Consider the following 576,716-nt stretch of genomic DNA (forward strand, 5'->3'; position numbering starts at 1 on the left):
TCTGACACCAACAACACTGATAGCAAAAGGTCCATTCTCTCGTAGACAGACGACCAACGCATTGTAAGAAAGCAATACACAATATAAAGGATAAAATAATGTAATATATCAGCTGAGGTACCCTTGTGCTTGCTAGGCACATCATACACAGTGTTAGCATATGCCTCTAAACTTCAGGTAGTAATCTCACATCATATTATATTCACATTCATCTTCGCAGTTTCCTCGTCATGATTCATTAATGGTGGAACAGGCAAAACATCCATCACATCGTATTCTTTCGTCATACAGGAGACAACCAGTTTCAAATTCAAAATTCACTATTCAACATAAAAGAACAGAATAATGACTTCATCGAAACAAATGAATAATCATACACAGAAAATACAAAACTGAAAAAAATTCGAACATTCAACACATCATATCCTGCGCACATGCTGCATAATGTACTAAAATTAACTGCATATAAACTATCCACTCATGGTCACCTGCCACAGTTCAAGACTCACTATACAGAACATCAAAAGATCTTCATCCTGCATCAACTCACTGTATCTTGCAATCTAGAAATTCATCCAATACCATTACATCAAATATACATCAAACATACTTGAGAAAGCAACGCAAAGATGGAAATGCCAAAGGCACGTAGGTAAATTACTTGATCACTGAACAAAAATAATAATCTGTCATGTGCCAGATCACTCCGTACCAGTTCATTAAAAGTAAAGATTCGGAAGTCACCACCCTAATCCTCAAGAATCCTAAATTCTGTAACACATTCTGCCACTTGTAAGGAGGAAACTACCTAACATATTAGTTTTGCTTTGTCAATACAAAAAAATCATATCACCTGCAAGGTAAAGTTAGAAAGACTATAGAAGCTGCCTTCGACATGTAATACAGATAAGATGCCTGTCTGTACAAAGATATTTAACTATCACATAAACAGAAGTAAATACAAATTTTATAATGAATAAAGCAACATCAGAAATATGGTACCACCATAATTTCTGACAAGCAACTCTGTACTCGGCTCTGTAGATCTTAAACCTACACACCTCACCTTTCGCTACTTGGTTTCCATATCTGTTACTGATGCCTTGCAACATGATGCAGTCACTGTCGAAAAATAGAAAACCTCTCACTGCAAGCTCACTGACTCTCAAAGGTGTAAAAATTCCAATTTTCCTGGTGTTAGCACAAAAATTCAACTCAGTGACTGCTTCATATTCATCTGAGAATAGAACAGGCGCTGTTCATATTTCAGAATTACATTATTTGTTTGTAAACTTTACCCCGTTTCTGGTACAGTACTCATCAACCTTTATTCACCGTCAACAGAACGAACCACAAAAGGTGTAACTCACTTTCCCTTTCTGAAACTTAATTCATTTCCTCTTTATTTATTTAGAATTCATCTCCAATATTTTCTTAATGCTGGCCACGTTTTTTCCTTTGACTTCACTTTCTTTTTCACTAACTGTTATAGAGCAGCATTATCAGTATTTTAATTTAATTTATTACTCTGTCACCAAATTTACACCATGAGAATTCTCAAAGGCTGGAACAACACCTTGCGCAAGCACTTTGAGACACACCACTCTTGGAGTGATTCTTGCAATAACTAGGACAATGATCAGGCATAGTAAACAAAACCATTCTGGTGCCATAATCACACGTTAAAAATCTAAAGATAAAAAAAAATTCTTCTACTTTGCCTCCAAAACTTTTGCATAGCACCACCCAATTAACACCATAACACAATATCACTCATTGTTTTTCCTCAAAAATCATCATCATATTCAAAAACTAAGATGGAATCCGGATCAACTTTCAACGAAGGATTCTTCGAAGTTCTCCTCTGACACGAATAGAAACTAAGTATGTCCATCCACAGTGGACTACTTTGCAGAAATCAAAGCAGGTGGTTTAAGTTGCTGAACACGAATATCACGATTAAGTTAGCCTTATAGCTCAGGGTTCCTAGGATGATGTTACTTTACGTTTCATTTACACCGCTAACGTAACCAGATGGAATAAAAATCATTAGCTGAATGTACTTAGTTTATATGCGTCGTTCTTTTTATTGCGTTCTTCGTATGGGAGGTGTCTGAAGCCTATCTCTGTAGCATTCAACCTATGTGCCGCTGCTAGTTGAGTGAAATTTACTGTAGGGATTACTCGCCGTCCACATGATCGAATTCACCATTGTTTCCTGGGAACACATGTATACGGGAGTAAAGGAATTTCATCTTCAGGGTCATGTTGCAGGCAGTGACCTTATAAGCACGAATGAATCATCCCTAAGTTCCTGTAATTTTCGGCTTTCCTGTTTCGCGATATTAGAAATGGAATTCACCATATGGGCAAGGGGGGGGGGCGAGGTGTAAGACATTTTAAATTCCCACTCCCAGGTACCATATAGCTCTACAAGAGAGTATAATCACCAAATTGTAAAGGAAAGTCATTTTAAATTTTTACTTTACTTAAATTATTTTTTTGCATTATGCCAAGTATTCCTCAGTCATAAATCCCATTAAAAATCCTATGGTTATTTAATGGAAAAATATAAATAGCACATCCGCAAGAGTAATTCATTGCACAAACATAATTCTAATAGAACAATATTAAAACCCTAAAACCCTACACCCCAGACCATCAGATACATGTATTTCACAGAAATATTTCACATGTGAGGTATTATGAAGAAAACTAGCACGTAGGTATCAACACAGAAAACGGCAGTAATCTTTTCAACAGAAAATTCACTACTCATTGACACACATGACAAAAAGGGCCCAAATTCTTTGAACAATAAGGTATCATTAATATCACATGTTTAGGAAACATGACTCAGATATATGCAGTGGCTAACAGAATGAAGATTACCTCAACAAAAAAAGGCAGTGTCCCATATACCTATCATCAAACAAATCTAAGAAGATTCTCAAGTGCATGTCTATTCCAGAAAGTTAGTCTGTTAATAATCATTCATCAAGAGTGCTCGTCAAGCAAGGAAAAATCTCAATAGCGGCTACATAGCCTGTAATACACAAAATAAATCAAGCAAATGTAAATTCCCGTTACAGCATGACATAGGAAGAAGTCTAACTCAAACTTAAGCACAAGAAGAAAGCAAATATATGTGTTAGTACACTCTTATCACTGCAATAAGTCTAGCCACAGACTTGACTTCCACGTATTTACATAAAAATAGAAGAACTGTGGCAAGAAACTGTACATGTATCAAGTGATATTTTCTGTAATGAGTGGATAATGCAGCGCAAGAAACAACTTCTAGTGTCAACAACTGTAAGTATACAGTACTAATTAGCATAAACGTGATGGCTGTTTGCCGAGGTATGTTCTTAAAGTCAAAAGTTATCTTTAACTAGTCCAAAACTTCTCAAGCAACATAATTTTCAGCAGCAAGAATAGTATCATAGTCAACACATCCAGAATAGCACACAAAGTTTGTTAATTGTTCCACGTGTGATTAACGTTCCTCTCTGTCCACTGGTGTACACGGAAAGAGCTTCCCCGTGGATCGTTCAGTTAATGTCATGAAAAACCAAACGATCCGGCGTACCCTGAGCAACGTTGGAAGTTATTCCAACGGAAAATCTTTCCACCACCAAAACACTACATCTGATAGTTTTTTTTTCAAAACCAGACCTTACAGTAATTTCCATCAATATTGAAGGAATATCCACAGAGAAAGTAATATTGTTAGCTAATATGATTAAAACAAAGAACTGTGACCTCCTCGTCATACAGGAAACTCAGAGAAGTCCAAATAACAGAAGACTAAAAATTAATGGAATGACATTAGCCACTGAGAGACCCAGCACACAATATGGCAGTGCAGTATTTGCTAAAACATCTATATCTACGTGATTACTCTGCTATTCACAATGAAGTGCCAGACAGAGTGTTCAGTGCACAACCTTCAAGTTGTCTCTCTATCGTCCCACTCTCGAACGGAACGTGTGAAAAACGAGAACTTAAATTTTTCTGTGCGAGCTCTCATTTATCTTATTTTATTGTGATGATCATTTCTCCCTATGCACGTGGGAGCCAGCAGAATGTTTTCGCAATTGGAGGACAAAACTGGTGATTAAAATGTCATGAGAATATCCCGTCGCAACGAATATCGCCTTTCTTTTAATGGTTGCTACTCCAATTCACGTATCATGTCTGTGACACTATCTTCCCTATTTCGCGATGATACAAAACGAGCTGGCCTTCGATGTACTTTTCTATGTCATCCGCCTGTCCCACCTGATACGGATCCCACACCACACAGCAATATTCCAGAATAGGGGGGACAAGCGTGGTCTAAGCAGTCTCTTTGGTATACCTGTTGCACCTTCTTAGTCTTCTGCCAATAGATCGCAGTATTTGCTTTGCTGTACCCACAATATTATCTATGTGATCGTTCCAATTTAGGTTATTTGCTATTGTAATCACGAAATATTTAGTTGAATTTTAAGCCTTCATATTTGTGTGACTTATCGCGTAATCTAAATTTAGCTGATTTATTTGAATAGTCATGTCAATAACTTATTCATGTTCATTTGCCACTTTTCACACCATACAAATATCTTATATAAATCATTTTACAAGTCTTTTTGATCACCTGATGACTTTACAAGATGGTTAATGAAAGCATCATCTGCAAACAATCTGAGACGGCTACTCAGATTGTCTCCTACGTCATTAATATAGATCATGAACAATAGAGGGCTTTGGTGGACTCGATTACTTTCCGTTTATTACTACGAACTGTGACCTTTCTGACAGGAACTAACGAATTCAGTGGCACAACAGAGGCGATACTCCGTAGGCAAGCAGTTTGGTTAGAAGACGCTTGTGAGGAACGGTGTCGAAAGCCTTCTGTAAATCAGAAAATATGGAATCAATTTGACATCCCCTGTCGACATAACTTATTACTTCATGAGTATAAAGAGCAACTTGTGTTTCACAAGAACAATATATTCTGAAACCGTGCTGACTGTGTATTAATAGATCGGTATCTTCGAGATACTTTATAATGTTCGAATTCAGTATATGTTCCAAAACCCTAGTGCACATCGACGTTAGTGGTGTAGGTCTGTAATTCGGTGAATTACTCCTACTTCCCTTCTTGGGTATTGGTGGGACTTGAGCAATTTTCCATTCTTTAGGTACAGATCTCTCTGTGAGCGAGTGGTTGCCTTTAATTGCTAAATATAGAGCTATTTTATCAGCATAGTCTGAGAAGAACCTGACTGGTATACAATCTGGACAGTAGGCCTTGCCTTTATTAAGTGATTTAAGTTGCTTCATTACTCCGAGGATATCTACTTCTGTGTTTCCCATCTTGGTAGTTGTTTTTGATTGGAATTTGGGATTATTTACTTCGTCTTCATTGGTGAAGGAGTTTCGGAAAACCGTGTTTTATAACTCTTATTTCGTGGCACTGACATCTGTGACTTCGCCGTTGTTAACGCGCAGTGAAGGTATTGATTGCATCTTGAGACTGATGTGCTTTATGTGTGACCAGAACCTCTTTGGGTTTTCTGCCAGATTTTGAGACAGAATTTCGTTGTGGAAACTAATAAAAGCATATCGCATTGAAGTACGCTCCATATTTCAAACTTCTATAAAACTTTGCCAATCGTGGGGATTTTGCGTTCTTTTAAATTTGGCATGCTCTTTTCGTTGCATCCAACAATCTGACCCGTTTTGTGAACCGTGGAGGATCAGTAGCATCACTTATTAATTTATGTGGTATATATCTCTCAATTGCTGTCGATACTAACTCTTCGAAAACATTTCACAACTTTTCTACACTTACATGATCAGATCGGAAGGACTGAAGACTGTCTCTTAAAAAGGCGTTAAGAGAATTTTTATCAGCTTTTTTAAATAGAAATACTTTGCGTTTCGTTTTTATGGATGTAGGTGTTATGGTATTCAGCCTAGCAGCAACTGCCTTGTGGTCGCTAATACCTGTATTCGTCACAATACTCACTATTTGTCCAGTATTATTTGTTGCTAAAAGGTCAAGTATGCTTTCGCAACCATTTACGCTTCGAATGGGCTCATGAACTAACTGTTCAAAATAATTTTCTGAGAAAACATTCAGTACAATTTCGGAAGCCATTTTCTGCCTGCCCCCGGATGTAAACATATAATTTTTCCAGCATATTGAGGATAGATTAAAGTCACCACCGACTTTAATTATATGAGCCGGTTACTTATTTGAAATTTGAATGAAGTTTTCTTTGAACTGTTGAGAAACAATATCTTCTGAGTCGGGGGGGGGGGTCTGTAAAACAATACAGCAGTCCAGTTAATAGTTTAGTCTGATTGTCAGGTATAACCTCTACCCACATTATTTCACACGAACTATCTACTTCCATTTAGCTATAAGGCAAACTACCTCTGACAGCAATAAGTACTCCACCACCAACTGTATTTAATCTATCCTTTCTGAAGACTGTTAGATCGTTTGAAAAAATGTCGGCTGAACTTATTTACAGCTTTAGGCAACTCTCTGTACCTACAACTATTTGAATTTTAGTGCGTTGTATGAGGTTTTAATTTTAATAACCAACATCCTCAGTTGTACCGTTTACCTAGAATTTACCTAGGTTTCAGTCGGGATAACCCAACCTTCTACTGAATAGCGGTAACTACCGTTTGTCCATAGAGGACATCGTCAAGCTAAAACTGCAAATCCATAAATTATCGTCAGACTGTAAAAACGTATCTGAAACTGCCTCGGCCGCACTTCGCGACCGCTATGCGGCAGCCACGAGTGCGTTACTGCAACTGACCGTAGCGGCATGAGGCCTACTTAGACGGTCACAATACCTTGTGCCTCCGCATAAACTGTATGATAGTTACTTGTTGGGACAACACACGAACTAAACTCCTGATCTTCAATTTACTAGTAAATCTAGACCCAAAAATGAAAGTATCTGCTAGGGACAACATCATTCACAAACTGACAGGTAACAATTGGGGCTCACAACCAGATGTTCTTAGCTCATCTACATTGTCATAATATACAGCACAAGTGTGGCAGAATTCCAACCATGTCAAAGAAGGCGACTTTGCCTTTAATGAAGCATGAAGAATTGTCACTGCCTGCTTGTGGGCAACTCGTACTACCAAAATATATAGCAATTAATGGGCATAGCGTCCCACATATCGGAATAAGAACAGCAGCAGAAAAAGGGAAGCGGAAACAGGAGACAGATCCTCTTGTTCGGATATGAATACCAGCATCCAAGATAAAGATTAAGAAAGTGTTTCCTCTGTTCAATAGAACCACTTTTTAAGTCACCAGCAAACCGTTGAATACAGCTTTAGCGTAACTCTCCATCAGAGGGGTACTGGAATAACCCGAAAGAACAGCTTGCTAATGGACGTCACATCCCATATAAAACATGGAAGGCCCTCTACCGACTTCTCAACTGTGGAAACCTGCCAGCCCCATGCTCCATGGATGATTTGCCTATCACCAGTGATACATAAGTTCAAACGGAGGAATTTTGGATGTCAGCATGTACTTATACAGTCTGTAAATTGATGTCATATGGAATTTAATGATGTACTTATATTGTTTGTAAATTGCTCTCCATCGACTATGAATGTATGTTATGTTTTGGAGATGAGTAAATAAAAAAATGACACATTATGTGATTCTAGAAAAATCCTAAAATAATACTATCACTGCTGTTTGCTAGTAGTTGAGATTACGCCTAGAAATTTTGGAATAAATCAAAAGACCAAAATGGTGTCAGCTCATCTGAGTAACAGAGTAGTGACAAAAAAATTAATTACTTTGCCCACTATTTGAAAGCAAAAGCCACATGATTATCACCAGAATGCAGTTAAGGAGAGACAGACACTGGTAGAAATAAAGAAAAATTAACAATTTAATTTTTTTGCCTATTAGATAGTAAATATAATTGACAGAAATATCCCCAATTTTTTCCTTCAAATTCTAACTACAAATGGCATAAAATTAAAAAAAAAGCCTATGCAGTGTAATGTACCAAGCCCGATTTTCAGTGTACCAAATGGAGGAATAATTTTATTGCAGAATTTGGCATGTGAACTTAGAAAATATAGGTTTAGAAGGTTGTGATTTTTTGTGTACATAACAGCAATATTGTAAATTATGCTGTGGAGCCATTTTTTGGTTCAGTCAGTGTGGTACAGAAGGCTGTGCAGTTTTGTAAACATGTTTTGTGTTGTTCAGCAGAATTCGAGTGATACTTGATTTATTGTGCCATTCTTTGTGCAAGATTGAATCTGTTGATCCCTTTTTACAATACCTAGCCATGGTAAAGTATTTAAAAATATACTAAGTCCTATATTTCCAATATAAAGTCAAAAAATGACATTGACGTTAGGGTCGGGCGTGCAGATATAAACGTTAGCTTGCCTCCAAGTGCATGTAAAATAAAACTTGGACAGGGATTGTGTCAGGAGAAAACAATCGTCACAGAAATACAAGTTTCAGAATTGTGGATCACGAAATGGTGGCATAAGCACTTAGAAAAGCCTGCAAGTGCTCTGTTTGTGGAGAAAATGTGGATTTGGTTGATGATGGAAAGAGATAAAGTTTGATTTGCATATTGCATATTTTGTGTCAAAACTGTGATGATGACAGACCATTCCAGACATCAAAGGTCAGTAATAGAATCTATGAAGCTAATATAAGATTTATGGACTAAATGTATAGGGATTGGAAGAGATGGTGGAAACCCTGTATGTGGTATTATGAACATGCCTAGTCCTCCCCTAAAATTTTCTGCAATGAGTCAGCTCTCCTCAGTGCAGTTGCAGAAGTAAGTGAAAAGAGCATGAAAATGGCAGTCCTCGGGGCAATTCAATAAAATTTTGAAGCAACTAATAGCAACGATATAGCAGTTACCTGTGACACTTCCTGGATGAAGAGGGGGCATCTTCATTGTATGGAGTTTCAACAATAATTAGGGGCGACACACGAAAAGTATTAATCTTAGAGGTGATGTCTGAATATTGTTCTGCGTGTTCCTTGCACAAGAAATATATTGATGCAGGTAAAGAAACAGAATGGCAAGAAGCCCATTAAGCGGTTTGTAGCCGAAATTATGCAGGCTCCAGTGGTGGGATGGAAGCTGCAGGTATGACATTCATTATCCATAGATCTTTGTATGCGTATGGAGTAAGATAGGTACATTATTTAAGAGATGGAGACTCTAGTGCTTTCAAGAATGTAGTTGAAAATCAGCCCTATGATAAATGATTATACTATTGAGAAACTAAAGTGCTTAGGCATATTCAGAAGAGGATGGGTGGACGACTCCGAAGACTTGTTGCAGACAATAAAGGCAAGCTACCAGAGGATGGGAAGCCACCTGGAGGTAAAAAGAGACTAACAAAGAAGAGAATTGACAGCCTACAAGTCTATTATGGTGCTGCAATTAGAAGTAACGTCACAAGCCTGAACAGTATGAGGAAACAGTATGGGCCATTTGGTTTCATTACTTGTCAACAGACACAACACCTCAACGTGGCCTCTGTTCTAATGAATGGTGCAAATTTTTGAAAAGTATGGAAACTGGGAAGCTTATACCCATAAAAATAACCTTCCTCATGAGGTTTCAATAGCCATTAAACCAACTTTTAGACCACTGGCTGCACTACAATTGCTAGAAAAATGTCTGCATCGGAAAACACAGAAGCCAAATGAAAGTTCCAATTCCCTTATTTGGGAAAGATGTCCATAGACTGTGCTTTTTTTAGTTTGGTAGTGAAGATCTCTGCTTTGGAAGCTGCAGCAGTGTTTAATGACGGGAATGTGGCAAGACTTCAGATCCTCAGCAAGTTCGGCCTTACACAAGGAGTCTTCACTGAGCAGATACTGCCCATCATCGATAACCACAGAATCGCGAAGGCGGAGACATTAGTCCAGAACATACAAAAAGTTGCTAGGCATAGGAGTAGAGTAGCTAAGGAAAAGGAAGAGGATGATGAGGAAGAAACAGAATATGTATATGGGCAGTTTTAGCTAAGGTATGATATATTTAATTTTTTTAATTTCATCCGAACTTTAAAATGATTTTTCTGAAATTAAAGGTTTTCTGATTTCAGGAACACATATACCAGAAACTACTGGAAGAATTGCAATGAAATTTGGCACACCTATTCTTTTACTTTGAAGCAATATTTAAGTGGAATAAAATTTAAATCGAGATATTATACACAGCTTGCTTGTAAAAAATGTTCGAATCCAAAATATCACATAAAATAATAGCATTAATTTACCAAAAAGTTACTACACTTAATTGTACACCTGCTAGCGTAGATTATTTTACCCTTAAAAAATTTGCCAAATTTGCCTCAAAATTGTGAAGAAGTGTACCTTACAATAATAATGTATTACAACATTCAAAATTATCTCACTGCATTAGATTGTTATTAAAAATTCTGACTTTTTTTAAAAGATCATATTATATTTCTATACATAAGTGTGAAGAATTTCAATGAGATTAGACAAAAATGGCAAAGATATGGATTTACAGAAATATCAGTGGAAGACTGTCATCGTCTCCCATTAAGCCACAGCAGGGCAGCACAGCATTAGCACTCAGAAACACATGGAAAAGAATTTTTCAATATGTGAGAGAAAGAGACAAGGAAATATCTACACTCAGCTAAAAACATTGAATTAAGATCGTTTGTAGGGATAGTGACGAATTTAAATGTTTTACCATGCGAATGAATTAATAGTAAGAACCTACTGCACCATACATCGAAACCTATGCTCTTCACAAAGGCATGAACACCTTACCTCTATAAGGAAGACATTCTGAAAAAGCATGAAACATTCAATGAAGTTTCTACCTTAAAGTTATACACTCATGAAAATGGAAAAAAGAACACAGTGACACCGGTGTGTCAGACCCACCATACTTGCTCAGGACACTGCGAGAGGGCTGTGCAAGTAATGATCACACTCAAGGCATAGCGGACACACCAGGAACCGCGGTGTTGGCCGTCGAATGGCGCTAGTGCGCAGCATTTTCGCACCGCCGCCGTCAGTGTCAGCCAGTTTGCCGTGGCATTCGGAGCTCCATCGCAGTCTTTAACACTGGTAGCATGCCGCGACAGCGTGGACGTGAACCGTATGTGCAGTTGACGGACTTTGAGCGAGGGCGTATAGTGGGCATTCCGGAGGCCGGGTGGACGTACCGCCGAATTGCTCAACACGTGGGGCGTGAGGTGTCCAAAGTACATCGATGTTGGCGCCAGTGGTCGGCGGAAGGTGCACGTGCACGTCGACCTGGGACCAACCGCAGCGACGCACGGATGCACGCCAAGACCGTAGGATCCTACGCAGTGCCGTAGGGGACCACACCGCCACTTCCCAGCAAATTAGGGACACTGTTGCTCCTGGGGTATCGGCGAGGACCATTCGCAACCGTCTCCATGAAGCTGGGCTACGGTCCCGCACACCGTTAGGCCGTCTTCCGCACACGCCCCAACATCGTGCAGCCCGCCTCCAGTGGTGTCGCGACAGGCGTGAATGGAGGGACGAATGGAGACGTGTCGTCTTCAGCGATGAGAGTCGCTTCTGCCTTGGTGCCAATGATGGTCGTATGCGTGTTTGGCGCCGTGCAGGTGAGCGCCACAATCAGGACTGCATACGACCGAGGCACACAGGGCCAACACCCGGCCTCGTTGTGTAGGGAGCGATCTCCTACAATGGCCAAACACCTCTGGTGATCGTCGAGGAGACACTGAATAGTGCACGGTATATCCAAACCGTCATCGAACCCATCGTTCTACTATTCCTAGACCAGAAAGGGAACTTGCTGTTCCAACAGGACAATGCACGTCCGCATGTATCCTGTGCCACCCAACGTGCTCTAGAAGGTGTAAGTCAACTACCCTGGCCAGCAAGATCTCCGGATCTGTCCCCCATTGGGCATGTTTGGGACTGGATGAAGCTTCTTCTCACGCGGTCTGCACGTCCAGCACGAGCGTTGGTCCAACTGAGGCCCCAGGTGGAAATGGCATGGCAAGCCGTTCCACAGGACTACATCCAGCATCTCTACGATCGTCTCCATGGGAGAACAGCAGCCTGCATTGCTGCGAAAGGTGGATATACACTGTACTAGTGCCGACGTTGTGCATGCTCTATTGCCTGTGTCTATGTGGATGTGGTTCTGTCACTGTGATCATGTGATGTATCTGACCCCAGGAATATGTCAATAAAGTTTTCCCTTCCAGGGACAATGAATTCACGGTGTTCTTATTTCAATTTCCAGGAGTGTAGATATGAACGAAAAAATAATAACCTACTAATTATAAGATTTTTCTAAATGAATAACAAACTTATATGGAAAATTACCTACACTTGAACACAGCCAAACTCCCCTAACTATGCCGAAGTGCCCCAAACACCGGACTGCGCAATCAGACTGCAAAATAAAGACTACCTGCAAGGCAAAAACTATTGTGACTTTTTTCAGAGATGCTCACTAGGTTACACTGGGAGTCGTACTGGAACCTGACTCAGCAACCGGGTCGGTACCTGGCGAGTCGCAGACTGTGCAAAGGGTGAACTATATTGTGTGAGTTATAGAGGATTTCGTCCTCATTTAAATACATGGCCGAAAGTGTCAGTCTACAGGAATTTTTAAACGAACCCTATCGTCGAGGACCGAGTGCCACAAATGGAGCAGATTCACCACGTGATGGGGACATTGACAGGCGTCTATTGTCAATTGAAGTCTAAGCGCTGTAGTGTGCGAGAGAGACAGACGAGGACCTAAGTTATAGGCAAAGCCAGTAGAAGCCGTTTGTGGCTTAGGAGACGTAGCAGTGTTAAATATGGCTGACCTAAGATTGGATTTAAAGGGAAACATTTATGGAAACTATTTAATTCTGCAATAATGCAGGGAATGAAGCCACAGTAATTTTAATCTGCCATCCTCCATAAATTTTGATGGTGATCAGAATAAAACTTGAATATTGATCATATCTATCGTAGTTTAGGATTTACTGCTTACGGGAAGTTATCAAGGTTTATAACAAAGACCTGAATGCTAAAATCTGTACGCTTTGGTCGATCTTAATGACCGTCATTTCATATAGAAGCGCATAATAACAAATGTTGTAAATATCAACTCTGTAAATTTATTTGTTCGAGAGATATAGTAAATTTAATTTATCAGTATTTTCAGCTAGCCATCAGATCATCATTTCATCCACATAAAACACACTGAACTATGACAGCATGACACCTTATTGAGTCATTAGGTAGCAGAATATTTATCCTAAAGTTTTGTGCATAATAGTTACTTTTGTTCTTTATTTATTTATCACTAAACACGTTGGTACAAGGCTACTGGACGTGACAATCAAAGCTAAGAAGGAAATTGTATTGGTTTTATGTAAAAAATTTAACGTTTATTATGTAATGGATATTACTATTATTTTTTGAGAACGTGAAAGTGGTCAAGCTATGATTTTTTAAATATGTTAAAATGTACAGAAATGTTGAATAAGCTGCAGCCAATGAGATGGACTGCTTCAGGAAAGGGAACTGCCCTAGTCAGTTGAGCGAGGGATTTCGGTGGCCGAGCGGTTCTAGGCGCTTCATTCTGGAACCGAGCAACCGCTACGGTCTCAGGTTCGAATCCTGCCTCGAGCATTGATGTGTGTGATGTCCTTATGTTAGTAAGGTTTAAGTACCTGTAAGTGCTAGGGGACTGGTAACCTCAGACGTTATGTCCCACAGACCTCAGAGCCATGTGAACCATTTTTGAGGATATTGAGCGGGCGGAAAAAGCGACCGGGCCGGGCAGAGGGAGTGCTGGTGCAGACGCGAAAGAGGACAGTTCTGTGGCAGACGCGAAAGCCGACGGTCGGTCTTTAGGCAGCGAGAAGGTGAAACGAAATAGAACATTTCACGCTGTGTGGTATCGCGGGACTTGCTACCTGTGCAGTGAGCACGGTGAGCAGCCCCGCGCTTGGGGAGAACTTTTCGTGTAGATAACTTGTACTTCGCGATGAGACTGTAAATGTTCAACCTGTGTCTAATTAATATTGGCTCGAATGTAACAGTAACTCTGAATACCACCACTTTCGCTAATAGTTTGCTTTTTGAATAAACATTATTCTTAAAAAATCACAAGTGTGTGGCATACATTATTTATGAGTCGTTAATTTAGTTCCCCATATTACTATTACTGTTACTATATGTTACGTTAACTTCTTATTTCGCCAAGTTGCCATTAGACAGATGATTTAACCAAAGATTCAGAGGATTATAATTTAGGGCGTGTACTGCGACACGTGCGGTTCAACTCCCAGACGAGTTTAAGCCCAGACATTTCGACAAATAGCAACAGCCTGTGAGCCCGAAAATTTTAGTGATGTTAGCTCGCAATCGCTAACCAGCCGAAAAAAATTACAATGTATAAAACTTATGGAAACTAATGTACTAACCAACAGAACAGTGCCATTGTACCGGACAACTTCTGTTATCTTTATAACGTGATCGTTTTACATAACAGATGGTTTGTTTCACGTTCGCTTGATTTATTACAAGAGTTTTAGAACAGTGACGACAGCCCCATGTCGACGATGTGTCCACGATTCTGTTAAAAAGTTTCAGAGATCATGGAGAGATGTAAAAGTATGATTTTGAGGTAAGGGGTGTTGCAGAGAAGGGAACGTGTCGAAAGATGGAGGCGAAAATCGTTCTGATACATCTGACGGTGATATACATGTACCATCACAGTTTTTACTATGACTGTATATATATGTAACAGGGTGGTTATAGAAGCATGATGATTCTAATTGAAGAATTTATTAATAATTCTGTACACAGAACTGGTGCTTTTTGAGGACAGAAGCAGGGGCGCTGGCGATCTAGTTGCGATCGTTCAGTTTCACGGTCACCTGCTGTTGGAACGGAGGCTATATACAGGGTGTTCCGAAACAGCTCAAATGCGCGACCAGTTACCTGTATGCACGCTATACTTTGCCAGACTATTGACTGTCGCTTTCGTTTGAAGATTCCTGGCACATCCGCAGTTCTACCAGCAACGACGGCAGCTCTAGCTACGACGTCTTCTTCTGTTTCCACACATTCAGGTAGGTGAGGTCAGGTTACCTGGCTGGCCAGACCACAGAGCCACTTCGGATCATCCATTAATTCCCTACGGTTGCTCCTAGAAGATTCTTCACAGCAGTACAGAAATGAGGCCGGACCCCCACATACTGGTAGTATTCTTTTTCTAATTTATCGTCTTTCGGGTCGTGTCCATTCAGCTATCCCAGCAGCAATGTCAATTATGATGATACGAATGTAATGGCATCACAACATCCAGCCTTAGATCAGGCAGCACCGGTTCTCCATCTGTTGATGCGGAATACAAGATTTAAAGGGTAAACAACCCATCAGGAAATACCGGCCCACATCACTGCATATGCTCAGTGTTTATATTATTATGAGTGTAGATAGATTTTATTTACGATTTTGTACTCGTTGTGTACACAGAAGGTATCCTCAGCAACCATTGTATTACCGATGTCTCTCAAAGATGATAATTGTTCTAAAACACAGAAAAATCCGAAGTGGTTATCACATTTCTACCAAGGAATTCATTGCGATGATTCTGGGATACCCTATAAATATATGGTGAGATCGCATTGGGTATTCCACCACACGGATACTATCATCTTCGTGAAGGAGAGGATCTCATGGCTGCGTCAAATTTTCAAGTTTGCTGCTATTCAAGACCGGGTATTCTACAGGTGTCCTGTTCTCCATCGAGTCAGATGAAGTGTAAAAATAGTGTTGCTGTGTCTGACAATCCATTTTCTTACGCTATAGCGTCCATTCCATTCATTTCCAATCAAAATTTTACGTCGTTTCCTCACATTCAACATTGTTTTGCGGAAAATAAATTTACTAATTATCTTATAAAAATCTTCCTCATCGTGAAACCTCACGGAAGTTTTTAGTGTCGCATTCAAATCAATACAGTCCTTCAACCAGGAGGACAGTTTGAAGGAGATAACCCAAGTGATTCTAACCAGCTCCATCCCCCAAGATGAGGCACTGCTGGAGATTAGGACAGTGAACAATTCATCTCCGCTTATTCCCCAGCGCTGTCATCAGTGTTCTTGTGTAGCCTCTTCATGAAATTAGTTGCTCTGGACACAGTGGCAAATCGGCAAGCGCATCATGCAGACTCGTAGGGTACGTGACGTCTGCCTCCGTCACACACCACACATCCAATAAGTCGTCATACCACCCATTATTTTTTCCGCCTAATCCCTGATATTCCACTACCGACATCCATCTAAACTTCCAAATCTGAACTGATAGTTGCATGGCGTGCCGGTATAAGTTATTTACATCCAACTACGTGATGTATCTCGAAAAAGGGATGCGATGAACCTATCACCAATCCTTGGTTTATTTCCCTTGGCGTCCATGCTGACAGATTCGCAAAATTTCCCGTGGTCCCTTATCTCGAATAAAAGAAGCATGTTAGCATCAGTCAATAATTCAATTCTGAACTTCGCTTTCTTGAACATTGCGTTCCAAGACAATCAAGGTGCCGTGTAATAAAAGGCGGGATCCAGATAATGTGTGGTATGCTTAGACTCTGGAATTTGTGGAAAACGTCTGCAAGCAACCGCAAGTCTGTGTTCATGTAAAGCCGTTCGTACGCTCATCAAATGAAGACACTTACGGCAAACTCGTACTCTGTATGTCTTATGGCATCGCCTGTAAGTTTCCTGGAGAACCATTTTTTTTTAAAAAAAACCTTCCTATTCGCAATTTGAAACTTTTCCTCATCGGGAAATACAGAATGTCTTCCCGAGCTACAATTTCAACGGGGATCTGGAGTGGTGCTTGCATAAAACATAGCGAGTCAAGGAAGGGGAGCGTAATTCTTGGCGTAATTCGTTTGGAGAACGAAACATGTTTCTCAACGCTCTCATGTAGGACATTGATCTGATATTTCTCCATACCGAAATCTACCAAGTGGTCAACAAGAAATCGAGCGTCATACCTGCTTAAATTATGGGAGAAAATGGGGAATGTGTCTGGATAACTGCTTTTTTAAAAATTACACGTATTGTGAGCTGCGCTACGGAAGTTCCCACTAAAATAACAGTGCTCCCTATGAGGATTTCCCGGTTTTCAGTCTAACGTCAGCCCATGTATATGACAGTCAACCGCGTTATTATTTAAATCTTCACTCTTCTTCGGTTGAATCTTGGGAATGTTGCAGCTGTGAAGCTGATTAACCACCCATGAGAGTTTTTCTATCTGAGTTAGAAGCCAGACTGCAGTGTTAACCCCGACATATGATTTGTATTGGTTATGAGCTGAATAATAGAACGATAAAATTTGGTACCTTGCCTCATGTCCTAAGTGTTATTCTGAGAAGATAGTGTGTGAGACTGTAGGGTCACGGTCACTGTGGGAAGAAGGGCATCGCTACTGATGGTGAGCATTTTGAAAATTCGTAATATGTTTTTCTTAGCAGTCATAATAATATAAAAGTATTGGCTCTGAGCACTACGTGACTTTATATCTGAGGTGATCAGTCCCCTAGAACTTAGAAATACTTAAACCTAACCAACCGAAGGACATCACGCACATCCATGTCCGAGGAAGGATTCGAACCTGCCACCGTAGTGGCCTCGCCGTTACAAACTGCAGCACCAAGAACCGCTCGGCCACACTGGCCGGCAATAATACGTATCGTGTGCCGGGAAGCACGGTCTACTTCATGCTTTGCTGATTATCTGTTTGAGGAAAAATAATTCAGACACTTTAAGATAACTCGCTTTTAACACTTGTAGTTACTAAGTTGAGAAGAAGGGTGTTGGGACATGTTTTTAGTCCAAACACAATGAGAAATGCCTTTCTCCTCATTTTTCTCATCAGAAAATAAGAGCATATTTACATGCATCTTAGGCTCACTGACAAATTTAGAGAAACGGAGGGGACTGACTACTATATGCTTGTTCAGCTCATCGGACTTGAGTTTATCCAGGCCATATACTTGCCTGAAATGTAGGTAAGCTCTGGAGCTTAACGGGGAACTCGATGCCGTCAAAGTTATACACCCTGGAGTTGTAGTATTTTTAGGCGTCTGGAATGCACCACGATGCTCATGAAGATCTCAGTAAGTGTAATTTGTTTTGCAAGCCAGAACTGACCATGAAAATAAGTCTGATCGGTTTTATTTTCGACATTAATACAGTATTTCTTGTCTTTTGTTTCCTTAGGAAGCTGGACATACCATTTATTGGATCGTAGACATTTGCATGGATGTCTAGGTGTAGTATTTGCTGAGTGCTTTAGCTTATCGCCTTACACCATTCCGTGATATTGGACCAGTATAGATCTCAAGGTAGACTCACAATAGCACGAGGTGATTGATATGCTACAGGTTATCACATCATTGTCGCCAATAAGATAATGAAGACTTACGTTTTCAGTGCCAGGGGCAACTATGGGGAGGTACAACAGTTCGATGCACAGCACAGCAATGCGTTTAATGGCGTAATACGGTGTGTCTTTACTAACCTTCAGATGCTCTGTTTCTTCAATGGGAAGGCACGCTTTTAGAACCCCATCAGGATTGAGGTACCCTCCTGCCCGCTGCTCGATTCTAGTGAATGAGACTTGCTCCTCAAAGGCATCCACAATCAAAGAGTATTGTAACTGCGTTATGGTGTCACTGACCTGGTGTCCTTCACTAAGAGGATGGGAGAGGGAACTGTCAGTAGCCACAGGATCATCCCTATTCCTACAGCTGTGGAGTGGCATTATGTCAGTAAGAGGGCTAATGAATACGTTCAAGGAAAAAGTTGAAGTTGCATTTGCAGCAGGAAAATGGAGGACACTCATTTCCATTGCACTTCTTAATGAAGTTGCTGTAGCTATGGCCCAGCGTACGGCACACTCCTCAAACTGTGAGACCAGTGCTCGAGCTGCGTCACTGGAAATGTATTTTCACTGATCAACAGTTCTAAGGATTTTGTTGTACTTTTTGCACTGCTACTCCTACAAGTTCCACAACATACACTAAATGAGGTCCCAAGATAGGCTGCACATCCGTCACTTTGTCCTTCGCCTTTTCTTCACATTTGGAAAAGGATGGTATGTGGTCGCGGAGTACTCTTGGACATACGAGACACGTTTTATTCCCTACAGTGTCGCGAACGCACAGAACTGTCACAGACGGGGCTGTACTCCGTCACATGTTGTGCAGAAACATTCATTGCTCTCAGTTTATGTGCTTGTGGGGTGGTTTCACATGCTCTTTGATTATCGGTCCTTTTTTCCTTTACGGGGATGTTACTTTGTGGGCTTGTTACGTGTACAGTGATAGCTGCAGGTTATAGGGACCTCTTCGTGCAACACGTGGTTCCATGATTGCGAGACTGCACTCTGTCCACACACCTGTTTTCATGAAAGATGGTACAACACCACAGGTCGCTGGCCAAGTGAGAAAGTTTTTGTCCGGGAAACCTTGGACGACGCCCTTATCATCTCTTGGCATTTTCAAGATTCCGCATTCCCTTGGCCAAATCCATGTGATTTCTGGTGGTGGGGATACCTTAAATATCGTTTCTATTGTGGACTTATGTAGGCTCTTCCTGATCTTAAAAGTAGCATACAGTGACATATAGTGCGGATTACACCGGATATGCTGCGAGTAGCTGTCGAACGTACTGTCACTGATGTAGTATGTTATTGAGTCGGGAGACCACGCTGAACACATTTGATAACTTGTGACCGTATTCTAATAAACATAACAGAACCATCGTTCTCATGTGTTTCTGTATTGCTCCCCTTTCCTTGCTCCATTACCATATCATGACTGCTTGCAACGCTGTATTTTACCTGGTGTCAGAAATGAGAACTATATTCTTTAACATTCTTTGTGCACTCTCTGATAAATGAAGATACCCACGAGGTTTCAACGCCATGCGATGTATACAGCTTGCACTTCAACATTCGGAGTACAGTGAGTTTAAGTCTAACCAGCAGATAGACCAAATGTTCAGGTCATTGTCACAGACAGTGCATACATCAAGTAAAAATTGTACTGGACAAAATGTACCGGAAAAACGTGCACGTTAAGTTTTCTGAAGAGCAAAGAATTTTAACTTACGCTACTTAAAAAATTACTTTCGTCCGACTATAGAATTTCATCAGTAGCGTGTGATTATTAGAATAGCATATGTTTGCAAATGAATTAAATTTTAAGCGGGGAACTTTGAGTCAATTTTGACACGAAAAATACTGCTAAAACATTTCAAATCTATATCAGGAATATGGTGATGTCGGATATAAGTAAAAGAGTTAATTCATCAAAGAACAATATTGTTTCTTGTTCATATTAAGAACAAAACTGAATACCTTGGTCGTCAATATGAAAAATGAAATAGTTGCAAAGAACCATTTCCAAAACATAGAATGGGTTACTGCCTGGTCATTCACGGCTCGAAGTGTACCAGATCCAAAAGTAAAGTATGGTTGCAGCTATGATCATTAGCACTTGAGAACTACAGCTGATGCTGGGTGTAGAAAACGCTGGAAAATAAATAAAATTTTGATACTTGATGCCGTTTCTGGACAATACCCATTGACAACACTCATTGTCAATTCAGGAAAAGAAAATGAAGATGTAGAATAAGCCCTGAATATAAAAGCATCGTTCAAACTAATGAACTTTTCCATTCAGTTAGTATTACAGAACAGTAGTAATCAACACGGTTTTTTCATTAAGACTACTCTACTAAATGCACTTAGACACTCCGAAAAAACTGTTCATGAAGATGTAAAAGAGTTGCAGATCAAATAGCGTCAATAAAAGAGAAGGAGTGTGAGAAAATAACGCAGGCACAAGTCGTACATGTGGGGCAGTCACACGGGGACACAGAAAACTTCTCGATTGTTTGTGAAGAATTTTCTCGTAGCTAGACACTTCTGTCAGCTTATAAGTCGTGTGAACGACTATGTCAAACGTGAATCTCAGTATTAGTCTGCTATGTGTCAAATACAGGTCCCTCAAGAAAGATAAATATACATGGACTATTTAACCACTCTGGATAAGAATTAGTTTTTAATAGTAATCGAAATGACGTAAGCCAAGGTACATCCTAATCAATCAGATTCCTCTGTCGCAGTTAGTTTGTTTTCGTTTACTTTCAAACCTGAGTAAATAAAATGTGACTCACAATAACCGAGGTGCATGTTAAGTGGCTGGAGGGTGCCAGATAAGCTGCAGGCGCGCCCGAAAGCATATGCCACTAGCGGGCTGCCTGAGAGGCAAGTCACGTAGAAGGACGCTCCCGAAAAATCTTCATCTCTGATTAACTGTATTACTTTAGGACAGCTATCGTTGTTCGGATACTACTCCGAGAGTACGCTCGTCTGATACTACTCCGACTGTACGAAACGTCATGTGGGTAGCGACAAGCTATTCCGCAAGTATTACATGCCATATTTTGTACGAGTAGAAAGAGATTTTGATGATCTAGGTATCAGTTCATTAGTGACTGATGCTGCTTATAGCCCAAGGAACTGCACAAGACGAGGAGACTTTCTCCCCCAGTTGCATTATTAGAATTATAAGCTTGTTTCAGAATCATTGTGAGTTCGAGCTGCCATAAGTAACATACTGTCTAATAACTCTAAAATTCCTTCAAGTATGTTAAAATTTTCCAGTTTGAAGCGAATGCACATCCAACTCTAAACACTAACAAATAGAGTGTGGTATGTACTGCGACAGGAGAAAAAACAAACCTACGAGGTAATGCTGTTCCAAATAGAGTAAATATTCGTGTCTGTGACGGTCCCCCTTTGTGACACCTTACAACAGCGTCATCAGGCACGTGCTTGACTTACATTATTGTCAACGAAAAATGAGAGTTAACTTTGGTTTTGTTGTCTTTGTGAGGTTGGTACACAATCAGCAGCATTTTTGTACGTTCAAACCTCAAACGCTGCTGCCCTGCCAATTTCTATTTCTGTCAAGTACTTCGTTTTCAATGCGCTCGCAGTTAGAAGAGTATCGACAATACTCGTTGTTTACAAGTACTGGCAATAACGAACGTTGTCCAACGGTCAGATGGCAGCCTTTATGGTGTAGGGCGTGGTTTCTACGCCCGCTGTGTACCAGCTCTGTAGTTCATCACTTACCTAAAGACAGGCTTGCTTCTAGTTTTTCCGGTGTGTAGGGGAGCTTATTCGTCTTATAGTTGAGTATTTTTGTTAATAAATCGATGAAATTTTCGGTTAGGTCAGAGAGGGAAACAGAAATGGTTCCACAAAATATATCTAGCGCATCACTTACAAGTTCATACAGGTTAATAAATCTAAAGCCACCGTATGTAGCAAGTTTGTGTTTGTTTCTGGGACTTTCTAGTAAATGCGTCATGATTGTTATGTCACTGACACACATATCAGATGCAGATATTAGAGACGCATCTCAATATCGTAGTTGACCTGAAGTGAGGGGGGAAAACTGGAACCATTAGACGACCCCTACTGCAACTTGTACTTCTGTGTGGAGCTCTTTTGTCAGGCGCGTAGTGGGGCCCCTTAGGGATATGGCAGCAAGACAGGAGAAGAAAACCAATGTGCACTCCGTGTGCATACCGGGGGAGTCCTTCCTGATGTGGAAAGAGTCGTTCCGGATGCCACGAAGGGTACATGGTGCCCCCATCTGCACGTGGTCGCTCATGTCGGAACCAATGATGTGTCGCTATGGATCGGAGGAAATCCTCTCTGGCTTCCGGCGGCTATCTGATTTGGTGAAGACTGCCAGTCTCGCTAGCGGAATGAAAGCAGAGCTCACCATCTACAGCATCGTTGACAGGACTGACTGCGGACCTTTGGTACAGAGCCGAGTGGAGGGTCTGAATCAGAGGCTGAGACGGTTCTGCGACTGTATGGACTGCAGATTCCTCGACTTGCGCCGTAGCGTGGTAGGGTTTCGGGTTCCGCTGGATAGGTCAGGAGTCCACTACACGCAGCAGGCGGCTACACGAGTAGCAGGGGTTATGTGGCGTTGACTGGGTGGTTTTTTAGGTTAGATGACCTCGGGCAAGTACAGAAAGGGCAACAGTATAAAAGGGTGCGGGGCAAAGTCACGACATGCGGGGACCAAGCACCAATCGGTTTTGTAATTGTAAACTGTCGAAGCTGCATTGGTAAAGTACCGGAACTTCAATCGCTGATAGAAAGCACCGAAGCTGAAATCGTTATAGTTACGGAAGGCTGGCTGAAGCCAGAGATAAATTCTGCCCAAAATTTTTACAAAGGCACAGACGGTGTTTAGAAACGATAGATTGCATGCGACTGGCGGTGGCGTGTTTTTCGCTTTTAGTAGTAGTTTATCCTGTAGTGAGGTAGAAGTGAATACTTCCGAGCTAGGTTAATAATTGGCTCCTTTTACCGACCTCCCGATTCAGCAGCATTAGTGGCAGAACAACTAAGAGTAAATATGGAATACATTTCACATAAATTTTATCAGCATGTTATAGTCTTAGGTGGAGGTTTCAATCTACCAGATATAGACTGGGAAACTCAGATGTTTAGGATGGGTAGTAAGGACAGAGCATCGAGAGAGATATTGCACTGAGTGCACTATCCGAAGATTACCTCGAGGAATTAAACAGAGAAACGACTCGTGGAGATAACATCTTGGACCTACTGATAACAAACAGACCCGAACTTCTCGATTCTGTAAGCTCAGAACAGGGAATCAGTAATCATAAGGTCGTTGCAGCATTCCTGAATATGGAAGTAAATAGGAATATAAAAAAAAACCGAGGAGGGTTCGTCTGGTTAACAAGAGCCATAGAAGGGAGATTTAAGACTACCTAACGGATAAAAATGAAAATTTCTGTTCCGACACTGACAATGTTGAGTGTTTCTGGAAAGGTTCAAGGCAATCGTAAAATGAGTTTTAGACAGGTAAGTGACGAGTAAAACTGTGAGGGACGGGAAAAACACACCGTGGTTCAGCAAAACAGTTAGGAAACTACTGCGAAAACAAAGAGTGCTTCACTGCAACTTTAAACGCAGCCGAAACCTCAATGACAAACAGTAGCTGAACGATGTCAAAGTTAGCATAAGCACGGCTATGCGTGAAGCATTCAGTGAATTCGGAGGTAAAATTGGTTCAAACGCCCCTGAGCAGTATGGGACTTAACATCTATGGCCATCAGTCCCCTAGAACTTAGAAATACTTAAACCTAACTAACCTATGGACATTACACAACATCCAGTCATCACGAGGCAGAGTAAATCCCTGACCCCCTCCCCCCCCCCCCCCGGGAAAGTAAAATTCTATGTACCGACTTGACAGAAAATCCTAGGAAGTCTGGTCTCAGGTTAAATCAGTAAGTAGCTCGAAACAGCATATCCAGACACTCCGGGATGTTGATGGCATTGAAACAGAGGACGACACGCATAGAGCTGAAATAGTAAACACCTTTTTCCAAAGCTGTTTCACAGAGGAAGACCGCACTGCAGTTCCTTCTCTAAATCCTCTCACAAACAAAAAAATGACTGACATCAAAATAAATGTCCAAGGAATAGAAAAGCAACTGGAATCACTCAACAGAGGAGAGTCCACTGGACCTGACGGGATACCAATTCGATTCTACACAGAATACGCGAAAGAATTTGCCCCCCCTTCTAACAGCCGTGTACCGCAAGTCTCGCGAGGAACGGAAGGATCCAAATGATTGGAAAAGGGCACAGCTAGGCTCACTCTTCAAGAAGGGTCGTCGAGCAGATGCGCAAAACAATCGACCTATATCTCTGACGTCGATCTGATGTAGAATTTTAGTAAATGTTTTCTGCTGGTGTATCATGTCGTTTCTGTAATATAGAATATACTCTGTAGGAATCAACATGGATTCCTCAAACAGCGATCGTGTGAGACCCTACGCGCTTTATTTGTTCATGAGACCCAGAAAATATTAGATACAGGCTCTCAGGTAGGTGCTATTTTTCTTGACTTCCGGAAGGCGTTTGATACGTTTCCGCACTGTCGCCTGAAAAACAAAGTAAGAGCCTACGGAATATCAGACCAGGTGTGTGGCTGGATTGAAGAGATTTTAGCAAACAGAACACAGTATGTTGTTCTCAATGGAGAGTAGCCTCTGCGTGCCACAGGGGAGTGTTGTGGAACCATTGCTTTTCACAAAATATTTGAATGACCTAGTATATAGTGTCGGAAGTTCCATGCTGCTTTTCGCGGATGATGCTGTACTATGTAGAGAAGTTGCAGCATTAGAAAATTGTAGCGAAATGCAAGAAGATCTGCAGCGGATAGGCACTTGGTGCGGGGAGTGGCAACTGACCCTTAACATAGAGAAACGTACCGTATTGCGAATACATAGGAAGAAGGATCCTTTATTGTGTGATTATATGATAGAGGAACGAACACTGGCACCTCTTACTTCGATAAAATATCTGGGACTATGCTTGCGGAATGATTTTAAGTGGAATGATAACATAAAATTAATTTTTGGTAAGGTAGGTACCTGATGAGATTCATTGGGAGAGTCCTTAGAAAATGTAGTCCATCAACAAAGGAGGTGGCTTACAAAACAGTCGTTCGACCTATACTTGAGTATTGCTCATTAGTGTGGGATCTGTACCAGATCGGATTGACGGAAGAAATAGAGAAGGTCATAAGAAGGGCGTTTCGTCGCGGAGTTGTTTGGTAGGTGTGATAGCATTACGGAGATATTTAGCAAACTCAAGTGGCGGACTCTACAAGAGAGAGGCTTTGCATCGCAGTGTAGCTGGCTCCCCAGGTTTCAAAAGGGTGCGTTTCTGGATGAGATATTGAATATATTGCTTCCCCGTACTTATATCTCCCGATGAGATCACGAATGTAAAATTAGAGGGATTGGAGCGCGCACGGAGGCTTTCCGGCATTCGATCTCCCCGCGAACCATACGATACTGGAACAGAAAAGGGAGGTAATGGCTGAGGCACGTAAAGTGCCCTCCACCATACACCGTTGGGTGGCTTGCAGAGTATAAATGTAGATGCAGATGTAGATGTAGACGCTAGTCTACTGATAACAAGCTGCGGACTGCTTTTTTAAGTGTTATCGTGGACAAATGCAAAGCATCACATCTTGGTATAAAACTGCATGACACTCGTGAGATCGACTTTTACTTATGGTGCACAAACATCATACCTGTGAACTGTACACTAGCCTGAAATTTCGCCAAGGAAATTATCTGGAATATAGTGTTGCGACACCTAGCTCTTATCTCGCCTGACGGTGTTGTTCCATTTTTGACGGAAAAACACTACGTGTGAATGGAGAACAGGAAGAAACTTAGTCATAGTCTCTTTTTATTCATTTAGTAGGACTAGAACAATAGTTTTTTCAATTTCCACAGATACCACCAAGAATAATCAAGTGCATGTGAATTTCTATGGGACCAAACTGCTGACGTCATCGGTAACTAGAATTACGCTTTACTTAAACTAATTTATGCTAAGAACAACACACACACGCATGCCCGAGGGAGGATTCGAACCTCTGGCGGGAGGGCCAAGGCAATCCTTGACATTTCAGTAACACGATAGTGTAGTCCATAGCAGAATGTATTTTTTGAAGCAACATTAGTGAACAAGATATATGCATTATAATAATGCGTTCGATGGAGAAACTCTTAATTACTGTACAGGGAAAGGAAGGATGTTTACCTCAAGGGAGACTCTCAACGAAATTGACATTCTAAAGTCAATACTTTGTACTTCACTTCTTTTATCCAAATGGAGTTTTAAGCTACGTTCCTGTGCTTGCAGATAATAATAATGAATTAAGGATAGTCCACTTCTTGGTAGAACACAATATCATTAAATTTGTTTAGGTTCCAAAGGTTTTTAGCCACTGCTGTTTCACTTCGAACACATATTTTCTGTATTCTTTCAATTTTTGCGTAATGTGTATCCTGTGGCTGGCATCAACAATCAGCAGCAAGTGTGTATTAATAGAGCATATAATCATTGCTACACCTCACCCGTCCTGAGTAGACCTTGTTTGTTACTTGCCTGATAGATGTGCTGTTGTTATTATTTTTGCGTTTAAACAGAATTAATCTAATAATCATTGCCGAGTAATGAATGTTTCTTGATTGCTGTGGCTGGAATGTAAATCCGCAGAGCGAAATGCAATAAGTCACAGAAATGAAGTAACATCCAGAATTTTCAAATCCTTATAAGAAAGCGTTACTTTAAACATAAAAGTTATAACAATAAGTTTATCACGTAAATAACAAACACAGTTTAGAACACGTCGCCCGAAGTCATGATGACATTCCATGCTAATTTTGAATTATTGCGGCCTTCTAATGGCTGACACAAGATAACCTTAAAGTAAAACGAAAAAATTAGAGGGTGGAACATGTTTGCGAATTAAACAAAACGAACAACATTGTGTGCTTGCGTGAAGGGGTACCTTCTTCACTTCATTAGGTCTATAGTTCACGTTTTTCATTAACTCACTACAGTAGATCTAACCTTAGCAATTAATATGTTATCGTAGAGATGAATGTCATTTCTCAATCTGGAGCAATATTTACAACTTCAGTATGATACCTATCAAATTAATCTCATTTTCTTCTCTCAGTTACCGATATCCTTTGTGAAAAGAGACACCTCACAAACTAATGTCATTTCCTTTTATCAGTTGCAAATGTTCCTTGTAAAAACCAAGAGTGTAGTTCCAGATTTGTAGAGATCCTAGAAAATATGTCTACCTACATGAGAGTCACAGCAAGCAGCATTTGGCATTAGATTGCTCAGTATAAAATTTCTAAGACAGCTTTGTGCTATTAGTAATACAATTTTATCAGTGTTACCTCACAGTTCTTTACATCATAATATTTTAATAAAATATTAGTCTGATAATCTTGTGTTCGGGATCTGTATGCACTGAGCTTCGTCCCATGAAATTAACAATTTATTTATTCAAACATCATTTGCTAAAGCTAGTACTACAATACAGGTTAAATCACATAAACTGCAGTAGACAAACTGTAATATATGCATTATCTACAACTGGAATGATTTTTCAGCAGTCATTCCATTTTCATTTTTGGTTATTGATGTCCATTCATCAAAAAATGTTATCTAATCTGGTCACCTGAAACAATGTGTGATCTCATTGCTTAGCTATTATTATCATAAAATTAAGTTTAAGTGAAGTTAGAGTAGTGAAACATTTCTCATTCAGGTAAAGGATCAGACATCCTATGAGAAATAGAGAATTAAACATTAGATAAACAGTTCATGGAGTATCATCATCACTAAGATCAAACTGTAATATATATAAGGACAGAAGTAAAAGAAGTGTTATAATTCAATGTGAGAATTATTTTATAATTAAATTAATATATCTGCAAATCAATAAAGTGGATGTTACTTGCATCATTTCCATTGCATTAAATGAAACTTCTGCAGCATGTACCTACATTACAGGATAGATGACTAATTTATTATTTAGCTGACAGTGCTTAGACAGTTGTTTATATGGTTTCACTTCTTCATTAAAGTTGTTCAGGAAGTGTGCATTTAGTTGATGCTGTTAGTTATGATGACTTCATTAGCATCTACATGAAGACATATGTTTAATACAGTATAATACTTACCTAGATATGTTCATTACACTATGACAACAGTCTCTCCCTTATTCCTTTCATCAATGACCTAATATTCCATTCCCTCACTGATTGCTGGTAAGTAACACAATATTTGAGGCTAATTTGGAGCTTTGTGTAATGTCCATTCCACACCCAATTAGAGAAAAATGATAAATTTCATTATTTGAGGACGTTCATAGGCAATCTTCACTATATCCAAAATGTGTCCTCTGTTAAAACGTGTAAGGGATGGTAATACATATAATAAGAATTGCAGTCAGATCACAACAGCATGTGGAGGGCAGATAATGAAATTAAATTCAACAGAAATTGTTCTAAATCTATTTATTTTCTTATAGAACCACTACAAATTCCTAACGGTAACTACACAAATGTTATATACATTAAATATCAAAGGAATACCGGTAACCTGGCTTAGTGGTGTTGTAAAAGAATCTTTCATTTTAAAACACATACTGTAAACATTTTCATGTTCTACTAAATCTACTAGTAAAATATTTTGCATTATAATACTTATATATAGAATAAACAATATTGTACAACTGTAACTACACAAAAGTTGCTTACATTCAACATAAAAGTGAAAGTGATAATATTGACAAAACTGTATATTCAGCCACATTAGTCTAACAGTCATTTACTTTGTGTAACACGTTTGGTGACAATCTCATATTCTCTTGAAATTGTTAGTTTACCTATAGTCTCCGTTTTCATGAAATGGACAAGGCTAATTTACAAATGTGTAGATGGCAACATTGACTAGACAGAATACTAGGAGCTTATGTGATACCCCCAGAAAATTACACTTTTCACATCATAATTCACTTCACACACACTTAATTTAGCCAGTAGAATGCAGATTTCAGAAATACAATTGTTCTCTGTGATACAAGGGTCAAAGAAATTGAACATAACTGTATCCACTGTGAAACTGTTGTTGAGTGAAGAGGATTTTCAAGTTTCGCATATTTTCCTGTGTGTTGAGGGGGCCATGTGTGTGTGTTTACATATGCAGTATTGAATCAATCAGAAAGTATGGATCCGGCCAGAAGGTTAAAGGATGAGAAGAGATCATAAAACTAAGTGTGGTGGAGCAGAGGATTGAAGGTGTTTGTTTCTGAGCGTGTGGGGGAATTTTAAGCACTCTAAACAGGAACTGTATCATGACATTCGACAGTAAGGAATTCTCCATCACTGTACTGCATTGTGTATTTAATATTATACTCAACAGAGAGGAATCTAAAATAGTAGCTCCACATTTTCCAGATGGATCTTATGATTAGAGCAGTACCGAGTAATATTATCATGATTGTGGTTAATTGGAGAACATTGGTAGATACACACAAGGGCATGTTTGCCATCTGTAATACTGATGTGTCATTTCCTACTGTTGTATTGCGCTCTGATTGAGGGGTGAGTGTGCCCATTTCAGCTTGTTCTGTTGTCACACTGTACTCTTCATAATCTTGTTTGTGGTTTCCCATCCCAGTAACAAATGTGTCTGTGGTATACATTTGGGTATGCTCCACAGTTTTCACTTCAGAGCTCAGTGTGTTTGTGGTCTGAATAACACTTGTCTCCTTGGTCAAATTAAGATCATGATACTGTTCAGTAAAGTCCCCCATGTCAGCAGATACTGCGGAATTATCTACTGTCAGTGATGCTTTTGAGATTTGGCTGAAGACTGCAACATTGCTGAAACACAGAAAAGTAATATTATTAGTATTGTTTGGGCAAAATTAGCTAACTACCATGCCAGAGAAGCTAAACATCAATATAGCTTCTAAAATATATTAAATAAATAACAGTGTTGTCATAATGATAATTTTAAAAGCAGTCAAGAGAATTTATTAATTAAGAAATGATTTTCCTTATATAATGGTATTAGAACATTCTATATAAACTGTAATGTAGCTGCTAAATGATCCTAGAGTAGTAGAAAACTTGGATAGTTCTATGTAATGTTGAACTTCTTAGACATAAGAGTAGTGTCATAGAGGCAGCTACAACTATATATCACCCTCATGACTGTCAAACCTAGTAGCCTTAGCTCTGTTTGAGAGTATAAAGAGGTATATGTTGCAATCAGTGCATCAAAGCATGAGAAACTCTTGTAATGTGTATCCCATGTACTGAGCCACCCACACTAGCTTGTCAATTAAGATGGCAGGAAGTGAAGTGTACGACTATATTTAGCTTTACAGCGTTTTTGTTACATGTAGTATGTACACAGCTGTCAGTTTTGTTTCTTTTAAGAAACAGTTCCTCTGTAACCATTAACTATAATTTGATGTGAAATTCATTTTGACATTAGGCAGATAAAATCATTAATAAACAGATGGGATAATCGTGAGCTATAATTGTCTAGCACACAACATTAACAAATAATCATGATGACTTCATGTACAGTAGTAAACATAATTCATTTTCCAGCGGCATTAAACTACAACAAATTGTAACATTAATCACTTTACATCTAAATGGAGGTTGTAACTTCCTAGCTTGTATTGCTTATTAGCCAAATAAGCATTTATAAATAAAATAAAATGACCACAACCTACATGGTCATTATACGTCATAAATATACAGCTATTTCTCTGCCCTTAGAGAGGCTTGTGCTTAGAATCTATCGTGTACACTTAAGGTTTTAATTCACTTAATCTCAAAGTCAGTTCATTCCTGTCCAAAACTGAGTAACATTCATATGAAGCTACTAGAACAACCATAAAGTGTAAGAACATGCTATGTAGTACTTACTCAAATTGTCGATCAGGCAGCTCACATCCAGGAACGACGGTTGTGAAACTTCCAGAATTTGTGGTAGGTTCCTTAAGCACAGCTGTGAAAACTGAAATAGAAAGAAGTCTGTAAGTACCCACACAAAATTAAAATTGGGTAACTTTTTGACTTTCCTAACAATTTGTCACAATATTACTGTAGCAATCATATCAACTGTAAATTAGATCATTGTTCATAGTAGGGGACCATAAAGAGTCTTATTCTGTATGTGAGTAGACTGCATTTAGTTATGACCATTCTGCTATACTAAAACGAGGTAAATATTTGTTTAAGGTATCAGCTAGTTTATCATATGTATAGGTTTTAAAAAAGTTGTCTCGGTTTATATTTTTAGAAGATGTATTCTGAGCCTGCTATCACTGATCCTCTCACTAAGGTTTCAAAATTATTTCGATAGTAAATCACCTTCACTGCAACCCAATACATTCATTACATACCAAAATTGGTTTGAGAAGCTGATACAAGCAAAAGTAGGGTGAGGAAACGATTCAAAAAATTTCATTGACTGTGTACATCAACCAATAATTCGTAAGCTCAAATCAAAATTGGACTCGTAGAAAGATATTATTCATTGAGTAAAGGTACTTACCAAAAATACTTAGCAAAGAAGAAAATAAATCCATGTCTGTAGACAGATCGAAGTCAAAAAGAAAATTGCCTGCACTAAACAATAACTCACGTCTTCTGCACACAATGGACAGCTCGAGAATGACGCGAGTCACTGCTTGCTTTGTGACACGCGGTAGGCTGCTGGCGAGCGAGCCTAAGGCTGTTAGTAGAGGTCGCCCTTGTAGCGACGACGCCAGCTCCATCTCTTAGATAATCTTGGTATCAGCCAAGTGAGTTCTTCATGCGCTCTCTTTTCCTATTGGCCTAAAAATTTCCTGCAGCAGGTGGCTTGAATGTTAAAATAAAACGACGACTGCTAAACGGAAATAACCTGCAGTTTGAAATGAGGAATAAAATTAAGAGACATCGGTGGAAATCTTTAACCACAGTGTGTTACATCATCTCTGCTTCGGATAAAACCTACTTAATTCGTTATTGTCGATTTCATTACGAATCATTTCGTGCAAAAGAGTGATGTGGCTTTAGTAGTCACTGAAATACTCAGGCTTTCACATTCGTGCACCGCAAGTAGACGTACACAAGCGGGATTTCGTAGCCTAAAGCAGTTGTACTTTTTATTCTAATAAAAAAAAAATTTTCGCGTTGATGGTGCATGTTGCTCACTGTTATATAACAGTATTAACCTGATATAATATTTTAACACGTAGAACTGTTTTCAAGACTGATATACTGTTTTAGTTCCTTCATATCCGTTGTTTTCGATGGTCTGTCGCCAGCAGAAATTCATCCAAAGATTCAACAGGTGAGAGACGTTGAGCTGACTCCAACCATGAGCGAGAATTATTTTGCAGCTATCCAACTATAGGATGACCAACGAATGTGACACACATGGAAATGGTAAAAAAGTGCATAATGTATTAGTCAACGAACAGTAAATACAAGTTTATGTACATCTCATGCTCGTTACTTATAGTGAGGAGGAAAATGGACCATTCACTACATGGAAAAATCAGAACAGTAATAAACGTTGTGCGTGGAGACTTGTAGGCACGAAACGAAAAGCGAGATACAGATTTTATCCACTATGTGCCTAGTACCAATAACATACTGATGGTGTGTCTCATATTGTTTATCACTCAGTAAAACGGTTGTTCAGTAAACGTGAAAAATTGGGAGTTTTGTACACGCCAACTGGGTGAAACGTTTTTGTGCTTACGGGTATGGACGACAACAGCATGTAAAGAAAAAAAATCGCCTCAATTTGCACAATAGCTGCACGTTCATTTGCAACCGACAGATCGCTAGTAATTGAATTTTGATGTTAAATGACCATCTGGCGATAACACCGGACTGCCCATTTTTCTACACGAGCGTGAATGTGAACAGATGCGTATGGTGGAATTTTCGAAACTTGCAATTTTGGGAACTTACTATCTTATGAAATAATGATTTATAGCATACTACAATTAGATTTGCTTCTTTGATAATATCTCATAGTGAGAGACCTGCCGTTAAAACACTTAGTAAACATAACTTTCCACGCAAAATATTTAAAGCCACTGGAATTTTATCATCTTCATTACGATTCACCACACGTTTTGTTAATTTGGATGAACATCTATAGGCAGTTACAGTGGATTTTCGATTGTATGTTTCAGCTGAAGGTGGATAGTGGAATGTTCTCTTTCATTAAGGATTCCATTACTCAGCACAAAGTAAACAAATATCATTTGCACGCTTGTATAAAACTTTGAGAAATCAGCAATAGAACATCGGGCTCGTAATACCTTTATAATAATACCACAAAGGTACTCCTTTTGCAGAGAGTAGTGCACGAACCCAACATGGCATGGATTCAAACATCGTGGGGACTCCCTGCAGAAACATTATGAAATTCTGCCTCTATAGCCGTCCATAATTACATGATTTTATGCAGAAATTGACCTCTAAGTTACGTTCTGCGTCGGGTGATATGATTGGCCAAATTATTCGCTCGAACTGTCCAGAATGTTCTTCATACCAGTGATTAAGAATTGTGGGCCAGTAACATATCGCACTGTCATCCACCAAAACTGTATCCTTTTTTGGGGACATGTACTCCATGAATAGGAGCACATGTTCTCCAAGTAGCCGAACATAACAATTTCCAGACAATGATCGGTTCAGTAGGACCAGAGGATCTAGTCCATTCCATATAAACACAGCTCACACTGTTGTGGAACCAACGTCAATATGCGCTCTCCCTTGCTAATAACTTGGCTCTATGGCCACATTCGAATTTTATCGTGCGCTTTTCTTAACTGAAATCGAGACCCATCTGAGAAGGCCACAGTTTTCCAGTAATCTAGGGTCCAACCAATATTGTCAAAAGCCCAGGAGAGGCACTGCAGCCGACGTCCTGCTGTTAGACAAGGGTATCTACTGCCATAGCCGATGGACGCAAAATTTCACCGCACTTTCCTACGTCCCTCCACAATTTCTCAGATTGCTTCGTGCAGTTTTGCCTTGCTATTACCACTGAAGATTCTACTCTCGGATATTAAGTGAAGATTGTCAGCCAGTGCGTTGGTCGTGGTGAGAGGAAATGCCTGAAATCTGATATTCTCGGAACCCTCTTGGCATTGATGATCTCGAAATACTGAATTTCCAGACTGACTATTCCTAGAAGCCTGCATTTGTCTTTTCAGTCGATGCTTCCTTTTGGAGCAGCTGTACCAGAAATTCCTTTTTTTTCCACCACAATTCAGTACTTTCATATTAGTTACGTCGTCTACCCATTTGTTATTCAGCATTACTTTGTAGCTCCCCATTTCAGTGGCTGTCCTTCTACTCTTGTCTGAGCTAATTATCGTCCAAGTTACTCTTCCAGACAAGGTTAAACTTATTAGAAATACCGTAAGCTAAAATTGTCAATACTTCAATTTATATTTCATGTCAACAATTTTCTTACTATAAGTAAATTAGGGTCTATACAGCAAAAATCGTCGATTCATTTTAGTGTATAATTTACTAACTTCATTCTGTCAGCGGCACCTTTCGTAATTCGACTGTATTCCATTACCGTTGACTGACTTTTCATTGTGGTCGTCTAACAACATCATTTAAAAAAATTGTCCATTAAGTTCAACTGCTCCTGCAACCCTTTCATGTCTCTGACTGAATTACAATACCATCCTCGAGCCGCTAAATTTTTGTTTCTACTCTATGAGCAATATTTCCATCGCCCAATTTCTCCCTAGTACCCTCTATTGGGGTTTGAATGTACACAATTAATAAACTAGAAGAGAAAGGACGATCCTTTATCTCTCCCTTAAGAGTCCTTATCATAGTTTGAGCCTTTTCACTTTTGTAACGACGGTCTAGTGTGTGCAAAAATTGTAGACAGCTTTGGCTCCTTCTATTATACTCGCTACCTTGAGAATATGAATGACTATATTATAGCGAACGTTCTCCTAAACTTACTCCAAATCTAAAGATGGTACAAACGTAGATATTCATTTATTCAGTCAATCTTCTAAAAAGGAAGTATCACAAACTTGCAAGATATTACGCCTAGGAATCGATCCGCGAGAAATTTGGGCCATTATTCTGACAGCAGGTAGTCACTGCTTTCCGTATCTACAGCTTTGAAACTTAAGTGCGCGCCGGTTGTTTCTTACTCGCTTCATCCCACTGCATCCGCCTAATGTCCGAGCGTGACGTGCAATACAGCCGAGCTACAGCCACAACTCTCCTATCGGTGACATGTTGAAGTCGAGGGAGGATGTGAACAAATCTGCCCTACGTGTTTTGAAATTTGGTTCGACATCCAGAATTATTGCACGTTAAATGTAGTCACTAATGTGGGTATGTGCTATGTCAACCTGAAGCAGATGTAAGATCAATATTATTTTAACACTATTCTCGTTCTTATGCTCTGGCGATATGTGCCTCGAAATCAGAATGAATAATCCTAAAGAAGTGAAGAAGTATTATGAAATGAAATTGTTGATTTTCGATTTATAGTTTCATAATGCCATTCATGTTCAATAATAGCGCATATCCTACAGATTTCGTTCACTTCACCAGTGCCAGCTTTAGAATACAAAAAGAGAAAAACAGAACGTGTGACAGTAATGTTAATAATCAGATAGCGCTAAGAAACTTATTTAGTAAGAGACTCAATCGTTTCATTCTATGAGCTGCATTTGTGAATCACAACGCAAGTATGTTCTGGACAAAAAGCTGTGTGGTATCAGCAATACGTTAGGAACTGCTTACTTTGACGCATTGAACAGAGCATCTTACAAATGTGGAAGAATTAGCTCACAAATGTGTTACTTCACTGTAATTCAATCACTAAGCACAAAAGTTTAAATACTGCACATTAAGGAAGCCATAATTGCGTACTGTGTTTGTTAATGCCAAAGGATTCACGAGGGTTTAATATGTGGGGCTGATATCCCTCAAGTTAGTTTTTTTTTCCTTAAAATATGAGGTCACGTTGGTGAAGTTCTCTTGTAAGATACGTCGTAACGTCAGTAGGGCTTAGTGTGTTCCTGCATTTGTCCGGCCTAATAAGTTATGTTCCCCGAGTGCCTTTGCATCACTTTGCACAAGAGTTGCTGAGCCTTGAAGTCCCTGACTGCTGGATTGGTATCACGGTCAACACGCTAGACTTCTTTTCCGCTTTCCTCTACGTCCAACAGACGTAGTGGTAGGCGATTCTTTTTTTTGGGGGGCATGATAATAGATCGTGTCTACTTTCCACCACTACCTATTATCTGCCAGAGTCGATATACAGAACTGAATAGGCTGCTGCTTTAATTAATCCAAAATTGTGAGATGAATTAAATTTTAGGTATGATTTGTGCCGTATAACTTAAGGTGCATATAGTGAAGACTCGTGACAAAAATTAAGTTAGTTTCCCTTGGGTTTCATGTTTGATGTGTTGTAAGAAAATCTGAATTGCACTGTCGTAATATACTGCTGGAACTGTGTCGTCCTTTAGTAACAACCCTATATAGTAATTTCAATGTATAGCATTTTACATACGGAATAATTTGATTCTTTTCTCTATGCAGTTCGATTTACTTTTTATCGGAGGGGGGGGGATATGTGTATGACATTATGAAAATTACACAATATTTTTCGCATTTCCAAGTGAAATACGAGAGTATTTAGCGTGACAGCTATTAGCATCATGTGTACGGCAAAATGACCGAGAAGCAGAGAGCATCTAGTCGATATCTCCTGAAGTAGCCATGTAATATTATTGTTAGTGGTTTAGTGTAACGTTTTGGTACAAGTCAGTGGCCAGGATATAGTGCAGACAGTGATAGTGTATGTATTAATGCCGGTCACAGTGGCCGTGCGGTTCTAGCAGCTGCAGTCTGGAGCCGAGCGACCGCTACGGTCGTTGGTTCGAATCCTGCCTCGGTCATGGATGTGTGTGATGTCCTTAGGTTAGTTAGGTTTAATTAGTTCTAAGTTCTAGGGGACTGATGGCCTCAGAAATTTAATCTCCTAGTGCTCAAATCTATATTTATGTATTAACGGTCTGAGAGGAGAACAATCTTGTGACATAACATTCAACCAGTTCAACGGACATTTCTTGAGCAGAAGCAAGGATGCGAAGGTAAATGAAATTTAGTGGACTAACTTAAATCTAAAGATGTACTTTGTGAATGGATGTAAATCTCACACAGAATCAACAAAGCAAGACTTTTCCCATGTCCTGATAATCCCGTGTACCTTCGGTAATGTAGAGCTCGTATCGCTGGTAATGTAACATGCCCTGGCACCAACGACAGCACCAATCGTAACACACTTTTAGGAATGAAATTGTTTTCTTCTTACTGTAACAATATTACGTTTAGATAACTCTCATTTCCTGTGATAGCACCTTTATATGTCTGAAAAACCGATATGCTTGTGCGTCAGATCTACAAATAAGAGTAAATCTGTGTAGTTACATGGTAACCGAATGCCAGATTTTGAGTATTTGGAATTCCAATTAACTATGTAGGGTCCGCTCCCTTTCGCCACCACATTTTGTTTTTTACTTTGTATTGTTTGGTGGTGTGTTTCAAGCCGAAATATGCTGAAATGGATAACGCATTGCGCCACAGACAAGTTTATTATAGTCATTTACTGCCAGGGTATGTCACAATACTCAGGACATGGGAGCTTGAATCCTAAGACTTGTACTGTTTAAGAGGTTCAGTGGGCGTAAAGCGTCAACTTCTCTTTGCCCAGAAGTGAAGAAATTACTACCACGAGAGACGGTTGAAGGCCAGCTTGAGGGCTGGGTTAGGAAAGGGGTCGATGCTTCAGGAAGAAACCGCTTTAGTTGACACCAGTATGGAACGTGTGTCTTTAAACACCTTCCAACCGAAGAAGGAGATCAGTGTACCTAGAAGGTCACAAACTGTTCACAATCACTCACTCGATGTAATTCTTCCGGCTTTCCCTGCGATCTAATGTCAGTTTGGGTTGTCGGGTGTTCTGCCGGATATCAGTGTCGTACTTGCACGACATTTCGATGACGTAGCTCGTAACCTTCATTGGATGCAACCTAAGACTGCTCATCGAGTGTATGTCTGTGGCCATACCCCTCTTCCTGCGGTTCCAGGCGTTTTCTGTGCGGTCCGCGGCCTCCCGCTGCGTTCTTCTGTAACGTTGCCGTTCCGTTTACCGTCCGCTGCGGTTCTGGATGTTCCCTCTGTGGTCCGCACTCGTAGTACGGATCGTAACATTTGCATTTTGACCACGACAGAGTCTCGTGCTGTTGATGGATGTCATTAGATTGAGCTGGGACAGTACATCGAATTTATTGATCACTTGGACGAGGATCAGTACGTGCACATCATGAAACATGGTATGGTGGCCAATGTGAGGACAGGCAATCCCAAAGCATTGACAGAGTTCTAGCAGAACAACCCACAAGTCACACAAGTCAAATCGTTCAGCTATGGTTTACGCAACAGCGTGGGGTCGACGTAATTCAGTTTTCAATTTGATCGCTGGACTTGAATCCTTTCGAAATATTTTGGGCCGGAATGAAATATCACATGAACTTTCACTGACAGCCACCGGCACTATGCATACCTGACCAAGTGAGGGACCTTATGTGGGACACATGGGAGAGTCTCGCGGAGGATGATACATATTGCCAGATTCTGTCCGTCTCCATACAGCCATTAGCTCTTCTAAAAATTGGAGGGAGTGGGAGATTTGCTGGATATTTCCAGTCCACTCCCAAATGGACTAGTAAGGGCTGGTGGAAAGTTGACTCGAAGTAGGAAGGGGGGACTCGTTTAGAGACGAGCCATGCGCATGGGCAAGGAAGTGTGTTCCTTCTGCTGTTCTTGTGCAATAGCGGAGCTCTTCGTTTTGTATGAAGAGCAGTTGGTCTGAGCCTTCTCCGTGAATGAAGAGAATGCTTCCCTGTGAGCACCATCTAAAGCACAATAGAGAGGCACGCAGACTCTGATTGATTATCAAGTAGATGTACCAGCTAGTTTCAGGGAACTGTATATTCGTCACTCCGTCAGGAGAGTGGGGAAATTAAGAAGCTCTAAGAGCAGTTGGACATTTGAAATGATCATTATTGTGGTGTGTTTGTACTGAGACTGTGTCTTTATATGACCAGTGGGCAAGCAGCTCTTCTCACTCTCACATGGTACGATACCAGAGCAGGTAACAGAGAGGAGTTTTACGAGCAATATTAATCTGAGGAGGCTGCTTTCAGAGCTACAGGGAGCGCCATCGAAGTTGCGGAAGCCGATATCAGGCGGTCAGCAGCAATCGCTTTCACTGTCGTTTTGGATGTGGTGATACCATATGGGGCACTCATTCCACAAATGAGTTGAGTTCCATGCAATTTGTGGTGTATTAAATGCAGTCAGTTTCATTTGGGCATCGTTATTTTTCCTGTTATAATTCATTGACATCCTATTTCCTCAGTATTTGGTCAGATAGCATTGCATAATGTATTTATAGGGCGAAAGTTTCAATACGAATTAATAGAAAGCCCAACTCAGAGACAGTTAAGGATAAGGAACAGTCTAGTCAACCGGAACTTCTCATTGAATGAAAACGGATGATTTTGATCATACATTTTGTGCAAATTATAGAAAATTCTTTTTCTCTTTCCTTAAACCCCCTCTCCCCCATCCGCTACACCTTAAATCAACACTTAATGTTCACAAATTTCCACAGAGATTCTTTTATTACCATTAGTGAATTACATATCATATTGTCTCTATTTCGGCCATCATCAGTTTTTTGCTAACGAGATAGTGTAATTCATCTACTACTCTAAGTGTCTCATTTTCTAATCCAATTCCTTTAGCGTCACCTTATTTAATTCAATTACATTCGATTAACATTGAATAACGTCACACTCACTTCTCAACCACTGCTTCCCTTTCATTTCTCTAGACGTAAATAGCTGCCGTCTGATTACTGTTTAAGTTGTAAATAGCATGTCTCTCCCTGTATTTTACCCCTCAGCCTTCAGTATTTCACAAGGAGTATTCCCTTCAACACTCTCAAAAGGTCTCTGCATGTCAACAAATGATATAAACAGACGTTTCTCTTTGCTTAACTGTCTTCTAAGGTAAGTCGTAGGTTCAGTAATATCTCGGGATGTCCTTCATTACTCTGGAATCATAATTAATCTTCCCTGAGGTCAACTTCTAGAAGCTTTTGCATTCTTCTGTACAGTATTTGTGTTAGTTTCTCGTACCCACGACTTATTAAACTGATAGTTCGGTAACTGTCGTCAACTGGTTTCTTTGAAATATAAATTATTATGTTCTATTTGAAATTTGATGGTATGGCGCTTGTCTCATACGTCTTTCACACAAAGAGGAAGAGTTTTGTCACGGCTGGCTTTCCAAAGGCTACCAATAGTTCCGATGGATTATCGTCTACTCACATAGTATTGTTTCGACTCAGATCTTTCAGAGCTCTGTCAAATTCTTCTCGCCCTCTCATATGTCGCTTGTCATCTTCATCTACATCCATCTACCTGTCTATAAGATTGCCTTGAGGTTCATCTCCCTTGTTTGGACCAATAATATATACCTTCCGCCTTACAGGTTTTCCTTCTTTGCCCAGGACTCGTTTGCAACCTGAGCTCTTGATGTTCATGTAGTTGCTTCTCTTTTCCCAAAACACCTCAATGATTTTCCTCTAGGCAATACCTATCTTTCTCCTAGTGAAATATGCTTCTATATCCTTACATTTGTCCTCCAGTCATTCCTACTAAGACATTTTGCATTTTCCACCAATTTTAATTTTTGGGTGATTCTATTGTCTCCCGCCTGCTTCTCTTGCTGCATTTTAATATTTGCTCCTTTCTTCGTTCTAATTCACTACCTCTTAGGTTATCCAAGGATTTCCACTAGGCCTCGACTTTTTGCCTATTTGATCCTCTGCTGTATCTACTATTTCATCTCTTAAAGCTACCCATTCGTCTTCCACTGTATACCCTTTCCCGATTCTAATCCGTCGTTCTCCAATGCTCCCTCCGAAAGTCTCAGCAACCTCTGGTTCTTTCAACTTATCCTCGACGCATTTCCTTAAATTCCTACCTTTTTCTTCATTATTCAGTTTAATCTACAGTTCATAATCAATAAATGGTCGTTCCCTGGAAATGTCTTACAATTTAAGATTCTAAGCGTCTGTCTTAGCATTACATAATCAGTTTGAAATCTGCCGAGGTCTCCACATCTCTTCCACGTATACAATTTTATTTTATTATCATTAAACCAAATGTTACCGATGACTAAATTACGTTCTGTGCAAAGTTCTATCAAGCGGCTTCCTCTTTCAATCAATTCTCCCAGTCCATAGTCACCTATTATTATTCCTGCTCCTCCTTTTCCTGCTCTGGAATTCCAGTCCTTGATCACAATTAAATTTTCGTCTACTTTGACTATCTGAATAATTTCTTTTATCTCATCTTACATTTGTCCAATCTCTTCATCATCTGTGGATCCAGTTGACATGCAAACTTTTTATACTGTAGTGGGTGTGGGCTTCATGTATATCTGGGCGTGATAGATGGGTTCACTATGCTGTTCATAATATCTCGTCCGCGCACCTACTTTCTTATTCATTATAAAACCTACCCCTGCATTACCCAAATTTCATTTTGTATTTATAACACTGTATTCACTTGACCAGAAGTCCTTTTCCTCCTGCCGTCGAAGTTCACTAATTCCCACTAATCTATCTTCAACTTATCAATTTCCCTTTTGTAAATTTGGTGACCTTCGAGCCCGATTACAGAATCTAACATTCCACGCTCCGTTTCGTACAACGATAGATTTGTCTCTCCTTATGACGAGATTGAGCTGGGTAGACCCCGCTCGGACATCTGAATGGGGGTCTATTTTACCTCGGGAATATATTACGCAAGTGGACCCTATCATCATTTAATCATTCCGTAGAGCTTCATACCCTTTGAAAAAATTGCGACTGAAGTTTCCTCTTGCATTCAGCCGTTTACAGCACCAGCACAGAAAACCCGTTTTAGTTGATGTTACAAGGCCACATTAGTCAAGCACCTAGATTGGTACCCCTGCAACTACTATATAGGCTGCTACTTCGCTTCAAGTTCCATACGCGTGTGTCTAACCTGTCAACTGATACCCCTCAGTTGTGGTTGCACCTATGGTATGGCAGTCTGTATTGGATGAGGTACGCAAGATACCCCACCGCCATTAAGGCCCATTGTTCGTGGGGAGGTGGTGGGGTGGGTGGGGGGTGGTCCAAAAGTATCCGAACGATCTGAATTTTGTTTCGCCTGATTTGAATGAAGCTTAGATAACGCAGCTAGTTTTGCAGATCCTGTAAGCTCTGAGAAGTACAGTCGTATTACTATGCAAAATGCATACCGCAAGAGGTCACTTGAAAACATTGTTCTTTTAGGTAATCAGTCAATATGTAACTCAACATCTCGATATTGCAAAAACTAGGAAACCCGTTGTTGAAGGCGAGACAGACCTTAATGCTTGTAAACTCATTATCATTACAGTAAGTGACATTTCAAAATAACTACCACAACTAATAGAATTTGAGTTAAGTCATTCCAGCATTCTTCAGGCAAAATAACTATTTTTGTGGGCAAGATATTTTGAGAAAGTATCTAGACTCCTAATGTTCACTGACAATTCGAAGTATTTTTGCTCATTAAAAGGTTTAGTCACATCTGAGAAACATCCACTCTGATGCGAGATGTCTGTCATAAAATGTATGTTGAACTAACGAGTTAAAATAAGTGCTCATAACAACGCCTATCGCTCTATAGAAACCTCAACATTCACTTCATAGAACCAGTAATTTCTCTTTACTTATAATGGGGCAATTGTTTGTCAAAATGTGTGAACTTTAAATGACATGACGATCATTAATTTTATTTATCTAGATTTAAATTAACCACATACATCCATTGTAACTAATCAAAGCTGTCGTGTCTGGCCGATACTCCATCTCACGAACGCTCATGACTAGTGACGAGGCATAAAGAGTCACGAAATATCGAAATGATGAAAAGTTTTGTCCCGAACCCAGCATGTGATCAGAGTATTAACATAATAAAATCAGATGTTAAAAAGCGAAATATTTCACCAGCAGCGAGATATTCGAATTTGACATGAGGATACCAATTTATTGCCTGACCGGGAATCGTACTCGGCACCTACCGTCGTGGTCTTCTATACTCGAATTGTTTGCAGACCAGTAGTGTGATGTGTCCATGTTCGACTAGGAATAGCGTTCCCTATCGTTCCTGTTGACAATACATGAAGAGAGATTAAAAACGAAGACTTTTCTCACTAGTATTTCGATACGCATATGCTAGAGCTTGAAACGTATCGATGAATATATTTGTGCTGGATCATGATTCGATACCACATATGCGCCTTTCGTGGAGACCTATAGGAAACTACAATTTCGGGGAAAGCAACAAAGTGATCGAATGGTATAGTACCACAAAGAGGAGATCCGAGTTCGTATCCCAGCCAGTGCAAAATTTTTCAACACTTCAATTCCATATAAGGAGCCCTGTGACCTCAAGTGACAATTGGCTCATTATATAAAATAATAACTCTAATATAATGAAGTTCACTGGTGACAGAATTTTTATTGGCAAAGACTTCCGCCTCCGCCACATCAGAACCGAAAACTGATCTGCCTCAGTTATTCTACCTGTCGTTCTTCACTTGGCATTACTAGGCGTAAAGGAGATCAGATTGTGTGTGTTTAAAATAAATGACAGAAGATGGATTAGAGCCCGTACCTCGAAATTAAGAAAAATGGGTTACTCAATGAGATCACTGAAGCCTGCATTTGCTATATTCATGATTGAATTTTAACATATCGTGCACTTAGCTGACAAATTAGACATAGCGAAAAATATCAGTACTCTGGTTTGTTGGTTAGGAGGAGGGGACCAAAAAGCGAGGTCATTGGTCCTATCGGATTACGGAGGGATGGGAATGAAAGTTAGCCGTGCGATTTCAAAGGAACCACCACGGCATTTACCTGCAGCGATTTCGAGTAATTACGGAAAACCTAAAACACTTCTCTACTAACTACTTAATTATCAGCAGGTTTCTGACAGCAATTATACCACTCTCAAGTCAGCGCGTGCTAAAGACGCTTTTAGCCACCACAGCCTTTATTCGAAGCAACTTGGAACTATCTCTGTTTCAAGAAATAACTTAGATCAAGAAACACCATTGCAGAGTATGACGTTACCAAATGCTCCGATTAATACTGCCAGTATCGCTATTACGTTCCACATTATGATACTGCTACACGCATACTTTGCAGGAAATATCTAATGCTTCTTGGCATTTTTAGAAGCAGTTGTCCAAAAAGGGGTAAATATTTAGTCCACAGACAATGGTGGCGGTGCTCTGTGGCAAGTGAACTGTAACAAGTAGCTATTTAGTTCCTTTCGTGTCTAGGGAATGATTTTCAGGTTCATTTCGGACATATTAAATTATTCGTAGAATTAATTAAAATTAAATTAACTTATGAAGACGTTACTTCATAAACAGAAATAGCGTTGCACTACTTCATTTGCTTACGCTTAGCAACGACTGTTGTAAAATGCTGCAACTAGCGGTAAACACCACTTTCAAAGACAGATGATGTTAATGTCATGTGTTAAATGTCACGATCATTCTCGCTAGGCAACCTTGTCGACGTCAACTATTTCAAGTAATGCAAGGAAGAAACAATTGCAGAAGATCAACAGTTCTCGCTTCAGTAAACTCAATTTACGTGAGTCAGCTTCATATTTCCGAGTAATTAGTTTAACTCTGGGCCGGCCACAGCGTGCCAAGCTTAAAGCGTGTAGCTGCTGCGGGCCCGGACTGCCACTCGGCTTTGCTCGGTACCTCTTGAAAGTACACGGTACAGCGCGACATTACATTTACTACCCCGATGTGGCGGTTTTAGATCGGCGCAACCCTCTGAGAGTGGAAGAGTCGTGCTGTAAGCGCCGTTCAGCCTTCGCTATTTGTTCGTCATATGAACGATTTTCACAGGTCTTTTGCACAAAAAGAGGAAGGCCTAGAGATCTGTAGTCGTCATTCTTTAACTTGAACGGGAATGACAAAAAAAGAGAGATGAGAATTCTCAGTTCTCATAAGCGCAGATATGGCGTATTTGCTATGAAAGGAAATTAAAATACCATTTAGAAAGAATTTAAAGATTTAGTTGACAATGAAAGAGAAAAAAATAACAACGAACAACTGACGCGATTCTGTACATCACAAAGCACTTTTTGCTTCATTTGCAAACTTGGAGCACAAGAAGATATTGTGCATAAGAACAGTAGAGTTTCTGAAGTAACACGCACTATTTCATTGTCAGTTACAACAGTTTTCAAAGGAACTCAAGGGAAGCAAGAGAGTAAATTACACATTCTGACAAAGACAATCCCAAAGCTAACGTCCACTAAAGAAAATGTGATGTTTGGAGAATTCATTGTGATCTTGAAAGAATTACATGGACTCTTTTACAAATATTTTAAGAACACTGTCTGTCTTCATAAGACGCTGTTTAATGCTGTAAACACGATTTGTGTTAATGAAGCCGTAGGTGAAAAAATTTCGTTTAGTCTTAAAACAAATTAATCTGCAACATTCACAGATTTAACGTACAAAAACCTTATCTTCCAGGTATTCAGGGGTTTAAAAACGAAGCCTGCACTGTCAGGGCCAGGTAGATCTTTTCATGTGATAGCTTTACATTATAGACGGAAGCACAAAAGAAACTGGCATAGGAATACGTGTTCAAATACAGAGATATGTAAACAGGAAGAATACGGCGCTGCTGTAGACTGCGCATATATAAAACAGCAAGAGTCTCGCCCAGTTATTGGAGTGGTTGCTGCTGCTGCAATGGCAGGTTATCAAAATTTAAGTGACATTGACCGTGGTGTCACAGTCGCTGCACAAGCCGTGGAGCATGGTACCTATCATCCAACGAAGAACTGGTGATCTTCCCGCACGACAGTTTCATGAGTTTACCGTGCGTATAAGGAATCCTGTAAAACATCAAATTTCCGACATCGGTGCGACCAGAAAAGGGTCCCACAAGAATGGGACCACCGAAGGAGGAAGAGAATCGTTCATCGTGACAGAGTTGTATCCATTCAGAAAATTTCGGCAGATTTAAATGCTGCAACATCAACAAGTGTCAGTGTGGGAACCATTCAATGACACATCATGGATATGGGCTTTCAGAACCGAAGGCCCACTCGTCTACCCTTGATTACTGCACGGTGAAAAACTTTACGCCTCTCCTTGGCCCGTCAATACCGACACAGTACATTTGATGACTGGAAACTTGATACGCTTTCGGACGAGTCTCGTTTCAAAATGTGTCGAGTGGATGGACGTGTATGGGTATGGAGATAAGCTCATGAATCTACCGACTCTGCGTGTCAGCAGGGGACGTTTCTAGCTGGTGGAGGCTCTGTAGCGGTGAGGAGCGGGTGTAGTTGGAGTGATATACTTCTAGATACGATTCTGTCAGGTGACACGTACAAAACCTTCCTGTCTAATCACCTGCATCCATTCATGTTCATTGTGCATTTCGACGGACTAGGGCAGTTCCAGCGACAATTTGACACCCTTCACTTCCAGAGTTGCAACAGAGTGGCTGCAGGAACGCTCTTCTGGGTTTGAACACTTCCAATGTTCAGCAAACTCGCCAGACATGAATCTTATTGAACATATCTGGGATACACTGTGGCGTGCTGTTCAAAAGAGTTCTCCAATCCCTCGTACTCTTACTGATTTATGGGCAGCCCTGTAAAATTCATGGTTTCAGCTCCTTCCAGTTCTACTCCAGACATTAGTTGAGTCCATGCCAGTCCTGTTGCTGCACTTCTCCAAGCTCGCGGGGGACGTACGCGATATTAGAGAGGTGTACCAGTTTCTTTGATCCTTCAGTGTAGTTGCTTGAAAGTTATTACACATTGTGTTCCAGTAGCTGTGGAAATCAATAACTGAAACCGAGTTCAACACCTATGGTTATAGCACTGCTAAAACTACAAAACAATTAACAAACGAAGGCTGAGCTCTCCCTCATTCTGAGGTGTATTTATAATGAGAAAACCAGGGAAGACCGTCTGTTCTCGCCTTCCTCCAATGTGCATTGAAAGCCATATACAGTAACGCTTACAATATAACGAATACTCTGAACGTTAAAATTGACATTGTGTACCTAAACTATCAATTCCTTCCCTACAACTAGTTTAAATTTGTAGAACAGGCAGAACTTGAACCCGATAACGAGAGATAACAAACTAACTACTTTACAACCTATTCCACTATCATTCAACGTACATACCTTTTACAGACGTCTGTGGTTGATGTCAGGTACCACAGCTGACTCAAACCAGATAGCCGGAGCAACATGACACAACATGCATTACAACGTAAATCTGAATTTTAACTGTATTCTGTGAAATCTATATCATTATTGTTATTTCTTTCATGTTTGGAGGCAAAACACACACATAAATAAGGTTTGCAACATCATGGCTCCTAGGGTTCTGGAACCCGTACCGAAAATTGTAATATGAGCAATATAAACCTCATTTCCACGCTTTTTATTGCTCATTAAAACCACACATTGCATGTTGTACCACCATACAACGAGACCTTCAGGAGTGAAGGTCCAGATTGCTGTATACACCGGTACCTCTAATACCCAGCCGCACGTCCTCTTGCATTGAGCATGCCTGTATTCGTCATGGCATACTATCCACAAATTCTTCGAGGCGCTGTTGGTCCCACTCCTCAACGCTGATTCGGTGTAGATCCCTCAGAGTGGTTGGTGGGTCACGTCGTCCATAAAAAGCCATTTTCAATCTATTTCACGCATTTTCGATTGGTTTCATGTCTGGAGAATATGGTGGCCACTCTAGCAGAGCGATGTCGTTATCCCCGGCAATAAGCTGGCAATTTGGTTGCACTATCAGTCGGAGGATGGCATTCACGTATCGTACAGCCGTTACGGTGCCTTCCATGACCACCAGAGGCGTACGACGACCCCTCATAAGGCCACCGCAAAACAACAGGAACTTCCACCTTGCTGCACTCGCTGGACAGTGTGTCTAAGGCGTTCAGCCCCACCAGGTTGCATCCGAACACTTATACGACGATTGTCTGGTTGAAGGCATATGCGACAATAATCGCTGAAGAGAACGTGATGCCAGTCGTGAGCGTTTCAATCGGGATGTTGTATGGCCCATCTGTACCGAGCTGCATTGAGTCGCCAGTGGTGTGGCCGAGAGGTTCTAGACGCTTCAGTCTGGAACCGCGTGACCGTTACGGTTGCAGGTTCCAATCCTGTCTCGGGCACGGATGGGTGAGACGTCCTTAGGTTCGTTAGGTTTAATTACTTCTATGTTCTAGGGGACTGATGACCTCAGGTGTTAAGTCCCATAGTGCTCAGAACCATCTGACCCATTTTTGTTGCATGGAGTCATGGTTACATAGATGGTCCTCTCCATGGACGTCGGGAGTGAAGTTGCGTATCATGCAGCCTATTGCGCACAGTTTGAGTCGTAACACGACTTCCTGTGGCTGCACGAAAAGCATTACACAACATGGTGGCGTTGCTATCATGGTTCCTCCAAGCCATATTCAATAGCTAGCGGTCATCCACTGCATTACTAGCCTTTGGGCGGCCTGATCGAGGTATGTCATCGACAGTTCCCGTCTCTCACTGTCTTCTCCATACCTTAACAACATCGTTTTGGTTCATTCCGAGACGCGTGGACGTCCTTTGTTGAGATCCCTCCTAGTCATAAAGCAACAATGTGGACGCCATCGCACCGCGGCACTGACCGTCTAGGCATAGTAGAACTACAGACAAAACGAACCATGTACCTCCTTGCTGGTGGAATGACTAGAATTGATCTTCTATCGGACCCCTTCCATCTAATTGGGACTGATCGTGCATGGTTGTTTACATCTTTGGGCGAGTTTTGTGACATCTCTGAACAGTCAAAGGGCTGTGTCTGTGATAGGATATCCACACTCGACGTCTGTCTTCAGGAGTTCTGGGAACCGCGGTGATGCTAACCTTTTTTTTTGACTTGTGTACATTTACATGACACCCTAAGCAATACACACAAGGAATTAATTTAATAAATCTTTTTTTCGAAGCACGTAATCGGGAGCGAATTTGACTTTTGTGGCGTTGGAAGCGCTCTTTACCTTGTATCGCACTTTGTTTCCTCCCGCCCTTCCAGTAGCTCCTTATCTGAGAAATATCACAGCTCAAGGAATTTTATAGAGGTTCCATTTATGCGCTTTACGAAGCCATCACTGTCAAAACAAGTTCATGATGCATGGGAATAGTTGTCAGAGAATAACAGATTCAACCGGAAACTTGTTGCCTTCATTCCCATAAAGCGACATGCAGTTGTAGAGGAAGACGAAAACTTGACTGGTTACTGAATGATAGTGCTGTTGGGGAGAAAATTTTATTTATGACAAATAAACGTTTGCTTTTGCCTCTAAGTAGAGGATAACTCGTTTGTCTTATCTCCATTTTTTTTTAAACAGAGGGGAGAAGAATGTGCAAAATATCTAGGCTACGTATTTCACTGTTTTCAGTCGTTAAATCGACTCTCTATTTTCAATTATTTTACGACCATAGATCAAGAAGACTTGAATCTAATTTTCTTTTTTGTTGCATGGCACATGAGGTCAGTGCCTATGAAGACATCAAATATAAAGTATTTAGATTTATAACGCTGATATTTTGTATTTTCTTTGCTTACATTGAGGCAAAACGCCAACACAGACGAAGACGCTGAGGAAATCTCCGATTCTTTAAATGCCAAACATAAATCACACTGCATTAAAAGGAAAAGTAGTGCAAGATTGGATGTGTAGAAGTTGTCTAGCGTTTGAGTGCGCTACTTCCTCAGTTATGTACTCATGAATTCTTTAAAATTATGAATGATGAACAGTTCTCGCTGTCGTTCTATACTACTATCTCTTATTACGATTATTCGTGGAAGTGACAGGAAATTTGTGTGTGTGTGTATGTGTGTGTGTGTGTGTGTGTGTGGAGCAGGAAGGCAGGTTATACAAAAAATCTTTAGTTTTATAGTGGGGCCTTTCTTGAGTAAAGAAAGTAATTAAACAAAAAATTTAAGCACAAATAGAACGTAAGGGAACCAACATTCGACACTACATCCGCTGATACCATCGACCAACGTGGCCATGGATGTTTCTAACAATCCGTAAGGGCGAAGCACGTTTTGACGAAGAAAGGGTTCATATGGTTCTGTTTCTAGTTCAGGCGTGTTTCGTAAATTTATCAGGTACACAATGCTAAGTTTTCATACCTGCCACACCTCAACTGCGATGACCATGACGACATTACCCAGACAATTAGGAAAGTATTGACGACAGCGCGGGTATCGGCGTAGACGAATGAATAGTTTCTACAGGAAGGTCCAGAAACCGAGGAGGTGCTTGTCATCATCACGGTAAAGATACAATATGGTTAACCCCTTGATCCATACATATCACGACTTTCGTCCTAGTTCGTGGATAAAAACGTTATATCTGGGATAAGAAGAAATGTCGAATTCACTGTTGTAGATGTTCATCTCTGAATAAGGCCCGGTTTCGGTCTCGTCAACCGCCATGGGAGATCCACATTACAGTTGGTGTTCAGCTGTATCGGGTAGATGACACTGGGGACATAACGGAGAATCGGCCATACGTATGGAATGGAATCTACGGTGATTCATATATTGGTGGTTGACCATCAAATAACAGGCCGCTCTTGCATCTCAATCGAGGAGAGCGCCGTGTACTGCGCACCAGAACAGCTGGCAAGTAATCAAGGGTGGACGGCTTGCAGACGGATATCGGGGATGACATCGCATCATAAGGCAATAAACATTACGGCCCTCTGCGGCCGCTCACTCGACAGATAAATTTCGACACAACTGAAGGCCTCAAAAAACTACTTTGAGTGAGATAATATCAGAGAAATGCTCCACGGAAATCGGTGGCAGGTCAGAGGTGGAGGTCAATTCTTCAATTAGAGTTCCCTTGAGTCTGCGCTGGAGGTGGTTCCACATCTTCAACCTCGTGGCGACATGTAATGTAGCTACTCTAACCAGCACTTTGACCATTACGAGACCATCCTCTGTGGTAGGGAGCGTGAGTGTGTTGCATCGCACTTAGGTAATAAGTCTAAAGACGGTAAACTGCGTGCTATCGTCTTCGGCAACGGGAGGAACATGGCTAGATATGGTATCCTCGACACGCGATATATGTTGACATAAGCCGCCCGCTAGACCATGTTCCAGTCTAGTGATTCTTGGACTCCATCTGGCATATGCACTAAAAAGACCAGATCGTCTGCATATACGCAGCAGACGAAGGTATGGTCTCTAAACGTAAGTACTTGCTGCCACAATCGTAGTCCATGTAACAGTGGCCCCATGGTAATCGCATACATAACCACCGACGGGAGGCAACCTTGTCTCACATAGTGAGCGAAATTGATCTTGCCCACTATATGTCGATAGATTGTAACTTGTTACTTCACGCCATGAAAAAGGCTAATGACGGTTTGTATGAACGACTAAAGGAAGGCCAGCTGCGGCAGCACCTTATCAAGACTATTGTGGTACACCTTATCGAAAGAGTGGTCAAAGACCACTGACTCTAAGGCTCCACACACGCTACACGCCTACACCAGTGCGATTGCATAGTGACAGTCACTGAGCGCCGTCTTTGTGTTGCTTTTACGCCGAGACACGTCTGATCTGTTGAAACGACTGGGTGCAGGGCACTGCGAAAGAGGGCAGCCATAATTTTCGTAAATATCTCAAAATCACCGTTGAGCACCTGAAGAGGATGCTAATGGTCAACACCCTTTCTGGCAGACGGATTAGACACCGAATAAGGATGCCGTCGATAAAGGCTGGTCTCATCTGAAACATATGTTTCACCACTTCTTGGTACATTGTAACCTATCAGGACATCAAACATCATAGAACCTACTATAAAACTCTGTTGAGAGACTATCTGGGCACAGTGATATGTTGGTCGCCCCTTTGCTGAGGACGTCAGACACGTCCTCTGCCATTATGGTATCCGTGATTGTCGCCACCACGTTTAAAAATGGTTCAAATGGCTCTGAGCACTATGCGACTTAACACCTGAGGTCATTAGTCCCCTAGAACGTAGGACTAATTAAACCTAACTAACCTAAGGACATCAAACACATCCATGCCCGAGGCAGGATTCGAACCAGCGACCGTAGCGGTCGCCCGATTCCAGACTGTAGCGCCTAGAACCGCACGGCCATTCCGACCGGCCACCGCGTTTCCATCGAGGGTACGAGGCATAAGTGGAGGGCGTCATCTGTCGCTGTAACATCCTGTTCTTCTGCGGCGTAGAAGCACCAGTGATGAGACAAGAAGGCGTTGGTTGTATCCTTCTGGAAAGTCAGACGACGGACACGCGCATCAATGCTCTTCAACATCTGTGACGTTGGTGGATATTGTGACACATGGCCAACGATTCAGCCACGATTTGGTCTTGACGACGTATGCTTACAAGCGTGCCCTCTGGATGACGTCATATAAGCGTTGTGATCCTTGCTTTCAATCGCTGAAACTCACTTGACGTCTTGGTGACCGTAGCGTAAGATTATGTTCTATGGTGTTCCGTTGCCAACAATTAGCCTCCCCACCGCCATTCATCATTACCCGCCGCAGTGCAGGTGAATCCTCGAGGAACACTACATTCATCTGTCATGTGTTCCTGATCCGCCACACCCTCTGTCGAGGGAGGGAGATGATGTAGAAGTATGCATCATGATGTGTAGAGACTGACGGCCATATCTCAGCATTAGGCATTTCTGCCGTATATCACTGGGAGACATACATACGGTCAAGGCGACTCGACGAATGCTTGATAAAATCCCTGTCTCTTGTCGTAGATACTTTGTCATTTGTCGACGAGGTGAAGGTCTTGCTCAAGCGCTGCTGTAGCCTGCGAGTTGTAATCTGTGGTTTTGATCCCATGGTGACAGGACACTGTTGATGATAACCCCTTGGATGATATGACCGTAGCATCCCTCTAATAAGTGAGCCACCTCCCCCACAGGATCTCGAACGGTCTCTCCTCCTGTTCGTACCAGCGTGAGACCACAGATCCACAAACTTGACGCCCTGGTATGTGGCAGCAAGTTCTCGAGCTGACAATAGGTAGGTGACACCACTGATTGCGATGCCTCACTTCACAACAATGGCTGTACCACAGCCGTTATCAGTCGTATCCATAAGTACACAGAAACTGTTCGAGGCGGACTTCCTGTAGGAATGTGACGTCGGGATCTGCCGCCTGCAACAACTCACTTATAGTCTGCAGCTTGACCTCTGAAGTGATGGTCTTGAGGTTGATGGCGTCAACCCCGTACGCCTTGTATGACGAGGCGGTGTTATTGGTGCCTGTTGGGAGAGGTGGAGGAGGAAGATGAGAAGGAAGTTATCGCCGTATACAACAGATCCCCTCCTTTGAGCACTGGTATTATTTTAAGTGTCGTGATAAGAAGCACTTATAACCGATTTAACTACTCCAGCACACATCACATCCTTGACAGCGTCGACTCACACAGTACACACGTGCTGCGCTCATCCCTCGGAATTAACAGGGCTCCTAAAGTCGGGAGCTTAAGTACTGCATGCTCTACTTTAAAACAAAAATTAAAATGGTGACTATTGACGCAATTTTGCTTGATCATAATCAATTGTCTCACTGAGAATTCGAGTTCAGTTATCCTACTGGTAACAAGCTATGATGTCTTTATATTAAAATTAATGGCTGGGCCCTAGGAATAGACTTATACTCGAGCATAGGAGAGAGTGAACACAATATTTTGCCTCCGGTGGTTCAAAAAGGGTGTTGCGCATCACGAAAACCTCCCCACGAGTATACTGTTGCTAACATTTTTTGCCTACAACTAAGATGCGTATCGGTTGCAGTGAAAGTAAACGTCTGCACATTTGTTCCGCCTCAGTAGAACTCGCTGATTCTCATATGACTATTTTGCTGGCTAGAGGCGTCATTGTTATTAAAGCTTTAGAGGCTAATTTAATAACACTCTACGCAAGAAACGCATAGAATCTCAGCACCACGCTAAGCTTGGTGAACCTGTTGTTATTTTACTATAAAAATACAGCAACCAGCCACTTTTTTTACTGCGTTTTATTTATGCGAATGTGCATTTCGGGTTTGCACCCATCTTCAGCTGGACAATTACTTGTATCTTCAGTTTCTACAGTGGTAAAATATCGACAGCAGTTTGGACGCTGCAGATGGCCTGTGCAAACAGCAACGATTCCTATCATTTATTTCAAGTTTAAAGTTACGCTTTGTCAGTTGTTCATTTTACTTTCATTCTCCTCTCCTTGTTTTTTCTTAGCCTTCCTTCTTTTTTGTAACAGCACAAACACTTTTTGTCACGTATTTTACACAGGTGCACTGCGTTATCCGCCATGTTGCCGACTGACAGTTTTTTTTTTTTTTTTTACATACGCAGTTTATCTTTGGCAGTTATATTGTTTGAAGGTTTTGAGGGTCTAGGTAAGATACTGTTTACTAAACATTGACCTGAGTGACAGAAGTATTATAAGTACGGTGTATAGTAAGTTCTTTTTTGTTACTTAGGTTGCGTTCTGTGTTGGACCTTCCTGTGTCTGATCCCACTCTTAAGTTACAGAATAAACTTTAAAGTATCATGAAAAAAGTGGTTTCCTCTTAAATGCAAAAGATATACATGAATGCACTGTTATGAACCCTTATGCACCACGCCTGGCAGCAGAACCAAAGACCCATAAACTCAACTGTCCGATACGTCCAATTGTTAATTCTTGGAGCAGCCCAACTTATAAAATCAGCAAGAAACTGAATGACATCCTTAGCAGCACATTCAAATTCGAAGAGACATACTCAGTACAGAATACTTATGAACTTATCAATTGTCTAAAGGAAATTCAGATTCCTTACTCTGCTAGGTTTGCATCACTTGACATTACAAACCTCTACACTAACATACTGGTCAAAGGAACAGTAGAAACAATTAAATACAATTTACTAAAACATAAAAATGTGGCATTACCAGAAATAGATGAATTCATTGATCTATTAACACTACTACTGTCACACAACTACTTTTCTTTTAACAATAAAACGTACCAGCAGGAAGAGCGCCTGGCTGTGGGTGGCTGCCTTGCCAGTTTGCTCCTTGATATTTTCATCAATAACTTAGAATGTAAGATTTTTTAAAGATAGCCCCCAGATAGTAAACAAAATAATTTATTGCAAAAGGTATGTTGATTATATAATACTCTTATATGACAGCACAGCAGAGGAAATTGATAACCTTGCAAAAGAAATGAATAAAATGCATCAAAACATCATCTTCACTGTAGAACACCAAACAGAAATAGGTTAAAATTTTCAGTATCTTGCATAAATAGCTCCAACAACAAACACAAATTTCAAGCATACAGGAATCCAACATATACAGATAACAAATTAATAAATCATCCTGCCACCAGAACAAACATAAGGTGGCTTCATACAGAGCAATGCTAAACAGAATGCACAAAATACCACTAGAACCAGCTGACTAAATAGAAGAACTAAACACCATCAAAGCAATTGCTTACAATAATGGTTACAGTCCAAAATTAATATATGAACTAAACACTAAGATAAATCCTTACATAACCAAAGACAATAACAAAACGGCATAAAAGAATACCACAACAAAGCCAAAAGAAAAATATGTAAGCTTGCCATTTGCAGGAAAACTGTCATATAAAATAGCAAACCTGTTCAGAGGAACAGATATCAGAATCAGCTACTATACAAATAACAACATAAAGGTGAAAGCTATCCATAGCATTAAAAATAATACCAAACCGTACAATCAATCAGGATTTCAGAAACGTAACTGTAAGTCATGTCCAAAAACATATATAGGCGAAACAGGTACATGTTTCAACACACGTATTCGAGAAAACATGGATGCTATTCGTTCAAAAAACTTAAATAAATCCACGTTTTCCCAACATGTAGCAGAAGAAGAAAATCAAGTAACAGTCATATCCCATAACCTACAAGTTCTCCACCTAGCCAACAAAGGAAAAGCATGTACCTCCTGGAAATCGAAATTTATTCCCATAAACATGCATCCCCTACTGACATACTTACGGACCAAACAGAGTTACCAAACCGAATATTTCTGAAAAACTTTCACACTCTACTTATCAAACCCCTTACTAAGCACAATCAAGATATAACATAATCTAATATTAACCTAAAAAATGCATGTAATAATATACAACATAACTTTCTTAATTCTAAATTTGTTATTTGTAAATGTATGAATTACTGATTTGTATAAATGTGTTCTTTTAGTTTATCGTCTTCAATACTGCCTAAGTAACAAAAAAACTAAGTATACATCCTACGTAGAATGCTTCTTTCACCCAAGTCAATGTTTAGTAAACAGTAGCTTAGCTAGAACCTCAAACCTTTCGTAAAATATAACTGGGTCCATAGATAAAATACTTGTATGTAAAAAAAAAAGAAAATATCACTCACTTCTTGGCGGATAACACAGTGCACCTGTGTAAAAATACTTGACGAAAAGTGTTTGTGCTGTTACAAAAAAGAAGAAAGGCCAAGAAGAAACAAGGAGAGAAGAATGTAAGTAAAATGAACAACTGATAGTGCGTAACTTTAAACTCGCGAAATAGAAGCAAATGACTGGAATCGTTGCTTTTTGCACAGGCCAGCTGCAATATCCAAACTGCTGTCGCTATTTTACCACTGTAGAAACTGAAGATATAAGTAATTTTCCAGCTGAAGTTGGGTGCAAACCCGAAATGCATAAATAAAACGCTTTAAAAAGTGGCTGGTCGCTGTATTTTTATATTAAAATATCATTATCTACGGCCACGGAGCATAACAATCCAAATAAAATGAACAAATTGTTATAGAACCTGTTGTTATTTGGGGTTTTCTCCGTCTTAAGCTTAATAAACGCTGAAAAACTTCATCATAGGCGGATTTCGCTTTGATTGACAAAGTATCAGCAGTCCATACATTTTAATGATACTTATCTATTTTTTAGTATTTATGAGTTAAATGATAGTTTCAGTCATGGATAACTTATTCTCGACATTAGGGTCAGCATTTTGTTTTCCCTGTTCCACTTTCTGATAGCAAATGCTTCTCCTTTCGTGTTAGCAGAAGCTAGAATAGAATTTGAGAGGCGTATGTCAGCTATTTTTATCGTTTCCTGCATAATAGTCTTTCTTGATTTGGGACTACTTGTTTTTCATAGCTTACGAAGTCACTCTGCGGATATTACGTTTCGCAATCGAAGCTGTGTTGTTGCCTCTTCATTTCTCTTTCTTAAATGGATGGTTGGTATTACCGTTGATCTGAGGAGAAATATTTACCACGTCTATAATTATAAAAGAGCTTATCGCTTTCTCATAACTTTTACAGTATCACTACTGGAAATGTTCTAAAAAATGTGGAATATGTCTGCGATGGGATTTCTAGTTTCAGTACCCTTGAGAGACATACAATTGTGACGTTTAATGATTTGTGTTCTTCAGTATTCAGTCGGCAAATTTGAGTATTATTACTGAAGACGCTCTAGTCCCTAAAGTCAGTTACAGAAACGCAAATCATACTCATTGAGATTTGCATTTCGGCGCTAGGCCGACACGTCCTTGAGACACGAACTGTGGACACTTCCTAGACCTCTCAAGGCAGGTGTTCTTCCTGCTAGAAGTATAACATAAGCTTAGCAGCAACAGATATATATTTGGCAACCCTGTGACCGACAAGTTACTTCCTGTTTGACACAGATGTAACCTACAAAATTAATTTCACCAGGTGGCAATCTGACTACTGGAGTGCTCTGTGTGGTGGAATTTGGACTTGTACTGGTTACTGTCTTTTCTTTAATAGGTTGCGTTACTTTGTTTTGATTATCTGTTGAGATTGCCACAGCCGCAGGTTGCCCTTGCCGCTTCTGATGTACTATCGGCTTCGTTCCCCGAAGGGGTGAGGTCGGTCTATGCCCATTGAGGGGAGATCTGTTTGTGTGCTTTTATCCATCTGTCTTAGTGGCGCTCGATAGCGACAACAAGAATTACTTAAATCTATTTGCCCTCATAGCATCCATCCTCCTCTTGCTCGGGGATTTACGCTTTGGCATCCTGTTCCGTAAGCTGTAATCAGCTATAGTCAATTCTGGAGATTAACCGCTGTTCCAGCATCCGGTATGTTGGGCAATTACGTCCTGTGTCTCCGCATAACTTTTTGCCACGGCTTTTACAAGGGATGCAGACTACTGCTGTCTTGGAAGCTTTAGGATTGTGGAACTTCCTGACAAATTAAAACTGTTTGACGGGCCGAGACTCGAACTCGGGATCTTTGCCTTTCGAGGCAAGTGCTCTACCAACAGAGCTACACAAGCACGACTCACTCCCCGTCCTCACAGCTTTACTTCTGCCAGTACCTCGTCTCCTACCTTCCAACTTATACAGAAGCTCTCCTGCTAGGTCCCCAGTTCGAGTCTCGGCCCGCCACTCACTTGTAATCTACCAGGAAGTTTAATATCAGCACACTCTTCGCTGCAGAGTGAAAATCTCATTCTGTTTACGACTGTGACCATTTACACCACATGTCGTGCAAGCCGATTCCCTGGTGCAAAGCCTTAGAATGTGGTCTAGGTGACCGCAGTTGAGGCAGCGAGGTACCACGATATAGTCCCTAATATTGACCGAGTGGAAACCAACGTACAATCTGCCCATTGCCGTCATCATCTTCCACATTGGTGCCGTGAGCTCGGCATCATGATGAACAACATCACGCCTCCGAGGCCCTGTCTTGAACCTTAGGTTTACGCAGTTGTTGAATTCCCCCTCATTTATGTCTTAAAAATTTTGCTCTCTTATTGTCTCAGTAAGCTCTTCATTGGTCATTACTGTGGGTACGTTATAGAGGATAACTAGGGGATTCCTTTTCCTCGGTGGTTCGCATTTTACCACTGAGTTTAACTTTTGGTTATTCAAAAGCTTTTTTTTTATTCTCCCCAGGCGCTACTTCCACAATAACTAAATTTTTGCTCGGTTTGAGTCTCTTTATCTTAATCTTGTCTTTTACTGGGTTGATAGTTGTGGTAAGCAACTCTTGAATTTTCTTGAACTGGTGTCTTGGCCAGGCAGAGTCCTGAGAAGGACCGCAGAGTCTGATCTCTTAGTTATTTTGTCTATTGTTTGCTTGGTGGTAATTGGCTTGGTAGGCGCTTATGCCGCCACCGCCGCTGATGTCTTAACAGGTTGCTTTCTTAGCCTGCTCTTCTCCCTCACCAGCTCTTCCACACGGCCTTCAAGCTTCGCATGTGCAATGGCCCATGCTGTTAGATCATTTTTAATTACGGCATTACGGACAGAGCCGCTTCTTTTATTTTGCCATTTTTTACGTTCTGCTCCAAGATCAATGATATTCTGGCATGTCTCTGTGTAACTGTCTCACCCTCTGCCTGTCCCAGCTCGTCCTGCATAGAGGGATCAGGCGCAAAAGAAGCGCGTTTTGACGCACTCCAATCACTCGTTTCTGTTGTAGTCACCCTGTTTGCTTTGTGCACCAACACGACTTGCAGCCGGCAAGATGTGTGCAGCGGAGGAGGTGAGACGTGGAGGCGGCACCTGTAAATCAATCGTGGCCACGAAAGAATTGCAAAAATCTCACGGTCTAGCGATCAGGCACGTTGATCGCAATTAACTCTCTAGCGGAGCCCTGATATCACAGTAGATTTCAGTGTGTGACACATCAGTTTTCTGGACGTACCAAGGACCAATTTGGCTACCTATACGACAGAGCGCACAAGGATACGGAAACGTGAAGACTGGTAAACCAAAAACGAATAAGTGTGCCTTGGCAAACGACTACTCCGAGACGGTAGAAGTCACACTGTTAGTACAGCAAGAACTTCACCACAGGCTCCCCAGTCTAAACTACCCGCAAGTGAAGTCAGTCTCAGGATAAATGCCAAGTACCAACCACACATGCCAAAGCTTCGACCAAAAGTGCTTATAGCGTCTGAATGGTTTGGTTTACTATGCCTGATCGATGTCTTGATTATTTCAAAATTTACTACAAGAGTGGTGTGCCTCAAAGTGCTTGCGCAAGGTGTTGTTTCAACGTTTGAAATTTCGCATGGTGTAAATTTTGTGACAGAGTAATAAATGCAGTTAAAATACTGATAATGCTGGTCTATAACCTTTAGTGAAAAAGCCGGTGAAATTAAAGAAAAAAACGTGGCCAGCATTAAGAATTTATTGGAAATGAATTCTCAATAAATAAAGAAGAGCTGAATGAAGTGTCCTAGAGGGAAAGTGAGTTAGAGCTTTTGCGGTTCCTTCTGTTGACGGTGAATAAAAGTTGATGAGACCTGTATCGGTAACGGGGTAAAGTTGCCAAACATGTAAAACGACTCCGACTGTACGACACAGCAGCTGGGTAGTGACAAGTTATTCCACTAGTATTACGTGCAATAATTTGTACGTGTAGCAAGGGAATTTGGTGTTCTAGGTCTCAATTCATTAGCTGCTAATGGCCCAGGGAGCAACGCAAGACGAAGAGATGCTGCCATCAGTTACATACTGTTTAATATGTCTAATATTCCTTCAAGTGTTTGTGAAATTTTCCAAATTGATGCAAAGGCACATTCAACTCAAAATACTAACAAATAGGGCGTGGTATGTAATGCGACAAGAGAAAAAACAGACCTACGAGGTTGATGTTGTTTTGGTCTTCGGTCCTGAGACTGGTTTGATGCAGCTCTCCACGCTACTCTATCCCGTGCAAGTTCCTTCATCTCCCAGTACCAAGTGCAACCTACATCGTTCTGAATCTGCTTAGTGTATTCATCTCTTGGTCTCCTTCTATGATTTTTACCCTCCACTCTGCCCTTCAATACTAAATTGGTGATCCCCTGAAGCCTGAGAACATGTCCTACCAACTGATCCCTTCTTCTAGTCAAGTTGTGCTACAAACTTCTCTTCTCCACAATCCTATTCAAAACTTCCTCATTAGTATTGTGATCTCCCCATCTAAACTTCAGCATTCATCTGTAGCACCACATTTCAAAAGCTTCTATTCTCTTCTTGTCCAAACTATTTATCGTCCATGTTTCACTTCCATACATGGCTACACTCCATACAAATACTTTCAAAAACGACTTCCTAACACTTAAGTCTATACTCGATGTTAACAAATTCTCTTCTTCAGAAACGCTTTCCTTCCATTGCCAGTCAGCATTTTATATCCTCTCTACTTCGACTATCATCAGTTATTTTGCTCCGCAAATAGCAAATCACCTTTACTACTTTAAGTGTCTCATATCCTAAATCTAATTCCTGCAGCATCACCCGACTTATTTCGACTACATTCAATTATTAAATTCTATTATATTCTATTATTCTCGTTTTGCTTTTCTTGATGTTCATCTTATATCCTCCTTTCAAGACACAATTCATTCCGTTCAACTGCTCTTCCAAGTCCTTTGTTGTCTCTGACAGAATTACAAAGTCATCGACGAACCTCAAAGTTTTTGTTTATTCTCCATGGATTTTAATAGCTATTCCAAATTTTTCTTTTGTTTCCTTCACTGCTTGCTCAATATACAGATTGAATAACATGGGGGAGAGACTACAACCCTGCCTCACTCCCTTCCCAACCACTGCTTCCTTTTTATATACCTCGACCCTTATAACTGCCATCTGGTTTCCGTACAAATTGTAAATAGCCCTTCGCTCCCTTTATTTTACCCATGCCACCTTCAGAATTTGAAAGAGAGTATTCCAGTCAACATTGTCAAAAGCTTTCTCTAAGTCTACAAATGCTAGAAACGTAGATTTGCCCTTCCTTAATCTAGCTTGTAAGATAAGTCGTAGGGTCAGTATTGGCTCACGTGTTCCCACATTTCTACGAAATCCAAACTGATCTTCCCCGAGGTCGGCTTCTACTAGGTTTTCCATTCGTCTGTAAAGAATTCGCGTTAGTATTTTGTAGCTGTGACTTATTAAACTGATAGTTCGATAATTTTCACATCTGTCAAAATCTGCTTTCTTAGGGATTGGAATTGTTATATTCTTCTTGAAGTGTGAAGGTATTGCGCCTGTTTCATACATCTTGCTCACCAGATGGTAGAGTTTTCTTAGGACTGGCTCTCCCAAGGCCGTCAGTAGTTCTAATGGAATGTTGTCTACTCCAGGGGCCTTGTTTCGACTCAGGTCTTTCAGTACACTGTCAAACCCTTCACGCAGTATGGTATCTCCCATTTCATCTTCATCTACATCCTCTTCCATTTCCATAGTATTGTCTTCAAGTACATCGCCCTTGTATAGACCTTCTATATAATCCTTCCACGTTTCTGCTTTCCCTTCTTTGCTTAGAACTGGGTTTCAGTCTGAGGTCTTGATATTCATGCAAGTGGTTTTCTTATATGCAAAGGTGTACTGCTGTTCCAAATGTAGTAAATGTTCCTGTCTGTGAACGTCCCTTTTTTGTGACATTTTACAACAGCGTCATCAACCACATGCTTGGCTGTTATTGTCAAAGAAAAATCGGAGTTACCCTCTCTTGTGTTGTGTTTGCGAGGTTACTACACAATCAGGAGCGTTTTTTATGTTCATATCTCAAACGCTGCTGCCCTGCAAACTTCTATTTCTGACAAGTACTCCGTTTTCACTACACTCGCAGTTAGACAAGTATCGATAACACTCGTTGTTTACAAGTACTGGCAATAACTTACGTTGACCAACAGTCAGATGGCCTTTCAGGTGTAGGGCGTGACTTCTACGCCCACAGTGCGGCAGCTCAGCACTTCATCAGTTACCTAAGTACACACTTGTTTCAATTTTTTCCGGTGTGTAGGGGAGTTTATTCGTCTTATAATTCACTATTTTTTATAATAAATGTATGAAATTTTACGTTTACGTCAGAGAGGGATACTGAAATGGTCCCACAAACTATTTCTAGCGCCTCACTTGCAATTTCATATAGATGTTAATGCGTCTGAAATCTCTGTTCGAAATAAGTTTCTGTTAGTTTCTCGGACTTTCTAGTGAACACGTCATGAGTGTTATGTTACTTGCACACATACCAGTTGCAGATATTAGAGACGCACGTGAATATGGTAGTTGTCCTGAAGTGAAGGGGGAAACTGGATCTATTAGACGAACAAAACTGTAACTTGTCCTTCTGAATTAATCTATACCGGTTCGACGCTAGTCTACTGGTAACAAAGTGGCGGCCTGCTTTCTTAAGTGTTATCGTGGACAAATACAATGTGTAAGATCTCGGTATAAAACTGCATGACACTCGCGAGTTCAACTCTTATTTATGGTTCACAATATCATACCTCTGATTTGTACATACTCCTGACGTTCCGCCAATGAAAATTAACTGGAATATACTGTTGGGACACCCAGCTCTTCAGTCGCCTGACGGTGGTGATACATTGTTGAACAGGGAGAAATATAGTCATAGTCTCTTTCCATTCATTTGGGAGCATCAGAATCATATTTTTTTTAAATTTTTACAGACACCTAATACGATGTTCAAATGCGTGTGAATTTCTACGGGACCAAACTACTGAGGTCATCGGTAACTTGACTAACACAGTACTTAATATAGTTTATGCTAAGAAGAAGACACTCACCCATGCTCGTGGGAGGACTCGAACCTCTGGCGCGAGAGGCCGCACAATGCGTGACGGCGAATGAAACGAAGCGACTACTCAGTGGTGCTACAGGCACCATAAATTAGAGAAAAATAATATACTATATTATTTAAGGATATTCATATGCAATTCCACTACACCCATAATGTCTGTTCTTTCAAAACTCGTATGGAATCTTAAAACATTTAATAATAAATGCAGTCAGATCACAATAGCATGAGGAGGGCAGACAATGAAACTTGAGTCAACTGAAACTATTCAAAAGTTATTTATTTTCATATAGATCCACTACAAACTCATAACCGTAAATACACAAACGTTGTACACATGAAATATCAATTGAAAAGAGGTATCCTGTCTTAGTGCTCTAGTAAAACAACCTTTTCTTTTAATAAACATACTGTAAACAATATCATATCCCACTCAAGCTATTCCAAAAAAATATATTATATTATAATACTTATATATAGAATAAACTAAAATTTACAACTGTAACTACACAAAAGTTGTTTACATTCAACATAAAAAAATTAATAACATTGACCAAACAGTAAATTCAACCACTTTTGTCAGACAGTCATTGGCTTTGTGAAACACGTTCTGTCACAATCTCTTAGTCACCTGAAATTCTTAGTTTACCCATATTCTCCGTTTTCATAAACTGGACAAGAGTAATTTACAAAAGTGAAGGTGGTAAAATTGACAAGACAGAATACTAGGAAGCTCTTGTGATACCACGAGGATATTACACTCTTCACATGATACTTCACTTCACATACCCCTAGATTTGCTAGCAGAATACTAATTTCAAAAGTACTGTTGTTCTCTGTGATAAAAGGGTCAAAGAAATTTAACATAACCTTATCCACTATGACAGTGTTGTTGACTGAAGATGGTTTCCGAATTTCATACATTCTTGTGTTGGTTGAAGGGCATGGGGGGAGGAGACTGGGAGTGCAGGGATGTGTGCGTGTTTACATATGCAGTAATGGATCACTTAGACAGTAAGCATAGGGGCAGAAGGGTAAAAGGAGAGAAGGGATAGAAAACTAAGTGTGGTGGACCATAGGAGAGGAGATGTTTGTTTGTGGGTGTGTGATGGATAAGTGTATGGAGGGGGAATTTTAGCATTCAAAATGGTAACTGTATCATGATATTCGACAGTAAGGAATTCTCCATTACTGTACTGCATTTTGTATTTAATACTATACTCAATAGAGGGGACTCTAAAATACTTGCTCCACATTCTCCAGATGGATGCTGTAATTAGAGAAGCACCGAGTAATATTACCATCATTGTGGTGAATTCGAGATGTGTGGTAGTTGCATACAGGGGCATGTTTTCTATCTGCAATACTGATGCGTCATTCCCTACCGTTGTATTGCCCTCTGATTGAGGGGTAAGTGTGCCCTGTGCTGCTTGTTCTGTTGTCACATTGTACTCATCAGAACCTTGTTTGGGGTGTCCCATTCCAGCAACAAATGTGTGTGTTATACAGTTGGATATGCTCCACAGTTTCCTCCTCAGATTTCTGTGTGTTTGTGGTCTGAATAACAGTAGTCTCCCAGCATACTGTTCAGTGAACCGGCCCATGTCAGAAGATACTACGGAATTATCTACTGTCAGTGATGTTTTCGTTTCTTGGCTGAAGCTGGCAGCATTCCTGAAACCTAGAAAACTAAAACTATTATTAAAGTTTGAGAGAAATTAGCTAACGTAAATGTCACAACAGATAAACGTCATTATAACTACTAACATAAATTAAATAAACAACAGTGTTGTCATAATGATAATTTAAAATTCAGCCAAGAAGATTTTAAAATAGGTAACGAATTTCCTTATCAATTGGTATTGGCACATTCTATACAAAATGGAATGAACTGTAAAATAACAATACACTAGTCGAAAACTTTGATAGTTCAATGCAATGTTGAACAAATGAAACATAAGAGTAGATTCATATAGGTAGCTACAACTATAAATCACTATCATGACTATCAAACCTAGTTGCATTGTCTTTGTTTGAGAGTATAAAGAAATATATATTAAAATTAATGCACCAAACCATGAGAAACTCTTGCAATGAGTATCCCACAAACTGGACCACGCATATCGTCTTGTCAGTTAAGATGGCAGGACGTGAAGCATGTGCCTGTGTGTAGTTTTAGAGCGTTTTTGTTATATGTAGTATGTATACAGCAATCAGTTTTGTTTCTTTTAAGAAATAGTTTTCCTATAACAATTAATTATAATTTGATGAACAGTTCGTTTTAAAATTAGGCATATAAGTTAGTAAAAAATGGAAGTGAAAATCATATGGCATAATTGTCCTAGCTCACAGCACAAGTAAATACACTCCTGGAAATGGAAAAAAGAACACATTGACACCGGTGTGTCAGACCCGCCATACTTGCTCTGGACACTGCGAGAGGGCTGTACAAGCAATGATCACACGCACGGCACAGCAGACACACCAGGAACCGCGGTGTTGGCCGTCGAATGGCGCTAGTTGCGCAGCATTTGTGCACCGCCGCCGTCAGTATCAGCCAGTTTCCCATGGCATACGGAGCTCCATTGCAGTCTTTAACACTGGTAGCATGCCGCGACATCGTGGACGTGAACCGTATGTGCAGTTGACGGACTTTGAGCGACGGCGTATAGTGGGCATGCGGGAGGCCGGGTGGACGTACTGCCGAATTGCTCAACACGTGGGGCGTGAGGTCTCCACAGTACATCGATGTTGTCGCAAGTGGTCGGCGGAAGGTGCACGTGCCCATCGACCTGGTACCGGACCGCAGCGACGCATGGATGCATTCCAAGACCGTAGGATCGTACGCAGTGACGTAGGGGACCGCACCGCCACTTCCCAGCAAATTAGGGACTCTGTTGCTCCTGCGGTATCGGCGAGGACCATTCGCAACCGTCTCCATGAAGCTGGGCTACGGTCCAGCACACCATTAGGCCGTCTTCCGCTCACGCCACAACATCGTGCAGCCGCCTCCAGTGGTGTCGCGAAAGGCATGAATGGAGGGACGAATGGAGACATGTCGTCTTCAGCGATGAGAGTCGCTTCTGCCTTGGTGCCAATGATGGTCTTATGCGTGTTTGGCGCCGTGCAGGTGAGCGCCACAATCAGGACTGCATACGACCGAGGCACACAGGGCCAACACCCGGCATCATGGTGTGGGGAGTGATCTCCTACACTGGCCGTACACCTCTGGTGATCGTCGAGGGGACACTGAATAGTGCACGGTACATCCAAACCGTCATCGAACCCATCGTTCTACCATTCCTAGACCGGCTAGGTAACTTGCTGTTCCAAAGGGACAATGCACGTCCGCATGTATCCCGTGCCACCCAACGTGCTCTAGAAGGTGTAAGTCAACTACCCTGGCCAGCAAGATCTCCGGATCTGTCCCCCATTGAGCATGTTTGGGACTGGATGAAGCGTCGTCTCACGCGGTCTGCACGTCCAGCACGAACGCTGGTCCAACTGAGGCGCCAGGTGGAAATGGCATGGCAAGCCGTTCCACAGGACTACATCCAGCATCTCTACGATCGTCTCCATGGGAGAATAGCAGCCTGCATTGCTGCGAAAGGTGGATATACACTGTACTAGCGCCGACATTGTGCATGCTCTGTTGCCTGTGTCTATGTGCCTGTGGTTCTGTCACTGTAATCATGTGATGTATCTGACCCCAGGAGTGTGTCAATAAAGGTTCCCCCTCCTGGGATAATGAATTCACGGTGTTCTTATTTCAATTCCCAGGAGTGTAATAGTGATGACTTCATGCATGTTAGTAAGCACAACTCATTTACTGTTGTTATTAAATTGTAATACATTGCAACCTTAAACAGAGATTAGTATGTAAAAGGACACTGTAACTTATTAGCTGCTGTTACTTACTATCCAAATGCCAATTCATAAATAAAATAAAATGACTACAACCTGCATGTTAATTATACTTCATCGATATTGCGCAAATTCTCTGCCCGTTGAGAGGCCATTGCGTAGTATCTATAGTGCAACCTTAAGGAAAGAATTTACTTAATCTCAAAGTCCATTCATCCCTGTCCAAAACTGAGTAATATTCATATGAAGCTGGTAGAACAACCATAAAGATTAAGAACATGCTACATAGTACTTACTCAAATTTACGATCAGGCAGCCCATATCCAGGAACGACGGGTGTGAAATTCTCAGAATTTGTGGTAGGTTCCTTTAGTACAGCTGTAGAAACTGAAACTGTAAGTGCCCACACCAAATTAAAATCGGGTAACGTTTTCCACTTTCCTAACAACTTGTCACATTATTAATGTAGCAATCAATACAGACACTAAGTAAAAACATTGCATAATAGGGAACCATAAATTGTGCTATCCTTTATGTTAGCAGACCACATTTAATTATTATCATTCAGCTATATTAAAACAGCAAAAATTATTTGTTTAAGTTATCAACTAGTTCCTCTCATGTATAATTTTTCAAAAAGCTGTCCCAGTGTGATATTTTTAGGAGATTTATTCTGAGCCTGCTATCTCTGATCCTGTCACCACAGTCTCAAAATTATTTCGATTGTAAATCACCTTCAGTGAGCCTGAACACTTTCATTATATACCAAAATTGGTTTGAGAAGCTGATATAAGCTGCAGTATATTGAGAAACCCATTCAAGACGCTTCATAGACCGTGTACAGCAACCAATAATTCGGAAGCTCGAATAAAAATTAAAGTAGTAGAAAGAAATTATTCATTTAGTGATGGTACTTACCAAAAATACTTAGCAAGGAAGAGAAAAGATCCATGCCTGTAGTCAGATTGCAAATCAAAAAAAATAAGCCTGCACTGACGAATAGATCACGTCCTCTCCACTCAACAGACAACTCGAGAATGACGTGAGTCCCAGCTGGCTTCGTGAAGTTGTAGATTAATGAGGCGTTAGGCTGCTGGCGAGCGAGCCTAAGGCTGAAAGCAGAGGTCGCCCTTCCAACGAAGACGCCAGCTCCATCTCTTGGATAATCTTGGTATCAACCGAGTTCTTCATGCGCTTTCTTTTATATTGACCTCCAAATTTTCTGCAAGAGGTGAATTGGATCTTATAAGAAAACGATGGCTTTTAAACGGGAATAACTTGTGCTTTGAAATGAGGAATATAATTAAGACATGTCCGTTGAAATCTTTAGCCACGTTGTGGTACATGAGCCCTGTTTCAGATAAAACCTGCTTAATTCGGTATTGTCGACAGTATTACCTATGATTTCGTTTAATGACTGATGTGGTTTTAGTAGTCAGTGAAATAGAAAGATTTCCTCATTTCGTGCATCGCAGGTAGACGTGCACATATCAGTTGTAGATTTTATGCGAATAAAATATTTTTTACACGTTTATGGTGTATGATGCTCTGTGATGTATAAACGTTTTAACCATATGTGAGAATTAGACACGTTGAACTGTATTCAAGATAGTTATACTGTTTTAAATCCTTCATATCCGTTGTTTTGGATGGTCGGTCCACAGCAGAAATTCATTCAAAGATTCAACAGGTTAGAGAAGGGGAACTGACTCGAACGATGAGGGGGAATCTTTCTGCAGATTATCTTACTATAGGATGACCAACGAAGGTGAAACACGTGTAAATGTTGAAAAAGGGCATAATGTATTAGTCAACGAACAGTATATACAAGTTTAGGTAGATATCATGCTCGTTTCTTATAGTAAGGTGAAAATTGGGTCCCTCATAACATGGAAAAATCGACGGTAATAAACGTCGAGCGTCAAAGCTGGTAGCCACGAAACGAAAAGGGCGATACTGATTTTATCCACTGTGTGACTAGTAGCAATAGCATACAGAAGGTCTGTCTTATATTTTTTACCACACAGTAAAACGGGTGATCAGTAACCAACTAAAATGATGAATTTTGTGTACCCCAACTGCGTGAAAAGTTTTTGTGCTTACGAGTATGGACTACAGCAGCACGTAAAGAAAATAATAACCTTAATATGAACCGTAGCTGCACGTTCCTTTGCAACCGACAGATCACTCGTAATAGAATTTTGATGTTTAATGACCATCTGGCGATAACACGAGACTGCCCATTTTCCCCACAAATTAAACATCTTATGGAATAATGATTTAAAGCATACTGCAATTAGCTTTTTTTCTTTGGAAAGTCTGATAATGAGTGTTTTTCCTTTAAAACTCTTACGTAACCATGCCTTTCTACGCAAAATATTTAAAACAACTAGGTTTGTTTCACCTTCGTTACTATTCACGACGCGTTTTGTGAAGTTGGATGAACATATATAGGCAGATACAGCGTATTTTCACATGTATGTTTCAGCTGAAGGTGGATTGTGGTATATTCTCTTTTAAATAAAGGATTCAATTCAGCAGCACACAGCAAACAAATATTACTTGCACGCTTGTATAACACTTTTAGGAACCAGCGGTAGTACACCCGGCTCATTATATCTTTATAATAATATTACACAGGTACTTAATTTTATTCAGCGTATTTCTCGAACCAGTCATGGCATAGGTTCCAAAAATCGTGGGGAGTCCCACGCAGAAATATTGAGAAAAGCTGCCTCTATAGCCTCCCATAACTGCATGATTATATGCAAAAATTGATTATATGCAGAGACTTCAGACACCTAAATCTGTATGAACTTGCATATGAGGCTGTTCAAATAGGTTGTGGGATCTTTTATGTTTCCCTGTCTGACCTAAATGGAAAATTTCATCGATTTATTAACAAATATAGTGAATTTTGAGACTAATAAACTCCCCTACACTACGGAAAATACTAGAAACAAACCAGCACCCAAGTAACTGATCAACTGCAGACCTACCGCACAGCGGGCGTAGAAAGCACGCCCTACACCTCAAAGGCCATCTGGCCGTTGGCCAACGTTCGTTATTGCCAGTACTTGTAAACAACGAGTATTATTAATACTCTTCTAACTGTGAGTGCAGTGAAAACGAATAGCTTGGCAGAAATAGAAGTTTGCAGGGCAGCGGCGTTGAGGTTTGAACGTACAGAAATTCTCCTGATTGTGTACTAACCTCCCAAACACAACACAGCAAAGGTTAACTCGTATTTTTCTTTGACAAAAACAGTCAAGCACGTCATTGATAACGCTGTTGTAAGGTGTCAGTCACAAAAGAGGACCGTCACAGACACGAACTTTTACTTTATTTGCAACAGCATTACCTTGTAGGTTTGTCTTTTCTCCTGTCGCAGTACATATCACACCCTATTTTTTAGCATTTTGAGTTGAACGTGCCTTCCCTTCAGTTTCGTAAATATCACAAATCCTTAAAGGAATATTAGACTTATTAGACAGCATGTTCCTTATGGCAGTTCGGAATCGAAAGTCTTCTGAAACAAGCTTATACTTCCAATAATACAACTGTCGAAGAAAATCTCTTCCTATTATGCAGCTATATTTTCTATTTGCAGCATCAATCAGTAACGAACTGATACCTAGAACACAGAAATCTCTTTCTTTTCGTACAAAATATTGCATGTAATACTTCCGGAATAACGTAAAGTCGAAGTAGTATCCGAAGGGTGTACACTCTGAGTAGTATCCGAAAAACGATAGTATTACTAAAGAAATATATTAAATCGGAGATTAATTTATGAGGTTTAATACTGAGATTGTTCAAGTTGCTGTTTTGCAATTTAGAAAATTTTACTGTTGAAAAGCACGAACTCTATTACAATCTTTAGCGGTAACTAGTAGGGACTTGTTAAACGGGATCTCTAGGTTTAACCACACCCACCCAAGAGGGAGAAATGGCATTCATCTCTACGATAACCTATTAATTCCTAAGAAAAGGTGTTCTGTAGTGCATTAATGAGAAACGTGAACTATAATGAACTATAGATGGTACCCCTTCTTGCAAGCACACAATGTTGTTCGTTTTGTATTTGTCAAAAACATGTTCCACCAAGTATGTGTTATCATCAGTAGAGTTCCTCTGTTATTCTTTCTCTAAAATAATACAGAAGGACAAGCTGCAATTGGTATGGTCTAATGGTTCCAGTTTTCCACCTCACTCCAGGTCAACGACCATATTCACATGCGTCTCTAGTATCTGCACCAGTTATGTGTGCCAGTGACATAACATTCATGATGTGCTCACTAGAAAGTCCCATAAACAAGCAGAGACTAACCACATACAGAGACTTCACACACATTTATCTGTATGAACTTGTAGGTCGGCGCTAGAAATAGTTTGTGCGACCATTTCTGTTTCTCTTTCTGACCTAAACGGAAAATTTCATGGATTTATTAACAAAAATACTCAATTATAAGACGAATAAGCTTCCCTACACACCGGAAAAAACTAGAAGCAAGCCTGTCCTTGGCTAACTGATGAACTGCAGACCTGTTGAACAGCGGGCATAGAAACCATGCCCTACACCTTAAAGGCTGTCGTCTGGCCGTTGGTCGACGTTCGTTATTGCCAGTATTTGTAAACAACGAGTGGAACACTGCGAGTGCAGTGAAAACGAAGTACTTGTCAGAAATAGACCTTTGCAGGGCAACAGCGTTTGAGGGCTGAACATAAAAAAAACGCAGTACATACCACATCCCATTTGTTATGATTTTGAGTTGAGCGTGCTTTCGCTTCAATTTGGGAAATTTCACAAATCCTTGAAGGAATATTAGACTCATTTGAAAATATGTTACTTATGGCAGCTAGGACTCATAAGTGTTCTGAAACAAACTTATAATTGTAACTATGCAACCGGCGAAGAAAATCTCTTCGTCTTGTAAAGCTCTCTGGGCTATTAGCACTATCAGTCACTAATGAATTGATACTTAGAACATCAAAATCTCTTTCTACTCGTACTAAATGTTGCACGTAATACTTGTTGAATAACTTGTCGCTACCCAGATGCATTGCCGTACAGTTGGAGTAGTATCCGAAGAGCGTACAGTAGAAGTAGTATTTGAAAAGCGATAGTATTCGAAAAGTACTTCATTAATTCGGAGATGAAGATATTTGGGGAGCGTTCGTCTACGTGACTTGCCTCTCAGGCAGGCCTCAAATGATACATGCTTTCGAGTGTGCCGACAGCTTATCTGAAACCACTCCAACTGAACACGTACCTTGGTTCTCGTGAGTCACATTTGATTTACTCGGTTTTGAAAATAAAAGAAAACCAACTGTGGCGAAGGAATGTGACTGATTAGGTAAGGCCTTGTGTTACGTCCATTAGATTACTATTAAAAACTTGTTCTTATCCTGAGGGGTTAAAAGGTCCGTGAATAATTATGTTTTTTATGATAACTCTATTTGCTGCATAGCAGGCTTTTATGGAGATTCATGTTTGACATAGCCGTTCCACACGCTTCTAAGCTGACGGAAGTGTTTAGCTACGCGAATATTTTTCACAAACAGTCGAGAAGTGTTCTGTGTCCCCGTGTAACTGCCCCAACTGTACTACTTGTGTCAGCGTTATTTTCGCACTTTCCTTCTCTTGGCAACTCATCGCCGTCCATACATAACTTAAAAACGTCCGCCTGCCTAATGTCATGTGGAGTTTCCCCCATTATTTTAAATGAAGTACAACGTAAATTATGAATTCACATCGCGTTTTGGATGACATGAAATGCTCCTCGTTAAATTTAGGTGAAGCCTCTCAGCTATTACTGTTATTACTAAATGCAAGCAAAATGAAAAGTCGCGAAATATGCATTTATACTACAATTTATTTACAAAATGCTGAACATAGGTTTCAACCATAAGTGCATTAATAGTGCTTAGCTCACGAGTAGATCCAGTGAAAATATTTGTACTTGTTTCATGCGCTAACATAAGCATTTTTTTTTACAGCAGATCAGCGGATGGCCACCGTAGGCCGAAACCTGTTACAGCTGTTTCATAATAAAGCGATTGTTCCATAAATTAAAAGAAATTATAATAATGGAATCTACATCTCCTTAAACAACTGCAATTTTTCCTAAATACATACCATGTTACACCCAGAGGTTAATAAATATTTTGGAAACAAGTAGTAGTCAACAGTATTCACGTTTTCTCCATCACGTTTATCAAAAGTATTAAAAATTTATATAAATCTATTTTTCGAATTAATCCAATTTAACGGGACACGAGGACTAGCAGTTCCGGTAGAAACAACCACAATCCCTGCTTTTTCATTAACACACTTTGATTCGTATCTTTTTTTGCATCTTCAAGATGAATGTCGTACACGCCGCAGTACATCTGGTGTAATGTCGCCACAGGATGCCACAATACGTTGTTTCATATCCTCTGGGGTTGTCTGCACATCCCGGTACACATTCTCCTTTAACGTACCCCACAGAAAGAAGTCCAGAGGTGGAAGATCAGGAGATCGGTCTGACCAATTTATGCGTCCTCCACGTCCTATGAAACGCCCGTCGAACATCCTGTCAAGGGTCAGCCTAATGTTAAATGCGGAATGTGCAGGTGCACCATCATGCTGATACCACATACGTCGACGCGTTTACAGAGGGACATTTTCGAGCAACGTTGGCAGATCATTCTGTAGAAACGCGATGTATATTGCAGCTGTTTGGACCGCTGCAATGAAGTGAGGACCAATGAGGTGGTCGCCAATGATTGCGCACCATACATTTACAGTCCATGGTCGCTGTCGCTTTCATTGTCTGAGCCAGCGAGGATTGTCCGCGGACCAGTAATGCATGTTCCGTAGATTCACTATCCCGTGGTTTGTGAAACCTGCTCCATCGTTAAACAGGTGGAACTGCAACGCATTCTCTGTTAATGCTCATTGACAGAATTGCACTCGATGATGGAAGTCATCACCATGTAATTGCTGATGTAGCGACACATGAAACGGGCGGAATGGTGACGATGCAGTATCCGCATGACACCTCTTTGACTCAGTCCACCGGCTCTCGCAATGTCCAGTGTATCCACGTGTGGGTTCATGTCAACACCAACTACCACACCAACTGCACCCGCTTCTCCTCTGACGAGCCTGTTACGGACCCGTTTGCATACAGTTGGCGGTAGATGTTTTGCAATGTATGCCACGTTGGATGCTCTCTGTCCGGGTACCGTTCTGCGAACTACCTGCAAGCTTCAGCTGCATTTCGTCTACACTCGCCATAGAAGAGTATCATCTCCGCCTTTTGAGAGTTCGAATACACCATGGTCACAGTTCCTACAGCACTACACGATCACAGACGTCTGGTAACACGGTGTACTACAGCTACGAATGCGGAATAACAATAGCAGCAAATGCTACATGCGGACACTGCGACAGCTAGACCAAACCACAACAGTGCACTAAAGCCACACTCGTAAACAGGGTCGTCATCGTAAACATGTCCCTGCAGATGCTGCTCGTCGACCGTGGCCTGTGTTTGTTACAACACGCAACTGAACGTTGGAGGTTTAAAGCGTCAACTTTAGGTTACAATATTTCCGGATGTAATTAACATTTTACAATGCAACAAACGGCACTGATTACGTATTTGCTTATATGTTCAGATGTGCTAACAAAACTAACGTTTTTATATTTAAAAAAACCTAGGTTTCTGTTAAAAAACATACTTCCGTGCATTTTTGTATGGTTTGTATTAAACAATTACACTAGCCCCTCTCCTCACGTTCAGTCTGTGGAATCGGGGCGTCAGTATTTGATGTGGTTTACGAAATGTATCTAGCGGTAACGTTAGGTGACTCACTCTGTGTATATATATATATATACCTTGAAGGAATTATTTGCGAAAAGCTTAGATGGGAAAAGAGGAATATGTATTGGTGGAAAGATAACAGAATGTATAAGAGTTGCTGATGGCATGGTAATATTGGCAGAAAGTGAGCAGGCAGTGAATCACATGCTGAAAGATATGAATGAAGCTTGTGTGGAATATGGGATGCAAATAAACACAGGAAAACCAAAGAGTATGGTCATCAGTACAAGACGCAGATCGTCCAATATTAAAATCGGATAATCTACCATTAGCCAAGTAAGTGCATTTAAACATCTGGGAAGCACTATAAATGAAGACTTTAGATGTCACCAGAAGGAGAAAACTCGGATTTCCTTAGCGAAGGATGCATTCAACAGAAAGACGAGACTCTTATGTGGCAAATTAGATAAAGGACTAAGGAAAAGGCTTGGCAAATGTTTTGTCTGGAGTGTGGCTCTATATGGGGCAGAAACATGGACGCTGAGACGAGAGGATGAAAAAAGGTTAGATGCATTTGAGATGTGGATGTGGAGGAGAATGGAGAGAATAAGCTGGATGGAAAGGGTGAGTAATGAAAGAGTATTGGAAAGGGTTGGTGACATGGTCTCGACTAATATCTGAAGTAGTGCTGGAGGGAATTGATTCAATGAATCCAGCACGGAAGTCTGTAAACCCGTAGAGTACGAGGGACTGGACATCTCCTCTGAACATCAAGATGCAAGGCATCGGATATATGCTCAATAATATTCATTCCTGGGAAGTTTGGTTGTCGGCGGAAGTGTTTAAACTCAGAAGATTGATTCTGAACCCACTATGGACACGTGGGGCGTCGAACTGTCCTGCTGGTATTGCCCAAGTCCTTCGGTATCCACAGTGGACATGAATCGACGCAAGTGATCAGACAGGATGCTTACTTACGTGTCAGATGTCAGAGTCTTATGTAGACGTATCAGGGGTCCTATATCACTCCAAATGCACACGCCCCACCCCATTACAAGGCCTCCACCAGCAATAACAGCACCCGCTGACATCCAGGTACCATGGATTTATGAGGATTTCTCCATACCTTTACTTGTCCATCCGCTCGATACCATCTGAAACGTGATTCGTCACACCGAGCAACATGTTTCCAGTATCAACAGTGCAATGACAGTATTGACGGACCCAGGCATAAAGCTTTGTGTCGTGCAGTCATCATGGGTACATGAATGGCCCTTCGGGTCCGAAAGCCCTTGTCGATGATGTTTCGTTTAATGGTTCGCTCCCTGACACCTACTGATGCCAAAGCCGCGCGGGATTATCCGAGTGGTCTTGGGTGCAGCAGTCATGGAATATGCGGCTGGTCCCGGCGGAGGTTCGAGTCCTCTTTCGGGCATGGGTGTGCGTGTCTGTCCTTAGGATAATTTGGGTTAATTAGTGTGTAAGCTTAGTTACTAATGACCTTAGCAATTAAGTCCCATAAGATTTAACACACATTGGAACATTTTTGAACTGATGCCCCATCACTGAATTGTGGAGCAATTTGAGGAAGGGATGCACTTCTGTCACGCTGAACGATTCTCTTCAGTCATCATTGGCGCGTTTCTTTAAGGCTCTTATTCCGGCGGTAGTGATGTCGGAGACTCGATGTTAAGCCGGATTCCTGATATTCACAGTACACTCGTGAGATGGTCTTACGGGAAAATTCCCAGTTCATCGATATCTCTGAGATACTGTGCCCCATCTCACGTGCGCCGACTATAACACCACGTTCAGAATCAAGTTAATCTTGATCATCTACCATTGTAGCAGCGGTAACCTGTCTAATACCTGCGCGTGAAAGTTGTTGTCTTATAAAGTAGGTGCTGAACGCTACGTCCTATTCAATCTGTTTATATCTCTCTGTATTTGAATACGTATGTCTACACCAGTTTGTTTGGCGTTTCTATATACTCCTGGAAATTGAAATAAGAACACCGTGAATTCATTGTCCCAGGAAGGGGAAACTTTATTGACACATTCCTGGGGTCAGATACATCACATGATCACACTGACAGAACCACAGGCACATAGACACAGGCAACAGAGCATGCACAATGTCGTCACTAGTACAGTGTATATCCACCTTTCGCAGCAATGCAGGCTGCTTTTCTCCCATGGAGACGATCGTAGAGATGCTGAATGTAGTCCTGTGGAACGGCTTGCCATGCCATTTCCACCTGGCGCCGCAGTTGGACCAGCGTTCGTGCCTGACGTGCAGACCGCGTGAGACGACGCTTCATCCAGTCCCAAACATGCTAAATGGGGGACAGATCCAGAGATCTTGCTGGCCAGGTTAGTTGACTTACACCTTCTAGAGCACGTTGGGTGGCACGGGATACATGCGGACGTGCATTTTCCTGTTGGAACAGCAAGTTCCCTTGCTGGTCTAAGAATGGTAGAACGATGGCTTCGATGACGGTTTGGATGTACCGTGCACTATTCAGTGTCCCCTCGACCATAACCAGAGGTGTACGGCCAGTGTAGGAGATCGCTCCCCACACCATGATGCCGGGTGTTGGCCATGTGTGCCTCGGTCGTATGCAGTCCTGATTGTGGCGCCCACCTGCACGGCGCCAAACACGCATACGACCATCATTGGCACCAAGGCAGAAGCGGCTCTCATCGCTGAAGACGACACGTCTCCATTCGTCCCTCCATTCACGCCTGTCGCGACACCACTGGAGGCGGGCTGCACGATGTTGGAGCGTGAGCGGAAGACGGCTTAACGGCGTGCGGGACCGTAGCCCAGCTTCATGGAGACGGATGCGAATGGTCCTCGCCGATACCGCAGGAGCAACAGTGTCCCTAATTTGCTGGGAAATGGCGGTGCTGTCCCCTACGGCACTGCGTAGGATCCTACGGTCTTGGCGTGCGTCCGTGCGTCGCTGCGGTCCGGTCCCAGGTCGACGGGCACGTGCACCTTCCGCCGACCACTGGCGACAACATCGATGTACTGTGTAGACTTCACGCCCCACGTGTTGAGCAATTCGGTGGTATGTCCACCCGGCCTCCCGCATGCCCACTATACGCCCTCGTTCAAAGTCCGTCAACTGCATATACGGTTCACGTCCACGCTGTCGCGGCATGCTACCAGTGTTACAGACTGCGATGGAGCTCCGTATGCCACGGCAAACTGGCTGACACTGACGGCGGCGGTGCACAAATGCTGCGCAGTTAGCGCCATTCGACGGCCAACACCGCGGTTCCTGGTGTGTCCGCTGTGCCGTCTGTATGATCATTGCTTGTACAGCCCTCTCGCAGTGTCCGGAGCAAGTATGGTGCGTCTGACACACCGGTGTCAATCTGTTCTTTTTCCCATTTCAAGGAGTATATATATATATATATATATATATATGTGTGTGTGTGTGTGTGTGTGTGTGTGTGTGCTTTCACATTTCCACTCTGCCATAGTACAGTTGTATCCGACAACAGCACACGTGTGGTGTTGTCGGTTACAGGTAAAACGGAGGAGAATCGCGTGTGGATTCTTCGAGCACAGGAAAACGACGAGCTCGGATATGATGTCAGAGGACCCCCTAGCGCATTTAAAGCTAGTTCACGACTCCGTATTGTGTACTCCCTTCAGTACGTCACGTTGTTACAACGCACCTCTGCGGCGTTCAGGACCGCGGTGGTCAGTGGTCATAGTGTATCTGTAGTTTTCCTTTCAGCTGCTGTTGCTCCATGGATCACGATATATGTTGGCACGCCGTCTTGGTAGATGATTGTTGCAGTGTCCGTGTGTTTATGGGTTGAATTTTTTCATATCACTTGTCCTGCCGATGGCAGCACAGCATCTCTAGCCGCAATTGTCACAAGTGTATCTGGCTGCTGAGGCAGGAGCAGTGGTTGCACTGTGAAGCTTTTTCTGCCTTATTCAGTCTAACAAGCCTTCATCATGCTTCGACATTCCAGATGATATTTTATCACGCCACTCTGGTCTAATGCTAGCCCGTGCCTTCCACCTGTTTGTGTCGATTCCTAAGCTCTCAATATCTCGTTTACAGGTGGCCTTGAGCTTCAATACAGGACGTCCTCCAGGTCTTTTGGCTATAGAGATCTCTCCAAGCATTACCATACGTGGTAATCTGTCAGCATCCATACGGTGGACGTGTCCTAGATAGATGGAGTCGTCTGTGCTTCAAGATATCCGAAATACTGTTGCAGTTAGTTTTAGATAGCACTGCTTCGTTGGTCACTCGGTCCTTCCTCGTTACTTCGAGGATGTATCTCAGTCACCGCATGTGGAAAGCATGAAGGCGACGTTCTTGTTTAGCATAGGTAGTCCATGTTACCGATGCATACAAAAGAATGATGAGGCCGCAAGTTTGATATACAATGATTTTGGTGGTTAAAGAAAGTTTGTTGTTCATCTAAACACGGCTAGAGAGTTTGCCAAAAGTTGTCGCAGCTCTTCCAATGCGAGCATCAATTTCCTTGTCAACAGACGTGTTTGATTGTATAATAGATCCAAGATAGCAGACGTTATCCACGAATTGCAGAGTAGTGCCATCTAGTGTGATATTCGGCTTTGTGTTAGCACCCTGAACCATAATTCAGGTCTTACTGTTGTTTACACTCATCGAGAATAGGTGGCATGCTTGACTAAATCTTGATACTAGCTCTTGCAGCTCTTCTGCGGAGTTCGCAACAACCGGTCTGAGTGACCGTGCGGTTCTAGGCGGTACAATCTGGAACAGGGAGACCGCTACGTTCGCAGGTTCGAATCCTGCCTCGGGAAAGGATGTGTGTGATGTCCTTAGGTTAGTTAGGTTTAATTAGTTCTAAGTTCTAGGCAACTGATGACCTCGCATAGTGCTCAGAGCCATTTGAACAAACTATTTTATGAGTTCGCAACAATTGCAGTATCATCAGCATACAGAGGTTCACGAGCGACTATCTCGTAGTGCTTTTCTCTTACTGTTCAGAAGACTGACATTGAAAAGCCTTCCCCCTTTCCTAGCATGCAGATGTACTCCAATATTGCAGTTCTCGAAAGCCACTTGGAGCAGACCCGAGAGGAAAATTCCAGAGTGTAGATGCCAACACACTGCCTTGTCTTACGCCGCAGTTGATACATCACGATATACGTCACATTTATATATCCATTAGCCCCTTGGAGGAAACAAATATAGGGCCAGGCGGTTGTATTGAAACTTCGGATATCGTCTTTCAAGCCTGCATTCTCCTATTCACGAATGTAACTGAAACAAGTATTACGGTTTTCGGCACATAGAACTTGATTCGGGGTGTTTCCTTAGTTTTTGTTGTTTTTTATGCCGAATCGGTCTTTGTCAATCGGTACTTATTCACACGTCCGTATTAAACATAGTTAAAAAATAGAAGTTATGAAAAAGCAATAAATTAATCTAGGAAGTGAAATGAAGATGTATAACATACTAGACTAAGAGCGATTATAAATAATGAAAAAAACTAGGAATTATCAGAGGACAAGTGCAAAATTGCAGAATTGTATATTATCAAGAAAAAATGATTGCTGCCTGTTGGAAACGGGCAGAGACTTTTGAACAAAAAAGAGCAGCTGTATGAATTTCAAGAGCTCAAATGTCAAACTGATTCTAAGCAATAAAGAAAAGACTGAAAGTCTGAAGAAATGTGTAGAATGGCTTTACAGTGGAAATTAACTTAAAGCCAACACTACGCAAAGGGAAGAGGAAATAACTGAGCAAACATTGGGATATGTGATTCTGCGAGGAAAATGTGACAATGCTCTGAAAGTCCTGAGCCGAAACGCTGTTTTGGAGCACACGATATTTCCTAAGAATGTTTGAGATCCTTGAGAGAGCGAGCTGCGACAATACTGTTTCACCTGATGCGCGAGGTATATCAGACAGGTGAATACACTCAGACATCAGGAAGAATGTAACAACTGCAGTTCTGAAAATGGTAAATACCGGAATGTGTAAACATTACCTACCTATATTTAATCACTCATGATTACAAAAAATTGGCCAGTCGCTGTGACAGAGCAGTTATAGGCGTTTCGGTCTGGAACTGCGCTGCAGCTACGCTCACATGTTCGAATCCTTCCTCGAGAATACATGTGTGTATGGTGTCCTTAGATTACTTAGGTTTAAGTAGTTATATGTCTAGGGGACTGATGACCTCAGATGTAAAGTCCTATAGTGCTTAGAGTCATTTGAACCATTTGAACATAACGTTGATGTGATTTACTTGTAGAAGAATAGAAAAATTGCTTCACACCACGATTGGGGAACACGAACTTACTGTGCCAGACAAATGTCAGAACCGCCTAGTCCCTACTGATTTTACGACATATCTTACAAGGAGAACACCAACGTGACTTCATACTTTAAGGAGAAGAAAGCTACCCTGAGAGATATCAAGCCCAGGAGTTGATCTCACACGAAAAGTTTGGCAGTAACAAATACAGTACCCAATTATCACCTTCTGAAAGTGTTGGATTTAAACTTTCGTGCTTTGCTATTGATTTACAGTGAGGTAACACATTTATGAACTAATTTCTTAATATTTGTAACATGCTCTGTTCACTGCGTCAAAGTGAGCAGTTCCCAACGTGTTACTGATACCAGACAGATTTTTGTCTTGAACATATTTGTATTGAGATTCACAAATGTAGTGCATATGAATGAAAGGATTGAGCCTCTCATTAAGTAAGTAGCGTAGCAGTAACTGATTACTAACATCACTGTGACACGGTTTTTTTGTTTCGATTTTAAAGCTGGCAATCCTGAAGTGAACGAAATCTGTAGGAGACGTAGTATTATTCAACACTAATTGCATTATAGCACATACCCACATTAGTAACTGCATTTAGCGTACAATAATACAGGAACTGGAAGAAAATTTCAAAACACGTAGGGCAGATTTGGTCACATCCTCTCTCGACTTCAACATGCCACAACCTTGATAATTCATGGAATGCGGCACTTAGTGTAATACACTTACAAATAGGTCATCATAGCGCAACTCACAGTGATATATCGACATGCCAACACAGATAGACTGTGGAGTCATAGATGTAATTCGCACATTGTGCACGTCTCTGCCGCCGATCAACGTCTCTGGTGCATGTGCATCTGTGGCCATACGCGCAGCTGCGCGGAACACGAGTATAAAGGGAAGAAGCGATCAGTGGAGCGGCAGTCTTGCGGCTCACTCTGAAGATAGCTGAACGCTATACAGGCGAAATATTAGAAGAAGAAAGAGAATTCTTGCGGTTGCATACCTGGAACTTAATGGAACAGTGTTTGCGCCACCAAAACCTGAAGATTCGCTTAGGAGAATGTTCGCTGTAATGCGGTCATTCACATTCTCGAGGTAGCGGGAATAATACAAGGAGCAAAAACTATCTAAAATTTGTGCACAAAGGAGACCGTCGTTATAAAATCAGGATGCCTGAAAGCATGATAATGTCTCAGAAGGGACTAGTATAGAATCGTTCTTTCTCTTCCATTTTATACATTGTGTACATTCAAACAACAATAAATAGTACTAGGGAGAAATTCGGCGAAGAAAATAATGTTCAGAGATTAGAAAGAAAATCTTAGTGGCACGAGGATCACTTCTGAAATTATGTTCTCAGATGACCATAATCAAAAGTAAGTCAATGGTAATAGAGTACAGTGGAGTTACATCGGGTGCTGCAGACAGAATTAAGTTGGGAAGCTATACACTAAAAGAGATCAACGATTTTCTGCTGTGTGGACTCTACTTTACTAATAGTAAAAAAATTATTGACATGAAATATAAATTTAAGTATTGAGAACTTTCGCTGACAATTTTTCTAATAAGTTTAACCTTGTCTGGAAGAGAAACTTGGACGATAATTACCTCAGACAAGAAGAGGGGAGCTACAAAGTAATGCTTAATAATAAATGGTTAGACCATTTAATAATCTAGAAGTACTGAATTGTATTTGTAAAAACAAAAGAAACTTGTTATACAGTTTCACCAAAAGGAAGCATCGATTGAACAGACACATGCAGGCTTCTAGGAATCGTCAGACTGGAAATTCAGTATTTCGACATCATAAATGTCGAGAGTGTGCGGAAGATACCAGATTTCAGGCATTTCCTCTCAACACTGCCAACACAGTGTCTGAAAGCTTTCGTTTAACGACCGAGAGCAGCGGCGCTTGCGTAGAGCCGTCAGTGGTGACAGCAAAGCACCAGAGCATGTATAAGTTGGAGCAGTCATTGTTTGACATAGGTCAGTGGTGCGAAATTCGGCGTTAATCGGCTGTGGCAGTAGATACCCCTGCGGTTGACTTTGTTAACAGCAGGTTGTCACCTGCAGCGCCTCTCTTGGACTTGTGACGATTTTGATTGGAAGCTAGACTACTGGAAAAACGTGGCCTTCTCAGACGGGTCACGATTTCAGTTGGGAAGAGTTGTTGGTAGAGCTCGAGTGTGGCCACAGAGCCAAGTTTTTAACAAGGCTCAGTGCATGCTGACGGTGGTTCCATAACAGTGTGAGCTGTGTTTACATGGAATGGACTGGATCCTCTGGTCCAACTGAACCGATCATTGACTCCAAATTGTTATGTTTGGCTACTTGTGGACCATCTGCTGCTATTCATGGACTTCACGATCCTAAAAAACGATGACGTTCTGTTGGTTGACAACACGTCTTGGTACTGGGCCTCAATTGTTCATCTCTGGTTTGAAGAACATTCTGGACAATTTGATGGAATTATTCGTCAAACCATATCCCCAGATACGGGACGTAACTGAGAGGTCAATTTGTGCATAAAATCATGAAATAATGGACGGCTATAGATGTATGATTTCTCATTTCTGCAGGGGACTCCCCACCATTTTTTAAATCCATGCCACGTCTGGTTCATGCACTACGCTGTACAAAATGAGGTACCTGTGTGGTGTTATTATAAATATATTATAAGATGGATGTACTAGTACTGCTTTTCAAAAGTGTTATACAAACGTGCTAGTGGTATTAGTTTGCTGTTTGCTGCTTAATGGAATCCTTAATGGAAAAGATAACATACCATTATCCACTTGCAACTGAAACATACATGAAAAAATCCGATGTATCTGATTATAGATGTTCATCCAAATTCACAAAACTCGTAATGAATAGTAATGAAGATGAAACAAACAAAATGATTTTAAATACTTTGCGTGGATAGGCATGCTTATGTAAAAAGCACTTCAGTTTTGGCGAAATAGTGAGTAGAAGGACTATGAGTATATAACACACACAAGGAGAAAAGTGAGGCACACGACAGACTGAGTATTAAAATCAAGTGTTTCATTATGAGACATTTTCAAAGTAGCAAAACTAATTGTGATATGCTTTAAATCACTATTACATAGGATGATTACTTTCCATAACTGCAAGTTTCGAAAATTCCAGTATACGCATCTGTTCACATTAATGCTCGTGTAGGAAAACTGGGCAGTCTGGTACTATCGCCAGATGACCATTACACGTAAAAAATCTAGTATGAGTGATCTGTCGGTAGCAAAGGAACGTGCGGCTGCTGATTGAATTATGGTGATTTTTTTCTTTATCTGCTGTTGTAGTCCATCCTCGTAAGCGCAGAATCTTTTCACTCAGTTACTGTACACAAAATTCCCCATTTTCCGTTGTTACTGAAAACCGTTTTACTGTAAGATAAAAAAAATGACACACACCTTTTGTATAACTAACTAGCATGATATGTAGATAAACTAGTATTTGCTGTTCTTTCACTGATACATTATACACTTTTTCACCATTTTCATTGTTACATCTTCGTTGGTCTTTCCTATAGTTATATAATCTAGAGAATAATTTTAGCACACAGTTGAGGTCTGCTCCCCATCTCACACCTGTTGAGATTCTGTATGAATTTCAACCGTTGACAGAGCATCCTAAACAAAGAATATAAAGGTATAACTACCTTAAAACAATTCAAAGTGTCTAATTTTGACACCATCTCAATTGCGTTATATAACACTGAGGATCATACACGATTAACACGTTAAAAATATGTTATAGGTATAGAAACTGCAACAGATTTAGACTACGAGATCCCGCTTGTGTATGCCTACCTGTGACTCATGAAATGTGGAAGGTTGTGTATTTCACTGTCTACTACAGCCACATCACTCTTTAAACGAAATAATATGTAATGATGTAGATAAAAACGAATTAAGCATGTTTATCTGAAACAGGGCTAACGTAACATAGCATGGTTAAACTTTCCCACTGATGTCTCTTAATTCTATTCCTCATTTCAAAAAACAGGTTATTTCCATTTAAAAACCACTTTTTTGTGACATTCACAGTCACTTGTTGCAGAAAATTTGGAGGAAAGTATAAAAGAAAGCGCATGAACGACTCACTTGGTTGATAACAAGATTATCCAAGAAATGGAGCTGGCGTCTGCGCTAGAAAGGCTACCTATAATATCAGCTTTAAGCTCGCTCACCAGCAGCCCACCACTTCATTTGACCACATCATCGAAAAGCCAGCAGTGACCCGCATCATTCCCGAGCTGCCCATTGTGTAGAGAAGACGTGAGCTATTGGTTAGTGCAGGCCTATTTGTTTGATTTGCAATCTGACTATAGACATGGATCTTCTCTCTTCCATGCTAAGTATTTTTGGTAAGTACCATTACTCAATGAATAATTTCTTTCTACTATTATCATTTTGATTTGAGCTTGCAAATTAATGGTTGCTTTTCATGGTTTATGAAATGTTTTGAATCGATTCCTCAGACTACTGCAGCTTATTTCAGTTTCTCAAACAAAATTTGGTATGTAATGAATGTATGGGTCCCAGTGAAGGTGAGCAACTATCGAAATACATTTGACATTTTGGTGGCAGGATCGGTGGTAGAAGGCTCACAATAAATCTGCCAAAATTATAACCCTCAGATAATTTAAAAAAAATTGCAGGTGATGAACTCGTTGATACTTTAAACAAACATTTTTCGCCGTTTTAATATAGCTGAACGGTCATAATTAAATGTGGTCTACTCACATAAAGGATTGCGCAGTTTATGGTCCCCTATTACGAACAATGCTTTTATTTACAGTTTGTATTGATTGCTACTGTCACATTGTGATAAATTGTTAGGAAAGTGAAAAACGTTACCCAACTGTAATTTTGCGTTCGTTCTTCTGTTTCAGTTTTTAAAGCAGCACTTACAAAACTTACCGCATATTCTGAGAATTTCACACCCATCGTTCCTGGATATAAGCTGTCTGATCGTCAGTTTGAGTAAGTACTACATAGTATGTTCCTAGCATTTATGGTACTTCTGCTAGCTTCATTTGAATCTTATTCAGTTTTGGAAAGGAATGAATGGACTTTGAGATTAAGTGTACAATATACACTCCAGGAAATGGAAAAAAGAACACATTGACACCGGTGTGTCAGACCCACCATACTTGCTCCGGACACTGCGAGAGGGCTGTACAAGCAATGATTACACGCACGGCACAGCGGACACACCAGGAACCGCGGTGTTAGCCGTCGAATGGCGCTAGCTGCGCAGCATTTGTGCACCGCCGCCGTCAGTGTCAGCCAGTTTGCCGTGGCATACGGAGCTCCATCGCAGTCTTTAACACTGGTAGCATGCCGCGACAGTGTGGACGTGACCCGTATGTGCAGTTGACGGACTTTGAGTGAGGGCGTGTAGTGGGCATGCGGGAGGCCGGGTGGACGTACCGCCGAATTGCTCAACACGTGGGGCGTGAGGTATCCACAGTACATCGATGTTGTCGCCAGTGGTCGGCGGAAGGTGCACGTGCCCGTCGAACTGGGACCGGACCGCAGCAACGCACGGATGCACGCCAAGACCGTAGTATCCTACGCAGTGCCGTAGGGGACCGCACCGCCACTTCCCAGCAAATTAGGGACACTGTTGCTCCTGGGGTATTGGCGAGGACCATTCGCAACCGTCTCCATGAAGCTGGGCTACGGTCCCGCACACCGTTAAGCCCTCTTCCGCTCACGCCCCAACATCGTGCAGCCCGCCTCCAGTGGTGTCGCAACAGGCGTGAATGGAGGGACGAATGGAGACGTGTCGTCTTCAAGGATGGGAGTCGCTTCTGCCTTGGTGCCAATGATGGTCGTATGCGTGTTTGGCGCCGTGCAGGTGAGCGCCACAATCAGGACTGCATACGACCGAGGCACACAGGGCCAACACCCAGCATCATGATGTGAGGAGCGAGCTCCTACACTGGCCGTACACCTCTGGTGATCGTCGAGGGTACACTGAATAGTGCACGGTACATCCAAACCATCATCAAACCCATCCTTCTACCATTCCTCGACCGGCAAGGGAACTAGCTGTTCCAACAGGACAATGCACGTCCACATGTATCCCGTGCCACCAAACGTGCTCTAGAAGGTGTAAGTCAACTACCCTGGCCAGCAAGATCTCCGGATCTGTCCCCCATTCAGCATGTTTGGGACAGGATGAAGCGTCATCTCACACGGTCTGCACGTCCAGCACGAACGCTGGTCCAATTGAGGCGCCAGGTGGAAATGGCATGGCAAGCCGTTCCACAGGACTACATCCAGCATCTCTACGATCGTCTCCATGGGAGAATAGCAGCCTGCATTGCTGCGAAAGGTGGATATACACTGTACTAGTGCCGACATTGTGCATGCTCTGTTGCCTGTGTCTATGTGCCTGTGGTTCTGTCAGTGTGATCATGTGATGTATCTGACCCCAGGAATGTGTCAATAAAGTTTCCCCTTCCTGGGACAATGAATTCACGGTGTTCTTATTTCAATTTCCAGCAGTGTAGATACTAAGCAACGGTCTGTATAAGGGCAGAGAATTCGCTGTATTCTTATTAGGTACGATTACCATGTTGGTTGTAGTCATTTTATTTTATTTATGATTTGGCATTTGGCTAATAAGCAATCCCAGCTACCAAGTTACAATCTACTTTTACAAATTAATCAGTGTTTAAGGTTACAATGTTTTACAATTTAATAACAACAGAAAATGAGTTATGTTTACTATCATACATGAAGTCATCAATATTATTTGCTTGCCTTGTGTGCTACGACAATTATGCCACACGATTTTCACTTCTGTTTATTACTAAAATTATCTTGCCTAATCATATAACGAATTGCTCATCAAATTATAGTTAATTGCTACAGGGAAACTAATTCTTAAAGGAAACTAAACTGATTGCTAAATACATACTACATGTAACAATAACGCTCTAAAGCTACACACAGGCAATTGATTCACTTCCTGTCATCTTAATTGACAAGACGATATGGGTGGTCCCGTACATGGGATACTCATTACAAAAGTTTCTCATGGTTTGGTGCGTTAATTCGAACATATACTACTTTATACTCTCAAACAAAGACAATGCAACTAGGATTTACAGTCATGAGGGTGATCTGTAGTTGTAGCTACCTCTATGAAAATACTCTTATGTCCAGGTTGTTCAACTTGCATAGAACTGTCGAAATTTTCTACTACTGTAATATTATTTTTCTGCTACATTCTGTTTCAAATAGAATGTTCCAATACCATTCGATAAGGAAATGAATACTTAATGAACCTTCTTGGCTGATTTTAAAATTATCATTATGACACAACTGTTATTTATTTTATTTGTTTAATAGATATAATGAAATTTAGCTGCTGTGACATTTAAGTTAGCAATTTCCTCTGAAACATTACTAATAATTTTACTTTTCTTGGATTCAGGAATGCTTCATACTTCAGCCAAGTATCCAGAGTGTCACTGACCATAGATCATTACACAGTATCTACTGACATGGGGGCTTCACTAAACAGCATGATGAACTTGATTTCACCAAGGAGACTACTGCTATTCAGACGACAAACACACCGAGGTCTAAAGTGGAAACTGTGGAGCATATCCAACTGTATACCACAGAAACATATCTTGCTGGAATGGGACACCTCAGAAAAGGGTACAATGAGTACAATTTGACAACAGATCAAGCTAAACTGGGCACACTTACCCCTCAACCAGAGCACAATACAACAGTAGGGAATGATACATCAGTATTACAGACAGAAAACATACCCTTGTATGCAGCTACCACACTTCACAAATTAACCACAACCATGGTAATATTACTCAGTGCTGCTCTAATCACAGAATCCATGTGGAGAATATGGAGCAGCTATTTTAGATCCCTCCCTATAGAGTATAATACTAAATGCACAATGCATTACAGTAATGGAGGGTTCCTTACTGTCGAATATCATGACACAGTTACTGTTTAGAATGCTTAAAATACCCCTTCCATGAACTTACCCAAACACACCCAGAAACAAATATCTCCTCTCGTCTGGTCCACCAAACTTAGTTTTTGATTCCATTTCACCTTTTAACCTTCTGCCCATATCCTTACTGTCTAAGTGATCCATTACTGCACATGTCAATATGCACACATCCCCCCTCCTCCCCCCACACACACAAGAATATACAAAATTCGAAAATGCTCTTCAGTTAACAACAGTGTCATAGTGGATACCGCTATATTCAAATTTACCCTTGTATTACAGAGAACCATTATTCTTTTGAAATCTGTATTCTACCATCAAATTTAGGTCTATGTGAAGTGAATTATCATGTCAAGAGTGTAATTTCCTGGTGGTATCATAAGAGCTTCCAAGTATTATGTCTTGTCAATGTTACCACATTCACTTTTCTAAATTACCCTTGTACAGTTTATGAAATCTGAGATTATAGGTAAAGTAACAATATCTGGTGACTATGAGATTGTCACCCAATGTGTTTCACAAAGCAAATAATTGATTTTCAAAAGTGGCTGAATATACAGTTTTGTCAATAATATCACTTTTACTTTTATGTTGAATGTAAGCCATTTTTGTGTAGTTACAGATGCCAAATTTAGTTTATTCTTGATATGAGTATTATAATGTAATATATATTACTAATAACTGAGGTGGAACATGATAATGTTTGTAGAATGTTTTATAGAATATAAGATTGTTTTACAAGAGCACTAACCCAGGTTACCTCTTTTGCTTTGATATGTAATATACACAACATTTGTGTAGTTACAATTATGAATTTGTAGTACATCAATATGAAAATAAATAGCTTTTGGATAATATCTGTTGTCTTAAGTTTCATTGTGTGCTCTCCTCTTGCTGTTGTTATGCGACTGCAATTCTTATTAAATTTGTTAAGATTCCTTATTAGTTTTAAGAGGAGCAGACCTTATGGATGTAGTGAATATTGCTTATGAGCGTCCTTAAATAATAAAATTTATAACTTTTCTCTAATTGTGTGTGGAGTGGACATTACACAAAGCTCCTAATTAGCCTCAAAAATGGTGTTACCCTTCCAGCGATCAGTGAGGGGAATGGAATGTTAGGTCATTGATGGAATGAGCGAGAAAGGAAGAAACCGTTGTCAATGTATATAGAGCATATTAAGGTAAGCATTGCACTGCATAAAACGTATGCCTTCAATCCCTGGTTCATGTAGAGCTTAATGAAGTCATCATAACTATATACATCCACTAAATGCACTCTTACTGAATAATTATAATGAAGAAGTGGAACCATATAAACATCTCTCTAAACACTGTCAGACAAATAATAATTTTGTCATCTATCCTGGAATGTAGATACGTGCTGCAGATGTTTCTTTTAATGCAATGGGGATGATGTAAGTAAGATCCACTTTATTGATTAGCAAACAGGTTAATTTAGTTATAAAACAATTCTCACTTTAAATTATTATAATCCTTTTACTTTTACTGTAATATGTATTACAGTTTTATGTTACTGGTCACAATTCTCTGTGAACTGTGTTTCTAAGACTTACATTTTCTTTTTCTCTAGGATGTCGAATGCTTTACCTGAAAGATAAATGTTGACCTTACGCAACTTCCCTTAAACTTAGTTTTATGATAATAACAGCTAAGAAAAGGGATCAAACATTGTTTCAGGGAGCCAGATTAGAGGAAATTTTTGTGTTGAATGCACATCAATGACCTGAAATGAAAATGGAATGACAGCTGTAAGATAATTCCAATTGTAGGTAATGCATATATTGGAGTGTGTCTACTGTAGTTTATGTGATTTAACGTGTATGATACTATTAGCCTTAGCATTTGATGTTTGAATAAATAAATTGTTAATATCATGGGGCAAAGCTCAGTGCATACAGATCCGGAAACATAACATTACCAGACTAACATTTTATTATAATATATGATGATCGAACCATGAAGAATACTGATACAATTAAATTACTAAGAGCAAACAGCTGTCTTCAAAATTTTGTATTGAGCAAGCTTATGCTGAACGCAGCTGGCAGTGGCTCTAACGTAAGTGGATGTATATTCTACGAGCTCTCCAGATTTGAAATTATTCTCTGCCTTTCCCAATAGTATTTGTAATTGAGAAATTTGTGTGGTATCTCTTTTTACAAAGGATACCCGTAACTGAGAAAATAATATGAGATTAATTTGTGAGGTTTCATACTGAGATTGACCATAGTGCTGTTTAGAAATGAAGAAAATTTAGCTGTTAAAAAACACAAATTCTCGTGCAACATCTAGTGTTAAGCATACCTACTCCAGAGAGAGAATTGCCATTCACCTCTACGATAACGTATTAATTGCTAAGGTTAGACCTCTTGTAGGGCATTAATGAAAAACGTGAACTATAGTCCTAATAAACTAAAGATGGTACCCCTTCTTGCAAGCACTCAATGTTCTTCGTTTTGTATAATTTCCGAACGTGTTTCACCGAATTTGTGTTATCATCACTAGATGTTCTCTTTTATTCTGTCTCTTTCCGTGTTTTACTTTAAGTGTGTCCTTTGGCTGCCAAGTGAAGGTAGCAATAAGTTAAATTAGCACGGAATCTCAAAATGGCTTCGGGCACCGTGTCCTGAACTGTATTTATTATTTAAGTGCTAAATGTATCGATACAACTTTTATATTTAAATTAACGTTTCCTAGTAAGGATTTGAAAATTATGGATGTTATTTTCGTTCTGTGACTTCATGCCCTTCACACTGCAGATTTACATTCCAGCCACAACAATGACACAACATTCATAACTCGCCATGACTATTAGATAAATTCTCTATAAGCGCAAAAATAAGAAGAACAAAAAATTTATCAGGCAAGTAACAAACAAGATCTACTCAGGACAGGTCGGGTGTAGCAGTGATGATAGCCTTTATTATTACACACTTGCTGCTGATTTTTGTCTCCAGCCACAGGACACATATTACCCAAAAATTGAAAGAATGCAGAAAAAATCTGTTTGAGGTGAAATGGCAGTGGCTAAAACTCTTTGGAAGCTAAACAAAGTAAAGGATATTTTGTACTAGCAAGAAGCGGTCTACCCTTAATTTATTAATATTATTTGCAAGCACAAGAACTTAGCTGAAAACTCCATTTTGTTAGAGAATAGTGAAGTGCTAAGAATTGATGTTTGGCTCTCCATTGCCTTGAGATCCTACCATGAGGTAAATTTCTTTCCGTTTCCGCTACAGTATTTAAGAGTTTCCTAATCAAACTCATTATTATTATGCATATGTTTTCTTCACTGCTGTTGCCTCACACAATACATTCTGCTATGGAGTATACTATCGTATTTCTGCAATTACTTGAGACAAAAATTATAAATATACGAGAGCCTTATTAATCTGTATGGTGCCTGTAGCCGTCCGGAGTAGACGCGAGGTCAGGGTCGGCATGTCACGGATTGCGCAACCCTTCCCGACAGAGGTTCGAGTCCTCCCTCGGGCATAGGAGTGTGTGTTGTTCTTAGCATAAATAGGTTTCAGTAGTGTGTGAGTCTAGGGAGTTTGGTCCCTTAGAAATTCACACACATTTCAAAATTGATTTAGGTGCCTGTTGAAATTTAAAAATATATGATTCTGGTGCTCCTAAATGAATGGAAAGAGACTATGACCATATTTATCTCTGTTCTCCATTTACACGTAGTGTTAGTCCTCCAGAAATCCAACAACACCGTCAGGCGAATGAAGAGCTAGGTATCGCAACAGCATATTCCAGATTATTTGCATTGGCGAAACGTCAGGCGAATGTACAACACACAGGTACTATGAGTGTGCACAATAGATAAGAGTCAAACTAGGGAATGTCGTGCAGCTTTACACCAATATGTGACATGTTGCATTTGTCCAAGATGGCACTTCACAAAGCAGGCCGCTACTTTGTTATCAGAAGACTAGAGTCGAACAAGTACACACACATACAGAAGGAAATGTTACAGTTGGGTACGTCTGAAGGTCCCAGTTTTCCACTCCCTTCAGGTCAACGACGAAATTTACATACGTCTCTAATATCTGCATCTGGTATGTGTGCCAGTGACATTCATGACGTGTTCACTAGAAAGTGCGAGATACAAACAGAAAGTATCTGCATACAGAGGCTTCAGACACGTTAATCAGTATGAACTTGCAAGTGAAACGTTGTAAATAGTTTGTGGGACCATTTCTAATTCCCTGTCAGACCCAAATGGAAAATTTCATGGATTTCTTAACAAAAACAATCAATTTTAAGACGAATAAGCTCTCTTACACACCGGAAATAACCAGAAGCAAGCCTGTCCCTTGGTAACTGATGAACTGCAGATCTGCTGCACAGCGAGCGTAGGAACCACGCCATACACCTGAATGGTTGTCATCTGACCGTTGTTCAACGTTAGTTACTGCTAGTATTTCTTAACAACGAGTATTATCGATACTCTTCTAATCGTGAGTGCAGTGAAAACGAAGTACTTCACAGAAATGGAAGTTTACAGTGCAGCAGCGTTTGAGGTTTGAATGTACAAAAACGCTGCTGATTGTGTACTAACCTCGCAAACAGAACAGGTCTGTTTTTTTCTGCTATCGCAGTACACACCATACAATATTTGTTAGGATTTTGAGATGAACGTGCCTTCTCTTGAATTTGGAAATCTTTAAAGCAATATTAGACTTTTTAGACAGTATGTTACTTAATGCTACTCGGACTTGCAAATGTTCCTAAACAAATTTATAATTTTAATACTACAACTGACGAAGAAAATCGTTTTGTCTTGCACAGCTCCCTGGGCTATTAGCAGCATCAGTCACTAATCAATTGATACCTAGAACATCAAAATCTCTTTCTAATCGTACAAAATGTTGTATGTAATACTTGCTGGATAACTTGTCGGAACCCAGCAGCTGTGTAATACAATCGGAGTAGTATCGGAAGAGCATACACTCGGATTAATATCGAAGATATTTCTGGATCGTTCTTCTATTGCCTCTCAGGCAGGCCTCTATAGTGACATATGCGTTCAAGTGCGCCAACAGCTTATCTAGCAGCCCCAAACCACTGAACATGTACCACAGTTCTCGTCAGTCATATTTGATTGATTCGGTTTTGAAAATAAACGATTACAAACTAACTGCGACAGAGGAATCTGACTCATCAGATAGTATTTTGTGTTACGTCCTTTAGGTTACTGTTAAATACTTATTCTTAACACGAGGGGTTAAAACGTCCATGTGTGTTTATGTTGTTTGTGATAACTCTATTTGCTGTATAGCAGGCTAGTACGGAGATTCACGTTTGACGTAGCCATTCCACACGCTTTTAAGTTGACGGAAGTGTCTAGCCAGTCGAAGACTGATCACAAACATTAGAGACGTGTTCTGTGTCCCCGTGTGACTACCTCAACTGTACGACTTGTGGCTGCGTTATTTTCGCACATTCCTTCTCTTCGCAACTCACCGCCTTCCATACGTAACTTAAAAACGTCCGCCTGCCTAATGTCATCTGAAGCGCTACCCTTATTTTCATTAAAGTACCACGTAAATAGTGAATTCACGTCACCTTCTAGGCCTTATATTCCTGTCAGCTATTATTGGTAATACCAAATGCAAGCAAAACGAAAAACAGTGAAAGATAAATTCATACACTATTGCGTAGTGTAGTTGGTAAGTTACAATTTATTCACAAAATGCTGCCCATAGGTTTCAACCGTACTTGTGTTAATAGTACTTAGCTCACGAGTAGATCCAGTGAAAATATTTGTAAGCTTCAATTTTTCTACTGCAGATCTGCGGATGGCCACTGTAGGCCAAAATCTGTTATAATTTTGTCATAAAAAAGTGTCTGCTTCAAAAATTAAGAGAACTTACAATAAGTCGATCTCCAGTTCCTTAAACGACTGTAGTTTTTCCGAAATATATGCCAAGTTACAGATGAAGCTTATTAATTCATGTGTAAACAAGAAGTAGTCAGCAGTTTTCAAGATTTAACATTCTTCATCAAGTTTATCAAAAATCTTAAGAATTATTGTACATGATTTTTTCATTTTGATGCATTTTAACATGAAATAAGTACTAGCAGTTCCAGTAGAAACAACAACAACTCCTGCATTTTTACTAACACTCATTGAATTGCAACTTTTTTTCAGAGTGTCTAAGTGCTTTTACTAGAGTAGTCTTAATGAAAAAAGTCTGTTAATTACTATTTTTCTAAAATACTAACTGAATGGAATGGTTCAATAGTTTGAACTATGCTTCTATATTCTGGTCTAATTCTACAGTATTCTTTCATTAAACTTTCTTAAATTGACAACGGGTGTTCTTAGCCGTTATTGGTGAGAAACAGCATCAATTATATAAATTTTATTCATTTTCCAGTCTTTTATATATCCTGCTTCAGCTGTAGCCCTCAAGTGATAATGATCATTGCTGCAACAATACTTTACTTGGCATCCGGTACACTTAGAGTCGTGAATGACGAGACAGTAAGCCATTCCATGTTTTGGAAATTGTTCATTCCAACTATTTCGTCTTCCATACTGACGAGCGAGGTATTCAGTTTTGATCTTAATATGATCAAAAAACAAATGGAACTTTCCTGGAACTCAGTATGGTTTAATTTTGAATTAACTCTTTTCTTACATCCGACATCACCATATTTGTGTTATAGATATCAAAGGATTTTACAGTAATTTTCGTGTCAAAATTGACTGCAAACTTCTGAGCTGAAACTTTAGATGAATTTCCAAACATATTCTAATCTTATATGTTTACTTTTCCGTAGAAATATTGGAACACATGAGGGGATACTGACCCTATAACTTACGTTACAAAATAGATTAAGGAAAAGCAAACCTACGTTTCTAGCAAAGTAGAATTAGAGAAAGCTTTTGACAATGTTGACTGGAATCTGTATGGGCTGGTCCCGGCGAATGTTCGACTCCTCCCTCGGGCAGGGTTGTGTGTGTTTGTCCTTAGGCTAATTTAGGTTACGTAGTGTGTAAGCTTAGGGACTGATGACCTCTGCAGTTAAGTCCCATACTGCTCACAGCAATTTTTTTGATTGGAATACTGTCTTACAAATTCTGATGATGGCAGGGGTAAAATACAGGGCGCGAAAGGCTATTTACAATTTGTACAGAAACCAAATGGCAGTTATAAGAGTCGAGCCTTTCCCCAATGTTATTCAGTCTGTATATTGAGCAAGCAGTGAAGGAAATAAAAGAAAAATTCGGAGTAGGTATTAAAATCCATATAGAAGAAATAAAAACTTTGAGGTTCGCTGATGACATTCTAATTCTGTCAGAGACAGCAAAGGACTTGGAAGAGCAGTTGAACGGAATGGATAGTGTCTTGAAAGGTGGATATAACATGAACATCAACTAAACCAAAACGAGGATAATGGAACGAAGTCGAAGGAAATAAATGAAAAATTCGGAGTAAGTATTAAAATCCATGTAGAAGAAATAAAATCTTTGAGGTTCGCTGATGACATACTAATTCTGTCAGAGACAGCAAAGGACTTGGAAGAGCAGTTGAACGGAATGGACAGTGTCTTGAAAGGTGGATATAAGATAAGCATCATCGAAACTAAAACTACAATAATGGAACGTAGTCGAATTAACCCGGGTGATGCTGAGGAAATTCGATTACGAAATGAGACACACAAAGTAGTAAATGAGTTTTGCTATTTGGGAAGCAAAATAACTGATGATGGTCGAAGTAGAGAGGATATAAAATGTAGACAAGCAATGGCAACGAAAGCGTTTCTGAAGAAGAGAAATTTGTTAACATCGAGTATAGATTTAAGTGTCAGGAAGTCGTTTCTGAAAGTATTTGTGTGGAGTGTAGCCCTGTATGGAAGTGAAAAATGGAAGATAAATAGTTTGGACAAAAAGAGAACAGAAGCTTTCGAAATGTGGTGCTACAGAAGAATGCTGAAGATTAGATCACATAACTAATGAGGAGGTGAAATGATAATTAATGGACACCCTAGCTGCAGACAGGCGTTGATGTTCTTCATTGGGGACATGCTTAAAATGTTTGCCTCGACCCGGGATCCCTTGCTTACATAGCAGACGCTTTATCCTTCTGAACCACCGAGGGCACTGAGGATAGTGCGGCTGCAGGGACGTATCCCTTGCACGCTCCCCGTGGGACCCACATTCTCGACATGTCCACACCACTACATTCGTAGTGCGTCGGGGCACTCTCTGTAAAATGGTTACAGCCTATTTATTAGTGTGTGAACCAACTTGAACTTGTCCGAACCTGTCGAGCAAGATATCCTTGAATTCTGTAGTTCGATTGATTCCTGCCAAATTAGTGGCACAGCTTGAATCTATATGAACTCTACTCTCACCACCCCCAGTCTCATTGTAATATCATTCGTTGGTGTCTGAGGTCATTGTCTTGTTCGCGTGTGCATCCAGTTTTTATTTCAGAAAATGAAGTGTGCCAACAACATCGGCGGCGAAACCAGCAGCGAGAACCACCTGAGGCAATGGAAATTACCTGGTAAGTTAATATTCAAATCAGCAACTGTGTCTTCTTCTTCCACTAATTTCGTAGTATTAAGCACATTTCGCGTTATTGTTTCATCATACATTCAGATATTTTTGGATGAATGGCTGATCAGTTAGTGAATTCTTGCTGTTGTACGTGATTACGAACATCAAAAATGATAACTGTAACTTTTATCTAAGAATTTCGCAGTATTGAATACATGTCGTCCTATTGTTTGAGTACATTTCTAACATGTAATCAGCGAGCTGGTTGCTGAAAGCCAGGAAGAGTACCAGCATCAGAACTATAATTAGTGTACAGTTTACATGCTTTTGTTCCTCCTAGTACTGTGTGTACGTAATACTTTCTGTTTTACAATAAATTCATCCTATATGTAATATGGTGCAAATTCTTTGTTGTTATAGACGATTTTCTGATAGAAGAAATGTCGAGGATAAGCAGAGGCAATTGCAGATATCCTGTAAATATATACTCTAAAATTTTTCCTCATAGTTCTTGTGTGTGTCTACGTTATTATTATTAAACAAAATTTAAATACGGGTTTAGGTGATACCACTAAGATGAACATACGACTCTTCCCCCAATTCAGGGGAGGACGAAATGCCAGAATGGGTTGAGGAGACGGAGGAAGACCATCATTAGGACGAGGAGATGCTGGATGACCTGAGAGAGATGCAAAGGAGACAGAGCAATATAGAAAACACATACTTACTCTGCTTAAAAAGTAATCAGTAGTCTTTCTTTCCTTGCAGCAGTAACAGCAGCTGGCGACGTATGGAACGTCGTACTTAACTGTGTTCTTTATTCTCTCTCTCTGCAACACCGCCATTTATGCAATACACCGAGGCGCAGTCATCAGAGGCAACAGGGCGAGGACCTGTGAGGCAGGGCTCTCAGGAACGGCTGCTCGCACTGGCCCAATACGGTAGCATCTCCTCCATGTTGTTGTGCTCGCCGATGTCCCAAGGTATCGCAAGTACTGCTAGACACCTCACCACAAGCAGCTTTATTCATCTAGTTGTAGTAGTCGCAGTAATAGGCTTCCGAGAGTTCCTCTCTCATCCTCTTGGTGAGGGACACCAGGTCAGTGACACCATACCGCAATTAAAATACTCGTTAATTGTGGACGTCTTTGAGAAGCAAGTCTCATTCACTAGACTCCTGGACTCGAGGAGCGGACAGGAGGGTAGTTCAATCCTGATGGGGTTCTAAAAGCATGCCTTCCCATTGTAGAAACAGAGCACTTCAAGGTTAGTAATGACACACCGTATTCCGCCATTTAATGCAATGCAGTGCTGTACATCGAACTGCCGCACCACCCCAGAGTTGCCTCTGGCACTGAATAGGGAAGTCTTCATTATTTTATTGGCGATAGTGGTGTGCTGACCTGAAGCACATCAACCACCGTGTGGTTTCGTGAATCTACCTAGAGAGCTATACTGGCACGATATCCCGAGATGGAACCTTGGGGATAAGCTAAAGCACTCAGGCAAATACTACAACTGGACATCCACGCACATGTCTATGATCCAATAAATGCCATGTCCAGCTATATTAACCTCCATAAGGATGCAAATGACAAGATATCCTGCATTAATGCCGAAAATAAAACCGATCAGGCTTGTTCTTTATGGTCAATTCAGGTTTGAGAAAGAAATTACACTTGCAGAGATCATCGTGAGCGTCGTGGTATAGACGCTTAAAAATACTACACTGTCTCCAGTGAATATAACTTCGACGGTACCGAATTCCACGTTACACTCCAAGACATACCTAAATTGGATGCATGTTTATGGCCTGGAGAAACGCAAGTCCATGAGCAGAACAAACATACAGCAGTCGGTGGCCACCATTTCACAAAATTTGACAGTGAGCGTAAGATGCATGTAAACAAGCTCTCATTCTCTGATGAGGAAAATGAGGAGAAAGGCATTTATCAATGTGTTTGGATCAAAAACATGTTCCAGCTCCTTTCCTCTCAACTTAGTAACTACAAAGGTAAAAAGCAAGTTGGCTTAAATTTTCTGAATTAATTTTCCTCAAATAAATAATCAGCAAACCATCTAGTAGACCGTTCTTCCTAGGACCCGGTATGTATTATTATGCCTTTTGAGAAAAACGTATTCATAAATTTAAAAAATGTTCATCATCAGTAGCGATGCCTGTCTTCCCACTGTGAAGGTGACCCTACAGTCTCACAAACTATCTTTTCCGAAAAGCACGTACCACATGCGCCAAGGCGCCAAATTTTATCGTTCTATTATTCAACTCTCAACCGTTACAAATCTTATGTCGGTGATAACTCTGCAGTTTGACTTCTAACCCAGCTCGAAAATTTTCATGGAAGGTTAATAACCTTTACAGCGACAACGTTCCCATTACTAAACAGAAGGAGAATGAAGATTTGAATAGTAACGCTGTTGACTGTCATATTTATGGGCTGACGTCAGACTGAAAAGCGGGATCTCCTCATAGGGACCACTGTTACTTTACTGGTAAGTTTCGCAGCGCAGCTCACTATACCTGTAATTTGAAAAACCTGTTACCCAGACACATGCCCGTTCTCTTCCATAATTTAAGCAGGTATGACGCTCACTTTCTTGTTGCGCACATGGCAGGATTCGGTATGTAGAATGATCAGGTCGATGTCCTACCTGAGAGCGTTGAGAAACATGTTTCATTCTCCAAACGAATTACGCCAAGAATTACGCTCCACTTTCTTGAATCGCTACGTTTTATGCATGCACCACTCTAGACACTCTTTGGAGCTTTACCCCGGGAAGATATGCATATCACTCGAGCTGTATTTCCCGATGAGCAAAAGTTTTAACTTGCGAATGGGAAGGGGATTTTTCATACGAATTTCTGGACAGTGTGGCAAAACTCAAAGAAACGTAGGTACCAGAAATAACTGCTTTCTCCAGTAAAACTACTGGCGATGCCATAAGGGATACAGGGTACGAGTTATCGTAAGTGTCTGGTGTTAATTCATCTCCATTTTAAGAGCGTACGAACTGCTTTACATGGACACAGACGTGCGCTTGCTTGCAGAAGTTTTCCCAAAATTCCTGCGTCTAAGCATACCACTCATTATCTGGATCCTGCCTTTTATTACACGGCACCTTGGTTGTCTTGGAACGCAATGCTCAAGAAAGCGAAGTGCAGAATTGAACTAGTGACTGATGCTAACATGCTTCTTTTTTTCGAGATAGGGATTCACGGGGGATTTTGCAAATGTGTCCACAGAGACGCAAAGGGAAATAATCCACGGATGGGTAACAGGTTCAGCGCATCCCTTTATTCCAGATACATCACGTATTTGGAAATAACTTATACAGACACGACATGCAACAATCAGTTCAGATTTGGAAGTTTCGATGGATGTCGAAAGTTGAATATCAGGGATTAGGCGGAAAAAATCATGGTTAGTATGACGACATATTCAGATGTGATGTGTGTGATGGAGGCAGACGTCACGTACCCTACTAGACTGCATGATGAGCTTGCCGATTTGCCACTATGTCCTGAGCAACTAGTTCTGTGAAGAAGATACACCGCAAAACTGATCATAATCTCCAGCAGTGCCTCATCTAGGGGACGAAGCTGGTGAGAATCACTTGGGTTATCTCCTACAAACTGTCCTCTTGGTTGAAGGTCTGTATTGATCTGAATGCGACACTGAGGGTTTCCGTAATGTTTGACTTGAGGGAGATTTTTGTAAGTTAATTAATAAATTAATTGTCAACAAAACAATGTAGAATTTGAGGAAACGACGTGGAATTTTAATGAGAAATGAATGGAATGCACGCTATGGCGTAAGAAAATGGACTGTCAGACACATCAACACTATTTGCACATCTTCATCTTGAGTCAATGGAGAACAGGACACCCGTAGAATACCCGATTTTGAATAGCAGCGAACTTGAAGATAATAGTACGCGAGTGGTGGAATAATCGAAGCGATCTCACCTAATCTTTATAGTGTATCCCGGGATCATCACAGTGAATTCTTTGGTAGAAATGTGATAAGCACTAGGGATTCTACTGTGTTTTAACACATTTAACATCATTGAAAGACATCGGTAATACAATGTTTTCTGAGGATGTCTCTATTATGTCGGCATCGCCTGTGTACACAAAGAGTGCAAAATCTTAAATACAAACTATCTACACTCATCACCATATAAACCCTGAGCCTCTGCAGAGATGTTCACACCTTGAGATACCATTGTGGAATGCTATGGGTATGATACAGACCCGATTCATTGAAAAGCTCTTTGGACAACGCAGGTGAGTGGGCAGTAGTTAATAACACAGTCGCGCAGAACTAGAGCATACGCTGCATTGGGTTCTAGGAAATATGCCGAAGATTCTGATTCAATTCGTACATCTACAGGTCCAGATTTAATGATCTCGTCTTGTTGTGAGCAAACTGTTACGGTGACTGGCGAGAGCTCCTTCAAATTCCGTAAACTGAGTAGACATACTGTCTCTTCAAAGTTTGAAGCATGGAACCTGTGAGGTAAGTTCTGAGGAAGCGACCACGTGGTGCTAAACGTTAGCCGGACGAGAGGGGTAGCCGTAACACGTGGTCCATGGGACTGAGTGGCTGGGAATTTCGCTGTGACGAGGACATTGCTTTGTGTCGATGGAGACTCACCAGGAGTGCCAAAGATGGCGGAATTTTTTGAAACCTTAGTGGCAGACATTTCATAATTCCTGTAGAAAGTAATAGTAGCCAGATGAATCTTCATACCTCAAAAACAAAAATGTACCTTTATATTATTTGAACGACGATTCTGATTGTGTAATCAGATTTCCAATATCGTTATTAATTTAAAGTTTAGTATCTGACGGTAAACTGTACAAGTAACACCACGCAACGAATTTCCAAAATCCAGACGGTTCATCCGATTTCTTCGATCTACACATCTTTAGAAAGCTATTATGAATTACAGGCATGTAACTTAAACAGTACATGAGTTATTGGAAGCCAAAGTGGCAGATTACTATCGATTGCGTCAGGCCATAAGTACTCCACAGTCACACGGAAAAACGGTAACAGTATGCCTATAAAAATATTGATTAATCCATATCTTTAATATCCGATATATACTATTCATGAAGAAACTGGTCAACTATTTACTGTGTTTTAGAAAGCACAGACACATTAGGCTCCTGGCCTACCTCTTGCTTCCTTTATTTTGATATATGTTTATTTATTTGTTTATGCATTTAATAATGTGTGTTAGAACGTGTTTATGGTCAAACCGTAGGAATACTTATTTAATTTCAAGTTATTTAAATGTAACTCCAGTAATTCGTATGTGTTAAAATATGTGTGTGTGTGTGTGTGTGTGTGTGTGTGCGTTGGCTTGAAGACATAGCGCGAGCGCTCTAGCCAATCACAGCGCTCGTGAGTGGGGAGACTGGACGAGGAGTTCTAGGGAGGAAGGCACAGGACCCGAACAGTACGGGACAGGACAGGGAAAGTGCTGGACGGCGCGGTGGACGCACAGGCACGGGAAAGACTTGGAGTGGAGCAGATTACACGTGATCACGAGAGATAGAAATATTTCGGAATGCCGACCTGCGCTCTTGCGTGATTTCCGTGACTTCTGCAGTGAAAACGTAGCGTGCGTTTAGAATTGAATATCTCTCCAGCTATGTTGTTGTTCATAACTTCTTACGTGCAGTAGGAATCTATTGTTTCCCTGATATTTAACTTATATTTTATTTAGTTACTGGACCATCGACACAAATAAGTTTTTTCCCGAAATATGCCGCACTCTCAAAAGTACTTCCACTATCGTACTCATCACATAAAGCCGTTAAGATAGTTCCTGCAGATTTTATTTAATTGCAATATTTAGTTTATAAATTTCTAGATTAATTCGAAATTGCCGAGTGATAGGAACCTTCGACCATTCGATTGATGTGTCTATTAATATTGTATACTGTAGCACTGGGAACTGGAAAACTTCCGATGAACCGGAAGTTAACGGTAGAAACCCACGGGCACTCAGAACCTTTACAAGCTTTAAACGCTGCTCATCCGATTCTGTGATATGTGGCATTTTTCCTATTATTTTATTGATGGTCGTCTCGTTCTCCTCTTGAGCTCCATAAATGTGTGAAGTGTTATCCGTCGCTCTCTGTACTAGAATAAGTTCCTGTTTAGCATTAAGAACAATTTGCCACATGTCCTCAAAGTATCCCATAAACAATTCTGTTCTATCCGCTGGCTCGCCAATGAATCTATCAGCATTTTCTCATTGACACAAATCCGAGGGACAAGCAGAGACATACGTTTTAAGAGTTGATGTTATGCCCACATTGCGTTTACGGTCGATCTTCGTTAAGTTCATATCATATGTAATGAAACAAGAGTGCTAAAGCATTACGTGTAAGGTTCGATGCTTCTTCAGCTGCACCAACCCTTTTCGGAAATGATCCTTCATGATGTAAGTAACTCGTGTATCGGAGGGTTAAACAGTCCAGGTATTTTGTTTTATGCCAATCCTAATTTCATCGTGATAGTTAAATTTGGCTGATGCATAAGGTTATGCGAGAAGTAACCCTATCGTATAATAGGCTACACCTGTCATATTCCAGCGTGCTAGTTATATGGAACGACGTCATAGCGTGGCTTCACACCCATTACTTTAATAAACTTGTAGTTTGTACGTGTTATCACCTTGACGTTCTGTTGGGAAATGCCGCGATGAGCGTTGTGCACTTTAATTTATTCTTTACGCCCGTCCCTTGTACGTTGACAATACGAGGACGCTGCGATGGTTGAAGTTCGCCACCGACTCTGTCGTTCCGCAATGTTAAATGTCGTCGATTGTGCTTCCAGCATGTAGCGGCGGGATTAAGGCCTCAATTGATTTTGGGTCTCTGGACTTTTCAAGTCACTGCTGGTTCTGCTTCAGTTGTGGCAGTGCAATGATTTCCTTGCCGCGAATATCGACAAGTTGATTATCCTTGGTCGACAATATGAAGCTCCATATAGTCAAAAACCTGAACGCAAGTAAATGGCATTGGTAGGGGTCACCACAGTCTTATACCCTATTCTTACTGATGGGGAGAATTGATCTGTTGTTAAGGTGAGAAAGTGTTGCAATGTTACCCTCGACACGGATTGTATGGACAGCTTCGTGTATCCACTGACTAGTCGGATCTGTAGAATTTATTAGGATCCTTCTTCAATAATAGTCATATTTTGAAACCCAATAGGCGTCCAATTGATCCCTTCTCATTGAAAACAGTCGTTGCACTGACTGTCTTTATTTTAGATTTTTAGTGCGCAGATGTTTGCTTGTAGCGCAGTCCCATTCGGAGCCCGTTTTAAAACATCACATAAATCGTCAATATTGTATGTACCAGGTTCCTGTTTTCACACTTTCTTTTACGCCATTAATTTCCAGATGAAGTTTATTGTTAGCCTTTGTGATATTGGAATTCTGGTGTACGTCACCAGTCCAAGCAGCGCAATACCCTGTTGCTTAAATCAAACACTGGGAAGTGCGTAATTCTCAAGTAATATTGACGATGGGTCTTTTAAATTCAGAGTATACGACATTACATCTGAACATCGACTGACGGGACGATGCTTAATGTATCTCCTTGCATCCTTGCTTCTTCGTAAACGTTAGGAGGAACATGATGCGCAGATGCCCACATAAGTAGGTATTGTAGACTTGGCAACGATGAAAATTTTATAATACGCGTCTTCGGTCGGAGAAGTGCCTTCTGGCATCAGTAAGTCTCCAAAAGTGTCGAAGTAGGAGACTTTAATTGCATTTTTTTAACATATACCAGTGAGTGGATTCCTGGTCTCTCAGCGACATCTAAATCCACAATTACTCATTCTCCGGATTTCCCCATAGTCTTCGCTAATGTATCCCGCATAAACACACCTCGGAATCTTGGAATGCTGGATTTTTTCCTTACTAAGTTCAGCTGATCTGTATTTGTAAGTTGTCTGACCGTTGGGAAACTAACGGATTTTTTGGTTATTTATGAAGAGACCCAGTATTTTCTTGTATGGTTTCAGGTGTGGCCCTTTTACGATTGCTGCTTCTTCCATCATGAGATTGTGTGTTCTTGCTCCCTGTAGCTGCCTCTGGGATTTGGGTGCGTTCTTCACTGCCCTGGCGATAGCCACAGCACCTTAAGCCAGTAAACCAATCGTAGACAAGCCTGCGAGTTACCATTAAGGAAGGGGATAATTCCACCTGATGTCCTTGGTGTCTGTAGAACCCGGGCTGCTTTAAACGGTCCTTTATGCTTCAGGGCACTTTTAGCTGCGTACATCGCCGTTAGAATACAGTTTCTTTAACACCCGTGACCTAGATACATTTTCATTACCGCTGTCTTCTTCTTTCTCAGTGCACGACGTGCAGCATTCATATCTTACTTGAAAGTCACATCCAAGCCCAACTTAATTTTGCCACACATGGTTTTATCAACTGCAAATGATACAATGCACTGTCCTATTCCAGTATCCTTGGTACGTACTGCCTTGGCTTTATCAGTTAAAATTCGGTCTGTGTCATGACATCCTGCTGGATCCTGTTTTTTGTATGCAACGTAGTGTTCCAAACACGCCTCGTCAAGCAGGTTAACCGCTTATCACCACGAGAGGAACGTCTTTGAAGCCTGGCGCCAGGGCCACAGTAATAATGTATCCACTTCCAGACCTCACCATGAGTAGCACACCATCGTACAGTGATGTTACAGATAGCGTCGGACCAGTACAGTAATTGTCCGGAGATGGAGAATACTCGGAGGTGACCTTTCGACTGATGTAGTGTTGTGCGCGACACATTTCATACTATCCCATCTGCATAATCTGCACATGGACACTTCTCGATGCGTTTTCAATCTCTAACACAACATGCCAGTCACTGTCGACTACTGCATCTATACTAATATTTAGTCGGTATGAACCATTAGCTATTAAATTGTAAGTTGAAGTGAAAGGCAGTATAGCACTGGGATGAATTTGCAGTTTCTCGTCCACCAAGTCACTATCCTTCAGTAGCATTGGAATGTTCTGCGATGATGCGTATGTTGGTGACAATTACTGACCCTCACCGTGTAGTGTAGAGCCCCCAGCATAGTTCTTCTGATATTTGGGACTTGCTGGGTGTCTAAATCAATGAGTGGGACAGATAATAGCAACTCATGGTCCTGCTCCAACATGCTGGTCAAGTTCGCAACAGAATCCTACAGAACAGTTACTGCTGCTGGTGATGACACGCCAGAGGCCTCTGAACAAAAAAGAAGGATCAATAAGCATCCACATTTGACATGACTGAGCAGTGCCTGGCTCGTGTTCTCGCCATAATATATTTTACACCCTGTTTATAACGTACTACCCCCTTACTAAGTTCAGTTAAATTATTACTCTCACTGAGTTGCTGCTTTGCTTCATCATGAGTGGCGCTAGCAGAACATATCAATATATCCCCTGTCGTGTATCTTTGCTTGACTGCTATTACTTCGCCGTCGTTGTCTGTCGTAAGCTAGTTCGGATTGGCAGTTCGTGTCGGCAGTTCAGCAGCAGTGAGCTCTGTGTCGAGATGGCTCGCCCGACTATTGCCGCTTCGCATCACTTGAGCCGGGCCACGGTCTTCGTGGATCGTCGGTCTATCGCCTTACCGGACGTCGCGTTTAGGATCGCCGATCGTTCATGATTCGGCTGTGTGTGTGTGTGTTTGTGTGTCTACATCGACTCCCAATTTGTGTTCGTGCGCGCTTAGTGGACATCGTGCAAGCGTTATCAGGTTGTGTGTGTAGTTGGCGTTATTTCCACTGAAAAACTTTTTTAAATGTTGTTGGCGTACTGGCTCTGAGAGGTCTGCCGTCTCATCGGGCGACGTGTAAGAGGTTCTCCGAGCGCTTCTGGACGCATTCAATTACCACCTTGTGAAACTTAGGTCTGTCCTTTCCTGGTGCAGGGATGTCGTTTAGCCAGTGGGCGTCTTTCCTCTGCATGGTTGGGACCGAGCCAGTACCTCCATCGTGTGTCTGGAAGTGAGTGGAAGACGCACCAGCAGTGCAGTAGTGACGCAGCAGCAGTCGCGGACGGAGCAGCGTTCAGACGGTTGGTTGCTGCGGACCAGGGAAGATATTTCCGCGCGTTCCAGTTGGCTGGGTCCGCTGCCGGTCCTTCCGCAGTGTCGGAGCGTGTGTAGAGCTGTCCGATATCTACGAGCTTCGTTCTTCACCGACCCAGGACGTCATAACTGAGTAGTCGTTTCACATACCCAAGCTACGTCCATTTATGTTGTGTGGTTGGTTGCGGTGGTTCGCTGTTGGCGAGATTTTGTGTTTGAATTCTCGTTACTGACTGACCGGAAACAAATCGTTTTGTCGGTCGCTCCGTGGCTGGCCAGTGTTTGGGTTCCGATGGATCAAGTAAAGTGGGGCTCACCAGCTGTCTCACCTAATTGAACGAGAGCAGACCGACCTCCCTGGGGGCCTTCTGAGTGACACCGCTGTTTAGTTTTCTGTTGTAAGCTATTTCAAATTTTAGGCTAATGGTTTTTTGTTTGTTTTCTTAAAATTTGGCAAAATTAATTTTTCAATTTATCTTTCAAGCTTAAACATTGCGGCCTTCTGCCTTTAAAGAATTATGTTAATATATCTTAAAATTTTTATTTATAATTGTGGCCCTCAGCCATTGGTATTGTACTTAATATATGTTGCTTTTTTTAAATTTACTTTATTTCCTTCTTAATTAGATTTTTATCTTTTTAAGATTTCTTGTTGGAGGTGTTCAGCCGTAAAAGAGTTGATAAATTACAACAAATGACAATTAGAAGCAGAAACTGACTTCAAACCTTGGCCCTTTCCGCAATCCTATTACCTGTTCTGCCCAGCGTGTTAAGTAGGCGTTTCAATGGCGTAGAAAACAGAAAGGCAGTTTGACAAAGAAGAAGACACACTCCTATATGCGGCAATAGTAACAACGACATGTAATGAACACTTACATTTTCGCTTCTTCTGCGATGGTGAGGCAAATGAGAATCTCAGCTGCTGTTCATTCTTCATAGTTCTTTTCCTTACGAAGGCAAACTGTTCCTGAGACTGATGGAATATAGCATTTGCTTTATATTCTCTACATCACGACTGCAGAAGCAGAAACAAAACAGTCAATTAATTTATTGAATTCAGTAGTGTTTCTGGTTCGACTGCAGGTTAGGCATTTGCTTTCGAAGCAGTTCTGGTATGCACCTATAACCAGCAGTGGAATGCTTGCTGTTTGGTCCTGCCATGAACGACAGAGCATGTGGGCCAAGCAGTGGCACGTGACAAGAAGTGGCCACTTCAGATAGAGAGAGTAAGTATCTCAACAGAAATTTCACAGGTATTATTACACAGCCGGCTCTGTGTACATGGTAATACGTGTGCCAGGTGACCGTATGGCAGCTGACACAGGTCTTGTGACAGAGTGCGTGTAGTTAGGCCTCTCTCCCAACCAGCAGGCGTGGGAACACAGGAAGAGGCCGGCACGTCTGTTCTGTGGTCGGTGCGAAGAGAGAGTTGAGAGAATTTTAACAGTGTAATTAGGTGAGGAAAAATATGATGACGTCGATTTCGTGACAGTATTCCTTACGCAGTCGGTAAAAAGCAATCCGATTCATTACTTATTTTTCATGTATTTTACAAGACCTGTATCTTCCGAAACAGCAGATAATGTTTAGTTGCTCCTGTCAAATAAAAGAGAGATCCAAGCCCAGCGAATTGAATTTTATAAATAAACGGTGTATTATTTGCTGCATAATTGACATTAATTTGAATTTCATATTGTGAGATCCTTCTCCTCTAACACAGTCTAAATCCATTTCCCATCAATTTCCAGCTGAAGGAGGGGAGTGTGAGGGCTGGGGTATTTGCCAGAGGTGGAGGGTTTAATTAGTTAATCGATGCAATTAATTAATGAATCAAATTGATAGGATGGGAGGAGCTAATCGAGTAACTCAGACTTGAAAGTGTCCTTGTATCTGGGAGGGAAGACGGGTAGGGTCGGAAGTTTCCCTGAGGGATGAGTGGGACGAAAGGTGGAGGGGGAGAGGTGGATACGTTCCTCAGAAGGACAGATTATCCCCAGGGGGTCATAAATCAACCATCAGGGGCATAAACCACTTAGCAGAACAACATTTTGAGGTAATAAATCAACCAGATGTCACTTTTTAATCTTTTTGTATATCAAATGGATATCAAAAGTGGGGTAGAATTGCTGTTGCCCTACTTCTGTTGTATCACAATCATTTTGTCTAAATATGGACCGCACCTACTACTTCTATAAATGAGCAGTCGTAAGTTTTTTCGATATCATTCATAGCTGTGTGTACACAACCATCCTAGACTTGCATTATCATTTGACGTTAATATCACAATGCATTCCACTGTAAGGTTCAGCACTGACGTTTTAGACAGAAACACACACTGTTGGCCAAGGAGTTTGAGAGAAGGGATACAGGGGCAGCTCCGATGTTGCTTACACAGGTTGTACCGAATTTATTTATCCAAATTAATACAGGAGGCAGAGAACATAAAAACAACAAATATATTTCGATAAGGAAGACACGGTCTCTGAGATCAACTTGTAATGTTAGGTAACATTTTGGTAACAGTGATGATATAAGGTGTTTTCGTCGGTGTCACGTTCAAAACTCCTCTGCGTACAGATGCTTGACTCTCAGGTCTGTTTTGATACACACCGATTAATTCGCGAGCAACACAGCCTTGTGTTAGCAACGGTAACTTCCTCGTTAACCCACAGGTTCAGTAGCAATCATTATTGCTTGAACATGGAGTGGCTTACGTATGCCGAAATGACTAACAAGTATCTTCTATTCGGGTTTGTGAATTGAAATGGGTGAACTGTAGTGAGAGAGTATCGGAAGCAATTCTCCAACCGACAGGCTTGACAGCATCAGATATTCAGACGTCTGCGTCAACTGCTACGTGGAACAGGCTCTTCCTGTGCACATACACATGATACAGGTTGGAATCGAACAGCGCGTACTCCCAAAACAGAGAAATAGATTTTGCCACATTCCAAGACTTTGTTTATTCATGAACGCTGTTTTAACGTTCACAATTCGTATCATTGAGCACATGTGACTGCACGAGGTTCTCGACCTCCTGCTCATCAACAAAGATTCTGTGGGGAAGCAGCCTACTCACGCCTATTAATATTCACAGCAGTCTTTCGATTGTGTGCCACACAGTCCGCTGTAACTAGTTCTGACGTCATGAACATTGCGCAATACTTTAAAAACCAAGTAAATAACCGGAAGCGTTGGTAGCATGTCAGGAGTAATACTAAATCAGTATGTGTTGAACATCAGTTGAATAACTTTAACCATTTTCGAAATTTGGAGGTTTTTCTGTAAAAATTATTGGCGCAACTGAAAATAGCTAGAAACTTAAAAACTTATATTTAGATCCCTTTGGCATAACAATTTAGTAGAAACAGTTTTCTGGATCTCACTAATTAAAATTTTAGTTGAAATTCATGATTTTCTGGTTTTTGTCTTAAAAATTAAAGAAGCAAGATAGATTAAGTAGGTGAATAAATAAAGCTGGGACGTTCCAATTTAAGTAGAAGGGAGATACGCCACAATCATAAACATGTGAAAAGTTTCTATAACTATAAAACTATAGACATAGCGTATCTACAAAGGGCAAGTTCAGAGCTCGTCTATTGCGTGTAGTGTAATTAAATTAATTCTCTCGCCCAAAATATTGGACGTAGCCACGTCAGATTTTTATTATGATTGTTTACCTGTGTGCTGATTGCACACTTCAATTGAGAGCTTCATTGGCCATCAGCAAAGGAAGCAATGATTTATTTGATAACGTGAAGTGGTGCATTATTGGTCCAGCGACTAGTCGGGACAGCGGAATTAATCAGGCGTTCCCTTAGCCGTCCGCTCCGCGGCTTTATATATAAGAACGCTGCGCGAGGAAAAAAAGGCCCCCAGTTTTCTCCAGACGCTGATCAGCGCACCATCTGTGCCGGGAGTCGCGTCGCGTCGCGTCGATATCATTGCTATAAACAGCCTCGGATGCCGTAATTAGTTACTCGGCATACGCGTAACCATGAAATCATTTTCGAGTGAAGTGTTAATTCTGGGATGACTTTAATTACCTATATCCAGTTTGCGTATGTCGTTTTTTCACGTGCCGCCGGGGGACAGACATTCTACCATTATTTAGCGTGGCGTTTGATGAACATTATCATAAATTATGGCGAGCATTCACTTAAACATTTAATTGGAACAGTTGCATCAGCGCATTAGACTCTGAACTGCTCTGGTAGTTGGATTGTGTGGATTATTTTGGTCTGTGACTCTCAGAATATAGTGAACCTTTTAGAGTGAACTGTTTTTTAGTTATGAATCCCAGACAGTCTCCTAATTCCTCAGAGCTATAAACTGTAGCTAAAAGTGTATTTCTCAGTTGAAGTGGGCACTAGGAATTCTAATTACAGGCATCACGTTTTGCTAATCACTTTCTGGTTGCCAGTATTGTAGTTAGAAAGCCAGTGTTGAGAACGGCAAACAACAGCATTAAATAAATCATAGGAACATTTTAATAACAAATATTTCCATACGCCGCCCCACATATGGTGCATCGTTAGAAAAGACATTCCACGTTTAATATACAAATAGTTTCCACCCGCCGCCCCACAATTCCGTATTAATCTATGGGCCGACATTTGCTGATGGTTTGATTTACCCTTAGGATCTTGTATTCCGCATCGACAGACGGACAACCTGTGCTGAAAGATGTACTTCCAGCAGATTCTCGGCCAGGTCAGGGATTTTCTCTTTTCGGGGCTGTTTGTTGTGATGCCGTTACATTCGTATCATCATAATTGACATTGCTCCTGGGATAGCTGAACTGAAACGACAGGGAAGATAATTAAAAGAAATAAAGCACATCCAGTACGAGGGGGTCTGGCTTCATTTCTGTACTGCTATGAAGAATCTTCTAGGAGCCACCATAGGGAATTAATGGATAACTCGACGCGGCTGTCGTGTGGCCACCCAGGCAACCTGACGTCTCCTATCTGGATGTGGTCCTTGGGAGCATATGAAGCAACGGATGTATGAATCCATTGTTCCATTGTGGAAACAGAAGAAGTCGTCCTAGCTAGAGCTGCCGTCGTTGCTGGTACCAGGGCGGATGTGCCAGGAATCTTCGAATGCAAATGACAGTAGATGGTCTGACAATGTAGAACGTATGACAGTAGATGGTCTGACAATGTAGAACGTGCATACAGGTATCTGGTCACACAGTTGATTTGTTTTGGAGCACCCTGTATATTGCCTCCGTTCCGACAGCAGGTGACCGTGAAACAACGATCGCTTCTAGAACGCCAGTGTCCCTGCTTCTGTCCTCAAAATGCCCCAGTTCTGTCCACTGAATTTTTAATAAATTCTCAAATTTGAATCATGTCGCCTCTATAAACTCCCTGTTACATATATACACAGTAGTGTTGGTACATGTATACCACCGTCAGAGATATCAGAACGATTTCCGCTGTTGTTCTTCTTCCGATATGTGGAGGTGCTATGCGCATGAGATTATATATTTTATTAATAGGAGTTTCCCACAAGCAGGCAGTGACAATGCGTCCCTTTTTCATTAAGGGCATCGCCCACTTCTTTGGCATGGTTGGACATCTGCCACATTTGTGCTGCATATTCAGCAGCGGAGAAGCATTTGGGCAATGCAGATGTGCTAAGAGCATGTGGTTGTGAGACCCTATTGTTACCAGTCAGCTTCCGAATTATGTTGTTCCCCGAAGATACTTTCATTTCTGTGTCCTTGCAGCGGACTTTGAAGGTGAGGGAACGGTCTAGCTTTTCTCTCAGGCATTTTGGGATATCGCAGCTGGTCAGTTTTTGTCCTCTCCATGTTATGTTTGGGTTTCTTCTAGACTCTCTAACACGTAAATGGAAAGCACACACTTGTATTTTAGAGGGATTTGGTCTCAGGTTATTGTGATCTTAAAAGGCAGACAGTATTTGAAGACCTGTAGTTAGTTTTTCTTCCACCTCCTCAAAGGTTCTTCCTTGGGCAGCAACTGCTGTATCATCTGCATAGATGAAAGGTATTGTGACAGGTCCATTTGTTTGGTCATTGGTATAGTTATTATAGAAGATTGGGGCTAACACATTGGGGAATGCCATTATTCTGTATCCTCGATCGACTTCTTTTGATTTGTAAAGTAAGAAAGAAGCATCTATTTTCTAATAGACATCTCATAAATCGCGTCACATGATAGTGTTTCGTAACAGCATAGGTCTTCTAATAATTTCTTATGGTTAATGGTGTAAGAGGCGGCAGTGAGATCGACGAATGCAACAGCAGTTATCTGTTAGCGTTCTTAGCCGTCTTCTATATATTGTGACAAATTCAAGATCTGTCCACAACAAGACTTCCCTGGAGGATAGCTTGCCTGTTCTCTTATCAGTGTTTGGCCAATATGTACTGAGATGCAATTAAGTATCATTTTTTCTAAGACTTTATAAAGATGACACAGAAGTGACACAGAAGTCGGAAGTTTCAGCAGAGCCACAGTTTTGGTTTCGCTCCAAATCTTTGGTACTTGGAGTCTTGAGATACATATGTTCATCATGTCTAGAATTAACTTCTTAGTGGTTGACCCAAACATATTTACATGTTCCCTTCTTAGGTCATCTAAGCCTACGGCTTTGTTATGCTTCATTGCGTGTATTGCAGTTACTAATTCTCCCAGAAAGAAAGGTGTGCCAATATAGTCGTACTCTTCAGGTAACCTTTTATGTCTTTGGCTTAGATATCTTTTCTTTATTCTCCCATTCAACAATAATTCATGAGCTGTCTGAATAATCGTTAAATAAGATATAGCTGTGGTAGCGGTCGATGGGTCATTGTTAAGGTTCTTCAACTGTTGCCATGCCTTTCTGCTATTTTGTTTCAAATCACGTACTGTCATAAGATTGCATCATTTTTCTTTTCTTGTAGCTGATATGGCTGACATAGTATCTTCTCCTGTTTGTTTGTTTGTTTCATCGGAAAAATGACCTTTGTCCAAAATTATATTTGTACCTTTATTCAGTCCTAGTATGTAAGCTGTTCTACATCCCCGAGGAATTTGCCTACGAGAAATGGTGTTAACTAAATTTATAAAAGATTCATTATATCCTGGGGAGGGGTCAAGGGCGAGAGTTTTGGAGGCAACTTCCTCAGCAAATTTATCCCATTGTGCTTGTCTAAAATTAAAACGTCTTCTGAAAAATATATATTTAGGTTCAATGGCTGCTGATATTTTACAGATAATTGCTCGATGTTGTGCTTTAGGGATTGGATCTCCGTTTCCAACTTCCACTGCGAAAGAGTATGGCAATTTTGGATCGTGTATGAGCTGTAGACTCATGCATTGTACCCAGTTTTCAAGGTTTTCTCCACAATGATCTGTTTCTCTGAAGCCTGATGATACAGTATGGCAGTTAAAATCTGCTATCACTATGCTTACTACGTGTAAGTGAAAAGTATCTGGTTCTCTGAAGCTAAATTCATTATTTGGGGGTTTGTACGTGTATGTTATAGTGCTGGAGTTTGTTGTTACAGTCAGAGTCTCTGTATCTATCCGTAGCTACGTCGGCAGACAATTATTAGCAATTATTGCCTGCCATATTGGGTGCTGAGTCTGGCAAAATTTACTGTCATTTCGACCTCTATAAGTTTCCTGTATCAGGACGAGGTCACAGTCCTTTGTTTTAAACATTGTAGCTAACAATATTTCTTTGTCTATTGATATTCCATCTATATTGATCGAAATTACTGTAAGGTCTAGTTTTGAAGATAACCTATTAGATTTAGTGTTTTGGTGATGGAAAGATTTACCGCTAGAATGTTTTCCAACGTTGCCAAGGGTACGCCTGATTGTTTGGTTTTTCTTGACATTAACAGAACGACCCGCGAGGAGGCTCTTTCCGTGTACCCCAATGTGCCATTCATTTATGGCCAGTGGGGAACGTTAGTCACACGTGGAACAATTAACAAGCTTGGTGCGCTATTCTTGAGGTGTTGACTATGTTACTATCCTTGATGCTGAGGTTATCTTACGCTAGAAGTTTAGGACTAGTTAATTTACTTTAAGAACATACCTCGGTGAACAGCGATCATGTTTATGCTCATTAATTCTGCGTACTCACAATTCTTCAGACTAAAAGTTCCTTCTTGTGCTGCATTATCCACTCATTACACAAAATATTACTTGATACATGTACAGTTTCTTGCCCATAGTTCTTGTATTTTTATGTCAATACGTGGAAATGTTTCATGAAGTCAAGTCTGTGGCTAGACGTATTGCTGTGATAAGAGATTACTAACACATTTATTTGCTTTCTTCTTGTGCTTAAGTTACAGTTAGACTTCATCCTATGTCATACTGTAACGGGAATTTACATTTGCTTGATTTGTTTTGTGTATTACTGGTTATGTTGCCGCTATTGAGATTTATCCTTGCTTGACGAGCTGTCGTGATGAATGATTAGTAACAGAGTAACTTTTTCGACTAGAAATGCCCTTGGGAATCTTGTTAGATTTATGTCATAAAAGGTATATGGAACACAGACTTTTTTTTTTCTTTTTTTTTTTGAGGGAACCTTCCGTCTGTTAGACAGTGCATATGTCTGAGTCATATTTTCTAAACATATGATATTAATGACGCCTCATTGTTCAAAGAATTTGCGTCCTTTTTCCTTATGTGTGAATGAGTAGTGATTTTTCTGTTCGAAAGTTTACTGCCGTTTTCTTTGTTGGTACCTAAGTTCGAGTTTTCTTCATAATTCCTGAGATGTGCAATATTCCTGTGAAATACATGTATCTGATTGTCTGGGCTGTAGGGTTTACTGTTTTAATATTGGTCTGTTAGAATTATGTTTGTGTAATGGATTATTCTTGCGGATTTACTATTTATACTTTTCCATTTAATGACCATAGAATTTTTAATGAGATTTTATAACTGACGATCACTTGGCCTAACGCAACAAATAATTTAATTACACTAAAAATTTTAAAACGTGTTTGTTTTACATTGCAATGATCATACTCTGTTGTAGAGCGATATGTTACCAGAGAGTGAGAATTTAAAATGTCTTCCACTTCCCCCCCCCCCTCCCCATATGGTGAATTTCATTACTATGTTGAATTTGAGTATGGTAATCCATACTGTTGAGGGTAGAATCATTTTTATATGCTTTAAGGGTGCTAAATACATTGTAACACACAGATCTCATGGTTTTATTAAATTAATTTATTCATGAATAATGTATCTCAGGCACGGCAATAAATATTCGTGTCATATAGAGATATGAGGTACTGTTGACCATTTAGTAATGAGAATTGAGATATTCTGCTTTCTGATAATGTTTCTCCTTTGATTGTGATCAATATTGAGCCTGTCTTGATTGATTACACCGGTCCACAAATTCATCACACTTTATACTAACATAAACGAAAGTAGCTGTGGTGTATAGGTTTCGATGCTCTGAACAAGAATTTCAAGCTAAAAATTGTCCCCTAGCTCAGATTCCTACATGCAGAGGCCTTGGGGCAAAGGTCCCTCTACCATATGTAAGTTTGTTGGCCTCTTCCAATACAATTTTGCAGCACTCCTTTACATCATGACACCAGTCACGTTTGTTTGGTTGTATGTAAAAACCAGACGCGATTTTAACTGTTCTTTGTCATCGCTGCATCCTCTTGTGCTCCGTTAGTTCACTTGTTAACAGATCAAGCATAGTGGACGTTGTCTAAGAATGTATATGAACTGAGGTTCTGAAATTAATGGACTGAGTTACTGTACACTTGCACAAAATTATCCCGTAGCTACATTAACAAAGCTGGTAACTTTTGTTACATCTGTACAAACTTGCTTTGTAGTTAAGCAAACCGAGCATTGACAAAAGCAATGAAATAAGCATCGCCTTCTAATTCGGGTATGAGTAGGAGACCAAAATAAATCGTGGTCTCCACATGTGTGGCACATTTTATATAAATCTACACCGAGTGTTTGGATGCATGGTAACAACGTTTCCATCAAGTTTGGCGTGTCAGATATTTGGCGTAAGCTCTCAAATCGTGAATCGTATTCCTACTTTTGGGTGATACGTGTCTTGAGGAAAGGAGTCAGTACCAAGAGGAAGAGGATTTTCTGTTCCATGACATCCTTTGTGTCATTTGGCACTTGGCCCACAAATACCACCACCAATCATGGACACACAAAGCCGAAAAAATGCAATCATAATCCAGTGACAGTGACCCTACGTTTACACTAACATCGTCAAGTGCAGAACCACATAAAATCACATAGTGCGAACTCAGTGATCTGAATAGGGACTTAGAACTTCCACTGTGTAAAGCCGCATTCTTGGCCTCATGACTGCAATAATGGAATATCCTCGCTGACACTGTACATGCGTCTGTGTTTTGGGAGAGACAGAAAAAACCTGAATATCATTTCAGTACTTAGGGCGACATTCCACGGTGCAGTGACACTGGTGGTTTGTCTTAAGACCAAAGCATTACATACAAACCAGACGAATGGAGACTCTTTATCGATCACTCAGTAACAATCCTGAAGGCATTAAGGTATCACAAGAGTAATGAAAGGCCATCAATCCCTGTCACGTATACTGTCGTAGATAAACAAAGGTGTGCCGTACTGAAATCTGCAATAAACTGTTTTAATTACTGGCTGTAAACTGTCTTCATGGCTGGTCTGTGAAGATTTCAAACTTAATGCGTTATTGGTTTTGCAGTGAGGTTACACTTATTACGGCTGCTACCTGTGCGAGTGGGATAGCCGGGAAACAGAAATAACTGCGCACAAAGAGAATAGCCTCAACGAAGAGCTCGGGTGCCTGGATAAAAGGTATTGTCAATTAATCACAACATCATTATTCTCCTACTATTGCACATGAAGAGGGAGTCATGGTGGCATTTGTAAGGTCTGAGTAAGAATTTCAGTATTTCTATAAGAAGTTCCCAGGACTAATGTGGGAGAAGATCACAAACTGCATATTCAATGGTCCAAACATACTCTTTTTGGTGTCCACTCTAACTCCTGATTAGCGGCATGTGTGGCACTGTTTTTGTGACAAGCTAGCATTGTTGGCGGGAAACAGGAGAGCCGAAAATTACAGGGACCTTATGGATGAATTCATTCTTGCTTATAAGGTCACTGCCTGTTACATGACCCTGAAGATGAAATTTCTTTCCTCCCATTTACATGTGTTCCCAGGAAACTCTGGTGAATTCGGTGATGTGGACGGCGAGCAATCCCTCCAGTAAATCTCACTCAAGTAGCAGCGGCACACTGGTAGGATGATACAGAGATAGGCTTTACACACACACACACGAAGAAGGGAAGAAAATAAAAAAAATAAAACGTGAATACTGTGGTGGATCCCAACCATTCTTGCAACGGTACACAGGCTCACGACGAATCTTCTCAGTCCACAACTATAAAATTTTTATAGGCACAGGCTCAGCACCTGTAATAAATAAACACACATATAGTACAATTTAGATGCACTCCTCAGCACATGTGGCTCACTGCGCGCAGACAACACAAAATGTTGACAACTTCTGTATCTATAAGTAGCAACACCAAAACAAGACAAAAATTTTAATCACCTCATAAGCACCATTTAATACACGAACGATAAATGGGTTCATAAACAGAATTTACAATTAACGTGCCATAAACAAGAGATGTTCCACAGAAATGTGAAGAAAATGTGAAAGAAGAGAAAAATGGCCATGGAAAGGACATGAAAATAACATCTCACTGATATAAGGCAGTTCCATTAACATAACAATCTATTCATATACATAAAAATTTACAAAAATATTACAAGGTACTAGGCAGCTCAACTGGAACAAACGATCGTTATCAAATCATGATTAACATTAATACCAAATGGAAACATTAATTCTACCACTATAAAACATAAAATTTTGTGAACAGACTAACATTTGGATTCACCAAATCACATTTGCGCCACGGTACGAAGGAAACAAGAACTCCAAATTTACAGGTTTTCAGTCTAACTTGGTGGGCTACATACATCGATTATACCACTGGATAATATTTAAATAATACAGTTTAAAACAGGCAACTTACAGGATTTTACTTACTGTTTCATCAGTCAATGCCTCATTTGCAGAAGTTACCCATATCTCACCAAAACTGAGGAAGGAGGGAAATGTTTTCGTATTTATTTTCCATATTCCATCTCTTTAATCAACGTTTTACTTCCAATAAGATCCGTTATATGTGGCTCTATCGCAACTGCTCTTCAATCTTCATCAGAACCCTTTGTGTATCTACATATTACAAAATTTACTAAAACATCTCATATTCTGTAAAATATATTAACATTAGTATTCTTTCAGATTTATCATGATAGAATCCTAATGTGTGCTACATTACAAAGAAGGATGCTGTGTCCAATCAAGCAACCGCAGTCGCCTAACATTCTTTTAAGTAACAAATTGCTTCATTGCCTTTGATACCAGCACAATACCTCAAAAAACCACAAAATAGTATTGGGTTCTATTCCTTTAAGCACCAGACAGCGATTTGCACCTCTAATAATTAATATTGTAAAAGAATCACCAGAGCTGGTCATGTGGTTGGGGGTTGTAGGGCGTCGCTGGGTAGAAGAAGGTGGCTGTTTCTAGCGATCTGCCTCTTTACTGTTGCTTCTTCCAATACATTTTCCGCTAGCTCAGCCCCACCGCTCGTGTTGTGGTGGAGACATGCTGATGTGCGCAGCCTGGGGAACCCGACGCCGTGCTCGGTCAGCGGTTGCGCGGGCAGTAGGAGGTTAGCAGCATCTTGCCCGGCCTAGCGCGCCTCCTGCAGTTGCAGTGGCTCCTGACGACGCCGGGAGTCGCCGGGGCAGCAGCGGGCAACACCCTCCGCCGGCTGGTCCTCGGGGACAGCGTCACTGATGATGACGACGTAATAGCGACCGAACGCCCTATCCATCCATCCGAATGCCGACTCCCACCTCTTATGCCGTTAAATAGTGCAGACCGCTGCTGAATCCACCGGTTACGTGGCGCTGTGTTTATTAGAACGTTCTTGATATGTTGTGTAGCGCAACCGCGCCACACGCTGCCACCGTCTATGCAATTTTGCTAATGCAGCGTTCTGACTGTTGATGGCTGCGGCACACGCACACACATACCGACGCTCGTTGCAAAACTGTGTCACCTGCATAACGCTCCGGCGAGCTTTTGTCCGCCGTCTGCCATAAGGCTGGCGAATCGTACACTGAAACACACTAAATCACAACTTCTCACCATATTTCCTAAAAATAACCCCTTGTTATCTACAATTCACACCTCGTACGAAAAGAATTGGTCCCTGAATTCAACCAAAACGTCAAAACAATTAAAATTCACTTCACAAACACCATAAAAGGCGATTGATTCACTATTTACACTGTGTTCATTCACTTCTATCCTCAGTCCAATCTTTGTGCATAAAAAGTACTCACTGTACTGCTGCAGTGCCTCACATCTGTTCAGTGAGTCTGTCTGGACCCTTAGGTTAAAGGCTGGACGGGGCAGGATTTGGGCTACCTTCCTCTTGAGCTGATAGTACACAAATTCTACGACAAAGATAAAAATACAGTTGGCAGTGGTTGATGATCCAATACCTAGTAAGTGTTGCTAATGCTTTTTACGATGCTCATGCACTCATTGGAAAAGGATGTTCCATAGTTATACGTCCATCCTTAGCTGCTAGGATCCGGTCCAAAGAGGCGAGCGAAGTCGGATCTAACATGCTATTCAAAAGAGTGAGATTTTCTTTCGTGACGAATTCCTCCGGTTGCTCGGATACATAGATCAATGTGTGTGTTATGTTCATGATTGTAGCTCCAGTAATAATTGCTGGTAAACGGAATAGGCCCTGCAATGTCACACTGTGTGCCGTTCCCCTGCAATTCTATTCTTCGTGTACTCCCTTGCTTACCCTGCTCGTAAGAAACGCTAAAACGACTGTGTTTTCCATTACGGAAAATACCCAATGTGGACCCACCTGCTGAAAGAACTGCACCATGCCTGCTATAATTTCCTTGAGGCACTCCGTGACTGGTTCTTGAAAGAGGAATAGAGAATACTCAATAGATTTGGGAACAGTGTGTAACAATTTCGCTGGGCAGATGGTAACTGGAGCTGTTCGACAATGCAGCAAGTCTTGTGTAGTGAACGCTTCAGCTTGTCTGTTTCGTGCCACTAACAGTATTTCCAGTACGGTTAATTGGAAGAATTTCTGAAAATGTTCCACTTCACTCAGTACATATGCAAGGTGTAACATTCAGATTTACAATCCTTACTTTTAATTGGTATTATGATATGAATTCTCTGCAGGTACCTATCCTCCAGAGCCTCCTGTAGTTTCGTGGCTTCTATGTGTGCTTCCGTAATACTATCAGCAAGAAAACGGAGCAGTTTAGTGATTATCAGCTGTAAATCGATGTTATCGAACCGGTACTTGATTATACCCAAATCGTGATTCGTCGTGTCGGCTGTGGCCTTAGTGTGGAACAACAAGGTCGCGGCCAAAGCACGCAATTGGCGCGGATTATTAACTACATCTTTCTCCAAAATCTTTAATTCGGTTGTGAGAAGATCTAGCATTCCTTGGTTGCTGTTCACATTATCTTGTACCTGCTGTAGCGTTTCATTAATACTTTTAATATCTTACGCATCAGCGGTCACGAAAACAATTTTTAGGAAACGGCCACCTGCACCTAACCATCCTCTTTTCCTACGGACGTGCGGGATTACCCCTGCAGTTCACCGCAACTGAGCTTGTAAGCGTGCATAAGCTGATCGTAGTAGCTGATGTTCCCCCTGTGTGTAATTAAACCTCGACTGATTAGCCACCATAGAATGAAGTTCATTAAATGTATCCTATAATTTACAGGTTTCGTCTTCAGCTGCCCAAATATTACATTCCACCCTTAAGGTACATTTCGTCCGCTTGTCGAGAGAACCAAACACCACTTGATATAGGACATACCTTCAAGGCTTCAGCTAAGTTGCAACAGCAAAACAGAATAACTATGTTGAGAGACCGTGCACATCTTCCCTCTTCCCTCTTCAGCGCAACCCATGATGCTGGAACTGCTTGTCTTACCAGAACGTCACGCCTCCCGAGAAACAAAAGAAAAACAACTCACATTAGCTAAGAGCAAAATAGCATGTCTGATCGCTTCCACAATTAGCTGGGTTCTCCTGTTTATCTACTTCTTTCTTACTCTTTTTCTTAGATTCAGCTTTCTCTCCACTAAAAGTTACTGCAGACAATGAAGGAAGTTCCTCAAAATTCCTCTTGAAAGGCCTATTTCGGCTCACATGCACAGTAGTAAGACGAGTTGGAAGCTGTAATTTTACATTCACTGGTGATGTCATCTCCATCACCTGGAAAGGACCATGATAACGGGATAAAAATTTTATCGTTTTGCCTTTTGACACATATGGCTTAGTCATCATCACCCATCGTCCCACATGATATTTGGGTAAAGCAGCCTGTCTATTGTGAACTTTGTCTTATGTCTCTAACGCTCTAGTGTTCATTGTCTTCACCTGCCACCAGATTGTTTTCAACTTTGTGGCTAAATCCTTACCAGCCGAAATATCGGTTCCTGGTGGGGTCTTGATCAATTCAAACGGAGAATGCATCTTCCGACCAAACAATAATTCATTCGGAGACAATCCTGTACTTGCATGCACTTTTGAGTTACACGCCGCGGTTACAAACGCCAACAGTGTATCCCAATTGTTGTGTAGCGAATTTACATAATAACTTAACATCTTAGCTATTGTATGATGAACTCTATCGGTTCGACCATTAGCCTGCTGGTGTAACGCGCTCGTTCTCAATTTCTTTGTGTGCAACAAATTGCATAACTGTTTCATCAAATCGGACATAAAGTTTGCCCCTTGATCTGTAATTATAGTTTCCAGTGTTCCGAATTTCAATATAGATTGATCTATTATTGTTAAAACATAGCGATTACCCGCTGGTGTTTGCAAAACGGTCCCAAGACGTCTACGCCAAGTAATTGGAGAGGTCTATCCGCTTGCAGTAGTCATTGCTACACAATTTTCTGATTACTCAATTAAGCCTGTTGAGCACATGGAATGCAATTCTTTACGTATTGCTTAACATCTTTCCAATGCGTTGACCACGAATAACTCTGTGCTACTCTCCTTTCCGTTTCTCTTCCACCCGAATGAACAGAAGACATTGAATCATGTGCTTGCCTTAAAATTTCGCTTCGCAATTTTTCTGGTACGACTATGCATGGACCATTCCTTGTTTTACAGTACAATATCCCGTCTTACACGACGAACTGTCGCTGCGAGGTAAATCGTTGACAACGTGTGTCGGTGGTTTGTGCCTCGACCCATTCGTTCTCATTTATTCCTGCAAATTCCATGGCGCATACTTTACGATTCTGACCATCCGCGTTTCCCTGTGATTTACCCAGTCGATGAATCACTTCAAAATCGTACTCACTAATACACAAAGACCATTTAGTTAATCTACTCGTTAGGTATTTAAGCCCTAACAACCAATTAAGTGCTGCATGATCAGTATACACCTTGAAATTACACCAGAAATCGACTATTCCGAAAATTAATGCCACTAACTCCTTCTTGGTTGTTGAGTAATTTTTTTCTGCATTCTTTAGCTGTCTGGAAGCATATGCTATCATGTGTTCCTGCTCATCTATTTTCTGAGATAATACAATACCCAAAGCAAAATTGCTAGAGTCATAACATACTATAAACTATTTACTAAAATCTGAAAAGCCTAAACTGGGTTAGTTATTAACAAATTTCTCAGCTTTTGAAAAGCCTCTTCGCATTCTGCTGACCATTAAAATTTTGCTGCCTTTTTCAACAACTTCGTGATGCGACTTGCTATTTCAGCAAATTTAGGAATACACCTCCTCTAAAAATGGGGAAACCTAAATAATACTGCAACCCTTTTACTTTTGTAGGTGTCGAAAAATTCATTACCACCTCTACAAGTTTTGGATCTGTGCGGACACCCTCCTGACCTATAATACAACCTAAAAAACATTTTTCCATATGAAGAGTTAACTGCCCTGCTCTCAGACGATCGAAAATTTCGTACAAACGGCGCACATGTTCTGGCACGTCCTTTGAGAAAATAATTATGTCGTCCAAATATACCATACACTGATTAGAATTCAGCCCTCATAACACCCTATCGAATAACCGTTGGAAGGCTGCTGGAGCATTTTTGAGTCCGAAAGGCAGTCGCTGATACTTAAAATGACCTGTAGGTGTTGAAAAAGCTGTCTTTGGTTGGTCTTCCGGGGCAACCTCCAACTGGTGGTACCCGCTTCGAATATCCAAGGTCGTGAATTACCGCTGACCCAAATTCTCCACAGTTTCAGTGATATTAGGCAATGGGTATGCATCCGATACAGTTTTTTGATTGAGGAAACGATAATCACAAGGAAAACAATATGCCTTGCCCCCATCAGGTGATTCTTTACCCACTATTACGACAGAAGCAGACCAGGGACTACTACTGGTTTCTATTATCCCATCCCTAAGCTTTTGATTAATAAATTCTTCCATGACAGGCTGTTAACTTTTTGGAACACGATATGGACGTTTATACACCGGTGCTTCATTCCCAGTAGGGATGTAATGCTGAACTAACGGTGTGGCGGGCAGAATTAAATAATACTTTATATTCTGTCAAAAGAATCTCCATGACTTCTCTGTCTTGCCCTTCTAAATGTGCGACTTTACCTCTCAGTGCGGACCACCTGACGTCTGGGCGGTTCCTTGCGACAGTAATGGTTTTCCGCCGCAGAACCTAGGCGAAGTTGTATTCCGTCCAGTTCTACCACATGCCATTCCAGGTTAACTTTTGCGTGATGAGCAACCAGGAAATCAAATCCGAGTACGACATCATAGCTGCTGCCAGCAACTGGAAGAACTTCTACCTTCACCTAGAAGTTCCTCATTTCCACTCAGAAGATTAATACTGCTGATCTGAGTTACTTTACTTGTCCCCAACCCACGCCACTTAACGCCCAGTGTGGTGGTTTTGATCCTACTTTACCGGGTACATTTCTACTCGCCACGTATACCTGAGACCCGGTATCCAATAAAAATTTGCCCGTTCGGCCCCTCATCAAGCCTGTCAGAAAAAAGTCTGCCACTGATTCTGTACTAGCATTAATCCTTACCGGAGGTGTTGCACAGTAGACACACCACCCCTGCCCCGTTTAACTGAGGGGGGTGAGGCCCACCTTGCGGTTTCCTATCATGTTTCTACCAGGACCCATTGCAACTACGCTCCCGATGACCCCTTCGTCTGCATTTCCTGCACTGCTCTTCCTTGCAATCGTGTCTTATGTGTCCCATCGGACCACATCTGAAACATTTTGTTTCTACCTTAAACTCTGCTTTACCTGGATGAGATTAGACAAGGAGTCTATGGCGCTGCCGTCATGGACTGTGCGGCTGGTCCTGGCAGAGGTTCGAGTCGTCCCTCGTGCATGGGTGTGTGTGCTTGTCCTTAGGATAATTTGGGTTAAGTAGTGTGTAAGCTTAGGGACTGGTGTCCTTAACAGTTAAGTCCCACAAGACTTCACAAACATTTCATTCCAAAACACGGCTTTCATGTCCCACGTCTTTGTTACTGTTTCAACTTCCTCTAACGCCGCAGCAATTCTGACTGCCTCATTCAGAGTCTTTGGAAATTCCATCCTAATCTTGCGGTAGGTTTGGGGTTGCATTCCCCGCAAAAATGCGTGACTATCGGAATCCGTTAGCTCATAGGTATTAACATTAATTTTTCGAATTCAATCTACAAAATCTTCTATTGATTCCCCATTCCTTGGATACATTCTATTCAATTGTTCTCGATAGTATCTAGATGCATGTTTCCTCCGATACCTTTCCAGCAACCCTTTATTGAATACTTCAAATGTCCAAGCATCCCTTAATTCTTCATGGAATGGAATATATTCCCTGCCATCACCAGTTATTTTCAACTTATCCACATCCAAATGCGTTCCTGCACCCCAATTTCCCAATTTAGCGGCCGTGATGAGGCTCTCAAAAAAAAAAATAAATAAATAAATAAATAAATCATAGCATCGTCTCCAGCTTTTCCCGAGAACCTAACATGCAGCATTAGTGTCAAGAATTACTGCATTAACAGGAAGCCATTCCTTGCTCACACTTTAGACCGAGCAAGCTCTATCTCTAATTCTGACACTCGCTCAAGCAGCAGCTGAATAACCACCTCGGCTGACACAGACTGCTCCATCACTACCAGCAATCAAACCAAGACTACAGTAAGCAAGAAAGAAGAACAAGAACGGAAGACAGACAGTGCTACAGGTTCAGAAAAACCCACAGAACGAAAAATTGGTGCTTACTTATCATGTTGCAGGAGATGCTGATCCATTGTTGCCTATCTCCGATGCTACATATCCTCGTCGATTACCAGCCACAATTTCCTCCAAATCCAGGGATAAGACCAGTACTATCACCAATTGTAACAGGGGTGAGTGATGCGCAGATTGGTGTAGGATGACCTGAGCGGATGACGTGGTCGATGTTGTAGGGTGTGGCTGGGTAGAAGAAGGTGGCTGTGTTTAGCATTCTTCCCTTTATTGTTGGTTCTTCCAATACATTTTGCGGTAGCTTAGCGCCACCGCTCGTGTTGTGGTGGAGACGTGTTAATGTGTGCAGCCCGGGGAACGCGACGTCATGCACGGTCAGTGGCTGCGAAGGTGGTAGGAGGTTAGCAGCACGAGGCCCCGCCTAGCGCGCCTCCTGCAGACGCTGCGGCTCGTGACGACGCCGGGAGTAATCGGTGCAGCAGCGAGCGACGCCCTCCGTCGGCCAGTCCTCGGGAACAGCGTCACTGATGATGATGACGTAACAGCGACCGAACGCCCCATCCGTCGAACCGAATGCCAACGCTCACCTCTCATGCCCTTAAATAGTGCAGACCGCTGCTGAATCCACCGGTTAGGTGGCGCTGTGTTCTCGATGAGTTGGCTCACGCAACCGTGCCACACGCGGCCCACACCTGTGTAATTCTGCTAGTGCTGCTTTCTGGCTGTTGATGGCTACCGCCACGTACACACGTACCGACGCTCGCTGCAAAACTGTGTCACCTGCATAACACGCTGGCCAGCCTTCGTTCGCCACCTACCATGAGGCTGGCGCATCGCGCACTGAAACACACTAAATCATAATTTCGCGCCATTATTCCTAAAAATAACCCCTTGTCCTCTACAATATCAGTAGACATAGGCACATTGTATTTCCTTCAGTTAATGACAACCGAAATATCTACATCTCCATACCAAATCAGTGTACAGAATTGTTTTTTAGACAGCTACTGAACTTAAATTGAGGACTACAGGATGAGACACCGCCCAGCAAAGCCTTTAATTTGTGGGGGAACCAATGGTCATCATTTCATCTCTCACTACTCTTTAAAACAAAATAAAACTCAGAACTGTTTCATCCTCAGTCCTTCAAGGGAATCCATAAATCCACAAAATCAATTCAAATAAGCTCATAAGAGTTTACTGACATAGCCAGTAACGAAGTAATCACATCATTCTCTTCAAAACATCTTTCTAACATTTCTGCTCACCATATATATCTGGACAAACCATTATAAGACAATTAACATCTCTGGAACACATTCTGTTTCACATTTCACTGAGAATCATTGATTTCCTTTGCTTTAGTTTCAGATGAACATACACACTATCTAATAGGTAATAAGACACCTTGTACCACTCTGACACCAACAAAACTGATAGTAGAAGATCCATTCTCTCGTAGACAAACGACCAACTCATTAGTAAGAAAACAGCACACAATATAAAGGATAAAATTATGCAATATATCAGCTGAGGTAAACTCGTACTTGCTAGGCACATCATACACAGTGTTAGCGTATGCATCTAAGGCTTAAGATAGTAATCTCAGTTCATATTATATTCACATTCTTCCTCGTAGTTTACTCGCAATGATTCATTAATGGTGGAACAGAGAAACCATTTATCACGTCGTATACTTGTGTCATAGAAGAGACAACCAGTTGCAAAATCATAATTCACTTTTCAATATACAAGAACAGAATAATGACTTCATCGAAACAAATGGATAATCATACACTGAAAATACAAAACTGGAAAAACAAATCGAACTTTCAACACATCAGATCCTGCCTGCAAGCATGCTGCTTAATGTACTGAACTTCACTGCATAGAAACTATCCACTCATGATCACCTGTCATAGCTCAAGACTCATTATAAACAACATCAAAAGATCTTCATCCTGCATCAACTCATTATACCATACAATCTAGAAATTCATCCAATATTATTACATCAAATATTCATTAAAAGTACATTAAAAAGCAACACAAAGATGGAATTGCCATAGGCATATTGCTGAATTACTTGTTCACTGAACTAAAATAAATGTAAGAATTTATACACATGTAGCAATCACACTCCTAATCATCTGTGATGTGCCAGATCACTCGACACCAGATCATTACACGTCAAGATTCAGAAGTCACGACCCTAATCCTCAAGAATCGTAAATTCCGTAACACATATTGTCACTTATACGGCGGAAGCTACCTCACATATTACTCTTGCTTTGTCAATAGAAAAAAATCATATCACCTGCAAGGTAAAGTTAGAAATACTATAGAAGCTGCCTTCGACAAGTAATACAGATAAGATGCCTGTCTGTACAAAGATATTTAACTAGCTCATAAACAGAAGTAAATACAAATTTTATAATGAGTAAAGCAAATTCAGAAATATGGTACCACCATAATTTCTGACAAGGAACTCTGTACTGGGCTCTGTAGATCTTAAACCTACACACCTCACTTTTCGCTACTTGGTTTCCATATCTGTTACTGATGCCTTGCAACATGATGCAGTCCCTGACGAAAAATTAAAAACCTCTCACTGTAAGCTCACTGACTCTCAAAGGCTAAAAAATTCCAATTTTCCTGGTGTTAGCACAAAAATTCAAATCAGTGAAGTACTAATAGCAAATCCCCAAGAATAATCCATTGCACAAACAGAATTCTAACAGACCAATATTAAAACACTAAACCTTACAGCCCAGACAATCAGATAGACCTATTTCACAGAAATATTGCACATATCAGGATTTATGAAGAAAACTAGCACTTAGATACAAGCAAAGAAAACGGCAGTCAACTTTCCAACAGAAAATTCACTACTCATTGATACATATGAAAAAAGGACGCAAATTCTTTGAACAATGTGATGTCATTAACATCATATCTTTATAAAACATGACTCAGACATATGCACTGTCTAACAGAAGGCAGATTCACTCAAAAAAATATACCTTTCATCAAATATACCTAAGAAAATTCCCCAAGGGCATTTCTAGTGCAGAAAGATACTGTGTTACTAATCATTCATAAAGGCTGCTCGTCAAGTAAGGATAAATCTCAATAGCGGCTACATAACCTATAATACACAAAACAAATCGAGAAAATGTAAATTCCCGTTACAGTGTGGCATTGGAAGAAGTCTAACTCTAACTTAAGCACAAGAAGAAAGCAAATAAATGTGTTACTACATCCCTTATCACAGCAATATGTCGTGCCACAGACTTGACTTCGTGACATATTTCCACGTATTTATATAAAAATACAAGAACTATGGGCAATAAACTGCATATTTATCATGTAACGTTTTGTGTAATGAGTGGATAATGCAGCACAAGAAGGAACTTCTAGTCTCAACAGTTAAATACACACAATTAATGAGCATAAACGTGATCGCTGTTCACCGAGGTATGTTCTTAAAGCAAAAAATTATCTTTAACTGGTCCAAAACTTCTCACGTAACATAATTTCAGCATCAAGAATAGAAACCTAGTCAACACTTCCAGAATAGCACACCAAGCTTCTTATTTGTACCTGATGTGGTTAAATTTCCTCATTGTCCATAAATGAATGGCACATTGGGGTACACGGAAAGAGCCTCCCCACAGATCTTTGAGTTAACGTCATAAAAAACCAAACGATGGAGCCTACCCTGGGCAATGTTGGAAGATAAATGTTTCCACCACCAAACCACTATATCTGATAGGTTTTTTTTCAAAACTAGACCTTACAGAAATTTCCTTCTAAATAGAAGGAATATCAACAGAGAAAGGAATATTGTTAGCGAATATGTTTAAAACAAAGAACTGTGACCTCCTCCTCATACAGGAAACTCATAGAGGTCCAAATGACAGAAGACCAAATATTAATGGAGTGACATTAACCATTAAGAGACCTAGCACACAATATGGCAGGGGAATATTTGCTAAAGCAGTTTTGAATATGTACATCTATATCTACGTGGATACTCTACTATTCACAATGAAGTGCCTCGCAGAGCGTTCAATGAACAACCTTTCAATTGTCTCTGTATTGTTCCAATCTAGAACGGCACACGGGAATAATGAGCACTTAAATTTTTCTGTGCGAGCCCTGATTTCTCTTATTTTATTGTGATAATCATTTCTCCCTATGTACGTGGCTGCGAACAGAACGTCTTCGTAATTGGAGGACTAAACTGGTGATTGGAATTTCATGAGAACATCCCGTCGCAACGAAAAACGCCTTTGTTTTAATGAATGCCACACCAATTCACGTATCATGGCTGTGACACTATCTTCCATATTTCGCGATGATACAAAACGAGCTGGCCTTCTTTGTACTTTTTTATGTCATCCGTCTGTCCGACCTGATGCGGATCGCACACCACACAGCAATATTCCAGAATAGGGGGGTACAAGCGTGTTGTAAGCAGTCTCTTTGGTAGACCTGTAGCACCTTGTAAGTCTTCTGACAATGAATCACAGTCTTTGGTTTGCTGTACCCACGATATTATGTATGTGGTCGTTCCAATTAAGGTTATGTGTTTCTGTAATCCGTAAATAATTAGTTGAATTTACAGCCCTCACGTTTGTGTGACTTATCGCGTAATCGAAGTTCAGCTGATTTCTTTTAGTACTCATGTGAATAATTTCACACTTTTTCTTATTCAGGGTCAATTGCCATTTCTCGCTTCATACACATATCTTATCTAAATCATTTTGCTAGTCGTTTTGATCATCTGATGACTTTACAAGATGGGGAATGACAGCATCGTCTGCAAACAATCTAATACAGCTTCTCAGATTGTCTCCTATGTCGTTAATTAGGACCAGGAACATTTGAGGGCCTATAACACTTCCTTGGCGAAGGCAGCATATTACTTTTGTTTTACTCGATTATTTTCCGTCTATTACTGCGAACTATGACCTTTCTGACAGGAAATCACGAATCCAGTCGCACAACCGAGGCTATAGACCATAGGCACGCAGATTGGTTAGAAGACGCGTGTGAGGAACGGTGTCGAAAGCCTTCTGGAATTCTAAAAATATTGAATCAATTACTTCATTGGTATAAAGAGTTAGTTTTGTTTCAAAAGAACGATATATTCTGAGACCGTGCTGACTATGTATTAATAAATCTTCATAATGTCCGACTGCAGTGTACAGGGTGGGTCACCTAACGTTACCGCTGGATATATTTCGTAAACCACATCAAATACTGACGAACCGATTCCACAGACCGAACGTGAGGAGAGGGGCTAGTGTAATTGTTTAATACAAACCATACAAAAATGCACTTAAGTATGTTTTTTAACACAAACCTACTTTTTTTTTTTAAATGGAACCACGTTAGTTTGGTTAGCAGATCTGAACACATGAACAAATACGTAATCAGTGCCGTTTGTTGCATTGTAGAATGTTAATTACATCCGGAGATACTGTAGCCTAAAGTTGACCCTTGAAACCTCCGGAGTTCAGTTGCGTGTTGTAACAAATACGGGCCACGGTTGGGGAGCAGAGTCTGCAGGGACATGTATACGATAACGACCGTGTTTACGAATGTGCCTGTAGTGTATTGTTGTGGTTTGGTCTATCTGTCGCAGTGCCCGCATGTAGCGCTTGCTGCTATTGTTATTTTGCATTCGTCTCCGCAGGCAGACCAAATGTAGTACACCGTGTTACCAGACGTCTGTGATAGTGTAGTGTTGTAGGAACTGTGACCATGGTGTATTCTGCCGGCCTGAGTGGCCGAGCCGTTCTAGTTGGTGTGTTAGCTGCTGTTGCCATGAAACCACACATGAGTACACGGGACATTGCGAGAAGCGATGGACTGAGTCAAAATAGTGTCATGTGCATACTGCATCATCACCACATTCACCCGTTTCATGTGTCGCTACATCAGCAATTACATGGTGACGACTTTCATCATCGAGTGCAATTTTGTAAATGGGAATTAACAGAGAATGCGTTGCAGTTCTACCTGTTTACCGATGAAGCGGGTTTCACAAATCACTGGGCAGTGAATGTACGGAACATGCGTTACTGGTCGGTGGACAATCCTCGCGGGCTCAGCGAGCGGTTCTAGGCGCTACAGTCTGGAGCCGCGCTACCGCTACGGTTGCAGGTTCGAATCCTGCCTCGGACATGGATGTGGGTGTTGTCCTTAGGTTAGTTAGGCTTAAGTAGTCTAAGTTCTAGGGGACTGATAACCACTGCAGTTTAGTCCCATAGTGCTCAGAACCATTTGAGCCTTTTTATACCTGCCACCGGGTTTAAACGTATAATTTTTCCAGAATATCAAGGGTAGATTAAAGTCACCACCGACTAATAATTATATAAGCGGGTTACTTATTTGAAATGAGACTCAAGTGCCGCGCGTGATTAGCCGAGCGGTCCTAGGCGCTGCAGTCATGGACTGTACAGCTGGTCCCGGCGGAGGTTCGAGGTCTCTCTCGGGCATACGTGTGTGTGTTAGTCCTTAGGATAATTTTGGTTAAGTAGTGTGTAAGCTTAGGGACTGATGACCTTAGCAGTTATGTCCCATAATATTTCACACACATTTGAACATTTTTTTAGACTCAATTTCTCTTTGAACTGTTCAGAAACTGTATCTTCTGTGTCTGGGGGTTCGGTAAATCGATCCAATTAATAATTTACTCCGGTTGTCAGACATAACCTCTACCCATACTATTTCACACGAACTATCTACTTCAATTTCGCTACGAGGCAAACTACCTCTGACAGCAATAAATATTCCACAACCAATTGTATTTCATCTATCCTTTCGGCTGAACTTATTTCCGACTTAAGCCAGCTCTCTGTATATGCAACTCTTTGAGCTTTATTGCTTTCTATGAGGTTTTAATTTTAATAACCAACAGCCTCAGTTGTACAGTTTACCTAGACTGTACCTAGTTTTCAGTCGGGATAACCCTACCTTCTTCAGGATTACGGGTTACTACCGTTTGTCCATAGTGGACATAGTCACGCTAAAACTGCAAATCCATAAATTATCGTCAGACTGTAAAAACTTATCTTAAAGTTCCCCGGGTCCCCTTGACGACCGCGATGGTGTAACTGAGGCTATTTGTTACTAAAATTAAAATAAATATTTATACAGTTGCTTTCTGGGCCGCGAAGTGTAGAAGATATTTACTTTCTATTAGGGTTTGGAGCTCTGGTTCTTCCCAACACAGCTACGACAATTTACAACTACAAAACAAATCGTTTCTGCAACTGTCTTACTGTGTTTTACTTTCCCACTTTCAGACGGACGTTTCTTCTGTGGTTCCATGAGACCATCTAACCTAAAAAACCGCCCAGTTCCTCCCACACAGCCACCTCGGTTTCCCGTGTATCCACGTCCTGTGTGTAGTGGACTCCTGACCTATTAAGCGGAATCTGGAAACCCACTACCTGATGGCACAAGTCAAGGAGGCTGTGAGTAAAGGGTCTCCAACTCAGCTTCCATTTCTACACAACAATCAGACTTCCTATCTATTACTGCAGTCGCTCCTGTTTGATGCTAATAAAAGTATGTAGCAAGCAAACGGTGTACTCACCTTTTTAATAGCAGGAACTAGCAATGTGCTCTCGCTGACGGTCTAACCGACATTGAGCTGTTCGAATCAAACAAACAAAAGCCTGTACGATACGAGGGTCGATACAGGAGTCGATAACAACGGCGATACTATACGCTATACCGCTATTCAAACAAAAGGTTGTGCCTAGTAAGCACACAAACACGCCAGAAATTACAAAAATATACTTGTAACTATCCAGGTAACTGAAAATAACTCACTCCTGTTTCAAGTTCGTAAAAATATGTAACAAGCGAACAGTGTACTGGCCTTATTAATTGCAGGAACTAGCCGTGCGCTCACGTTGATGTAACTATGGATAGACACTGAAATTATGACAATAACAACAAACTCTTATACAATAACATGCCTGTACAAACTATCAAATAATAAATTTAGCTTCAGAGAACCAGATGATTTTAACTTACAATGACTTTCACTTACATCCAGTAAAGACAGTCATGGGAGATTTTAACTGCCACAGTGTACCATGGGGCTACAGAGAAACAGCTCAAAGTGGAGAAGACCTTGAAAACTGGGTACAATGCATTGGTCTACAGCTCATACATGTTCCAAAATTGCCATACTCTTTTGGCATTGGGAGATGGAAGCGTGGATATAACTCTGATAATTTCTTTTTCAGTAGAAATATTGTCCATCAAGTGAAGAAAGGGATGGGAGATTCAATCCCTAAAACACAACATCGTGCAATTATCTGTAAAGTAGAAGCAGCCATTTAGCCTACGTATGTTCCTTTCAAGAGAAGATTTAATTTCACACAAGCACAATGGTATAAATTTGCTGGTGGACTTGACTCTAAAATCCTCGCCGTATACCCTTCACCAGGAAATTATGTATCTTTCATAAATATAGTTAAAGCTATCTCCCATAGGCGCATTCCTCGTGGATGTAGAACAATTTACATGCCAGGACCGCATAAATATAAAAACATGATTTTGGACAAATATGTACGCCTTTTCGAAGAAGATCCCATTTCCGATGAAACAATCCAAACAGGGGAAGATATTATGTCAGCCACATCAGCAATAAAAAAAGAAATATGGTGCAATTTTTTGACAGAACTTTATATGAAACAAAACAGCTGATAGGCATGGTCACTCTTGAAAAGTCTTAACAATGACCCATTGAGCCCTTCCACAGTTATTTCTAATGCCACGATTATTCAGACAGCTCACCAGTTATTGTTGAATGGGAAAATAAAGAAAAGTTATATAAGCCAAAGACATAAAAGATTTCCTGAAGAGAACGACTATATTGGCACACCTTACTTTAAGGGAGAATTAGAAATCGCAATACACGCAATGAAGCATAACAAAAGCTTTGGCTTAGATGACCAAAGAATACATCAAGTAAAACTGTTGGGGCCAACGACTTAGAAGTTGATTCTAGACATGATGAACATATGTGCGTGAAGACTGCAAATACCAAAGATTTGGAGCAAAACCAACCGGTATCACTTCTGTGTCATCTTTATAAAGCCCTAGAAAGAATGATACTTAATAGCATCTCATTCGTCGATCTCGTTGCCGCCTCTTACACCATTAACCATTAGAAATTATTAGAAAATACCTATGCTGTTTCGAAAGACTATTATCTGAGGAGATTTATGAAATGTCTATTATCAAATTGACGCTTCTTTATTGTTCTTCAAATCAAAGGAAGTCGATCGAGGATACAGAATAATGGCATTCGCCAGACAAGTGTGTTATCCCCATTGTAAAACAATATATATACCAATGACCAACCAATTGAACCTGCAGATGATACAGCAGCTGCTGACCAGGAGAGAACCTTTGAGGAGGTGGAAGAAGATCTAGCTACAGGTCTTCAGACACTGTCTGCCTATTATGATCACATTTACATGAAACCATATCCCTCTAAAACACAAGTGTCTTTCCTAATCATAACCTGGAGAGAACAGTAGCTGGCCAACTGCGATACCCCAAAGTACTAGGGAGTAATGCTAGACCTTTCCCTCACCTTCGAAGTCCACAACATCATTCACAAACTGACAGGTAACAATTTGGGCTCACAACCAGATGTTCTTAGCACATCTGCATTGTCCTAAAGCTTCTCCGCTGCTGAATATACAGCACAAGTGTGGCAGAATTTCAACCATGAAAAGGAGGCGACATTGCCCATAATGAAGCAGGAATCATTGTCACTGCCTGCTTGCGGGCAACTCGTATTAATAAAATATGTCATCTAATTGGAATAGCGCCTCCACATATCAGAAGAAGAATATCAGCAGAAAAAGAGAAGCGGAAACGGGAGATAGATCCAAGATGCCTCTTGTTCGAATGTGAATACCAGCACCCAAGATTGCTACGGTCGCAGGTTCGAATCCTGCCTCGGTCATGGATGTGTGTGACTTCCTTAGGTTAGTTAGGTCAAAGTAGTTCTAAGTTCTAAGGGACTGATCACCTCAGATGTTAAGTCCCATAGCGCTCAGAGACATTTGAACCAGCATCCTAGATTAAGTTCTAGAAAGAGCCTCCTCCGTTCAATAAAACCGCTTTTAACGTCACCTGCAAATCGTCGAATAAAGCTTTGGCGTAACTCACTATCAGAGAGGTACTGGAACAGCCGTAAAGAAGAGCTTGCTAATGAACGTCACCTCCCATATAAAACATGGAAGGCCCTCAACAGACTGCTCAACTGTGGAAACGTCCCAGCCGCATGCCCGATTGTCGATGTGATTATCGCCAATGATACATCAGTTCAAACGGCGGAATTTTGGATATCAGCTTGTACTAACACTGTTTGAAAATTTATGTCATATGGAATGTAATGATGTACTTATGTTGTTTGTAAATTGATGTCGTATGGAATTTAAAGATATACTTATATTATTTGTAAATTGCTGTCTATCGGCTATATATGTGCGTTATGTTTTGTACACGAGTAATAAAAACTTCGCACGTTATGTGATCCTAGTAACAATCCTAAAATGATACTATCACTGTTGATGGCTAGTACTAGAGACAACATCTAGAAATTGTGGGATAAATGCGAAGACCAAAATAGTGTCAGCTCATCTGAGTAACAGAGTGGTGACAAAGAAATTAATTGTTTTGCCAACTATCTGAACGCAAAAGCCACATGATTATCACCAGCCTGTAGTTACGCCACAGCAGGGCAGCACAGCATTATAACTGAGAAACATATGGAACTGAATTTTTTAATGTGTGAGAGAATTAGACAAGGAAATATCTACACTCAGCCAAAAACATTGAATTAAGATCCTTTGTAGGGATTGTGACGATTTTAAATGTTTTACCATGTGGATAAATTCACAGTAAGCAAGTACTGCACCACATATCGAAACCTACGCTCATGAGAAAGGCATTAACACCTTACCTCTATGAGGAAGACTAGCTGTAAAATCATGAAACATTCAGTGAAGTTTCTACTTTAAATATAGCGATATGAACGAAAAAATAATAACTTACTCATCGTAAGGTCTTTGTGAATGGATAACAAACTTACATGGAAAATTATCTCCACTTGTACACAGCCAAACTACCCTAACCACGCCTACGGGCCCCAAATACCGGAATGCGCAATCAGACTGCGAAGTAAAGACTACCTGCCAGGCAAAAACTATTGTGACTTTTTCAGACATGCTAACCCGGTTCCACTGGGAGTCGTACTGGAACCTGATTCAACTGTCAAATTGGTAGTTGGCGAGTCACAGGCTGTGAATAGCTGGCGAGTCACAGACTGTGCAAAGGGTGAACTGTATTGGGCGAGTTAACGAGGAATTTGCTCTCGTCTAAATATATGGCCGAAAGAGTCAGCCTACAGCAATTGTGAAACCAACCCTGTTGTCAAGGACCGAGTGCCACAAATGGCGCAGATTCACCACGTGATGGGGAAATTCACAGGCATCTATTGTGTATTAAAGCCTAAGCGCTGTAATGAGCGAGAGAGATAGACGAGAACCTAAGTTATAGGTAAACCCAGTAAGAGCTGTTTGTGGCTGAAGAGATGTACCACCGTTAAATATGGCAGACCTAAGATGGGCTTTAAAAGGAAACATTTATGGAAACTATTTAATTCTGTAGTAATGCAGGGAATCAAGCCATAGTAATCTTAATTTGCCATCCTCCATAAAATTTGATGGTGATCCCAATAAAACTTGAATAATGGTTGAAATGACTCTGAACACTATGGGACTTAACAGCTGTGGTCATCAGTCCCCTACAACTTAGAACTACTTAAACCTAACTAACCTAAGGGCATCACACACATCCATGCAGGCAGGATTCGAATCTGCGACCGTAGCGGTCACGCGGTTCCAGACTGAAGGGCCTAGAAACGCACTGCCATGCCGGCCGGCAAAACTTGAATAATGATCATATCTACCATACTTTAAGATTTACTGTTAAAGTAATATTAACAAGTTTTGTAACAAAGACCTGAATGCTAAAATCTGGACGCATTAGTCGGTCTTAACGATCGTGATTTCATATACAAGCGCATCATTAAAATAACAAACGTTGTAAATATCAACTCTGTAACTTCATATGTTTCAGAGATACAGTAAATTTAAGCTATCGGTATTTTCAGCTAAGCATCAGATCATCATTTCATCCACATAAAACACATTGAACGATGACAGCATGACACCTTATTGAATGGTTAGGTAAGACAATACTTATTGTCAAGTTTAGTGCATAATAGTTACTTTTGTTCTTTATTTATTTATCACTAAACACATTGGTACAAGGCTACTGGACGTGACAATCAAAGATAGGAAGGTAATTGTATTTCTTTTATGTAAAAAAATAACGTTTGTTATGTAATGGACATTATTGTTATTAATTGAGAACGTGAAAGTGGTCAAGCTTTAATTATTTGAATATGTTAAAATGTAAAATAATGGAGAATAATCTGGAGCCAATCAGATGGACGGGTTCAGGAAAGGGAACTGCCATAGCCAGTTGAGAGAGGATATTCAGCGTGCGGGGCCGGCCAGAGAGAGTGTTGGTGCAGACGTGAAAGCGGGCAGTTCGGCTGTAGCCACCAAAGGGTACAGTTCGGTTGCAGATGCGTAAGCCTACGGTCGTTCTTTAGGCGGCTAGAGGTGAAACGACATATAAAAATTCACGTTTGTGGTATCGCGGGACTTGCTCTCTGAGCGGTGAGCAGGACCGCGCCTGGGGTGAACTTTTCGTGTATACAACTTGTATTTCGCGATTACATTGTACATGTTCGAACTATGTCTAATTGATATGAGCTCGAATGTAACAGTAACTCTGAATACCAACACTAATAGTTTGCTTTCTGAATAAACGTTATTCTAAACATATAGCAACTTCGTGTTCTACATTATTTATGGTTCAAATGGCTCTGAGGACTATGGGACTTAACGGCTGTGGTCATCAGTCCCCTAGAACTTAGAACTACTTAAAGCTAACTAACCTAAGGACATCACACACATCCATGCCCAAAGCAGGACTGGAACCTGCGACCGTAGCAGCCGCACGGTTCCGGACTGCGCGCCGAGAACCGCGAGACCACCGCGGCTGGCCATTATTTATGATTCGTTAATTTAGTTTCCGAAATTATTATTACTGTTACTATATGTCACGTTATTTTGGTATTTCCCAAAATTGCCGTTAGCCAGATAATTTAACCAAATTGTCAGAGGATTCTAATTTATGGCGTGTAATGCGACACATGCCGTTCAACCCCCAGACAAGTTTAAGCCAAAACATTTCGACAAAGAGGAATCGCATGTTAGCCAGAACATTTTTGGGATGTTAGCTCGCAATTGGAAGTAATAGATAACCACGAGCAAAAAAATTACTATGTATATAACTTGTGGAATGTAATGCGCGAACCAACTGAATAGTGCAAATGTACCGGGCAACTTCCGTTAATTTTATAACGTTATCGTTTTACATAAGAGATGGTTAGTTTCGAGTTTGCTTGATATCTTGCAAGAGTTTTATAACAGTAACGACAGCTCCATATCGACAATGTTTCCGTGATTCTGTTAAAAACGTTCAAAGATCATGGGGAGAAGTAAATGAATATGAAGTAATGGGTGTTGCAGAAAAACGAACGTGCCGAAAGACGTCAGCAAAAATCGGCCTGATACCTCTGACGGTGGTATACATGTACCAACACTGTTGTATATAACAAGGAGGCTATAGACACGACATGATTCAAATTGTAGAATTTATTAATATATCTGTACACGGAACTAGTGCTTTTTGAGAACAGAAGCAGGGGCACTGGAGTTCTAGTAGCGATCGTTCAGTTTCACGGTCACCTGATGTCGGAACCGAGGCTATATGCAGAGTGTTCCGAAACAACGCAAATGCGCGACCAGTTACATGTGTGCACGCTATACTTTGCCCGACTACTGACTGTCGCTTTCGTTCGAAGATTCCTGGCACATCCGCAGTGCTACCAGCAACGACGGCCGCTCTAGCTTCGACGTCTTCTTCTGTTTCCACAATGCATTCATACATCAGCTGCTTCGTATGCCCCAGGGAACACATTCAGGTAGGTGATGTCAGGTTACTAGGATGGCCAGAGCACAGAGCCAAGTCGGATCTTCCCTTAATTCCCTATGGTGGCTCCTAGAAGATTCATCATAGCAGTACAGAAATGAGCCCAGACCCCTTCATATTGGAAGAATTCTTTTTCTATTTATCGTCTTACGGGTCGTGTCCATTCAGCTATCCCAGCAGCAATGTTAGTTATGATGAGACGAATGTAATGGCATCACAACACCCAACCCTAAACAGATAAAATCTCTGACTTGACGGGTAATCTGCCGGAAGTACGTCTAGAAGCACAGGTTCTCCATCTGTTGATGCCGAATACAAGAGTCTAAGGGTAAATCAACCCATCAGCATATGTCTGCCCACATATTAACACGGAATCTCTACTGACGAGCAGGAGGTCGAGAACCACGTATAGTTACATGTACCTAAAGATGCGAATTGTGGGACACTGAAACAGCCTTCACGAATAAACAAAGACTCGTCATGTGGCTAAACCGCTTCTTCCCTTCTGGGAGCATGCACTATTCGATTCCGATCTGTATCATGTGTATGGGCACGGGAAAAGCTTGTTCCACGTAGCAGTTGATGAAGACGTCCGAAAATCTGGTGTTGTCGAGCCTGTCGGTTTGAGAAGTGCTGTCGATACTCTACAGTTCACCCATTTCCATTCAGAAAGACGAATAGGAGATACTTGTCAGTCAATTCGGCACACGTAAGCCACTCCATGATCAAGCAGTAATTATTGTTACTCAACTTGTGGGTTAACGAGGAAGTCACCGTTGCCAAAACTAGGCTGCTTGCTCGTGAATTAATCGGTATTTTTCCATGCAGACCTCAGAGTCAAGCTTACGCACACAGAAGAACTTTGAACGTCAGCAACTATTCTCACTCATCGACACCAACACAACACCTTACATCTTCACTGTTACTAAAATGTTACTTGACATTACAAGTTGACCTCTGAACCTGTATGTTCCTTATCGAAATATGTTTGTTGTTTTTATGTTCTCTGTCTGCTGTATTAATTTGGATGAATAGTTTCGTTACAACCTGTGCAAACAATATCGGAGCTGCCCCTGTATCCATTCACTTAAACTCTTTTTCCAACAGTATGTCCTTATGTTAAAAACGTCAGTGCTGAACCTTACAGTGAAATGCATTGTGATATTAACAGCAACAGATAATGCTAGCCTAGGATGGTTGTGAACACACAACTGTGAGTGTTATCGGAAGAACTTACGATTGCTTGTTTAGAGACTATGGTTATGATACAACAGAAGTACGGCAACAGCAATTCTACCCGACTTTTGATATTAAATTGATATGCAAATAGATTAAAAGGTGACATCTTGTTGATTTATGACATCAACCTGTTGTTCGGCTAAGTGGTATATTACCCCCTGTGAGTTGAATTTATGACAACCTGGGGATAATCGGTCCTTCTGAGAAACGAGCCCAACTCTCTCCCTCCACCTTCTCATTCACTCACCCCTCTGGAAACCTCAAAACCTACCACTCTTCCCTCCGCAATACAAGCACACTTTCAAGTCTGAGTTATTCGGGTAGCACCTCCCACCTTACCAATTTTATTAATTAATTAATTAAATCGATAAACTAATTAAACTCTCCACCTCTGGTAAAAGCTCCAGCCCTCACACTGCCCTCCCCCGGATGGAAATTGGTGGTAAATGGATTCAGCCTGTGCTATGTAGAAGAACCTCACAATACGAAATTCAAGTAAATGGTACTTATACAGCAATGCATACATCATTTGTTTATTAAATTCAGTTCTCAGGGGTTGGATCTCTCTTTTATTTGATGGGAGCAGCTAAAAATTATCTGCTGTTTCAGAAGATGCAGGTCTTTTAAAATCCGTCAAAAACAAGTAATGAGACAGATACCTTTTGTTCCGAGTGCATAAGGAATACTGTCACGAAATCGATGTCATCAAAAATCACCACTCCTAACTACACTGTTTAAATCTTTCAACTCTGTATTCGCACCGACCACAGAACGGGCGTGCCGGCCTCTTTCTTTGATACCACGCGTACAGGTCGGGAGAGTGGCCTAACTACGCCCACTCCGTCAGAAGACCAATGTCAGCTCCCTACCGTCAACTGTCACGCGCATTACCATGCACATAGAGCCGTCTGGATAATAAATCTGTGAAATTATTGTTGAGACACTTACTTTCTCTCTCTGAAGTTGCAACTTCCTTTCTCGTGCCACTTCTGGGCCCACATGGTCTGTCATTCATGGCTAGACCAAACAACAAGCAAAGGAGTGTTTACCTGAAAAACCCTAGAGTATTCCACTGCTTCGAAAGCAAATGCCTAACTTGCAGTCGATCCAGAAACACTGCTGAAGTCAATAAATTAATTGAGTAATTAGTTTCTGTCACACAACAGTGACGTAGAGAATATAAAGCAAATGCAGTAGAACACTATTCCCAGTTACAGTTTGTTTTCGTAAGAAAAATAACCATGAAGTGCCAGCAGCAGCTGAGACCCTCATTTGCCTCTCTATCGCTGAAGAAGCGTGAAAGTAAGTGTTCATTACATGTCGTTGTTACTATTACCGCATGTAGGAGTTTCTCCTCTTCTTTGTCAAACTGCCTTTCCTTGTTCAACGCCACGTCATTGTGTGAGGATGCATATTGTTCTTTCTTCTTTGTTCAGAGGGCTCTGGCGTATCAGGACCAGAAGCTCTGTAGGATTCTGCAGCGAACCTGAAGAGCATGTTGGAGCAGGACCACGAGTTGCTGTTATCTGTCCCACTAATTGATTTAGACACCCTGCATGTCCCCAACTATCAGAAGAACAATGCTGAGGGCTCTACACCACATGGTGAGGGTCAGTACTGGTCTCCAATATACGCATCATCGCAGAACATTCCAATGTTACTGAAGGATAGAGCCTTGGTGCATGAGAAACTGCTAATTCTCCCCAGTCCTCTACTCTCTTTCACTTCAACTTCCAATTTAAAAGCTAACGGTTCAAATTGATTAAATATCCGTATAGACATGTCATTCGACAGTGACTGGCATGTTTAATTAGAGATTGGAAATGCATCAAGAGGTATCAATGTGCAGTTTACGGAGTTGGAATAGTATGAAGTGTCTCGTGCAGAACAGTGCATCAACCGAAAGATAACCTCCGAGTATTCCTCATCTCCGGACTATTACTGTAATGCTCTGATGATATCGGTAACATCACTGTGCGATGGTGTGCTACTCATTGTGAGGTCTGGAAGTCGATACATATATCTGCAACATTTCACCGCTACAAACATGCTCGGCCTACAGATGGTGCTATTACTTGTGCTGGAAAGACTGAAATGTGAGCTGCTATGTGTTCAAACTGTCAAACTGTGTATAATGCCATCGAGAACTATCTCCATATATCTAGTGTAAATACAGATGATGAACAACAGTGTATCAATATGGTGTCAAAAGAATAAGGTAATGGGACACACATCGGTTTGAGAGAAGTTCACGCGAAATTTAGTGCATACAAGAAACAGTTATTCGGGAAATACTGTAAAAAATATCTCAGCTTTCTTTGTTGATATAATGAAACCTATTTATAGCTTTTACACTGAGGAATTGGCTCTGACAGCTATGGGACTTAACATCTGAGGTCTTCAGTCCCTTAGAACTGAGACCTACGTAAACCCAAATAACCTAAGGACATCATACACATCCATGACCGAGGCAGGATTCGCATCTGTTACCGTAGCGGTCGCGCGGTTCCAGACTGAAGCGCCTAGAACTGCTCGGCAACACCGGCCGGCAGAAGAGCTCAGAACCACATGCGTTTCTCATAGAGCGTGTCATAAGATGGGTAGGGAATAGAGCACTAGTTAAAATGCTTGGTTTTCCTGCTACACGAAACAGATGGACTGACACTGACTAATTGCTATGTAATCGGTTGCACAGAGCACAACCAGCGGAGCAGCTTAACATGCGTGATAGGAGATTCGTTATAGGTCGTGTGGTATTCTCGGCAGACTTCCTGTCAAATTTCACATTCAAGGGTATACTTACTGAGGTCCTGGGGCAAAGCTTCAAAGACGTTCGTCTCGTGGTGTCAAGCGGCTAACCTGCTTGACGAGGCGTGTTTGGAACACTACGTTGAATACAAAAAACAAGATCTCCCTGGATGTCATGACACAGATAGAATTTTAACTGATAAAGCCAAGCCAGTACGTGCAAAGGGTACTGGAATAGGACAGTGCATTGTATCATTTGTAGTTGATAAAACCATGTGTGGCAAAATCAAGTTGGGCTTGGATGTGACTTTCAAGCAAGATATGAATGCTGCACGTCGTGCACTGAGAAAGAAGAAGACAGCGATCATGAATACTTAGCTAGGTCACGGGTGTTAAAGAAACTGTATTCTGAGGGCGATGTACGCAGCTAAAAGTGCCCTGAAGCATAAAGGACGGTTTAAAGCAGCCCTGGTTCTACAGACACCAAGTACATCAGGTGGAATTATCCCCTTCCTTAATCGTAACTCGCAGGCTTGTCTACGATTGGTTTACTGGCTGAAGGTGCAGTGGCTATCGCCAGGGCAGTGAAGAACGCACGGAAATCCCAGAGGCAGCTACAGGGAGCAAGAACACATAATCGTATGATGGAAGAAGCAGCCATCGTAAAAGGGCCACACCTGAAACCATACAAGAAAATACTAGGTCTCTTGAGAAATAAACAAAAAAGTCCGTTAGTCTCCCAACGGTCAGACAACTTACAAATACAGATCAGCTGAAGTTAGTAAGGAAAAAATCCAGCATTCCAAGATTCCGAGGTGTGTTTATGCGGGATACATTACCGAAGACTATGGAGAAATCCGGAGAATGAGTAATTGTCGATTCAGATGTTGCTTAGGGACCAGGAATCCACTCAGTGGTGTATGTTAAGAAAAATACAAATAATGCCTCCTACCTCGACTCATTTGGAGACCAGCATGCCAGCAAAATGCAGAATAGTTACAACGACACTTCACTGACAGAAGACAAGTGTTCTACAATTTTCTTTGTTACTAAGCCTTTAATACCTACTTATGTGGGTATCTGCGCATCGTGTTCCTCCTAACGTTTACGGAGAGGCATGAATGCAAGGAGATGCATTAAGCATCGTCCTGTCAGTCCATGAACAGGTACAATGTCGTATACTCTGACTTTATAAGACAGATCGTCAGTATTACTGGCGAATTGCGTACTTCCCAGCCTTTGATTTGAGCAATAGGGAGTGGATTATTACGTCGTTTGGATTGGAGACGTACAACAGCATTCCGAATATGACAAAGGTTAACAATAAACTTCATCTGGAAATTAATGGTGCTAAAGAAAGTGTGAAATAAAGAACCTGGTACATACAATACTGATGATTTAATGATGTTTTAAAACGCGAACCGAATGGGATTGCACTAGAAGCAAAAATCAGCGCACTCAAATCCAAAATAAAGAGAACGAGTGCTACGATTGACTTTAACCAGAAAGGATCAATAGGGCGGCTATTGTGTTTCACAAAATGACCGGTTTTTGAGAGGGATCCTGATAAATGCTACAGATCCGACTAGTCAGCGAATACACGAAGGTGTGCGTACAATTCGTGCCGAGGGTAACATTACCACATCTCTTACCTCAACAACATATCGATTCTCACAATTTACCGATTGTCCCATCAATGGGAACTGGGTATAAGATCGTTACTCCTACCAACGCTGTTTACCTTCCAATAAGAGTTCAGTTTTGGACTATACGGAGCTGCTTATTGTCGTCCGGGAATAATCAACTTGTCAATTTTCGCGGTGAGGAAATCATTGTATGGCTACAACGCTCAGCCCGGCATTTCCCAACTGAACTTTAGGGTGATAACAGGTTAAAACTAAGAGTTTATTAAAGTAATAGATCTGAAGCCACGCTATGACGTCGTTCCATATAACTAGCACGCTGGAATATGACAGGTGTGTCCTATTATACGCCAGAGATACTTCTCGCATAAACTTATGCATCAACCAATATTTAACAAGAACGATTAAATTAGGATTGTCATCGAACACCTGGACTGTTTAACCCTCCGATGCAAGAGTCACATACATCATGAGGGATCATTTCCGAAAAGGGTGGTGTAGCTGAAGAAGCATCGAACCTTACACGTAATGCTTTAGCACTCTTGTTTCATTACATACGATATGAACTCAACGAAGATCAACTGTACATGCAATGTAAGCATAACGTCAACTCTTAAAACGTAAGTCTCTGCTAGTCCTTCGGATCTGAGTGATTTAGAAAATGCTGGTAGATTCATTGACGAGCCAGCAGACAGAACAGAATTGTTTATGGAATACTTTGAGGACATGCGGCAAATTGTTATTATTGGTAAACGGGAACTTATTCTAGTACAGACAGCAACGGATAAAATTTTACACATTCATGGAGCTCAAGAGGAGAACGAGACCACCATCAATAAAATTATATGAAAAATGCCATAGCGTTTGAAGCTTTTAAAAGTTCTGAAAGCCAGTGTATTTCTTCCTACGACTTTCTGTTCATCGGAAGTTTTCCAGTACCCAGTGCTACCAACTGAAAGCAGACAGTTGTGGTGTATCAAAACCATCACTCAGATAGAGATCCCAGGTTCATCATATTTGCGTTTCAGCACTGCAACGCATTTAATGGCGAAATATCGTGGGTCATTAATAACTTGGAGGTGCTCTGTTTCTAGAATGGGAAGGCACGCTCTTAGAACCCCATCAGTATTGCGGTACCCTCCAGCCCGCTGCTCGATTCTAGTGAATGAACGTGCTCCTCAAAGGCATCCGCAATCAAAGAGTATTCTAACTGCGTTATGGTGTCACTGACCTGGTGTCCTTCACTAAGAGGATGGGAGAGGGAACTGTCAGTAGCCACAGGATCATCTCTATTACTACTACTACTACAACTAGATGAAAATGCTGCTAGTGGCGATTTGTTGAGCAGTATGTGTGATTCCTTGTGAGATCGGCGAGGAAAACTTCGTGGAGGAGGAGCGTCAGATTCTGCCGTATCGGGCCAGTGCGAGCAGCCGTTGCTGGCGAGGCATGTCTCACCTGGCCCCGGTTTATTGCTCCCGGTACCCGCGCCTCGACGTATTACATGAATGGTGGTGTTGTAGAGAGAGAGAGTAATGAACACAGTTAAGTATGACGTGCCATACATCTCCAGCTTCTGTTACTGCTGCAAGGAAAGAAAGTATCGAGATTATATTTAAGCAGAATAAGTACAAGTTATCTATGTTGCTGTGGCTCCTTTGCATCTGTGTCATGTCATCCAGCATCTCCTCATACTGATGATGGTCTCCTTCAGTCTTCTCAACCCATTGTGCCATTTCGTCCTCGCCTGAATCGGGGAAGAGCTATATGTTCATCACTTAAAACCATATATTAATTTTGTTTAATAATTACCACGTAGACACACACAAAGAACCATGAGGGAAAAAAAATATTTTTTTTGAGTATATATTTACAGGATATCTGCGATTGCTTCTTCTTATCCTCGACACATATATCTCGGTGTTCCTCTTCTTCTACCAGAAAATCGTCTATAACAGCAGAGAATACGCACCATTTTACATATACGACGAGGTTCTTGTAAAACATAGTGTATTACGTATACACAGTACTGCGAAGAACAGAAATATATGTACACTAATTACAATTCTGATGCTGCTGCTGTTGCTGGATTTCAGCAACCAGCTTACCGATTACTTGTTGAATATGTACTGAAACGATACGACGGTAGGTATTCAGTAATGCGTAATTCTTAGTGAAAAAGTTACAGTTATCGTTTTTCATGTTCGAAATCATGTACAACAGCAAGAACTCACTGACTGATCACTAAATAACAGCAGCATATTACGCATTCAACAACAACAACAAAAAACTGCTTAGGATGCGGTTGCTGCCACTGGTCCATCTTAGCATTCATTTCATCCAAAAGTATGTGGATGTATGATGATTGTTAGTTGAAGAAAAAGCCACAGTTTCTGAGCTGAATATTAACTTATCAGGTAATTCCCATTGCCTCAGGTGTTTCTCGCCGCTGGTATTACTGGCAATGCTGCTGCCACACTTCATTTTTACAAATAAAAACTGGAAGCACACATGAACCAGACGATGACCTGAGACTACAGAGAACGATATTTATATGATACGGGGGGTGGTGATGGTAGGGTTCATATAGACTCAAGCTGCGCCACTAATTTAGAGTGAAACAGTCTGACTGCAGAATTCAGGTATACCTTGCTCGACAGGGTTGGACAAGTTCGTTCACACACGAACAAACAAGATATAAGAGTTTTACATGGAGTGGAGGTGGTTTCCCAGGTATCAGATGTGAAAATGACGCCGAATTCAGCTCTGCGGTCGTTGAACTGTTCAGTTGGCGATCCTCGAGGCGCTGCCTGAATGGGTGAATAGTGACTGATGTATTTCTGAATGCGTGTGGCTGCCTTCAGACTGTGTGGTTTACAGGCAGTGCATGGAGGAGTTTTCTAGTGTTCTCAAACATCTCTGCCTACAAGAGCCCTGATATATGGGATGTATTATTGAAATGTTATTGTTTGATTTGCTTGTGTCTCTCTATACACATGTGGATCGACAATATCACTCTATCTGATGTGATCATCAACAATCCTTTCCCATCGATGATGCTTTGCAGGCTAGGGGCGCTTGCTAGGTGTCCGCCGGCATGGGCACAAGGTTTCTGGACACTATGGGAAGCAGAAATTTGTTTCGTAATATGTTATTTACATTGCCAATCTGTCGTACTGTAATCAGAGCAGGACATCACGTCTGATGTTTCTGGCAGCGGAATGCTAGTGCTTCCTGTCATCTCTTACATGCTGAAATACCCTGGCAACTGACTGCCATAACCTGGCGTTTGGTTCGGAGATTAGCGCGACTTCTTGTCTGTTCACCTCTCTCTCTACCTGTGTGCATGGTAACACACGGAGCGGATGACGGTGCATTAGCCGACAGCAGTCGTGGGCCCAAGCGGGTGTAGTACGGCCTCTATCCCGACCTGCTGGCGGGGGAATATAGGAAACGGAGGGCGTGTCTGCCCTACGGTCTGTAAGAAGAAGGGATCGAGCGAATTTTTAACACTGTAACTACATATAGTGAATTATGATGATGCCGATTTCTTAATGGTATTGCTTGCATGAATGGAAAAAGCGATCTATTCAATTACTTCTTTGGTACGTACTTTACATGACCTGCATTTTCTGAAGCAACAGAGATTGTTTAGCTTTTCCCACCAAATAAAACGAGGATAAAACTCTAAGAACTGAATTTCATCAATAAACAGTATAACCATTGCTATGTAATTGACACTGATTAGAATTTCCTGTCATACTATCTTTTCTTTCCAGCGCAGATTGACTCCATTACCCGCCAGTTTCCCGATGGGGGAGGGTAAGCGGCGGGCTGGCGGACTTACCACCGGCGGAGGTGATAATTAGTTTATTGATTTACGTAATTAACCAACAAAATTAATAGACTGGGAGAAGGGTGTTTGAGTAACTCCGGCGACAGGGAGGGGGAACCTAGGAGGGTTCGAGAGGGGAGTGAGGAGGAGGGGGATTGGTGGGTAGCTTTCTCGCAAGGACGAACTATACCCAGGCAGTCAAAAATCAACCCTCTGACGGACACCAGACAAATTAGCACAACAGTAGGTTAAGGTCATAAATCAATCGGATGACACAATTAAATTTATTTCCATATCAATTTTATATTAATAGGGGAGTAATATCAGACATAATTTGCTTTCTAATGAGCTCTCCCATCACAAGCGGAAATTCCACGGATTCTACAGAATGAGTGCAGATTGCTTCCCCTTTTTGGAATAAATGGGATCAGCTACTTTTAGAAAGCAGCAAACATTCTTTGAAACATCTCCTGGTGAGAAAATCTCATTGTAAGAAAGCAATCCAATGAAAGTGTTTCGGTAACGTAAAATTTCCACTGTGAAAATCTTGTTTTTTGTAAGACCACTTTGTTCAAGTTGTATGTTTCCTAACATTTGCTAGAAATTAGTGAAACGAGGTCAGTACTTCTGCAACGGTACGGTTTCGCCAAGTAATACCGGTGTCAGCTTGAGGACTGTCCAGAAGCAACATTTCTGAATTAGAAGTGAGTTTACTTGCCATCAGCAGAGCAGCAGTGGGTGGAGAGCTCTGAGTAGGGGTAAACAATGCGTTTGAGCACATCTAAGAAGACCTTGATGATAAAGATATCCGATGAGTGCCACTCGGCTACATTCAGCAGCTCATTCACAGATGAAAGGAATCTAGTTTTCAGATCTCATCAGCTGATGACTCCCTGTGTCTTTTTATGTCAGTATATTTAGCATATCCGGCTTCGGAATATATCGGCAGCTATAAAAAGCAGAAGCACGAAGCAGTTCTACATTTTGCATAAGAGGGCATTACAGGCGATAGTACCATCGCATGTGGGGCATAGCTGCCGACTCCGTCTCGGACAACGCTTCCTACGTCACATGCAGAAATCAAGTTGCCATACTGTATTTCTCGTATTCAGCATAACTCAATGTTCGATGAATTTTTGTTATACATTGGATCCCATGAATATATACCCTATCAAAGCACCAGTACACTGTATGTCTCGAGAATACGAGTAAATCCTTCTTGTTTCGATTTGTTGTAGTAAAACGACGGGAAACGTCACACTGCTGATGGAAATGTTTTCGTTCTTTTACTATTTTTACATTATAACTCACGTGTTATGAGAGCAAGCCATTTTCAGGCATCGCAGAAAGAGATTCGAGGAAGTCTATCGTTCTTGTTAGGATTTGTTATAACTAAACGTCAATAAAGTTTCTGTGTTTAAAGCCTTAAGAAGCCTGTTACAAAAACAAAGCCTCATTTGAGGCTGAGTTTCGTTGAGATGCCATGTTATGTAACCAAAGGTGAATAGATAGTGGATTCGTGTCCTATTGCGCACACTTGCAACCTCAAGATTTTCTATAGGGTTCTTGGTGTTTCCTTTGAAACCAATAAAAACCATTTCCCTAATATTTGATGCTAAGTAAACAAAATGTCACTCTCTACTAGGAGTGAGTTTGCTGTGTTTGGTGAACTTTTATATGCTGATCACCTTACTGAGTGGACGAGTATCTTCCATTTTTGTTTTATTACACAATTGTGGACACTGAAAACTTGTTTATGTATACCATAAGCAATACAACGCGACTAGTCAAGGTAGGTAATGTACGTTTTGATAGAACTATGGTAGGAATTGAATGGGCATCCATTGTCGTAAACAAACTGCATGGTCTGCAAGCGGAATGAAGCGGAGATGTGCCACTGGACAGCGCTGAGAGTGCAAAATCAGGTTAACCATCTCGGACAGGGTGTCAATGGCGCGGCGCCTCGGGTCGTCGGATCTCTCCGTACACGCCAGCGTTAAATACCACTTCACCTGTGACAACTGCTTTAGACGTGAGCTGTCACCTGATGTCAAATATTTTAAATGTTTCTTTCGTTGCACTCTAACTTGCTTTGTGCGCTCCCTAACATCTTCGAAATCCATGTGGCAAGTGCAGTACTAAAAATTACCACTCTTAGGCGAGCAAGTAACTGTACTATTTGAATTGTTAGGTCAATAAGTTTCAGAACAGTAATTTACGTAAAACGAAATCTTGAGAAGCCTTAGGGTCTTACTGTGCCATATGCTGTAATTAAAAGGTTGTTTCTGTGTGAAAACATAGATTGTTTGAATGTACTTCAATGCTGAAAAGATTTTCGCCTATGGTTTCCTCACTCCTCGTTAAAGAAGGGAGTCCCATGTAATTTTTTGTTTAGGCGAGTTGAAATATGGACTAGTGAAAAGTAGTTTGTGATTATTAGTTGCTGTTTTATGGATGCTCATAAACGTAGTTTAGAAACACTCGTGGCTTGCTTTTAACAGTGTATTATTAGAATACACAACATCATCAGTCTTATTATCATAAAAGAAACCCGCCGCGACAAAACAATATAAAGCGCAACATGAAGAAAAGAAAACAAATACAAAAGTGAAAGCCTTTTACCTGCTCACTACAATCAAGTACTGTTATCATTGAGATAGTAAGTGCTACAACACTGATGTATCTTGTGCCATCCCTCATTTGAATCTTTAAACTCCTAACTGTGTGATCAAGATGAAGAAACAAGACATAAAGAAAGTAGAATGTAAAAGAAGAAGTGCTCTTCTATGACTTTGTTGCTTGTCTCCAGTATCATTCGTGTAAACACATTGAACAAGCTTTTTCTCAGTGATTCTTTGTATTAGGAGTTACACAAAATGTAGTTGCCTGTTGAGAATCAAATAGATATTAACGAATTTCTAGTTAACCTAGCACGAAAGAGGAAACTTACTGATACTGATTTAACGATACACTATGAAAGTGAACTGTGTTCAGACGTTCAATAAAGTCTCAGTAATCAAGTAGCTGATCAAGTGCATAGTCATGGAATCATCAAGTTAACGAAAGGGCTATGCACCATTAGCATCTCCTGAAAAAAAATGGCTATAGACCTCATAATTTTTTATTCGAATTTAAATGAGTGTGGACTTTGAATTGGAATACAAGAAGATTAACATTAAATGTGCACAATGAACTCTAACTGCTTCTTAGTACCTGGTGATTATAATTAAGCTTACGGTGTTCCGAATTATGCAGTGGGCCCTGTATATATTACAGGGCACTGAAACATCACATGGGGGATCACGGTGTATGCTGAAAAAAATAATAGTTTCACCTTCTGCCACAAGGTGAACTTAGGACACTATAAGCAGGCAGAATGCCTAATGTTTCTTGATTCGATGCCAGTATGCTGTTATTCGCTTGATGAAGCGAGTTGATTTATGTTTTGAAGTGACTGATGCTGTAAAGGTTTAAGAGGGTTAAGATTTCCGTATGAAACGCAATGTCTTTATAAACAAAAGGTCGAGCACTGCTGCTAAGGTTGTTTTATTAGAACGGCAGTAATAGCAGCAATGCACTGTGGTAATATCGCTGACAGAAACAGCTGTGTTGTGGCACTATGTCAATAAATGGGCTAAAGAATATGATCAAGAAAAAACATAAATTTGGGTGTGCAGCAGGAAAATCGAGGAGGCTCATTTCTATTGCACTTCTTGATGAAATCGCTGTAGCTATGGCCCAGTGTGCGGTACACTCCTCAAACTGTGACACCAGTGATCGAGCAGCGTCACTGGAACTGTATTTTCACTGGTCAACAGTTCTAAGGATTTTGTGGTGCGTTTTACAGTGCTACCCCTACAAGGTCCACAACATACACCAAATGAAGTCCTAAGAAAGGCTACACATCCATCACTTTGTCCTTTGCCTTTTTTCATATTTGGAAATGGATGATATGTGGCCGGGGAGAATTCTGGGACAGACAAGGCACGTTTTATTCCCAACAGTGTCATGAACGCAGAGAACTGTCACAGACGGGGCTGTACTCCATCACATGCTGTGCAGGAACGTCCATTGCTCTCAGTTTATGTGCTTGTGGCGTAGTTTTACATCTCTTTCATTAACGGTCGTTTTTCTTTCAAAGGGATGCTACCTTGTGGTCTTTATAGGTGTACAGCGATAGCTACACGTTATAGGGACCTCTTCGTGCAACACTTGGTTCCATGATTGCGAGACTGCATCACTGTCTAAACACCTGTTTTCATGAAAGATGGTACTACACGACATGTCGCTTGCCAAGTGAGAAAGGTTTTGTTCTAGAAACTTTTGATGATGCCCTTATCACCTGTTGGCTACTTCGAGATGAGTGTCCTTCCGAATGCCCTTGGCCAAATCCATACCTTAAAGATCGTCTCTATTGTGGACGTATGCAAGTTCTTCCTGATCTGAAAAGTAGCATACAGTGATATATAGTGCGGATTACACCGGATATGCTTCGAGTAGCTGTCGACCATACTGTGTCACTGATTCAATATGTTACTGAGTCGAAAGACCGCCCTGAACACTCATGGTAACTTGTGACAGTATTCTAATAAACATGACAGAAATATCGTTTTCATGTGTTTCATCATTGCTCCCCTTTCCTTGCTCCATTATCACATTATGAGTGTTTGCAGCGCTATATTTTACCTAGTATCAGAAATGAGAACTATTTTTTTAGCGTTCTCCATAAATTCTTTGATAAATGAATATAGCCACGAGGTTTCAGGGTCATGCGATGTATACAGCTTGCACCTCAACATTCGGAATACCGTGAGTTTAACTCTAACCAGCACATAGACAAAATGTTCAGGTCATTGTCACACATAGCCCATACATCAAGCAAAAATTTAACTGGACAAAATGTACCAGGAAAACCTGAAAGTTAAGTTTTCTGAACCGCAACGAATTTTAACTTATGCTACTTCAGAAAATGACTTTAATCCGACTATAGAATTTCATCAGTAGAGTGTGATTTGAAGTATTACGCCAGAAATTAATACATGGATATGGAAAATTAAATTTAATACAGCTCTTTAAATTGCCAAGTATGTATTGTTGATGTCGCAGTCAAAAAGATACATTATTTTCAAGTAATTATAGTAAAGTAAACATATTAGTTTAGCAAAGTTATCTAAATTTGAAGGGGAACTGCACAGTCAATATTGACCCAAAAAATACTGCATAAATATTTGAAATCTATATCAGGAATATGGTGATGTTGGTTGTAAGTTAAGTGTGAATTCATCAATGAACCATATTGAGTTCCGGGGAAGTCCCGTTCCTTTCTTGTTCATATTAAGATCAAAACTGAATACCTTGGTCGTCAATATGAAAAATGAAATAGTTGTAATGAATCATTTCCAAGATATACAGTGGCTTACTGTCTGGTCATTCACGACTCAAAGTGTACTAGATCCAAAAGTAAAGTATGGTTGCAGCTATGACTATTAGCACCAGCGAACTACAGCTGTAGCTGGATGTAGAAAAGGCTGGAAATAAAGTAAAATTTTGGTACTTAATGACGTTTCTGAGCAATACCCACTGACAACACTCACTGTCAAATTAAAAAAGGAAAATGGAGATATAGAATGAGCCCTTAATATAGAAGCATCGTTCAAACTATTGAACCTTTCCATTCAGTTAGTATTTCAGAACAACAGTAATCAACACAGTATTTTCATTAAGACTGCTCTACTAAAAGCACTTAGACATTCTGAAAAAAAAACTGTTCATGAAAAGGCAGGCGTTGTTGTTTCTACCAGAACTGCTAATAGTCATTTCTCATTAAACTGGATAAAATGGAGATATATATGTATAATAATTTTTAATATTTTTGATAGACTTAATGAATCTTGAATACTGCTGACTACTACTTGTTCACAAAGGATTTGTTGAGCTCCATGTGTAACATGGGATATATTTAGGAAAAACAACGTTCATTTAAGGAGATGGAGATTGACGTATTATAAATTATTTTATTTTTTGGAGCAAATAACTTTTTTATGACACAATTGCAACAGGTTTCGGCCTTCTGATCTGTAATAGAAAAAAGAAAAGGTTTGGTTAACGCAGGAAACAAATACATATATTTTCACTGTCTATGCTCGTGAGCTAAGTACTGTTAACACACATATGGTTCAAACCTATGGGCAGCATTTTGTGAATAAACTGTAACGTACCAACTACACTACGCAGTAGTGTATAGATGTATCTTTCGCTGTTTTTCTTTTAGCTTGCATTTGGTAATAATACACTCCTGGAAATGGAAAAAAGAACACATTGACACCGGTGTGTCAGACCCACCATACTTGCTCCGGACACTGCGAGAGGGCTGTACAAGCAATGATCACACCCACGGCACAGCGGACACACCAGGAACCGCGGTGTTGGCCGTCGAATGGCGCCAGCTGCGCAGCATTTGTTCACCGCCGCCGTCAGTGTCAGCCAGTTTGTCGTGGCATACGGAGCACGCCCCAACATCGTGCAGCCCCCCTCCTGTGGTGTCGCGACAGGCGTGAATGGATGGATGAATGGAGACGTGTCGTCTTCAGCGATGAGAGTCGCTTCTGCCTTGGTGCCAATAATGGTCGTATGCGTGTTTGGCGCCGTGCAGGTGAGCGCCACAATCAGGACTGCATACGACCGAGGCACACAGGGCCAACACCCGGCATCATGGTGTGGGGAGCGATCTCCTACACTGGCCGTACACCTCTGGTGATCGTCGAGGGGACACTGAATAGTGCACGGTACATCCAAACCGTCATCGAACCCATCGTTCTACCATTCCTAGACCGGCAAGGGAACTTGCTGTTCCAACAGGACAGTGCACGTCCGCATTTATCCCGTGCCACCCAACGTGCACGAGAAGGTTTAAGTCAACTTCCCTTTCCAACAAGATCTCCGGATCTGTCCCCCATTGAGCATGTTTGGGACTGGATGAAGCGTCGTCTAACGCGGTCTGCACGTCCAGCACGAACGCTGGTCCAACTGAGGCGTCAGGTGGAAATGGCATGGCAAGCCGTTCCACAGGACTACATCCCGCATCTCTACGATCGTCTCCATGGGAGATTAGCAGCCTGCATTGCTGCGAAAGGTGGATATACACTGTACTAGTGCCGACATTGTGTATGCTCTGTTGCCTGTGTCTATGTGTCTGTGGTTCTGTCAGTGTGATCATGTGATGTATCTGACCCCAGGAATGTGTCAATAAAGTTTCCCCTTCCTGGGACAATGAATTCACGGTGTTCTTATTTCAATTTCCAGGAGTGTAGTATTAACTGAGAGGTGTCATCTAAATTTAATGAGAAGCATTTCCTGTCACCCATAAGACGACCTGAACTCACTTTTTGTGTTGAATTTCAATTCAAATAACCGGGGGCACTTCAGATGATATTAGGCAGGTGGACTTCTGGAAGTTATGTATGGAAGACGATTACTGGCCAAGAGAAGGAGTGTGAGAAAATAACACAGGCACAAGTCGTACATGTGGGGCAGTCACACGGGGACACAGCAAACTTCTCGATTGTTTGTGAAGAATCTTCGCGTAGTTAGACACTTTGTGTCAGCTTAAAAATCGTGTGGAACGGCTATGTCAAACATGAATCTCCTGTGCTTGCAGATAATAATTATGAATTAAGAATAGTCCCCTTCTAGGTAGTACACAATATCCTTTAATTTGTTCCGGTTCCAAAGATTTGTAGCTATTGCTGTTTCACCTCCAACAGATTATTTTTGTATTCTTTCAATTTTTGCGTAATGTGTATCGTGCGGCTGACAACAAAAATCTTCAGTAAGTGTGTATTCATAGAACATATCATCACTGCTACACCTCACCCATCCTGAGTAGATCTTGTTTGTTACTTGCTGCTAGATGTGTTGTTGTTATTATTTTTGCGTTTAAAGAGAATTTATCTAATAATCATTGCATATTTATGAACGTTGCTTCATAGGTTGTGGCTGAAATGTAAATTCGCAGTACGAAGTGCACTAAGTCACAGAAAGTAGATAAAAGTTATAACAATACATTTAGCACATAAATAATAAATACAGTTTACAACACATCACCCAAAGCCATGATGACATTCAGTGCTAATTATGAATTATTGCTGCCTTCTAATGGCAGACAGAAGATAACCTTAATGTGGAACGAAAAAAAGAGAAAGAATAAAAGAGAAAATGTACTGATACTAACGCAAATTCGGTGGAACATATTCGCGAATTATACAAAACGAACAACATTGTGTGCTTGCAAGAAGCTGCACCTTCTTTACTTCGTTATGTCTACAGTTCGCGTTTTTCATTAATGCACTACAGTATTTATAACCTTAGATATTAATAAGTTATCGAAGAGATGAATGACATTTGTCTTTCTGGAGTAGGTGTGGTTAACCCTAGAGCTCCCATTCAATAAGTCTCTACCAGTTAACGCAAAATGTTGCACAAGAGTTTCCGTTTTTTAACAGTTAAATTTCTTACATTACGTAACACCAAATTGCACAAGCTCAGTATGATACCTCACAAATTAACCTCATTTTCTTTTCTCAGTTACAGATATTCTTTATGAAAAGAGATACCTCACAAATTAATATCATTTCCTTTTCTCAGTTACAAATGCTCTTTGCAAATCCCAGAGAATAGTTCCAGATTTGTAGAGATCGTAGAAAATACGTCTACCTTCTTAAGAGTCACTGCAAGCAGCATTCAGCAGAAGATTGCTCAGTATAAAATTTGTAAGACAGCTTTGTGCTATTAGTAACATAATTTTATCTGTATTACCACATGGTTCATTACATCATAATATTTTAATAAAATTTTTGTCTAATAATCTTGTGTTCAGGATCTGTATGCACTGAGCTTTGCCCCATGAAATTAACAATTTATTTGTTCAAACATCACTTGCTAAAGCTAATACTATCATACAGGTTAAATCAGATAAACTGCAGTAGACAAACTGTACAACTGGAATGAACTTTCAGCTGTCATTCCATTTTTATTTTTGGTTATTGATGAGCAGCCATCAAATTTTTTTTATCTAATCGGGTGACCTGAAACAATGTATGAAGTCTTTGCTTAGCTACCATTATCATAAAATTAAGTTTAAGTGAAGTTACAGAAGTTCAACATTTCTCTATCACTTAAAGGATTTGACATTCTATGAGAAATAGAAAATTAAGCCTTAGAAAGACAGTTCATGGAGTATCGCCATCACTAACATCAAACTGTAATATATATAACAGCAGATGTTAAAGAAATATAATAATTCATTGTGAGAATTATTTTGTAAGTAAATTAATATATCTGCAAATCAATAAAGTGAATGTTACTTACATCATTTCCATTGCATTAAAAGAAACAGCTGCAGCACCTATCTAAATTCCAGGATATATGATTAAATTATTATTTTGCTGACAGAGCTTGGACAGATGTTTATATGGTTCCATTTCTTCATTAAATTTATTCAGAAAGTGTTCATTTAGTGGATGTAGATAGTTATAATGACTTCATTAACATCTACATGAAGACATAAGTTTAATACAGTATAATACTTGTCTAAATATGCTCATTATAGAATGAAAACAGTGTATGTCTCACTCCTTCCATCAATACCCTAACATTCCATTTCCTCTGACTGATCGCTGGTCAGTAACACCATTTAATAAGCTAATTATAAGCTTTGTGTAATGTCCAATACACACATAATTGGAGAACAATGTTATATTTCACAATTTAAGGACAATCATAAGCAATTTTCAATACATCCCTAATGTCTCTTTTGTTAAAACGCATACGGGATGGTAACACAATTAATAAGAATTGCAGTCAGATCACAACAGTATGTAGAGGGCAGATAATGAAATTTAAGTCAACAGAAATTATTCAAAAGCTATTTATTTTCATATAGAACCACTAAAAATTCATAAGCGTAACTACAAAAATGTTATATACAATAAATATCAAAGCAACCTGGCTTTGTGCTGTTATAAATAATCTTTCATTTTAAAAAACATACTACAAACATTATCATGATCCACTAAAGCTATTAGTAAAATATATTGCATTATAATACTTATATATAATCTAAATTTGACAACTGTAAGTAAACAAAATTTGTTAACATTCAACATAAAAGTAAAACTGATAACATTGACAAAACTGTACATTCAGCCATTTTTGTCAAACACTCATTAGCTTTGTGAAATGCGTTATGTGACAATCTCACATTGACCTGAAATTGTTAGTTTATCTATATTCTCCATTTTCATAAACTACATAAGAGTAACTTGCAAAACAGCAGGTGGTAACATTGAATAGAGAGAATACTAGGAGCTCATGTGATACCACCAGAAAATTGCACATCATAACTCACTTCACATACACCTAATTTTGCTAGTAAATGCAGATTTCAGAAGTACAACTGTTCTCTGTGAATCAAGGATCAAAGAATTTGAACATAACTTTATCCACTATGACACTGTTGTTGACTGAAGAGGATTTTCGAATATCGTATATATTTTAGTGTGTGTTGAAGGGGTGGGGGATGTGTGTGTGTTTACATACGCAGTAATGAATCAATCAGAAAGTATGAATAGGGTCGGAAGGGTAAAAGATAAGAAGGGATCAAAATCGAAGTGTGGTGGAGCAGAGGAGAGGAGATGATTGTTTCTGGGTGTGTGATGGATATGTGTGTGCAGGGAGAATTTCAAGCATTCTAAACAGTAACTGAATCATAATATTTGACAGTAAAGAATTCTCCATTACTGTACTGCATTGTGTATTTAATACTATACTCAATAGAGTGGAATCTAAAATAGTAGCTCCACATTCTCCAGATGGATGCTGTGATTAGAGCATCTCCGAGTATTATTATCATTACTGTGGTTAATTGGGGAACAGTGGTAGATACACACAACGGCTTGTTTTCCATCTGTAATACTGATGTGTCATTCCCTACTGTTGTATTGCGCTCTGATTGAGGGGTAAGTGTGCCCATTTCAGCTTCACCTGTTGTCACACTGTACTCATCATAACCTTGTTTGACGTGTCCCATTTTGTCAACAAATGTGTCTATGGTATACATATGGATATGCTCCACACTTTCCACTTCAGATCTCAGTGTCTTTGTGATCTCATTAACTGTAGCCTCCTTGGTCAATTCAAGTTCATCATACCGTTCAGTGAATTCCCCTACGTCAGCAGAGATTGCGGAATTATCTACTGTCAGTGAAGCTTTCGATACTTGACTGAAGACTGCAACATTCCTGAAACCCATAAAAGTAAAATTATTAGTAATGTTTGAGTGAAATTAGCTAACTTCTATGTCAGAGAAACTAAACATCACTATAGTTAGTAAAATGTATTAAATAAATAACAGTGTTGACATAATGATAATTTTAAAATCAGCCAACAGAATTAATTAATTAGGAAATGAATTTCTTTATGGGATGGTATTGGAACATTCTATATACAATAAAATGTAGCTGTAAAATGATCCTACAGTAGTAGAAAACTTGGATAGTTCTATGTAATTTTGAACTACTTAGACATAAGAGTAGTGTCATAGAGGCAGCTACAACTACAGATCACCTTCATGACTGTCAAACCTAGTAGCGTTGTCTTTGTTTCAGTGTACAGAGATATATATGTTACAATCAATGCACCAAACCATGAGAAACTCTTGTAATGCGCATCCCACGTACTGGACCACCCATACTAGCTTGTCAATTAAGATGGCAGGAGAAGAAGTGTATACCTATGCTTAGCTATACAGCGTTTTTGTTATATGTAGTATGTACACAGCTACCACTGTTGTTTCTTTTAAGAAATAGTTGCTGTGTAACCATTAACTATAATTTGATGTGCAACTCATTTTACTTTAGGCAGACAAAATCAGTAACAAACAGAAGTGATAATCGCGAGGTATAATTGTCCTAGCACACAACATAAACAAATAATCGCGATGATTTTATGTACAGTAGTAAATTAAAATTCATTTTTCAGTGTTATTAAATTATACCTAATTGTAACATTAATCACTGATTAATATGCAAAAGGAGGTTGTAACTTCCTAGCTGATATTGCTTATTAGCCAAAAGCCAATTCTTAGAAAAAATAAAATGACTACAACCTACATGATTATTATTCGTCATAAATATATGGCTATTTATCGACCCTTAGAGAGGCCTTTTCTTAGAATCTATCGTGTACACTTAAGGATTCAATTTACTTCATCTCAAAGTCCATTCATTCCTGTCCTAAACTGAGTAACATGCAAATGAAGGTACTAGAACAACCATAAAGAGTAAGAACATTCTATGTAGTACTTACTCCAATTGACGATCAGGCAGCTCATATCCAGGAACGACGGTTGTGAAATTCCCAGACTTTGTGGTAGGTTTCTTAAGTACAGCTGTAAAAGAAATTTGCATGTACCCACACAAAATTGAAGTCGGGTTACGTTTTTCACTTTCCTAAGAATTTGTCACAATATTACTATAGCAATCAAAACAAACTGAAAAAAAGATAATTTTTCGTAATAGGGGACCATAATCTGTCATATCCTGTATGTTAATAGACTGCATTTAGTTATGACCATGCAGCTATATTAAAATAACGAAATATTTTTGTTTAAGCTATCAACTAGTTCATCATATGCATAGCTTTTAAAAAAGTTTTATCAGTGTTATATTTGTACAAGATTTATTCTGAGCCAGCTATCACTGATCCTCTTACTGAGGTTTCAAAATTATTTCGATAGTAAAACACCTTCACAACGACCCAATTCTTTCATTACATACGAAAATTGGTTTGAGAAGCTGATATAAGCAAAAGTAGTCTGAGGAATCGATTCAAAACATTACATAGACTGTTAGCATCTACCAATAATTTGGAAGGTCAAATCAAAATTGGAGTAGTAGAAAGAAATTATTTATTGAGAAATGGCACTTACCAAAAATACTTAGCAAAAAAGAGAATAAATCCATGTCTGTAGACAGATCGAAAATAAAAAAAAGAGCTGCCTGCACTAAGCAATAACTCACGTCTTCTCCACAGAATGACTCGAGTCACTGCTGGTTTTGTGATGTCGTGGACAAAGGAGGCGTTAGGCTGCTGGCGCGCGAGCCTAAGGCTGATAGTAGACGTTTCCCTTGTAGTGAAGACTCCAGCTCCATCTCTCAGAATATCTAGTTACCGACCAAGTGAGTTCTTCATGCGCTCTCTTTTATATTGGCTTCCAAATATCCTGCAACAGGTGGCTTGAATGTTAGAAGAAAATGATGACTTGTAAACGGAAATAACCTGCGCTTTGAAATCAGTATTAAAATTAAGAGACGTCGGTGGAAATCTTTAACCACAGGGTGTTGCATCAGCTCTGTTTCAGATAAAACCTGCTTAATTGGTTATTGTCGACTTCATTACGTATCATTTCGTGTAAAGAGTGATGTGGCTTTATTAGCCACTTAAATACACAGGCTTTCACATTCGTGCATAGCAGGTAGACGGACACAAGTGGGATTTCGTAATCTATATCAGTTGTAGCTTTTATACCACTAAAATAAATTTTACGCTTTAATGGTATATGTTGCTCAGTGTTATATAACAGTATTAACCTAATATGATAATTAGTAACGTAGAACAGTTTTTGAAGATAGTTATACTCTTTTAGTTCCTTCATATCCATTGTTTTGGATGGTCTGTCGGCAGCAGAAATTCATCGAAAGATTCAACAGGGGAGAGACGGGGAGCTGACTCCAACCATGAGGGAGAATTATTCTGCAGATGTCTAACTATAGGATGACCAACGAATGTGAAACATATGGAAATGGTAAAAAAGTGCATAATGTATTCGTCAACGAACAGTAAATACAAGTTTATGTACATATCATGCTCGTTACTTATAGTGAGGAGAAAAATGGACCCATCACTACATGGAAAAATCAGAACAGTAATAAACGTTGTGCGTGGAGACATGTAGGCACGAAACGAAAAGGGAGATACAGATTTTGTCCACTATGTGACTAGTACCAATAACATACTGATGGTGTGTCTCATATTGTTTATCACTCAGTAAAACGGTTGTTCAGTAAACGTGAAATATGGTGAATTTTGTGTACGCCAACTGGGTGAAAAGTTTTTGTGCCTATGAGTATGGATTACAACAGCTCGTAAAGAAAAGAGATTGTGGGGAGTGTCCTGCACAAACATTGAGAAATGCTGCCTCTATAGCCGTCTATAATGGCATGATTATATGCACAAATTGACCTCTCAGTTTCGTTCTGTATCGGGTGATCCTATTGGCCAAATCATTCGCTTGAACTGTCCAGAATGTTCTTCATACCAGTGATTAACAATTGAGGCCCAGTATCATATCACATTGTCGTCCACCAAAACTCTATCGTTCTTTGGGGACATGTAGTCCATGAATAGGAGTACATGGTCTCCAAGTAGCCGAACATAACAATTTCCAGTCAATGACCAGTTCAGTAGGACCAGAGGATCCAGTCCATTCCATGTAAACACAGCTCACACTGTTGTGGAATCAACGTCACTATGCACTGTGCTTTGGTAATACCTTGGCTCTATGGCCACACTCGAACTCTATCGTCAGCTCTTCCCAACTGAAATCGAGGCCCATCTGAGAAGGCCACGTTTTCTAGTAGTCTAGGGTCCAACCAATATTGTCACAACCCCACGAGAGGCGATGCAGACGACGTCCTGCTGTTAGCAAAGGGTATCTAGTGCCATAGCCGATTGACGCAAAATTTCAGCGCACTGTCCTACAGCCCACCACAAATGCTCCGATTGCTTCGTGCAGTGTTGCTTTGCTGTTAACACTGACGATTCTACGGTAACACTGCTGCTTTCGGACGTTAAGTGAAGGTTTCCAGCCACTGCGTTGACCGTAGTGAGTGAAAATGCCTGAAATTTGATATTCTCGGAACCCTTTTGGCATTGATGATCTTGAAATACTGAATTTCCAGACTGACTATTCCTAGAAGCCTGGCTGTGTCTTTTCAGTCGATGCTTCCTTTTTGTGTAACTGTATCATTTGTTTCTTTTTTTCTCCAACAATGCAGCACTTTGATATTAGTTACATCATCTACCCATTTGTTATTCAGCATTACCTTCTAGCTCCCCGTATCAGTGGCTGCCACTCTCTTCTTGTCTGAGCTAATTACCGTCCACGTAATTCTGTCAGACAAGGGTAAACTTACTAGAAATTAGGTCAGCAAAAATTCTCAATACTTCAATTTATACTTCCTGTCCACAATTTTCTTACTATAAGTAAAGTAGGGACTACACAGCAAAAATCGTAGATCCTTTTTACTGTATAATTTACTAACTTAATTCTGTCAGCAGCACCTTACCTAATTCGACCGTATTCCATTAGCGTTGACTGGCGTTTCATTATGGTCGTCTAACAACATAATTTCAAAAAATTATCCATTAAGTTCAAAAGTTCCTCCAAGGCCTTTTATGTCTCTGACAGAATATCATTCTCAAACCGCAAAGTTTTACTTTCTATACACTGAACATTATTTCCTTCGCCGTATTTCTCCCTAGTACTCTCTATTGGGTTTTGAATGCACACGATTAATAAACTAGAAGAGAAAAGACGATCTTTCAGCGCTCCCTTCTGAGTCTGTATCATACGTTCAGGCTTCCCACTTTTGTAACGACGGTCTCGTGTACGCACAAATTGTAGACAGCTTTCGCTCCTGGTGTTATACTCGCCACCTTGAGAGTGTGAATGACTGTATTATAGCGAACATTCTCCTAAGATTCCTCCAAATCTTAAAATTGTTTAAACGTAGATATTCATGTATTAAGTCGATCTTCTAAAAAGGAAGTATCACAAACTCACAATATATGAGGCCTAGGACTCGATCCGCGTGAAATTTGGGCCATTATTCTGACAGTGGTAGTCACTTCCTTCCTTATCTACAGCTTTCAAGCTTTGGTACGCAATGGTTGTTTGTTACTCGCGCCTTCCCACTACAGCCGTCTAATGCCAGCGAGTGATGTGCTATGCAGCCGAGCTACAGGCAGAACCCTCCTACCTGTGACATGTTGATGTCGAGGGAGGATGTGAACAAATCTGCCCTACTTGTTTAGAAATTTTGTTCGACATCCAATATTATTGTATGCTAAACGTAGTTACTACTGTGGCAGTGTGCTATGTCAAACTTAAGCACATGTAAGTTTAATGTCCTTTTAACAATATTCTCGTGTTGTTGATCAGGCGATATGTGCCTCTAAATCAGAGTGAATAATCCTAAAGAAGTGAAGAATTATAAAATGAAACATGTTCTTTTCGATTTACAGTTTCATAGTGCCATTCATGTTGAATAATAGCGTATATCCTACAGATTTCGTTCACTTCAGCAGTGCTAGGTTTCGAATAAAAAAAAGAAAACGCGTGGCAGTAATGATAATAACCAGATAGTACTACGCTACTTATTTAATGAGAGACTCAATCGTTTCAATCATATGGACTGCATTTGTGGATCACAACACAAGTATGTTCAAGTCAAAAAGCTGTGTGGTATCAGCAACACGTTAGGAACTGCTCAATTTGACGCAGTGAACAGAACAACTTACAAATGTGGAAAAATATGTTTACAAATGTGTAACTTCACTATAATTCAATCGCTATGCACGAAACCTTAAATACTGCACTTTCAGAAAGTCATAATTGCCTACTGTGTTTGTTATAGCCAAAATTTTCACGAGAGATCGATTCCTTGGGTTGATAATTCACAAATTGGTTTTCTTCTCCTTAAAATATGAGGTCACGTTGGTGATGTCCTCCTGTAAGATACGTCGTAACGACAGTAGGGCTTAGTGTGTTCCTACATTTGTCCCGCACAATACGATATGTTCCCCGAGTGCCTTTGAATCACTTTGCACAAGAGTGGCTGAACCTTTAAGTCCCTGACTGCCGGATTGGTATTACGGTCAACGCGCTAGACCTCTTTTCCGCTTTCCTCTACGTCCACCAGACGTTGTGGTACGCGATTCATTTCCTTTGGGGATTGATAAAATATCGTGTCTACTTTCCACCATTACCTATTATTTGCCAGAGCTGATACACAGAACTGAATAGGCTGCTGCTTTCATTAATCCAGAGTGTGGGATGAATAAAATTTTAGGTAGGATTTGTGCCGTATAATTAAAGGTGCATATGGAGAAGACTTGCAAGAAAAATTAGGTTAGTTACCCTTTCATTTGTTGTAAAAAATCTGATTTGCACGGTCGTAATATACTACTGAAACTGAGTCATGCTTTTGTGACAACGTTAAATAGTAGTTTCCATGTATAGCATTTTACATATGGAATAATTTCATTTTTTTTTCTCTATGCAGTACGCAAGATGAAAGGATATTTTTTTTGGGGGGGGGGATGGATATATGACGTTATGAAAAATACAGAATATTTTTCGCTTTTTCCATGTAAAATACAAGAATATTTAGCATGACAGCGGTTAGCGTCATCTGTACGGGAAAATGGCGGAGAAGCAGAGAGCATCTCGTCGATATCCTCTGAAGTAGCAATGTAATATTATTGTTACTGGTTTAGTGTAGCGTTTAGGCACAAGTTAGTAGCCAGGATATAGTGCAGAGAGGGGTAGTGTATGTATTAAGAATCTGAGAGAAGAACGATGGAAAGGTCTTGAGCAAAACCAAGGATCCTAAGGTACATGAAATTTAGCGCAATGCCTTGAATTTAAAGTTGTACTTTGTGAATGGCCGTAAATCTCACAGAGAATCGACAAAGCAAGACTGTTCCCATGTCCTGAAAAGTCCGTGAACCATCGGCATTGTAGAGCTCGTACCGGTAGTAATGCAACATGCTCTGGCACCGACGAGAGCACCACACGTAACACACTTCTAGCAATGAAATTGTTCTCTTCTTACTGTAACTATATTACGTACAGATAACTCTGATTTTCTGTGATTGCATATAATTACGTATAGCACTTTTATCTGTCTGAAACACTGATATGCTTGTGCGTCAGAAATACAAATAAGAGTAAATCTGTATAGTTATATGGTAACCGCGTGCCAGTTTTTGAGAATTTGGAATTCCAAATAAATATTTAGTGTCCGCTCATTCTCGGCTCGACATTTTGTGTTTTACTTTGTATTGTTTGCTGATGTGTTTCAAGCCGAAGTATGCTGAAAATGGTAACACATTGCGCCACTGACAAGTTTATGACAGTTATTTATTGCCAGGATATGTCACCATTCACAGGACATGGGAGCTAGCATCCTAACATTCGTTCTGTATGAGAGATTCAGTGTGCAACTTCTCTTTCCCCAGAAGTGAAGAAAGTACTACCGCGAGAGGCGGATGGTGGCCTGCTTCGGGGGCCGGGTTAGGAAAGGCGTCGGAGCCTCAAGAAGAGGACGCGTTAGTCGACACCTGTATGGAACGTCTGTTTTTAAACACCTTCCAACTGAAGAATGAGATCAGTTTACCTGGAATGTCACGAACCGTTCACAACCACTTACGGGATGTAACTCTTCAGGCTTTCCCTGCGATCGGATGGCTCTTGGGTTGTCGGGTGTTCTGCCACATATCAATGTCGTGCTTGCACGATATTTCGGTAACGTAGCTCGTAACCTTCTTTGGATGCGACATAAAACTGCTCATAGAGTGGACCTGATACTATATTTATGTCTGTGGCCTTACCCCTCCACCTGCGGTTGCAGGCGTTCTCTTTGCGGTCCGCGCCCCCTCGCTGCTATCTTCAGTAACGCTGCAGTTCCGTGTACCGTCCGCTGAGGTACTGGATGTTCCCTCAGTCGTCCGCACCCGTAGTACGGACCGTAACATTTGAGTTTTCAACACGTCAGAGTCTCGTGCAGATGGTGGATGTCGTTAGATTGAGGTGGGACTGTACATCGAAATTATTGGTCACCTGGACGTGGATCAGTACGTGCACATCATGAGACATGCTATGGTGACCATTGTGAGAACAGGCTATCCCAAAGAATTGACAGAGTTCTAGCATGGCCACTCACATGTCACACAAGTCAAATCGTTCAGCAATAGTTTTCACAACAGTGTGACGTCGACGTAATTCAGTGATCAGTTTGATCGCTGGACTTGAAACCCTTCCAAATTTTTGGGCCAGAATTAAACATTACATGAACATTCACTGACAGACACCGGCACTATGCACACCTGACCAACCTTATTTTGGACACATGGGAGAGTCTCGCAAAGATGAGACACATTTCCAGATTCTGTCTGTCTCCATACCTCTTCGAATGAGGTCAGTAATTGATGCTAGTGGTACGTGTACCTCACACTAGCCTCGTGCGTGATAGGAAACTTTCCTTATCACTCCTTACTCCATATTACAACATTTACTGTACCTATATATTTGTTAACTAGTAGTCTTAACACTTAAGATATACAAATTTAAGAAAGAGCATAAACAAGTGAAGAAATGGTGCCGTAATATGAGACAATCAGAGAACGCACTTAAAAGTGACCAATATAAGAACAGGTAAACTATAAAGGATAACATTCCACGCAATATCCCATTTCGATACGTCAGTCTTCAGAGAAGTGATCACTGCAAAATACGTATTTGGTGCGTTTATCTTCAGGCAATATTAATTATTAACAGTTAAATTTGTTTCATATTCCTACTGATGGAAGATTATGTTTTTTGTGTTCATCTACCTTTAGTTTTCAAGAACCAAAGTTCGCTTCCGTCTCTACTCATTCCGTTGCAGCTATCTTCTCTTTTAATTGTTTCAAACGTTCCCTGTATGGAGACGATGTCGGCTGCTTAACAGATTCAGAACGTGGTGATTTGTAGGAGCTGGTGGCTCTGGATATGGTTTGCTGATTTTGGGGGCTGGACGGATATCATTTGGGCTTACATTTACACCGTTGTTTGCATCTTGTATTTGAAATGCCTGGTATTTTGTAAAGTCATTGTCTGTAAGTATATGCCTGTTATAAGGGGTGAGCCCAGTCTTCCATATGCCGCTAGGGTACTTCCCATTGTTACTGTTCTCACACAGTTCGCTACAAAAAACTTCGTAATCAAAATGAGGTTACCATTTCTTCGGTTTCTATTTCTTAGGGATACTATGTTTTAAGCGACCCAAGGAGCACCACACATCAGGCTGCATTTTATGTGTTGAATTGGGTGATCAACAGATGATCTATTGCGTTGTCTATCATACAGACGTGATGTGATGCCCATCGTATATTAACACAACACGACTGTTACCAAATGACTTCAAAAAGCTTACAAAACTGTCACACCACTCGGGAATAATATGAACCTGTATGCAACTAGCCGATTAGGGTAGCACGTTATCGTAATATGAGATAGCGTGTTCCAGTATGCGACAATATTGCGTGTCAGGATGCCCGCTGTATCGCATATGAGGCATAAGCTATCTTGCGCTGGAAACATAGCGTCATAGTCATGCTCCTCGGTTTGAAGGGCAGTTCATTATTACGAACAGTGTTACAATTGCTACTCAACTTCATATTTCGAAGTACTACAAGGACATACAATCATAGAACTTGGGATTAAAAACTTATAAAATCGACGTTTCTCGACAGTGACCACCTAAGTAATGATTCTTTTTTCACTGCTCTACGCCTCAGCCGTTATGAGAACTAAGTTCTGATACTTCCAAACAGAGCCGAGCACCGCTTTAGCCAGAGTCTAGATGTGTCCTATTAACAAACTCTCAAATAATAAAAACTTTTCTTTTGTGTTCAGAAATATTTTCGGTAAACATAGTGTCATATGAGTAATATAATAATAATATCAAATGATAACACACATATTCACTGTCTCAAATAAAATAAATACAGTAAGGCAAAGCGAAATGAATTTAGTGATCTGGCGTCTGCAATTATTTATTTATTTGCAGACCACTGAAATCAATGAGTTATATTTTCCTCGAAAAATAGGTGGAATCGAACTATTATTTCCATTGGAACAACTTATTCTACGCTAGTGGTGTCAGTAGGAATGCCGTGCAATTTAGTATCTGCATACCGTTTTCGGGTCATTATATACGTCTAATTGATGTAATAATAAATATTGTCCGACAGAATTTAAACTACTTATTCACACCCATTTCGCTGTATAGTTGAACTTATTTTTGGTAGCGTATTTGCAATTTTACTTCGAGAACATAATTTATGACCTCATCGTCGAACATTTATTCTCTCTTACTCAGTTTCATCTTAATTTTTTGCCTACTGCTTTTGCTTTCCAGTTATTTCTACTCCTTCTTTGACTAGTTTTATACATGCACACAAAAATTTCTCTCTGGCAACTGATTCGGAACTAACTGTTTTCAAAACCGAGAGTGACAGCGTTTCCGAATAAAAACACAAAGAGGTTTTTGTTGACATTTACGTTTCGGTTTGAGCTCATAATTCGAGAGAATGTCGTTGTTTATTCGTGGCAAAGAAATGAATAGTTATTCTAATATATACTTTCCTGTTTGAAATACGAGCTTCGTCAAATATAAAATTTTGCTAGCAATATAATCTAAACTCACTTACTCCTCAAAATAACAGTATCCAGTGACTCCTATAAGACGAATGTTCTAACAGTAACTCGGATGAATGTGAAAACAAGCAATGGAGGAGATCACGAGAACGCAGGCACGTGAACACACAGGAAAATTGGCATATGTGTCAGCTTCTGTCGTTAGTGCCTCACTCCCGCCTTCTAAGAGTACCGTCCTCTCACGCCATTAAAAATATTATATTATGATAATTGAATCGAATTTTTAATTCGTTATCGGCGCTGCCATCCGGAATGAGATGGGAAACGGCTGTGTAGAACATCAGTTTCAATAACGGTTGCTGAATTAACCCAACTTACTTTTCATATTGTCCTTGGCTTTCCTAAGTACCTGTGGCTCAGCTCGCCGTCTTAATACAACTTGGGAGTCATTATTGAGTTCTTGGTTTATAAAGAACCAGTGTAGATATTAAATCACATTGGAAAGACATTGTGGTTTGTTTCCAAAAACAACAGTTTAAGCAGCCAACTTCACGTTTTCCATTCTATGAAATTCGCTAAAAAGAGTCACATTTAAATAAACATTGTTTCCAAATTAATGAGAATACGTTGCGTTTCAGTTCCATGTTTTGGTAAAACTGACACTTATGTTACACAGAGAGTTCAGAGTAATCATAAAAAAATTAAACTCTGCTTCTTAATATCGATTGTTCTCCTCCAGAGCTAAAAAAAGCCTCTGCTACATGAATAACTTTAAGAAGATAGAACAACTCTTTGGTTCAAAGGACCAGAAATACATGTTTGTAGCACTAATGTCAACGTCTTTCCTAAAGAGACACATAAGTAAAATAAGTCTTACATATCGAGAATGAGATTTTCACTCTGCAGTGGAGTGTGCGCTGATATGAAACTTCCTGGCAGATTAAAACTGTGTGCCCGACCGAGATTCGAACTCGCAACCTTTGCCTTTCGCTGGCAAGTATACCAACTTTTTTTTCTCATTTTCTTCGCTTTTGTTCGTTGCATCTGCTCGGGGTGGACGTCGTAAGACATCCGTTGTAGTTCGTTGTTCATCGATTAACTCAGTTTTTTTATTACAGAGGGCAGCTAACCCTCTGACCGAACACGCTGAGCTACCGTGCTGGCTACAACTGAGCCACCGAAGCACGACTCACGGCCGGTACTCACAACTTTACTTCTGCCAGTACCTCGTCTCCTACCTTCCAAGTTTGGAAGGTCTGCTACTTTCCAAGTTTTGAAGGTAGGAGACGAGGTACTGGCAGAAGCAAAGCTGTGAGTACCGGGCGTCAGTCATGCTTCGGTAGCTCAGTTGGCAGAGCACTTGCCCGCGAAAGGCCAAGGTCACGAGTTCGAGTCTCTGTCGGGCACACAGTTTTAATCTGCCAGGAAGTCTCAAGTCTTACATATGTTTTTCCGTATGCTTATTTTAACAGTTACGAAGATTGTATTACTTTGGAAATAAACAAAAGGAATGGAAATTATATAAATATATATTTTTAAACATAACTTTGAAATGGTATCTCCTTTACCAAAACCTGCAAAACCCAAGCCACGTGCTCGCGAGAGACGAAAAAGACGAATAGAATTTACCGGATAATTGATTTCTTTATTATCAGAGATAATAACAGATTTCAAAAATATTCCATGGAACTTGAAAAAGAGTGAAATCTTAAATCACTGATCTTATACAACACACCAATCACGTAGACTCCCTTATTTAACATCAGATTTGTAATTCTCCATGAAAAATGGCTGAAAAATAAATGGAATCGTAAACCTCGTGGTGTGAGGTTGGTACCGTAATATACTGTGGAAGAAAGGACACTGAGGTACTGATACATTATGGGCTGCGTTTCATTACGTTTTTATTGCTACCATCCAGTGTAGGAAGGCTGTTGTCAACGTAAGGTAGCGACAAGCGTTCACGTTTTGTGACGAGACAGATTTTCACAGATCATAAGAGCATTGGGATGAGTAGGAGCCGTATCATTGTGGAACCTATAGACACAACAGGAATTCACCTGCGACGTTTGGAGCGAATTAACGTAGCTGTCATCCTTTATATTTACTGTTTGACTGGTAATATGCATCTACAGACGTGCTTGTGGTGTTACTTGCACTGCCAGTTTGTTAAAAAATTCAATAGTTTATAATCCTCACATAAAGAATAAACACATGTTCCAGTTAATGTTGACAGTTATGATAACCACAGATCGATCACATGTGCACCCTGAGTGGGCAGACGCCAAACGGTTAAGACAGCTCACTACCAGTCTGTGAAAGTTTTCAAAGGAGACAATACATGAATCTGTGTGTTATTTATCATAATTGCCTTGGATGATGTTCTAATGAGTGCGTGTGTTAATCTCGAATGATTTATGTTAAGTTGGTTTATATTTTTGTTAAGGAAAAGAAATATTTTCCCAGTTTTAGAAAAAGTGAGTTGGTGTTTTTAAGACTTATAATTTTTTAAATATAAATATTGCCAAAACAGATAAGGCAAGATGAGTCATGTTAATGACAATTTGGGTGTTTAGCTCAGTAATAAAGACACTGATAATTATGGATGCAATTTTAATGAGCTGACTAATAATATTAACGATAATGTAAACGTCATAGTGTAGTAAATGAGGAAAATGTTGAAGCAGATGAGGAACAAGAGCTTAGTGATAAAGGCATTCTTAGTGAATAGAGAGACTTATATTAGTTGTAACAATCAGATTGCTGTTGGAACTTAACAAACAATCTGAGTTTCAGTTTTTATACCTCGAAAAGAGTCACATGTCAACGGATTTTCTAAGAAAACAGGATCAAAATAAAAAATGAAGTGGTCAACAGAATTTTTTAGGGGATTAAAAATAAGCAGCGAACAAAATAATAATTAGTTAAACCAAACTGACAATTAGTGAAACCAAACTAATAAAGAGTTAAAGCTAACTAATAATGGGATTGATGAATCTAATGAGCGATTTGATCTGGTGATCCACTGTTTAGGAGACACTCGAAAAGAAATTAAAACTGAAATGACTTAAATAATGTGTAAATTGACAGACAAAAAAAACTATTAATATTTAGAAACGTGAGTACCGAAAAGAATTAGCTCAATACTGAGGATGAAACGGTATGTTTTATTGTACAGTCGCAATTAATTTATTTTACTAACTGAAAAAGAAACTGTGACAGTTGACTGAAACACATACTTTTATACAGGGTGTACCTAAAGTCCTGGAACACTTTCAATTATTTATTGCACAAGAACCAAACATTGTACAGATATCATACATATGCCATTTTGAAGAGAAACCACGAAAGTTTTTTTTTCATGTATACCGCCACAGCGTAGTTTGGTAATTTGACGATAGTTAGCGCTAGTCGCAAACATGACGAGTTCAGGTGCAGAGCGAGCTTTGTGTGTGTTGAAGTTCTACATAAACAAGTGTTCCACGGATGTTTAGAATCAAGTACAGAAAGAAGCCATCAACAAGGAAGGCAATTTATCAATGGCACAACAAATTCACTACCACGGGTTGCTTGTGCCCGGCAAAGATTTCAACACACGATTTCGAGAAAACATGGATGCTCTTCGTTTAAAAAAATTAAATAAATCCACATTTGCCCAACATGTAGCAGAAGAATAACATCAAGTAACAGCCATATCCCATAACCTACAAGTTCTCCACCTAGCCAACACAGGAAAAAGAATGAACCTCGTAGAAAAAATCGAAATTTATTCACATAAAGATGCATCCTCTACTGACCTACTTAACGACCAAGTAGAGTTACCAAACCTAATATTTCTACAAAACTTTCACACACTACTTACCAAACCACTTACTAAGCACAATCAAGATAAAACATAATCTAATATAAACCTAACAAATTCATGTAATAATGTACAACATAAAACTATTAATTCTGTCTTTGTTATTTGTAAAGGTATGAATTACTACTTTGTATAAATGTGTTATATCAGTTTATCATCTTCAATACTGACTAAGTATCAAAAAAGAACTAAGTATACATGGTACGTAGAATACGTAGCTTAGCTAGAACCTCAAAACTTTCGTAAAATATAACTGTGTCCATAGATAAACTACTTGCATGTAAAACAAAAAAAGAAAATATCACTCACAACTTGGCGGATAACACAGTGCACCTGTGTAAAAATACGTGAGAAAAAGTGCTTGTGCTGTTACAAAAAAGAAGAAAGGCCAAGAAAAAACAAGGAGAGGAGAATGTAAGTAAAATGAACAACTGAAAGTGCGTAGCCGTAAACTCGCGAAATTGAAGTAAATGATTGAAATCGTTGCTTTTTGCACAGGCCAGCTGCAGCATCCAAATTGCAGTCGATATTTTACCACTGTAGAAACTGAAGATACATGTAATTCTCCAAGTGAAGATGGGTGCAAAACCGAAATGCATATTGGCATATATAAAACGCATTAAAAAAGTGGCTGGTCGCTCTGTTTTTATATTGAAATATCATTATCCTCGGCCACGGAGCTCAACAGTCGAAATATAATGGACAAATTGTTATGGAAACTGTTGTAATTGTGGGTTTTCTTCTCTTAAGCTTACTGCACGCTGAAAAACTCTTCATCATTGGCGGATTTCGCTTTGACTGACAAAGTATCAGCAGACGATAAACTTTAATGATATGTATCTACCTGTTAATATTTTTGAAATGAACATAGTTTTACTCAAGTATAACTTATTCTCGACATTACGGTCACCGTTTGGTTTCCCTTGCTCCACTTTCTGTTAGCAAATGCGTCTCCTTTCATGTTAGCAGAAGCTAGAATAGAAGTTGAGCGACGGATGCCAGCTTTTTTAATTTGCAACGGAATTTTGAGCCAGCATTTTCTGCCATTTCTTGTGGATGCCTGAACAATAGCCTTTCTTGATTTGGGAGTACATGTTATTCATAGCTAACGAAATCACTCTGCGGATATTGCTTTTGCAATCGAAGCTACGTTTTTGTCTCTCCATTTATCTGTATTTCTTTAATGGATGGTTGGCATTACCGTTGATATGAGGAAATATATTTTCCACGTCTATTATTATAAAAAACATTATTGTTTTACTCATAACGTTTACAGTATCACTGTTCTAAAAATTGTGATATATGTTTGCGATGAGACTTCTAGTTTCAGTACCCTTAAGAGACAAACAATAGTGACATTTAATGATTTGTGTTGCTCAGTATTCAGTCGGCACATCCGAGTATTATTACTGAAGACACTCTAGTCCCTAAAGTCAGTTACAGAAACGCAAATCAGACTCATTGAGATTTGCATTTCGGCGCTAGGCCGACACGTCTTTGAGACACGAACTGTGGACACTTCCTAGACTTCTCAAGGCTGGTTTTCTTCCTGCTAGAAGAGTAACTTAAGCTTAGGAACAACGAAGATATATTAGGCAACCCTGTGACCGACAAGTTACTTCCTGTATGAAACAGATGTAACCTACAAAATGAAATTCTCATATTCATATCATTTCTATTAAATAATTGCGTCATTTTCACATAAGGTGTGAAACAAAGTTACCAGGTTTGAGTCCAGGAAAATAATCCTGAATTGAAATTGCACTTTACCTCGACTTTTGCGTTGCGAGTTTATCTTTCTTAGCCAGCAATGGAGCAAAAAATGGTTCAAATGGCTCTGAGCACTATGGGACTTAACATCTGTTGTCATCAGTCCCCTAGAATTAGAACTACTTAAACCTAACTAACTTAAGGACATCACACACATCCATGCCCGAGGCAGGATTCGAACCTGCGAGCAATGGAGCAATAAGTGAGAGCACAATGCTAGACTATTCCGCTAGCCGTCAGATAAAATGGACTATTGTGAAGTGGGGGCAGCTTTGGTCACCAGTTCCATTCTTACTAAAGGGTGTTTTTTATCTGTTTCGTACACAGCTACAAGCAGTCTGATCGAAAAGCAATAAGGAAATTTTACTTGTTTTATTTACGAAATAGCACATTTCCATACCACTTCATTATGCAATAGGGAGTAGACAAAACCATTTATAAGTACGGAATCAGTCACATTTTTCTAATTTGTGCTGATATGGGCATGCTTCTGTTACAGATACTTTATATTTTATTGAAACAGACCTTCGTCGTAAGTATATCGTGGCACTTAGAATGTCATTTGAATTGGGACAATGCATATTTTAATATCGTTGTCCGTTACTTTATTGTGCACAGGAGTAAAAATCAGAGAGATATTAATCATATACAGTGTTTCTCTCTAAAGCAGTCTGACAATGCTCAGGTAATTACGTTATTCCAAATCTGGGGAAACCTTCTGGATCTGAGTTAAAGATGTCATCAAACCTCATTTGAAGGGCAATTCATCCAGAGAGGCATTTAGGCATTTTTGGCCGTTTTCCCATAAGATTCTTGAAAGGTAAAATTTGAGGGTATAAGACCAGAAGAATAGATGCGTGGAGGACGATTTTTATAACTCCTGGCCTGTTTTATTCGTGCAATCGTTGGAGTGCGTTGTCGTGGAGTACCGCCTCGTAATAAAAGTCTCGAAAACCTTTTCTTACATTACATTCGATACATGTCTTAGGTGTTGGCAAAAAGTACTCGCAGCAGTATACTCTCCCCCGGGGAGGTTTTCACAATTCACAGTATCTTTTTTGAGCTACCAGATACAAAATATTATGTTCATACTGCCCTTTTCGCCAGTATATGTGTTGTGTTAGGGCTCTGCCAATAATTCTTCTTAAGAAGTTAGTACAAAAACATAAGATAGAGCAGCATGGAGAGCTGCATCAAACCAGTCAGGACTGAAGACCCCAACAACAACAACATAACTTGTTAACAGTAGGCATACTTAACTGGAATTCTGAGTGGGGCAACTGATTAAGATCAAGCAAAAGTGCATTTATAGTCACAACTTTAATTTATGTTATTTTAAATTAGAGGATGCACCGCTACTGCTCCCAACTTCTGGCGCTTGATTATTGAATACAAATGTGGCCCTTGTATTTTAATAACCGTTCAAATTTCCTGTCGAATTGTTTGTGCTTTCTGTCGATTAGTTCAGTCGTTATACCTGAGCTTCTCCTGGCGTAAACTATGTTCAAAGTACTTACGGGCATTCAGCCAGGTTGAATTTTCGACAACTGCCGATATTTCGGCGGATGCACACTCCGCCATTTTCAAGGCTTAACTTCGTCTGGTCGTTGCAGTTAAGCCTTGAAAATGGCGGAGTGTGCATCCGCCGAAATATCGGCAGTTGTCGAAAATTCAACCTGGCTGAATGCCCGTAAGTACTTTGAACATAGTTCAGTCGTTCTTTGCACAACAGTTTTTAGCATGGATAGGGACTGTAACTGCTGTGTTCGGATACGGGCTGAGTTGGCATGCCTTTCCTCCCAGCTTCAGGCAGTGTTGGCTTCGATCACACAGCTTGAGGCAGTAGCCAATGGGCATCAATGTGGGCGTCCAGATGGGGGTTTGTCGGTGATGGCCAGCTCGTCCCACGCATTCCCACGATCTGACTACGGCTGCAGCTCCCCGGGGTACAGACCACATTGAGGCTGACCCCTCGCCCATGGTAGAGTGGGAGGTCGTCTCGAGGTGTGACAGGGGCGAAAGACATTCTGGAGGACTGAACAGAAGGCCTCTCCAGTCTGTCTGAAGAAACGGTTTCAGGCTCTGTCTCAGGCTGATACTGAACATCGGCCGGACATGGCTGCTTGTCCTCTTCCAGAGATTGCCCCTCAGTCTGCAAGATCCGGGCTGTCGCAGAAGGTGGGCTTACTGGTAGTTGGGAGCTCCTACGTCAGGCGCGTAATTTAGGAATATGGCAGCCAGAGAGGTGAAGAAAGCCAATGCGCACTCCGTGTGCATACCCGGGGGGAGTCATTCCCAGGTGTTGAAAGGGCCCTTCCGGATGCCATGAAGGGTACAGGGTGCTCCCATCTGCATGTGGTCGCTCATGTTGGCACCAATGATGTGTCGCTATGGATCGGAGGAAATCCTCTCTGGCTAAGGCGGCTGTCTGATTAGTTGAAAACTGCCAGTCTCGCTGGAGGGATGAAAGCACAGCTCACCATCTATAGCATCGTCGACAGGAAAATGGTTCAAATAGCTCTGAGCACTATGGGACTCAACTGCTGTGGTCATTAGTCCCCTAGAACTTAGAAATACTTAAACCTAACTAACCTAAGGACATCACACACATCCATGCCCGAGGCAGGATTCGAACCTGCGACCGTAGCAGTTGCACAGTTCCGAACTGCGCGCCGAGAACCTCGAGACCACCGCGGCCGGCCGTCGACACGACTGACTGCGGACAATTTGGTACCGAGCATAGTGGAGGGTCTGAATTTGAGGGTGAGACGGTTCTGCGACCGTGTTGGCTGCATATTCCTCGACTTGCGCCATAGGGTGCTTGGGTTTTGGGTTCCGCTGCATAGGTCAGGAGTCCACTACACGCAGCAGGCGGCTACACTGGTAGCAGGGGTTGTGTGGCGTGGACTGGGCGGTTTTTTAGGTTAGGTGGCCTCGGGTAAGTACAGAAAGGGTAAAAGCCTCAAAGGGTGCGGGGCAAATTCAGGACACGTCGGGACCAAGCAACAATCGGTATTGTAATTCTAAACTGTCGAAGTTGCATTGGTAAAGTACTCGAACTTCAAGCGCTGATAGAAAGCACCAAAGCTGAAATCGTTATAGGTACGGAAAGCTGGCTGAAGCCAGAGATAAATTCTGTCGAAATTTTTATAAAGGCACAGACGCTGTTTAGAAAGGATTGATTGCATGAACCGGTGGTGGCGTGTTTGTCACTGTTAGTAGTAGTTTATCCTGTAGTGAGGTAGAAGTGAATACTTCCTGTGAATTATTATGGGTGGAGGTTACACTCAACAACCGAGCTAGGTTAATAATTGGCTCCTCTTACCGACTTCCTGACTCAGCAGCGTTAGTGGCAGAACAACTGTGAGTAAATTAGGAATATATTTCACGTTAACTTTCTCAGCATGTTATAGTTTTAGGTGTAGATTTCAGTTTACCAGATATAGACTGGGACACTCAGATGTTTAGGAGGGGTGATAGGGACAGAGGATCGAGTGACATTTTACTGAGTAAACTACCCGAAAATTACCTCGAGCAATTAAACAGAGAACCGACTTGTGGATATAACATCTTGGACCTACTGATAACAAACAGACCCGAACTTTTCGACTCTGTAATCGCAGAACAGGGAATCAGTGATCATAGGGCCTTGCAGCCTCCCTGAATAAGGAAGTTAATAGGAATATAAAAAAGGGAGGGGGTTTTTTCTGTTTAGCAAGAGTAATAGAAGGGAGATTTAAGGCTACCTAAGAGATCAAAATGAAAAGTTCTGTTCCGACACTCACCATGTTGAGTGTTTATGGAAAAAATTCAAGACAATCGTAAAATGGGTTTTAGACAGGTACGTGCCGAGTAAAACTGTGGGGGACGGGAAAAACCCACCGTGGTTCAAGAACAAAGTTAGGAAACTACTGCGAAAGCAAACAGAGCTTCACTGCCAGTTTAAACGCAGCCAAAACAACTCAGACAAACAGAAGCTAAATGATGTCAAAGTTAGCGTAAGGAGGGCTATGCGTGAGGGGTTCCGTAAATTCGCAAGTAAAATTCTATGTACCGACTTCACAGAAAATCCTAGGAAGTTCTGGTCTTACGTTAAATCAGTAAGTGGCTCGAAACAGCATATCCAGACACTCCGGGGTGATGATGGCATTGAAACAGAGGATGACAAGCGTAAAGTCGAAATATTGAGCAACTTTTTCCAAAGCTGTTTCACAGAGGAAGACCGCACTGCAGTTCCTGCTCAAAATCCTCGCACATACGAAAAAATGGCTGACATCGAAATAAGTTTCCATGGAATAGAAAAGCAACTGGAATCACTGAACAAAGGAAAGTCCACTGGACCTGACGTGAAACCAAGACCATTCTACACAGAGTACCCGAAAGAACTTGCCCCCTTTCTAACAGCCGTGTAACACAAGTCTCTAGAGGAACGGAAGGTTCCAAATGATTAGAAAAGAGCACAGGTAGTTCCAGTCTTCAAGAAGGGCCGTCGAGCAGATGCGCAAAACTATTGACCTATATCTCTAACGTCGATCTGTTGTAGAATTATAGAACAGGTTTTTAGCTCGCGTTTCACCATCTGCCCCCTTCCATATCCTCCTCCTTCTGTCTTCAATTTCGTACTGGGTCAGTCACTGGTTGAGTAACTGTTTGAAGACAGTGCAAAATAGGTTCAACTGCTGCCTGTAGCAATTGAGATGTTTTCTGACCAACTTCCTATCTTAATAATTGGCATATTTGAAGCAGTGGTTCTATTCAGTCTCCTTCTTTGACCTTGCACATCATTTTTGATCTTTAGTACAATTCTATTTAACTAATTTAAGGAATTATTTCCTTTCCAATGTAGTTGACTATAGTAAAATTGTTATTGAAATTCAAGCAATATGTGTATCTTTATAAATTTGTAGAACCTGAATATTCTCCTTTTTATTTTGAGGCTATTCTATTTTATTCAGTTAATTTATGTTACATGATGATGGCTATATATTGATGTTGAGGAAACTTTCATTTAGTATTATCTTCCCCATTTTCTAAAGAAAATGTTACTTCTTTCCTTTACATTACACATAACCGAAAACATGTTTAATTCTTACAATTAAACTCCATAAGCTATGTGTCAACCTATATGAAGAAGAACACATCAGAACAGGCGCCCTAATACACTTAATAAACGAAATGATAACATAAAAAAACATTTCCCCACACCATCTGGACACACACACAAACACACACACACACACACACACACACACACACACACACACACACACACACAAGCACACACACACACAGCCCACAAAAAAAGTTATACCACACATAAACACCCATACACACACACAAACACAAACAGATAAAAATTATATCACACACACACACACACACACACACACACAAACACACACACATACACAAAAACGCACACAAGATAGTTCAGTAATTACACTCGAAAGTTTGGCAATAACATTCGACCTTTGTCATAAACATTTAACAGTCGGCAACAGAAACCAAAACATAGCATTGAAACATGCGTTCAGTTCATAATGCTGTGGAATGTGGGTAAAAACCGCAAATTGTCATTCATAAGAAGGAGGACAATACCGAAAATGCAACAGGTGGGTAATATATAAGAAATTGTCCACGCGACCTGTAAGTACAATTGAAAACATTACTACTTAATAGGAAATACAACCACCAAAACTGTTTATAACAGTGACAAAAATGTAAATTAAATAGGTAACATGTGTACATATTCCGGGCAACTGATGATGCTTTGCAGAAAATAAACGCGAAACGCGTATGGCACTAAAATTGTGTTTTATTCAGTTGCTGTCAGACGATCCATAAGAAAAAATTATCAATATACCGTAATATTACACGCAAATGAGGAAGACAGGACTAAAAAAAATTTAAGATGTCCGCTATAAACTGATTTAATTATTTGCTGTAAACAGTCATAAAGGCTCGTTTGTGAATATTTCCAATTTAATGAGTTATTGATATTGCAAAGAGGTTACACTAAGTACTGCTGCTTCCTGTGTGGGTGGGACAGCAGGGAAACAGAAAAAACTGGCCACAAAGAGAATAGCCTCAAGGAACAGCTCTGGTGCCTGGGTAAAGGGTATTGTCAAGAATGAATCAGAAGATAATAACTCTCCTACTATTGCACATAAAGTGGCACTCATGGCAGCATTTGTAAGGTCTTTGTAAGAATTTCAGTATTTCTATGAGAAGTTCCCAAGACAGAGGTGGGCGAAGATCACAAACTGGATATTCAATGGTCCAAACTTACGCCTGCTGAGGGGAGACACACTTTTTTGGTGTCCACTCTAACTCCTGATCAGAGGCGTGAGTGGCACTGTTTTCGTGACAAGATAGCATTGTTGTAGCGAAATAGGAGACCCTGAAATTGCAAGGACCTTATGGATGATTCATTCGTGCTTATAAGGTCACTGCCTGCAACATGACCCTGAAGATGAAATTTCTTTACTCCCATATACATGTGTTTCCCGGAAATTGTGGTGAATTCGGTAATGTGGACGGCGAGTAATGCCTCCAATAAATTTCATTCAGGTAGCAGCGGCACACGGGTGGGATGCTATAGAGATAGGCTTCAGAAACCACCCATACAACAACAACAAAAAAATGAATGTAGTGAGTAATCCCAGCCACTCTTCACCGAGCGAGGTGTCGCAGTTAGACACTGGACTCGCATTCAGGAGGCCGACGGTTCAATCCCGCGTCCGGCCATCCTGATTTAGGTTTTCTGTGATTTCCCCAAATCACTCCAGGCAAATGCCGGAATGGTTCCTCTAAAAGGGCACGGCCGACTTCCTTCCCCATCCTTCCCTAATCCGATGATAACGCTGAGCACGCTGTCTGGTCTCCTTGCCCAAACCAACCAACCAACGCAGCCAGTCTTGCGAACGGTATACAGGTTCACCACGTATCTTCTCAGTCCACAACTATAGACATTTTTTACCCAGAGGCACAGCACCAATAATAAATAAACACACATGTGGTGTAACTTAGATGCACTCCTCAGCACATGTGGCTCACTGCTCACAGACAACACTAAAAGTTGATAACCTCTGTATCTATAAGTAGCAACAGCAAAACAAGACAAATATTTTCATCACGTAATAAGCAGCAGTTAATACACATAGGACAAATGGGTCCATAAATAGAATTTACAATTAACGTGGCATAAACGATGAACCATGGACCTTGCCGTTGGCGGGGAGGCTTGCGTGCCTCAGCGATACAGATGGCCGTACCGTAGGTGCAACCACAACGGAGGGGTATCTGTTGAGAGGCCAGACAAACGTGTGGTTCCTGAAGAGGGGCAGCAGCCTTTTCAGTAGTTGCAGGGCGACAGTCTGGATGATTGACTGATCTGGCCTTGCAACATTAACCAAAACGGCCTTGCTGTGCTGGTACTGCGAACGGCTGAAAGCAAGGGGAAACTACAGCCGTAATTTTTCCCGAGGACATGCAGCTTTACTGTATGATTAAATGATGATGGCATTCTCTTGGGTAAAATATTCCGGAGGTAAAATAGTCCCCCATTCGGATCTCCGGGCGGGGACTACTCAGGAGGATGTCGTTATCAGGAGAAAGAAAACTGGCGTTCTACGGATCGGAGAGTGGAATGTCAGATCCCTTAATCGGGCAGGTAGGTTAGAAAATTTAAAAAGGGAAATGGATAGGTTAAAGTTAGATATAGTGGGAATTAGTGAAGTTCGGTGGCAGGAGGAACAAGACTTCTGGTCAGGTGACTACAGGGTTATAAACACAAAATCAAATAGGGGTAACGCAGGAGTAGGTTTAATAATGAATAGGAAAATAGGAATGCGGGTAAGCTACTACAAACCGCATAGTGAACGCATTATTGTGGCCAAGATAGATACGAAGCCCACACCTACTACAGTAGTACAAGTTTATATGCCCACTAGCTCTACAGATGATGAAGAAATTGAAGAAATGTACGATGAAATAAAAGAAATTATTCAGATAGTGAAGGGAGACGAAAATTTAATAGTAATGGGTGACTGGAATTCGAGTGTAGGAAAAGGGAGAGAAGGAAACATAGTAGGTGAATATGGATTGGGGCTAAGAAATGAAAGAGGAAGCCGCCTAGTAGAATTTTGCACAGAGCACAACTTAATCATAGCTAACACTTGGTTTAAGAATCATGAAAGAAGGTTGTATACGTGGAAGAACCCTGGAGATACTAAAAGGTATCAGATAGATTATATAATGGTAAGACAGAGATTTACGAACCAGGTTTTAAGTTGTAAGACATTTCCAGGGGCAGATGTGGACCCTGACCACAATCTATTGGTTATGACCTGTAGATTAAAACTGAAGAAACTGCAAAAATGTGGGAAATTAAGGAGATGGGACCTGGATAAACTGAAAGAACCAGAGGTTGTACAGAGTTTCAGAGAGAGCATAAGGGAACAATTGACAGGAATAGGGGAAAGAAATACAGTAGAAGAAGAATGGGTAGCTCTGAGGGATGTAGTAGTGAAGGCAGCAGAGGATAAAGTAGGTACAAAACGAGGGCTGCTAGAAATCCTTGGGTAACAGAAGGAATATTGAATTTAATTGATGAAAGGAGAAAATATAAAAATGCAGTAAAAGAAGCAGGCAAAAAGGAATACAAACGTCTCAAAAATGAGATCGAAAGGAAGTGCAAAATGGCTAAACAGGGATGGCTAGAGGACAAATGTAAGAATGTAGATGCTTATCTCACTAGGGGTAAGATAGATACTGCCTACAGGAAAATTAAAGAGACCTTTGGAGAGAAGAGAACCACGTGTATGAATATCAAGAGCTCAGATGGCAGCCCAGTTCTAAGCAAAGAAGGGAAGGCAGAAAGGTGGAAGGAGTATACAGAAGATTTATACAAGGGCGATGTACTTGAGGACAATATTATGGAAATAGAAGAGGATGTAGATGAAGACGAAATGGGAGATACGATATTGCGTGAAGAGTTTGACAGAGCACTGAAAGACCTGAGTCGAAACAAGGCCCCCGGAGTAGACAACATTCCATTAGAACTACTGACGGCCTTGGGAGAGCCAGTCATGACAAAACTCTACCAGCTGGTGAGCAAGATGTATGAGACAGGCGAAATACCCTCAGACTTCAAGAAGAATATAATAATTCCAATCCCAAAGAAAGCAGGTGCTGACAGATGTGAAAATTACCGAACTATCAGTTTAATAAGCCATGGCTGCAAAATACTAACGCGAATTCTTTACAGACGAATGGAAAAACTGGTAGATGCAGACCTCGGGGAGGATCAGTTTGGATTCCGTCGAAATGTTGGAACACGTGAGGCAATACTGACCTTACGACTTATCTTAGAAGAAAGATTAAGAAAAGGCAAACCTACGTTTCTAGCATTTGTAGACTTAGAGAAAGCTTTTGACAATGTTGACTGGAATACTCTTTTTCAAATTCTAAAGGTGGCAGGGGTAAAATACAGGGAGCGAAAGGCTATTTACAATTTGTACAGAAACCAGATGGCAGTAATAAGAGTCGAGGGGCATGAAAGGGAAGCAGTGGTTGGGAAAGGAGTGAGACAGGGTTGTAGCCTCTCCCCGATGTTATTCAATCTGTATATTGAGCAAGCAGTAAAGGAAACAAAAGAAAAATTTGGAGTAGGTATTAAAATTCATGGAGACGAAGTAAAAACTTTGAGGTTCGCCGATGACATTGTAATTCTGTCAGAGACGGCAAAGGACTTGGAAGAGCAGTTGAACGGAATGGACAGTGTCTTGAAAGGCGGATATAAGATGAACATTAACAAAAGCAAAACGAGGATAATGGAATGTAGTCAAATTAAATCGGGTGATGCTGAGGGAATTAGACTAGGAAATGAGACACTTAAAGTAGTAAAGGAGTTTTGCTATTTAGGAAGTAAAATAACTGATGATGGTCGAAGTAGAGAGGATATAAAATGTAGACTGGCAATGGCAAGGAAAGCATTTCTGAAGAAGAGAAATTTGTTAACATCGAATATAGATTTATGTATCAGGAAGTCGTTTCTGAAAGTATTTGTTTGGAGTGTAGCCATGTATGGAAGTGAAACACGGACGATAACTAGTTTGGACAAGAAGGGAATAGAATCTTTCGAAATGTGGTGCTACAGAAGAATACTGAAGATAAGGTGGATAGATCACGTAACTAATGAGGAGGTATTGAATAGGATTGGGGAGAAGAGAAGTTTGTGGCACAACTTGACTAGAAGAAGGGATCGGTTGGTAGGACATGTTTTGAGGCATCAAGGGATCACAAATTTAGCATTGGAGGGCAGCGTGGAGGGTAAAAATCGTAGAGGGAGACCGAGAGATGAGTACACTAAGCAGATTCAGAAGGATGTAGGTTGCAGTAGGTACTGGGAGATGAAGCAGCTTGCACAGGATAGAGTAGCATGGAGAGCTGCATCAAACCAGTCTCAGGACTGAAGACAACAACAACAACAACAAACGATAGAAGATGTTCCAGCGAAATGTAAAGAAAATATGAAAGAATAGAAAAATGGCCATGGAAATGACATGAAAATAACATCTCAATCCTGTAAGGCAGCTCCATTAACAAAAAAACTAATCACAAACATAAAATCGTTATCAAATCATCTTTAACAATAATAACAAATGGAAACATTAATTCTACCACTATAAAACATAAAATATGGTGAACAGACTAACATTTGCATTCACCGAATCACATTTGCGTCACAGTAAGAAGGAAAAAAAAACTCCAAATATACAGGATTTCAGTTATATCTTGCTGGCTACATACATCGATTTTACCACTGGATAGTATATAAAAAATCAGTTTAAAAAATGCAACTTCAAGGTTTTCACTTACTGTTTCATCAGTCAGTGCCTCATTTTCAGAAGTTGTCCATACCGCACCAAAATTAAGGAACGACGGAAATGTTTTCGTATTTATTTTCCATGTTCCATCTTTTTAGTCAACGTTTTACGACCTATAATTTTCGATATAAGTGACTTTATCAGGACTGCTCTTCAGTCTTCATCAGACTCCTTTGTATATCTACATATTACAAAATATACTGAGACCTCTCATATTCTGTAAAGTACATTAACATAAGTATTCTTTCAGATTTATCATGACAGAATTCTCATGTGTGCTACATTACAAAGAAGGATGCTGTGTCCAAACAACCAACCGTAGTCGCCTTACATTCTTTTAAATAACAAATGGCTCATTGCCTTTGACATCAGGAAAATACCTCAGAAAACCACAAAATAGGATTTGGTTTTATTCCTTTATGCATCTGACAGCGGTTTGCATCACTAAACATCAGTATCAGTAGACATAGGCACATTGTATATCCTTCAGTTAATGTCAACCGAAAATACAAATCTATGTACAGAATTATCTTTTAGACTGCTGCTCAACTTAAATTGAGGACTACAGCAAGAGACATCACCCTGAAAAGCCTTTAATTTGTGGGGAAACCAATGGTCATCATTTCATCTCTCACTACTCTTTAAAACAAAATATAACTCGGATAATAAAACAGTTTCATCCTCATCCCTTCAAGGGAATCCATAAATCCGCAAAATCAACTCAAACAAAATCATAAGAATTGAACGACACAGCCAGTAACGACGTAATCACATCATTCTCTTCAAAACATCTTTGTAACATTTCTACTCACCATAACAGTCTGGAGAAACAATTATAAGGCAATTAACTCCTCTAGATCGCATTCTGTATCTCATATGACTCAAAGTCATTGATTTCCTTTGCTTTAATTTCAGATGAACATACACACTATCCTACAGATAACCAGACTCTTTGCACCACTCTGACACCAACAACACTGATAGCAAAGGTCCATTCTCTCGTAGACAGACGACCAACGCATTGTAAGAAAGCAATACACAATATAAAGGATAAAATAATGTAATACATCAGCTGAGGTACCCTTGTGCTTGCTAGGCACATCATACACAGTGTTAGCATATGCCTCTAAACTTCAGGTAGTAATCTCACATCATATTATATTCACATTCATCTTCGCAGTTTCCTCGTGATGATTCATTAATGGTGGAACAGGCAAAACATCCATCACATCGTATTCTTTCGTCATACAGGAGATAACCAGTTGCAAATTCAAAATTCACTATTCAACATAAAAGAACAGAATAATGACTTCATCGAAACAAATGAATAATCATACACAGAAAATACAAAACTGAAAAAAATCGAGCATTCAACACATCATATCCTGCGCACATGCTGCATAATGTACTAAAATTAACTGCATATAAACTATCCACTCATGGTCACCTGCCACAGTTCAAGACTCACTATAAAGAAAATCAAAAGATCTTCATCCTGCATCAACTCACTGTATCTTACAATTTAGAAATTCATCCAATACCATTACATCAAATATACATCAAACATACTTGAGAAAGCAACACTAAGATGGAATTGCCAAAGGCACGTAGGTAAATTACTTGATCACTGAACAAAAATAATAATCTGTCATGTGCCAGATCACTCCGTACCAGTTCATTAACAGTAAAGATTCGGAAGTCACCACCCTAATCCTCAAGAATCCTAAATTCTGTAACACATTTAGCCACTTGTAAGGAGGAAACTACCTAACATATTAGTCTTGCTTTGTCAATACAAAAAAATCATATCACCTGCAAGGTAAAGTTAGAAAGGCTATACAAGCTGCCTTCGACAAGTAATACAGATAAGATGCCTGTCTGTACGAAGATATTTAACTAGCACATAAACAGAAGTAAATACAAATTTTATAATGAATAAAGCAACATCAGAAATATGGTACCACCATAATATCTGACAAGCAACTCTGTACTCGGCTCTGTAGATCTTAAACCTACACACCTCACTTTTCGCTACTTGGTTTCCATATCTGTTACTGATGCCTTGCAACATGATGCAGTCACTGTCGAAAAATAGAAAACCTCTCACTGCAAGCTCACTGACTCTCAAAGGTGTAAAAATTCCAATTTTCCTGGTGTTAGCACAAAAATTCAACTCAGTGACTGCTTCATATTCATCTGAGAATAGAACAGGCGCTGTTCATATTTCAGAATTACATTATTTGTTTGTAAACTTTACCCCGTTTCTGGTACAGTACTCATCAACCTTTATTCACCGTCAACAGAACGAACCACAAAAGGTGTAACTCACTTTCCCTTTATGAAACTTATTTCATTTCCTCTTTATTTATTTAGAATTCATCTCCAATATTTTCTTAATGCTGGCCACGTTTTTTCCTTTGACTTCACTTTCTTTTTCACTAACTGTTATAGAGCAGCATTATCAGTATATTAATTTAATTTATTACTCTATCACCAAATTTACACCATGAGAATTCTCAAAGGCTGGAACAACACCTTGCGCAAGCACTTTGAGACACACCACTCTTGGAGTGATTCTTGCAATAACTAAGACAATGATCAGGCATAGTAAACAAAACCATTCAGGTGCCATAATCACACGTTAAAAATCTAAAGATAAAGAAAAATTCTTCTACTTTGCCTCCAAAACTTTTGCATAGCACCACCCAATTAACACCATAACACAATATCACTCATTGTTTTTCCTCAAAAATCATCATCATATTCAAAAACTAAGATGGAATCCGGATCAACTTTCAACGAAGGATTCTTCGAAGTTCTCCTCTGACACGAATAGAAACTAAGTATGTCCATCCACAGTGGACTACTTTGCAGAAATCAAAGCAGGTGGTTTATGTTGCTGAACACGAATATCACGATTAAGTTAGCCTTATAGCTCAGGGTTCCTAGGATGATGTTACTTTACGTTTCATTTACACCGCTAACGTAACCAGATGGAAATAAAATCATTAGCTGAATGTACTTAGTTTATATGCGTCGTTCTTTTTATTGCGTTCTTCGTATGGGAGGTGTCTGAAGCCTATCTCTGTAGCATTCAACCTATGTGCCGCTGCTAGTTGAGTGAAATTTACTGTAGGGATTACTCGCCGTCCACATGATCGAATTCACCATTGTTTCCTGGGAACACATGTATACGGGAGTAAAGGAATTTCATCTTCAGGGTCATGTTGCAGGCAGTGACCTTATAAGCACGAATGAATCATCCCTAAGTTCCTGTAATTTTCGGCTTTCCTGTTTCGCGATATTAGAAATGGAATTCACCATATGGGGAAGGGGGGGGGGGGGTCGAGGTGTAAGACATTTTAAATTCCCACTCTCAGGTACCATATAGCTCTACAACAGAGTATAATCACCAAATTGTAAAGGAAAGTCATTTTAAATTTTTACTCTAATTAAATTATTTTTTGCATTATGCCAAGTATTCCTCAGTCATAAACCCCATTAAAAATCCTATGGTTATTTAATGGAAAAATATAAAAAGCACATCCGCAAGAATAATCCATTGCACAAACATAATTCTAATAGAACAATATTAAAACCCTAAACCCTACACCCCAGACCATCAGATACATGTATTTCACAGAAATATTTCACATGTGAGGTATTATGAAGAAAACTAGCACGTAGGTATCAACACAGAAAACGGCAGTAATCTTTTCAACAGAAAATTCACTACTCATTGACACACATGACAAAAAGGGCCCAAATTCTTTGAACAATAAGGTATCATTAATATCACATGTTTAGGAAACATGACTCAGATATATGCAGTGGCTAACAGAATGAAGATTACCTCGACAAAAAAAGGCAGTGTTCCATATACCTATCATCAAACAAATCTAAGAAGATTCTCAAGTGCATTTCTATTCCAGAAAGTTAGTCTGTTAATAATCATTCATCAAGAGTGCTCGTCAAGCAAGGAAAAATCTCAATAGCGGCTACATAGCCTGTAGTACACAAAACAAATCAAGCAAATGTAAATTCCCGTTACAGCATGACATAGGAAGAAGCCTAACTCTAACTTAAGCACAAGAAGAAAGCAAATATATGTGTTAGTACACTCTTATCACTGCAATAAGTCTAGCCACAGACTTGACTTCCACGTATTTACATAAAAATAGAAGAACTATGGCAAGAAACTGTACATGTATCAAGTGATATTTTCTGTAATGAGTGGATAATGCAGCGCAAGAAAGAACTTCTAGTGTCAACAACTGTAAGTATACAGTATTAATTAGCATAAACGTGATGGCTGTTTGCCGAGGTATGTTCTTAAAGTCAAAAGTTATCTTTAACTAGTCCAAAACTTCTCAAGCAACATAATTTTCAGCAGCAAGAATAGTATCATAGTCAACACATCCAGAATAGCACACAAAGTTTGTTAATTGTTCCACGTGTGATTAACGTTCCTCTCTGTCCACTGGTGTACACGGAAAGAGCTTCCCCGTGGATCGTTCAGTTAATGTCATGAAAAACCAAACGATCCGGCGTACCCTGAGCAACGTTGGAAGATATTCCAACGGCAAATCTTTCCACCACCAAAACACTACATCTGATAGTTTTTTTTTCAAAACCAGACCTTACAGTAATTTCCATCAATATAGAAGGAATATCCACAGAGGAAGTAGTATTGTTAGCTAATATGATTAAAACAAAGAACTGTGACCTCCTCGTCATACAGGAAACTCAGAGAGGTCCAAATAACAGAAGACTAAAAATTAATGGAATGACATTAGCCACTGAGAGACCCAGCACACGATATGGCAGTGCAGTATTTGCTAAAACATCTATATCTACGTGATTACTCTGCTATTCACAATGAAGTGCCAGACAGAGTGTTCAGTGCACAACCTTCAAGTTGTCTCTCTATCGTCCCACTCTCGAACGGAACGTGTGAAAAACGAGAACTTAAATTTTTCTGTGCGAGCTCTCATTTATCTTATTTTATTGTGATGATCATTTCTCCCTATGCACGTGGGAGCCAGCAGAATGTTTTCGCAATTGGAGGACAAAACTGGTGATTAAAATGTCATGAGAATATCCCGTCGCAACGAATATCGCCTTTCTTTTAATGATTACTACTCCAATTCACGTATCATGTCTGTGACACTATCTTCCCTATTTCGCGATGATACAAAACGAGCTGGCCTTCGTTGTACTTTTCTATGTCATCCGTCTGTCCCACCTGATACGGATCCCACACCACACAGCAATATTCCAGAATAGGGGGGACAAGCGTGGTCTAAGCAGTCTCTTTGGTATACCTGTTGCACCTTCTTAGTCTTCTGCCAATAGATCGCAGTATTTGCTTTGCTGTACCCACAATATAATCTATGTGATCGTTCCAATTTAGGTTATTTGCTATTGTAATCCCGAAATATTTAGTTGAATTTACAGCCTTCATATTTGTGTGACTTATCGCGTAATCTAAATTTAGCTGATTTATTTGAATAGTCATGTCAATAACTTATTCATGTTCATTTGCCACTTTTAGCACCATACACATATCTTATCTAAATCATTTTACAAGTCATTTTGATCACCAGATGACTTTACAAGATGGTTAATGAAAGCATCATCTGCAAACAATCTGAGACGGCTACTCAGATTGTCTCCTACGTCATTAATATAGATCATGAACAATAGAGGGCTTTGGTGGACTCGATTACTTTCCGCCTATTACTACGAACTATGACCTTTCTGACAGGAACTAACGAATTCAGTGGCACAACAGAGGCGATACTCCGTAGGCAAGCAGTTTGGTTAGAAGACGCTTGTGAGGAACAGTGTCGAAAGCCTTCTGGAAATCTGAAAATATGGACTCAATTTGACATCCCCTGTCGACATAACTTATTACTTCATGAGTATAAAGAGCAACTAGTGTTTCACAAGAACAACATAACCTGAAACCGTGCTGACTGTGTATTAATAGATCGGTATCTTCGAGATACTTTATAATGTTCGAATTCAGTATATGTTCCAAAACCCTAGTGCAAATCGACGTTAGTGGTGTAGGTCTGTAATTCGGTGAATTACTCCTACTTCCCTTCTTGGGTATTGGTGGGACTTGAGCAATTTTCCATTCTTTAGGTACAGATCTCTCTGTGAGCGAGTGGTTGCCTGTAATTGCTAAATATAGAGCTATTTTATCAGCATAGTCTGAGAAGAACCTTACTGGTATACAATCTGGACCGGAGGCCTTGCCTTTATTAAGTGATTTAAGTTGCTTCATTACTCCGAGGATATCTACTTCTATGTTTCCCATCTTGGTAGTTGTTTTTGATTGGAATTTGGGATTATTTACTTCGTCTTCATTGGTGAAGGAGTTTCGGAAAACCGTGTTTTATAACTCTTAATTCGTGGCTCTGTCATCTGTGACTTCGCCGTTGTTACCGCGCAGTGAAGGTATTGATTGCATCTTGACACTGGTATGCTTTATGTGTGACCAGAACCTCTTTGGGTTTTCTGCCAGATTTTGAGACAGAATTTCGTTGTGGAAACTAATAAAAGCATATCGCATTGAAGTACGCTCCATATTTCAAACTTCTATAAACTTTGCCAATCGTGGGGATTTTGCGTTCTTTTAAATTTGGCATGCTCTTTTCGTTGCATCCAACAATCTGACCCGTTTTGTGAACCGTGGGGGATCAGTAGCATCACTTATTAATTTATGTGGTATATATCTCTCAATTGCTGTCGATACTAACTCTTCGAAAACATTTCACAACTTTTCTACACTTACATGATCAGATCGGAAGGACTGAAGACTGTCTCTTAAAAAGGCGTTAAGAGCATTTTTATCAGCTTTTTTAAATAGAAATACTTTGCGTTTCGTTTTTATGGGTGTAGGTGTTATGGTATTCAGCCTAGCAGCAACTGCCTTGTGGTCGCTAATACCTGTATTCGTCACAATACTCACTATTTGTCCAGTATTACTTGTTGCTAAAAGGTCAAGTATGCTTTCGCAACCATTTACGCTTCGAATGGGCTCATGAACTATCTGCTCAAAATAATTTTCTGATAAAACATTCAGTACAATTTCGGAAGCCATTTTCTGCCTGCCCCCGGATGTAAACATATAATTTTTCCAGCATATTGAGGATAGATTAAAGTCACCACCGACTTTCTATATGAGCCGGTTACTTATTTGAAATTTGAATGAAGTTTTCTTTTGAACTGTTCAGAAACAATATCTTCTGAGTCGGGGGGGGGGGGGGGGGTCTGTATAACAATCCAGCAATCCAGTTAATAGTTTAGTCTGATTGTCAGGTATAACCTCTACCCATATTATTTCACACGAACTATCTACTTCAATTTAGCTACAAGGCAAACTACCTCTGACAGCAATAAGTACTCCACCACCAACTGTATTTAATGTATCCTTTCTGAACACTGTTAGATCGTTTGAAAAAATTTCGGCTGAACTTATTTACAGCTTTAGGCAACTCTCTGTACCAACAACTATTTGAGTTTTAGTGTGTTGTATGAGGTTTTAATTTTAATAACCAACATCCTCAGTTGTACCGTTTACCTAGAATTTACCTAGGTTTCAGTCGGGATAACCCAACCTTCTACTGAATAGCGGTAACTACCGTTTGTCCATAGTGGACATCGTCAAGCTAAAACTGCAAATCCATAAATTATCGTCAGACTGTAAAATCGTATCTGAAACTGCTTCGGCCGCACTTCGCGACCGCTATGCCGCAGCCACGAGTGCGTTACTGCAGCTGACCGTAGCGGCATGAGGCCTACTTAGACGGTCACAATACCTTTTGCCTCCGCATAAACTGTATGATAGTTACTTGTTGGGACAACACACGAACTTCACTCCTGATCTTCAATTTACTAGTAAATCTAGACCCAAAAATGAAAGTATCTGATAGGGACAACATCATTCACAAACTGACAGGTAACAATTGGGGCTCACAACCAGATGTTCTTAGCACATCTAAATTGTCATAATACTTCGCCGCTGCTGAATATACAGCACAAGTGTGGCAGAACTCCAACCATGTCGAAGAAGGCGACTTTGCCTTTAATGAAGCAGGAAGAATTGTCACTGCCTGCTTGTGGGCAACTCGTACTACCAAAATATATAGCAATTAATGGGCATAGCGCCCCACTTATCGGAATAAGAACAGCAGCAGAAAAAGAGAAGCGGAAACAGGAGACAGATCCTCTTGTTCGGATATGAATACCAGCATCCAAGATAAAGATGAAGAAAGTGTTTCCTCTGTTCAATAGAACCACTTTTTAAGTCACCAGCAAACCGTTGAATACAGCTTTAGCGTAACTCTCCATCAGAGGGGTACTGGGATAACCCGAAAGAACAGCTTGCTAATGGACATCACCTACCATATAAAACATGGAAGGCCCTCTACCGACTTCTCAACTGTGGAAACCTGCCAGCCCCATGCTCGATGGATGATTTGCTTATCACCAGTGATACATAAGTTCAAACGGAGGAATTTTGGATGTCAGCATGTACTTATACAGTCTGTAAATTGATGTCATATGGAATTTAATGATGTACTTATATTGTTTGTAAATTGCTCACCATCGACTATGAATGTATGTTATGTTTTGGAGATGAGTAAATAAAAAAATTACACATTATGTGATTCTAAAAAAATCCTAAAATAATACTATCACTGCTGTTGGCTAGTAGTTGAGATTACGTCTAGAAATTTTGGAATAAATCAAAAGACCAAAATGGTGTCAGCTCATCTGAGTAACAGAGTAGTGACAAAAAAATTAATTACTTTGCCCACTATTTGAAAGCAAAAGCCACATGATTATCACCAGAATGCAGTTAAGGAGAGACAGACACTGGTAGAAATAAAGAAAAATTAACAATTTAATTTTTTTGCCTGTTAGATAGTAAATATAATTGACAGTATTATCCCGAATTTTTCCTTCAAATTCTAACTACAAATGGCATAAAATTAAAAAAAAACTATGCAGTGTAATGCACCAAGCCCGATTTTCAGTGTACCAAATGGAGGAATAATTTTACTGCAGAATTTGGCATGTGAACTTAGAAAATATAGGTTTAGAAGGTTGTGATTATTTGTATACATAACAGCAATATTGTAAATTAGGCTGTGGAGCCATTTTTTGGTTCAGTCAGTGTGGTATAGAAGGCTGTGCAGTTTTGTAAACATGTTTTGTGTTGTTCAGCAGAATTCGAGTGATACTTGATTTATTGTGCCATTCTTTGTGCAAGATTGAATCTGTTGATCCCTTTTTACAATGCCTAGCCATGGTAAAGTATTTAAAAATATACTAAGTCCTGTATTTCCAACATAAAGTCAAAAAATGACATTGACGTTAGGGTCGGGCGTGCAGATGCAAACGTTAGCTTGTCTCCAAGTGCATGTAAATTAAACTTGGACAGGGATTGTGTCAGGAGAAAACAATCGTCACAGAAATACAAGTTTCAGAATTGTGGATCACGAAATGGTGGCATAAGCACTTAGAAAAGCCTGCAAGTGCTCTGTTTGTGGAGAAAATGTGGATTTGGTTGATGATGGAAAGAGATAAAGTTTGATTTGCATATTGCATATTTTGTGTCAAAACTGTGATGATGACAGACCATTCCAGACATCAAAGGTCAGTAATAGAATCTATGGAGCTAATATAAGATTTATGGACTAAATGTATAGGGACTGGAAGAGATGGTGGAAACCCTGTATGTGGTATTATGAACATGCCTGGTCCTCCCCTAAAGTTTTCTGCAATGAATCAGCTCTCCTCAGTGCAGTTGCAGAAGTAAGTGAAAAGAGCATGAAAATGGCAGTCCTCGGGGCAATTCAATAAAATTTTGAAGCAACTAATAGCAACGATATAGCAGTTACCTGTGACACTTCCTGGATGAAGAGGGGGCATCTTCATTGTATGGAGTTTCAACAATAATGAGGGTCGACACACGAAAAGTATTAATCTTAGAGGTGATGTCTGAATATTGTTCTGCGTGTTCCTTGCACAAGAAATATATTGATGCAGGTAAAGAAACAGAATGGCAAGAAGGCCATTAAGCGGTTTGTAGTCGAAATTATGCAGGCTCCAGTGGTGGGATGGAAGCTGCAGGTATGAAATTCATTATCCATAGATCTTTGCATGCGTATGGAGTAAGATAGGTACATTATTTAAGAGATGGAGACTCTAGTGCTTTCAAGAATGTAGTTGAAAATCAGCCCTATGATAAATGATTATACTATTGAGAAACTAAAGTGCTTAGGCATATTCAGAAGAGGATGGGTGGACGACTCCGAAGACTTGTTGCAGAAAATAAAGGCAAGCTACCAGAGGATGGGAAGCCACCTGGAGGTAAAAAGAGACTAACAAAGAAGAGAATTGACAGCCTACAAGTCTATTATGGTGCTGCAATTAGAAGTAACGTCACGAGCCTGAACAGTATGAGGAAACAGTATGGGCCATTTGGTTTCATTACTTGTCAACAGACACAACACCTCAACGTGGCCTCTGTTCTAATGAATGGTGCAAATTTTTGAAAAGTATGGAAACTGGGAAGCTTATACGCATAAAAATAACCTTCCTCATGAGGTTTCAATAGCCATTAAACCAACTTTTAGACCACTGGCTGCACTACAATTGTTAGAAAAATGTCTGCATCGGAAAACACAGAACCCAAATGAAAGTTCCAATTCCCTTATTTGGAAAAGATGTCCACAGACTGTGCTTTTTCTAGTTTGGTAGTGAAGATCTCTGCTTTGGAAGCTGCAGCAGTGTTCAATGACGGGAATGTGGCAAGACTTCAGATCCTCAGCAAGTTCGGCCTTACACAAGGAGTCTTCACTGAGCAGATACTGCCCATCATCGATAAGCACAGAATCGCGAAGGCGGAGACTTTAGTCCAGAACATACAAAAAGTTGCTAGGCATAGGAGTAGAGTAGCTAAGGAAAAGGAAGAGGATGATGAGGAAGAAACAGAATATGTATATGGGCAGTTTTAGCTAAGGTATGTTATATTTTATTTTTATAATTTCATCCGAACTTTAAAATGATTTTTCTGAAATTAAAGGTTTTCTGCTTTCAGCAACACATATACCAGAAACTACTGGAAGAATTGCAATGAAATTTGGCACACCTATTCTTTTACTTTGAAGCAATATTTAAGTGGAACAAAATTTAAATCGAGATATTATACACAGTTTTGTGATGGATAATATACTGAAAAGCTTGCTTGTAAAAAGTGTTCGAATCCAAAATATCACATAAAATAATAGCATTAATTTACCAAAAAGTTACTACACTTAATTGTACACCTGCTAGCAAAGATTATTTTACCCTTAAAAAATTGGCCAAATTTGCCTCAAAATTGTGAAGAAGTGTACCTTACAATAATAATCTATTACAACATTCAAAATTATCTCACTGCAATAGATTGTTATTAAAAATTCTGATTTTTTTAAAAGATCATATTATATTTCTATACATAAGTGTGAAAAATTTCAATGAGATTAGACAAAAATGGCAAAGATATGGATTTACAGAAAAATCAGTGCAAGACTGTCATCGTCTCCCATTAAGCCACAGCAGGGCAGCACAGCATTAGTACTCAGAAACACATGGAAAAGAATTTTTCAATGTGTGAGAGAAAGAGACAAGGAAATATCTACACTCAGCTAAAAACATTGAATTAAGACCGTTTGTAGGGATAGTGACGAATTTAAATGTTTTACCATGCGGATGAATCAATAGTAAGAACCTACTGCACCATACATCGAAACCTATGCTCTTCACAAAGGCATGAACACCTTACCTCTATAAGGAATACATTCTGAAAAAACGTGAAACATTCAATGAAGTTTCTACCTTAAATATATACACACATGAAAATGGAAAAAAGAACACAGTGACACCGGTGTGTCAGATCCACCATACTTGCTCAGGACACTGCGAGAGGGCTGTACAAGTAATGATCACACTCAAGGCACAGCGGACACACCAGGAACCGCGCTGTTGGCCGTCGAATGGCGCTAGCTGCGCAGCATTTTCGCACCGCCGCCGTCAGTGTCAGCCAGTTTGCCATGGCATTGGGAGCTCCATCGCAGTCTTTAACACTGGTAGCATGCCGCGACAGCGTGGACGTGAACCGTATGTGCAGTTGATGGACTTTGAGCGAGGGCGTATAGTGGGCATTCCGGAGGCCGGGTGGACGTACCACCGAATTGCTCAACACGTGGGGCGTGAGGTCTCCAAAGTACATCGATGTTGTCGCCAGTGGTCGGCGGAAGGTGCACGTGCCCGTCGACCTGGGACCGGACCGCAGCGACGCACGGATGCTCGCCAAGACCGTAGGATCCTACGCAGTGCCGTAGGGGACCACACCGCCACTTCCCAGCAAATTAGGGACACTGTTGCTCCTGGGGTATCGGCGAGGACCATTCGCAACCGTCTCCATGAAGCTGGGCTACGGCCCCGCACACCGTTAGGCCGTCTTCCGCTCATGGCCCAACATCGTGCAGCCCGCCTCCAGTGGTGTCGCGACAGGCGTGAATGGAGGGACGAATGGAGACGTGTCGTCTTTAGCGATGAGAGTCGCTTCTGCCTTGGTGCCAATAATGGTCGTATGCGTGTATGGCGCCGTGCAGGTGAGCGCCACAATCAGGACTGCATACGACCGAGGCACAAAGGCCAACACCTGGCATCATTGTGTAGGGAGCGATCTCCTACAATGGCCAAACACCTCTCGTGATCGTCGAGGAGATACTGAATAGTACACGGTATATCCAAACCGTCATCGAACCCATCGTTCTACCATTCCTAGACCAGCAACGGAACTTGCTGTTCCAACAGGACAATGCACGTCCGCATGTATCCTGTGCCACCCAACGTGCTCTAGAAGGTGTAAGTCAACTACCCTGGCCAGCAAGATCTCCGGATCTGTCCCCCATTGAGCATGTTTGGGACTGGATGAAGCGTCGTTTCACGCGGTATGCACGTCCAGCACGAGCGTTGGTCCAACCGAGGCCCCAGGTGGAAATGGCATGGCAAGCCGTTCCACAGTACTACATCCAGCATCTCTACGATCGTCTCCATGGGAGAATAGCAGACTGCATTGCAGCGAAAGGTGGATATACACTGTACTATTGCCGACATTGTGCATGCTCTATTGCCTGTGTCTATGTGGATGTGGTTCTGTCAGTGTGATCATGTGATGTATCTGACCCCAGGAATATTGAAACGTCCGCTTAGAAAAATTATACAAGACTGTGCTTAAACTGACACACAATATCTTTAGCGCAACGCAATCTGACTTCGAAAAATCTCTACGAAAGGATGGCCCTGACTAGCATTAACCTATACGTTTCACAAATCACTTACCTCTCAAAAATCTTCGTTACTCAAGCTACTGCAATACAGCGAGCGCCACTACTGCCAGCTAAATAAAAGATTCAAACTACTGAAGGCACTAACTACTGATAGGCATAGTTAGCAAATGAATGATTTAAATAGAGAACAAACAATGTATTTACCTCACTAGTCATAATATATATAGCATTTCATGACACCAATTCTTAAAAAATTTCAAAACTCCGCCATCTCTCTCCCCACGTCCACCACTGCTGGCGGCCCACCTCCAACTGCGCAACGCTACGCGCTGTTAGCATCCAGCTGCCGCTGCCCAACACTACAATGGCAGACAACAATGCAGACTAAACACAGACTGCACACGGCACAGCCAGTGATTTCTATACAGAGCGCTACGTGGCGGCGGCGTTACCAATAAAAAAACCTTAACAGCTTACTTACAATATGTCAATAAAGTTTTCCCTTCCTGGGACAATGAATTCACGGTGTTCTTATTTCAATTTCCAGGAGTGTAGATATGAACGAAAAAATAATAACCTACTAATCATAAGATTTTTCTAAATGAATAACAAACTTATATGGAAAATTACCTACACTTGAACACAGCCAAACTGCCCTAACTACGCCGAAGTGCCCCAAACACCGGACTGCGCAATCAGACTGCAAAATAAAGACTACCTGCAAGGCAAAAACTATTGTGACTTTTTTCCGAGATGCTCACTAGGTTACACTGGGAGTCGTACTGGAACCTGACTGAGCAGCCGGGTCGGTACCTGGCGAGTCACAGACTGTGCAAAGGGTGAACTATATTGTGTGAGTTATAGAGGATTTCGTCCTCATTTAAATACATGGCCGAAAGTGTCAGTCTACAGGAATTTTGAAACGAACCCTGTCGTCGAGGACCGAGTGCCACAAATGGAGCAGATCCACCACGTGATGGGGACATTGACAGGCGTCTATTGTCAATTGAAGTCTAAGCGCTGTAGTGTGCGAGAGAGACAGACGAGGACCTAAGTTATAGGCAAAGCCGGTAGAAGCCGTTTGTGGCTTAGGAGACGTAGCAGTGTTAAATATGGCTGACCTAAGATTGGATTTAAAGGGAAACATTTATGGAAACTATTTAATTCTGCAATAATGCAGGGAATGAAGCCACAGTAATTTTAATCTGCCATCCTCCATAAATTTTGATGGTGATCAGAATAAAACTTGAATACTGATAATATCTATCGTAGTTTAGGATTTACTGCTTACGGGAAGTTATCAAGGTTTATAACAAAGACCTGAATGCTAAAATCTGTACGCTTTGGTCGATCGTAATGACCGTCATTTCATATAGAAGCGCATAATAACAACTGTTGTAAATATCAACTCTGTAAATTTATTTGTTCGAGAGATATAGTAAATTTAATTAATCAGTATTTTCAGCTAGCCATCAGATCATCATTTCATCCACATAAAACACACTGAACTATGACAGCATGACACCTTATTGAGTCATGAGGTAGCAGAATATTTATCCTAAAGTTTTGTGCATAATAGTTACTTTTGTTCTTTATTTATTTATCACTAAACACGTTGGTACAATGCTACTGGACGTGACAATCAAAGCTAAGAAGGAAATTTTATTGGTTTTATGTAAAAAATTTAACGTTTATTATGTAATGGATATTACTGTTATTTTTTGAGAACGTGAAAGTGGTCAAGCTATGATTTTTTAAATATGTTAAAATGTGCAGAAATGTTGAATAAGCTGCAGCCAATGAGATGGACTGCTTCAGGAAAGGGAACTGCCCTAGTCAGTTGAGCGAGGGATTTCGGTGGCCGAGCGGTTCTAGGCGCTTCATTCTGGAACCGAGCAACCGCTACGGTCTCAGGTTCGAATCCTGCCTCGAGCATTGATGTGTGTGATGTCCTTATGTTAGTAAGGTTTAAGTACCTGTAAGTGCTAGGGGACTGGTAACCTCAGACGTTATGTCCCACAGACCTCAGAGCCATGTGAACCATTTTTGAGGATATTCAGCGGGTGGCAAAAGCGACCGGGCCGGGCAGAGGGAGTGCTGGTGAAGACGCGAAAGAGGACAGTTCTGTTGCAGACGCGAAAGCCGACGGTCGGTCTTTAGGCAGCGAGAAGGTGAAACGAAATAGAACATTTCACGCTGTGTGGTATCGCGGGACTGGCTATCTGAGCAGTGAGCACGGTGAGCAGCCCCGCGCTTGGGGATACTTTTCGTGTAGATAACTTGTACTTCGCGATGAGACTGTAAATGTTCAACCTGTGTCTAATTAATATGGGCTCGAATGTAACAGTAACTCTGAATACCACCACTTTCGCTAATAGTTTGCTTTTTGAATAAACATTATTCTACAAAAATCGCAAGTGTGTGGCATACATTATTTATGAGTCGTTAATTTAGTTCCCCATATTACTATTACTGTTACTATATGTTACGTTAAATTCTTATTTCGCAAAGTTGCCATTAGACAGATGATTTAACCAAAGATTCAGAGGATTATAATTTAGGGCGTGTACTGCGACACGTGCGGTTCAACTCCCAGACGAGTTTAAGCCCAGACATTTCGACAAAGAGCAACAGCCTGTGAGCCCGAAAATTTTAGTGATGTTAGCTCGCAATCGCTAACCAGCCGAAAAAAATTACAATGTATAAAACTTATGGAAACTAATGTACTAACCAACTGAACAGTGCCATTGTACTGGACAACGTCTGTTATCTTTATAACGTGATCGTTTTACATAACAGATGGTTTGTTTCACGTTCGCTTGATTTATTACAAGAGTTTTAGAACAGTGACGACAGCTCCATGTCGACGATGTTTCCACGATTCTGTTAAAAAGTTTCAGAGATCATAGAGAGATGTAAAAGTATGAATTTGAGGTAAGGTGTGTTGCAGAGAAGGGAACGTGTCGAAAGATGGAGGCGAAAATCGTTCTGATACATCTGACGGTGATATACATGTACCATCACAGTTTTTACTATGACTGTATATATATGTAACAGGTTGGTTATAGAAGCATGATGATTCTAATTGAAGAATTTATTAATAATTCAGTACACAGAACTGGTGATTTTTGAGGACAGAAGCAGGGGCGCTGACGTTCTAGTTGCGATCGTTCAGTTTCACGGTCACCTGCTGTTGGAACGGAGGCTATATACAGGGTGTTCCGAAACAGCTCAAATGCGCGACCAGTTACCTGTATGCACGCTATACTTTGCCAGACTATTGACTGTCGCTTTCGTTCGAAGATTCCTGGCACATCCGCAGTTCTACCAGCAACGACGGCAGCTCTAGCTACGACGTCTTCTTCTGTTTCCACACATTCAGGTAGGTGAGGTCAGATTACCTGGCTGGCCAGACCACAGAGCCACTTCGGATCATCCATTAATTCCCTAGGGTTGCTCCTAGAAGATTCTTCACAGCAGTACAGAAATGAGGCCAGACCCCCACATACTGGTAGTATTCTTCTTCTATTTATCGTCTTTCGGGTCGTGTCCATTCAGCTATCCCAGCAGCAATGTCAATTATGATGATACGAATGTAATGGCATCACAACATCCAGCCTTAGATCTGGCAGCACCGGTTCTCCATCTGTTGATGCGGAATACAAGATTTAAAGGGTAAACAACCCATCAGCAAATGTCGGCCCACATCACTGCATATGCTCAGTGTTTATATTATGATGAGTGTAGATAGATTTTATTTACGATTTTGTACTCGTTGTGTACACAGAAGATATCCTCAGCAACCATTGTATTACCGATGTCTCTCAAAGATGATAATTGTTCTAAAACACAGAAGAATCCGAAGTGGTTATCACATTTCTACCAAGGAATTCACTGGGATGATTCTGGGATACCCTATAAATATATGGTGAGATCGCATTGGGTATTCCACCACACGGATACTATCATCTTCGTGAAGGAGAAGATCTCATGGCTGCGTCAAATTTTCAAGTTTGCTGCTATTCAAGATCGGGTATTCTACAGGTGTCCTGTTCTCCATCGAGTCAGATGAAGTGTAAAAATAGTGTTGCTGTGTCTGACAATCCACGCTATAGCGTCCATTCCATTCATTTCCAATCTAAATTTTACGTCGTTTCCTCACATTCAACATTGTTTTGCGGAAAATAAATTTACTAATTATCTTATAAAAATCTTCCTCATCGTGAAACCTCACGGAAGCTTTTAGTGTCGCATTCAAATCAATACAGTCCTTCAACCAGGAGGACAGTTTGAAGGAGATAACCCAAGTGATTCTAACCAGCTCCATCCCCCAAGATGAGGCACTGCTGGAGATTAGGACAGTGAACAATTCATCTCCGCTTATTCCCCAGCGCTGTCATCAGTGTTCTTGTGTAGCCTCTTCACGAAATTAGTTGCTCTGGACACAGTGGCAAATCGGCAAGCGCATCATGCAGACTCGTAGGGTACGTGACGTCTGCCTCCGTCACACACCACACATCCAATAAGTCGTCATACCACCCATTATTTTTTCCGCCTAATCCCTGATATTCCACTACCGACATCCATCGAAACTTCCAAATCTGAACTGATAGTTGCATGGCGTGCCTGTATAAGTTATTTACATCCAACTACGTGATGTATCTCGAAAAAGGGATGCGATGAACCTGTCACCAATACTTGGATTATTTCCCTTGGCGTCCATGCTGACACATTAGCAAAATTTCCCGTGGTCCCTTATCTCGAATAAAAGAAGCATGTTAGCATTAGTCAATAATTCAATTCTGAACTTCGCTTTCTTGAACATTGCGTTCCAAGACAATCAAGGTGCCGTGTAATAAAAGGCGGGATCCAGATAATGTGTGGTATGCTTAGACTCTGGAATTTGTAGAAAACGTCTGCAAGCAACCGCAAGTCTGTGTTCATGTAAAGCCGTTCGTACGCTCATCAAATGAAGACACTTACGGCAAACTCGTACTCTGTATGTCTTATGGCATCGCCTGTAAGTTTCCTGGAGAACCATTTCTTTAAAAAAAAACCTTCCTATTCGCAATTTGAAACTTTTCCTCATCGGGAATTACAGAATGTCTTCCCGAGTTACAATTTCAACGGGGGTCTGGAGTGGTGCTTGCATAAAACATAGCGAGTCAAGGAAGGGGAGCGTAATTCTTGGCGTAATTCGTTTGGAGAACGAAACATGTTTCTCAACGCTCTCATGTAGGACATTGATCTGATATTTCTCCATACCGAAAGCTACCAAGTGGTCAACAAGAAATCGAGCGTCATACCTGCTTAAATTATGGAAGAAAATGGGGAATGTGTCTGGATAACTGCTTTTTTAAAAATTACACGTATTGTGAGCTGCGCTACGGAAGTTCCCACTAAAATAACAGTGGTCCCTATGAGTATTTCCAGGTTTTCAGTCTAACGTCGGCCCATGTATATGACAGTCAACCGCGTTATTATTTAAATCTTCACTCTTCTTCGGTTGAATCTTGGGAAAGTTGCAGCTGTGAAGCTGATTAACCACCCATGAGAGTTTTTCTATCTGAGTTAGAAGCCAGACTGCAGTGTTAACCCCGACATTAGATTTGTATTGGTTAAGAGCTGAATAATAGAACGATAAAATTTGGTACCTTGCCTCATGTCCTATGTGTTATTCTGAGAAGATAGTGTGTGAGACTGTAGGGTCACCGTCACTGTGGGAAGAAGGGCATCGCTACTGATGGTGAGCATTTTGAAAATTCGTAATATGTTTTTCTTAGCCGTCATAATAATATAAAAGTATTGGCACTGAGCACTACGTGACTTTATATCTGAGGTGATCAGTCCCCTAGAACTTAGAAATACTTAAACCTAACCAACCGAAGGACATCACGCACATCCATGTCCGAGGAAGGATTCGAACCTGCCACCGTAGTGGCCTCGCCGTTACAAACTGCAGCACCAAGAACCGCTCGGCCACACTGGCCGGCAATAATACGTATCGTGTGCCGGGAAGCACGGTCTACTTCATGCTTTGCTGATTATCTGTTTGAGGAAAAATAATTCAGACACTTTAAGATAACTCGCTTTTAACACTTGTGGTTACTAAGTTGAGAGGAAGGGTGTTGGGACATGTTTTTAGTCCAAACACAATGAGAAATGCCTTTCTCCTCATTTTTCTCATCAGAGAATAAGAGCATATTTACATGCATCTTAGGCTCACTGACAAATTTAGAGAAACGGAGGGGACTGACTACTATATGCTTGTTCAGCTCATCGGACTTGAGTTTATCCAGGCCATAAACTTGCCTGAAATGTAGGTAAGCTCTGGAGCTTAACGGGGAACTCGATGCCGTCAAAGTTATACACCCTGGGGTTGTAGTATTTTTAGGCGTCTGGAATGCACCACGATGCTCATGAAGATCTCAGTAAGTGTAATTTGTTTTGCAAGCCAGAACTGCCCATGAAAATAAGTCTGATCGGTTTTATTTTCGACATTAATACAGTATTTCTTGTCTTCTGTTTCCTTAGGAAGCTGGACATACCATTTATTGGATCGTAGACATGTGCATGGATGTCTAGGTGTAGTATTTGCTGAGTGCTTTAGCTTATCCCCTTACACCATTCCGTGATATTGGGCCAGTATAGATCTCAAGGTAGACTCACAATAGCACGAGGTGATTGATATGCTACAGGTTATCACATCATTGTCGCCAATAAGATAATGAAGACTTACGTTTTCAGTGCCAGGGGCAACTATGTGGAGGTACAACAGTTCGATGCACAGCACAGCAATGCGTTTAATGGCGTAATACGGTGTGTCTTTACTAACCTTCAGATGCTCTGTTTCTTCAATGCGAAGGCACGCTTTTAGAACCCCATCAGGATTGAGTTACCCTCCTGCCCGCTGCTCGATTCTAGTGAATGAGACTTGCTCCTCAAAGGCATCCACAATCAAAGAGTATTGTAACTGCGTTATGGTGTCACTGACCTTGTGTCCTTCACTAAGAGGATGGGAGAGGGAACTGTCAGTAGCCACAGGATCATCCCTATTCCTACAGCTGTGTAGTGGCATTATGTCAATAAGTGGGCTAATGAATATGTTCAAGGAAAAAGTTGAAGTTGCATTTGCAGCAGGAAAATGGAGGACACTCATTTCCATTGCACTTCTTAATGAAGTTGCTGTAGCTACGGCCCAGCGTACGGCACACTCCTCAAACTGTGAGACCAGTGCTCGAGCTGCGTCACTGGAAATGTATTTTCACTGATCAACAGTCCTAAGGATTTTGTTGTACTTTTTGCACTGCTACTCCTACAAGTTCCACAACATACACTAAATAAGGTCCCAAGATAGGCTACACATCCGTCACTTTGTCCTTCGCCTTTTCTTCACATTTGGAAAAGGATGGTATGTGGTCGCGGAGTACTCTTGGACATACGAGACACGTTTTATTCCCTACAGTGTCGCGAACGCACAGAACTGTCACAGACGGGGCTGTACTCCGTCACATGTTGTGCAGAAACATTCATTGCTCTCAGTTTATGTGCTTGTGGGGTGGTTTCACATGCTCTTTGATTATCAGTCCTTTTTTCCTTTAAGGGGATGTTACTTTGTGGGCTTGTTACGTGTACAGTGATAGCTGCAGGTTATAGGGACCTCTTCGTGCAACACGTGGTTCCATGATTGCGAGACTGCACTCTGTCCACACACCTGTTTTCATGAAAGATGTTACAACACCACAGGTCGCTGGCCAAGTGAGAAAGTTTTTGTCCGGGAAACCTGGGACGACGCCCTTATCATCTCTTGGCATTTTCAAGATTCCGCATTCCCTTGGCCAAATCCATGTGATTTCTGGTGGTGGGGATACCTTTAATATCGTTTCTATTGTGGACTTATGTAGGCTCTTCCTGATCTGAAAAGTAGAATACAGTGACATATAGTGCGGATTACACCGGATATGCTGCGAGTAGCTGTCGAACATACTGTCACTGATGTAGTATGTTATTGAGTCGGGAGACCACGCTAAACACATATGATAACTTGTGACCGTATTCTAATAAACATAACAGAACCATCGTTCTCATGTGTTTCTGTATTGCTCCCCTTTCCTTGCTCCATTACCACATCATGACTGCTTGCAACGCTGTATTTTACCTGGTGTCAGAAATGAGAACTATATTCTTTAACATTCTTTGTGCACTCTCTGATAAATGAAGATACCCACGAGGTTTCAACGCCATGCGATGTATACAGCTTGGACTTCAACATTCGGAGTACAGTGAATTTAAGTCTAACCAGCAGATAGACCAAATGTTCAGGTCATTGTCACAGACAGTGCATACATCAAGTAAAAATTTTACTGGACAAAATGTACCGGAAAAACGTGCACGTTAAGTTTTCTGAAGAGCAAAGAATTTTAACTTATGCTACTTAAAAAATTACTTTCGTCCGACTATAGAATTTCATCAGTAGCGTGTGATTATTAGATTAGCATATGTTTGCAAATGAATTAAATTTTAAGCGGGGAACTTTGAGTCAATTTTGACACGAAAAATACTGCTAAAACATTTCAAATCTATATCAGGAATATGGTGATGTCGGATATAAGTAAAAGAGTTAATTCATCAATGAACAATATTGTTTCTTGTTATTATTAAGAACCAAACTGAATACCTTGGTCGTCAATATGAAAAATGAAATAGTTGTAATGAACCATTTCCAAAACATACAATGGGTTACTGCCTGGTCATTCACGGCTCGAAGTGTACCAGATCCAAAAGTAAAGTATGGTTGCAGCTATGATCATTAGCACTTGAGAACTACAGCTGATGCTGGGTGTAGAAAAGGCTGGAAAATAAATAAAATTTTGATACTTGATGCCGTTTCTGGACAATACCCATTGACAACACTCATTGTCAATTCAGGAAAAGAAAATGAAGATGTAGAATAAGCCGTGAATATAGAAGCATCGTTCAAACTAATGAACTTTTCCATTCAGTTAGTATTACAGAACAGTAGTAATCAACACGGTTTTTTCATTAAGACTACTCTACTAAATGCACTTAGACACTTCGAAAAAACTGTTCATGAAGATGTAAAAGAGTTGCAGATCAAATGGCGTTAATAAAAGAGAAGGAGTGTGAGAAAATAACGCAGGCAAAAGTCGTACATGTGGGGCAGTCACACGGGGACACAGAAAACTTCTCGATTGTTTGTGAAGAATCTTCTCGTAGCTAGACACTTCTGTCAGCTTAAAAGTCGTGTGAACGACTATGTCAAACGTGAATCTCTGTATTAGTCTGCTATGTGTCAAATACAGGTCCCTCAAGAAAGATAAATATACATGGACTATTTAACCACTCAGGATAAGAATTAGTTTTTAATAGTAATCGAAATGACGTAAGCCAAGATACTTCCTAATCAATCAGATTCCTCTGTCGAAGTTAGTTTGTTTTCGTTTACTTTCAAACCTGAGTAAATCAAATGTGACTCACAATAACCGAGGTGCATGTTAAGTGGCTGGAGGGTGCCAGATAAGCTGCAGGCGCGCCCGAAAGCATATGTCACTAGCGGGCTGCCTGAGAGGCAAGTCACGTAGAAGAACGCTCCCGAAAAATCTTCATCTCTGATTAACTGTATTACTTTAGGACAGCTATCGTTGTTCGGATACTACTCCGAGAGTACGCTCGTCTGATACTACTCCGACTGTACGAAAGGTCATGTGGGTAGCGACAAGCTATTCCGCAAGTATTACATGCCATATTTTGTACGAGTAGAAAGAGATTTTGATGATCTAGGTATCAGTTCATTAGTGACTGATGCTGCTTATAGCCCAAGGAACTGCACAAGACGAGGAGACTTTCTCCCCCAGTTGCATTATAAGAATTATAAGCTTGTTTCAGAATCATTGTGAGTTCGAGCTGCCATAAGTAACATACTGTCTAATAACTCTAAAATTCCTTCAAGTATGTTAAAATTTTCCAGTTTGAAGCGAATGCACATCCAACTCTAAACACTAACAAATAGAGTGTGGTATGTACTGCGACAGGAGAAAAAACAAACCTACGAGGTAATGCTGTTCCAAATAGAGTAAATATTCGTTTCTGTGACGGTCCCCCTTTGTGACACCTTACAACAGCGTCATCAGGCACGTGCTTGACGTACATTATTGTGAACGAAAAATGAGAGTTAACTTTGGTTTTGTTGTGTTTGTGAGGTTGGTACACAATCTGCAGCATTTTTGTACGTTCAAACCTCAAACGCTGCTGCCCTGCCAATTTCTATTTCTGTCAAGTACTTCGTTTTCAATGCGCTCGCAGTTAGAAGAGTATCGACAATACTCGTTGTTTACAAGTACTGGCAATAACGAACGTTGTCCAACGGTCAGATGGCAGCCTTTATGGTGTAGGGCGTGGTTTCTACGCCCGCTGTGCACCAGCTCTGTAGTTCATCACTTACCTAAAGACAGGCTTGCTTCTAGTTTTTCCGGTGTGTAGGGGAGCTTATTCGTCTTATAGTTGAGTATTTTTGTTAATAAATCGATGAAATTTTCGGTTAGGTCAGAGAGGGAAACAGAAATGGTTCCACAAAATATATCTAGCGCCTCACTTACAAGTTCATACAGGTTAATAAATCTAAAGCCACCGTATGTGGCAAGTTTTGTTTGTTTCTGGGACTTTCTAGTAAATGCGTCATGAATGTTATGTTACTGGCACACATATCAGATGCAGATATTAGAGACGCATCTCAATATCGTAGTTGACCTGAAGTGAGGTGGGAAAACTGGAACCATTAGACGACCCCTACTGCAACTTGTACTTCTGTGTGGAGCTCTTTTGTCAGGCGCATAGTGGGGCCCCTTAGGGATATGGCAGCAAGACAGGAGAAGAAAACCAATGTGCACTCCATGTGCATACCGGGGGGAGTCCTTCCTGAAGTGGAAAGAGTCCTTCCGGATGCCACGAAGGGTACAGGGTGCCCCCATCTGCACGTGGTCGCTCATGTCGGCACCAATGATGTGTCGCTATGGATCGGAGGAAATCCTCTCTGGCTTCCGGCGGCTATCTGATTTGGTGAAGACCGCCAGTCTCGCTAGCGGGATGAAAGCAGAGCTCACCATCTGCAGCATCGTTGACAGGACTGACTGCGGATCTTTGGTACAGAGCCGAGTGGAGGGTCTGAATCAGAGGCTAAGACGGTTCTGCGACTGTATGGACTGCAGATTCCTCGACTTGCGCCGTAGCGTGGTAGGGTTTCGGGTTCCGCTGGATAGGTCAGGAGTCCACTACACGCAGCAGGCGGCTACACGAGTAGCAGGGGTTATGTGGCGTTGACTGGGCGGTTTTTTAGGTTAGATGACCTCGGGCAAGTACAGAAAGGGCAACAGTATAAAAGGGTGCGGGGCAAAGTCACGACATGCGGGGACCAAGCACCAATCGGTTTTGTAATTGTAAACTGTCGAAGCTGCATTGGTAAAGTACCGGAACTTCAATCGCTGATAGAAAGCACCGAAGCTGAAATCGTTATAGTTACGGAAAGCTGACTGAAGCCAGAGATAAATTCTGCCCAAAATATTTACAAAGGCACAGACGGTGTTTAGAAACGATAGATTGCATGCGACTGGCGGTGGCGTGTTTTTCGCTGTTAGTAGTAGTTTATCCTGTAGTGAGGTAGAAGTGAATACTTCCTGTGAATTATTATGGGTGGAGGCTACACTCAACAACCGAGCTAGGTTAATAATTGGCTCCTTTTACCGACCTCCCGATTCAGCAGCATTAGTGGCAGAACAACTAAGAGTAAATATGGAATACATTTCACATAAATTTTATCAGCATGTTATAGTCTTAGGTGGAGGTTTCAATCTACCAGATATAGACTGGGAAACTCAGATGTTTAGGATGGGTTGTAAGGACAGAGCATCGACAGAGATATTACACTGAGTGCACTATCCGAAGATTACCTCGAGGAATTAAACAGAGAAACGACTCGTGGAGATAACATCTTGGACCTACTGATAACAAACAGACCCGAACTTCTCGATTCTCAGAACAGGGAATCAGTAATCATAAGGCCGTTGCAGCATTCCTGAATATGGAAGTAAATAGGAATATAAAAAAAACCGAGGAGGGTTCGTCTGGTTAACAAGAGCCATAGAAGGGAGATTTAAGACTACCTAACGGATAAAAATGAAAATTTCTGTTCCGACACTGACAATGTTGAGTGTTCATGGAGAGGTTCAAGGCAATCGTAAAATGAGTTTTAGACAGGTAAGTGACGAGTAAAACTGTGAGGGACGGGAAAAACCCACCGTGGTTCAGCAAAACAGTTAGGAAACTACTGCGAAAACAACGAGTGCTTCACTGCAAGTTTAAACGCAGCCGAAACCCCAAAGACAAACAGTAACTGAACGATGTCAAAGTTAGCATAAGGACGGCCATGTGTGAAGCATTCAGTGAATTCGGAGGTAAAATTGGTTCAAACGCCCATGAGCAGTATGGGACTTAACATCTATGGCCATCAGTCCCCTAGAACTTAGAAATACGTAAACCTAACTAACCTATGGACATTACACAACACCCAGTCATCACGAGGCAGAGTAAATCCCTGACCCCCCCGGGAAAGTAAAATTCTATGTACAGACTTGACAGAAAATCCTAGGAAGTCTGGTCTCAGGTTAAATCAGTAAGTAGCTCGAAACAGCATATCCAGACACTCCGGGATGTTGATGGCATTGAAACAGAGGATGACACGCGTAAAGCTGAAATAGTAAACACCTTTTTCCATAGCTGTTTCACAGAGGAAGACCGCACTGCAGTTCCTTCTCTAAATCTTCTCACAAACAAAAAAAAATAAAAGACATCAAAATAAATGTCCAAGGAATAGAAAAGCAACTGGAATCACTCAACAGAGGAGAGTCCACTGGACCTGAAGGGATACCAATTCGATTCTACACAGAATACGCTAAAGAACTTCCCCCCCCCCCCCCCTTCTAACAGCCGTGTACCACAAGTCTCGCGAGGAACGGAAGGATCCAAATGATTGCAAAAGGGCACAGGTAGGCTCATTCTTCAAGAAGGGTCGTCGAGCAGATGCGCAAAACAATCGACCTATATCTCTGACGTCGATCTGATGTAGAATTTTAGTACATGTTTTCTGCTCACGTATCATGTCGTTTCTGTAATCCAGAATATACTCTGTAGGAATCAACATGGATTCCGCAAACAGTGATCGTGTGAGACCCAACGCGCTTTATTTGTTCATGAGAACCAGAAAATATTAGATACAGGCTCCCAGGTAGGTGCTATTTTTCTTGACTTCCGGAAGGCGTTTGATACGTTTCCGCACTGTCGCCTGATAGACAAAGTAAGGGCCTACGGAATATCAGACCAGGTGTGTGGCTGGATTGAAGAGATTTTAGCAAACAGAACACAGTATGTTGCTCTCAATGGAGAGTAGCCTCTGCGTGCCACAGGGGAGTGTTGTGGAACCATTGCTTTTCACAAAAAATTTGAATATAGTGTCGGAAGTTCCATGCTGCTTTTCGCGGATGATGCTGTACTATGTAGAGAAGTTGCAGCATTAGAAAATTGTAGCGAAATGCAAGAAGATCTGCAGCGAATAGGCACTTGGTGCGGGAAGTGGCAACTGACCCTTAACATAGAGAAACGTACCGTATTGCGAATACATAGGAAGAAGGATCCTTTATTGTGTGATTATATGATAGAGGAACGAACACTGGCACCTCTTACTTCTATAAAATATCTGGGACTATGCTTGCGGAATGATTTTAAGTGGAATGATTACATAAAATTCATTTTTGGTAAGGTGGGTACCTGATGAGATTCATTGGGAGAGTCCTTAGAAAATGTAGTCCATCAACAAAGGAGGTGGCTTACAAAACAGTCGTTCAACCTATACTTGAGTATTGCTCATTAGTGTGGGATCTGTATCAGATCGGATTGACGGAAGAGATAGAGAAGGTCATAAGAAGGGCGTTTCGTCGAGGAGTTGTTTGGTAGGTGTGATAGCATTACGGAGATATTTAGCAAACTCAAGTGGCGGACTCTACAAGAGAGAGGCTCTGCATCGCAGTGTAGCTGGCTCCCCAGGTTTTAAAAGGGTGCGTTTCTGGATGAGATATTGAATATATTGCTTCCCCATACTTATATCTCCCGATGAGATCACGAATGTAAAATTAGAGGCATTGGAGCGCGCACGGAGGCTTTCCGGCAGTCAATCTCCCCGAGAACCATACGATACTGGAACAGAAAAGGGAGGTAATGGCTGAGGCACGTAAAGTGCCCTCCACCATACACCGTTGGGTGGCTTGCAGAGTATAAATGTAGATGCAGATGTAGATGTAGACGCTAGTCTACTGATAACAAGCTGCGGACTGCTTTTTTAAGTGTTATCGTGGACAAATGCAAAGCATCACATCTTGGTATAAAACTGCTTGACACTCGTGAGATCGACTTTTACTTATGGTGCACAAACATCATACCTGTGAACTGTACATTAGCCTGAAATTTCGCCAAGGAAATTATCTGGAATATAGTGTTGCGACACCTAGCTCTTATCTCGCCTGACGGTGTTGTTCCATTTTTGACGGAAAAACACTACGTGTGAATGGAGAACAGGGAGAAACTTAGTCATAGTCTCTTTTTATTCATTTAGTAGGACTAGAACAATAGTTTTTTCAATTTCCACAGATACCACCAAGAATAATCAAGTGCATGTGAATTTCTATGGGACCAAACTGCTGACGTCATCGGTAACTAGAATTACGCTCTACTTAAACTTATTTATGCTAAGAACAACACACACACGCATGCCCGAGGAAGGATTCGAACCTCTGGCGGGAGGGCCCAGGCAATCCTTGACATTTCAGTAACACGATAGTGTAGTCCATAGCAGAATGTATTTTTTGAAGCAACATTAGTGAACAAGATATATGCATTATAATAATGCGTTTGATGGAGAAACTCTTAATTACTGTACAGGGAAAGGAAGGATATTTACCTCAAGGGAGCCTCTCAACGAAATTTACATTCTAAAGTCAATACTTTGTACTTCACTTCTTTTATCCAAATGGAGTTTTAAGCTACGTTCCTGTGCTTGCAGATAATAATAATGAATTAAGGATAGTCCACTTCTTGGTAGAACACAATATCATTAAATTTGTTTAGGTTCCAAAGGTTTTTAGCCACTGCTGTTTCACCTCGAACACATATTTTCTGTATTCTTTCAATTTTTGCGTAATGTGTATCCTGTGGCCCGGCATCAAAAATCAGCAGCAAGTGTGTATTAATAGAGCATATAATCATTGCTACACCTCACTCGTCCTGAGTAGACCTTGTTTGTTACTTGCCTGATAGATGTGCTGTTGTTATTATTTTTGCGTTTAAACAGAATTAATCTAATAATCATTGCCGAGTAATGAATGTTGCTTCATTGCTGTGGCTGGAATGTAAATCCGCAGAGCGAAATGCAATAAGTCACAGAAATGAAATAACATCCTGAATTTTCAAATCCTTATAAGAAAGCGTTACTTTAAACATAAAAGTTATAACAATAAGTTTATCACGTAAATAACAAATACAGTTTAGAACACGTCGCCTGAAGTCATGATGACATTCCATGCTAATTTTGAATTATTGCGGCCTTCTAATGGCAGACACAAGATAACCTTAAAGTAAAACGAAAAAATGAGAAGGTGGAACATGTTTGCGAATTAAATAAAACGAACAACATTGTGTGCTTGTGTGAAGGGGTACCTTCTTCACTTCATTAGGTCTATAGTTCACGTTTTTCATTAACTCACTACAGTAGATCTAACCTTAGCAATTAATATGTTATCGTAGAGATGAATGTCATTTCTCAATCTGGAGCAATATTCACAACATCAGTATGATACCTGACAAATTAATCTCATTTTCTTCTCTCAGTTACCGATATCCTTTGTGAAAAGAGACACCTCACAAACTAATGTCATTTCCTTTTATCAGTTGCAAATGTTCCTTGTAAAAACCAAGAGTGTAGTTCCAGATTTGTAGAGATCCTAGAAAATATCTCTACCTACATGAGAGTCACAGCAAGCAGCATTTGGTATTAGATTGCTCAGTATAAAATTTCTAAGACAGCTTTGTGCTTCGTCCCATGAAATTAACAATTTATTTATTCAAACATCATTTGCTAAAGCTAGTACTACAATACAGGTTAAATCACATAAACTGCAGTAGACAACTGTAATATATGCATTATCTACAACTGGAATGATTTTTCAGCAGTCATTCCATTTTCATTTTTGGTTATTGATGTCCATTCATCAAAAAATGTTATCTAATCTGGTCACCGGAAACAATGTGTGATCTCATTGCTTAGCTATTATTATCATAAAATTAAGTTTAAGTGAAGTTAGAGTAGTGAAACATTTCTCATTCAGGTAAAGGATACAGACATCCTATGAGAAATAGATAATTAAACATTAGATAAACAGTTCATGGAGTATCATCATCACTAAGATCAAACTGTAATATATATAAGGACAGAAGTAAAAGAAGTGTTATAATTCAATGTGAGAATTATTTTATAATTAAATTAATATATCTGCGAATCAATAAAGTGGATGTTACTTGCATCATTTCCATTGCATTAAATGAAACTTCTGCAGCATGTACCTACATTCCAGGATAGATGACTAATTTATTATTTAGCTGACAGTGCTTAGACAGTTGTTTATATGGTTTCACTTCTTCATTAAAGTTGTTCAGGAAGTGTGCATTTAGTTGATGCTGTTAGTTATGATGACTTCATTAGCATCTACATGAAGACATATGTTTAATACAGTATAATACTTACCTAGATATGTTCATTACACTATGACAACAGTCTCTCCCTTATTCCTTTCATCAATGACCTAATATTCCATTCCCTCACTGATTGCTGGTAAGTAACACAATATTTGAGGCTAATTTGGAGCTTTGTGTAATGTCCATTCGACACCCAATTAGAGAAAAATGATAAATTTCATTATTTGAGGACGTTCATAGTCAATCTTCACTATATCCATAATGTGTCCTCTGTTAAAACGTGTAAGGGATGGTAATACATATAATAAGAATTGCAGTCAGATCACAACAGCATGTGGAGGGCAGATAATGAAATTAAATTCAACAGAAATTGTTCTAAATCTATTTATTTTTTTATAGAACCACTACAAATTCCTAACTGTAACTACACAAATGTTATATACATTAAATATCAAAGGAATACCGGTAACCTGGCTTAGTGGTGTTGTAAAAGAATCTTTCATTTTAAAACACATACTGTAAACATTTTCATGTTCTACTAAATCTACTAGTAAGATATTTTGCATTATAATACTTATATATAGAATAAACAATATTGTACAACTGTAACTACACAAAAGTTGCTTACATTCAACATAAAAGTGAAAGTGATAATATTGACAAAACTGTATATTCAGCCACATTAGTCTAACAGTCATTTACTTTGTGTAACACGTTTGGTGACAATCTCATATTCTCTTGAAATTGTTAGTTTACCTATAGTCTCCGTTTTCATTAAATGGACAAGGCTAATTTACAAATGTGTAGATGGCAACATTGACTAGACAGAATACTAGGAGCTTATGTGATACCCCCAGAAAATTACACTTTTCACATCATAATTCACTTCACACACACTTAACTTAGCCAGTAGAATGCAGATTTCAGAAATACAATTGTTCTCTGTGATACAAAGGTCAAAGAAATTGAACATAACTGTATCCACTGTGAAACTGTTGTTGAGTGAAGAGGATTTTCAAGTTTCGCATATTTTCCTGTGTGTTGAGGGGGGTCATGTGTGTGTGTTTACATATGCAGTATTGAATCAATCAGAAAGTATGGATACGGCCAGAAGGTTAAAGGATGAGAAGAGATCATAAAACTAAGTGTGGTGGAGCAGAGGATTGAAGGTGTTTGTTTCTGAGCGTGTGGGGGAATTTTAAGCACTCTAAACAGGAACTGTATCATGACATTCGACAGTAAGGAATTCTCCATCACTGTACTGCATTGTGTATTTAATATTATACTCAACAGAGAGGAATCTAAAATAGTAGCTCCACATTTTCCAGATGGATCTTATGATTAGAGCAGTACCGAGTAATATTATCATGATTGTGGTTAATTGGAGAACAGTGGTAGATACACACAAGGGCATGTTTTCCATCTGTAATACTGATGTGTCATTTCCTACTGTTGTATTGCGCTCTGATTGAGGGGTGAGTGTGCCCATTTCAGCTTGTTCTGTTGTCACACTGTACTCTTCATCATCTTGTTTGAGGTTTCCCATCCCAGTAACAAATGTGTCTGTGGTATACAATTGGGTATGGTCCACAGTTTCCACTTCAGAGCTCAGTGTGTTTGTGGTCTGAATAACACTTGTCTCCTTGGTCAAATTAAGATCATGATACTGTTCAGTAAAGTCCCCCATGTCAGCAGATACTGCGGAATTGTCTACTGTCAGTGATGCTTTTGAGATTTGGCTGAAGACTGCAACATTGCTGAAACACAGAAAAGTAATATTATTAGTATTGTTTGGGCAAAATTAGCTAACTACCATGCCAGAGAAGCTAAACAACAATATAGCCTCTAAAATATATTAAATAAATAACAGTGTTGTCATAATGATAATTTTAAAAGCAGTCAAGAGAATTTATTAATTAAGAAATGATTTTCCTTATAGAATGGTGTTAGAACATTCTATATAAACTGTAATGTAGCTGCTAAATGATCCTAGAGTAGTAGAAAACTTGGATAGTTCTATGTAATGTTGAACAACATAGACATAAGAGTAGTGTCATAGAGGCAGCTACAACTATATATCACCCTCATGACTCTGTTTGAGAGTATAAAGAGGTATATGTTACAATCAGTGCATCAAAGCATGAGAAACTCTTGTAATGCGTATCCCATGTACTGAGCCACCCATACTAGCTTGTCAATTAAGATGGCAGGAAGTGAAGTGTACGACTATATTTAGCTTTACAGCGTTTTTGTTACATGTATTATGTACACAGCTGTTTTGTTTCTTTTAAGAAATAGTTCCTCTGTAACCATTAACTATAATTTGATGTGAAATTCATTTTGACATTAGGCAGATAAAATCAGTAGTAAACAGAAGGGATAATCGTGAGCTATAATTGTCTAGCACACAACATTAAAAAATAATCATAATGACTTCATGTACAGTAGTAAACATAATTCATTTTCCAGCGGCATTAAACTACAACAAATTGTAACATTAATCACTGTACATCTAAAAGGAGGTTGTAACTTCCTAGCTTGTATTGCTTATTAGCCAAATAACCCTTTATAAATAAAATAAAATGACCACAACCTACATGGTCATTATACGTCATAAATATACAGGTATTTCTCTGCCTTAGAGAGGCTTGTGCTTAGAATCTATCGTGTACACTTAAGGTTTTAATTCACTTAATCTCAAAGTCAGTTCATTCCTGTCCAAAACTGAGTAACATTCATATGAAGCTACTAGAACAACCATAAAGTGTAAGAACATGCTATGTAGTACTTACTCAAATTGACGATCAGGCAGCTCATATCCAGGAACGACGGTTGTGAAACTTCCAGATTTTGTGGTAGGTTCCTTATGCTCAGCTGTAAAAACTGAAATAGAAAGAAGTCTGTAAGTACCCACACAAAATTAAAATCGGGTAACTTTTTCACTTTCCTAACAATTTGTCACAATATTACTGTAGCAATCATATCAACTGTAAAGTAGATCATTGTTCATAGTAGGGGACCATAAAGAGTCCTATTATGTATGTGAGTAGACTGCATTTAGTTATGACCATTCTGCTATACTAAAACGACGTAAATATTTGTTTAAGGTATCAGCTAGTTTATCATATGTATAGGTTTTAAAAAAGTAGTCTCGGTTTATATTTTTAGAAGATGTATTCTGAGCCTGCTATCACTGATCCTCTCACTAAGATTTCAAAATTATTTCGATAGTAAATCACCTTCACTGCGACCCAATACATTCATTACATACCAAAATTGGTTTGAGAAGCTGATACAAGCAAAAGTAGGGTGAGGAAACGATTCAAAAAATTTCATTGACTGTGTACATCAACCAGTTATTCGTAAGCTCAAATCAAAATTGGACTCATAGAAAGATATTATTCATTGAGTAAAGGTACTTACCAAAAACACTTAGCAAAGAAGAAAATAAATCCATGTCTGTAGACCGATCGAAGTCAAAAAGAAAATTGCCTGCACTAAACAATAACTCACGTCTTCTGCACACAATGGACAGCTCGAGAATGACGCGAGTCACTGCTTGCTTTGTGACACGCGGTAGGCTGCTGGCGAGCGAGCCTAAGGCTGTTAGTAGAGGTCGCCCTTGTAGCGACGACGCCAGCTCCATCTCTTAGATAATCTTGGTATCAGCCAAGTGAGTTCTTCATGCGCTCTCTTTTCCTATTGGCCTAAAAATTTCCTGCAGCAGGTGGCTTGAATGTTAAAATAAAACGACGACTGCTAAACGGAAATAACCTGCAGTTTGAAATGAGGAATAAAATTAAGAGACGTCGGTGGAAATCTTTAACCACAGTGTGTTACATCATCTCTGCTTCGGATAAAATCTACTTAATTCGTTATTGTCGATTTCATTACGAATCATTTCGTGCAAAAGAGTGATGCGGCTTTAGTAGTCACTGAAATACTCAGGCTTTCACATTCGTGCACCGCAAGTAGATGTACACAAGCGGGATTTCGTAGCCTAAACCAGTTGTACTTTTTATTCTAATAAAAAAAAAATTATTCGCGTTGATGGTGTATGTTGCTCACTGTTATATAACAGTATTAACCTGATATAATATTTTAACACGTAGAACTGTTTTCAAGACAGATATACTGTTTTAGTTCCTTCATATCCGTTGTTTTCGATGGTCTGTCGCCAGCAGAAATTCATCCAAAGATTCAACAGGTGAGAGACGTTGAGCTGACTCCAACCATGAGCGAGAATTATTTTGCAGCTATCCAACTATAGGATGACCAACGAATGTGACACACATGGAAATGGTAAAAAAGGGCATAATGTATTAGTCAACGAACAGTAAATACAAGTTTATGTACATCTCATGCTTGTTACTTATAGTGAGGAGGAAAATGGACCATTCACTACATGGAAAAATCAGAACAGTAATAAACGTTGTGCGTGGAGACTTGTAGGCACGAAATGAAAAGGGAGATACAGATTTTATCCACTATGTGACTAGTACCAATAACATACTGATGGTGTGTCTCATATTGTTTATCACTCAGTAAAACGGTTGTTCAGTAAACGTGAAAAATTGTGAGTTTTGTTCACGCCAACTGGGTGAAACGTTTTTGTGCTTACGGGTATGGACGACAACAGCATGTAAAGAAAAAAAATCGCCTCAATTTGCACAATAGCTAGATTTTCGATTGTATGTTTCAGCTGAAGGTGGAAAGTGGAATGTTCTCTTTCATTAAGGATTCCATTACTCAGCACAAAGTAAACAAATACCATTTGCACGCTTGTATAAAACTTTGAGAAATCAGCAATAGAACATCGGGCTCGTAATATCTTTATAATAATACCACAAAGGTACTCCTTTTGCAGAGAGTAGTGCACGAACCCAACATGGCATTGATTCAAAAATCGTGGGGACTCCCTGCAGAAGCATTTTGAAATTCTGCCTCTATAGCCGTCCATAATTACATGATTTTATGCAGAAATTGACCTCTAAGTTACGTTCTGCGTCGGGTGATATGATTGGCCAAATTATTCGCTCGAACTGTCCAGAATGTTCTTCATACCAGTGATTAAGAATTGTGGGCCAGTAACATATCGCACTGTCATCCACCAAAACTGTATCCTTTTTTGGGGACATGTACTCCATGAATAGGAGCACATGGTCTCCAATTAGCCGAACATAACAATTTCCAGACAATGGTCGGTTCAGTAGGACCAGAGGATCTAGTCCATTCCATATAAACACAGCTCAAACTGTTGTGGAACCAACGTAAGTATGCGCTCTCCCTTGCTAATAACTTGGCTCTATGGCCACATTCGAATTTTATCGTGCGCTTTTCTTAACTGAAATCGAGACCCATCTGAGAAGGGTCCAACCAATATTGTCAAAAGCCCAGGAGAGGCACTGCAGCCGACGTCCTGCTGTTAGAAAAGGGTATCTACTGCCATAGCCGATGGACGCAAAATTTCACCGCACTTTCCTACGTCCCTCCACAATTTCTCAGATTGCTTCGTGCAGTTTTGCCTTGCTATTACCACTGAAGATTCTGCTCTCGGATATAAGTGAAGGTTGTCAGCCAGCGCGTTGGTCGTGGTGAGAGGAAATGCCTGAAATCTGATATTCTCGGAACCCTCTTGGCATTGATGATCTCGAAATACTGAATATCCAGACTGACTATTCCTAGAAGCCTGCATTTGTCTTTTCAGTCGATGCTTCCTTTTGGAGCAGCTCTACCAGAAATTCCTTTTCTTTCCACCACAATTCAGTACTTTCATATTAGTTACGTCGTCTACCCATTTGTTATTCAGCATTACTTTGTAGCTCCACATTTCAATGGCTGCCCTTCTCCTCTTGTCTGAGCTAATTATCGTCCAAGTTACTCTTCCAGACAAGATTAAACTTATTAGAAATACCGTAAGAAAAAATTCTCAATACTTCAATTTATATTTCATGTCAACAATTTTCTTACTATAAGTAAATTAGGGTCTATACAGCAAAAATCGTCGATTCATTTTAGTGTATAATTTACTAACTTCATTCTGTCAGCGGCACCTTTCGTAATTCAACTGTATTCCATTACCGTTGACTGACTTTTCATTGTGGTCGTCTAACAACATCATTTAAAAAAATTGTCCATTAAGTTCAACTGCTCCTGCAACCCTTTCATGTCTCTGACTGAATTACAATACCATCCTCGAGCCGCTTTCCGTATCTACAGTTTTGAAACTTATGTGCGCGCCGGTTGTTTCTTACTCGCTTCATCCCACTGCAGCCGCCTAATGTCCGAGCGTGACGTGCAATACAGCCGAGCGACAGCCACAACTCTCCTATCGGTGACATGTTGAAGTCGAGGGAGGATGTGAACAAATCTGCCCTACGTGTTTTGAAATTTTGTTCGGAATCCAGTATTATTGTACGTTAAATGTAGTCAGTAATGTGGGTATGTGCTATGTCAACCTAAAGCAGATGTAAGTTCAATATTATTTTAACACTATTCTCGTTCTTATGCTGTGGCGATATGTGCCTCGAAATCAAAATGAGTAATCCTAAAGAAGTGAAGAAGTATTATGAAATCAAATTGTTGATTTTCGATTTATAGTTTCATAATGCCATTCATGTTGAATAATAGCGCATATCCTACAGATTTCGTTCACTTCAGCAGTGCCAGCTTTAGAATTTAAAAAAAAGAAAAACAAAACATGTGACAGTAATGTTAATAATCAGATAGCGCTAAGAAACTTATTTAGTAAGAGATTCAATCGTTTCATTCTGTGAGCCGCATTTGTGAATCACAACGCAAGTATGTTCAAGACAAAAAGCTGTGTGGTATCAGCAATACGTTAGGAACTGCTTACTTTGACGCATTGAACAGAGCATCTTACAAATGTGGAAGAATTAGCTCACAAATGTGTTACTTCACTGTAATTCAATCGCTAAGCACAAAAGTTTAAATACTGCACATTAAGAAAGCCATAATTGCTTACTGTGTTTGTTAATGCCAAAGGATTCACGAGGGTTTAATATGTGGGGCTGATATCCCTCAAGTTAGTTTTTTTCCTTAAAATATGAGGTCACGTTGGTGAAGTTCTCTTGTAAGATACGTCGTAACGTCAGTAGGGCTTAGTGTGTTCCTGCATTTGTCCGACCTAATAAGTTATGTTCCCCGAGTGCCTTTGCATCACTTTGCGCAAGAGTTGCTGAGCCTTGAAGTCCCTCACTGCTGGATTGGTATCACGGTCAACACGCTAGACCTCTTTTCCGCTTTCCTCTACGTCCAACAGACGTGGTGGTAGGCGATTCTTTTTTTTTTTTGGGGCATGATAATAGATCGTGTCTACTTTCCACCACTACCTATTATCTGCCAGAGTCGATATACAGAACTGAATAGGCTGCTGCTTTAATTAATCCAAAATTGTGAGATGAATTAAATTTTAGGTATGATTTGTGCCGTATAACTTAAGGTGCATATAGTGAAGACTCGTGACAAAAATTAAGTTAGTTTCCCTTGAGTTTCATGTTTGATGTGTTGTAAGAAAATCTGAATTGCACTGTCGTAATATACTGCTGGAACTGTGTCGTCCTTTAGTAACAACCCTATATAGTAATTTCAATGTATAGAATTTTACATACGGAATAATTTGATTCTTTTCTCTATGCAGTTCGATTTGCTTTTTTTCGGAGGGGTGGGGGGGATATGTGTATGACATTATGAAAATTACACAATATTTTTCGCATTTCCAAGTCAAATACGAGAGTATTTAGCGTGACAGCTATTAGCATCATGTGTACGGCAAAATGACCGAGAAGCAGAGAGCATCTAGTCGATATCTCCTGAAGTAGCCATGTAATATTATTGTTAGTGGATTAGTGTAACGTTTTGGTACAAGTCAGTGGCCAGGATATAGTGCAGACAGTGATAGTGTATGTATTAATGCCGGTCAGAGTGGCCGTGCGGTTCTAGCAGCTGCAGTCTGGAGCCGAGCGACCGCTACGGTCGTTGGTTCGAATCCTGCCTCGGTCATGGATGTGTGTGATGTCCTTAGGTTAGTTAGGTTTAATTAGTTCTAAGTTCTAGGGGACTGATGGCCTCAGAAGTTTAATCTCATAGTGCTCAGATCTATAGGTATGTATTAACGGTCTGAGAGGAGAACAATCTTGTGACATAACATTCAACCAGTTCCACGGAAATTTCTTGAGCAGAAGCAAGGATGCGATGGTAAATGAAATTTAGTGGACTGACTTACATTTAAAGATGTACTTTGTGAATGGATGTAAATCTCACACACAATCAACAAAGCAAGACTTTTCCCATGTCCTGATAATCCCGTGTACCTTCGGTAATGTAGAGCTCGTATCGCTGGTAATGTAACATGCCCTGGCACCAACGACAGCACCAATCGTAACACACTTTTAGGAATGAAATTGTTTTCTTCTTACTGTAACAATATTACGTATAGATAACTCTCATTTTCTGTGATTGCAAATAATTAGGTATAGCACTTTTATATGTCTGAAAAACCGATATGCTTGTGCGTCAGATCTACAAATAAGAGTAAATCTGTGTAGTTACATGGTAACCGAATGCCAGATTTTGAGTATTTGGAATTCCAATTAACTATGTAGGGTCCGCTCCCTTTCGCCACCACATTTTGTTTTTTACTTTGTATTGTTTGGTGGTGTGTTTCAAGCCGAAATATGCTGAAATGGATAACGCATTGCGCCACAGACAAGTTTATAATAGTCATTTACTGCCAGGGTATGTCACAATACTCAGGACGTGGGAGCTTGAATCCTAAGACTTGTACTGCTTAAGAGGTTCAGTGGGCGTAAAGCGTCAACTTCTCTTTGCCCAGAAGTGAAGAAATTACTACCACGAGAGACGGTTGAAGGCCAGCTTGAGGGCTGGGTTAGGAAAGGGGTCGATGCTTCAGGAAGAAACCGCTTTAGTTGACACCAGTATGGAACGTGTGTCTTTAAACACCTTCCAACCGAAGAAGGAGATCAGTGTACCTAGAAGGTCACAAACTGTTCACAATCACTCACTCGATGTAATTCTTCCGGCTTTCCCTGCGATCTAATGTCAGTTTGGGTTGTCGGGTGTTCTGCCGGATATCAGTGTCGTACTTGCACGATATTTCGGTAACGTAGCTCGTAACCTTCATTGGATGCAACCTAAGACTGCTCATCGAGTGTATGTCTGTGGCCATACCCCTCTTCCTGCGGTTGCAGGCGTTTTCTGTGCGGTCCGCGGCCGCCCGCTGCGTTCTTCTGTAACGTTGCCGTTCCGTTTACCGTCCGCTGCGGTTCTGGATGTTCCCTCTGTGGTCCGCACTCGTAGTACGGATCGTAACATTTGCATTTTGACCACGACAGAGTCTCGTGCTGTTGATGGATGTCATTAGATTGAGCTGGGACAGTACATCGAATTTAATGATCACCTGGACGAGGATCAGTACGTGCACATCATGAAACACGGTATGGTGGCCAATGTGAGGACAGGCAATCCCAAAGAATTGACACAGTTCTAGCAGAACAACCCACAAGTCACACAAGTCAAATCGTTCAGCTATGGTTTACGCAACAGAGTGGCGTCGACGTAATTCAGTTTTCAGTTTGATCGCTGGACTTGAATCCTTTCGAAAAATTTTGGGCCGGAATGAAATATCACATGAACTTTCACTGACAGCCACCGGCACTATGCATACCTGACCAAGTGAGGGACCTTATGTTGGACACATAGGAGAGTCTCGCGGAAGATGATACATATTGCCAGATTCTGTCCGTCTCCATACAGCCATTAGCTCTTCTAAAAATTGGAGGGAGTGGGAGATTTGCTGGATATTTCCAGTCCACTCCCAAATGGACTAGTAAGGGCTGGTGGAAAGTTGACTCGAAGTAGGAAGGGGGGACTCGTTTAGAGACGAGCCATGCACATGGGCAAGGAAGTGTGTTCCTTCTGCTGTTCTTGTGCAATAGCGGAGCTCTTCGTTTTGTATGAAGAGCACTTGGTCTGAGCCTTCTCCGTGAATGAAGAGAATGCTTCCCTGTGAGCACCATCTAAGGCACCATAGAGAGGCACCCAGACTCCGATTGATTATCAAGTAGATGTACCAGCTAGTTTCAGGGAACTGTATATTCGTCACTCCGTCAGGAGAGTGGGGAAATTAAGAAGCTCTAAGAGCAGTTGGACATTTGAAATGATCATTATTGTGGTGTGTTTGTAGTGAGACTGTGTCTTTATATGACCAGTGGGCAAGCAGCTCTTCTCACTCTCATATGGTACGATACCAGAGCAGGTAACAGAGAGGAGTTTTACGAGAAATATTAATCTGAGGAGGCTGGTTTCAGAGCTACAGGGAGCGCCATCGAAGTTGCGGAAGCCGATATCAGGCGGTCAGCAGCAATCGCTTTCACTGTCGTTTTGGGTGTGGTGATACCATATGGGGCACTCATTCCACAAATGAGTTGAGTTCCATGCAATTTGTGGTGGATTAAATGCAGTCAGTTTCATTTGGGCATCGTTATTTTTCCTGTTATAATTCATTGACATCCTATTTCCTCAGTATTTGGTCAGATAGCATTGCATTAATGTATTTATAGGGCGACAGTTTCAATACGAATTAATAGAAAGCCCAACTCAGAGACAGTTAAGGATAAGGAACAGTCTAGTCAACCGGAACTTCTCATTGAATGAAAACGAATGATTTTGACCATACATTTTGTGCAAATTATAGAAAATTCTTTTTCTCTTTCCTTAATCCCCCTCTCCCCCATCCGCTACATCTTAAATCAACACTTAATGTTCACAAATTTCCGCAGAGATTCTTTTATTACCATTAGTGAATTACATTTCATATAGTCTCTATTTCGGCCATCATCAGTTTTTTGCTAACGAGATAGTGTAATTCATCTACTACTCTAAGTGTCTCATTTTCTAATCCAATTCCTTTAGCGTCACCTTATTTAATTCAATTACATTCCATTAACATTGAATAACGTCACACTCACTTCTCAACCACTGCTTCCCTTTCATTTCTCTAGACTTAAATAGCTGCCGTCTGATTACTGTTTAAGTTGTAAATAGCATGTCTCTCCCTGTATTTTACCCCTCAGCCTTCAGTATTTCACAAGGAGTATTCCCTTCAACACTCTCAAAAGGTCTCTGCATGTCAACAAATGATATAAACAGAGGTTTCTCTTTGCTTAACTGTCTTCTAAGGTAAGTCGTAGGTTCAGTAATATCTCGGGATGTCCTTCATTACTCTGGAATCATAATTAATCTTCCCTGAGGTCAACTTCTAGAAGCTTTTGCATTCTTCTGTACAATATTTGAGTTAGTTTCTCGTACCCACGACTTATTAAACTGATAGTTCGGTAACTGTCGTCAACTGGTTTCTTTGAAATCTAAATTATTATGTTCTATTTGAAATTTGATGGTATGGCGCTTGTCTCATACGTCTTTCACACAAAGAGGAAGAGTTTTGTCACGGCTGGCTTTCCAAAGGCTACCAATAGTTCCGATGGATTATCGTCTACTCACATAGTATTGTTTCGACTCAGATCTTTCAGAGCTCTGTCAAATACTTCTCGCCCTCTCATATGTCGCTTGTCATCTTCATCTACATCCATCTACCTGTCTATAAGATTGCCTTGAGGTTCATCTCCCTTGTTTGGACCAATAATATATACCTTCCGCCTTACAGGTTTTCCTTCTTTGCCCAGGACTCGTTTGCAACCTTAGCTCTTGATGTTCATGTAGTTGCTTCTCTTTTCCCCAAACACCTCAATGATTTTCCTCTAGGCAATACCTATCTTTCTCCTAGTGAAATATGCTTCTATATCCTTACATTTGCCCTCCAGTCATTCCTACTAAGACATTTTGCATTTCCCACCAATTTTAATTTTTGGGTCATTCTATTGTCTCCCGCCTGCTTCTCTTGCTGCATTTTAATATTTGCTCCTTTCTTCGTTCTAATTCACTACCTCTTAGGTTATCCAAGGATATCCACTAGGCCTCGACTTTTTGCCTATTTGATCCTCTGCTGTAACTACTATTTCATCTCTTAAAGCTACCCATTCGTCTTCCACAGTATACCCTTTCCCGATTCTAATCAGTCGTTCTCCAATGCTCCCTCCGAAAGTCTCAGCAACCTCTGGTTCTTTCAACTTATCCTCGACGCATTTCCTTAAATTCCTACCTTTTTCTTCATTATTCAGTTTAATCTACAGTTCATAAACAATAAATGGTCGTTCCCTGGAAATGTCTTACAATTTAAGATTCTAAGCGTCTGTCTTAGCATTACATAATCAGTTTGAAATCTGCCGAGGTCTCCACATCTCTTCCATGTATACAATTTTATTTTATTATCATTAAACCAAATGTTACCGATGACTAAATTACGTTCTGTGCAAAGTTCTATCAAGCGTTTTCCTCTTTCAATCATTTCTCCCAGTCTATAGTCACCTATAATTTTTCCTGCTCCTCCTTTTCCTGCTCTGGAATTCCAGTCCTTGATCACAATTAAATTTTCGTCTACTTTGACTATCTGAATAATTTCTTTTATCTCATCTTACATTTGTCCAATCTCTTCATCATCTGTGGATCCAGTTGACATGCAAACTTTCTCTACTGTAGTGGGTGTGGGCTTCATTTATATCTGGGCATGATAGATGGGTTCACTATGCTGTTCATAATATCTCGTCCGCGCACCTACTTTCTTATTCATTATTAAACCTACCCCTGCATTACCCAAATTCGATTTTGTATTTATAACACTGTATTCACTTGACCAGAAGTCCTTTTCCTCCTGCCGTCGAACTTCACTAATTCCCACTAATCTATCTTCAACTTATCAAATTCCCTTTTGTGAATTTGGTGACCTTCGAGCCCGATTACAGAATCTAACATTCCACGCTCCGTTTCGTAGAACGATAGATTTGTCTCTCCTTATGACGAGATTGAGCTGGGTTGTCCCCGCTCGGACATCTGAATGGGGGTCTATTTTACCTCGGGAATATATTACGCTAGTGGACCCTATCATCATTTCATCATTCCGTAGAGCTTCATACCCTTTGAAAAAATTGCGACTGAAGTTTCCTCTTGCATTCAGCCGTTTACAGCACCAGCACAGAAAACCCGTTTTAGTTGAAGTTACAAGGCCATATTAGTCAAGCACCTAGATTGGTACCCCTGCAACTACTATATAGGCTGCTACTTCGCTTCAAGTTCCATACGCGTGTGTCTAACCTGTCAACTGATACCCCTCAGTTGTGGTTGCACCTATGGTATGGCAGTCTGTATTGGATGAGGTACGCAAGATACCCCACCGCCATTAAGGCCCATTGTTCGTGGGGAGGTGGTGGGGTGGGTGGGGGGTGGTCCAAAAGTATCCGAACGATCTGAATTTTGTTTCGCCTGATTTGAATGAAGCTTAGATAACGCAGCTAGTTTTGCAGATCCTGTAAGCTCTGAGAAGTACAGTCGTATTACTATGCAAAATGCATACCGCAAGAGGTCACTTGAAAACATTGTTCTTTTAGGTAATCAGTCAATACGTAACTCAACATCTCGATATTGCAAAAACTAGGAAACACGTTGTTGAAGGAGAGACAGACCTTAATGCTTGTAAACTCATTATCATTACAGTAAGTGACATTTCAAAATAACTACCACAACTAATAGAATTTGAGTTAAGTCATTCCAGCATTCTTCAGGCAAAATAACTATTTTTGTGGGCAAGATAGTTTGAGAAAGTATCTAGACTCCTATTGTTCACTGACAATTCGAAGTATTTTTGCTCAGTAAAAGGTTTAGCCACATCTGTGAAACATCCACTCTGATGCGAGATGTCTGTCATAAAATGTATGTTGAACTAACGAGTTAAAATAAGTGCTCATAACAACGCCTATCGCTCTATAGAAACCTCAACATTCACTTCATAGAACCAGTAATTTCTCTGTACTTATAATGGGGCAATTGTTTGTCAAAATGTGTGAACTTTAAATGACATGACGATCATTTGTTTTATTTATCTAGATTGAAATTAACCACATACATCCATTGTAACTAATCAAAGCTGTCGTGTCTGGCCGATACTCCATCTCACGAACGCTCATGACTAGTGACGAGGCATAAAGAGTCACGAAATATCGAAATGATGAAAAGTTTTGTCCCGAAGCCAGCATGTGATCAGAGTATTAATGTAATAAAATCAGATGTTAAAAAGCAAAATATTTCACCAGCAGCGAGATATTCGAATTTGACATGAGGATACCATTTTATTGCCTGACCGGGAATCGTACTCGGCACCTACCGTCGTGGTCTTCTATCCTCGAATTGTTTGCAGACCAGTAGTGTGATGTGTCCATGTTCGACTAGGAATAGCGTTCCCTATCGTTCCTGTTGACAATACATGAAGAGAGATTAAAAACGAAGACTTTTCTCACTAGTATTTCGATACGCATATGCTAGAGCTTGAAACGTATCGATGAATATATTTGTGCTGGATCATGATTCGATACCACATATGCGCCTTTCGTGGAGACCTATAGGAAACTACAATTCCGGGGAAAGCAACAAAGTGATCGAATGGTATAGTACCACAAAGAGGAGATCCGAGTTCGTATCCCAGCCAGTGCAGAATTTTTCAACACTTCAATTCCATATAAGGAGCCCTGTGACCTCAAGTGACAATTGGCTCATTAAATATAATAATAACTCTAATGTAATGAAGTTCACTGGTGACAGAATTTTTATTGGCAAAGACTTCCGCCTCCGCCACATCAGAACCGAAAACTGATCTGCCTCAGTTATTCTACCTGTCGTTCTTCACTTGGCATTACTAGGCGTGAAGGAGATCAGATTGTGTGTGTTTAAAATAAATGACAGAAGATGGATTAGAGCCCGTACCTCGAAATTAAGAAACATGGGTTACTCAATGAGATCACTGCAGCCTGCATTTGCTATATTCATGATTGAATTTTAACGTATCGTGCACTTAGCTGACAAATTAGACATAGCGAAAAATATCAGTACTCTGGTTTTTTGGTTAGGAGGAGGGGACCAAACAGCGAGGTCATTGGTCCTATCGGATTACGGAGGGATGGGAATGAAAGTTAGCCGTGCGATTTCAAAGGAACCACCACGGCATTTACCTGCAGCGATTTCGAGTAATTACGGAAAACCTAAAACACTTCTCTACTAACTACTTAATTATCAGCAGGTTTCTGACAGCAATTATACCACTCTCAAGTCAGCGCGTGCTAAAGACGCTTTTAGCCACCACAGCCTTTATTCGAAGCAACTTGGAACTATCTCTGTTTCAAGAAATAACTTAGATCAAGAAACACCATTGCAGAGTATGACGTTATTAAATGCTCCGATTAATACTGCCAGTATCGCTATTACGTTCCACATTATGATGCTGCTACACGCATACTTTGCAGGAAATATGTAATGCTTCTTGGCATTTTTAGAAGCAGTTGTCCAAAAAGGGGTAAATATTTAGTCCACAGACAATGGTGGCGGTGCTCTGTGGCAAGTGAACTGTAACAAGTAGCTATTTAGTTCCTTTCGTGTCTAGGGAATGATTTTCAGGTTCATTTCGGACATATTAAATTATTCGTAGAATTAATTAAAATTAAATTAACTCATGAAGACGTTACTTCATAAACAGAAATAGCGTTGCACTACTTCATTTGCTTACGCTTAGCAACGACTGTTGTAAAATGCTGCAACTAGCGGTAAACACCACTTTCAAAGACAGATGATGTTAATGTCATGTGTTAAATGTCACGAGCATTCTCGCTAGGCAACCTTGTCGACGTCAACTATTTCAAGTAATGCAAGGAAGAAACAATTGCAGAAGATCAACAGTTCTCGCTTCAGTAAACTCATTTTATGTGAGTCAGCTACACATTTCCGAGTAATTAGTTTAACTCTGGACCGGCCACAGCGTGCCAAGCTTAATGCGTGTAGCTGCTGCGGGCCCGGACTGCCACTCGGCTTTGCTCGGTCTCTCTTGAAAGTGCACGGTACAGCGCGACATTACATTTACTACCCAGATGTGGCGGTTTCAGATCGGCGCAACACTCTGAGAGTGGAAGAGTCGTGCTGTAAGCGCCGTTCAGCCTTCGCTATTTGTTCGTCATATGAACGATTTTCACAGGTCTCTTGCACAAAAAGAGGAAGGCCCAGAGATCTGTAGTCGTCATTCTTTAACATGAACGGGAATGACAAAAAAAGAGAGATGAGAATTCTCAGTTCTCATAAGCGCAGGTATGGCGTATTTGCTATGAAAGGAAATTACAATACCATTTAGAAAGAATTTAAAGATTTAGTTGACAATAATAGAGAAAATAATCACAACGAACAACTGACGCGATTCTGTACATCACAAAGCACTTTTTCCTTCATTTGCAAACTTGGAGCACAAGAAGAAATTGTGCGTAAGAACAGTAGAGTTTCTGAAGTAACACGCAGTATTTCATTGTCAGTTACAACAGTTTTCAAAGGAACTCAAGGGAAGCAAGAGAGTAAGTTACACATTCTGACAAAGACCATCCCGAAGCTAACGTCCACTAAAGAAAATGTGATGTTTGGAGAATTCATTGTGATCTTGAAAGAATTACATGGACTCTTTTACAAATATTTTAAGAACACTGTCTGTCTTCATAAGACGCTGTTTAATGCTGTTAACACGATTTGTGTTAATGTAGCCGTAGGTGAAAAAATTTCGTTTTGTCTTAAAACAAATTAATCTGCAACATTCACAGATTTAACGTACAAAAAAAGCTTATCTTCCAGGTATTCAGGGGTTTAAAAACGAAGCCTGCACTGTCAGGACCAGGTAGATCTTTTCATGTGATAGCTTTACATTATAGACGGAAGCACAAAAGAAACTGGCATAGGAATGCGTGTTCAAATACAGAGATATGTAAACAGGAAGAATACGGCGCTGCTGTAGACTGCGCATATATAAGACAGCAAGAGTCTCGCCCAGTTATTGGAGTGGTTACTGCTGCTGCAATGGTAGGTTATCAAAATATAAGTGACATTGACCGTGGTGTCACAGTCGCTGCACAAGCCGTGGAGCATGGTACCTATCATCCAACGAAGAACTGGTGATCTTCCCGCACGACAGTTTCATGAGTTTACCGTGCGTATCAGGAATCCTGTAAAACATCAAATCTCCGACATTGGTGCGACCAGAAAAGGGTCCCACAAGAATGGGACCACCGAAGGAGGAAGAGAATCGTTCATCGTGACAGAGGTGTATCCAAGTGTCAGTGTGGAAACCATTCAATGACACATCATGGATATGGGCTTTCAGAACCGAAGGCCCACTCGTCTACCCTTGATTACTGCACGGTGAAAACCTTTACGCCTATCCTTGGCCCGTCAATACCGACACAGTACTTTTGATGACTGGAAACTTGATACCCTTTCGAACGAGTCTCGTTTCAAAATGTGTCGAGTGGATGGACGTGTATGGGTATGGAGATAAGCTCATGAATCCACCGACTCTGCGTGTCAGCAGGGGACTTTTCTAGCTGGTGGAGGCTCTGTAGCGGTGAGGAGCGGGTGTAGTTGGAGTGATATACTTCTAGATACGATTCTGTCAGGTGACATGTACAAAAGCTTCCTGTCTAATCACCTGCATCCATTCATGTTCATTGGGCATTTCGACAGACTAGGGCAGTTCCAGCGACAATTTGACACCCTTCACTTCCAGAGTTGCAACATAGTGGCTGCAGGAACGCTCTTCTGGGTTTGAACACTTCCAATGTTCAGCAAACTCGCCAGACATGAATCTTATTGAACATATCTGGGATACACTGTGGCGTGCTGTTCAAAAGAGTTCTCCAATCCCTCGTACTCTTATTGATTTATGGGCAGCCCTGTAAAATTCATGGTTTCAGCTCTTTCCAGTTCTACTTCAGACATTAGTCGAGTCCATGCCAGTCCTGTTGCTGCACTTCTCCAAGCTCGCTGGGCACGTACGCGATATTAGAGAGGTGTACCAGTTTCTTTGATCCTTCAGTGTAGTTGCTTGAAAGTTATTACACATTGTGTTCCAGTAGCTGTGTAAATCAATAACTGAAACCGAGTTCAACACCTATGGTTATAGAACTGCTAAAACTACAAAGCAATTAACAAACGAAGGCTGAGCTCTCCCTCATTCTGAGGTGTATTTATAATGAGAAAACCAGGGAAGACCGTCTGTTCTCGCCTTCCTCCAATGTGCATTGAAAGCCATATACAGTAACGCTTACAATATAACGAATACTCTGAACGTTAAAATTGACATTGTGTTCTTAAACTAACAATTCCTTCCCTACAACTAGTTTAAATTTGTAGAACAGGCAGAACTTGAACCCGATAACGAGAGATAACAAACTAACTACTTTACAACCTATTCCACTATCATTCAACGTACATACCTTTTACAGACGTCTGTGGTTGATGTCAGGTACCACAGCTGACTCAAACCAGATAGCCGGAGCTACATGACACAACATGCATTACAACGTAAATCTCAATTTTAACTGTATTCTGTGAAATCCATATCGTTATTGTTATTCTTTTCATGTTTGGAGGCAAAACACACACATAAATAAGGTTTGCAACATCATGGCTCCTAGGGTTGTGGAACCTGTACAGAAAATTGTAATAGTGAGAAATTTAAACATCATTTACACTCTTTTTATTGCACTTTAAAACCACACATTGCATGTTGTACCACCATACAACGAGACCTTCAGAAGTGATGGTCCAGATTGCTGTACGCACCGGTACCTCTAATACCCAGCCGCACGTCCTCTTGCATTGAGCATGCCTGTATTCGTCATGGCATACTATCCACAAATTCTTCGAGGCGCTGTTGGTCCCACTCCTCAACGCTGATTCGGTGTAGATCCCTCAGAGTGGTTGGTGTGTCACGTCGTCCATAGAAAGGCATTTTCAATCTATTTCACGCATTTTCGATAGGTTTCATGTCTGGAGAATATGGTGGCCACTCTAGCAGAGCGATGTCGTTATCCCCGGCAATAAGCTGGCAATTTGGTTGCACTATCAGTCGAAGGATGGCATTCACGTGTCGTACAGCCGTTACGGTGCCTTCCATGACCACCAGTGGCGTACGACGACCCCTCATAAGGCCACCGCAAAACAACAGGAACTTCCACCTTGCTGCACTCACTGGACAGTGTGTGTAAGGCGTTCAGCCCCTCCAGGTTGCATTCAAACACGTATACGACGATTGTCTGGTTGAAGGCATATGCGACAATAATCGCTGAAGAGAACGCGATGCCAATCGTGAGCGTTTCAATAGGGATGTTGTATGGCCCATCTGTACCGAGCTGCATTGAGTCGCCAGTGGTGTGGCCGAGAGGTTCTAGAGGCTTCAGTCTGGAACCACGTGACCGTTACGGTCAGAGGTTCGAATCCTGCCTCGGGCACAGATTGGTGAGACGTCCTTAGGTTCGTTTGGTTTAATTAGTTCTAAGTTCTAGGGGACTGATGACCTCAGTTGTTAAGTCCTATAGTGCTCAGAACCATCTGACCCATTTTTGTTGCATGGAGTCATGGTTACATAGATCGTCCTCTCCATGGACGTCGGGAGTGAAGTTGCGTATCGTGCAGCCTATTGCGCACAGTTTGAGTCGTAACACGACTTCCTGTGGCTGCACGAAAAGCATTATACAACATGGTGGCGTTGCTATCGTGGTTCCTCCAAGCCGTAATCAATAGCTAGCGGTCATCCACTGCATTACTAGCCTTTGGGCGGCCTGATCGATGTATGTCATCGACAGTTCCCGTCTCTCTGTATCTTCTCCATACCTGAACAACATCGTTTTGGTTCATTCCGAGACGCGTGGACGTCCTTTGTTGAGATCCCTCCTAGTCATAAAGCAACAATGTGGACTCTATCGCACCGCGGCACTGACCGTCTAGGCATAGTTGAACTACAGACAACACGAGCCATGTACCTGCTTGCTGGTGGAATGACTAGAATTGATCTTCTGTCGGACCCCATCCGTCTAATTGGGACAGATCGTGCATGGTTGTTTACATCTTTGGGCGAGTTTTGTGACATCTCTGAACAGTCAAAGGGCTGCGTCTGTGATAGGATATCCACACTCGACGTCTCTCTTCAGGAGTTCTGGGAACCGCGGTGATGCTAACCATTTTTGACTTGTGTACATTTACATGACACCCTAATCAATACACAAAAGGAATTAATTTAATAAATCTTTTTTCGAACCACGTAATCGGGAGCGAATTCGACTTTTGTTTCCTCCCGCCCTTCCAGTAGCTCATTATCTGAGAAATATCACAGCTCAAAGAATTTGATAGAGGTTCCATTTATGCGCTTTACGAAGACAACACTGTCAAAACAAATTCATGATGCATGGGAATAGTTGTCAGAGAATAACAGATTCAACCGGAAACTTGTTGCCTTCATTCCCATAAAGCGACATGCAGTTGTAGAGGAAGACGAAAACTTGACTGGTTACTGAATGATAGTGCTGTTGGGGAGAAAATTTTATTTATGACAAATAAACGTTTGCTTTTGCCTCTAAGTAGAGGATAACTCGTTTGTCTTATCTCCATTTTTTTTTTAAAACACAGGGGAGAAGAATGTGCAAAATATCTAGGCTACGTATTTCACTCTTTTCAGGCGTTAAATCGACTCTCTATTTTCAATTATTTTACGACCATAGATCAAGAAGACTTGAATCTAATTTTCTTTTTTGTTGCATGGCACATGAGGTCAGTGCCTATGAAGACATCAAATATAAAATATTTAGATTTATAACGCTGATATTTTGTATTTTCTTTGCTTACATTGAGGCAAAACGCCAACACAGACGAAGACGCTGAGGAAATCTCCGATTCTTTAAATGCCAAACATAAATCACACTGCATTAAAAGGAAAAGTAGTGCAAGATTGGATGTGTAGAAGTTGTCTAGCGTTTGAGTGCGCTACTTCCTCAGTTATGTACTCATGAATTCTTTAAAATTATGAATGATGAACAGTTCTCACTGTCCTTGTATACTACTAACTCTTATTACGAATATTCGTGGAAGTGACAGGAAATTTGTGTGTGTGTGTGTGTGTGTGTGTGTGTGTGTGTGTGTGTGTATGTGTGTGTGTGTGTGTGTGGAGCAGGAGGGCTGGTTATACAAAAAACCTTTAGTTTTTTTAGTGGGGCCTTTCTTGAGTAAAGAAAGTAATTAAACAAAAAATTTAAGCACAAATAGAACGTAAGGGAACCAACATTCGACACTACATCCGCTGATACCATCGACCAACGTGGCCATGGATGTTTCTAATAATCCGTAACGGCGAAGCACGTTTTGACGAAGAAAGGGTTCATATGGTTCTGTTTCCAGTTCAGGCGTGTTTCGTAAATTTATCAGGTAAGTTTTCATACCTGCCACACCTCAACTGTGATCAGGGTTTAGGACGACATTACCCAGACAATTGGGAAAGTATTGACGACAGCGCGGGTGGCGTCGTAGACGAACGAATAGTTCCTACAGGAAGGTCCAGAAACCGAGGAAGTGCTTGTCATCATCACGGTAAAGATACAATATGGTTAACCCCTTGATCCATACATATCACGACTTTCGTCCTAGTTCGTGGATAAAAACGTCATATCTGGGATAAGAAGAAATGTCGAATTCACTGTTGTAGATGTTCATCTCTGAATAAGGCCCGGTTTCGGTCTCGTCAACCGCCATGGAAGATCCACATTGCAGTTGGTGTTCAGCTGTATCGGGTGGATGACACTGGGGACATAACGGAAAATCGGCCATACGTATGGAATGGAATCTACGGTGATCCATATATTGGTGGTTGACCATCAAATAACAGGCCGCTCTTGCATCTCAGTAGAGGAGAGCGCCGTGTACTGCGCACCAGAACAGCTGGCAAGTAATCAAGGGTGGACGGCTTGCAGTCGGATGTCGGGGGTGGCATCGCATCATTCGCATCATAAGGCAATAAACATTACGGCCCTCTGCGGCCGCTCACTCGACAGATAAATTTCGACATAACTGAAGGCCTCAAGAAACCACTTTGAGTGAGATAATATCAGAGAAATGCTCCACGGCAATCGGTGGCAGGTCAGAGGTGGAGGTCAATTCTTCAATTAGAGTTCCCTTGAGTCTGCGCTGGAGGTGGTTCCACATCTTCAACCTCGTGGCGACATGTAAAGTAGCTACTCTAACCAGCATTTTGACCATTACGAGACCATCCTTTGTGGTAGGGAGCGTGAGTGTGTTGCATCGCACTTAGGTAATAAGTCTAAAGACGGTAAACTGCGTGCTATCGTCTTCGGCAACGGGAGGAACATGGCTAGATGTGGTATCCTCGATACCCGATATATGTTGACATAAGCCGCCCGCTAGACCATGTTCCAGTCTAGTGATTCTTGGACTCCATCTGGCATATGCACTAAAAAGACCAGATCGTCAGCATATACACAGCAGACGAAGGTATGGTCTCTAAACGTAAGTACTTGCCACTACAATCGTAGTCCATGTAACAGTGGCCCCATGGTAATCGCATACATAACCACCGACGGGAGGCAACCTTGTCTCACATAGTGAGCGAAATTGATCTTGCCCACTATATGTCGATAGATTGTAACCTGTTACTTCACGCCATGAAAAAGGCTAATGACGGTTTGTATGAACGACTAAAGGAAGGCCAGCTGCGGCAGCACCTTATCAAGACTATTGTGGTACACCTTATCGAAAGAGTGGTCAAAGACCACTGACTCTAAGGCTCCACACACGCTACACGCCTACACCAGTGCGATTGCATAGTGACAGTCACTGAGCGCCGTCTTTGTGTTGCTTTTACGCCGAGACAAGTCTGATTTGTTGAAACGACTGGGTGCAGGGCACTGCGAAAGAGGGCAGCCATAATTTTCGTAAATATCTCAAAATCACCGTTGAGCACCTGAAGAGGATGCTAATGGTCAACACCCCTTCTGGCAGACGGATTAGACACCGAATAAGGATGCCGTCGATAAAGGCTGGTCTCATCTGAAACATATGTTTCACCACTTCTTGGTACATTGTAACCTATCAGGACATCAAACATCATAGAACCTACTATAAAACTCTGTTGAGAGACTATCTGGGCACAATGATATGTTGGTCGCCCCTTTGCTGAGGACGTCAGACACGTCCTCTGCCATTATGGTATCCGTGATTGTCGCCACCACGTTTAAAAATGGTTCAAATGGCTCTGAGCACTATGCGACTTAACACCTGAGGTCATTAGTCGCCTAGAACGTAGGACTAATTAAACCTAACTAACCTAAGGACATCAAACACATCCATGCCCGAGGCAGGATTCGAACCAGCGACCGTAGCGGTCGCCCGATTCCAGACTGTAGCGCCTAGAACCGCACGGACATTCCCACCGGCCACCGCGTTTCCATCGAGGGTACGAGGCATAAGTGGAGGGCGTCATCTGTCGCTGTAACATCCTGTTCTTCTGCGGCGTAGAAGCACCAGTGATGAGACAAGAAGGCGTTGGCGGTATCCTTCTGGAAAGTCAGACGATGGACACGCGCATCAATGCTCTTCAACATCTGTGACGTTGGTGGATAATGTGACACATGGCCAACGATTCAGCCCCGATTTGGTCTTGACGACGTATGCTTACAAGCGTGCCCTCGGGATGACGTCATATAAGCGTTGTGATCCTTGCTTTCAATCGCTGAAACTCACTTGACGTCTTGGTGACCGTAGCGTAAGATTATGTTCTATGGTGTTCCGTTGCCAACAATTAGTCTCCCCACCGCCATTCATCATTACCCGCCGCAGTGCAGGTGAATCCTCGAGGAACACTACATTCATCTGCCATGTGTTCCTGATCTGCCACACCATCTGTCGAGGGAGGGAGATGATGTAGAAGTATGCATCATGATGTGTACAGACTGACGGCCATATCTCAGCATTAGGCATTTCTGCAGTATATCACTGGGAGACAAACATACGGTCAAGACGACTCGACGAATGCTTGATAAAATCCCTGTCTCTTGTCGTAGATACTTTGTCATTTGTCGACGAGGGGAAGGTCTTGCTCAAGCGCTGCTGTAGCCTGCGTGTGTTAATCTGTGGTTTTGATCCCATGATGACAGGACACTGTTGATGATAACCCCTTGGATGATATGACCGTAGCATCCCTCTAATAAGTGAGCCACCTCCCCCACAGGATCTCGAACGGTCTCTCCTCTTGTCCGTACCAGCGTGGGACCACAGATCCACAAACTTGACGCCCTGGTATGTGGCAGCAAGTTCTCGAGCTGACAATAGGTAGGTGACACCACTGATTGCGATGCCTCACTTCACAACAATGGCTGTACCACAGCCGTTATCAGTCGTATCCATAAGTACACAGAAACTGTTCGAGGCGGACTTCCTGTAGGAATGTGACGTCGGGATCTGCCGCCTGCAACAACTCACTTATAGTCTGCAGCTTGACCTCTGAAGTGATGGTCTTGAGGTTGATGGCGTCAACCCCGAACGCCTTGTATGACGAGGCGGTGTTATTGGTGCCTGTTGGGAGAGGTGGAGGAGGAAGATGAGAAGGAAGTTATCGCCGTATACAACAGATCCCCTCCTTTGAGCACTGGTATTATTTTAAGTGTCGTGATAAGAAGCACTTATAACCGATTTAACTACTCCAGCCCACATCACATCCTTGACAGCGTTGACTCACACAGTACACACGTGCTGCGCTCATCCCTCGGAATTAACAGGGCTCCTAAATGCTGCAGTACGTCCGTGATAGCTTGAGATACTGAATCCATCCGCTGTTCTTTACCTAGACGCATGGCACTGCGAGAGGTCTCCTCCGAATTCACTAGTGATCGAATGCCGACGAGGATCCGATGATCGTATCTTCTTACTGGGGATGGTCGTAACCGTCGATATCTTCATTTTCTGTTAATATCGTTCTGCACGTATCAGATGGAGTCAGTCAACATTTCTTCCATCTCTTTGGAGCCCTTTGTTTTCGGACGTGAGTATCGGTGTCCGACAACAAGTGGGGGTCGTTGCCATTAGGGAGAAAAGAACAGGTTCTCACCACCAAATCTGTGATGACCAAAGTCTCCTGCAGGGACGATCCCCCTTCGCAGTGCAAAACCGATATCAGTGTTGCTCTGGCAATGCAGTGTGTCCGTATTTCACGCCCTGCCGCTGCATCATAGGTTGCTCAGTGTCAACAGAAGGCGACGCTTCTATCAACAGTAGATAATCAGATGGTGCACACTAAGGGACTCACACGTACATCAACTGGAGCACCGTTAGTTCGGGCTGCGTCTTCTCCTCCGCTGTTGGCAGTTGCGTGCTAGGAATTGCATACAGCTGGATCTGATAAGTCCATCTTGCCCGTATCTCTAAGAGGTCTTTGTCTAGCCGTCGTAAACTGTGATGGCACGACTTCCGTGGATGCCTCAGTAGGACTGGATAAGTTTAGGGAGGTCTATGCGCACCTAGCGCACCTCGTTTAGAACTGGGTACTTGCTAAAGTGTGCCCATTGTTCCAACGTATAGCTTATCACAGTGCCATAAAGTCTCAAGCGGCAACACGGACACACAGACAGTCCTCTAGCCGAGACTTGCATGTTCCACTTTCAAATGGCCAGTGTCTCCATCGAAATGTCTGAAATGTAGGTCTCTCGTCATTTTGAGAATACTTTCACAAGCCGCGTCGTCCACCAGTTTCTCGTAGACCACTCTGATCACGATGGAGGAGTGAAACACTATTAGTTCGTGGTAATCAATGTAAACGTCACCTCGTATGATATGTTCAGTTTCTGATGCATTTGGTCACACATACTCGGTCGTAAAACTGAACTTCACCATCGACATTCTTTGTGAATAGGTCATTGCTCGTTGAACAAAGTAAACTGCACGGAGACGGCTGTAAAGTAAAAAAACACCGCCAGCGCGCTGATGAGGCATGGACGAGAAAATGACGTCCAAGCTGCTGCCCTGCCTAGGGAAGACTGATTCGATTCCCATATCTGCTGAATAGAAAGTAACCGCCTTAACCACTACGCCATTCTGCCAACTGGATACGCTATACATTGGAAATGGTATAATATGATTTCTGATATCACAAATTTTCCCCCCAAAAGAAGTGATATACTAAGTGAAATAGGCGCAGGAGGTCTTCGACAGAAATGAAGACAATTCATCTGACTATGAATACCACGATAGGCGTTAGGAAGGAACTTGAGTCAACTGAAAGTGACACAGTAGTTATTCTGCTAAGTTTAATCAGATCTGCTTTTTAGGAGATGTCATGTGTGGGGAGACAGTGAGAACTTGGTACTTGCTAACGTAAGTGACATAAAATTTCGATACAGTGATGACATAGCTGCTTATGTGGCAATTGCTCTTGCAAAAAATCGCTTGAGAATCTTTGAAGCATATATCCTACCATCACCATTGAAATGTATGAGACAATAATGCGTAATTATACATTTGTCGTATCTATCTTTACACAAAAGTATGAAGTAGTGAAAGAAAACTCAGTCCCAGCTGAGAAATGATTCAAGTATATCGCAAAGCAATCAAAATGTTTAATTACAAGTAAAATTTATCTCATCTGTGGAGATTCAGAAAGACAGATATGAAAGAGTGTGCCCTTCTGCCATTCCATACCTTTGTCACTTCCATATTCACCTCAGTATGGTCATTGCTTCCTGAACATTTGTCTCGGGTCATGATTGCCTTAATGACAAACAAAACACAAATTACGCTCATTAACTATCCCTATAAACCTTTTCTGAGCCTTTGTTGTGAAGTAACTCAGTATTTAGAAAACAAACACTTTAGCTCACTCCTATATTGTAATAAATTGAGGTTGTCAGGTGGCTTATGATGCAGAGTTTGTCATATGATTTTCTCTTTTAATTTCGTTCTGTCCATTTGCAGACTGAATAAAGAACACTAGAAAAACACTTCCAAACTACAGCGTTCCTACAGCGATATCCAAATCGACTTGCATATCAACCACTGCATATTAAATCGAGCATATTACTGCTAAGCCAAAATGGCACTTCTGTGGTATACCTTTTGTCATTACGTCCATTTTTGCAAATGTAGCTTACTCGGAACATTATATTAGACATCTTTAATTTTAAAACTGGATTCAAACAATGAATTTAATAGAATCCATCTTACATCTTTAATGGAAGGCATTCAGAATATTTCATGGAAATGACAAGAAAGTACGGTATTAGACATAAAACCTGTCTTCCTGCCGGTCGCTGTAGAGACAATGACCGAGTTGTTCGCTCACAAAAGGTCCAATATTCTGACCACTCGTAAACGTCCGGCGATATGCATGATCAGGCAACACTGTAGAATCCGTCAGTGTGTTTCGGTAGGTCTCTCAGTAGTCTCGAGCTGTTACGAAAATGTACCTGATCGTGGTCGATGGGCGCCCCCTAAGAGATCGTGGCAGGTATCGTTGTTTCAATCCCTAAAACACCCAGGAAACATTTTTATTGATGATATTAGTCCTCTTACTTTTCTACATTGTGACTACACAAGTCTGGCTTTAATTATTTACACAGGTTTAAAACGCTGATATATACAATAATCGCTTTGTACCAAATGAGTGTTGGTATTCACAGAAAAATTATGCACAACTTATGTAAGTATGCCGATGTCAGTGCCATTACAGATATTTACCAGTTCAAATGTTCTTTAGTATCACTTTATTGTACGAAGAAATTCCACAGAGTTAACCACCAGTATCTTAGAAGCACCATGCATGAGATAGGATTTCTACTACAACTTATTAGCGTCATCCTTGAGATTCTCGGTAAAAGAGTTACAAGAATAATGACTGATGGCCTGCTGACTAAACAAATTGAAATAAATAACTCGGTGAGACAGGCTTGTCCAATGTCGATGGCACTGTTTACGATCGCCACTGAACCTTTACTTGCCACTTTGACCCACCGTTTACGAGTCTTAATCATTAATGGAAAGATAATTGTTTATAATTCCTATACATACGATGTAATTTTTCTAGTCACGGACCATCCCGAAGTAGAGTAAGCTCTTCAGCTCGTTAACAACGAAGTTGCTTAAGGAGCGAAGTTGAGTGAAAGGGAGTCTGGCATTATGAATGTAAGAGTCAGCATATCTCTAACACATCACTGTCAGCTAATTCCATTCTCTGAAATGAAATGCTTAGACATTGATACAGGAACAGTATAAGGCACACTGTCACTGTTAACTATATGACAGGAATCTTCTTGCGAGTATGCTCACCTGTGTAGAGAGACCCACTCTTTCAGCACGACTGATGAAATACAGAAAGTAAACTTAGCAGACGTCTGCCTAACAGTGCTGCCGATGCCACAAGAGACGATGAAACAGATCATGTCAGCTTTAGGCCACTTCGTCGCTCAAGGATACATATTCAAAGTCAGGTATGATAAGCTCACACTGTCGACAGAGGATGGAGGTTTAAAGTCAACAGATGTTAAAAACAAATCACGGGCGTTATATTTGTGTAACACACACTAACAGCGACGGACTAAACCAAAAAACCTAACACTTTAACTGCGCACTTGGTCAGCGAAAAAGCACCTACCAGTCTGAAACCTTCCAATTATGTACACTATATTCCGAATGAAGTTGTTTACCTCTAAATCTTTTTAATTGAACTGAGTTACGTCAGGTAAAAAATCCCAGAAAAGAAGCTCGCGACGGTGAACTCAGTTTATAGGAAGATGATGGAAAACAAGAACAGAAACATTATCGAACAAAAACAGCCAGACCACAGATGGCCAGTAATCACACTACTGTGAACTAACAGTGATAGTGAAAGCGTCTTGGTACCAAGCAGTATACCGAAAAATACACAACTCCCAGATTCATACCATATAGTTGGCGGACTCACCCGTGTGCACAACGTTCAACTTAATAGATGATGAAGAACTTTGTTTTGTGTGCATCAGTATTAAAGAGGTCCGGAACTTCATTCGACACAAGATGGCAACCATCACAATAGCTTTCCCGAATTCCATTACTCTTCGTGACTTATTATACCCGAACTGAATTTCGTAACTTAAAACAAAACTGAATTCCGTTAACTAGCTGAAGGGACGTTCAGTGTATTATTTAATGTCAGACGATAGTAAAATTAGGGACGAGTTCTGTATGTATATTGCATCCAAACTTCATCTTCTTCCAGAAAGAAGAACCTACACGAAAAACCATGCCACATTCCTAGACGCCGCTCTAAGACAAAACCACCGTATTCAGCAATGAAGTAGATTAACAACAAAAAATTAAATCAAAATCAAAATACGTCTCTTTTTTGGTTTTCCAGTCCAGGCAACTGGTACTTGCTGAGTTATAAGCCGCACTTGTGAAATATAAACAGATAAACGGAAGAACAATGCAATCATGAAATGGTTGTGGGCGAACTGTGTGAGCAAAACTCCGAGAAGACGAACTCTGAAGCAATCGGTGAGCTGGCATACAAATAAAAATCACTCAAGTACTCTAATTTAAGCAATGATGTCCATAGCTACGACAGTCCCTAAAGATAACTAAATAGCAAGCCGACTATGGCACACATGATGATGGGAGCAGCGATGGGCTACTAGGGAGACGTGTGGAAGAAAACGGGTGCTAAGCACTGTGCTCTGTAAACATTATGTCGCGCGTCCGAGTCCACTAAATTCCAAAGTTTCTTAAATCGCGCCGACCGCGGTGGCCGAGAGGTTCTAGTCTGGAACCGCGCGACCGCTTCGGTCGCAGGTTCCACTCCTGCCTCGGGCATGGATGTGTGTGATGTCCTTAGTTTCGTTAGGTTTAAGTAGTTCTACGTTCTAGGGGACTGATGACCTCAGAAGTTAAGTTCCATAGCGCTCAGAGCCATTTGAACCATTTTTTTCTTAAATCGCATTTGAAATATCTGCATACGCTGTCTGTGTGATGGATCCTTAAACAAAATTTGTTTCATTTTTTTAACCCAGCTGTAATAGCATAAAGTTCCACAAACACTTCCGTCAGACAGCTCGTGGCTGCGTCAAGATCAGAACACTTTACTCTCGAAGGTTTCCTTCCCCGTATTTATCTGGCAGTTAGGATTTGGATATTGCCGGCCTGAAACTTATGAACGTAGTTACATGTTGAAGAGTCATGTATACACGTAAGGGGCAAAAGGTCCCACATCTGTAGTATGTTATTCGTTTGGGGTTTACGAGAGTGATGAGGGGGATGAAGGAAGTAAGGGAAGCTCTGAACCTTTGTGTTGTGTGTGAGACGAGTTCTTTAGATCAAAACACGTTAAAAAAGCTTTTTTTTCAGGGAGCAACGATAACAGACGTTTGTGATAAAGAACGACCATTTACTTGTCGTACGACGTCTGCATTCAATTAGAAAGTTTCAGAAGTCGGGAGCTTAAGTACTGCATGCTCTACTTTAAAACAAAAATTTAAATGGTGACTATTGACGCAATTTTGCTTGATCATAATCAATTTTCCCACTGAGAATTCGAGTTCAGTTATCCTACTGGTAACAAGCTATGATGTCTTTATATTAAAATTAATGGCTGAGCCCTAGGAAAAGACTTATACTCGAGCATAGGAGAGAGTGAACACAATATTTTGCCTCCGGTGGTTCAAAAAGGGTGTTGCGCATCACGGAAACCTCCCCACGTGTATACTGTTGCTAATATTTTTCGCCTACAACTAAGATGCGTATCGGTTGCAGTGTAAGTAAACGTCTGCACATCTGTTCCGCCTCAGTAGAACTCGCTGATTCTCATATGACTATTTTGCTGGCTAGAGGAGTCATTGCTGTTAAAGCTTTAGAGGCTAATTTAATAACACTCTACGCAAGAAACGCATAGAATCTCAGCACCACGCTAAGCTTGGTGAACCTGTTGTTATTTTACTATAAAAATACCTCAATCTGCCACTTTTTTTACTGCGTTTTATTTATGCGAATATGCATTTCGGGTTTGCACCCATCTTCAGCTGGACAATTACTTGTATCTTTAGTTTCTACAGTGGTAAAATATCGACAGCAGTTTGGACGCTGCAGAAGGCCTGTGCAAAAAGCAACGATTCCTATCATTTATTTCAAGTTTAAAGTTACGCTTTGTCAGTTGTTCATTTTACTTTCATTCTCCTCTCCTTGTTTTTTCTTGGCCTTCCTTCTTTTTTGTAACAGCACAAACACTTTTTGCCACGTATTTTACACAGGTGCACTGCGTTATCCGCCATGTTGCCGACTGAGAGTTTTTTTTTTATTATATATAAGCAGTTTATCTTTGGCAGAGTTATATTGTTTGAAGGTTTTGAGGGTCTAGGTAAGATACTGTTTACTAAACATTGACCTGAGTGACAGAAGTATTATAAGTACGATGTATAGTAAGTTCTTTTTTGTTACTTAGGTGGCGTTCTGTGTTGGACCTTCCTGTGTCTGATCCCACTCTTAAGTTACAGAATAAACTTAAAAGTATCATGAAAAAAGTGATTTCCTCTTAAATGCAAAAGATATACATGAATGCACTGTTATGAACCCTTATGCACCACGCCTGACAGCAGAACCAAAGACCCATAAAGTCAACTGTCCTATACGTCCAATTCTTAATTCTTGGAGCAGACCAACTTATAAAATCAGCAAGAAACTGAATGAGATCCTTAGCAACACATTCAAATTCGAAGAGACATACTCAGTACAGAATACTTATGAACTTATCAATTGTCTAAAGGAAATTCAGATTCCTGACACTGCTAGGTTTGCATCACTTGACATTACAAACCTCTACACAAACATACCGGTCAAAGAAACAATAGAAACAATTAAATACAATTTACTTAAACATAAAAATGTGGCATTACCAGAAATATATGAATTCATTGATCTATTATCACTACTACTGTCACACAACTACTTTTCTTTTAACAATAAAATGTACCAGCAGGAAGAGCGCCTGGCTGTGGGTGGCTGCCTTGCCAGTTTGCTCCATGATATTTTCATCAATAACTTAGAATGTAAGATTTTTTAAAGATAGCCCCCAGATAATAAACAAAATAATTTATTGCAAAAGGTATGTTGATTATATAATACTCTTATATGACAGCACAGCAGAAGAAATTGATAACCTTGCAAAAGAAATGAATAAAATGCATCAAAACATCATCTTCACTGTAGAACACCAAACAGAAATAGGTTAAAATTTTCAGTATCTTGCATAAATAGCTCCAACAACAAACACAAATTTCAAGCATACAGGAAACCAACATACACAGATAACAAATTAATAAATCATCCTGCTACCAGAACAAACATAAGGTGGCTTCATACAGAGCAATGCTAAACAGAATGCACAAAATACCACTAGAACCAGCTGACTAAATAGAAGAACTAAACACCATCAAAGCAATTGCTTACAATAATGGGTTCAATCCAAAATTAATATATGAACTAAACACTAAGATAAATCCTTACATAACCAAAGACAATAAGAAAACGGCATAAAAGAATACCACAACAAAGCCAAAAGAAAAATATGTAAGCTTGCCATTTGCAGGAAAACTGTCATATAAAATTGCAAACCTGTTCAGAGGAACAGATATCAGAATCAGCTACTATACAAATAACAACATAAAGGTGAAAGCTATCCATAACATTAAAAATAATACCAAACAGTACAATCAATCAGGAATTCGGAAACGTAACTGCAAGTCATGTCCAAAAACATATATAGTCCAAACAGGTACATGTTTCAACACACGTATTCGAGAAAACATGGATGCTATTCGTTCAAAAAACTTAAATAAATCCACGTTTTCCCAACATGTAGCAGAAGAAGAAAATCAAGTAACAGTCATATCCCATAACCCACAAGTTCTCCACCTAGCCAACAAAGGAAAAGTATGTACCTCCTGGAAATCGAAATTTATTCCCATAAACATGCATTCCCTACTGACATACTTACGGACCAAACAGAGTTACCAAACCGAATATTTCTGAAAAACTTTCACACTCTACTTATCAAACCACTTACTAAGCACAATCAAGATATAACATAATCTAATATTAACCTAAAAAATGCGTGTAATAATACACAACATAACTTTCTTAATTCTAAATTTGTTATTTGTAAATGTATGAATTACTGCTTTGTATAAATGTGTTCTTTTAGTTTATCGTCTTCAATACTGCCTAAGTAACAAAAAAACTAAGTATACATCATACGTAGAATGCTTCTTTCACCCAAGTGAATGTTTAGTAAACAGTAGCTTAGCTAGAATCTCAAAACTTTCGTAAAATATAACTGTGTCCATAGATAAAATACTTGTATGTAAAAAAAAAGAAAATATCACTCACAACTTGGCGGATAACACAGTGCACCTGTGTAAAAATACTTGACGAAAAGTGTTTGTGCTGTTACAAAAAAGAAGAAAGGCCAAGAAGAAACAACGGGAGAAGACTGTAAGTAAAATGAACAACTGATAGTGCGTAACATTAAACTCGCGAAATAGAAGCAAATTATTGGAATCGTTGCTTTTTGCACAGGCCAGCTGCAGCATCCAAACTGCTGTCGCTATTTTAGCACTGTAGAAACTGAAGATATAAGTAATTTGCCAGCGGAAAATGGGTGCAAACCCGAAATGCATGAATAAAACGCTTTAAAAAGTGGCTGGTCGCTGTATTTTTATATTAAAATATCATTATCTACGGCCACGGAGCAAAACAATCCATATAAAATGAACAAATTGTTATAGAACCTGTTGTTATTTGGGGTTTTCTCCGTCTTAAGCTTAATGCACGCTGAAAAACTCTTCATCATAGGCGGATTTCGCTTTGATTGACAAAGTATCAGGAGTCCATACATTTTAATGATACTTATCTATTTTTTAGTATTTATGAGATAAAGGATAGTTTCAGTCATGGATAATTTATTCTCGACATTAGGGTCAGCGTTTTGTTTTCCCTGTTCCACTTTCTGATAGCAAATGCTTCTCCTTTCGTGTTAGCAGAAGCTAGAATAGAATTTGAGAGGCGTATGTCAGCTATTTCAATTTGCAAATTAATTTTTAGAAAGCATTTCTTGTCTTTTTTTATGGTTTCCTGCATAATAGTCTTTCTTGATTTGGGATTACTTGTTATTCATAGCTTACGAAGTCACTCTGCGGATATTACGTTTCGCAATCGAAGCTGTGTTGTTGTCTCTTCTTTTCTCTTTCTTAAATGGATGGTTGGCATTACCGTTGATCTGAGGAGAAATATTTACCACGTCTATAATTATAAAAAAGCTTATCGCTTTCTCATAACTTTTACAGTATCACTACTGGAAATGTTCTAAAAAATGTGGAATATGTCTGCGATGGGATTTCTAGTTTCAGTACCCTTAAGAGACATACAATTGTGACATTTAATGATTTGTGTTGTTCAGTATTCAGCCGGCAAATTTGAGTATTATTACTGAAGACACTCTAGTCCCTAAAGTCAGTTACAGAAACGCAAATCATACTCATTGAGATTTGCATTTCGCCGCTAGGCCGACACGTCCTTGAGACACGAACTGTGGACACTTCCTAGACCTCTCAAGGCAGGTGTTCTTCCTGCTAGAAGTATAACATAAGCTTAGCAGCAACAGATATATATTTGGCAACCTGTGACCGACAAGTTACTTCCTGTTTGACACAGATGTAACCTACAAAATTAATTTCACCGGGTCAACAGGTGGCAATCTGACTACTGGAGTGCTCTGTGTGGTGGAATTTGGACTTGTACTGGTTACTGTCTTTTCTTGAATAGGTTGCGTTACTTTGTTTTGATTATCTGTAGAGATTGCCACAGCCGCAGGTTGCCCTTGCCGCTTCTGATGTACTATCGGCTTCGTTCCCCGAAGGGGTGAGGTCTATGCCCATTGAGGGGAGATCTGTTTGTGTGCTTTTATCCATCTGTCTTAGTGGCGCTCGATAGCGACAACAACAATTACTTAAATCTATTTGCCCTTATAGCATCCATCCTCCTCTTGCTCGGGGATTTACGCTTTGGCATCCTGTTCCGTAAGCTGTAATCAGCTATAGTCGATTCTGGAGATTAACCGCTGTTCCAGCATCCGGTATGTTGGGCAATTACGTCCTGTGTCTCCGCATAACTTTTTGCCACGGCTTTTGGAAGGAATGCAGACTACTGCTGTCTTGGAAGCTTTAGGATTGTGGAACTTCCTGACAGATTAAAACTGTGTGACGGGCCGAGACTCGAACTCGGGATCTTTGCCTTTCGAGGCAAGTGCTCTACCAACAGAGCTACACAAGCACGACTCACTCCCCGTCCTCACAGCTTTACTTCTGCCAGTACCTCGTCTCCTACCTTCCAACTTATACAGAAGCTCTCCTGCTAGGTCCCCAGTTGGAGTCTCGGCCCGCCACTCACTTTTAATCCACCAGGAAGTTTAATATCAGCACACTCTCCGCTGCAGAGTGAAAATCTCATTCTGTTTACGACTGTGACCGTTTACACCACACGTCGTGCAAGCCGATTCCCTGGTGCAAAGCCTTAGAATGTGGTCTAGGTCACCGCAGTTGAGGCAGCGAGGTACCACGATATAGTCCCTAATATTGACCGAGTGGAAACCAACGTACAATCTGCCCATTGCCGTCATCATCTTCCACATTGGTGCCGTGAGCTCGGCATCATGATGAACAACATCACGCCTTTGAGGCCCTGTCTTGAACCTTAGGTTTAAGCAGTTGTTGAATTCCCCCTCATTTATGTCTTAAAAATTTTGCTCTCTTATTGTCTCAGTAAGCTCTTCATTGGTCATTACTGTGGGTACGTTATAGAGGATAACTAGGGAATTCCTTTTCCTCGGTGGTTCGCATTTTACCACTGAGTTTAACTTTTGGTTATTCAAAAGCAGTTTTTTTTTATTCTCCCCTGGCGCTACTTCCACAATAACTAAATTTTTGCTCGGTTTGAGTCTCTTTATCTTAATCTTGTCTTTTACTGGATTGATAGTTGTGGTAAGCAACTCTTGAATTTTCTTGCACTGGTGTCTTGGCCAGGCAGACTCCTGAGAAGGACCGCAGAGTCTGATCTCTTAGTTATTTTGTCTATTGTTTGGTTGGTGGTAATTGGCTTGTTAGGCGCTTATGCCGCCACCGCCGCTGATGTCTTAACAGGTTGCTTTCTTAGTCTGCTCTTCTCCTTCACCAGCTCTTCCACACGGCCTTCAAGCTTTGCATGTGCAATGGCCCATGCTGTTAGTTCATTTTTAATTACGGCATTACGGACAGAGCCGCTTCTTTTATTTTGCCATTTCTTACGTTCTGCTCCAAGATCAATGATATTCTGGCATGTCTCTGTGTAACTGTCTCACCCTCTGCCTGTCCCAGCTCGTCCTGCGTAGAGGGATCAGGCGCAAAAGAAGCGCGTTTTGACGCACTCCAATCACTCGTTTCTGTTGTAGTCACCCTGTTTGCTTTGTGCACCAACACGACTTGCAGCCGGAAAGATGTGTGCAGCGGAGGAGGTGAGACGTGGAGGCGGCACCTGTAAATCGATCGTGGCCACGAAAGAATTGCAAAAATCTCACGGTCTAGCGATCAGGCACGTTGATCGCAATTAACTCTCTAGCGGAGCCCTGATATCACAGTAGATTTCAGTGTGTGACACATCAGTTTTCTGGACGTACCAAGGACCAATTTGGCTACCTATACGACAGAGCGCACAAGGATACGGAAACGTGAAGACTGGTAAGCCAAAAACGAATAAGTGTGCCCTTGGCAAACGACTACTCTGAGACGGTAGAAGTCACACTGTTAGTACAGCAAGAACTTCACCACAGGCTCCCCAGTCTAAACTACCCGTAAGTGAAATCAGTCTCAGGATTAATGCCAAGTAGCAACCACACATGCCAAAGCTTCGACCACAAGTGCTTATGGCGTCTGAATGGTTTGGTTTACTATGCCTGATCGATGTCTTGATTATTTCAAGATTTACTACAAGAGTGGTGTGCCTCAAAGTGCTTGCGCAAGGTGTTGTTTCAACGTTTGAAATTTCGCATGGTGTAAATTTTGTGACAGAGTAAAAAATGCAATTAAAATACTGATAATGCTGGTCTATAACAGTTAGTGAAAAAGCCGGTGAAATTAAAAAAAAAACGTGGCCAGCATTAAGAATTTATTGGAGATGAATTCTCAATAAATAAAAAAGAACTGCATGAAGTGTCCTAGAGGGAAAGTGAGTTAAAGCTTTTTTGGTTCCTTCTGTTGACGGTGAATAAAAGTTGATGAGACCTGTACCAGTAACGGGGTAAAGTTGCCAAAAATGTAATACGACTCCGACTGTACGACACAGCAGCTGGGTAGTGACAAGTTATTCCACTAGTATTACGTGCAATAATTTGTACGTGTAGCAAGGGAATTTGGTGTTCTAGGTCTCAATTCATTAGCTGCTAATAGCCCAGGGAGCAACGCAAGACGAAGAGATGGTGCCATCAGTTACATACTGTATAATATGTCTAATATTCCTTCAAGTATTTGTGAAATTTTCCAAATTGATGCAAAGGCACATTCAACTCAAAATACTAACAAATAGGGTGTGGTATGTAATGCGACAAGAGAAAAAACAGACCTACGAGGTTGATGTTGTTTTGGTCTTCGGTCCTGAGACTGGTTTGATGCAGCTCTCCACGCTACTCTAACCCGTGCAAGTTTCTTCATCTCCCAGTACCAACTGCAACCTACATCGTTCTGAATCTGCTTAGTGTATTCATCTCTTGGTCTCCTTCTATGATTTTTACCCTCCACTCTGCCCTTCAATACTAAATTGGTGATCCCCTGAAGCCTGAGAACATGTCCTACCAACCGATCCCTTCTTCTAGTCAAGTTGTGCTACAAATTTCTCTTCTCCACAATCCTATTCAAAACTTCCTCATTAGTATTGTGATCTCCCCATCTAAACTTCAGCATTCATCTGTAGCACCACATTTCAAAAGCTTCTATTCTCTTCTTGTCCAAACTATTTATGGTCCATGTTTCACTTCCATACATGGCTACACTCCATACAAATACTTTCAAAAACGACTTCCTAACACTTAAGTCTATACTCGATGTTAACAAATTCTCTTCTTCATAAACGCTTTCCTTGCCATTGTCAGTCTGCATTTTATATCCTCTCTACTTCGACTATCATCAGTTATTTTGCTCCGCAAATAGCAAATCACCTTTACTACTTTAAGTGTCTCATTTCCTAAATCTAATTCCTGCAGCATCACCCGACTTAATTCGACTACAATCAATTATTAAATTCGATTATATTCTATTATTCTCGTTTTGCTTTTCTTGATGTTCATCTTATATCCTCCTTTCAAGACACAATCCATTCCGTTCAACTGCTCTTCCAAGTCCTTTGTTGTCTCTGACAGAATTACAGAGTCATCGACAAACCTCAAAGTTTTTGTTTATTCTCCATGGATTTTAATACCTATTCCAAATTTTTCTTTTGTTTCCTTCACTGCTTGCTCAATATACAGATTGAATAATATGGGGCATGGGGGAGAGACTACAACCCTGCCTCACTCCCTTCCCAACCACTGCTTCCTTTTTATATCCCTCGACCCTTATAACTGCCATCTGGTTTCCGTACAAATTGTAAATAGCCCTTCGCTCCCTTTATTTTACCCCTGCCACCTTGAGAATTTGAAAGAGAGTATTCCAGTCAACATTGTCAAAAGCTTTCTCTAAGTCTACAAATGCTAGAAACGTAGATTTGCCCTCCCTTAATCTAGCTTGTAAGATAAGTCGTAGGGTCAGTATTGCCTCACGTGTTCCCACATTTCTACGAAATCCAAACTGATCTTCCCCGAGGTCGGCTTCTACTAGGTTTTCCATTCGTCTGTAAAGAATTCGCGTTAGTATTTTGCAGCTGTGACTTATTAAACTGATAGTTCGATAATTTTCACATCTGTCAAAATCTGCTTTCCTTGGGATTGGATTTGTCATATTCTTCTTGAAGTGTGAAGGTATTGCGCCTGTTTCATACATCTTGCTCACCAGATGGTAGAGTTTTCTTAGGACTGGCTCTCCCAAGGCCGTCAGTAGTTCTGATGGAATGTTGTCTACTCCAGGGGCCTTGTTTCGACTCAGGTCTTTCAGTACACTGTCAAACCCTTTAGGCAGTATGGTATCTCCCATTTCATCTTCATCTACATCCTCTTCCATTTCCATAGTATTGTCTTCAAGTACATCGCCCTTGTATAGACCTTCTATATAATCCTTCCACCTTTCTGCTTTCCCTTCTTTGCTTAGAACTGGGTTTCAATCTGAGGTCTTGATATTCATGCAAGTGGTTCTCTTATATCCAAAGGTGTACTGCTGTTCCAAATATAGTAAATGTTCCTGTCTGTGAACGTCCCTTTTTGTGACATTTTACAACAGCGTCATCAACCACATGCTTGGCTGTTATTGTGAAAGAAAAATCGGAGTTACCCTCTGTTGTGTTGTGTTTGCGAGGTTACTACAGAATCAGGAGCGTTTTTTAAGTTCATATCTCAAACGCTGCTGCCCTGAAAACTTCTATTTCTGACAAGTACTCCGTTTTCACTACACTCGCAGTTGGAAGAGTATCGATAACACTCGTTGTTTACAAGTACTGGCAATAACTTACGTTGACCAACGGTCTGATGGCCTTTCAGGTGTAGGGCGTGGCTTCTACGCCCACAGTGCGGCAGCTCTGCAGTTCATCAGTTACCTAAGTACACACTTGTTTCAGTTTTTTCCGGTGTGTAGGGGAGTTTATTCGTCTTATAATTCACTATTTTTTATAATAAATGTATGACATTTTACGTTTACGTCAGAGAGGGATACTGAAATGGTCCCACAAACTATTTCTAGCGCCTCACTTGCAATTTCATGTAGATGTTAATGTGTCTGAAGGCTCTGTACGAAATAAGTTTCTGTTTGTTTCTCGGACTTTCTAGTGAACACGTCATGAGTGTTATGTTACTTGCACACATACCAGTTGCAAATATTAGAGACGCACGTGAATATGGTAGTTGTCCTGAAGTGAAGGGGGAAACTGGATCTATTAGACGAACCCAACTGTAACTTGTCCTTCTGAATTAATCTATACCTAATCGACGCTAGTCTACTGGTAACAAAGTGGCGGCCTGCTTTCTTAAGTGTTGTCGTGGACAAATACAATGTGTAAGATTTCGGTATAAAACTGCATGACACTCGCGAGTTCGACTCTTATTTATGGTTCACAATTATCATACCTCTGATTTGTACATACTCCTGACGTTCCGCCAATGAAAATTAACTGGAATATACTGTTGGGACACCCAGCTCTTCAGTCGCCTGGCGGTGGTGATACATTGTTGAACAGGGAGAAATTTAGTCATAGTCTCTTTCCATTCATTTGGGAGCATCAGAATCATATTTTTTTAAATTTTTACAGACACCTAATACAATGTTCAAATGCGTGTTAATTTCTACGGCACCAAACTACTGAGGTCATCGGTAACTTGACTAACACAGTACTTAATATAGTTTATGCTAAGAAGAAGACACTCACCCATGCCCGTGGGAGGACTCGAACCTGTGGCGCGAGAGGCCGCACAATGCGTGACGGCGAATTAAACGACGCGACTACCCAGCTGTGCTACAGGCACCATAAGCATTAATATGGTGCTCGTATATTACTAATTTTGGTCTCAAGTAATTTCAGTAATACAATACTTTAGTCCTTACCAGACTGTAGTTTTTGAAGCAACATCAGTGAACAAGATATATGTATAATAATAATGCGTTTGATGAGGATACTCTTAATTACTGTACAGGGGAAAGGAGAGATATTTACCTCATGGTAGATGCTCAAGGAAACGAACATTCAAAAATCAATACATTGCACTTAACTTTTTCTATGCAAAATCAGTTATAAACTGAGTTCCAGTGTTTGTAGATAATAATAATGAATTAAGGATAATCCGCTTTTTGCTAGAACACAATACCCTTCAATTTCATTAGTTTCAAAAGTTTATTAACCACTGATATTTCACCTCTAACACATGTTTTCTGTGTTCTTTCAATTTTTGCTTAATATGTGTCCTGGGGCTGCCAACAAAAATCAGCAGCAAGTTAGGATTAGTAGAGCATTTCATCACTGCTACACCTGACCAGTCGTGAGTAGAAGATGTTTGTTACATTCCTGATAAATCTGTTGTCGATCTTAATTTTGTTTTTAAATAGAATTTATCTCAAAATCATTGCCGAGTCATGAATGTTGCCTTATTCTAGTGACTGGAATGTAAATCAGCAGTGCGAAGTGCATTAATTCACAGAAAGGAAATAACACCCAGAATCTTCAAATTCTTACGAGCAAACGTTAATTTAAATATAAAAGTTATAGCAATACAGTTAACACTTAAATAATAAATACAGTTCAGGACAAGTCAGCCAAAGCCATGAAGATATTCCGTGCTAATATAGACTTATAGCTGCCTTCTACTGGCAGCCACGGGATACACTTAAAGTAAAACGTAAAAATAGAAAGAAAAATAAGAGAAACTCTAGTGATGATATCAGAAGTACGATGGAACATGTTCTGGAATTAAACAAAATGAACGAAATTATGTGAATGCAAGAAAGGGTACAATCGTTAATTCAATAGGTCTACATTTGACAGTTTATCATTAATGCACTACAGAAGGACTAGCTTTGCCAATTAATACGTTATCGTAGAAATTTATGGCATTTCTATCTCTGGAGTGGGTGTGTTTAACCCTAGAACTCTGTTAGTATATTTCATCAAAATATTGGGGGATTGAAGAATAAAATTGATGAGCTTCTGCTTTGTTTAGAAGATATAGAAACCAAGAATGTAATAGATATACAATGCCTGTCTGAGCATCACATTGTCACTGATATGCAAGAGGTTAGCATCAATGGGTACAAATTAGCTGCACATGTAAGTAGAGATAATATGATGAGAGGAGGAGTTGCCATATATGTAAAAAGCTTCCACAGTGCAAAAAATTTAGAAACTAAAAAATTTTGTGTAGAGCATCATATGGAAGCATGTGCCACTGAACTTAAACGAAATGATGGCACTTTCATAATTGTAACAGTGTATAGGTCCCCCTCAGGGAATTTCTAGCTATTTCTAGAAAACTTGGATGCTTTGTTGTGCTATCTGTCAGGCAGGGGGAAGCAAATTATCATTTGTGGGGATTTCAATGTTGATTCCCTGAAAGAGTGTAATATGAAGAATGACCTTTTAGTATTACTCAGTTCTTTCAATTTGAGCTCCGTCATTGATTTTCCTACTCGGATAACAAAGAACAGCAGTACATTGCTAGATAACTTTTTTATAAACCAAGATAAGTTTAAGGACATAAATGCTTATCCTGTTGAGAATGGTCTTTCAGATCATAGTGCACAGCTTGTTACAGTACATGACATAGCTCCATGCAGTATAATAAATCAGACTTTCAAAGCAGTGCGTTCAATTAACAATATATATATTGCAAACTTTAGGGAAAGCCTACAGCTGCTAGACTGGGATGAAGTGTATAAGGAACCCGATGCAAACTTGAAATATAACTTATTTCACAATATATTTTTAAGGGTATTTTCCCAAGAAAATAGTTAAACATAATTCCATGAAAACATATAAAAAACCTTGGCTAACTAAAGGAATAAGAATATCTTGCAACCGTAAAAGAGAACTGTATCTAACAGCAAGAGGGAGTACTGACCCTGAAATTGTTCAATATTATAAAAACTATTGTGCGGTACTAAGAAAAGTTATTAAAAAGTCCAGAAGCATGTGTATCATGTCTGAGATCAGTAACTCTGATAATAAAATTAAAGCAATTTGGAATATTATTGAAAGGGAAACAGGGCAACCAAGAGCACAGGAAGACTTTAGTGCAATAAAACTGAATGACAAGTGCACTAACAAACTATCAGAAATTGAAAATATTTTGAATAATCATTTTTTAAATGTTGTGGAGAAAATAGGATCTAGATCTTCACTAGAAGAGGCAAGGCTATTAATAGAAGAGGCCATACCTGTGCAGTTTGAAACAACTGTAATTCCACCAACCTCTCCCTCTGAAATCAGTAAAATAATAAACTCACTGAAAAGTAAAGGCTCTTACGGAATTGATGGCATTTCCAGCAAAGTACTTAAAGCTTGTTCCCCACAGATAAGTAGGATTCTCAGCCACGTATGTAATAGCTCTTTGGAGCAGGGTGTTTTCCCTGATAGACTGAAATATGCCATTGTAAAACCATTGCATAAAAAGGGGGATACGTCAGATGTCAACAACTACCGCCCAATCTCTCTTCTGACAGCTCTATCAAAAATTTTTGAGAAAGTAATGTATTGAAGAGTAGCCTCAGATGTTTGTAAAAATAAAGTACTAACTAAATGTCAGTTTGGTTTTCAGAAAGGCTTTTCAACAGAAAATGCTATATATGCTTTCACTGATCAAATATTAAATGCTCTGAATAACTGGACATCACCCATTGGTATTTTTTGTGATCTCTCAAAGGCCTTTGATTGTGTAAATCATGGAATTCTTTTAGATAAGCTATGGTTTGAGTGGGGCAGTGCACAAATGGTTTAATTCATACTTAACTGGAAGAATGCAGAAAGTTGAAATAAGTGGTTTGTGTAATGTTAAAACAACAGCTGATTCCTCAAACAGGGGTGCTATCAAGCACGGGGTCCCACAGGGTTCGGTCTTAGGTCCTTTACTGTTCTTGATATACATTAATGACTTACCATTCCACATTGATGAAGATGCAAAGTTAGTTCTTTTTGCTGATGATACAAGTATAGTAATAACATCCAAAAACCAAGAACTAAGTGATGTAATTGTAAATGATGTTTTTCACAAAATTATTAAGTGGTTCTCAGCAAACGGACTCTCTTTAAATTTTGATAAAACACAGTATATACAGTTCCGTACAGTAAATGGCACAACTCCAGTAATAAATATAGAATTTGAACAGAAGTCTGTAGCTAAGGTAGAATTTTCAAAATTTTCAGGTGGGTCCATTGATGAGAGGTTAAACTGGAAGTAACACATTGATGGTCTGCTGAAACGTCTGAGTTGAGCTACGTATGCTATTAGGGTTATTGCAAATTTTGGTGATAAGAATCTCAGTAAATTAGTTTACTATGCCTACTTTCATTCACTGCTTTCGTATGGCATCATATTCTGGGGTAATTCATCGTTGAGTAGAAAAGTATTCATTGCACAAAAACGTGTAATCGGAATAATTGCTGGAGCCCACCCACGGTCATCCTGCAGATATCTTTTTAATGATCTAGGGATCCTCACAGTAACCTCACAGTATATATATTCCCTTATGAAATTTGTTGATAATAATCCAACCCAATTCAAAAGTAATAGCAGTGAGCATAGCCATAACACCAGGAGAAAGGATGATCTTCACTATGCAGGGTTAAATCTGACTTTGGCACAGAAAGGGGTAAATTATGCTGCCACAAAAGTCTTTGAGCACCTACCAAACAGCATCAAAAGCCTGACAGATAGCCAACTAGCATTTAAAAATAAATTAAAAGAATTTCTAGATGACAACTCCTTCTACTCATTGGCTGAATTTTTAGATATAAACTAAGTAAAAAAAACTTAATCATTAGTGTCATGCAATATTTTGTGTAATGTAATTTCTTGTACAGACATCTTTTATTAACCTGACACGTTCCACATCATTACGAAGTGTCGTATTCATGATCTATGGAACAAGTATTAATCTAATCTAATCTAATCTAATCATAAGTCGCTATTAGTTGTTGCACGAGAATTTGTGTTTTTCAACAGCTAAATTTTCTACATTGCTAAACAGAAATATGGAAAATCTCAGTATGAAACCTCACTAATTAATCTTATATTATTTTCTCAGTTACAGATGTTTTTTGTGGAAAGATATACCTCACAAATTAATCTCATTTTCTTTTCTCAGTTACAAATATTCTTAGTGAAAAACCAGATAATAATTCCAAATTGGAGAGCACCTAGAAAATACATCTACATATGTTAGAGTCACTGTGAGCAACATTCAGCATAAGATTGCTAAGTACAAAATTTCGATGACAGCTGTGTGTTATTAGTAATATAATTTTATCAGTATCACTTCTGCAATTCATTACATCATAATATTGGAATAAAATGTTAGTCTGATAATGTTCTGTTACGTGATCTGTATGCACTAAGATTTCCCCCATCAAATTAACACATTATTTATAGAAACATCATGTGCAGAAGCTAATACTATCACTCAGTTTAAATTACATAAACTGCAATAGACATACTATATTATATGAATTATCTACAACAGTAATGATGTTTCAGCTGTCATTCCATTATCATTTGAGGTTATTGGTGTACATTCATCAAAAAAATTTCTCTAATCCGGCCCCCTGAAACAATGTGTGATCTCTTTGCTTAGCTATTGTTATCATAAAATTAAGGTTAAGTGATGTTGCATAAGGTCAACATTTATCTTTCAAATAAGGATGGACATCCTATTAGAAATAGAAAATTAAGCCTTAGAAACAAAGTTCACAGAGAATTGTCATCACTAACATTAAACTGTATTATTTATATAACAGTAAAAGGAATATAATAATTTAACGTGAGAATTGTTTTACAAGTAAATTAACATGTCTGCAAATCAATATAGTAAATGTTGCTTATATCATCTCCATTACATTAAAAGAAACATCTGCAGCACGTATCTAAATTCAGGACAGATGACAAAACTATTATTTGTCTGGCAGTGTTTAGGTAGGTGTTTATATGGTTGCACTTCTTCATTGTAGTTATTCAGCAGGAGTGCATTTAGTGGATGTAGATAGTTATGATGACTTCATTAACTTCTACATGAACCAAGAATTGAAGACATAAAATTCCAGCAGTACAATGCTTTTCGTGATATGCTCTATATACAATGACAATAGTCTCTCCATCTCTTACTCCTTCCATCAAAGACTTAACATTCCATTTCCCCTTACTGTTTGCTGATAAGTTACACCGTTTTTGAAGCCAATTTGGAGTTTTGTGTAATGTCCATTCCTCACAAAATTAGAGAAAAATAATATACTATATTATTTAAGGATATTGATATGCAATTCCACTACACCCATACTGTCTGTTCTTTCAAAACTCGTATGGAATCTTAAAACATTTAATAATAAATGCAGTCAGATCACAATAGCATGAGGAGGGCAGACAATGAAACTTGAGTCAACAGAAACTATTCAAAAGTTATTTATTTTCATATAGATCCACTACAAAATCATAACCGTAAATACACAAAGGTTGTACATATGAAATATCAAATCAAAAGAGGTATCCTGTCTTAGTGCTCTAGTAAAACAACCTTTTCTTTTCATAAACAAACTGTAAACAATATCATATCCCACTCAAGCTATTCCAAAAAAATATATTATATTATAATACTTATATATAGAATAAACTAAAATTTACAACTGTAACTACACAAAAGTTGCTTACATTCAACATAAAAAAATTAATAACATTGACCAAACAGTAAATTTAACCACTTTTGTCAAACAGTCATTGGCTTTGTGAAACACGTTCTGTGACAATCTCATTGTCACCTGAAATTCTTAGTTTACCCATATTCTCCGTTTTCATAAACTGGACAAGGGTAATTTACAAAAGTGAAGGTGGTATAATTGACAAGACAGAATACTAGGAAGCTCTTGTGATACCACCAGGATATTACACTCTTCACATGATACTTCACTTCACATACCCCTAAATTTGCTAGCAGAATACTGATTTCAAAAGTACTGTTGTTCTGTGTGATAAAAGGGTCAAAAAAATTTAACATAACCGTATCCACAATGACAGTGTTGTTGACTGAAGATGGTTTCCGAATTTCATACATTCTTGTGTGGGTTGGAGGGCATGGGGGGAAGAGACTGGGAGTGCAGGGATGTGTGCGTGTTTACATATGCAGTAATGGATCACTTAGACAGTAAGCGTAGGGGCAGAAGGGTAAAAGGAGAGAAGGGATAGAGAACTAAATGTGGTGGACCATAGGAGAGGAGATGTTTGTTTGTGGGTGTGTGATGGATAAGTGTATGGAGGGGGAATTTTAGCATTCTAAATGGTAACTGTATCATGATATTCGACAGTAAGGAATTCTCCATTACTGTACTGCATTTTGTATTTAATACTATACTCAATAGAGGGGACTCTAAAATAGTTGCTCCACATTCTCCAGATGGATGTTGTAATTAGAGAAGCACCGAGTAATATTACCATCATTATGGTGAAATCTAGATGTGTGGTAGTTGCATACAAGGGCATGTTTTCTATCTGTAATACTGATGTGTCATTCCCTACTATTGTATTGCCCTCTGATTGAGGGGTAAGTGTGCCCTGTGCTGCTTCTTCTGTTGTCACATTGTACTCATCAGAACCTTGTTTGGGGTGTCCCATTCCTGCAAAAAATTTGTCTGTGGTATACAGTTGGATATGCTCCACAGTTTCCTCTTCAGATTTCTGTGTTTGTGGTCTGAATAACAGTAGTCTCCCTGGACATATCAAGTTCAGCATACTGTTCAGTGAACCGGCCCATGTCAGCAGATACTACGGAATTATCTACTGTCAGTGATGTTTTCGTTTCTTGGCTGAAGCTGGCAGCATTCCTGAAACCTAGAAAACTAAAATTATTATTAATGTTTGAGAGAAATTAGCTAAAGTAAATGTCACAACAGATAAACGTCATTATAGCTACTAACATAAATGAAATAAACAACAGTGTTGTCATAATGATAATTTAAAATTCAGCCAAGAAGATTTTAAAGTAGGTAACGAATTTCCTTATCAATTGGTATTGGCACATTCTATACAAAATGGAATGAACTGTAAAATAACTATACACTAGTAGAAAACTTTGATAGTTCAATGCAATGTTGAACAAATGAAACATAAGAGTAGTTTCATATAGGTAGCTACAACTATAGATCACTATCATGACTGTCAAACCTAGTTGCATTGTCTTTGTTTGAGAGTATAAAGAAATATATATTAAAATTAATGCACCAAACCATGAGAAACTCTTGTAATGAGTATCCCACAAACTGGACCACGCATATCGTCTTGTCAATTAAGATGGCAAGACGTGAAGCAGGTGCCTGTGTGTAGCTTTAGAGCGTTTTTGTTATATGTAGTATGTATACAGCAATCAGTTTTGTTTCTTTTAAGAAATAGTATTCCTATAACAATTAACTATAATTTGATGAACAGTTCGTTTTAAAATTAGGCATATAACTTAATAAAAAACAGAAGTGAAAATCATGTGGCATAATAGTCCTAGCTCACAGCACAAGTAAATACACTCCTGGAAATGGAAAAAGGAACACATTGACACCGGTGTGTCAGACCCGCCATACTTGCTCTGGACACTGTGAGAGGGCTGTACAAGCAATGATCACACGCACGGCACAGCGGACACACCAGTAACCGCGGTGTTGGCCGTCGAATAGCGCTAGCTGCGCAGCATTTGTGCACCGCCGCCGTCAGTGTCAGCCAGTTTGCCGTGGCATACGGAGCTCCATTGCAGTCTTTTAACACTGGTAGAATGCCGCGACAGCGTGGACGTGAATCGTATGTGCAGTTGACGGACTTTGAGCGAGGGTGTGTAGTGGGCATGCAGGAGGCCGGGTGGACGTACCGCCGAATTGCTCAACACGTGGGGCGTGAGGTCTCCACAGTACATCGATGTTGTCACAAGTGGTCGGCGGAATGTGCACGTGCCCATCGACCTGGTACCGGACCGCAGTGACACATGGATGCACGCCAAGACCGTAGGATCCTACGCAGTGCCGTAGGGGACCGCACCGCCATTTCCCAGCAAATTAGGGACACTGTTGCTCCTGGGGTATCGGCGAGGACCATTCGCAACCGTCTCCATGAAGCTGGGCTATGGTCCCGCACACCGTTAAGCCGTCTTCCGCTCACGCCCCAACATCGTGCAGCCCGCCTCCAGTGGTGTCGCGACAGGCGTGAATGGAGGGACGAATGGAGACGTGTCGTCTTCAGCGATGAGAGTCGCTTCTGCCTTGGTGCCAATGATGGTCGTATGCGTGTTTGGCGCCGTGCAGGTGAGCGCCACAATCAGGACTGCATACGACCGAGGCACACAGGGCCAACACCCGGCATCATTGTGTAGGGAGCGATCTCCTACAATGGCCAAACACCTCTGGTGATCGTCGAGGAGACACTGAATAGTGCACGGTATATCCAAACCGTCATCGAACCCATCGTTCTACCATTCCTAGACCGGCAAGGGAACTTGCTGTTCCAAAGGGACAATGCACGTCCGCATGTATCCCGTGCCACCCAATGTGCTCTAGAAGCTGTAAGTCAACTACCCTGGCCAGCAAGATCTCCGGATCTGTCCCCCATTGAGCATGTTTGGGACTGGATGAAGTGTCGTCTCACGCGGTCTGCACGTCCAGCACGAACGCTGGTCCAACTGAGGCGCCAGGTGGAAATGACATGGCAAGCTGTTCCACAGGACTACATCCAGCATCTCTACAATCGTCTCCTTGGGAGAATAGCAGCCTGCATTGCTGCAAAAGGTGGATATACACTGTACTAGTGCCGACATTGTGCATGCTCTGTTGCCTGTGTCTATGTGCCTGTGGTTCTGTCAGTGTGATCATGTGATGTATCTGACCCCAGGAATGTGTCAATAAAGTTTCCCCTTCCTGGGACAATGAAGTCACGGTGTTGTTATTTCAATTCCCAGGAGTGTAATAGTGATGACTGCATGTATGTTAGTAAGCACAACTCATTTACTGTTGTTATTAAATTGTAATACATTGCAACCTTAAACAGAGATTAATATGTAAAAGGACACTGTAACTTGTTAGCTGCTATTACTTACTATCCAAATGCCAATTCAGAAATAAAATAAAATGACTACAACCTGCATGGTAATTATACCTCATCAATATTGCGCAAATTCTCTGCCCTTTGAGAGGCCATTGCGTAGTATCTATAGTGCAACCTTCAGGAATGAATTTACTTAATCTCAAAGTCCATTCATCCCTGTCCAAAACTGAGTAATATTCATATGAAGCTGGTAGAACAACCATAAAGAGTAAGAACATGCTGCATAGTACTTACTCAAATTTACGATCAGGCAGCCCATATCCAGGAACGACGGGTGTGAAATTCTCAGAATTTGTGATAGGTTCCTTTAGTACAGCTGTAAAAACTGAAACTGTAAGTACCCACACCAAATTAAAATCGGGTAACGTTTTTCACTTTCCTAACAACTTGTCACATTACTAATGTAGCAATCAATACAGACTCTAAGTAAAAACATTGCATAATAGGGGACCATAAATTGTGCTATCCTTTATGTTAGCAGACCACATTTAATTATTACCATTCAGCTATATTAAAACAGTAAAAATTAGTTGTTTAAGTTATCAACTAGTTCCTCTCATGTATAATTTTTCAAAAAGCTGTCCCAGTGTCATATTTTTAGGAGATTTATTCTGAGTCTGCTATCTCTGATCCTGTCACCACAGTCTCAAAATTATTTCGATTGTAAATCACCTTCAGTGAGCCTGAACACATTCATTATATACCAAAATTGGTTTGAGAAGCTGATATAAGCTGCAGTATTTTGAGAAACCCATTCAAGACGCTTCATAGACCGAGTACAGCAACCAGTTATTCGGAAGCTCGAATAAAAATTGAAGTAGTAGAAAGAAATTATTCATTTAGTGATGGTACTTACCAAAAATACTTAGCAAGGAAGAGAAAAGATCCATGCCTGTAGTCAGATTGCAAATCAAAAGAATTAAGCCTGCACTGACGAATAGATCACGTCCTCTCCACTCAACAGACAACTCGAGAATGACGTGAGTCCCAGCTGGCTTTGTGAAGTTGTAGATAAATGAGGCGTTAGGCTGCTGGCGAGCGAGCCTAAGGCTGAAAGCAGAGGTCGCCCTTCCAACGAAGACGCCAGCTCCATCTCTTGCATAATCTTGGTATCAACCAACTGAGTTCTTCATACGCTTTCTTTTATATTTTAATTTTCTGCGAGAGGTGAATTGGATCTTATAACAAAACGATAGCTTTGAAACGGGAATAACTTGTGCTTTGAAATGAGGAATATAATTAAGACACGTCCGTTGAAATCTTTACCCACGTTGTGGTACATGAGCCCTGTTTCAGATAAAACCTGCTTAATTCGTTATTGTCGACAGTATTACCTATGATTTCGTTTAAAGACTGATGTGGTTTTTGTAGTCAGTGAAATAGAAAGATTTCCTCATTTCGTGCATCGCAGGTAGACGTACAAGTATCAGTTGTAGATTTTATACGAATAAAATATTTTTTACACGTTTATGGTGTATGGTGTTCTGTGATGTATAAACATTTTAACCATATGTGAGAATTAGACACGTTGAACTGTATTCAAGATAGTTATACTGTTTTAAATCCTTCATATCTGATGTTTTGGATGGTCGGTCCACAGCAGAAATTCATTTAAAGATTCAACAGGTTAGAGAAGGGGAACTGACTCGAACGATGAGGGGGAATCTTTCTGCAGATTATGTTACTATAGGATGACCAACGAAGGTGAAACACGTGTAAATGTATAAAAAGGGCATAATGTATTAGTCAACGAACAGTATATACAAGTTTAGGTAGTTATCATGCTCGTTTCATATAGTAAGGTGAAAATTGGGCTCCTCATAACATGGAAAAATCGACAGTAATAAACGTCGAGCGTGGAAGCTTGTAGCCACGAAACGAAAAGGGTTATACAGATTTTATCCACTGTGTGACTAGTAGCAATAGCATACAGAAGGTCTGTCTTATATTTTTTATCACACAGTAAAACGGGTGATCAGTAACCAACTAAAATGATGAATTTTGTGTACCCCAACTGCGTGAAAAGTTTTTGTGCTTACGAGTATGGACTACAGCAGCATGTAAAGAAAATAATAGCCTAAATATGAGCCGTAGCTGCACGTTCCTTTGCAACCAACAGATCACTCGTAATAGAATTTTGATGTTTAATGACCATCTGGCGATAACACGAGACTGCCCATTTTCCCCACAAAATAAACATCTTATGGAATAAAGATTTAAAGCATACTGCAATTAGCTTTTCTTCTTAGAAAAGTCTGATAATGAGTGTTTTTCCTTTAAAACTCTTACGTAACCATGTCTTTCCACGCAAAATATTTAAAACAACTAGGTTTGTATCACCTTCGTTACTATTCACAACGCGTTTTGTGAAGTTGGATGAACATATATAGGCAGATACAGCGTATTTTCACATGTATGTTTCAGCTGAAGGTGGATTGTGGTATATTCTCTTTTAAATAAAGGATTCAATTCAGCAGCACACAGCAAACAAATATTACTTGCACGCTTGTATAACACTCTTAGGAACCAGCGGTAGTACACCCGGCTCATAATATCTTTATAATAATATTACACAGGTACTTAATTTTGTTCAGCGTATTTCTCGAACCAGTCATGGCATAGGTTCCAAAAATCGTGGGGAGTCCCATGCAGAAATATTGAGAAAAGCTGCCTCTATAGCCTCCCATAACTGCATGATTATATGCAAAAATTGATTATATGCAGAGACTTCAGACACCTAAATCTGTATGAACTTGCATATGAGGCTGTTGAAATAATTAGTGGGATCTTTTATGTTTCCCTGTCTGACCTAAATGGAAAATTTCATCGATTTATTAACAAATATAGTGAATTTTGAGACTAATAAACTCCCCTACACTACGGAAAATACTAGAAACAAACCAGCACCCAAGTAACTGATCAACTGCAGACCTACCGCACTGTGGGCGTAGAAAGCACGCCCTACACCTCAAAGGCCATCTGGCCGTTGGCCAACGTTCGTTATTGCCAGTACTTGTAAACAACGAGTATTATTAATACTCTTCTAACTGTGATTGTAGTGAAAATGAATAGCTTGACAGAAATAGAAGTTTGCAGGGCAGCGGCGTTGAGGTTTGAACGTACAGAAATTCTCCTGATTGTGTACTAACCTCCCAAACACAACAAAGCAAAGGTTAACTCCTATTTTTCTTTGACAAAAACAGTCAAGCACGTCATTGATGACGCTGTTGTAAGGTGTCAGTCACAAAAGAGGACCGTCACAGACACGAACTTTTACTTTATTTGCAACAGCATTACCTAGTAGGTTTGTCTTTTCTCCTGTCGCAGTACATATCACACCCTATTTTTTAGCATTTTGAGTTGAACGTGCCTTCCCTTCAGTTTGGTAAATATCACAAATCCTTAAAGGAATATTAGACTTATTAGACAGCATGTTCCTTATGGCAGTTCGGAATCGCAAGTCTTCTGAAACAAGCTTATACTTCCAATAATACAACTGTCGAAGAAAATCTCTTCCTATTATGCAGCTATATTTTCTATTTGCAGCATCAATCAGTAACGAACTGATACCTAGAACACAGAAATCTCTTTCTTTTCGTACAAAATATTGCATGTAATACTTCCGGAATAACGTAAAGTCGAAGTAGTATCCGAAGAGTGTACACTCTGAGTAGTATCCGAAAAACGATAGTATTACTAAAGAAATATATTAAATCGGAGATTAATTTGTGAGGTTTAATACTGAGATTGTTCAAGTTGCTGTTTTGCAATTTAGAAAATTTTACTGTTGAAAAGCACGAACTCTCTTACAATCTTTAGCGGTAACTAGTAGGGACTTGTTAAACGGGATCTCTAGGTTTAACCACACCCACCCAAGAGGGAGAAATGTCATTCATCTCTACGATTACCTATTAATTCCTAAGGAAAGGTCTTCTGTAGTGCATTAATGAGAAACGTGAACTATAATGAACTATAGAGGGTACCCCTTCTTGCAAGCACACAATGTTGTTCGTTTTGTATTTGTCAAAAACATGTTCCACCAAGTCTGTGTTATCATCAGTAGAGTTCCTCTGTTATTCTTTCTCTACAATAATACAGAAGGAGAAGCTGCAATTGGTATGGTCTAATGGTTCCAGTTTTCCACCTCACTCCAGGTCAACGACCATATTGACATGCGTCTCTAGTATCTGCACCAGTTATGTGTGCCAGTGACATAACATTCATGATGTGCTCACTAGAAAGTCCCATAAACAAGCAGAGACTAACCACATACAGAGACTTCACACACATTTATCTGTATGAACTTGTAGGTCGGCGCTAGAAATAGTTTGTGCGACCATTTCTGTTTCTCTTTCTGACCTAAACGGAAAATTTCATGGATTTATTAACAAAAATACTCAATTATAAGACGAATAAGCTTCCCTACACACCGGAAAAAACTAGAAGCAAGCCTGTCCTTGGCTAACTGATGAACTGCAGACCTGTTGCACAGGGGGCATAGAAACCATGCCCTACACCTTAAAGGCTGTCGTCTGGCCGTTGGTCGACGTACGTTATTGTCAGTATTTGTAAACAACGAGTGGAACACTGCGAGCGCAGTGAAAACGAAGTACTTGTAGAAATAGACCTTTGCAGGGCAGCAGCGTTTTAGGTCTGAACATAAAAAAAAACGCAGTACATGCCACATCCCATTTGTTATGATTTTGAGTTGAACGTGCTTTCGCTTCAATTTGGGAAATTTCACAAATCCTTGAAGGAATATTAGACTCATTTGAAAATATGTTACTTATGGCAGCTAGGACTCATAAGTGTTCTGAAACAAACTTATAATTGTAACTATGCAACCGGCGCAGAAAATCTCTTCGTCTTGTAAAGCTCTCTGGGCTATTAGCACTATCAGTCACTAATGAATTGATACTTAGAACATCAAAATCTCTTTCTACTCGTACAAAATGTTGCACGTAATACTTGTTGAATAACTTGTCGCTACCAAGATGCAGTGCCGTACAGTTGGAGTAGTATCCGAAGAGCGTACAGTCGAAGTAGTATTCGAAAAGCGATAGTATTCGAAAAGTACTTCATTAATTAGGAGATGAAGATATTTGGGGAGCGTTCGTCTACGTGACTTGCCTCTCAGGCAGGCCTCAAATCATACATGCTTTCGAGTGTGCCGACAGCTTATCTGGAACCACTCCAACTGAACATGTACCTTGGTTCTCGTGAGTTACATTTGATTTACTCGGTTTTGAAAATAAACGAAAACCAACTGTGGTGGAGGAATGTGACTGATTAGGTAAGACCTTGTGTTACGTCCATTAGATTACTATTAAAAACTTGTTCTTATCCTCAGGGGTTAAAAGGTCCGTGAATATTTATGTTTTTTTATGATAACTCTATTTGCTGCATAGCAGGCTTTTATGGAGCTTCATGTTTGACGTAGCCGTTCCACACGCTTTTAAGCTGACGGAAGTGTCTAGCTACGCGAATATTTTTCACAAACAGTCGAGAAGTGTTCTGTGTCCCCGTGTAACTGCCCCAACTGTACTACTTGTGTCAGCGTTATTTTGGCACTTTCCTTCTCTTGGCAACTCATCGCCGTCCATACATAACTTAAAAACGTCCGCCTGCCTAATGTCATCTGGAGTTTCCCCCATTATTTTAATTGAAGTACAACGTAAATTATGAATTCACGTCGCGTTGTGGATGACATGAAATACTCCTCATTAAATTTAGATAAAGCCTCTGAGTTATTACTGTTATTACTAAATGCAAGCAAAATGAAAAGTCGCGAAATATGCATTTATACTACAATTTATTTACAAAATGCTGAACATAGGTTTCAACCATAAGTGCATTAATAGTGCTTAGCTCACGAGTAGATCCAGTGAAAATATTTGTATTTGTTTCATGCGCTAACATAAGCTTTTTTTTTTTTTCTTTACAGCAGATCTGCGGATGGCCACCGTAGGCCGAAACCTGTTACACCTGTTCCGTAATAAAGCGATTGTTCCATAAATTAAAAGAAATTATAATAATTGTATCTACATCTCCTTAAACAACTGCAATTTTCCCTAAATACATACCATGTTACACCCTGAGGTTAATAAATATTTTGGAAACAAGTAGTAGTCAACAGTATTCACGTTTTCTCCATCACGTTTATCAAAAGTATTAAAAATTTATATAAATCTATTTTTCGAATTAATCCAATTTAACGGGACACGAGGACTAGCAGTTCCGGTAGAAACAACAACAATCCCTGCTTTTTCATTAACACACTTTGATTCGTATCTTTTTTTGCATCTTCAAGATGAATGTCGTACACGCCGCAGTACATCTGGTGTAATGTCGCCACAGGATGCCACAATACGTTGTCTCATATCCTCTGGGGTTGTCTGCACATCACGGTACACATTCTCCTTTAACGTACCCCACAGAAAGAAGTACAGAGGTGGAAGATCAGGAGATCGTTCTGACCAATTTATGCGTCCTCCACGTCCTATGAAACGCCCGTCGAACATCCTGTCAAGGGTCAGCCTAATGTTAAATGCGGAATGTGCAGGTGCACCATCATGCTGATACCACATACGTCGACGCGTTTACAGAGGGACATTTTCGAGCAACGTTGGCAGATCATTCTGTAGAAACGCGATGTATATTGCAGCTGTTTGGACCGCTGCAATGAAGTGAGGACCAATGAGGTGGTCGCCAATGATTGCGCACCATACATTTACAGTCCATGGTCGCTGTCGCTTTCATTGTCTGAGCCAGCGAGGATTGTCCGCGGACCAGTAATGCATGTTCCGTAGATTCACTACCCCGTGGTTTGTGAAACCTGCTCCATCGTTAAACAGGTGGAACTGCAACTCATTCTCAGTTAATGCTCATTGACAGAATTGCACTCGATGATGGAAGTCATCACCATGTAATTGCTGATGTAGCGACACATGAAACGGGCGGAATGGTGACGATGCAGTATGCGCATGACACCTCTTTGACTCAGTCCACCGGCTCTCGCAATGTCCGGTGTACTCACGTGTGGGTTCATGTCAACACCAACTACCACACCAACTGCACCCGCTTCTCCTCTGACGACCTGTTGCGGACTCGTTTGCATACAGTTGGCGGTAGATGTTTTGCAATGTGTGACACGTTGGATGCTCTCTGTCCGGGTACCGTTCTGCGAACTCCCTGCAGGATTCAGCTGCATTTCGTCTACACTCGCCATAGAAGAGTATCATCTCCGCCTTTTGAGAGTTCGAATACACCATGGTCACAGTTCCTACAACACTACACGATCACAGACGTCTGGTAACACGGTGTACTACAGCTACGAATGCGGAATAACAATAGCAGCAAACGCTACATGCGGACACTGCGACAGCTAGATCAAACCACAACAGTGCTTTAAAGCCACACTCGTTAACACGGTCGTCATCGTAAACATGTCCCTGCAGATGCTGCTCGTCGACCGTGGCCCGTGTTTGTTACAACACGCAACTGAACGTTGGAGGTTTAAAGCGTCAACTTTAGGTTACAACATTTCCGGATGTAATTAACATTTTACAATGCAACAAACGGTACTGATTACGTGTTTGCTTATATGTTCAGATGTGCTAACAAAACCAACGTTTTTATATTTAAAAAAACTAGGTTTCTGTTAAAAAACATACTTCCGTGCATTTTTGTATGGTTTGTATTAAACAATTACACTAGCCCCTCTCCTCACGTTCAGTCTGTGGAATCGGGGCGTCAGTATTTGATGTGGTTTACGAAATGTATCTAGCGGTAACGTTAGGTGACTCACTATATATATATATATATATATATATATATATATATATATATATATATATATATATATATATATATATATACCTAGAAGAAATTATTTGCGAAAAGCTTAGATGGGAAAAGAGGAATATGTATTGGTGGAAAAATAACAGAATGTATAAGAGTTGCTGATGGCATGGTAATATTGTCAGAAAGTGAGCAGGCAGTGAATCACATGCTGAAAGATATGAATGAAGCTTGTGTGGAATATGGGATGCAAATAAGCACAGAAAAACCAAAGAGTATGGTCATCAGTACAAGACGCAGATCGTCCAATATTAAAATACGATAATCTACCATTAGCCAAGTAAGTGCATTTAATAATCTTGGAAGCACAATAAATGAAGACTTTAGATGTCACCAGAAGGAGAAAACTCGGATTTCCATAGCGAAGGATGCATTCAACAGAAAGACGAGACTCTTATATGGCAAATTAGATAAAGGACTAAGGAAAAGGCTTGGCAAATGTTTTGTCTGGAGTGTGGCTCTATATGGGGCAGAAACATGCACGCTGAGACGAGAGGATGAAAAAAGGTTAGATGCATTTGAGATGTGGATGTGGAGGAGAATGGAGAGAATAAGCTCGATGGAAAGGGTAAGTAATGAAAGAGTATTGGAAAGGGTTGGTGACATGGTCTCGACTAATATCTGAAGTAGTGCTGGAGGGAATTGATTCAATGAATCCAGCACGGAAGTCTGTAAACCCGTAAGAGTACGAGGGACTCGACATCTCCTCTGAACATCAAGATGCAAGGCATCGGAGATATGCTCAATAATATTCATTCCTGGGAAGTTTGGTTGTCAGCGGAAGTGTTTAAACTCAGAAGAGTGTTTCTGAACCCAGTATGGACACGTGGGGCGTCGAACTGTTCTGCTGGTATTGCCCAAGTCCTTCGGTATCCACAGTGGACATGAATCGACGCAAGTGATCAGACAGGATGCTTACTTACGTGTCAGACTCTTATGTAGACGTATCAGGGGTCCTATATCACTCCAAATGCACACGCCCCACTCCATTACGAGGCCTCCACCAGCTATAACAGCCCCCGCTGACATCCAGGTACCATGGATTCATGAGGATTTCTCCATACCTTTACTTGTCCATCCGCTCGATACCATCTGAAACGGGATTCGTCACACCAAGCAACATGTTTCCAGTATCAACAGTGCAATGACGGTATTGACGGACCCAGGCATAAAGCTTTGTGTCGTGCAGTCATCATGGGTACATGAATGGCTCTTCGGGTCCGAAAGCCCTTGTCGATGATGTTTCGTTTAATGGTTCGCTCCCTGACACTTACTGATGCCAAAGCCGCGCGGGATTATCCGAGCGGTCTTGGGTGCAGCAGTCATGGACTATGCGGCTGGTCCCGGCGGAGGTTCGAGTCCTCTTTCGGGCATGGGTGTGCGTGTCTGTCCTTAGGATAATTTGGGTTAATTAGTGTGTAAGCTTAGTTACTGATGACTTTAGCAATTAAGTCCCATAAGATTTAACACACATTTGAACATTTTTGAACTGATGCCCCATCACTGAATTCTGCAGCAATTTGAGGAAGGGATGCACTTCTGTCACGCTGAACAATTCTCTTCAGTCATTATTGGCGCGTTTCTTTAAGGCTCTTATTCCGGCGGTAGTGATGTCGGAGACTCGATGTTAAGCCGGATTCCTGATATTCACAGTACACTCGTGAGATGGTCTTACGGGAAAATTCCCAGTTCATCGATATCTCTGAGATGCTGTGCCCCATCTCACGTGCGCCGACTATAACACCACGTTCAGAATCAAGTAAATCTTGATCATCTACCATTGTAGCAGCGGTAACCAGTCTAACACCTGCGCGTGAAACTTGTGGTCTTATAAAGTAGATGCTGACCGCTACGTCCTATTCAAACTGTTTATATCTCTCTGTATTTGAATACGTATGTCTACACCAGTTTTTTGGCGTTTCTTTATACTCCTGGAAATTGAAATAAGAACACCGTGAATTCATTGTCCCAGGAAGGGGAAACTTTATTGACATATTCCTGGGGTCAGATACATCACATGATCACACTGACAGAACCACAGGCACATAGACACAGGCAACAGAGCATGCACAATGTCGGCAATAGTACAGTGTATATCCACCTTTCGCAGCAATGCAGGCTGCTATTCTCCCATGGAGACGATGGTAGAGATGCTGGATGTAGTCCTGTGGAACGGCTTGCCATGCCATTTCCACCTGGGGCCTCAGTTGGACCAGCGTTCGTGCCTGACGTGCACACCGCGTGAGACGACGCTTCATCCAGTCCCAAACATGCTCAATGGGGGACAGATCCGGAGATCTTGCTGGCCAGGTTAGTTGACTTACACCTTCTAGAGCACGTTGTGTGGCACGGGATATATGCGGACGTGCATTGTCCTGTTGGAACAGCAAGAAGAAGGCCTAACGGTGTGCAGGACCGTAGCCCAGCTTCTTGGAGACGGTTGCGAATGGTCCTCGCCGATACCCCAGGAGCAACAGTGTCCCTAATTTGCTGGGAAATGGCGGTGCAGTCCCCTACGGCACTGCGTAGGGTCCTACGGTCTTGGCGTGCATCTGTGCGTCGCTGCGGTCCGGTCGCAGGTCGACGGGAACGTGCACCTTCCGCCGACCACTGGCGACAACATCGATGTACTGTGTAGACCTCACGCCCCACGTGTTGAGCAATTCGGTGGTACGTCCACCCGGCCTCCCACATGCCCACTATACGCCCTCGCTCAAAGTCCGTCATCTGCACATACGGTTCACGTCCACGCTGTCGCGGCATGCTACCAGTGTTAAAGACTGCGATGGAGCTCCGTATGCCACGGCAAACTGGCTGACACTGACGGCGGCAGCGGACAAATGCTGCGCAGTTAGCGCCATTCGACGGCCAACACCGCGGTTCCTGGTGTGTCCGCTGTGCCGTGCGTGTGATCATTGCTTGTACAGCCCTCTCGCAGTGTCCGGAGCAAGTATGGGTGGTCTGACACACCGGTGTCAATGTGTTCTTTTTTCCATTTCCAGGAGTATATATATATATATATATATATATATATATATATATATATATGTGTGTGTGTGTGTGTGTGTGTGTGTGTGTGTGTGTGTGTGCTTTCACATTTCCACTCTGCCACAGTACAGTTGTATCTGACAACAGCACACGTGTGGTGTTGTCGGTTACAGGTAAAACGGAGGAGAATCGCGTGTGGATTCTTCGAGCACAGTAAAACGACGAGCTCGGATATGATGTCAGAGGACCCCCTAGCGCATTTAAAGCTAGTTCACGGAGTGCATTTATGATGTATTGTGTACTCCCTTCAGTACGTCACGTTGTTACAACGCACCCCTGCGGCGTTCAGGACCGCGGTGGTCAGTGGTCATAGTGTATCTGACTTGTTAATGTAGTTTTCCTTTCAGCTGCTGTTGCTCCATGGATCACGATATATGTTGGCACGACATCTTGGTAGATGATTGTTGCAGTGTCCGTGTGTTTATGGGTTGAATTTTTTCATATCACTTGTCCTGCCGATGGCAGCACAGCATCTCTAGCCGCAATTGTCACAAGTGTACCTGGCTGCTGAGGCAGGAGCAGTGGTAGCACTGTGAAGCTTTTTCTGCCTTAATCAGTCTAACAAACCTTCATCATGCTTCGACATTCCAGGTGATATTTTATCACGCCACTCTGGTCTAATGCTAGCCCGTGCCTTCCATCTGTTTGTGTCGATTCCTAAGCTCTCAATATCTCGTTTACAGGTGGCCTTGAACCCCAATACAGGACATCCTCCAGGTCTTTTGGCTATAGAGATCTCTCCAAGCATTACCATACGTGGTAATCTGTCAGCATCCATACGGTGGACGTGTCCTAGATAGGTGGAGTCGTCTCTGCTTCAAGATATCCGAAATACTGTTGCAGTTAGTTTTAGATAGCACTGCTTCGTTGGTCACTCGGTCCTTCCTCGTTACTTCGAGGATGTATCTCAGTCACCGCATGTGGAAAGCATGAAGGCGACGTTCTTGTTTAGCATAGGTAGTCCATGTTACCGATGCATACAAAAGAATTATGAGGCCGCAAGTTTGATATACAATGATTTTGGTGGTTAAAGAAAGTTTGTTGTTCATCAAAACACGGCTAGAGAGTTTGCCAAAAGTTGTCGCAGCTCTTCCAATGCGAACATCAATTTCCTTGTCAACAGACGTGTTTGATTGTATAATATATCCAACATAGCAGACGCTATCCACGAATTGCAGAGTAGTGCCATCTAGTGTGATATTCGGCTTTGTGTTAGCACCCTGAACCATAATTCAGGTCTTACTGTTGTTTACACTCATCGAGAATAGGTGGCATGCTTGACTAAATCTTGATACTAGCTCTTGCAGCTCTTCTGCGGAGTTCGCAACAACCGGTCTGAGTGACCGTGCGGTTCTAGGCGGTACCATCTGGAACAGGGAGACCGCTACGTTCGCAGGTTCGAATCCTGCCTCGGGAAAGGATGTGTGTGATGTCCTTAGGTTAGTTAGGTTTAATTAGTTCTAAGTTCTAGGCGACTGATGACCTCAGACGTCAAGTCGCATAGTGCTCAGAGCCATTTGAACAAACTATTTTATGAGTTCGCAACAATTGCAGTATCATCAGCATAGAGGGGTTCACGAGCGACTATCTCGTAGTGCTTTTCTCTTACTGTTCAGAAGACTGACATTGAAAAGCCTTCCCCATTTCCTAGCATGCAGATGTACTCCAAAATTGCAGTTCTCGAAAGCCACTTGGAGCAGACCCGAGAGGAAAATTCCAAAGAGTGTAGATGCCAACACACTGCCTTGTCTTACGCCACAGTTGATACATCACGATATACGTCACATTTATATATCCATTAGCCCCTTGGAGGAAACAAATATAGGGCCAGGCGGTTGTATTGAAACTTCGGATATCGTCTTTCAAGCCTGCATTCTCCTATTCACGAATGTAACTAAAACAAGTATTACGGTTTTCGGCACATAGAACTTGATTCGGGGTGTTTCCTTAGTTTTTGTTGTTTTTTATGCCGAATCGGTCTTTGTCAATCGTTACTTTTTCACACGTCACGTATTAAACATAGTTAAAAATAGAAGTTATAAAAAAGCAATAAATTAATCTAGGAAGTTAAATGAAGATGTATAACATACTAGACTAAGAGCGATTATAAATAATGAAAAATAACTAGGAATTATCAGAGGACAAGTGCAAAATTTCAGAATTGTATATTATCAAGAAAAAATGATTGCTGCCTGTTGGAAACGGGCAGAGACTTTTGAACAAAAAGAGAGCAGCTGTATGAATTTCAAGAGCTCAAATGTCAAACTAATTCTAAGCAATAAAGAAAAGACTGAAAGTCTGAAGAAATGTGTAGAATGGCTTTACATTGGAAATTAACTTAAAGCCAACACTACGCAAAGGGAAGAGGAAATAACTGAGCAAACATTGGGATATGTGATTCTGCGAGGAAAATGTGACAATGCTCTGAAAGTCCTGAGCCGAAACTCTGTTTTGGAGCACACGATATTTCCTAAGAATGTTTGAGATCCTTGAGAGAGCGAGCTGCGACAATACTGTTTCACTTGATGCGCGAGGTATATCAGACAGGTGAATACACTCAGACATCAGGAAGAATGTAACAACTGCAATTCTGAAAATGGTAAATACCGGAATGTGTAAACATTACCTACCTATATTTAATCACTCATGATTACAAAAAATTGGCCAGTCGCTGTGACAGAGCAGTTCTAGGCGTTTCGGTCTGGAACTGATCTGCAGCTACGCTCACATGTTCGAATCCTTCTTCGAGAATACATGTGTGTATGGTGTCCTTAGATTACTTAGGTTTAAGTAGTTATATGTCTAGGGGACTGATGACCTCAGATGTAAAGTCCTATAGTGCTTAGAGTCATTTGAACCATTTGAACATAACGTTGATGTGATTTACTTGTAGAAGAATAGAAAAATTGCTTCACACCACAATTGGGGAACACGAACTTACTGTGCCAGACAAATGTCAGAACCGCCTAGTCCCTACTAATTTTACGTCGTATCTTACAAGGAGAACACCAACGTGACTTCATATTTTAAGGAGAAGAAAGCTACCCTGAGAGATATCAAGCCCAGGAGTCGATCTCACACGAAAAGTTTGGCAGTAACAAATACAGTACCCAATTATCACCTTCTGAAAGTGTTGGATTTAAACTTTCGTGCTTTGCTATTGATTTACAGTGAGGTAAGTCATTTATGAACTAATTTCTTAACATTTGTAACATGCTCTGTTCACTGCGTCAAAGTGAGCAGTTCCCAACGTGTTACTGATACCAGACAGATTTTTGTCTTGAACATATTTGTATTGAGATTCACAAATGTAGTGCATATGAATGAAATGATTGAGCCTCTCATTAAGTAAGTAGCGTAGCAGTAACTGATTACTAACATGACTGTGACACGGTTTTTTTTGTTTCGATTTTAAAGCTGGCAATCCTGAAGTGAACAAAATCTGTAGGAGACGTAGTATTATTCAACACGAATTGCATTATGAAACTGGAAATCAAAAATTACCAATTTCATTTCATAATAATTCTTCACTTCTTTTGGGTTATTCATTTTTATTTCGAGGCACACATCACCAGAGCATCAATACGAGAAAATTGTTAAAATAATACTGAACTTATGGTTGACATAGCACATACCCTCATAAGTAACTGCATTTAGCGTACAATAATACAGGAACTCGAAGAAAATTTCAAAACACGTAGGGCAGATTTGGTCACATCCTCTCTCGACTTCAACATGCCACAACCTTGACAATTCATGGAATCCGGCACTTAGTGTAATAAACTTACAAATAGGTCATCACAGCGCAACTCACAGTGATATATCGACATGCCAACACAGATCGACTGTGCAGTCATAGATGTAATTCGCGCATTGTGCACGTCTCTGCCGCCGATGAACGTCTCTGGCGCATGTGCATCTGTGGCCATACGCGAAGCTGCGCCGAACACGAGTATAAAGGGAAGAAGCGATCAGTGGAGCGGCAGTCTTGCGGCCCGCTCTGAAGATAGCTGAACGCTATGCAGGCGAAATATTAGAAGAAGAAAGAGAATTCTTACGGCTGCATACCTGGAACTTAATGGAACAGTGTTTGCGCCACCAAAACCTGAAGATTCGCTTAGGAGAATGTTGGCTGTAATGCGGTCATTCACATTCTCGAGGTAGCGGGAATAATACAAGGAGCAAAAACTATCTAAAATTTGTGCACAAAGGAGACCGTCGTTATAAAAGCAGGATGCCTGAAAGCATGATAATGTCTCAGAAGGGACTAGTATAGGATCGTTCTTTCTCTTCCGTTTTATACATTGTGTACATTCAAACCCCAATAAATAGTACTAGGGAGAAATTCGGCGAAGAAAATAATGTTCAGAGAGTGGAATGAAAATCTTAGTTGCACGAGGATCACTTCTGAAATGATGTTCTCAGATGACCATAATCAAAAGTCAGTCAATGGTAATAGAGTACAGTGGAATTACATCGGGTGCTGCAGACAGAATTAAGTTGGGAAGCTATACACTAAAAGAGATCAACGATTTTTTGCTGTGTGGACTTTACTTTACTGATAGTAAAAAAATTATTGACATCAAATATAAATTTAAGTATTGATAATTTTCGCTGACAATTTTTCTAATAAGTTTAACTTTGTCTGGAAGAGAAACTTGGACGATAATTACCTCAGACAAGAAGAGGGGAGCTACAAAGTAATGCTTAATAACAGATGGTTAGACCATTTAATATTCTAGAAGTACTGAATTGTATTTGTAAAAACAAAAGAAACTTGTTATACAGTTTCACCAAAAGGAAGCATCGATTGAAAAGACACATGCAGGCTTCTAGGAATCATCAGTCTGGAAATTCAGTATTTCGACACCATAAATGTCCAGAGTGTGCGGAAGATACCAGATTTCAGGTATTTCCTCTCAACACTGCCAACACAGTGTCTGAAAGCTTTCGTTTAACGACCGAGAGCAGCGGCGCTTGCGTAGAGCCGTCAGTGGTGACAGCAAAGCACCAGAGCATGTATAAGTTGGAGCAGTCATTGTTTGACATAGGTCAGTGGTGCGAAATTCGGCGTTAATCGGCTGTGGCAGTAGATACTCATGCGATTGACTTTGTTAACAGCAGGTTGTCACCTGCAGCGCCTCTCTTGGACTTGTGACGATATTGATTGGATGCTAGACTACTGGAAAAACGTGGCCTTCTCAGATGGGTCACGATTTCAGTTGGGAAGAGTTGTTGGTAGAGCTCGAGTGTGGCCACAGAGCCAAGTTTTTAACAAGGCTCAGTGCATGCTGACGGTGGTTCCATAACAGTGTGAGCTGTGTTTACATGGAATGGACTGGATCCTCTGGTCCAACTGAACCGATCATTGACTCGAAATTGTTATGTTTGGCTACTTGTGGACCAAAAAACGATGACGTTCTGTTGGTTGACAACGCATCTTGGTACTGGGCCTCAATTGTTCGTCTCTGGTTTGAAGAACATTCTGGACAATTAGATGGAATTATTCGTCAAACCATATCCCCAGATACGGGACGTAACTGAGAGGTCAATTTGTGCATAAAATCATGAAATGATGGACGGCTATAGAGGTATGATTTCTCAATATTTCTGCAGGGGACTCCCCACCATTTTTGAAATCCATGCGACTTCTGGTTCATGCACTACGCTGTACAAAATGAGGTACCTGTGTGGTGTTATTATAAATATATTATAAGATGGATGTACTAGTACTGCTTTTCAAAAGTGTTATACAAACGTGCAAGTGGTATTAGTTTGCTGTTTGCTGCTTAATGGAATCCTAAATGGAAAAGATAACATACCATTATCCACCAGCAACTGAAACATACATGAAAAAATCCGATGTATCTGATTATAGATGTTCATCCAAATTCACAAAACTCGTAATGAATAGTAATGAAGATGAAACAAACAAAATGATTTTAAATACTTTGCGTGGATAGGCATGATTATGTAAAAAGCACTTCAGTTTTGGCGAAATAGTGAGTAGACGGACTATGAGTATATAAAACACACAAGGAGAAAAGTGAGGCACACCACAGACTAAGTATTAAAATCAAGTGTTTCTTTATGAGACATTTTCAAAGTAGCAAAACTAATTGTGATATGCTTTAAATCACTATTACATAGGATGATTACTTTCCATAACTGCAAGTTTCGAAAATTCCACTATACGCATATGTTCACATTAATGCTCGTGTAGGAAAACTGGGCAGTCTGATACTATCGCCAGATGGCCATTAAACATAAAAAATCTAGTATGAGTGATCTGTCGGTAGCAAAGGAACGTGCGGCTGCTGATTGAATTATGGTGATTTTTTTCTTTATCTGCTGTTGTAGTCCATCCTCGTAAGGGCAGAATCTTTTCACTCAGTTACTGTACACAAAATTCACCATTTTCCGTTGTTACTGAAAACCGTTTTACTGTAAGATAAAAAAAATGACACACACCTTTTGTATAAGTAACTAGCATGATATGTAGATAAACATGTATTTGCTGTTCTTTCACTGATACATTATACACTTTTTCACCATTTTCATTGTTACATCTTCGTTGGTCTTTCCTATAGTTATATAATCTACAGAATAATTTTAGCACACGGTTGAGGTCTGCTACCCATCTCACACCTGTTGAGATTCTGTATGAATTTCAACTGTTGACAGAGCATCCAAAACAAAGAATATAAAGGTATAACTACCTTAAAACAATTGAAAGTGTCTAATTTTCACACCATCTTAATTGCGTTATATAACACTGAGGAACATACACGATTAACACGTTAAAAATATGTTATAGGTATAGAAACTGCAACAGATTTAGACTACGAGATCCCGCTTGTGTATGCCTACTTGTGACTCATGAAATGTGGAAGGTTGTGTATTTCACTGTCTACTACAGCCACATCACTCTTTAAACGAAATAATATGTAATGATGTAGATAAAAACAAATTAAGCATGTTTATCTGAAACAGGGCTAACATAACACACCATGGTTAAACTTTCCCACTGATGTCTCTTAATTCTATTCCTCATTTCAAAAAGCAGGTTATTTCCATTTAAAAACCACTTTTTTTGTGACAATCAAGTCACTTGTTGCAGAAAATTTGGAGGAAAGTATAAAAGAAAGCGCATGAACGACTCACTTGGTTGATAACAAGATTATCCAAGAGATGGAGCTGGCGTCTCCGCTAGAAAGGCGACCTATACTATCAGCTTTAAGCTCGCTCACCAGCAGCCCACCGCTTCATTTGACCACATCATCGAAAAGCCAGCAGTGACCCGCATCATTCCCGAGCTGTCCATTTTGTAGAGAAGACGAGAGCTATTGGTTAGTGCAGGCCTATTTGTTTGATTTGCAATCTGACTATAGACATGGATCTTCTCTCTTCCATGCTAAGTATTTTTGGTAAGTACCATTACTCAATGAATAATTTCTTTCTACTATTATCATTTTGATTTGAGCTTCCAAATTAATGGTTCTTTTCATGGTTTATGAAATGTTTTGAATCGATTCCTCAGACTACTGCAGCTTATTTCAGTTTCTCAAACCAAATTTGGTATGTAATGAATGTATTGGGTCCCAGTGAAGGTGAGCAACTATCGAAATACATTTGACATTTTGGTGGCAGGATCGGTGGTAGAAGGCTCACAATAAATCTGCCAAAAATATAACCCTGAGATAATTTAAAAAAAAATTGCAGGTGATGAACTCGTTGATACTTTTAACAAACATTTTTCGCCGTTTTATTATAGCTGAACGGTCATAATTAAATGTGGTCTACTCACATAAAGGATTGCGCAGTTTATGGTCCCGTATTACGAACAATGCTTTTATTTACAGTTTGTATTGATTGCTACTGTCACATTGTGATAAATTGTTAGGAAAGTGAAAAACGTTATCCAACTATAATTTTACGTTCGTTCTTCTGTTTCAGTTTTTAAAGCAGCACTTACAAAACCTACCGCATATTCTGAGAATTTCACACCCATCGTTCCTGGATATAAGCTGTCTGATTGTCAGTTTGAGTAAGTACTACATAGTATGTTCCTACCATTTATGGTACTTCTGCTAGCTTCCTTTGAATCTTACTCAGTTTTGGAAAGGAATGAATGGACTTTGAGATTAAGTGTACAATATAGATACTAAGCAACAGTCTGTATAAGGGCAGAGAATTCGCTGTATTTTTATTAGGTACGATTACCATGTTGGTTGTAGTCATTTTATTTTATTTATGATTTGGCATTTGGCTAATAAGCAATCCCAGCTACCAAGTTACAACCTACTTTTACATATTAATCAGTGTTTAAGGTTACAATGTTTTACAATTTAATAACAACAGAAAATGAGTTATGTTTACTATCATACATGAAGTCATCAATATTATTTGCTTGCCTTGTGTGCTACGGCAATTATGCCACACGATTTTCACTTCTGTTTATTAATAAAATTATCTTGCCTAATTATATAACGAATTGCTCATCAAATTATAGTTAATTGCTACAGGGAAACTATTTCTTAAAGGAAACTAAACTGATTGCTATATACTTACGACATGTAACAAAAACGCTCTAAAGCTACACACAGGCAATTGCTTCACTTCCTGTCATCTTAATTGACAAGACGATATGGGTGGTCCCGTACATGGGATACTCATTACAAGAGTTTCTCATAGTTTGGTGCGTTAATTCGAACATATACTACTTTATACTCTCAAACAAAGACAATGCAACTAGGATTGACAGTCATGAGGGTGATCTGTAGTTGTAGCTACCTCTATGAAAATACTCTTATGTCTAGGTTGTTCAACTTGCATAGAACCGTCGAAATTTTCTACTATTGTAATATTATTTTTCGGCTACATTCTGTTTCATATAGAATGTTCCAATACCATTCGATAAGGAAATGAATACTTAATTAACCTTCTTGGCTGATTTTAAAATTATCATTATGACACAACTGTTATTTATTTTATTTGTTTAATAGATATAATGAAATTTAGCTGCTGTGACATTTAAGTTAGCAATTTCCTCTCAAACATTACTAATAATTTTACTTTTCTGGGATTCAGGAATGCTTCATACTTCAGCCAAGTATCCAGAGTATCACTGACAGTAGATCATTACACAGTATCTACTGACATGGGGGCTTCACTAAACAGCATGATGAACTTCATTTCACCAAGGAGACTACTGCTATTCAGACGACAAACACACTGAGGTCTAAAGTGGAAACTGCGGAAGCATATCCAACTGTATACCACAGAAACATTTCTTGCTGGAATGGGACACCTCAGAAAAGGGTACAATGAGTACAATTTGACAACAGATCAAGCTAAACTGGGCACACTTACCCCTCATCCAGAGCACAATACAACAGTAGGGAATGATACATCAGTATAACAGACAGAAAACATGCCCTTGTATGCAGCTACCACACTTCACAAATTAACCACAATCATGGTAATATTACTCAGTGCTGCTCTAATCACAGCATCCATGTGGAGAATATGGAGCAGCTATTTTAGTTCCCTCCCTATAGAGTATAATACTAAATGCACAATGCAATACAGTAATGGAGGGTTCCTTACTGTCGAATATCATGACACGGTTACTGTTTAGAATGCTTAAAATGCCCCTTCCATGAACTTACCCAAACACACCCAGAAACAAATATCTCCTCTCCTCTGGTCCACCAAACTTAGTTTTTGATTCCTTTTCACCTTTTACTCTTCTGCCCGTATCCTTACTGTCTAAGTAATCCTTTACTGCATATGTCAATATGCACACATCCCCCCTCCTCCCCACACACACACAAGAATATACAGAATTCGAAAATGCTCTTCAGTTAACAACAGTGTCATAGTGGATACCGCTATGTTCAAATTTACCCTTGTATTACAGAGAACCATTATTCTTCTGAAATCTGTATTCTACCATCAAATTTAGGTCTATGTGAAGTGAATTACCATGTCAAGAGTGTAATTTCCTGGTGGTATCATAAGAGCTTCCTAGTATTACGTCTTGTCAATGTTACCACATTCACTTTTCTAAATTACCCTTGTACAGTTTATGAAATCTGAGATTATAGGTAAACTAACAATATCTGGTGACTATGAGATTGTCACCCAATGTGTTTCACAAAGCAAATAATTGATTTTCAAAAGTGGCTGAATATACAGTTTTGTCAATAATATCACTTTTACTTTTATGTTGAATGTAAGCAACTTTTGTGTAGTTACAGATGCCAAATTTAGTTTATTCTTGATATGAGTATTATAATGTAATATATATTACTAATAACTGAGGTGGAACATGATAATGCTTGTAGAATGTTTTATAGAATATAAGATTTTTTACAAGAGCACTAACCCAGGTTACCTCTTTTGCTTTGATATGTAATATACACAACATTTGTGTAGTTACAATTATGAATTTGTAGTACATCAATATGAAAATAAGTAGCTTTTGAATAATATCTGTTGTCTTAAGTTTCATTGTGTGCTCTCCTCTTGCTGTTGTTGCGCGACTGCAATTCTTTTTAAATTTATTAAGATTCCTTATTAGTTTTAAGAGGAACAGACATTATGGATGTAGTGAATATTGCTTATGAGCGTCCTTAAATAATAAAATTTATAACTTTTCTCTAATTGTGTGTGGAGTGGACATTACACAAAGCTCCAAAATAGCCTAAAAAATGGTGATACCCTTCCAGCCAGATTAGAGGAAATTTTTGTGTTGAATGCACATCAATAACCTGAAATGAAAATGGAATGACAGCTGTAAGATAATTCCAATTGTAGGTAACGCATATATTAGAGTGTGTCTACTGCAGTTTATGTGATATAGCGTGTATGATAGTATTAGCCTTAGCATTTGATGTTTAAATCAATAAATTGTTAATATCATGGGGCAAAGCTCAGTGCATACAGATCTGGAAACATAACATTATCAGACTAACATTTTATTGTAATAAATGATGATCGAACCATGAAGAATAGTGATACAATTAAATTACTAAGAACAAACAGTTGTCTTCGAAATTTTGTATTGAGCAAGCTTATGCTGAACGCAGCTGGCAGTGGCTCTAACGTAAGTGGATGTATATTCTACGAGCTCTCCAGATCTGAAATTATTCTCAGGCTTCCCCAATAGTGTTTGTAATTGAGAAATTTGTGTGGTATCTCTTTTTACAAAGGATATCCGTAACTGAGAAAATAATATGAGATTAATTTGTGAGGTTTCATACAGAGATTGACCATAGTGCTGTTTAGAAATGAAGAAAATTTAGCTGTTAAAAAACACAAATTCTCGTGCAACATCTAGCATTAACATGTAGCTACTTATTAAATAGGAGCTCTAGTGTTAAGCATACCTACTCCAGAGAGAGAATTGCCATTCACCTCTACGATAACGTATTAATTGCTAAGGTTAGACCTCTTGTAGTGCATTAATGAAATACGTGAACTATAGTCCTAATAAACTAAAGATGGTACCCCTTCTTGCAAGCACTCAATGTTCTTCGTTTTGTATAATTTCCGAACGTGTTTCACCGAATTTGTGTTATCATCACTAGATGTTCTCTTTTATTCTGTCTCTTTCCGTGTTTTAATTTAAGTGTGTCCTTTGGCTGCCAATAGAAGGTAGCAATAAGTTAAATTAGCACGGAATCTCAAAATGGCTTCGGGCACCGTGTCCTGAACTGTATTTATTATTTAAGGGCTAAATGTATCGATACAACTTTTATATTTAAATTAACGTTTCCCAGTAAGGATTTGAAAATTCTGGATGTTATTTTCATTCTGTGACTTAATGAACTTCACACTGCAGATTTACATTCCAGCCACAACAATGACGCAACATTCATAACTCTCCATGACTATTAGATAAATTCTCTATAAGCGCAAAAACAATAAGAACAAAAAATTTATCAGGCAAGTAACAAACAAGATCTACTCAGGACAGGTCGGGTGTAGCAGTGATGATAGCCTTTATTATTACACACTTGCTGCTGATTTTTGTCTCCTGCCACAGGACACATATTACGCAAAAATTGAAAGAATGCAGAAAAAATCTGTTTGAGGTGAAATGACAGTGGCTAAAACTCTTTGGAAGCTAAACAAAGTAAAGGATATTTTGTACTAGCAAGAAGCGGTCTACCCTTAATTTATTAATATTATTTGCAAGCACAAGAACTTAGCTCAAAACTCCATTTTGTTAGAGAATACTGAAGTGCTAAGTATCGATGTTTGGCTCTCCATTGCCTTGAGATCCTACCATGAGGTAAATTTCTTTCCCTTTCTGCTACAGTATTTGAGAGTTTCCTAATCAAACTCATTATTATTATGCATATGTTTTCTTCGCTGCTGTTGCCTCACACAATACATTCTGCTATGGAGTATACTATCGTATTTCTGCAATTACTTGAGACAAAAATTATAAATATACGAGAGCCTTATTAATCTGTATGGTGCCTGTAGCCGTCCGGAGTAGACGCGAGGTCAGGGTCGGCATGTCACGGATTGCGCAACCCTTCCCGCCAGACTTTCGAGTTCTCCCTCGGGCATAGGAGTGTGTGTTGTTCTTAGCATAAATAGGTTTCAGTAGTGTGTGAGTCTAGGGAGTGATGATGTCAGCAGTTTGGTCCCTTAGAAATTCACACACATTTCAAAATTCATTTAGGTGCCTGTTGAAATTTAAAAATATATGATTCTGGTGCTCCTAAATGAATGGAAAGAGACTATGACCACATTTATCTCTGTTCTCCATTTACACGTAGTGTTAGTCCGTCAGAAATCCAACAACACCGTCAGGCGAATGAAGAGCTAGGTATCGCAACACCATATTCCAGATTATTTGCATTGGCGAAACGTCAGGCGAATGTACAACACACAGGTACTATGAGTGTGCACAATAGATAAGAGTCAAACTAGGGAATGTCGTGCTGCTTTACACCAATATGTGACATGTTGCATTTGTCCACGATGGCACTTCACAAAGCAGGCCGCTACTTTGTTATCAGTAGACTAGAGGCGAACAAGTACACACAAATACAGAAGGAAATGTTGCAATTGGGTACGTCTGAAGGTCCAAGTTTTCCCCTCCTTTCAGGTCAACGACGAAATTTACATGCGTCTCTAATATCTGCATCTGGTATGTCTGCCAGTGACATTCATGACGTGTTCTCTAGAAAGTGCGAGATACAAACAGAAAGTGTCTGCATACAGAGGCTTCAGACACGTTAATCAGTATGAACTTGCAAGTGAAACGTTATAAATAGTTTGTGGGACCATTTCTATTTCCCTGTCAGACCCAAATGGAAAATTGCATGGATTCCTTAACAAAAACAATCAATTATAAGACGAATAAGCTCTCCTACACACTGGAAATAACCAGAAGCAAGCCTGTCCCTAGGTAACTGATGAACTGCAGATCTGCTGCACAGCGAGCGTAGGAACCACGCCATACACCTGAATGGTTGTCATCTGACCGTTGTTCAACGTTAGTTACTGCTAGTATTTCTTAACAACGAGTATTATCGATACTCTTCTAATCGCGAGTGCAGTGAAAACGAAGTACTTGACAGAAATGGAAGTTTACAGGGCAGCAGCGTTTGAGGTTTGAATGTACAAAAACGCTGCTGATTGTGTACTAACCTCGCAAACAGAAAAGGTCTGTTTTTTTCTGCTATCGCAGTACACACCATACAATATTTGTTAGGATTTTGAGATGAACGTGCCTTCTCTTCAATTTGGAAATCTTTGAAGCAATATTAGACTTTTTAGACAGTATGTTACTTAATGCTGCTCGGACTCGCAAATGTTCTGAAACTAATTTATAATTTTAATACTACAACTGACGAAGAAAATCGCTTTGTCTTGTACAGCTCTCTGGGATATTAGCAGCATCAGTCACTAATCAATTGATACCTAGAACATCAAAATCTCTTTCTAATCGTACAAAATGTTGTATGTAATACTTGCTGGATAACTTGTCGGAACCCAGCAGCTGTGTAATACAATCGGAGTAGTATCCGAAGAGCATACACTCGGATTAATATCGAAGATATTTATGGATCGTTCTTCTATTGCCTCTCAGGCAGGACTCTATAGTGACATATGCGTTCAAGTGCGCCAACAGCTTATCTAGCAGCCCCAAACCACTGAACATGTACCACAGTTCTCGTCAGTCATACTTGATTGATTCGGTTTTGAAAATAAACGATTACAAACTAACTGCGACAGAGGAATCTGACTCATCAGATAGTATTTTGTGTTACGTCCTTTAGGTTACTATTAAATACTTATTCTTAACATGAGGGGTTAAAACGGCCATGTGTGTTTATGTTGTTTGTGATAACTCTATTTGCTGTATAGCAGGCTAGTACGGAGATTCACGTTTGACGTAGCCATTCCACACGCTTTTAAGTTGACGGAAGTGTCTAGCCAGTCTAAGACTGATCACAAACATTAGAGACGTGTTCTGTGTCCCCGTGTGACTACCTCAACTGTACGACTTGTGGCTGTGTTATTTTCGCACATTCCTTCTCTTCGCAACTCACCGCCTTCCATACGTAACTTAAAAACGTCCGCCTGCCTAATGTCATCTGAAGCGCTACCCTTATTTTCATTAAAGTACCACGTAAATAGTGAATTCACGTCACCTTCTAGGCCTTATATGCCTGTCAGCTATTATTGGTATTACCAAATGCAAGCAAAACGAAAAACAGCGAAAGATAAATTCATACACTATTGCGTAGTGTAGTTGGTAAGTTACAATTTATTCACAAAATGCTGCCCATAGGTTTCAACCGTACGTGTGTTAATAGTACTTAGCTCACTAGTAGATCCAGTGAAAATATTTGTAAGCTTTAATTTTTCTACTGCAGATCTGGGGATGGCCACTGTTGGCCAAAATCTGTTATACTTGTCTCATAAAAAAGTGACTGCTTCAAAAATTAAGAGAACTTATAATAAGTCGATCTCCAGTTCCTTAAACGACTGTAGTTATTCCGAAATATATGCCAAGTTACAGATGAAGCTTATTAATTCATGTGCAAACAAGAAGTAGTCAGCAGTTTTGAAGATTTAACATTCTTCATCAAGTTTATCAAAAATCTTAAAAATTATTGTACATGATTTTTTCATTTTGATGCATTTTAACATGAAATAAGTAATAGCAGTTCCAGTAGAAACAACAGCAACTCCTGCATTTTTACTAACACTCATTGAATTGCAAATTTTTTTCAGAGTGTCTAAGTGCTTTTACTAGAGTAGTCTTAATGAAAAAACTCTGTTATTTACTATTTTTCTAAAATACTAACTGAATGGAATGGTTCAATAGTTTGAACTATGCTTCTATATTCTGGTCTTATTCTACAGTATTTCTTCATTAAACATTCTTAAATTGACAACTTGTGTACTCAGCCGTTATTGGTGAGAAACAGCATCAATTATATAAATTTTATTCATTTTCCAGTCTTTTCTATATCCAGCTTCAGCTGTAGCCCTCAAGTGATAATGATCATTGCTGCAACAATACTTTACTTGGCATCCGGTACACTTAGAGTCGTGAATGACGAGACAGTAAGCCATTCCTTGTTTTGGAAATTGTTCATTCCAACTATTTCGTCTTCCATACTGACGAGCGAGGTATTCAGTTTTGATCTTAATATGATCAAAAAACAAATGGAATTTCCTGGAACTCAGTATGGTTTAATGTTGAATTAACTCTTTTCTTACATCCGACATCACCATATTTCTGTTATAGATATCAAAGGATTTTACAGTAATTTTCGTATCAAAATTGACTGCAAACTTCTCAGCTGAAACTTTAGATGAATTTCCAAACATATTCTAATCTTATATGTTTACTTTTCCGTAGAAATATTGGAACACATGAGAGGATACTGACCCTATAACTTACGTTACAAGCTAGATTAAGGAAAAGCAAACCTACGTTTCTAGCAATGTAGAATTAGAGAAAGCTTTTGATAGTGTTGACTGGAATCTGTAGGGGCTGGTCCCGGCGAATGTTCGACTCCTCCCTCGGGCAGGGTTGTGTGTGTTTGTCCTTAGGCCAATTTAGGTTACGTAGTGTGTAAGCTTAGGGACTGATGACCTCTGCAGTTAAGTCCCATACCTCTCACAGCAATTTTTTTGACTGGAATACGCTCTTTCAAATTCAGATGGTGGCAGGGGTAAAATACAGGGCGCGAAAGGCTATTTACAATTTGTACAGAAACCAAATGGCAGTTTCCCGATGTTATTCAGTCTGTATATTGAGCAAGCAGTGAAGGAAATAAAAGAAAAATTCGGAGTAGGTATTAAAATCCATGGAGAAGAAATAAAAACTTTGAGGTTCGCTGATGACATTCTAATTCTGTCAGAGACAGCAAAGGACTTGTACAGCAGTTGAACGGAATGGATAGTGTCTTTAAAGGTGGATATAAGATGAGCATCATCGAAACTAAAACGAGAATAATGGAACGTAGTCGAATTAACCCGGGTGATGCTGAGGAAATTCGATTAGGAAATGAGACACACAAAGTAGTAAATGAGTTTTGCTATTTGGGAAGCCAAATAACTGATGATGGTCGAAGTAGAGAGGATATAAAATGTAGACTAGCAATGGCAACGAAAGCGTTTCTGAAGAAGAGAAATTTGTTAACACCGAGTATAGATTTAAGTGTCAGGAAGTCGTTTCTGAAAGTATTTGTGTGGAGTGTAGCCCTGTATGGAAGTGAAAAATGGAAGATAAATAGTTTGGACAAGAAGAGAATAGAAGCTTTCGAAATGTGGTGCTACAGAATAACGCTGAAGATTAGATCGGTAAATCACATAACTAATGAGGATGTGAAATGATAATTAATGGACACCCTAGCCGCAGACAGGCGTTGATGTTCTTCATTGGGGACATGCTTAAAATGTTTGACTCGACCCGGGATCCCTTGCTTACATAGCAGACGCTCTATGCTTCTGAACCACCGAGGGCACTGAGGATAGTGCGGCTGCAGGGACTTATCCCTTGCACGCTCCCCGTGAGACCCACATTCTCAACATGTCCACACCACTACATTCGTAGTGCGTCGGGGCACTCTCTGTAAAATGGTTACAGCCTATTTATTAGTGTGTGAACCAACTTGAACTTGTCTGAACCTGTCGAGCAAGATATCCTTGAATTCTGTAGTTCGATTGATTCCCGCAAAACTAGTGGCACAGCTTGAATCTATATGAACTCTACTCTCACCACTCCCAGTCTCATTGTAATATCATTCGTTTGTCTGAGGTCATTGTCTTGTTCGCGTGTGCATCCAGTTTTTATTTGAGAAAATGAAGTGTGCCAACAACATCGGCGGCGAAACCAGCAGCGAGAACCACCTGAGGCAATGGGAATTAGCTGGTAAGTTAATATTCAAATCAGCAACTGTGTCTTCTTCTTCCACTAATTTCGTTGTATTAAGCACATTTCGCGTTATTGTTTCATCATACATTCAGATATTTTTGGATGAATGGCTGATCAGTTAGTGAATTCTCGCTGTTGTACGTGATTTCGAACATCAAAAATGATAACTGTAACTTTTTTCTAAGAATTTTGCAGTATTGAATACATGTCGTCCTATTGTTTCAGTACATTTCTAACATGTAATCAGCGAGCTGGTTGCTGAAAGCCAGCAACAGTACCAGCATCAGAACTATAATTAGTGTACAGTTTACATACTTTTGTTCCTCCTAGTACTGTGTATACGTAATACTTTCTGTTTTACAATAAATTCATCCTATATGTAATATGGTGCAAATTCTTTGTTGTTATAGACGATTTTCTGATAGAAGAAATGTCGAGGATAAGCAGAGGCAATTGCAGATATCCTGTAAATATATACTCTAAAATGTTTCCTCATAGTTCTTGTGTGTGTCTACGTTATTATTATTAAACAAAATTTAAATACGTGTTTAGGTGATACCACTAAGATGAACATATGACTCTTCCCCCAATTCAGGGGAGGACGAAATGCCAGAATGTGTTGAGGAGACGGAGGAAGACCATCATTAGGACCAGGAGATGCCGGATGACCTGAGAGAGATGCAAAGGAGACAGAGCAATATAGACAACACATACTTACTCTGCTTAAAAAATAATCAGTAGTCTTTCTTTCCTTGCAGCAGTAACAGCAGCTGGCGACGTATGGAACGTCGTACTTAACTGTGTTCTTTATTCTCTCTCTCTGCAACACCGCCATTTATGCAATACACCGAGGCGCAGTCATCAGAGGCAACAGGGCGAGGACCTGTGAGGCAGGGCTCTCAGGAACGGCTGCTCGCACTGGCCCAATACGGTAGCATCTCCTCCTCCTCCTCCATGTTGTTGTGCTCGCCGATGTCCCAAGGTATCGCAAGAACTGCTAGACACCTCCCCACAAGCAGCTTTATTCATCTAGTTGTAGTAGTCGCAGTAATAGGCTTCCGAGAGTTCCTCTCTCATCCTCTTGGTGAGGGACACCAGGTCAGTGACACCATACCGCAATTAAAATACTCGTTAATTGTGGACGTCTTTGAGAAGCAAGTCTCATTCACTAGACTCGAGGAGCGGACAGGAGGGTAGCTCAATGCTGATGGGGTTCTAAAAGCATGCCTTCCCATTGTAGAAACAGAGCACTTCAAGGTTAGTAATGACACACCGTATTCCGCCATTTAATGCAATGCAGTGCTGTACATCGAACTGCCGCACCACCCCAGAGTTACCTCTGGCACTGAATAGGGAAGTCTTCATTATTTTATTGGCGATAATGGTGTGATGACCTGAAGCACATCAACCACCGTGTCGTTTCGTGAATCTACCTAGAGAGCTATACTGGCACGATATCCCGAGATGGAACCTTGGGGATAAGCTAAAGCACTCAGGCAAATACTACAACTGGACATCCACGCACATGTCTATGATCCAATAAAAGGCATGTCCAGCTATATTAACCTCCATAAGGATGCAAATGACAAGATATCCTGCATTAATGTCGAAAATAAAACCGATCAGGCTTGTTTTTTATGGTCAATTCTGGTTTGAGCAAGAAATTACACTTGCAGAGATCATCGTGAGCGTCGTGGTATAGACGCTTAAAAATACTACAATGTCTCCAGTGAATATAACTTCGACGGTACCGAATTCCACGTTACACTCCAAGACATACCTAAATTGGATGCATGTTTATGGCCTGGAGAAACGCAAGTCCATGAGCAGAACAAACATACAGCAGTCGGTGGCCACCATTTCACAAAATTTGACAGTGAGCGTAAGATGCATGTAAACAAGCTCTCATTCTCTGATGAGAAAAATGAGGAGAAAGGCATTTATCATTGTGTTTGGATCAAAAACATGTTCCAGCTCCTTTCCTCTCAACTTAGTAACTACAAAGGTAAAAAGCAAGTTGGCTTAAATTTTCTGAATTAATTTTCCTCAAATAAATAATCAGCAAACCATCAAGTAGACCGTTCTTCCTAGGACCAGGTATGTATTATTATGCCTTTTGAGAAAAACGTATTCATAAATTTACCAAATGTTCATCATCAGTAGTGATGCCTGTGTTCCCACTGTGAAGGTGACCCTATAGTCTCACCAACTATCTTTTCCGAAAAACACGTACCACATGCGCCAAGGCGCCAAATTTTATCGTTCTATTATTCAACTCTCAATCGTTACAAATCTTATGTCGGTGGTAACTCTGCAGTTTCACTTCTAACTCAGCTCGAAAATTTTCATGGAAGGTTAATAAACTTTACAGCGACAACGTTCCCATTACTAAACAGAAAGAGAATGAAGATTTGAATAGTAACGCTGTTGACTCTCATATTTATGGGCTGACGTTAGAGTGAAAAGCGGGATCTCCTCATAGGGACCACTGTTACTTTACTGGTAAGTTTCGCAGCGCAGCTCACTATACCTGTAATTTGAAAAACCTGTTACCCAGACACATGCCCGTTCTCTTCCATAATTTAAGCAGGTATGACGCTCACTTTCTTGTTGCGCACTTGGCAGGATTCGGTATGTAGAATGATCAGGTCGATGTCCTACCTGAGAGCTTTGAAAAACATGTTTCAATCTGCAAACGAATTACGCCAAGAATTACGCTCCACTTCCTTGACTCGCTACGTTATATGCATGCACCACTCTAGACACTCTTTGGAGCTCTACCCCGGGAAGATATGCATATCGCTCGAGCTGTATTTCCCGATGAGGAAAAGTTTCAACTTGCGAATGGGAAGGGGATTTTTCATACGAATTTCTGGACAGTGTGGCAAAACTCAAAGAAACGTAGGTACCAGAAATAACTGCTTTCTCCAGTAAAACTACAGGCGATGCCATAAGGGATACAGGGTACGAGTTATCGTAAGTGTCTGGTGTTAATTCATCTCCATTTTAAGAGCGTACGAACTGCTTTACATGAACACAGACGTGCGATTGCTTGCAGAAGTTTTCCCAAAATTCCTGCGTCTAAGCATACCACTCATTATCTGGATCCTGCCTTTTATTACACGGCACCTTGGTTGTCTTTGAACGCAATGCTCAAGAAAGCGAAGTGCACAATTGAACTAGTGACTGATGCTAACATGCTTCTTTTTTTCGAGATAGGGATTCACGGGGGATTTTGCTAATGTGTCCACAGAGACGCCAAGGGAAATAATCCACGGATGGGTAACAGGTTCAGCGCATCCCTTTAATCGAGATACATCACGTATTTGGATGTAAATAACTTATACAGACACGACATGCAACAATCAGTTCAGATTTGGAAGTTTCGATGGATGTCGAAAGTTGAATATCAGGGATTAGGCGGAAAAAATCATGGTTAGTATGACGACATATTCAGATTTGATGTGTGTGATGGAGGCAGACGTCACGTACCCTACTAGACTGCATGATGAGCTTGCCGATTTGCCACTATGTCCAGAGCAACTAGTTCCGTGAAGAAGATACACCGCAAAACTGATCATAATCTCCAGCAGTGCCTCATCTAGGGGACGAAGCTGGTGAGAATCACTTGGGTTATCTCCTTCAAACTGTCCTCTTGGTTGAAGGTCTATATTGATCTGAATGCGACACTGAGGGTTTCCGTAATGTTTGACTTGAGGAAGATTTTTATAAGTTAATTAATAAATTAATTGTCAACAAAACAATGTAGAATTTGAGGAAAAGACGTGGAATTTTAATGAGAAATGAATGGAATGCACGCTATGGCGTAAGAAAATGGACTGTCAGACACATCAACACTATTTGCACATCTTCATCTTGAGTCAATGGAGAACAGGACACCCGTAGAATACCCGATTTTGAATAGCAGCGAACTTGAAGATTCGACGCTGCTATGAGGTCTTCTCCTTCCCCTTCACGAAATCCTTATAGTGTATCCCAGGATCATCCCAGTGAATTCCTTAGTAGAAATGTGATAAGCACTATGGATTCTTCTGTGTTTTAACACATTTAACATCATTGAAAGACATCGATAATAGAATGTTTTCTGAGGATGTCTCTATTATGTCGGCATCGCCTGTGTACACAAAGAGTGCTAAATCGTAAATGCAAACTATCTACACTCATCACCATATAAACCCTGAGCCTCTGCAGAGATGTTCACACCTTGAGATACCATTGTGGAATGCTATGGGTATGATACAGACCCGATTCATTGAAAAGCTCTTTGGACAACGCAGGTGAGTGGGCAGTAGTTAATAACACAGTCGCGCAGAACTAGAGCATACGCTGCATTGGGTTCTAGGAAATATGCCGAAGATTCTGATTCAATTCGTACATCTACAGGTCCAGATTTAATGATCTCGTCTTGTTGTGAGCAAAGTGTTACGGTGACTGGCGAGAGCTCCTTCAAATTCCGTAAACTGAGTAGACATACTGCCTCTTCAAAGTTTGAAGCATGGAACCTGTAAGGTAACGGGAGAGTCGTCGCGCCCGGAAAATATTCTAAGTTCTGAGGAAGCGACCACGTGGTGCTAAACGTTAGCCGGACGAGAGGGGTAGCCGGAACACGTGGTCCACGGGACTGAGTGGCTGGGAATTTCGCTGTGACGAGGACATTGCTTTGTGTCGATGGAGACACGCCAGGAGTGCCAAAGATGGCGGAATTTTTTGAAACCTTAGTGGCAGACATTTCATAATTCCTGTAGAAAGTAATAGTAGCCAGATGAATCTTCATACCTCAAAAACAAAAATGTACATTAATATTATTTGAACGACGATTCTGATGGTGTAATCAGATTTTCAATATCGTTATTAATTTAAAGTTCAATATCTGACGGTAAACTGTACAAGTAACACCAGGCAACGAATTTGAAAAACGCAGACGGTTCATCCGATTTCTTCGATCTACACATCTTTATTAAGCTATTAGTGTAACCCTAAATTATTATGAATTACAGGCATGTAACTTAAACAGTACATGAGTTATTGGAAGCCAAAGTGGCCGATTACTATCGATTGCGTCAGGCCATAAGTACTCCACAGTCACACGGAAAAACGGTAACAGTATGCCTATAAAAATATTGATTAATCCATATCTTTAATATCCGATATATACTATTCATGAAGAAACTGGTCAACTATTTACTGTGTTTTAGAAAGCACAGACACATTAGGCTCCTGGCCTACCTCTGGCTTCCTTTATTTTGATGTATGTTTATTTATTTGTTTATGCATTTAATAATGTGTGTTAGAGCGTGTTTATGGTCAAACCGTAGGAATACTTATTTAATTCCAAGTTATTTAAATGTAACTCCAGTAATTCGTATGTGTTAAAATATGTGTGTCTGTGTGTGTGTGTGTGTGTGTGTGCGTTGTCTTGAAGACATAGCGCGAGCGCTCTAGCCAATCACAGCGCTCGTGAGTGGGGAGACTGGACGAGGAGTTCTAGGCAGGAAGGCACAGGACCCGAACAGTACGGGACAGGACAGGGAAAGTGCTGGACGGCGCGGTGGACGCACAGGCACGTGAAAGACTTGGAGTGGAGCAGATTACGCATGATCACGAGAGATAGAAATAATTTCGGACTGCCGACCTGCGCTCTTGTGTGATTTCCGTGACTTCTGCAGTGAAAACGGAGCGTGACTTTAGAATTGAATATCTCTCCAGCTATGTTGTTGTTCATAACTTCTTACGTGCAGTAGGAATCTATTGTTTCCCTGATATTTAACTTATATTTTATTTAATTGCTGGACCATCGACAACAAAAAGTTTTTTCCCGAAATATGCCGCACTCTCAAAAGTACTTCCACCATCGTACTCATCACATAAAGTCGTTAAGATAGTTCCTGCAGATTTTATTTAATTGCAATCTTTAGTTTATAAATTTCTAGATTAATTCGAAATTGCCGAGTGATAGGAACCTTCGACCATTCGATTGATGTGTCTATTAATATTGTATACTGTAGCACTGGGAACTGGAAAACTTCCGATGAACCGGAAGTTAACGGTAGAAACACACGGGCACTCAGAAACTTTACAAGCTTCAAACGCTGCTCATCCGATTCTGTGATATGTGGCATTTTTCCTATTATTTTATTGATGGTCGTCTCGTTCTCCTCTTGAGCTCCATAAATGTGTAAAGTGTTATCCGTCGCTCTCTGTACTAGAATAAGTTCCTGTTTAGCATTAAGAACAATTTGCCACATGTCCTCAAAGTATCCCATAAACAATTCTGTTCTATCCGCTGGCTCGCCAATGAATCTATCAGCATTTTATCAATGACACAAATCCGAGGGACAAGCAGAGACGTACGTTTTAAGAGTTGATGTTATGCCCACATTGCGTCTACGGTCGATCTTTGTTAAGTTCATATCATATGTAATGAAACAAGACTGCTAAAGCATTACGTGTAAGGTTCGATGCTTCTTCAGGTGCACCAACCCTTTTCGGAAATGATCCTTCATGATGTAAGTAACTCGTGTATCGGAGGGTTAAACAGTCCAGGTATTTTGTTTTATGCCAATCCTAATTTCATCGTTATAGTTAAATTTGGCTGATGCATAAGGTTATGCGAGAAGTAACCCTATCGTATAATAGGCTACACCTGTCATATTCCAGCGTGCTAGTTATATGGAACGACGTCATAGCGTGGCTTCACACCCATTACTTTAATAAACTTGTAGTTTGTACGTGTTATCACCTTGACGTTCTGTTGGGAAATGCCGCGATGAGCGTTGTGCACTTTAATTTATACTTTACGCCCGTCCCTTGTACGTTGACAATACGAGGACGCTGCGATGGTTGAAGTTCGCCGCCGACTCTTTCGTTCCGCAATGTTAAATGTCGTCGATTGTGCCTCCAGCAAGTAGCGGCGTGATTAAGGCCTCAATTGATTTAGGGTCTCTGGACTTTTCAAGTCACTGCTGGTTCTGCTTCAGTTGTGGCAGTGCAATGATTTCCTTGCCGCGAATATCGACAAGTTGATTATCCTTGGTCGACAATATGTAGCTCCATATAGTCAAAAACCTGAACGCAGGTAAATGGCATTGGTAGGGGTCACCACGATCTTATACCCTATTCTTACTGATGGGGAGAATTGATCTGTTGTTAAGGTGAGAAAGTGTTGCAATGTTACCCTCGACACGGATTGTATGGATAGCTTCGCGTATCCACTGACTAGTCGGATCTGTAGAATTTATTAAGATCCTTCTTCAATAATAGTCATATTGTGAAATCCAATAGACGTCCTATTGATCCCTTCTCATTGAAAACAGTCGTTGCACTGACTGTCTTTATTTTAGATTTGAGTGCGCAGATGTTTGCTTGTAGCGCAGTCCCATTCGGAGCCCGTTTTAAAACATCACATAAATCGTCAATATTGTATGTACCAGGTTCCTGTTTTCACACTTTCTTTTACAACATTAATTTCGAGATGAAGTTTATTGTTAGCCTTTGTGATATTGGAATTCTGGTGCACATCACCAGTCCAAGCAGTGCAATACCCTGTTGCTTAAATCAAACACAGGGAAGTGCTTAATTCTCAAGTAATATTGACGATGGGTCTTTTAAATTCAGAGTATACGACATTACATCTGAACATCGACTGACGGGACGATGCTTAATGTATCTCCTTGCATCCTTGCTTCTTCGTAAACGTTAAGAGGAACATGATGCGCAGATGCCCACATAAGTAGGTATTATAGACTTGGCAACGATGAAAATTTTATAATACGCGTCTTCGGTCGGAGAAGTGCCTTCTGGCATCAGTAAGTCTCCAAAAGAGTCGAAGTAGGAGACTTTAATTGTATTTTTTTAACATATACCAGTGAGTGGATTCCTGGTCTCTCAGCGACATCTAAATCCACAATTACTCATTCTCCGGATATCCCCATAGTCTTCGCTAATGTATCCCCATAAACACACCTCGGAATCTTGGGATGCTGGATTTTTTCCTTACTAAGTTCAGCTGATCCGTATTTGTAAGTTGTCTGACCGTTGGGAAACTAACGGACTTTTTTGTTTATTTATGAAGAGACCTAGTATTTTCTTTTATGGTTTCAGGTGTGGCCCTTTTACGATTGCTGCTTCTTCCATCATGAGATTATGTGTTCTTGCTCCCTGTAGCTGCCTCTGGGACTTCGATGCGTTCTTCACTGCCCTGGCGATAGCCACAGCACCTTCAGCCAGTAACCCAATCGTAGACAAGCCTGCGAGTTACGATTAAGGAAGGGGATAATTCCACCTGATGTCCTTGGTGTCTGTAGAACCCGGGCTGCTTTAAACGGTCCTTTATGCTTCAGGGCACTTTTAGCTGCGTACATCACCGTCAGAATACAGTTTCTTTAACACCCGTGACCTAGCTACATTTTCATTATCGCTGTCTTCTTCTTTCTCAGTGCACGACGTGCAGCATTCATATCTTGCTTGAAACTCACATCCAAGCCCAACTTAATTTTGCCACACATGGTTTTATCAACTGCAAATGATACAATGCACTGTCCTATTCCAGTATCCTTGGCACGTACTGCCTTGGCTTTATCAGTTAAAATTCGGTCTGTGTCATGACATCCTGCTGGATCCTGTTTTTTGTATGCAACATAGTGTTCCAAACACGCCTCGTCAAGCAGGTTAACCGCTTATCACCACGAGAAGAACGTCTTTTAAGCTTTGCGCCAGGACCACAGTAATAATGTATCCACTTCCAGACCTCACCATGAGTAGCACACCATCGTACAGTGATGTTACAGATAGCGTCAGACCAGTACAGTAATTGTCCGGAGATGGAGAATACTCGGAGGTGACCTTTCGACTGATGTACTGTTGTGCGCGACACATTTCATACTATCCCATCTCCATAAACTGCACATGGACACTTCTCGATGCATTTTCAATCTCTAACACAACATGCCAGTCACTGTCGACTACTGCATCTATACTAATATTTAGTCGGTATGAACCATTAGCTATTAAATTGTAAGTTGAAGTGAAAGGCAGTATAGCACTGGGATGAATTTGCAGTTTCTCGTCCACCAAGTCACTATCCTTCAGTACCATTGGAATGTTCTGCGATGATGCGTATGTTGGTGACAATTACTGACCCTCACCGTGTAGTGTAGAGCCCCCAGCACAGTTCTTCTGACATTTGGGGACTTGCTAGGTGTCTAAATCAATGAGTGGGACAGATAATAGCAACTCGTGGTCCTGCTCCAACATGCTGGTCAGGTTCGCAACAGAATCCTACAGACCAGCTACTGCTGCTGGTGATGACACGCCAGAGGCCTCTGAACAATGAAGAAGGATCAATAAGCATCCACATTTGACATGACTGAGCAGTGCGTGGCTCGTGTTCTCGCCATAATATATTTTACACCCTGTTTATAACGTACTACCCCCTTACTAATTTCAGTTAAATTATTACTCTCACTGAGTCGCTGCTTTGCTTGATCATGAGTGGCGCTAGCAGAACATATCAATATATCCCCTGTCGTGTATCTTTGCTTGACTGCTATTACTTCGCCGTCGTTGTCTGTCGTAAGCTAGTTCGGATTGGCAGTTCGTGTCGACAGTTCAGCAGCAGAGAGCTCTGCGTCGAGATGGCTCGCCCGACCATTGCCGCTTCGCATCACTTGAACCGGGCCACGGTCTTCGTGGATCGTCGATCTGTCGCCTTACTGGGCGTCGCGTTTAGGATCGCCGATCGTTCATGATTCGGCTGTGTGTGTGTGTGTGTGTGTCAACATCGACTCCCAATTTGTGTTCGTGCGCGCTTAGTTACTGTTGTATTTCGTTCAGGTCCTCGTGCACGCGTTATCAGGTTGTGTGTGTAGTTGGCGTTATTTCCACTGAAAACCTTTTTTAAATGTTGTTGGCGTACTGGCTCTGAGAGGTCTGCCGTCTCATCGGGCGACGTGTAAGAGGTTCTCCGAGCGCTTCTGGGCGCATTCAATTACCACCTTGTGAAACTTGGGTCTGTCCTTTCCTGGTGCAGGGATGTCGTTTAGCCAGTGGGCGTCTTTCCCCTGCATGGTTGGGACCGAGCCAGTACCTCCATCGTGTGTCTGGAAGTGAGTGGAAGACGCACCAGCAGTGCAGTGGTGACGCAGCAGCAGTCGCGGACGGACCAGCGTTCAGACGGTTGGTTGCTGCGGACCAGGGAAGATATTTCCGCGCGGTCCAGTCGGCTGGGTCCGCTGCCGGTCCTTCCGCAGTCTCGGAGCGTGTGTAGAGCTGTCCGATATCTACGAGCTTCGTTCTTCATCGACCCAGGACGTCAAAATTGAATAGTCGTTTCACATACCCAAGCTACGTCCATTCATGGTGTGTGGTTCGTTTCGGTGGTTCGCTGTTGGCGAGATTTTGTGTTTGAATTCTCGTTACTGACTGACCGGAAACAAATCGTTTTGTCGGTCGCTCCATGGCTGGCCCGTGTTTGGGTTCCGATGGATCAAGTAAAGTTGGGCTCACCAGCTGTCTCACCTAATTGAACGAGAGCAGACCGACCTCCCTGGGGGCCTTCTGAGTGACACCGTTGTTTAGTTTTCTGTTGTAAGCTATTTCAAATTTTAGGCTAATGGTTTTTTGTTTGTTTTCTTAAAATTTGGCAAAATTAATTTTTCAATTTATCTTTCAAGCTTAAACATTGCGGCCTTCTGCCTTTAAAGAATTATGTTAACATATCTTAAAATTTTTATTTATAGTTGTGGCCCTCAGCCATTGGTATTGTACTTAACATATGTTGCTTTTCTTTAATTTACCTTATTTCCTTCTTAATAAGGTTTTTATCTTTTTACGATTTCTTGTTGGAGGTGTTCAGACGTAAAAGAGTTGATAAATTACAATAAATGACAATTAGAAGCACAAACTGACTTCAAACCTTGGCCCTTTCCGCAATCCTATTACCTGTTCTGCCCAGCGTGTTAAGTAGACGTTTCAATGGCGTAGAAAACAGAAAGGCAGTTTGACAAAGAAGAAGACACACTCCTATATGCGGCAATAGTAACCACGACATGTAATGAACACTTACATTTTCGCTTCTTCAGCGATGGTGAGGCAAATGAGAATCTCAGCTGCTGTTCATTCTTCATAGTTCTTTTCCTTACGAAGACAAACTGTTCCTGAGACTGATGGAATACAGCATTTGCTTTATATTCTCTACATCATGACTGCATAAGCAGAAACAAAACAGTCAATTAATTTATTGAATTCAATAGTGTTTCTGGTTCGACTGCAAGTTAGGCATTTGCTTTCGAAGCAGTTCTGGTATGCACCTATAACCAGCAGTGGAATGCTTGCTGTTTGGTACTGCCATGAACGACAGAGCATGTGGGCCCAGCAGTGGCACGTGACAAGAAGTGGCCACTTCAGATAGAGAGAGTAAGTATCTCAACAGAAATTTCACAGGTATTATTACACAGCCGGCTCTGTGTACATGGTAATACGTGTGCCAGGTGACCGTATGGCAGCTGACACAGGTCTTGTGATCGAGTGCGTGTAGTTAGGCCTCTCTCCCAACCTGCAGGCGTGGGAACACAGGAAGAGGCCGGCACGTCTGTTCTGTGGTCGGTGCGAAGAGAGAGTTGAGAGAATTTTAACAGTGTAATTAGGTGAGGAAAAATATGATGACGTCGATTTCGTGACAGTATTCCTTACGCAGTCGGTAAAAAGCAATCCGATTCATTACTTATTTTTCATGTATTTTACAAGACCTGTATCTTCCGAAACAGCAGATAATTTTTAGCTGCTCCTGTCAAATAAAAGAGAGATTCAAGCCCCACGAATTGAATTTTATAAATAAACGGTGTATTATTTGCTGCATAATTGACATTTATTTGAATTTCCTATTGTGAGATCCTTCTCCTCTAACACAGTCTAAATCCATTTCCCATCAATTTCCAGCTGAAGGAGGGAGTGTGAGGGCTGGGGTATTTGCCAGAGGTGGAGGGTTTAATTAGTTAATCGATTTAATTAATTAATGAATCAAATTGATAGGATGGGAGGAGCTATTCGAATAACTCAGACTTGAAAGTGTCCTTGTGTATGGGAGGGAAGACGGGTAGGGTCGGAAGTTTCCAGAGGGATGAGTGGGACGAAAGGTGGAGGGGGAGAGGTGGATACGTTCCTCAGAAGGACAGATTATCCCCAGGGGGTCATAAATTAACCATCAGGGGCATAAACCACTTAGCAGAACATCATTTTGAGGTAATAAATCAACCAGATGTCACTTTTTAATCTTTTTGTATATCAAATGGATATCAAAAGTGGGGTAGAATTGCTGTTGCCCTACTTCTGTTGTATCACAATCATTTTGTCTAAATATGGACCGCACCTACTACTTTTATAAATGAGCAGTCGTAAGTTTTTTCGATATCATTCATAGCTGTGTGTACACAACCATCCTAGACTTGCATTATCATTTGACGTTAATATCACAATGCATTCCACTGTAAGGTTCAGCACTGCCGTTTTTGACAGAAACACACACTGTTGGCCAAAGAGTTTGAGAGAAGGGATACAGGGGCAGCTCCGATGTTGCTTACACAGGTTGTACCGAATCTATTTATCCAAATTAATACAGGAGGCAGAGAACATAAAAACAACAAATATATTTCGATAAGGAAGACACGGTCTCTGAGATCAACTTGTAATGTTAGGTAACATTTTGGTAACAGTGATGATGTAAGGTGTTTTCGTCGGTGTCACGTTCAAAACTCCTCTGCGTACAGATGCTTCACTCTCAGGTCTGTTTTGATACACACCGATTAATTCGCGAGCAACACAGCCTTGTGTTAGCAACGGTGACTTCCTCGTTAACCCACAGGTTCAGTAGCAATCATTATTGCTTGAACATGGAATGGCTTACGTATGCCGAAATGACTGACAAGTATCTTCTATTCGGGTTTGTGAATTGAAATGGGTGAACTGTAGTGAGAGAGTATCGGCAGCAATTCTCCAACCGACAGGCTTGACAGTATCAGATATTCAGACGTCTGCGTCAACTGCTACGTGGAACAGGCTCTTCCTGTGCACATACACATGATACAGGTTGGAATCGAACAGCGCGTACTCCCAAAACAGAGAAATAGATTTTGCCACATTCCAAGACTTTGTTTATTCATGAACGCTGTTTTAACGTTCACAATTCGTATCATTGAGCACATGTGACTGCACGAGGTTCTCGACCTCCTGCTCATCAACAGAGATTCTGTAGGGAAGCAGCCTACTCACGCCTATTAATATTCACAGCAGTCTTTCCATTGTGTGCCAGCCAGTCCGCTGTAACTAGTTCTGACGTCATGAACATTGCGCAATACTTTAAAAACCAAGTAAATAACCTGAAACGTTGCTAGCATGTCAGGAGTAATACTAAATCAGTATGTGTTGAACATCAGTTGAATAACTTTAACCATTTTCGAAATTTGGAGGTTTTTCTCTAAAAATTATTGGCGCAACTGAAAAGAGCTAGAAACTTAAAAACTTATATTTAGATCCCTTTGGCATAACAATTTAGTAGAAACAGTTTTCTGGATCTCACAAACGAAAATTTTTGTTGAAATTCATGATTTTCTGGTTTTTGTCTTAAAAATTAAAGAAGAAAGATAGATTAAGTAGGTGAATAAATAAAGCTGGGACGTTTAAATTTAAGTAGAAGGGAGATACGCTACAATCATAAAGATGTGAAAAGTTTCTATAACTATAAAACTATAGACATAGCTTATCTACAAAGGGCAAGTTCAGAGCTCGTCTATTGCGTGTAGTGTAATTAAATTAATTCTCTCGCCCAAAATATTGGACTTAGCCACGTCAGATTTTTATTATGATTGCTTACCTGTGTGCTGATTGCACATTTAAATTGAGAGCTTCATTGGCCATCAGCAAAGGAAGCAATGATTTATTTGATAACGTGAAGTGGTGCATTATTGGTCCAGCGACTAGTCGGGACAGCGGAATTAATCAGGCGTTCCCTTAGCCGTCCGCTCCGCGGCTTTATATATAAGAACGCTGCGCGAGAAAAACAAAGGCCCCCAGTTTTCTCCAGACGCTGATCAGCGCACCATCTGTGCCGGGAGTTGCGTCGCGTCGTGTCGATATCATTGCTATAAACAGCCTCGGATGCCGTAATAAGTAACTCGGCATACGCGTAACCATGAAATCATTTTCGAGTGAAGTGTTAATTCCGGGATGACTTTAATTATCTATATTCAGTTTGCGTATGTCGTTTTTTCACGTGCCGCCGGGGGACAGACCTTCTACCTTTATTTAGCGTGGCGTTTGATGAACATTATCATAAATTATGGCGAGCATTCACTTAAACATTTAATTGGAACAGTTATAGTTGCATCAGCGCATTAGACTCTGAACTGCTCTGGTAGTTGGATTGTGTGGATTATTTTGGTCTGTGACTCTCAGAATATAGTGAACCTTTTAGAGTGAACTGTTTTTTAATTATGAATCCCAGACAATCTCCTAATTCCTCAGAGCTATAAACTGTAGCTATAAGTGTATTTCTCAGTTGAAGTGGGCACTAGAAATTCTAATTAGAGGCATCACGTTTTGCTAATCACTTTCTGGTTGCCAATATTGTAGTTAGAAAGCCAGTGTTGAGAACGGCAAACAACAGCATTAAATAAATCATAGGAACATTTTAATAACAAATATTTCCATACGCCGCCCCACATATGGTGCATCGTTAGGAAAGACATTCCACAGTTAATATACAAATAGTTTCCACCCGCCGCCCCACAATTCCGTATTAATCTATGGGCCGACATTTGCTGATGGGTTGATTTACCCTTAGGATCTTGTATTCCGCATCAACAGACGGACAACCTGTGCTGACAGATGTACTTCCAGCATATTCTCGGCCAGGTCAGGGATTTTCTCTTTTCGGGGCTGTTTGTTGTGATGCCGTTACATTCGTATCATCATAATTGACATTGCTCCTGGGATAGCTGAACTGACACGACAGGGAAGATAATAAAAAGAAATAAAGCACATCCAGTACGATGGGGTCTGGGTTCATTTCTGTACTGCTATGAAGAATCTTCTAGGAGCCACCATAGGGAATTAATGGATGACTCGAAGCGGCTGTCGTGTGGCCACCCAGGCAACCTGACATCTCCTATCTGGATGTGGTCCTTGGGGGCATATGAAGCAACGGATGTATGAATCCATTGTTCCATTGTGGAAACAGAAGAAGACGTCCTAGCTAGAGCTGCCGTCGTTGCTGGTACCAGGGCGGATGTGTCAGGAATCTTCGAATGAAAATGACAGTAGATGGTCTGACAATGTAGAACGTATGACAGTAGATGGTCTGACAATGTAGAACGTGCATACAGGTATCTGGTCACACACTTGCTTTCTTTTGGAGCACCCTGTATATTGCCTCCGTTCCGACAGCAGGTGACCGTGAAACAACGATCGCTTCTAGAACGCCAGTGTCCCTGCTTCTGTCCTCAAAAAGCCCCAGTTCTGTCCACTGAATTTTTAATAAATTCTCAAATTTGAATCATGTCGCTTCTATAACCTCCTTGTTACATATATACACAGTAGTGTTGGTACATGTATACCACCGTCAGAGATATCAGAACGATTTCCGCTGTTGTTCTTCTTCCGATATGTGGAGGTGCTATGCGCATGAGATTATATATTTTATTAATAGGAGTTTCCCACAAGCAGGCAGTGACAATGCGTCCCTTTTTCATTAAGGGCATTGCCCACTTCTTTGGCATGGTTGGACATCTGCCACATTTGTGCTGCATATTCAGCAGCGGAGAAGCATTTGGACAATGCAGATGTGCTAAGAGCATGTGGTTGTGAGACCCTATTGTTACCAGTCAGCTTCCGAATTATGTTGTTCCCCGAAGATACTTTCATTTCTGTGTCCTTGCAGCGGACCTTGAAGGTGAGGGAACGGTCTAGCTTTTCTCTCAGGCATTTTGGGGTATCGCAGCTGGTCAGTTTTTGTCCTCTACATGTTATGTTTGGGTTTCTTCTAGACTCTCTAACACGTAAATGGAAAGCACACACTTGTATTTTAGAGGGATTTGGTCTCAGGTTATTGTGATCTTAAAAGGCAGACAGTATTTGAAGACCTGTAGTTAGTTTTTCTTCCACCTCCTCAAAGGTTCTTCCTTGGGCAGCAACTGCTGTATCATCTGCATAGATGAAAGGTATTGTGACAGGTCCATTTGTTTGGTCATTGGTATAGTTATTATAGAAGAATGGGGCTAACACATTGGGGAATGCCAATATTCTGCATCCTCGATCGACTTCTTTTGATTTGTAAAGTAAGTAAGAAGCATCTATTTTCTAATAGACATCTCATAAATCGCGTCACATGATAGTGTTTCGTAACAGCATAGGTCTTCTAATAATTTCTTATGGTTAATGGTGTAAGAGGCGGCAGTGAGATCGACGAATGCAACAGCAGTTATCTGTTTGCGTTCTTAGCCGTCTTCTATATATTGTGACAAATTCAAGGTCTGTCCACAACAAGACTTCCCTGGACGAAAGCTTGCCTGTTCTCTTATCAGTGTTTGGCCAATATGTACTGAGATGCAATTAAGTATCATTTTTTCTAAGACTTTATAAAGATGACACAGAAGTGACACAGAAGTCGGAAGTTTCAGCAGAGCCACAGTTTTGGTTTCGCTCCAAATCTTTGGTACTTGGAGTCTTGAGATACATATGTTCATCATGTCTAGAATTAACTTCTTAGTGGTTGACCCAAACATATTTACTTGTTCCCTTCTTAGGTCATCTAACCCTACGGCTTTGTTATGCTTCATTGCGTGTATTGCAGTTACTAATTCTCCCAGAAAGAAAGGTGTGCCAATATAGTCGTACTCTTCAGGTAACCTTTTATGTCTTTGGCTTACATATCTTTTCTTTATTTTCCCATTCAACAATAATTGATGAGCTGTCTGAACAATCGTTAAATAAGATATAACTGTGGTAGCGGTCGATGGGTCATTGTTAAGGTTCTTCAACTGTTGCCATGCCTTTCTGCTATTTTGTTTCAAATCACGTTCTGTCATAAGATTGCATCATTTTTCTTTTCTTGTAGCTGATATGGCTGACATAGTATCTTCTCCTGTTTGTTTGTTTGTTTCATCGGAAAAATGACCTTCTTCGAAACGGCGTTGATATTTGTCCAAAATGATATTTCTACCTTTATTCAGTCCTAGTATGTAAGCTGTTCTAAATCCCCGAGGAATTTGCCTACGAGAAATGGTGTTAACTAAATTTATGAAAGATTCATAATATCCTGGGGAGGGTCAAGGGCGAGAGTTTTGGAGGCAAGTTCCTCAGCAAATTTATCCCATTGTGCTTGTCTAAAATTAAAACGTCTTCTGAAAAATATATATTTAGGTTCAATGGCTGCTGATATTTTACAGATAATTGCCCGATGTTGTGCTTTAGGGATTGGATCTCCGTTTCCAACTTCCACTGCGAAAGAGTATGGCAATTTTGGATCATGTATGAGCTGTAGACCCATGCATTGTACCCAGTTTTCAAGGTTTTCTCCCCAATGATCTGTTTCTTTGAAGCCTGATGATACAGTATGGCAGTTAAAATCTCCCATCACTATGCTTACTACGTGTAAGTGAAAAGTATCTGGTTCTCTGAAGCTAAATTCATTATTTGGGGGTTTGTACGTGTATGTTATAGTGCAGGAGTTTGTTGTTACAGTCAGAGTCTCTGTATCTATCCGTAGCTACGTCGGCAGACGTGATGTTCAAACCTGTTTTAGCAATTATTGCCTGTCATATTGTGTGCTGAGTGTGGCAAAGTTTACTGTCATTTCGACCTCTATAAGTTTCCTGTGTCAGGACGAGGTCACAGTCCTTTGTTTTAAACATAGTTGCTTACAATATTTCTTTGTCTATTGATATTCCATCTATATTGATCGAAATTACTGCAAGGTCTAGTTTTGAAGATAACCTATTAGATGTAGTGTTTTGGTGATGGAAAGATTTACCGCTAGAATGTTTTCCAACGTTGCCAAGGGTACGCCTGATTGTTTGGTTTTTCTTGACATTAACAGAACGACCCGCGAGGAGGCTCTTTCCGTGTACCCCAATGTGCCATTCATTTATGGCCAGTGGGGAACGTTAGTCACACTTGGAACAATTAACAAGCTTGGTGCGCTATTCTGGAGGTGTTGACTATGTTACTATTCTTGATGCTGAAGTTATCTTACGCTAGAAGTTTAGGACTAGTTAATTTACTTTAAGAACATACCTCGGTGAACAGCGATCACGTTTATGCTCATTAATTCTGCGTACTCACAATTCTTCAGACTAAAAGTTCCTTCTTGTGCTGCATTATCCACTCATTACACAAAATATTACTTGATACATGTACAGTTTCTTGCCCATAGTTCTTGTATTTTTATGTCAATACGTGGAAATGTTTCATGAAGTCAAGTCTGTGGCTAGACGTATTGCTGTGATAAGAGATTACTAACACATTTATTTGCTTTCTTCTTGTGCTTAAGTTACAGTTAGACTTCATCCTATGTCATACTGTAACGGGAATTTACATTTGCTTGATTTGTTTTGTGTATTACTGGTTATGTTGCCGCTATTGAGATTTATCCTTGCTTGACGAGCTGTCGTGATGAATGATTAGTAACAGAGTAACTTTTTGGACTAGAAATGCCCTTGGGAATCTTGTTAGATTTATGTCATAAAAGGTATATGGAACACAGATTTTTCTTTTTTTTGAGGGAACCTTCCTTCTGTTAGACAGTGCATATGCCTGAGTCATGTTTTCTAAACATATGATATTAATGACGCCTCATTGTTCAAAGAATTTGCGTCCTTTTTCCTTATGTGTGAATGAGTAGTGATTTTTCTGTTCGAAAGTTTACTGCCGTTTTCTTTGTTGGTACCTAAGTTCGAGTTTTCTTCATAATTCCTGAGATCTGCAATATTTCTGTGAAATACATGTATCTGATTGTCTGGGCTGTAGGGTTTACTGTTTTAATATTGGTCTGTTAGAATTATGTTTGTGTAATGGATTATTCTTGCGGATTTGCTATTTATACTTTTCCATTTAATGACCATAGAATTTTTCATGGGATTTTATAACTGACGATCACTTGGCCTAACGCAATAAATAATTTAATTACACTAAAAATTTTAAAACGTATTTGTTTTACATTTCGATGATCATACTCTGTTGTAGAGCGATATGGTACCAGAGAGTGAGAATTTAAAATGTCTTCCACTCCCCCCCCCCCCTCCCCATATGGTGAATTTCATTACTATGTTGAATTTGAGTATGGTGATCCATACTGTTGAGGGTAGAATCATTTTTTTATGCTTTAAGGGTGCTAAATACATTGTAACACACAGATCTCATGGTTTTATTAAATTAATTTATTCATGAATAATGTATCTCAGGCACGGCAATAAATATTCGTGTCATATAGAGATATGAGGTACTGTTGACCATTTAGTAATGAGAATTGAGATATTCTGCTTTCAGATAATGTTTCTCCGTTGATTGTGATCAATATTGAGCCTGTCTTGATTGATTACACCGGTCCACAAATTCATCACACTTTATACTAACATAAACGAAAGTAGCTGTGGTGTATAGGTTTCGATGCTCTGAACAAGAATTTCAAGCTAAAAATTGTCCCCTAGCTCAGATTCCTACATGCAGAGGCCTTGGGGCAAAGGTCCCTCTACCATATGTAAGTTTGTTGGCCTCTTCCAATACAATTTTGCTGCACTCCTTTACATCATGACACCAGTCACGTTTGTTTGGTTGTATGTAAAAACCAGACGCGATTTTAACTGTTCTTTGTCATCGCTGCATCCTCTTGTGCTCCGTTAGTTCACTTGTTAACAGATCAAGCATAGTGGACGTTGTCTAAGAATGTATATGAACTGAGGTTCTGAAATTAATGGACTGAGTTACTGTACACTTGCACAAAATTATCCCGTAGCTACATTAACAAAGCTGGTAACTATTGTTACATCTGTACAAACTTGCTTTGTAGTTAAGCAAACCGAGCATTGACAAAAGCAATGAAATAAGCATCGCCTTCTAATTCGGGTATGAGTAGGAGACCAAAATAAATCGTGGTCTCCACATGCGTGGCACATTTTATATAAATCTACACCGAGTGTTTGAATGCATGGTAACAACGTTTCCATCAAGTTTGGCGTGTCAGGTATTTGGCGTAAGCTCTCAAATCGTGAATCGTATTGCTACTTTTGGGTGATACCTGTCTTGAGGAAAGGAGTCAGTACCAAGAGGAAGAGGATTTTCTGTTCCATGACATCCTTTGTGTCACTTGGCACTTGCCCCACAAATACCACCACCAATCATGGACACTCAAAGTCGAAAAAATGCAATCATCATCCTAGTGACAGTGACCCTACGTTTACACTAACATCGTCAAGTGCAGAACCACACAAAATCACATAGTGCGAACTCAGTGATCTGAATAGGGACTTAGAACTTCCACTGTGTAAAGCCGCATTCTTGGCCTCATGACTGCAATAATGGAATCTCCTCGCTGACACTGTACATGCGTCTGTGTTTTGGGAGAGACAGAAAAAACCTGAGTATCATTTCAATACTTAGGGCGACATTCCACGGTGCAGTGTCACTGGTGGTTTGTCTTAAGACCAAAGCATTACATACAAACCAGACGAATGGAGACTCTTTATCGATCACTCAGTAACAATCCTGAAGGCATTAAGGTATCACAAGAGTAATGAAAGGCCATCAATCCCTGTCACATATACTGTCGTAGATAAACAAAGGTGTGCCGTACTGAAATCCGCAATAAACTGTCTTAATTACTGGCTGTAAACTGTCTTCATGGCTGGTCTGTGAAGATTTCAAACTTAATGCGTTATTGGTTTTGCAGGGAGGTTACACTTATTACGGCTGCTACCTGTGCGAGTGGGATAGCCGGGAAACAGAAATAACTGCGCACAAAGAGAATAGCCTCAACTAACAGCTCTGGTGCCTGGATAAAAGGTATTGTCAATTAATCACAACATAATTATTCTCCTACTATTGCACAAGAAGAGGGAGTCATGGCAGCATTTGTAAGGTCTGAGTAAGAATTTCAGTATTTGTATAAGAAGTTCCCAGGACTAATGTGGGAGAAGATCACAAACTGCATATTCAATGGTCCAAACATACTCTTTTTGGTGTCCACTCTAACTCCTGATTAGCGGCATGTGTGGCACTGTTTTTGTGACAAGCTAGCATTGTTGTCGGGAAACAGGAGAGCTGAAAATTACAGGGACCTTACGGATGAATTCATTCTTGCTTATAAGGTAACTGCCTGCTGCATGACCCTGAAGATGAAATTTCTTTCCCCCATGTGTTCCCAGGAAACTCTGGTGAATTCGGTGATGTGGACGGCGAGCAATCCCTCCAGTAAATCTCACTCAAGTAGCAGCGGCACACTGGTAGGATGATACAGTTATAGGCTTTACACACACACACACACGAAGAAGGGAAAAAAATAAAAAAAATAAAACGTGAATACTGTGGTGGATCCCAACCATTCTTGCAACGGTACACAGGCTCACGACGAATCTTCTCAGTCCACAACTATAAAATTTTTATAGGCACAGGCTCAGCACCTGTAATAAATAAACACACATATAGTACAATTTAGATGCACTCCTCAGCACATGTGGCTCACTGCGCGCAGACAACACAAAACGTTGACAACTTCTGTATTTATAAGTAGCAACACCAAAACAAGACAAAAATTTTAATCAGCTCATAAGCACCATTTAATACACATACGATAAATGGGTTCATAAACAGAATTTACAATTAACGTGTCATAAACAAGAGATGTTCCACAGAAATGTGAAGAAAATGTGAAAGAAGGGAAAAATGGCCATGGAAAGGACATGAAAATAACATCTCACTGATATAAGGCAGTTCCATTAACATGACAATCTATTCATATACATAAAAATGTACAAAATTATTACAAGGTACTAGGCAGCTCAACTGGAAGAAACGATCGTTATCAAATCATCATTAACAATAATACCAAATGGAAACATTAATTCTACCACTATAGAACATAAAATTTTGTGAACAGACGAACATTTGGATTCACCAAATCACATTTGCGCCACGGTACGAAGGAAACAAGAACTCCAAATTTACAGGTTTTCAGTCTAACTTGGTGGGCTACATACATCGATTATACCACTGGATAATATTTAAATAATACAGTTTAAAAAAGGCAACTTACAGGATTTTACTTACTGTTTCATCAGTCAATGCCTCATTTGCAGAAGTTACCCATATCTCACCAAAACTGAGGAAGGAGGGAAATGTTTTCGTATTTATTTTCCATATTCCATCTCTTTAATCAACGTTTTACTTCCAATAAGATCCGTTATATGTGGCTCTATCGCGACTGCTCTTCAATCATCATCAGAACCCTTTGTGTATCTACATATTACAAAATATACTAAAACATCTCATATTCTGTAAAATATATTAACATTAGTATTCTTTCAGATTTATCATGATAGAATCCTAATGTGTGCTACATTACAAAGAAGGATGCTGTGTCCAATCAAGCAACCGCAGTCGCCTAACATTCTTTTAAGTAACAAATTGCTTCATTGCCTTTGATACCAGCACAATACCTCAAAAAACCACAAAATAGTATTGGGTTCTATTCCTTTAAGCACCAGACAGCGATTTGCACCTCTAATAATTAATATTGTAAAAGAATCACCAGAGCAGGTCATGTGGTTGGGGGTTGTAGGGCGTCGCTGGGTAGAAGAAGGTGGCTGTTTCTAGCGACCTCCCCTTTACTGTAGCTTCTTCCAATACATTTTCCGCTAGCTCAGCCCCACCGCTCGTATTGTGGTGGAGACATGCTGATGTGCGCAGCCTGGGGAACCCGACGCCGTGCTCGGTCAGCGGTTGCGCGGGCAGTAGGAGGTTAGCAGCATCTTGCCCGGCCTAGCGCGCCTCCTGCAGTTGCAGTGGCTCCTGACGACGCCGGGAGTCGCCGGGGCAGCAGCGGGCAACACCCTCCGCCGGCTGGTCCTCGGGGACAGCGTCACTGATGATGACGACGTAATAGCGACCGAACGCCCTATCCATCCATCCGAATGCCGACTCCCACCTCTTATGCCGTTAAATAGTGCAGACCGCTGCTGAATCCACCGGATACGTGGCGCTGTGTTTATTAGAACGTTCTTGATATGTTGTCTAGCGCAACCGCGCCACACGCGGCCAGCGTCTATGCAATTTTGCTAATGCAGCGTTCTGGCTGTTGATGGCTGCGGCACTCGCACACACATACCGACGCTCGTTGCAAAACTGTGTCACCTGCATAGCGCTCCGGCGAGCCTTTGTCCGCCGTCTGCCATAAGGCTGGCGAATCGTACACTGAAACACACTAAATCACAACTTCTCACCATATTTCCTAAAAATAACCCCTTGTTATCTACAATTCACACCTCGTACGAAAAGAATTGGTCCCTGAATTCAACCAAAACGTCAAAACAACTACAATTCACTTCACAAACACCATAAAAGGCGATTGATTCACTATTTACACTGTGTTCATTCACTTCTATCCTCAGTCCAATCTTTGTGCATAAAAAGTACTCACTGTACTGCTGCAGTGCCTCACATCCCTTAAGTGAGTCTGTCTGGACCCTTAGGTTAAAGGCCGGACGGGGCAGGATTTGGGCTACCTTCCTCTTGAGCTGATAGTACACAAATTCTACGACAGAGATAAAAATACAGTTGGCAGTGGTTGACGATCCAATACCTAGTAAGTGTTGCTAATGCTTTTTACGATGCTCATGCACTCATTGGAAAAGGATGTTCCATTGTTATACGTCCATCCTTAGCTGCTAGGATCCGGTCCAAAGGGGCGAGCGAAGTCGGATCTAATATGCTATTCAAAACAGTGAGATTTTCTTTCGTGACGAATTCCTCCAGTTGCTCGGGTACATAGATCAATGTGTGTGTTATGTTCATGATTGAAGCTCCAGTAATAATTGCTGGTAAACGGAATAGGCCCTGCAATGTCACACTGTGTGCCGTTAATTAACAGTCCCTTCCCCTGCAATTCTATTCTTCGTGTACTCCCTTGCTTACCGTGCTCGTAAGAAACGCAAAAACGACTGTGTTTTCCATTACGGAAAATACCCAATGTGGACCCACTTGCTGAAAGAACTGCACCATCCCTGCTATAATTTCCTTGAGGCACTCCGTGACTGGTTCTTGAAAGAGGAATAGAGAATACTCAATAGATTTGGGAACAGTGTGTAACAATTTCGCTGGGCAGATGGTAACTGGAGCTGTTCGACAATGCAGAAAGTCTTGTGTAGTGAACGCTTCAGCTAGTCTGTTTCGTGCCACTAACAGTATTTCCAGTACGGTTAATTGGAAGAATTTCTGCAAAATGTTCCACTTCACTCGGTACATATGCAAGGTGTAACATTCAGATTTATAATACTTACTTGTAATTGGTATTATGATATGAATTCTCTGCAGGTACCTATCCTCCAGAGCCTCCTGTAGTTTCGTGGCTTCTATGTGTGCTTCCGTAATACTATCAGCAAGAAAACGGAGCAGTTTAGTGATTATCAGCTGTAAATCGATGTTATCGAACCAGTACTTGATTATACCCAAGTCGTGATTCATCGTGTCGGCTGTGGCCTTAGTGTGGAACATCAAGGTCGCGGCCAAAGCGCGCAATTGGCGCGGATTATTAACTACATCTTTCTTCAAAATCATTAATTCGGTTGTGTGAAGATCTAGCATTCCTTGGTTGCTGTTCACATTATCTTGTACCTGCTGTAGCGTTTCATTAATACTTTTAATATCTTACGCATCAGCGGTCACGAAAACAGTTTTTAGGAAACGGCCACCTGCACCTAACCATCCTCTTTTCCTACGGACGTGCGGGATTACCCCTGCAGTTCACCGCAACTGAGCTTGTAAGCGTGCTTAAGCTGATCGCAGTAGCTGATGTTCCCCCTGTGTGTAATTAAACCTCGACTGATTAGCCACCATAGAATGAAGTTCATGGTCTTCGTCTTCAGCTGCCCAAATATTACATTCCACCCTTAAGGTCCATTTCGTCCGCTTGTCGAGAGAACCAAACACCACTTGATATAGGACATACCTTCAAGGCTTCAGCTAAGTTGCAACAGCAAAACAGAATAACTATGTTGAGAGACAGTGCACATCTTCCCTCTCCCCTCTTCAGCGCAACCCGTGATGCTGGAACTGCTTGTCTTACCAGAACGTCACGCCTCCCGAGAAACAAAAGAAAAACAACTCACATTAGCTAAGAGCAAAATAGCATGTCTGATCGCTTCCCCAATTAGCTGGGTTCTCCTGTTTATCTACTTCTTTCTTACTCTTTTTCTTAGATTCAGCTTTCTCTCCACTAAAAGTTACTGCAGACAATGAAGGAAGTTCCTCAAAATTCCTCTTGAAAGGCCTATTTCGGCTCACATGCACAGTAGTAAGACGAGTTGGAAGCTGTAATTTTACATTCACTGGCGATGTCATCTCCATCACCTGGAAAGGACCCTGATAACGGGATACAAATTTTTTCGTTTTGCCTTTTGACACATATGGCTTAGTCATCATCACCCATCGTCCCACATGATATTTGGGTAAAGCAGCCTGTCTATTGTGAACTTTGTCTTATGTCTCTAACGCTCTAGTGTTCATTGTCTTCACCTGCCGCCAGATTGTTTTCAACTTTGTGGCTAAATCCTTAACAGCCGAAATATCGGTTCCTGGTGGGGTCTTGATCAGTTCAAACGGAGAATGCATCTTCCGACCAAACAATAATTCATACGGAGTCAATCCTGTACTTTCATGCACTTTTGAGTTACACGCCGTGGTTACAAACGCCAACAGTGTATCCCAATTGTTGTGTAGCGAATTTACATAATAACTTAACATTTTAGCTATTGTATGATGAACTCTATCGGTTCGACCATTAGCCTGCTGGTGTAACGCGCTCGTTCTCAATTTCTTTGTATGCCACAACTTGCATAACTGTTTCATCAAATCGGACATAAAGTTTGCCCCTTGATCTGTAATTATAGTTTCAAGTGTTCCGAATTTCAATATAGATTGATCTATTATTGTTAAAACATAGCGATTACCCGCTGGTGTTTGCATAACGGTCCCAAGACGTCTACGCCAAGTAATTGGAGAGGTCTATCCGCTTCCGGTAGTCATTGCTGCACAATTTTCTGATTACTCAATTAAGCCTGTTGAGCACATGGAATGCAATTCTTTACGTATTGATTAACATCTTGCCAATGCGTTGACCACGAATAACTCTGTGCTACTCTCCTTTCCGTTTCTCTTCCACCCGAATGAACAGAAGACATTGAATCATGTGCTTGCCTTAAAATTTCGCTTCGCAATTTTTCTGGTACGACTATGCATGGACCATTCCTTGTTTTACAGTACAATATCCCGTCTTACACGACGAACTGTCGCTGCGAGGTAAATCGTTGACAACCTGTGTCGGTGGTTTGTGCCTCGACCCATTTGTTCTCATTTATTCCTGCAAATTCCATGGCGCATGCTTTACGATTCAGACCATCCGCGTTTCCCTGTGATTTACCCAGTCGATGAATCACTTCAAAACCGTACTCACTAATACACAAAGACCATTTAGTTAATGTACTCGTTAGGTCATTAAGCCCTAACAACCACTTAAGTGCTGCATGATCAGTATACACCTTGAAATTACACCAGAAATCGACTATTCCGAAAATTAATGCCACTAACTCCTTCTTGGTTGTTGAGTATTTTTTTTCTGCATTGTTTAGCTGTCTGGAAGCATATGCTATCATGTGTTCCTGCTCATCTATTTTCTGAGATAATACAATACCCAAAGCAAAATTGCTAGAATCATAACATACTATAAACTATTTACTAAAATCTGAAAAGCCAAAACTGGGTTAGTTATTAACAAATTTCTCAGCTTTTGAAAAGCCTCTTCGCATTCTGCTGACCATTAAAATTTTGCTGCCTTTTTCCACAACTTCGTGAGGCGACTTGCTATTTCCGCAAATTTGGGAATACACCTCCTCTAAAAATGGGGAAACCTAAATAATGCTGCAACCCTTTTACTTTTGTACGTGTCGAAAAATTCATTACCACCTCTACAAGTTTTGGATCTGTGCGGACACCCTCCTGACCTATAATATAACCTAAAAAACATTTTTCCATATGAAGAGTTAACTGCCCTGCTCTCAGACGATCGAAAATTTCGTGCAAACGGCGCACATGTTCTGGCACGTCTTTGAGAAAATAATTATGTCGTCCAAATATACCATACACTGATTAGAATTCAGCCCTCATAACACGCTATCGAATAACCGTTGGAAGGCTGTTGGAGCATTTTTGAGTCCGAAAGGCATTCGCTGATACTTAAAATGACTTGTAGGTGTTGATAAAGCTGTCTTTGGTTGGTCTTCCGGGGCAACCTCCAACTGGTGGTACCCGCTTCGAATATCCAAGGTCGTGAATTACCGCTGACCCAAATTATCCACAGTTTCAGTGATATTAGGCATTGGGTATGCATCCGATACAGTTTTTTGATTCAGGAAACGATAATCACAAGAAAAACAATATGCCTTGCCCCCATCAGGTGATTCTTTACCCACTATTACGACAGAAGCGGACCAGGGACTACTACTGGTTTCTATTATCCCATCCCTAAGCTTTTGATTAATAAATTCTTCCATGACAGGCTGTTAACTTTTTGGAACACGATATGGACGTTTATACACCGGTGCTTCATTCCCAGTAGGGATGTAATGCTGAACTAACGGTGTGGCGGGCAGAATTAAATAATACTTTATATTCTGTCAAAAGAATCTCCATGACTTCTCTGTCTTGCCCTTCTAAATGTGCGACTTTACCTCTCAGTGCGGACAACCCGACGTCTGGGCGGTTCCTTGCGACAGTAATGGTTTTCCGCCGCAGAACCTAGGCGAAATTGTATTCCGTCCAGTTCTACCACATGCCATTCCAGGTTAACTTTTGCGTGATGAGCAACCAGGAAATGAAATCCGAGTACGACACCATAGCTGCTGCCAGCAACAGGAAGAACTTCTACCTTCACCTAGAAGTTCCTCATTTCCTCTCAGAAGATTAATACTGCTGATCTGAGTTACTTTACTTGTCCCCAACCCACGCCACTTAACGCCCAGTGTGGTGGTTTTAATCCTACTTTACCGGGTACATTTCTACTCGCCACGTATACCTGAGACCCGGTATCCAATAAAAATTTGCCCGTTCGGCCCCTCATCAAGCCTGTCAGAAAAAGTCTGCCACTGATTCTGTACTAGCATTAATCCTTACCGCAGGTGTTGCACAGTAGACACACCACCCCTGCCCCGTTTAACTGAGGGGGGTGAGGCCCACCTTGCGGTTTCCTATCATGTTTCTACCAGCACCCATTGCAACTACGCTCCCGATGACCCCTTCTTCTGCATTTCCTGGACTGCTCTTCCTTGCAATCGTGTCTTATGTGTCCCATCTGACCACATCTGAAACATTTTGTTTCTTCATTAAACTCTGCTTTACCTGGATGGGATTAGACAAGGAGTCTATGGCGCTGCCGTCATGGACTGTGCGGCTGGTCCTGGCAGAGGTTCGAGTCCTCCCTCGTGCATGGGTGTGTGTGCTTGTCCTTAGGATAATTTGGGTTAAGTAGTGTGTAAGCTTAGGGACTGATGTCCTTAACAGTTAAGTCCCACAAGACTTCACAAACATTTCAATCCAAAACACTGATTTCATGTCCCACGTCTTTGTTACTGTTTCAACTTCCTCCAACGCCGCAGCAATTCTGACTGCCTCATTCAGAGTCTTTGGAAATTCCATCCCAATCTTGCAGTAGGTTTGGGGTTGCATTCCCCGCAAAAATGCGTGACTATCGGAATCCGTTAGCTCATAGGTATAAACATTAATTTTTCGAATTCAATCTACAAAATCTTCTATTGATTCCCCATTCCTTGGATACATTCTATTCAATTGTTCTCGATAGTATCTAGATGCATGTTTCCTCCGATACCTTTCCAGCAACCCTTTATTGAATACTTCAAATGTACTAGCATCCCTTAATTCTTCATGGAATGGAATGTATTCCCTGCCATCCCCAGTTATTTTCAACTTATCCACATCCAAATGTGTTCCTGCACCCCAATTTCCCAATTTAGCGGCCGTGATGAGGCTCTCAAAAAAAAAAAAAAAAATCATAACATCGTCTCCAGCTTTTCCCGAGAAAGGGGTAACCTAAGATGCAGCATTAGTGTCAAGAATTAGTGCATTAACAGGAAGCCATTCCTTGCTCACATCTTTAGACCGAGCAAGCTCTATCTCTAATTCTGACACTCGCTCAAGCAGCAGCTGAATAACCACCTCGGCTGACACAGACTGCTCCATCACTACCAGCAATCAAACCAAGACTACAGTAAGCAAGAAAGAAGAACAAGAACGGAAGACAGACAGTGCTACAGGTTCAGAAAAACCCACAGAACGAAAAATTGGTGCTTACTTATCATGTTGCAGGAGATGCTGATCCATTGTTGCCTATCTTCGATGCTACATATCCTCGTCGATTACCAGCCACAATTTCCTCCAAATCCAGGGATAAGACCAGTACTATCACCAATTGTAACAGGAGTGAGTGATGCGCAGATTGGTGTAGGATGACCTGAGCGGATGACGTGGTCGATGTTGTAGGGTGTGGCTGGGTAGAAGAAGGTGGCTGTGTTTAGCAATCTTCCCTTTATTGTTGGTTCTTCCAATACATTTTGCGGTAGCTTAGCGCCACCGCTCGTGTTGTGGTGGAGACGTGTTAATGTGTGCAGCCCGGGGAACGCGACGTCATGCACGGTCAGTAGCTGCGAAGGTGGTAGGAGGTTAGCAGCACGAGGCCCCGCCTAGCGCGCCTCCTGCAGACGCTGCGGCTCGTGACGACGCCGGGAGTAATCGGTGCAGCGGCGAGCGACGCCCTCCGTCGGCCAGTCCTCGGGAACAGCGTCACTGATGATGATGACGTAACAGCGACCGAACGCCCCATCCGTCGAACCGAATGCCGACGCTCACCTCTCATGCCCTTAAATAGTACAGACCGCTGCTGAATCCACCGGTTACGTGGCGCTGTGTTCTCGATGAGTTGGCTAACGCAACCGTGCCACACGCGGCCCGCACCTGTGTAATTCTGCTAGTGCTGCTTTCTGGCTGTTGATGGCTACCGCCACGTACACACGTACCGACGCTCGTTGCAAAACTGTGTCACCTGCATAACAAGCTGGCCAGCCTTCGTTCGCCACCTACCATGTGGCTGGCGCATCGCACACTGAAACACACTAAATCATAATTTCGCGTCATGTTTCCTAAAAATAACCCCTTGTCCTCTACAATATCAGTAGACATAGGCACATTGTATTTCCTTCAGTTAATGACAACCGAAATATCTACATCTCCATATCAAATCTGTGTACAGAACTGTTTTTTAGACAGCTACTGAACTTAAATTGAGGACTACAGGATGAGACACCGCCCAGCAAAGCCTTTAATTTGTGGGGGAACCAATGGTCATCATTTCATCTCTCACTACTCTTTAAAACAAAATAAAACTCAGAACTGTTTCATCCTCAGTCCTTCAAGGGAATCCATAAATCCACAAAATCAATTCAAACAAGCTCATAAGAGATTACTGACAGTAACGAAGTAATCACATCATTCTCTTCAAAACATCTTTGTAACATTTCTGCTCACCATATATATCTGGATAAACCACTATAAGACAATTAACATCTCTGGAACACATTCTGTTTCACATTTCACTGAGTATCATTGATTTCCTTTGCTTTAGTTTCAGATGAACATACACACTATCTAATAGGTAATAAGACACCTTGCACCACTCTGACACCAACAACACTGATAGTAAAAGATCCATTCTCTCGTAGACAAACGACCAACTCATTAGTAAGAAAACAGCACACAATATAAAGGATAAAATTAAGCAATATATCAGCTGAGGTAAACTCGTACTTGCTAGGCACATCATACACAGTGTTAGCGTATGCATGTAAGGCTTAAGATAGTAATCTCAGTTCATATTATATTCACATTCTTCCTCGTAGTTTACTCGCAATGATTCATTAATGGTGGAACAGAGAAACCATTTATCACGTCGTATACTTGTGTCATAGAAGAGAACCAGTTGCAAAATCATAATTCACTTTTCAACATACAAGAACAGAATAATGACTTCATCGAAATAAATGGATAATCATACACTGAAAATACAGAACTGGAAAAAAATTCGAACTTTCAACACATCAGATCCTGCCTGCACCCATGCTGCTTAATGTACTGAACTTCACTGCATAGAAACTATCCAATCATGATCACCTGTCATAGCTCAAGGCTCATTATAAACAACATCAAAAGATCTTCATCCTGCATCAACTCAATATACCATACAATCTAGAAATTCATCCAATATTATTACATCAAATATTCATCAAAAATACATTAAAAAGCAACACAAAGATGGAATTGCCATAGGCATATTGGTGAATTACTTGATCACTGAACAAAAATAAATGTAAGAATTTATACACATGTAGCAATCACACTCCTAATCATCTGTGATGTGCCAGATCACTCGACACCAGATCATTACACGTCAAGATTCAGAAGTCACGACCCTAATCCTCAAGAATCGTAAATTCCGTAACACATATTGTCACTTATACGGAGGAAGCTACCTCACATATTACTCTTGCTTTGTCAATAGAAAAAAATCATATCACCTGCAAGGTAAAGTTAGAAAGACTATAGAAGCTGCCTTCGACAAGTAATACAGATAAGATGCCTGTCTGTACAAAGATATTTAACTAGCGCATAAACAGAAGTAAATACAAATTTTATAATGAATAAAGCAACTTCAGAAATATGGTACCACCATAATTTCTGACAAGGAACTCTGTACTGGCCTCTGTAGATCTTAAACGTACACACCTCACTTTTCGCTACTTGGTTTCCATATCTGTTACTGATGCCTTGCAACATGATGCAGTCCCTGACGAAAAATTAAAAACCTCTCACTGCAAGCTCACTGTCTCTCAAAGGCTAAAAAATTCCAATTTTCCTGGTGTTAGCACAAAAATTCAACTCAGTGAAGTATTAATAGCAAATCCCCAAGAATAATCCATTGCACAAACAGAATTCTAACAGACCAATATTAAAACACTAAACCTTACAGCCCAGACAATCAGATAGACGTATTTCACAGAAATATTACACATCTCAGGAATTATGAAGAAAACTAGCACTTAGACACAAGCAAAGAAAACGGCAGTCAACTTTCCAACAGAAAATTCACTACTCATTGACACATATGAAAAAAGGACGCAAATTCTTTGAACAATGAGATGTCATTAATATCATATCTTTAGAAAACATGACTCAGACATATGCACTGTCTAACAGAAGGAAGATTCACTCAAAAAGTATACCTTTCATCAAATATACCTAAGAAAATTTCCCAAGGGCATTTCTAGTCCAGAAAGTTACTGTGTTACTAATCATTCATAAAGACTGCTCGTCAAGTAAGGATAAATCTCAATAGCGGCTACATAACCTATAATACACAGAACAAATCGAGAAAATGTAAATTCCCGTTACAGTGTGGCATTGGAAGAAGTCTAACTCTAACTTAAGCACAAGAAGAAAGCAAATAAATGTGTTACTACATCCCTTATCACAGCAATATGTCTAGCCACAGACTTGACTTCGTGACATATTTCCACGTATTTATATATAAATACAAGAACTATGGGCAATAAACTGCATATGTATCATGTAACGTTTTGTGTAATGAGTGGATAATGCAGCACAAGAAGGAACTTCTAGTCTCAACAGTAAAATACACACAATTAATGAGCATAAACGTGATCGCTGTTCACCGAGGTATGTTCTTAAAGCAAAAAATTATCTTTAACTGGTCCAAAACTTCTCACGTAACATAATTTCAGCATCAAGAATAGAAGCCTAGTCAACACTTCCAGAATAGCACACCAAGCTTCTTAATTGTACCTGATGTGGTTAAACTTCCTCATTGTCCATAAATGAATGGCACATTGGGGTACGTGGAAAGAGCCTTCCCACAGATCTTTGGGTTAACGTCATAAAAAACCGAACGATGGAGCGTACCCTGGGCAATGTTGGAAGATAAATGTTTCCACCACCAAAACACTATATCTGATAGGTTTTTTTTCAAAACTAGACCTTACAGAAATTTCCTTCAAAATAGAAGGAATATCAACAGAGAAAGGAATATTGTTAGCGAATATGTTTAAAACAATGAACTGGGACCTCCTCCTCATACAGGAAACTCATAGAGGTCCAAATGACAGAAGACCAAAGATTAATGGAGTGACATTAACCATTAAGAGACCTAGCACTCAATATGGCAGGGGAATATTTGCTAAAGCAGTTTTGAATATCTACATCTATATCTACGTGGATACTCTACTATTCACAATGAAGTGCCTCGCAGAGCGTTCAGTGAAGAATATTTCAATTGTCTCTGTATTGTTCCAATCTAGAACGGCACACGGGAATAATGAGCACTTAAATTTTTCTGTGCGAGCCCTGATTTCTCTTATTTTATTGTGATGATCATTTCTCCCTATGTACGTGGCTGCCAACAGAACGTCTTCGTAATTGGAGGAGTAAACTGGTGATTGAAATGTCATGAGAACATCCCGTCGCAACGAAAAACGCCTTTGTTTTAATGAATGCCACACCAATTCACATATCATGTCTGTGACACTATCTTCCATATTTCGCGATGATACATAACGAGCTGGCCTTCTTTGTACTTTTTTATGTCATCCGTCTGTCCGACCTGATGCGGATCGCACACCACACAGCAATATTCCAGAATAGGGGGTACAAGCGTGGTGTAAGCAGTCTCTTTGGTAGACCTGTAGCACCCTCTAAGTCTTCTGACAATGAATCACAGTCTTTGGTTTGCTGTACCCACGATATTATGTATGTGGTCGTTCAAATTAAGGTTATGTGTTACTGTAATCCGTAAATATTTAGTTGAATTTACAGCTCTCACGTTTGTGTGACTTATCGCGTAATCGAAGTTCAGCTGATTACTTTTAGTACTCATGTGAATAATTTCACACTTTTTCTTATTCAGGGTCAATTGCCATTTCTCGCTTCATACACATATCTTATCTAAATCATTTAGCTACTCGTTTTCATCATCTGATGACTTTACAAGATGGGGAATGACAGCATCGTCTGCAAACAATCTAATACAGCTTCTCAGATTGTCTCCTATGTCGTTAATTAGGATCAGGAACATTTGAGGGCCTATAACACTTCCTTGGCGAAGGCAGCATTTTACTTTTGTTTTACTCGATTATTTTCCGTCTATTACTGCGAACTATGACCTTTCTGATAGGAAATCACGAATCCAGTCGCACAACTGAGGCTGAAAATTTTGCGTTCTTTTAAATTTGGCATGCTTTTTTCGCTGCCTCTGCAGCAACGATCTGACCTATATTTCCGACCACGGTGGATCAGTACCATCACTTATTAATTTATGTGGTATATATCTCTCAATTGCTGTCGATACTATCTCTTTCTAAACATTCCACAACTTTTCTACACTTACATGATCAGATCGGAAGGAGTGAAGGCAGTCTCTTAAAAAGGCGTTAAGAGCGTTTCTATCAGTTTTTTTAGAGATAGATATACTTTGCTTTTCTTTTTGATGGTTGTAGGTGTTACGGTATTCAGCCGAGCAGCAACTGCATTATGGTCGCTAATCCTTGTATTCGGCAGAACACTCACTATTTATCCAGGATTATGTGTTGCTAACAGATCAAGTATGCTTCTGCAACCATTTACGCTTCGAGTGTGCCCATGAACTAATTGTTAAAATAATTTTCCGAGAAAGCATTCAGTACAATTTCGGATGACCTTTCATACCTGCAGCCGGCCGGGGTGGCTGAGCGGTTCTAGGCGCTACAGTCTGGAGCCACGCTACCGCTACGGTTGCAGGTTCGAATCCTGCCTCGTACATGGATGTGGGTGTTGTCCTTAGGTTAGTTAGGTTTAAGTAGTCTAAGTTCTAGGGGACTGATGACCACTGCAGTTTAGTCCCATAGTGCTCAGAACCATTTGAGCCTTTTTATACCTGCCACAAGGTTTAAACGTATAATTTTTCCAGAATATCAAGGGTAGATTAAAGTCACCACCGACTAATAATTATATAAGCGGGTTACTTATTTGAAATGAGACTCAAGTGCCGCGCGTGATTAGCCGAGCGGTCCTAGGCGCTGCAGTCATGGACTGTACAGCTGGTCCCGGCGGAGGTTCGAGGTCTCTCTCGGGCATACGTGTGTGTGTTAGTCCTTAGGATAATTTAGGTTAAGTAGTGTGTAAGCTTAGGGACTGATGACCTTAGCAGTTATGTCCCATAATATTTCACACACATTTGAACATTTTTTTTAGACTCAATTTCTCTTTGAACTGTTCAGAAACTATATCTTCTGTGTCTGGGGGTTCGGTAAATCGATCCAATTAATAATTTAGTCCGGTTGTCAGACATAACCTCTACCCATACTATTTCACACGAACTATCTACTTCAATTTCGCTACGAGGCAAACTACCTCTGACAGCAATAAATATTCCACAACCAACTGTATTTCATCTATCCTTTCGGCTGAACTTATTTCCGACTTAAGCCAGCTCTCTGGATCTGCAACTGTTTCAGCTTTATTGCTTTCTATGAGGTTTTAATTTTAATAACCAACAGCCTCAGTTGTACAGTTTACCTAGACTGTACCTACTTTTCAGTTGGGATAACCCTACCTTCTTCAGGATTACGGGTTACTACCGTTTGTCTATAGTGGACACAGTCACGCTAAAACTGCAAATCCATAAATTATCGTCAGACTGTAAAAACTTATCTTAAAGTGCCCCGGGTCCCCTTCACGACCGCGATGGTGTAACTGAGGCTATTTGTTACTAAAATTAAAATAAATATTTATACAGTTGCTTTCTGGGCCGCGAAGTGTAGAAGATATTTACTTTCTATTAGGGTTTGGAGCTCAGGTTCTTCCCAACACAGCTACGACAATTTACAACTACAAAACAAATCGTTTCTGCAACTGTTTTACTGTGTTTTACCTTCCCACTTTTAGACGGACGTCTCTTCTGTGGTTCCATGAGACCATCTAACCTAAAAAACCGCCCAGTTCCTCCCACACAGCCACCTCGGTTTCCCGTGTATCCACGTCCTGTGTGTAGTGGACTCCTGACCTATTAAGCGGAACCTGGAAACCCACCACCTGATGGCACAAGTCAAGGAGCCTGTGAGTAAAGGGTCTCCAACTCAGCTTCCATTTCTACACAACAATCAGACCTCGTATCTATTACTGCAGTCGCTCCTGTTTGATGCTCATAAAAGTATGTAGCAAGCAAACGGTTTTCTCGCATTTTTAATAGCAGGAACTAGCAATGTGCTCTCGCTGACGGTCTAACCGACATTGAGCTTTTCGAATCAAACAAACAAAAGCCTGTACGATACGAGGGTCGATACAGGAGTCGATAACAACGGCGATACTATACGCTATACCGCTATTCAAACAAAAGGTTGTGCCTAGTAAGCACAGAAACACGCCAGAAATTACAAAAATATACTTGTAACTACCCAGGTAACTGAAAATAACTCATCCTGTTTCAAGTTCGTAAAAATATGTAACAAGCGAACAGTGTACTGGCCTTATTAATTGCAGGAACTAGCCGTGCGCTCACGTTGATGTAACTATGGATAGACACTGAAATTATGACAATAACAACAAACTCTTATACAATAACATGCCTGTACAAACCATCAAATAATAAATTTAGCTTCAGAGAACCAGATGATTTTCACTTACAATGACTTTCACTTACATCCAGTAAAGACAGTCATGGGAGATTTTAACTGCCACAGTGTACCATGGGGCTACAGAGAAACAGATCAAAGTGGAGAAGACCTTGAAAACTGGGTACAATGCATTGGTCTGCAGCTCATACATGTTCCAAAATTGCCATACTCTTTTGGCAGTGGGAGATGGAAGCGTGGATAGAACCCTGATAATTTATTTTTCAGTAGAAATATTGTCCATCAAGTGAAGAAAGGGGATGGGAGATTCAATCCCTAAAACACAACATCGTGCAATTATCTGTAAAGTAGAAGCAGCCATTTAGCCTACGTATGTTCCTTTCAAGAGAAGATTTTATTTCACACAAGCACAATGGTATAAATTTGCTGGTGGACTTGACTCTAAAATCTTCGCCATAGACCCTTCACCAGGATATTATGTATCTTTCATAAATATAATTAAAGCTATCTCCCATAGGCGCATTCCTCGTGGATGTAGAGCAATTTACATGCCAGGACCGCATAAATATAAAAAAATGATTTTGGACAAATATGTACGCCTTTTCGAAGAAGATCCCATTTCCGATGAAACAATCCAAACAGGGGAAGATATTATGTCAGCCACATCAGCAATAAAAAAAGAAATATGGTGCAATCTTTTGACAGAACTTTATATGAATCAAAACAGCTGATAGGCATGGCCACTGTTGAAAAACCTTAACAATGACCCATTGAGCCCTTCCACAGTTATTTCTAATGCCACGATTATTCGGACAGCTCACCAGTTATTGTTGAATGGGAAAATAAAGAAAAGATATATAAGCCAAAGACATAAAAGATTTCCTGAAGAGAACGACTATATTGGCACACCTTACTTTCAGGGAGAATTAGAAATCGCAATACATGCAATGAAGCATAACAAAAGCTTTGGCTTAGATGACCTAAGAATAGATCAAGTAAAACTGTTGGGGCCAACGACTTAGAAGTTGATTCTAGACATGATGAACATATGTGTGTCAAGACTGCAAATACCAAAGATTTGGAGCAAAACCAACCGGTATCACTTCTGTGTCATCTTTATAAAGTCCTAGAAAGAATGATACTTAATAGCATCTCATTCGTCGATCTCGTTGCCGCCTCTTAGACCATTAACCATTAGAAATTATTAGAAAATACCTATGCTGTTTCGAAAGACTATTATCTGAGGCGATTTATGAAATGTCTATTATCAAATTGACGCTTCTTTATTGTTCTGCAAATCAAAGGAAGTCGATCGAGGATAAAGAATAATGGCATTCGCCAGACAAGTGTGTTATCCCCATTGTTAAACAATATATATACCAATGACCAACCAATTGAACCTGCAGATGATACAGCAGCTGCTGACCAGGAGAGAACCTTTGAGGAGGTGGAAGAAGATCTAGCTACAGGTCTTCAGACACTGTCTGCCTATTATGATCACATTTACATGAAACCATATCCCTCTAAAACACAAGTGTTTTTCCTAATCATAACCTGGAGAGGACAGTAGCTGGCCAACTGCGATACCCCAAAGTACTAGGGAGTAATGCTAGACTTTTCCCTCACCTTCGAAGTCCACAACATCATTCACAAACTGACAGGTAACAATTTGGGCTCACAACCAGATGTTTTTAGCACATCTGCATTGTCCTCAAGCTTCTTCGCTGCTGAATATACAGCACAAGTGTGGCAGAATGTCAACCATGAAAAGGAGGCGACATTGCCTATAATGAAGCAGGAATCATTGTCACTGCCTGCTTGCGGGCAACTCGTATTAATAAAATATGTCATCTAATGGGAATAGCGCCTCCACATATCAGAAGAAGAATATCAGCCGAAAAAGAGAAGCGGAAACAGGAGATAGATCCAAGATGCCTCTTGTTCGAATGTGAATACCAGCACCCAAGATTGCTACGGTCGCAGGTTCGAATCCTGCCTCGGTCATGGATGTGTGTGACTTCCTTAGGTTAGTTAGGTCAAAGTAGTTCTAAGTTCTAAGGGACTGATCACCCAGATGTTAAGTCTCATAGCGCTCAGAGACATTTGAACCAGCATCCTAGATTAAATTCTAGAAAGAGCCTCCTCCGTTCAATAAAACCGCTTTTAACGTCACCTGCAAATCGTCGAATAAAGCTTTGGCGTAACTCACTATCAGAGAGGTACTGGAACAGCCGTAAGGAAGAGCTTGCTAATGAACGTCACCTCCCATATAAAACATGGAAGGCCCTCAACAGACCGCTCAACTGTGGAAACGTCCCAGCCGCATGCCCGATTGACGATGTGATTATCGCCAATGATACATCAGTTCAAACGGCGGAATTTTGGATATCAGCTTGTACTAATACTGTTTGAAAATTTATGTCATATGGAATTTAATGATGTACTTATATTGTTTGTAAATTGATGTCGTATGGAATTTAAAGATATACTTATTTTGTTTGTAAATTGCTGTCTATCGGCTATATATGTGCGTTATGTTTTGTACACGAGTAAATAAAAACTTCGCACGTTATGTGATCCTAGTAACAATCGTAAAATGATACTATCACTGTTGATGGCTAGTACTAGAGACAACATCTAGAAATTGTGGGATAAATGCGAAGACCAAAATGGTGTCAGCTCATATGAGTAACAGAGTGGTGACAAAGAAATTAATTGTTTTGCCAACTATCTGAACGTAAGAACCACATGATTATCACCAGCCTGTAGTTAAGCCACAGCAGGGCAGCACAGCATTATAACTCAGAAACACATGGAACAGAATTTTTTAATGTGTGAGAGAATTAGACAAGGAAATATCTACACCTAGCCAAAAACATTGAATTAAGACCCTTTGTAGGGATACACCCTTTGTAGGGATTGTGACGATTTTAAATGTTTTACCATGTGGATAAATTCACAGTAAGCAAGTACTGCACCACATATCGAAACCTACGCTCATGAGAAAGGCATTAACACCTTACTTCTATGAGGAAGACTAGCTGTAAAATCATGAAACATTCAGTGAAGTTTTTACTTTAAATATAGCGATATGAACGAAACAATAATAGCTTACTCATCGTAAGGTCTTTGTGAGTGGATAACAAACTTACATGGAAAATTAGCTCCACTTGTACACAGCCAAACTGCCCTAACTACGCCTACGGGCCCCAAATACCGGAATGCGCAATCAGACTGCGAAGTAAAGACTACCTGCCAGGCAAAAACTATTGTGACTTTTTCAGACATGCTAACCCGGTTCCACTGGGAGTCGTATTGGAACCTGATTCAACTGTCAAATTGGTAGTTGGCGAGTCACAGGCTGTGAATAGCTGGCGAGTCACAGACTGTGCAAAGGGTGAACTGTATTGGGCGAGTTAACGAGGAATTTGCTCTCGTCTAAATATATGGCCGAAAGAGTCAGCCTACAGCAATTGTGAAACCAACCCTTTTGTCAAGGACCGAGTGCCACATATAGCGCAGATTCACCACGTGATGGGGAAATTCACAGGCATCTATTGTGTATTTAAGCCTAAGCGCTGTAATGGGCGAGAGAGACAGACGACAACCTAAGTTATAGGTAAACCCAGTAAGAGCCGTTTGTGGCTGAAGAGATGTACCACCGTTAAATATGGCAGACCTAAGATGGGCTTTAAAGGGAAACACTTATGGAAACTATTGAAATCTGTAGTAATGCAGGGAATCAAGCCATAGTAATCTCAATTTGCCATCCTCCATAAAATTTGATGGTGATCCCAATAAAACTTGATTAATGGTTCAAATGGCTCTGAACACTATGGGACTTAACAGCTGTGGTCATCAGTCCCCTAGAACTTAGAACTACTTAAACCTAACTAACCTAAGGGCATCACAAACATCCATGCAGGCAGGATTCGAACCTGCGACCGTAGCGGTCACGCGGTTCCAGACTGAAGGGCCTAGAAACGCACTGCCATACCGGCCGGCAAAACTTGAATAATGATCATATCTACCATACTTTAAGATGTACTGTTAAAGTAAAATTAACAAGTTTTGTAACAAGACCTGAATGCTAAAATCTGGACGCATTAGTCGGTGTTAACGATCGTGATTTCATATAGAAGCGCATCATTGAAATAACAAACGTTGTAAATATCAACTCTGTAACTTCATATGTTTCAGAGATACAGTAAATTTAAGCTATCGGTATTTTCAGCTAAGCATCAGATCATCATTTCAATCACATAAAACACATTGAACGATGACAGCATGACACCTTATTGAATGGTTAGGTAAGACAATACTTATGGTCAAGTTTAGTGCATAATAGTTACTTTTGTTCTTTATTTATTTATCACTAAACACATTGGTACAAGGCTACTGGACGTGACAATCAAAGATAGGAAGGTAATTGTATTTCTTTTATGTAAAAAAAATTAAGTTTGTTATGTAATGGACATTATTGTTATTAATTGAGAACGTGGAAGTGGTCAAGCTTTAATTATTTGAATATGTTAAAATGTAAAATAATGGAGAATAATCTGGAGCCAATCAAATGGACGGGTTCAGGAAAGGGAACTGCCATAGCCAGTTGAGAGAGGATATTCAGCGTGCCGGAAAAGCGACCGGGGTCGGCCAGAGAGAGTGTTGGTGCAGACGCGAAAGCGGGCAGTTCGGCTGTAGCCACCAAAGGGTACAGTTCGGTTGCAGATGCGTAAGCCTACGGTCGTTCTTTAGGCGGCTAGAGGTGAAACGACATATAAAAATTCACGTTTGTGGTATCGCGGGACTTGCTCTCTGAGCGGTGAGCAGCACCGCGCCTGGGGTGAACTTTTCGTGTATACAACTTGTATTTCGCGATTACATTGTAAATGCTCGAACTATGTCTAATTGATATGAGCTCGAATGTAACAGTAACTCTGAATACCAACACTAATAGTTTGCTTTCTGAATAAACGTTATTCTAAACATACAGCAACTCGTGTTCTACATTATTTATGGTTCAAATGGCTCTGAGGACTATGGGAGTTAACAGCTGTGGTCATCAGTCCCCTAGAACTTAGAACTACTTAAACCTAACTAACCTAAGGACATCACACACATCCATGCCCAAAGCAGGACTGGAACCTGCGACCGAAGCAGCCGCACGGTTCCGGACTGCGCGCCGAGAACCGTGAGACCACCGCGGCCGGCCATTATTTATGATTCGTTAATTTAGTTCCCGAAATTATTATTACTGTTACTATATGTCACGTTATTTTGGTATTTCCCAAAATTGCCGTTAGCTAGATAATTTAACCAAATGGTCAGAGGATTCTAATTTAGGGCGTGTAATGCGACACATGCCGTTCAACCCCCAGACAAGTTTAAGCCAAAACATTTCGACAAAGAGGAATCGCATGTTAGCCCGAAAATTTTTGGGATGTTAGCTCGCAATTGGAAGTAATCGATAACCACCCGCAAAAAAAATACTATGTATATAACTTGTTGAATGTAATGCGCGAACCAACTGAATAGGGCAAATGTACCGGGCAACTTCCGTTAACTTTATAACGTTATCGTTTTACATAAGAGATGGTTTGTTTCGAGTTCGCTTGATTTCTTGCAAGAGTTTTATAACAGTAACGACAGCTCCATATCGACAATGTTTCCGTGATTCTGTTAAAAACGTTCAAAGATCATGGGGAGAAGTAAATGAATATGAAGTAATGGGTGTTGCAGAAAAACGAACGTGCCGAAAGACGTCAGCAAAAATCGGCCTGATACCTCTGACGGTGGTATACATGTACCAACACTGTTGTATATAACAAGGAGGCTATAGACACGACATGATTCAAATTGTAGAATTTATTAATATATCTGTACACGGAACTAGTGCTTTTTGAGAACAGAAGCAGGGGCACTGGAGTTCTAGTAGCGATCATTCAGTTTCACGGTCACCTGATGTCGGAACCGAGGCTATATGCAGGGTGTTCCGAAACAACGCAAATGCGCGACCAGTTACATGTGTGCACGCTATACTTTGCCAGACTACTGACTGTCGCTTTCGTTCGAAGATTCCTGGCACATCCGCAGTGCTACCAGCAACGACGTCCGCTCTAGCTACGACATCTTTTTCGGTTTCCACAATGCATTCATACATCAGCTGCTTCGTATGCCCCAGGGAACACATTCAGGTAGGTTATGTCAGGTTACTAGGATGGCCAGAGCACAGAGCCAAGTCGGATCATCCATTAATTCCCTATGGTGGCTCCTAGAAGATTCATCATAGCAGTACAGAAATGAGCCCAGACCCCTTCATACTGGAAGAATTCTTTTTCTATTTATCGTCTTACGGGTCGTGTCCATTCAGCTATCCCAGCAGCAATGTTAGTTATGATGACACGAATGTAATGGCATCACAACACCCAACCCTAAATAGATAAAATCTCTGACTTGACCGGGAATCTGCCGGAAGTACGTCTGGAAGCACAGGTTCTCCATCTGTTGATGCCGAATACAAGAGTCTGAGGGTAAATCAACCCATCAGCATATGTCTGCCCACATATTAACACGGAATCTCTACTGACGAGCAGGAGGTCGAGAACCACGTATAGTCACATGTGCCTAAAGATGCGAATTGTGGGACACTGAAACAGCCTTCACGAATAAACAAAGACTCGTCATGTGGCTAAACCGCTTCTTCCCTTCTGGGAGCATGCACTATTCGATTCCGATCTGTATCATGTGTATGGGCACGGAAAAAGCTTGTTCCACGTAGCAGTTGATGCAGACGTCAGAAAATCTGGTGTTGTCGAGCCTGTCGGTTCGAGAAGTGCTGTCGATACTCTACAGTTCACCCATTTCCATTCAGAAAGCCGAATAGGAGATACTTGTCAGTCATTTCGGCACACGTAAGAAACTCCATGATCAAGCAGTAATTATTGTTACTCAACTTGTGGGTTAACGAGGAAGTCACCGTTGCCAAAACTAGGCTGCTTGCTCGTGAATTAATCGGTATTTTTCCATGCAGACCTCAGAGTCAAGCTTACGCACAGAGAAGAATTTTGAACGTCAGCAACTATTCTCACTCATCGACACCAACACAACACCTTACATCTTCACTGTTACTAAAATGTTACTTGACATTACAAGTTGACCTCTGATCCTGTATGTTCCTTATCGAAATATGTTTGTTGTTTTTATGTTCTCTGTCTGCTGTATTAATTTGGATGAATAGTTTCGTTACAACCTGTGCAAGCAACATCGGAGCTGCCCCTGTATCCATTAACTTAAACTCTTTTTCCAACAGTATGTCTTTCTGTTAAAAACGTCACTGCTGAACCTTACAGTGAAATGCATTGTGATATTAACAGCAACAGATAATGCTAGCCTAGGATGGTTGTGAACACACAACTGTGAGTGTTATCGAAAGGACTTACGAATGCTTGTTTAGAGAATTGTTAGGTGCGATCCATACTCAGACAATATGGTTATGATACAACAGAAGTACGGCAACAGCAATTCTACCCGACTTTTGATATTAAATTGATATGCAAATAGATTAAAAAGTGACATCTTGTTGATTTATGACATCAACCTGTTGTTCGGCTAAGTGGTTTATTACCCCCTGTGGGTTGAATTTATGACAACCTGGGGATAATCGGTCCTTCTGAGAAACGAGCCCAACTCTCTCCCTCCACCTTCTCCCTCACTCACCCCTCTGGAAACCTCAAAACCTACCACTCTTCCCTCCGCAATACAAGCACACTTTCAAGTCTGATTTATTCGAGTAGCACCTCCCACCTTACCAATTTTATTAATTAATTCATTAAATCGATAAACTAATTAAACTCTCCACCTCTGGTAAAAGCTCCAGCCCTCACACTGCCCTCCCCCGGATGGAAATTGGTGGTAAATGGATTCAGCCTGTGCTGTGTAGAAGAACCTCGCAATAGGAAATTCAAGTAAATGCTACTTATACAGTAATGCATACATCATTTGTTTATTAAATTCAGTTCTCAGGGGTTGGATCTCTCTTTTATTTGATGGGAGCAGCTAAAAATTATCTGCTGTTTCAGAAGATGCAGGTCTTTTAAAATACGTCAAAAACAAGTAATGAGACAGATACCTTTTGTTCCGAGTGCATAAGGAATACTGTCACGAAATCGATGTCATCAAAAATCACCACGCCTAACTACACTGTTCAAATCTCTCAACTCTGTATTCGCACCGACCACAGAACGAGCGTGCCGGCCTCTTTCTCTGATACCACGCCTACAGGTAGGGAGAGTGGCCTAACTACGCCCACTCCGCCAGAAGACCAATGTCAGCTCCCTACCGTCAACTGTCACGCGCATTACCATGCACATAAAGCCGTCTGGATAATAAATCTGTGAAATTATTGTTGAGACACTTACTTTCTCTTGTAATTAGTTTCTGTCACACAACAGTGACGTAGAGAATGTAAAGCAAATGCAGTAGACCACTATCCCCAGTTACAGTTTGTTTTCGTAAGAAAAATAACCATGAAGTGCCAGCAGCAGCTGAGACCCTCATTTGCCTCTCTATCGCTGAAGAAGCGTGAAAGTAAGTGTTCATTACATGTCGTTGTTACTATTACCGCATGTAGGAGTTTCTCCTCTTCTTTGTCACATTGCCTTTCCTTGTTCAACGTCACGTCATTGTGTGAGGATGCATATTGTTCTTTCTTCTTTGTTCAGAGGGCTCTGTCGTATCAGGACCAGAAGTTCTGTAGGATTCTGTAGCGAACCTGAAGAGCATGTTGGAGCAGGACCACGAGTTGCTGTTATCTGTCCCACTAATTGATTTAGACACCCTGCATGTCCCCAACTATCAGAAGAACAATGCTGAGGGCTCTACACCACATGGTGAGGGTCAGTACTGGTCTCCAATATACACATCATCGCAGAACATTCCAATGTTACTGAAGGACAGAGCCTTGGTGCATGAGAAACTGCTAATTCTTCCCAGTTCTCTACTGTCTTTCACTTCAAGTTCCAATTTAAAAGCTAATGGTTCAAATTGATTCAATATCCGTATAGACGTGTCATTCGACCGTGACTGGCATGTTTAATTAGAGATTGGAAATGCACCAAGAGGTATCAATGTGCAGTTAACGGAGTTGGAATAGTATGAAGTGTCTCGTGCAGAACAGTGCATCAACCGAAAGATAACCTCCGAGTATTCTCCATCTCCGGACAATTACTGTAATGCTCTGACGATATCGGTAACATCACTGTGCGATGGTGTGCTACTCATTGTGAGGTCTGGAAGTCGATACATTTATCTGCAACATTTCACCGCTACAAACATGCTCGGCCTACAAATGGTGCTATTACTTGTGCTGGAAAGACTAAAATGTGAGCTGCTATGTGTTCAAACTGTCAAACTGTGTTAAATGCCAACGAGAACTATCTCCATATATGTAGTGTAAATACAGATGATGAACAACAGTGTATCAATATGGTGTCAAAAGAAGAAGGTAATGGGATACCCATCGGTTTGAGAGAAGTTCACGCGAAATTTAGTGCATACAAGAAACAGTTATTCGGGAAATACTGTAAAAAATATATCAGCTTTCTTTGTTGATATAATGAAGCCTATTTATATTTTATACACTGAGGAATTGGCTCTGACAGCTATGGGACTTAACATCTGAGGTCTTCAGTCCCTTAGAACTGAGACCTACTTAAACCCAAATAACCTAAGGACATCATACACATCCATGACCGAGGCAGGATTCGCACCTGTTACCGTAGCGGTCGCGCGGTTCCAGACTGAAGCGCCTAGAACTGCTCGGCAACACCGGCCGGCAGAAGAGCTCAGAACCACATGCGTTTCTCATAGAGCGTGTCATAAGATGGGTAGGGAATAGAGCACTAGTTAAAATGCTTGGTTTTCCTACTACACGAAACAGATGGACTGACACTGACTAATTGCTATGTAATAGGGTGCACAAAGCACAACCAGCGGAGCAGCTTAACATGCGTGATAGGAGATTCGTTATAGGACGTGTGGTATTCTCGGCAGACTTCCTGTCAAATTTCACATTCAAGGGTATACTTACTGTGGTCCTGGGGCAAAGCTTCAAAGACGTTCGTCTCGTGGTAACAAGCGGCTAACCTGCTTGACGAGGCGTGTTTGGAACACTACGTTGAATACAAAAAACAAGATCTCCCAGGATGTCATGACACAGATAGAATTTTAACTGATAAAGCCAAGGCAGTACGTGCAAAGGGTACTGGAATAGGACAGTGCATTGTATCATTTGTAGTTGATAAAACCATGTGTGGCAAAATCAAGTTGGGCTTGGATGTGACTTTCAAGCAAGATATGAATGCTGCACGTCGCGCACTGAGAAAGAAGAAGACAGCGATAATGAAAATGTAGCTAGGTCACGGGTGTTAAAGAAACTGTATTGTGACGGCGATGTACGCAGCTAAAAGTGCCCTTAAGCATAAAGGGCGGTTTAAAGCAGCCCTGGTTCTACAGACACCAAGTACATTAGGTGGAATTATCCCCTTCCTTAATCGTAACTCGCAGGGTTGTCTACGATTGGTTTACTGGCTGAAGGTGCTGTGGCTATCGCCAGGGCAGTGAAGAACGCACAGAAATCCCAGAGGCAGCTACAGGGAGCAAGAACACATAATCGTATGATGGAAGAAGCAGCAATCGTAAAAGGGCCACACCTGAAACCATACAAGAAAATACTAGGTCTCTTCAGAAATAAACAAAAAAGTCCGTTAGTCTCCCAACGGTCAGACAACTTACAAATACAGATCAGCTGAAGTTAGTAAGGAAAAAATCCAGCATTCCAAGTTTCCGAGGTCTGTTTATGCGGGATACATTACCGAAGACTATGGAGAAATCCGGAGAATGAGTAATTGTGGATTTAGATGTTGCTTAGGGACCAGGAATCCACTCAGTGGTGTATGTTACGAAAAATACAAATAATGCCTCCTACCTCGACTCATTTGGAGACCAGCAGGCCAGCAAAATGCAGAAGAGTTACAACGACACTTCACTGACAGAAGACAAGTGTTCTACAATTTTCTTTGTTACTAAGCCTTTAATACATACTTATGTGGGTATCTGCGCATCGTGTTCCTCCTAACGTTTACAAAGAGGCATGAATGCAAGGAGATGCATTAAGCATAGTCCTGTCAGTCCATGAGCAGGTACAATGTCGTACACTCTGACTTTATAAGACAGATCATCAGTATTACTGGCGAATTGCGTACTTCCCAGCTTTTGATTTGAGCAATAGGGAGTGGATTATTGCGTTGTTTGGATTGGAGACGTACAACAGCATTCCGAATATCACAAAGGTTAACAATAAACTTCATCTGGAAATTAATGGTGCTAAAGAAAGTGTGAAATAAAGAACCTGGTACATACAATACTGATGATTTAATGATGTTTTAAAACGCGAACCGAATGGGATTGCACTAGAAGCAAAAATCAGCGCACTCAAATCCAAAATAAAGAGAACGAGTGCAACGATTGACTTTAACCAGAAAGGATCAATATTGCGGCTATTGTGTTTCACAAAATGACCGGTTTTTGAGAGGGATCCTGATAAATGCTACAGATCCGACTAGTCAGCGAATACACGAAGGTGTGCGTACAATTCGTGCCCAGGGTAACATTACCACATCTCTTACCTCAACAACATATCGATTCTCACAATTTACCGATTGTCCCATCAATGGGAACAGGGTATAAGATCGTTACTCCTACCAACGCTGTTTACCTTCCAATAAGAGTTAAGTTTTGGACTATACGGAGCTGCTTATTGTCGTCCGGGGATAATCAACTTGTCAATTTTCGCGGTGAGGAAATCATTGTATGGCTACAACGCTCAGCCCGGCACTTCCCAACAGAACTTTAGAGTGATAACACGTAAAAACTAAGAGTTTATTAAAGTAATAGATCTGAAGCCACGCTATGACGTCGTTCCATATAACTAGCACGCTGGAATATGACAGGTGTGTACTATTATACGCCAGGGATACTTCTCGCATAAACTTATGCATCAACCATATTTAACAAGAACGATTAAATTAGGATTGTCATCGAACACATGGACTGTTTAACCCTCCGATGCAAGAGTCACATACATCAAGAGGGATAATTTCCGAAAAGGGTGGTGTAGCTGAAGAAGCATCGAACCTTACACGTAATGCTTTAGCACTCTTGTTTCATTACATACGATATGAACTCAACGAAGATCAACTGTACATGCAATGTAGGCATAACGTCAACTCTTAAGACGTAAGTCTCTGCTAGTCCTTCGGATCTGAGTGATTTAGAAAATGCTGGTAGATTCATTGACGAGCCAGCAGATAGAACAGAATTGTTTATGGAATACTTTGAGGACATGCGGCAAATTGTTATTATTGGTAAACAGGAACTTATTCTAATACAGACAGCAACGGATAAAATTTTACACATTCATGGAGCTCAAGAGGAAAACGAGACCACCATCAATAAAATTATATTAAAAATGCCACATATCACAAAATCCGATGAGTAGCGTTTGAAGCTTTTAAAAGTTCTGAAAGCAAGTGTATTTCTACCTACGACTTTCTGTTCATCGGAAGTTTTCCAGTACTCAGTGCTACCAACTGAAAGCAGACAGTTGTGGTGTATCAAAACCATCACTCAGATAGAGATACCAGGTTCATCATATTTGCGTTTCAGCACTGCAACGAATTTAATGGCGAAGTATCGCGGGTCATTAATAACTGGGAGGTGCTCTGTTTCTAGAATGGAAAGGCACGCTCTTAGAACCCCATCAGCATTGCGGTACCCTCCAGCCCGCTGCTCGATTCTAGTGAATGAACGTGCTCCTCAAAGGCATCCGCAATCAAAGAGTGTTCTAACTGCGTTATGGTGTCACTGACCTGGTGTCCTTCACTAAGAGGATGGGAGAGGGAACTGTCAGTAGCCACAGGATCATCTCTATTACTACTACTACTACAACTAGATGAAAATGCTGCTAGTGGCGATTTGTTGAGCAGTATGTGTGATTCCTTGTGAGATCGGCGAGGAAAACTTCGTGGAGGAGGAGCGTAAGATTCAGCCGTATCGGGCCAGTGCGAGCAGCCGTTGCTGGGGAGGCATGTCTCATCTGGCCCCGGTTTATTGCTCCCGGTACCCGCGCCTCGACGTATTGCATGAATGGTGGGGTTTTAGAGAGAGAGAGTAACGAAAACAGTTAAGTATGACTTGCCATACATCTCCAGCTTCTGTTACTGCTGCAAGGAAAGAAAGTATCCAGATTATATTTAAGCAGAATAAGTACAAGTTATCTATGTTGCTGTGGCTCCTTTGCATCTGTGTCATGTCATCCAGCATCTCCTCATACTGATGATGGTCTCCTTCAGTCTTCTCCACCCATTGTGCCATTTCGTCCTCGCCTGAATCGGGGAAGAGCTATATGTTCATCACTTAAAACCATATATTAATTTTGTTTAATACACTCCTGGATATTGAAATAAGAACACCGTGAATTCATTGTCCCAGGAAGGCGAAACTTAATTGACACATTCCTGGGGTCAGATACATCACATGATCACACTGACAGAACCACAGGCACATAGACACAGACAACAGAGCATGCACAATGTCGGCACTAGTACAGTGTATATCCACCTTTCGCAGCAATGCAGGCTGCTATTCTCCCATGGAGACGATCGTAGAGATGCTGGATGTAGTCCTGTGGAACGGCTTGCCATGCCATTTACACCTGGCACCTCAGTTAGACCAGCGTTCGTGCTGGACGTGCAGACCGCGTGAGTCGACGCTTCATCCAGTCCCAAACATGCTCAATGGGGGACAGATCCGGAGATCTTGCTGGCCAGGGTAGTTGACTTACACCTTCTAGAGCACGTTGGGTGGCACGGGATACATGCGGACATGCATTGTCCTGTTGGAACAGCAAGTTCCCTTGCCGGTCTAGGAATGGTAGAACGATGGGTTCGATGACGGTTTGGATGTACCGTGCACTATCCAGTGTTCCCTCGCCGATCATCAGAGGTGTACGGCCAGTGTAGGAGATCGCTCCCCACACCATGATACCGGGTGCTGGCCCTTTGTGCCTCGGTCGTATGCAGTCCTGATTGTGGCGCTCAAATGCACGGCGCCAAACACGCATACGACCATCATTGGCACCAAGGCAGAAGCGACTCTCATCGCTGAAGACGACACGTCTCCATTCGTCCCTCCATTCTCGCCTGTCGCGACACCACTGGAGGCAGGCTGCACGATGTTGGGGCGTGAGCGGAAGACGGCCTAGAGGAGTGAGGGACCGTAGCCCAGCTTCATGGAGACGGTTGCGAATGGTCCTCGCCGATACCCCAGGAGCAACAGTGTCCCTAATTTGCTGGGAAGTGGCGGTGCGGTCCCCTACGGCACTGCGTAGGATCCTACGGTCTTGGCGTGCATCCGTGCGTCGCTGCGGTCCGATCCCAGGTCGACGGGCACGTGCACCTTCCGCCGACCACTGGCGACAACATCGATGTACTGTGGAGACCTCACGCCTCACGTGTTGAGCAATTCGGCGGTACGTCCACCCGGCCTCCCACATGCCCACTATACGCCCTCGCTCAAAGTCCGTCAACAGCACATACGGTTCACGTCCACGCTGTCGCGGCATGCTACCAGTGTTAAAGACTGCGATGGAGCTCCGTATGCCACGGCAAACTGGCTGACACTGACGGCGGCGGTGCACAAATGTTGCGCAGCTAGCGCCATTCGACGGCCAACACCGCGGTTCCTGGTGTGTCCGCTGTGCCGTGCGTGTGATCATTGCTTGTACAGCCCTCTCGCAGTGTCTGGAGCAAGTATGGTGGGTCTGACACACCGGTTTCACTGTGTTCTTTTTTCCATTTCCAGGAGTGTAATTAGCACGTAGACGCACACAAAGGACCATGAGGAAAAAAAATTTTTTTTTACTATATATTTACAGGATATCTGCGATTGCTTCTTCTTATCCTCGACACATATATCTCGGTGTTCCTCTTCTTCTACCAGAAAATCGTCTATAACAACAGAGAATACGCACCATTTTACATATACGACGAGTTTCTTGTAAAACATAGTGTATTACGTATATACACAGTACTGCGAAGAACAGAAATATATGTACACTAATTACAATTCTGATGCTGCTGCTGTTGCTGGCTTTCAGCAACCAGCTTACCGATTACTTGTTGAATATGTACTGAAACGATACGACGGTATGTATTCAGTAATGCGTAATTCTTAGTGAAAAAGTTACAGTTATCGTTTTTCATGTTCGAAATCATGTACAACAGCAAGAAGTCACTGACTGATCACTAAATAACAGCAGCATATTACGCATTCAACAACAACAACAAAAAACTGCTTAGGATGCGGTTGCTGCCACTGGTGCATCTCAGCATTCATTTCATCCAAAAGTATGTGGATGTATGATGATTGTTAGTTGAAGAAAAAGCCACAGTTTCTGAGCTGAATATTAACTTATCAGGTAATTCTCATTGCCTCAGGTGTTTCTCGCCGCTGGTATTACTGGCAATGCTGCTGCCACACTTCATTTTTACAAATAAAAACTGGAAGCACACATGAACCAGACGATGACCTGAGACTACAGAGAACGATATTTCCATGATACGGGAGGTGGTGATGGTAGGGTTCATATAGACTCAAGCTGCGCCACTAATTTAGAGTGAAACAGTCTGACTGTAGAATTCAGGTATACCTTGCTCGACAGGGTTGGACAAGTTCGTTCACACACGAACAAACAAGATATAAGAGTTTTACATGGAGTGGAGGTGGTTTCCCAGGTATCAGATGTGAAAATGACGCCGAATTCTGCTCTGCGGTCGTTGAACTGTCCAGTTGGCGATGCTCGAGGCGCTGCCTGTATGGGTGAATAGTGATTGATGTATTTCTGAATGCGTGTGGCTGCCTTCAGACTGTGTGGTTTACAGGCAGTGCATGGAGGAGTTTTCTAGTGTTCTCAAACATCTCATTCGGGAGGACGACGGTTCAATGCCGTCTCCGGCCATCCTGATTTAGGTTTTCCGTGATTTCCCTAAATCGCTTCAGGCAAATGCCGGGATGGTTCCTTTGAAAGGGCACGGCCGGTTTCCTTCCCCATCCTTCCCTCACCCGAGCTTGCGCTCCGTCTCTAATGACCTCGTTGTCGACGGGACGTTAAACACTAATCTCCTCCTCCTCCTCCTCAAACATCTCTGCCTACAAGAGCCCTGATATATGGGATGTATTATTGAAATGTTTTTGTTTGATTTGCTTGTGTCTCTCTATACACATGTGGATGGACAATATCACTCTATCTGATGTGATCATCAACAATCATTTCCCATCGATGATGCTTTGCAGGCTAGGGGCGCTTGCTAGGTGTCCGCCGGCATGGGCACAAGGTTTCTGGACACTATGGGAAGCAGAAATTTGTTTCGTAATATGTTATATACATTGCCAATCTGTCGTACTGTAATCAGAGCAGGACATCACGTCTGATGTTTCTGGCAGCGGAATGCTAGTGCTTCCTGTCATCTCTTACATGCTGAAATACCCTGGCAACTGACTGCCATAACCTGGCGTTTGGTTCGGAGATTAGCGCGACTTCTTGTCTGTGCGCCTCTCTCCCTACCTGTGTGCATGGTAACACACAGAGTGGATGACGGTGCATTAGCCGACAGCAGTCGTGGGCCCAAGCGGGTGTAGTACGGCCTCTACCCCGACCTGCTGGCGGGGGAATATAGGAAATGGAGGGCGCGTCTGCCCTACGGTCTGTAAGAAGAAGGGATCGAGCGAATTTTTAACACTGTAACTACATATAGTGAATTATGATGATGCCGATTTCTTAATGGTATTGCTTGCATGAATGGAAAAAGCGATCTATTCAATTACTTCTTTGGTACGTACTTTACATGACCTGCATTTTCTGAAGCAACAGAGAATGTTTAGTTTTTCCCACCAAATAAAACAAGGATAAAACTCTAAGAACTGAATTTCATCAATAAACAGTATAACCATTGCTATGTAATTGACACTGATTAGAATTTCCTGTCATACCATCTTTTCTCTCCAGCGTAGATTGAGTCCATTACCCGCCAGTTTCCCGATGGGGGAGGGTAAGCGGCGGGCTGGCGGATTTACCACCGGCGGAGGTGATAATTAATTTATTGATTTACTTAATTAACCAACCAAATTAATAGACTGGGAGAAGGGTGTTTGAGTAACTCCGGCGACAGGGAGGGGGAACTTTGGAGGGTTCGAGAGGGGAGTGAGGAGGAGGGGGATTGGTGGGTAGCATTCTCGCAAGGACGAAGTATACCCAGGCAGTCAAAAATCAACCCTCAGACGGACACAAGACAAATTAGCACAACAGTAGGTAAGGGTCATAAATCAATCGGATGACACAATTAAATTTATTTCAATATCAATTTTATATTAATAGGGGAGTAATATCAGACATAATTTGCTTTCTAATGAGCTCTCCCATCACAAGCGGAAATTCCACGGATTCTACAGAATGAGTGCAGATTGCTTCCCCTTTTTGGAATAAATGGGATCAGCAGCAAACATTCTTTGAAACATCTCCTGGTGAGAAAATCTCATTGTAAGAAAGCAATCCAATGAAAGTGTTCCGGTAACGTAAAATTTCCACTGTGAAAATCTTGTTTTTTGTAACACCACTTTGTTCAAGTGGTATGTTTCCTAACATTTGCTAGAAATTAATGAAACGAGGACAGTACTTCTGCAACGGTACGGTTTCGCCAAGTAATACCAGAGTCAGCTTGAGGACTGTTCAGAAGCAACATTTCTGATTTAGAAGATAATTTAGTTGCCATCAGCAGAGCAGCAGTGGGTGGAGAGCTCTGAGTAGGGGTAAACAATGCGTTTGAACACATCTAAGAAGACCTTGATGATAAAGATATCCGATGAGTGCCACTCGGCTACATTCAGCCGCTCATTCACAGATGAAAGGAATCTAGTTTTCAGATCTCATCAGCTGATGACTCCCTGTGTCTTTTTATGTCAGTATATTTAGCATATCCGGCTTCGGAATATATCGGCAGCTATAAAAAGCAGAAGCACGAAGCAGTTCTACATTTTGCATAAGAGGGCATAACAGGCGATAGTACCATCGCATGTGGGGCATAGCTGCCGACTCCGTCTCGGACAACGCTTCCTACGTCACATGCAGAAATCAAGTTGCCATACTGTATTTCTCGTATTCAGCATAACTCAATGTTCGATGAATTTTTGTTATACATTGGATCCCATGAATATATACTCTATCAAAGCACCAGTACACTGTATGTCTCGAGAATACGAGTAAATCCTTCTTGTTACGATTTGTTGTAGTAAAACGACGGGAAACGTCACAATGCTGATGGAAATGTTTTCGTTCTTTTACTATTTTTACATTATAACTCACGTGTTATGAGAGCAAGCCATTTTCAGGCATCGCAGAAAGAGATTCGAGGAAGTCTGTCGTTCTTGTTAGGATTTGTTATAACTAAATGTCAATAAAGTTTCTGTGTTTAAAGCCTTAAGAAGCCTGTTACAAAAACAAAGCCTCATTTGAGGTTGAGTTTCAACAAAGCATACTTCGTTGAGATGCCATGTTATGTAACCAAAGGTGAATAGATAGTGGATTCGTGTCCTATTGCGCACACTTGCAACCTCAAGATTTTCTAAAGGGTTCTTGGTGTTTCCTTTGAAACCAATAAAAACCATTTCCGTAATATTTGATGTTAAGTAAACAAAATGTCACTCTCTACTAGGAGTGAGTTTGCTGTGTTTGGTGAACTTTTATATGCAGATCACCTTACTGAGTGGACGTGTATCTTCCATTTTTGTCTTATTACACAATTGTGGTTACTGAAAACTTGTTTATGTATACCATAAGCAATACAACGCGACTAGTCAAGATAGGTAATGTAAGTTTTGATAGAACTATGGTAGGAATTGAATGGGTATCCATTGTCGTAAACAAACTGCATGGTCTGCAAGCGGAATGAAGCGGAGATGTGCCACTGGACAGCGCTGAGAGAGAAAAATCAGGTTAACCATCTCGGACAGGGTGTCAATGGCGCTGCGCCTCGGGTCATCGGATCTCTCCGTACACGCCAGCGTTAAATACCACTTCACCTGTGACAACTGCTTTAGACGTGAGCTGTCACCTGATGTCAAATATTTTAAATGTTTCTTTCGTTGCACTCTAACGAGCTTTGTGCGCTCCGTAACATCTTCGAAATCCATGTGGCAAGTGCAGAATGAAAAATTACCACTCTTAGGCGAGCAAGTAACTGTACTATTAGAATTGTTATGTCAATAAGTTTCAGAACAGTAATTTACGTAAAACGAAATCTTGAGAAGCCTTAGGGTCTTAATGTGCCATGTGCTGTAATTAAAAGGTTGTTTCTGTGTGAAAACCTAGATTGTTTGAATGTACTTGAATGCTGAAAAGATTTTCGCCTATGGTTTCCTCACTCCTCGTTAAAGAAGGGAGTCCGATCTAACTTTTTGTTTAGGCGAGTTGAAATATGGACTAGTGAAAAGTAGTTTGTGATTATTAGTTGCAGTTTTATGGATGCTCATAAACGTAGTTTAGAAACACTCGTGGCTTGCTTTTAACAGTGTATTATTAGAATACACAACATCATCAGTCTTATTTTCATAAAAGAAACCCGCCGCGACAAAACAATATAAAACGCAACATGAAGAAAACAAATACAAAAGTGAAAGCCTTTTACCTACTCACTACAATCAAGTACTGGTATCATTGAGATAGTAAGTGCTACAACACTGATGCGTCTTGTGCCATCCCTCATTTGAATCTTTAAACTCCTAACTGTGTGATCAAGATGAAGAAACAAGACATAAAGAAAGTAGAATGTAAGAGAAGAAGTGCTCTTCTATGACTTTGTTGTTTGTCTCTAGTATCATTCGTGTAAACACAATGAACAGGCTTTTTCTCAGTGATTCTTTGTATTAGAAGTTACACAAAATGTAGTTGCCTGTTGAGAATCAAATAGATATTAACGAATTTCTAGTTAACGTAGCACGAAAGAGGAAACCTACTGATACGGATTTAACGATACACTATGAAAGTGAACTGTGTTCAGACGTTCAATAAAGTCTCAGTAATCAAGTAGCTGATCAAGTGCATAGTCATGGAATCATCAAGTTAACGAAAGGGCTATGCACCATTTGCACCTCCTGAAAAAAATGGCTATGGACCTCTTAATTTTTTATTCGAATTTAAATGAGTGTCGACTTTGAATTGGAATACAAAAAGATTAACATTAAATGTGCACAATGAACTCTAACTGCTTCTTAGTACCTGGTGATTATAATTAAGCCTACGATGTTCCGAATTATGCAGTGGGCCCTGTATATATTACAGGGCACTGAAACATCACATGGGGGATCACGGTGTATGCTGAAAAAAATAATAGTTCCACCTTCTGCCACAAGGTGAACTTATGACACTATAAGCAGGCAGAATGTCTAATGTTTCTTGATTCGATGCCAGTATGCTGTTATTCGCTTGATGACGCGAGTTCATTTATGTTTTGAAGTGACTGATGCTGTAAAGGTTTAAGAGGGTTAAGATTTCCGTATGAAACGCAATGTCTTTATAAACAAAAGGTCGAGCACTGCTGCTAAGGTTGTTTTATTAGAACGGCAGTAATAGCAGCAATGCACTGTGGTAATATCGCTGACAGAAACAGCTGTGTTGTGGCACTATGTCAATAAATGGGCTAAAGAATATGATCAAGAAAAAAGATGAATTTGGGTGTGCAGCAGGAAAATCGAGGAGGCTCATTTACATTGCACTTCTTGATGAAATCGCTGTGGCTATGGCCCAGTGTGCGGTACACTCCTCAAACTGTGACACCAGTGATCGAGCTGCGTCACTGGAACTGTATTTTCACTGGTCAACAGTTCTAAGGATTTTGTGGTGCGTTTTACACTGCTACCCCTACAAGGTCCACAACATACACCAAATGAAGTCCTAAGAAAGGCTACACATCCATCACTTTGTCCTTCGCCTTTTTTCATATTTGGAAATGGATGATATGTGGCCGGGGAGAATTCTAGGACAGACAAGGCACGTTTTATTCCCAACACTGTCATGAACGCAGAGAACTGTCACAGACGGGGCTGTACTCCGTCACATGCTGTGCAGGAACGTCCATTGCTCTCAGTTTATGTGATTGTGGCGTAGTTTTACATCTCTTTCATTATCGGTCGTTTTTCTTTCAAAGGGATGCTACCTTGTGGTCCTTATAGGTGTACAGTGATAGCTACACGTTATAGGGACCTCTTCGTGCAACACTTGGTTCCATGATTGCGAGACTGCATCACTGTCTAAACACCTGTTTTCACGAAAGATGGTACTATACGACATGTCGCTTGCCAAGTGAGGAAGGTTTTGTCCTAGAAACTTTGGATGATGCCCTTATCACCTGTTGGCAACTTCAAGATGAGTGTCCTTCCGAATGCCCTTGGCCAAATCCATACCTTAAGGATCGTCTCTATTGTGGACGTATGCAAGTTCTTCCTGATCTGAAAAGTAGCATACAGTGATATATAGTGCGGATTACACCGGATATGCTTCGAGTAGCTGTCGACCATACTGTGTCACTGATTCAATATGTTACTGAGTCGAAAGACCACCCTGAAGACTTATGGTAACTTGTGACAGTATTCTAATAAACATGACAGAAATATCGTTTTCATGTGTTTCATTATTGCTCCCCTTTCCTTGCTCCATTATCACATTATGAGTGTTTGCAGCGCTATATTTTACCTAGTATCAGAAATGACAACTATTTTTTTAACGTTCTCCATAGATTCTTTGATAAATGAATATAGCCACGAGGTTTCAGTGTCATGCGATGTATACAGCTTGCACCTCAACATTCGGAGTACCGTGAGTTTAACTCTAACCAGCACATAGACAAAATGTTCACGTCATTGTCACACATAGTGCATACATCAAGCAAAAATTTAACTGGACAAAATGTACCAGGAAAACCTGAACGTTAAGTTTTCTGAACCGCAACGAATTTTAACTTATGCTACTTCAGAAAATGACTTTAATCCGACTATAGAGTTTCATGAGTAGAGTGTGATTTGAAGTATTACGCCAGAAATTAATACATGGATATGGAAAGTTAAATTTAATACAGCACTTTAAAATGCCAAGTATGTATTGTTGACGTCGCAGTCAAAAAGAAACATTATTTTCAAGTAATTATAGTTAAATAAACATATTAGTTTAGCAAATTCATCTAATTTTTAAGGGGAACTTCACAGCCAATATTGACCCAAAAAATACTGCATAAATATTTGAAATCTATATCAGGAATATGGTGATGTTGGTTGTAAGTTAAGTGTGAATTCATCAATGAACCATATTGAGTTCCGGGAAAGTCCCGTTCCTTTCTTGTTCATATTAAGATCAAAACTGAATACCTTGGTCGTCAATATGAAAAATGAAATAGTTGTAATGAACCATTTCCCAGATATACAGTGGCTTACTGTCTGGTCATTCACGACTCAAAGTGTACCAGATCCAAAAGTAAAGTATGGTTGCAGCTATGACTATTAGCACCTGCGAACTACAGCTGTAGCTGGATGTAGAAAAGGCTGGAAATAAAGTAAAATTTTGATACTTAATGACGTTTCTGAGCAATACCCACTGAGAACACCCACTGTCAAATTAAAAAAGGAAAATGAAGATATAGAATGGGCCCTTAATATAGAAGCATCGTTCAAACTATTGAACCTTTCCATTCAGTTAGTATTTCAGAACAACAGTAATCAACACAGTATTTTCATTAAGACTGCTCTACTAAAAGCACTTAGACATTCTGAAAAAAAAAACTGTTCATGAAAAGGCAGGCGTTGTTGTTTCCACCAGAACTGCTAATAGTCATTTCTCATTAAACTGGATAAAATGGAGAATTATATGTATAATAATTATTAATATTTTTGATACACTTAATGAATCTTGAATACTGCTGACTACTACTTGTTCACAAAGGATTTGTTGAGCTCCATGTGTAACATGGGATATATTTAGGAAAAACAACGTTCATTTAAGGAGATGGAGATTGACGTATTATAAATTATTTTATTTTTGGAGCAAATAACTCTTTTATGACACAATTACAACGGGTCTCGGCCTTCAGATCTGTAATAGAAAAAAGAAAAGGTTAGGTTAACGCAGGAAACAAATAACAGCTAAGTACTCTTAACACACGTATGGTTCAAACCTATGGGCAGCATTTTGTGAATAAACTGTAACGTACCAACTACACTACGCAGTAGTGTATAGATGTATCATTCGCTGTTCTTCTTTTAGCTTGCATTTGGTAATAATACACTCCTGGAAATGGAAAAAAGGACACAATGATACCGGTTTGTCAGACCCACCATACTTGCTCGGGACACTGCGAGAGGGCTGTACAAGCAATGATAACACGCACGGCACAGCGGACACACCAGGAACCGCGCAGCATTTGTGCACCGCCGCCGTCAGTGTCAGCCAGTTTGTCGTGGCATACGGAGCTCCATCGCAGTCTTTAACACTGGTAGCATGCCGCGACAGCGTGGACGTGAACCGTATGTGCAGTTGACGGACTTTGAGCGAGGGAGTATATTGGGCATGCGGGAGGTCGGGTGGACGTACCGCCGAATTGCTCAACACGTGGGGCGTGAGGTCTCCACAGTACATCGATGTTGTCGCCAGTGGTCGGCGGAAGGTGCACGTGCCCGTCGATCTGGGACCGGACCGCAGCGACGCACGGATACACGCCAAGACCGTAGGATCCTACGCAGTGCCGTAGGGGACCGCATCGCCACTTCCCAGCAAATTAGGGACACTGTTGCTCCTGGGGTATCGGCGAGGACCATTCGCCACCGTCTCCATGAAGCTGGGCTACGGTCCCGCACACCGTTAGGCCGTCTTCCGCTCACGCCCCAACATCGTGCAGCCCGCCTCCAGTGGTGTCGCGACAGGCGTGAATGGAGGGACGAATGGAGACGTGTCGTCTTCAGCGATGAGAGTCGCTTCTGCCTTTGTGCCAATGATGGCCGTATGCGTGTTTGGCGCCGTGCAGGTGAGCGCCATAATCAGGACTGCATACGACCGAGGCACACAGGGCCAACACCCGGCATCATGGTGTGGGAAGCGATCTCCTACACTGGCCGTACACCTCTGATGATCGTCGAGGGGACTCTGAATAGTGCATGGCACATCCAAACCGTCATCGAACCCATCGTTGTACCATTCCTACACCGGCAAGGGAACTTGCTGTTCCAACAGGACAATGCACGTCCGCATGTATCCCGTGCCACCCAACGTGCTCTTGGATGTACACTGTACTAGTGCCGACATTGTGCATGCTCTGTTGCCTCTGCCTATGTGCCTGTGGTTCTGTCAGTGTGATCATGTGATGTATCTGACCCCAGGAATGTGTCAATAAAGTTTCCCCTTCCTGGGACAATGAATTCACGGTGTTCTTATTTCAATTTCCAGGAGTGTAGTATTAACTCAATGGTGTCATCTAAATTTAGTGAGAGGCATTTCCTGTCACCCATAGGACGACGTGAACTCACTTTTTGTGTTGTATTTCAATTCAAATAACGGGGGGCACTTCAGATAATATTAGGCAGGTGGACTTCTGGAAGTTATGTATGGAAGACGATTACTGGCCAAGAGAAGGAGTGTGAGAAAATAACACAGGCACAAGTCGTACATGTGAGGCAGTCACACGGGGACACAGAAAACTTATCGATTGTTTGTGAAGCATCTTCCCGTAGTTAGACACTTCTGTCAGCTTAAAAATCGTGTGGAACGGCTATGTCAAACGTGAATCTCCTGTGCTTGTAGATAATAATAATGAATTAAGAATAGTCCGCTTCTAGGTAGTACACAATATCCTTTAATTTGTTCAGGTTCGAAAGATTTTTAGCTATTGCTGTTTCACCTCCAACAGATTTTTTTTTGTATTATTTCAATTTTTACATAATGTGTATCCTGCGGCTGGCAACAAAAATCTTCAGTAAGTGTGTATTCATAGCACATATCATCACTGCTACACCTCACCCATCCTGAGTAGATCTTGTTTGTTACTTGCTGATAGATGTGTTGTTGTTATTATTTTTGCGTTTAAAGAGAATTTATCTAATAATCATTGCATATTTATGAACGTTGCTTCATAGGTTGTGGCTGAAATGTAAATTCGCAGTACGAAGTGCACTAGGTCACAGAAAGTAAATAAAAGTTGTATCAATACATTTAGCACATAAATACAGTTTACAACACATCACCCAAAGCCATGATGACATTCAGTGCTAATTATGAATTATTGCTGCCTTCTAATGGCAGACTGAAGATAACCTTGAAGTGGAACGAGAAAAAGAGAAAGAATAAAAGAGAAAATGTACTGATACTAACGCAAATTCGGTGGAACATATTCGCGAATTATACAAAACGAACAACATTGTGTGCTTGCAAGAAGCTGCACCTTCTTTACTTCGTTATGTCTATAGTTCGCGTTTTTCATTAATGCACTACAGTATTTATAACCTTAGATATTAATAAGTTATCGAAGAGATGAATAACATTTGTCTTTCTGGAGTGGGTGTGGTTGACCCTAGAGCTCCCATTCAATAAGTCTCTACCAGTTAACGCCAAATGTTGCAGAAGATTTTCCGTTTTTTAACAGTTAAATTTCTTACATTACGTAACACCAAATTGCACAAGCTCAGTATGATACCTCACAAATTAACCTCATTTTGTTTTCTCTGTTACAGATATTCTTTATGAAAAGAGATACCTCACAAATTAATATAATTTTCTTTTCTCAGTTACAAATGCTCTTTGCAAATCCCAGAGTATAATACCAGATTTGTAGAGATCGTAGAAAATAAGTCTACCTACTTAAGAGTCACTGCAAGCAGCATTCAGCAGAAGATTGCTCAGTATTAAATTTGTAAGACAGCTTTGTGCTATTAGTAACATAATTTTATCTGTATTACCACATGGTTCATTACATCATAATATTTTAATAAAATTTTAGTCTGATAATCTTGTGTTCAGGATCTGTATGCACTGAGCTTTGCCCTATGAAATTAACAATTTATTTGTTCAAACATCACTTGCTAAAGCTAATACTATCATACAGGTTAAATCAGATAAACTGCAGTAGACAAACTGTACAACTGGAATGAACTTTCAGCTGTCATTCCATTTTTATTGTTGGTTATTGATGAGCAGCCATGAAAATTTTTTTATCTAATCGGGTGACCTGAAACAATGTATGAAGTCTTTGCTTTGCTACCATTATCATAAAATTAAGTTTAAGTGAAGTTACAGAAGTTCAACATTTCTCTTTCACTTAAAGGATTTCACATTCAATGAGAAATAGAAAATTAAGCCTTAGAAAGACAGTTCATGGAGTATCGCCATCACTAACATCAAACTGTAATATATATAACAGCAGATGTTAAAGAAATATAATAATTCATTGTGAGAATTATTTTGTAAGTAAATTAATATATCTGCAAATCAATAAAGTGAATTTTACTTACATCATTTCCATTGCATTAAAAGAAACAGCTGCAGCACGTATCTAAATTCCAGGATAGATGATTAAATTATTATTTTGCTGACAGAGCTTGGACAGATGTTATATGGTTCCATTTCTTCATTAAATTTATTCAGAAAGTGTTCATTTAGTGGATGTAGATAGTTATGATGACTTCATTAACATCTACATGAAGACATAAGTTTAATACAGTATAATACTTACCTAAATATGCTCATTATAGAATGACAACAGTGTATGTCTCACTCCTTCCATCAATACCCTAACATTCCATTTCCCCTGACTGATCGATGGTCAGTAACACCATTTAATAAGCTAATTTTAAGCTTTGTGTAATGTCCAATACACATATAATTGGAGAACAATGTTGTATTTCACTATTTAACAACAATCATAAGCAATTTTCGATACATCCCTAATGTCTCTTTTGTTAAAACGCATAAGGGATGGTAACACAATTAATAAGAATTGCAGTCAGATCACAACAGCATGTAGAGGGCAGATAATGAAATTTAAGTCAACAGAAATTATTCAAAAGCTATTTCTTTTCACATAGAACCACTAAAAATTCATAAGTGTAACTACAAAAATGTTGTATACATTAAATATCAAAGCAAAAGAATTAACCTGGCTTTGTGCTGTTATAAAACAACCTTTCATTTTAAAAAAAAACATACTACAAACATTATCATGATCCACTAAAGCTATTAGTAAAATATATTGCATTATAATACTTATATATAATCTAAATTTGACAACTGTAAGTAAACAAAATTTGTTAACATTCAACATAAAAGTAAAACTGATAACATTGACAAAACTGTACATTCAGCCCCTTTTGTAAAACAGTCATTAGCTTTGTGAAATGCGTTATGTGACAATCTCACATTGACCTGAAATTGTTAGTTTATCTATATTCTCCATTTTCATAAACTAGATAAGAGTAACTTACAAAACTGCAGGTGGTAACATTGACTAGAGAGAATACTAGGAGCTCATGTGATACCACCAGAAAATTGCACATCATAACTCACTTCACATACACCTAATTTAGCTAGTAAATGCAGATTTCAGAAGTACAACTGTTCTCTGTGAAACAAGGATCAAAGAATTTGAACATAACTTTATCCACTATGACACTGTTGTTGACTCAAGAGGATTTTCGAATATTGTATATATTTTTGTGTGTGTTGAAGGGGTGGGGGATGTGTGTGTGTTTACATATGCAGTAATGAATCAATCAGAAAGTATGAATAGGGTCGGAAGGGTAAAAGATAAGAAGGGATCAAAATCGAAGTGTGGTGGAGCAGAGGAGAGGAGATGATTGTTTCTGGGTGTGTGATGGATATGTGTGTGCAGGGAGAATTTCAAGCATTCTAAACAGTAACTGAATCATAATATTTGACAGTAAAGAATTCTCCATTACTGTACTGCATTGTGTATTTAATAATATACTCAATAGAGTGGAATCTAAAATAGTAGCTCCACATTCTCCAGATGGAAGATGTGATTAGAGCATCTCCGAGTATTATTATCATTACTGTGGTTAATTGGAGAACAGTGTTAGATACACACAACGGCTTGTTTTCCATCTGTAATACTGATGTGTCATTCCCTACTGTTGTATTGCGCTCTGATAGAGGGGCAAGTGTGCCCATTTCAGCTTCATCTGTTGTCACACTGTACTCATCATACTTTCGATACTTGACTGAAGACTGCAACATTCCTGAAACCCATAAAAGTAAAATTATTTGTAACGTTTGAGTGACCTGAAATTGATAGTTTCTCTATATTCTCCATTTTCATAAACTAGATAAGAGTAACTTACAAAACTGCAGGTGGTAACATTGACTAGAGAGAATACTAGGAGCTCATGTGATACCACCAGAAAATTGCACATCATAACTCACTTCACATACACCTAATTTAGCTAGTAAACGCAGATTTCAGAAGTACAACTGTTCTCTGTGAAACAAGGATCAAAGAATTTGAACATAACTTTATCCACTATGACACTGTTGTTGACTCAAGAGGATTTTCGAATATTGTATATATTTTTGTGTGTGTTGAAGGGGTGGGGGATGTGTGTGTGTTTACATATGCAGTAATGAATCAATCAGAAAGTATGAATAGGGTCGGAAGGGTAAAAGATAAGAAGGGATCAAAATCGAAGTGTGGTGGAGCAGAGGAGAGGAGATGATTGTTTCTGGGTATGTGATGGATATGTGTGTGCAGGGAGAATTTCAAGCATTCTAAACAGTAATTGAATCATAATATTTGACAGTAAAGAATTCTCCATTACTGTACTGCATTGTGTATTTAATAATATACTCAATAGAGTGGAATCTAAAATAGTAGCTCCACATTCTCCAGATGGATGATGTGATTAGAGCATCTCCGAGTATTATTATCATTACTGTGGTTAATTGGAGAACAGTGGTAGATACACACAACGGCTTGTTTTCCATTTGTAATACTGATGTGTCATTCCCTACTGTTGTATTGCGCTCTGATAGAGGGGCAAGTGTGCCCATTTCAGCTTCATCTGTTGTCACACTGTACTCATCATACTTTCGATACTTGACTGAAGACTGCAACATTCCTGAAACCCATAAAAGTAAAATTATTTGTAACGTTTGAGTGAAATTAGCTAACTTCTATGTCAGAGAAACTAAACATCACTATAGTTAGTAAAACGTATTAAATAAATAACAGTGTTGACATAATGATAATTTTAAAATCAGCCAACAGAATTTATTAATTAGGATATGAATTTCTTTATCGAATGGTATTGGAACATTCTATATACAATAGAATGTAGCTGTAAAATGATCCTACAGTAGTAGAAAACTTGGATAGTTCTATGTAATGTTGAACTTCTTAGACATAAGAGTAGTGTCATAGAGGCAGCTACAACTATAGATCACCTTCATGACTGTCAAACGTAGTAGCGTTGTCTTTGTTTGAGTGTATAGAGATATATATGTTACAATCAATGCACCAAACCATGAGAAACTCTTGTAATGCGCATCCCACGTACTGGACCACCCATACTAGCTTGTCAATTAAGATGGCAGGAGAAGAAGTGTATACCTATGCTTAGCTATACAGCGTTTTTGTTGTATGTAGTATGTACACAGCTACCACTGTTGTTTCTTTTAAGAAATAGTTCCTCTGTAACCATTAACTATAATTTGATGTGCAACTCATTTTACTTTAGGCTGACAAAATCAGTAACAAACAGAAGTGATTATCGCGAGGTGTAATTGTCCTATCACACAACATAAACAAATAATCGCGATGATTTTATGTACAGTAGTAAATTAAAATTCATTTTTCAGTGTTATTAAATTATAACAAATTGTAACATTAATCACTGATTAATATGCAAAAGGAGGTTGTAACTTCCTAGCTGAAATTGCTTATTAGCCAAAAGCCAATTCTTAGAAAAAATAAAATGACTACAACCTACATGATTATTATTCGTCATAAATATATGGCTATTTATCGACCCTTAGAGAGGCCTTTTCTTAGAATCTATCGTGTACACTTAAGGATTCAATTTACTTCATCTCAAAGTCCATTCATTCCTGTCCAAAACTGAGTAACATGCAAATGAAGGTACTAGAACAACCATAAAAAGTAAGAACATTCTATGTAGTACTTACTCCAATTGACGATCACGCAGCTCATATCCAGGAACGACGGTTGTGAAATTCCCAAACTTTGTGGTAGGTTTCTTAAGTACAGCTGTAAAAGAAATCTGCAAGTACCCACACAAAATTAAAGTCGGGTTACGTTTTTCACTTTCCTAACAATTTGTCACAATATTACTATAGCAATCAAAACAAACTGAAAAAAAGATCATTTTTCGTAATAGGGGACCAGAATCTGTCATATCCTGTATGTTAGTAGACTGCATTTAGTTATGACCATGCAGCTATATTAAAATAACGAAATATTTTAGTTTAAGCTATCAACTAGTTCATCATATGCATAACTTTTAAAAAAGTTTTATCGGTGTTATATTTGTACAAGATTTATTCTGAGCCTGCTATCACTGATCCTCTCACTAAGGTTTCAAAATTATTTCGATAGTAAAACACCTTCACAACGACCCAATTCTTTCATTACATACGAAAATTGGTTTGAGAAGCTGATATAAGCGAAAGTAGTCTGAAGAATCGATTCAAAACATTTCATAGACTGTTAGCATCTACCAATAATTTGGAAGGTCAAATCAAAATTGGAGTAGTAAAAAGAAATTATTTATTGAGAAATGGTACTTACCAAAAATACTTAGCAAAAAAGAGAATAAATCCATGTCTGTAGACAGATCGAAAATAAAAAAAAAGAGCTGCCTGCCCTAAGCAATAACTCACGTCCTCTCCACAGAATGACTCGAGTCACTGCTGGTTTTGTGATGTCGTGGACAAAGGAGGCGTTAGGCTGCTGGCGCGCGAGCCTAAGGCTGATAGTAGACGTTGCCCTTGTAGTGAAGACGCCAGCTCCATCTCTCAGATTATCTAGTTACCGACCAAGTGAGTTCTTCATGCGCTCTCTTTTATATTGGCATCCAAATATCCTGCAACAGGTGGCTTGAATGTTAGAAGAAAATGATGACTTGTAAACGGAAATAACCTGCACTTTGAAATCAGTATTAAAATTAAGAGACGTCGGTGGAAATCTTTAACCACAGGGTGTTGCATCAGCTCTGTTTCAGATAAAACCTGCTTAATTCGTTACTGTCGACTTCGTTACGTATCATTTCGTGTAAAGAGTGATGTGGCTTTAATAGCCATTGAAATACACAGGCTTTCACATTCGTGCAAAGCAGGTAGACGGACACAAGTGGGATTTCGTAATCTATATCAGTTGTAGCTTTTATACCACTAAAATAAATTTTACGCTTTAGTGGTATATGTTGCTCAGTGTTATATAACAGTATTAACCTAATATGATAATTAGTAACGTAGAACAGTTTTTGAAGATAGTTATACTCTTTTAGTTCCTTCATATCCATTGTTTTGGATGGTCTGTCGGCAGCAGAAATTCATCGAAAGATTCAACAGGTGAGAGACGGGGAGCTGATTCCAACCATGACGGAGAATTATTCTGCAGATGTCTAACTATAGGATGCCCAACGAATGTGAAACACCTGGAAATGGTAAAAAAGTGCATAATGTATTAGTCAACGAACAGTAAATACAAGTTTATTTACATATCATGCTCGTTACTTACCGTGAGGAGAAAAATGGACCCATCACCACACGGAAAAGTCAGAACAGTAATAAACGTCGTGCGTTGAGGCTTGTAGCCACGAAACGAAAAGGGAGATACAGATTTTATCCACTATGTGGCTAGTAGCAATAAGATAATCAAGGTGTGTCACATATTTTTTATCACACAGTAAACCGATTGATCAGTAAACGTCAAATATGGTGAATTTTGTGTACGCCAACTGGGTGAAAAGTTTTTGTGAATATGAGTATGGATTACGACTGCTCGTAAAGAAAAGGAATTGTGGGGAGTGTCCTGCACAAACATTGAGAAATGCTGCCTCAATAGCCGTCTATAATGGCATCATTATATGCACAAATTGACCTCTAAGTTTCGTTCTGTATCGGGTGATCCTATTGGCCAAATTATTCGCTCGAACTGTCCAGAATGTTCTTCATACCGGTGATTAACAATTGAGGCCCAGTATCATATCACATTGTCATCCACCAAAACTCTATCGTTTTTCGGGGACATGTAGTCCATGAATAGGAGTACATGGTCTCCAGGTAGCCGAACATAACAATTTCCAGTCAATGATCTGGTCAGTAGGACCAGAGGATCCAGTCCATTCCATGTAAACACAGCTCACACTGTTGTGGAATCAACGTCAGTATGCACTGTGCTTTGGTAATACCTTGGCTCTATGGCCACACTCGAACTCTATCGTCAGCTCTTCCCAACTGAAATCGAGGCCCATCTGAGAAGGCCACGGTTTTCTAGTAGTCTAGGGTCCAACCAATATTGTCACAAACCCACGAGAGGCGATGCAGACGACGTCCTGCTGTTAGCAAAGGGTATGTAGTGCCATAGCCGATTGACGCAAAATTTCACCGCACTGTCCTACAGCCCACCACAAATGCTCCGATTGCTTCGTGCAGTGTTGCTTTGCTGTTAACACTGACGATTCTACGGTAACACTGCTGCTTTCGGACGTTAAGTGAAGGTTGCCAGCCACTGCGTTGGCCGTAGTGACTGAAAATGCCTGAAATTGGATATTCTCGGAACCCTCTAGGCATAGATGATCTTGAAATATTGAATATCCAGACTGACTATTCCTAGAAGCCTGGCTGTGTCTTTTCAGTCCATACTTCCTTTTGGTGTAACTGTATCATTTGTTTCTTTTTTTTCCCAACAATGCAGTACTTTGATATTAGTTACATCATCTACCCATTTGTTATTCAGCATTACCTTGTAGCTCCCCGTATCAGTGGCAGCCACTCTCTTCTTGTCTGAGATAATTACCGTCCAAGTAACTCTGTCAGACAAGGGTAAACTTACTAGAAATTAAGTCAGCAAAAATTCTCAATACTTCAATTTATACTTCCTGTCCACAATTTTCTTACTATAAGTAAAGTAGGGAATACACAGCAAAAATCGTAGATCCTTTTTACTGTATAATTTACTAACTTCATTCTGTCAGCAGCACCTTACGTAATTCGACCGTATTCCATTAGCGTTGACTGGCGTTTCATTATGGTCGTCTAACAACATAATTTCAAAAAATTATCCATTAAGTTCAACAGTTCCTCCAAGGCCTTTTATGTCTCAGACAGAATATCATTCTCAAACCGCAAAGTTTTACTTTCTATACACTGAACATTATTTCCTTCGCCGTATTTCTCCCTAGTACTCTCTATTGGGTTTTGAATGCACACGATTAATAAACTAGAAGAGAAAAGACGATCTTTCAGCGCTCCCTTCTGAGTCTTTATCATACGTTCAGGCTTCCCACTTTTGTAACGACGGTCTCGTGTACGCACAAATTGTAGACAGCTTTCGCTCCTGGTGTTATACTCGCCACCTTGAGAGTGTGAATGACTGTATTATAGCGAACATTCTCCTAAGATTCCTCCAAATCTTAAAATTGTTTAAACGTAAATATTCATGTATTAAGTCGATCTTCTAAAAAGGAAGTATCACAAACTCACAATATATGAGGCCTAGGACTCGATCAGCGTGAAATTTGGGCCATTATTCTGACAGTAGGTAGTCACTTCCTTCCTTATCTACAGCTTTCAAGCTTTGGTACGCAATGGTTGGTTGTTACTCGCGCCTTCCCACTACAGCCGTCTAATGCCAGCGAGTGATGTGCTATGCAGCCGAGCTACAGGCAGAACCCTCCTACCTGTGACATGTTGATGTCGAGGGAGGATGTAAACAAATCTGCCCTACTTGTTTTGAAATTTTGTTCGACATCCAATATTATTGTATGCTAAACGTAGTTACTATTGTGGCTGTGTGCTATGTCAACCTTAAGCACATGTAAGTTTAATATCCTTTTAACAATATTCTCGTGATGATGATCAGGCGATATGTGCCTCTAAATCAGAGTGAATAATCGTAAAGAAGTGAAGAATTATAAAATGAAACATGTTGTTTTCGATTTACAGTTTCATAGTGCCATTCATGTTGAATAATAGCGCATATCCTACAGATTCCGTTCACTTCAGCAGTGCTAGGTTTCGAATAAAAAAAAGAAAACGCGTGGCAGTAATGTTAATAACCAGATAGTGCAACGCTACTTATTTAATGAGAGACTCAATCGTTTCAATCACATGGACTGCATTTGTGGATCACAACACAAGTATGTTCAAGACAAAAAGCTGTGTGGTATCAGCAACACGTTAGGAACTGCTCAATTTGACGCAGTGAACAGAACAACTTACAAATGTGGAAAAATATGTTTACAAATGTGTAACTTCACTATAATTCAATCGCTATGCACGAAAGCTTAAATACTGCACTTTCAGAAAGTCATAATTGCGTACTGTGTTTGTTATTGCCAAAATTTTCACGAGAGATCGATTCCTTGGGCTGATAATTCACAAATTGGTTTTCTTCTCCTTAAAATATGAGGTCACGTTGGTGATGTCCTCCTGTAAGATACGTCGTAACGACAGTAGGGATTAGTGTGTTCCTACATTTGTCCGGCACAATACGATATGTCCCCGAGTGCCTTTGCCTCACTTTGCACAAGAGTGGCTGAACCTTTAAGTCCCTGACTGCTGGATTGGTATTATGGTCAACACGCTAGACCTCTTTTCCGCTTTCCTCTACGTCCACCAGACGATTCATTTCCTTTGGGGATTGATAAAATATCGTGTCTACTTTCCACCACTACCTATTATTTGCCAGAGCTGATACACAGGACTGAATAGGCTGCTGCTTTCATTAATCCTGAGTGTGGGATGAATGAAATTTTACGTAGGATTTGTGCCGTATAACTAAAGGTGCATATGGAGAAGACTTGCAAGAAAAATTAGGTTAGTTACCCTTTCATTTGTTATAAAAAAATCTGATTTGCACTGTCGTAATATACTACTGAAACTGAGTCATGCTTTTGTGACAACGTTAAATAGTAGTTTCCATGTATAGCATTTTACATATGGAATAATTTCATTTTTTTTCTCTATGCAGTACGCAAGATGAAAGGATTTTTTTTTTTGGGGGGGGGGGATGGATATATGACGTTATGAAAAATACAGAAAATTTTTCGCTTTTTCCGTGTAAAATACAAGAATATTTAGCATGACAGCGGTTAGCGTCATCTGTACGGGAAAATGGCGGAGAAGCAGAGAGCATCTCGTCGATATCCTCTGAAGTAGCAATGTAATATTATTGTTACTGGTTTAGTGTAGCGTTTTGGCACAAGTTAGTAGCCAGGATATAGTGCAGAGAGTGGTAGTGTATGTATTAAGGTTCTGAGAGAAGAACGATGGAAAGGTCTTGAGCAAAACCAAGGATCCTAAGGTACATGAAATTTAGCGCACTGCCTTGAATTTAAAGTTGTACTTTGTGAATGGCCGTAAATCTCACAGAGAATCGACAAATCAAGACTGTTCCCATGTCTTGAAAAGTCCGTGAACCATCGGCATTGTAGAGCTCGTACCGGTAGTAATGCAACATGCTCTGGCACCGACGAGAGCACCACACGTAATACACTTCTAGCAATGAAATTGTTCTCTTCTTACTGTAACTATATTACGTACAGATAACTCTGATTTTCTGTGATTGCATATAATTACGTATAGCACTTTTATCTGTCTGAAACACTGATATGCTTGTGCTTAAGAAATACAAATAAGAGTAAATCTGTATAGGTAAATGGTAACCGCGTGCCAGTTTTTGAGAATTTGGAATTCCAAATAAATATTTAGTATCCTCTCATTCTCGGCTCGACATTTTGTGTTTTACTTTGTACTGTTTGCTGATGTGTTTCAAGCCTAAGTATGCTGAAAATGGTAACACATTGCGCCACTGACAAGTTTATGACAGTTATTTATTGCCAGGATATGTCACCATTCACAGGACATGGGAGCTAGCATCCTAACATTCGTTCTGTATGAGAGATTCAGTGTGCAACTTCTCTTTCCCCAGAAGTGAAGAAAGTACTACCGCGAGAGGCGGATGATGGCCTGCTTCGGGGGCCGGGTTAGGAAAGGCGTCGGAGCCTCAAGAAGAGGACACGTTAGTTGACACCTGTATGGAACGTCTGTTTTTAAACACCTTCCAACTGGAGAATGAGATCAGTTTACCTGGAATGTCACGAACCGTTCACAACCACTTACGGGATGTAACTCTTCAGGCTTTCCCTGCGATCGGATGGCTCTTGGGTTGTCGGGTGTTCTGCCACATATCAATGTCGTGCTTGCACGATATTTCGGTAACGTAGCTCGTAACCTTCTTTGGATGCGACATAAAACTGCTCATCGAGTGGACCTGATCCTATATTTATGTCTGTGGCCTTACCCCTCCACCTGTGGTTGCAGGCGTTCTCTTTGCGGTCCGCGCCCCCTCGCTGCTATCTTCAGTAACGCTGCCGTTCCGTTTACCGTCCGCTGCGTTACTGGATGTTCCCTCTGTCGTCCACACCCGTAGTACGGACAGTAACATTTGAGTTTTGACCACGTCAGAGTCTCGTACAGTTGGTGGATGTCGTTAGACTGAGGCGGGACTGTACATCGAAATTATTGGTCACCTGGACGTGGATCAGTACGTGCACATCATGAGACATGCTATGGTGACCATTGTGAGAACAGGCTATCCCAAAGAATTGACAGAGTTCTAGCAGGGCCACTCACATGTCACACAAGTCAAATCGTTCAGCAATAGTTTTCACAACAGGGTGACGTTGACGTAATTCAGTGATCAGTTCGATCGCTGGACTTGAAACCCTTCCAAATTTTTGGGCCAGAATTAAACATTACATTAACATTCACTGACAGACACCGGCACTATGCACACCTGACCAACCTTATTTTGGACACATGGGAGAGTCTCGCAAAGATGAGACACATTTCCAGATTCTGTCTGTCTCCATACCTCTTCGAATGAGGTCAGTAATTGATGCTAGTGGTACGTGTACCTCACACTAGCCTCGTGCGTGATAGGAAACTTTCCTTATCACTCCTTACTCCATATTACAACATTTACTGTACCTATATATTTGTTAACTAGTAGTCTTAACGCTTAAGACATACAAATTTAAGAAAGAGCATAAACAAGTGAAGAAATGGTGCCGTAATATGAGACAATCAGAGAACGCACTTAAAGGTGACCAATATAAGAACAGGTAAACCATAAAACAATAATATTATCTTCTGGCGCCTCTACAACAATCTCTACGTTTTCTATGTAAAAGAAGTGGAACGAGGACATACAAAAGCTCTTTTTAAGTAGACAACCTTTGGGACCCCAAGGATAGCATTCCACGCAATATGCCCATTTCGATACGTCAGTCTTTAGCGAAGTGATAACTGCAAAATACGTATTTTGTGCGTTTATCTTCAGGCAATATTAATTATTAACAGTTAAATTTGTTTCATATTCCTACTGATGGAAGATTATGTTTTTTGTGTTCATCTACTTTTAGTTTTCAAGAACCAAAGTTCGCTTCCGTCTCCAATCATTCCGTTGCAGCTTTCATCTCTTTTAATTGTTTCAAACGTTCCCTGTATGGAGACGATGTCGGCTGCTTAACAGATTCAGAACGTGGTGATTTGTAGGAGCTGGTGGCTCTGGATATGGTTTGCTGATTTTGGGGGCTGGACGGATATCATTTGGGCTTACATTTACACCGTTGTTTGTATCCTGTATTTGAAATGCCTGGTATTTTGTAAAGTCATTGTCTGTAAGTATATGCCTGTTATAAGGGGTGAGCCCAGTCTTCCATATGCCGCTAGGATACTTCCCATTGTTACTGTTCTCACACAGTTCGCTACAAATAACTTCGTAATCAAAATGAGGTTACCATTGCTTCGGTTTCTATTTCTTAGGGATACTATGTTTTAAGCGACCCAACGAGCACCACACATCAGGCGGCATTTTATGTGTTGAATTGGGTGATCAACAGATGATCTATTGCGTTGTCTATCACACAGACGTGATGTGATGCCCATCGTATATTAACACAACACGACTGTTACCAAATGACTTCAAAAAGCTCACAAAACTGTCACACCACTCGGGAATAATATGAACCTGTATGCACCTAGCCGATTAGGGTAGCACGTTATCGTAATATGAGATAGCGTGTTCCAGTATGCGACAATATTGCGTGTTAGGATGCCCGCTTTATCGCATATGAGGCATAAGCTATCTTGCGCTGGAAACATAGCGTCATGGTCATGCTCCTCGGTTTGAAGGGCAGTTCATTATTACGAACAGTGTTACAACTGCTACTCAACTTCATATTTCGAAGTACTACAAGGACATACAATCAAAGAACTTGGGATTAAAAACTTATAAAATCCACGTTTCTCGACAGTGACCACCTAAGTAATGATTCTTTTTTCACTGCTCTACGCCTCAGCCGTTATGAGAACTAAGTTCTGATACTTCCCAACAGAGCCGAGCACCACTTTAGCCAGAGTCTAGATGTGTCCTATTAACAAACTCTCAAATAATAAAAACTTTTCTTTTGTGTTCAGAAATAATTTCGGTAATCATAGTGTCATATGAGTAATATAATAATAATATCAAATGATAACACATATATTCACTGTCTCAAATAAAATAAATACAGTAAGGCAAAGCGAAGTGAATTTTGTGATCTGGCGTCTGCAATTATTTATTTATTTGCAGACCACTGAAATCAATGAGTTCTATTTTCCTCGAAAAATAGGTGGAATCGAACTATTATTTCCATTGGAACAACATATTCTACGCTAGTGGTGTCAGTAGGAATGCCGTGCAATTTAGTATCTGCATACCGTTTTCGGGTCATTATATACGTCTAATTGATGTAATAATAAATATTGTCCGACAGAATTTAAACTACTTATTCACACCCATTTCGCTGTATAGTTGAACTTATTTTTCGTAGCGTATTTGCAATTTTACTTCGAGAACATAATTTATGACCTCATCGTCGAACATTTATTCTCTCTTACTCAGTTTCATCTTAATTTTTTCCCTACTGCTTTTGCTTTCCAGTTATTTCTACTCCTTCTTTGACTAGTTTTATACAAGCACACAAAAATTTCTCTCTGGCGTTTCCGAATAAAAACACAAAGAGGTTTTTGTTGACATTTACGTTTCTGTTTGAGCTCATAATTCGAGAGAATGTCGTTGTTTATTCGTGGCAAAGAAATGAATAATTATTCTAATATATACTTTCCTATTTGAAATACGAGCTTCGTCAAATATAAAATTTTGCTAGCAATATAATCTAAACTCACTTACTCCTCAAAATAACAGTATCCAGTGACTCCTATAAGACGAATGTTCTAACAGTAACTCGGACGAATGTGAAAACAAGCAATGGAGGAGATCACGAGAACGCTGGCACATGAACACTCAGGATAATTGGCATATGTGTCGGCTTCTGTCGTTAGTGCCTCACTCCCGCCTTCTAAGAGTACCGTCCTCTCACGCCATTAAAAATATTATATTATGATAATTTAATCGAATTTTTAATTCGTTATCGGCGCTGCCATCCGGAATGGGATGGGAAACGGCGGGGTAGAACATCAGTTTCAATAACGGTTGCTGAATTAACCAAACTTACTTTTCACATTGTCCTTGGCTTTCATAAGTACCTGTGGCTCAGCTCGCCGTCTTAATACAACTTGGGAGTCATTATTGAGTTCTTGGTTTATAAAGAACCAGTGTAGATATTAAATCACATTGGAAAGACATTGTGGTTTATTTCCAAAAACAACAGTTTAAGCAGCCAACTTGACGTTTTCCATTCTATGAAATTCGCTCAAAAGAGTCACATTTAAATAAACATTGTGTCCAAATTAATGAGAATACGTTGCGTTTCAGTTCCATGTTTTATTAACGTGCATAGAACTTGGTAAAACTGACACTCATGTTACACAGAGAGTTCAGAGTAATCATAAAAAAATTTAACTCTGCTTCTTAATATCGATTGTTCTCCTCCAGAGCTAAAAAAAAGCCTCTGCTACACGAATAACTTTAAGAAGATAGAACAACTCTTTGGTTCAAAGGACCAGAAATACATGTTTGCAGCACTAATGTCAACGTCTTTCCTAAAGAAACACATAAGTAAAATAAGTCTTACATATCCTGAATGAGATTTTCACTCTGCAGTGGAGTGTGCGCTGATACGAAACTTCCTGGCAGATTAAAACTGTGTGCCCGACTGACATTCGAACTCGCGACCTTTGCCTTTCGCTGGCAAGTACTCTACCAACTTTATTTTTTCTCATTTTCTTCGCTTTTGTTCGTTGCATCTGCTCGGGGCGGACGTCGTAAGACATCCGTTGTAGTTCGTTGTTGATCTATTAACTCAGTTTTTTTATTACAGAGGGCAGCTAACCCTCTGACCGAACACGCTGAGCCACCGTGCCGGCTCCAACTGAGCCACCGAAGCACGACTCACGGCCGGTACTCACAACTTTACTTCTGCCAGTACCTCGTCTCCTACCTTCCAAGTTTGGAAGGTCTCCTACCTTCCAATTTTGGAAGGAAGGAGACGAGGTACTCCCAGAAGTAAAGCTGTGAGTACCGGGTGTGAGTCATGCTTCGGTACCTCAGTTGGCAGAGCACTTGTCCGCGAAAGGCCAAGGTCACGAGTTCGAGTCTCTGTCGAGCACACATTTTTAATCTGCCAGGAAGTCTCAAGTCTTACATATGTTTTTCCGTATGCTTATTTTAACAGTTACGAAGATTGTATTACTTTGGAAATAAACAAAAGGAATGGAAATTATATAAATATATATTTTTAAACATAACTTTGAAATGGTATCTCCTTTACCAAAACCTGCAAAACCCAAGCCACGTGCTCGCGAGAGACGAAACAGACGAATAGAATTTACCGGATAATTAATTTCTTTATTATCAGAGATAATAACAGATTTCAAAAATATTCCATAGAACTTGAAAAAGAGTAAAATCTTAAATCACTGATCTCATACAACACACCAGTCACGTAGACTCCCTTATTTAACATCAGATTTGTAATTCTCCATGAAAAATGGCTGAAAAATAAATGGAATCGTAAACCTCGTGGTGTGAGGTTGGTACCGTAATATACTGTGGAAGAAAGGACACTGAGGTACTGATACATTATGGGCTGCGTTTCATTACGTTTTTATTGCTACCATCCAGTGTAGGAAGGCTGATGTCAACGTAAGGTAGCGAGAAGCGTTCACGTTTTGTGACGAGACAGATTTTCACAGATCATGAGAGCATTGGGATGAGTAGGAGCCGTATCATTGTGGAACCTACAGACACAACAGGAATTCACCTGCGACGTTAGGAGCGAATTAACGTAGCTGTCATCCTTTATATTTACTGTTTGACTGGTAATATGCATCTACAGCCGTGCTTGTGGTGTTACTTGCACTGCCAGTTTGTTAAAAAATTCAATAGTTTATAATCCTCACATAAAGAATAAACACATGTTCCAGTTAATGTTGACAGTTATGATAACAACAGATCGATCACATGTGCACCCTGAGTGGGCAGGCGCCAAACGGTTAAGACAGCTCACTACCAGTCTGTGAAAGTTTTCAAAGGAGACAATACATGAATCTGTTTGTTATTTATCATAATTGCCTTGGATGATGTTCTAATGAGTGCGTGTGTTAATCTCGAACGATTTATGATAAGTTGGTTTATATTTTTGTTAAGCAAAAGAAATATTTTCCCAGTTTTAGAAAAAGTGAGTTAGTGTTTTTAAGATTTATTAATTTTTTAAATATAAATGTTGCCAAAACAGATAAGGCAAGATGAGTCCTGTTAATGACAATATGGGTGTTTAGCTCAGTAATAAAGACACTGATAATAATGGATGCAATTTTAATGAGCTGACTAATAATATTAACGATAATGTAAACGTCATAGTGTAGTAAATGAGGAAAATGTTGAAGTAGATGAGGAAAAAGAGCTTAGTGATAAAGGCATTCTTATTGAACAGAGAGACTTATATAAGTTGTAACAATCAGATTGCTGTTGGAACTTAACAAACAATCTGAGTTTTAGTTTTTATACCTCGAAAAGAGTCACACGTCAACGGATTTTCTAAGAAAACAGGATCAAAATAAAAATGAAGTGGTCAACAGAATTTTTTAGGGGATTAAAAATAAGCAGTGAACAAAATAATAATTAGTTAAACCAAACTGACAATTAGTGAAACCAAACTAATAAAGAGTTAAAGCTAACTAATAATGGGATTGATGAATCTAATGAGCGATTTGATCTGGTGATCCACTGTTTAGGAGACACTCGAAAAGAAATTAAAACTGAAATGACTTAAATAATGTGTGAATTGACAGACAAAAAAAACTATTAATATTTAGAAACGTGAGTACCGAAAAGAATTAGCTCAATACTGAGGATGAAACGGTATGTTTTATTCTACAGTCGCAATTAATTTATTTTACTAACTGAAAGAGAAACTGTGACAGTTGACTGAAACACATACTTTTATACAGGGTGTACCTAAAGTCCTGGAACACTTTCAATTATTTATTGCACAAGAACCAAACATTGTACAGATATCATAAATATGCCATTTTGAAGAGAAATCACGGAAGTTTTTTTTTCATGTATACCGCCACAGCGTAGTTTGGTAATTTGTTGATAGTTAGCGCTAGTCGCAAACATGACGAGTTCAGGTGCAGAGCGAGCTTTGTGTGTGTTGAAGTTCTACAACAACAAGTGTTCCACGGATGTTTAGAATCAAGTACAGAAAGAAGTCATCAACAAGGAAGGCAATTTATCATTGGCACAACAAATTCATTACCACGGGTTGCTAGTGCCCGGCAAAGATAAGCGGACGTCCCAGAGTGATTGAACCTCCAGTTTGAATGGTTTCATAGACAGCTTCTGTCGTAGGACTTTCCATACGGTCATTAAGGCCATTTCGGTTTCACGGAATGCACGATGCACCGATTTCTTAGGACTCCTTATGAATGTCTCTCGTACGCGCTCCACATTCACTTCAATCACACTGGGACGTCCGCTTCTCCTTGCCGGGCACAAGCAACCCGTCGTAACGAATTTGTTGTGCCAGTGGTAAATAGATCTCCTTGTTTGTGGCTTCTTACCATACTTGACTCTAATCACCTGTTGCAGCACACTCTTTTTGTCGAACTCCAACACACAGAAAGGTCGTTACTCATCTGAACTCGCCATGTTTGCGACTAGCGCTGACTATCGGCACTTTAACAGATTACACTGTTGCGGTTTACATGAAAAAAAGAAAAACTTTCAGGGTTTCTCTTCAAAATGACATGTGTATGATATCTGTACAATGTTTGTTTCTTTTGCAGTAAATAAATGAAAGTGTTCCAGACTTCATGTTCACTTTATAACATTAGTGATATAATTAATGATCGTATATATCAGATAACACGTTATGATCAGAATAACGATATGCTGATATCATTGACATAGCGCCAGAAAATATTTTTGTGAAATCTGTAATTTTAGGAAAGACTAAGCACCAGGGTTTGAGGATCAAGAGCATAGCACTTTGAAGTGACAGCTTCTGGTCGTGTCATAGTAGAATAAAAAGACGTAGGTGACAACAAATATAGCTGTTTAGACTGTTAGAAGTGTAGTTAAATTTAATATTTGTTATGAGGTCATTTAATTTTTTTCCAATTTCGTGTGACAGGTCCTCGAATTGTCTATATATTACATTTTTGAAGTAAGAGAGAGGTTTTGTAAAACAAGTGCAGAGCGCATGGAATGTTAAAACCAGTTGTGTAGATAGGAGCAGTTCTGGAGACGTGGCTAACAATGTGTGGAACGACGAATTGTCAGCCACCAGCTGTTTCGGCAACATCGTAGCCGTGGCATTTGACAGAGCGGAATGCCGATGACGCATAGCTGCGTGGTGTGCGACGAGTCTTATGAGGACACGTAATGTACTCAAGAAATACAGGCATCTACTTTTCTGAGGAATAGAAGTGAATATTATGTGATTAGCACTCAAGTTATTGTTTTGTGATTATTTATCATTTATATAATTAATATTATTGTAATTTTGTCTCTGTTACAGGTGGACTGTGATACTATATGTCTTCAATGTTTCTCCTATTTAAAGAGTGTTTTGTGTACATAGATCATCAGGAGGAGTGGAAAATAGATGCCAACAACGTATGAAAGACAGAAGCACCTATGAATCAACATATGACACTGCAAGTATCACCAGAAAATAAACAGATGGAAGTGGAGTGGAGGTTTCGTAAGGGATGAGCATGAAAATTGTTTTTAGCAGCATTTATAAGAAGAGAGAGAACAAAGCGTATTACTAAACAGTTGTAACATTTTCTTAGAGAGCCAAATTTTTCATACAGTTAGTTACATGTGTATGTTGTATATCGACAGTACGGACGAGCGTCTTAAAAATTAAAGTAATTTTGAAATAAAGAAAGCAAATTAGTTGGAAAATTTCATGTTGTATTGCAGATAACGCCTTAGTAAATCTGTATTTAGTCACATGTTTTAAATGTTCTAAATTTTTCAAAGCCAAGAAACCTTAGAAATACCTTTCGGTTTGGGGTTATGTGGCGTTTATATCGCATCTACTAAAACGAAACTAATCTCCACCCTAAAAGTCCACGAAGGCCCAACGGTACCGACGGGCAGCCGTATCATCCTGAGCCTACAGGCGTCCCGGATGCGGATATGGAGAGGCATGTGGTAAGCATACCACTCTCTCGGCCGTATGTCAGTTTCCGAGACTGTATCACATCTACGCCTACATCAAATATATTTTTATTGGTACGTTTTAACATCTAGTACAGGAAAATTCGTGGCCCTGTAAGCGAGGGAGAAGCGCACACGGTATGGCACGCGACGGATGGTCTCAGAACGTGAGAACGGTGGGGTGACGGGAGGTATATCTTGCTGGAACCCACAGAGACAATAGAAATTCACCTGTGACGCTTGGAACGAATCAGCATTGCTATCTTCATTTATATTTACTGTTTAAATAGTAATATACTTCTCCAGCCGAGCTTCTGATGTTACTTGCACTGCCCACTTGTTAATAAGCATTTCGGTAACTTTAAATCCACACATAAATAATAAATACAAATTTCAGTTAATGTTGATAATAGTTTGAGAAAACTACAGACCAATCACAGGTTCACCCTGAGTGGCCAGACGCCAATTGTTAAGATCGCTCACTACCATACTGTGATAGTTTTGAGAGGAGGCAGTACGTGAATCTTCTTTAAGACGTGATCTCGCAATAATTCGGAGCAATTTATTAAATTTGGCTTGGGATAACGTTATTGTGCAATGTTGTGAGAATTTCGTGTGAATTCTATGATCATGTGGATATTTTTACTACGATTTTTGCGGTAATCTAAAAATAATTAGCATCCAGAAAGACTGCTTTAATATTGACCGTAGAGTGACTCTGAGAATCTTTTTCTTGAACTTTTGGTTCTGTAAATGGAAATAAACTCAAGTGGTATAAATATATTGTGTATTTTCAGTCTTAATATCAATTAATTATTTCCATTAGCCACCTCGTTATACACTGTTTACTTTCTGCACGCTCATGCCAGCAACAGGCTGATTGCAAACCGATTCTGACGACAGCTATGAGACATCTTCACAAGAGGAGAGGTAAGCAAGTTGCCTCCAGTTGCATTAGAGAGAGTGAGAGTGAACATAATTTGAGGAAATCCACTTGTTTGTTGACTCTGGCACATCTTTTTTGGTGGGATGTGTAACATTCAGGAACCTATCATGTAGTATTTGATGCTTAGAATTAGCATCTTTTCGGAATTATATTTGATGTACCCACATGATTGCTTTACAGGCTGCTTACTTGACCATTTGAGCTAGCTTTCGTGCTAAAGGAGCACTTCTAACATGACAAATCCGAGCAGAATGGTACTCACTGAGAACAGAAGCTAGAGACACTTTCCAGCAAAGGTGATGTTGAACGGACTGCTAAAAGAGGGGTGCCGGCTATAGATCTATCCACTGCAGCCTAGTTCGGCCACCTGGACAGATGTATACGGGATTACCACTACAGCCATGACTCAGTCTACTTAAGACATCAAAAGTTTTCTTTAGTCTCGTGCAACGGAATCACAGTGTTCCCTCAACAGTGGAGTGTCCCAGAATCACAGTAAAGTTTCATGTGCCAGGGTTTGCCCCTAACTATATCAATTTAGCGACTTCAGAACAGTTGCGCTTCTCTATCACTATACAGACAAACTCGTTGTGTTATACGTGTTGGTGACTGAAAAGTTAGAAGTGAATTACCTTTGAAGAAATCAGCCAACGTGGAGGTCATGGAAGCAAGGAGTTGAACGCATATGTACACATTTCACTTTTATTAATGACTATTGTGCTGCGTTTCAGTATTAACATCACAAATAGTCTCGACTGTAAATTGCTGCGGTTTAGCTATTAGGTCAGATTTAATGCTATAAATTTGGCTTGCCTTGTCTTATTATTACAGATTAGCATGACTTCTTTATTGTGGCTCTTTTAGGAGCTTATATTGTGAAAACACCATTAATTGTTTCCATTTTCCATTCTGTATTACAGCCCAAGAACGAAAATCTGCAGAGAGTCTTGAGCCACAGTAGTGATGATGTTAATATCTCACACTCTGTTCCTGTTAGTAATATTTTGATTTTAACTTATATCATGTTTGAACTTCCTGCAAAATTATTGGGTTGAGAATTTGAATCTTATTCTTGTCATCGATTTTAATTTTTATTTAATGTATATAAAATGGCAAACAGTACTGTGACCTGCTATTACAGAGACTGCAGAGCCACGATACCGCCGTTAGAAACGTTACCTGTGATCAAAACTTTGTACTGATCAATGCCTTGTGTTGTTTCATGTTTATTATTATTTTAATTATTTATTTACCGTTCTTTGATGTTGCAGTCCATGCATTTGAGAATCATCTAATGAATTTATAGTTCACTGCTGAGCCACAATTATATTCATCATAATACACTCCTGGAAATTGAAATACGAACACCGTGAATTCATTGTCCCAGGAAGGGGAAACTTTATTGGCACATTCCTGGGGTCAGATACATCACATGATCACACTGACAGAACCACAGGCACATAGACACAGGCAACAGAGCATGCAGAATGACGGCACTAGTACAGTGTATATCCACCTTTCGCAGCAATGCAGGCTGCTATTCTCCCATGGAGACGATCGTAGAGATGCTGGATGTAGTCCTGTGGAACGGCTTGCCATGCCATTTCCACCTGGCGCCTCAGTTGGAGCAGCGTTCGTGCTAGACGTGTAGACCGCGTGAGACGACGCTTCATCCAGTCCCAAACATGCTCAATGGGGGACAGATCCGGAGATCTTGCTGGCCAGGGTAGTTGACTTTCACCTTCTAGAGCAGTTTGGGTGGCACGGGATACATGCGGACGTGCATTGTCCTGTTGGAACAGCAAGTTCCCTTGCCGGTCTAGGAATGGTAGAACGATGGGTTCGATGACGGTTTGGATGTACCATGCACTATTCAGTGTCCCCTCGACGATCACCAGAGGTGTACGGCCAGTGTAGGAGATCGCTCCCCACACCATGATGCCGGGTGTTGGCCTTGTGTGCCTCGGTCGTATGCAGTCCTGATTGTGGCGCTCACCTGCACGGCGCCAAACACGCATACGACCATCATTGGCACCAAGGCAGAAGCGACTCTCATCGCTGAAGACGACACGTCTCCATTCGTCCCTCCATTCACGCCTGTCGCGACACCACTGGAGGCGGGCTGCACGATGTTGGGGCGTGAGTGGAAGACGGCCTAACGGTGAGCGGGACCGTAGCCCAGCTTCATGGAGACGGTTGCGAATGGTCCTCGCCGATACCCCACGAGCAACAGTGTCCCTAATTTGCTGGGAAGTGGCGGTGCGGTCCCCTACGGCACTGCGTAGGATCCTATGGTCTTGGCGTGCATCCGTGCGTCGCGGCGATCCGCTTCCCAGGTCGACGGGCACGTGCACCATCCGCCGACCACTGGCGACAACATCGATGTACTGTGGAGACCTCACGCCCCACGTGTTGAGCAATTCGGCGGTACGTCCACTCGGCCTCCCGCATAACCCACTATACGCCCTCGCTCAAAGTCCGTCAACTGCACATACGGTTCACGTCCACACTGTCGCGGCATGCTACCAGTGTTAAAGACGGCGATGGAGCTCCATATGCCATGGCAAACTGGCTGACACTGACGGCGGCGGTGCACAAATGCTGCGCAGCTAGCGCCATTCGACGGCCAACACCGCGGTTCCTGGTGTGTCCGCTGTGTCATGCGTCTGATATTTGCTTGTACAGCCCTCTCGCAGTGTCCGGAGCAAGTATGGTGGGTCTGACACACCGGTGTCAATGTGTTGTTTTTTCTCACTTCCAGGAGTGTATGTTATAGTTAAATTTCACCCATTTAAATCACTTGCCTAATTGGCAGCCTATTTCTGAGCCATAACCATACAAGGATGGAAAAAGAATTGTAGCGACCATAAACAATAAATGCAGACTAACTAAGTTCTGGGAATACATTTGCCTTGATTACGTATACTGCTTATTAACATTGCAACACCACTGGTTAATGTAAACGCGAGATAGGCCATTGAAAATGTGAAATGTTTGTACAGTGTAGTCCCAGAGCGTAGAAAGGAAATAAGCAAACATGCGTGCATAGTGTTGCTCTGGTGACGGATGTCAGTTTGGGGGATGGTGTTCCAAACCTGTAGCGCTTCGCCGGACTGTACATGTAGAGTTAACCCTAGTTGTGGATGACGTTGGAGTTGTTCGATAATGTCCCATATGTGCTCTATTGGAGACAGATCTGGCGGTTGTGCAGGCGAGGTAAAACGTCGACATTCCGTATAGTATGTTCGTTTACAACAGCGGTATGCGGCCGAGCGTCATCCTGTTGAAATCACCCCGTGGAATCCTGTTCATGGATGGCAGCACAACAGGTCGAATCACCAGATCGAAGTGTAGATTTGTAGTAATTGTGCGTGGGACCACTAGGAGAATGTTCTCGTTGTGATACGAAATCGTACCTCATACCAGAATTCCAGATGTAAGTCCAGTGTTGGCCAGGGTGGCCGAGCGGTTCTAGGCGCTTCAGTCTGGAACCGCGCGACCGCTACGGTCGCAGGTTCTAATCCTGCCTCAGGCGTGGATGTGTGTGATGTCCTTAGGTTAGTTAGGTTTAAGTAGTTCTAAGTTCTAGGAGACTGATGACCTCAGATGTTTAAGTTCCATAGTGCTCAGAGCCATTTGAACCATTTTTGTAAGTCCAGTGTGTCTAGCACGTAGGCAGGTTGGTTGCAGGCTCCCAACTGGTCCCATTCTAACCTAACCGAGACTGTCACTCACACGGAGGTAGAACCACCTTTCATTGGAAAACGCAACTGATGTCCACATTTCTCTCGAATGATCTATTGTTGGACATTACTGATGTATGTAATGGTGTTGGTTTCTGGTCAGTGCAATTAACGCTACATGGTTTCTTGCTTGGAGCTATACTTGAAGTAACCGATTTATAACAATTCGTTATGTCTCTCCCTTGGCAATATCTGCTTAGATTGCTGCTGCAGCTGCTCTGCGATGCGCCACAGGCATATTACAAAAGCAATGGTCTTCTTTGTCGTTGTGCCACATTGCCGTCCGGAGTTCGGCCTTCTTGCGACATTGGATTCTAGTGGTCACTACTGGCAGCAATTACACTCCAGGAAATGGAAAAAGAACACATTGACCCACCATACTTGCTCCGGACACTGCGAGAAGGCTGTACAAGCAATGATCACACGCACGGCACAGCGGACACACCAGGAACCGCGGTGTTGGCCGTCGAATGGCGCTGGCTGCGCAGCATTTGTGCACCGCCGCCGTAAGTGTCAGCCAGTTTGCCGTGGCATACGGAGCTCCATCGCAGTCTTTAACACTGGTAGCGTGCCGCGACAGCGTGGACGTGAACCTGGGCGTACACCTCTGCTGATCGTCGAGGGAACACTGATTAGTGCACGGTACATCCAAACCGTCATCGAACCCATCGTTCTACCATTCCTAGACCGGCAAGGGAACTTGCTGTTCCAACAGGACAATGCACGTCCGCATGTATCCTGTGCCACCCAACGTGCTCTAGAAGGTGTGTAAGTCAACTACCCTGGCCAGCAAGATCTCCGGATCTGTCCCCCATTGATCATGTTTGGGACTGGATGAAACGTCGTCTCACGCGGTCTGCACGTCCAGCACGAACGCTGTTCCAACTGAGGCGCCAGGTGGAAAAGGCATGCCCAGCCGTTCCACAGGACTACATCCAGCATCTCTACGATCGTCTCCATGGGAGCATAATAGCCTGCATTGCTGCGAAAGGTGGATATACACTGTACTAATGCCGACATTGTTCATGCTCTGTTGCCTGTGTCTATGTGCCTGTGGTTTTGTCAGTGTGATCATGTGATGTATCTGACCCCAGGAATGTGCCAATAAAGTTTCCCCTTCCTGGGACAATGAATTCACGGTGTTCTTATTTCAATTTCCAGGAGTGTATTTACAGTGGCTACAATCCTGTCAAGTTGTTCTGCAGCATCGCAGAAGGAACATCTAGCTTCTCGTAGCCCTATTCAACGGCCTCGTTCATATTCAGTGCGCTCTATCATCAAATCTCCACTTCCTGTCTCAAACCTAACTAACGCTTACGTGTGTATTTAAAGCAAATCTGATTTGCTTGCTAATATTAGCGCCACTTTTATGTGATTGACATCTATTTTGATGAGTTATTCTCTTTGAGATGTGGAAACAAGCCTACCCAACTTTCGTTTATGTTGCACAACTCCATCTTGGTGTTACTATCTTTTACCATCAGTGTGTTTGTCGTTGTTAATTGTTGTTGTCCTTCAAGAATTGTAAATATCGCCCACTAATTTAAAAGATTACTGATGAACCATAATTAAATTTTCCTTGTGCTTCGTAGATGCACCTCATGCATTTAAATGTCAATTGTCAAATTCACAGCTCACAGCTGAGCGATAATTGTTTATGATTGCCTTTAGTGTGGTATGTGGCAATACAGCTGGTCTCTTCGCTTACTTCTGTGACAGTATAACTATTTATGCTTAAGCCATGATCTCATACTTCCATTCTGTGTTAAGAAGGACAATGTGTTTGTTTTGTTGTGAACTATAATTCTGTGTTAAATTTTGTCCTTTTAGTATAGTGTTATTGGATCGATTCTGATAGCCGTTTGCTGGTCTTCCTGCAAAACACATTCCAAATCCACTCTCAGTAGCAAAGTAAGCGTGATGAAAGTTGCCCACTACATTTACAACTTTCGCTATTAAGTTATTTCGCATTTTGCGTACCGCAGGTTTCCTGCAAAGCTTTGGAGCTGTGTATCAACAGTTTCTGATCAAAAACGTTGGACGTGCTAACACGGCTAACTATTTTCTACTTGTAACCGTTAGGCTTTATATTCAAATATTTTTCAAATGAATAAATTTCGTTGTGTCCACCTTGTTGTTTAACCAAGTTTATGCCGAGTTGCTCTTAGCAGTTATCCCAAAATCACTTGATGCAGAGGCATACTTCTTGTCGTGGTCAGTAGGAGTAATTTTATACAATGCTTATAACTAGAGCCAATCATAGTGTATACATAATAGTTAAGCATAAAAACAGGTGGTGGAGCCTGTTGTAGCTGGCAGGTTCGCACTTCGTCATACTATAAACTGTGATTAATTTATTTCGTGTATCTGTAAACTGTTAATAAGAATATTGGCTGACATGTCCACTTCACGTCATTGGGCTGTATAACCTGCTACTCATACATTTCTCAGGAAAAGTCAGATGTTGATGACAACTAATGAAACATTATCGAACAAAAACGGCCAGACCACAGGTGGCCACTAATCACACTACTGTGGACTAACAGTCATAGTGAAAGCGTCTGGTACCAAGCAGTCTACCGAAAAATACACAACTCCCAGATTCATACCATATAGTTGGCGGACTCACCCGTGTGCACAACGTTCAACTTAATAGATGATAAAGAACTTTGTTTTTTGGGAATCAGTATTCAGGAGGTCCGAAACTTCAATCGACACAAGATGGCAACCATCACAATGGCTTTCCCGAATTCCATTACTCTTAATAACTTTTTGTAGCCGAACTGAAACTCGTATCCTAAACAAAACCTAATTCCGTTAACTAGTTGAAGGGACGTTCAGTGTATTTTTTAATGTCAGACGATAGTAAACTTACGGACGAGTTCTGTATGTATATTGCATCCCAACTTAATCTACTTCCAGAAACAAGAACCTACACGAAAAACCATGCCAAATTCCTAGAGGCAGCTCTAAGACAAAACCACCGTATTCAGGAATTAAGCTGATTATAAAAAAAATGCAATCACAATCAAAATATGTCCCTTTTTGGCTTTCCAGATAACAAGTTTTTCTTATCAGTTTATTTCCATATTATATGTTTTAACTATAGTTATTACGTTTATTTCTGTATTTAAGGGCGAGATGACGGCGTCATTTGTGTTAGTCAAATAGGTCTATCGGAGACCAAGAAGTTGAAGTCTATTTAATTTTATCATATATTGTTTTTCTAAAATGAAACGTATTTTGTTTTTAGGAATGTTGAGATGTGGATACATCATTACACAAGAGACACAGAACTAAAAAAAAAAAAAAAAATAAAGGGCTCTGCTCTGTCCAGGCATAACTTGCTGAGTTATAAACCGCATTTGTGAAATATAAACAGATGAACGGCAGAACAATGCAATCCTAAAAAGGTTGTGGGCGAACTATGTGAGCAAAACTCCAAGAAGCCGAACTCTGAAGCAATCGGTAAGCTGGCATACAAATACAAATGCATACAAATCATTAAACTCCTCTAATTTAAGCATTGATGTCCATAGCAATGGCAGTACTAAAGCTAACTAAATAGCTGGCCGACGATGGCACACATGATGATGAGAGCTTGGATGGGCTACTAGGGAAGACGTGAGGAAGAAAAAAGAGTGTTAAGCACTGTGCTCTGTAAACATAAAGTTGCGCGTTCGAGTCCACTCCATTATCTAGTTTCTGAAATCGCATTTCAAATATCTGCTTAAGCTGCCTGTGTGATGGAACCTCAAACAAAATTAGTTTCATTTTGTAACCCACCTGTAATAGTATAAAGTTCCCCAAACATTTCCGTGAGACAGCTTGTGGCTGCGTCAAGATCAGAACACTTTATGCTCGAGGGTTTCCTCGCCCCCACAGCAGTTACGGGCTACCAGCCATACGCCTCCCGGCAAATCGTCAAACACCTCTGACCAGGTGAGCTGGCGCGGCGCCGTGAGTGTAGCGTCAATACTCATTTTCTTGTTTGAAGTTCCCGTATTTATCTGGCAGTTAGGATTTGGATTTTGCCGGCCTGCAACTTATGAACATAGTTACATAGTTGAAGTGTCATGTAAACACGGAAGGGGCTTAAGGTCCTACATTTGCAATATGTTATTCGTTTTGGGTTAATGAGAGAGGTGAGAGGATTGAATTTAAGTAAAGGAGGCTCTGCACCTTTGTGTTGTGTGTGTTGACGAGTTCTTAAAAGCAAAACACGTCAAAAATACCTTTTTTTCACGGAGCATCGATAACAGACGTATGTGATAAAGAACGACAATTTAAGTGTCGTACGACGTCTGCATTCAGTAAGCAAGGTTCAGAAGTCGGGAGCATCAGTACTGCATGCTCTACTTTAAAACAAAAATTAAAATGGTGACTAATGATGCTATTTTGCTTGATCATAATTAATTATCTCACTGACAATTCGCGTTCAATTATCCTACTGGTAACAAGCTATGATATCTTTATATTAAAATTATAGCAAAAGACGTATACTCGAGCATAGGAGAGTATGAACATAATACTTTGCCTCCGGTGGTTCAAAAAGGGTGTTGCGCATCACGAAAACCTCCCCACGTGTATACGGTTGCTAATATTTTTTGCCAACAACTAAGACGGGTATCGGTTGCAGTGTAAGTTAACGTCTGCCCATCTATGCTGCCTCAATAGAACTCGCTGATTCTCATATGACTATTTTGGTGGCTAGAGGCATCATTGTAATTAAAGCTTTAGAGGCTAATTTAATAACTCTCTACGCAAGAAACGCGTAGAATCTGAGCAACACGCTAAGCTTGGTGAACCTGTTGCTATTTTACTATAAAAATACAGCGACCTGCCACTTTTTTAAATGCGTTTTATTTATGCCAATATGCATTTTGGGTTTGCACCTATCTACAGCTAGACAATTACATGTATCTTCAGTTTCTACAGTGGTAAAAAATCGACAGCAGTTTGGATGCTGCAGCTTGCCTGTGCAAAACGCAACGATTCCAGTCATTTACTTCAATTCCGTGAGTTAGAAGTTACTCACTGGCAGTTGTTCATTTTACTCTCATTCTCCTCTCCAAGTTTTTTCCTGCCTTTCCTTCTCTTTTGTAACAGCACAAACACTTTTTGTCACATATTTTACACTTATGCACTGCGTTATTGACCATGTTGTCGACTGACAGTTCCTGTTTTTTTTTTTTATTTTGCATAATAGCAGTTTATCTATGGACGGAGTCACATTTTAAGAAAGTTTTGAGGTTCTAGCTAAGCTACTGTTTACTAAACATTGACTTGAGTGACAGAAGTATTATAAGTACGATGTACAGTAATTTTTGTTGTGGTTATTTAGGGTTCTTTCTGTTTTGGATCTTTCTGTTTCTGATCCCACCCTTATGTTACAGAACAAACTTAAAAATATGATGAAAAAAGTGATTTCGTCTTAAATGCAAAAGATATGCATGAATGCACTGTTATGAACCCTTATGCATCACGCCTACGAGCACAAACTCAGAGCCATACAGTCAACTGTCCCATACGTCCAATTGTTAATTTTCGGAGCAGCCTAACTTATAAAATCAGCAAGAAACTGAATGAGATCCTTAGCAATAAATTCAAATGCGAACAGACATACTCAATGAAGAACAGTTATGAACTTATTAAATGTCTAAAGGAAATTCAGATTCCTGATTATGCTTGGTTTGCATCACTTGACATCACAAACCTCTACGCAAACATACCGGTCAAAGAAACAACAGAAATAAATAAATACAATTTACGTAAACATAAAAATTTGGCACTACCAGAAATATATGAATTCATTGATCTATTAACATTATATAATATTCTTATTTGCTGGCACTGCAGGAGAAATTGGTAACCTTGCAAAAGAAATGAATAAAATGCATCAGAACATTTTCTGTATCTTGCATAAGTAGCTCCAACAACAAACACAAATTTCAAGCATACAGGAAACCAACATACTCAGATAACACAATTAAAAAATCATCGTGCCACCCAAATTAACATAAGATGGCTTCATACAGAGCAATGCTAAACAGAATGCACAAAATAACACTAGAACCAGCTGACTAACTAGAAGAACTAAACACCATCAAAGTAATTGCCTAGAATAATCGTTACAAACCTAAATTAATAGATGAACTAAATTCTAAGATAAATCGCTACATAACCAAATACAATAACAGAACAACATAAAAGAATACCACAACAAAGCCAAAAGAAAAATAAGTAAGCTTGCCATTTGTAGGAAAACTGTCATATAAAATAGCAAACCTGTTCCGAGAAACAGATATCAGAATCAGATCAGCCACTATACATACAAAAAGAGGAAAAAGCTATCCATAACGTTAAAAATTATACCAAACAGTACAATCAATGAGGAATATACAAACGTAACTGCAACTCACGTCCAAAAACATACATAGGCCAAACAGGTAGAAATTTCAACACACGATTTCGAGAAAACATGCATGCTCTTCGTTTCAAAAAATTTAATAAATCCACATTTGCCCAACATGTAGCAGAAGAATAACATCAAGTAACAGCCATATCCCATAACCTACAAGTTCTCCACCTAGACAACACAGGAAAAAGAATGAACCTCGTAGAAGAAATCGAAATTTATTCACATAAAGATGCATTCTCTACTGACCTACTTAACGACCAAGTAGAATTACCAAACCTAATATTTCTACAAAACTTTCACACACTAGTTATCAAACCACTTACTAAGCACAATCAAGATAAAACATAATCTAATATAAACCTAACAAATTCATGTAATAATGTACAACATAAAACTCTTAATTCTGTCTTTGTTATTTGTAAAGGTATGAATTACTACTTTGTATAAATGTGTTACATCAGTTTATCATCTTCAGTACTGACTAAGTAACAAAAAAGAACTAAGTATACATGGTACGTAGAATACGTAGCTTAGCTAGAACCTCAAAACATTCGTAAAATATAACTGTGTCCATAGATAAACTACTTGCATGTAAAACAAAAAAAGAAAATATCACTCACAACTTGGCGGATAACACAGTGCACCTGTGTAAAAATACGTGAGAAAAAGTGTTTGTGCTGTTACAAAAAAGAAGAAAGGCCAAGAAAAAACAAGGAGAGGAGAATGTACGTAAAATGAACAACTGAAAGTGCGTAGCTGTAAACTCGGGAAATTGAAGTAAATGATTGAAATCGTTGCTTTTTGCACAGGCCAGCTGCAGCATCCAAATTGCAGTCGATATTTTACCACTGTAGAAACTGAAGATACATGTAATTCTCCAGGTGAAGATGGGTGCAAAACCGAAATGCATATTGGCATATATAAAACGCATTAAAAAAGTGGCTGGTCGCTCTATTTTTATATTGAAATATCATTATCCACGGCCACGGAGCTCAACAGTCGAAATATAATGGACAAATTGTTATAGAAACTGTTGTAATTGGGGGTTTTCTTCTCTTAAGCTTACTGCACGCTGAAAAACTCTTCATCATTGGCGGATTTCGCTTTGACTGACAAAGTAACAGCAGTCGATAAACTTTAATGATATGTATCTACCTGTTAATATTTTTGAAATGAAGATAGTTTTACTCACGTATAACTTATTCTCGACATTACGGTCACCATTTGGTTTCCCTTGCTCCACTTTCTGTTAGCAAATGCGTCTCCTTTCATGTTAGCAGAAGCTAGAATAGAAGTTGAGCGACGGATGCCAGCTTTTTTAATTTGCAACGGAATTTTGAGCCAGCATTTTCTGCCATTTCTTGTGGTTGCCTGAACAATAGCCTTTGTTGATTTGGGAGTACATGTTATTCATAGCTTACGAAATCACTCTGCGGATATTGCTTTTGCAATCGAAGCTATGTTTTTGTCTCTCCATTTATCTGTATTTCTTTAATGGATGGTTGGAATTACCGTTGATATGAGGAAAAATATTTTCCACGTCTATTATTATAAAAAACATTATTGTTTTACTCATAACGTTTACAGTATCACTGTTCTAAAAATGTGATATATGTTTGCGATGAGATTTCTAGTTTCAGTACCCTTAAGAGACAAACAATAGTGACATTTAATGATTTGTGTTGCTCAGTATTCAGTCGGCACATCCGAGTATTATTACTGAAGACGCTCTAGTCCCTAAAGTCAGTTACAGAGACGCAAATCAGACTCATTGAGATTTGCATTTCGGCGCTAGGCCGACACGTGTTTGAGACACGAACTGTGGAAACTTCCTAGACTTCTCAAGGCTGGTTTTCTTCCTGCTAGAAGTGTAACTTAAGCTTAGGAACAACGAAGATATATTTGGCAACCCTGTGACCGACAAGTTACTTCCTGTATGAAACATATGTAACCTACAAAATTAACTTCACATATTCATATCATTTCTATTAAATAATTGCGTCATTTTCACATAAGGTGTGAAACAAAGTTACCAGGTTTGAATCCAGGAAAATAATCCTGAATTGAAATTGCACTTAACCTCGTCTTTTGCGTTGCGAGTTTATCTTTCCTAGCCAGCAATGGAGCAAAAAATGGTTCAAATGGCTCTGAGAACTATGGGACTTAACATCTGTTGTCATCAGTCCCCTAGAACTTAGAACTACTTAAACCTAACTAACCTAAGGACATCACACACATAAATGCCCGAGGCAGGATTCGAACCTGCGAGCAATGGAGCAATAAGTGAGAGCACAATGCTACATTATTCCGCTAGCCGTCAGATAAAATGGACTATTGTAAAGTGCGGGCTGCTTTGGTCACCAGTTCCATTCTTACTAAAGGGTGTTTTTTAGCTGTTTCGTACTCAGCTACAAGCAGTCTGATCGAAAAGCAATAAGGAAATTTTACTTATTTTATTTACGAAATAGCACATTTCCATACCACTTCATTATGCTATAGGGAGTAGACAAAACCATTTATAAGTACGGAATCAGTCCCATTTTCCTAATTTGTGCTGATATGGGAATGCTTCTGTTACAGATACTTTATAATTTATTGAAACAGACCTTCGTCGTATGTATATCGTGGCACTTAGAATGTCATTTGAATTGGTACAATGCATATTTTAATCCCCCCCCATGAACCATGGACCTTGCCGTTGGTGGGGAGGCTTGCGTGCCTCAGCGATACAGATGGCCGTACCGTAGGTGCAACCACAACGGAGGGGTATCTGTTGAGAGGCCATACAAACGTGTGGTTCCTGAAGAGGGGCAGCAGCCTTTTCAGTAGTTGCAGGGGCAACAGTCTGGATGATTGACTGATCTGGCCTTGCAACATTAACCAAAACGGCGTTGCTGTGCTGGTACTGCGAACAGCTGAAAGCAAGGGGAAACTACAGCCGTAATTTTTCCCGAGGACATGCAGCTTTACTGTATGATTAAATGATGATGGCATCCTCTTGGGTAAAATATTCCGGAGGTAAAATAGTCCCCCATTCGGATCTCCGGGCGGGGACTACTCAGGAGGATGTCGTTATAAGGAGAAAGAAAACTCGCGTTCTACGGATCGGAGCGTGGAATGTCAGATCCCTTAATCGGGCAGGTAGGTTAGAAAATTTAAAAAGGGAAATGGATAGGTTAAAGTTAGATATAGTGGGAATTAGTGAAGTTCGGTGGCAGGAGGAACAAGACTTCTGGTCAGGTGACTAAAGGGTTATAAACACAAAATCAAATAGAGGTAATGCAGGAGTAGGTTTAATAATGAATAGGAAAATAGGAATGCGGGTAAGCTACTACAAACGGCATAGTGAACGCATTATTGTGGCCAAGATAGATACGAAGACCACACCTACTACAGTAGTCCAAGTTCATATGCCAACTAGCTCTGCAGATGGCGAAGAAATTGAAGAAATGTACGATGAAATAAAAGAAATTATTCAGATAGTGAAGGGAGACGAAAATTTAATAGTAATGGGTGACTGGAATTCGAGTGTAGGAAAAGGGAGAGAAGGAAACATACTAACTGAATATGGATTGGGGCTAAGAAATGAAAAAGGAAGCCGTCTGGTAGAATTTTGCACAGAGCATAACTTAATCATAGCTAACACTTGGTTTAAGAATCATGAAAGAAGGTTGTATACGTGGAAGAACCCTGGATATACTAAAAGGTATCAGATAGATTATATAATGGTAAGACAGGGATTTAGGAACCAGGTTTTAAGTTGTAAGACATTTCCAGGGGCAGATGTGGACTCTGACCACAATCTATTGGTTATGACCTGTAGATTAAAACTGAAGAAACTGCAAAAATGTGAGACCTGGACAAACTGAAAGAACCAGAGGTTGTACAGAGTTTCAGGGAGAGCATAAGGGAACAATTGACAGGAATAGGGGAAAGAAATACAGTAGAAGAAGAGTGGGTAGCTCTGAGGGATGAAGTAGTGAAGGCAGCAGAGGATAAAGTAGGTAAAAAGACGAGGGCTGCTAGAAATCCTTCGGTAACAGAAGAAATATTGAATTTAATTGATGAAAGGAGAAAATATAAAAATGCAGTAAATGAAGCAGGCAAAAAGGAATACAAACGTCTCAAAAATGAGATCGACAGGAAGTGCAAAATGGCTAAACAGGGATGGCTAGAGGACAAATGTAAGGATGTAGAAGCTTATCTCACTAGGGGTAAGATAGATACTGCCTACAGGAAAATTAAAGAGACCTTTGGAGAGAAGAGAACCACGTGTACGAATATCAAGAGCTCAGATGGCAACCCAGTTCTAAGCAAAGAAGGGAAGGCAGAAAGGTGGAAGGAGTATATAGAAGGTTTATACAAGGGTGATGTACTTGAGGACAATATTATGGAAATGGAAGAGGATGTAGATGAAGACGAAATGGGAGATACGATACTGCGTGAAGAGTTTGACAGAGCACTGAAAGACCTGAGTCAAAGCAAGGCCCCCGGAGTAGACAACATTCCATTAGAACTACTGACAGCCTTGGGAGAGCCAGTCATGACAAAACTCTACTAGCTGGTGAGCAAGATGTATGAGACATGCGAAATACCCTCAGACTTCAAGAAGAATATAGTAATTCCTATCCCAAAGAAAGCAGGTGCTGACAGTTGTGAATATTACCGAACTATCAGTTTAATAAGTCACAGCTGCAAAATACTAACGCGAATTCTTTACAGACGAATGGAAAAACTGGTAGATGCGGACCTCGGGGAGGATCAGTTTGTATTCCGTCGAAATGTTGGAACACGTGAGGCAATACTGACCTTACGACTTATCTTAGAAGAAAGATTAAGAAAAGGCAAACCTACGTTTGTAGCGTTTGTAGACTTAGAGAAAGATTTTGACAATGTTGACTGGAATACTCTTTCTCAATTTCTAAAGGTGGCAGGGGTAAAATACAGGGAGCGAAAGGCTATTTACAATTTGTACAGAAACCAGATGGCAGTCATAAGAGTCGAGGGGCATGAAAGGGAAGCAGTGGTTGGGAAAGGAGTGAGACAGGGTTGTAGCCTCTCCCCGATGTTATTCAATCTGTATATTGAGCAAGCAGTAAATGAAACAATAGAAAAATTTGGAATAGGTATTAAAATTCATGGAGACGAAGTAAAAACTTTGAGGTTCGCCGATGACATTGTAATTCGGTCAGAGACGGCAAAGGACTTGGAAGAGCAGTTGAACGGAATGGACAGTGTCTTGAAAGGAGGATATAAGATGAACATCAACAAAAGCAATACGAGGATAATGGAATGTAGTCAAATTAAATCGGGTGATGCTGAGGGAATTAGATTAGGAAATGAGACACTTAAAGTAGTAAAGGAGTTTTGCTATTTAGGAAGTAAAATAACTGATGATGGTCAAAGTAGAGAGGATATAAAATGTAGACTGGCAATGGCAAGGAAAGCGTTTCTGAAGAAGAGAAATTTGTTAACATCGAATATAGATTTAAGTGTCAGGAAGTCATTTCTGAAAATATTTGTTTGGAGTGTAGCCATGTATGGAAGTGAAACATGGACGATAACTAGTTTGGACAAGAAGAGAATAGAAGCTTTCGAAATGTGGTGCTACAGAAGAATACTGAAGATAAGGTGGATAGATCACGTAACTAATGAGGAGGTATTGAATAGGATTGGGGAGAAGAGAAGTTTGTGGCACAACTTGACTAGAAGAAGGATCGGTTGGTAGGACATGTTTTGAGGCATCAAGGGATCACAAATTTAGCATTGGAGGGCAGTGTGGAGGGTAAAAATCGTAGGGGGAGACCGAGAGATGAGTACACTAAGCAGATTCAGAAGGATGTAGGTTGTAGTAGGTACTGGGAGATGAAGCAGCTTACACAGGATAGAGTAGCATGGAGAGCTGCATCAAACCAGTCTCAGGACTGAAGACAACAACAACAACAACAACATATTTTAATATCGTTGTCCGTTACTTTATTGTGCACAGGAGTAAAAATCAGAGAGATATTAATCATATACAGCATTTCTCTCGCATTATCTAATGCAGTCTGACAATGCTCAGGTAATTACGTTATTCCAAATCTTTGGAAACCTTCTGGATGTGAGTTAAACATGTCATCAAACCTCATTTGAAGGGCATTTCATCCAGAGAGGCATTTAGGCATTTTTGGCCGTTTTCCCGTAAGATTCTTGAAAGGTAAAATTTGAGGGTATAAGCCCAGAAGTATAGATGCGTCGAGGACGATTTTTATAATTCCTGGCCTGTTTTATTCGTGCAATCGTTGGAGTGCGTTGTCGTGGAGTATCGCCACGTAATAAAAGTCTCAAAGCCCTTTTCTTACATTACATTCGATACATGTCTTAGGTGTTGGCAAAAAGTACTCGCAGCAGTATACTCTCCCCCGGGGAGGTTTCCACAATTCACAGTATCTTTTTTGAGCTACCAGATACAAAATATTATGTTCATACTGCCCTTTTCGACAGTATATGTCTTGTGTTAGGGCTCTGCCAATAATTCTTCTTAAGAAGTTAGTACAAAAACATAAGATAGAGCAGCATGGAGAGCTGCATCAAACCAGTCTCAGGACTGAAGACCCCAACAACAACAACATAACTTGTTAACAGTAGGCATACTTAACTGGAATTCTGAGTGAGGCAAATGATTAAGATCAAGCAAAAGTACATTTATAGTCACAACTTCAATTTCTGTTATTTTAAATTAGAGGATGCACCGCTACTGCTCCCAACTTCTGGCGCTTGATTATTGAATACAAATGTGGCACTTGTATTTTAATAACCGTTCAGATTCTGTGTCGAATTGTTTGTGCTCTCAGTCGATTAGTTCAGTCGTTCTTTGCACAACAGATTTAGCATGGATAGGGACAGGAACTGCTGTGTTCGGATACGGGCTGAGATGGCATACCTTTCCTCCCAGCTTCAGGCAGTGTTGGCTTCGGTCACACAGCTTGAGGCTGTAGCCAATGGGCATCAATGTGGGCGTCCAGATGGGGGTTTGTCGGTGATGGCCAGCTCGTCCCACGCATTCCCACGATCGGACTACGGCTGTAGCTCCCCGGGATACAGACCACATTGAGGCTGACCCCTCGCCCGTGGTAGAGTGGGAGGTCGTCTCGAGGTGTGACAGGGGCGAAAGACATTCTGGAGGACTGAACAGAAGGCCTGTCCAGTTAGTCTGACGAATCGGTTTCAGGCTCTGTCTCAGGATGATACTGAACTTCGGCCGGACATGGCTGCTTGTCCTCTTCCAGAGATTGCCCCTCAGTCTGCAAGATCCGGGCTGTCGCAGAAGGTGGGCTTACTGGTAGTTGGGAGCTCTAACGTCAGGCACGTAATTTGAACCCTTAGGAATGTCGCAGCCAGAGAGGGGAAGAAAACCAATGTGCACTCCGTGTGCATACCGGGGGGAGTCATTCCAGGTGTGGAAAGGGCCCTTCCGGTTACCATGAAGGGTACAGGGTGCTCCCATCAGCATGTGGTCGCTCATGTTGGCACCAATGATGTGTCGCTATGGATCGGAGGAAATCCTCTCTGGCTCCGGCGGCTATCTGATTTGTTGAAGACTGCCAGTCTCGCTAGAGGGATGAAAGCACAGCTCACCATCTGCAGCATCGTCGACAAGAAAATGGTTCAAATGGCTCTGAGCACTATGGGACTCCACTACTGTGATCATTAGTCCCCTAGAACTTAGAACTACTCAAACCTAAATAACCTAAGGACATCACACACATCCATGCTCGTGGCAGGATTCGAACCTGCGACCGTAGCAGTCGCACGGTTCCGGACTGCGCGCCGAGAACCGCGAGACCACCGGGGCCGGCCGTCGACACGACTGACTGCGGACCTTTGGTACCGAGCCGAGTGGAGGGTCTGAATCAGAGGCTGAGACGGTTCTGCGACCGTGTGGGTTGCAGATTCCTCGACATGCGCAATAGGGTGCAGGGGTTTTGGGTTCCGCTGCATAGGTCAGGAGTCCACTACACGCAGCAGGCGGCTACACGAGTAGCAGGGGTTGTTTGGCGTGGACTGGGCGGTTTTTTAGGTTAGGTGGCCTCGGGTAAGTACAGAAAGGATAACAGGCTCAAAGGGTGCGGGGCCAATTCAGGACACGTCGGGACCAAGCAACAATCGGTATTGTAATTTTAAACTGTCGAAGCTGCATTGGTAAAGTACTCGAACTTCAAGCGCTGATAGAAAGCACCGAAGCTGAAATCGTTATAGGTACGGAAAGCTGGCTGAAGCCAGAGATAAATTCTGTCGAAATTTTTATAAAGGCACAGACGCTGTTTAGAAAGGATAGATTGCATGAACCGGTGGTGGCGTGTTTGTTACTGTTAGTAGTAGTTTATCCTGTGGTGAAGTAGATGTGGATAGTTCCTGTGAATCATTATGGGTGGAGGTTAAACTCAACAACCGAGCTAGGTTAATAATTGGCTCCTCTTACCGACTTCCTGACTCAGCAGCATTAGTGGCAGAACAATCGAGAGTAAATTTGGAATATATTTCACGTAAACTTTCTCAGAATGTTATAGTCTTAGGTGAAGATTTCAATTTACCAGATATAGACTGGGACACTCAGATGTTTAGGAGGGTTGATAGGGACAGAGGATCGAGTGACATTTTACTGAGTAAACTACCCGAAAATTACCTCGAGCAATTAAACAGCGAACCGACTTGTGGATATAACATCTTGGACCTACTGATAACAAACAGACCCGAACTTTTCGACTCTGTAATCGCAGAACAGGGAATCAGTGATCATAGGGCCGTTGCTTGCTTCCCTGAATAAGGAAGTTAATAGGAATATAAAAAAAAGGGAGGAGGGTTTATCTGTTTAGCAAGAGTAATACAAGGGAGATTTAAGGCTACCTAACATATCAAAATGAAAAGTTCTGTTCCGACACTCACCATGTTGAGTGTTAATGGAAAAAAATTCAAGACAATCGTAAAATGGGTTTTAGACAGGTACGTGCCGAGTAAAACTGTGAGGGACGGGAAAAACCCTCCGTGGTTCAAGAACAAAGTTAGGAAACTACTGCGAAAGCAAAGAGAGCTTCACTGCCAGTTTAAACGCAGCCAAAACATCTCAGACAAACAGAAGCTAAATGATGTCAAAGTTAGCGTAAGGAGGACTATGCGTGAAGGGTTCCGTAAATTCGAAAGTAAAGTTCTATGTACCGACTTGACAGAAAATCCTAGGAAGCTCTGGTCTTACGTTAAATCAGTAAGTGGCTCGAAACAGCATATCCAGACACTCCGGGGTGATGATGGCATTGAAACAGAGGATGACAAGCGTAAAGCCGAAATATTGAACACCTTTTTCCAAAGCTGTTTCACAGAGGAAGACCGCACTGCAGTTCCTGCTCAAAATCCTCGCACATACGAAAAAATGGCTGACATCGAAATAAGTGTCCGTGGAATAGAAAAGCAACTGGAATCACTCAACAAAGGAAAGTCCACTGGACCTGACGTGAAACCAAGACCATTCTACACAGAGTACCCGAAAGAACTTGCCCCCTTTCTAACAGCCGTGTAACACAAGTCTCTAGAGGAACGGATGGTTCCAAATGATTAGAAAAGAGCACAAGTAGTTCCAGTCCTCAAGAAGGGTCGTCGAGCAGATGCGCAAAACTATTGACCTATATCTCTGACGTCGATCTGTTGTAGAATTATAGAACAGGTTTTTAGCTCGCGTATCATGTCGTTTCTTGAAACTCAGAATCTCCTCTGTAGGAATCAACGTTGATTCCGCAAACAGAGATCGTGTGAGACCCAACTCGCTTTATTTGTTCATGAGACCCAGAAAATAGTAGATACAGGCTCCCAGTAAGATGCTATATTCCTTGATTTCCGGAAGGTGTTCGATACAGTTCCGCACTGTCGTCTGATAAACAAAGTAAGAGCCTACGGAATATCAGACCAGCTGGGTGGCTGGATTGATGAGTTTTTAGCAAACAGAACACAGCATCTTGTTCTCAATGGAGAGACATCTACAGACGTTAAAGTAACCTCTGGCGTGCCACAGGGGAGTGTTATGCGACCATTGCTTTTCGCAATATATATAAATGACCTAGTAGATAGTCTCGGAAGTTCCATGCGGCTTTTCGCGGATGATGTTGTAGATTACAGAGAAGTGGCAGCATTAGAATATTGTAGCGAAATGCAGGAAGATCTGCAGCGGATAGGCACTTGGTGCAGGGAGTGGCAACTGACCCTTAACACAGAGAAATGTAATGTATTGCGAATACATTGAAAGAAGGATCCTTTATTGTATGATTATATGATAGCGGAACAAACACTCCTAGCAGTTACTTCTGTAAAATATCTGGGAGTATGTGTGCGAAGCTATTTGAAGTGGAATGATCATATAAAATTAATTGTTGGTAAGGCGAGTACCAGGTTGAGATTCATTGGGAGAGTCCTTAGAAAATGTAGTCCATCAACAAAGGCGGTGGCTTACAAAACACAAGTTCAACCTATACTTGAGTATTGCTCATCAGTGTAGGATCCGTACCAGATCGAGCTGAAGGAGGAATTAGAGAAGATCCAAAGAAGAGCAGCGAGATTCGTCGCACGATTATTTGGAAACCGTGATAGCGTTACGGAAATGTATAGCAAACTCAGGTGGCAGACTGCAAGAGAGGCGCTCTGCATCGCGATGTAGCTTGCTCGACAGCTATCGAGAGTGTGCGTTTCTGGATGAGTTATCGATTATATTGCTTCTGCTACTTATACCTCCCGAGGAGATCACTAATGTACAATTAGAGAGATTCGAGCACGCACGGATGTTTTCCGGCTATCGTTCTTCCCACGAATCATACGCAACTGGAACAGAAAAGGGAGGTAATGACAGTGGCAAGTAAAGTGCCCTCCGCCACACACCGTTTGGTGGCTTGCGGAGTATAAATATAGATGTAGATGTAGACGCTTAAATCGTCCCCCTGAATCGCATATGTCTGTTTTGGAGACTTCCTAAGTCCCATAGTGCTCAGAGCCATTTGAACCATTTGATTTGGAGACTCCTTGAATGTGCAAAATCATTCGTGCCAGATCTATGTTTCTTGAACAACGAAATCGGCTACTGACGTGTTTTGATGAAATGTACTCGCCCCACACACAATACAAGGATTCAGGACTGCCTTTGCTGCCTTCACTAAGCTCCTAAACCTTAAGCAAATAACATTGTGCAAATGTTAGACGTTCTTCCTCTTCCGACTGTGATATATCACGCTTTAATAACATTCATAAGTATCTATCATGCAGAATCCAAATCGTAACTGCGACACAAACACAAGAACATCAAATAAAATAAAAAGACATCCTTCATAAATACACTTATGTCACGACGCCACTTTCAGCTTGTCCGAGGCGTCTAACGTTTGCGCCAGTTCCTTTTGAAATTTCTGCTTGGCCTCCCTATATTGCAACTGCCATCTTTGCCTTTCCAACCAGACGACACTGCGCTGGCAATGCCTCCTCAGCCTCCCTGACAGATTGACGTAGTTCCTCTAGTTCGGCCGACCATGGTGATGGTGAGGTCGCCATGGCCTTCCTCCTGGTCGGTAAGGCGGCCCGCACCGCTCTATCTACTGCGCCCACCAGTTCCTCAGCTTTTTTGTCCACGTCTGTGTCCTGATATATGTCACCTTCCGGTAAGGCAGGAATGTCGCACTTCCTTACTAGGCGTTCCCAGTCCGCTCTATTGTAATTGAATTGTACTTCCCACCCCATGGCCCAACGGCACTCCCTTTCACCTACAGTGAAAGTTATTAAACTGTGGTCGCTTGTGGTGGCATTGCTCACAACCTTCCAGCATTGTGTAACATTTGCTCCATTCGGTGTCGTTAATGTGACGTCAATGTTCGCGCCCGGTCCTCCTCCTGCTGTGTAGGTAGGAGGGTTGCCAGGCTTGTTGGCCACCCTCCTACCCTCTTCGTGTCTTACACGGACCACATGTTGTAAGGCAGTGGCCAAGGTAATCGGCCCTTCCAGCCTAGCCAGTTGCATCATGTACTCGATATTGTTGTACACCCTCACCGGGTCAACAGGTGGCAATCTGACTACTGGAGTGCTCTGTGTGGTGGAATTTGGACTTGTACTGGTGACTGTCTTTTCTTGGATCGGTCGGGTTACTTTGTTTTGATTATCTGTTGAGAATGTCACAGTCACAGGTTGCCCTTGCCGCTTCTGATGTGCTATCGGCTTCGTTCCCCGTCTTTGAGGGGTGAGGTGTATGACCATCAAGGGCAGATCTATTTGTGTGCTTTTATCCATCTGTCTCAGTGGCGCCTGAGACCGACATAAAAAATTTCTTAAATCTGTTAGCCCTCATAGCATCCCTCCTCCCCTTGCTCGGGGATTTGCGATTTCGCCATAGTCGATTCTGGAAATTAACCGCTGTTCCAGCATCCGGTATGTTTGGTAATTACGTCCTGGGTCTCCGTATGAATCTTTGCCACGGCTTTTGCAAGGGATGCAGCCTGCTGCTGCCTTGGAATCTTTACGATAGTGACCGTTTACGACACACTTCGTGCAAGCCGATTCCCTGTTGCAAAACTTTAGAATGTGGCCCGGGTCACAACAGTTGTGGCAGCGAGGTACCACGATATAGTCCCTAGTATTGAGCGAGTTTAAGCCAACGTACAATCTGCCCATTGCCGCAATCCTCTTCCACATTGTTGCCGAGAGCTCAGCAACGTGATGAACATCACGCCCACGAAGGCCCGTCTTGAACCTTAGTTTGAAGCAGTTCTTGAATTCCTCCTCATTTATGTCTTCAAAATTTTGCTCTCGTAGTCTCTCAGTAAGCTCTTCATTGGTCATTACTTTGGGTACGTCATAGAGGATAACTAGGGAAGTCCTTTTCCTCGATAGTTCGCATTTTACCACTGAGTTTAACTTTTGGTTACTCAAACGCTTTTCTTTATCCTCCCCTGACGCAACTTCAATAATTACTGAATTTTTGCTCCGTTTCATTCTCTTTATCTTAATCTTGTCTTTTACTGGGTTGATAGTTGTGATAAGCAACTCCTGAATATTCTTGAATTGGTGTCTTGCCCAGGCAGAGACCTGAGAAAGACCGCAGAGTCTGATCTCTTAGTTATTTTGTCTATTGTTTCCTTGGTGGTATTTGGCTTGGTAGGCGCTTGCGCAGCCACCGCCGCCCAGGACTTAACAGGTAGCTTTCTTAGTCTGCTTTTGTCCTTCACCAGCTCTTCCACACGGCCTTCAAGCTTTGCATGAGCAATGGCCCATGCTGTTAGTTCATTTTTAATTGCGGAATTACGGACAGAGCGGCTTGACTTATTTTGCCATTTTTTACGTTCTGTTCCAAGAGCAGAGATATTCTGGCATGTCTCTGTGTAACTGTCTCACACTCTGCCTGTCCCAGGTCGTCCCGGGGAGAGGGATAAGGCGCAAATGAAGCGCGTTTTGACGCACTCGAATCACTCGTTTCTGTTGTAGCCACCCTGTTTGCTTTATGCGCCAACATGACTTGCAGCCGGCAAGATGTGTGCAGCGGAGGAGGTGAGACGTGGAGTCGGCACCTGTAAATTGATCGTAGCCACGACATAATTGCAAAAATCTCACGGTCTTGCGATCAGGCAGTTACTCTCCACCGGAGCCCTCAAATCAAGGTAGATTTCAGTGTGTGAGACATCAGTTTCCTGGTCGTACCAAGGACCAAATTGGCTACTTATATGACAGAGCGCACAAGGATACGAAACGTCAAGACTGGTAAACCAAAAACTAATAAGTGTGCCCTTGGCAAAGGACTAGTTCGAGACGGTTCAAGTTACACTTTCAGTGCAGCAAGAACGTCACCACAGGCTCCCCAGTCTAAACTACTCGCAAGTGAAGTCAGTCTCACGAAAGGTCCCAAGTACCAACCACTCATGCCAGACCATCGACCAGAAATGCTTACCAGACCAAAGTCCAGCAGCCGCGTCCTTCACTCCTCTCCAGAAAGAAAAATCCGTTTTCCCGCAAAGTGCACGGACGACAACGCATTCACCCCGTCCTGAGCCAATCACAAGGCTCTAGTAGCGCTAAATCTCCCCTCACATATGACAGCATAAACTCATGTCGAACCATGGCGAAAGCTAAGAAACCTACGTCTCTGATAAAAAAGAAACAGCGAATTACTGGATTTTTATTAAGTTTTCACAGAGCGGGAAGATGATTTTTTCTGAAGTCGTGTCTCTTCCTGTTGCAAGAAGCAAACACATACAATCTCAAAGATCTTTATATAAATCGCCTGTGCTTGGAGTTGTTAGTCCCAGCTATGAGGTGTAATATAGAGTCTATCTCTAAACGTTTCTCAGATGCTTGAGTGTTCTTATACAACAGAGGTAGCGGGAATATTGGTCCCTGGCCTACTTGCACTATCTTCGAACACGAAAACAGGTGATTTTTTTTACTAAGGGTCAACTCGCCGCCAATTGCTTTCAACCGCCAACATGCCGTTTCTACGAGCTAAGAAACATGAAAGTACCTCATGCTTTTAGCGCCCTGCCAGGCTCCATTATCTTATGCTCAGGCGGTTACATTTCTAGAGTCTCGCGCAATGTGCATCAAGTTGTAATAAAATTTTTAATAATTTTCGGTAAGCATAAAATAGGTGAGAGAGAGACTTGCTGGCTGCTATGCAATTCGATTCGGATCTCGCTGGAGAAACGCTGTGTTTTTTAGGCTTTCTATCGTTTTCTTTATTCTATCAGCAAGTGGCCAGTACAAAATTCAATCAATAAATTTGCTGAGAAGCTCTGCATTGTAAGCGATCTCACCACGACCAGTTAGCACGGTATAAGAGTGATTAAAAGTGTCTGATTTCTAAATACTGAGTTACTTCACAGTAAATGACCGTAAAATCTCAAATGGACCATTAATCACCGTATTTTGTTTATTGCTTGTCATTAACAGAATCATCACTAACTTTATGAAAGCAATGAACATGTTGAGATACATCTGTGAGTAAAAGACGTACCGAACAGCAGAATTGCACACATTTAAGTGTGTTAATCAACTGAATTGTATGATACATTTCAATCGTTGTGACAGATTAAATGCATCAATCCGTTTAGTGCACGAGCAATTTCCTAGTGAATAAGTTTGACATCACTGTGCCGAAATTTTGTAACACTTCCGTTAGCGCTGATTATGTTTCCAAATCGTCCCACATCAGACAAATCTAAAACAAGCAGATCTGATAAAACCTAGCACAATATCTACTGTGACACTTTCAATTAGCTTATTTTCTTCGTAGCTCCATTCATGGTATTCAGTGTCAGATGGACTGCCTGGATTTCCGTCGAAGACTCACTGCGCCGCTCTCACTCGGTATATAACTTCTTTTTCATGGAAAAGGTGTGATATCACTGGCCATATCACGCCATTTCGCAAGTGTCTTTCATGAAGTTGGTAGAACAACGTAGTGGTTTAGGTTTTTTTTTATATTAAATCTGCATATAGGGGATTCGAGTGCTGTCACCTTCAAGAAATTTCGAGCATAATTAATGTTATTAGTCTAGGAGGACAACGAGAATTATTAAGGGTTTATAACATTAAATAATTAATACTTATATAACTGTAGATGTAGTGGATTCAAACGATGGACTTCGTCTACACCACAGGTCTTGCACCACCTTTTCTCTTCACCTATAATAATTTCTGCTTCGGATTAAACGAAAGTGATATCTCGTTTGTGCTTTAGTTGGTAATGGAGTCCCACCTGCAGGTAAATAAGCAAAACACTAATTAATACGATGCTGCATCTCGACGTAAGGAGGCCTCATACTTTTTACTTGTTGCCTTCGTTGGCACTGACGCCGTGCGATTTGTGAAAAAAAAATTTTAATTGATGTCTTTATCAATGTTTCTGATAAATTGTAGTAAAATATTTTAAAATCGTGAATCTATTTAATGACTGAAAAGAGTGAAAAAAATAACCTAAATAATGTCTATAATTGGCTCCCACGTCTTTAAAAAAAATGCCGATAAAGCAAACGAATTTGCCTCATCTTCGAGGCAAAACAAAACGTTGATTTATCAGAAACCAAATATTATCCAAACAAAACAATAATTGAGTAACGTTTCTTGCTTCTGTCCTCCTCTACAGCTGTAAAATTGCATTTAGCGGACTGGAAACAGAGACAACAAGATTTCGAATGCATTTGGTTTTCTGTCACAACTTTCCCTATACGTTATAATCTGCTTTGTCGAGCCCTGTCTTGGTTGTCGCTGCTGGTCATCTACACTTTACAGATTTCTTTATCTCAGCCCAGACGCGCCCTGTGAAAGAGCGGTCCTCACCTATGGGAGGCCAGGTCAACAGCTCAACGTCATTGTTTACCTTAAACCAGCGTTTTAAACAGTTCACTGTGTGGAAAGGAGAATGGTCATGTTCGATAATTTTATTCTACCTCCGTAAAATACCAGACGAACAGAAGAAATCGTTCCGTTCTCCGGTATTTTTCAGTACTAATGACTATAAATTGGGCGGTCCACTTGCCACAGAACATTGCCACCACTTGCTGACAGCCATCGCCAAACTGTGACAGAATTGAGAACTATTGTGGGAGGTGAAATAACAAGTTTAATGTCACAACATTTCTCACCACATTACAGCTTTTCACACAGTTTTCAACTCGCCAACATAAAAACAGCGCAATGAATAACGCATCTTGCCAACATCAAAAAGTTAAATAAGTCTATACACAACGAGGTTAAATATTAACTCTCTGAAAGAACATTAATCTTAGGCACAATATTATGAAAGTTTAATAGGAAGTCACTTTGCATTAATCCTAAGCGCAGTAATATGAAATTGTAATTGGACGTTTCTTTACATAGTTGCTCCTACACATACGTTATGATGTTGGTCAGTACTACGACTCCGGTTCAAAGTTCGGTACTATTTGGGATGACAATCAAATCTACGGTGGATGGTTAGTCAAGTGACAAATTTGAGTGCAAGATTACCCAAGGCCACTCGAGGTTACAGTGGAGGGAAACTGGTGAACCAACAAAGTTTACGCCTCTGCACGCGGTGTTTACCTGAAGCCGCGACGTGCTGCTGTCTGAGAGGTTACCCTCTACGACCGGAGGTCCTGCAAAACTAATGTGGCCATTGCTGAACTTTTCAGCAGGAATTTTCTCTATATTTCTGGTTATGCAAGAAAACGTGTACTCAGCCCTAGTCTTATCGTGTGGCGAGATAAACGCGCATGGTTGTAGTAGTATGCATACTACAGTGCCCTCTCAGTTCTCGCAAGATCAATTAACTAATCTGGCTGGTTCGTTTCTCCACAGTTGGAGCTAAACGTCGCTTCAGCTAATTTTAGCAGGAATGCAGCCGCTGTGAAAGCAGTATCCACACCAATTTCTTCTCTGCGTTGTCCGGATTATCAAGTGCTCCATTCTGCACTTGACGCCAGTTCGGAGAAGACTCCAAAATGTCTCCCTTGTCCTCTTATGGAAGAACTGTCTCTCTCCACTTGGGTTGCTTTTTCACGTCACGTGTTTTATCTACCAATTGGGGCGTTCCTCTTATTTTGTAGAAACACCCTCTACCAATCGCTACGTCCCTTCTATCAAACTGCTTCGAAACTTCAGTAGCTTTCTCCTTCCTAGAGCGTTTCCGAAAATAGGACGTTATGTGCCCGTTCTCGACACCGAAATTACATTGACCTTTCGTCAATGTGTCGTACTCGCTGGACGAAAATGCGTCACTTGCTTTTGTTCGTATCCCGTTGGCATTTCGACACACACTTTTCTAAAGCTTCTTCTCTGAGTTTTTACCAATGCCCTCGGTGCAGACGGCCCTCCAGATTGAATCACCTGTTCCCGGGTCGCTGTCGTTCTTTCTGCTACCCCTTTAAGTGGTTGCTGGCGTAACTCCTACAGTGCGTCTTCGCTACGCCGTTTTGGATCTGGCATTTCAAAACTAAAAGCGACTTGACACGCATTCCCTCCTCTACCTTCCGCTCATAGACATGCATTGTATAAAAATGGTGTGTTAATTACCATCTGCCTCGAATGAGATTTTCACTCTGCAGCGGAGTGTGCGCTGATATGAAACTTCCTGGCAAATTAAAACTGTATGCCCGACCGAGACTCGAACTCGAGACCTTTGCCTTTCGCGGGCAAGTGCTCTACCATCTGAGCTACCGAAGCACGACTCACGGCCGGTACTCACAGCTTTTACTTCTGGCAGTATCCGTCTCCTACCTTCCAAACTTTACAGAAGCTCTCCTGCGAACCATGCAGAACTAGCACTCCTGAAAGAAAGGATATTGCGGAGACATGGCTTAGCCACAGCCTGGGGGATGTTTCCAGAATGAGATTTTGACTCTGCAGCAGAGTGTGCGCTGATATGAAACTTCCTGGCAGATTAAAACTGTGTGCCCGACCGAGACTCGAACTCGGGACCAGGTCCCACCCACACAGGAAGCAGCAGTACTTAGTGTAACCTCTTTGCAATATCAATAACTCATTAAATTGGTCCCGAGTTCGAGTCTCGGTCGGGCACACAGTTTTAATCTGCCACGAAGTTTCATATCAGCGCACACTCCGCTGCAGAGTGAAAATCTCATTCTGGAAACATACCCCAGGCTGTGGCTAAGCCATGTCTCCGCAATATCCTTTCATTCAGGAGTGCTAGTTCTGCATGGTTCGCAGGAGAGCTTCTGTAAAGTTTGGAAGGTAGGAGACGGATACTGCCAGAAGTAAAAGCTGTGAGTACCGGTCGTGAGTCGTGCTTCGGTAGCTCAGATGTTAGAGAATTTGCCCGCGAAAGGCAAAGGTCCCGAGTTCGAGTCTCGGTCGGGCAGACAGTTTCAATCTGCCAGGAAGTTTCACCATCTGACTCCTTCCATATCCTCCTCCTTCTGTCTTCAATTTCGTACTGGGTCAGTCACTGGTTGAGTAACTGTTTGAAGACAGTGCAAAATATGTTCAACTGCTGCCTGTAGCAATTGGGATGTTTTCTGACCAACTTCCTATCTTAATAATTGGTATATTTGAAGCAGTGGTTCTATTCAGTCTCCTTCATTTACCTTGCACATCATTTTTGATCTTTAGTACAGTTCTATTTAACTAATTTAAGGAATTATTTCCTTTCCAATGTAGTTAACTATAGTAACATTGTTATTGAAATTCAAGCAATATGTGTATCTTTATAAATTTGTAGAACCTGAAAATTCTCCTTTTTATTTTGAGGCTATTATATTTTATTCAGTTAATTTATGTTACATGATGATGGCTATATATTGATGTTGAGGAAACTTTCATTTAGTATTATCTTCCGCATTTTCTAAAGAAAATGTAACTTCTTTCCTTTACATTACACATAACCGAAAACATGTTTAATTCTTACAATTAAACTCTATAAGCTATGTCTCAACCTATATGAAGAAGAACACATCAGCACAGGCGCCCTAATACACTTAATAAAGGAAATGATAACATAAAAAAAACTTTTCCCCACACCATCTGGACACACACACAAACACACACACACACACACACACACACACACACACACAAGCAAACACACACACACACACACACACACACACACACACACACACAGTCCACAAAAAAAGTTATACCACACATAAATACCCATACACACACACACAAACACACACACATACACAAAAACGCACACAAGATAGTTCAGTAATTACACTCGACAGTTTGGCAATAACATTCGATCTTTGTCATAAACATTTAACAGTCGGCAACAGAAACCAAAACATAGCATTGAAACATGCGTTCAGTTCAAAATGCTGTGGAATGTGGGTAAAAACCGCAAATTGGCATTCATAAGAAGGAGGACAATACCGAAAATGCAACAGGTGGGTAATATATAAGAAATTGACCACGCGACCTGTAAGTACAATTCAAAACATTACTACTTAATAGGAAATACAACCACCAAAACTGTTTATAACAGTGACAAAAATGTAAATTAAATAGGTAACATGTGTACATATTCCGGGCAACTGATGATGCTTTACAGAAAATAAACGCGAAACGCGTATGGCACCAAAATTGTGTTTTATTCAGTTGCTGTCAGACGGCCATAAGAAAAAATTATCAATATACCGTAATATTAGACGCAACGGAGGAAGACAGGACTAAAAAAAAAATTTAAGATGTCCGCTATAAACTGATTTAATTATTTGCTGTAAACAGTCTTAAAGGCTCGTTTGTGAATATTTCCAATTTAATGAGTTATTGATATTGCAAAGAGGTTACACTAAGTACTGCTGCTTCCTGTGTGGGTGGGACAGTAGGGAAACAGAAAAAACTGGCCACAAAGAGAATAGCCTCAAGGAACAGCTCTGGTGCCTGGGTAAAGGGTATTGTCAAGAATGAATCAGAAGATAATAACTCTCCTACTATTGCACATAAAGTGGCACTCATGGCAGCATTTGTAAGGTCTTTGTAAGAATTTCAGTATTTCTATGAGAAGTTCCCAAGACAGAGGTGGGAGAAGATCACAAACTGGATATTCAATGGTCCAAACTTACGCCAGCTGAGGGGAGACACACTTTTTTGGTGTCCACTCTAACTCCTGATCAGACTCGTGAGTGGCACTGTTTTCGTGACAATATAGCATTGTTGTAGCGAAATAGGAGACCCTGAAATTGCAAGGACCTTATGGATGATTCATTCGTGCTTATAAGGTCACTGCCTGCCACATGACCCTGAAGATGAAATTTCTTTACTCCCATATACATGTGTTTCCCGGAAATTGTGGTGAATTCGGTAATGTGGACGGCGAGTAATGCCTCCAGTAAATTTCATTCAGGTAGCAGCGGCACACGGGTGGGATGCTATAGAGATAGGCTTCAGACACCACCCATACAACAACAACAAAAAAAATGAATGTAGTGAGAAATCCCAGCCACTCTTCACCGAGCGAGGTGTCGCAGTTAGACACTGGACTCACATTCAGGAGGCCGACGGTTCAATCCCGCGTCCGGCCATCCTGATTTAGGTTTTCTGTGATTTCCCCAAATCACTCCAGGCAAATGCCGGAATGGTTCCTCTGAAAGGGCACGGCCGACTTCCTTCCCCATCCTTCCCTAATCCGATGACAACGCTGAGCACGCTGTCTGGTCTCCTTGCCCAAACCAACCAACCAACGCAGCCAGTCTTGCGAACGGTATACAGGTTCACCACGTATCTTCTCAGTCCACAACTATAGACATTTTTTACCCAGAGGCACAGCACCAATAATAAATAAACACACATGTGGTGTAATTTAGATGCACTCCTCAGCACATGTGGCTCACTGCTCACAGACAACACTAAAAGTTGATAACCTCTGTATCTATAAGTAGCAACAGCAAAACAAGACAAATATTTTCATCATGTCACAAGCAACAGTTAATACACATAGGACAAATGGGTCCATAAATAGAATTTACAATTAACGTGGCATAAACGATAGAAGATGTTCCAGCGAAATGTAAAGAAAATATGAAAGAATAGAAAAATGGCCATGGAAATGACATGAAAATAACATCTCAATCCTGTAAGGCAGCTCCATTAACAAAAAAACTAATCACAAACATAAAAATGTACAAAAAATCAAAAGATACTAGGCAGCTCAACTAGAAAGAACGATCGTTATCAAATCATCTTTAACAATAATAACAAATGGAAACATTAATTCTACCACTATAAAACATAAAATTTGGTGAACAGACTAACATTTGCATTCACCGAATCACATTTGCGTCACTGTAAGAAGGAAAAAAAACTCCAAATGTACAGGATTTCAGTTATATCTTGCTGGCTACATTCATCGATTTTACCACTGGACAGCATATAAAAAATCAGTTTAAAAAATGCAACTTCAAGGTTTTCACTTACTGTTTCATCAGTCAGTGCCTCATTTTCAGAAGTTATCCATACCTCACCAAAATTAAGGAACGACGGAAATGTTTTCGTATCTATTTTCCATGTTCCATCTTTTTAATCAACGTTTTACGACCTATAATTTTCGATATAAGTGACTTTATCAGGACTGTTCTTCAGTCTTCATCAGACTCCTTTGTATATCTACATATTACAAAATATACTGAGACCTCTCATATTCTGTAAAGTACATTACATAAGTATTCTTTCAGATTTATCATGACAGAATTATCATGTGTGCTACATTACAAAGAAGGATGCTGTGTCCAAACAACCAACCGTAGTCGCCTTTCATTCTTTTAAATAACAAATGGCACATTGCCTTTGACATCAGGAAAATACCTCAGAAAACCACAAAATAGGATTTGGTTTTATTCCTTTATGCATCTGACAGCGATTTGCATCACTAAACATCAGTATCAGTAGACATAGGTACATTGTATATCCTTCAGTTAATGTCAACCTAAAATACAAATCTATGTACAGAATTATCTTTTAGACTGCTGCTATACTTAAATTGAGGACTACAGCTAGAGACATCACCCTGAAAAGCCTTTAATTTGTGGGGAAACCAATGGTCATCATTTCATCTCTCACTACTCTTTAAAACAAAATATAACTCGGATAATAATACAGTATCATCCTCATCCCGTCAAGGGAATCCATAAATCCACAAAATCAACTCAAACAAAATCATAAGAATTGAACGACACAGCCAGTAACGACGTAATCACATCATTCTCTTCAAAACATCTTTGTAACATTTCTACTCACCATAACAGTCTGGAGAAACAATTATAAGGCAATTAACTCCTATAGATCGCATTCTGTATCTCATATGACTCACAGTCATTGATTTCCTTTGCTTTAATTTCAGATGAACATACACACTATCCTACAGATAATCAGAATCTTTGCACCACTCTGACACCAACAACACGGATAGCAAAAGGTCCATTATCTCGTAGACAGACGACCAACGCATTGTAAGAAAGCAATACACAATATAAAGGATAAAATAATGTAATATATGAGCTGAGGTACCCTTGTGCTTGCTAGGCACATCATACACAGTGTTAGCATATGCCTCTAAACTTCAGGTAGTAATCTCACATCATATTATATTCACATTCATCTTCGCAGTTTCCTCGTGATGATTCATTAATGGTGGAACAGGCAAAACATCCATCACATCGTATTCTTTCGTCATACAGGAGATAACCAGTTGCAAATTCAAAATTCACTATTCAACATAAAAGAACAGAATAATGACTTCATCGAAACAAATGAATAATCATACACAGAAAATACAAAACTGAAAAAAATTCGAACATTCAACACATCATATCCTGCGCACATGCTGCATAATGTACTAAAATTAACTGCATATAAACTATCCACTCATGGTCACCTGCCACAGTACAAGACTCACTATAAAGAACATCAAAAGATCTTCATCCTGCATCAACTCACTGTATCTTACAATCTAGAAATTCATCCAATACCATTACATCAAATATACATCAAACATACTTGAGAAAGCAACACAAAGATGGAATTGCCAAAGGCACGTAGGTAAATTACTTGATCACTGAACAAAAATAATAATCTGTCATGTGCCAGATCACTCCGTACCAGTTCATTAAAAGTAAAGATTCGGAAGTAACCACCCTAATCCTTAAGAATCCTGAATTCTGTAACACATTTTGCCACTTGTAAGGAGGAAACTACCTAACATATTAGTCTTGCTTTGTCAATACAAAAAAATCATATCACCTGCAAGGTAAAGTTAGAAAGACTATACAAGCTGCCTTCGACAAGTAATACAGATAAGATGCCTGTCTGTCCAAAGATATTTAACTAGCACATAAACAGAAGTAAATACAAATTTTATAATGAATAAAGCAACTTCACAAATATGGTACCACCATAATTTCTGACAAGGAACTCTGTACTTGGCTCTGTAGATCTTAAACCTACACACCTCACTTTTCGCTACTTGATTTCCATATCTGTTACTGAGGCCATGCAACATGATGCAGTCACTGTCGAAAAATAGAAAACCTCTTACTGCAAGCTCACTGACTCTCAAAGGTGTAAAAATTCCAATTTTCCTGGTGTTAGCACAAAAATTCAACTCAGTGACTGCTTCATATTCATCTGAGAATAGAACAGGCGCTGTTCATATTTCAGAATTACATTATTTGTTTGTAAACTTTACCCCGTTTCTGGTACAGTACTCATCAACCTTTATTCACCGTCAACAGAACGAACCACAAAAGGTGTAACTCCCTTTCCCTTTCTGAAACTTAATTCATTTCCTCTTTATTTATTTAGAATTCATTTCCAATATTTTCTTAATGCTGGCCACGTTTTTTCCTTTGACTTCACTTTCTTTTTCACTAACTGTTATAGAGCAGCATTATCAGTATTTTAATTTAATTTATTACTCTGTCACCAAATTTACACCATGAGAATTCTCGAAGGCTGGAACAACACCTTGCGCAAGCACTTTGAGACACACCACTCTTGGAGTGATTCTTGCAATAACTAAGACAATGATCAGGCATAGTAAACAAAACCATTCAGGTGCCATAATCACACATTAAAAATCTAAAGATAAAGAAAAATTCTTCTACTTTGCCTCCAAAACTTTTGCATAGCACCACCCAATTAACACCATAACACAATATCACTCATTGTTTTTCCTCAAAAATCATCATCATATTCAAAAACTAAGATGGAATCCGGATCAACTTTCAACGAAGGATTCCTCGAAGTTCTCCTCTGACACGAATAGAAACTAAGTATGTCCATCCACAGTGGACTACTTTGCAGAAATCAAAGCAGGTGGTTTATGTTGCTGAACACGAATATCACGATTAAGTTAGCCTTATAGCTCAGGGTTCCTAGGATGATGTTACTTTACGTTTCATTTACACCGCTAATGTAACCAGATGGAAAAAAAATCATTAGCTGAATGTACTTAGTTTATATGCGTCGTTCTTTTTATTGCGTTCTTCGTATGGGAGGTGTCTGAAGCCTATCTCTGTAGCATTCAACCTATGTGCCGCTGCTAGTTGAGTGAAATTTACTGAAGGGATTACTCGCCGTCCACATGATCGAATTCACCATTGTTTCCTGGGAACACATGTATACGGGAGTAAAGGAATTTCATCTTCAGGGTCATGTTGCTGGCAGTGACCTTATAAGCACGAATGAATCATCCCTAAGTTCTTGTAATTTTCGGCTTTCCTGTTTCGCGATATTAGAAATGGAATTCACCATATGGGGAGGGGGTGGGCGAGGTGTAAGACATTTTAAATTCCCACTCCCAGGTACCATATAGCTCTACAACAGAGTATAATCACCAAATTGTAAAGGAAAGTCATTTTAAATTTTTACTTTAATTAAATTATTTTTTTGCATTATGCCAAGTATTCCTCAGTCATAAATCCCATTAAAAATCATATGGTTATTTAATGGAAAAATATAAATAGCACATCCGCAAGAATAATCCATTGCACAAACATAATTCTAATAGAACAATATTAAAACCCTAAACCCTACACCCCAGACCATCAGATACATGTATTTCACAGAAATATTTCACATGTGAGGTATTATGAAGAGAACTAGCACGTAGGTATCAACACAGAAAACGGCAGTAATATTTTCAACAGAAAATTAACTACTTATTGACACACATGAAAAAAAGGGCCCAAATTCTTTGAACAACAAGGTATCATTAATATCACATGTTTAGGAAACATGACTCAGTTATATGCAGTGGCTAACAGAATGAAGATTACCTCAACAAAAAAAGGCAGTGTTCCATATACCTATCATGCAGGAGGATCTGCAGCGAATTGACGCATGGTGCACGGAATGGCAATTGAATCTCAATGTAGACAAGTGTAATGTGATTCGAATACATAGAAAGATAGGTCCCTTATCATTTAGCTACAAAATAGCAGGTCAGCAACTGGAAGCAGTTAATTCCATAAATTATCTGGGGGTACGGATTAGGAGTGATTTAAAATGGAATGATCATATAAAGTTGATCGTCGGTAAAGCAGATGCCAGACTGAGATTCATTGGAAGAATTCTAAGGAAATGCAATCCGACAACAAAGGAAGTAGGTTACAGTACGCTTGTTCGCCCAATGCTTGAATACTGCTCAGCAGTGTGGGATCCGCACCAGGTAGGGTTGATAGAAGAGATGGAGAAGATCCAACGGAGAGCAGCGCGCTTCGTTACAGGATCATTTAGCAATTGCGAAAGCGTTACGGAGATGATAGATAAACTCCAGTGGAAGACTCTGCAGGAGAGACGCTCAGTAGCTCGGTACGGGTTTTTGTTAAAGTTTCGAAAACATACCTTCACCGAAGAGTCAAGCAGTATATTGCTCCCTCCTACGTATATCTCGCGAAGAGACCATGAGAATAAAATCAGAGAGATTAGAGCCCACACAGAAGCATACCGACAATCCTTCTTTCCACGTACAATACGAGACTGGAATAGAAGGGAGAACCGATAGAGGTACTCAGGGTACCCTCCGCCACACACCGTCAGGTGGCTTGCGGAGTATGGATGTAGATGTAGATGTAGATGTAGATCATCAAACGAATCTAAGAAGATTCTCAAGTGCATTTCTATTCCAGAAAGTTAGTCTGTTAATAATCATTCATCAAGAGTGCTCGTCAAGGAAGGAAACATCTCAATAGCTGCTACATAGACTGTAATACACAAAACAAATCAAGCAAATGTAAATTCCCGTTACATCATGACATAGGAAGAAGTCTAACTCTAACTTAAGCACAAGAAGAAAGCAAATATATGTGTTAGTACACTCTTATCACTGCAATAAGTCTAGCCACAGACTTGACTTCCACGTATTTACATAAAAATAGAAGAACTATGGCAAGAAACTGTACATGTATCAAGTGATATTTTCTGTAATGAGTGGATAATGCAGCGCAAGAAACAACTTCTAGTGTCAACAACTGTAAGTATACTGTATTAATTAGCATAAACGTGATGGCTGTTTGCCGAGGTATGTTCTTAAAGTCAAAAGTTATCTTTAACTAGTCCAAAACTTCTCAAGCAACATAATTTTCAGCAGCAAGAATAGTATCATAGTCAACACATCCAGAATAGCACACAAAGTTTGTTAATTGTTCCACGTGTGATTAACGTTCCTCTCTGTCCACTGGTGTACACGGAAAGAGCTTCCCCGTGGATCGTTCAGTTAATGTCATGAAAAACCAAACGATCCGGCGTACCCTGAGCAACGTTGGAAGATATTCCAACGGCAAATCTTTCCACCACCAAAACACTACATCTGATAGTTTTTTTTTCAAAACCAGACCTTACAGTAATTTCCATCAATATAGAAGGAATATCCACAGAGAAAGTAATATTGTTAGCTAATATGATTAAAACAAAGAACTGTGACCTCCTCGTCATACAGGAAACTCAGAGAGGTCCACATAACAGAAGACTAAAAATTAATGGAATGACATTAGCCACTGAGAGACCTAGCACACAATATGGCAGTGCAGTATTTGCTAAAACATCTATATCTACGTGATTACTCTGCTATTCACAATGATGTGCCAGACAGAGTGTTCAGTGCACAACCTTCAAGTTGTCTCTCTATCGTCCCACTCTCGAACGGAACGTGTGAAAAACGAGAAGTTAAATTTTTCTGTGCGAGCTCTCATTTATCTTATTTTATTGTGATGATCATTTCTCCCTATGTACGTGGGAGCCAGCAGAATGTTTTCGCAATTGGAGGACAAAACTGGTGATTAAAATGTCATGAGAATATCCCGTCGCAACGAATATCGCCTTTCTTTTAATGATTGCTACTCCAATTCACGTATCATGTCTGTGACACTATCTTCCCTATTTCGCGATGATACAAAACGAGCTGGCCTTCGTTGTACTTTTCTATGTCATCCGTCTGTCCCACCTGATACGGATCCCACACCACACAGCAATATTCCAGAATAGGGGGGACAAGCGTGGTCTAAGCAGTCTCTTTGGTATACCTGTTGCACCTTCTTAGTCTTCTGCCAATAGATCGCAGTATTTGCTTTGCTGTACCCACAATATTATCTATGTGATCGTTCCAATTTAGGTTATTTGCTATTGTAATCCCGAAATATTTAGTTGAATTTACAGCCTTCATATTTGTGTGACTTATCGCGTAATCTAAATTTAGCTGATTTATTTGAATAGTCATGTCAATAACTTATTCATGTTCAGTTGCCACTTTTCGCACCATACAAATATCTTATCTAAATCATTTTACAAGTCTTTTTGATCACCAGATGACTTTACAAGATGGTTAATGAAAGCATCATCTGCAAACAATCTGAGACGGCTACTCAGATTGTCTCCTACGTCATTAATATAGATCATGAACAATAGAGGGCTTTGGTGGACTCGATTACTTTCCGTTTATTACTACGAACTGACCTTTCTGACAGGAACTAACGAATTCAGTGGCACAACAGAGGCGATACTCCGTAGGCAAGCAGTTTGGTTAGAAGACGCTTGTGAGGAACGGTGTCGAAAGCCTTCTGGAAATCAGAAAATATGGAATCAATTTGACATCCCCTATCGACATAACTTATTACTTCATGAGTATAAAGAGCAACTTGTGTTTCACAAGAACAATATATTCTGAAACAGTGCTGACTGTGTAATAATAGGTCGGTATCTTCGAGATACTTTATAATGTTCGAATTCAGTATACGTTCCAAAACCCTAGTGCACATCGACGTTAGTGGTGTAGGTCTGTAATTCGGTGAATTACTCCTACTTCCCTTTTTGGGTATTGGTGGGACTTGAGCAATTTTCCATTCTTTAGGTACAGATCTCTCTGTGAGCGAGTGGTTGCCTGTAATTGCTAAATATAGAGCTATTTTATCAGCATAGTCTGAGAAGAACCTGACTGGTATACAATCTGGACCGGAGGCCTTGCCTTTATTAAGTGATTTAAGTTGCTTCATTACTCCGAGGATATCAACTTCTATGTTTCCCATCTTGGTAGTTGTTTTTGATTGGAATTTGGGATTATTTACTTCGTCTTCATTGGTGAAGGAGTTTCGGAAAACCGTGTTTTATAACTCTTATTTCGTGGCACTGTCATCTGTGACTTCGCCGTTGTTACCGCGCAGTGAAGGTATTGATTGCATCTTGACACTGGTGTGCTTTATGTGTGACCAGAACCTCTTTGGGTTTTCTGCCAGATTTTGAGACAGAATTTCGTTGTGGAAACTAATAAAAGCATATCGCATTGAAGTACGCTCCATATTTCAAACTTCTATAAAACTTTGCCAATCGTGGGGATTTTGCGTTCTTTTAAATTTGGCATGTTCTTTTCGTTGCATCCAACAATCTGACACGTTTTGTGAACCGTGGGGGATCAGTAGCATCACTTATTAATTTATGTGGTATATATCTCTCAATTGCAGTCGATACTAACTCTTCGAAAACATTTCACAACTTTTCTACACTTACATGATCAGATCGGAAGGACTGAAGACTATCTCTTAAAAAGGCGTTAAGAGCATTTTTATAAGCTTTTTTAAATAGAAATACTTTGCGTTTCGTTTTTATGGATGTAGGTGTTATGGTATTCAGCCTAGCAGCAACTGCCTTGTGGTCGCTAATACCTGTATTCGTCACAATACTCACTATTTGTCCAGTATTATTTGTTGCTAAAAGGTCAAGTATGCTTTCGCAACCATTTACGCTTCGAATGGGCTCATGAACTAACTGTTCAAAATAATTTTCTGAGAAAACATTCAGTACAATTTCGGAAGCCATTTTCTGCCTGCCCCCGGATGTAAACATATTATTTTTCCAGCATATTGAGGATAGATTAAAGTCACCACCGACTTTAATTATATGAGCCGGTTACTTATTTGAAATTTGAATGAAGTTTTCTTTGAACTGTTCAGAAACAATATCTTCTGAGTCGGGGGAGGGGGGGGGGTCGGTAAAACAATCCAGCAATCCAGTTAATAGTTTAGTCTGATTGTCAGGTATAGCCTCTACCCATATTATTTCACACGAACTATCTACTTCAATTTAGCTACAAGGCAAACTACCTCTGACAGCAATAAGTACTCCACCACCAACGGTATTTAATCTATCCTTTCTGAACACTGTTAGATCGTTTGAAAAAATGTCGGCTGAACTTATTTACAGCTTTAGGCAACTCTCTGTTCCTACAACTATTTGAGTTTTAGTGTGTTGTATGAGGTTTTAATTTTAATAACCAACATCCTCAGTTGTACCGTTTACCTAGAATTTACCTAGGTTTCAGTCGGGATAACCCAACCTTCTACTGAATAGCGGTAACTACCGTTTGTCCATAGTGGACATCGTCAAGCGAAAACTGCAAATCCATAAATTATCGTCAGACTGTAAAAACGTATCTGAAACTGCCTCAGCCGCACTTCGCGACCGCTATGCGGCAGCCACGAGTGCGTTACTGCAACTGACCGTAGCGGCATGAGGCCTACTTAGACGGTCACAATACCTTGTGCCTCCGCATAAACTGTATGATAGTTACTTGTTGGGACAACACACGAACTTAACTCCTGATCTTCAATTTACTAGTAAATCTAGACCCAAAAATGAAAGTATCTGCTAGGGACAACATCATTCACAAACTGACAGGTAACAATTGGGGCTCACAACCAGATGTTCTTAGCACATCTGCATGGTCATAATACATCGCCGCTGCTGAATATACAGCACAAGTGTGGCAGAACTCCAACCATGTCAAAGAAGGCGACTTTGCCTTTAATGAAGCAGGAAGAATTGTCACTGCCTGCTTGTGGGCAACTCGTACTACCAAAATATATAGCAATTAATGGGCATAGCGCCCCACATATCGGAATAAGAACAGCAGCAGAAAAAGAGAAGCGGAAACAGGAGACAGATCCTCTTGTTCGGATATGAATACCAGCATCCAAGATAAAGATTAAGAAAGTGTTTCCTCTGTTCAATAGAACCACTTTTTAAGTCACCAGCAAACCGTTGAATACAGCTTTAGCGTAACTCTCCATCAGAGGGGTACTGGAATAACCCGAAAGAACAGCTTGCTAATGGACATCACCTCCCATATAAAACATGGAAGGTCCTCTACCGACTTCTCAACTGTGGAAACCTGCCAGCCCCATGCTTGATGGATGATTTGCTTATCACCAGTGATACATAAGTTCAAACGGAGGAATTTTGGATGTCAGCATGTACTTATACAGTCAGTAAATTGATGTCATATGGAATTTAATGATGTACTTATATTGTTTGTAAATTGCTCTCCATCGACTATGAATGTATGTTATGTTTTGGAGATGAGTAAATAAAAAAATGACACATTATGTGATTCTAGAGAGACAGACACTGGTAGAAATAAAGAAAAATTAACAATTTAATTTTTTTGCCTATTAGATAGTAAATATAATTGACAGTATTATCCCCAATTTTTCCTTCAAATTCTAACTACAAATGGCATAAAATTAAAAAAAAAACCTATGCAGTGTAATTCACCAAGCCCGATTTTCAGTGTACCAAATGGAGGAATAATTTTATTGCAAAATCTGGCATGTGAACTTAGAAAATATAGGTTTAGAAGGTTGTGATTTTTTGTATACATAACAGCAATATTGTAAATTAGGCTGTGGAGCCATTTTCTGGTTCAGTCAGTGTGGTATAGAAGGCTGTGCAGTTTTGTAAACATGTTTTGTGTTGTTCAGCAGAATTCGAGTGATACTTGATTTATTGTGCCATTCTTTGTGCAAGATTGAATCTGTTGATCCCTTTTTACAATGCTTAGCCATGGTAAAGTATTTAAAAATATACTAAGTCCTATATTTCCCATATAAAGTCAAAAAATGACATTGACGTTAGGGTCGGGCGTGCAGATACAAACGTTAGCTTGTCTCCAAGTGCATGTAAAATAAAACTTGGACAGGGATTGTGTCAGGAGAAAACAATCGTCACAGAAATACAAGTTTCCGAATTGTGGATCACGAAATGGTGGCATAAGCACTTAGAAAAGCCTGCAAGTGCTCTGTTTGTGGAGAAAATGTGGATTTGGTTGATGATGGAAAGAGATAAAGTTTGATTTGCATATAGCATATTTTGTGTCAAAACTGTGATGATGACAGACCATTCCAGACATCAAAGGTCAGTAATAGAATCTATGAAGCTAATATAAGATTTATGGACTAAATGTATAGGGACTGGAAGGGATGGTGGAAACCCTGTATGTGGTATTATGAACATGCCTGGTCCTCCCCTAAAATTTTCTGCAATGAATCAGCTCTCCTCAGTGCAGTTGCAGAAGTAAGTGAAAAGAGCATGAAAATGGCAGTCCTCGGGGCAATTCAATAAAATTTTGAAGCAACTAATAGCAACGATATAGCAGTCACCTGTGACACTTCCTGGATGAAGAGGGGGCATCTTCATTGTATGGAGTTTCAACAATAATGAGGGTCGACACACGAAAAGTATTAATCTTAGAGGTGATGTCTGAATATTGTTCTGCGTGTTCCTTGCACAAGAAATATATTGATGCAGGTAAAGAAACAGAATGGCAAGAAGCCCACTAAGCGGTTTGTAGCCGAAATTATGCAGGCTCCAGTGGTGGGATGGAAGCTGCAGGTATGAAATTCATTATCCATAGATCTTTGCCTGCGTATGGAGTAAGATAGGTACATTATTTAAGAGATGGAGACTCTAGTGCTTTCAAGAATGTAGATCAAAATCAGTCCTATGATAAATGATTATACTATTGAGAAACTAAGTGCTTAGGCATATTCAGAAGAGGATGGGTGGACGACTCCGAAGACTTGTTGCAGACAATAAAGGCAAGCTACCAGAGGATGGGAAGCCACCTGGAGGTAAAAAGAGACTAACAAAGAAGAGAATTGACAGCCTACAAGTCTATTATGGTGCTGCAATTAGAAGTAACGTCACAAGCCTGAACAGTATGAGGAAACAGTATGGGCCATTTGGTTTCATTACTTGTCAACAGACACAACACCTCAACGTGGCCTCTGTTCTAATGAATGGTGCAAATTTTTGAAAAGTATGGAAACTGGGAAGCTTATACCCATAAAAATAACCTTCCTCATGAGGTTTCAATAGCCATTAAACCAACTTTTAGACCACTGGCTGCACTACAATTGCTAGAAAAATGTCTGCATCGGAAAACACAGAACCCAAATGAAAGTTCCGATTCCCTTATTTGGAAAAGATGTCCATAGACTGTGCTTTTTCTAGTTTGGTGGTGAAGATCTCTGCTTTGGAAGCTGCAGCAGTGTTTAATGACGGGAATGTGGCAAGACTTCAGATCCTCAGCAAGTTCGGCCTTACACAAGGAGTCTTCATTGAGCAGATACTGCCCATCATCGATAAGCACAGAATCGCGAAGGCGGAGACTTTAGTCCAGAACATACAACAAGTTGCTAGGCATAGGAGTAGAGTAGCTAAGGAAAAGGAAGAGGATGATGAGGAAGAAACAGAATATGTATATGGGCAGTTTTAGCTAAGGTATGATATATTTTATTTTTTTTATTTCATCCGAACTTTAAAATGATTTTTCTGAAATTAAAGGTTTTCTGCTTTCAGGAACACATATACCAGAAACTACTGGAAGAATTGCAATGAAATTTGGCACACCTATTCTTTTACTTTGAAGCAATATTTAAGTGGAACAAAATTTAAATCGAGATATTATACACAGTTTTGTGATGGATAATATACTGAAAAGCTTGCTTGTAAAAAGTGTTCGAATCCAAAATATCACATAAAATAATAGCATTAATTTACCAAAAAGTTACTACACTTAATTGTACACCTGCTAGCGTAGATTATTTTACCCTTAAAAAATTTGCCAAATCTGCCTCAAAATTGTGAAGAAGTGTACCTTACAATAATAATCTATTACAACATTCAACCCCCCCCCCCCCCCCCCCATGAACCATGGACCTTGCTGTTGGTGGGGAGGCTTGCGTGCCTCAGCGATACAGATGGCCGTACCGTAGGTGCAACCACAACGGAGGGGTATCTGTTGAGAGGCCATACAAACGTGTGGTTCCTGAAGAGGGGCAGCAGCCTTATCAGTAGTTGCAGGGGCAACAGTCTGGATGATTGACTGATCTGGCCTTGCAACATTAACCAAAACGGCGTTGCTGTGCTGGTACTGCGAACAGCTGAAAACAAGGGGAAACTACAGCCGTAATTTTTCCCGAGGACATGCAGCTTTACTGTATGATTAAATGATGATGGCATCCTCTTGGGTAAAATATTCCGGAGGTAAAATAGTCCCCCATTCGGATCTCCGGGCGGGGACTACTCAGGAGGATGTCGTTATAAGGAGAAAGAAAACTCGCGTTCTACGGATCGGAGCGTGGAATGTCAGATCCCTTAATCGGGCAGGTAGGTTAGAAAATTTAAAAAGGGAAATGGATAGGTTAAAGTTAGATATAGTGGGAATTAGTGAAGTTCGGTGGCAGGAGGAACAAGACTTCTGGTCAGGTGATTACAGGGTTATAAACACAAAATCAAATAGGGGTAATGCAGGAGTAGGTTTAATAATGAATAGGAAAATAGGAATGCGGGTAAGCTACTACAAACAGCATAGTGAACGCATTATTGTGGCCAAGATAGATACGAAGCCCACACCTACTACGGTAGTACAAGTTTATATGCCAACTAGCTCTGCAGATGATGAAGAAATTGAAGAAATGTACGATGAAATAAAAGAAATTATTCAGATAGTGAAGGGAGACGAAAATTTAATAGTAATGGGTGACTGGAATTCGAGTGTAGGAAAAGGGAGAGAAGGAAACATAGTAGGTGAATATGGATTGGGGCTAAGAAATGAAAGAGGAAGCCGCCTAGTAGAATTTTGTACAGAGCACAACTTAGTCATAGGTAACACTTGGTTTAAGAATCATGAAAGAAGGTTGTATACGTGGAAGAACCCTGGAGATACTAAAAGGTATCAGATAGATTATATAATGGTAAGACAGAGATTTAGGAACCAGGTTTTAAGTTGTAAGGCATTTCCAGGGGCAGATGTGGACTCTGACCACAATCTATTGGTTATGACCTGTAGATTAAAACTGAAGAAACTGCAAAAATGTGGGAAATTAAGGAGATGGGACCTGGATAAACTGAAAGAACCAGAGGTTGTACAGAGTTTGAGGGAGAGCATAAGGGAACAATTGACAGGAGTAGGGGAAAGAAATACAGTAGAAGAAGAATGGGTAGCTCTGAGGGATGAAGTAGTGAAGGCAGCAGAGGATAAAGTAGGTAAAAAGACGAGGGCTGCTAGAAATCCTTCGGTAACAGAAGAAATATTGAATTTAATTGATGAAAGGAGAAAATATAAAAATGCAGTAAATGAAGCAGGCAAAAAGGAATACAAACGTCTCAAAAATGAGATCGACAGGAAGTGCAAAATGGCTAAACAGGGATGGCTGGAGGACAAATGTAAGGCTGTAGAGGCTTATCGCACTAGGGGTAAGATAGATACTGCCTACAGGAAAATTAGAGAGACCTTTGGAGAGAAGAGAACCACGTGTATGAATATCAAGAGCTCAGATGGCAACCCAGTTCTAAGCAAAGAAGGGAGGGCAGAAAGGTGGAAGGAGTATATAGAAGGTTTATACAAGGGTGATGTACTTGAGGACAATATTATGGAAATGGAAGAGGATGTAGATGAAGACGAAATTGGTGATTCGATACTGCGTGAAGAGTTTGACAGAGCACTGAAAGACCTGAGTCGAAACAAGGCCCCCGGAGTAGACAACATTCCATTAGAACTACTGACGGCCTTGGGAGAGCCAGTCATGACAAAACTCTACCAGCTGGTGAGCAAGATGTATGAGACAGGCGAAATACCCTCAGACTTCAAGAAGAATATAATAATTCCAATCCCAAAGAAAGCAGGTGCTGACAGATGTGAAAATTACCGAACTATCAGTTTAATAAGTCACAGCTGCAAAATACTAACGCGAATTCTTTACAGACGAATGGAAAAACTGGTAGATGCCGACCTCGGGGAGGATAAGTTTGGATTCTGTCGAAATGTTGGAACACGTGAGGCAATACTGACCTTACGACTTATCTTAGAAGAAAGATTAAGAAAAGCCAAACCTACGTTTCTAGCGTTTGTAGACTTAGAGAAAGCTTTTGACAATGTTGCCTGGAATACTCTTTTTCAAATTCTAAAGGTGGCAGGGGTAAAATACAGGGAGCGAAAGGCTATTTACAATTTGTACAGAAACCAGATGGCAGTCATAAGAGTCGAGGGGCATGAAAGGGAAGCAGTGGTTGGGAAAGGAGTGAGACAGGGTTGTAGCCTCTCCCCGATGTTATTCAATCTGTATATTGAGCAAGCAGTAAAGGAAAGAAACGAAAAATTTGGAGTAGGTATTAAAATTCATGGAGACGAAGTAAAAACTTTGAGGTTCGCCGATGACATTGTAATTCTGTCAGAGACGGCAAAGGACTTGGAAGAGCAGTTGAACGGAATGGACAGTGTCTTGAAAGGAGGATATAAGATGAACATCAACAAAAGCAAAACGAGGATAATGGAATGTAGTCAAATTAAATCGGGTGATGCTGAGGGAATTAGATTAGGAAATGAGACACTTAAAGTAGTAAAGGAGTTTTGCTATTTAGGAAGTAAAATAACTGATGATGGTCGAAGTAGAGAGGATATAAAATGTAGACTGCCAATGGCAAGGAAAGCGTTTCTGAAGAAGAGAAATTAGTTAACATCGAATATAGATTTAAGTGTCAGGAAGTCATTTCTGAAAATATTTGTTTGGAGTGTAGCCATGTATGGAAGTGAAACATGGACGATAACTAGTTTGGACAAGAAGAGAATAGAAGCTTTCGAAATGTGGTGCTACAGAAGAATACTGAAGATAAGGTGGATAGATCACGTAACTAATGAGGAGGTATTGAATAGGATTGGGGAGAAGAGAAGTTTGTGGCACAACTTGACTAGAAGAAGGGATCGGTTGGTAGGACATGTTCTGAGGCATCAAGGGATCACAAATTTAGCATTGGAGGGCAGTGTGGAGGGTAAAAATCGTAGAGGGAGACCGAGAGATGAGTACACTAAGCAGATTCAGAAGGATGTAGTTTGAAGTAGGTACTGGGAGATGAAGAAGCTTGCACAGGATAGAGTAGCATGGAGAGCTGCATCAAACCAGTCTCAAGACTGAAGACCACAACAACACAACATTCAAAATTATCTCACTGCATTAGATTGTTATTAAAAATTCTGATTTATTTAAAAGATCATATTATATTTCTATACATAAGTGTGAAAAATTTCAATGAGATTAGACAAAAATGGCAAAGATATGGATTTACAGAAATATCAGTGCAAGACTGTCATCGTCTCCCATTAAGCCACAGCAGGGCAGCACAGCATTAGCACTCAGAAACACATGGAAAAGAATTTTTCAATGTGTGAGAGAAAGAGACAAGGAAATATCTACACTCAGCTAAAAACATTGAATTAAGACCGTTTGTAGGGATAGTGACGAATTTAAATGTTTTACCATGCGAATGAATTAATAGTAAGAACCTACTGCACCATACATCGAAACCTATGCTCTTCACAAAGGCATGAACACCTTACCTCTATAAGGAAGACATTCTGAAAAAGCATGAAACATTCAATGAAGTTTCTACCTTAAATATATACACACATGAAAATGGAAAAAAGAACACAGTGACACCGGAGTGTCAGACCCACCATACTTGCTCAGGACACTGCGAGAGGGCTGTACAAGTAATGATCACACTCAAGGCACAGCGGACACACCAGGAACCGCGGTGTTGGCCGTCGAATGGCGCTAGCTGCGCAGCATTTTCGCACCGCCGCCGTCAGTGTCAGCCAGTTTGCCGTGGCATTCGGAGCTCCATCGCAGTCTTTAACACTGGTAGCATGCCGCGACAGCGTGGACGTGAACCGTATGTGCAGTTGACGGACTTTGAGCGAGAGCGTTTTGTGGGCATGTGGGAGGCCGGGTGGACATACCGCCGAATTGCTCAACACGTGGGGCGTGAGGTCTCCAAAGTACATCGATGTTGTCGCCAGTGGTCGGCGGAAGGTGCACGTGCCCGTCGACCTGGGACCGGACCGCAGCGACGCACGGATGCACGCCAAGACCGTAGGATCCTACGCAGTGCCGTAGGGGACCACACCGCCACTTCCCAGCAAATTAGGGACACTGTTGCTCCTGGGGTATCGGCGAGGACCATTCGCAACCGTCTCCATGAAGCTGGGCTACGGTCCCGCACACCGTTAAGCCGTCTTCCGCTCACGCCCCAACATCGTGCAGCCCGCCTCCAGTGGTGTCGCGACAGGCGTGAATGGAGGGACGAATGGAGACGTGTCGTCTTCAGCGATGAGAGTCGCTTCTTCCTTGGTGCCAATGATGGTCGTATGCGTGTTTGGCGCCGTGCAGGTGAGCGCCACAATCAGGACTGCATACGACCGAGGCACACAGGGCCAACACCCGGCATCATTGTGTAGGGAGCGATCTCCTACAATGGCCAAACACCTCTGGTGATCGTCGAGGAGACAATGAATAGTGCACGGTATATCCAAACCGTCATCGAACCCATCGTTCTACCATTCCTAGACCAGCAAGGGAACTTGCTGTTCCAACAGGACAATGCACGTCCGCATGTATCCTGTGCCACCCAACGTGCTCTAGAAGGTGTAAGTCAACTACCCTGGCCAGCAAGATCTCCGGATCTGTCCCCCATTGGGCATGTTTGGGACTGGATGAAGCGTCGTCTCACGCGGTATGCACGTCCAGCACGATCGTTGGTCCAACTGAGGCCCCAGGTGGAAATGGCATGGCAAGCCGTTCCACAGGACTACATCCAGCATCTCTACGATCGTCTCCATGGGAGAATAGCAGACTGCATTGCTGCGAAAGGTGGATATACACTGTACTATTGCCGACATTGTGCAAGCTCTATTGCCTGTGTCTATGTGGATGTGGTTCTGTCAGTGTGATCATGTGATGTATCTGACCCCAGGAATATTGAAACGTCCCCTTAGAAAAATTATACAAGACTGTGCTTAAACTGACACGCAATATCTTTAGCGCAACGCAATCTGACTTCCAAAAATCCCTACGAAAGGATGGCCCTGACTAGCATTAACCTATACGTTTCACAAATCACTTACCTCACAAAAATCTTCGTTACTCAAGCTACTGCAATACAGCGAGCGCCACTACTGCCAGCTAAATAAAAGATTCAAACTACTGAAGGCACTAACTACTGATAGGCATAGTTAGCAAATGAAAGATTTTAATAGAGAACAAACAATGTATTTACCTCACTAGTCATAATATATATAGCAGTTCATGACACCAATTCTTAAAAAATTTCAAAACTCCGCCATCTCTCTCCCAACGTCCACCACTGCTGGCGGCCCACCTCCAACTGCGCAACGCTACGCGCTGTTAGCATCCAGCTGCCGCTGCCCAACACTACAATGGCAGACAACAATGCAGACTAAACACAGACTGCACACGGCACAGCCAGTGATTTTTATACAGAGCGCTACGTGGCGGCGGTGTTACCAATAAAAAAACCTGAACAGCTTACTTACAATATGTCAATAAAGTTTTCCCTTCCTGGGACAATGAATTCACGGTGTTCTTATTTCAATTTCCAGGAGTGTAGATATGAACGAAAAAATAATAACCTACTAATCATAAGATTTTTCTAAATGAATAACAAACTTATATGGAAAATTACCTACACTTGAACACAGCCAAACTGCCCTAACTACGCCGAAGTGCCCCAAACACCGGACTGCGCAATCAGACTGCAAAATAAAGACTACCTGCAAGGCAAAAACTATTGTGACTTTTTTCAGAGATGCTCACTAGGTTACACTAGGAGTCGTACTGGAACCTGACTCAGCTGCCGGGTCGGTACCTGGCGAGTCACAGACTGTGCAAAGGCTGAACTATATTGTGTGAGTTATAGAGGATTTCGTCCTCATTTAAATAAATGGCCGAAAGTGTCAGCCTACAGGAATTTTGAAACGAACCCTGTCGTCGAGGACCGAGTGCCACAAATGGAGCAGATTCACCACGTGATGGGGACATTGACGGGCGTCTATTGTCAATTGAAGTCTAAGCGCTGTAGTGTGCGAGAGAGACAGACGAGGACCTAAGTTATAGGCAAAGCCAGTAGAAGCCGTTTGTGGCTTAGGAGACGTAGCAGTGTTAAATATGGCAGACCTAAGATTGGATTTAAAGGGAAACATTTATGGAAACAATTTAGTTCTGCAATAATGCAAGGAATCAAGCCACAGTAATTTTAATCTGCCATCCTCCATAAATTTTGATGGTGATCAGAATAAAACTTGAATATTGATCATATCTATCGTAGTTTAGGATTTACTGCTTACGGGAAGTTATCAAGTTTTATAACAAAGACCTGAATGCTAAAATCTGTACGCTTTGATCGATCTTAACGACCGTCATTTCATATAGAAGCGCATAATAACAAATGTTGTAAATATCAACTCTGTAAATTTATTTGTTCGAGAGATATAGTAAATTTAATTTATCAGTACTTTCAGCTAGCCATCAGATCATCATTTCATCCACATAAAACACACTGAACTATGACAGCATGACACCTTATTGAGTCATTAGGTAGCAGAATATTTATCCTAAAGTTTTGTGCATAATAGTTACTTTTGTTCTTTGTTTATTTATCACTAAACACGTTGGTACAAGGCTACTGGACGTGACAATCAAAGCTAAGAAGGATATTGTATTGGTTTTATATAAAAAATTTAACGTTTATTATGTAATGGATATTACTATTATTTTTTGAGAACGTGAAAGTGGTCAAGCTATGATTTTTTAAATATGTTAAAATGTAAAGAAATGTTGAATAAGCTGCAGCCAATGAGATGGACTGCTTCAGGAAAAGGAACTGCCCTAGTCAGTTGAGCGAGGGATTTCGGTGGCCGAGCGGTTCTAGGCGCTTCATTCTGGAACCGAGCAACCGCTACGGTCTCAGGTTCGAATCCTGCCTCGTGCATTGATGTGTGTGATGTCCTTATGTTAGTAAGGTTTAAGTACCTGTAAGTGCTAGGAGACTGGTAACCTCAGACGTTAAGTCCCACAGACCTCAGAGCCATGTGAACCATTTTTGAGGATATTCAGCGGGCGGCAAAAGCGACCGGGCGGGGCAGAGGGAGTGCTGGTGCAGACGCGAAAGAGGACAGTTCTGTTGCAGACGCGAAAGCCGACGGTCGGTCTTTAGGCAGCGAGAAGGTGAAACGAAATAGAACATTTCACGCTGTGTGGTATCGCGGGACTTGCTACCTGAGCAGTGAGCACGGTGAGCAGCCCCGCGCTTGGGGAGAACTTTTCGTGTAGATAACTTGTACTTCGCGATGAGACTGTAAATGTTCAACCTGTGTCTAATTAATATGGGCTCGAATGTAAAAGTAACTCTGAATACCACCACTTTCGCTAATAGTTTGCTTTTTGAATAAACATTATTCTACAAAAATCGCAATTATGTGGCATACATTATTTATGAGTCGTTAATTTAGTTCCCCTTATTACTATTACTGTTACTATATGTTACGTTAACTTCTTATTTCGCAAAGTTGCCATTAGACAGATGATTTAACCAAAGATTCAGAGGATTATAATTTAGGGCGTGTACTGGGACACGTGCGGTTCAACTCCCAGACGAGTTTAAGCCCAGACATTTCGACAAAGAGCAACAGCCTGTGAGCCCGAAAATTTTAGTGATGTTAGCTCGCAATCGCTAACCAGCCGAAAAAAATTACAATGTATAAAACTAATGGAAACTAATGTACTAACCAACTGAACAGTGCCATTGTACCGGACAACTTCTGTTATCTTTATAACGTGATCGTTTTACATAACAGATGGTTTGTTTCACGTTCGCTTGATTTATTACAAGAGTTTTAGAACAGTGACGACAGCTCCATGTCAACGATGTTTCCACGATTCTGTTAAAAAGTTTCAGAGATCATGGAGAGATGTAAAAGTATGAATTTGAGGTAAGGGGTGTTGCAGAGAAGGGAACGTGTCGAAAGATGGAGGCGAAAATCGTTCTGATACATCTGACGGTGATATGCATGTACCATCACAGTTTTTACTATGACTGTATATATATGTAACAGGGTGGTTATAGAGGCATGATGATTCTAATTGAAGAATTTATTAATAATTCAGTACACAGAACTGGTGCTTTTTGAGGACAGAAGCAGGGGCGCTGGCGTTCTAGTTGCGATCGTTCAGTTTCACGGTCACCTGCTGTTAGAACGGAGGCTATATACAGGATGTTCCGAAACAGCTCAAATGCGCGACCAGTTACCTGTATGCACGCTATACTTTGCCAGACTATTGACTGTCGCTTTCGTTCGAAGATTCCTGGCACATCCGCAGTTCTACCAGCAACGACGGCAGCTCTAGCTACGACGTCTTCTTCTGTTTCCACACATTCAGGTAGGTGAGGTCAGGTTACCTGGCTGGCCAGACCACAGAGCCACTTCGGATCATCCATTAATTCCCTAGGGTGGCTCCTAGAAGATTCTTCACAGCAGTACAGAAATGAGGCCGGACCCCCAGATACTGGTAGTATTCTTCTTCTATTTATCGTCTTTCGGGTCGTGTCTATTCAGCTATCCCAGCAGCAATGTCAATTATGATGATACGAATGTAATGGCATCACAACATCCAGCCTTAGATCAGGCAGCACCGGTTCTCCATCTGTTGATGCGGAATACAAGATTTAATGGGTAAACAACCCATCAGCAAATTTCGGCCCACATCACTGCATATGCTCAGTGTTTATATTATGATGAGTGTAGATAGATTTTATTTACGATTTTGTACTCGTTGTGTACACAGAAGATATCCTCAGCAACCATTGTATTACCGATGTCTCTCAAAGATGATAATTGTTCTAAAACACAGAAGAATCCGAAGTGGTTATCACATTTCTACCAAGGAATTCACTGGGATGATTCTGGGATACCCTATAAATATATGGTGAGATCGCATTGGGTATTCCACCACACGGATACTATCATCTTCGAGAAGGAGAAGATCTCATGGCTGCGTCAAATTTTCAAGTTTGCTGCTATTCAAGATCGGGTATTCTACAGGTGTCCTGTTCTCCATCGACTCAGATGAAGTGTAAAAATAGTGTTGCTGTGTCTGACAATCCATTTTCTTACGCTATAGCGTCCATTCCATTCATTTCCAATAAAAATTTTACGTCGTTTCCTCACATTCTACATTGTTTTGCGGAAAATAAATTTACTAATTATCTTATAAAAATCTTCCTCATCGTGAAACCTCACGGAAGCTTTTAGTGTCGCATTCAAATCAATACAGTCCTTCAACCAGGAGGACAGTTTGAAGGAGATAACCCAAGTGATTCTAACCAGCTCCATCCCCCAAGATGAGGCACTGCTGGAGATTAGGACAGTGAACAATTCATCTCCGCTTATTCCCCAGCGCTGTCATCAGTGTTCTTGTGTAGCCTCTTCACGAAATTAGTTGCTCTGGACACAGTGGCAAATCGGCAAGCGCATCATGCAGACTCGTAGGGTACGTGACGTCTGCCTCCGTCACACACCACACATCCAATAAGTCGTCATACCACCCATTATTTTTTCCGCCTAATCCCTGATATTCCACTACCGACATCCATCGAAACTTCCAAATCTGAACTGATAGTTGCATGGCGTGCCTGTATAAGTTATTTACATCCAACTACGTGATGTATCTCGAAAAAGGGATGCGATGAACCTGTCACCAATCCTTGGATTATTTCCCTTGGCGTCCATGCTGACACATAAGCAAAATTCCCCGTGGTCCCTTATCTCGAATAAAAGAAGCATGTTAGCATCAGTCAATAATTCAATTCTGAACTTCGCTTTCTTGAACATTGCGTTCCAAGACAATCAAGGTGCCGTGTAATAAAAGGCGGGATCCAGATAATGTGTGGTATGCTTAGACTCTGGAATTTGTGGAAAACGTCTGCAAGCAACCGCAAGTCTGTGTTCATGTAAAGCCGTTCGTACGCTCATCAAATGAAGACACTTACGGCAAACTCGTACTCTGTATGTCTTATGGCATCGCCTGTAAGTTTCCTGGAGAACCATTTTTTTAAAAAAAAACCTTGCTATTCGCAGTTTGAAACTTTTCCTCATCGGGAAATACAGAATGTCTTCCCGAGTTACAATTTCAAAGGGGGTCTGGAGTGGTGCTTGCATAAAACATAGCGAGTCAAGGAAGGGGAGCGTAATTCTTGGCGTAATTCGTTTGGAGAACGAAACATGTTTCTCAACGCTCTCATGTAGGAAATTGATCTGATATTTCTCCATACCGAAAACTACCAAGTGGTCAACAAGAAATCGAGCGTCATACCTGCTTAAATTATGGAAGAAAATGGGGAATGTGTCTGGATAACTGCTTTTTTAAAAATTACACGTATTGTGAGCTGCGCTACGGAAGTTCCCACTAAAATGACAGTGGTCCCTATGAGGATTTCCCGGTTTTCAGTCTAACGTCGGCCCATGTATATGACAGTCAACCGCGTTATTATTTAAATCTTCACTCTTCTTCGGTTGAATCTTGGGAAAGTTGCAGCTGTGAAGCTGATTAACCACCCATGAGAGTTTTTCTATCTGAGTTAGAAGCCAGATTGCAGTGTTAACCCCGACATTAAATTTGTATTGGTTAAGAGCTGAATAATAGAACGATAAAATTTGGTATCTTGCCTCATGTCCTATGTGTTATTCTGAGAAGATAGTATGTGAGACTGTAGGGTCACCGTCACTGTGGGAAGAAGGGCATCGCTACTGATGGTGAGCATTTTGAAAATTCGTAATATGTTTTTCTTAGCAGTCATAATAATATAAAAGTATTGGCTCTGAGCACTACGTGACTTTATATCTGAGGTGATCAGTCCCCTAGAACTTAGAAATACTTAAACCTAACCAACCGAAGGACATCACGCACATCCATGTCCGAGGAAGGATTCGAACCTGCCACCGTAGTGGCCTCGCCGTTACAAACTGCAGCACCAAGAACCGCTCGGCCACACTGGCCGGCAATAATACGTATCGTGTGCCGGGAAGCACGGTCTACTTCATGCTTTGCTGATTATCTGTTTGAGGAAAAATAATTCAGACACTTTAAGATAACTCGCTTTTAACACTTGTGGTTACTAAGTTGAGAGGAAGGGTGTTGGGACATGTTTTTAGTCCAAACACAATGAGAAATGCCTTTCTCCTCATTTTTCTCATCAGAGAATAAGAGCATATTTACATGCATCTTAGGCTCACTGACAAATTTAGAGAAACGGAGGGGACTGACTACTATATGCTTGTTCAGCTCATCGGACTTGAGTTTATCCAGGCCATAAACTTGCCTGAAATGTAGGTAAGCTCTGGAGCTTAACGGGGAACTCGATGCCGTCAAAGTTATACACCCTGGAGTTGTAGTATTTTTAGGCGTCTGGAATGCACCACGATGCTCATGAAGATCTCAGTAAGTGTAATTTGTTTTGCAAGCCAGAACTGACCATGAAAATAAGTCTGATCGGTTTTATTTTCGACATTAATACAGTATTTCTTGTCTTCTGTTTCCTTAGGAAACTGGACATACCATTTATTGGATCGTAGACGTGTGCATGGATGTCTAGGTGTAGTATTTGCTGAGTGCTTTAGCTTATCCCCTTACACCATTCCGTGATATTGGGCCAGTATAGATCTCAAGGTAGACTCACAATAGCACGAGGTGATTGATATGCTACAAGTTATCACATCATTGTCGCCAATAAGATAATGAAGACTTAGGTTTTCAGTGCCAGGGGCAACTATGTGGAGGTACAACAGTTCGATGCACAGCACAGCAATGCGTTTAATGGCGGAATACGGTGTGTCTTTACTAACCTTCAGATGCTCTGTTTCTTCAATGGGAAGGCACGCTTTTAGGACCCCATCAGGATTGAGCTACCCTCCTGCCCGCTGCTCGATTCTAGTGAATGAGACTTGCTCCTCAAAGGCATCCACAATCAAAGAGTATTGTAACTGCGTTATGGTGTCACTGACCTGGTGTCCTTCACTAAGAGGATGGGAGAGGGAACTGTCAGTAGCCATAGGATCATCCCTATTCCTACAGCTGTGTAGTGGCATTATGTCAATAAGTGGGCTAATGAATATGTTCAAGGAAAAAGTTGAAGTTGCATTTGCAGCAGGAAAATGGAGGACACTCATTTCCATTGCACTTCTTAATGAAGTTGCTGTAGCTATGGCCCAGCGTACGGCACACTCCTCAAACTGTGAGACCAGTGCTCGAGCTGCGTCACTGGAAATGTATTTTCACTGATCAACAGTCCTAAGGATTTTGTTGTACTTTTTGCACTGCTACTCCTACAAGTTCCACAACGTACACTAAATGAGGTCCCAAGATAGGCTACACATCCGTCACTTTGTCCTTCGCCTTTTCTTCACATTTGGAAAAGGATGGTATGTGGTCGCGGAGTACTCTTGGACATACGAGACACGTTTTATTCCCTACAGTGTCGCGAACGCACAGAACTGTCACAGACGGGGCTCTACTCCGTCACATGTTGTGCAGAAACATTCATTGCTCTCAGTTTATGTGCTTGTGGGGTGGTTTCACATGCTCTTTGATTATCGGTCCTTTTTTCCTTTAAGGGGATGTTACTTTGTGGGCTTGTTACGTGTACAGTGATAGCTGCACGTTATAGGGACCTCTTCGTGCAACACGTGGTTCCATGATTGCGAGACTGCACTCTGTCCACACACCTGTTTTCATGAAAGATGTTACAACACCACAGGTCACTGGCCAAGTGAGAAAGTTTTTGTCCGGGAAACCTTGGACGACGCCCTTATCATCTCTTAGCATTTTCAAGATTCCGCATTCCCTTGGCCAAATCCATGTGATTTCTGGTGGTGGGGATACCTTAAATATCGTTTCTATTGTGGACTTATGTAGGCTCTTCCTGATCTGAAAAGTAGAATACAGTGACATATAGTGCGGATTACACCGGATATGCTGCGAGTAGCTGTCGAACATACTGTCACTGATGTAGTATGTTATTGAGTCGGGAGACCACGCTGAACACATATGATAACTTGTGACCGTATTCTAATAAACATAACAGAACCATCGTTCTCATGTGTTTCTGTATTGCTCCCCTTTCCTTGCTCCATTACCACATCATGACTGCTTGAAACGCTGTATTTTACCTGGTGTCAGAAATGAGAACTATATTCTTTAACATTCTTTGTGCACTCTCTGATAAATGAAGATAGCCACGAGGTTTCAACGCCATGCGATGTATACAGCTTGGACTTCAACATTCGGAGTACAGTGAATTTAAGTCTAACCAGCAGATAGACCAAATGTTCAGGTCATTGTCACAGACAGTGCATACATCAAGTAAAAATTGTACTGGACAAAATGTACCGGAAAAACGTGCACGTTAAGTTTTCTGAAGAGCAAAGAATTTTAACTTATGCTACTTAAAAAGTTACTTTCGTCCGACTATAGAATTTCATCAGTAGCGTGTGATTATTAGATTAGCATATGTTTGCTAATGAATTAAATTGTAAGCGGGGAACTTTGAGTCAATTTTGACACGAAAAATACTGCTAAAACATTTCAAATCTATATCAGGAATATGGTGATGTCGGATATAAGTAAAAGAGTTAATTCATCAATGAACAATATTGTTTCTTGTTAATATTAAGAACCAAACTGAATACCTTGGTCGTCAATATGAAAAATGAAATAGTTGTAATGAACCATTTCCAAAACATACAATGGGTTACTGCCTGGTCATTCACGGCTCGAAGTGTACCAGATCCAAAAGTAAAGTATGGTTGCAGCTATGATCATTAGCACTTGAGAACTACAGCTGATGCTGGGTGTAGAAAAGGCTGGAAAATAAATAAAATTTTGATTCTTGATGCCGTTTCTGGACAATACCCATTGACAACACCCATTGTCAATTCAGGAAAAGAAAATGAAGATGTAGAATAAGCCCTGAATATAGAAGCATCGTTCAAACTAATGAACTTTTCCATTCAGTTAGTATTACAGAACAGTAGTAATCAACACGGTTTTTTCATTAAGACTACTCTACTAAATGCACTTAGACACTTCGAAAAAACTGTTCATGAAGATGTAAAAGAGTTGCAGATCAAATAGCGTTAATAAAAGAGAAGGAGTGTGAGAAAATAACGCAGGCACAAGTCGTACATGTGGGGCAGTCACACGGGGACACAGAAAACTTCTCGATTGTTTGTGAAGAATCTTCTCGTAGCTAGACACTTCTGTCAGCTTAAAAGTCGTGTGAACGACTATGTCAAACGTGAATCTCTGTATTAGTCTGCTATGTGTCAAATACAGGTCCCTCAAGAAAGATAAATATACATGGACTATTTAACCACTCAGGATAAGAATTAGTTGTTAATAGTAATCGAAATGACGTAAGCCAAGGTACTTCCTAATCAATCAGATTCCTCTGTCGCAGTTAGTTTGTTTTCGTTTACTTTCAAACCTGAGTAAATCAAATGTGACTCACAATAACCGAGGTGCATGTTAAGTGGCTGGAGGGTGCCAGATAAGCTGCAGGCGCGCCCGAAAGCATATGCCACTAGCGGGCTGCCTGAGAGGCAAGTCACGTAGAAGAACGCTCCCGAAAAATCTTCATCTCTGATTAACTGTATTACTTTAGGACAGCTATCGTTGTTCGGATACTACTCCGAGAGTACGCTCGTCTGATACTACTCCGACTGTACGAAACGTCATGTGGGTAGCGACAAGCTATTCCGCAAGTATTACATGCCATATTTTGTACGAGTAGAAAGAGATTTTGATGATCTAGGTATCAGTTCATTAGTGACTGATGCTGCTTATAGCCCAAGGAACTGCACAAGACGAGGAGACTTTCTCCCCCAGTTGCATTATAAGAATTATAAGCTTGTTTCAGAATCATTGTGAGTTCGAGCTGCCATAAGTAACATACTGTCTAATAACTCTAAAATTCCTTCAAGTATGTTAAAATTTTCCAGTTTGAAGCGAATGCACATGCAACTCTAAACACTAACAAATAGAGTGTGGTATGTACTGCGACAGGAGAAAAAACAAACCTACGAGGTAATGCTGTTCCAAATAGAGTAAATATTCGTGTCTGTGACGGTCCCCCTTTGTGACACCTTACAACAGCGTCATCAGGCACGTGCTTCACGTACATTATTGTCAACGAAAAATGAGAGTTAACTTTGGTTTTGTTGTGTTTGTGAGGTTGGTACACAATCAGCAGCATTTTTGTACGTTCAAACCTCAAACGCTGCTGCCCTGCCAATTTCTATTTCTGTCAAGTACTTCGTTTTCAATGCGCTCGCAGTTAGAAGAGTATCGACAATACTCGTTGTTTACAAGTACTGGCAATAACGAACGTTGTCCAACGGTCAGATGGCAGCCTTTATGGTGTAGGGCGAGGTTTCTACGCCCGCTGTGCACCAGCTCTGTAGTTCATCACTTACCTAAAGACAGGCTTGCTTCTAGTTTTTCCGGTGTGTAGGGGAGTATTTTTGTTAATAAATCGATGAAATTTTCGGTTAGGTCAGAGAGGGAAACAGAAATGGTTCCACAAAATATATCTAGCGCCTCACTTACAAGTTCATACAGGTTAATAAATCTAAAGCCACAGTATGTAGCAAGTTTGTGTTTGTTTCTGGGACTTTCTAGTAAATGCGTCATGAATGTTATGTCACTGGCACACATATCAGATGCAGATATTAGAGACGCATCTCAATATCGTAGTTGACCTGAAGTGAGGGGGGAAAACTGGAACCATTAGACGACCCCTACTGCAACTTGTACTTCTGTGTGGAGCTCTTTTGTCAGGCGCATAGTGGGGCCCCTTAGGGATATGGCAGCAAGACAGGAGAAGAAAACCAATGTGCACTCCGTGTGCATACCGGGGGGAGTCCTTCCTGAAGTGGAAAGAGTCCTTCCGGATGCCACGAAGGGTACAGGGTGCCCCCATCTGCACGTGGTCGCTCATGTCGGCACCAATGATGTGTCGCTATGGATCGGAGGAAATCCTCTCTGGCATCCGGCGGCTATCTGATTTGGTGAAGACTGCCAGTCTCGCTAGCGGGATGAAAGCAGAGCTCACCATCTGCAGCATCGTTGACAGGACTGACTGCGGATCTTTGGTACAGAGCCGAGTGGAGGGTCTGAATCAGAGGCTAAGACGGTTCTGCGACTGTATGGACTGCAGATTCCTCGACTTGCGCCATAGCGTGGTAGGGTTTCGGGTTCCGCTGGATAGGTCAGGAGTCCACTACACGCAGCAGGCGGCTACACGAGTAGCAGGGGTTATGTGGCGTTGACTGGGCGGTTTTTTAGGTTAGATGACCTCGGGCAAGTACAGAAAGGGCAACAGTATAAAAGGGTGCGGGGCAAAGTCACGACATGCGGGGACGAAGCACCAATCGGTTTTGTAATTGTAAACTGTCGAAGCTGCATTGGTAAAGTACCGGAACTTCAATCGCTGATAGAAAGCACCGAAGCTGAAATCGTTATAGTTACGGAAAGCTGACTGAAGCCAGAGATAAATTCTGCCCAAAATTTTTACAAAGGCACAGACGGTGTTTAGAAACGATAGATTGCATGCGACTGGCGGTGGCGTGTTTTTCGCTGTTAGTAGTAGTTTATCCTGTAGTGAGGTAGAAGTGAATACTTCCTGTGAATTATTATGGGTGGAGGCTACACTCAACTACCGAGCTAGGTTAATAATTGGCTCCTTTTACCGACCTCCCGATTTAGTTGCATTAGTGGCAGAACAACTAAGAGTAAATATGGAATACATTTCACATAAATTTTATCAGCATGTTATAGTCTTAGGTGGAGGTTTCAATCTACCAGATATAGACTGGGAAACTCAGATGTTTAGGATGGGTAGTAAGGACAGAGCATCGAGAGAGATATTACACTGAGTGCACTAACCGAAGATTACCTCGAGGAATTAAACAGAGAAACGACTCGTGGAGATAACATCTTGGACCTACTGATAACAAACAGACCCGAACTTCTCGATTCTGTAAGCTCAGAACAGGGAATCAGTAATCATAAGGCCGTTGCAGCATTCCTGAATATGGAAGGAAATAGGAATATAAAAAAAAACCGAGGAGGGTTCGTCTGGTTAACAAGAGCCATAGAAGGGAGATTTAAGACTACCTAACGGATAAAAATGAAAATTTCTGTTCCGACACTGACAATGTTGAGTGTTTATGGAGAGGTTCAAGGCAATCGTAAAATGAGTTTTAGACAGGTAAGTGACTAGTAAAACTGTGAGGGACGGGAAAAACCCACCGCGGTTCAGCAAAACAGTTAGGAAACTACTGCGAAAACAACGAGTGCTTCACTGCAAGTTTAAACGCAGCCGAAACCTCAAAGACAAACAGTAACTGAACGATGTCAAAGTTAGCATAAGGACGGCTATGCGTGAAGCATTCAGTGAATTCGGAGGTAAAATTGGTTCAAACGCCCATGAGCAGTATGGGACTTAACATCTATGGCTATCAGTCCCCTAGAACTTAGAAATACGTAAACCTAACTAACCTATGGACATTACACAACACCCAGTCATCACGAGGCAGAGTAAATCCCTGACCCCCCCGGGAAAGTAAAATTCTATGTACCGACTTGACAGAAAATCCTAGGAAGTCTGGTCTCAGGTTAAATCAGTAAGTAGCTCGAAACAGCATATCCAAACACTCTGGGATGTTGATGGCATTGAAACAGAGGACGACACGCGTAGAGCTGAAATAGTAAACACCTTTTTCCAAAGCTGTTTCACAGAGGAAGACCGCACTGCAATTCCTTCTCTAAATCCTCTCACAAACAAAAAAATGACTGACATAAAAAAAAAATGTCCAAGGAATAGAAAAGCAACTGGAATCACTCAACAGAGGAGAGTCCACTGGACCTGACGGGATACCAATTCGATTCTACACAGAATACGCGAAAGAATTTGCCCCCCCTTCTAACAGCCGTGTACCGCAAGTCTCGCGAGGAACGGAAGGATCCAAATGATTGGAAAAGGGCACAGGTAGGCTCATTCTTCAAGAAGGGTCGTCGAGCAGATGCGCAAAACAATCGACCTATATCTCTGACGTCGATCTGATGTAGAATTTTAGTAAATGTTTTCTGCTGGTGTATCATGTCGTTTCTGTAATATAGAATATACTCTGTAGGAATCAACATGGATTCCTCAAACAACGATCGTGTGAGACCCTACGCGCTTTATTTGTTCATGAGACCCAGAAAATATTAGATACAGGCTCTCAGGTAGGTGCTATTTTTCTTGGCTTCCGCAAGGCGTTTGATACGTTTCCGCACTGTCGCCTGAAAAACAAAGTAAGAGCCTACGGAATATCAGACCAGGTGTGTGGCTGGATTGAAGAGATTTTAGCAAACAGAACATAGTATGTTGTTCTCAATGGAGAGTAGATATTTGAATGACCTAGTATATAGTGTCGGAAGTTCCATGCTGCTTTTCGCGGATGATGCTGTACTATGTAGAGAAGTTGCAGCATTAGAAAATTGTAGCGAAATGCAAGAAGATCTGCAGCGGATAGGCACTTGGTGCGGGAAGTGGCAACTGACCCTTAACATAGAGAAACGTACCGTATTGCGAATACATAGGAAGAAGGATCCTTTATTGTGTGATTATATGATAGAGGAACGAACACAGGCACCTCTTACTTCTATAAAATATCTGGGACTATGCTTGCGGAATGATTTTAAGTGGAATGATCACATAAAATTAATTTTTGGTAAGGTTTGTACCTGATGAGATTCATTGGGAGAGTCCTTAGAAAATGTAGTCCATCAACAAAGGAGGTGGCTTACAAAACAGTCGTTCGACCTATACTTGAGTATTGCTCATTAGTGTGGGATCTGTATCAGATCGGATTGACGGAAGAGATAGAGAAGGTCATAAGAAGGGCGTTTCGTCGCGGAGTTGTTTGGTAGGTGTGATAGCATTACGGAGATATTTAGCAAACTCAAGTGGCGGACTCTACAAGAGAGAGGCTCTGCATCGCAGTGTAGCTGGCTCCCCAGGTTTCGAAAGGGTGCGTTTCTGGATGAGATATTGAATATATTGCTTCCCCGTACTTATATCTCCCGATGAGATCACGAATGTAAAATTAGAGGGATTGGAGCGCGCACGGAGGCTTTCCGGCAGTCGATCTCCCCGCGAACCATACGATACTGGAACAGAAAAGGGAGGTAATGGCTGAGGCACGTAAAGTGCCCTCCACCATACACCGTTGGGTGGCTTGCAGAGTATAAATGTAGATGCAGATGTAGATGTAGACGCTAGTCTACTGATAACAAGCCGCGGACTGCTTTTTTAAGTGTTATCGTGGACAAATGCAAAGCATCACATCTTGGTATAAAACTGCATGACATTCGTGAGATCGACTTTTACTTATGGTGCACAAACATCATACCTGTGAACTGTACATTAGCCTGAAATTTCGCCAAGGAAATTATCTGGAATATAGTGTTGCGACACCTAGCTCTTATCTCGCCTGATGGTGTTGTTCCATTTTTGACGGAAAAACACTACGTGTGAATGGAGAACAGGGAGAAACTTAGTCATAGTCTCTTTTTATTCATTCAGTAGGACTAGAACAATAGTTTTTTCAATTTCCACAGATACCACCAAGAATAATCAAGTGCATGTGAATTTCTATGGGACCAAACTGCTGAGGTAATCAGTAACTAGAATTACGCTCTACTTAAACTAATTTATGCTAAGAACAACACACACACGCATGCCCGAGGAAGGATTCGAACCTCTAGCTGGAGGGCCCAGGCAATCCTTGACATTTCAGTAACACGATAGTGTAGTCCATAGCAGAATGTATTTTTTGAAGCAACATTAGTGAACAAGATATATGCATTATAATAATGCGTTTGATGGAGAAACTCTTAATTACTGTACAGGGAAAGGAAGGATATTTACCTCAAGGGAGACTCTCAACGAAATTGACATTCTAAAGTCAATACTTTGTACTTCACTTCTTTTATCCAAATGGAGTTTTAAGCTACGTTCCTGTGCTTGCAGATAATAATAATGAATTAAGGATAGTCCACTTCTTGGTAGAACACAATATCATTAAATTTGTTTAGGTTCCAAAGGTTTTTAGCCACTGCTGTTTCACTTCGAACACATATTTTCTGTATTCTTTCAATTTTTGCGTAATGTGTATCCTGTGGCCCGGCATCAAAAATCAGCAGCAAGTGTGTATTAATAGAGCATATAATCATTGCTACACCTCACTCGTCCTGAGTAGACCTTGTTTGTTACTTGCCTGATAGATGTGCTGTTGTTATTATTTTTGCGTTTAAACAGAATTAATCTAATAATCATTGCCGAGTAATGAATGTTGCTTCATTGCTGTGGCTGGAATGTAAATCCGCAGAGCGAAATGCAATAAGTCACAGAAATGAAATAACATCCTGAATTTTCAAATCCTTATAAGAAAGCGTTACTTTAAACATAAAAGTTATAACAATAAGTTTATCACGTAAATAACAAATACAGTTTAGAACACGTCGCCCGAAGTCATGATGACATTCCATGCTAATTTTGAATTATTGCGGCCTTCTAATGGCAGACACAAGATAACCTTAAAGTAAAACGAAAAAATGAGAAGGTGGAACATGTTTGCGAATTAAATAAAACGAACAACATTGTGTGCTTGCATGAAGGGGTACCTTCTTCACTTCATTAGGTCTATAGTTCACGTTTTTCATTAATGCACTACAGTAGATCTAACCTTAGCAATTAATATGTTATCGTAGAGATGAATGTCATTTCTCAATCTGGAGCAATATTCACAACATCAGTATGATACCTGACAAATTAATCTCATTTTCTTCTCTCAGTTTCCGATATCCTTTGTGAAAAGAGACACCTCACAAACTAATGTCATTTCCTTTTATCAGTTGCAAATGTTCCTTGTAAAAACCAAGAGTGTAGTTCCAGATTTGTTGAGATCCTAGAAAATATTTCTACCTACATGAGAGTCACAGCAAGCAGCATTTGGTATTAGATTGCTCAGTATAAAATTTCTAAGACAGCTTTGTGCTATTAGTAATACAATTTTATCAGTGTTACCACACGGTTCTTTACATCATAATATTTTAATAAAATATTAGTATGATAATCTTGTGTTCGGGATCTGTATGCACTGAGCTTCGTCCCATGAAATTAACAATTTATTTATTCAAACATCATTTGCTAAAGCTAGTACTACAATACAGGTTAAATCACATAAACTGCAGTAGACAAACTGTAATATATGCATTATCTACAACTGGAATGATTTTTCAGCAGTCATTCCATTTTCATTTTTGGTTATTGATGTCCATTCATCAAAAAATGTTATCTAATCTGGTCACCTGAAACAATGTGTGATCTCATTGCTTAGCTATTATTATCATAAAATTAAGTTTAAGTGAAGTTAGAGTAGTGAAACATTTCTCATTCAGGTAAAGGATCAGACATCCTATGAGAAATAGAGAATTAAACATTAGATAAACAGTTCATGGAGTATCATCATCACTAAGATCAAACTGTAATATATATAAGGACAGAAGTAAAAGAAGTGTTATAATTCAATGTGAGAATTATTTTATAATTAAATTAATATATCTGCAAATCAATAAAGTGGATGTTACTTGCATCATTTCCATTGCATTAAATGAAACATCTGCAGCATGTACCTACATTCCAGGATAGATGACTAATTTATTATTTAGCTGACAGTGCTTAGACAGTTGTTTATATGGTTTCACTTCTTCATTAAAGTTGTTCAGGAAGTGTGCATTTAGTTGATGCTGTTAGTTATGATGACTTCATTAGCATCTACATGAAGACATATGTTTAATACAGTATAATACTTACCTAGATATGTTCATTACACTATGACAACAGTCTCTCCCTTATTCCTTTCATCAATGACCTAATATTCCATTCCCTCACTGATCGCTGGTAAGTAACACAATATTTGAGGCTAATTTGGAGCTTTGTGTAATGTCCATTCCACACCCAATTAGAGAAAAATGATAAATTTCATTATTTGAGGACGTTCATAGGCAATCTTCACTATATCCATAATGTGTCCTCTGTTAAAACGTGTAAGGAATGGTAATACATATAATAAGAATTGCAGTCAGATCACAACAGCATGTGGAGGGCAGATAATGAAATTAAATTCAACAGAAATTGTTCTAAATCTATTTATTTTCTTATACAACCACTACAAATTCCTAACTGTAACTACACAAATGTTATATACATTAAATATCAAAGGAATACCGGTAACCTGGCTTAGTGGTGTTGTAAAAGAATCTTTCATTTTAAAACACATACTGTAAACATTTTCATGTTCTACTAAATCTACTAGTAAAATATTTTGCATTATAGTACTTATATATAGAATAAACAATATTGTACAACTGTAACTACACAAAAGTTGCTTACATTCAACATAAAAGTGAAAGTGATAATATTGACAAAAATATATTCAGCCACATTAGTCTAACAGTCATTTACTTTGTGTAACACGTTTGGTGACAATCTCATATTCTCTTGAAATTGTTAGTTTACCTATAGTCTCCGTTTTCATTAAATGGACAAGGCTAATTTACAAATGTGTAGATGGCAACATTGACTAGACAGAATACTAGGAGCTTATGTGATACCCCCAGAAAATTACACTTTGCACATCATAATTCACTTCACACACACTTAATTTAGCCAGTAGAATGCAGATTTCAGAAATACAATTGTTCTCTGTGATACAAGGGTCAAAGAAATTGAACATAACTGTATCCACTGTGAAACTGTTTTTGAGTGAAGAGGATTTTCAAGTTTCGCATATTTTCCTGTGTGTTGAGGGGGGTCATGTGTGTGTATTTACATATGCAGTATTGAATCAATCAGAAAGTATGGATACGGCCAGAAGGTTAAAGGATGAGAAGAGATCATAAAACTAAGTGTGGTGGAGCAGAGGATTGAAGGTGTTTGTTTCTGGGCGTGTGGGGGAATTTTAAGCACTCTAAACAGGAACTGTATCATGACATTCGACAGTAAGGAATTCTCCATCACTGTACTGCATTGTGTATTTAATATTATACTCAACAGAGAGGAATCTAAAATAGTAGCTCCACATTTTCCAGATGGATCTTATGATTAGAGCAGTACCGAGTAATATTATCACGATTGTGGTTAATTGGAGAACAGTGGTAGATACACACAAGGGCATGTTTTCCATCTGTAATACTGATGTGTCATTTCCTACTGTTGTATTGCGCTCTGATTGAGGGGTGAGTGTGCCCATTTCAGCTTGTTCTGTTGTCACACTGTACTCTTCATCGTCTTGTTTGAGGTTTCCCATCCCAGTAACAAATGTGTCTGTGGTATACATTTGGGTATGGTCCACAGTTTCCACTTCAGAGCTCAGTGTGTTTGTGGTCTGAATAACACTTGTCTCCTTGGTCAAATTAAGATCATGATACTGTTCAGTAAAGTCCCCCATGTCAGCAGATACTGCGGAATTGTCTACTGTCAGTGATGCTTTTGAGATTTGGCTGAAGACTGCAACATTGCTGAAACACAGAAAAGTAATATTATTAGTATTGTTTGGGCAAAATTAGCTAACTACCATGCCAGAGAAGCTAAACATCAATATAGCCTCTAAAATATGTTAAATAAATAACAGTGTTGTCATAATGATAATTTTAACAGCAGTCAAGAGAATTTATTAATTAAGAAATGATTTTCCTTATAGAATGGTATTAGAACATTCTATATAAACTGTAATGTAGCTGCTAAATGATCCTAGAGTAGTAGAAAACTTGGATAGTTCTATGTAATGTTGAACAACATAGACATAAGAGTAGTGTCATAGAGGCAGCTACAACTATATATCACCCTCATGACTGTCAAACCTAGTAGCCTTAGCTCTGTTTGAGAGTATAAAGAGGTATGTGTTACACTCAGTGCATCAAAGCATGAGAAACTCTTGTAATGCGTATCCCATGTACTGAGCCACCCATACTAGCTTCTCAATTAAGATGGCAGGAAGTGAAGTGTACGACTATATTTAGCTTTACAGCGTTTTAGTTACATGTAGTATGTACACAGCTGTTTTGTTTCTTTTAAGAAATAGTTCCTCTGTAACCATTAACTATAATTTGATGTGAAATTCATTTTGACATTAGGCAGATAAAATCAGTAATAAACAGAAGGGATAATCGTGAGCTATAATTGTCTAGCACACAACATTAACAAATAATCATGATGACTTCATGTACAGTAGTAAACATAATTCATTTTCCAGCGGCATTAAACTACAACAAATTGTAACATTAATCACTGTACATCTAAAAGGAGGTTGTAACTTCCTAGCTTGTATTGCTTATTAGCCAAATAACCATTTATAAATAAAATAAAATGACCACAACCTACATGGTCATTATATGTCATAAATATACAGGTATTTCTCTGCCCTTAGAGAGGCTTGTGCTTAGAATCTATCGTGTACACTTAAGGTTTTAATTCACTTAATCTCAAAGTCAGTTCATTCCTGTCCAAAACTGAGTGACATTCATATGAAGCTACTAGAACAACCATAAAGTGTAAGAACATGCTATGTAGTACTTACTCAAATTGACGATCAGGCAGCTCATATCCAGGAACGACGGTTGTGAAACTTCCAGATTTTGTGGTAGGTTCCTTAAGCTCAGCTGTAAAAACTGAAATAGAAAGAAGTCTGTAAGTACTCACACAAAATTAAAATCGGGTAACTTTTTCACTTTCCTAACAATTTGTCACAATATTACTGTAGCAATCATATCAACTTTAAATTAGATCATTGTTCATAGTAGGGGACCATAAAGAGTCCTATTCTGTATGTGAGTAGACTGCATTTAGTTATGACCATTCTGCTATACTAAAACGACGTAAATATTTGTTTAAGGTATCAGCTAGTTTATCATATGTATAGGTTTTAAAAAAGTAGTCTCGGTTTATATTTTTAGAAGATGTATTCTGAGCCTGCTATCACTGATCCTCTCACTAAGGTTTCAAAATTATTTCGATAGTAAATCACCTTCACTGCGACCCAATACATTCATTACATACCAAAATTGGTTTGAGAAGCTGATACAAGCAAAAGTAGGGTGAGGAAACGATTCAAAAAATTTCATTGACTGTGTACATCAACCAATAATTCGTCAGCTCAAATCAAAATTGGACTCGTAGAAAGATATTACTCATTGAGTAAAGGTACTTACCAAAAACACTTAGCAAAGAAGAAAATAAATCCATGTCTGTAGACCGATCGAAGTCAAAAAGAAAATTGCCTGCACTAAACAATAACTCACGTCTTCTGCACACAATGGACAGCTTAAGAATGACGCGAGTCACTGCTTGCTTTGTGACACGCGGTAGGCTGCTGGCGAGCGAGCCTAAGGCTGTTAGTAGAGGTCGCCCTTGTAGCGACGACGCCAGCTCCATCTCTTAGATAATGTTGGTATGAGCCAAGTGAGTTCTTCATGCGCTCTCTTTTCCTATTGGCCTAAAAATTTCCTGCAGCAGGTGGCTTGATTGTTAAAATAAAACGACGACTGCTAAACGGAAATAACCTGCAGTTTGAAATGAGGAATAAAATTAAGAGACATCGGTGGAAATCTTTAACCACAGTGTGTTACATCATCTCTCCTTCGGATAAAATCTACTTAATTCGTTATTGTCGATTTCATTACGAATCATTTCGTGCAAAAGAGTGATGCGGCTTTAGTAGTCACTGAAATACTCAGGCTTTCACATTCGTGCACCGCAAGTAGACGTACACAAGCGGGATTTCGTAGCCTAAACCAGTTGTACTTTTTATTCTAATAAAAAAAATTTATTCGCGTTGATGGTGTATGTTGCTCACTGTTATATAACAGTATTAACCTGATATAATATTTTAACACGTAGAACTGTTTTCAAGACAGATATACTGTTTTAGTTCCTTCATATCCGTTGTTTTCGATGGTCTGTCGCCAGCAGAAATTCATCCAAAGATTCAACAGGTGGAGACGTTGAGCTGACTCCAACCATGAGCGAGAATTATTTTGCAGCTATCCAACTATAGGATGACCAACGAATGTGACACACATGGAAATGGTAAAAAAGGGCATAATGTATTAGTCAACGAACAGTAAATACAAGTTTATGTACATCTCATGCTCGTTACTTATAGTGAGGAGGAAAATGGACCATTCATTACATGGAAAAATCAGAACAGTAATAAACGTTGTGCGTGGAGACATGTAGGCACGAAACGAAAAGGGAGATACAGATTTTATCCACTATGTGACTAGTACCAATAACATACTGATGGTGTGTCTCATATTGTTTATCACTCAGTAAAACGGTTGCTCAGTAAACGTGAAAAATTGTGAGTTTTGTACACGCCAACTGGGTGAAACGTTTTTGTGCTTATGGGTATGGACGACAACAGCATGTAAAGAAAAAAAATCGCCTCAATTTGCACAATAGCTGCACGTTCATTTGCAACCGACAGATCGCTAGTAATTGAATTTTGATGTTAAATGACCATCTGGCGATAACACCGGACTGTCCATTTTTCCTACACGAGCGTGAATGTGAACAGATGTGTATGGTGGAATTTTCGAAACTTGCAATTTTGGGAACTTACTATCTTATGAAATAATGATTTATAGCATACTACAATTAGATTTGCTTCTTTGATAATATCTCATAGTGAGAGACCTGCCGTTAAAACACTTAGTAAACATAACTTTCCACGCAAAATATTTAAAGCCACTGGAATTTTATCATCTTCATTACGATTCACCACACGTTTTGTTAATTTGGATGAACATCTATAGGCAGTTACAGTGGATTTTCGATTGTATGTTTCAGCTGAAGGAGCAAAGTGGAATGTTCTCTTTCATTAAGGATTCCATTACTCAGCACAAAGTAAACAAATATCATTTGCACGCTTGTATAAAACTTTGAGAAATCAGCAATAGAACATCGGGCTCGTAATATCTTTATAATAATACCACAAAGGTACTCCTTTTGCAGAGAGTAGTGCACGAACCCAACATGGCATTGATTCAAAAATCGTGGGGACTCCCTGCAGAAGCATTTTGAAATTCTGCCTCTATAGCCGTCAATAATTACATGATTTTATGCAGAAATTGACCTCTAAGTTACGTTCTGCGTCGGGTGATATGATTGGCCAAATTATTCGCTCGAACTGTCCAGAATGTTCTTCATACCAGTGATTAAGAATTGTGGGCCAGTAACATATCGCACTGTCATCCACCAAAACTGTATCCTTTTTTGGGGACATGTACTCCATGAGTAGGAGCACATGGTCTCCCATTAGCCGAACATAACAATTTCCAGACAATGATCGGTTCAGTAGGACCAGAGGATCTAGTCCATTCCATATAAACACAGCTCAAACTGTTGTGGAACCAACGTCAGTATGCGCTCTCCCTTGCTAATAACTTGGCACTATGGCCACATTCGAATTTTATCGTGCGCTTTTCTTAACTGAAATCGAGACCCATCTGAGAAGGCCACAGTTTTCCAGGAATCTAGGGTCCAACCAATATTGTCAAAAGCCCAGGAGAGGCACTGCAGCCGACGTCCTGCTGTTAGAAAAGGGTATCTACTGCCATAGCCGATGGACGCAAAATTTCACCGCACTTTCCTACGTCCCTCCACAATTTCTCAGATTGCTTTGTGCAGTTTTGCCTTGCTATTACCACTGAAGATTCTACTCTCGGATATTAAGTGAAGGTTGTCAGCCAGCGCGTTGGTCGTGGTGAGAGGAAATGCCTGACATCTGATATTCTCGGAACCCTCTTGGCATTGATGATCTCGAAATACTGAATTTCCAGACTGACTATTCCTAGAAGCCTGCATTTGTCTTTTCAGTCGATGCTTCCTTTTGGAGCAGCTGTACCAGAAATTCCTTTTCTTTCCACCACAATTCAGTACTTTCATATTAGTTACGTCGTCTACCCATTTGTTATTCAGCATTACTTTGTAGCTCCCCATTTCAATGGCTGCCCTTCTCCTCTTGTCTGAGCTAATTATCGTCCAAGTTACTCTTCCAGACAAGATTAAACTTATTAGAAATACCGTAAGAAAAAATTCTCAATACTTCAATTTAATATTTCATGTCAACAATTTTCTTACTATAAGTAAATTAGGGTCTATACAGCAAAAATCGTCGATTCATTTTAGTGTATAATTTACTAACTTCATTCTGTCAGCGGCACCTTTCGTAATTCGACTGTATTCCATTACCATTGACTGACTTTTCATTGTGGTCGTCTAACAACATCATTTAAAGAAAATGTCCATTAAGTTCAACTGCTCCTGCAACCCTTTCATGTCTCTGACTGAATTACGGTACCATCCTCGAGCCGCTAAGTTTTTGTTTCTACTCTATGAGCAATATTTCCTTCGCCCAATTTCTCCCTAGTACCCTCTATTGGGGTTTGAATGTACACAATTAATAAACTAGAAGAGAAAGGACGATCCTTTATCTCTCCCTTAAGAGTCCTTATCATACTTTGAGCCTTCCCACTTTTGTAACGACGGTCTAGTGTGTGCAAAAATTGTAGACAGCTTTGGCTCCTTCTATTATACTCGCTACCTTGAGAATATGAATGACTATATTATAGCGAACGTTCTCCTAAACTTACTCCAAATCTAAAGATGGTACAAACGTAGATATTCATTTATTCAGTCGATCTTCTAAAAAGGAAGTATCACAAACTTGCAAGATATTACGCCTAGGAATCGATCCGCGAGAAATTTGGGCCATTATTCTGACAGCAGGTAGTCACTGCTTTCCGTATCTACAGTTTTGAAACTTATGTGCGCGCCGGTTATTTCTTACTCGCTTCATCCCACTGCAGCCGCCTAATGTCCGAGCGTGACGTGCAATACAGCCGAGCGACAGCCACAACTCTCCTATCGGTGACATGTTGAAGTCGAGGGAGGATGTGAACAAATCTGCCCTACGTGTTTTGAAATTTGGTTCGGCATCCAGTATTATTGTACGTTAAATGTAGTCAGTAATGTGGGTATGTGCTATGTCAACCTAAAGCAGATGTAAGTTCAATATTATTTTAACACTATTCTCGTTCTTATGCTCTGGCGATATGTGCCTCGAAATCAAAATGAATAATCCTAAGGAAGTGAAGAAGTATTATGAAATAAAATTGTTGATTTTCGATTTATAGTTTCATAATGCCATTCATGTTGAATAATAGCGCATATCCTACAGATTTCGTTCACTTCAGCAGTGCCAGCTTTAGAATTTAAAAAAAAAGAAAAACAAAACATGTGACAGTAATGTTAATAATCAGATAGCGCTAAGAAACTTATTTAGTAAGAGATTCAATCGTTTCATTCTGTGAGCTGCATTTGTGAATCACAACGCAAGTATGTTCAAGACAAAAAGCTGTGTGGTATTAGCAAAACGTTAGGAACTGCTTACTTTGACGCATTGAACAGAGCATCTTACAAATGTGGAAGAATTAGCTCAAAAATGTGTTACTTCACTGTAATTCAATCGCTAAGCACAAAAGTTTAAATACTGCACATTAAGAAAGCCATAATTGCGTACTGTGTTTGTTAATGCCAAAGGATTCACGAGGGTTTAATATGTGGGGCTGATATCCCTCAAGTTAGTTTTTTTTCCTTAAAATATGAGGTCACGTTGGTGAAGTTCTCTTGTAAGATACGTCGTAACGTCAGTAGGGCTTAGTGTGTTCCTGCATTTGTCCGGCCTAATAAGTTATGTTCCCCGAGTGCCTTTGCATCACTTTGCGCAAGAGTTGCTGAGCCTTGAAGTCCCTGACTGCTGGATTGGTATCACGGTCAACACGCTAGACCTCTTTTCCGCTTTCCTCTACGTCCAACAGACGTGGTGGTAGGCGATTCTTTTTTTTTTTTTGGGGCATGATAATAGATCGTGTCTACTTTCCACCACTACCTATTATCTGCCAGAGTCGATATACAGAACTGAATAGGCTGCTGCTTTAATTAATCCAAAATTGTGAGATGAATTAAATTTTAGGTATGATTTGTGCCGTATAACTTAAGGTGCATATAGTGAAGACTCGTGACAAAAATTAAGTTAGTTTCCCTTGAGTTTCATGTTTGATGTGTTGTAAGAAAATCTGAATTGCACTGTCATAATATACTGCTGGAACTGTGTCGTCCTTTAGTAACAACCCTATATAGTAATTTCAATGTATAGAATTTTACATACGGAATAATTTGATTCTTTTCTCTATGCAGTTCGATTTTCTTTTTATCGGAGGGGGGGGGGGGATATGTGTATGACATTATGAAAATTACACAATATTTTTCGCATTTCCAAGTCAAATACGAGAGTATTTAGCGTGACAGCTATTAGCATCATGTGTACGGCAAAATGACCGAGAAGCAGAGAGCATCTAGTCGATATCTCCTGAAGTAGCCATGTAATATTATTGTTAGTGGTTTAGTGTAACGTTTTGGTACAAGTCAGTGGCCAGGATATAGTGCAGACAGTGATAGTGTATGTATTAATGCCGGTCACAGTGGCCGTGCGGTTCTAGCAGCTGCAGTCTGGAGCCGAGCGACCGCTACGGTCGTTGGTTCGAATCCTGCCTCGGTCATGGATGTGTGTGATGTCCTTAGGTTAGTTAGGTTTAATTAGTTCTAAGTTCTAGGGGACTGATGGCCTCAGAAGTTTAATCTCATAGTGCTCAGATCTATAGGTATGTATTAACGGTCTGAGAGGAGAACAATCTTGTGACATAACATTCAACCAGTTCCACGGAAATTTCTTGAGCAGAAGCAAGGATGCGATGGTAAATGAAATTTAGTGGACTGACTTAAATTTGAAGATGTACTTTGTGAATGGATGTAAATCTCACACAGATTCAACAAAGCAAGACTTTTCCCATGTCCTGATAATCCCGTGTACCTTCGGTAATGTAGAGCTCGTATCGCTGGTAATGTAACATGCCCTGGCACCAACGACAGCACCAATCGTAACACACTTTTAGGAATGAAATTGTTTTCTTCTTACTGTAACAATATTACGTATAGATAACTCTCATTTTCTGTGATTGCAAATAATTAGGTATAGCACTTTTATATGACTGAAAAACCGATATGCTTGTGCGTCAGATCTACAAATAAGAGTAAATCTGTGTAGTTACATGGTAACCGAATGCCAGATTTTGAGTATTTGGAATTCCAATTAACTATGTAGGGTCCGCTCCCTTTCGCCACCACATTTTGTTTTTTACTTTGTATTGTTTGGTGGTGTGTTTCAAGCCGAAATATGCTGAAATGGATAACGCATTGCGCCACAGACAAGTTTATAATAGTCATTTACTGCCAGGGTATGTCACAATACTCAGGACGTGGGAGCTTGAATCCTAAGACTTGTACTGCTTAAGAGGTTCAGTGGGCGTTAAGCGTCAACTTCTCTTTGCCCAGAAGTGAAGAAATTACTACCACGAGAGACGGTTGAAGGCCAGCTTGAGGGCTGGGTTAGGAAAGGGGTCGATGCTTCAGGAAGAAACCGCTTTAGTTGACACCAGTATGGAACGTGTGTCTTTAAACACCTTCCAACCGAAGAAGGAGATCAGTGTACCTAGAAGGTCACAAACTGTTCACAATCACTCACTCGATGTAATTCTTCCGGCTTTCCCTGCGATCTAATGTCAGTTTGGGTTGTCGGGTGTTCTGCCGGATATCAGTGTCGTACTTGCACGATATTTCTATGACGTAGCTCGTAACCTTCATTGGATGCAACCTAAGACTGCTCATCGAGTGTATGTCTGTGGCCATACCCCTCTTCCTGCGGTTGCAGGCGTTTTCTATGCGGTCCGCGGCCGCCCGCTGCGTTCTTCTGTAACGTTGCCGTTCCGTTTACCGTCCGCTGCGGTTCTGGATGTTCCCTCTGTGGTCCGCACTCGTAGTACGGATCGTAACATTTGCATTTTGACCACGACAGAGTCTCGTGCTGTTGATGGATGTCATTAGATTGAGCTGGGACAGTACATCGAATTTATTGATCACCTGGACGAGGATCAGTACGTGCACATCATGAAACATGGTATGGTGGCCAATGTGAGGACAGGCAATCCCAAAGAATTGACACAGTTCTAGCAGAACAACCCACAAGTCACACAAGTCAAATCGTTCAGCTATGGTTTACGCAACAGAGTGGCGTCGACGTAATTCAGTTTTCAGTTTGATCGCTGGACTTGAATCCTTTCGAAAAATTTTGGGCCGGAATGAAATATCACATGAACTTTCACTGACAGCCACCGGCACTATGCATACCTGACCAAGCGAGGGACCTTATGTTGGACACATGGGAGAGTCTCGCGGAAGATGATACATATTGCCAGATTCTGTCCGTCTCCATACAGCCATTAGCTCTTCTAAAAATTGGAGGGTCCAGTCCACTCCCAAATGGACTAGTAAGGGCTGGTGGAAAGTTGACTCGAAGTAGGAAGGGGGGACTCGTTTAGAGACGAGCCATGCGCATGGGCAAGGAAGTGTGTTCCTTCTGCTGTTCTTGTGCAATAGCAGAGCTCTTCGTTTTGTATGAAGAGCACTTGGGTCTGAGCTTTCTCCGTGAATGAAGAGAATGCTTCCCTGTGAGCACCATCTAAAGCACAATAGAGAGGCACCCAGACTCCGATTGATTATCAAGTAGATGTACCAGCTAGTTTCAGGGAACTGTATATTCGTCACTCCGTCAGGAGAGTGGGGAAATTAAGAAGCTCTAAGAGCAGTTGGACATTTGAAATGATCATTATTGTGGTGTGTTTGTAGTGAGACTGTGTCTTTATATGACCAGTGGGCAAGCAGCTCTTCCCACTCTCACATGGTACGATACCAGATCAGGTAACAGAGAGGAGTTTTACGAGAAATATTAATCTGAGGAGGCTGGTTTCAGAGCTACAGGGAGCGCCATCGAAGTTGCGGAAGCCGATATCAGGCGGTCAGCAGCAATCGCTTTCACTGTCGTTTTGGGTGTGGTGATACCATATGGGGCACTCATTCCACAAATGAGTTGAGTTCCATGCAATTTGTGGTGGATTAAATGCAGTCAGTTTCATTTGGGCATCGTTATTTTTCCTGTTATAATTCATTGACATCCTATTTCCTCAGTATTTGGTCAGATAGCATTGCATAATGTATTTATAGGGCGACAGTTTCAATACGAATTAATAGAAAGCCCAACTCAGAGACAGTTAAGGATAAGGAACAGTCTAGTCAACCGGAACTTCTCATTGAATGAAAACGAATGATTTTGACCATACATTTTGTGCAAATTATAGAAAATTCTTTTTCTCTTTCCACTTAATGTTCACAAATTTCCGCAGAGATTCTTTTATTACCATTAGTGAATTACATTTCATATAGTCTCTATTTCGGCCATCATCAGTTTTTTGCTAACGAGATAGTGTAATTCATCTACTACTCTAAGTGTCTCATTTTCTAATCCAATTCCTTTAGCGTCACCATATTTAATTCAATTACATTCCATTAACATTGAATAACGTCACACTCACTTCTCAACCACTGCTTCCCTTTCATTTCTCTAGACTTAAATAGCTGCCGTCTGATTACTGTTTAAGTTGTAAATAGCATGTCTCTCCCTGTATTTTACCCCTCAGCCTTCAGTATTTCACAAGGAGTATTCCCTTCAACACTCTCAAAAGGTCTCTGCATGTCAACAAATGATATAAACAGACGTTTCTCTTTGCTTAACTGTCTTCTAAGGTAAGTCGTAGGTTCAGTAATATCTCGGGATGTCCTTCATTACTCTGGAATCATAGTTAATCTTCCCTGAGGTCAACTTCTAGAAGCTTTTGCATTCTTCTGTACAGTATTTGAGTTAGTTTCTCGTACCCCACGACTTATTAAACTGATAGTTCGGTAACTGTCGTCAACTGGTTTCTTTGAAATCTAAATTATTATGTTATATTTGAAATTTGATGGTATGGCGCTTGTCTCATACGTCTTTCACACAAAGAGGAAGAGTTTTGTCACGGCTGGCTTTCCAAAGGCTACCAATAGTTCCGATGGATTATCGTCTACTCACATAGTATTGTTTCGACTCAGATCTTTCAGAGCTCTGTCAAATACTTCTCGCCCTCTCATATGTCGCTTGTCATCTTCATCTACATCCATCTACCTGTCTATAAGATTGCCTTGAGGTTCATCTCCCTTGTTTGGACCAATAATATATACCTTCCGCCTTACAGGTTTTCCTTCTTTGCCCAGGACTCGTTTGCAACCTTAGCTCTTGATGTTCATGTAGTTGCTTCTCTTTTCCCCAAACACCTCAATGATTTTCCTCTAGGCAATACCTATCTTTCTCCTAGTGAAATATGCTTGTATATCCTTACATTTGCCCTTCAGTCATTCCTACTAAGACATTTTGCATTTCCCACCAATTTTAATTTTTGGGTCATTCTATTGTCTCCCGCCTGCTTCTCTTGCTGCATTTTAATATTTGCTCCTTTCTTCGTTCTAATTCACTACCTCTTAGGTTATCCAAGGATTTCCACTAGGCCTCGACTTTTTGCCTATTTGATCTTCTGCTGTAACTACTATTTCATCTCTTAAAGCTACCCATTCGTCTTCCACTGTATACCCTTTCCCGATTCTAATCAGTCGTTCTCCAATGCTCCCTCCGAAAGTCTCAGACACCTCTGGTTCTTTCAACTTATCCTCGACGCATTTCCTTAAATTCCTACCTTTTTCTTCATTATTCAGTTTAATCTACAGTTCATAATCAATAAATGGTCGTTCTCTGGAAATGTCTTACAATTTAAGATTCTAAGCGTCTGTCTTAGCATTACATAATCAGTTTGAAATCTGCCGAGGTCTCCACATTTCTTCCACGTATACAATTTTATTTTATTATCATTAAACCAAATGTTACCGATGACTAAATTACGTTCTGTGCAAAGTTCTATCAAGCGTCTTCCTCTTTCAATCATTTCTCCCAGTCTATAGTCACCTATAATTTTTCCTGCTCCTCCTTTTCCTGCTCTGGAATTCCAGTCCTTGATCACAATTAAATTTTCGTCTACTTTGACTATCTGAATAATTTCTTTTATCTCATCTTACATTTGTCCAATCTCTTCATCATCTGTGAATCCAGTTGACATGCAAACTTTCTCTACTGTAGTGGGTGTGGGCTTCATTTATATCTGGGCATGATAGATGGGTTCACTATGCTGTTCATAATATCTCGTCGGCGCACCTACTTTCTTATTCATTATTAAACCTACCCCTGCATTACCCAAATTTGATTTTGTAGTTATAACACTGTATTCACTTGACCAGAAGTCCTTTTCCTCCTGCCGTCGAACTTCACTAATTCCCACTAATCTATCTTCAACTTATCAAATTCCCTTTTGTAAATTTGGTGACCTTCGAGCCCGATTACAGAATCTAACATTCCACGCTCCGTTTCGTAGAACGATAGATTTGTCTCTCCTTATGACGAGATTGAGCTGGGTTGTCCCCGCTCGGACATGTGAATGGGGGTCTACTTTACCTCGGGAATATATTACGCAAGTGGACCCTATCATCATTTCATCATTCCGTAGAGCTTCATACCCTTTGAAAAAATTGCGACTGAAGTTTCCTCTTGCATTCAGCCGTTTACAGCACCAGCACAGAAAACCCGTTTTAGTTGATGTTACAAGGCCACATTAGTCAAGCACCTAGATTGGTACCCCTGCAACTACTATATAGGCTGCTACTTCGCTTCAAGTTCCATACGCGTGTGTCTAACCTGTCAACTGATACCCCTCAGTTGTGGTTGCACCTATGGTATGGCAGTCTGTATTGGATGAGGTACGCAAGATACCCCACCGCCATTAAGGCCCATTGTTCGTGGGGAGGTGGTGGAGTGGGTGTGGGGTGGTCCAAAAGTATCCGAACGATCTGAATTTTTTTTCGCCTGATTTGAATGAAGCTTAGATAACGCAGCTAGTTTTGCAGATCCTGTAAGCTCTGAGAAGTACAGTCGTATTACTATGCAAAATGCATACCGCAAGAGGTCACTTGAAAACATTGTTCTTTTAGGTAATCAGTAACTCAACATCTCGATATTGCATAAACTAGGAAACCCGTTGTTGAAGGCGAGACAGACCTTAATGCTTGTAAACTCATTATCATTACAGTAAGTGACATTTCAAAATAACTACCACAACTAATAGAATTTGAGTTAAGTCATTCCAGCATTCTTCAGGCAAAATAACTATTTTTGTGGGCAAGATAGTTTGAGAAAGTATCTAGACTCCTATTGTTCACTGACAATTCGAAGTATTTTTGCTCAGTAAAATGTTTAGCCACATCTGTGAAACATCTACTCTGATGCGAGATGTCTGTCATAAAATGTATGTTGAACTAACGAGTTAAAATAAGTGCTCATAACAACGCCTATCGCTCTATAGAAACCTCAACATTCACTTCATAGAACCAGTAATTTCTCTGTACTTATAATGGGGCAATTGTTTGTCAAAATGTGTGAACTTTAAATGACATGACGATCATTAATTTTATTTATCTAGATTGAAATTAACCACATACATCCATTGTAACTAATCAAAGCTGTCGTGTCTGGCCGATACTCCATCTCACGAACGCTCATGACTAGTGACGAGGCATAAAGAGTCACGAAATATCGAAATGATGAAAAGTTTTGTCCCGAAGCCAGCATGTGATCAGAGTATTAACGTAATAAAATCAGATGTTAAAAAGCGAAATATTTCACCAGCAGCGAGATATTCGAATTTGACATGAGGATACCATTTTATTGCCTGACCGGGAATCGTACTCGGCACCTACCGTCGTGGTCTTCTATCCTCGAATTGTTTGCAGACCAGTAGTGTGATGTGTCCATGTTCGACTAGGAATAGCGTTCCCTATCGTTCCTGTTGACAATACATGAAGAGAGATTAAAAACGAAGACTTTTCTCACTAGTATTTCGATACGCATATGCTAGAGCTTGAAACGTATCGATGAATATATTTGTGCTGGATCATGATTCGATACCACATATGCGCCTTTCGTGGAGACCTATAGGAAACTACAATTTCGGGGAAAGCAACAAAGTGATCGAATGGTATAGTACCACAAAGAGGAGATCCGAGTTCGTATCCCAGCCAGTGCAAAATTTTTCAACACTTCAATTCCATATAAGGAGCCCTGTGACCTCAAGTGACAATTGGCTCATTAAATAAAATAATAACTCTAATGTAATGAAGTTCACTGGTGACAGAATTTTTATTGGCAAAGACTTCCGCCTCCGCCACATCAGAACCGAAAACTGATCTGCCTCAGTTATTCTACCTGTCGTTCTTCACTTGGCATTACTAGGCGTGAAGGAGATCAGATTGTGTGTGTTTAAAATAAATGACAGAAGATGGATTAGAGCCCGTACCTCGAAATTAAGAAACATGGATTACTCAATGAGATCACTGCAGCCTGCATTTGCTATATTCATGATTGAATTTTAACGTATCGTGCACTTAGCTGACAAATTAGACATAGCGAAAAATATCAGTACTCTGGTTTGTTGGTTAGGAGGAGGGGACCAAACAGCGAGGTCATTGGTCCTATCGGATTACGGAGGGATGGGAATGAAAGTTAGCCGTGCGATTTCAAAGGAACCACCACGTCATTTACCTGCAGCGATTTCGAGTAATTACGGAAAACCTAAAACACTTCTCTACTAACTACTTAATTATCAGCAGGTTTCTGACAGCAATTATACCACTCTCAAGTCAGCGCGTGCTAAAGACGCTTTTAGCCACCACAGCCTTTATTCGAAGCAACTTGGAACTATCTCTGTTTCAAGAAATAACTTAGATCAAGAAACACCATTGCAGAGTATGACGTTACCAAATGCTCCGATTAATACTGCCAGTATCGCTATTACGTTCCACATTATGATGCTGCTACACGCATACTTTGCAGGAAATATCTAATGCTTCTTGGCATTTTTAGAAGCAGTTGTCCAAAAAGGGGTAAATATTTAGTCCATAGACAATGGTGGCGGTGCTCTGTGGCAAGTGAACTGTAACAAGTAGCTATTTAGTTCCTTTCGTGTCTAGGGAATGATTTTCAGGTTCATTTCGGACATATTAAATTATTCGTAGAATTAATTAAAATTAAATTAACTCATGAAGACGTTACTTCATAAACAGAAATAGCGTTGCACTACTTCATTAGCTTACGCTTAACAACGACTGTTGTAAAATGCTGCAACTAGCGGTAAACACCACTTTCAAAGACAGATGATGTTAATGTCATGTGTTAAATGTCACGATCATTCTCGCTAGGCAACCTTGTCGACGTCAACTATTTCAAGTAATGCAAGGAAGAAACAATTGCAGAAGATCAACAGTTCTCGCTTCAGTAAACTCATTTTACGTGAGTCAGCTACACATTTCCGAGTAATTAGTTTAACTCTGGACCGGCCACAGCGTGCCAAGCTTAATGCGTGTAGCTGCTGCGGGCCCGGACTGCCACTCGGCTTTGCTCGGTCTCTCTTGAAAGTGCACGGTACAGCGCGACATTACATTTACTACCCCGATGTGGCGGTTTTAGATCGGCGCAACCCTCTGAGAGTGGAAGAGTCGTGCTGTAAGCGCCGTTCAGCCTTCGCTATTTGTTCGTCATATGAACGATTTTCACAGGTCTTTTGCACAAAAAGAGGAAGGCCCAGAGATCTGTAGTCGTCATTCTTTAACATGAACGGGAATGACAAAAAAAGAGAGATGAGAATTCTCAGTTCTCATAAGCGCAGGTATGGCGTATTTGCTATGAAAGGAAATTACAATACCATTTAGAAAGAATTTAAAGATTTAGTTGACAATGATAGAGAAAAAAATCACAACGAACAACTGACGCGATTCTGTACATCACAAAGCACTTTTTGCTTCATTTGTAAACTTGGAGCACAAGAAGAAATTGTGCATAAGAACAGTTGAGTTTCTGAAGTAACACGAAGTATTTCATTGTCAGTTACAACAGTTTCCAAAGGAACTCAAGGGAAGAGTAAGTTACACATTCTGACAAAGACCATCCCAAAGCTAACGTCCACTAAAGAAAATGTGATGTTTGGAGAATTCATTGTGATCTTGAAAGAATTACATGGACTCTTTTACCAATATTTTAAGAACACAGTCTGTCTTCATAAGACGCTGTTTAATGCTGTTAACACGATTTGTGTTAATGTAGCCGTAGGTGAAAAAATTTCGATTAGTCTTAAAACAAATTAATCTGCAACATTCACAGATTTAACGTACAAAAAAAGCTTATCTTCCAGGTATTCGGGGGTTTAAAAACGAAGCCTGCACTGTCAGGGCCAGGTAGATCTTTTCATGTGATAGCTTTACATTATAGACGGAAGCACAAAAGAAACTGGCATAGGAATGCGTGTTCAAATACAGAGATATGTAAACAGGAAGAATATGGCGCTGCTGTAGACTGCGCATATATAAGACAGCAAGAGTCTCGCCCAGTTATTGGAGTGGTTACTGCTGCTGCAATGGCAGGTTATCAAAATTTAAGTGACATTGACCGTGGTGTCACAGTCGCTGCACAAGCCGTGGATCATGGTACCTATCATCCAACGAAGAACTGGTGATCTTCCCGCATGACAGTTTCATGAGTTTACCGTGCGTATCAGGAATCCTGTAAAACATCAAATCTCCGACATCGGTGCGACCAGAAAAGGGTCCCACAAGAATGGGACCACCGAAGGAGGAAGAGAATCGTTCATCGTGACAGAGGTGTATCCAAGTGTCAGTGTGGGAACCATTCAATGACACATCATGGATATGGGCTTTCAGAACCGAAGGCCCACTCGTCTACCCTTGATTACTGCACGGTGAAAACCTTTACGCCTATCCTTGGCCCGTCAATACCGACACAGTACTTTTGATGACTGGAAACTTGATACCCATTCGGACGAGTCTCGTTTCAAAATGTGTCGAGTGGATGGACGTGTATGGGTATGGAGATAAGCTCATGAATCCACCGACTCTGCGTGTCAGCAGGGGACTTTTCTAGCTGGTGGAGGCTCTGTAGCGGTGAGGAGTGGGTGTAGTTGGAGTGATATACTTCTAGATACGATTCTGTCAGGTGACACGTACAAAAGCTTCCTGTCTAATCACCTGCATCCATTCATGTTCATTGGGCATTTCGACGGACTAGGGCAGTTCCAGCGACAATTTGACACCCTTCACTTCCAGAGTTGCAACAGAGTGGCTGCAGGAACGCTCTTCTGGGTTTGAACACTTCCAATGTTCAGCAAACTCGCCAGACATGAATCTTATTGAACATATCTGGGATACACTGTGGCGTGCTGTTCAAAAGAGTTCTCCAATCCCTCGTACTCTTATTGATTTATGGGCAGCCCTGTAAAATTCATTGTTTCAGCTCCTTCCAGTTCTACTTCAGACATTAGTCGAGTCCATGCCAGTCCTGTTGCTGAACTTCTCCAAGCTCGCGGGGGACGTACGCGATATTAGAGAGGTGTACCAGTTTCTTTGATCCTTCAGTGTAGTTGCTTGAAAGTTATTACACATTGTGTTCCAGTAGCTGTGGAAATCAATAACTGAAACCGAGTTCAACACCTATGGTTATGGAACAGCTAAAACTACAAAACAATTAACAAACGAAGGCTGAGCTCTCCCTCATTCTGAGGTGTATTTATAATGAGAAAACCAGGGAAGACCGTCTTTCTCGCCTTCCTCCAATGTGCATTGAAAGCCATATACAGTAACGCTTAGAATATAACGAATACTCTGAAAGTTAAAATTGACATTGTGTTCCTAAACTAACAATTCCTTCCCTACAACTAGTTTAAATTTGTAGAACAGGCAGAACTTGAACCCGATAACGAGAGATAACAAACTAACTACTTTACAACCTATTCCACTATCATTCAACGTACATACCTTTTACAGACGTCTGTGGTTGATGTCAGGTACCACAGCTGACTCAAACCAGATAGCCGGAGCTACATGACACAACATGCATTACAACGTAAATCTCAATTTTAACTGTATTCTGTGAAATCCATATCGTTATTGTTATTCCTTTCATGTTTGGAGGCAAAACACACACATAAATAAGGTTTGCAACATCATGGCTCCTAGGGTTCTGGAACCTGTACAGAAAATTGTAATAGTGAGAAATTTAAACAATATTTACACGCTTTTTATTGCACATTAAAACCACACATTGCATGTTGTACCACCATACAACGAGACCTTCAGAAGTGATGGTCCAGATTGCTGTACACACCGGTACCTCTAATACCCAGCCGCACGTCCTCTTGCATTGAGCATGCCTGTATTCGTCATGGCATACTATCCACAAATTCTTCGAGGCGCTGTTGGTCCCACTCCTCAACGCTGATTCGGTGTAGATCCCTCAGAGTGGTTGGTGTGTCACGTCGTCCATAGAAAGGCATTTTCAATCTATTTCACGCATTTTCGATAGGTTTCATGTCTGGAGAATATGGTGGCCACTCTAGCAGAGCGATGTCGTTATCCCCGGCAATAAGCTGGCAATTTGGTTGCACTATCAGTCGAAGGATGGCATTCACGTATCGTACAGCCGTTACGGTGCCTTCCATGACCACCAGTGGCGTACGACGACCCCTCATAAGGCCACCGCAAAACAACAGGAACTTCCACCTTGCTGCACTCGCTGGACAGTGTGTGTAAGGCGTTCAGCCCCACCAGGTTGCATCCAAACACGTATACGACGATTGTCTGGTTGAAGGCATATGCGACAATAATCGCTGAAGAGAACGCGATGCCAATCGTGAGCGTTTCAATCGGGATGTTGTATGGCCCATCTGTACCGAGCTGCATTGAGTCGCCAGTGGTGTGGCCGAGAGGTTCTAGACGCTTCAATCTGGAACCACGTGACCGTTACGGTCGCAGGTTCGAATCCTGCCTCGGGCACGGATGGGTGAGACGTCCTTAGGTTCGTTAGGTTTAATTAATTCTAAGTTCTAGGGGACTGATGACCTCAGTTGTTAAGTCCCATAGTGCTCAGAACCATCTGACCCATTTTTGTTGCATGGAGTCATGGTTACATAGATGGTCCCGTCCATGGACGTCGGGAGTGAAGTTGCGTATCATGCAGCCTATTGCGCACAGTTTGAGTCGTAACACGACTTCCTGTGGCTGCACGAAAAGCATTATACAACATGGTGGCGTTGCTATCGTGGTTCCTCCAAGCCATAATCAATAGCTAGCGGTCATCCACTGCATTACTAACCTTTGGGCGGCCTGATCGAGGTATGTCATCGACAGTTCCCGTCTCTCTGTATCTTCTCCATACCTGAACAACATCGTTTTGGTTCATTCCGAGACGCGTGGACGTCCTTTGTTGAGATCCCTCCTAGTCATAAAGCAACAATGTGGACGCTATCGCACCGCGGCACTGACCGTCTGGGCATAGTTGAACTACAGACAACACGAGCCATGTACCTGCTTGCTGGTGGAATGACTAGAATTGATCTTCTGTCGGACCCCATCCGTCTAATTGGGACTGATCGTGCATGGTTGTTTACATCTTTAGGCGAGTTTTGTGACATCTCTGAACAGTCAAAGGGCTGCGTCTGTGATAGGATATCCACACTCGACGTCTCTCTTCAGGAGTTCTGGGAACCGCGGTGATGCTAACCGTTTTTTTGACTTGTGTACATTTACATGACACCCTAATCAATACACACAAGGAATTAATTTAATAAATCTTTTTTCGAACCACGTAATCGGGAGCGAATTTGACTTTTGTGGCGTTGGAAGCGCTCTCTACCTTGTATCGCACTTTGTTTCCTCCCGCCCTTCCAGTAGCTCCTTATCTGAGAAATATCACAGCTCAAAGAATTTGATAGAGGTTCCATTTATGCGCTTTACGAAGACAACACTGTCAAAACAAATTCATGATGCATGGGAATAGTTGTCAGAGAATAACAGATTCAACCGGAAACTTGTTGCCTTCATTCCCATAAAGCGACATGCAGTTGTAGAGGGAAGACGAAAACTTGACTGGTTACTGAATGATAGTGCTGTTGGGGAGAAAATTTTATTTATGACAAATAAACGTTTGCTTTTGCCTCTAAGTAGAGGATAACTCGTTTGTCTTATCTCCATTTTCTTTTAAACACAGGGGAGAAGAATGTGCAAAATATCTAGGCTACGTATTTCACTCTTTTCATGCGTTAAATCGACTCTCTATTTTCAATTATTTTACGACCATAGATCAAGAAGACTTGAATCTAATTTTCTTTTTTGTTACATGGCACATGAGATCAGTGCCTATGAAGACATCAAATATAAAGTATTTAGATTTATAACGCCGATAAAAAGCATCATCTTACTTTGTATTTTCTTTGCTTACATTGAGGCAGAACGCCAACACAGACGAAGACGCTGAAGAAATATCCGTTTCCTTAAATGCCAAACATAAATCACACTGCATTAAAAGGAAAAGTAGTGCAACATTGGATGTGTAGACGTTGTCGAGCGTTTGAGTGCGCTACTTCCTCAGTTATGTACTCATGAATTCTTTAAAATTATGAATGATGAACAGTTCTCGCTGTCCTTCTATACTACTTATTACGATTATTCGTGGATGTGACAGGAAATTTGTGTGTGTGTGTATGTGTGTGTGTGTGTGTGTGGAGCAGGAAGGCTGGTTATACAAAAAATCTTTAGTTTTATAGTGGGGCCTTTCTTGAGTAAAGAAAGTAATTAAACAATTTAAGCACAAATAGAACGTAAGGGAACAAACATTCGACACTACATCCGCTGATACCATCGACCAACGTGGCCATGGATGTTTCTAACAATCCGTAAGGGCGAAGCACGTTTTGACGAAGAAAGGGTTCATATGGTTCTGTTTCTAGTTCAGGCGTGTTTCGTAAATTTATCAGGTACACAATGCTAAGTTTTCATACCTGCCACACCTCAACTGTGATGAGGCACCATGACGACATTACCCAGACAATTAGGAAAGTATTGACGACAGGGCGGGTATCGTCGTAGACGAATGAATAGTTTCTACAGGAAGGTCCAGAAACCGAGGAGGTGCTTGTCATCATCACGGTAAAGATACAATATGGTTAACCCCTTGATCCATACATATCACGACTTTCGTCCTAGTTCGTGGATAAAAACGTTATATCTGGGATAAGAAGAAATGTCGAATTCACTGTTGTAGATGTTCATCTCTGAATAAGGCCCGGTTTCGGTCTCGTCAACCACCATGGGAGATCCACATTCCATTTGGTGTTCAGCTGTATCGGGTAGATGACACTGGGGACATAACGGAGAATCAGCCATACGTATGGAATGGAATCTACGGTGATTCATATATTGGTGGTTGACCATCAAATAACAGGCCGCTCTTGCATCTCAATCGAGGAGAGCGCCGTGTACTGCGCACCAGAACAGCTGGCAAGTAATCAAGGGTGGACGGCTTGCAGACGGATATCGGGGATGACATCGCATCATAAGGCAATAAACATTACGGCCCTCTGCGGCCGCTCAGTCGACAGATAAGTTTCGACATAACTGAAGGCCTCAAAAAACTACTTTGAGTGAGATAATATCAGAGAAATGTTTCACCGCAATCGGTGGCAAGTCAGAGGTGGAGGTCAATTCTTCTATTAGAGTTCCCGTGAGTCTGCGCTGGAGGTGGTTCCACATCTTCAACCTCGTGGCGACATGTGAAGTAGCTACTCTAACCAGCACTTTGACCATTACGAGACCATCCTCTGTGGTAGGGAGCGTGAGTGTGTTGCATCGCACTTAGGTAATAAGTCTAAAGACGGTAAACAGCGTGCTATCGTCTTCGGCAACGGGAGGAACATTTCGAGATGTGGTATCCTCGACACCCGATATATGTTGACATAAGCTGCCCGCTAGACCATGTTCCAGTCCAGTGATTCTTGGACTCCATCTGGCATATACACTAAAAAGACCAGATCATCTGCTTATGCACAGCAGACAAAGGTATGGTCTCCAAACGTAAGTACTTGCTGCCACAATCGTAGTCCATGTATGATATGCTCACACTGTCTACAGGGGATGGAGGTTTAAAGTCAACAGATGTTAAAAACAAGTCACGGGCGTTATATTTGTGTAACACACAAACAGCTACGGACTAAACCAAAAAACCTAACAGTTTAACTGCACACTTGTTCAGCGAAAAACCACAGACCAGTCTGCAACCTTCCAATTATGTACACTATATTCCAAATGAAGTTGTATACCTCTAAATCTTTTTAATTGAACTAAGTTACGTCAGCTAAAAAATCCCGGAAAAGAAACTCGCGACGGTGAACTCAGCTTATAGGAAGTTGATGGAAAACAAGAACAGAAACATTATCGAACAAAAACAGACAGACCCCAGATGGCCAGTAATCACACTACTGTGGACTAACAGTCATAGTGAAAGCGTCTTGGTACCAAGCAGTCTACCGAAAAATACACAACTCCCAGATTCATACCATATAGTTGGCGGACTCACCCTTGTGCACAACGTTCAACTTAATAGATGATAAAGAACTTTGTTTTGTGTGCATCAGTATTAAAGAGGTCCGGAACTTCATTCGACACAAGATGGCAACCATCACAATGGCATTCCCGAATTCCATTACTCTTCATGACTTATTATACTCGAACTGAAATTCGTAACTTAAAACAAAACTGAATTCCGTTAACTAGCTGAAGGGACGTTCAGTCTATTATTTAATGTCAGATGATAGTAAAATTAGGGAGGAGTTCTGTATGTATATTGCATCCAAACTTGATCTACTTCCAGAAAGAAGAACGTACACGAAAAACCATGCCAAATTCCTAGCGGCAGCTCTAAGACAAAACCACCGTATTCAGCAACGAAGTACACTCCTGGAAATAGAAATAAGAACACCGTGAATTCATTGTCCCAGGAAGGGGAAACTTTATTGACGCATTCCTGGGGTCAGATACATCACATGATCACACTGACAGAACCACAGGCACATAGACACAGGCAACAGAGCATCCACAATGTCGGCACTAGTACATTGTATACCCACCTTTCTCAGCAATGCAGGCTGCTAATCTCCCATGCAGACGATCGTAGAGATGCTGGATGTAGTCCTGTGGAACGGCTTGCCATGCCATTTCCACCTGGCGCCTCAGTTGGACCAGCGTTCGTGCTGGACGTGCAGACCGCGTGAGACGACGCTTCATCCAGTCCCAAACATGCTCAATGGGGGACAGATCCGGAGATCTTGCTGGCCAGGGTAGTTGACTTACACCTTCTAGAGCACTTTGGGTGGCACGGGATACATGTGGACGTTCATCGTCCTGTTGGAACAGCAAGTTCCCTTGCCGGTCTAGGAATGGTAGAACGATGCTACCAGTGTTAAAGACTGCGATGGAGCTCCGTATGCCACGGCAAACCTGCTGACACTGAAGGCGGCGTTGCACAAATGCTGCGCAGCTAGCACCATTTGACGGCCAACACTGCGGTTCCTGGTGTTTCCGCTGTGCAGTGCGTGTGATTATTGCTTGTACAGCCCTCTTGCAGTGTCCGGAGCAAGTATGGTGGGTCTGACACACCGGTGTCAATGTGTTCTTTTTTCCATTTCCAGGAGTGTAGATTAACAACAAGAAATGAAATCAAAATCAAAATAAGTCTCTTTTTTGGTTTCCCAGAGAACAAGTTTTTCTTAGCAGCTTATTTCCTTATTATATGTTTCAACTATAGTTATTACGCTTATTTCTGTATTTAAGGGCGAGAAGACGGCGTCATTTATGTTAGACACATAGGTCTATCAGAGAATTCCGGCCCAAAATGTTGAAGTCTATTTAATTCTATTGTATATTGTCTTTCTAAGATGAAACGTATTTAGTTTTGTAGAAATGTCGAGATGTGGATACATCATTACACAAGAGACGGAGAACTAAAAAAAAAAAAAAGAAAAGAAAAAGGGTTCTGCTCTGTCCAGGCAACTGGTAGTTGCTGAGTTATAAGCAGCACTTGTGAAATATAAACAGATAAACGGAAGAACAATGCAATTATGAATTGGTTGTGGGCGAACTGTGTGAGCAAAACTCTGACTAGACGATCTCTGAAGCAATCGGTAAGCTGGCATACAAATAAAAATGACTTAACTACCCTATTTTAAGCAATGACATCCATAGCAACGACAGTCCCTAAAGATAACTAAATAGCCAGCCGACTATGGCACACATGATGATGAGAGCATCGATGGGCTACTAGGGAGACGGTGGAAGAAAACGGGTGCTAAGCACTTTGCTCTGTAAACATTATGTCGCGCGTCCGAGTCCACTCCATTCCCAAGTTTCTTAAATCGCGCCGGCCGCGATGGCCGAGCGGTTCTAGTCTGTAACCGCGCGACCGCTTCGGTCGCAGGTTCCAGTCCTGCCTCGGGCATCTATGTGTGTGATGTCCTTTGGAACGTTAGGTTTAAGTAGTTCTAAGTTCTAGGGGACTGATGACCTCAGAAGTTCCATAGTGCTCAGAGCCATTTGAACCAATTTTTTTCTTAAATCGCATTTAAAATGTCTGCATACGCTGTCTGTGTGATGGATCCTTAAACAAAATGTGTTTAATTTTTCTAACCCAGCTGTAATAGCATAAAGTTCCACAAACATTTCCGTCAGACAGTTGGTGGCAGCGTCAAGATCAGAACACTTTACGCTCGAAGGTTTCCTTGCCCTGTATTTATCTGGCAGTTAGGATTTGGAAATTGCGGGCCTGAAACTTATGAAAGTAGTTACATGTTGAAGAGTCATGTATACACGTAAGGGGCAAAAGGTCCCACATTTGTAGTATGTTATTCGTTTGGGGTTTACGAGAGGGATGAGAGGGATGAAGGAAGTAAAGGAAGCTCTGCACCTTTGTGTTGTGTGTGAGACGAGTTCTTTAGATCAAAACACGTTAAAAAAGCTTTTTTTTCAGGGAGCATCGATAACAGAGGTTTGTGATACAGAACGACCATTTACGTGTCGTACGACGTCTGCATTCAATAAGCAAGTTTCAGAAGTCGGGAGCTTAAGTTCTGCATGCTCTACTTTAATACAAAAATTAAAATGGTGACTATTGATGCAATTTTGTTTGATCATAATCAGTTCTCTCACTCAGAATTAGAGTTCAGTTATCCTTCTGGTAACAAGCTATGTTGTCTTTATATTAAAATTAATGGCTGAGCCCTAGAAAAAGACTTATACTCGAGCATAGGAGAAAGTGAACACAATATTTTGCCTCCGGTGGTTCAAAATGGGTGTTGCGCATCACGAAAACCTCCCCACGTGTTTACTGTTGGTAATATTTTTTGCCTACAACTAAGACGCGTATCGGTTGCAGTGTAAGTAAACGTCTGCCCATCTGTTCCGCCTCAGTAGAACTCGCCGATTCTCATATGACTATTTTGCTGGCTAGAGGCGTCATTGTTATTAAAGCTTTAGAGGCTAATTTAATAACACTCTACGCAAGAAACGCATAGAATCTCAGCACCACGCTAAGCTTGGTGAAAATGTTGTTATTTTACTATAAAAATACAGCAACCTGCCACTTTTTTTACTGCGTTTTATTTATGCCAATATGCATTTCGGGTTTGCACCCATCTTCAGCTGGACAATTACTTGTATCTTCAGTTTCTACAGTGTTAAAATATTGACAGCAGTTTGGACGCTGCAGATGGCCTGTGCAAAAAGCAACGATTCCTATCATTTATTCAATTTCGCGAGTTTAAAGTTACGCTTTGTCAGTTGTTCATTTTACTTTCATTCTCCTCTCCTTGTTTTTTCTTGGCCTTCCTTCTTTTTTGTAACAGCACAAACACTTTTTGTCACGTATTTTACACAGGTGCACTGCGTTATCCGCCATGTTGACGACTGACGGTTTTTTTTTTTTTACATATAAGCTGTTTATCTATGGCAGAGTTATATTTTACGAAAGTTTTGAGGTTCTAGGTAAGCTACTGTTTACTAAACATTGACTTGAGTGACAGAAGTATTATATGTTCGATGTATAGTAATTTTTTTTTGTTACTTAGGTTTCTTTCTGTGTTGGACCTTCCTGTGTCTGATCCCACTCTTAAGTTACTGAATAAACTTAAAAGTATGATGAAAAAAAAGTGATTTCCTCTTAAATGCAAAAGATATACATGAATGCACTGTTATGAACCCTTATGCACCACGCCTCGCAGCACAACCTAAGACCCATAAAGTCAACTGTCCCATACGTCCAATTGTTAATTCTCGGAGCAGCCCAACTTATAAAATCAGCAAGAAACTGAATGAGTTCCTTAGCAACACACTCAAATTCGAAGAGAAATACTCAGTACAGAATAGTTATGAACTTATCAATTGTCTAAAGGAAATTCAGATTCCTGACACTGCTCAGTTTGCATCACTTGACATTACAAACCTCTACACAAACATACCGGTCACAGAAAGAATAGAAACTATTAAATACAATTTACTTAAACATAAAAATATGGCATTACCAGAAATATACGAATTCATTGAACTATTAACATTAGTACTGTCACACAACTACTTTTCTTTTAACAATAAAATGTACCAGCAGGAAGAGCGCCTGGCTGTGGGTAGCTGCCTTGCCAGTATGCTCCTTGATATTTTCACCAATAACTTAGAATGTAAAATGTTTTAAAGATAGCCCCTAGATAGTAAACCAAATAATTTATTGCAAAAAGTATGTTGATTATATAATAATCTTATATGACGGCACAGCAGAAGGAATTGATACCCTTGCAAAAGAAATGAATAAAATGCATCAAAACATCATCTTCACTGTAGAACACCAAACAGAAATAGGTTTAAATTTTCTGTATGTTGCATAAGTAGCTCCAACAACAAACACAAACTTCAAGCATACAGGAAACCAACATACGCAGATAACACAGTTAATAAATCATCCTGCCACCAGAACAAACATAACGTGGCTTCATACAGAGCAATGCAAAAACAGAATGCACAAAATACCACTATAACCAGCTGTCTAAATATATGAACTAAACACCATCAAAGCAATTGCTTTCAATAATGGTTACAATCCAAAATTAATAGATGAACTAAACACAATGATAAATCCCTATATAACCAAAGACAATAACAAAACAGGATAAAAGAATACCACAACAAAGCCAAAAGAAAAATAGCAAACCTGTTCCGAGGACCAGCTATCAGAATCAGCTACTATACAAATAACAACATAAAGGTGAAAGCTATCCATAACATTAAAAATAATACCAAACTGTACAATCAGTCCGAAATTTAGAAACGTAACTGCAACTCATGTCCAAAAACATACATAGGCCAAACAGGTAGAAGTTTCAACACACGTTTTAGAGAACACATGGATGCTATTCGTCCAAAAAACTTAAATAAACCCACGTTTTCCCAACATGTAGCAGAAGAAGAAAATCAAGTAACACTCATATAACATAACCTACAAGTTCTCCACCTAGCCAACAAAGGAGAAAGAGTGTACCTCCTGGAAATCGAAATTTATTCCCATAAACATGGCTCCCCCTACTGACGTACTTAAGGACCAAACAGAGTCACCAAACCGAATATTTCTGAAAAATTTTCACACTCTACTTATCAAACCACTTACTAAGCACAATCAAGATAAAAAATAATCTAATATTAACCTAACAAATGCATGTAATTATATACAACATAACATTCATAATTCTACCTTTGTTATTTGTAAATGTATGAATTACTGCTTTGTATAAATGTGTTCTTTTAATTTATCGTCTTCAATACTGCCTAAGTAACAAAAAAACTAAGTATACATCCCACGTAGAATACTTCTTTCACCCAAGTCAATGTTTAGTAAACAGTAGCTTAGATAGAACCTCAAAACTTTCGCAAAATATAACTGTGTCCATAGATAAACTACATGTACGTAAAAAAAAGACAATATCACTCACAACTTGGCGGATAACACAGTGCACCTGTGTAGAAATAAGTGACGAAAAGTGTTTGTGATGTTACAAAAAAGAAGAAAGGCCACGAAAAAACAAGTAGAGAAGAATGTAAGTAAAATGAACAACTGATAGTGCGTAACTTTAAACTCGCGAAATAGAAGCAAATGATTGGAATCCTTGCTTTTTGCACAGGCCAGCTGCAGCATCCAAACTGCTGTCGATATTTTATCTCTGTAGAAATTGAAGATATATGTAATTTGCCAGCTGAAGATGGGTGCAAACCCGAAATGCATAAATGAAACGCTATAAAAAGTGGCTGGTCGCTGTATTTTTATATTGAAATATCATTATCTACGGCCACGGAGCACAACAGTCCAAATAAAGTGGACAAATTGTTATAGAACCTGTTGTTATTTGGGGTTTTCTCCGTCCTAAGCTTACTGCACGCTGAAAAACTCTTCATCATAGGCGAATGTCGCTTTGATTGACAAAGTATCGGCATTGGATACACTTTAGTGATACGTATCATTTTTTTAGTATTTATGAGATAGATGATAGTTTCAGTCATGGATAACTTATTCTCGACAGTACGGTTTGCGTTTTGTTTTCCTTGTTCCACTTTCTGATAGCAAATGCTTCTCCTTTAGTGTTAGCAGAAATTATAACAGAATTTGAGCGGCGTATGTCACTATTTCAATTTGCAAATTAATTTGGAGCCAGGATTTCTTGTCATTTCTTATGGTTTCCTGCATAATAGCCTTTCTTGATTTGGGACTACTTGTTATTCATAGCCTAAGAAGTCACTCTGCGGATATTACGTTTCGCAATCGAAGCTGTGTAGTTGTCTCTCCATTTCTCTCTCTTTCATGGATGGTTGGCATTAGCGTTGATCTGAGGAAAAAAATTTACCACGTCTATAATTATGAAAAAGATTATCTCTTTCTCATAACTTTTACAGTATCACTACTCGAAATGTTCTAAAAAATGTGGAATATGACTGCGATGGGATTTCTAGTTTCAGTACCCTTAAGAGACATACAATTGTGACATTTAATGAATTGTGTTGTTCAGTATTCAGGAGGCATATCTGAGTATTATTACTGAAGACGCTCTAGTCCCTAAAGTCAGTCACAATACGCAAATCATACTCATTGAGATTTGCATTTCGGTGCTAGGCCGACACGTCTTTGAGACACGAACTGTGGACACTTCCTAGACCTCTCAAGGCAGGTGTTCTTCCTGCTAGAAGTATAACATAAACTTAGCAGCAACAGAGATATGTTTGGCAACCCCGTGACCGACAAGTTACTTCCTGTATGACACAGATGTAACCTACAAAATTAATTTCACCGGGTCAACAGGTGGCAATCTGACTACTGGAGTGCTCTGTGTGGTGGAATTTTGACTTGTACTGGTAACTGTCTTTTTTGGGTTCGGTTGGGTTACGTTGTTTTGATTATCTGTTGAGATTGCCACAGCCGCAGGTTGCCCTTGCCGCTTCTGATGTACTATCGGCTTCGTTCCCCGAAGGGGTGAGGTCTATGCCCATTGAGGGGAGATCAGTTTGTGTGCTTTTCTCCATCTGTCTTAATGGCGCTCGATAGTGACAACAAGAATTACTTAAATCTATTTGCCCTCATAGCATCCATCCTCCTCTTGCTCGGGGATTTACGCTTTGGAATCCTGTTCCGTAAGCTGTAATCAGCTATAGTCGATTCTGGAGATTAACCGCTGTTCCAGCATCCGGTATATTGGGCAATTACGCCCTGTGTCTCTGCATGACCTTTTGCCACGGCTTTTGTAGGGGATGCAGACTGCTGCTGTCTTGGAAACTTTACGATTGTGAAACTTCCTGACAGATTAAAACTGTGTGAAGGGCCGAGACTCGAACACGGGATCTTTGCCTTTCGCGGGAAAGTGCTCTACCAACAGAGCTACACAAGCACGACTCACTCCCCGTCCTAACAGCTTTACTTCTGCCAGTACCTCGTCTCCTACCTTCCATCTTTTACAGAAGCTCTCCTGCGAGTTCCCGAGTTCGGGTCTCGTCCCGGAACACACATTTAATCTGCCAGGAAGTTTAATATCAGCACACACTCCGCTGCAGAGTGAAAATCTCATTCCGTTTACGACTGTGACCGTTTACACCACACGTCGTGCAAGCCGATTCCCTGGAGCAAAGCCTTAGAATGTGGTCCAGGTCACCCTAGTTGTGGCAACGATGTACCACGATATAGTCCCTAATATTGACCGAGTGGAAGCCAACGTAAAATCTGCCCATTGCCGTAATCCTCTTCCACATTGGCGCAGTGAGCTCGGCAACGTGATGAACAACATCACGCCCCCGACGCCCTGTCTTGAACCATAGGTTGAAGCAGTTTTTGAATTCCCCCTCATTTATGTCTTCAAAATGTTGCTCTCGTATTGTCTCAGTAAGCTCTTTATTGGTCATTACTGTGGGTACGTTATAGAGGAAAAGTAGGGGATTTCTTTTCCTCGGTGGTTCGCATTTTACCACTGAGTTTAACTTTTGGTGATTCAAAAGCTTTTTTTTTATTCTCCCCTGGCGCAACTTCCACAATTACTGAATTTTTGCTCGGTTTGAGCCTCTTTATCTTAATCTTGTCTTTTACTGCGTTGATAGTTGTGGTAAGCAACTCTTGAATTTTCTTGAACTGGTGTCTTGGCCAGACAGAGTTCTGAGAAGGACCGCAGAGTCTGATCTCGTAGTTATTTTGTCTATTGTTTGCTTGGTGGTAATTGGCTTGGTAGGCGCTTACGCCGCCACCGCCGCCCAGGTCTTAACAGGTTGCTTTCTCAGTCTGCTCTTCTCCTTCACCAGCTCCTCCACACGGCCTTCAAGCTTAGCATGAACAATAGCCCATGCTGTTAGTTCATTTTTAATTACGGCATTACGGACAGAGCCGCTTGTTTTATTTTGCCATTTTTTACGTTCTGCTCTAATATTAATGCTACTCTGGCATGTCTCGGTGTAACTGTCTCACCCTCTGCTTGTCCCAGCTCGTCCTGCAGAGAGGGATCAGGCTCAAAAGAAGCGCGTTTGGACGCACTAGAATCACTCGTTTCTGTTGTAGCCACCCTGTTTGCTTTGTGCACCAACATGACTTGCAGCCGGCAAGATGTGTGCAGCGGAGGAGGTGAGACATGGAGGCGGCACCTGTAAATCGATCGTGGCCACGAAAGAATTGCAAAAATCTCACGGTCTAGCGATCAGGCACGTGGATCGCAATTAACTCTCTAGCGGTGCCCGGAAATCACAGTAGATTTCAGTGTGTGACACATCAGTTTTCTGGACTTACCAAGGAACAGTATGGCTACTTATACGACAGAGAGCACAAGGATACCAAACGTCAAGACTGGTAAACCAAAAACGAATAAGTGTGCCCTTGGCAAACGACTACTCCGAGACGGTTGAAGTCACACTGTTAGTACAGCAAGAACTTCACCACAGGCTCCCCAGTCTAAACTACCCGCAAGTGCAGTTAGTCTCAGGATAGGTACCAAGTACCAACCACACATGCCAAAGCTTCGACCAGAAGTGCTTGCGGCGTCTGAATGGTTTGGTTTATTCTTCCTGATGAATGTCTTGATTATTTCAAGATTCACTACAAGAGTGGTGTGTCTCAAAGTGCTTGCGCAAGGTGTTGTTTCAACGTTTGAGATTTCTCATGGTGTAAATTTGGTGACAGAGTAATAAATGCAATTAAAATACTGATAATGCTGGTCTATAACAGTTAGTGAAAAGCCAGAGAAAGTAAAGGAAAAAACGTGGCCAGCATTAAGAATTTATTGGAGATTAATTCTCAATAAATAAAGAATAACTGAATGAAATGTCCTAGAGGGAAAGTGAGTTAGAGCTTTTGTGGTTCCTTCTGTTGACGGTGAATACAAGTGGATGAGAACTGTACCAGTAACGGGGTAAAGTTGGCACACAAGTAATGTCATTCTGAAATATGAACAGCGTCTGTTCTATTCTCAGACGAATATGAAGCAGTCACTGAGTAGAATTTTTATGCTAACACCAGGACAATTGGAGTTCTTATGTCCTTTAGACTCAGTGTGTTTGCAGTGAGAGGTTTTCAATTTTTCGACAGGGACTGCATCATGTTGCAAGGCATCAGTAACAGATATGGAAACCAAGTAGCGAAAAGTGAGGTGTGTAGGTTTAAGATCTACAGAGCCCAGTGCAGAGTTCCTTTTCAGAATTTCTGGTGGCACCATATTTCTGACGTTCTTTGTTCATTATATAATTTGTATTTACTTCTGTTTATGTGCTAGTTAAATTTCTTTGTACAGACAGGCATCTTATCTGTATTATTTGTCGAGGGCAGCTTCTATAGTGTTTCTACCTTTACCTTGCAGTTGCTAAGATTTATTTCTACTGACAAAGCAAGAGTAAATTGTTACGTAGTTTCCTCCTTATAAGGGGTAATATGTGTTAAGGAATTTACGTTTCTTGAGGATTAGGGCGATGACTTCCTAATCTTTACTTTTAATGAACTGGTACGGAGTGATGTGGCACATGACAGATTATTATTTTTGTTCAGTGATCAAGTAAGTTACCTACGTGCCTTTGGCAATTCCATCTTTGTGTGTCTTTCTCATGTATTTTTGATGAATATTTGATGTAATGGTATTGGATGAATATCTAGATTGTAGGATATAGTGAGTTGATGCATAATGATGATCTTTTGATGCTATTTATAGTGAGCCTTGAACTGTGACAGGTGACCATGAGTGGATAGTTTCTATGCAGTTAATTCAGTACATGATGCAGCATTTGCCCAGGCAGGGTCTGATGAGTAGAAAGTTGAATTTTTTTCCGTTTTGTAAATTCAGCGTATGATCATTTCTTTGTTTCAATGAAGTCATTTTTCTGTTCTTGTACGTTGAAAAGTGAATTTTGAATTTGCAACTGGTTGTCTCTTGTATGACACAAATATACGATGTGATGGATGTTTTGCCTGTTCCACCATTAATGAAGCATTACGAGTAAACTGCGAAGAAGACTGTGAATGTAATATAAAGTGAGATTACTACCTTAAGCTTAGAGGCATATACTAACACTGTGTATGATGTGGCTAGCAAGCACAAGATTACCTCAGCTGATATATTACCTAATTTTCTCCCTTATATTGTATGTTGCTTTCTTACAATGCGTAGGTCGTTTGCCTACGAGAGAATGGATCTTATACTATCAGTGATGTTGGTCTCAGAGTGGTTCAAAATATCTAGTTAACAGTTAGATAGTGTGTATGTTCATCTGAAATTAAAGCAAAGGATATCCATGACTGTGAGTGATACGTGATACAGAATGTGTTCCAGAGATGTTAATTGTCTTATAATGGTTTCTCCAGCCTGCTATGGTGAGTACAAATGTTACAAAGATGTTTCGAAGAAAATGATGTGATTACTTCGTTACCGGCTGTGTCAGTAAATTCTTATGAGCTTATTTGAGTTGATCTTGTGGATTTATTGATTCCCTTGAAGGGATGAGAATGAAACAGTTTTGTTATCTGAGTTTTATTTTGTTTTAAAGAGTAGTGAGAGATGAAATGATGATCATTGGTTTCCCCAAAAGTTAAAGGCTTTGCTGGATGATGTCTTTTGCTATAGTCCTGCATTTAAGTTGGGTAGCAGTCTAAAAGACAATTCTGTACACAGATTTGTTATGGAGATGTAGGATTTTCGGTTGTCATTAATTGAAGGAAATACAATGTGCCTATGTCTACTGATATTGATGATTAGTGATGCAAATCGCTGTCTGATGCTTAAAGGAATAGAACCAAATCCTATTTTGTGGTTTTTTGAGGTATTTTCCTGGTGTCAAAGGCTATGAGCCATTTGTTACTTAAAAGAACGTAAGGCGACTATGGTTGTTTATTTGGACACAGCATCCTTCTTTGTAATGTAGCACACATGAGAATTCTATCATGATAAATCTGAAAGAATACTAACGTTAATGTATTTTACAGAATATGACAGGTCTTAGTATATTCTGTAATAAGTAGATACTCAAAAGAGTCTGATGAAGACTGAAGAGCAGTCGTGGTAGAGCCACTTATATGGAAACTTATTGGGAGTAAAACTTTGATTAAAGAGATGGAACATGGAAAATAAATACGAAAGCATTTCCATCGTTCCTTAGTTTTGGTGAGGTATGGATAACTTCTGAAAATGAGGCATGGACTAATGAAACAAGTGAAATCCTTTAAGTTGCATTTTTTTAAACTGATTTCTTAAAATGTTATCCAGTGGTAAAATCGATGTATGTAGCCAGCAAGCTATGACTGAAATTGTATTCGTTTTGAGTTATTTTTCTTCCTTCTTACTGTGGTGCAAATGTGATTTAGTGAATCCAAATGTTAGTCTGTTCACAAAATTTTATGTTTTGTAGTGGTAGAATTAATGTTTCCATTTGTTATTATTGTTAAAGATGATTTAATAACGATCGTTATTTCTAGTTGAGCTACCTAGTACCTTTTATTTTTTTGTACATTTTTATGTTTGTGGTTAGATTTTTTGTTAATGGAGCTTACTTACATGATTGAGATGTTATTTTCATGTCATTTCCATGGCCATTTTTCTATTCTTTCATTGTTTCTTCACATTTCGCTTTAAGATCTTCTCTTGTTTATGGCACGTTAATTGTAATTTCTTTTTATGGACCCATGTATTGTATGTGAATTAACTGTTAATACATTCATGTATTATTTTTTCCCTTTTTGGTATGGGTGGTGTCTGAAGCCTATCTATGTAGCATTCCTCTTAATGTGCAATTGTAGGAAGTTATTATGTTTTGATTCATTCTTCACAATTCCTTTTATCCACGCACCAGGGCTGTTCCTTGAGGCTACTACCTTTGTGCCCAGTTTTTTCTGTTTCTCTACTGTCCCACCCACACAGGTAGCAGCAGAACTCAGTGTAACTTCCTTACAAAACCAATAACTCAGTAAATTGGGAATATTCACAAACGAGCCTTTAAGACTGTTTACAGAAAGTAATTAAAACAGTTTACAGCGGACGTCTTAAATTTTTTTAGTCCTGTCTTCTTCAGGTGCGTGTAATATTACGGTAAATTGATAATTTTTACTTGTGGACCCTCTGACAGCAACTGAATAAAACACAATTTTTAGCACCATCCACGTTTCGCCTTTATTTTCTGCAAAGCATCATGAGTGGGCTGGCATATGTACATATGTTACCTATTTAATTTACCTTTTTGTCACTATGCATATAGGTCATAAACAGTTCTGGTGGTTGTATTTCCTATTAATTAGTAATGTTTTGAACTGTACTTACAGTTCGCGTGGACAATTTCTTACATATTATGCTCCTGTTGCATTTTCGGTGTTTTCTTCTTCTTATGAATGCCAATTTGCGGTTTTTTCCCACATTCCACAGCGCTATGAACTGAACGCTTGTTTCAATTTAATGTTTTAGTTTCTGTTGTCAAATGCTTTTACCAAAGGTCGAATGTTATTGCCAAACTTTCGAGTGTAATTATTGAAGTATCTGGTGTACGTTTATGTGTGTTTGTGTGTGTGTGTGTGTGTGTATATATGTGTGTGTGTGTGTGCGTGTGTGTGATATAATTTTTTAGTTCTCTCTCTCTCTCTCTCTCTCTCTGTGTGTGTGTGTGTGTGTGTGTGTGTGTGTGTGTGTGTGTGAGTCCAAATGGTGTGGGGAAGAGTTTTTTTATGTTATCATTTCCTTTATTAAGTGCATTAGGGCGCCTGTGCTGATGTGTTCTTGTTCATATAGGTTGAGACATAGCTTATAAAGTTTAATTGTAAGAATTAAACATGTTTTCGGTTATGTGTAATGTAAAGGAAAGAAGTAACATTTTCTTTAGAAAATGGGGAAGATAATACTAAATGAAAGTTTCCTCAACATCAATATATAGCCATCATCATGTAACATAAAATAACTGAATAAAATAGAACAGCCTCAAAATAAAAAGGAGAATTTTCAGATTATACAAATTTATAAAGACACACATATTACTTGAATTTCAATAACAATTTTACTATAGTCAACTACATTGGAAAAGAAATAATTCCTTAAATTAGTTAAATAGAATTGTACTAAAGATAAAAAATGATGTGCAAAGTAAATGAAGGAAACTGAATAGAACCACTGCTTGATATATACAAATTCTTAAGATAGGAAGATGGTCATAAAACATCTCAATTGCTGCAGGCAGCAGGTGTACCTATTTTGCACTGTCTTCAATCAGCTACTCAACCAATAGCTGACCCAGTACGAGATTGAAGACAGAAGGAGGAGGATATGTAAGGAGGCAGAATAAATGGTCTGATTCGCTCCTTATGTGAGACCTTTACAAATCATAATGAGAAGGTAAAGATGACACCGAATGTAAATCGACAGTTATGAGAACATTTTATTATCAAAAAAGGGACGACAGTCAATTGATGGTAATTAACACACCATTTTTATAAAATGCATGTCTGTGAGTGGAAGGTAGAATAGGGAACGCGTATGAAGTCGCTTTTAGTTTTGAAAAGCCAGATCCACAACGGCGTAGCAAAGACGCGCTGTGGGAGTTACGCCAGCAACCACTTAAAGGGGTAACAGAAAGAACGACAGCGACCCTGGGCCAGGTGATTGAAGCTGGAGGGCCGCCTGTAGCGAGGGCGTTGGTACAAAGGCAGAGAAGAAGCTTTAGAAAAGTGTGTATCGAAATGCCAACGGGATACGAACAGAAGCAAGTGACGCATTTTCGTCCAGCGAGTACGACACACGGAAAGGTCAATGTAATTTAGGTGTGTAGAACTGGCACAATACGTCCTATTGGCGGAAACGCTCTAGGCACTAGAAAGCTACTGAAGTTTCGATGCAGTTTGATAGAAGGGACGTAGCGATTGGTAGAGGGTGTATCTACAAAACAAGAGGAACTCCCCAGTTTGACGAAAAAACTCGTGACGAGGAAAAGCAACCCAAGTAGAGGGAGACAGTTAAGCCATGAGAGGACAAGACAGACATTTTGGAGTGTTCTCTGAACTGGCGTCAAGTGCAGAATGGAGCACTTGACGCTCCGGCTTAAGGTAAATACCGCGTGAAGATGCGCAAGCTTAGATGGTTCACCAGCTTCCCTCCACTATAAACTCGAGTGGCCTTGGGTAATCTTGCACGCAAATTTGTCACTTGACTAACCATCCACCGTACACTTCATTGTCATCCTAAATACACTCCTGGATATTGAAATAAGAACACCGTGAATTCATTGTCCCAGTAAGGGGAAACTTTATTGACACTTTCTTGCGGTCAGATACATCACATGATCACACTGACAGAACCACAGGCACATAGACACAGGCAACAGAGCATGCACAATGTCGGCACTGGTACAGTGTATATCCACCTTTCGCAGCAATGCAGGCTGCTATTCTCCCATGGAGACGATCGTAGACATGCTGGATTTAGTCCTGTGGAACGGCTTGCCATGCCATTTCCACCTGGCGCCTCAGTTGGACCAGCGTTCGCGCTGGACGTGCAGACCGCGTGAGACGACGCTTCATCCAGTCCCAAACATGCTCAATGGGGGACAGATCCGGACATCTTGCTGGCCAGGGTAGTTGACTTACACCTTCTAGAGCACGTTGGGTGGCACGGGATACATGCGGACGTGCTTTGTCCTGTTGGAACAGCAAGTTCCCTTGCCGGTCTAGGAATGGTAGAACGATGGGTTCGATGACGGTTTGGATGTACCGTGCACTATTCAGTGTCCCCTCGACGATCACCAGATGTGTACGGCCAGTGTAGGAGATCGCTCCCTACACCATGATGCCGGATGTTGGCCCTGTGTGCCTTGGTCGTATGCGGTCCTGATTGTGGCGCTCACCTGCACGGCGCCAAACACGCATACGACCATCATTGGCACCAAGGCAGAAGCGACTCTCATCGCTGAAGACGACACGTCTCCATTCGTCCCTCCATTCACGCCTGTCGCGACACTACTGGAGGCGGGCTGCACGATGTTGGGGCGTTAGCGGAAGACGGTCTAACGGTGTGCGGGACCGTAGCCCAGCTTCATGGAGACGGTTGCGAATGGTCCTCGCCGATACCCCAGGAGCAACAGTGTCCCTAATTTGCTGGGAAGTGGCGGTGTGGTCCCCTACGGCACTGTGTAGGATCCTACGGTCTTGGCGTGCATCCGTGCGTCGCTGCGGTCCGGTCCCAGGTCGACGGGCACGTGCACCTTCCGCCGACCACTGGAACAACATAGATGTACTGTGGAGTCCTCACGCCCCCCGTGTTGAGCAATTCGGCGGCACGTCCACCCGGCCTCCCGCATGCCCACTATACGCCCTCGCTCAAAGTCCGTCAACTGCACATATGGTTCACGTCCACGCTGTCGCGGCATGCTACCAGTGTTAAAGGCTGCGATGGAGCTCCGTATGCCACGGCAAACTGGCTGACACTGACGGCGGCGGTGCACAAATGCTGCGCAACTAGCGCCATTCGACGGCCAACACCGCGGTTCCTGGTGTGTCCGCTGTGCCGTGCGTGTGAACATTGCTTGTACAGCTCTCTCGCAGTATCCGGAGCAAGTATGGTGGGTCTGACACACCGGTGTCAATGTGTTCTTTTTTCCATTTCCAGGAGTGTAGTACAGAGCTTTGAACAGGAGTCGGACGATTTTAGTAGTACTGACCAACATCATAATGTATTTGTAAGAGCAATTGTGTAAAGAAAGGTCCAATTACAATTTCATATTATTGTGCTTACGATTAATGCAAGGAGACTTCCTATTAAACTTTCATAATATTGTGCTTAATATTAATGTTCTTTCAGAGAGTTAATATTTAACCTTTTTGTGTATAGACTTGTGTCACTTTTTCACGATAGCAAGATGCGTTATCCATTGCGCTGTTTTGATGATGGCGGGTTGAAAATTGCGTGAAAAGCTGTAGTGTGGTGAGAAATATTGTGACATTAATCTTGTTATTTCACCTCCCACAACAGTTTTCAATTCAAGAAAAAAAAAGACTCTTACATGGTGTTGCCGAATTGCTGTCACAGTTTGGCAATTGCTGTCAGAAGGTGGTGGCAACTTTGTGTGGCAAGTGGACCGCCCAATTTCTAGTCATTAGTACTGCGAAATACCGGGGAACGGCACGCTTTCTTCTGTTCGTCTGGCATTTTACGGAGGCAGAATAAAATGATCGAATATGACCATTCTCCTTTCCATTCAGTGAACTTTTTAAAACACTGATTTCAGGTGAAGAATGACGTTGAGCTGTTGACATGGCTTCCCACATGTGCTGACTGCTCTTTCACAGGGCGCGTATGGGCTGAGATAAAGAAAACTGTAAAGTGTAGATGACCAACAGCAACAACCAATACAGGGCTGTGCAAAGCAGATTATAACGTATAGGGAAAGTTGTGACAGAAAACCAAAAGCATCGGAAGTCTTGTTGCCTCTGTTTCCACTCCGCTAAGTGCCATTTTCCAGCTGTAGAGGAGGATGGAAACAAGAAACGTTACTGAATTATTGTATTGTTTGGATAATATTTTGTTTCTGATATATCAACGTTTTGTTTTGCCTCTAAGAAGAGGCAAATTCGTTTGCCTTATCGGCATTTTTTTTAAAAGACGTGGGAGCCAATTATAGCCATTAAGTAGGTTATCTTTTTCACTCTTTTCAGTCATTAAATAGATCCACGATTTTAAATTATTTTACTACAGTTTATCGGAAATAGTGATGAATAGCCCAATCTAAATTTTTTTGTCATAAATCGCACCACGTCAGTGCCAACGAAGGCAACAAGTAAAAAGTATTTAGCCTCTTGCGTCGAGAAGCAGCATCATATTAATTCGTGTTTTGTTTATTGACCTGCAGGTGGGACTCCATTACCAACTACAGCACAAACGAGATATCATTTTCTTTTAATGCGAACCAGAAATTATTATAGCGTAAAAGAAAAGGTGGTGCAAGACCTGTGGTGTTGACGAAGTCCAGCGTTTGAATCCACTAAATCTACAGTTATATAAGTATTCATTCTTTAATGTTATGAAGCCTTAATAATTTTCGTTGTCCTCCTAGACTAATAACTTTAATTGTGCTCTAAATTTCTTGAAGCTGATAGCATTTGAATCCCCTACATGCAGATTAGAAAAAAATCTTAACAACTACGTTGTTCTACCAACCTCGTAAATGACACTTGCGAAATGACGTGATATGGCCAGTGATGTCACACCTTTTCCATGAAAAAGAGGTTATATACCGAGTGAGAGCGGCGCAGTGAGTCTTCGACGGAAATCCAGGCAGTCCGCCTGACACTGAATACCGTGAATGGAAATACGAAGAAAATAAGCTAATTGAAAGTGTCACAGTAGATATTGTGCTAGGTTTTATCAGATCTTCTTGTCTGAGATTTGTCATGTGTGGGACGATTTTGGAAACATAATTAGCGCTAACGCAAGAGTTACAAAATTTCGACGCAGTGACGGCAAACTTATTCACTAGGCAATTGCTCGTGCTCAAAATGTTTTGAGAATCTTTGAAGCATATATTCTGTCACAACGATTGAAATGTATCACTAAATTCAGTTGATTAACACACTTAAATTTATGCAATTCTGCTTTTCAGTACGTCTTTTACTCACAGACTTATCTCAATATGTTCATTGCTTCCATAAAGTTGGTGATGATTCTGTTAATGACAAGCACTAAACAAAATATGGTGATTAATGGTCCATTTGAGTTTTTATGGTCATTTATTGTGAAGTAAATCAGTATTTAGAAAACAGACACTTGTGCTCACTCCTATAGCGTGCTAAATGGTCGTGGTGAGATCCCTTATGATGCAGAGCTTGTCAACTAATTTATTCACAGATTTTTGTACTGGCCAGTCGCAGATAGAATAAAGAAAACGACTGAAAGCCTAAAAATACACAGCGTGTCTCCAGAGATATCAGAATCGAATAGCATAGAAGCCAGCAAGTTTCTCTCTCACCTATTTTATGCATACCGAAAATTATTAAAAAATTTATTACAACCTGATGCACATTGAGCGAAACTCTAGAAAGTTAACCGCCAGAGTATACGATGATGGATCCTGGTAGGGCGCTAAAACCATGAGGTACTTTCATGATTCTTAGCTCGTAGAAACGGCAAGTTGGGGGTTGAAAGCAATTGGCGGCGAGCCGTCCCTTAGTAAAAAATTCACCTGTTTTCGTGTTCGAAGATAGTCCAAGTAGACCAGGGACCAAAATCCCCGCCACCTCTGTTGTATAAGAACACTCCAGCATCTAAGAAACGTTTAGAGATAGACTCTATATTACACCTTATAGCTTGGACTAACAACTCCATGCACAGGCGATTTATATTAAGATCTTTGAGACTGTATGTATTTGCTTGTTGCCACAGGAAGAGACACGACTTCAGAAAAAATCATCTTCCCGCTCTGTGAAAACTTAAAAGAAATCCAGTAATTCGCTGTTGCTTTCTTTATCAGAGGCATAGGTTTCTTAGCTCTTGCCATGGTTCGACATGAGTTTATGCTGTCATATGTGAGGGGAGATCTAGCGCTACTAGAACCCTGTGACAGGCTCAGGACGGGTGAATGCGGTGTCGTGCGTGCACTTTGCGGGAAAAAAGATTTTTTTTCTGGAGAGTAGTGAAGGACTCGGCTTCTGGACTTCCGTCTGGTAAGCACTTCTGATCGACGCTCAGACATGTGTGGTTGGTACTTGGTACCTGTCCTGAAACTGACTTCACTTGCGAGTAGTTTAGACTGAGGAACCTCGCTGTACTGACAGTGTGACTTCAGCCGTCTAGGAGTAGTCGTTTGCCAAGGGCACACTTATTCGTCTTTGGTTTACCAGTCTTGACGTTTGGTATCCTTGTGCTCTCTGTCGTATACGTAGCCATATTGTTCCTTGGTAAGTCCAGAAAACTGATGTGTCACACACTGAAATCTACTGTGATTTCAGGGCACCGCTTTAGAGTTAATTGCGATCCACGTGCCTGATCGCTAGACCGTGAGATTTTTGCAATTCTTTCGTGGCCACGATCGATTTACAGGTGCCGCCTCCATGTCTCACCTCCTCCGCTGCACGCATCTTGCCGGCTGCAAGTCATGTTGGTGCACAAAGCAAACAGGGTGTCTACAACAGAAAATAGTGATTAGAGTGCGTCAAAACGCGCTTCTTTTGAGCCTTATCCCTCTCTGCAGGACGAGCTCGGACAAGCAGAGGGTGAGACAGTTACACCGAGACATGCCAGAATAGCATTAATCTTAGAGCAGAACGTAAAAAATGGCAAAATAAAACAAGCGGCTCTGTCTGTAATGCCGTAATTAAAAATGAACTAACAGCATTGGCCATTGCACATGCTAAGCTTGAAAGCCGTGTGGAGGAGCTGGTGAAGGAGAAGAGCAGACTAAGAAAGCAACCTGTTAAGACCTGGGCGGCGGTGGCGGCGTAAGCGCCTACCAAGCCAATTACCACCATGCAAACAATAGACAAAATAACTACGAGATCAGACCTTGCGGTCCTTCTCAGGACTCTGCCTGGCCAAGACACCAGTTCAAGAAAATTCAAGAGTTGCTTACCACAACTATCAACGCAGTAAAAGACAAGATTAAGATAAAGAGATTCAAACCGAGCAAAAATTCAGTAATTGCGGAAGTTGCGCCAGGGGAGGATAAAAAAAGCTTTTCAATAACCAAATATTAAACTCAGTGGTAAAATGCGAACCAACGAGGAAGAAGAATCCCCTAGTTATTCTCTATGACGTACCCACAGTAATGACCAATGAAGAGCTAACTGAGACAATACGAGAGCAAAATTTTGAAGACATAAATGAGGGGGAATTCAAAAACTGCTTCAACCTAACGTTCAAGATGGCGCCTCGGGGGCGTGATGTTGTTCATCACATTGGCGAGCTCACGGCACCAATGTGGCATATTGTACGTTGGCTTCCACTCGGTCAATATTAGGGATTATATGGTGGTATCTCGCTGCCCCAACTGTGTTGACATGGACCACATTCTAAGGCTTTGCACCAGGGAATCGGCTTGCACGACGTGTGGTGTAAACGGTCACAATCGAAAAGAGAATGAGATTTTCACTCTGCAGCGGAGTGTGCGCTGATATTGATCTTCCTGGCAGATTAATACTGTGTGCCGGGCCACACTCGAACTCGGGACCTCGTAGGTGAGCTTCTGCAAAGTTTGGGATGTATGAGACGAGGTACTGGCAGAAGTAAAGCTGTGAGGACAGGGCGTGATTCGTGCTTGGGTAGCTCTGTTGGTGGATCACTTGCTCGCGAAAGGCAAAGACCCCGAGTTCGAGCCTCGGCCCGGCACACAGTTTTAATCTGCCAGGAAGTTTCACAATCGCAAAGATTCCAAGGCAGATGCAGTCTGAATCCCTTGCAAAAGCCGTGGCAAAAAGTCATGTGGAGACACAGGACGTAATTGCCCAACACACCGGATGCTGGAACAGCGGTTAATCTCCAGAATCGACTATAACTGATTACAGCTTACCGAACAGGATTCCAAAGCGTAAATCCTCGAGCAAGAGGAGAATGGATTCTATGAGAGCAAATAGATTTAAGAAATTCTTGTTGTCGCTCTCGGGCGCGACTAAGACAGATGTATAAAAGCACACAAACAGATCTCTCCTCAATAGGCATAGACCTCACCCCTCAGAGCCGGGGAACGAAGCCGATAGCACATCAGAAGCGGCAAGGGCAACCTATGGCTGTGGCAGTGTCAACAGATAATCAAAAGAAAGTAACCCAACCGATTCAAGAAAATACAGTCACCAGTACAAGTCCTAATTCCACCACACAGAGCACTCCAGTAGTCAGATTGACATCTGTTGACCCTGTGAGGGTGCACCCCAATATCGAGTAAATAATGCAACTGGCTAGGCTGGAAGAGCCGATTACTCTGGCCACTGCCTTATGACATGTGGTCCGTGTAAGACATGAAGAGGGTAGGAGGGTCACCTTCTCGGTGATGGAGGCTGTGGACAGAATTCACCTAAAGTCAGTGAATTTCCCCACTGACTTCGGAGCTCTGCCGGACGTGCTAAAGAAAGTCTTTGAGGGACGACGTGAGAAGTTTGACCTCAAGGACATCTATGAACAGGCTGTACTGGCAAATGGACGAATTGCTTTCAACTGGAGTAAGGCCTGGCCAGACGATCACATGCACACGTACTTTCCTTGATGACTGAAATAACTATTGGAGAGCTAAACACTCACAATAGCCGACTTGTGATGCAGCAGCTCCGTAAGGAGGTGGAGGAGAAGAGACTGGATGTTCTCTGCTTACAGGAGCCGTAAACCCAAGCTGGGAAAATAGTTTTTGTTGCCGCAACATGACAAATTGTCAGCAGAGGAGATGGCCCAAGCGCGGCGATAGTTATCACAAACAAACTTCTGAGAGTCCCTACACTCTCGCAGTTCACGACTAGTCACTGCAACGTCGTGGAGCTTCAGTCTCCAGTGGGAGTAATCATTGACATAAACATGTATTCCTAATATGGAGATGACATTGAAAAAGATTTACAACATCTGGGAAGAGTTACCACGGCGTTAGAGTGACGGAAGGTTGTCATAACTGCTGATATCAACACAAAATCCCCCTGTGGTACAGCGGCACTAGGGATACAAATGGGGAAAAAATTTAAGACTTCATTATGGCTTCGAAACTGGTGGTGGCCAACACGCCTGGCAACCCTCCTACCTAAGCAGCAGGAGGACAATGCACGAACATTGACGTAACGTTAAGAACACCGAATGGAGCAAATCTTATACAGCGCTGGAAGGTCGTGAGCAATGGCACCACAAGCGACCACAGTTTAATAACTTTCACTCTAGGTGAAAGGGAGTGCCGTTCGGCCATGGGGTGGGAAGTACCATTCAATTACAATAGAGAAGACTGGGAACGCCTAGTAAGTTAGTGCGACAGTCCTGCCTTACCGGAAGGTGACATATGTCAGGATACAGACGCGGACGAAAGAGCTGAGGAACTGGTGGGTGCAGTACACAGAGCTGTGCGGGCCGCCGCACCGACCAGCAGGAAGGCCATGGCGGCCCCACCGTCACCATGGTCGGCCGAACTAGAGGAAGTACATCAATCTGTCATGGAGGCTGAGGAGGCATTACCTGCGCAGTGTCGTCTGGCTGGAAAGGCAAAGATGGCAGTTGCAATATAGGGTGGCCAAGCAGGAATTTTAGAAGGAACTGCGGGAAGTAAGTATACGTAGCTGGGAGAGTTACGTGTTAAACTAGTTGGCTTTGGACCCACGGGGTCTCCCCTATAAGGTAGTGACGGAGAAAATGCGCTCTCCCATGGAGTTATCGACAGTCAGGCTAGGGGGACAGGATGACGGAGTCTTGGCAGGAGACTGCAGAGGTCTTCCTCCGGTCCCTGCTGCCTGACGACAGTGCGGATGGATAAACTGAAGGGCAACAGCAACTGCGAAATGTGGATTCAGATGAATATAACAACGATACGACAGTCTACCCGTTTCGGAAGAGGAGTTGGCTGCACATATAAGATCTTTAAAAAGAGGCAAAGCTACGTGACAAGACGGCATTGTGGCTGAGGTGGTGGAATTCCTGGTCCCCGAGTTAATTGCGCCACTAACGCATCTCTTCATTGAGTGCCTGAGACAAAGGAAGTTTCCTAAGAGGTAGAAAACTGCACACGTGGTGATAATCAAAGAAGGACCTGAAAAAGACCTGGCCAAGGTTAAATTATAAAGGCCGATTTGCCTATTGGACCTGTTTGGGAAGCTACTAGAAAAGATGTTGGCTGACTGCAGTTCCCTGGGTGCTGTGTGGGATGAGCAGCAGGCAGTTCGGCTTCAGGCCGGGGCTGTCGCCATCTGATGATATCGCTCTGGCGGCTGAGATCTGTGCCTCAACCCCGCATAAGTACGTGGTTGGCATCATGGTGGACATTAGTGGTGCCATCGACAACCTGTGGTGCCTTCCCTCTTCTCCTGTCTGCTGGAGAAAGAGTGTCCAGGGCCGCTATATGGGTGTCGGAGGAGCTACTGTAAGGACAGGAAGGTCTGGCTATCATCCCCTTGCGGGGGAGTTGGGAAAGCGATCACCAAAGGATGTCCCCAAGGCCCAGTTTTGGAAACCCTTTTCTGGGACATTCATATGGAACCGTTATTAGACAGCTTATAGCAAAGTGAAGAAGTGCTAGAGGTGATAGCCTACGCGGATGACCTCCTCCTGTTGGGCGGTGGTCGCAGCCGAGAAGATATAGAACCAAAGATTGAATTGGCCATAGAGAAACTGTACCAATGGTGCCACAATACCAAAATGACAATATCTGCTATTAAAAGGACAGTTAATCAGGAATCCTACTGTTAGAATCGATGGTTCACCAGTTATTCGGCGACAGGAGACACGATACTTGGGAGTCATCATTGACGAGAGATGGAACTTCGGGAAACACATTAACACCGTAACCCAGATAGCTCTCTCATTACTAATCAATCTCATCTCCACAGGACATAAAAGATTTCATCTCCCTCCTCATCTCATCAAACTCTATCCTAACAGTATTCTAACTTCAGTAGTGGGTTACGGCTCGGGAGTCTCATCGCACAGGCTCACGAGGGCCGTGTCCGCCATGACAGTGAGAAGGGTGCAGAAAAGCATGATTCAGAGATATGTGGGGGGCTATAGAAGATCTCCGGGGTGAGCTCTGTTAATCATAATGCGGCTTTGCCCGTTAGACATCAAGATACGAGAACAGGTGGTGTGGTACTGGACCAAAAAGGGGAATATGGAGAAAATAATAAAAATCATCGGTGTGAGGGTGGAGGATAAGAGAAAAATAAGAAACAGGGGGAAAGAACGTTGGCAGAGGGCTTGGGAGGTGGAATAAACAGAGAGAAGGACCTTCCAGTTTTTACCGGATGTAAAAGAGCTTGGGGGCACGAACTATTTTGAACCTACACGAGGACTCATTCACTTTCTCACTGGCCATGGACCCTTTCCGACATACTTATGTTGGTTTGGGAAGAGGGCAACCCCAGAGTGCGACTGTGGCGCGGCAGACGGTACTCCCGAAAATGTGGTTTACGAGTGCCCTCTCTTCAATGATGTCCCGACAGCACACGGGGACCGACTTCCAAATAACGACACATACCACCTACACAGACAAGAAGACACATTTCACACTTTGAATACATTGGCAGATGGGATATCATGATATGTGTTAGTAGAATACCCGAGGGACCTAGATTAGGTGTCAACTCGTAGATCAAACCAATTGAGACCAGATCCCATTCCCATACCGCCTGTGCGTGCGCTGCCCGACATCCATCATAGTTGGAATCCGCCACGTACAGGACTAGGGGAGGGTGAGGGGGGGCGTCAACAACACCGATCAAGGCAAGCACCCGATACGATGTAGGTTAAGTTACTTTTGTAGGACTTGGATTAGGACATTAATTTAGGGAACTGCAGCGATTACTTACCTTGGCCAGCCCAGTGCCAGGGACATGCTCCTCCGGGTTAGTTAGTTGAGCCTGGCTTTCCTAAGTAGGTTTATATATAAATGGCACACCTGTGACGCTGCAGGTAATAGCAATAGTAGGTTAGTTAAGTAATAAGTAGTGAGATCAAATTGCCCGTTGAGTTGGAAAACTGAAACTAAGACATTGTAGTAGTTAAACTGTAGCTCACTAACATAATTGTAAACGCTGCATTGTAATCTAACCTATGTATCATTTTATGACCCACTAATCCTCTTAGGAGGTGGGTTAATATTGTATATTTATTATTGTTTTAAGAAATAAAGAATTTATTTAAAAAAAACAGGGAGACGTACTACCGCTCTGGCATTGTCAGAGGGTACAGATCTCAATCGCCACATGCTTCCAGACGCGCATATGTTTAGATTTAATCAATCAAAGTCTGCTTAGCGTCAGATGAATTCAGATTGCATAATATATATTCTTAGGGCCACAGTACTTGACTCACTTCACTAGTTATACTGTCTCTGCCACCCAGGATCCTTGTCCAGAGAATTCTTCAATCACCTGCTAGTGTTTACGGTATTCGATCAATAACTTGTTTAGCATTATTTATGTCTGTTTTGGGAATATAAATGTTGTTACAACACTAAAATTATGCCAAAATTTTCAATCTTCAGATATTCCCACCAGGGTTGCCTTCAATGGAGCGTGTTACCGCTAGCCAACATGACATTGCTGTGGTACATGATTTTTCATTACGTCCGTGTTTCCTAAAGTAGACTACTCGTTACACGAATACAGAGAGCATTCGTGGCTTAGGTGCCAAATGTCAAATCTGTGTTCTAACAATGAGTTTTACTGGAATGGAAGCCATTCATCAGTAATTAAACCAGGCTACCTGCTGGCCGCCATAGAGACGACATCCGAGTCGTTCACTTAAGGCAGCTAATATTCCCGAACAGCGCACATTATTCTATGAGCGGCCAGATGCATCATCTGGTAACACTGTAGTATGTGTAAGTACATTTAGGATGATCTGTCAGTCTTCTCGAGCTGTTACAGAAACGTATCGGCTTGTGGTCGTGTGGCACACTTTGTGCTGAGTAAACATAAGGTAGCGCGTTCCAGTCCATTCTATTCCCTAGTTTCTTACATGGCGCGTCAGACACCTGATTAAGTTATCAGTCTGACGGAACCTCAAACATAATTCTTTTCATTGTGTAATGGGCCTGTATACTAAAAGTTCCAGATGAATTTCAGCCAAACAGGTCGTGGCTGCGTCAAGATCACAACAGTTAACACTCGAGAGTTATCTCGCCCCACAGCAACTACCGGCTACCGTCATACACCTGGCGCAAACGTTAGACACCTCCGACAAGCTGAAAGTGTTGTCGTGCCATAAGTGAATTTATGAAGGATGTTTTTTGTTTTATTTGAAGTTCTTGTGTTTGTGTCGCAGTTACGATTTGGATTCTGCATGGAAGATACTTATGAATGTTACTAAAGCGTGATAAATCACAGTCGGAAGAGGAAGAACGTCTAACATTTGCACCATGTTATGCATTTTAGGTTTAGGAGCGTAGTGAAGGCAGCAAAGGCAGTCCTGAGCCGTTGTATTGTGTGTGGGGCGAGTACATTTAAGCAAAACACGTCAGTAACTGAGTTTGTGGTTCAAGAAACATCGTTCTGGCACGAATGACTTTGCACATTCAGAGAGTCTCCGAAACAGCCATATGCGATTCAGGGTGATGATTTAAGAGTCTACATCTAGATCTACATTTATACTCCGCAAGCCACCCAACGGTGTGTGGCGGAGGGCACTTTACGATCCACTGTCATTAGCTCCATTATCTGTTCCAGTCGCGTATGGTTTCCGGGAAGAACGAGTGCTGAAAGCCTCTGTGCGCGCTCGAATCTCTCTAATTTTACATTTGTCATCTCCTCGGGAGGTATAAGGAGGGGGAAGCAATATATTACATACCTCATCCAGAAACGCACCCTATCGAAACCTGGCGAGCAAGGTACACCTCGATGCAAAGCGCCTCTCTTGCAGATTCTGCCACCTGAGACTGCTAAACTCTCCGTAACTTTATCACGGTTTCCAAATAACCGTGTGGTGAAATGCGCCACTCTTCTTTGGATCTGCTCTATCTCCTCCGTCAACCCGATCTGGTACGGATCCCACACTGATCAGCAATACTCAAGTATCGGTGGAACGAGTGTTTTGTAAGCGACCGCATTTTTTGATAGACTATATTTTCTAAGGACACTCCCAATGAATCTCAACCTGGTACCCGCCTTACCAACAATTAATTTTATATGATCATTCCACTTCAAATAGTTCCGCACCCTTACTCCCACATATTTTACAGAAGTAACTGCTACCAGTGTTTGTTCCGCTATCATATAATCATACAATAAAGGACCCTTCTTTCTATGTATTCGCAAGACATTACATTTGTCTATGTTAAGGGTCAGTTGCCACTCCCTACACGAAGTGCCTATCCGCTGCAGGTCTTCCTGCATTTCGCTACAATTTTCTAATGCTGCAACTTCTCTGTATACTACAGCATCATACGCGAAAAGCCGCATGGTACTTCCGACACTGTCTACTAGGTCATTTATATATATTGTGAAATGAAATGGTCCCATAACACTCCCCAGTGGCAAGCCAGAGGTTACTTTAACGTCTGTAGACCTCTCTCCATTGAGAACAACATGCTGTGTTCTGTTTGCTAAAAACTCATCAATCCAGCCACAGAGCTGATCTGATATTCCACAGGCTCTTACTTTGTATATCAGGCAATAGTGCGGAACTGTATCGAATGCCATCCGGAAGACAAGGAAAATAGCATCTACCTGGCAGCCTGAATCTAATATTTTCTGGGTTTCTTGAACAAAGAAAGCGAGTTGGGTCTCACACGATCGTTGTTTTCAGAATTCGTGTTGATTCCTAGAGAGTAGATTCTGGGTTTCCAAAAACGACATGATACCCGAGAAAAAACCATGTTCTAAAATTTTACAACAAATCGACGTCAGAGACATCGGTCAATGGTTTCGCGCATCTGCTCGACGACCCTTCTTGAAGACTGGGACTACCTGTGCTCTTCTCCAATCATTTGGAACCTTCCGTTCCTCTAGAGACTTGTGGTACACGGCTGTTAGAAGGGGGCAAGTTCTTTCGCGTTCTCTGTGTAGAATGGACTTGGTATCCCGTCAGGTCCAGTGGAGTTTTCTCTGTTGAGTGATTCCAGTTGCTTTTCTGTTCCTTGGACACTTATTTCGATGTCAGCCGTTTTTTTGTATGTGCGAGGATTTAGAGAAGGAACTGCAGTCCGGTCTTTCTCTATGAAACAGCTTTGGAAGAATGTGTTTAGTATTTCAGCTTTACGCTTGTCATCCTCTGTTTCAGTGCCATCATCACCCCGCAATGTGTGGATATTCTGTTTCGAGCCACTTACTGATTTTACGTAGAACCAGAACTTCCTAGGATTTTCTGTCAGGTCGGTACATAGAACTTTACTTTCTATTTCACTGAACGCTTCACACATAACCCTCCTTACGCTAACTTTGACATCGTTTAGCTTCTGTTTGTCTGAGAGGTTTTGGCTACATTTAAACTTGCAGTTAAGCTCTCTTTGCTTTCGCAGTAGTTTCCTAACTTTGTTGTGGAACATCGGTGGGTTTTTCCCGTCCCTCACAGTTTTACCCGGCACGTACCTGTCTAAAATGCATTTTACGATTGCCTTGCCATAAACACTCAACATTGTCAGTGTAGGAACTGAAATTTTGGTTTTGATCCGTTAGGTAGTCTGAAATCTGTCTTCTATTACTCTTGTGAAACATATAAACCCTCCTCCATTGATATATTCCTATTAACTTCCATATTCAGGGATGCTGCAGCGGCCCTATGATGACTGATTCCCTGTTCTGAGGTCCAAGATGTTATCACCACGAGTCGGTTCTCTGTTTAATTTCTCGAGGTAACTATCGGATAGTGTACTCAGTATAATGTCACTCGATGCTCGGTCCCTGTCACCCATCCTAAACATCTGAGTGTCCCAGTCTATATCTGGTAAATTGAAATCTCCACCTAAGACTATAACATGCTGAGAAAGTTTACGTGAAATGTATCCCAAATTTTCTCTCAGTTGTTGTGCCACTAATGCTGCTGAGTCGGGAAGTTGGTAAAAGGAGCCAATTATTAACCTAGCTCGGTTGTTGAGTGTAACCACCACCCGTAATAATTCTACTTCACCACAGGTAAACTACTACTAACAGCGACAAACACGCCACCACCGGTTCCATACAATCTATCCTTTCTAAACACAGTCTGTGCGTTTGTAAATATTTCGGCAGAATTTGTCTCTGGCTTCAGCCAGGTCTCTGTACCTATAACGATTTCAGCTTCGGTGCTTTCTATCAGCGATTGAAGTTCCGGCACTTTACCAATGCTGCTTCGACAAGTTACCATTACAACACCGATGGCTGCTTGGTCCCCGCATGTCCTGACTTTGCCCCGCACCCTTTGAGGCTGTAGCCTTTTCTATACTTGCCAGAGGCCTTCTACCCTAAAAAAACCGCCCAGTCCACGCAGCACAACTCCTGCTACCCGTGTAGCCGCCTGCTGCGTGTAGTGGATTGCTGACCTATCCAGCGGAATCCGAAACCCCACCACCCCATGGCGCAAGAAGAAGAATCTGCAGCCCACAGGGTCGCAGAACCGTCTCAGCCTCTGATTCAGACCCTCAACTCGGCTCTGTACCGAGGGTCCGCAGACAGTCATGTCGACGATGCTGCAGATGGTGATCTCTGCTTTCATCCCGCTAGCGAGACTGGCAGTCTTCACCAAATCAGATAGCCGCCGGAAGCCAGAAAGGATTTCCTCCGATCCATAGCGACATACACCATTGGTGCCGACATGAGCGATCACCCGCAGATGGGTGCACCCTGTACCCTTCATGGCCCCCGGAAGGACATTTTCCGCATCTGGAATGACTCCCTCCGATATGCACACTGAATGCACATTGGTTTTCTTCCCCTCTCTTGCTGCCATATTCCCAAGGGGCCCCATTACGCGTCACACTTTGGAGCTCCCAACTACCAGTAAGCCCACCTTCTGCGTCCGCGTGGATCTTGTAGACTGAGGGGCAATCTATGGAACAGGACAAGCAGTCATGTCCGGCCGAAGATCAGTATCAGCCTGAGACACAGCCTGAAACCGGTTCCTCAGACAAACTGGAGAGGCATTCCGTTCAGCCCTCCGGAATGTCATTCGCCCCCTGCCACACCTCGAGACGACCTCCCACTCTACGACAGGTGAGGGGTCAGCCTTAATGTAGGCAGTATCCCTGGCAGCCAGAGCCGTAGTCCGATCGCGGGATGCGTGGGACGAGCTGGCCGTCCTCGACAAACCCCCATCTGGAGGCCCACAGTGATGCCCATTGGCAACAGCCTCAAGCTGTGTGACAGAAGCCAACACTGCCTAAAGCTGGGAGCAAAGGGATGGCAACTCAGCCCGCATCCGAACACAGCAGTTGCAGTCCCTATCCATGCTAAAAACTGTTGTGCAAAGAATCGTTTGAACTTTTCGACTGAGAGCACAAACAATTCGACACAAATTTTGAATGGTTATTAAAATACAAGTGCCACATTTGTATTCAATAAGCAAGGTCCAGAAGTTGGGAGCAGTAGCGTTGCATCCTCTAATTTAAAATAACAGAAATCAGAGTTTTGACTATTAATGAACTTTTGCTTGATCTTAATCAGTTGCCTCAATGCGAATTCTAGTTAAGTATGCCTACTGTTAACAAATTATTGTTTTTGTATTAACTTCTTAAGAAGAATTATTGGCTGAACCCCAACACAAGGCATATAATGGCGAAAAGCGCAGTGTGAACATAATATTTTGTATGTGGTAACTCAAAAAAGGTACTGTGGATTGTGAAAACCTCCCTGGGGGAGAGTATACGGCAGCGAGTACTTTTTGCCAACACCTAAGACATGTATCGACTATAATGTAAGAAAAGAGCCTACAAAGTTTTATCACGTGGGGATACTCCACGACAACGCACTCAACCGATTGCACTAATAAACTGACCAGGAGTTTGAAAAATCGTCCTCCACGCATGTGTTCTTGTGGGTTTATACCCTCAAATTTTTACCTTTCAAGAAACTTACAGGAAAACAGTAAAAAATGCCTCACTGGATGAAATGCTCTTCAACTCTGGTTTGATGACAACTTTAACTCAGATTCAGAAAGTTTCCCCATATTTGGAATAACTTAATTACCTGAGCATTGTCAGAATGCTTCAGATAATGCGAGAGATATACTGTTGATCTCTAATTTTTACTCTTGTGTACAATAAAGTAGCGGACAACGATATTAAAAATGCATTGTCTCAATTCAAGCCGGCCGGAGTGGCTGTGCGGTTCTGTACGCTACAGTCTGGAGCTGAGGGACCGCTACGGTCGCAGGTTCGAATCCTGCCTCGGGCATGGATGTCTGTGATGTCCTTAGGTTAGTTAGGTTTAATTAGTTCTAAGTTCTAGGAGAGTGATGACCTCAGAAGTTAAGTCGCATAGTGCTCTGAGCTATTTGAACTATTTGAATCCAATTCAAATGACATTCTAATTGCCACGATATACTTACGACGAAGGTTTATTTCAATAAAATATATAGTACCTGTAACAGGAGCATCCCCATATCAGTACAAATTAGAAAAATATGACTGATTCCGTACTTCTAAACGTTCTTTGTCTGCTTCCTATATCATAATGAAATGGTATGGAAATGTGGTATTTCGAAAATAAAATGAGTAAAATTTCCTTATTATTTTCAATGAGACTGCTTGTAGCTGTGTCACGAAACAGCTAAAAATCACCCTTTAGTAAGACTGCAACTGGTGACCAAAGCAGCCCCCACTTTACAATAGTCCATTTTATCTGACGGCTTGAGAAATAGTGTAGCATTGTGCTCTCACTTATTGCTCCATTCCTGGCTAGGACAGATAAACTCGTAACGCAAAAGACGAGGTTAAGTGCAATTTCAATTCAGGATGATTTTCCTGGACCCAAACCTGGTAACTTTGTTTCACACCTTATGTGGAAATGACGCAATTATTTAATGGAAATAATATGAATATGTGAAGTTAATTTTGTAGGTTACATCTGTGTCATACAGGAAGTAACTTGTCGGTCACAGGTTTGCCAAATATGTCTTCGTTGTTGCTGAGCTAAAGATATACTTCTAGCAGGAAGAACACCAGCCTTGAGAGGCCTAGGAAGTGTCCACAGTTCGTGTCACAAAGACGTGTCGGCCTAGCGCCGAAATGCAAATCACAATGAGTCTGATTTGCGTGTCTGTAACTGACTTTAGGGACTAGAGCGTCTTCAGTAATAATACTCAGATGTGCTGAAAGAATACTGAACAACACAAATCCTTAAATGTCACAATTATTTGCCTCTTATGGGTACTGAAACTAGAAATCTCGTCGCAGACATATTCCACATTTTTTAGAACATCTCCAGTGGTTATACTGTAAAAGTTATGAGAAAGCAATAATCTTGTTTATAATTGTAGATGTGGAAAATATTTTTCCTCAGATCAACGGTAATGCCAACCATCCATGAAAGAAAGACAGATTTGTCCACATTATTTGGACTGTTGAGCTCCGTGGCCGTAGATAATGATATTTTAATATAAAACACAGGGACCAGCCACTTTTTAATTCGTTTTATTTATGCATTTCAGGTTTGGTCCCATATTCAGCTGGCAAATTACATATATCTTCAATTTCTACAGAGGTAAAATATCGACAGCAGTTTGGGTGCTGCAGCTGGCATGTGCAAAAAGCATTGATTCCAATCATTTGCTTCTATTTCGCGAGTTTAATGCTACGCACTATCAGTTGTTAATTTTACTTACATTCTTCTCTCCTTGTTTCTTCTTGGCCTATCTTCTTTTTTGTAACACCACAAACACGTTTCGTCACGTATTTTTACACAGGTGCACTGTGTTATCTGCCAACTTGTGAGTGATATATTTTTTTTACATACAAGCAGTTTATCTATGGACAGAGTTATATTTTACGAAAATTTTGAGGTTCTAGCTAAGCTACTGTTTACTAAACATTGACTTGGGTCAAAGAAGTATTCTACGTACGATGTATACTTAGTTTTTTTTTGTTACTTAGGCAGTATTGAAGATGATAAAGTAATATAACACATTTATACAAGGCAGTAATTCATACATTTACAAATAACAAAGACAGAATTAATAGTTTTATGTTGTATATTATAACATGATTTTGATAGGTTTATATCAGATTATGTTTTATCTCGATTGTGCTTAGTAAGTGGTTTGATAAGTAGAGAGTGAAAGCTTTTTTAAAAATATTCGGTTTGGTAACTCTGCTTGATCCTTAAGTACGTCAGTAGGGGATGCATGTTTATGGGAATAAATTTCGATTTCCATGAGGTTCATTCTTTTTCCTTTGTTGGCTAGGTGGAGAGGTTTTAGGTTATGGGATATGTCTGTTACTAGATGTTCTTCTCCTACATGTTGGGCAAATGTGGATTTATTTAAGTTTTTTAAAGTAAGAGCATCCATGTGTTATCGAAAACGGGTGTTGAATTTTCTACCTGTTTGGCCTATGTATGTTTTTGGACATGAGTTGCAGTTAAGTTTGTATATTCCTGATTGAGTGTAGGGTTTAGTATTATTTTTAATGTTATGGATAGCTTTGACCTTTATTTTGTTATCTGTGTAGTAGCTGATTCTGATATCTGTTCCTCAGACCAGGTTTGCTATTTTATAAGGCAGTTTTCCTACAAATGGCAAGCTTACATATTTTTCTTTTGGCTTTGTTGTGGTATTCTTTTATGCTGTTTTGTTATTGTCTTTGGTTATGTAAGGACTTATCCTAGTGTTTAGTTCATCAATTAATTTTGAATTGTAGCCATTATTCTAAGGAATTGCTTTGATGATGTTTAGTTCTTATCTTTAGTCAGCTGCTTCTAGTGGTATTTTGTGCATTCTGTTTAGCATTGCTCTGTATGAAGCCATCTTATGTTTATTCTGGTGGCAGGATGATTTATTAATTGTGTTGTCTGTGTATGTTGGTTTCCTGTATGCTTGAAATTTGTGTTTGTTGTTGGAGCTACTTATGCAAGATCGAGAAAATTTAAACCTATTTCTGTTTGGTGTTTTGCAGTGAAGATGATGTTCTAATGAGTTTTAATCATTTCTTTGGCCAGGTTATCAATTTCTTCTGCTGTGCCGTCATATAAGATTATTATATCATCAACATACCCTTTGCAGTAAATTATTTTGTTTAGTATCTGGCGGTTTTCTTTAAAAAAATTACGTTCTAAGTTATTGATGAAAATATCAACAAGCAAACTGGCAAGGCAGCTACCCATAGCCAGGCCCTCTTTCTCCTGGTACATTTTATTATTAAAAGAAAAGTAGTTTTGTGATAGTACTAGTGTTAATAGATCAGTGAATTCATATATTTCTGGTACTGCCACATTTTTACGTTTAAGTAAATTGTATTTAATTGTTACTATTATTTCTTTGCCCGGCATGTTAGTGCAGATGTTTGTGATGTGAAGTGATGCAAACCTAGGAGTATCAGGAATCTGAATTTCCTTTAGACAATTAATAAGTTCATAACTGTTCTTTACTGAGTATGTCTCTTCGAATTTGATTTTGTTGCTAAGGATCTCATTTCGTTTCTTGTTGAATTTATAAGTTGGGCTGCTCCGAGATTTAACAATTGGACATATGGGATAGTTGACTTATGGCACTTAGGTTGTGCTCGTAGGCGTGGTGCATAAGGGTTCATAACAGTGCATTCATGAATATCTTTTGCTTTTAAGAGGAAGTCACTTTTTTTCTTAATATTTTTAAGTTTATTCTGTAACTGAAGAGTGGGATCAGACACAGAAAGATCCAACACAGAAAGAAGCCTAAGTAACAAAGAAAAAAGCTTACTATACATCGTACTTATAATACTTCCGTCACTCAAGACAATGTTTAGTAAACGGTAGCTTACCTACCACCTCAAAACTTTCGTAAAATATAACTCTGTCGATAGATAAACGTTTTATATGTAAAAACAAAAACTGCCAGACTACAATATGGTGGATAACGCAGTGCACCTGTGTAAAATACGTGACAAAATGTGTTTGTGCTGTTACAAAAAAGAAGGAAGGCCAAGAAAAAACAAGGAGAGGAGAATGAAAGTAAAATGAACAAATGACAAAGCGTAACTTTAAACCCACGAAATTGAATAAATGATAGTAATCGTTGCTTTTGCACAGGCCATCTGCAGCATCCAAACTGCTGTCGATATTTTGCCACTGTTGAATCTGAAGATGCATTTAATTTTCCAGTTGAAGATAAGTGCAAACCCGAAATGCATATTGGCATAAATAAAACGCAGTAAGAAAAGTGGCTGGTTGCTGTATTTTTATAGTAAAATAACAACAGGTTCACCAAGCTTAGCGTGGTGCTGAGATTCTATGCGTTTCTTGCGTAGAGAGTTATTAAATTAGCCTCTAAAACTTTAATAACAATGACGCCTCTAGCCACCAAGATAGTCATATGAGAATCAGCGAGTTCTATTGAGGCGGCACATATGCGCAGACGTTTACTTATACTGCAGCCGATACGCGTCTTAGTTGCTGGAAAAAAATATTAGCAAGAGTATACACGTGGGGAGGTTTCCATGTTGCGCTACACCGTTTTTGAACCGCCAGAGGCAAAATATTATGTTCACACTCTCCTAGGGCTCAGCCATTAATTTTGATATAAAGACATCATAACTTGTTACCAGTAGGATAATTGAACTCGAATTCTCAGTGAGCTAATTGATTATGATCAAGCAAAATTGTGTCAATAGTCACCATTTCAATTTTTGTTTTAAAGTAGTGCATGCAGTACTTATGCTGCCGACTTCTGAAACTTGCTTATTGAATGCAGACGTCGTAGGACAATTAAAAGGTCGTTGTTTGTGACATATTTCTGTTATTGATGCTCCCTGAAAAAAAAACCTTTTTTGACGTGTTTTGCTCTAAAGAACTTGTCTCACACACAACACAAAGATGCAGAGCCACCTTTACTTCCGTCATCCCTCGCACCTCGCTCATAAACCCAAAACGAATAACATATTGCAAATGTTAGACCTTTTGCCCCTTACGTGTATACATGACACTTCAACATGTAACTACGTTCATAAGTTTCAGGCCGGCAGTATCCAAATCCTAACTGCCAGATAAATACGGGAACTTCAAACAAGTAAATGAGTATTGACGTACACTCACGGCGCTGCGCCAGCTCATCTGCTCAGATGTCTTTGACGATGAGCCGGGAGGCGTATGGCTGGTAGCCCGTAACTGCTATGGGGGCGAGGAAACCCTCGAGCGCAAAGTGTTCTGATCTTGACGCAGCCACGAGCTTTCTGACGGAAATGTTTGTGGGACTTTATGCTATTACAGGTGGGTTAGAAAATAAAACAAGTAGTTTGAGGTTCCATCACACAGACAGCGTAAGCAGATATTTGAAAAGCGATTAAAGAAATTAGGGAATGGAGTGGATTCGGACGCTCAAATTAATGTTTACAGAGCACAGTGCTTAGCACCCATTTCCTTCCTCACGTCTCCCCTAGTAGCCTTTCCATGCTCTCATCATCATGTGTGCCATCGTCGGCTAGCTATTTAGTTTGCTTTAGAGACTGTCGTTGCTATGGACGTCATTGCTTAAATTAGAGGAGTTAAGTCATTTGTATTTGTACGCCAGCTTACCGATTGCTTCACAGTTCATCTTCTCGGAGTTTTGCTCACACAGCTCGCCCACAACCTTTTCATGATTGCATTGTTCTTTCGTTTATCTCTTTATATTACACAAGTGCGGCTTATAACTCAGCAACTACCAGTTGCCTGGACAGAGCAGACCTCTTTCTTTTGTTTTCTTTTTTTTTAGTTCTCTGTCTCTTGTGTAATGCTGTACCCACATCTCGACATTTCTATAAACTAAATACGTTTCATTTAGAAAAACAATATACAATAGAATTAAGTTGACTTCAACTTCTTGTGCCGGTAGTGTCTGATAGATCTATTTGACTAACATAAATGACGCCGTCTTCTCGCTCTTAAATACAGAAATAAAAGTGATAACTATAGTTAAAACATATAATAAGGAATTAAGCTGATAATAAAAACTTGTTTTCTGGGAAATCAAAAAGGGACATAATTTGATTCTGATTTCATTTCTTGTTGTTAATCTACTTCTTTCCTGAATACGGTGGTTTTGTCTTAGAGCTGCCTCTAGGAATTTGGCATAGTTTTTCGTGTAGGTTCTTCTTTCTGGAAGTAGATGAAGTTTGGATGCAATATACATACAGAAATCTTCCCTAATTTTGTATCGTCTGACATTAAATTATAGACTGAACGTCACTTCAGCTAGTTAACGAAATTCAGTTTTGCTTTAAGTTACGAATTTCAGTTCGGGTACAATAAGTCATTAAGAGTAATGGAATTCGGGAAAGCCATTGTGATGGTTGCCATCTTGTGTCGAATGAAGTTCCGGACCTCTTTAATACTGATGTACACAAAACAAAGTTCTTCATCATCTATTAAGTTGAACGTTGTGCACCCGGGTCAGTCCGCCAACTATATGGTATGAATCTGGGAGTTGTGTATTTTTCGGTAGGCTGCTTGGTACCAAGACGCTTTCACTATCACTGTTAGACCACAGTAGTGTGATTACTGGCCATCTGTGGTCTGGCTGTTTTTGTTCGATAATGTTTCTGTTCTTGTTTTCCATTATCCTCCTATAAACTGAGTTCACCGTCGAGAGCATCTTTTCTGGAATTTTTTGCTTGATGTACCTTAGTTCAATTGAAAAGGTTTAGAGGTAAACAGCTTCATTCGGAATATTGTGTACATAATTGGAAGGTTGCTGACTGGTCGGTGCCTTTTCGCTGAACAAATGTGCAGTTAAACTGTTGGGTTGTTTGGTTTAATCCGTCACTGTTTGTGTGTGTTACACACCTATGACGCCCGTGACTTCTATTTATCATCTGTTGAATTTAAACCTCCATCCCCTGTGGGCAGGGTTAGCGTATCGTACCTGACATTGAATATGTATCCTCGAGCGACGAAGTGGCCTAAAGCTGACTTTATCTGTTTCACTGTCTGTTGTGGCATCTGCAACACTATTAGGCAGACGTCGGCTAAGTTTACTGTCAGTATTTCATCAGTCGTCCTGAAAGAGTGGGTCTCTCTACACAGGTGAGCATACTCGCAAAAAGATTCCTATGCTATAGATAACAGTGACAGTGTGCCTTATATTGTTCCTGTATCAATGTCTAAGTATTTCATTTCAGAGAATGGAATTAGCTGACAGTGATGTGTTAGAGATATGCTGACTCTTACATTCATAATGCCAGGCTCCCTTTCACTCAACTTCGCTCTATAAGCAAGTTCGTTGTTAACGAGCTGAAGAGCTTCCTCTACTTCGTGATGGTCCGTGACTAGAAAACCTACGTCGTATGTGTAGGAATTACAAACAATATTCTTTCCATCAATGAATAAGGCTCGTAAACGGTGGGTCAAAGTGGCGATCGTAAACAATGCCATCGACATAGCACACGCCTGTCTAACCGAGCTATTTATTTCAATTTCTTTAGTCAGCACGCCATCAGTCATTATTCTTGTAACTCTTTTACAGAGAATTTCAAGGATGACGCTAATAAGTTGTAGTGGAAATCCTATCTCATGCATGGTGCTTCTAAGATACTGGTGGTTAACTCTGTGGAATTTCTTCGTAAAATAAAGTGATACTAAAGAAAATTTGAACTTGTAAACATCTGTAATGGCACTGACATCGGCATACTTACGTTGTGCTTGATCTTTCTGTGAATACCAACATTCGTTTGGTACCAATCGATTGTTGTATACATCAGCGTTTTAAGCCTGTGTAAATAATTAAAGCCAGAGTTGTGTAGTCACAATATAGAAAAGTAAGAGGTTTCACATCATCAATAAAAATGTTTCCTGGATGTTTTAGGGACTGAAACAACGATACCTGCCACGGTCCCTTGGGGGACGCCAATCGACCACGAACAGGTACATTTTCCGAACAGCTCGAGAGTATGAGAGACCTTCCGAAACACACTTACGAATACTACAGTGCTGCCTGATCATGCATATGGCCGGACGTTTACGAGTGGTCAGAATATTGGACCTTTTGTGAGTGAACAACTCGGTCATTGTCTCTACAGCGACCGGCAGGAAGACAGGTTTTATGTCTAATACTGTACTCTCTTGTCATTTCCATGAAATATTCTGAATGTCTTCCATTTAAAATGTAACACTGGTTCTATTAAATTAATTGTTTGAATCAAGATTAAAAATTAAAGCTGTCTAATATCACGTTCCGAGTAAGCTACATTAGCAAAAATGGACTTAATGACAAAAGGTATACCACAGAAGTGCCATTTTGGCTTAGCAGTAATATGCTCAATTTAATATGCACTGGTTGATATGCAAGTCGATTTGGATATCGCTGGAGGAACGCTGCAGTATGGAAAACTTTTTCTAGTTTTCTTTATGCAGTCTGCAAACGGACACAATGAAATTCAATGACAAAATCATATGACAAATTCTGCATCATAAGCCACCTGACAAACTCAATTTATTACAATATAGGACTGAGCTGATGTGTTTGTTTTCTAAATACTGAGTTACTTCACAACAAAGGCTCAGAAATGATTTAATGGGATAGATAATGAGCGTAATTTGTTTTTTTGTTTGTCATTATGGCAATCATGACCCGAGACAAATGTTCAGGAAACAATGACCATACTGAGGTGAATATGGAAGTGACAAAGGTATTGAATAGCAGAAGGGCACACTCTTTCTTATCTATCTTTGTGAATCTCTACAGATTAGATAAATTTTTCTTGTAATTAAACATTTTGATTGCTTTGCGATGTACTTGAATCATTTCTCAGCTGGGACTGAGTTTTCTTTCAGTACTTCATACTTTTGTGTTAAAATAGATATGATAAATGTATAATTCAACAGTACTGTCTCATACATTTCAATGGTGGTGATAGGATATATGCTTCAAAGATACTCAAGCGATTTTCTTCACGAGCAGTTGCTACATAAGCTGCTATGTCATCACTGAATCGAAATTTTACGTCACTTACGTTAGCAGGTACCAAGTTCTCTTTGTCTTCCCACACATGACATCTCCTAAAAAGCAGATCTGATAAAACTTTGCAGAATAACTACTGTGTCACTTTCAGTTGACTTCAGTTCCTTCCTAACGCCTTTCATGGTATTCAGAGTCAGATGAATTGTCTGCATTTCTGTCGAAGACCTACTGCGCCTATTTCACTCAGTATATCACTTCTGTTCCGGGGAAAATTTGTTAATCAGACAACATATCATACCATTTCCAATGTATAGCGTATCCAGTAGTGGTTAAGGTGGTTACTTTTTATTCTGCAAATATTCGAATCGAATCAGTCTTCCCTAGGCAGGGCAGCGGCTTGGACGTCTTTTTTTCGTCCATGCCTCATCAGCGCGCTGGCAGTGTTTTTGTACTTTACAGCCATCTCCGTGCAGCTTACTTTCTTCAACGATCAATGACATATTCACAAAGAATGTCGATAGTGAAGTTCATTTTTACGACCGAGTATGTGTGACCAAATGCATTAGAAAGCGAACATATTATACGAGATGACGTTTACATTGATTACCACGAACTAATAGTGTTTCACTTCTCCATCGTGATCAGAGTGGTCTACGCGAAACTGGTGGACGACGCGGCTTGTGAAAGTATTCTCAAAAATACCAGAGACCTACATTTCAGACATTCGGATGGGGACACTGGCCATTTGAAAGTGGAACATGCATGTCTCGGCTAGAGGCCTGTCCGTTTGTCCGTGTTGCCGTTTGAGACTTTATGGCACTGTGATAAGCTATACTTTGTAACAATTGTGACACTTTAGCAGTTCCAAACGAGGGGCATTAGGTGCGCATAGAACTTAGTAAACATATCCAGTCCTACTGAGACATCAACGGAAGCCGTGACATCATAGTTTACGACGGCCAGACAAAGACCTGTTGGAGATGGGGGCAAGATGGGCTTATGTGATCAACCTGTCAGCAGTTCCTACCACGCAACTGCCTACAGCGGAGGAGAAGACGCAGCCCCAACTAATGGTGCTCCAGTTGATGTACGTGTGAGTGCCTTAGTGTGCCCCATCTGATCATATACTGTTGACAGAAGCGTCGCCTTCTGTTGACACTGAGCAACCTCTGATGCAGCGGCAGGACGCAACATACTGACATACTGCATTGCCAGAGCAACACTGACATCGGTTTTGCACTGCGAAGGGGAACCGTCCCAGCAGGAGACGTTGGTCATCACATTTTTGGTAGTGAGAACCTGTCCTTTTCTCCCTAATGGCAACGAAACCAACTTGTTGTCGGACACCAACAATCATGTCCGAAAACAAAGGGCTCCAAAGAGATGGAAAAAATGATGACTGGCTCCATTCCGATACGTGCAGAACGATATTAACTGAAAATGAAGATATCGACAGTTACGGCCATCCAAAGTCAGAAGAAACGATCGTCGGATCCTCGTCGGGATTCGATCACCAGTGGATTCGGAGGAGACCTCTGGCAGTACCATGCATCTAGGTGAAGGAAAACGGATGGGGTCAGTATCCCAACGTATCTCGGGCATACTGCGGCATGTTAATTCCCAGGGGTGAACACGGCACGTGTGTGCTGCGTGAGTCGACGCTGCCAAGGGTGTGGTGAATGCTGGTGTAGCTAAATCGGTAGTAAATGCTTCTTATCACGACACTTAAAATAAAACCAGTGCACATAGGAGGGGATCTGTTGTATACGGCGGGAACTTTCTTCTCCTCCACCTCTCGCAACAGGCACCAATAATACCGCCTGGCCATACCAGGACCACGGGGTTGACGCCATTAAGCTCAGTACCATCAGTTCTGAGGTCAAGCTGCAGACTATACGCGAGTTGTTGCAGGCTGCAAATCCCGACGTCACGTTCCTACAGGAAGTCCGCCTCGACCACTTTCTGTCTACTTACGAATACGACTGATAACGGCAGTGGTACAGCCATTGGTGTGAAGGAAGGCATCGCGATCAGTGGTGTCACCTACATTTTGTCAGCTCGAGATCTTGATGTCACATACCAGTGCGTCATGTTTGTGAATCTGTGGTCCCACACTGGTACGAACAAGAGGAGAGACCGTTCGAGATCCTGTGGTGGAGGTGGCTCATTTATTAGAAGGACGTTACGGTCATATCATCCAAGGGGTTATCATCAATTGTGTCCTGTAACCAATGGATCAAAACCACAGTTTAGCACACGCAGGCAACAGCAGTCCTTGAGAAAGACCTTGGCCTCGTCGACAACTGACAAAGTATCTACGAGAAGAGACAGGGATTTTATGAAGCATTAGTCGAGTCGCCTTGACCGTATGTATGTCTCCCAGTGATTTACGGTAGCAATGCCTAATGCTGAGATATGGCCGTCAGTCTCTACACATCTTGATGCATACCTGTACATGATTTTCCTCCCTCGACAGAGGGTGTGGCGGTGCAGGAACACTTGGCAGACGAATGTAGTGGTCCTCGAGGATCCACCTGCAATGCGGCGGGTAATGATGAATGGCGGTGGAGAGGCTAATTGTTGGCAACGGAACACCATAGAATATAATCTTACGCTAGTGTGGGAAATAGCCGCCCGCCTACGGTCACCAAGACGTCAGGTGAGGTTCAGCGAATGAAAGCAAGGATCACAACGCTTATGTGACATCATCATGAGGTCAGGCTTGTGAGCATACGTCATCAAGACAGACTCGGGGCTGAATCGTTGGCCATGTGTCACATTATCTGTGATCATCGCAGATGTCGAAGAGCACTGATGCACGTATAAGATATGCTGGACGTCTGGCACCTGACGGTCCAGAAAGACCTCAGTGGTTAAGTCGCATAGTACTCAGAGCCATTTGAACCATTTTGAAACGTGGTGGCTACCATGACGGATACCATAACGGCAGAGGACGTGTCTGACGTCCTCAGCAAAGGGGCGACCAACAAATCAATGTGCCCAGGTAGGCTCCGAACAGAGTTTTATAGTAGGTTCTATGATGTTTGATGTCCTGATAGGTTACAATGTACCAAAAAGTGGTGAAACATATGTTTCAGATGAGACCAGCCTTTATCAATTCTAGTCATTCCACCAGCAAGGAGGTACATGGCTCGTGTTGTCTGTAGTTCAACTATGCCTAGACGGTCAGTGCCGCAGTGCGATAGCGACCACATTGTTGCTTTATGACTAGGAGGGATCTCAACAAAGGACGTCCACGCGTCTCGGAATGAACCAAAACGATGTTGTTAAGGTATGGAGAAGATACAGAGACACTGGAACTGTCGATAACATGCCTCGATCAGCCGCCCTAAGGCTAGTAATTCAGTGCATGACCGCTAGCTATTGATTATGGCTCGGAGGAACCACGATAGCAACGCCACCATGTTGAATAATGCTTTTCGTGCAGCCACAGGACGTCGTGTTACGACTCCAACTGTGCGCAATAGGCTGCATGATACGCAACTTCACTCCCGACGTCCATGGAGAGGACCATCTTTGTAACCAAGACTCCATGCAACAAAAATCGGTCAGATAGTTCTGGGCACTCTGGGACTTAACACCTGAGGTCATAAGTAACCTAGAACGTAGAACTAAATAAACCTAACTAACCTAAGGACGTCTCACCCATCCGTGCCCGAGGCAGGGTTCGAACCTGCGACCGTAACGGTCGCGCGGTTCCAGAATGAAGCGCCTAGTACCTGTCGGCCACACCGGCCGGCGACTCCATGAAGCTCGGTACAGATGGGCCCAACAACATGTCAAACAAACCGCTCACTAATGACAACACGTTCTCCTCAGCGATGATTGTCTCGTATGCCTTCAACCAGACAATCGTCAGATATGTGTTTGGAGTAAACCTGGTGAGGCTGAACGCCTTAGACACACTGTCCAGCGACTGCAGCAAGGTGGAAGTTCCCGTTGCTTTGCGTTGGCATTATGAGGGGACGCCGTACGCCACTGGTGGTCATGGAAAGCACCGTAACTGCTGTACGATACGTGAATGCCATCCTCCGACTGATAGTGCAACCATATTGGCAGAATATTGCCGAGGATAACGATATCGCTCTAATAGAGTGGCCACCACGTTCTCCAGACACGAAACCTATCGAACATGCATGAAATAGATTGAAAGTGGTTTTTTATGGACGACGTGACCCACCAACCACTCTGAGGGATCTACACCGAATCAGCGTTGAGGAGTTGGACAATCAGGACCAACAGCGCCAAGATGAATTTGTGGATATTAAGCCATGACGAATACAGGTATGCTCAATGCAAGAGGACGTGGTGCTGGGTATTATAGGTACCGGTGTGTACAGCAAACTGGACCATGACTTCTGAAGGTCTCGTTGTATGGTAATACATCATGCAATGTGTGGTTTTAATGAGCTATAAAAAGAACGGAAATGATGTTTATGTCGTTCAAAAAGTGGTTCAAATGGCTCGGAGCACTATGGGACTTAACATCCGTGGTCATCAGTCCCCTAGAACTTAGAACTACTTAAAGCAAACTAACCTAAGGACATCACACACATCCATGCCCGAGGCAGGATTCGAACCTGCGTCCGTAGCAGTCGCCTACAACCGGTAAACCACCACTGCCGGCTGTTGTTCCCTATTACAATTTTCTGTGCAGGTTCCGGAACCCTAGGAGCCGAGATGATGCAAAACTTTTTCAATGTGTGTGTTTTGCCTCCAAACATGAAAGGAATAACAATAATGACATAGTTTTCAGAGAATAAAGGTAAAATTTAGATTCACGTTGTAATGCATGTTGTGTCACGTTGCTCCGGCTATCTTGTTGGTGTCAACTGTTGTACCTGACATCAGCCACATAAGTCTGTAACAGTCACGTAAGTGGAATGATAGTGGAATAGGTTGTAAAGTAGTTAGTTTGTAATCTCTCGTTATCGGGTTCGAGTTCGTTCTGTTCTACAAATTAAAACTAGTTGTAGGGAAAGAATTGTTAGTTTAGGAGCACAATGTCAATTTTAACGTTCAGAGTATTCGTCTTATTGTAAGCATTATTGTACATGGCTTTCAATGCACATTGGAGGAAGGCGAGAACGGACGGTCTTCCCTGGTTTTCTCATTATAAATATCCCTCAGTTTGAGGGAGAGCTCAGCCTTCGTTTGTTAATAGTTTTGTAGTTTTAGCAGTGCTATAACCTTAGGTGTTAAACTCGGTTTCAATTAATGATTTCCACAGCTACTGGAACACAATGTGTAATACCTTTCAAGTAACTGCATGGAATAGCCAAAGAAACTGATACACCTGTCTAATATCGTGTAAGGACACGCGAGCTTGCAGAAGTGTCGCAACACGACCAGCATGGACTCGACTGATGTCTGAAGTAGAGCTCGAAGGAGCGGAAACCACGAATCGTACAGGAATGCCCATAAATCAGTTAGAGTACGAGGGAGTGGAGAACTCTTTTCAACAGCTCACTACAGTGTATCCCAGATGTGTTCAATAATGTTCATGTTGGAGGAGTTTGGTGGACATTGGAAGTGTTCAAACTCAAAAGAGCGTTCAAGCAGCCAATCTGGAAGTGTAGGGTGTAAACGTGTCCGCTGGAAGAGCCCTAGTCCGTCGAAATGCACAATGAACATGAATGGACGCATGTGATTAGACAGGAAGCTTTTGTACGTGTCACCTGACAGAATCGTATCTAGAAGTATATCACTCCCACTGCACCCGCCCCTAACCGTTACAGAGCCTCCACCTGCTGGAAAAGTCCCCTGCTGACACGCAGAGTCGGTGGATTCATGAGGTTATCTCCATACCCATACACGTCCATCCACTCGACACATTTTGAAACGAGACTCGTCCGAAAAGGTAACATGTTTCCTGTAATCAAATGTGCAGTGTCGGTGTTGACGGGCCCAGGCAAGGCGTAAAGTTTTGCACCATGCAGTCTTCAAGGGTACAAAAGTGGGCCTTCGGCTCTGAAATCCCATATCCATGATGTGTCACTGAATGGTTCGCACACTGACATTTGTTGATGTCCCAGCATTTAAATCGGCCGAAATTTGCTGAATGGCTACACTTCTGTCACGATGAGCGATTCTCTTCCTCCGTCGGTGATCCCGTTCTTGTGGGACCCTTATCTGGCCGCACCGATGTCGGAGATTTCATGTTTTACAATGTTTCCTGATACGCACGGTAAACTCATGAAACTGTCGTGCGGGAAGATCACCAGTTCATAGTTAGATGATAGATACTATACTCCACGGCTTGTGCACCGACTATAACACCACAATCAAAGTCACTTAAATTTTGATAACCTGCCATTGCAGCAGCAGTAACCACTCCAATAACTGGGCGAGACTCTTGCTGTCTTATATATACGCAGTCGACAGCAGCGCCGTATTCTTTCTGTTGACATATCTCTGTACTTGAACACGCATTCCTATGCCAGTTTCTTTAGTGCTTCAGTCTATAATGTAAAGCTATCACATGAAAAGATCTATCTGGCCCTGACAGTGCAGGCTTCGTTTTAAAACCCCTGAATACCAGGAAGATAAGCTTTTCTTATACGTTAAATCTGTGAATGTGGCAGATTAATTTGTTTTAAGACTAAAACAAAATTTTTCACCTACGACTACATTAACACAAATCGTGTTAACAGCATTAAACAGCGTCTTAAGAAGACAGACAGTGTTCTCAAAATATTTGTAAAAGAGTCTTTGTAGTTCTTTCAAGATCACAATGAATTCTTCAAACCTCACATTTTCTTTAGCAGAAGTTAGCTTAGGGACTGTCTTTGTCAGAATGTGTACCTCCTACAACGCGATTTTCGTTTTACATGCATCCCCATCAGACCAGAAAGTATTTAGCTTGCCCTGTAGACGGTGTGCACTACTTAAAATTGGAATTCTACACTCCAATCCTATTCTCCTGCTTACCTTGAGTTCATTCGAAAACTGTTGCAACTGACAATGAAATAATGCGTGTTATTTAAGAAATTTTACTGTTCGTAAGTACAATTTCTTCTTGTGCTCCAAATTAAGCAAAAAGTGTTTTTTGATGTACAGAATCCCGTCAGTTATTCGTCAAATAAGCATTAAATTCTTTCTAAATGGTATTGTAATTTCCTTTCATAGCAAATACGCAATACCTGCGCTTATGAGAACTGAGAATTCTCATCTCTCTTTTTTTGTCATTCCCGTTCATGTTAAAGAATGACGAGTACAGATCTCTGGGCCTTCCTCTTTTTGTGCAAAAGACCTGTGAAAATCGTTCATATGACAAACAAGTAGCGAAGGCTGAACAGCGTCTACAGCACGATTCTTCCGTTTTCAGAGAGTTGCGCCGATCTAAAACCGCCACATCGGAGTACTGAATGAAATGTCGCGCTCTACCATGTACTTCCAAGAGAGACCGAGCAAAGCCGAGTGGCAGTCCGGGCCCGCAGCAGCTACACGCAGTAAGCTTGGCCGGCCCACAGTTAAACTAATTACTCGCAAATGTGAAGCTGAATCACGTAAAATGAGTTTACTGAAACGAGAACATTTGATCTTCTGCAATTGTTTCTTCCTTGCACTACTTGAAATAGTTGACGTCGACAAGGTTGCCTAGCGAGAATGATCGTGACATTTAACACATGCCATTAACATCATCTGTCTCTGAAAGTGGTGTTTACCGTTAATTGTAGCATTTTACAACAGTCGTTGCTAAGCGTAAGCAAATGAAGTAGTGCAACGCTATTTCTGTTTATGAAGTAACGTCTTCATGAGTTAATTTAATTTTAATTAATTCTACGAATAATTTAATATGTCCGAATTTAACCTGAAAATCATTCCCTAGACACGAAAGGAACTAAATAGCTACTTGTTACAGTTCACTTACCACAGAGCACCGCAAGCATTGTCTGCGGACTAAATATATACCTGTTTTTGGACAGCTGTTTCTAAAAATGCCAAAGAAGCATTAGATATTTCCTCCAAGCATACGTGTAGGAGCATCATAATGTGGAACGTAATAGCGATATTGGCAGTATTAATCGGAGCATTTGGTAACTTCATACTCTGCAATGGTGTTTCTTGATCTAAGTTATTTCTTGAAACAGAGATAGTTCCAAAATTGCTTCGAATAAAGGCTATTGTGGCTAAAAGCGTCTTTAGCACACGCTGACTTGAGAGTAGTATAATTTTTGTCTGAAACATGCCGACAATTAAATAGTTAGCAGAGAAGTGTTTTAGGTGTTTCGTAATTACTCTAAATCGCTGCAGGTAAATGACGTGGTGGTTCCTTTGAAATCGCACGGCTAACTTTCATTCCCATCCTTCCGTAATCCAATAGGACCAATGACCTCGCTGTTAGGTCCCCTCCTCCAAACCAACAAACTAGAGAACTGATTTTTTTCGCGATGTCTAATTTGTCAGTTAAGCTTACGATATGTTAGGACGCATTCATGAATATAGCAAATGCAGGCTTCATTGATCTCCTTGAGTAACCGATGTTTCTTAATTGCGAGGTACGGGCTCTAATCCAGCTTCTGTCATTACTTTAAACACACACAATCTGATCTCTTTCACGCCTAGTAATGTCAAGTTAGAAACGACAGGTAGAACAAATGAGGCACAGCAGTTTTCAGTTCTGATGTGGTGGAGGCGGAAGTCTTTGGCAATAAGAATTTTGTCGCCAGTGAGCTTCATTACATTAGAAACATTATTTTATTTAATGAGCCAATTGCCACTTCAGGTCACACGGCTCCTTATATGAAATTGAGGTGTTGAAAATTTGGCACTGGCTCGGATACGAACTCGGATCTCCTCTTTCGAGGTATGTGGCCCAAGTGGAACTATACCATTCGATCACTTCGTTGTTTTCCCAGAAATTGTAGCCTCCTATAGGTCTCCACGAAAGGAGCATGCCGGCCGCGGTAGTCTCGCGGTTCTAGGCGTTTAGTCCGGAACCAGGCGACTGCTACGGTTGCAGGTTCGAATCCTGCCTCGTGCATGGATGTGTGTGATATTCTTAGGTTAGTTAGGTTAATTAGTTTTAAGTTCTAGGGGACTGATGACCACAGATGTTAAGTCCCATAGTGCTCAGAGCCATTTGAATGGCGCATATGTGGTTTCGAATCATGATCCAGCACAAATATATTCATCGATACGTTTCAAGCTCTAGCATATGCGTATCGAAGTACTAGTGAAAAAAGTCTTCGTTTTTAATCTCTCTTCATGTGTTGTCAACAGTAACGATAGGGAACACTATTCCTAGTCGAACATTGACACATCACACTACAGGTCAGCAAACAATTCGAGGATAGAAAACCACGACGGTAGGTTCCGAGTACGATTCCCGGTCAGGCAATAAAATGGTATCCTCATTTCAAATTCGAATATCTCGCTGCTGGTGAAATATTTCGCTTTTTAACATCTGATTTTATTACGTTAATACTCTGATCACATGCTGGGTTCGGGACAAAACTTTTCATCATTTCGATATTTCATGGCTCTTTATGCCTCGTCACTAGTCATGAGCGTTCGTGAGATGGAGTCTCTGTCAGACACGACAGCTTTGATTAGTTACAGTGGATATATGTGGTTAATTTCAATCCAGATAAAGAAAAGGAATGATCGTCATGTCATTTAAAGTTCACACGTGTTGACAAATAATTGCCCCATTATAACTACAGAGAAATTACTGGTGCTATGAAGTTAATTTTGAGATTTCTATAGAGCTCTTACCGTTATTATGAGCATTGCTTTTAACTCGTTCGTTCAACATACATTTTATGACAGACATCTCTCATCAGATTGGATGTTTCACAGATGTGGCTAAACCTTTTAATGAGCAAAAATACTTCGAACTGTCAGTGAACATTAGGATTCTAAATAATTTCTCAAAATATCTTGCCCATAAAATAGTTATTTTGCATGAAGAATGCTGGAATGACCTAACTCAAATTATAATAACTGAGGTTGTTATTTTGAAATGTCACTTACTGTAATGATAATGGGTTTACAAGCATTAAGGACTGTCTCGCCTCCAACCACGGGATTCCTAGTTTTTGCAATATCGAGATGTTGAGTTACATCTTGACTGATTACCTAAAAGAACGATGTTTTCTAGTGACCTCTTGCGGTATGCATTTTGCATAGTCACACGGCTGTACGTCTCAGAGACTACAGGATCTGCAAAACAGGTGCGTTAAGTAAGCTGCATTCAAATCAGGCGAAACGCAATTCAGGTCGTTCGGATACTTTTGGACCATCCCTCCCAACCCCACCACCTCAACACGAACAATGGGCCTTGCTGACGTTGGGGTAGCTTGCGTAACTTAGCCAATACAGACTGACATACCATAGGTGCAACCACAACTGAGAGGTATCACTTGACAGGTTAGACACACGTATGGTCCTTGAAGAGAGGTAGCAGCCTATATAGTAGATGCAGGGGTACCAATCTAGGTGCTTGACTAATGTGGCCTTGTAACATAAACTAAAAAGGGTTTTCTGTGCCGGTGCTGTAAACAGCTGAAAGCAAGGGGAAACTTCAGTCGCAATTTTTTCAAAGGGTATGAAGCTCTACGGAATGATTAAATGATAAATGGGTCCACTTGCATAATATATTCCGGAGGTCAAATAGACCCCCATTCGGATCTCCGAGCGGGGACTACTAAGGAGGATCTCGTCATAAGGAGGGACAAAACTATCATTCTACGACACGGAGCGTGGAATGTTAGATCCTGTAATCGGGATAGAAGGTCACCAAATTTACAAAAGGGAAATTGATAAGTTGAAGTTAGATTAGTGGGAGTTAATGAAGTTCGACGGCAGGAGGAACAGGACTTTTGGTCAAGTGAATACAGTGTTATAAATACAAAATCAAATATGGGTAATGCAGGAGTAGGTTTAATAATTAATAAGAAGTAGGAGGGCGGAAGAGCTATTATGAACAGCTTAGTGAACCCTCCTTTCATGCCCAGATAGACATGAAGCCCTCACCCACTACAGTAGTGAAAGTTTACATGCCAACTGGATCCACAGGTGGTGAAGAGATTGGACAAATGTATGATGAGGTAAAAGAAATTATTCAGATAGTCAAAGTAGACAAAAATTTAATTGTGATCAAGGACTGTATTTCGAGAGCAGGAAAAGGGTGAACAGGAAAAATAATAGGTGACTATGGACTGGGAGAAAGGATTTGAAGAGGAAGCCACCTGATAGAATTTTGCACAGAGCGTAATTTAGTCATTGGTAACATTTGGTTTAAGGATTATAAAAGAAAATTGTATACGTGGAAGAGATGTGGAGACCTCGGCAGATTTCCAACTGATTATATAATGCTAAGACAGACGCTTAGGAACTAGATCTTAAATTGTAAGACATTTCCAGGGGACGACCATTTATTGATTATGAACTGTAGATTAAACTGAATAATTAGGAAAAAGGTAGGAAATTAAGGAAATGCGTCAAGGATAAGTTGAAAGAACCAGAGGTTGCTGAGACTTTCGGAGGGAGCATTGGAGAACAATTGACTAAAATCGGTAAAGAGTATACAGTGGAAGACGAATGGGTAGCTTTAAGAGATGAAATAGTAGTTACAACAAAGGATCAAATAGGCAAAACGTCGAGGTATAGTAGAAATCCTTGGATAACCTTAGAAGTTGGGAATTTGACTGAACGAAGGAGAAAATATTAAAATGCAGCAAAAGAAGTAGGCGGGAGGCAATAGAATGTCCCAAAAATTAAAATTGGTGGGAAATGCAAAATGTCTTAGCAGGAATGACTCGAGGAGAAATATAAGGATATAAAAGCATATTTCACTAGGAGAAAAATAGGTATTGCCTAGGGGAAAATCATAGAGGTGTTTGGGGAAAAGAGAAGCAACTACATGAACATCAAGAGCTCAGGTGGGAAACGAGTCCTGGGCAAAGAAGGAAAAGCTGTAAGGCGGAAGGTATGTATTATTGGTCCAGAAAAAGGAGATGAACCCGAAGGTAATATTATAGAATGGTAGGTGGATGTAGATGAAGGTGACAAGCGAGATATGAGAGTGCGAGAAGATTTTGACAGAGCTCCTAAAGATCTGAGTCGAAACAATACTATGTGAGTAGAGGATAATACTTCGGAACTATTGATTACCTTGGGAAAGCCAGCCGTGACAAAACTCTTCCTCTTTGTGTGAAAGACGTATGAGACGAGCGCCATACCATCAAATTTCAAATAGAACACAATAATTTAGATTTCAAAGAAACCTGCTGACGACAGTTGTGAAAATTACGGAACTATTATTTTAATATGTCATGGGTACAGGATACTAACTCAAATACTGAACAGAAGAATGCAGGAACTTCTAGAAGTTGACCTTGGGGAAGATTAGATATGATTCCAGACTAGTGTAGGAACACCCGAGGTAGTACTGAACCTACTACGTACCTTAGAAGACAGGTTAAGCACGGAGAAACCTCTGTTTATATCATAAGTAGATATGCAGAATGCTTTTGAGAGTGTTTACTGGAATACACCTTTTGAAATACTGAATGCTGCAGGGGTAAAATTCAGGGTGCGAAATGCTATTTACAACTTATACAGAAATCAGACGTCAGCTATTAAAGTCTAGAGAAATGAAAGGGAAGCAGTGGTTGAGATTGGAGTGTGACAGGATTGTAGCCTATACCCGACGTTATTCAATGTTAATGGAATGTAGTCGAATTAAATAAGGCGACGCTAAAGGAATTGGATTAGAAAACGAGAAACTTAAAGTAGTAGATGAATATCACTATCTCGTCAGCAAATAACTGATGATGGCCGAAGTAGAGACTATATGAAATGTAGTCTACTAATGGTAAGAAAAGGATCTCTGCAGAAATTTGTGAAGATTAAATGTAGATTTAAGATGTAGCTGATGGGGGAGGAATGGATTACAGATAAGAGAAAAAGAATTTTCTATAATTTGCACAAAATGTATTCTCAAAATCATTCGTTTTCATTCAAAGAGAAGTTCCGATTGACAAGACTGTTCCTTATCCTTAACTGTCTCTCTCTGAGTTTGGCTTTCTATTAATTCGTATTGATACTGTCGCCCTCTAAATAAATTGTGCAATGCAATCTGACCAAATACTGAGAAAATAGGATGTCGTTGAATTATAACAAGAAAAGTAACCAAGCCCTAATGAAACTGACTGCATTTAATCCACCATCAAATGGCATGGAAGTCAACGCATTTGTGGAATGAGAGCCCTATATGGTATCACCACACCCAAAGCGACAGTGAAAGCGATTGCTGCTGACTGCCTGATTGCGGCTTCCGCACCTTCGATGGCGCTCGCTGCAGCTCTGAAACAAGCCTACTCAGACTAATATTGCTCGTAAAAATCCTCTCTGTGACCTGCTCGGGTATCGTACCATGTGCGAGTGAGAAGAGCTGCTTGCCCACTGGTCATATAAAGACACAGTCTCACTACAACCACACCACGATAAGGATCATTTCAAGTGTCCAACAGCTCGTAGAGCTTCTTCATTTCCCCACTCTGCTTACGGAGTGAGGAATATACAGTTCTCTGAAACTAGCTGGTACATCTACTTGATAATCAAGCACAGTCTAGGTGCCTCTCTATTGTGCTTTAGAAGGTGTCACAGGAATACATTCTCTTCATTAACGAAGATGGGTCAGACCTAACTGCTCTTCATACAATACTAAGAGCTCCGCTATTCCAGAAGAACACCAGAAGGACCACACTTCCTTGGCCATGCGCATGGCTAGTCTCTAAACGATTTTCCCTTCCTACTTCGAGTCAGCTTTCGGCCAGCCCTTACTAGTCCATTTGGGAGTGGACTGGATATATCCAGCAAAACTCCCACTCCTTCCTAGAGTTTAGACGAGCCAATTGCTGTATGGAGACGGACAGAATCTGGCAATATGTATCATCCTCCGCGAGACTCTCCCATGTGTCTCTCAGCTGGTGAGGTATGTATAGTGCCGGTGGCTGTCAGTGAAATTTCATGTGATGTTTCATTCTGGCCCAAAATTTTTCGGAAGGATTCAAGTCCAGTGATCGAACTGACCAAGGAATAACGTCGACGTTACGCTGTTGCGAAAACCATAGCTGAAAGATTTGACTTGTGTGACTTGTGGGTTGTTCTGCCAGAACTCTGTCAATTCTTTGGGATTTCCTGTCCTCACATTGGACACCATACCATGTTTCATGATGTGCACGTACTGATCCTCGTCCAGGTGATCAATAAATTCGATGTACTGTCCCAGCTCAATCTAATGACATCCATCAACAGCACGAGACTCTGTCGTGGTCAAAACGCAAATGTTACGGTCCGTACTACGAGTGCGGACGACAGAGGGAACATCCAGTACCGCAGCGGACGGTAAACGGAACGGCAAACACGCAACGACCGGCCGCGGACCGCACAGAGAACGCCTGTAACTTCAGGAAGAGGGGTAGGGCCACAGACATAAATATTGGACCAGGTCACCTCGATGAGCAATCTTAGGTCGCTTCCAATGAAGGTTACGAGCTACGTTACCGCAATACCGTGCAAGTACAACACTGATATCCGGCAGAACACCCGACAGACCAAGCTCCCATTAGATCGCAGGGAATCTGTGTGAGATTTATATCCATTCACAAAGTACATCTTTAAATTCACGTCTGTACACTAAATTTCATATACCTTTGCATCCTTGCTTTTGCTCAAGAAATTTCCATGGAACTGGTTGAATGTTATGTCACAAGATGGTTCTCCTCTCAGACCGTTAATACATACACTAACCCTGTCTGCACTATATCCTGGGCACTGACTTGTACCAAAACGTTACACTAAACCATTATAAATAATATTACATGTCTACTTCAGGGGATATCGCCTAGATGCTCTATGCGTCTCGGTCATTTGTCCGTATACATGACGCTAACCGCTGTCACGCTAAATACTCTCGTATTTCACTTGGAAAAAGCGATAAATATTGTGTACTTTTCATAATGTCATACACATATTCCCCCCCACCACCCAAAACAGAAAACCTACTGCATGGAGAAAAGAATCAAATTATTCCATATGTAAAATGCTATACATTGAAATTACTATATAGGGTTGTTACTAAAGGATGACACAGTTTCAGTAGTATATTACAACAGTGCAATTAAGATTTTCTTACAACTAATCAAACATAAAACTGAAGGTTAACTAACATAATTTTTCTCACAAGTCTTCTGTATATGCAACTTAAGTTATACGGCACAAATCCTACATAAAATTTAATACATCTCACACTTTGGATTAATGAAAGCAGCAGCCTGTTCAGTTCTGTGTATCAACTCTGGCAAATAATAGGTAGTGGTGGAACGTACACACGATCTTTTATCAAGCCCCAAAGAAAACGAATCGCCTACCACAACGTCTGGTGGACGTAGAGGAAAGTGGAAAAGAGGTCTAAAGAGGTCTAGCGTGTTGACTGTGATACCAATCCAGCAGTCAGGGACTTAAAGGTTCAGCAACTCTTGTGCAAAGTGTGCGAAGGCACTCGGGGAACATAACTTATTCTGCCGGAAAAATGTAGGAACACACTAACCCCTCGGACGTTACGACGTAACTCACAAGAGAACAACACCAATGGGACCTCATATTTTAAGGTGAAGGAAAATTAACTTGCGAGATATAAGCCCCAGAAATGAATCCTTCGTGAAACTTTTGGCATTAACGAACACAGTACGCAATTATGACTTTTTGAAAGTTCAGTATTTAAACTTTCGTGCTCAGCGATTGAATTACAGTGAAGTATCACATTTGTGAACTAATTTTTCCACATTTGCAAGATGCTCTGTTCACTGCGTCAAAGTGAGCAGTTCCTAACGTATTGCTGATACCACACAGCTCTTTGTCTTGAACATACTTGCGTTGTGATTCACAAATGCAGCTCATAGAACGAAACGATTGAGTCTCTTACTAAATAAGTTTCTTAGCGCTATCTGATTATTAACATTACTGTCACACGTTCTGTTTTTCTCTTTTTGTATTCTAAAGCTGGCACTGGTGAAGTGAACGAAATCTGTAGGATATGCGCTATTATTCAACATGAATGGCATTATGAAACTATAATTCGAAAATCAACAATTTCATTTCATAATACTTCTTCACTTCTTTAGGATTATTCATTCTGATTTCGAGGCACATATCGCCAGGGCATAAGTACGAGAATACTGTTGAAATAATATTAAACTTACATGTGCTTAAGGTTGAAATAGCACATACCCACATTAGTAACTACATTTAGCGTACAATAATACTGGATGTCGAACAAAATTTCAAAACACGTAGGGCAGATTTGTTCACATCCTCCTTCGACTTCAAGATGTGACCGATAGGAGAGTTGTGGCTGTCGCTTGGCTGTATTGCACGTCACACTCGGGCATTTGGCGGCTACAGTGGGATGAAGCGAGTAAGAAACAACCGGCACGCATATAAGTTTCAAAGCTGTAGATACGGAAAGCAGTGACTACCAGCTGTCAGAATAATGGCCCAAATTTCTCGCGGATCGATTCCTAGGCGTAATATCTTGCAAGTTTGTGATACTTCCTTTTTAGAAGATCGACTGAATAAATGAATATCTACGTTTGTACCATCTTTAGACTTGGAGGAAGCTTAGGAGAACGTTCGCTATAATATAGTTATTCAGATTCTCAAGGTAGCGAGTATAATAGAAGGAGCTAAAGCTGTCTACAATTTTTGCACACACGAGACCGTCGTTACAAAAGTGGGAAGGCTCAAAATTTGATAAGGTCTCAGAAGGGAGAGAAAAAACGATCGTCCTTTCCCTTCTAGTTTATTACTTGTGTACATTCAAACCCCAATAGAGAGTACTAGGTAGAAATTCGGCAAAGAGAATAATACTCATAGAGTAGAAACAAAAATTTTGCGGCTCGAGGATGATATTGTAATTCTGTCAGAGACATGAAAGGGTTAGAGGAGTGGTTGAACTTCATGGAAAATTTTTTAAAATGATGTTAGATGACCACAATGAAACGTCAGTCAACGGTAATGGAATACAGTCGAATTACGTAAGGTGCCGCTGACAGAATTAAGTTAATAACTTATACACTAAAAAGAATCGACGATTTTTGCTGTATAGAGCCTACTTTACTTATAGTATGAAAATGGTTGACATGAAATATAAATTGAAGTATTGAGAATTTTTGCTGACGGTATTTCTAATAAGTTTAACTTTGTCTGGAATAGTAACGAGGACGATAATTAGGTCAGAGAAGAGGAGAATGGCAGCCACTGAAATGGGGAGCTACAAAGTAATGCTGAATAACAAATGGGTAGACGACGTAACTAATATGAAAGTATTGAAACGTGTCGAAAAAAAAAGGAATTTCTGGTACAGTTGCGCCAAAAGGAAGCATCGACTGAAAAGACAAATGCAGGCTTCTAGGAATAGTCAGTCTGGAAATTCAGTATATCGAGATCATCAATGCCAAGAGGGTTCCGAGAATATAAAATTTCAGGCATTTCCTCTCACCACGGCCAACGCAGTGGCTCACAACCTTCACTTAATATCCGAGAGTATCACCGTTATCGTAGAATCGTCAGTGGTAATAGCAAAACAACACTGCACGAGGCAATCGGAGAAATTGTGGAGGGACGTAGGACAGTGCGGTGAAATTTTGCTTCCATCAGCTATGGCAGTAGATATACTTTACTAACAGTAGGACATCGGCTGCAGCGCCCCTCCTGGGCTTGTGTCAAAATTGGCTGGACTCTAGGCTACTGGAAAACTCTGACCTTCTGAGATGGGTCTCGATTTCAGTTGGGAAGAGCGGAGGATAAAGTTCGAATGTGGCCACAGAGCCAAGTTATTAGCAAGGGAGAGCGCATACTGACGTCGGTTCCACATTTGTGTGAGCTGGATCCTCTGGTCCTACTGAACCGATCATTGACTGGAAATTGTTATGTTCGGCTACTTGGAGACCATTTGATCCTATTCATGGAGTACATGTCCCCAAAAAACGATAGAGTGTTGGTGGATGACAATGCGATATGTTACTGGCCCACAATTCGTAATCACTGGTATAAAGAACATTCTGGACAGTTCGAGCGAATGATTTGGCCAATCGGATCACCCGACACGGAACGTAACTTAGAGGTCAATTTCTGCATAAAATCATGCAATTATTGACGGCTATAGAGGCAGAGTTTCTCAATGTTTCTGTAGGGGACTCCCCACGATGTTTGAATCCATGCCATGTGGGGTTCGTGCACTACTCTCTGCAAAAGGAGTACCTTTGTGGGATTATTATACAGATATTACGAGCCGGATGTTCTACTGTTGGTTTCCAAAAGTTTTATACAAGCGTTAATATGATTTTGTTTAGTGTGGAGTGTTATGGAATTCTTAATGAAAAAGAGAACATTCCACCTTCAGCTGAAACATACAATCGAAAATCCGCTGTATCTGCCTATAGATGTTCATCCAAATTCACAAAACGTGTCGTGGATAGTAATGAAGATGATAGAATCCCAATACCTTTAAATATTTTGTGAGGAAAGGTATGTTTACCTAAGTGTTATAACGGGATGTCTCTCACTATGAGATATTTTCAAAGAAGGAAATCTAATTGCAGTATGCTTTAAATCATTATTTCATAAGATAGTTAGTTCCCAAAATTGCAAGTTTCGAAAATTCCACCATAGGCATCTGTTCACATTTACGCTCGTGTAGAAAAATGAGCAGGCCGATGTTTTCGCCAGATGGTCATTTAACATCAAAATTCAATTACGAGCGACCTGTCTGTTGTAAATGAACGTGCAGCAATTGTTCGAATTAAGATGATTTTTTTTCCTTTAAGTGCTGTTGTCGTCCATATTCGTAAGCACAAAAACGTTTCGCTCAGTTGGCGTAAACAAAATTCACCATCTTTCATGTTTACTGATCAACCGTGTTACTGTGTGATAAAAAAGATGAGACACACCTTCAGTATGTTATTGCTACTAGTTACACAGTGGACAAAATATGTATCTCCATTTTTATTTCGTGGGTGCAAGTCTCCACGCACGACGTTTATTACTGTTCTGATTTTTCCATGTAGTGATGGGTCCATTTTCCTCCTCACTATAAGTAACGAGCATGATATGTACATATACTTGTATTTACTGTTCGTTACTAATATATTATGCAATTTTTTTCTATTTCCATGTGTTTCACATTCGTTGGTCATCCTGTAGTTGGATAACTGAAAAATAATTCTCCCTTATGTTTGGAGTCAGCTCCCCGTCTCTCACCTGTTGAATCTTTGGATGAATATCTGCTAGCGACAGACTATCGAAAACAACGGCTATGAATTTACTAAAACAGTACAAATATCTAGAAAATAGTTCTACGTGTCTAAATATCATATCAGGTTATATAAAAGTGAGCAACATACACCATCAACGCGTAAAAAATATTTTATTTGTATAAAAAGTACAGCTGGTATAAGCAAAGAAATTCCGCTTGTATACGTCTACCTGCGATGCACGAATGTGAAAGCCTGTCTATTTCAGTGGCTACTATAGCCACATCACTCTTTACACGAAATGATACATAATGAAGTCGTCAATAACGAATTAAGCAGGTTTTATGTGAAACAGAGCTGATGAAATACGCTGTGGTTAAAGATTTCCACCGATGTCTCTTAATTTTATTCCTCATTTCAAACTGCAGGTTATTTCCGTTTAGCAGTCGTCGTTTTCTTTTAACATTCAAACCACCTGTTGCAGGATATCTGGAGGCTAATATAAAAGAGCGCGCATGAAGAACTCACTTGGTTGATACCAAGATTATCTAAGAGATGGAGCTGGCGTCTTTGCTACAAGGGCGATTTCTACTAACGGCTTTAGACTCGCTCGCCAGCAGCCTACCGCCTCATTTGTCCACGACATCACAAAGAAAGCAGTTACTCGCGTCATTCTCGAGCTGTCCATTGTGTGCAGAAGACGTGAGTTATTGTTTAGTGCAGGCAATTTTCTTTTTGACTTCGATCTGTCTACAGACATGGATTTATTCTCTCTTTTGATAAGAATGTTTGGTAAGTACCATTACTCAATGAATAATTTCTTTCTACCACTCCAATTTTGATTTGAGCTTCCGAATTATTGGTTGATGTACACAGTCTATGAAATATTTTGAATCTATTCCTCACACTACTTTTGCTTCTATCAGCTACTCAAACCAATTTTGGTATGTAATGAATGTATTGGGTCGGAGTGAAGGTGATTTACTATGGAAATAATTTTGAATCCTTAGTGACAGGAAACGTGATAGCAGGCTCAGAATAAATCTTCTAAAAATATAAACTCAGACAACTTTTTTAAAAACATATGCATATTATAAACTAGTTGATACCTTAAACAAATATTTTTCCTCGTTTTAATATAGCAGAATGGACATAACGAAATGCAGTCTGCTCACATACAGGATAGGACTCTTTATGGTCCTTTATTATCAACAATCATCTTATTTAAAGTTTGTATTTATTGCTACAGTAATATTGTGACAGATAGTTAGGAAAGTGAAAAAGTTACCCAATTTTAATTTTGTGTTGGTACTTACAGACTTCTTTCTATTTCAGTTTTTACAGCTGTTCTTAAGGAACCTACAGCAAATTCTGGGAATTTCACAACCGTCGTTAATGGCTATGAGCTGCCTGATCGTCAATTTAAGTAAGTACTACATAGCATGTTCTTACCTTTGCTGGTTGTTCTAGTAGCTTCATATGAACGTTACTGAGTTTTGGACAGGAATGAATGGACTTTGAGATGAAGTGAATTGAATCCTTAAATGTACACGATAGATTCTAAGCAAAAGCCTCTCCAAGTGCAGAGAAATAACTGTATATTTATGAGGTATAATGACCATGTAGGTTATAGTCATTTTATTTTATTTATATATTGGCATTTGGCTACTAAGCAATACTAGCTAGCAAGATACAACCTCCTTTTACATATTAATCAGTGATTTATGCTACAATTTGTTATAATTTAATGACACTGGAAAATTAGTTATGTTTTCTACTGTACATGAAGTCATCACTATTATTTGTTTTTGTTGTGTGCTAGGACATTTATACCTCACGATTATCACTTCTGTTTATTACTGATTTTATCTGCCTAATGTCTAAATGAATTGCACATCAAATTATAGTTAATGGCAACAGAGGAACTATTTGTTAAAAGAAAAAAAACAGATATCTGTGTACATACTACATATAACAGAAACGCTGTAAAGCTAAGCATAGTCATACACTTCACTTCCTGCCATCTTAATTGACAAGCTGGTATGCATGGTCCAGTACATGGGATACGCATTACAAGAGTTTCTCATGGTTTGGTGAACTGATTGCCACATATACCTCTTTATACTCTCAAACAGATACAATGCTACTAGGTTTGACAGTCATGAGGGTGATATATAGTTGTAGCTGCCTCTATGACACTACTCTTATGTCTACATTGTTCAATATTACATAGAACTATCAAAGTTTTCTACTGCTCTAGGATCATTTTACAGCTACATTCCATTTAATATAGAATGTTCTAATAACATTCGATAAGGAAATTAATAAATTCTAATTAATAAATTCTCTCGACTGATTTTAAAATTATCATTATGACAACACTGTTATTTATTTAATATATTTTAATAGCTATAATGAAGTTTAGCCTCTCTGGCTTTGAGGTAAGATAATTTTGCTCAATCAATACTAATAATGTTACTTTTCTGTGTTTCAGGAATGTTGCAGTCTTCAGCCAAGTCTCAAAAGCATCACTGACAGTTGATAATTCCGCAGTATCTGCTGACATGGGGGACTTTACTGAACAGTATCATGAACTTAATTTGACCAAGAAGACTAGTGTTATTCAGACCACAGACACACTGAGATCTGAAGTGGAAACTGTGGAGCATATCCAAATGTATACCACAGACTCATATGTTACTGGGATAGGAAACCTCAAACAAGATTATGATGAGTTCAGTGTGACAACAGAACAAGCTGAAATGGGCACACTCACCCCTCAATCAGAGCGCTATACAACAGTAGGAAATGACTCATCAGTATCACAGATGGAAAACATGCCCTTGTGTGTATCTACCACTGTTCTCCAATTAACCACAATCATGATAATATTACTCGGTGCTGCTCTAATCATAGCATCCATCTGGAGAATGTGGATCTACTATTTTAGATTCCTCTCTGTTGAGTATAATATTATATACACAATGCAGTACAGTAATGGAGAATTCCTTACTGTCGAATATCATGATACAGTTACTGTTTACAGTGCTTAAAATTCCCCATCCACACACTTATCCATCACACACCCAGAAACAAACACCTCCTCTCCTCTGCTCCACCACATTTAGTTTTTGATCCCTTCTGATGCTTTACCCTTCTGCCCCTATCCATACTTTCTGACTGATTCATTACTACATATGTAAACACACACATGTCCCCTCTCAAGACACAGGAAAATATACGAAATTCGAAATTCCTCTTCAGTCAACAACAGTGTCATAGTGGATACAGTTATGTTCAGTTTCTTTGACCCTTGTATAACAGAGAACAATTGTGTATCTGAAATCTACATTCTACTAGCTAAATTAAGTGTATGTGAAGTGAATTATGATGTGAAAACTGTAATTTTCTGGGGGTTTCACAAAAGCTCCTAGTATTCTGTCTAGTCAATGTTACCATCTACCAGTTTGTAAATTACCGTTGACCGATTCATGAAAACGGAGACTATAGGTAAACTAACAATTTCAGGAGGATATGAAATTGTCACACAACGTGTTACACAAAGCAAATGACTGTTTGAGTAAAGTGGATGAATATACAGTTTTGTCAACATCATCACTTTCACTTTTATGTTGAATGTAACCAACTTTTGTGCAGTTACAGTTGTAAAATTTTGTTTATTATATATAAGTATTATAATGCAAAATATTTTACAAACATATTTAGTAGAACAAGAAAATGTTTACAGTATGTTTTTTTTAAAATGAAAGAGTGTCTTACAACAGCACTAAACCAGGTTACCTCTTTTGCTTTGGTATTTATTGTGTACAACATTTGTGTAGTTACAGTTAAGAATTTGTATTGGTCCTATAAGAAAATAAATAGATTTTGAACAGTTTCTGTAGTATTAAATTTCATTATCTGCCCTTCACATGCTGTTGTGATCTGACTGCAATTCTTATTAAAAGTATTACCATCTATTATACGTTTCATCAGAAGAGACATCATGGATGTAGTGGACATTGCCTATGAACGTCCTCAAATAATGAAATTTATCATTTTTCTCTAACTGGCTGTGGAATGGACATTACACAAAGCTCCAAATTAGCCTAAAAATGGTGTTACGTACCAGCGATCAGTGAGGGGAGTGGAATGTTAGTTCATTGATGGAAGGACTAAGGGGGAGACTGTTGTCATAGTATAATGATCATATATAGGTAAATATTATACTGTATTAACCATATGTCTTCATGTAGATGCTAATGAAGTCATCGTAGCTATCCATATCCACTATGTGCACACTTCCTGAACAACTTTAATGAAGAAGGGGAACCATATAAACACCTGTCTGAGCACTGTCATCATTATAATAATTTAATCATCTGTCCTGGAATGTAGATACATGCTGCAGATGTTTCATTTAATGCAATGGAAATGGTGCAAGTAACACCCGCTTTATTGATTTGCAGATATATTAATTCAATTATAAAATAATTCTCACATTGAATTAATATATTTCTTTTACTTCTGCTTTTATATATATATTACAGTTTGATGTTAGTGATGGGGATACTCTGTGTACTGATCCTTTAGCTGAATGAGAAATGTTTAACTTCTGTAACTTCACTTAAACTTTATTTAATGATAATAATAGGTAAGCAAACAGAACACACATAGTTTTAGGTGACCAGATTAGATAAAAAAAATTTTATGAATGGACATCAATAGCCAAAAATGAAAATGGAATGACAGCTGAAAAATCATTCCAGTTGTAGATAATGCATATATTACAGTTTGTCTACTGCAGTTTATGTGATTTAACCTGTATTGTATTATCAGTTATAGCAAGTGATGTTTGAATTAATGAATTGTTAATTTCATGGGGGCAAAGCTCGGTGCATACCGATCCCAAAAACAAGATTATCAGACTAATATTTTATTAAAATATTATGATGTAAAGTACCGTGAGCTAACACTGATAAAATTGTATTACTAATTGCACAAAGCTGTCTTAGGAATTTTATATTGAAGGGACTAATGCCGAATGCTGCTTGCTGTGACTCTTATGTAGGTTGACGTATTTTCTACGATCTCTAGAAATCTGGAACTATACTCTGGGTTTTTACAAAGAACATTTGCAACTGAGAAAAGGAAATGACATTAATTTCTGAGGTATCTCTCTTCACAAAGAATATCTCTAACTGAGAAAGGTAAATGAGAGTAAATTGGTAGGTATCATACTGAGCTTGTGAAAATTGCTCGAGAATGAGAAATGTCATTCGTCTCCACGATAACATATTAATTGCTAAGGCTAGATCTACTGTAGGCATTAATGAAAAACGTGAGCTATAGATCTAATGAAGTGAAGAAGGTACCTCTTCTTGCAAGCACACTATGTTGTTCGTTTTGTATAATTCGCGAACATTTTCCACCGAATTCGCGTTATCATCAGTACATTTTCTTTTTTATTCTTTCTCTTCTTTTCGTTTTACTTTAAGGTTATCTTATGACTGCCATTAGACGGCAGCAATATTCTAAATTAGCACGGAATGTCATCATGGTTTCAGGCGACGTATTCTAAACTGTATTTATTATCTAAGTGCTAAACGTATTGTTATAACTTTTATGTTTAAAGTAACGTTTGTGCATTAGGATTTGAAAATTCTGGATGTTATTTCTTTTCTGTGACTTAATGCATTTCGCGCTGCAGATTTACATTCCAGCCACAGCAATGAAGCAACATTCATTACTTGGCAATGATTATTAGATTAATTCTGTTTAAACGCAAAAATAATAACAACAACACATCTATCAGGCAGGTAACAAACAAGGTCTACTCAGAACGCGTGATGTGTATTAGTGATTATATGCTCTATTAAGACACACTTACTGCTGATTTATGTTGCCAGCCTAAGGACACACATTACGCAAAAATTGAAAGAATACAGAAAATATGTGTTCGAGGTGAAACAGCAGTGGCTAAAAACCTTTGGAAACGAAACACATTTAATGATATTGTGTTCTATCAAGAGTTTCTCTTTCCTTAATTCATTATTATTATCTGCAAGCAAAAGAACGTAGCTTAAAACTCCATTTGGATAAAAAAAGTGAAGTACAAGTACTGACTTTTGAATGGCCATTTCGTTGAGAGTCTCCCATGAGGTAAATATCTTTCCTTTCCTTGTACAGTAATTAAGAGTTTCTCAATCAAACCCATTATTATTATGCATATATTTTGTTCACTAATGTTGCTTCAAATAATAGATTCTGCTATGGACTCAACTATCGTCTTACTGGAATGTCACTGATTGCATGGGCCCTCCCGCCGCAGGTTCGAGTCGTCCCTGTGCGTGTGAGTGTTGATCTTAGGATAAATTAGATTAAGTAGTGCGTAATTCTAGTTACCGATTACCTCAGCAGTTTGGTCCCTTAGACGTTCACATGCACTTGATTATTCTTTGTGGTATCTGTGGAAATTGATAAAATTATTGTTCTAGTCCTACTAAATGAATGGAAAGAGACTGTGACTATATTTCTCCATGTTCTCCACCCACACGTAGTGTCAGTCTGTCAAAAATGGAACAACACCGTCAGGCGATATAAGAGCTAGGTGTGGCAACACCATATTCTAGATAATTTCCATGGCGAAATTTCTGGCTAATGTACAATTCACAGGTATGATGTTTGTGCACCATAAGTAAATTTCGATCTCACGAGTGTCATGCAGTTTTATACCAAGACGTGATACTTTGAAATTGTCCACGATAAAACTTAACAAAGCAGTCCGCCGCTTGTTATCAGTAGACTAGCGTCTACATCTACGTCTGCATCTACCCAGCGGTGTGTGGCGGATGGCGTACTGCATACTGCAATTAGATTGGCTTATTTAAAAATGTCTCCTAATGAGAGTCTTGCCGTTAAAGCACTTAGGTAAACACGACTTTCCACGCAAAATATTTAAAACCATTGAGATTCTTTCATCTTCATTACTATTCACGACACGTTTTGTGAATTTGGATGAACATCTATAGACACATACAGCCGATTTTCGCTGAAGGTGGATTGTGGTATGTTCTCCTTTTTAATTAAGGAATCCATTAAACAGCACACAGTAAACAAATATCACTTGCACTCTTGTATAACACTTTCAGAAACCAGCAGTAGAGCATCCGGCTAGTAATTTCTTTATAATAATACCACAAAGGTATCTCATTTTGCCCACCGTAGTGCACGAGCCCTACATGGCATAGATTCAAAAATCGTGGGGAGTCCCCTGCAGAAACATTGAGAAATTCTGCCTCTATAGCCGTCCATAATTGCATGATTTTATGCACAAAATGACCTCTCCGTTACGTTCCGTATCAGGTGATCCGATTAGCTACATCATGTTCTTCAAGCCTGAGACGGTCAATTGTGGTCCAGTAACAAGGCGGATTGTCAACCACCAAAACTTCATCTTCTTTTGGGAACATAAATCCATGAAGAGAAGCACATGGTCTCCAAGTAGCCGAACATAACAATTTCCAGCCAATGATCGGTTCAGTAGGGCCAGAGGATCCGGTCCTTTCCATGTAAACACAGCTCATACTCTTGTGGAACCAATGTCAGTATGCACTGTTGCTTGCTAATAACTTGGCTCTATGGCCACACTCGGACTTTATCGTCAGCTCCTCCCAACTGAAATCGAGACCCATCTGAGAAGGCCACGGTTATCCAGTAGTCTAGGTTCCAAACAATATTGTCACAAGCTCACGAGAGGCGTGGCAGCCGACGTTCCGCTGTTAGCAAAGGGTATCTACTGCTATAGCCGATGGACGCAAAATTTCACCTCACTGTCCTACGTCCCTCCACAATATCTCCGATTGCTTCGTTCAGTGTTGCTTTGCTGTTACCACTGACGATTCTACGGTTTCACTGCTGCTCTCGGACGTTAAGTGAAGGTTGTGAGCCACTGCGTTGGCCGTGGTGAGAGGTAATGCCAGAAATTTTATATTCTCGGAACCCTCTTGGCATTGATGATTTCGAAATATTGAAATTCCAGACTGACGATTCCTATAATTCTGGATGTGTCTTTTCAGTCGATGCTTCCTTTTGGTGTAACTCTACTAGAAGATCCGTTTCTTCCTCCACAATTCCGTACTATGACACTATTTACATCGTCTACCCATTTCTTATTCAGCACTATTTTGTAGCTCCCCAATTTCAGTGGCTGCCATTTTCCTCTTGTCTGAGCTAAGCTAATTATCGTCAAAGTTACTCTCCGAGACAAGGTTAAACTTATTAGAAATGCCGTGAGCAAAAATTTTCAATACTTGTCATGTCAATACTTGTCATGTCAACAATTTTCTTACTATATGTAAAGTAGGGTCTACACAGCAAAAATCGTCGATTCTTTTGGTTTATAATTTACTATCTTTATTCTGTATGCAGCACCTTACGTAATTCGACTGTATTCCATTACCGTTGCCTAAGGTTTCATTATGGTCACCTAACAACATCATTTCAAAACATTGTCCATTAAGTTCAACTGCTCCTCCAAAGCATGTCATGTCTCTTACAGAATTACTGTATCATCCTCGCGCCGCTAAGTATTTGTATCTACTCTCTTTTCTTTCGCCGAATTTCTCCCTAGTACTCTCTATTGGGGTTTGAATGTACACAATTAATAATCTAGAAGAGAAAGGCCGATCCCTGTCTCTCCCTTCTGAGTCCTTATCATGCTTTTAGGCTCGCCACTTTTGTAACGACTGACTCGTATGTGTAAAAATTGTAGAAAGCTTTGGTTCCTTGTATTATACTCGCTACCTTGAGAATCTGAATGACTGTATTATGGCGAAAGTTCTCCTAAGCTTTCTCCAAACCCTAAATATGATATAAACGTAGATATTCATTTACTCAGTCGATCTTATAAAAAGGATGTATTACAAACTTGCAAGATATCAGGCCTAGGTATCGATCCGCGTGAAATTTGGGCCATTATTCTAACAGTAGGTAGCCACTGCATCCTCATCTACAGCTTGGAAACTTTAATGCGCACCGGTTGTTTCTTCGACATCTAGTATTATTCTACGCTAAATGTAGTTACTACTGTGGGTATACCCTATGTCAACTTAAGCACAAGTAAGTTCTATATTATTTTAACAATATTCTCTTATTGATGCTCTGGCGATATTGGCCTCGAAATCAGAATGAATAATCCAAAAGAAGTGAAGAATTATTATGAAATGAAATTGGTGATTTTTGATTTACAGTTTCATAATGTCATTAATGTTGAATAATAGCGCGTATCCTACAGATTATGCTCACTTCAGTAATGCCAGCTTTAACACCTAAAAATAATGTGTGACAGTGATGTTAGCAATCCGTTACTAATACGCTACTTATTTAATGGGAGACTAATTCGTTTCATTTTTATGAACTGCATTTGTTAATCGCAACACAAGTATGTTCAAGACAAAATGCTGTGTGGTATCAGCAACACGTTAGGAACTGTTCACTTTGACGCAGTGAACAGAGCATCTTACAAACGTGGAAAAATTAGTTCAGAAATGTGTTACTTCACTGTAATTCAATCGCTGAGCACGAAAGTGTAAATACTGCACATTCAGAAAATCGTAATTGCGTACTGTGTTTGTTAGTGCCAAAATTTTCACGAGAGATCGATTCCTGCGGCTGATATCTCGCCAGTTAATTTTCTTCTCCTTAAAGTTTGAGGTCACGTTGGTGAGGTTCTCTTGTAAGATACGTCGTAACGTCAGTAGGTCTTAGTGTGTTACTGCATTTTTCCAGCACAATAAGTTATATTCCCCGAGTGCGTTTGCTTCACTTAGCACAAGAGTGGCTGAACGTCTACGTCCCTGACTGCTGTATTGGTATTACGGTCAACGCGCTATACCTCTTTCCCGCTTTCCTCTACGTCCACCAGATGTTGTGGTACGCGATTCTTTTCCTTTGGGGCTTGATAAAAGATCGTGTCTGCTTTGCACCACTACCTATTATTTGCCAGAGTTGATACACAGAACTGTAGAGGCTGCTGCTTTCATTAATAGAAAGTGTGAGATGAATTAAATTTTAGGTACCATTTGTGCCGTATAACTATAGGTGCATATACAGAAGACTTGTAAGTAGAATTAGGTTAGTTACCCTTCAGTTTTATGTTTGATTTGTTGTAAGAATATCTGAATTGCGTTGTCGTATTATACTACTCAAACTGAGTCATCCTTTTGTGACAACACTATAGAGTAATTTCAATGCATAGAATTTTACATATGGAATTATTTATTTATTTTTTCTCTATGTAGGACGCAAGAAGAAACGATTTTCTCTTGGGGGAGGGGTATATGTATATGACATTACGAAAAATGCACAATATTTTTCTCTTTTTCCAAGTGAAATACGAGAGTATTTAGCGTGAGAGCGGTTTGTGTCATCTGTACGGGAACGTGGCCGAGAAGCAGAGAGCACCTAGTCGATATCCTATGAAGTAGCAATGTAGTATTGTTGTTAGTGGTTTAGTGTAACGTTTTCGTACAAGTCAGTGGCCAGGATATAGTATAGAGAGGGATAGTGTATGTACTACCGTTCTGAGAGAAGAACGATGGAAAGCTCTTGAGCTAAACCAAGGATCCGTAGGATTATGAAATTTAGTGTACTGAGTTGAATTTAAAGATGTACTTAGTGAATGGCTGTAAATCTCACACAGAATCGACTAAACAAGACTGTTCCCATGTCTTGAAAAGCCCGTGTACCATCGGCATTGCAGAGCTGGTTCCGGTGGTAATGTAACATGCTCTGGCACCGACGAGAGCACCACACGGAACACACTTCTAGCAATGAAATTGTTCTCTTCTTACTGTAACAATATTACGTAAAGATATCTCTGATTTTCTGTGATTGCATATAATTAGGTATATCACTCTTATCTGTCTGAAACACCTATATGCTTGTGCGTCAGGTATACAAATAAGAGTAAATCTGTATAGTTACACGGTAACAGCGTGCCAGATTTTGAGAATTTTGAATTTCAATTAAATATTTAGGGTCCGCTCCCTCTCGACACCACATTTTGTTTTTTACTTTGAATTGTTTGGTGATATGTTTCAAGCCGAAGTATGCTGAAAATGATAATGCATTGCGCCACAGATAAGTTTATGACAGTCATTTACTACCAGGATATGGCATCATACACAGGACATTAGAGCTAGAATCCTAAGACTCGTTCTGTAAGAGAGGTTCAGTGTGCGTAACGCGTCAACTTCTCTTTGCCCAGAAGTGAAGAAATTACTACCACGAGAGACGGATGATGGCCAGCTTCGAGGGCTGGGTTAGGAAAGGTGTCAAAGCCTCAGCAAGAAAACGCGTTGGTTGACACCTGTATGGAACGTGTGTTTTTAAACGTTTCCAACAGAAGAATGAGATAAGTTACCAGGAAGGTCACAAACTGGTCACCACCACTCACGGGGTGTAGCTCTTCAGGCTTTCCCTGTGATCTAATGGAATCTTGGATTGTCGGGTGTTCTGTCAGATATCAGTGTCGTACTTGCATGGTACTTCGGTAACGTATTTCGTAACCTTCACTGGATGCGACCTAAGGCCTCTCATCGAGTTTTTTTTTTATTGATTTCATTTCCAGTCCTGACGGGTAGTGGGCGGGTCATTGGAGAGCTTCTCGCTCTATATGGCCATAGCTTAACATTTTTGCTTGCTATTTTTCTCTTTATTGACAATGTCATTATAACTATTACTTACATGTACTATACATTTTGTGTAATTACAGTTCTAGCTGTCCTCAGTCGGACTTATTGATGTTTGGGCATATGTACAGATTGCTGATGTTTATTTCTATTTTATGGCATATTACAATTATGTGATGTGATTGACAATAAGAATGAAGGCATACTACAATTATGTGAAGTGATTGACAAAGAGATTTAAGAGCTAGATTTAAGTCAACAGAGAGAAGTTTAGAATATAGCTAAATTTTTTATATATTTGGAAAATTTTTTAATATTTGGTACACGATTACTCAGGCGATAAGTACTTCGATGGTTGACAGTGTGAAGCATTATTGTTTTAGTTACTATGATTTTGAAGAAATAGGTGATCAGTTTGCTCCGCTTCCTGGCCGGTGGCTGTGCAATTTTTAGGTTGTTCCGGTGTGTGGGGGTTCATATTGTATCGGGGTCCAGGTTTAGTGCCTGTAGGTGTGGTGGTGTTGGTGGTTCATGTGTTATTAGTATTATTTGTGCTGAGTGTTCATGGTCGTGTATGGTGTCTGGGTGTGCACGCCGTTTCCAAGCGTAAAGTCTATGTATTTTGGTTGTGGGTGATGACCCTGATCATCGGGCCAAATCTCCCTGTTCTGCACGACTTGATGCGCCAAGCTGCGCTTCCTTCTAGGCCCTGAAGTTTCAGCTCAGAAATCACATCGTCTTTGTTAACATCGAAGTACATGTCCTTTATGATTGCACTAAACGATGGGGGCTTGGGATTCGGCAAGGGGCCTGCAATCGGCCTGCTCACTTTTTTCTCCACTATGACACTGGTTGGGAGAAATTGCCGAAGAGTTCTCTGCAGATATTTAACATCGTAATGTTTGTCCGCAGTGAGTTCGACGGTCCTTCCGTCCCTGAAGACGTTAAGGGAGCCGCTGTAGTCTCTAATTTCTGCCCTGATCTGCAGGGTCAGTGTTTGGTTGGTAGTCTTATTGGGAAATTTTTGAGGAAGTATGTCGTAGAGGTGGGTGCTTTTGTCGTTCCAGCGGTCCTTTTTGGCTTGTTGTCCTCCCTAGGTCAACTTTCCGGAGTAATCATTCTCAGATTTCTGAGATGGTGAGGAGAGAGGGCGTCGCTGTCTGATTTACGCCTTCTTCTTCTGGAGTGTTGCACTGTCGAGCCCTTGTTCACCTCGTCTGCCGTGACGTCGTCGTGAGGGTGATGGCCGACCTTGACGTGGGGGCGAAGGTCGATGGCAGGGATGTCTGGGGGACAGTCAGGTGAGTCAGGCGACTCCAGGGTCGCTGGGTCGAGTCTCCCAATCTTCGCCATGTTGGCCGGATGCAGCGTTGTGTGTGGGCGGGTTTGCTGCCTAGTGAGTGTAGTTTACACCTCTCCTCGCAGGTATCCAGCCAGTGACTGGGCCCTGAAGGAGTACTTTCCCTAACAAACTAGGGTGGGGCAGAGAAAGGCTCTGCGGCAGCGTGAGGGGTGAGTGTTACCAACAGCTCTACCTGCACCCTTGTGGTGGTCCTCTTGTTCGGTGTTCTCTGGCTGTCCGCACGGTGCAAGTATGCGGTAGGATGTGGTAGGATGGTCCTTCCCGATCGCAGCACAGGGACTCTCGTCACAGTTTTGCTTTTTAAGAGTCACAACAATTTGCCATTCCCTGCGCTTTGCAATCAACTGTGGAGCACCCTCCGGCTTTGTTTTCGGTGTGGGAGAACCCTGCGGTGGTCGCTGATTAGTGACTGTTGGCGTCGGGCCACTCCGTCGTTGATGACACGGAGGGTTGAGTGGACAGGCTGGGTCCTCTTTCCCGCTGCTGCGCTGCTACAAGACCCTTCCACGACGGCGCCCCTGCTTCGTCTGCTCATCGAGTAGACCTGGTCCAATATTTATTTCCGTGGCCCTACCCCTCCAGGTGTTCTCTCCCCAGTCCGCGGCCGCTCACTGCGATCCTCTGTAACGTTTTCGTTCTGTTTATCGTCCGCTGCGGTTCTGGATGTTCTCTCTGTGGTCCGCACCCATAGCGCGGACGGTAACATTCGTGTTTTGAGCGCATCAGTGGCTCGTGCAATGGGTGCATGTCATTAGATAGAGCTGGCACAGTACATCGAATTTATAGGTCATTTGGACGCGGATCAGTACGTGCACATCATGAAACATGCTATGGTGGCCAATGTGAGGACAGGATATCCCAAAGAATTGACAGAGTTCTAGCAGGATAACTCACAAGTCATACAAGTCAAATCGTTCCTCAATGGTTTTCACAACAGGGTGACGTCGACGTCATTCAGTGATCAGTTCGATCGCTGGACTTGAATCCCTTCGAAAAGCTTTTGGCCAGAATGAAACATCACATGAACTTTCACTGACAGACACCGGCACTATGTGCACCTGACCAACTGTGGGACCTTGTGTTGGACACATGGGAGAGTCTCGCGGAGGATAATACATACTTCCAGATTCTGTCAGTCTCCATACCTCTTCGGATGAGCCCAGTAATTGATGCTAATGATACTTGTACCTCGTTCTAGCCTCGTGGGTGATATGAAACTTTCCTTATCTTTCCTTACTCCATATTACAACATTTAATATACCCATATATTTGTTGATTGGACATATATGGGAAGTAATAGTAGTCTTAATGTAAAGCATTGTTGCTTAACGCTTAAGACATACAAATTTAAGAAAGAGCATAAAAAGTAAATAAATTGTGCCATAATATGAGACAATCAGAGAAAACACTTAAAAGTGATCAACATAAGAGCAGGTAAACCCTAAAATAATAATATTCTCTTATTGCTGCCTCTACGTCAATCTCTACGTTTTCTATGTAAAAGAAGTGGAACTACGACATACAAAAGCTCTTTTAAGTTTACTTTCTTTGAGAGCCCAAGGATAGCATTCCATGCAATATGCCCATTTCACTACATCAGTCTCCAGCGAAGTGAACACTGCAAAATACGTATTTGGTGCGTTTATTTTCTGGCAATATTAATTATTAACAGTTAAATTTGTATCAGATTCCTACTGACAGGAAGATTATGTTTTTTCTGTTCATCTGCTTATAGTTTTCAAGAAGAGAAGTTCGCTTTTGTCTGTATTCATTCCATTGCTGCTGTCTTCTCTCTGAATTGTTTCAAACATCCGCTGTATGGAGACGATGTCAGCTGCTTAACTGATTCAGAAAATCGTGATTTTGTCGGAGCTGATGGCTATGGATATGGTTTGCTGATTTTGGGGGCTCGCCGGATATCATTTGGATGCACATTTACACCGTTGTTTGCATCTTGTATTTGAAACGCCTAGTATTTTGTAAAGTCATTGTCTGTAAGTACGTGCCTGTGACACGGGGAGAGCCCATTTTCCAAATGCCGCTAGGGTACGTCCCTTGTTACTGTTCTCACACAGTTCGCTACAAGTAACTTTGTAATCAAAAATGAGGTTACCAATTGCTTCGGTTTCTATTTCTTATTGATACTGTGCTTTAAGTGACCCAACGAGCACCACACATCAGACTGCATTTTATGTGGTGAATTGGGTAGTCAACAGATGGTCTCTATGCGACTTAACTTCTGAGGTCATCAGTCGCCTACAACTTAGAACTAGTTAAACCCAGCTAATCTAAGGACATCACACACATCCATGCCCGAGGCAGGATTCGAACCTGCGACTGTAGCGGTCGCTCGGTTGCAGACTGTAGCGCCTAGAACCGCATGGCTACTCCGGCCGGCTTTTGCGTTATCTATCACACAAATGTGATATGATGCCCATCGTGTATTAACACAACACGACTGTTATCAAATGGCTTCAGAATGCTCATAAAATTTACAGACGACTCGGGAATAATATGAATCTGAATGCAATTAGCCGATTAGGGTAGCAAGTTATCGTAATATGAGATACGTGTCCCAGTTTGCGACAATATTCGGTGTTAGGATTCCTGCTGTATCGCATATGAGACATAAGCTATCTTGCACTAGAAACATAGCGTCTTAGTCACGCTCGTCGGTTTGAAGGGCAGTACATTATTGAAAATGGAATAGTACATTGTGAAGAAAACAGTTTTACGAATAATGCTGCAACAGCGACTCAACTTCAGATTTCGATGTACTACAAGGACATACACTCAAAGAACTTGAGATTAAACACTTATAAGAGCCACGGTTCTCGAGAGTGATCACTTTCGTAATGCTTCGTTTGACATTGCTCTACGCCTGAGCCATTATGAGAACTAAGATCTGATACTTCCCAACAGAGCCGAGCACAACTTTAGCCACAGTCTAGCCGTCTCATATTAACGAACTCTCAAATGATAAATACTTTTCTTCTATGTTCAGAAGCATTTTCGGTAATCATAGTGTCATATGAGTAATATAATAATAATGTCAAATGATAACACATATAGTCATTATCTCAAATAAAATAAATACAGTAAGCCAAAATGCAGTGCATTTAGTGTTCTGGGGTCTGCAATTCCTTATATATCCGCAGACCACTGAAATCAATGAGTTCTATTTTCCTTGAAAAATAGGTGGAATAAAACTATTACTTCCATTGGAATAACATGTTCTACGCTAGTCGTGTCATTTGATATGCCGTGGAATTTAGTATCTGCATACCTTTTTTGGACCATTATATACGTACAACTGATGTAATAATAAATATTGTCCAACAGAATATAAACCACTTATTCACACCAATTACGCTGAATAGATGAACTTATTTTTCGCAACGTATTTGCAATTTTATGACCTCATCGTTGAACATTTATTCTCTCTTACTCATTTTCATATTTTTTTTCCTGCTGCATTTGCTTTCCCATTATTTGTACTCCTTCTTTGACTAGTTAAAAAAATACACACAACAATTTTTCTCTGGCGACTGATTCGGAACTAACTGTTATCAAAACCGAGAGTGACAACGTTTCCGAATAAAAATTCTAACATTCTGCGTGGTATCCGTTTGTTCTATATCGTGTCTCCCTACCACTTTCGCGCAACGACGCTCTGAGTGTTTGTTTTTTTAAGAAGTTTGCTAACGAAAATATGGAGTCTTTCATATCGATTTTCTTAGAAATATTTTATATATATATGTAGTAATTAGGTAAAAACTATTCCTAAAATATTTTCTAAATATCATGTACAAGTAAAATGTTTTTGTTTCTAGATACTCATTTCAACAATGTTACACTAACAAATAAGAATTATTTCCAAGAATTTGTTTGACAAAGAAATATACATACAGAAGTATTGAGATATTATCCTAACAAATGGTACAAATGTTAAAAAAAGGAAAACATCCTACAAGATAATTTTTTATTCTTTGTCTTTATAAGGAGAAAATAAGTAAAATATAGTTATTCTTTTATTTTTATGAGGAGAAAATAAGTGGCATATTGTCTTAGTGTTTATTATGCCTTACTTTTGTTCTTTATATACTGTCCATTTCCGAACTAAAGACTTATCTTTATTGATAGACTATTTTTTACTTAAGTCCATAGTCAATGACTGATATTTTGTACTTTATTAGCTGTCTGGTGTGCTTCACTTATTTAGTTTTCTCACAACTTTCTTTTGCACAATTCCTAGATCATATAATTTGATTTCACACATTCACATAATCCTATGATTGTTTAAGCATGAGGTTGGGGAAAGTTTTTGCACGAAGGTGATGGACACGAGCAAGATGGATGAGTGCAAATTTTGATGTACAGCTTCATTTGTCGTTCCTTGTTGGCTTTGCAAGTGTGTGTTACTGTTGTGGAGGTTACATAATGGAATGGAGCAGTGAGCGCAGAATCACGTGGTTTACCGGCTTTGTATACGTAAAAGTCATTGTTATGTGTCGCTGAAATGGCTTCGCAGAAGACTAGTTTACAATGGGATAGGGATTTGGGATGGTATGTCGTCAATTCTTCACCCATCTTGTTTCTTGTTCTCAATTTTGCGAATCAACTTCTGTTCTTCCTGCTTTTTCTCTGCTTCTACTTTCTTCTTGGTTCTTTTCTGGGCAGGATATGGAAATATTTATTGATAACTAGTCACTTTGAAGTTCTCCTCTTTGTAACAGTTTGATAAATTGTTTGGGCATGTCATTTTTCCTTTGTGGAAGTTTTCTTCCGTTTCGTGCACCAGTGTGCTGTTTAATAGTAGTAGTGTGACTTTTACATATAGTTTTTGCCACTGGTGGCTTGCCCAAGCCATCTTCTTGTCATACCGTTTGTTGCGCGCTCCGTTCATTCGGGGCACTCGAAGACCCTTCCGCCATTCATTGTCCCGTCTCATCTCTGCAGAACTCCGCCACTGTGTGGCTCCGTGTTCTGCCCCAGCAGTGTTCCGCCTAGCGGGCAAATTTATTGCCCACTGTCGATACAAGGGCCTTCTGTTGGTCTCGCTATCCTTCCCGTTCTCTTGACGCTTCTGCCTTGTAGGAATCGTGTCTTGCTAATTACGTCCTTTTCTTTCTCGATACTTCTCTTGTTGCAACTAGTGGGTTGTTGCATCTTGTCCTTTCTGGAGTTTTTACAATGGTTCTTACAAAAAGTTTTACTTATAATAATCTAACTTATGTCTAGTACCTACATTGTTTTATGCCTTTTTAAAAGCTCTACATATTCCTAGGCCCTTTCCATGTTACAATTCTAAGATATTTTGAGTCTTAACTTCTACAAAAATCGTCAAATTCGTTTTAATTTTTATTTTTATGTAGTGCCGTGGTGTATAGTATTTTAGTATTTCCTACTGTTAGACTATCTCCGCTTTATCCCTTCACGTTAATGTATGGTACTATTGGTGTTATTATTAAAACTACTGTCTTTTTCCCACCTGCTTCTCTCTTCATTCTTCTTTCTCCTGACGATGTTATGTGCAACATAATGTTGAAATATTGAGCTGGTTATTTACCAGTAATAAAATTAATCTTCAAACTTATTGATATGGCTCACATGGTGAAGTCCTATGGTTTTGCCTGTTTTAGGGTTCACTAGTTCCACAGCATTATCATGAGCAATTCGGCTAATTATGACAGGTCCTTTGTATGCAGTGTAAAAGTTATGTATTTTGTGTTTCTGTTTGCTGGAGGGATGGTGTGTTTTTACAAATACCTTCTGGCCTACTGTGAATGTTCTTTTAATTGCTGTTCTCCTCTGGCTTTTCTTTTAATGGCTGCCTTTCTGGTGTTGGAGAGTGCTGTTGCTATCATTTGTTTCGGCTGTCTACGTGGTACAATAGGAAATCGAACATTTTCCCTGGTTATGTTAGGGGGTTCAATATTTTTAAGTTCAGTAGCTGGAGGTAGTAGTGTAGTGCTAAGTGGCATTTCATTTATTAGTTCTTGAAAATCTTTAAGTTATATATCCCAGTTGTTGTGTCTTTTGCCTGCATATAATCGGCATAAAGTGCCTATGTCCTTCATAGATCGTTTTGATGGATTTACTCTAGATTTTTACTTAGATATGTACATGGGTTTTATTTTGTGTTGTTTTAACGTGTTCTGCCATTGCACTGATTTGTATTGTGGGCCATTATCCGAAATTATTCGTTCCACTAAACCTACTGAGAAAATCTTGTCTAAATGCTTTACTTATAGTAAGACCTGTTGCCCGTTTTAATAGTGTCAAGGTAACATATTTAGAAGTAAGTTCCAAAAACGACAAATATGAAAATAAATCCATTTTTTGTGCATGGGAGGGGCCCCATCAAATCTGTTGCAGCTATTTGTTTTAATCTTTTAGGGATTATTGGAAACATAGGTGGCTTGGTTTGGAAAGTGACGTGTTTAGCCCTCATACATTTTTTGCATTTGACTAATACTGTTCTAATTCGTCTTTCCATATTAGGAAAATGGTTTGCTTGTTTTAATTTTAAAAAGCATTTCTTTGGTCCAAAGTGGCCATTACTTAAATGTATATATCATATTTACTTATTCATTACATCATCTGGGATCTAAATTAACCATTCATTCGTTGCGACATTTCGTCTAAAAAAATAAAACATTGTTTTTTACGAGACAGTGCTGTCGAATGTTTGGAAAATCCTTACTTCTCCACTTGTGTTTGATTCCTAGTATTTCGGGATCCTTGTCTTGCTCTTTGCCTATGTTTTTCAATGCTGTCGTAATGTAGTTTCGAAAGGTACTTGTTTCATATAGTACATTGTAAATTGGTCTTCTGCTGCTTCCAAACCAATGTTATTGGATGCACCCTGTGGACATCGTGATAAAGCATCTGCTAATACAATCGGTGGTCCTGGTATGTATGTAATAGTGAAGTAAAATTCTTGTAGTATTAGCATCCATCTGGTTAACCTCCCATGAGTTAGTTTGGCGGATAACAGTAATTCTACTGCTTTGTGGTCAGTGTATACTTTTGTTTTCCTTCCGAATAGGAAGAAGTATCGAAAACGTTGGAAGCCCCATACAATGGCCAACGCTTCCAGCTCCGTGACTTAATAGTTTTTCTCGCTTTTGTGAGTACCCAACTCGCAAATGCATTTGTTCTATATGATCGTAGCCCTGCCTGTTGGTTTTCTTGGAGTAAAACAACTCCTAAACCTGTTTTCGCGCTATCAGTGGCCTTACAAAAACTATGTGTTAGAGCAGGATGTGCTAAAATCGTTGCTGTTGTTAGTGCGTTTCTCACTTTTAAAAATTCTTCATTGGCTTGTTGATCCCATACCCAGGGGATGCACATAGGGGTGGTGTTGCGAGAGAGTCAATCCAAGTAAATTTTTTATACAATCCGGTGCGACCTAGAAATCCTCTGAGAGTTTTCATATTATATGGAGTACAGAATTCTTTGATTGCCTTTAGTTTTTCTGGGTCGGGCGTTACCCCTTTCTCGGAAATTATGTATTCTAGAGATTTGACCTCTCGCCTTCCAAAATTTGGATTTTGTTGTATTTACTGTGACCCCATGCTCTTTCATGATCTGTGACAACTAATTTAATGTGTCGTTGTGATGTTCCCAAGAGGGTTCTGCTATAATCACATCATCAACATAACAAGTAATTTTTTGTAAAATTTCAGGACTGAGTATACTATTATATCCCCTAATAAACGCTGCTGATGATCTGTTTGAACCAAATGACAATCCTTTAAACTGGTAACATCTACCGAATACGATAAATGCTGTAAATTTTCTACATTCTGGAACCTATTCTATTTGCCAGAAACTACTCCGTAAATCAATCGATGAAAATATCTTAGCACCGTTGAAGTTTTGTATCAATGCCTCTAATTTTTAAGGGCGATCTTTCTCAGTGATTATGATTGTGTTGATCTGTCTGGAATCAACCACTAACATGATGCTCCCATCTCGTTTATGTACAATATGGGGCGGGCTGTTGTGGAGGTAGCTGGTCCAATAATATCGTCATCTAACATTTTAGATATCTCCTGGAATACTTTATTCCTGTAGCTTAATGGGATTTTATAGGGTGGCATTCTAAATGGTTTGTGCTGTTTTACTTCATACTTGTACTGAAAGTGCTAACACTGCCAGTCTTAGTTAAAAATACCACTGCTATATCTCATAAAATACCCTCTATTTCTCTTTTACTGTGTTCCGAAATACCTTGAGCTTCATGAAATTTTTCGTTGATTTTTTTATGGAATTCTAACATGAATTGAGGCGATTCCTCCTACTGTGCATACCATTCGAATTCTTCATCCTCTTTTTCTCGCATCATTCTTGTTTGTTTATAACTGGTATTTCTTCGAATTTTAGCTTTTGCTCAAAGAGAGGTGTGACATTCTCGAATGTTACGCTACCTTTCCCCATATCTATTATCGCTCGTCTCTCATTTAAAAAATCTGCACCTATAATCAAATCTACAGTTAGTTTAGGAATAATCACGAAGTTGGCTTCGATCTTTTGACCATGACACGAAAGTGTTAACCTTGTTTGTCTCTTAACTTCCGCAGCATTGTTTCTAATAGGACCTCTTACTTTAATCTTACGTTTTTTCAGAACTGGCAATTCCTCATTGGCATTACACTGCATGAATAAATTTTGTAAGATCGCAGTCAGTTCACTTCCGTTATCAATTACAATATTGACTGGGATATGCTTTACCATGGCCTAGACAATTGGTTGAATTTGCATCAACGAATCCTCCACTGAATCATACATGAGTCTTTTTAGGAATTTCCATTGTGAATTCGAGTTTGTATAGGATAAGCTTCGACTGCTAAATCTCTCTCTTTTATTTCCTCTTCTCTATTTCTTCCTTCATTTACCCTTTCTTCAACGTCTTCAACTTTTTCTTCATCCTCGTCTATTTTATCGTTCTTCGTCTCTGCTTCCACATAATCGCATCTAAATGCTCTAATTATCGCTTCATAACTTCCTTCATTATATACGTTGGGCTGCGTAACCTGTTTTCAACTTCTGTCGACTCGCATTATCCTCAATGAATTCGCTTTCCCTGGTTTCCATCTCAAATAGCTTTGCAATACTCATTACTTCGTCCTTTCCTCCTACATTCGTTGTGCATGCGTCTGGTAATTTATCTTCCTCGTCAGTACTTTCCTAGTTAATTTCGTCCCAACACGATATTATTATTTCCTTTTCTTCGTTTTCATCTGGTCCCTGCGGATTTGTCTCTTCCTTCTTCTCTTCTCGTGATAAGAATTTTACTTCTCTCTTGAAGGTGCTGCTGTTGTCCTGGGTCGGTGCGTCATTCTCTTTGGCATGGGCACTTAGCTGTCAATTCGAACGTTAATCGGGGTTTGGTGGTCTTACCTCCTTGTCTTCTATCTGAAATATCTTTTCTTGTTCACACTGTTGATAGTGGTTTATTTGTTGATAATATGTCGGTCTTTTTATTCTCCATTACCAGTTCCGGTTCTCGTTATTTCCTCTGCAGTAGTTGTTGCCGTTCCTGGGTGAATTATAGTTATTGCCATATTCTCTTCTAATTCCATAACCGGTTCTTTGTTGAAGTCTATTGTCGTTTCTTGGTGCGAAGTTATCACATGGTTCGTAATTATTGTTTCTTCGTACTGTGTCTTGGGGATTCCACAGCTTTTTGGTTTCGTTTTCACGTGCGCTTCGTCTTTTTCTTGCGTCATCTTCCGAAAATATGAACTCTAGTTCCCTTAGGATACCTTTAAATGCTTCGATGTGATTGCCTCCGCGACCTACTAATGATTGCCGGCATTTCAATGGTGGCTTCATCGCGCATAATTTAATCAACTCTCTGTCACTGTTTGGTACATCTAAGCATTGATTTTTCTTTGCCATTAATTCGAAAAATTTAACAGGACTCTTCTCTCCTGAATTTTCAAAATATGGGTTCTGTAATAATTCGTACTTCGCTCTGTTCTGTGCTTCGCTGGACCAATATCGTGAGAGAAACTTCTCTCTGATATCTTCGTACGATCGGCATGTCGCGGCAACATTCTGCATGATTTCTGCGACTGTTCCTGACATGTGTGCACATATTAAGTCTAATTTGTGTGCTAGCGTCCAGTATTCTAGTAATCCTACTCGGAATTGATCAATAAAAGTTCGTGGATGTAATGGGTGCCCTTCTCGAAAGTGTTGAAATTTTCTCACTGTGAGGAAATGATCGTTGTCTTACTTCGTCATAGTTCCATATGAAATTCGCGATTCTTCGCCACTTTTGTTTCTGATCATTTCTCCCGTCGTTCTTTCCGGTTGTGGTAGATCCATTGGATATTGTCAACTGTAACTTTCGCCTACCCTTGCGTAATATCGTTGGACTGATACGCAATAATTTTCTTCCATCGGCTGTGAATGTGTAGCTAAATGCATTGCACTGTACTCTTCGCGACCTGGCTTTCCATTGTCAGGTATTGGTTGGGTATCTTTTCTGGCTATCCTTGCTGCTTCATTGCACGATCCAGACTGTCTTGAAACATACATTTGTGGTTCCGCATGTGTTTGTGATGCCGTTTGTTCATCAAGAATTTCGAAACGTGTTTGTTGATGTGCAGGCTGTCTGATTTCACGTATGTTAATATCCGCCTGTGATTGGAATCGCAAATACGTAATATCTTCGTTAATTGCTAGTTTTTCCGGTGCTGTTACAGATGCGGATGTGGTTGCAGACTCTGTGCTTGTTAAATCCTGTTCACTACGCTCTTCAATGGATTGCAACAACTCTGTTCGCAATTTCTGAAATTGTCACTTCATTTGCGCTTCTATTTTGACTGCAGTGGTTAGCTCACTGGACTCGCATTCGGGAGGACGACGGTTCAATCCCGTCTCCGGCCATCCTGATTTAGGTTTTCCGTGACTTCCCTAAATCGCTTCAGGCAGATGTCTGGATTCTTCCTTTGAAAGGGCACGGCCGATTTCCTTCCCCATCCTTCCCTCACCCGAGCTTGCGCTAAGTCTCTAATGACCTCGTTGTAGACGTGACGTTAAACACTAATCTCCTCCTCCTCCTCTATTTTGACTGTGCAGTTGTCATATGTTTTCAGCGCTGCTTTTGTGATAAGTTTGTATAAAACACTGTTTTCAACAATTTCACGCGCTGTACCTGCTGCTTGTCTAGTAATTACGTTTATCTGTTTCTCTATTTTCTTGACTTCTCCCTGGGTGTTGTTACGTAATGTTTTGATCTCGTCCTGAGTGTCATTACGCAATGTTTGTACGTCCACTTGTACCTTGTCAATGTCTGCTCTCAATTGATTGTAACCTGTTATTAAGTTTCCTATCACTTCTCGAGATTCTTTTGCCTCCTCTTCAATATGACTTAGGTATAACTGAATTTTTTTGTTTTGTTCTTTAATCGCACACATTTGTCTCATGGTTTCTGCATTCTAAGTTTGAATTTGGTTCGCTATGTATTAATTTTTTCTCGTCATGGTTTCCGTCATTAATTGTAATAATTCTGCCAGATTAGTGGGTCCTATTGCGTTTTATACCGACGTCCTTCGCTCTGTGTTTTCGACCAAGTGTTGGTTTGCAACCGACTGCATTGAACTGTGCGGTGACACGTTTCTGCTCGAATTCCTTGTACTCTGTGGTGAGGGAGCTCAGATTACTTGTACTTTGGTTTCTACATATTCAAGGCGCAAGTTAGAATTCTCATCGAATGTCTCTCTACTTTCCCGCTCCTCTGTCGTATGCTGACCTATGTTTTCTATTCCTTGACGTACATTATCCTCTTTGTGGTGCGTCATATGTCCTATTTTTCGCGAAACTGCATCTTCTGCTGTACTGTCTTCTATTCTCTGTCCATTTTCATGCTGGGTCTCAATTCGGTCAAGGCCTCGATCTGCATTGCTAATCTTTCCGAATCCCTTATTTTCTGTTTTATAAGCAATTCACGCGCCCTACTTCGAGTCAACATGCGCTCATACGATCTCACGCGTTTCATAAACTTCTTTTGCACAAACGACTTGACAATCAATTCACTTACTTGCTGGGTCAGAACCAACTTGTCAACGATGTATCCACCACCTGTGCGCTTGCATTGGAGAGAAAACTTAATTCTAACAATATTTAAATTCATAACTTAATTATGCTATTGTCTCTGCCAGACTCACTTTCTCTTGAATACTTTTACTATCAATCTACTGTTTTCGACTATGTATAACTTTAGAAAAAAAGTTTTTACTTCGAAAATTTTTCAACAGGATATTTTTCTGCCCTAGTTAGGCATGTAGTCGACCTTCAATAATGGTATTTTACCATCATGTCAGGGTCGCCATTTTCTAACATTCTGCGTGGTGTCTGTTTGTTCTATATCGTGTCTCCCTACCACTTCCGCGCAACGATGCTCTGAGAGGTTTTTTTAGGGAATTGACTAGTTTGAACCTGGGACATTTTGCTGGTAAGGAGACGTCAGACCTCACATGACATGCACAATTCAGAAAAGTTCAGTGAGGCTAGCGATGATATAACCAAATACATAACGATTTCAGCGTCAGATCCACTGCACTCCCTGTTAAAGAATCTTAATACTAACTAAATTTAGTGGAAGGGATTCAAGGCTTTCCTATTTTTAATTAGCTGGTAAAATAACGTCGAAAAAGCAGTTAAGTTTATCATTGGAAATTATATTCTACTCACAAAACATTGTTTACAAATTGCACTATTGATTAAAGGAAATGTTTTAATACAGGATGGTAAAAACCAACTGCGTTCAACAAAAATGTGAACTAATATTCCCTGAGTGGGTTTCCAAGTTCTACAATGGATCGAAGGTTGACCTATGCCATATAACATCTATAAACTAGGTTTAAATTAAGAGAGAAAACTATCAAAATGGTCTACAGTGACCATCAATTATCTTTAATTACTTATCTAACTTGTTGTAAATTACAGTGGGTGATGTGGCTTCTCAATAACTATATATCAGAAAAATCATCTCATTTTAGATTTTTACTTCAATTGGCAAATGTGAACATCATGAGCTTTAATTGGCGATCGACACTAGTATTACGCAAAAAGGGGTGTAACGGATGAGACTTCTGCAGTTCTGAGTGAAGCTTTATACGACGTTATGCGGCATCACGTGCGTTCAGTATCTTGTCGGTGTTCGTCAGGAGGCGGCGGGCAGCACAGCTCCGCTCACCTCGCCGTCTCCAAAGTAACTCTCTCCTAACTTCTTACTACATTTTACCGAAGTTGGTTTAAGAAAAACTATCTTGCTGTGTTTTCATCTGACCAATCAGGGTCTCAATGTTAACCTTAAGCTCCGCCTACAAAAATTCTGTCTATCCAATGGGAAACGTTATACTTTTCGTGGTGGGGCAATGTTTTTAACGTTTGCAACGTAACAGAGACGCGAAAAAGTCTCACGCTAAAACATGCAGCTGGTGTGGTCCTTTTAGCGTTATCGTAAGATCTATAATGTTCTTCTGGAGCGCTCTATTTTTTAACATGTGCTGGGGGGTGGTTCTAACGTAACAGAGACACGAAAAAGTCTCACGCTAAAACTTGCGGGTGGTGTGGCCCTCTTTGTGTTATCGTAAGATCTTTACTATTCTTCTGGAGGGCTCTAGCTTTTAACATGCGCTGGCGGTGGACCTAACGGTTAGCTGGCGACGTGGGTATCCGTCCCTTATCGTAGGGCCTTCTAACTTAACACGGTTCTGATCTCGGCTTTTGTTCTCATTTCTCCCCTCGGAAATGCGTCTGTCTTACGTTGGGAAGGTATGACATACATTTCGGGATTTTTGTGTTAGTCTGTGGCATTCCATTTGCTCACTCGTTACTCGTATTACTTTGGTTCATTTAATGTCACGATTTATTCGGAGCTATGTGACATACTACTGGATTTGCTTATCATGTCAGGGTTTTCATGGAAGATGTTGGATTTGCCTGACACCTTACAAGACACAGAGGGGTTTTTGTAGGCATTTGCGTTTGTATTTGAGTTCATAATTCGAGAGAAAGTAGTTGTTTATTGATGGCAAAGAAATGAATAACTATTCTAATATTAACTGTCTTCTCCATTTGAAATACGCGCTTCGTCAAAGATAAAGTTTTGCAAGCAATATAATCTAAACTCACCTACTCCTCAAATTAGCAGTATCCAGTGACTTCTATATGACGAATGCTCTCACAGTAACTTGGATAAATTATGTTTAATTATTTTTCGTTTTGTTATACAATTTTGGTTAACTTGTTCCACGAGGGATCGCTTAAAATCTCTAAATAATAAGGACCACTGTTACAACATAGAAAAGCCGTTGGCACCTACTTCAAAAGAAACAAAACATATGTGGGACAGGTTTCGAGCCTCAACTTCTTCTGCTTGTCAAATCACTACATACTTCGGATTCGATGTCGACATCTTATACTTCCGTGTATACTGTTTAACTGATATTAATTTTCAATGTTGTGTTCACTGATACGAAAATATACTGGCGCTATAAGCCAAGAACGGCATCAACTGGACGAAACTGTTGCCATAATTTGTGTCGTGGTTGCACACTCCGAGAATTCACGATGTTGTACTTAGCAACTTCTCGTGCGAATAGTTTTGTTTTGTGGCTTTACATAGGCTATTTACTGACTTCTTGTAAGGCTGGCCAACTGAAGTTGAGTAACAATTTCGGTTCTATGGGAAAAAAACATTGCTATAATAATGTTTATGTTCGTTGAGTTGTCATCGACTGTCACTCTCATTATACGAATAGAAAGGTTTTACCATTGAAGATGATTCCAGTCCGAACATATTTTTACACTGTTACTGACTGGTTTTATAAGTTTTCCTGTTAAAACTAGCAGTGGAAGAAATCACGAGAACGCAGGCACGTGAACACACAAGAAAATGTGCATCTTTTTCAGTTTGTGTCGTTAGTGTCTCACGCCCACCTTCTAACAGTACCGTCCCCTCACACCATAAAAAATATTATATTATGACAACGTAATCGAAGCATTTTTAATTCGTTATCAGAGCGGTCTAATATGTAAATGGCATCTGGAATGGGATTGGAAACGGTGGTGCAAACATCAGTTTCAATAACGGTTGCTGAATTTACCAAACTTACTTTTCATATAGTCGCCGGCCGAAGTGGCCGTGCGGTTCTAGGCACTTCAGTCTGAAACTGCGCGATCGCAGGTTCGAATCCTGATTCGGGCATGGATGTGTGTGATGTGTTTAGGTTAGTCAGATTTAGGTAGTTCTAAGTTGTAGTGGACTGATGACCTCATATGTTAAGTCCGATAGTGCTCAGAGCCTTTTATTCATATTGTCCTTCGCTTTCCTAAGTTCCTGTTGCTCAGCTCGTCGTCTTAATACAACTTGGGAGTAATTCTTGAGATCTAGTTTTGGAAAGAACCAGTGTATATATTAATTCACATTGGAAAGACGTTGTGGTTTAATTCAAAATGCAACAATTTAAGCAGCCAACTTCACGTTTTCCTCTTCATGAACTGCGCTAAAGAGAGTCACATTTAAATAAACAATGATTTCAAATTAATGAGACTACGTTGCGTTTCAGTTCCATGTTTCACTACGTAAAACTGACACTCATGTTACACAGAGAGTTCAGAATAATCATACCAAACATGAAACTCCCCCTCCCCCCCCCCCCCCTAACATCGATTGTTCTCCTCCACAGCTAAAAAGAGGTTCTGTTACATGAAAAACATTAAGAAGATAGCACAAGTCTAATCGTAAACTTCATTATGTGAGTTTGGTATCTTAATATACTGTGGAAGAAAGGACATTGAGGTACTGATACATTATGGGCTACAATTCATGACGTTTTTATTGCTACGTTTTTCCATCGAGTGTCGGAAGGCTGATGTCGATGTGAGGTATCGAGAAGCGTACACGTTTCGTCACGAGACAGATTTTCACATATCATAGGAGCATTGGGATGAGTAGGAGCCCTATCATTCTGGAACGTATAGAGACAACAAGAATTCACCTGCGACGCTTGGAGCGAATTAACGTAGCTGTCATCCTCTATCCTCTATATTTCCTCTTTGACTCGTAATATGTACCTCCAGCCGTGCTTCTGGTGTTACTTGCACTGTCATATTGTTAAAAAACATCGATAACCTTAAATCCTTACATAAAGGATAAACAAAAGCTCCTATTAATGTTGATAGTTACTTGTGATAACCACAGATGAATCACAGGTGCAACCTGAGTGGGCAGACTCAAAACTGTTAAGGCAGCTCACTACCAGTCTGTGATAGTTTTCAAAGGAGACAGACAATACGTGAATCAGTATGTTATATGTGATCTTGGGTTAAGGAGGCAAACTTTACCAAAACTGCCTTGGATGATGTTCTAATGAGTGCGTGTGTTAACCTCGAATGATTTTTGTTAAGTTGGTTGATATTTTCGTTAAGGAAAATAAATGTTTCACAGTTTTAGATAAAGTGAGTTCATGATTTTAAGAGTTAGAATTTCGTGTATTGTGAGTGATTGCCAGGAGAGATAAGGCAAGCTGAGTCCTCTTAATGACAATAGAGCTGTTTATCTCAGTAATCAAGACACTGATAATAATGAAGGCAATGTTAATGAGCTGACTAATTACATTAACGATAATGTGAATGTCATAGTGTAGTAAATGAGGAATATGTTGAGGTAGGTGAGGAAGAAGAGGTTAGTGATGAAGGAAGTCTTATTCAATAGAGAGACTTATATTAATTGTTACAATGAGATTGGTGTTGGAACTTAACAAACAATGTGAGTTTGAGTTTTTATAACTCGAAAAGAGTCACATGTTAAGGGCTTTTCATAGAAAAACCGATCAAAATAAAAAATTAAGTTGTCAACAGAAATCTTTAGGGAACTGAAAAAAAGCAGTGAAAAAAATAATAAGTAATTAAACCAAACTAACAATTAGTTAAACCAAGATAATAAAGATTTAAAGCTAACTAATTATAGAATTGATGAATCTAATGAGCGATTTGATCTGGTGATCCACTCTTTAACAGACACTCGCAAAGAAATTAAAACTGAAACGACTTGAATAATGTGTCAATTGACAGACTAGAAAAAACTGTTAATATTTAGAGACCTGAGTACCGAATTAGCTAAATACTGAGGACGAAACGGTAGGAGAGTTTATTTGTGGTTTCAAAAATGTTCAAGAATATGACGATGAGATGGGAGAGAATGAAGATAAACGTAATGAATTAATGTCAGATGTAGATGCTGTAAATGAAAATTTAAGGACAGCGTCATTTAAACAGCGAAGACTGGTGAAACACGTGGAAAATTGTCCTATAAAAGGTAAGCAAAGTAATGTGGGTATTGAATTGATATGGAATGAAGGTAATTATTGTGCAGAGTGTAATTGAATAATGGCTAGTGCACACTTCATGGGCAAGAAGAACGTAACCAAACAGATTTGTCAGAAAAGTAATACAGTTTGTGATGTGATAAAGCGTCTGACCATACGTGGCCAACGAGTAATTAAAACTAATTAATTACATTTTCCCGACGTGCTGTCGGTTGAACAGCCACCAATACAAAACAAAAAATATATGATTTTTCTACAGTCGCAATAAACTTGTTTTGCTAACTGAAAAAAAAACTGTGGCAGTTGACTGAAACACATACCTTTATACTTTCAATTATTTATTGCACGAGAGCCAAACATTGTACAGATATCATACATATACCATTTTGAAGAGAAACCCTCAAAGTTTTTTTTTTATTTTCTCATGTATACCACCACAGTGTAGTTTGGTAATTTGCCGATAGTCAGCGCTAGTTGCAAACATGGCTAGTTCAGGTGCAGAGCGATCTCTGTGTGTGTTGAAGTTCGACAAAAACAAGTGTGCTACAGCTATTCAACGGATGTTTAGAACCAAGTACAGTAAAAAGCCATCAACATGGAAGGCAATTTACCACTGTCACAACAAATTCGTTACGACAGGTTGCTTGTGACCGGCAAAGAGAAGCGGACGTCCTAGTGTGATTCAGGCTCCAATTTGAATGGTTACAGAGACAGCTTCTGTCGCAGGACTTTCCACACGGTCAATAAGGCCATTTCGAGTTCACGGGATGCACGATGCACCGATTTCTCTCGTACGCGCTCCACATTCGCTTCAATCACACTGGGACGTCCGCTTCTCCTTGCCGGGCACAAGCAACCCGTCGCAACGAATTTGTTGTGCCATTGGTAAATAGATCTCCTTGTTGGTGGCTTCTTACCATACTTCACTCTAATCACCTGTTGCAGCACACAATTTTTTTTCGAACTCCAACACACAGAAAGGTCGCTACTCATCTGAACTCGCAATGTTTGCGACTAGCGCTGACTATCGGCAAATTAACTGATTACTCTGTTGCGGTATACATGAAAAAAGAAACACCTTCAGGATCTCTCTTCAAAATGACATATGTATGATATCTGTACAATGTTTGTTTCTTGAGCAATAAATAATTGAAAGTGTTCCAGACTTTATGTACACTTTATAATATTAGTGATATAATTAATGATCATATTTGTGAGATAACACGTTATGATCAGAATAACGATTTGCTGAGATCATTGACATAGCGCCAGAAAATATTTTCTGAAATCTGTAATTTTTGGAAAGACTATGCACCTTGGTTTGAGGTTCAAGAGCATAGCACTTTCAAGTGACAGCTTAAGGTCGTCTCATAGTACAATGAAAAGACATAGGTGACAAATAATGTAGCTGTTTAGACTGTTAGAAGTGTTCTTAAATTTAATGTTTGTTGTGAGGTCATTTAATTTTTTTCTAATTTCGTGTGACAGGTCCTCGAATTGTGCATATATTACGTATTTGAAGTAAGAGAGAGGTTTTGTAAAACGAGTGCACAGCGCAAGGACTGTTAAAACCATTTGTGTAGATAGGAGCAGTTCTGGAGACGTGGCTAACAATGTGTGGAACGACGAATTGCCAGCCACCAGCTGTTTCGGCAACATCGTAGCCGTGGCACTTGACAGAGCGGAATGCCGATGACGCATAGCTGCGTCGTGTGCGACGAGTCGTACGAGGACACGTAACGTACTCAAGCAAATCAGGCAACTAATGTTCTGTGGAATAGAAGTGAATATTTTGTGATTAGCACTGAGGTTATTGTGTTGTGATTATTTATCTTTTATATAATTAATATTACCTTCATTTTGTCTCTGCTTAAGGAGGATTGTGACACTATATGTCTTTAATATTTGTCCGATATTAAGCGTGTTTCGTGTACCAAGATCATCAGGAATCGTGGAAAATAAATGCCAACAACGCCTGAAAGACACAAACACCTATGAATCAACATATGGCTCTTCAAGTAACAAATGAAAATAAACAGAAGGACGTGGAGTTGAGGTGTCGTAAGAGTTGAGTATGAAAATTGTTTCCTGCTGCATTTACAAGAAGAGAGAGAATAAAGAGGATTACTAAACAGTTGTAACATTATTTTACCAGAGCCAAAATTTTCATACAGTTAGTTACATGTGAATGTTGTATATCGATAGTACGGACGAGCGCCTTAAAAATTAAATAAATTTTGAAATAATGAAAGGTAAATTTCATGAAGTGGTGCAGATAACGCCTTAGTAAATCTGCCAACTAGTCACATGTTTCAAAATTTTCTAAGTTTTTCAAAGCCAAGAAACCTTCGAAATACTTTTTGATTTGGGGATATGTGGCTTTTATATCACATCTGCTAAAACTAAACTAATATCCACCTTAACAGGCCACGAAGGGCGAACGGTACCAACCGGCCGCTGTATCATCCTGAGCCCACAGGCGTCACAGCATGCGGATATGGAGGGGCATGTGGTCAGCTTACCGCTCTCCCGGCCGTATGTCAGTTTCCGAGACCATATCACACCTACACCTACATTAATTATATATTTGTTCCAACGTTTTAACATTTAGCACAGGAAGATTCATGTCACTGTAAGTGAGGAAGAAACGCACACGTTATGAGACGCGAGGGATGGTCTCAGAATGTGAGAACGGTGGGGTGGGACAGGAGGTGTGTCTTGCTGGAACCCACAGAGACAACAGAAATTCACCTGTGAAGCTTGGAACGAATCAGCATAGCTATCATCATTTATATTTACTGTCTAAATAGTAATTTACATTCCCAGCCGTGCTTCTGATGTTACTTGCACTGCCAACTTGTTAATAAGCATTTCAGTAACTTTGAATCCACACATAAATAATAAATACAGATTTCAGTTAATGTTGATAGTAATTTGAGAAAACTACAGACCAATCACAGGATCACCCTGAGTGGGCTGACGCCAATTGTTAAGGTCGCTCACTTCCATCCTGTGGTAGTTTTGAGAGGAGCCGTACGTGAATATGTGTGTAAGACGTGATCTCGCATAACTTCGGAGAAATTTATAAAATTTGGCCTGGGTTTACGTTATTGTGTTATTCTGTGAGAATTTAGTGTGAATTCTGTGATCGTGTGGATTGTTTTACTACGGCTTTTGCGGTATTCTAAAAATATTTAGAATACAGAAACACTGCTTTAATAATGATCGTGGACTGACTCAGAGAATCATTTTCTTCATTTTTTTTTGGTTCTTTAAATGGAAATAAACTCAAGGGATATAAATATATTGTGTAATCTCATTCTTAATGGCAATGAATTCTTTCCATTAGCCATCTCGTTATACAATGTTTTTTTTTTTCATGCAGTCTGGAGCTTGCAGCCGGTAAAGTGGAGACCGATTCTGACGACAGCTACTAGACATTTGCGCAAGAAGAGAGGCAAGTAAGTTGCCTCAAGTTGTTTTAGTGAAAGTGAGAGTGAACATAATTTGCTGGAATCCACGTGTTTGTTGACTCTGGCACATGTTTTTCGGTGGGAAGTGTTACATTCAGGAACCTAACATGTAGAATATGCAGCTTACAGTTTGCATCTTTTCGGAATTATACTTGATGTACCCACATGATTGCTTTACTAGCTGGTTACTTGACCACTGGAGCCAGCTTTCGTGCTGGAGGAGCACTTCTCACATGACACGTCGGAACAGAATTGGACTCACTGAGAACAGAAACCGGAGACACTTTCCAACTAAGGCGATGTTGAACGGACTGCCAAGAGAGGAGTGCCGGCTATAGATCTATGCACTGCTGCCTAGTTCGGTCACCTGGACAGATGTATACTGGATTACCACTACAGCCATGACTCAGTCTACTTAAGACATCAAAAGTTTTCTTTAGTCTCGTGTAATGGAATCACAGTGTTCCTTCCACAGTGCAGCATCCCAAAATCATTGTAAGGTTTTATGTGCGAGGGTTTGCGCCTAACTATAACAATTTAGCGACTTTAGATCAGTTGCGCTTCTCTATCACTATACAGAGAAATTCGTTGTGTTATACATGGTGGAGACTGAAAAGTTGAAAGTGAATTACCTTTGAAGAAATCAGCCAACTTCGACGTCATGGAAGCAAAGAGTCGAACGTATGTGTACACGTTTCAGTTTTATTATTGTCCATTGTATTGTGTTTCAGTATTAATATCACAAATGGTCTTCACTAAAATTCTGCGGTTTAGCTATTAGATCAGATTTTATGCCAAAATTTTGTATTGCCTTGTCTTATTATTACAGATTTGCATGTCTTCTTTATTGTGGCTCTGTTACGAGCCTATATTGTGATAATACAATAATTTTTTTCCTGTTTCAGTTGTGCACTACAGCCCATTAACGAAAATCTACAGAGAGTCTTGAGCCACAGTAAGGGATGATGTTAATATCTCATATTCTATTCTTGTTAGTAAAAATTTGAGTTTAAATTATATCATGTTAGAACTTCCTGAAAAATACAGGGTTGCGTATTTGAATCTTATTCTTGTCATGAATTTTAATTTGTATTTAATGTATATAAAATGACAAACGGTACTCTGACCTGCTATTACAGAGACTGCCGAGCCACGATACAGCCATTAGAAACGTTACTTGGGATCAAAACTTTGTACTCATCAATACTTTTGAAATTTCATGTTTATTATTATTTTAATTATTTATTTATCTTTCTTTGAAGTTAAAATCCATGCATTAGAAAATCACTTGATAAATTGACAGCTCACTGTTGAGTCACAATTATATTCATCATAATATAATATTGTTAGATGTTACCCATTTAAACCACTTGCTTAATTGGCAGCTTACGTCTGAGCCATAATCATACGTGGGCGGAAACAAAATTGCCGAGCCCAAAAACCAATTAAGATGAGTAATAAGTTCTCGGAATACATTTGCCTGGGTTACAAATACAGCTTTTTAACCTTGCTACACCAGTGGTTAATGTAAATCGGAGACAGACCATTGAAAATGTGAAATAAATACAGTGTAGGCCCAGAACGTTGATAGCAAACAAGAAAACGTGCGTGCAGTGTGTTGTTCTGGTGCTGGACGTCGGTTTGTGAGATGGAGTTTCAAACCTGTTTCACTCGGCTATTATGTACAGGTACAGTTAATGCTAGTTGTGGATGACATTGGTGTTGTCGTACGATGATGTCCGGTGTATGCTCGATTGGAGGGAGATCTGGAGATCGTGCAGGTGAGGTAAATGTCGACACTCCGTGTAGTATGTTGGGTTACAACAACGATATGTGACGGAGCGTCCCGTTGGAAAACATTCCGTGGAATATTGTTTATGAATGGCAGCACAATAGGTAGCATCACCAGATAGAAGTGTAGATTTGTAGTAAGGGTGCGTGGGATAACCACGAGAGTGTTCTCTTTGTCATACGAAATCGCACCTCATACCAGAATTCCAGGTGTAAGTATAGTGCGTCTAGCACGTAGGCGGGCTGGTTGCAGACCCCAAACTGGTCTCATTCTAACCAAAACGAGACCATCACTGGCATGGACATAGAACCACCTTTCATCAGAAAACACAACATATGTCCATCCTGCCCTCGAATCATCTATCGTTTAAAACTACTGAAGTCTCTAATGGTGGAGGTTTCTGGTCAGTGCAATGCACCCTACAGGGCTTCTGACTCGAAGCTATACTTGAAGTGGCCGATTTATAACAATATGTTGTGTCACTGCCGTAGCAATTTCTGCTGAGATTGCTGCTTCAGATGCAGTGCGATGCGCCACAGGCATATTCCGAACACAATGGTCTTCTCTGCAGTAGTGCCACATGGTCGTCCGGAGTTGGGTCTTCTTGCGACTTTGGATTCAAGTGACCACTGCTGACAGCAGTTATTTACAGTGGCTACAATTCTGCCAAGTTTTTCTGCAGTATCGTATAAGGAACATTTAGCTTCCCGTGGCCGTATTCCACGGACTCGTTCAAAACTGTGAGCTGTTGTAATGACGTCTCTGTCACCTTAAGGGCATTCTTGACTACTATCACCTCTCCACGTCCTGTCGCAAAGGTAAATAACGCTTAATAGAGTATTTAAAGCAAATCTGATTTGCATGCTAACAGTAGCGCCACTCTTATTTGAATGGCGCCAATTTTGATTTGACATTATCTTGGAGATGTGGAAACCTGCCTACCAAACTTTCATTTATGTTGCACAACTCCTGCTAGGAGTTACGGTTTTTTTCCAGCAGTGTGTATTTGACGTTGTTCTATGTTGTTGTCCTTCAAGAGTTGTAAATATCGCCAGCTAATTGAAGACATTACTGGTGAGCCATAATTAAATTTTCCTTGTGCTTCGTAGTGGCACCTTATGCATTTAAATGTAAACTGTCAAATTCACAGCTCACAGCTGAGCGATAATTGTTTATGATTGCCTTCACTGTGGTATGTGGCAAAACGTTTTGCTGGTCTCTTGGCTTATTTCTGTGTCAGTATAACTATTTATACTTAAACCATGATGTCATAAATCCGCCGGCCGATGTGGCTGTGCGGTTCTACTCGCTTCAGTCCGGAACCGCGCTGCTGCTACGCTCTCATATTCGAATCCCGCCTCGGACATGGATGTGTGTGATGTCCTTAGGTTAGTTAGGTTTAAGTAGCTCTAAGTCTAGGGGACTGATGACCTCAGATGTTCAGTCGCATAGTGCTGAGAGCCGTCATACTTCCATTCTGGGTTAAGAAGGACAATGTGTCAGTTTTGGTGTGAACTGTTAAATTATGTCCTTTTAGTATAGTGTTATAGTATCGGTTCTGACGGCCGTTTGCTGGTCTTCCTGCAGAACACATTTCAAATCCACTCTCAGTTGCAAAGTAAGTGTTATGAAAGTAGCCCACAACTTTTACAGTTTTCGCTGTTAAGTTATTTCGCATATTATGTACCGTAGGTTTCCTGCAAAAGTTCGTTTCTGTTCCTGCTTATCGATTGCTACCAGCGTAGATCGTCTTTGACGTATTTTGTAAAATTTTTAAGAAGATCTCATTGAATTCTGGTTTAGTCGGTCGGTTAGCTACCGCTGCAGAACCCGTGTAGCATATTTGAAAAATACAATAGTTTTTGACGGTAAGATGTCTTATATTGGCAGTCTGACGGAGCTGTATGCTATTTGGAGTATGACAATGTTGTTTGTGGAGCACATTTGGTAATCATTCACAGATATCCTTTGTTCACGTGTAATTTCTTGGTCTGCATCACGAAGTTTACAGTAAAGATTTTCAACGAAACTTTCATGATTCTGAAGCATGTATTGTCTTTGTGCCTTTGTGAAAAGCATCGGATTCAGGGCACGGTATTGTACTTGCCAGCTGTTATTTCGTCCGAAAGGTAAAACATTTAACATCGTCACACTCCCTATAATTAGCTCTATTCGATATTTTCTGCTGCAGATAGAATTTTTGAGGTGTCACCGCCAGACACCACACTTGCTAGGTGATAGCCTTTAAATCGGCCGCGGTCCGGTAGTATACATCGGACCCACGTGTCGCCACTATCAGTGATTGCAGACCGAGCGCCGCCACACGGCAGGTCTAGAGAGACTTCCTTGCACTCGCCCCAGTTGTACAGCCTACGTTGCTAGCGATGTTTCACTGCCTACTTACGTTCTCATTTGCCGAGAAGATAGTTAGCATAGCCTTCAGCTACGGTATTTGCTACGACCTAGCAAGGTGCCATTATCAGTTATTATTGATATTGTGAATCATGTACCGTCAAGAGCGACGTTCGTCATTAATGGATTAAAGTTAAGTATTCCACCAGCTACGTGCGTTTTTCTAAAGTCTAATTTCCGTGTCCTGTCCAGACCTCACGCCAGCCTGCGTGAGCTAAAACGCGTGCCTTTTGGCCTCCTCTAGCAACACGGTGTTGGCTCTCCTGCGAACCACAACAGTTTTCTCTATCTCATATCGTTAAGTACTGAAACGCTGTGTATCATCTGTTTATGAGCAAAAACGTTGCATGTGCTGACACGGTTAATTATTTTCTCGTTATAACCGTTTGTTTTATATTCAAATAATTTTCAAATTAATTAATTTCTTTGTCTCCACTTTGGTGTTTAGCCAAGTTTATGCTGAGTTGCTTTTAGCAGTTATCCCAAAATTACTTGATGCTAAGGTATACTTCTTGTCATGGTCAGTAGGAGTAATTTTATACAATACTTACGTCGGTCAGTCTAATAACTAGAACCAATCATAGTGAACATTTTACTTTAGCTTCGTACGCATAGTAGTTTAGCATAAAAGAGAGGTGACGCAGCGTGTCGGAGCTGGCAGGGTCGCAGTTCTTCATTGTATGAAGTGTTATTACTTGATTCCGTGTATCTTGAAGCTGTTAATAAGAATACTGGAAAGCATGTCCATTTCACGTCATTGAGCTGAAAGACCCGCTATTGACGCATTTCTCAGGTAAAGTCAGATGTTGATGACGACTAATGAAGCTCTTGAAAATCAGTTTTCTTTTGCAATTCCACTTATAAACCGTTGCGCTAACGAAGCATTCTTTGTGTAGGTAATATTCTATAAACTAATCAGTCAGAAAGCTTTACTAATTCATTTCATGAGCTTAAACAATGTATATCAGAGGGCATTTTCAGTTTAGAGCATAATTCGGAGTTACTTTTATAGATAATGCCTATTCAATCGTAGCAGGGAGCTTACTGTATAATGAAGCTGCTCGACCAAAGCGAAGCACTTTTATCCCAACATGCAAGAGAAGCTTATGTAGCGAGTATCATAACTTTAGTAATACTGTACCTATTTCATGCCTGGTCAACACAATAGCTTGGCGACTACCGAAAACAGAATGTGGCATTCTTGGCCTTATACGCACATGTGCTCCCTCCCGCCGTTGTATAAACAGGTGCCAGCAGAAAGTCGATTACTCCTAGCTCACTTATTTGTTGGATAGTTTAATTCTTAATTTCTATGCGTGTTTTTGGTACTTGCATTGTTTAATTCATAAATTTCGGGCGTATTATAGTATTTGAAAATTGTACCATCGCTCTTTAGTACCTGAATAGTGTAAAATCGCGTCGTCTCCTTCCGCAGCCGAGCAGTGTGTCAGAAATGCTCAAGTAGCAGCATTACTTGCACATACTAGACGATCATGTATTTTAATAACCGTTGAAATTTTGTGTCCATTTGTTTGTGCCCTCTGTAGATTAGTTCAGACGTTCTTTGCAAAACAGCTTTTAGCATGGATAGGGACTGCAACTGCTGTGTTCGGATGCAGGCTAGGTTGGCATCCCTTCGCTCCCAGCTTCAGGCAGTGTTGGCTTCGGTCACACAGCTTGAGGCTGTTGCCAATGGGAATCACTATATGTATCACTTTCAAAATGCTTCAAATGGCTCTGAGCACTATGGGACTTAACTTCTCAGGTCATCAATCCCCTAGAACTTAGAATTAGTTAAACCTAACTAACCTAAGGACACCACACACATCCATCCCGACCCTAGCAGTCGCACAGTTCTTGACTGAAGCGCCTAGAACCGCTCGGCCACCGCGGCCGGCATATCAGTTTCTTTGACCGTTCAGTGTACAGTGATACGTAAGCTGGACAGAGAGGGTATAAATACAAATATATATAATATTTATGTAACAAGCTGTCGTTTTACAAAATTAAAATAACAAAAAGTATCAGAGCAGATATTTCTAAATAATTACTAACGTATTTTAAAGGTAGCCGGCAGGTGATTCCGAGCGGTTGTAGGTGCTTCAGTCTGGAACCGCGCGATCGCTACGGTCGTAGGTACGAATCCTGCCTCGGGTATGGATGTGTGTGATGTCCTTAGGTTACTTAGGTTTAAGTAGTTCGAAGTTCTAGGGGAGTGAAGGCCTCGGATGTTAAGTCCCTTAGTGCTCAGAGCCATTTTTAAAGGTAAACAAGCTATCCACATCCCAGGTAGAGTAATTACAAAAAATCTTCAACATGCAATTTTTAATGAGGATATAAAAATCACATGTAACTCAAATTGTACAGGTTATGTTTTAGTTCCATAAGGAAACCAGCTGACAGTAAAATAAGGAATACAAAGCGGTAAACGTGTGAATAATTAACAATATGTTCTTGGGGGCTAGTAAAGTATGTACAAGAAGAAGTCGTGTTCTTCCATTCATAAATGTCGATTAACTCTTAGCTTCCCTTCCTGCTCTCCTGCCCACGATGTTTTGTTTTCTGTCCCCAGGTGCTCCTCGACCGCCTGAAGGATGCGTTCCCATTGGCGGTGACATGTGGCCATGTGGGGTGTCAACGAGTGATTTTCTAGTTTGTTGTCTGAATTTAGCTGCCTGGTGTTCTTTATTGTTCTTAAGACAGAATCTCAGGTCTTGCTTAGACTATAGCGGGCGTCTCTGTGGATGCAACGTTTTAGCAGATTTTCTGTCATCTTTCTAATAATACTGTCCAACAACCCCAGCATCAGTGCGTGGTTTCTTTGTAGTACCGTACACCATAGTGTGATCAAGGTGTAGGTAGTGATGAGCGTGACATGATCTGCACCGTCGTACCAGATGTGTTTCGCATTTGTGCTTCCGGGAAGTGACCTCCAGTGGTCCTGGTGTTTGCCGATACACTAACGTGGAATGCTCCACAATCTACAATCAAACGTACGTAAGCCTCTAATCTTCAGCGTTTCGAGGTACACAGCTTGTTGTTCAAAGAGGATTTCACACACGTGATTCCAAAGTTTTTGAAGATCTCCCCCCCTCCCCTGTTTTTCGAGGAGGACTTACGGAATCTCTAGTGAAGTACTCAAAATTGTGAGATATTTCACCTAAATGTTTAAACTCGTAAGAAAAATAGTCGTCTTTCAGCTACATGTCAAATGAACAACCCGACCTCCGAATAACAAATATATCTAAGTGTGGTAGCTACCAAACCTTCACAAGTTGAAATCTAGCCTCATATTGTGGTGGCAAGACTGATGTTTTTAAGGAAGTAGTTAGACTTCTCATTACAATACGGCTACTTGAGATATCTAGTTGACAGCAATTACTAATTATGGTGGAAGAATGGAAACAAATGGAGATAAAGTACCCAGTTATTTGAAAATCACCTTAGCTTCATATCGAAATTGTGAGAAAATGAGCTCATACTCCGCGAACATCGCACTTCTCAAATTTACATGTTAATTTAAATTCCAAAGATTGAGGGTTCGCGCAACAGACATGACTTTTTTTCATTGCTCATAAAATTCCTAACTTATATCGATTTGTACACTTTGCAAAATTACTTTAGTGAAATATTTTCGCAACTTACGTTGTCGATTCAAGCATTTGAGGTGTTTCTGTACTACCTCGATTTAGACAGTGTTCTGCTGACGACGTTACTGGACATACACTACGACGAGGTCTGTGTATCTGTTCCTTCCACATATAGTAAATTCTGGTGGCTTCTGGTTCTGTCTCATTATGTCTGGTGTTCGAAGGAACCACGTGATTATGATTAAATTTCCGCTGCTTGAGAGGATCACCATCAAATTGAGTGAATCTAGAGCGATGAAACTTTGAGGTAACAGTTGTAACGGCACGTAAACAAGAAATAACCAACAAACCATTGAAATAAACATATTTTCACTATCGTATGGGAGGCTAACAAAAAGTGGTTCAAATGGCTCTGAGCACTATGGGACTTCAATTCCAACGTCATCAGTCCTCTACAACATAGAACTACTTAAACCTAACTAACCTAAGGACATCACACACGTCCATGCCCGAGGCAGGATTTGAACCTGCGACCGTAGCGGTCGTGCGGCTCCAGACTGTAGCGCCCAGAACCGCTCTGCTACCCCAGCCGGCGGAGGGTAACATTTCGTATCTTTATTCGAAAGCCTATTTAGGTTTCACTCTACATAAGTTGTTCATTGTGACGACCATTCGCACCCGTGACTGGATGGAACCGCATTAGAAAAACCATTTCATAATTGTTTGAAACAGTTTTCAATTATTGGGCCATAGAATGTTCATCTGTCATGGCACAGCTCGTGTACTGCTTTAAAATCGCGCAGTGCATTTAGTATTCACAACCATGGGAATTAAAAAAGTTTGTGAAACAACTGGCTGTCGCTCTCTACCAGCAGCAATTTCCAAATCGCCAGTTAATTCGATCTTCCCAGTCATGTTCTTCATCCCATGTACGGAAAGGGGACCTCTGCGTATAACCTTAGTGCGTCGACACTTGCGAAGAAAATCAGCACTATTTCAGTTGATTTGATAAAAAAAACTGTTCGAGTAAAGCACTGCACACTTTGTCGACTTTTATGATGACTGTTTGCAAGTGTTATCGGTACCAGTACACCGCTAAAAATGCAAATCCGGCTGCGTACAGTCTTCACGTTAGTGGGTACTATTGAGGTTTATAGTTTTCCGTTATACTGGCTCAAGTAGCGAAAGTTTTATAACTACCCTGTGCTAGTGCATCCTGTCTGATGGCATTAATGCAGGTCGCTGGGTGAGTAGCTTCCATTTCTTCTGCCACTAGAACTTGATGTGGGAAATTATGAAAGATGACCAAGTATATCTGTATGATGAAACATATACAGTTGATGGTAAGTCTGCCCCTACTAATTCTTAACGGCCATTCAAGATGTACCATTTCGTAATTCTGCCAACTGGAAAGGACTAAAGCACTAAAGCGGAAATAATCTGGAAAACGTCAACGATCAAGCGAAGCCACACAGTAATATGTTGCAGATTTGGAAGTAACTAACTCGCAATATAGCTTGGTAGCAACCTCGTGTTATTAAGTTTCTTATCGGTGGATTTCGCGTTAAACATGTACAGTCCATTAATGAAAATCGTACGATGTGAACAACAATTGAAACAAATGGTTCCAATGCCTCTGAGCAGTATGGGACTTAACTTCTGAGGTCATCAGTCCCCTAGAACTTAGAACTACTTAAACCTGACTAACCTAAGGACATCACACACATCCATGCCCTAGGCAGGATTCGAACTGGCGACCTTAGCGGTAGCGCGATTCCAGACTGTAGCCCCTATAACCGCTCGGTCACTCCGGCCGGCAACAATTATGGGAACGTGTCGGGGAGAAATGTATATCATATGTGGAGCATTAGAGAAGGGAAAAACTGGAAGAACAGATTTTAAGAAATAGGAACTAAGCCCTTACTGTAACTCAAAAATTGTTTGTGCAGAAAGTGTGTAACCCATTTCTTGTTTCAGCATATTCCTACTACTTCTTGTGGATAGTCACTTCAGGAACGACATTTCTCACCCTTACATCAGAGAATGAAGCGAATCTTTTGACATAGTTTTCTTGGGGTATGAAAACTTGAGGTATGAGCAACGTTACATGAAACCGTGACAGTACTTGGAAAATATACCTTTCATTATATATATATATATACTAAAATTTACCAATTGCAGATTTTGAAAAGTTAGATGGAAGATACGTTAGCAGTGCCGCCAGGCTGCAGTTTTCAGCAGATACCCTGTATAATGTTCTTGCTTATAAATATTTTCGTAATTTATAATTTTTGAGCCGGCCGCGGCGGTGTAGCGGTTCTAGGCGCTTAATCTGGAGCCGCGCGACTGCTACGGTAGCAGGTTCGAATTCTGCCTCGGGTATCGTTGTGTGTGAAGTCCTTAGGTTAGTTAGGTTTAAGTAGTTCTAAGTTCTAGGGGACTGATGACCACAGATGTTAAGTCCCATAGTTCTCAGTGCCATTTGAACCATTATAATGTTTGAGATATACGTAAGAAGATGAGCCATGGGACTAACACGAACACTGAAACGTACCCTAGAAACATGGTCATAGGTGACTGAATAGTAAAAATATATGGAATGACTGACTGTATGAGATTCTTAAGTTTTATATGGAGCAATCAAATGGATTGTGATGCACTTGTACGGCAATAGAGCACGGCATCTTACTGGCGAAAAGGCCGTTCATTATTCTCTGCGGTAATAGTAATTCCTGATCGTAGGCACTGCGTATGCTGTAGTAATACGTAGTACAGGCTTAAAGCAGTAATCCTTCAGCTTGGTGTGACTCAACTGTGTTTAATGGAATTTAAGTCATGAGATCCGTATGGCCCCTCTACACGTTTCATGTCGTCGTGGTTAAGGTACTAACCCAAATGGTCATTTCGATGAGGTCGCACGTGACGTTGCCAGAGGTCATCATCATATACCGCATCTCTCGCAGCACGGATAAGGAACTATATGCGACGGCATGCCTTCTTGAAACAAGCATTTAACACATGAAGTGATACAACCACAACGAGACCTATCAATGGTATAGGCGGCTCTGATCTGCATTTCAGTGGAGATACAGAAGACCAGATAACGAGATTCACTCTCCACGAGAAACTGCTATCTACCTGTAAATACGATACCATCGCGCCATGGTACGAAAGACGTTAGTGTCCCCTATGACATTCAGACATTGTCGGGGAGTGGTGGCGACATTTTTTATGGCACATACAGTGATGAACCAAAACATTATGGACACCTGCTGAATCGATGTTGGTTGACCTCCGGAATACGGTACAGCAGTGATCGTGCATAGTATAAATTCGACAAGTCCTTGGTCTGTTTCCAGAGATATGTTCAACCAGATATCTACGCAAGTAATACGCTGTTGCCGTAAATTATGTGAGGGTGCTTCGCGTGTGCAGACGCCTAGTTACGTCATAGTGTGGTAGAGAAGACGTCAACGTGAGATCACAGTCCAATTCTGATGATTCCATGACCTCTTCAGTCGTAAATGACAACGTCAAGTCATCACGGGGTTCATCAGAAACGGAGCACCACGTTACCATTATGCGTTAAATGTAAGCTCCGAAATATTTGTGCTCGCGTCAGCATTGTACTGCGTTTTCGCCGGCCGAAGTGGCCTAGCGGTTCTAGTTGCTTCAGTCTGGAAGAGCACGACCGCTGCGGTCGCAGGTTCGGATCCTGCCTCGGGCATGGAAGTGTGTGAATCCTTAGGGTGGTTAGGTTTAAGTAGTTCTAAGTTCTAGGGGACTGATGACCTTAGCTGTTAAGTCCCATAGTGCTCAGTCATTTATTTATTTATT

At 40.6% G+C, this 576,716-nt stretch overlaps 2 protein-coding genes across 6 annotated transcripts; one reads left to right on the plus strand and one right to left on the minus strand.

Annotated features, from left to right (window-relative positions):
• Window positions 1-29,157: 29,157 nt before the first annotated feature.
• On the minus strand, window positions 29,158-451,537 carry LOC126299353 (uncharacterized). 5 transcript variants are annotated; one of them, XM_049991211.1, is made up of 3 exons: window positions 223,842-223,925; window positions 223,211-223,301; window positions 29,158-30,444 (listed from the first exon to the last, which is right to left on the minus strand). In XM_049991211.1, the coding sequence occupies exons 1-3, from the start codon at window positions 223,873-223,875 to the stop codon at window positions 29,895-29,897; spliced, it is 675 nt and encodes a 224-aa protein (XP_049847168.1). In that variant the 5' UTR covers window positions 223,876-223,925; the 3' UTR covers window positions 29,158-29,894. The 5 variants fall into 5 exon arrangements, with proteins under 5 accessions (XP_049847168.1, XP_049847165.1, XP_049847166.1 ...); XM_049991208.1 differs by lacking the exon at window positions 29,158-30,444 and adding an exon at window positions 220,787-222,175 and having other exon boundaries at window positions 223,842-224,000; XM_049991209.1 differs by lacking the exons at window positions 29,158-30,444; window positions 223,842-223,925 and adding exons at window positions 221,014-222,175; window positions 451,443-451,526.
• Window positions 451,538-531,837: 80,300 nt separating this feature from the next.
• Window positions 531,838-535,097, plus strand: LOC126297500 (uncharacterized). The gene is made up of 3 exons (XM_049988385.1): window positions 531,838-531,994; window positions 532,547-532,628; window positions 533,697-535,097. Exons 1-3 carry the CDS (start codon window positions 531,961-531,963, stop codon window positions 534,253-534,255), a joined length of 675 nt encoding a protein of 224 aa, XP_049844342.1. The 5' UTR covers window positions 531,838-531,960; the 3' UTR covers window positions 534,256-535,097.
• Window positions 535,098-576,716: the final 41,619 nt, after the last annotated feature.

This window comes from Schistocerca gregaria, chromosome X, assembly GCF_023897955.1.
Source record: "Schistocerca gregaria isolate iqSchGreg1 chromosome X, iqSchGreg1.2, whole genome shotgun sequence".
Classification (NCBI taxonomy): Eukaryota; Metazoa; Arthropoda; class Insecta; order Orthoptera; family Acrididae; genus Schistocerca; species Schistocerca gregaria.

Excerpts from the sequence above, each read along its gene's own strand:
- LOC126299353 (XM_049991211.1), bottom strand. The coding sequence starts at position 223,875 with ATGGATTTATTTTCTTCTTTGCTAAGTGTTTTTG. Across the intron at positions 223,302-223,841 it reads TTCTTTGCTAAGTGTTTTTG|TTTTTACAGCTGAGCATAAG; the intron begins GTAAGTACCTTT and ends TTTCTATTTCAG. Across the intron at positions 30,445-223,210 it reads CTGCCTGATCGTCAATTTGA|CAATGTTGCAGTCTTCAGCC; the intron begins GTAAGTACTACA and ends TCTGTGTTTCAG.
- LOC126297500 (XM_049988385.1), top strand. The coding sequence starts at position 531,961 with ATGGATTTATTCTCTCTTTTGATAAGAATGTTTG. Across the intron at positions 531,995-532,546 it reads TCTTTTGATAAGAATGTTTG|CTGTTCTTAAGGAACCTACA; the intron begins GTAAGTACCATT and ends CAGTTTTTACAG. Across the intron at positions 532,629-533,696 it reads CTGCCTGATCGTCAATTTAA|GAATGTTGCAGTCTTCAGCC; the intron begins GTAAGTACTACA and ends TCTGTGTTTCAG.